This window comes from Chroicocephalus ridibundus, chromosome 2 (assembly GCF_963924245.1).
Source record: "Chroicocephalus ridibundus chromosome 2, bChrRid1.1, whole genome shotgun sequence".
NCBI classification, from domain to species: domain Eukaryota; kingdom Metazoa; phylum Chordata; class Aves; order Charadriiformes; family Laridae; genus Chroicocephalus; species Chroicocephalus ridibundus.
In genome coordinates, this window is record NC_086285.1 from 23,006,008 (window position 1) to 23,582,723 (window position 576,716).

The 576,716-nt window shown below is 41.7% G+C and overlaps 7 protein-coding genes and 2 long non-coding RNA genes across 30 annotated transcripts; 5 read left to right on the forward strand and 4 right to left on the reverse strand.

The window, feature by feature from the left end:
- Positions 1-5,470: 5,470 nt before the first annotated feature.
- Positions 5,471-21,191, reverse strand: LOC134511168 (uncharacterized). Of its 4 annotated transcripts, none has more exons than XR_010069815.1 (6): positions 20,816-21,191; positions 14,902-15,268; positions 12,998-13,114; positions 10,790-11,202; positions 7,775-7,964; positions 5,471-7,664 (listed from the first exon to the last, which is right to left on the reverse strand). It is a non-coding gene; the product is annotated as an uncharacterized LOC134511168 (long non-coding RNA). The 4 variants fall into 4 exon arrangements; XR_010069817.1 differs by having other exon boundaries at positions 10,790-10,951; positions 11,063-11,202; positions 14,902-21,189; XR_010069816.1 differs by having other exon boundaries at positions 7,775-7,961; positions 14,902-21,191.
- A 356-nt stretch (positions 21,192-21,547) lies between these two features.
- On the forward strand, positions 21,548-63,077 carry ST8SIA6 (ST8 alpha-N-acetyl-neuraminide alpha-2,8-sialyltransferase 6). 3 transcript variants are annotated; one of them, XM_063324731.1, is made up of 10 exons: positions 21,548-21,869; positions 22,126-22,221; positions 32,526-32,624; positions 38,084-38,170; positions 48,998-49,142; positions 51,412-51,524; positions 52,845-52,937; positions 55,893-56,107; positions 56,216-56,365; positions 60,740-61,075. In XM_063324731.1, exons 1-9 carry the CDS (start codon positions 21,775-21,777, stop codon positions 56,359-56,361), a joined length of 1,089 nt encoding a protein of 362 aa, XP_063180801.1. In that variant the 5' UTR covers positions 21,548-21,774; the 3' UTR covers positions 56,362-56,365; positions 60,740-61,075. The 3 variants fall into 3 exon arrangements, with proteins under 3 accessions (XP_063180801.1, XP_063180800.1, XP_063180799.1); XM_063324730.1 differs by lacking the exon at positions 60,740-61,075 and adding an exon at positions 61,458-63,077 and having other exon boundaries at positions 55,893-56,365; XM_063324729.1 differs by having other exon boundaries at positions 55,893-56,365.
- Positions 63,078-89,413: 26,336 nt separating this feature from the next.
- Positions 89,414-97,889, reverse strand: VIM (vimentin). Its single transcript, XM_063324733.1, has 9 exons — positions 97,243-97,889; positions 96,995-97,055; positions 92,845-92,940; positions 92,539-92,700; positions 91,889-92,014; positions 90,956-91,176; positions 90,818-90,861; positions 90,311-90,396; positions 89,414-89,782 (listed from the first exon to the last, which is right to left on the reverse strand). Exons 1-9 carry the CDS (start codon positions 97,782-97,784, stop codon positions 89,741-89,743), a joined length of 1,380 nt encoding a protein of 459 aa, XP_063180803.1. The 5' UTR covers positions 97,785-97,889; the 3' UTR covers positions 89,414-89,740.
- Positions 97,890-98,005: 116 nt separating this feature from the next.
- Positions 98,006-144,049, forward strand: TRDMT1 (tRNA aspartic acid methyltransferase 1). 10 transcript variants are annotated; one of them, XM_063324735.1, is made up of 12 exons: positions 98,006-98,142; positions 98,432-98,619; positions 99,330-99,399; positions 119,928-120,037; positions 123,273-123,344; positions 127,057-127,122; positions 128,659-128,728; positions 129,609-129,692; positions 130,191-130,561; positions 134,557-134,614; positions 135,623-135,752; positions 140,749-144,047. In XM_063324735.1, exons 4-12 carry the CDS (start codon positions 119,982-119,984, stop codon positions 140,847-140,849), a joined length of 1,008 nt encoding a protein of 335 aa, XP_063180805.1. In that variant the 5' UTR covers positions 98,006-98,142; positions 98,432-98,619; positions 99,330-99,399; positions 119,928-119,981; the 3' UTR covers positions 140,850-144,047. The 10 variants fall into 10 exon arrangements, 8 of the variants coding, with proteins under 8 accessions (XP_063180805.1, XP_063180808.1, XP_063180807.1 ...); XM_063324738.1 differs by having other exon boundaries at positions 98,432-98,615; XR_010069818.1 differs by lacking the exons at positions 98,006-98,142; positions 98,432-98,619; positions 99,330-99,399 and adding exons at positions 111,229-111,354; positions 121,714-121,790; positions 139,278-139,425 and having other exon boundaries at positions 140,749-144,049.
- LOC134511171 (uncharacterized) lies at positions 119,421-125,091 on the reverse strand. The gene is made up of 3 exons (XR_010069820.1): positions 124,927-125,091; positions 124,325-124,683; positions 119,421-119,681 (listed from the first exon to the last, which is right to left on the reverse strand). It is a non-coding gene; the product is annotated as an uncharacterized LOC134511171 (long non-coding RNA).
- A 6,188-nt stretch (positions 144,050-150,237) lies between the features above and the next one.
- Positions 150,238-304,173, forward strand: CUBN (cubilin). 4 transcript variants are annotated; one of them, XR_010069821.1, is made up of 68 exons: positions 150,238-150,393; positions 150,555-150,684; positions 151,024-151,116; positions 152,115-152,153; positions 152,924-153,025; positions 153,947-154,050; positions 157,712-157,838; positions 159,052-159,220; positions 159,997-160,128; positions 161,374-161,469; positions 161,994-162,115; positions 164,318-164,504; positions 166,249-166,367; positions 167,711-167,945; positions 169,285-169,466; positions 170,248-170,410; positions 170,617-170,807; positions 174,720-174,876; positions 175,519-175,697; positions 176,188-176,350; positions 176,595-176,811; positions 177,838-177,968; positions 186,446-186,632; positions 190,421-190,581; positions 191,110-191,291; positions 191,948-192,104; positions 194,617-194,804; positions 207,834-207,993; positions 217,074-217,255; positions 223,910-224,084; positions 225,717-225,898; positions 231,929-232,085; positions 233,774-233,890; positions 236,206-236,319; positions 237,607-237,735; positions 238,013-238,145; positions 240,359-240,564; positions 241,863-242,044; positions 243,244-243,433; positions 244,442-244,639; positions 244,956-245,102; positions 245,990-246,180; positions 246,465-246,648; positions 247,993-248,167; positions 249,215-249,393; positions 251,105-251,314; positions 251,616-251,756; positions 253,519-253,700; positions 255,275-255,446; positions 256,429-256,635; positions 259,665-259,814; positions 260,665-260,786; positions 262,676-262,901; positions 264,943-265,130; positions 267,452-267,608; positions 269,155-269,304; positions 276,356-276,556; positions 278,821-278,950; positions 279,880-280,097; positions 291,325-291,530; positions 292,389-292,551; positions 293,291-293,499; positions 294,135-294,282; positions 294,398-294,579; positions 295,882-296,047; positions 297,873-298,108; positions 298,504-299,711; positions 303,867-304,173. XR_010069821.1 is itself a non-coding variant. In XM_063324743.1 (67 exons), exons 1-67 carry the CDS (start codon positions 150,275-150,277, stop codon positions 298,609-298,611), a joined length of 10,905 nt encoding a protein of 3,634 aa, XP_063180813.1. In that variant the 5' UTR covers positions 150,238-150,274; the 3' UTR covers positions 298,612-300,273. The 4 variants fall into 4 exon arrangements, 1 of the variants encoding a protein (XP_063180813.1); XR_010069823.1 differs by having other exon boundaries at positions 303,871-304,173; XR_010069822.1 differs by having other exon boundaries at positions 303,898-304,173.
- Positions 304,174-305,543: 1,370 nt separating this feature from the next.
- Positions 305,544-414,577, forward strand: RSU1 (Ras suppressor protein 1). 2 transcript variants are annotated; one of them, XM_063324745.1, is made up of 9 exons: positions 305,544-305,649; positions 306,039-306,150; positions 314,551-314,601; positions 328,795-328,915; positions 332,486-332,604; positions 334,123-334,205; positions 334,476-334,590; positions 348,284-348,416; positions 414,104-414,577. In XM_063324745.1, the coding sequence occupies exons 2-9, from the start codon at positions 306,042-306,044 to the stop codon at positions 414,204-414,206; spliced, it is 834 nt and encodes a 277-aa protein (XP_063180815.1). In that variant the 5' UTR covers positions 305,544-305,649; positions 306,039-306,041; the 3' UTR covers positions 414,207-414,577. The 2 variants fall into 2 exon arrangements, with proteins under 2 accessions (XP_063180815.1, XP_063180814.1); XM_063324744.1 differs by having other exon boundaries at positions 305,642-305,772.
- Positions 414,578-440,940: 26,363 nt separating this feature from the next.
- On the forward strand, positions 440,941-449,720 carry C1QL3 (complement C1q like 3). Its single transcript, XM_063324750.1, has 2 exons — positions 440,941-442,167; positions 446,901-449,720. Exons 1-2 carry the CDS (start codon positions 441,580-441,582, stop codon positions 447,078-447,080), a joined length of 768 nt encoding a protein of 255 aa, XP_063180820.1. The 5' UTR covers positions 440,941-441,579; the 3' UTR covers positions 447,081-449,720.
- Positions 449,721-449,785: 65 nt separating this feature from the next.
- Positions 449,786-470,384, reverse strand: PTER (phosphotriesterase related). Of its 4 annotated transcripts, XM_063324749.1 has the most exons (6): positions 470,276-470,361; positions 467,349-467,525; positions 460,032-460,505; positions 457,570-457,835; positions 454,008-454,148; positions 449,786-450,711 (listed from the first exon to the last, which is right to left on the reverse strand). In XM_063324749.1, the coding sequence occupies exons 3-6, from the start codon at positions 460,461-460,463 to the stop codon at positions 450,501-450,503; spliced, it is 1,050 nt and encodes a 349-aa protein (XP_063180819.1). In that variant the 5' UTR covers positions 460,464-460,505; positions 467,349-467,525; positions 470,276-470,361; the 3' UTR covers positions 449,786-450,500. The 4 variants fall into 4 exon arrangements, with proteins under 4 accessions (XP_063180819.1, XP_063180818.1, XP_063180817.1 ...); XM_063324748.1 differs by lacking the exon at positions 470,276-470,361 and having other exon boundaries at positions 460,032-460,467; XM_063324747.1 differs by lacking the exon at positions 467,349-467,525 and having other exon boundaries at positions 449,787-450,711; positions 470,276-470,368.
- Between the last annotated feature and the right edge of the window lie 106,332 nt (positions 470,385-576,716).

Below are 576,716 nucleotides of genomic sequence, written 5' to 3' on the forward strand. Positions count from 1 at the left end.
ATTAGGTACAGCCCAGAAGCATGTCTTCTGGTTTAATTTAATCTGAAAGCAATCCAGCTTGTGCACCCTGAGACCATTCCACAAAGCAAACAAAAATAGGGTTGACAGGGTGACTGACTTTAAAAACATTCTCTGTGTGTAAAATGCTAGCGTAGATGCAGCCACTCTCAACTTCTCTAACAATATACAGATAGCAATACCGCTGAATGCAAATCACTCCTATGGGCAGGAAAAAGTTTGGGAAAGGTGAATTAGTACACATGGGAAGCAAAGTAGTATTTGTTCCAGAGCTCTCTATTTAGGACGTTTAGGATGTTCTCTGTTTAGGATGTTCTCTATTTAGGAAGAGTTTCTCATGCAGCTTTTAACAATTTGTAAAATACCACAGACCCACAACTCCGTCTGGAAAACTTTCTTCGGTCGCCTGTGCCGCGTCTCTGGTCTCTGGCACCGCAGAGCTCTGATCCCCCTACCAGGTCCCTGGGTGATACTGCACAACCAGTAACTGAAACCCGTTGCTATTTCCTCTGACCATTAATCACTCAGAGTTTCATCAGTACTTAATTGAGATACCTAAGGCACCCTTATAAAGACTATAAGATTTCTTGTAGTTGGAGCCCTTCTCCATTTCTAAGGCACTTACATTTTCTTTTTCTAGGAATAGCCTTGGTGATAAAACGAGTCACCCAACCCTCTGCCAACAGGGAACACGATGACTGACACTTATACGGCACCTTTCATGCTAAGAACATTTAAACCTATGCCTGGAATCCTGCCCTGGCTGCTGGCTGTCAATATGGTGCTGGAGCCTTTCTACCCGCACAGATCAGGGGGTCTCAGTGTGAGGGTTCAACACCCTCCGCTGCTGCTTTGAAAAGGATCTGTGTCCGTGGCTGTCTGACCTGGCTGGCATACAGAAGTGTTAGGTAGAGGGTTATTGTGCTCATATGCCGTGCCGTAGGGGACAGCAATGGAAGGGACGGTGCAACTCCTTGGGTGAGGGTCCTGCAGCCGTGTCACGGGCACCTCTCCTCATCCCTCCCAACAGGAACGTGACAACAGCTCCATCCTCCAGTGCACCAGGGCTCCCTGGGCACTGCTCAGGTCCAGGCTGTTGAGGGGGAATAGGTGAGTGACACGAGCTTTACGTTTATTCTGTTCCTACTGGCTTAACATAAGCAAGACTTGACTGCGTCTTAGAAGCATGAATTACTTTAACAGGAATGTGGTGCTTCGCACTGATGTGCATCTAACCAAGCATAGCAGCACTAGAAATAATCAGGTAAAGGAAAGAGATGTTGCTTCATTGGAGTCAATGGTGATGTTGAGTCTATTGCTTTTATTATTTATTATAGTCTCCACTATTTTCTAATAACACCTTTGGGATATTTACTTATCTGTGTTGTCCAAGAAGACCTTTGCCTTATTCCTCATTTAAATTCCTCACTAATGTATATCCTAATTGTATTCAGGAGCTGGGTGGAAAAATATTCCCAGCTTAATTTTCAGAATTACCTTCTGTAGCCATTGCTGAATTTATTTGTGACTTTTCTCACGCACCTACTAACTGGTCCCAGCTCAGTAAGATTTGATACGATGACATTATAGAAATTGTTGCTGTAGCACTGCAAAGTTCCTGAAAAATAACAATGGCTTTTTAGATCAAATCAGAAATAAGGTAGAATGTGAGTGTGAATGTCCTTCCTGAATTTGGCAGTCTGATCATGTACTGATTGAGTGTCCCTAATGCTATAATTAGGAAAAGGGAGTTCAGGGGGCAAAAGAACAGGCTCTACAAGAGCCTACAGATTGCTCCATTATGTCAAAAAGAAACATGATTCTTAGTAAGCGTAAATGTCACTCTTCCTGCCTCTTTGTGCAAACAGCCAGGGCTGATGCCGTGGCTGCTGGCAAGGAGAGCTCTGAATCAAAGAGGGAGACGTGAATATTTAAGTGTAATGTACAGTTCAAAAGCAGAAATGCTTATATGTGATTGAAACAAAAGGCCTGAGCTCTATACTTCAGGCACGGGCCATTAATTAATATCTCAGTGCCACTCTAAATTACCGTCACGCTGCAAAAGGAGAATGATATATTCTTTTTGGCAGTTCAGCGGCAATTTGAAGAAGAAAAAGCCTCTAGCAATTTTTAGATGACAGAAAGAAGATTGGGATTATTTAATGATAATAGGGAAGCCAAGAGCGATCTGCAGAAGTGAGAGAGAAGACTAAGTATTTAATATTAATATTGGTAGTTTATGGAACACTCTTCATGGACAGAGTCACAACACAAAAGTATTCAAGGAGCCAACAGCTGAGCTGTTCCTTCAGCCAGCACGCCAGACACATCTTCAGCTTCCGTACCACAAACTGCCTGATTCAGAGAAACCCGAGAACTGTATAGAAAGGAAATGAGAAAAGTGAAATTGCACTTCATTTTTTCTTTTATGAAACTTGCACTTCTGCAGGGCAAATACGTTAGTTCTTAGATGAAAATGTTGTAAGTATCAAATGAAAATATAATTTAGTTACAAAGGAAGTCAGTATTTCTATAGCCAGAAGTAAGCACGGGGGACAAGAGGGAGACGGAAGAGGACAGTGTCATTCAGAGTCGACGGGAGCCCCGGTCTTTCAAGTGCCTGCACACATCTGCCCAGCGACAGCAGTAGTTTTCTATTTAAAGGCAAGCACTGGTTCAGTGAATCTGACTCAAAGATAACCACAGATTGTTTCATAAAACTGAAAAATTAATCGGTGTGAAATGTATTGGAAAATGGCTACAGTTATTCATGCGCCTCAGCAGTTTCTTTATTAGGTAAAACAAGCTTTTGATTGTTCTCCCAGGGCATACAATACCTCAATATGCTGCAAAATAGGCTGTTAAAAAATGAGCCTGTGCGACTTGCATACCTCAATAACCACTTCTGTGACAAATGCAAATTAATATTTTGAATCCAAGGTTAAAGTCTAATCATCGAAATGACGAGGGCTCCCTCGCTGACTGGCACCTTTAGATGTATGCCTCACCGCATATTGCTAGCTTGTCCCGGGCTGAGGGGGATCCAGTGGGGTTTGCAGAGGGCAGGGACCGCTGGCTGCCCTTCTGATGAGTTCCCTAGAAAGTTACAATGCAAATTCTTCCCAGCAGATGCAAAAGAAGCCAGCATGCGATCAGAATCTTCCTATGGAAAAGGAAAGCACCACACGTTAAAATAGAAAGATTAGAAGCTCATAAAACAAAAGGGTGGCTTAGGGTTCCAGATATATCATGTTCCAAATGGTCTTTCACAGTTGGCTCCGCTCCTTGGAACCACTGAATCATTTCCTACTTGGACACGTTTGGAAATGTCAGCTTTTTCCAATTCAGTTCTATCTGGTTGCATCAACTGAAAATTCGGAGTGGCTCAGTGACAAAGTATGGTAAAGATAGTTGCATAGAAGCATATCAAATAATTTGTTATCGTAGCAGAATTAACCTTGTTTAAATAGCACCACTCCCTGTCCTGAACAATGCAAGAATAAAAATTAAAGGCAGGTCCTATTGCAGGAAAAAAAGTGTTCCTCTTTAAATCTGGATTACTTTTCAGCAAGTAATCCAGGCCTGGGTAGCTTTTTAAACCTTGAGAAGTTGTTTTAATGGGAGGCGATGTATTAAGACTTGTGATCTCCAGTTCCAAAATACTTATTGAAGTTGGCATTTGAGCCACTTCTTTGGGCTCTCAGGATTAAAGCCTGCAGCCTTTTTATATTAATTTCAAATTTTACTGAGAGATTCTTTAGATAGTATTCCATTATTAAGTAGATAAAACAAATCTGTAATGTGAGTTAAATTAAAGTCTTAATGAGGAAAAAGTCATTACATATAACACGAAAGCTGCAATCATACCTAGACATAGAAATGTTTTATTAGGCATTAAGAGCCGGCTTCCAAGGCACATGATGGAGATTGATGGGTGGAAACTGTCCTAAACTTAATGAAACAGAAAATCCATCTTTCCTCTGACATTAGCGCAGGAGGGGGAAACTGGCACAGGAAGAATCTGGCAGAGTTACTTATGAACCTGAATGCACGGGACAAAGCTGAGGAGCAGCGTCTGCGTATACAAGGATGTTTCATCACAGGAGCTGGGGCTCTTTTGCTGTCTTCTCCTCTTGTCCAACTGCAGGTGGCACTGGTTGGGCACCTTATGATGACTTATGAAGTAGAAGATTATTTCTATCCTTGAGAGTTATGGAAATAACTGGGTGCAGAAGATCAGGATGCTCTGCGCCTCTGGCCTTGAGGGAATGGGGGGATAAAACAAGAAAATATGCTGGATTAAGCTTATGTCCAGAGCATTAATTTTGACACTGCACTCTCGGTATCAGCTGCCAGCTCAAAGATGAGCATGATGGTGATGTTTCAAGGCAATGAAGGGCAATGAAGCTGGTGAGGGGTCTGGAGCACAAGTCTCATGAGGAGCGGCTGAGGGAGCTGGGGTTGTTTAGCCTGGAGAAAAGGAGGCTGAGGGGAGACCTTATCGCTCTCTACAACGACCTGAAAGGAGATTGTAGAGAGGTGGGGGTCAGTCTCTTCTCCCAAGTAACAAGTGATTGACAAGAGGAAACGGCCTCAAGTTGTGCCAGGGGAGGTTTAGACTGGATATTAGGAACAATTTCTTCACTGAAAGGGTTATCAAGCATTGGAACAGGCTGCCCAGGGCAGTGGTTGAGGCACCATCCCTGGAGGTATCTGAAAGACGCGTAGATGTGACACTTAGGGACACGGTTTATTAGCGGACTTGGCAGTGCTAGGTTAACGTATGAATTCAATGATCTTAAAGGTCTTTTCCAACCTAAATGATTCTATGATTCTATATTGTTGAACTGGCAGCTACTGATTACTTTCTACCCCGATCTAAAAAATGGTGAGGCCCCTGTTTTACACATCTCCATCCTGACTGCAGACTAGTGCTAGGAGAATGAATTAAAAGGGACGGTGAGACTACTCTACACACATCCCTACATCTGGTCTAAACACAGGAGATCTCCTGGCCCAAGATGTGATCTGACGGTGTGAGTTCATTCAGCTCATAAATCTGGGATGACGTTAAGACAACACCAGATAGTGCCTACTGCAGTAAAATCCCCCCGCAAGCTGGCAGAGCCACCCTGGCGAGCAGCACCTGCGCAGCCATCAGCTCTTCTCAGCCACAGCTCTTAACTTACGTGTCCATGTTATGTGGACAACATACAAAACCTGATATGCTTGATGGTTTTGGAGTGTAGACAATTAATTTTTAAAACCTTGTCAGCACCCCTGTGGTTTGTGAAGTCCCTGGGGCAGCGCCGTGTCCCTGCTCACCCCAGCCAAACCCTTGGTGGTGCTCCCAGGCCACCCCCAGCAGCTGGTGGATGGACATCACGTGTGGGCAAGCAGCTGGCCGCCACCTCCTGCCTCCCTCCCCTTCCCCACAAACACCAGCCAAAGAGCTGTACAGTGGCTAATGCCTCTGTGCCATATGTACTGGGACATGAGATGCTCTTTGGTATTTTGAGTGTCTGTTTAATGCTGCTGGTACGGACTAGTGGGAAAACATCTTGATACAAATTAGAAGCCATAATAAGCTCCAAGTGAATTATTTCTAGTGTGTTTTTAAATGTTTGTTTTGTTTTTTTTTTAACTGAAGCTACTCCAACACCACATTTCTAGAGGATCTCTACATTGTGAGGGGGCTGTCTCACCGTGCAGAGGGTTAACTCTGATGGCCGTCTGCAGCGGGACTGAAAAGAACTTGGCCACAAAGCAGGGCCCATGAACACAGAATTTGTGACGTGACATTTATTCTCTCTCCATATCGTGTTTGCAGTTTGCAGACATTCATTTGTAAAGATTTTCTTTATCTCTTCCTGAAAAAATTGGAAATTTTATGACTAAAACAATCAGTGAAGGTGGCCAGGGTACCACTATCCCCTTCAAACTATCAAAAATAAAACATAACCTGAAATTCTACAATGCGCAGGTCCTTTCTGTTTGCTATCCATTATTTATATTCCTTGTCAATAGTTCATCAGTTCTAGTCTGTTTTTCCACATCAAAAAGCTTGTTTTTCATGCATACAGCCGTGCAGTACAAAGAATAGTGTGATCAATGACCTCAATACAATGAAAATAACTCACTTTAAATGGCCTGTTTGCATACGGTCCACAAGCTGAATACTTCACATCCCATTTATGCAAAGAAAAAACTCCCAACAACATTTCAGGGAAATGAAACATATTCTCAAGCAGAAGTGAATTTTTTCTTACTGTTTTGAGTAAGGTATTTGAATGAATTCTTGCAAATAACAAATAACACTGGCAGAAATCAGGATGAGTTTGTAAACAGCCCGGCAAGAGGAAAAAATCGCATTCTTCTGATAACATATCCCTCTTCATAAATATTGTAGCTAATCTTACCTAACGAGGAGCTGTTTGTGAGCATTTCTCAAAGTGATGAATGGCATCTCACCATTTCCTTCTCTCTTTCTGATGATCTGTTATAATGACAGCCGCTTTTATCATAACTCTGTTTGTGAGAGCCCCTCGCTTTCTTGCTTTCTTCCTTCTTTTACTATAAAAGCTCTCAAAGGAAGCCTTTGTATGTCAGGAGAAGCAAAATTAACATAATATGCAGCACCTATAAATAGTTCCGTCAAATTAGAACAAACCTTGAAGTGATATTTCTTTGCTTTTTTCCCCTACTGCAAGTACAAGCTACGAACTCATATACTACTTTTTCCTTTATAAAACATTATTTTTGTTGTTCTGATTTTGGCTATTTTTCAATGCTTTATTCAGCCACAGGTGAAAACTAGTCAGCTCCTTGTTAGTGTATTTTGAATTTGTGCAAAAAAGAGCTCGTTAGAAATGTGGCATGTAGTACTGGCAAATTAATTACCAAGGACAATGAAAAACTGGTCCTAAAGACAGATATTGGGAAAATTGGATTTTTTTATAAGCTGCGTTTCTGAATTTTTTTCCAAACTTTCTGAGAAATGCTTCCAGGTGTAAAGAAATTAAATAGGAAAGAGCTCATCATCTGAAAAGCATTAAGGAAAAGATATTTAAATTGATGACTGGCATGAGGATGATAAATGAGAAAACATTAGTCACTATTTTCACACCGTAAGGCTCATGTGGTGAAATTATCAGAGATTTAATGCAAACAAAATTATTGTTGGTTTGGTGGTTTTTTTTCACACAATGCTCAGCCAAAGTATGGAATTCAATTCCGTGCAGCAAGTGAGTTTGAGTGGAGTTTAGACAAATTCCTGGAAGAGGAATCCCTTAAGTGTTTTAACGCGATAGTCTGGAGATCACTTGGAGATTTCACAGTGCTGTGGGGTGACACTAAGGAAAAGCCAACTGGCTGTATTCCCTATTCCTTGCATTTTTCCTCTTGGACATGGTTGCAGAGAGGCATCATGGCTACCCTGAGCCAAGGCAGAGGTTGTTACAATCTCAAATGCCTCGTAGTCACTGCCCAGGTTTCATTCTGGAGGCGCAGACCTGGCGTTACCAGGTACTTGTTGGGACAGTGTGTCTGTGTGCCAGCCCTGGGACCCTTTCCCGTGCATCCTCCTCCTCCCTCAGGGCTGCCCGGCATAAACATCAGGTCCCAGAATAGCAGCATGGCTGTGAAATCTGTGGGAAAAAAAATAATTAATACGGCTTCTTGATTGAGGGTAGTTGCCATTGAGCTGTTAGCCCTGTAAATATTTGTCATTGCCAGGAGGCAGCAGTTCCAGCTGTACCTGGCCGCTTGCCGTCTGCTGTGGCGGGGATGGAGGAGGCTCAGGGCTCCACTCCGACAGATGCCAGGGCTCTTCTGCCTGATCTTGATTTGTTTGGGGCTTTCCTCTAAGGACCAAGTGGTGCAAAATGGTTTAAAAATGATCCCCATGAACTATACAGTCTCTCGTCAGTATTAGTTGCTTACCACTGCTGAAGAAAGAAGAAATGGCTGATATTATTAAAGCACAGCTTTTCAAAACCTCCGTAGGAACACACCAGTTCTTCAAAAATCTTTCATCTTTTTTCTCTCTGATTTCTTTAACGCTCAGGAACTTACTTCCTTTTTCTTTTTTTGCCTGCAATTTTAAAGACTGGTAATTTAGTTTTTAAAGAAAAACCTCAGCTACTCAGCATCACATGACTCTGGTGACTGAGCAGTGGGAAAAAAACCTAAATATCACAAGATGCATAATTAAATCACAGGCATCCTTCAGTTTCCTGAGATTTTGTCCTGGAATGTTTTCCTGATCTCAAAAGCAGCTAACATTTTAATCCTGGCTAGGGAAAGGCAATCACCCCTAATGTAATTTAATTTAATTTAGGGCTTGCAATGAAGCTAACTCATGATCAAACCGTTCGCTTTTTAATTCCATGGCAGCATAATCCATTGCTATATCATGGGCAAATTACAGATCCCAGCTCACGTATAAATATAAAATTTATTTACATAAAGCATAGACTAAAGTATCAGACAGCTACTCAAAGAATATCTGTTTTGTTCAAATTAAGAATACCGTGTGCATTGAAGAAATCCCGTGAAAACTATTATTTCGAACTAATAGGGCTCCTCAATAAATTTTTTTTGAAGAAAGGTAATGGCTGGAGAAGCGTGAAACAAGCTCTTGTTGCAGCCGAGCTCAACTGTTTCCTGAGACAGCACCATCTACATTAACTACTAGTTCCCCTTTCCCATAACAATTTCTTCTTAAAGAGGACTTTACAAAATTAAAATAGCTTTGACTGTTTTGCATAATGGCAGTTTCTTTTAACACTTCTACTTCTGTAACCAAATACAATGACTTAAATGCAACAGAGAAAAGTTCTTGAAGCAGGTTCGCAGGAGGGGTTTAGAAGCAGCTTTCTTGCCTGCTTTAATTTGACTGTCAGTTTCCAGGAATCGCAGGGTGTCTTTCCTTTTTTTTTTTTTTTGCAGCTTAAGGGTTTGGGTTTTTTATTCTGTTGCCAACCCTTTTTTCCAGGAGTTTAGCTCCTCTTTGTTCAGTAAGCCGTTCCAGCTGTAATGCCGCCCGGGAAGGCCTCCTGCGTGGCCGGGCTGCCTCTCTACTCCCCACGCTTTGCAGAGCTCGGTGCTCTTTGCGCCCGGGCCCGCGAGCTCGGTTCGGGCCTTTATCTGCTGTAATCACCTTGCACATTTACGGCTCAGCACAATAAAACCTCTGGCAGCTTGTTTTCTTGCAGGAGCATGCTCAGCCTGACAGAATACGAGTTCACTGATTTGCTCCCCTCTCAGCTTTCTGGAACATTACAGCATCTTGCCTTTCATTAATTATTTTTTATTTCTCATGAATGTAAATAAAAAATTAACCCAATATTCTTCCCAAGTCTCTGATAAGTGGGGGAAGAATAATTTTGGGGAGAAGGGGTTTTTGTTAATTGGATTGCCAAAGAGAGCACATGCTGTATGACCTTATTAATATAACGAAGGCGAGCAACGAGCCTGGTGATGCTCTGCACCCCGGTCCCATCCAGCTTCAGGGTACCAGAGCCCTTCCCAGGTGACGGAGTTACGCTGGTGGGGACGGCTTTCTCCCCGAGTAGTTCCTACCAACTCATTCTGCTCTCTAGGGAGTTTAACAGCAAAACTCCCCTTGGTTTCAGTGGTAACCACTTGTAAAATCCCACCCTGCTGTAAGGCAGAGGCAGCTGTGGGAGAAAGCACAGCAGCCATTCTCTACATGAAGAGGGAAGGGAAGATAAATGAAAAATTTGGCTTTAATGTCAAGGAAAACTGAAGTAGGCAACATGAACGTAGCAGGGTGCCCATTGATAGGGTAACTCCTGTCAATAAGGGCATGAGCACATGCACAGCACCAAGTCTCTGAAATATTTTTTCTCACATATGCAAGTGCAATTGAAACCTGGAATTACCAAGCCCATGTTAAAGTGGGACTTGATTCAGACTTGTGTCTTCAGTAGAAGTTGTGTAGTAGGCTATGTAGAAAATACTCATTTGAAAGCTTGCCAACATCCCATAGCACAATACATTTGAATAAAGGAAACAATCTGCTTTTCCAGATGAGGAGAGGAATGATTTTAATTCCCCTAAATATCTCTCATTGTCAGGCAGGAGGGCTTTAGTTCACTTGTAGCTGAACCAGCTTCTCTGGGATCTTTTTATATGTGTGGCAAGAAAACTGAGCTTAAATAGTTCACTTTTGGAGGAAATAAATATCTGCCCAGAAGTGAGTGTCTTTCCTTTAAACATAAATGGAGCTAGGGTGAATGGTTCAGAGGTGGATGTATATATTTTGAATGACTGCATCTGGTCACATGAAACCCAGCCATGGTGTCCCAGCTGTGTCCCATAAAAGTAGACTTTGTGTCTTTACTTTTTAAAGATCTTTTAAGTAAGTAGATCTAATGAGGTTGATGTTTTTCATGAAAAAATGTGTAATTTCGGTCTCCTTTTAAAAGCAGAACTTAGAAGTTTTTGTACCTATAACTGGCAAAACCAGCTTGTTTGTACATTTATTCATTTTACATCCTGCTTAGGAAAACACAGTATCTATAGGCTATTTAAAAATGAAATGCAAATGGGAAGTTAGCTTTCTAAGTTTATATTTTATAACTTAATTCCACAAAATGTTCTCTGAACTTAAATATAGCAGAAGTGACTAAATATGGGATCAGGTATCTTACACAAGCTTCCAAATATTACAGAGGCTTAACCTTATGATTGCAGAACAGATCAGTACAGTCAGAGGGGGAGTTCTGTCCCTTTTTTGTTACCTTACCTTGACTTGGGAGAAAAATAATGTCTGTTTGCTACAGCCAGAAAGAAACCAAGAGTGATCTGATCCTCAGTGCCTCTTCACCCAGAGCCTGGGGAAAACACGGCTCCCTTCCCTGCTGTCCCCTCCAACAGCTGCTGCAGGATGTGGGTAGGGTGATGCCTTCTGTGAGGGAAACGAGTGGGCAGCTCAAAGCACCGCCACTCCTTTCGCTCCTTCAGGCTCAGGACCTCAGCCAGGTGGTGCCCAGGGCAGGGACTCCCACCGGTGCCCTACCAGTGCAGTTCTCCGTGCTCCACTCGCAGCTCCCTGGCTCGCGCCTCCTTCCCCGATCTCTTGCAGAGCGTCTGGCAGCACCTTCTCATCACACGTTGGGAGTGCACTCCTGTAGTCACGCCTTCTTGCTTCTGTTTAGCCTGAAATATTTTTATGCTTATTACAAACTTCCCATACTGTCTTTATGAGTCTAGATGAAATACATGCTCAGTAAATGTAAAATGTCAGTAAATGGTAAAACAGTATTTATAACTGGGCTACTGACCAACCGTTAGAGCAAAACATTGAGTTATGGCGCTGTGTTGCAGCTTTACAAACGATATGGTGTCTGAACAAAGAAATCAATATGTCACAATTTTGAATTACTTGGCACCTTTTAATTTCCAGAGATCATCTTGCTTCAGATCTTGACATGCATCACTGGGTCAGACACGAAATGGGCCCCATGACGACCACTGGTTCCTGTCTTCCAGGGCTCAGTGCACTACATGCACATACCCCATACGGCAGCTCTTTCAGATCCCTGCCACTACGCGTTATGCATCCTTAGCTACAAACTAACATGCCACAAAACTGAAAACATGCAATTCAGCGCAGATAATTCAGTTTTCACTGAGGTTGAGAAAGGGAACAAATTCCAACTCCTCCAACGTGGACTGAATTTGTGGTCTCAATCTCCTCCTTGGTTAAAAGATCTTTTTTTTTTTTTCCAAAAAAACTATTGCACCACACACATTACTGAAGAGTGAGTCACACAAGAAGGAAAAAAGCGGTGCAGAGGCTGAAGCAGCATCTCTCCTGGCAGAAGATCCAGGCAGAGTGGTCTGGGGCAGTTCAGAGAGGTGCTGCTGTGTCACCTTGCTGCTGTCTGTGTCACCCTCAGGTCAGCTGTCAGCAGGATTCATTCAGTTTTTCATGATCATACCCAACAGTTATCAATAAAATCACATATCGCTTACTTGTTAAATTCTCGGTTTGCTCTTAAGCACAGCCAAGCTGAGCCTGAGTACAGCTGGAAAGCCTGAATAAATTTTCTCCAGCTGCAGGTTTCAAGTGATGATTCCTTGCTTTACAATCGCCTTTTACACACGCTCAGCTATTCGGTCAAATGCATACTCATGCAATATGCAAACATGAAATTAAAGGCTAAGGATTTTAGATGTGGGTATTTAAAATGCACATCTCCCCAGCAAATGATTATGGTACATTAAGCATCAGCATTCCTCTCGGCTGAAAATGCCTTCATACTCCCTCCCCTCTGCCCTTGGGGCTCCACACACCCTTGTGTGCCAGTGGGCTGTCCCCCACACTGACCCCCCCCGGCTCCCCACACACCCCCTCACTGCTCCGGGGCCTCTGTCCTCCCCCGCTCCCTCCTGCTCTCCCCTCTGGGTCCTCCTCCCAAACACTGATACGTTTTCAGATTCCTTCAGATCTGATGGCGATGCCAAGACTGTTGTGAATAAAGAAGACTCAGAAATGGTGTATGTAAACCATACATTTCTAAGCTTAGTCCGTTTAGCTGGATTTGTTAACTTTGGGGCATTTCTAACAGCTCCTCACACAGAGGGTCTCTAAATAAGCACTCTGGGTGTCACAGCCCTCAAGGATAAAAATAAGGTTGATCAATCTGAAAGAAGAAAATGACCACGTGCTGCAGAAAGTCTTACCTGGGAGCTAGGTACTGAACGCCTGTTCTGAAAATAATGCTAAATATAAGAGTATTTATTGATCCCTTCTGTTCAGATGGTACTCACTTTTCCTAGGCCACATTTGGTTTTCCCGTCTACTAGACCTTAAATTCTCTCCCGACAGGCCATTGAAAGCACTGGATAATAATAAACAAAAATGTGCTTTCTCTGGAAGTACAGTAATTGAGAAGGAGACAAATACGTAAGTGGCTATCTGAGGACCATAAGAGAGATTCTGACTTACCCGGCACACGGATTTTGCGAGAATGGCAGTATATTTGCAGAGCCTAATGAAAGTGAGCCAGGAGTGCAATCCGATCAGCAAGGCCTGTCACCGAGGCACGGGATATCAGCGCATTTACTGAAATCGAGAAGGTAATATTTAAAAGAATTGTTATTTTTAATGAATGCATGAATCACAGAGGAGATTATAGTGGCATACCAAAGGACCTCACCGCGGGAATGGAGCCCTGTACCTAGCACTAGACGTTTAGAGGACAGAGAGAGAGCCGAGCTCAAGTGATGATCTGCTGGGAGAGGGAAAAATTCCCAGCACCCTCCCTCAGCCTCTGCCTGCCACCTTTCACACCCGCTGGCTGTGACACAGCCTGTCCAAGGTTTCTCGCCTTCTCCCGAGGCCGGAGATGGATTGTGCTGCCCGCGGCTGCCAGGGCTGACCCCAGTCCTGCTCTCACCACCGCCCTTCCCACCCCAGCAGGACAGTGATGCTCACATGTCAGCTGAGCTGGCTCTCAAATGTCGGCATGAGTCCCACTGTGTTTTGGCCCATTTTGGACTCCGGTCTACAACTGGTATCATTCAGACAGAAAATTACTTCAATAACAATTTACTTCCCACGGCCTTATCAGCATTAACTTCACAACGGGGCAAACAGCTTAAGAAGTACCCAATGATGGAACATGGAAAATCTGGGATTCACAGCAGATAAGTTCCTACAGAGTATTCAACAGTTTTTACTGCAGAAGAGACCAGCAGAATCAGTCTTATGCGAGAATAGGTTTAAACTGCAATCTGGGCAGTTATATTTTAACTCTTTTTAATGAGGTTAAATGGCTTTTTCTCTGTTTAAAGACAGAGGTGCTGTCTTCCTTCCTCCAAACCCCTCAAATCCATGAGTTTATGGTGCTCTGTATCACTTCCGTTGTTTGCTTCGGCACCAACAAAGTAGTCTATCCCCATACATCAGCATATGATGCTTCCTTATTTTTTTATTTACTGTACTGTGTCTGAATTTCAACAAAGGAAATGTAAGAATGCCCCCAAAAAATGGCTCGAGCTTTCTTCAGTGCACTGTGATCCCAAGAGGTCAGTGTGGAGCTGGGCTGTCAGGCCACCATGCTGGATCGAACTCAATAGATAATCTCCCTATCCCAAGATCAGGCCCTCATACAGCCGTCCCTTTTTTTTTCCTTCTTCCAAGTTCTCTCTGCTATTTGCTTACATCAGGCATTTATTTATTTTCCTAAATTGTGTCTCTGATTTCCCATAAGCATAAACGATGCTGATTAACCACCGCAGCCCATCATGTGTATCATTAAGGATGACTCTCAAATCCACTACAGCCCCTCATTTCTATTGCTGAGTATTTTATACACACACTTCAACAAACATGTGATCCCAAATCGGATTTTTCTACAGATAAGCAGCTGGACACACCGTGCCACGCTCACTGATGGAAAGAAGTGGTTAGCTTGATACAATTACCTCAACCATCAACCACAGTGCCTGATGAGAACCCTTCCATTATGTGACATCCCTGGAGGCATATTCCCCCTTCAGCCGTGCAGGCATTTTAAGAACCGCTGGGAGCTGTAGTGTCAGTCTGCATGCTGATCTATGACGAGCAAATGTTGCTCGAACAGTTTTGGCAGTGCTGATTTACTTGCTTTGTTTGTTTGCTTGGGGTTTTAACAATAGTAATCGAAGTCTTTGCTCCTGATGTATTTGACATTGTGCCATTGGTCCACTAGGATTTGGTTGAGTGTTGTGCATTATTTTTAATTTGCATTCACAGTATGCTCTGTAATAACTCCCTCTGAATTCTAGCAATAGATGCTGTGAATTTGTATTAACAGCAGTGCTGATTTGTGCAATGTGTAGTAAAAATCTTTGCAGAATACTACTTACCGCTTCATGTCCTTTAGCATAGGAGATCAGAGTTTCCAAATAACAGCAGAGACTTTTCTTAGCAAATTGTTCCTGGGTTCATCATAATGGGACGGATTTCAGCTTGGATGGAAATCATTGACACAAGCTGCTGTTGATGCCAAAACTTCACACGGTTTCAAAAAGCACTTAGGCACAATCATGGAAGAAAAATCCATGAAAGGCACCTAAACACACAGATAGCTCTGGTTCAGAAATTCCCTGAGCCGTTGATTGCTGGAAGCTGAGAAAGGATCCTAGGGACAGATCACCGCACACTTCTTCCCCAGGAGTCTGCTACTGGGCGCCGCCTGAAGAACGTGCTGGTCTAGTCTGACCCCCATATGGCCTTTCTCATGGTGTCACGTTAAGAGGTCATGTTGAGAGCATTTAGGAAGAAGAATGGGGAAAAAAAAATCTCTCTCCCTTCAGGTTAGCAACCTGCAAGTTTTCAGGGTCTCTGTGTTAAAATCCTCTAATTGTATCTAATTAGAATTCAGATCCTCCTCCCCCCATCAACTTCCTTCGGAAGAGCACGCACACTGGACTGCACGACAATCACGGGCATTTCAATGCCCGCGGTGCCCTTAATTGGATGAAGCCTTGCACAGTGGCTGGCAGTAGAACATTGATTTTCAGTAGTTACTGGCCTTAAGTTTGCTTATGCTACAAGATGCATTTTTGGCAATGAACGTTTATCTGCCATGGGGCAGGATCACAATTGCTAAAGAAGGGAAGCTGGTTACTCGGTTAAACTGAAGAGAGGAATCTGGGGAAGCACACACAATACATTACTCTGACAAATAAAAATCATAGCCAGTTTACAACAGTGAAAAAAAATTCTTTAAGGATGCTTTTCTTGGAGCAAAAGAGCTCTCAATGTGCAAGAAATCAGGAAAGGAAGGCCAGAGACCAGCATGCCTGAGTTGAGACCTGCTCGTCAAACTAAAAAGCAAGAAAGAGATGCACAGGCAGTGGAAGCAGGGACAGGTATCCTGGGAAGAGTACAGGGATGCTGCCCGGTTGTCTAGGGATGGGGTCAGGAAGGCCAAGGCGCAGCTGGAGCTGAACATGGCAAAGGATGCGAAGAATAATAAGAAGGGCTTCTACAGGTATGTCAGCCAGAAAAGGAAGGTCAAAAAAGAGTAACCCCGTGATGAGCAAGACTGGCAAACCAGTAACAATGAACAAGGAGAAGGCTGAGATACACAACAACTTTTTTTGCCTCAGTCTTCTCTGGCAATCTCTCTCCCCACACCTCTGGAGTGGATAGACCGCAAGGCAGGGACTGGGGGAACAAAGTCCCTTCCACTGTAAGAGAAGATGAGGACCACCTGAGGAACCTGAACATACATAAGTCTATGGGATCTAATGAGATGCATCCCAGAGTTGAGGGAATTGGCTGATGTAGTTGCCAAGTCACTCTCTGTGATATTTGAAAAGTCATGGCAGTCAGGAGAAGTCCCTGGTGACTGGAAAAATACTGCACACATTTTTAAAAAGGGTAGAAAGGAGGACCCTGGGAACTATCGACCTGTCAGCTTCACCTCTGTGCCTGGGAAGATCATGGAACAGATCTTCCTAAAAGCTATTCTAAGGCACATGGAGGACAGGGAGGTGGTTCGAGACAGCCAGCATGGCTTCACCAAGGGCAAGTCCTGCCTGACCAATCTTGTGGCCTTCTACAATGGAGCGACTACATCAGTGGACAAGGGAAGAGCTATGGATATCATCTATCTGGACTTCTGTAAGGCCTTTGACACAGTCCACCACAACATCCTGCTCCCTAAATTGGAGATTTGGTGGGTGGACTGTTCGGTGAATGAGGAATTGGTTGTATGGTCAAATCCAGGGGGTAGTGGTCGATGGCTCAATGCCCAGATGGAGACGAGTGACAAGTGGTGCCCCTCAGGGGTCTGTATTAGGACCAGTACTGTTTAGTATCTTCATTAATGACATAGACAGTGGGATCGAGTGCATCCTCAGCAAGTTTGCGATGACACCAAGCTGAGTGGTGTCAGTTGACACACCTGAGGGACAGGATGCCATACAGAGTGACCTGGACAAGCTTGAGAAGTGGGCCCATGTGAACCTCATGAGGTTCAACAAGGACAAGTGCAGGGTCTGGCACTTGGGTCAGGGCAACCCCAGTATCAATATAGGCTGGGGGATGAAGGGACTGAGAGCAGCCCTGCTGAGATGGACTTGGAGGTACTGGTGGATGAAGAGCTGGACAGGAGCCGACAACGTGCTCCCACAGCCCAGAAAAGCCAACCGTATCCATACTAAAAGAAGCATGGCCAGCAGGTTGAGGGAAGTGATTCTGTCCCTCTGCTCTTGTGAGACCCCACCTGGAGTACTGCATCCAACTCTGGAGCCCTCAGCACAGGAAAGACATGGTTCTTTTGGAGCAAGTCCAGAGGAAGGCAACAAAAATGATCAGAGGGATGGAATACCTCTCCTACAAAGACAGACTGAGAGAACTGGGGTTGTTCAGCCTGGAGAAGAGAAGGCTCCAGGGAGACCTTATTGCAGCCTTCCAGGACTTAAAAGGCGCTTATAAGAAAGACGGGGACAGACTTCTTAGCAGGGCCTTTTGCAAAAGGACAAGGGGTAATGGCTTTAAACTAAAAGAGGGTAGATTTAGATATAAAGAAGAAATTTTTTTACAATGAGGGTAGTGAAATACTGGCACGGGTTGTGCAGAAAGGTCATAGATGGATGGGGCTTTGAGCAACCTGATCTAGTTGAAGACGTCCCTGCTCATTGCAGGGGAGGTTTGACTAGATGACCTTTAAAGGTCCCTTCCAACCCAAACTATTCAATGATTGATTTTGTGCACAAGAGGCAAGCCCTGCTATAAGTGTGACATCTTATGAGATGCTCAGCATCTTCAAGACTTCTCCATATGCCTTGACTTCTTTCACCTTGACCTTCTCTGGACAGTGAACAGTGCCTTACATGATGAGTTGTCACTGGCACACTTGATGAATGTCTCAAAACTGGGGTACACATAACTGCTTTTGAACACCTAATACTTCAGCTAGTTTTATGTAGACCTCAACAGACTGTTTGCTGGCTGAATGTAGTTATTAGTTTAATAACACCTAATTTGTAAGTTATAGGACACACAATCCTGTCCTGAAAAAAAAATGTGAAAAACACTAAGCATAGCACACAACATGATTACTGGGCTTGGATTTTATGTTTTTATTTATTTATTCTATTTAAAGGGGGTACAGGAATGCCCTGCTTTCTGCCATTTTTGTGAAATGATCCGGACAATTTGATGTCCTAGAGTTTGGCAGACAGCACCTCAGTTCTAGCTGTTTATCATTATTTAAATTATGTTGCCCAAAACTATGGGTAGAAATAAACGAAAAAGTTGTGAAATGCAATGAACCAATGACTTTCTCCTGGTTTGAAACATACATGTTTTGGTTTTTGGAGTTTTTTTGGTTTTGTTGGAGGTTTTTTTGCTAAAAGCACTCACATAACTACACTAAAAATACCAAAACAGTAGCCTTGCACTAACACCTCACTCTGGAAACTCTCATGCTTTGCCACAACATGGGACTCCACTGAATATCTTTAGTACCTTTCTCTTCTTCCTAATTGTACCAGTCATCTCCTCTCCTATTTGCAATAACTAATATCCCTATGACAGCTATTGCTTAGATGAGAAGGCAGCATTAGGAAAGCATTTAATGAACATTAATTGCTTCTTAATATGATTTAGCTGCTGGAAATAAGGCAGCTAAGCTAACTCCATGTGACCAGCAGCTCTACAGGCACCACTACCAGACTCCTTTCGAGATGCAATCCTGCGGACCTGGGGGGAGGAAGGGGGGCTGCAGCCATTCACAGATGATACCCAAGGCTACACTTTACTTTTCCAAATTAGCAACTAAGTAGGGTTGTAGGAACTCAGCAACAAAGTCATCATGGCACCACCTGGCTGATCAGTGATCTCTTCCTTCTGCGCAAGCCAGCAATTATCAGTTCCCACTGACTTCGGAAGCTAATGGGAATCAGAGGCTGGGGGATGCTGCCAAGATGCAGCAGCTTCCAGCTGTCAGAAGGACAGGATGGGACACAGTCCCAGCGTACACTGTTCACTCTTGGTCTTTTCCTGTGTGGCATCTTTGGCACCTGTGCCTTTATCATTTTGACCCTCTACATTATGTTACCTAACACTATCGCTTCTGACATGGCAAGAGAAACTTCATCTCCAAATCCAGCATTCCTAAATTTGAATCCTGATTTACCATTGATTCTCATCTCACCCTTTCGTTAGGTCACTTAACCTCTCTACTAAGCTGCTCTGCCAGGAAATTAAGGTTGGTAACACCTAGAGATATTGTCACAATCAATCAATAACTGTTTGTAAAGTTGTTGGTAAACAACAAGCACCAAGTGCCAAGTCTAATTTAAACTGATATGGTTTATAATCTTCCCATTTTCTTTGCAAGAACTTTAATATGACATAAAGATTAACCTTCTGATCTGGGAAAAAAAATCTCTACTGATATTATAGACTGGTGTTGGCAGCAGACCTCTAACTTGAAATACGATGTCCTCACTGACATCACTAAATTTCCCAGCTAATCCGCTGACAGTGATACTTCAGGACTCATGGGAAAACTGTATTGCAGAGGGAAATAACAGGGGGGATAAAATCAAATCGTGTTCTGGACTGCAATTCTCAGTCTTCTTTCATTCAGAGCTGAAACAGACTACCACTGACTATCTAAAATGAAAGATTTTGTTTTACAGAGTATTTAATGGATATTATGAAATCATAGAATGATTTAGGTTGGAATGGAGCTTAAAAAAATAATTTAGTCCCAACCACCCCTACCACGGGCAGGGATATCAACTAACCTGATCTAGTGGAAGGTAATAGTTATAAACCTTCAGGAGGAGCCTTCAGGCTTTACAGAGGTAACAGTGGGACTGGAATTTCTACTATCTGCTAACCAGTGAACACATACATACTTTGAAAAGCTTGACTGTTGGCCCCTACGTGTTCATATACAGTGTCAACTGGACAATAGGCCTGAAGCTGAAGTAAGTTTTTTGGAAATGGTGATGAAACACCTTAATGTTTCATGACATGTTTGATTATGATTCATGACAACCTCAAAACAGCAAACTTCCTCAGGACTTCAAAGTCTTAACACTGTCTTTTTTTCTCTATTACAACTAAGTACTTCAAAGCCAAGAGGACAACTGAGCCGTGCTCACAGGGGGACTGTGCACTGAGCTCATATCTGCTACCCCTCAGCAACATCAACCCGCAACTGCTTCTGGCTCCCTCCTACCAGCACCCACAGCACTGCTCGCTGGGGACATCAATAAGTGCCCTAAAAAATAGAATCATAGAACGTTTTAAGTTGGAAGGGACCTTAAAGATCAACTAGTTCCAACCCCCCTGCCATGGGCAGGGACACCTCCCACTAGCCCAGGCTGCTCAAAGCCCCTTCCAGCCTGGCCTTGAACACTTCCAGGGATGGGGCATCCACAGCTTCTCTGGGCAACCTGTTCCAGTGCCTCGCCACCCTCACAGTAAAGAATTTCTTCCTGATATCTAGTCTAAATCTACCCTCTCCCTGTTTGAAGCCATTATACCCCTCATAATACCCTAATAATTAGATATTCCCTAGCACAGCCTTCAACAGCTGGTGCTGTGCTCTTCCTCTGATGGACCATTGGCATGCTGCTTCTCATTGCCTGATCTAACCACTGACCAGTCACAAATTCAAGTCCCTTGTTACTTCATTTACATGGTCCCAGCAGAGCTCTTACTTTGAGGCTTTCCAGCCATTGTTTGGGAACATAAGTGCAGCTCCTAGGCTTAAGGGAATGCTTGGAGATGCAGAAAACAGAAGGATACGGAAGAATCTGCAAAAACAAGGCATCAGCTGGCTTACGACTGAAGGGCTGCTGCAAGGTGTAGCAGCAGCTTCTTCTACACACTCGCTTAATAAAGGGGGCCTAATTAATGGCACCTCATCACCTTACTAGGTTTCTCACACCAGTGTCCAGCCCTGAAAAAACATAACCACATGCACAATCATGCAAAAGGATGCAGACTTACTACAGAAACATTTCTTTATGAAAACCACTTCCAATACATTAAAAAAAAAAACCCAACTCACAAAACAAATAACACATTGAATGTCATTTATAAATAAGATACAGCGCTACTGAAGCGGCAGCAACCCCGCCGCACCAGCGCCGGGGCAGGGCGGGCTGCCCGGGCCTCCCCCGGCGGCTCCTTGCCAGGGAACCCCCGCCTCATCCCGCCTCCCCCCCCCAGTTAAAGTTTGGGCAGTATTTTAACTCCCTCGCACCGCAGGAGACCTGCCCCGCCGCCTTTGCTACCCAGAAACGCCCCAAGCGGCAGCCAGCAAAGGCCGCCTGGGTCCTGCCCTCCGGCCGCGGCACCTCACCGAACCCAGCTGCCCCCCGCCGGCACCACCACCCCGGGAACCGGCGGGTAAACCGCGGGGGCAGCCCCTTGCCGGGGCAGCCCCTTGCCCGGCCACCCCCCCGCCCCGGGCACGGCAGCCGCGCCCTCCCCCCAGGGAAACCTGCCCCGGCATCGCCGCGCCGCTCGCCTGAGGGGAAAGTTCGTCGGGAAGCCCGGCCTGCCTCTGCCCGGCCCCTCAGCGAGGCGGCCGCGGTGGGAGGGGGGCTGACGGCGGCGGCGCAGGGCTGCGGCCGCCGGAACGGGCGAGGGGCGGAGCGGAGAGACCCTGTGGCTGCCATAACCGCCTCCCCCTCCCCGCAGCCTGCCTTAAATACTATGGGGCGGCCGTAGCTGCGGCGGGCGCCGCTGCCGAGCGCACCATGCGGGCTGTCATCGCCTTGGCCGCCGCGCTGGGTAGCCTGCTGCTGGGCGGCTGTCTGCTGCGCTTGGGCGGCCAGCAGCCCCTCCGCGCCAGGTAGGGCGGCCGGGGAGGAGGCGGGGGGCCTCGCCCGCTGCGGTGGGGGCTGCGGGGCGGGAGAGCCTGGAGCCAGCCAGGGAAGAAGGAGCGGGAGGCGGCGAGCCCCCCCCCGCCTCCCCCCCAACCTCCCGGAGCGGGCCGGGGTGTCGGCGGCGTGTGAGGGATCGGCGGGGAGGAGAGCGGCGCCGCACACGCCCGACGATGTTTAATGACTGGTTTTGACAACTTTTGTTTTCCCCGTCTCGCTTGGCAGGGGCTGGGAGGAGGACGCAGGAGCGGCGGCTGTCACGCCGAAAGTGGTGCGAGCCCTCAGGTCGCCCTCGCCCTCCCCTCCTCAGGCCGGGAACAGGTAGGGGCTGCTCGCCTTCAGCCACCCAACCCCTGGAAGGGTCCCCAGCAGCAGGGATTCGCCCTGGCTCCCATTCATTCTTCCTTTTGTTTTGGCAGCTTTTTAATCAGGGAGAGCGTTAGAGGCTTATTATACCCAGAAAATGAAAATTCATTTTGACTGTAATAAATTATTGGCTTCGTCGGTCCTCTTAATGACGGCTGTCACTCCGTCGCTGGTTTTTGAGCCCAATAAAATGTTGCGAATAGCAGTTTTGTACTGTGCAAAAAGTGTTTGCTGAATGGCATGTCCCAGGTAGCTTTTATTATTCTTTCCAGGAAGGTGGAGCTGGAGTTGGGCAATATTATTATCATTTTTCCAATGTGTATTGAGTCAAAAATATAGATTTCTCCTTTAAAATCCATAGGATGAAGGCCAGGCACACGAAGCCTTTTTCACATTGTGTAGCATCTTACTTCACCCTTTCACTTGGTCCTGTGTCTTCATCTTTTATATCAGCGTAGATCTTTGCTTTACAGCCTCTTATTTTATACAGTGAAGTTTAATATGAAAATATTTGGTAAAATTAGCTGTGAAACGTGTTGTGTCTTAAGTGCAGGCTTCAATATTAACGACTGTGTTTTCGTGCTCTTGGGTCTTCACACGCTATAGAAAAACTGATAGTGCAGAACAGGGTGGTGTAATCCATACATGAGATATTACTATGTCAGAAGTAGTTTGCAAATATTTTTGTTACTCTCTTTTATTTTATATGGCTTCATTAACATTGCTGTGCCAATGATTATATGTCAAAAACACATGATAAAAATTAGAAAGAACTTGGGAATCGGGTCTTTAATGGGAGCTGTGATGTCCTGGTTATACTGAAGTCAGTGGTGACAATGCAGCTAACCTTACTGAAGCTGCAGTCTCACCCAGTCTAGCTGAATTGGAGGTTGAAACATTTGCTTTCCCTAAGTGAGTGCAAGTGACATTAGCCGTAGTAACCATTGCAGTGTACCCTAACAGTAGGTTTCGTAGGTGTTTCTGATGAGAGACCCTTGTGCTCCCTGCCTCAAAATTTAGAACTTCCACAATCAGTAAGTTTATAACTTCTTTCAAAATTAGAGTTAAACAAAAGGAACAGGAACATTTGCAGAATTCTAACTGCTGTTATGTGCCTCTGTCTTGCTTCTCTTTCCTGTGCTCATTTTTTCCCTTTCTGCCTTTTTTTCCATCTTTTCCACTCCTTACAATGTACTGGTTTTGCAGAATGCTCTCTGTTCTGCTTTGTTTTTTGTAGCTGTCACTCCGTTCTCCTCTCCGTTCTGTTCTGTGTTACATCTGTGGCCCCCCTCTGCCCCGTCTTCTCATACTCTGCCTTTTCCCTGCTTGCCTCTGAGCTGCAGTCTCCTTCTACTCGGCTCTGCGTGCTAAACCATGGAGTCAAATTGACTAGAAATGCTGGCAGAGAGCACCTCAGAGAACAGAGTCTAGCTGCTTCCCATCTGCTGTTAGTACACTCACAACTGGAGCAAAGAAAGTGGAAGCAACACATAACGAAGCGGGCTGAAAATCCATGGCCTGTATGGGTCAGTTTTTAATCTCTGTAATAAGGCAAGTGAGCATGAGATTTTAAATACATGTTTTTCCTTAATCTACTTGGAGGATTTTGGCACCAGTTTGGAGCTAGTTTTTATCAACCTGAAATTCTATTTCTTCGTGACTAAGTGACTGCAAAAGTGTGACAAGTAAATTATTCATCAAAAAAAGTTTCATTTCACACTGGCGCTCCTGTAACCGTAGTGCCTTTGGAGGGATGGCTTGCTGGCTAAATCCAGGAGAGAATGTTCTTTCTCACCTGAGTGACTGTGCTTTGTAAACTGGCCTGACAGGAGTTTGTGGTGCATGTTTGGCATAGGAGGAAGGAGAGAGGGCTGCTGGACTGACCAGGAGCTGTTACTTAATCCAGAGAGCAGCTCTGGGCAGGGAGCCACGCTGTAGGGGTTTGATCCAGGCAGCAGCTGGACTGGGCCTGGCTGAGGGCCATGCTGGAGAGATTTGATCCAGAGAGCATCTGGACTCATTCAGGAGATTCAGACCAATCCCTCAGTGATGGAGATGGATGGTCTGGTCAATAGGAATTAGATTCCAGTTTGCAGTGGGGTTTTGCTGCAGTATCCATCCATATAGCAAAAGGACAGAAGAGTCCCTCGTTGAAATCGGTTGTACAGGGGTTAGTGCATTTTTTAATCAGATAAGGCTACGTTGGTTTGTTGATGCATAAAACCAGGAACAATCTATTGGTGCAGACTTCCTGAAGTACGGTTCTCCTAAATTACCCTGATGGTTTGAATAGCATTGCTGTGTTGCTGACAGCAATGTCCTTTCCTGCGTAAGATTAAGAGGGTGTGCATGGATGTTAGGTTGGACTCTGATCCCTTCATCAGTTTGATGCATTTTTCTGGAAAGCTAGGATTTTCTCACCAAATTTGGTGGGAGGATCCAGGAAAGCAAAAAGAAAAAAAACTGGGCACTGTCCTCCTTGAACTCGAAGTATAAGTAACCTAGACAATCTTCATAATCGCAAGCTAATCTTGCTTCTTATCATAATGTCCTTTGCTGTTGGAGGCATATTTGTAACCAGACATCTCCTGAAGAATCTCTAAGGCCTTATTATTCTGTTGCCTCACAATTTTGAAAGCTAATCCGTTCTTTTACTTTTGAGTAATTCTTTTAAAAGGATGAAACTGAAGGATGAAAGGATGAAAAGCAGGGGATTGGTTTGGACTGTCATAGATATTTAGGCAGCTATTATGCACAGCGATGTTTAATTAGATGGTGACCAGGCACCTAAAGTTCTCTGAGGAATGTGTCTTAGTAAATAACCTTGAAGATACGGTTTGTCTCTTATAGGACATTTCTTCCCACTTTTCCTTGTTAAGTGTTAGATAACTCAAACAATGTGATGACTGCCTCTACAGTATGACTTCCAGTTTTTGTCTTGGGTTTATTTCACAGCCTACTGCGCCTGTTAGTAGGGTTTCTTACTGAAAAAAAAGGCCATTGTTAGTAAGATTTCTCTAGTAGTCCCCAAATTTATTCATGTAACCAGTATTATTTTACACTGCAATACTATGGTTCTCTGGCAGATCCTCATGTCTATGCCTCATACCATCCTCTCAGTTTTTAAGTTGTAACTGCAAGTACAGTTTAAACTTGCTTAAGCCGACAGTACAACCAAAAAAAGTAGTCTTGCACTTGTCCCAGCTTTAGACACTTGGTCCTCCCTCCCTCCCCAGCTGTGCTTGTGCCGGCATATATGTGTAGTCACAGCATTAATAGCAAAATAGAGGGCTCAGTACTGCTAGTGTTTATCAGGGGAAGGTGACAATACGAAGAGGAGCTAAGTAGCGTTTTCTTTGTTATGAGGCCCAGGGTGTACCATGTTAAGCCTGGGCAGAAATTCTAGTTCCTTTTGTACTGCCCAGATAAATAATGCCAGCTCCTACAAGGAAAATGAAAAGCACTATTTATATATACTTTATATACAAGTAATAACAAGGCAGCAGTACCCTGAAGAACTGACCACCACTACTCTGTTATTCTGTTGGTGTCGCCAATTTTAAGGCATTCGCTTCCTACTTCCCTAACTCACTGTCTGTCTTTGCAGGTCTAAGGCGAGCACAGTGTAGAGACTGTTGGGGTAATTGAACAGTGGGAGGAAGCGATTGAGGAGCTATGAGTAAACAAGTTAGTACTAATACAGTGTTCCATAGTGTTGGGTTCTCCAATTCCTCTCTCAGCAGCAGATCTTTATGCAGGCCTAGGGAATAAACAACTATACTTAATTAACTATGCAACAGAGACCTGTACATTCTGTCTCCTGTCAAAATATTGCATTCTAGCAGGCAGAAGGGGAAGAAGAGACAGGCTATTACCACGATTATGAATGGTAGCTTAGTATATTGCACAAATAATTTGCTATAGTTTAGATTAGTCAGCACTGGTGATCACTTCACTAATTTTACGGCTCTCTTAGTATTTTTTCCCTTCATTCCCAAGCGATGCATGCAGACATATTTTAGGAGTGCATTTCTAACACATGCCTCATGTATTAGTTCTGTCTTAAATGAATAGGTGTTCAGTTGAAAGCTGCTGCCAGGACACATTTATGTTCTGACAGTGGTGAAAGGTTTCCCAGCCTGTTTCTGTTTACTTGGTCCAAGTGAAACTGCTCTGTCATTCTGTCTATCGTGTACTATTGTAACATCATTTTAGTGTAAGTACCTTATTCTTTTCACTTTACCCACCATGAGACGCTGAATGTTGCTTGTCATATTACCTGTCATGCGGTTTATGGATTTTATAAATAAAAAGTATCTGATGTTATGTATAACTGTGGTGAATGCAGTGGAAGGTCTTCCAAATAATTTCAAAATGCAGCTTGTCTTAAAAACCTGATTTAGCATTCCTTAGATAAGCAAAACCTCCATGGGAACTTGAACACGGTTAGGAAGATCAGTCTCTTTCGCAGTTACTGTGATTAATGTTACAAGACAAATTCTTATTCCTATGGTTTGATAAAGCCATTTTTGTAGTCCGTTTCACCAAGCGTTTAAATTGTGTATTGCCTTATTAATCAAGGTGTTGTGAACCTTAAAAATGTCGCTATATTCTTATCATCTGATTCATTAGAAATAGTGTTAAAGACAACACTTAAGAGCACCCTTCCTAGGGAAGTATGGATTACGGGTTTTTAATAGTATTCAACTAATACACTATGAGATTCAAATATAAATTTCTCTCTTCAAGGGAGAGATTAAGACAGAAGGTATTCAACAAACTGCATAGCGTTGTTCAGTGCCACTTTGGTGGAAGGATGTAAATGTGCAGTTTTGCACAGAGAAGGTACCCTTTTTAGCTGGAGATGCTCAGCTGGAACAGGGTTCAGAGGTCTCCTGTGCTGCTTCAGGCAGACCAGAGCAGGAAGGCACAGAAAAAGTGCAACAACTGGTTCTGCTGGGCACGGTGTGAATAAAGCCAATGAGCGGGATTTTTCCTTACATTCAGTGTGGACTTAACTCTTGCTGAAATTAGGGGTGAAATTCTTGTTGCTTTCAGTGCTGCCAGGACAGTCCAGTTCTAAGCTGTTTTGAAAATCTCACCTCACATTCTTTCAGTTGTTTCCAGTTGATTTTGTGGGAATTCTGGAGGACTGGCCTTTCAGTCCTGGGCATATCTTTATATTTTGGTATAGTTCACAGCGCTACATTTTCTTCTTCCATCTGCCTTTTTTAATTTTTCCCCTACCATTCATCCTTTTTTCATCCATCTTATCTCCATCCATTTTCCTAGCCTGTTAACTGTTTGGGGTTGAGTTTCGTTTTGTTTTTAAGGGGATTCCCTTCTTCCCTCCCTGTACCACTGCTCCTCCAGAACTCCATGTGAACTGAGGTGGCTGGCTGTCTGGTGGTTCGCTGCACTAAGGCTCCCTGTAGTCTCAGTATTGAATGCTACAGGTGCAGCAAAAGGGGCTGTGGACTTTCCATATAGTTTCTCTGTTTCTTATTCTAAAGGTGGGTGCAATCCTTGTCTTAAAGAATTTTACAGTTTAAAGAACTGCTGTCTTTCTGAGAGCGAGATATAGAATAACAACGTGCTGATAAATATGGCACATGGTCTTAATCTACTGTGGATTTATTAAAGTACAGATGGTGTACTTTCTGAGTTCCTAGAATTACCACAGCAAGTATGTGGTCCTCAAGCTGTTCGTATATGATTTTTTAAAAAAACCCCTGTTTTTCAGAGTTTGGCCAGTGAGATTGGCTTTGAGAACATCTAAACCCTAAGGGAAATGCAGCAGATATTTCCCTGTTTCATCCATTTTATGAGTTCAAGCCAACAGAATATAACATGGTCTCCACTTCATGTTCTCATCTGGTTTAAGAGTTTGCAAAATTAGTTGCATGTAGCCTGTTATATCTGTGTTGTTAGGCATGTTATCTGATTTTGCTGCAAAAGTTTTAGTGCAGTTCTAAGTATTGAACAAAGACTGTCATCCCCTAGGTCAGGTAAATTCATTTAGTGATAAATGTTGCCTAGCATAATTGTCCTAAGTGATCGGAAATCTAATCTGAGTCTGATGTCTGCACAACTCTGAAATGAATAATGCAGTAGAAGTCTGGACTGCCCCTTGCACACCCCTTTTGTCTGAATGCAAAAATCTTTCACTCATGTGAAGCAGAGGCCACTCTGACAGTGAAACAGAAATTAAGAAATTAAACTTTTACTGGAATGAGTCATTGTTTTGCATGTCTGGCAAATAAATTGTTTTATTTTTGTATCTTTTTGCACCATATAAAGAACATTGAGTAAATTTTTTGTGGAAAAACCCACAGAAGCATTTTGGTGATCTATCTTGTGCCTGCATTACATGGATAAAGAATTTTAATTAAAATTTGTCTCTGGTTTTCCCCACACATTGTGGGGAATGGCACAGTTGTGCCATTTTCACCAATTTTTACATGTGTCATGGAAAGGGAAGGAAAGACTCCTTATTCCTTTGTTCTTCCCTTGATGGCTGTAAAAGTGATTGTCAGGATTTAATGACAAAACAGAACGGGGATTTATTTTGCTCATTCTTTTTTATCTGACTTCTTCCTTTTTGAATTTTTCAAGTCTTGAAAATGTGTGCATAAAAAAGCAATCACATATTAAAAAATGAGGCAACTTGCTTCACTTGATCTTAGTGCTATGAATTTAAAAAGAGTGAAAGTCTGTTGAGTAAAGCTTGTGTTTGGTTGAGAGAATATTTATTCACAGCCCCACTGATCTCAGGACATAAATTAACAGGAAGCGCTAAGGACCTTTTAATGATTTTCTGCACAGAGTTGAAGCCTACTTGTGAAAGAATGTTGGTTCTCCAGCGATGCAAAGGCACCTCACATGAGCAGATCTGACCTGAACCTGGTCTTCCTGGCAGGTTTCCTATGTTGAAGAAGGTCTGCTTTGGCTAGCTGTGGCTCAGAAGGGCTGGGGCCACTTCTCAAATCAGCATCCAGCATAGAATGTGTTGGGTTGGAGGGGGCCTTTAAAGGTCTGCAGTAAGCAGACTTTATTGAGATCTTTTACTTTAACTAGATCAGATTGCTCAGAGCCTCATCAAGCCTGGCCTTGAATGTCTCCAGGGATGGGGCCTCCACCACCTCTCTGGGCAACCTGTTCCAGTGTCTCACCACCCTCATTGTAAAGAACTTCTTCCTAATGTCTAATCTAACCCTGCCCTGCTCTAGTTTAAAACCACTGCCCCTCGTCCTATCTCTACATGCCCTTGCAAACAGCCCCTCCCCAGCTTTCTTAGAGGCCCCCTTCGGGTACTGGAAGGTCACTATAAGGTCTCCCTGAAGCCTTCTCTTCTCCAGGCTGAACAACCCCAACTCTCTCAGCCTGTCCTCATAGGAGAGGTTCTCCAGCCCTCGGATCATCCTCGTGGCCCTCCTCTGGACCCACTCCAACAGGTCCATGTCCTTCTTGTGCTGAGGGCTCCAGAGCTGGACACAGTACTCCAGGTGGGTTCTCACGAGAGCAGAGTAGAGTGGGAGAATCACCTCTCTTGATCTGCTGGCCACAGTTCTTCTGATGCAATCCAGGATGCAATTGGCCTTCTGGGCTGTGAGTGCGCATTGTTGGCTCATGTCCAGCTTTTCATCCACGAGTACCCCCAAGTCCTTTTCCGCAGGGCTGCTCTCTATCACGTCATCCCCCAGCCTGTATTGATAACGAGGATTGTTCTGACCCAAGTGTAGGACCTTCCACTTGGCCTGGTTGAACTTCATGAGGTTTGCACAGGCCCACCTCTCTAGCTTGTCCATGCTTGTCAGCATCTTGATTTTCAGTTGTAATGAAAGACTTATTCGCAGCTGTAACATGCACTTGGTTTATGATATCAGTAGTTCTTTTTGTAAGGTGCTGGTTATGCAGCTAAGCTTTGCATGTGGCCATTTCTCTTACTTTAAGCTGCAGCTGCAGAAGAATTGCTTGAGCTTACTGAATTCAAGAAGCAAGAGAGAGGAAACATGATTTAGTGCTAACTAAGTTTGTTCAGGAACTGATGTTGGGTTCTTCTGTGAAAGGACCCACCTGGTTCTTTGGTGTAGACAGAAGATAAACCTGTGTGCATAAGTGATGCAGGCAGAACATTTGCTGGCACTTACTATGTAAGATCTGCTGAGTGGTTTGCTCTGAACTGTGTACTCTGAGAGCCTTCTGCCCTTACAGTTGTACGTCACTCCCTGGAAAAGAATTAGATAAGTAACTGTATGTAAAATCAACCAAGAAGCTCTCAGTAGGTAGTGCCAGCTGTTGCTATCTATTAAAGTCACTGCAGAACTAAAAGGATAGGAGTTTTACATTGTGTCGTCTTACCATTGCCCTCAACAAGGGCATGCAGGCTGCAGACTTCCTTAGGGACTGAGTGTATACTGGGAAGAAGTTCCTGATGGTGGAAAGAAAGGGAGGGAGCTGATCTCCCTTTCTGCAGCTGTGTCCTGGGTGAATTGCTCCTATGGAGTGACTGATTCACTAGAAAATTCATGGGCAATGGAAAGAGAAGGAAAGGGGCTTTGTTCCTCTTCCTCCCCTGTGGTAGCTATGAACGTGCCAGGCAGTTCAGTAGCAAAATAAACAAGCATTTACTCTACTCACTCTTCTTCAGTCGGTCTTCTTGTCATTTGAATTAAGATTTTCGTTGTTTAAGAAAAGGCTTAGGGGGGACCTTATCAATACCTGAAGGGAGGGCGCAAAGAGGATGGAACCAGGTTCTTCTCAGTGGTGCCCAGGGACAGGACCAGAGGCAATGGGCACCAACTGAAACACAGGAGGTTCCCTCTGAACATCAGGAAACACTTTTTCACTGTGAGGTTGATTGAACACTGGCACAGGTTGCCCAGGGACATTGTGGAGCCTCCAGCCTTGGAGATGCTCAAAAGCCAACTGGACACAGTCCTGGGCAACTGGCTGTAGGTGGCCCTGCTTGAGCAGGAGGTTGGACCAGATGACCTCCAGGGGTCCCTTCCAACCTCAGCCACTCTGTGATTCTGTGACTTGAAATGGCATCTTTCCAAAGTAAGAGCTTCAAAATCAGCTGTCAGAAATCTTGTTCATGAGCGGTTTTAATAGACGTTTTAATAGATGAAGGCAATGGAATTTTGGTCCTTGTTAGTAAAAGGAATGATGGTTCAGAAGCAGAGTGCATAGTGTACGAAGCAGGAAGGCCCTTTCTCATTGTGTATATAGAAATGGGTCAGTTCTGTGTTTCTAAGAACAGCCCAGGTTCCGTCCACTGCTGCAGCTCACACCCAGGAGCGAATGACATAGCATCCATGTCTTATGTATTTCTAGTTCTGGGTTGGGCAAATGGGTTGCAGGTCCAACTGCTCCAGAAGTAGTGAATCAGTGGAAAGAACCCAAAAGGAACAGGTAAGAGGGAGAGGGGAAAATGGTGAGGAGCAAGGAAAATCAAAATGCTGGAGGAAAAAACCCTCATGATAAATGAAAATACGTACAGCAGAAGGTTGATGACGGAGGAGGGTGATTGTATGAGACTGAACTGAGATACAGGGTGAACTGATGTGAATGGAATAAGACCTTGGTATCGCAGTCGTTTACTAATTTACAGCTCCATCTTCTACTGGGACTGCCAGAGCAAGAGGACCACACAGGAGTTTGGTGAAAATAAGACAACAGGAATTAAAGATCACTGTCTGGCACTTGCCTTCGTTCCTTTTACAAATATTTATTCTTACTGTGTAAATAAAGAATAAGCAAGGAAGTAAGTATTAAGCTCGAGTCAGTAAGTTAAGGTCCAAGTAGAAAGATTCACTTCACCTGTGGTGTTTTCTGTACATATTATATTGGCTCTGAATATTGCATTTCATCAACAACTTCAGGAAATCACATCTGCTGAATATTTTACTGGTGAATATTTTAAATATCTTCAAAACATAATATTCAAGGGGCTTGCCATTTCATTTCTTTTTTTTAATCACATTTTCTGATTAAAGTGTAAAGGAGAAAATATAATTCAGACTATGAAATAGGGTTACTTTAAAGAATCAAATATTTTATAGTCACTAGCAGCGAACTCCCCTTTTATACAAGAGCTTGACAATAGAAGTCAATAAGATTTCTTTGGTAATGTTTTCAGCTAAATCAACCGTTATTAATCTTATCGTCATAGCAAAGTAAATGTGACAGAATTGTCAGAATTATGTTCTCTTTTTTAAAGTTTGTTGCTTTTTCTCTCCCCCCCCTTTTTTCAACAGAACAACTGTTAATAAAAATGGAATTTACCAGTTTGAACAGGCTTCAAAATGTAAGGCAATTCAGGACAACATTTTGTCATCATCTATCAAGAAGAAAAGGTAGGTGTTTGCTGTGCTTTCTGCTTTGTTTGTTTTAAATAGAAGGGTAAAAGATTGTCCTCATTTACATAATTCTCAGTGATATGAATGTGGAGCTATACAACAGGAAACTGAAATTTTTCAACCAAAGTTTGCCCACATTTTTCCTTTCACATGAATTAGATTTATTCAAGGTTAGCAACATTTCATTCCAATATATTCACAAGAAGGTTGAACAGAATCTGTGAGGTATGATTTCATTCTTGAGTGTCTTTTTCCTGATTGGTGAACACTCCTGCTATGAGCAACCTCAGTTAATGGATTCTTTTCAGCATATTCATTAGAGTAAGTATGGAAATGTACTAGTATAAAAACTTGCTAATTAATTGCAGTCTTTATAATAACTAGTCCACAGGAAACTAATAATTCAATTTTAGATACATTGAAAAAACACCTCAAATTAATTTTGGGTCTCAACTTGCTGTTCTGCCTTTTCCCTCCTGCTTTCTAAAGTGAAAATGGGAGAAGCAGCCCACTGCTTTTGACATGTAACATTTTGCCTATATGGATGCAGCAATAAATAAAACATTGTAAATAAGAAAAGCTTCACATTAGGACCAATTTCCAGCTTAAAATTAATTATGTGCCATGGTGTCTTTAAAATTGGAAGCTTTTTCCCCCCCCCTCCATTTGTGAAAAGAGAAAAGGAATGAGAAACAAAAGTTCTGCTAAAAATAATTATGTGCTTTTCCCCGTTCAAAGAGCTGGAGAAGTTAAATTTTTCCTTAACACAGGAACAACATTAAATCATGATTTCAAAACTTCTCCTGTCTTTTCTGCCCAATCCTCACTTGTTCATTGCGTTCGAGGATCTTTTGCCCGTTTTTAAGTCACCGTATTTCCAGCATTCTGTCTTTTTAAATTCTTTTCTTTTTTTTCTCCTCTCTCACCTCTTCTCCCACCAATATTCCACCTCGTCAGCAACACTATGATTGGCGTTTTTACTCTTTTGGAAGGCGGTAAACCACGATGTTACTGATGTGCTGCTAGTGAGAGCTGAAACAGAGACTGGCAAACGGGTCAAAGTATACAGTTGGCTGAAAACCTGAGTGATTAACACTGAGAGAATGACAACCAGTCACTGTATTGCTTCCAAAATCCAGTTATAGCAATATAAATGCTGTTATTTATCCCGTGTGTTACGAAGTTGTACAGGCTGCAGCAATGTAGACGTGCTCTTCATGTCTAGAGTGTCTTGGAGCTGAGATTGTAGGGTAAACTTTACAAAGTTTCAGACCTTTATTCTGTTGCTAAAGAGTAAGGAGGAGCTGCGCCATTTAATGAGGCAGAAGATGAATTGGGCAGGTAGGAAGAGAAACTGATGCTTGGAACAAAGGAGCAAGGGATTGTTTTGTGCCATGAATATTGCAGCTCATTGCCCTTCCCTCAGAGGAGCTGTAGGGATCTTTGCTGCTTTTCCAAGGTGTGACCCACAGGCATGGTATATAAATGCTTTATATTGCAGTTCTAGACTTTCAGGGACATTCTGGAGACTCTTGCTTCTTAAGCTGGCAGAAAGAGAAAAAAATTACTAGTTTAAAGCTTGTGAAATTATTTGATAGTAAAAAGTGCTATGTAAGTGGGAAGTTATTATTATAGCAGGTATGTGCTGGTGGTGATAAAGAGCCTGAAATGCTGAGTTTTGCTGGCAGTTTTCCATTTTTATTCTAGAGCAAGCCCTGTGCACATTCTCCTGAGGGGTTTAAAAACTGATAGTTATTTTGGTAGCATTAAAGTGTCCAAAGGCAAAAGGGATCCTCCTTTTCTTTTGCATTTCCTGTTGTTGTTTTTCTTTTTATTTGTTTCTTTCTTGAACATAAGCTGCCAAGTAGGAATATCTCCTTTTTTCACTCCTGCTGCTCAGTTTTCCTTCTAATTCAAACAGCTTTGTTCTTGAAGTAGGTATTTAGTTTTAGCAAGTAACCAGTGGGGCTGCACCTGTCTCTCTGTTCTGACATTTTAGCTATTGTCTCCTTACTATCTCAACACTTGTGTCCTTGCTGTTGTCCTTTAGATATCTGCCAAAAATTAGAAGATACTTACACTTTGTCAGTGCCTCGACTGTGCATAATAATTCCACCTTAGCCACTGCAGTTAACATAGAAGGTCACTGCGTACCTGACAAGTACTATAGGCAAAAAAACCCTTCCAGGTGTTATTTGTCAGCAAGGCTCATACACTATAAGTGAGTTTCCTACAACACTAAGTTATTATAATGGTTGTGGTGCAGGTGGCAGACAACAACAGGACAAAGCATGTTTCATTGACTATTCTCAGCGCTGTAATTATTGTCTTGTCCACATATTTTTATAGTTCATTTTATCTGAGCTTTTTTATCTTAATAATAAAACCCTTTTAGCTTCAGTGAATATGTGCTGTAAGCTCCTGGGTGCCAGTGGAAATATATGTATTGTCCCAGCTCTTTAAAACGGAACAGTGGAGGACTGTCTGGGTTACAGCAGAGCCATGAAATGATACCCTGATGGCCTTCTGGATGATTCCTTTGGAGGAGTGAGTCCCCAAGGCTCCTTTAAAGCAGGAAATGCTAAAATAGCCTTTCTGAGAGGAAAACAAAGCTTTCTGGGCTGTAAACCCAGCTGCAGCAAGTCCCAGAGCTTCACTCTGAGTCTTTAAAAAAATTAATCTGTGGGAATATTGCCTGTGTTCAAATAGAGTTTATTTCATGGAAGCCTTATATTGGTGTGAGCAGATGTGGCGGCTGCTTTGCAGAGCTGTCGCTGTTGTGAGCTCCTGTTCCCCAGGACACGCTGCTGGGTTGTCTCTGCCACTCGCCATGCTGTGCCAGTGCTGGCCAGGATGAGTTCTGACGGTCCGTAGTGTCTTTGTAAGTCACAAGAGGAGCAAAACTGGATGCAGAGAGTGAGCAGAGATGGTGTTCTGCCTTCTAAAGACCTCCAAGTGGTGTTTTTCTGGGTGAGCTGGTGAGCTGAGATGCGTCCAAGGAAGAGTGATTCCTTCCAGTAGCCAGCAGTGGACAGACAACCATGTTCTTGCATTGTAATTGGTGTTTTTACCCTGGGTGCAGCTTCTGTTAAATGTATAAGAAGGTCCTTACAGTTTCTGGCAGTGAGTGCCTGTGTTTTTCATGAGGCCTCAGAACTAGCTTTATGGATGATGCTTTGATTTTTCTCCTTACCAAATGTTTCCCTGTAACTTGCTAATAACTTGTCAGTCCATGCGATTTCTTTCCAAGCTGATGGTAATTTTTCTTTTCATTTCTGACTCTGATCTTCTTCTTATCAATGTCTTTAGGCTAGAATTTGCTTTTTCTATATTTTTTTCTCATAGATAATGATAGCCTAAGTAACTCTTCATGCTCTCTTATCCTATTAATTCTTGGATTTTTCCGTAAGTCCCAGCGTCTAAGAGTTATTTATTGTTTAGCCTTAAGGAATACAACTAGATGAGTGATTCAACATCAGCATAGGCTATTTCGGTCCTGTGCTTCTATCCCATCCTCCCGCAACGTGCACTCCCTGTCCTGCCCTGTGCTGGTACTGACACTTGCCTGACCCCACAGTGAGCCAATTTAGGTAGCAGCTTCAGCAAGAAAGTAGTTCCATTTTCTCTGGCTGCAGTTCCAAGGCTGATAATACAACATACCAGCAGGCAGCTGCCAAAATAGGAAGGCCTTCTTCCCACTTTCTCCGCTCCCATCACTCCTTGCTTATACTGGCTGTGGTGTTTGATGGAGTCTTTTCTGAAGAAAATGTATATGCATATTTTTTTCTTTCTGGTTTGGTTTTTTTGCCTTAGTAGTGAATTAAAGTGGCCTGTGAAGGCATTTAACAAGTGCAAATGCTGGCAAAAACAAAAGAGAGGTGGACTCAAGTAAGTATCAGCAGTGGCACGAGAGAGAGAACAGATGTGGAGTTGGACTGAAAGGAGGAGGAATGTACTGCACCAGGTCAGATCAGCTACAGCTGCAATCAGACTCGTTTTTCTCTTCTCCCAGTTCTACCCATTCATTCCTGCTCTCTTGAGTTGTGCAAGGGCTCAGTAAAATCAGTTTAGTCACAGTCATCTGGTTCCTTTAAGAGTTTGCTAAGTCTGCAGAATCAAAATCGTACATGTTGTCACAGGTGCAAACTTGAGCCAAAGACCAATTCTAATGCAGAATTCCTCTAAAAAGTTTCATTTCTTCTTCCATGTGGAAATGGGACATGATTTTACTCAGAGGTAGATAAACAAGTTAACTTTAGCAGTTGCAGTAGTTTTATGAAGCAAACAAAAAAAGGGTTGTATTTTCTCAAATGTTTACCATAAGGCTGTGGTACTAAAAACGTGTTGAACACAGAGAGAAGGAAGCATTCGCGTTGTTGACTTCCGCTGCTGCAAGTCACCACAGCCGTTTTTATATTCCTTTTTATCCATTCTCATGCTCCATTTAAAAACAAGTGAGGTTTCTTGCCATCCTAACTCTTGTAAAACTGTACAAAATACACACTTCTAAATTCCAGCTTAAATAAACTCATGATCATTTGAATTTGGCCAACACTAAGCCATTTTTGCTAAAATAATGCAAGGTAGTTCCTTTCTAGAGACATGAGTCCCATAGAATTTGTAGTCATGTCATCCATAACATCCCTTCTTCCCATTCCACCAGTTTGCCTTATAAGTCAGAGTTATTGTTTTAAAAAAACCTATATTAGGATCCAAGCACAAATGGGAGAAATATTAACATTGAACCTGTAAGGGAAGAAGTGTCTCCATTCTTTTGACTTACATGTTCTGAAGTATTTCACAAATGGACAAATTTAAATCTCTTGAAAGGGTTTAAAAGGAGCAGAAAGTTCTTTGGTTACATGTACCAAGGTAGCCAAAGTGCTGGTTGATGTAAAACAACAGATTGTTTTATTTAACAGATAATTTGAAGGACAGCTTACATCTGTAAATATTGGTCTATGGTATTAGATGATTGAATTGAGCTTTGGGGACTCTATAAGGTAAATGAAAGAAAAGGCATAAGAAGTGTAATGTTTCATTTTGGCTTGCAAGAGCCACATTTCAAAACATTTTTGAAGTTTAAAACACCAAACAGAGGAGATTTTTTTGTATTATTTTGGACTTTTGCACTTGAGATGATTTCTAATAATTTCAAGATATTTAAGGTCAAATATTTAAGTTTGAAACCAGTGTACTTTTGAAAGTTTCTGAAAAGAAAAGTTCATTAGGACATCGCTATTAAGAAGCAATGTTTAATAGGTCATGCTAATTAAATGAGGATAGTGCTGTTACAAATTACAAAAATGAAATAGGTCACAGAGTTCTAAAAGCAATCTATTATATATGCATCATGCACATTATTATTAATAAATGCATCATTTGAATGTTTTAGAGACTGTTTCTAAATATACATACATATATATTCTAGTGTTTGATGTTGTTGCTTTTTTTAGATATGCAGAAGATTATTATCTTCACATAGTCAGAAAACTGCAGAACTGCACCTGGATAAGGAGACCAGAAGAATCTACAAAATTCAGGTAATCTTCATTGTCTCATTTAGAAAAACTGTTTACCCTAGATTCATCTAACAAGCCATAAATTTAAATCTACCCTTTTGAAAAGATAATTTTGTATTGTTTTTAGACTGCTTTCGTGGCTGTACATTTCTGTTAATCTTTTGATGCTGGGCCTTCCTGTTTATTTGAATTGAACTGTGGAAACTGAGTAGGATAAAAGAACTACACAAATGAAGTAATTTTACCTGTCTCCACTATAATGAATAGTTAACTAACTTATGTAGAATAAGTTGAAATATTCCTGACACAAAACCTACAGTATTAAAAAAAAAATCAGTAATGTGATTTTGTCCATCTGAACTGGTGCTCTGGTAACAGGCTGTGTAATGAAGCTGTGTATTCCTTACCTCAAGACTATTGCTTCTATTAAAGAAGTGCCCAAGGCACTCATTAGGTTTGATGCTGCATGTCGTGGCCCCTGAGCGTGTAGGCATGTGATTACACCTGTCCTTGTTGGGCATGGCACGTAAGTACATGCTCAGTAGGGACAGTGATCCCTGAAAAGCTTCCACTCTCATTTGGAAATGCACCACGCTGGGTGTAGAGAACAGCTTCACTGCGCCAACCCTGTTTTCTCCAGGAGGAAATACTCTCTTGAATTACATTATTACATGGATCAGAATTAAAGATTCTGTCATGATCATTAAAACTAAATAAACTGACCTACCTTCCAACTCTTTGGAGTTATCTAGCATTGAAAACTTAATATCCGCATGCTCAGCATGATACCCTTGGCAGAAGTAGTTTTGGGCAGTAGGGGGGTAATGCTCCCTGTGCGACATAAGTTGCTGTGTTTGCTGTGTATCATAACTGACTAGTAGTGTTTCCCAAAGCTGAGGTAGGAAAATACAGAGAGATAAGGTTTAAGAAACTTTCAATTAACTCAGGCTGGCTTTAGCTGTGCACAGAGATCCCAGAGCATGATAAGGAGCTGTTCTGTTTCAGAACAGGCAGGTGTCTTGTACAGTTGACAAGAGATGAAACTGCTTTCATCTGCTCTTCACCCTGCTACATTTTTGGTTTTTGATTTCCTGTCTTCTTAAACTTACCTTCTGAAAGGACCAGCCACCACTTACCAGAAATTTGCTGCTTCTGCTGTGCTAGGTGTACGAGTCAGTGTCAGAGTAACCACTCCTTGTTCCAGCTTGACTTCTTCATTTATTGCTTCTGCATTCTCCCTTCCACTGGGCCAACTTCTTCTCCATCTTCTAGGCCTATGGGAATCAAACATGACACCCTCTATCTAAGCTCTCATGGGAGGCTGTTGGACTTTAAGTACAAGATGCTTACTGTTCTTCTTGCTGTCGTTGCCTTCCAGCAAGGAGTGTGGGTCATAAGTAGTCAAGGTGGGTTATACAAGGTCACAAGGTGGGTGGAAATAATCAAAAGTGAAAACTGTGGGGTGCACTAGGTCAGTTAGAAAATGTGGACTGTCTGTACATTGAGCTGAGCTTGATAGCTTTAATTTAGCTCAAACACCAAGCGGAAAAAAATCTGTTGAAACCCATGGTTCAGCACAGGCTGGACAAACTCTTTTTATTTAATTTGCATTGAAGGGCTGTGCTGTTATGGGTTCATTGCCTTTTAACATCCAAACTAGCTAGAGTATTAGCTAGTTCATATGTATACAACCCATGCTGCAATTCTGATGATAGTACTGCACATTCTTCTGTCTCTGTGAAATTTGATCTGCTTTGATATAATCCAAAAATTCCATTGATATGACCAAGGACCGGTGCTTTTGTTTAGGGCATTGTGGACGATTATTTTACAAAAGATGTGTGCTTTTGCATAATTCTTTTCTTTCTTTTTCTGTCCACTCAAACTCCCCTCTGTTGCTTTCTTGAAACAGGACGTTAAAATTTTACAGTTGTCCTTGCTCCCAGACCGTACTAGAGACTTTCAAGGCTCTTAGCAGTTGGTCAATAGAGGCTTTAAAAAAAAAATTAAAAAAAGAGAAAACAAAATTCAGTATAAAATTTACTGACTAAATCTATATATACTCCATGCTTACAGCACTCCCAAACTTATTTATCAGACTTAAGCACAAGAGCCTGGAACTAGCTTTGCAAGGACACTCTAGCTGAGAAATGATGCATTGACAGAGCTCTACAGGGAACAAAGCTTCTAGAAATGTGGTGGAATAAATGAATTAATAATCCCTTGGCAGTGCATCTCTTCCTTTTTCTAACTTTGCCTAGTGTCAGTAATGCATAATAATTGTGCAATACAAATATTATTCAGTTCTAAAAATCTCATTAAGAGATAAACACACCCATTTTGCAGAAGAGGAAATTAATCTCAGAGGAGCTGTGCAGCAGGGATTGGGTAATACAGCGAGACACCTGCAGGAGGAGAGCTTGAAGCTGCCTGTGTCATATTCACCTGCCAGTGCCACCAGAAGCCTGCCTGCTGACTAGACTGCAGAGAAGCTGCTTGACTTCTTTCCCTGTTTGCCCATCTGTTAAATGGAGCGAACGCTTACATGCTTCTCAGACGTGGTGTCAGTTGTACGGTATCTCTGTATTATCTTGACATTCTGAAGAACAGGCATGCATATTTATAACGGATTTAATGTCTTACGCTTCAAGGCATAAACTAACCTCTAATTAATAAGGTTCAACAGCAGCTTCCCGTGGGGTAGTGAATTTCTCAGAGAAGCTTTCTTGTGTTTTGCTTTGCAGCTTTTGCTGTTGGCTACCATCATACTGGTAGTGGAGTGAATTAATATGTGGTCTGAGCCAGTAACTCTTATGTTCCTAGAAGACGGCAGCGTGTGCCAATGAGTACACATCAATCTCTTTGTAAGCCACACTCCCAGCAGATCCAGGCCAAATAAAAGAATTTGAATTAGAAGTGAAGTGCAGGAAATAAATACTTGTCTTTGTATTTGGCAAAAGGGTTACAGCTGACAGCCATGCGTGGCACAAACCACGGCGTGTTTGCCTACCCATTGTATAAAAAGCAGAGTGCAGGATTCTAGGTTGACTCTCTACTACCTACCTCAGCTTTGCCATGCGGCTGTGCAAACTGTGACCATTTGTTGTCAGAGACCTGCCCTTTTCCTTTTCCATATGGCTTCCTCTAAAGCTGCGCTGCTGTGCACACTCACATGCACTTGGCTAGATTGCTGTCTGGCAGCGGTCAGTGGTTCTTGACAGCAACATGATGTTTAACCGTGTGTTTCTCAAAATCAAGAAGAATCATGAGGCAAGTACAAGCCATGATGTTCTCTTTAATACCTCCCATATCCACAGTCAATCTTCTCTGGTTGACTTTTGTCCAGCCTGTGTTGGGGAACCAGTCTGCTGGCCCTTCACTTGCATCAGTACTGCCAGATTTGGGCTGCCCTCGGAGGAGCAAGTGCAAGCACGTGGTTCATTGATCTTACAATCTAGTGAGGATTTATTGTGCCCCACATTAATGTTTGTCAGCCGTTGCTCAAGAGGTTTTATCTAATTTCGCAACAGATGCTAGCAAAGGTGATGTACCTACACCAGAAGTGGTGTAAACGGTGGTTTAGGGAAAGTTTTTTCCAATGTTTACTGGTACTGACATATAGAGAACTATTTGAGTATTTTTTATTCAGACCTCTCCTTTATGAAATTCATCTGTGCTTCTCTTATTCTTTTTTTTTTTATTTCTCTTGCTCTTTATGGCTCTACAATCACCTAGTATCTCCATATTATCCCTTTGTTTCTAAGATCACCCGAATTCTTCCTCCCTTTTCAGATTTACATCAGCTCTAACTTGTTTTAGACAAAGCAAGTCCGCGGATTTCTTGATTATAAGAGAGGATTGGTACAAACTTGGAAAGGGAGAGGAAATAATCTCGCAGCTTCCTGGAAGCGTCATTCTTAAAGCTCTAGGAAAAAAAAGCCATGCTGGGTAGCTTCCTCTGCAAAGGCTCTTCTAGCTACAGTCATTAGAGCCTCAGGTTCCCTAGGTAACCTGAATATTAATTATTATATTAGTATTCTTCAAAGGTTTTCCACTTAAAAGAAATGTTTCATTAGTGCAACAAATTACAGAGCCCAATTGGGTACAAGCTTTAATTGTTTTTTACACCTCCACATCTCTTTGTTTTACAGACTTTTAAGCTTGATTTATTCTCATTTGGGCTATACACCCATGGTGGCAAATAATCTGCAGGTCTTCCAAATAGTTGCAACTCCTGTTTCTGCTGGAAGCTGACAAATAGTGACCTGGGCAGGGGGGGGTGGGGGAAGGAGGATGTGGAGAAAGGCTGAGCAGATGCTGTGTTTCAGAGAAGCCTCTGGGCATTGTATTTCTGGGCTGTCTCGCTGAGCGTGGAGCCTGGCAAAGCAACGCAACAGTTCTTCAGGAGTGGCATTGTACTAGAATAGCCCTGTGTGAGCTGTGGCTACTGGGCCCCCTCCCCAGGGAAATACCATTCCTGATAAACCTTATTTGCATCTGATAATGAAGGGAGAAGGAAATCCCTAGGTGTAAAATAGAGTTTTAAAACCCCTGATGTTACACTGCAGTTTAGCTGGCACACTGCTCCACCCCACCAAAATATTTTTAACTTTTTTTAAAAGAAAACATTACTACTTTAAAAGAAGAACCCTGGGTCTTGAGTAGAATAGTTAAAACCCATTTTCTTACTCCTGTAATTTCCCCTTCTGCTTTTTATTCCACTCAACCTCTGTTACCCTTTTCCCACTTTAGTATCTCTTCTGAAAAGTGTGTGCTAAACATTCCCGCAGATTATAAAATTCCACTCCTTCTTGAAGAGATTAATTTGTAGCATGCTACACCTTAACATATATAACAGTATTGCTTAACACATCTGTGTACTGCAATGACCACGGTTAAAAAACAAATAAAATACCCTACAATGTCAATTTTTGCTTACATAAGCTCACACCACCACATAATCAATAGCTTTTGTAACACTAAACAGATCAATAGTTCTACTGTACTCTCTGAAATCTTCCATTCCAGTATACAAGAAATATGCAGAACTCTGAGATTACAGTGTGATTTAAGAGTACATTTGCTGCATAGGCTTAATAGATAAAATGTAAAATTAAGAGCATATATTCAGAGACATATTTCCATTTCGGAAGAGAAAAAGCCTGGGTAGAGAGATAATAATCGGTGACAGTTTGGAGAAATGGTTGAATCTTTTAATTGCTGTACAGACTATATACTTTCCTAAGGGTTGGAGGATTCCTATAAAGGGAACCTAATTTTGGATCAGGCTGAGTTAATTATATCTCCATGGCGGACTCTTTAAATAGTCTTTGGTTTGAACATTTTATTACATTTTTTACATATTTAGCCTTGATTTCAGATTCAACCCTGTTGGCTTTCATTGTCTTAGACATTTATGATGTTATTTCATTTATAGACAGTTCAAGGACTGTCATTGTAACTTTCCCCTTCAACATATTCCATTTCAGATATCAGATTTAACCACTCTTTTCGAAAAGATAGGAATATGTCATAATATGCCTCATTGCACTTTGATGCTATTGACTTGGATTGACAAGAGCCAGGAGAAACCTGTACCATTGTCTAGAGCCCCCAGTGCAGTACAGTAAGATAATTGCTTGCTCATTATAAAATGGATGTGGACAGCGGACATAGATAAAAGGTAGTTTGTAGCTGCACCCTTGAAATTTTGCTGTTATATAGTGGAATTTTTTGTGGGTTCTTCTCTGTACTGTCATGGCAGTCTCTTCAATATGAAAACTCAAAGCCTGTGTTGTCTTCACATGTACAGTACAAGAGCTCACATGAACTAATGATTACAAATACTCAAGCTAGGTGAGCTATTAAAACAAGCTATTAGGCAAGCATAGACTTTTTCTAGTTATTAGTAATCCACGCCATGGACTTTTTTTGCTTGGAATACTTTGCCCTTTCTTCAAATCATACTACAGACTGTGCTGTGAAATAGACTTAGCATCAGGCTTACAGGATTTACAGCTTTAAATATTTGCTAGTCTTACCTTGTGTTTGGTTATCTCTTTTATGTGGTGTTTATGTGTGTTGGGTAACTGAAGATCCACAAAGAGATATGTCTGTGTAAGCATTGCTGCTGTGGATAATGTGCAAGTGCTTTGTAACAGCACTGATATGATATTCTTTTTGCAAAGAAACATTTGCTTGTACAGGTATTTGTAAATGGTGACTTAGAATCAAATTAACCTAGACCATTGATGAAAGAAGTTTGGCCAGATATCTATTAAAAATCTGCAGTTGTTGAAATTCTGCACCTTGCCTAGGCAACCCGTTTCATTGTGCTTCCTAATACTGAACTTAAGCTTCCTTTAGTGCAAATTAAGATGATTTTCCTCACCTTTCCCACCATGGCCTTAGAGGACAGTTGAGTATCTACTATTTAGAACAATGTTTTACATGTTTTGATACTTCTGCAGTGTCCATCCCCATCCAGTTTTCTCCTCAATTTAGTCCAGTGTATAATGACAGGGAAATATTTCACACTATCCTCAGCAATGATGAAAGCCCTCTGACCCCAGGTCTGCCGGCACTGGCGTCACACTGAACTGTAGTCTTCATAAAAGAAATACTATTACATTCACAGTTTTGTCAGATTCTGCTATGGTTCATGTCCCCATGAGGCTACTGCAACCCCTTGAGATCACGGTTAGCTGTGTTGGCCCAGTGGTGCAGCTCTGGGCTGGAGCAGACAATTCCAGTGGCATACTCTCTTTCCTGTCCCCCAAAGTAAGAGGCTGTGTAAAGTTTTGGTGCAGAACCATGTGCCTTTTCATACCAGATGTCAGGTACCCGATACTCAGCCATCTCCAGAAGGGCAGGGCTCCATCATGCATCATGGTTACTTGGGAAGGCAAACACGGTAACTCTGAATGTCCCCCCCTTCCTTCTTCCCCCAGCTTTTTATACTCAGCATGGCTTCATATGGCATGGAATATCCCTTTGGTCAGTTGGGGTCCGCTGTCCTGGCTGTGTCTCTTCCCAACTTTTTGTGCACCCCCAACCTTCTCACTGGTGGGGTGGTGTGAGGAGCAGAAAAGGCCTTGACTGCTTAGCAACAACCAAAAAACCACCCAGTGTTTTACCAACACTATTTTCATCCCAAATCCAAAACATAGCATTATACCAGCTGGTAGTAAGAAAGTCAACTCTGTCCCAGCCAAAACCATGACATTTGGGTACTTTGACTCCAGCTTCCTTTGCTCTGGACTTCTAATGCTGTGACTTGATCATGAAAACACATTGTTCTAGGGTAACCCCCAAGTTGAGCAGCTCTGTTAAGAACTGGAACTTGAACCTTTTTACCATAAGCTACATCCATGTTCTTACACATATCTGAGGTGGATGCTTATTCTGTATAGTAACATCCCATCTTCCAAGAGCTGCCCCCATATCTCAGCGTTTTCTCCCGGTCAGAACAGGGAACGTGGATCACATTCTACCCTTCCAAAGAAAATGCAGAGTTTGACTTTAAGGTAGTACCGTTTGGTGCTGTTAAGATTCTGACCCTTGTCTCGTATCCCACCATCTGGTTAGGAGCTTCTTTGTACGGTAGGTTTTAACAATTTCTCTCTCCCCAGGTGACAAGATACACGAGTTAAAATGTTGTCCTGGCTTTGCAACACCATACATATAGCGCTTGTTAAAAGAGTTGGCTTGTATGATACATGTTGTGATCTTATGAAGTACATGCTCTTTAGAGTGTCATTACCTCATGACAGAGACCACATATGACATTAATACTACGATGACGATTGCGGTAATAGATTGCTTGAACTGCCCAGTCTCTACCTCTTCCTCATTGTTTGCTGTCAGTTGTAGAGGTACCATGTGCTTGTACAAAATCCGATATGGGTTACATACAGATCACTGACTATGTTGTCCGTGGATATTGCTGTCTGCAGGTTATGTGCATTCCCACTGGAGCTCTGTACGTGGATGCTTGGGCACGGTGGGATTTTGTGTCATGATTTGATCTAAGTGAGAGGTTTCTATTATTACCTCCAAATTTTTAGTACATATGCTCTTAGGTAACATAAGAATATATATCATTAGGCAGTATGTGTTCTCTGGTTCTCACTGTGTTTCTGAACTAGCCAAGCTCTGTTTTACTTCCTCAGTGGACCCATAATATTAATTTAAACTATTGTTTTCTTATTAATTCTAATACCTGTTTTTCTTCCAGACTGTTTATGCTTTTATTTAAACTTTCATTCTTGTGGAACAAGTAATAAAAAGCAAAAACACATTATCTGTTTTAATAAATGTTATCTATGATCAGTTTGCATTTTCAGGTTCTGGTAGCCATCACACACAAAACAGCTGTTTTACTAAAGTTGGGCAAGAATACACTAGCATTATTCCTTCTCCTCTGAATGTCCCATGGTTGACACAAATAATATTTAGACCTGCTTCGTTTAGCTTTAAGAAAAATATGAATGAAATCAAAATTACGGTTTCTGTGATTCCTCATCTCCATGTGATTGCCAGGAAGCAGTGAGGGACAGCTGCTCCCTAATAACCTGGCCAGCAGAGCAGGGACCAGCAGCCAGGACCATCGCACCCCAGGGAATGGGGCAGCCCTGGCCCTGGGGACGGGATGGCACAGCTGGAGACTGATCCTGCTGTCATGTCTCTGGGGCAGGGGCTGATGGCCTTGAGGGGCTGAAATGAGGGCACACCCAGGGGGCTGGGCAGGGGTAGTGAGGCTTGGTGGTGCCCTCGGGGGCCTGAGAGTGATATTGGAATCCTCTTTAGTACTGCAGTACAGTTTAAGGTTAGAAAGAGCTGGTTACAGGAAAAAGTGTACAAGAAAGAAAAGCAAGTGGACTCTAGTCAAGAGTGGTTCAATAATATCCAGTGTTCCTAGACTTAATCATTTGACTCTCCTGCCTCATTGCTTCATTTGTATTTTTCCATATGATTAAAATAGGACACTGTATGCAGTTGAGCAATTGTTTTCACTGTATGTGCACCTCATGACCCAAAAGAGCATAGTCTCAGTTCCCATCCCCACCTTTATACCTAATGGTTTTCATTGACCACAGACTCCCCCCCTTCCCCTTAAGGCTTTGAGCAAGGCAGTGGGAATCACTGCGTTCAGGGAGCAGAGCTGAATATGGCCTGTGGAAATCTGAACCCTACTGTTTCTTCCCATTAACGTTTCCTGGTAACTCTCCTACTATGATTATTTCAGATCTGTGCCATCACAGCACTCAGTCATTCCCACACATCTGGAAACTTTGAGGAGTTTCAGAGCTCAGTATTCAACATGGGTTAATATATACCCGTAAGCCATCTGACAATTGAAATGGTGCTCTTTCGTTTGTTTTTTTATGTAAGAATCAAACCAACCTTCCCAACTTTTTTTTCACCCGTTTTGATCATTATTTCAAGAGAAGTGAGATTGGGAGTTACCCCAGACCCGTTCGCTCTCTTCCCTGTCTTCCAGGAAACATAATCCCTGGGTTCTTCCATGTGCTAGGCTACGTCTCATCTCCATTAGAAATAAAATCATATTATTATTAGAATATTTGCTCTGTGTACATCGTTGATAAAGCTGAATGAAGCAACTTCTCTTACCTGTTAAAGTCAGCTTACTTTCAGCCAGAATTTGGCCTGTATTGTTTAACTAGTTCCAATGGTTTGGTTTACCATACTCACTGAAAAACAATGAAATAAAGCTTTTCTACTCCTCTGGCTCTAACTTAAATATTTATTTGTATTTTTTTTCATAATTAACCTTCAGTGTTAGGACAGGAATTATTATCTTTTCCCTGCTGTGTTATCGTCTTCAAAATTCCAAGCAATTCTGTGATCAATTAATTTTATTCTCTAAATGGTTAGTAGTTCTCTTAGTATCTCAGCTAATCAGATAGCTATGTCCCACAAATTGATAAATAATGGCTGCCCATGAATATTTCAGCCTTACAATCTGAAAATCAGATCCAGTGGCTCAGAGAGAACACCGATCCCTAAACCAAAAAGAATTATAACTTTTTGAGTCTGATGCAGCTTTTCATTGCATTTCACTGTTAACAATAAAGGGTGTTTACACACATGATATAAGTTCAGAGGTAACAGGAATTGTAAGATGGGTGATAGCCTTCACTCCTGCATGAAGTTTGAGTGAATCTCTTGCACTCTTATCTATTTAAGGACTTCTGCTGGGTGTTTTGAGGAGCAGCTAGGCTGTCTGTCTCTACCACAAAGATATCCATCTTCTTTATTTGCAAGTTGTAATGTAATTTGTTTAACATCTGTGATATTGTGCACAGGAAAACCGTGCTGAACAGTTACAGAAAAGAATTATTAATTAATTGGCCTGCAAACATCTAGCTGTTCACTAAGTACTATAGCCAGTACTTCCCATCACCATTCCTTTTATCTCCTTGGTTCATTCTTTCTACTGCCTTCTAGTTTCTTACAATCACTCGTTCTACGTTGATTGAAATCACATTGTTAATTCTTTGGGGACTGAAGTCTCTCGGTGTTTATATATATCTTAGCAATTAATAAACAGGAGAAGACTGATTACAACTTTTCCTGTGTGGGAAGGGGAGACCAAGACAGAAAAACAGGATAAGAAAAGGAGTTCTTGGTCTCATTAGTTTCTGAACATTTGCTGTGAAATAGACTTGTTCCGCAAAGCAAGTCAAGGGAAGTGACATTACAGAGGTTCATATAGCCTTTTGTTGCTTAGTTAATTATAACTGATTTTCATTCACCTAGTTCTCTACCACCAGTCTCCTACTAATTTCCCTGTCTTTGAGTACGTTTTCTTTGGGTTTTTTGCAGGTCAGAATTAGCTTCCTGCTGTGATGCAGTTCACAATTTTATTGCTTCTCAAAACAACACCCCACTGGGAAGTAACATGAGTTACGAAGTGGACAGTAAAAAGACCATCCTCATTACAGAGGACATTTTTAAGATGCTGCCTGTGGTAAGAACTGTATCTTTACCTGTTATTATAATTGCAGTATCACATATATTTTGGGTTAGTAATAGAGCTGCTTTGTTTGATTCCTCTGGAAGAGACCCTTCATCCCCTGTATGCACTTCTTCATTCACCTTGTAAGACCTTTTTTTTCGCCTTCCTCTGCAGTGGTGGAGTCATGGACAAGGTATGATAGATCAGATTGTAGGTGGAGTTGCTACAGCACACAAGTTGCAGCTTGGCTTGGCAGCCAGCTGAATTCAGGAGTGAATCCTCTAAGAACATTTGCCTTGCTTTTCTCATTCCCATTTTCCAAGGCATTTTGGTCTGGAGCAACATTTCATGTTCCTTGTATTCCCATGCCATTTTTGGTGCAGGCTTGGGCGTATAACTTATGAAAGCTATTTTGGTGGTAAACCTGATACAGAATGGAAAACAAGACAGGACAATATTTCAGTTGGAAGGGACCTACAACGATCATCTCATCCAACTGCCTGACCAGTTCAGGGCTGAACAAAAGTTAAAGCATGTTATTTAGGGCATTGTCCAAATGCCTCTTAAACACTGACAGGCTTGGGGCATCGACTACCTCTGTAGGAAGCCCGTTCCAGTGTTTGACCACCCTTTGAGTAAAGAAATGCTTCCTAATGTCCAGTCTAAACCTCCCCTCATGCAGCTTTGAACCATTCCCACGTGTCCTATTACTGGATACCAGTGAGCAGAGCTCAGCACCTCCCTCTCTGCTTCCCCTCCTGAGGAGGCTGTAGGGGGCAATGAGGTTGCCCCTCAGCCTCCTTTTCTCCAAACTAGACAAGCCCAAAGTCCTTAGCCGCTCCTCAGGGCATTCCTTCCAGCCCTTTCACCAGTTTTGTTGCCCATGGGGGTGGGGCCTTTGCAGCCAGAAACACAAGTTGAGCAAAAGAATCAGACTTTGTAGCTCAGGACTTATAATAGGACGTATAAGCTCTGGAGACCAGACAGAGTGGCACAGAGATGTACTTAATTTCTCGAAAGTAAGAGCACATGGGAACCCACTTACCCATCTCTGTCATTCTTGATTTGTGAGATCCCAGCTACCATGAGCCTACTCCTTTCTAATGCTGCTGCGAATCACTAAAAACTTCATTGCAAAAGAGGTTACGGTGGTTCCAAATTTAAACCGAACAAAAGGAAAAAGTAGTATGTTTTAGGTGCATATATATTTGCTGAGCTCGCCGGAGTTGTCTGTCCTTTGTGCTCTACTGTTCAGAATTGAACAAAATATTTGAACATGTTGTTTTGTAATATATTGCCAGGCAACATGTCTGCCTCTTTCCCCACACTTTTTGCCTTATTCATAGCAGTGTCCCTTCCTGCTTCTCTTTGGGCAAGCTGAGGAGAGAAGGAGGAAGGATAACACTTTGGGTAAGCAAGTTTTGACTCAATTTTACAAGTGGTCTCAGCTTCCACAGTCAAAGTAGCCTAGCTGGTGGCCTCTCTGATGAATGTCAGTGCTCCCCCAGCAGGAGGGGCTGAACAAGATGTATGAGATGTTTCTGAGACCCTGGGATAACAGCCAGTATATTAATGTCAACTGAAATAGCCAACAGTTTACATTCATTTGCTAGATTGTCATCTGTGCTGTTTCACAAGTGGATGCGCTTAGCTCCCATTCAGCTCTCCCTCTGTAAGACGGCAACCTCTGACAAAAAGAGGAGTAGAGAGGGTAAACAGCCAGAAACAGTAGCCTCTTCAGTTAGCCATCACATTCACCAGGAGTTAAGCCAGGGCACATGATTATCCTTTACAGCATCTTCAGGTTCCCCTAAATTCATTATTTTACATCAAATGTAATTGCCTGATGACAAAGTAATGAGCATTTACAAATTACCTTCTATTAGCTGACAAAGTCGATGACTATGTGATAAAGCCCAGTCCGTGACAATGCAAAGGAAAATGGGTAAATTTAAACTACCTTCAGTACAAGCTTGGCTTGTCAAGGATTCAGTCCACTGCTAGATAATTTTTCTGTTAAGTGTATTTAAAAGGTATTCATGCAGTTTTAACAATCCAGTGTTATTCCCTCAAAGTACTGATAACAGAAGTAGCAGTTCTCAGTCTGTTTGTGCCTATTTTTGGCTCTTGGCTGTCCAGGCCTGGCAATCCTGTCTGTTAAATGGTGAATGCTTTCACTGGGATTTACCGGAATAAACCTGCAAGGACAAATGACTGAAGACGCAAAGAAACAATCAAAAGATTTACAAGGCATTCGCTGTGCCTTTTTGTTTGTTTGCAGTCCTCTCCTCTTTCAGCCTATCCCTTCAAGACCTGTGCCGTGGTTGGAAATGGAGGCATTCTGAAAAACTCCAGCTGCGGAGCTGAAATCGATCGTTCTGATTTTGTGTTCAGGTAAGAGCTGCTTCGTCTAACCAAGGGTGTCAAATCTTTCTAAAAGCTTGGCGGGCTTGGAAGCATGCCAATGCCAGTTTGTAGCAACGAGGAAGGATCCTGACAATCCTTTATTTCTTCCTCTCTAAGGATACTCCTTCTGCTCTGTAGATTTCAGAACGCTGCTTCCTTAGATCATATGTGGATACATGTATGATCTATGATTGCAAAGATACCTTGCCAGTGATGTGAAATGTGATTATCTGAGAACCTGAAATTTCTCTTCCTTTAACATTCTTTAGGGGAGGGAACTCTTTTTTTTTTTTTTTTTTTTTTTTTTTTTAAATTGGGAGAAGAGAATAAAGAAAACCCTGAAATTGAAATAAGAAAGCCTGGTATTAAATGTCACGTTTACCTTTACCTCTGGTTTAACAAGTGGTGTACTTAGCCTAAGGCTGGCTCACTAATGCAGTTATTTAACTGCCCTGGTATCTGTCTCACCTTCTGTTAGCCATCTAAAAAATTAGGCATCTAATTTAAGTAGTTTTTTTCAGCTCCCTCTATAGATTGTGGGGAAACCCAGGCATACTCAGAGTGTAATTTGGCCTGCTCTCTCAGCGCGTGACTCACACTTCGTAGTTCCTGCAAGGGAACTGACTAACCAAGTGAAGGTTCTTCTCTCAGTGATGTCTAATCACACAGTCAAATGGATTTTGTTTCTATTCCCGTTTTTGACTAATAATTGGGCTTTTCAAATTAAAAAAAAAAAAAGTCTTTCCAGTTAGATAATAGTCTTAATAAAAATCTGCGTGCTAACATGCTAAACTTACGGAGTGACTGACTTTAAAAAAATGCTTCCTTTACCTTTCACAGAAACCACTATTTCTGCAATTGGGCAAGTTAGTTATACTGGTGGTGTCTCATGAAGCAGCTGTCAACATTACTGTGCAAGCTGAGGGACTGGTGTCAATCAGACTGTTTTAAAACAGAAAATAACGGAAGGCTTTCAGAAGAAATGCATTGTTTAGGCAAGAGGAGCAATATTTCCTAGCAGACAACATAGGATATTCATAGACTGGCTCATTCTGGGATTTTAACTTTGCTCCTGATTTGCGAGATGATTTATGAAAATGAGCTCTCTGTGCCCTATTTTAACCATCTGTACAGCAGATTAAATATTTTTACTAGAAGTGCTGTAAGCCTTATTTAATATTTGTAAAGTGCTTAGAGATCCCTGGGAGCTGACGTGAAAGTGTCTTTGCACAAGAGAGGAATTTGCAAATAATAACTGTAAAGCATTTCTGGTGCGCATCTGTTTAAGTAAGTGGTTCTCAATTTCAGGTGTAACCTCCCTCCAACCACGGGAAGCATTAGCAAAGATGTTGGCAATAAAACAAACCTTGTGACTGTTAATCCGAGTATCATAGCTCAGAAGTAAGTACTACTGCAAATCTCTTTCTGTGCAATATTGTATAATTGTTTGACATTATTTAGATTTTGTTGGAAATCCGTTGGGATACCAGCATAGAGAGCAGTGCATGCAGATTACTTCATTAAGCCTTAGTTCCCATATAAAATATGTACCAGTCTAAATGGAAATCTGTTAAACCTGGCCTTTTTTGTAGCAGAAAGGAGTCAGCAATACCCAGATTAGCAAGTGCCTTGGTTGGCACCAGTCCACAATTTATGACAGGGTAAAACTGATGATTGCAAGCCCAAGCCTCTTTCCCCCCATGACCCCTGATGTAAGAAAGGAATTCTAATCATAATTGAGGAAAGTTTGTAAATGTGTGTCTGACTCTGTCAGAAGGACTGTAAGCACATGTTCTTAAGTAAAGTGCTTAGAGGCTGTTCTGATGAAGGCTGTTTCCTGAATGGAGGCCCAATTTCTGTAATCCATTTTCTCCATCCATACAAAAGCTGCTCACAGACCCTTTTCTCAGCAAAGTTTTGTTTGGTTTTTTTTTTCACCTCCTTGATGAAAAGAAAATCTAATAAGGCCAGGCTGACTAATCTGACATCTTCAGCAGGCTGGAACTTCAGTTTATCTATGAAAAGGACTGCTGTGGCATGTTATTTACTGCTTTCTGATCTTACTGGATCTTATTGTCTGTCATATCTGTATTTGTCAAATAGACAACATCAGGCAGAGCTTTTTTTCCCTTTAAAGGAAGACAGAAGTACAGTGAGCACAGAAATAACTAACAGACATTTGTCATTGGTTCAAGGGTAGAACTTGATTTTTTGCAATGAGTACTAACTACCTTGATGCTTTCTCCGCCCTTTTGGACTTAAATGAAGATGAATTATTGCTTGCCCAATAATAGATTCAGCTCATCAATGTTAGTGGGGCTCCACACGAATATGAGGAAGGAAAACTTTGCCCAGTGACTCAGCATCATTGGTGACTACTGCCCTGATTTGTCTGGGCTTGATCAAAGTGTTCTGCCACACCTGCACTGATTTTTTAGCCAAATTAAGCCACATCAGGGTTAACAGGAGTTACACTGAAGGAAACAGGAGCTAAACCTGTGTGAGGATGAAATGAGATTATGAGAGGAGTTTGGGATTTTAAAAAATTAATTAATTAAATATTCAGAGAACACTGTAAATGCTTTTGAAGGAGGAGCAGGAGGTAACTTGGCACCATTTAGAACTAAGTTTGTTTCTTCTCTCAGACGAGCTCTTCTGACTTTGTTCACTTTAATTCTGTATTTGGGTACTGGGTTAGTCTGATGTTACTATTGTTAAGGTTGATCAGCTTTTGAACTCTGTCTGTGAGGGTGTACAATGAACTGTGAATGTCAGGGTGTAGGTGAACTCTCTTGGAGGAAAGAAGCGCGGTTCTTATGTGTCCTAGTGGAGCTGGGCCACATTGCCCCTTACAGAGGCAGAGCTGGAAAGGAAAACAAGACGAGGCTGAGTTGTTCAGGCTCCTAGCTAAGGAAGAACAGAGATCTGAATTCTGTCTTGAAGGCTCTTTATGTACTTTACACAGAGCAGAAGTAGAGAAAATTCTTGGAGCAGAGGCCAGAAGTTCACCCTTCATCCACTCTTCCCAGACATAGGTTCAGGTGTTTCTTGCTTGTTTTGGCAGTGCAACTCTTGCATGCACAGGGACCCAGGATCAACAGGAGAGGCTGAGTCCCTCTTATTCATTTTGTTTCAGAGTTTTGCAGTAATGGCGCTTTTCTGGGAAGCAAAAACTGTAAGTTTAAACCGCTTCAGGCTGAGAAGGGATGTATCACTCGTTGCATGAGTTCAGTTGTGCAAGAGGTAACTGGTAACTCCTCTGTGAGGGTTTTGGATGGAAATGGCAGTGGCTGCCGTCCTCCCTCTTGAAGTGCTGCATGAGAAGAGGGAGGGCTTGAACCTAATCAACTTGTGAAGAGAAACGAAACCAAGTTTTCCAGTTTCTGCTGGAGCCATTTGTGAAAAGTGGCCTCTGGTAGCCATTACAAGGTGAAAATACGCTGCTCAGATAGACAACTACCTACAAAAGAGGACTCAGTGTTTTGAATCCCAAAGAGGGTGCACGCACCTTGTGTTCAGGTGATGCAGACAACTCAGACCTGTAGAGGAAATGAGTTGAGTGACCCCCTCGTGTCTTGTGTCACTTCTTGGATAACTCTGAAAGTTCACTATTCAATATTTGGGAGCACGGAATTATCCAGTGGTGAGAACTAAGTCTCTTTGCTGGTTGTTGGGGAACCAGAGCATCTGAGGATAAATCCTCTTCATTTGTGAAGTTAGATCTCTACGTTTTTACAGATCTCCATGTGTTCCCTTTGTATTGGAAGGAGATAAATAGACATGCCAATGTTTTCAGCTGTTTTAAAAGCATATCAAAATCAGCTAAGATCCTGAAAAACTTGAACGCACACTAAACTTTAACACTCCAAGACATGCATGCTTGTATTTCCACACAGGGCAAACACACAGATTTTAAAGGGAGGTTATTGTATACCTATTGAGGTAAGATACACATTTCACAAACGCATTCAATACATATCATGGTGCGTGTATTTTTAAACAGAGAAAGTATAAATACAATTTTTTTTTGCTTTCTCCTGTGAAATTTCTTGAATCGATCAATTATATAAACAGGACCTGGTCTCATTAGTAGTGAATTTGATCTGCTTCAGTAGCTCCTGTTTTACCAGTTCAATCCTATGAAGTGTGTTCTTTTACAATAAAGCCAGATTTTCATAAGTGCACATATGACAACGTACAACAGGTTGGTATAAATTTGCAATGTGGACAGGCTGAACTGGTGCAGCAGAGTTCATAACTCATATATGCAAGTGCAGTTGTGCTGTTTTGGTGTGTAATACATTCATATCAATGTACATTCCATTCATTCTTTTCCTAAAATACTGTACTTTGCAGATACAACAAACTAAATGAAAAGAAGACAGAATTTCTGGAGAACATTGCAGTCTATGGAGATGCTTTCCTTTTACTACCAGCATTTTCCTTCAGAAGCAACACGGCCACTTCTTTTAAAGTATATCACACTCTACAAGAGTTCAAAGCAACCCAAAGGGCAATATTTTTTCACCCCACCTATCTGAAAAGTCTTGCCCAGTTCTGGAGAACTAAAGGTGTGAAAGCTTACCGGTTGTCATCTGGTTTTATGATCACTAGTGCTGCTCTTGAGCTGTGTGAGAATGTGAAGCTCTATGGCTTCTGGCCTTTCTCAAAATCCACAGATAAGATGCCAATCAGCCACCACTATTACGACAACCAGCTGCCTAAACCAGGTTTCCATGCAATGCCCAAAGAATACAACCAGATCCTTCAGCTTCACAGCAAAGGCATTTTGAAGTTGCAGTTTGGTAAATGTGAATCAGACTAAAAAGGTAGGTCACATTCTTGCCACGTACAATGTCTTCATTTAAGTAATGTGTCAAGGGACAACTTGCATTATGAACAGTGTGGGTCTGTTCTTCCTTAGAGAGACATTTCTACCTTACAGTCAATGAAAGTTGTGTTCATAAATAAGAGAAAGGCTGGAGTTTTCTGAATAAGTGTAATGTACCACAGAGTTTAGAAATGTTTTCTAATTGTGAACTTTAGATGGGGAGCGTAGCTACATATGCATTATCACCGTAGTTCACAGTCAGTAGTGTCTCCTCATCTCAGATACGTGTCACTACCAACCTATGTTTGGTTTGGTATCAGTTCCCACGAACTGGCCTCCCTTGTGAATTGCTTTATTAAAGGCAGTCACATACTATGATCTACAAGAGAAGACGCCTGGTCTCGGCACAGAGGGGTACAGAGGCCAAAGTAAGGATTAAGATTGCCCCATGCAGGACTAGCATGCATGTGCGCCTGTGTTCCCTCTTGTAGGTAGAGATAAGTTCAGAGCAGCATGCTCTCGCAGCCCTGGGCTGCACAACAGCTTGTGGACAGCAGTGAGGACGCTGCCATACACTACAGCAGATCTTGCTGAGGATTTTACCTTAAGGCAGCTCAGAATCTGGGAGCTAGAAATATAGGATGAAGTGTCATTCCCTTTCCTTTGTCCTTTGTAACTGTCCCATCCCCTTTGGACCTCTACTGTCTGTGTATTGCCTCAGAGAAATGCAGCGCAGAGTCTGGCCTCTGACCTTGAACCAATTTACTGCGTACAGGTTAAGGATGACTTTGAAAAGATTTGTCTGCATGTTTTCAATCTTGATTTGCCCTGTTGACAAACTAAGACCTATTTGTATAAATACTTCTTTATCTTTTAAGCTAACTCAGAAATTCCCCAGCTCACAGTTCTGTTGTCAGGTTTACCTTTCACACAACGCCATTTTTCTGGGGGGTTCAAGTTAATGTAACAGTAAGTGAAATGTATGGTAGAACTACCATTGTATGCAATATGCTTTAATTGGACTGAGGTAATCTCATGACTTTGTTACTCAAGTTAAATAAATCAAAATAGCATCATCTTGTTCAAGCCAGAAATGTTAAGTTCAAAAGCTAAGGGCTTGTCTTCTGCCTAGGTTCTGAAATGTATTTGAAAATATCCTCTGACGGTATTTAGAAAACGTGCTATCAAAGATACAGTCACACTTGGTTCATTGTCGGAGACTGTTAAGTTGTAAACTAGCAGATTGCAGTACCAAGAAGGCACAATTTTATTCAGTTTCAGTTTATTTGAAGAAATAAATAGAAAAATAAACTGCTTTTGTATATTATTAGAATAATATAAAACATGTGAGAAGGGACCTAAAAGCCATCTAGGGAATCCATTCTCCTAGTCCATGGCAGGAGATTACCTAGGAGGCGGTGTACGTGTATGCAGTTTCATGTGGCTTGTAAAAAGTTGCAGCATATTGGAAAGGTTAAGAAATGCATAATGTAGTTTTCTTAGTGGCTAAGCTGTTTATATCCAGCAGTTTCCATTACATTTATTCTTCCCATAATATAAAGCGCTGGAGAAATACCATGTAATTTTAATTGTAGTAACTACACCAGCTAAGAAAATGAAAGGCAGCTCTTTATGAATATTTAGTCTAGAGAGAAGCAGATAGAAGCCACAAAAATGTTTAAGCATCTGTATGGGTTAATTAAACACTGTCTGTGCTTGACAGACTGAAAATCACTTCTGTGGTCAAATTTGCAAAATAAGCTGTAAAGAAAAAAAAACAAAACAGAAGGATAAGTTGTGCTGCCCTCAGATTTTTCTCCAGTACGTTAATCACTTATATTTACAAAGAGAAAAGTTAGCCCTTTAAAACCAAAGAAATTAAATGCTTTCAGTATTAGCTACCATTCTGCTACTATTATCAACTATTAGAGACAATTGAAATTCTGTAATGAGTATATTTCACTGAAGATGAGCTTTTCTAAAAATTGAACGATCTTCTTTCTCTTTTTGATTTCCCTTTTATGTTCTTCTTCCTGCTGCACGCGCTTCCCTCTTAGTGGGTAGCTGAAGGGTCCTTTGGCCACTGGGTGCCCACAGAAGTCTCACACATTGCTGGGACACAGAAGTTTGCTGCTCTAAATAAGAAGTGAAGGAAGCTGCTCTGCTGCAAGCACCACTATTGCAAGCAGTAGCAGGCTCTGGAGTAGTACAGGGAGAGCATAACTGCATCCCAATGAATCATATTGGCAGTATTGCTCTTAAACACCATCCTTGCCATTGTAAAGATGAACTTTTCTCATTAGATAGAGAGAACTGTCAGATACGAGAGCCCTGTAGAGCTAATGCTGAACAATGCAGGAAACTCCATCTCCCTTAGTGTCCGTGCCTGCACCTTTATGATTACGCTCAACAGATATGTACCTGTCTTCGCTAAAGTAGATGCATACCTATCACAGATGGTAAAATGGAAAATGAGACATCAGCAAAATCTTAAAATGTAATTAAAATAATGATCTTTATTATTTTGTATTACATTACCAAATCATTTTTGCTATGGCCGTGCAGCCGAAAGAAGTCTTTGTTTGCTCGTTGGTTTAACCTGATAAGCCTGAAGGGCATGTCATTAGCTTCAAGTAAACAGAGGTTCAAGGAGGGGAAATGGCCTGATTCATATTTAAAAATAGACAGAAAAATCAGATTAGAAAAATGGTCAGATGATAAATTAATCGGACTGGCAAAAATTTGATTGCCCAGAAGCCTGGTTAACATGCAAATTTTGTCTGACCAAGAATCCATCAGGTTTTCTGTTTGCTAGAAAGAGACAGCAGGGAAGACGAATGTGTGTTGCTTTGACATCCAGCACAGTAACACTAAGCAGCTGCTCTGAAGAGTCATTCAACAGAAAAAAACATGGAAAGAAAGGATGAAACTGAGACTCCCTGAGCGTGGGGAAAAAAGTAGTGCTCATTCATCCGAGCAGAAGGACTGAGGGAGGAGAGGCTGAGCAGAGGTGTGCTGGTGGATAGGGAGTAAGAACTGCTGAACCTTTGACTAAGTGTGAGTGTATCTTACCTGGAAAGTAAAAACTGGGTCTGGGCTTTATAATTCCAACCAGATGATTAAAAGCCATCTGTTTCTGACAGAGAGAGCAGCAGTGCAGCCCTCCACTCAAGGTGGAGCTAGCAGGACAGCATCCTGCAAAGCAGGGGGCTGCCTACTTACTTGCTCAGGAATTAACAAAAAAGGGAATCATTTTGTTCCAAACTCTTGTCAGCACGTGATCTTTTTTTTAATCATGAAAGTTGCTGCAATCCAAATATGTGATAAATACTGTTATAACTAACCTATTTATAAACATAATTGTTATAAAGAACCTATTTATGACAGTAATATGCCAACATGAGCTTAAATTCTGCTGAAATTCTTGTGTGTGCTTGCAGTTTCTCAATGCATCTAGAGAAATATGAGCTGCCCCACAATTCACTTTTAATTACCTTGAGAAAAATGATAACACATTTTGAAAATAAAGACACCTCTGGATTCCTGTCAGGCAGACAAATTTCAACCTGTCCTTGACTTGGGCAAATATTATCCAGCGTGAAATTATTAGATGTAAACAACATTGAAAGAAAGGTCTTCTGCTTTAGTACCCATGCAGTATAGCTTTTAAGCACACACTTCGCTTATGTGTTCAGCCGCCAACTAAGTTTAAGTGTTAAGAATAATGTCAGTAGTGAAAGACTAGTGGAGATAAGTTGCTTTTGGTTTAGTTAAACCTACCAGAATAGGAAAATATAGATTAAATCAAATTAGAATTTATGTTAGATTTCAAATCAAATGACAAAGTATTTACAGATCTGCAAGGCTTTTGCTTTGTTTTGTTTTGTTTTTCCACAGCAGAACTAGCCTGTTGAAGAAACAGAATAATTTCAATCTCTAACTATTTCAAAATATGACTAAGATAGTATAATGTAGAAAATATCCATATTCAGATTGGCAGTGGATGTGTCCCATAAAGATTCTGGTTAGACCCAGCCTTGGTTAGCTTAGGAAGCCTGAAGAAGGTGGTGCAGGTGGGGTAAGTGTGAGCAGTTCTGGGGGTATTCAGGTGAAGGAGTCCTCCTTTAGAAAGAGCAGATGCTCGAGCTAGATCAGGCACTGGCAGTCCAGCTTACCCAGGGGAATTTAGTGAGCCTCTGACGCTGTATAATAAATGTCACAGACTCCCAGTCGGAAATAAGGATGAAAAGCAGATGCGGAAGGTGAAATGCATACACAGAAGGCTAAGCTGTTGGCTTATTTGGACTATTAACAAGCAGTATTCCTACTATAAAAGAAATATCAATAATATATTTTATTGTTTTAATTCCAGGGTGATGATCCTAAGGAGACAATTTGTGTGTATCTCAGCAGCTCGGTGTTGAATTTGATCTGATGTGATTTTGTGCGCATTAAACTGCATTATTACAATAGAGAAATATTTTACACTTGAGGAGAAAAGGAAATGATTTTTTCACACAGCGACTGCTACGTTTCTGAATTTTGCGTAATCATTTTTTTAAATACAAGATAATATTTATTTGGGAAATTCTGAAACTCCTGACTATTGGTTTAATTGTAGCAAAGCACAATCTCAGGATGGTGGCAATATGTGACATTCATCATGTTTTGCTTCTTCCGAGTATCATTAAAATATTTTGACATAAGATCTCTGGTTTTATTAATATCACAAAATACAGGCAATAGTCACTCTATGGTAGCTGCGTGAGTTGGCAGTGAACATTTTCAATTAAGAACTTGATCCTGTAAACACTAGCATTTGTCTGCATGAGAAAGGTGATGAGAAGAGCTACAGACAAGTAATTAACTCAGAGCCGTGTCATTCTTAGTTTGTCCCAGGGTGCACAGATGAAAAAATTCCGCAAGTTAGAGATAGTCAAGTGGTTTATGGGCTTTCATTTTGTGGGCAATAGATAATGCTGTGGATTTAATGGGATCACTCATGTGTTAATTTTGTGAACAATTGTTTGAAGGACCAGAGCTGTATAATTGTTTTTAAACCCCTCTTCTTGCTTGTGTTTCCTTCTAAGGTCCAGTTCAGCTCCAAATGAGGACAGTAAACTAGGTTCCATGCTGCAATCCCCAGAGTCCTGGTAGGGTGTGACTCTGCACACATCCCTGCAATCCCAGCTCTTTGTCTCGGCTGACATATGAGGTGGACCATTCATTAGAAAAATTATAGGTACCAAACCTATATTTCTTCTGTTTCTTTTTCACCTAGCATAGCTTGTATCAATATGTGACTACAGATGAGGAAACTGCACTAAATGATATTAGAAGAATATTCCTCTTGGAATCAACCCCAAGCTTTTTTCCTATACCAGGACATATGAGAAAAGAACCCACATTCACTTAATTTAAAACCCACGCAGTTCTTGTGCTTTAAGTTTCTTTGTGGTCCAGGAATACCTGTGGAACAACATCCTACGACAAGAGAAAGTGAAATATCAACCTGAATCACATTAACATTTACAGGAGCTATGACAAGCAGGTATTGCCCTAGCTATGGCTGCTTGTACGTTATTGCTTATATATTTTACTGCAGGAAAAGAAACCCAACAAGCAAACAAAAAAACCCAACCCAATAAAAAATTCATAATAACCAGTTTCTGTTAAAAGACCAGTTTCAGTGGGTTTTTTGAGAGTCTATTGAATGATCAGTTCAAATATAGAGTGTCCTTATCCATCTTTTACAGTCAGATACTATTGGTTATTTTATTCACTAAAACTCCTTTTTCCACTGTAGCATTAAATCCCGAATCAAGTGATTTAAAGGGCATTCAATATTCCACTCATTGAGGATTATATCTGCAAAAAAATCCTACTTAAATGAATTGAACCTTATAAAATAAGGTTCAAAAAAACTTTTAAACTGATACTTCATAAGAGCACTTCTATATTGTTGTAATATTTGAAAGCTTACCTTGCAGCAGTTTTATAATCACATAAAAAACACTGAAAGTATTAGAGTCAATCATTATGGTTCCAGGTCTGTTAGTTGAGACACATTCAGCATCTTGATCCATTTCCAAGATAATGATATCAGAATCCAATATTCTCCTATCCAAGCAAAAGTGTCCATAAATCCTGGCTGCATATATCAGCAGTAAAGTCAGGTTTTGAAAATATGTTTTTTTTAAAAATAGATAGTGCTTTGCGGCATTGAATGACACCACTAATACACGAGTGGACCTCTGAATATCAGCAGGGCTTTTAACAGAAACAAAGACAGAATTGAGTCAATGGCTACATCTGCGTTACCAGCTGGTAACTGAAAGAGGCGAGCACAAGGGTTTGATTTACTGTGATCTGTTATGGTTCCAGCACCAAACATCTACATTTTGTCTTCACCAGTAGTGATATTTGTGCCAGTTTCTGGCCACAGGCATCTGCTGCTCAAGTGCGGAGAGCTGGCTGCTGCAAGACCCTGCATCCATGTTACAAGTGTTACGGGCGATTGCCTACGGCAAGACCCTACTTATAGAGCACAGACAAATTGGCTCCCAAAAGAGCTCATCCTGTGCCATAAATCACTCATGTAGGCTGTCCCTGAGTGTTTGTAGCTGGAAGCTGTGCAAAGTGATGTCATCGTTCGTTGGGTGATGCAAACAGCCTGGGTTGAGGAGAACCACGTCATATTTCATCCAGAGAGACAGTGTTCAGGCAAGGACTGTAACTTACTCCAGTCTAGTGCAGTGCAATGAGATGATCTTGGCTGTATAGCAGCTACATGGTTTGACTTGGAAAAAATCATACATCTTTTAGAGACGGAGAGGCTCTTGCATTGTATCCAGGACAATTGCAAGTGCTTTGCGTGTACGTAGAGATGATGCAAAGGGTACCATCATCATTGCTCAGATTACATTCAGTGAACTACTCAGCAAGTGGCAAAACCTGGTTGTGTGTAAGTAGAAGGTGTGGAGAGGAGAAAATGAAATTTATTTGCAATGGAGAAGCAACGGTTTTCAAAAGCATTTGTTAGTTAGCATCGTATTGCATTACCTCAGTGAATGAATGTATACAGTGTGCCATGACACACCATAAAGAACTGAAGTTACTGTGTGTCTCTACTTCTTCTGTGCGGCTATGTTATAAATAACACACACTTATTAGTAACTGGAAATGTTATTGGAATACATTTAGAGAGAGGTTTAGCTGAAAAGAAGAAACATTCTAGTTCCTTGATGAAAAGAGGTCTTAACTGGAAGAGTGTGATGTAGCACTCACAAATGAGAGAAAACTGAAAGCTCTGTAGCACGGACAGGCACTTTGACTTTTAGTGTTGTTTCAGCAGGGTTTAAGCTTGCCATTGACCTGGAGACCTGATCCTCTGTGCTCTCAGAGCTCGCAGTGATTTGTGTGGTGCACAGGACTGACAAGAAGTGCACGGAGGAACTGTTAACCTTTCCTACCCTTTCCTACAAATACTCTTAACTCCTCACAGAATAAAAATACGCTCTATTAGACTTTAGATTAAGAACCTATTTTTAATGCAGCTTTCTCAGGCCTTGCTCCAGACATGAAGTTATTATGAGATGTTGGTTGCATCCACTTCACTCCACAGGAGTGCAGACCTTCTACTCGGCTTTATTGTAGCTGCTGCTGCTGTGTGCTTGCTGGCTAGGTCGTGTTAATTTGTGCACAGGCTGGGCAAGTTAATAGTGGCATTTCTGCGTGACAGGGTACAGTTAGATTGATCAAGACTTGTTGAAGTACACTCGCTGGGGGAAAGGATGTTTTCTCGGGTAGCCGAATAAATGATTTCTCATTTACTTTACGTCTGTGATTTCTCATTGATTTTACATCTGTGCCAGGTTAATGATGAATAAATGGATTTTGTGCCGGCTGGGAATGTTTGTGACACTTCTGGAAGACTGAGCCGAGTGCAGTTTTGATTAAGGATTCTTGACCAAAGGTTAGGAAGGGCCTTTCAGTTCCCTCTACTTCACATGAGGAATGACCATTTTTAGGGTTTGTGGGCCTCCAATGCTGTCACATGCTGTGGAGTGAGTATTGAGATTAAATACTTTTCTAAAGATAGAAACACTGACAATGTGCTAATAGTTCCAGTGTGCCTTTGCAGAGGCCGGCAGTGTCCTTGCACATGACTGCTTCACGGCATCGTTAGATTAAGGCCTGCTTGGCTGCTTTTATTCCTTTTTCTCTTCTGAATCTTTAATGTTGCCTCTTCCTTTAGGATCCAGTCCTGCCTTGACTTGGTTATTTCTCTTCCCCCTGTGGAGCATTATGTAGTCCTGTTTAGTGTCTGTTAGGGAGTTTGTAGGGCTATGAATCAAACGCTGCTACGCTTGCAGCATAGTAAAACATACTTTAAGTGGCCTGGTTTACATCTCGGGGAAGGCGGCATGGTGGGATATTCGCATTGCCTGACTGGAGGTGCTAAATTTGGGCTGAAACTATGCAGTGAGTGAAGCGGCAATGGCTGGCTATGCAGTCCAGTCCTCGTTCTTGTGCTCCCCCCATCCTTCATGCCATCCCTGGCTCCTCTCTGATCCTATGCTGAGCCGTTTTGGCACACCAAGCTGGCAAAAACCTAACATGGCAACAAAAAGAGAAAATCGTTTCATGCCAACAGAATTTCAGAGTGAAAGCAGAGGAGGGGGGGAGACCACGCAGAGGGGACCATAGGGACACAAATGGGGGCCATTTGTTATCTGACGGCTGTTGGACAGGCCCAGCGGCCCCCTGAGGCCTCGGTCAAACCCAGAAGGTAACATCTCTGGGGCTCTCCCTGGTCAGAGGGGAGAGACAGGCTCCTGCAAGGGGGGAGCACAGCACGGTGGCTGCTGTGGTGGGCAGGAGCCCGTCTCTCCCTGTGGTGACAGAAGGCACTTAAGGACTCTAGGTACCTACACTGGGTGATTATTGCTCCCCCTTGTCTCTTTCCCATTACAGTGATTTTACCAAACTGTTCACCACCAGCAGGTTCAGAAATAACTATAAAAAACCCCTTTGACTGTAAATACTGTTTCTCAGTTCGCTGACAGTAAACTTGCATAAACTTGCTCGTTGTTCAGCACGCCTCTGCGTTCAGTCCCTGCTAATCCCAGCATCTCAAACAGCATCTGCACAGAGCAGAGCCGCGGAAGGTCTGGCTGTTTTGAGACCAGTTAATCTCACTTTGATTCTCTTTCCTTTGTACGGTAGTGAGATGTTTGACGTATTGCCATGCTCGAGTCAAGATGAAATTCTCTGTCCTGTGTGATTCAGGAAAAGAAAATAAATGATCTAGGTGACCTAGCTCCTTCTGCGGTCTCCCCAAATTACTAGCAAAATATTCCTCATGTTATGTACTATTCGATTTTATCCAGTGCAGGTGTCTGGATCAGTTAGTTGGTCTGAGTTAAGTGATCACTTAGACCTTGACCCTGCACAGGCTCTGAGGTGGAACTACAGCCTGATGTGGCAATCTAGGCTTAAAAAACATTTGACCCAGAGATCTTTCTCTGTCCTGTCACTCACTTTCCTGTGACCAATCTGTGGAGTGAGATCCTGAGAATCTGTGCAGTAGCTCCTCCAGGGACTCTCAGGTCTGCAAAGCACACGACATCCACTTGTGTATGGGAGTCTGTGTGAGATCAAGCCCAGGGAATATTCTGTGGAGTAATTTATTCTGAAACAGCTTTATTTCAGCAGCTGATAGCCGCTTGTTGCATGGTCTGAAACAGAAGCCTTCTTACACATGAGCTTGTTAGTTAAATATATCTTAGCCTGAAATATTCACAGCCAGGTAATCCTTCATCTGGTGGTACTTCGGCAGCCGATCTCTTCCATCTCTGAGTCTGCTAACCCAGAACAGCCACAAAGGGATGTGTGTTTACCATATGAAGCCTGGCTGTCTTGATTTTGAATTCTGTCGTTTTAGGCAGGAACATCATCCTTCTCTGAATTTCTGGACAGCCAGTTTCAAAGGCTGCTGAGCTCTCAGAGTACTCTGGAGACATCATTTGAAGCTTTCAGCTACAGAGCTCAGCGAGTGGGCAGATTTATATTTGCTAAGCTTCGTTGCAGGTTTTCATGATGTTCATATTAAGTATTTCTTAATTGGCTCTAAATTATCATAATGATCAAGTAGAGCATGAAATGATCTGCAGCATGCCACTAAACAAAGGAACTATTGCTGTTATTTAGCGGTCTGCTTTCATAAAGTCGCATTGGAGAATATTTTCCTGTTCGGGAGCGAGCAGGGGAATGACCCCGGGTTACTGGGTTAGCGTGCACTGGTCCGGCTGGGGTAGCAGCCTGGCAGTGTGCTCTCGGGACCATGTAAATTCAAGCACTATGACAAAAACTTAACCCAATGGGACTACCAATGGGCACCTGGAGGTGTACAAATCTATGGGGCCGGATGGGATCAACCCAAGGGTACTGAAGGAGCTGGTGGAAGTGCTCACCAGGCCACTTTGCATCATTTATGAGCAGTCCTGGATAACCGGGGAGGTCCCAGCTGACTGGAGGTTGGCAAATGTGACACCCATCCACAAGAAGGGCTGGAAGGAGGATCCGGGGAACTACAGGTCAGTCAGTCTGACCTCGGTGCCTGGGAAGGTCATGGAACAGATCCTCCTCAGTGCCATTACACGGCACATGCAGGAGAACAGGGTGATCAGGCCCAGTCAGCATGGGTTTGTGAAGGGCAGGTCATGCCTGTCAAACCTGATCTCCTTCTATGATAAGGTGACCTGCTTAGTGGATGAGGGAAAAGCTGTGGATGTTATCTGCCCGGATTTTTGCAAAGCTTTTGACACTGTTTCCCACAGCATTCTCCTGGAGAAACTGGCTGCTCATGGCCTGGACAGGTGTACTCTTCGCTGGGTAAAAAACTGGCTGGATGGCCGTGCCCAGAGAGTGGTGGTAAATGGAGTTAAATCCAGTTGGTGTCCGGTCACAAGTGGTGTCCCCCAGGGCTCGGTGCTGGGGCCGGTTCTCTTTAATATCTTTATCAATGATCTGGATGAGGGAATCAAATGCACGCTCAGTAAGTTCGCAGATGACACTAAGCTGGGCGGGCGTGTTGATCTGCTTGAGGGTAGGTTGGCTCTGCAGAGGGATCTGGACAGGCTGGACCGATGGGCTGAGACCAATGGTATGAGGTTCAACAAGGCCAAGTGCTGGGTCCTGCACTTGGGTCACAACAACCCCATGCAGTGCTACAGGATTGGGGCAGAGTGGCTCAAAAGCAGCCCGGCAGAAAACGACCTGGGGGTGTTGGTTGACAGCCAGCTGAATATGAGCCAGCAGTGTGCCCAGGTGGCCAAGAAGGCCAACAGCATCCTAGCCTGTATCAGGAATAGTGTGGTGAGCCGGACTAGGGAAGTGATCATCCCCCTGTACTCGGCACTCGTGAGGCCCCACCTCGAGTACTGCGTTCAGTTTTGGGCCCCTCACTACAAGAAAGACATTGAGGTGTTGGAGCGTGTCCAGAGAAGGGCTACAAAGCTGGTGAGGGGTCTGGAGGACAAACCTTATGAGGAATGAGGGAGCTGGGGTTGTTTAGCCTGGAGGAGACTGAGGGGAGACCTTATCACCCTCTACAACTACCTGAAAGGAGGTTGTAGAGAGATGGGGGCTGACCTCTTCTCCCTGGTGACAAGTGATAGGACGAGAGGAAACAGGTTCAAGTTATGTCAGGGGAGGTTTCGATTGGATATTAGGAAACATTTTTTCACTGAAAGGGTTATTAAACATTGGAATAGGCTGCCCAGGGAGGTGGTGGATTCACCATCCCTGGAGGTGTTTAAAAAAAGAGTAGATGGGGCACTTAGGGACATGGTTTAGAAGTGGTTTTTGTCAGGGTAGGCTAAAGGTTGGACTCGATGATCTTAAAGGTCCCTTCCAACCTCAGCCATTCTATGATTCTGTGATTCTACATCAGCTCAGGTTTGCCATAGACCAAGGAGTTCTGCGCAGTAACTAAACTCGTGACTGTGATGTGTGGTAGTTTACTGAGCTCACACTCCTCTGTGTGCGAGGAAAAACTGCCCGTCAGTGGTAGGCGTTGGCAAATACTGGTTTAAGGATGAAAACAGCCCAGCTGTGCCGCTTTATTGCAAGTACAGAACTTCTGGAATGTTTTTTTTAGCCCTTGAGGCTAAATAGGAGGAGTGGTGTCCTTGTATTGCCATCGAATAAACAGTCAAATCTGTCTTTTGCTAAATCCTGACGTAGCTTCAGCAATACAGTATGCCACAGCGGTGTTTGTTGCTGCACCAAGTACCCGCTTTTCCCCAGTGAGGGAGAGAACTCAGACAGTTGTGTGATGGAAGTATTTAATGATCCCACCGTGAATTCATGGTATCATGGCAAGAGGCCGTCAGAACGCATCCTGCTAACGGTTGTGACAGGATAGTCTAGTCTGAGCTGAGATTGCTGGTTTTAAATTCCTCACTATTCACTTCAGCCCTTTGACAAGAGGAGATTGGTCACAGCAAGTCTGTAATTCAGGAGCCTGCTAGGCCTCACAGCGCGACTGTCAGGTCATTCCCGAAAAACACCTCTTTCTACTCCTGAGTAGTACCTAGTGCTGCGGTACAACTCCATTCTTAAATTCTTGTGAAACCGAAGTATAATGGCTGAAATTTTTCTGCATGTTTTGTATGCACATTTTATGTTCTAGCTTCATGCGTATTCTTTCTGTTAATATTCGTAATATTCTTTTCTTTGAGTGTCTAATTTAAATTATTTGAAATATTAATTATGTTTTATGCTACCAGAGTAAACTGTGGGGAAGGTTACATAATGTCACCTAAAAAAAACAGAGATACAACCCAAAATAATTTTAAAGGGTCTTTCTGATTTCTACAAGGGTATTTTCGTTAGTCATTTGGACACTTGCCTGTTAGATTGACCTTTCTAAGGTGGGTCGAAGAGGCCACCTCTGCTTCTGATTTAGTTCAAGGCCTGCAAGTGAGAAGATGGGGGAATGGAGAGGGTCTACACGGAGCTGCTCCTAAGGGATGAGAAACACATAGTTTTTCTTTTCAGAGACTGTGCCACGTGTCAAAATGTAATTTCATAAAGTTTCCGCCATAGCTTTTGCCCAGAGGTTTCATTGTCTCTTAAAATGTGTCTCGTTTGCATTCATTTTGGTTCTTTTCAATGCAATAGTCCAAGCAGAGCTTACCCACCATTGGAGCTGGTATAATTGTGCTCCTCCACACGCGCCGAGCTCTGCGTGACGCTGCTGGCGTAGGCTCTGCTACTGCTGTTTCCAAAAAGGTTCTCTCGGATTCTCTCGACGCTGAACTTAGTTGTGTTTTCAGATGTGAACTCGATATTGTCTGAGTAGAGTGTGTGCAGCGTAACATAGAAGTGTCCCTGCGCAGGATGTAGGAGGAGGCGCGGAAGCCCCTCACCCATGTGTGTGCTTTTATTACGGAAAACCAAGATGAACTTGTATTGTTGAGTCACCTGTTACGGCTGATTTAATTTGTACTTTGTTTTCATGTTTTAAGTGCCTAATGATTTTTTGTCAAGGAGGCAATGATTTCGCTGTTATAATGCTTACTTAGAATTCTGCACTTGTTACCTGTTCTGTAATAGAATATTTTTGCAGTTTCTGTTTGGAAATAAAGACTTATTAGGCATAATTGTGATTTTCTTTCTTTTTTGAATTCCTGAGACTTACCGATCAAAACCAAGCCTTCGGAGGCACAGCAGAGTAGAAAACGCATTAGTCTGATTCCTCGACAGCAGTCTTAGGAGCTGTCAGTAGAAATACAGACAATTCCTTAAAATTGTACAAGGAAAAAAGCAAGCTGTGCTCAAAAACAGGTAGAGGGGGTTGGGGCATTGGTGCATGCATAACTGCTGCTCGAATAATACCTTTGTCTAATTTCAGTCTTTTCTGTTCCTGTGTGGCAACACACTTAACCATCTTCTTTTGTTACTTCTAATGACTTGAAATATTATTATAATTTATTTATTGAAGAAAAACCAAACAAGGAAGGGAACCAAACAAAAAACAGAAGTTGTGACTGTTGTCCTCTAAAAGTAGGTGTTAAATTTGAAAACTATCTCTAAAACTAACTGAACACTGAAAAGTCATTAACTGAAAACGTTAAAACCACTGGTGCAAAAGTTTTTCATAGAAGATACTGAGCATGAGCACATCTAGTCGATGTGTTTCTAGTAGCCCTCTAGACGTGTTTTAGTGGCTTAGGTGTATTTTTTTATTAATATAGGGTTTGGTCGCATACATAGATACTTGTAGTGAATGAATTTCAAAAAGAGATGAATTTCAGAAAAAGCATTTTCCCTTAAAGCATTTGGATTTTATTTTTGGCCTGAAGAAGGCTGTATAGCTTCAGCGCTGCTTACTGGGACTTCTCCAAATAGAAGCTGACTGTCTTGACAAATCAGGTCAAATCACGTACATGCAGCTGTTTTGTGATGTGGACTATTATCCTTTAGGGCCCTCTAGGGACTGAACTGCAATTGCCAAATTTTATTGCAGCCAGAGCAGAGGATTAGAACTGAAAGGTTTTATGTGGCCTCACGGACCACCAAGTGGCTTGTGCCCAAAGATGGTCTGGGTCTCTGCGGCCTCTCTCCTTCCCGTAGCGTGTCAGTCTTTCCTATATGATCAAAACCAAAGGGTTTCTTTTGTTTGCATATGTATGAGTGATGCAGATGCAAATGTGTCCTCATAATCCGAGTGATTTCTAAAGCAGGAGGGTGATTTCAACTGTGGGAAGAAAGTGTTTCAGAATGAGCTTAGCCATCTCAAATATTTAACTGAAGAACAGGTAGGCACTGAAAGAGCAGCACTGCCTGGTGATGAGGACTGCTCGGTCCGGGTACAAAATAAGCGAGTGCTGCCCCAGACAAAGCATTGCCCCTTCCTCACCCCCTGCTTAGAAGGGGAGCAGTCTGGAAGAAGCTGGCTGGGCAAGAGGAGAGCGGGAGGAAGCGGTTGTGCACTGAGGTTATGCCTGTCGGAGTTGTAGTGTGTCTGGATCACACCAAGCACAAACCATCCTCCTCGGGGCAGAGCATCTCCCATGAAGATCCCACTCCTGCTATGGGAAACACATGGTCCCTGGTGCTACAGGGGCTTAAGAAGGAGCTCTCCCAGGAGCAACGCGATTGTCCAAGACCAGGTTAAGTTTTCCTCGTGCTTCAAAATACTGTTAGGCAAAAGTGTCATGGGAAGATGTTGCAACATGAGGGGACTGGGTTAGTCCAGGAGAAGAGACTGGCCAAAGTCTAGTTCAACAAGCTGAAAGCCATGGCAGTGGGCTAGGGAAGCTTGGGTCATGGCCACATCGCAGCCAGAAGCTGGAAAAATCCACATATGGGCTGGGGGAGACCATCAGCATTTTAAAAAGAGAGGGGGAATCACCTCCTCCTCAAGAATCTGGATGTGTCTGGGTTTTAAGATACATGTATAAATTTTAGCTCACCTCTTCCATCCTGTATCAAGTGCCTGTGTCATCCTCACTCTGTGGCCAGAGACATTAATGGTGAACAGGAGTGTTAAGGTCTCATGGCCTGTGCAGGCTGACAGATGGAACCATCTGCTTAACGGAGATACCATAATGAAAGCATTAGCTCTTAAGTATATAAATGCAGATTAAACTCTTTTATCATGTAAGTGAAAAAAGAGAGAGCCCATCAAGGACTGAATTTAAGCTGCTGTCTGTTTTCTGCAGCACAGGGAAGCAAAGCTGAATTAGTCCAGAAGCTCATGTCCCGCCATGCTTGTTGGAGGAAGAAATGCCGGATGTGCTGGGAAAAAGATATAAGGATTACAAACAGAATAACTTTCATCTTCTAAATTACTTTATTAGGTATTTTGAGAGACTTTAAAAGCAAAAATAATCTGAATTCTAAGCTTGTGTAACTCCAAACCTGCGGGAGCATTAGTTCTTTTTGTTCGGCTTTTAATCTCCTTTGTAAGGAAGAAAATCGCTCTTGTGTTGTGTGTGGAGTTTTAACAGAGTAAAACCACTCAGTAACGGTCCCGCAACTCGAACTGCCTCTAAAACTGATGCTTCGCCTTGGACAACATGCGTTTGCATGAATCTGAATCACCTGCGGAAGAGGAAGGAGTTGAGCTGGGTGGCATGCTGCATCAGTAAATGTCCTAAAACTGGATTATGATACAAAAAAGGGCCAAAAGGACTCCAATTCTAGCTGGATTTTAAATGTATTGGTTCTACATTTCCAAAATACAGAGTCGTTACAATCTCAAGAAAGGTTTCAAAGCTGGATCCAAAAGGAGGTGATGATGTTCTCTGAGGCGTTGAAATAGGAGAGTAAGAGACAAGATCTGAGACACTCTGGATGTGCTGGTGCATGATACATCATGGAGAAGTGTTACGGAGGAAGGCTGAGGGATGCGTGAGCGGAGTCAGTGGCCTAAAATGGGAGATTACGGTACTCTTGACATTGAATGCACTGTTCCCCATCAAATGCTGGTGTAAAGTATTTTCCTTTTAAAAAGTCAGACATATTGAAATACTGGATGGGCTGGAGGGGGAGGCAGATCTAGCAGCTGTGACACAGGTTTACCACTGTCCTTGGGCGTCTCACCTTGCTGTAAAGCGGCAGAAGGAAATACCTGAGATTCAGCTCACCAACCAAAGCCTCTAGTTCAAGGTAGGGTGACTTCTATGCTAGACGCCATGGTCCATAAGCACAGGATGCTACTTCATAGTCAGGGTGACTACTTCATATATAAATTTCTACATCATAAACATGCTTATTAGATCAGTCCCATCGTTCCCGTCCTACCCTTTCCCTGTCTACATTGAATGGTTTTTAACAGTGCCTTAATCATAGAGCTCTGAACTCTGTTGGCCCTATTCACTCTGCTATAATATAGATAATAATTTCTAGGATGAAATCTCTTTTTCTGAATATATTTAACACCTTTCAGAAGAGTCTAAAATAGAAACTCTAAGAACATTAACTTAGAGCACTTTTCAAGTTCATCTTACTTGCAGTCCATTAAAGTGAAGTGACAACTGAGGTATGACGTGGAGTAATTATACTGATTGTGTTGTATGTGCTCCGCAGGAGCTGAATGATTTGCTGAGGATATTAATTTCAGAAGTCAGACAGCAAGAGATCAGCTGAGATGGAAGATCACTGGAAAGTGACCTCAGACCAGGGGAAAAGAAAGAGAGGAGGGGGAGAAGGTGGCCCAGCGCAGGAGTTCGGTGCTGTGTAGTCTAGCAGTGAACTGAAGTAGATGCATTTTGACACCAAAGGTGGTCTCCGTGTGACTGGATGCAGGTGTCATCACTGTTAAGTTCCCTTTATGGTCTGTGCAGGGAAGCGGAGAATAATTGGTCTGGCTTTTTGTAGGTATCTATCTACGTTAGGATATGATAAATCACGCCCTGGATTCCCTGGTTTATAAGGAGGGTCTGGGGTGACTAGCTGGGCCATGATGTCTGTAGTTTGATGTTCCACAGTGCTGGTGAAGTACAGGTACAAGCCCAGACTGAGCTGCCACTTACCTTCTTCATACAGAGCCAGGGGCTTGTCTATGGCCTGACCATTACACCTGTGGCATTAGACTTCGTGGCCAGGGCTGTAGTAGCTAAGTAACAGGCTGTATAACGTCGCTTAGAGGTAGCACATGAGGAGATCAGGTTGATAAGGATTATCTGAAAGAAGCTGTACCTTTCTGAATAACAAACATAGTGAACTTAATTTCTTTGAGCTCTAAAACAATTTTCACAGTCACAAGAAGTTAATAAGAATGTAAAAGTTCTTTTTTTCTATGAAATGTTCACTGTGGAAATCAGTATTGGATTTGTGCACTCGAACTGTTGTGCAGCCCTGAATAGACACATTAAAAGTAGTTTAATCCTGTTGTACTTTGGCTTTAGCTTAGTTCGGCAATCTAGCAGCGCGAGTAAAACTGCTTTCACTTAGGGACTGTCACTGCTTCACTTGGATAAATTCATTAGCAAGACATAAAGTAATTGTGAGTCTGAGGGGCTTTGGGAGCCATGGGTGAGATCTTCTGGGAGAACCAGAAAGTGGAGGTAAGTAATAGCCCGTTCTTGGTGTAATACAGCATTAATGAAGAGAATGTCATGAAGCTTGACCGGGCAGCGTGTTCCTTCAGTCTGGATATCCGCGCTCAGAGGAGGAGGTAAGCACCAGCAAAAGCGTGATTCTGTGCTAACAGGGACCTCCACACTCAGTCTCCACATGGCTTCATCTGTCATTTGCCAGAAAAAGTGACAAACTACTTTCACTAAAGTGTTGACTTGGCCAAGAAACAATGTTTTGGCACATCCAGACCCAAAGAGAAGTCTGTAATCATCACAGTCATCACTGTTACTGACTCCCAGACTTCATGGCAAGGCACGGTCAGTCCCCAAGCTGAAGGCCCTCAGCTCAAGGGCTCTGCGGCATCTCCAAGAATCCCTGGTCCCTTGTGTTTCGGGCCGCTAAGGCTCAACCTGTATTGAAGAGGAGACGGGGCTGTGCGGCCTGTCCCCAGGCCAAACGCCTGGGCTGACCTAGCCTTCTTCTCTGGTCCAGTGACCTTCTGGACTACTGGAAGCTGGCCCTTTGTCCCATCCGCCACGGTGCTGTTATGCCTCCACTGACAACAGAGAGGCAACTTGAACAAGAGGTTTAGGGTTTTGACAGCTAAAGTAAACAAAAGGATCACCTTGCTCACTGATTAAGGTTGTACTCTTGCACGGCACCGTTAACTGCGCCAGTACTCCAGCCTCCGCAGCACAGGCACCATCCACAGGCCTTTTGTGACAGTGGGAAGGGATGCTAACCAATTTGTGGCCAGCGGGAATTTTTCTCTCCTTTCCACACACCTGGAAATGAGGCAATACTTTGCAGTTTCCAGACAAGCTGGAACATAGGAAGTTCCGATCAAATATGAGAAAAAACTTCTTTATGGTGAGGGTGACAGAGCACCGGAACAGGCTGCCCAGGGAGGTTGTGGAGTCCCCTACTCTGGAGACTTTCAAGACCCGCCTGGATGCAGTCCTGAGTGATGTGCTCTAGGCAATCCTTCTTTAGCAGGGGAGCTGGACTAGATGATCTCTAGAGGTCCCTTCCAGCTCTGAAAAATTCCGTGATTCCGTGATTCTGAGAGGGAAGGATGCCTTTGTCGGGATCTTTTCTTTCTCATCTCCATGTAGCGAGAGTAGTGAGCAGTCCCTTGACTTCCCTATGGCCAAGCACTTAGTCCTCTATTACTCCCTCTTCAAAAAGGGGGCAGCAATGGCTGGTGCTCTCCCAGCAGTGTGATGGGGGTAAGTCCACCACGTCTTGAGACGCACTTGTGTTCTGTAGGATGGAGACCAGGCATGAGCTGCAGACAGACAGCTTTTCCTCTCTCAAAAAACTGCAGTTTATCTCTTGCTGCCGTTTCGCAGCTCAGTCTGTGCTTGGTTGGCCATGACATAAAGCACAACTGAACCGTTTAGATGTATAGCACCATAATTACAAAACTTAAAATACAAAGAGAGAAAACAAATCAAAAGAATATGGAGAGATTTTAACATTTTTGATCAGCCGTTCTTCTGCACTTTCTTACTATTTAACTTAAACCAGAGCTGTTCCTTTCCTTGTGTAGTAATCACCCGTCTCCAAGAAGTGAAAATACACTTGCAAAACTAATAAATGAGAATCTGTTTGCAAAGATATTTATTTATGCGCCTGGCACTTCAGGATGCTTAGAGGGTAATCTCAAACTGTGAGCTCTGCACTGTGTAAATTTAGAAGCGATTTTTCTAAATGTCAAGTATTTATTACATGAAAAAAACATTTGGAGTGTGGAGCAGGTCCCCAGTGATATCGAGTGCATTTGGGGAAGGGCTTCTTGGAAGAACAGAAATAATATTTGAGAGATGAAAAACAAATCCTCCGTTCGAAATTGCTTTGTGTACACGGAAATGAGATTGAACAAAGGTAGAAGGCCAGCCCCGTATTTTGCTGTCTCTCATGCATAAAATAGTGGTTTTCCAAACCTTTTATAACCAAGCCTATACCAATCTGTCTTTTCTGGGTCCTGCGGCACTTCTCCCACCCCTGCTCAGATCGCTGCTGCCTCCTGCTCACCCCCTTAGCGGCTCCGGCAGGCTCCGGTCAGACCGCAGGCAAATAAACCCTGGCGAAGTTATTCACGTAGGCTTTTACCCACGGAGTACCTTACCTTAATGTCAACATAATCTCAAATTGCCAAGCAGTAAAGTGCAACTCTCCAACTGGAGGCTGATGATACGGAAGATAAGGGACTCTGGTCCCCTATTGCGAGAAGCCTGCGATGCCTGTTGTTTTGCTTGGAAATAGCAGCCAGCCTGGAAGCTGCAGCAATGCGAGAGCCATCATGAGCAAGGGAAGGATGCAAAAATTCCAGCACGTTTTAAACCAGGAAGCTTTTTCAGGCTGGTGGGTGCACAGAAGCTGAAGGAATTCCCACATGCAGACCCTGCCGGTGGTTTTGGGTTTCTGTATATAGTCCATGGTGCTATACAAGACAAATCCTCAACATTGGGTGGAATATTTGATCTTCTTTTGGGGACCTTCTCAGACTTATCACAGCATCATATACTTCCTAGACCACTTTGCTTGTCATGATGTCATTAGCGAGGCTCTCCCATGTCTTCCTTTTGGTATGCTGCTTTATGCTGGCTTTTCAGTTAGCGCTTACCTTACTCACCTCCCTTTGAAGACTGACTTCATGCCTCGACCTCTAATGTTCTGCAAGAGCAAACTATTTAATGTAGTTGTTTCTTTGTGTTCGGTCTAGGAATCAAAATAAGATCCTTTCTCTCAGCATCTCTGTAAACGTTTCCCTTCTGCTCGTCTGACTCTTTTCTCTCTCCAGATACAGCCTCGTGTTCTCGTGTTACACTGCATTTAGTGCATATTCTGAAGCTGCCACATTACTCCTGGCTACTGTTCTGCCTGCAGATGTCCGTGATGATTTTGGAGGAGCTAAGGTGAGCCCTGTGGTGATGCCAACGGAGTTACACACATCTGCCTCCACGCTCTACTGGGCACAACGCACCTCACTCCCACTGCTCGGGAGATGAGGTGTGCCGGGCTACGCTCCAAACCCACCAGCTCTCCGTGGTGCACCTCACTGGTCCCTTCAAAGTGATGCAGCCTCCTGTGAGGGGACTACAAATGGGATCTTCATATGGTGTATGCAGGGCCTATGACCCCAAAGTCAGCAGAGAGATCTCTGCCCAGTCCTTAGGGGCTTGTCAAGCAGAGAGGCCATCTATGAACTCTAGCTAGGTGACAATGGCCAAGTCACAAGAGGCATTGGCATACAAACCTGCATTACAGCCAGTGCTGCTCTCCTGGCGTTGGAGGTACCGACCAGTGAAGGCATGAACAAGGGTTTCGGTCCTCACTTGCCTGACACCAGAGCTGTCCTGTGCCCTCGATGAGCTGAGTGCCAGGCAGCCAAGGGAGGAGAGAGGCTCACTCTGCCCCTCTGCCGCCCATCTGAAGCCCCGCTGGAGCTCTTGTCTCAGGAGCGGAGAACAGGGCAGGACCTTCTACAGCATCCCCACAAACTTCAGTGTTGGGCCCTTCTACAAGAAAGGGGTCTGCCCGCCTTTACACAGAACTTTAGGCTGCTGTGGGGCAGAGAAGGGAAGTTGGGGGTTGAAGGAAGTGCTAAGGGCCCCAAAAACTGAGTGAGAAGCAAGAACAACAGCAAACAACTTCAACAATACACGTATATTTGCTCACTTGAAAAATGTAAAAGTCAGGACAAAAGGAAAGAACCCTCTTCCCTTTAGGGTCCTATTCCATGGGACTCTTTCAGGTGGATCCCTGAAAAGGCCAAACCCTGCCATCCTAAAATCAAGGGCTGTGATCTTGTTTTTTCCCCTGGTGCCTCCTCTCAGGATCCTGAACTCCACCATCTCTTGGTCACTGCAGCCAAGGCAGCCTTTGACTTTCACAACCCCAGTGTGCCTGCTTTTCCTTGTTTGTAAGCGTGGGGTCCAACAGAGCACCTCTTCTTGTTGGCTCCTCTGTCATTTGGGTTGGGAAGTTGTGATCAATGCTCTCCAGGAACCTCCAAAGCTGATTATGCCCCACTGTGTTTTCCCTCGGATAGATACTGCTGTGGTTAAAGTCTACCATGAGGACCAGGGCCAGGGAACATGAGGCTACTTCTAGCTGTCTGCAGAAGGCCTCAACTACTTGTTCGCCCTGACCAGGCAGGTTAGGGCAAACACCCTCTACATCAGGCACCTCCTTCCCCATGGAGCTGCCTGATGCCCTGGGCTGGGGCTGCCCCAGTCATCCTCCCACACCATCCCCCGGCCTGGGCGAGGTAGGATGGGCCCTGGACAGTGAGGCTCTGCCCTGCCAGCCCCTGTGGGGAGCACCTCCAGTGCCCCTTCATTTGATGACAGTGTAAGTCAAGGTTTGTGGATAGAGGGCCTGTGTTTTATTAGCCTATCTAATAAAGTTGGGAGAAAAAAATTGACAGGCTTTCATCTGAAAGCTCTTTCTCATGTCTGAAATAGATGCCATGAAGTTCAAAGCAATTACTCCAGGTTCAATTAGGTACGTAGGAGCTGCTCTACCTGGAGGAAAAGGTGGCTAGATACTTATGGGTTAAAGGAGAGAAATGCTAAGAAAATAATTTGCGAAGGACAGAGAGACACAAGTAATTTATAGCCTGTGTAGAAAGTGGAGAGGTTAGCTGTGAAGCGGTTGCATGTACTGAAATTCAAAATCGAGCCAGGACTGAAAAATAACCTGGAAGTCCATTTCAATCAAGCTAAACTTCAAAAGGGAGCTTTCGTCAAGTGTGCACACCAATTTTGTTTAAAAAAAAAAAAAAGAAAAAAGTAGAAGCTAAAAGATTGAAAATGCTGATAAGCCATAAAGAGACTTTTGGAGATACCATATTAAACTGAGAACTGCCTATTATCTTGCTGAAAAGCATCTTAGAAAGAAAAAGAAAAGAAAAAAAAAAAGAAAAAACCCAAAAACCCAGCCCAATTAAAAAGGACAGTGAAGGGAACTACTAGAACTTGACAGAAATTGTGTCCAAATGGAAAAATCAGGAAATTCTGGCAAATGAAAAGTAGATCTACAGTGAGATGGATCAAATACCCATTTGAGATTCAGGTTGCTAACAAAAAACACTTTCAAACACATCCAAGCCATAATGTCTGCCAGAAATTCAGTACAGCCTCAAGCGAGACACTCAAGAGGCCGGAGGTTACTCAGCAAAGATAAGGCCATAGGAAAAATCTTGCATGAATACAGCTCATTAAGTACAAGGTCAAGGAGCCCCCAGTGACAGATGAAGAACAATCTCAAGCTGAAGAGGTTTTGAAATGAATCAATACACGGACACGTAAGAAGGCGACAGGGTGGCAACCATCGAGTGGGTCTGGGGTAACTCAGCATGAAATTGTTAATTTGCTAGTTGCGATGCATCTGGTGTCAGAGGGATAGTCAATGGCCGGTATAAATTCAGACTCCATAAAAAGGCTCCAGGGTGATGCTGAAATCTATAGAGCAATAAATCATAACATTTTTACCTGGCAAAATCAGGAGGAGCTGTAGGAGCAGCTACGCTGGGTAGGATTCCACATGCATTTTTTCCTGAGGAAGTCATGCCTCAGGAATCTGGTGGAAATGTCTGTAGGTTTTTACAAGCTTTGTGAGTAAGGGTGATGCAGATGGAAGATTTTGTCAGAAGCTCTTGTAAAATGATCACTACAGATTCCTAAGAAATACGACGGAAAGGTTCTCCCCATTTTAAGCTAGAAAGTAGGAAATGAGAGAAATAACGGAGAGCCTTCGCTGTGGAAGGAAGCTGTTGCTGAGCTCCCACAAGTATTTGCACACTGGAGCATCCGTCATTCAATACATTCGTCAGCGAGCTAGCAAAGAATGACTAGCAGATTGACAAAAGTTTTCAGTTGGTACAAAATTATTAAGGGCGGTCAGTATTAACGCCGAGCTCAAAGTTGCAGAAGGATATCACAGTCCTGGATGACTGGATGATCAAACAGTGGATGAAAATTTAATGTAAATGATGACAAAGTAGGGGGAAAAAATATCTCATAGCTATTAGTCCTTAGGAAATAGATCTTGGAGTCACTGTGGATAACTTTCTGAAATCGTCAGCCCAGTACTGAGCAGTGATCAAAAAAGTAGATGGGGTATTTTTACTTCCTTTGAAGGTAACTGAGCACAAACCAGGAGTTCCCATTATGTCACTCTGTGTTGCTCCAAGGCACATGCCTCGAAGACAGCGCGTTGTTTTAGTCAGCTTGTTTTGTACAGATTATCGCAGAACTAAAGTGAGGAGAAGAGTGATGAGGGTTATTAGGGTTACAGGATGGCTTCTAGGTGAGAAGACACTAGAAATGTTAGAAACATGGAGTGGCGCCGGGGGGGAGCTACTAGAGAAGTCTGTCAAATGAGGAGTGGCATGGAGGGGTTGAACGCAGAATGATTATTTGCTGTGTTTCATAACACAAGAACTACTGGAAAATCAACAAAATTATCAGACAGTGAGGATAAAATATATATAAAAAAAATGGTTTTCCCTGGTACACTGTCAAATGATGAAATACAGGCTGATGGAAGCCAAAAATATCAAAGGATTCCAATCAAATCAGACAAGTTCATCAATGATCTAGATCAAGCCACTACTCAAAAAGTCCCTGAATTTCTGTTTGCTGGAAAATGAAGGCTGTTCCAGGGATTGGAACCCTGTTTCTTATGGCCTTTTCCTCAGCAGGCACTGTAGGAGACTGAGTGGATCGCTGGGTGGATACTGACGGACAGTATGGCTGTTCATATGTTGTTGTAGAGCTCTGGCCTTTACTTACTCTCTCATCCGCCAGGTCACCACTTTTCAAGACCAGTCAGTATAATTCAAGATAATGAAGCTAAGCTCTTTTGAGGAAGCGATCTTCCCTCTCTACTCAGCCCCGGTGAGACCCCTCTGCAGTGCTGGGCTCCCCAGTACAAGAGAGAGATGGACACACTGGAGCAAGCAGCCCAGGGCCACAAAGACAATGAAGATCCTGGAGTATCTGACATACGAGAAGAGGCTGAGAGAGCTGGGACTGTTCAGCCCGGAGAAGAGAAGGGTCTGGTGGGATCTCATCAACATGTATAAACACCTTATGGAAGGAGTAAGGAAGGTGGAGCCAGCTGGTATCCAGTAAAAGGACTAGAGGGAATGGGCATAAAATGAAATTCAAGAAATTCTGTTTATAAGGAATAACTTTTTCATTTTCAGGGTGACTGAACAGTGGAATTTTACCAGGATAGAAGCGTATCCTACCAATGCAAGAATTCAACACTTCAGACCCCTTGTAGATCGCGGTTCAATATTTTAGGTTTAAACCATCAGGGAAAGTGCTCCGTGGCGTGTTTGGCAGAGTGGTTACAGGCGTGCAGTTCAGCCTCCCAGCGGGTGGGCACTGCGGTCTGATGGGGACAACTGGCGTCCTGCACTCCAGCAAAGAAGGACTGCCAGGCCAGGAAGTGTGTTTGAAATTCCCATCCCCAGTTTGCAAAATAAGCTTTAAATTTATGATTGTATTCGTTTACAGCAGGTGGGAGCCAAGGTTTCTTTACAATATTTAAACGTTAGCTAGGGACGGGGATGGAAACCTGGTCTGCACGTGGAGGGCTTCAGCCAGCAAAGCCACCCCATGTTGTTCAGCTTGCCATGCGTAACAAAGCCAATTATATAAAAGGGCAGAGCTTTTCTAGCGCATGCATTTCTCAGACATCCATAAAGTCTACGGAGTCTCTTATGCTGGGAGATCAGAGCTTAAAACCCTGCTCCAAATTTGCTGGATGATGGACTTTGTATCCGGGTTCTTAGCCTTCGTACATCGCCTGCACCCAGCCGCCGGGTCCAGAGACACAGCACCCCTCTGAACCTCTGCTAAATTCTTGTGCTGGGTCTGGCCAGGATGGAGTTAACTGTCTTCATAGGAGTTAACTGTCTTCATAGCAGCCCCTGTGGTGCTGTGTTTTGGATTTGTGGATAAAAGAGTGCTGGTGACACACTGAGGTTCTGGCTGCTGCTGACCTGGTGCTTGCAGAGCCTCAAGGCTTTCTCTTTGTTTCCCATTCCACCCTCTCAGTGAGTAGGCTGGGGGTGGGAAAGACATCGGGAGGGGACACAGCTGGGACAGCTGACCTGAACTGGCCAAAGGGATATTCCCCACCATGCAACATCACGCTCAACCAGCTCAACCATCAGCAATATAGACTGAGATAAAGGAAGAAGAAGGATTTTGGCTTCCAAGGAGGCCATTGTTTGGAGGTCAGCTGGGCATCTGTCTGCTTATGGGGGTGGCATGTGATTGCCTGTGTGTTTCTTGGGCTTCCCCCCCCACACCCCGTTTATAAACTGTCTTTATCCCCATCCACAAATTTTCTCACTTTTGTTTTTCCTGTTCTCTTCCCCTGCCCTGCCGGAGGTGATGGGGGTGAGCAAGGGGCTGTGTGGGTACTTGGCTGCTGGCCGGGTTCAACCCACCACCATTCTCCATCCTGAACATGTTTTTATTTCACAGGATCACAAAATCCCAGAATGGTAGTGTTTGGAAGGGACCTCTGGAGATCATCTAGTCCAACCCCCCTGCCAGAGCAGGGTCACCTGGAGCAGGTTGCACAGGAATACATCCAGGTGGGTTTTGAATGTCTCCAAGAAGGACACTCCAAAGAACCTCTCTGGGCAGCCTGTTCCAGTGCTCTGCCACCCTCAAAGTAAAGAAGTTCCTCCTCATGTTCAGATGGAATTTTCTGTGTTCCAGTTTGTGCCTGTTGCCTCTTGTTCTGTTGCTGGGCACCACTGAATAGAGTCTGGCCCCATCCTCCTGACACCCGCCCTTTACATATATAAATATTTAGATATTATTTTAAATTCTATTTAATTGTTTGCTGCAAATGATGCAAATATTATTTGCTGTCTGCCAAGTCTGAGACATCTTTCTGGACTTCAAAATCACAGCCAGTAGCAGAGAACAACTGCAGAGCAATTCCTGGAGAAAACTTTGTGGCCATACCACCCTGCAAGGGACACTGGCCAGCCAAGGCTCCCTCAGAGAGGAGAAATGCTCCACACAGGCTGCCTTCTCCATGCAGTTCATGTAACCCACCACAGGGAGACAGCTGATATACGTCTCTGAAAAAGAAACAGGCCGGAAAATGTCAGGCTGAAGAGTTTGTATGGAAACTATTACGCACCACCGTGCAGAGATTTGTGTGCTGCGGCCTTGCCCCTGTCTGAAGCAGTGGGTTTGGTCGCTGCGGATGAAGCCCATAAGCAGCTTTTACCTCTGGGCCTGGGGAACGACCTTGGAGTGGGTTGCGAGGGGGGCTGTTCGCAAGAGCATCGCTGCCCTTGTTGCAGCAGAAGGGATCTGGGGAACGAGGGATGCAATGTGCTGTAGCGAGAGAAGGGCCCACGGTTAAGGTAGCTCTACAACATGTTGAAGAACTGGATTATTTTTTTTTCCCCTGCTTGTGCTATAGCTTTCCTGGCCAAGGCTGGGAATTTCACTTGACGTGTGCTTTGCTTTGGTACCTCTGAATGTCTGAGCTTCATTTTGTGGGAACGTGATTTGAGATCCAGACTTGCAAAGTACTTGGACCTGAAATCAGTAAGTGCTTTAAAAGTAAATAGTGCAGCTCGACCCCACACCGTACCCCTGGGGTTAGCTTCTGCTTCTGGGCCTGACTCCTGTGGTCCATGGCCCCATGTGTGAAACAGGGCGGATGATACCCCACCTCTGGCAGAAGAACAGCAGAGACCACCCTAGCGGAAATTAAAAATTCAGATCCTTTAAAGAAGATTAATAAACTCGGGAAACACACATGCAGGAGGTCTGAAAATGCTCTGGCAGTGAGTGGTGGTGGTTCCTGAAGCGCTGTCGGGTACGAGCTCTGAATCGCACGAGGGCCAGAACTTGCAGCTGAAATCCGTAGCGTTATGCATAAGCACAAAGGGACCAAATGAAGATTGAAAATGTAATTTCATTTTTGGCACTTCCTAATTCTGCATGCGTGACTGCACTCAAGCAAATGTCTGTTCGAGCAGTTTATTGTATGCAAATGGCTTTTAAATTTTCAGTAATATCCAGGCTTCCCTTCCCCTGTGGAAGGATTTGCAATTAAAATCTCCAGTAGTTACCTCACTACCAGTGAGATTCTCTATCCAGACACTCAGCTGCTCATCCCCTCCAAATGTGGGAATTTATATCCCCTGGGCACCTTCCCTTCCAACACTTGGCATAAGGAACCCCTGGCCAGGAGCAGGAGCCCCCCAGAGCCAGGTGTGACCCAGCAGGACATGATCTCCACACAGCACGGGTCCTTGGTCACTGCCACCAACACCCTATGACAGGGACATCAGCCACAAGTTTCTCCATGCTCTGTGGGTGCCTAAAGGTGATTGAGAGTCTATATGTGATATGTTTTAATTGACTAATGGGAGAACAGACCGGTCCCAAAGTGCCCAGTAACCCAACTACATGTGGGATTTTGCACCTGCAAATAAGACTCTGAGCGTGAGCCCTGTAAGTGCTCTGGTCACAGGCAGCACCGGGCGCCCTGCCTGGTGTGGTGAGATTTGGTCCAGACCCCATTCGGGAGGTTTCACACTGCTCTAGGATGAGCAGTTTCCTAGAAACAGGTTTCTGAAGGTCTCGGTTCCTTGGGTGCTTTTGTGGCTTTGCACAAGAAGCCCAGATGCCTGACGGTCTGTGGGGCAGCTTGGTGCCATGGGGTGGCAGTGATGCCACCGCCCCACCACCACTGCTGTTGGGCAGCTTTCCACCACACTGCCTTCAGGCTTCACCCAAAGTGTCCTGAATCCTTTAAACCTCCCAGTTAAAACAAGCTTCCAGGACCTCAGAGCACTCTTGCAGCTATTTTCCTTAGCTTTTTCTTCTGTGCGTTTAAAAAAATACAGATGTTCCCACTGAGCACCATATGCCAGAGGCGAAAGCACCAGAGTCATTTACAGACATAACAGCCAAACAGAGCTGTCCCAGGGAGGGGCAGAGAGAAGGAAGAGCCAGGACTCTGAGCACTTCTTGTGAGGCAAAAAGGATGCTCAGAACTGAAATACTAGGTAGGCAGAGAGACGAAGAAGGAAGAGGGAAGGGAAGGGAAGGGAAGGGAAGGGAAGGGAAGGGAAGGGAAGGGAAGGGAAGGGAAGGGAAGGGAAGGGAAGGGAAGGGAAGGGAAGAGGAAAGGGGGAAAGCGGGAAAGGAAGAGAGAGAGAAAGAGAGAGAGAAAGAAAGAGGGGAAGAGAGGAAGGAAGGAAGGAAGGAAGGAAGGAAGGAAGGAAGGAAGGAAGGAAGGAAGGAAGGAAGGAAGGGAGGAAGGAAGGGAGGAAGGAAGGGAGGAAGGGAGGAAGGAAGGAAGGAAGAAAGAAAGAGAGGAAGAAAGAAAGAGAGGAAGAAAGAAAGAGAGGAAGAAAGGAAGAAAGAAAGAAAGGAAGAAAAGAAAGAAAGGAAGAAAGGAAGAAAGAAAGGAAGAAAGGAAGAAAGAAAGGAAGGAAGGAAGGAAGGAAGGAAGGAAGGAAGGAAGGAAGAAAGAAAGAAAGAAAGAAAGAAAGAAAGAAAGAAAGAAAGAAAGAAAGAAAGAAAGAAAGAAAGAAAGAAAGAAAGAAAGAAAGAAAGAAAGAAAGAAAGAAAGAAAGAAAGAAAGAAAGAAAGAAAGAAAGAAAGAAAGAAAGAAAGGAGGGAAAAGTAAATTTGCTGTATGCTAAAGCTGACAAACTAGATGGCAGAAGAAATGCATTAGTTACATGTTCCCAGGGGCTTGGAATATGGAGCATCTGCTAACAGTTTCCACATTTCACAGGATTACTTTAAAAAAAAAAAAAGGAAAGGAAAGCAAGCTGGCTACATGAGGCAAAACAGACTAAATATGAGGACTCTTAATTACCTGGATGATTAATATTATTTACTGTGAGTACAGCTCATACATTTGGCAACAGAAGTGACTTAGGCAAAATCAGTTCTGTTTGGATTACCTGGAATGGACCCGCTGTCAGAAGGGCTTGTTAGAAATCAACATTTACCAATAAATAATCAGCGTTGCCTGCAGCAGTAGCCTCTGTTACACACTGTACAAGGACCTGGTGACTGCCATGGGCACCAGTCACTCGGCAAGTGAGGAAACGCGGCCTTTGAGTGCTGCTGCTCAGCTCATGGGAGCGGTTTCATGGTGCTCGCTGAAGGGCAGGAAAAGTGCCCGGCCACTGATGGGGGCTGCCCTGCTCGGTACGGCTGCCCCTGCAGTTATTGGGGTGTGAAACACAGTTCTGAGGCCAGCTGCTGGCTCAGCACTGAGCAGCTTTCAGCAATTATATACGAGCATAAGCCTGTAGCGCCGAAATCAAACATTGAGAAGTTTACACAGTCACCATCCGCTCTCCTTTCCACCATGAGGGTATTCTTGCACTCCTACAGAGCGCAGGCTTTGGAGGTTTCCTGCAGTCTTCCTATCCCCCTGGCAACTAGGTTTTATTTTTATTTATTTTTATCTATTTTTCTATTTATTCCCAGGATTGAACACTCTTTTCTGTGCTCTGAGTAACCCTGAACACAAAGGAGCCAGGAATAACTCCTTTGCTGCGCCGTCAGTGCTGGATGCAGTCACTTCTTTCATCTCCCGGGTGAAGCAATCAAAGGCGACAGAGAGCAGCGAGCCAGGTAGCTGGCAGCAAAGGGAGAAGCGACATCTGGAAGACTATCACAATTCAGGTAACCTCCAGCAGTCAACGTGCATTTCAGAAAGCAGGCTGTGCCATGGGTCTCTGCCCAGGGCCACCGACGGTCCCCACCGTCCCCCGGCGGAGCTGCCTCTCCCTGCCAACTTGCTGCTGGGTGCCGCCGGCCGGGGCTCCCGCACTGCTTCAGCTGCTAGAAACGACGTTAAGCATTGGCCCAACCTTTTCAGTGCCCAGATCCAGAAACAGACTTCAGAAGTTTGCAATAGGCAGGACATCAGGACCTCATCCCACTCTTATCCTGAACGGTTGTAGACACCTGTGCCTTTTAAGTGTTCAAAATTAGCAACTGCACACACCCCCAGCTGTCGTGATGACACAAAGCATCTCCCATGCAAGTTCAGTTGTGCTTTTTTTATCATTCTGGAAGTTGATAGGTAGTAGAAAACCTGGTGTCTATCACCTCTGCAGCATGAGAGGCTGGGTTCACTCTTTCAGTTTCTAATGAAGGTAACCTACTCACCACACCGTAGACCAGGTTGTATCTGTTCTGCTTTGCAGCAGGCAATGGCTGAGGCTTGGGTCCAGGCACTCTCCTCAGTCACTTCTGGCCCTTTTGCATGGAAGGGTCACCAAAGTAAACACACGACCAGCTGCAGAACTTTTCTCTCAGGTGGGCACCTAAAGCACCAAGCTGGACAGGCCCATATCCCAGACTAATGGATTTGTGTGTTTTGCTGAACATCAGCCCACGTGTAGTAAAATGGGGAAGAGAAAACACCCCCTAGCCTGTCGGGAGGTGGAAGTGAGAGGCTGAAGTCCGCTGTGAAAGCAGGGTAGGAACAGCACCGCCATGCCTAGTTTGAAAAATTAGGTGCTTTTGTGCTGTGAAGAACAGCTTCAGCGCTTCTCGCTGGGAGGTTCAAAGATGCAACCTGCAATCACGGCTCGGCCCCTACCTCCAGGTTGTGGGACACCTGTGTGTCTGAGCCATAGAGGGTCCCAGCTCACCCCAGGCACTGCCAACCTCCCTCTTCAGCATCCTGGCTGCAGAGCTCCTAACCTGGTGCTGCAGGCAACTGGGATGGAAAAGTGGACTCCTACTGCCCCCTTACTCCCGTGCCTGCACTGCACCTGGTTAGTCAGGCACTGGAGCAAAAGGAACTGATATAAGGATGAAAAAAGTAAATTTTTTTCATCCCTATCAGATGGGGATAACAATAAGTTACCTATAAGAAAACCAGTAAGATTTTCCTTACAGATCAGTTCCCAAGTGCTTGTGAGAGTGTCTGTACAACATGGAACTACTACCGTTACCCCGAATGGGCACTGAATGCAGTTCATACTCACTGAACAACTCCAGTCTGCATTTACTCACGCCACAAGAATTGTACCCAAGTGAAAGCTTACGGGAGGCAGGCTTTACAGGAGGAGTGATGCAGAACACAGTAGCTACTTTTGTGGGGCAAGAGCTGTGCTGAGGTTTTCACTGTGTTTTAATTGGAGAAGCATCTTGCTCTGCAGAAGCAAAGAAAGCTTCTAAGGGCTCACAGAGGACGTCAACCTTTCACATCTGCCTCCCAGGAGACCATGGCAGGCCAGATGGGAGTTTTCTGTTCCCCATTCTGCTGCATGTTCAGCAGAGAACACTGAGCATGGTGGCTCTCCTTTTCTAAAAGGGTTTGAATACTAGAATCAAGTCACCACTAAGACAAATTACTCTTTCTGTGCATTGCCTTTAAATACCTCTCCTAACCCCCACTCCCTCTGAAGCCTTCATTTAGCTTCTGTAATACAGACAAGCCTTTGGGAACTAGTCTTTCCTGGAAAATGAACTCAATGCATGAAGTCAGCTGTTAGCTTCGCAAAGGTGCTCTCTCAGATAAGGGCTTGCGTGAACTATTGCACAGCTACTTAACTACTACGTTTTATAGAGACAAGTTTTAAAGTATTTTGGGCATTTTTAGCTCTTAGTAACTAGGTTAACTAGTATATGGAAGCAAGATTAATTTTTATTAGCTTGAAGTATCATATTTTATTCAAGTGATAAGAAATATCATAATACATTATGCATCTGCCAGTTATAGTCCATTTTAGTTGGTTCCAAAACCTAAGCAGTAAATGAGTAACACAGTTTATCTAGTTAAACTGAAAAAAACAGCATTCCACACAACCAGTACTGGAGATGTCAACCGTATAGTAATTCCAGCATCATGTTGTTATGGCTTTCCAGAAAGTTATGAAGTTAACAAATTAGAACACATCAAGAGCCATTTTCCAAAGATTTATTGAAGTAGCGACAGGTTGCTCATACTGTGCTGGAAAAAGCAGTTTTATTGAATTCAGATACTTAAAAACAGTATTGCAGCACAAGATATTGCTATTTGTAAACTAGACTCCATTGTAAACTCTAATCCTTCAGGGAGAGTCAGTTTGCAAGATCTAAGACCTATTTCCTAGCATAATAATCTTGCGCTCATGGAAAAACTGCAGAAAGGCACTTGAAAGCTGTTTCTTCCTTTAAGACATGGACTGTTTAAATCTTGCTGGTAAGAATTTCTCCTGCATTAATAAGTATGCATCTTCACTTCAGCTTTACTCCAAGTCATCGTGATGCTGGGAAGTTTCATTAATAACCTGTTGAAAACCAGAGACACTTGCATTAAGTTTTAGCAGTAAGATTGTTGGGTTTTTTAGAGTTAGAATTGGAACATCCAGTACCATGGATATGTGAACAAATGGGCATTAACTTTCACTTACAAGTGAGAAGGTCTAGTTGGTAAATGGTGTGCACAAACCATTTAAGCTTTATCGACTCAGTCTGAAAACAGTATCTTGTCCCAAACAAGTACCTCTGTTTACTACTGTTTTTCCCTCGGAAGATGTGAGGAATCTTTTGAGAACTTTCTAACTCAGCTGAACTTAAATACTCACGACACAGGTAACTGTCAGCCACTTAACGATTTACTATCAGATGAATTTTATGATCGTTTCCTCAGAAGTCTGTTTGCTACATCTGTATGTTCAGACACGCAGCTTGAACTGCCAGATGCTGTTCTACTCAATGCTTACTACCATATACAGACTCCACTGACTAGTAGACAAATTCAAGAGTATTTTAAGGTAACCAGCTGTGACAGAAATAAAATAAAAATTACCACCAACCTGTCCATCTCTAGTTTCAACAGTCTTAATTAGAAGTGTCCTCTTTGAGTGAGTGTCAACCATTGGCTGAGACTCAATGTTGGTTTCTGCAGAAGAAAATGTATTGTTACCAATAGGTTAGATGAAACACCTCCTCAAAGAAGTAAGGTGTAACAGATTTTAGTGTCTACTTTTAGCATCCCTATTTAGTATAAAGAAGAAGTCTCCTACTCTGAAAGATAAGCTATTTTTCTCTATTTTCTCCCTGTTCCCCTTAAAGCATCTTCAGCAGGCATCTAAACCAATCACCCACTATGTACTGATATATAAAAATATCTGTGCCCAGGAACAAAGTAGCTCGTCCCAGCCAAGGTTAAGTAATTGCAAATATTCTAGTTACAGTTAAGAAAAACATTCACACACAACTGCACTTATCCACATTCAAATACTAGAGTAAAAGGAACTATACAGGACCCTTTTGCTAATGATCGAACAGGTGTCTAAACTGGAGTAGCAGAAACAGCTTACCTCTCAGGTTCAAAGAAGCAAAGGTTGGAATAGGCATGTTAATCCTGAAGGAAAAAAAGAAACAGATAAAGTCAGACATGGGTAAAGAGTGTCTTCTTGTAATTGCTGTTTAGAAATGTGTCTCTATGTGACTTTTACCTGCTCTCTTCACCCTCCAGCAGTTTTCTGTAGGTGGCAATCTCAATATCAAGAGCCATCTTTACATTCAGCAGGTCCTGGTACTCGCGGAGATGGCGAGCCATTTCTTCCTTCATGTTCTGAATCTCATCCTGCAGACGGCCAATAGTGTCTTGGTAGTTAGCAGCTTCAAGAGCAAAATTCTCCTCCATTTCACGCATTTGGCGCTCCAGGGATTCATTCTGGAAGAGAATAATGAAGTCAAGCACCACTGCAGTTCAGACACTCTTTCCCACCCTCAAGACCCTTAAACATTTTTAAAAAGGGAAGTTACTTTAGCATCCTTTCCCAAAGCAACCAGGCATGATGCCCCAAATTTGTCATCTCCTTATCTTCCCCCTTGCAAAGTAAAGGTGGGTTATTCCACTACTTGATCTGAGGTGTGCTACATATTTGTTCTACCTGGTGGCAAAGCAATCCCTTACAATAAATCCGACACATGCAGTACAAGTCAGCATGCAGGCAGTCCTCAGAGAGAGGACTTGCAGGTGTTTTACTATGTTAAATCCATTTCAAGCCAGCCTTTAAGGTAGTCAGGTTCTAGCAACAGCAAGATTTGCACCTCCTTTCCACTGCTCCTCCAGCTTTTTGTATAGCTTCAGCTGTACCTGACAGACAAGCCATAAACACCTCCAGGAAGTGTTACATAAACAGTGAACAAGGGAATGAACTCATTGTTGATACCTTAAACAACACCTTAAGTACATCAATTAACCAGTGCACTGTAGTTCATGCAGGCAAAGTGAGCCCGTAGCATCCTTTTCAAGAAGCTCTAATATGCTACTGTATTGCATGGGAGCTCAGCTGCATTCACATCTATGTCACCAAACAAACTGCAGTGCAGTGCTTAAAGCTGCAAAGGGAAGAATGTCCCAACCGCTGTCTTCTACTTACGCTTCCCTTGAGGGCATCAACTTCGCAGGTGAGAGACTGAATCTGTCTGCGGTATTCATTAGCTTCTTGTTTGGCCTGGCGCAGGGCATCGTTGTTCCTATTAGCAGCTTCGGAGAGATCTGCAAACTGTGGAAATCCCCAGTTTGGTTAGCGTAACACTTCAACAGAAATGGTATAACAGACTTTTTTTGGACAGAGCATTCAAGGGCAATTGAAGCCATTACAAGCCCTAACACTTGAAACATAAATATTAGTACTATTCTTAAAATGCCTTTCTATTTTTAATTGTTAAATTGGAATTCATAGTTAAACCTTTCGTATTTGTTTCCCCCACCCTGTATATTTTCCATCTTTTCATGATTTTTTTCACCCATTAATTCACTCCTTCCTCCAGTATTTCATCCGACATTTGCTTCCAGCTACAAGCATGGGAAAGACTCCAAATATGAACCCATTACTTTGATGCTACGCTTACAGCACAAAGTAATGTTTTCAGCTATACTCTTCCCAGACTAGGATTTCAAAGAAGACCCTGTGCCATCGCTGTGTTCACGTCCAGTAGAGAGACAGAGGGAACACCAAGTGCTACAGCAAAGCTGTTATGTGCAGTTCGTCTGAGTGCCTGATGCACCTGAACAGATTCCACTTACTTTGGACTTGTACCACTCTTCAGCTTCCTGAAGATTTTTAGCAGCAACGCTTTCATACTGTTGGCGAACATCACGCAGGGCAGCAGTAAGATCAGGCTTAGAAACATCCATATCAATTTGGATGTGCTGTTCCTGGAGTTGGGCCTGAAGTTCCCGGATTTCCTAAGAGAGGAGCAGACACTCAGTGTTATTGCCCAACAACACAGAGGACATACACAGGTGGGGACCCTGGGCCAGAACCAGCAAAGAGCTTACATGCTCACCAGGCTGTCAGCATCTAATCAGAGACTCTGTCATTCAGCTTACCTCATCATGAAGCTTCTTCAAGAAGACAATCTCCTCTTGCAGGGACTCAACTTTGCGCTCAAGATCAAGACGTGCCAGAGAGGCATTGTCAACATCCTGACCAGAGAGAAGAATGATTAGCAATCTTACAAGAGAAGAGAGAAGAATTTTACAGCAAGTTCAGTAGCGTACAGACCGATGCCACATCTGAGCTTCTTAGCAAGACAATATGAAACCGGGACCTGGTAAAAACCTCTATGTTTTTGTCACCTCCTACCCTAGCCTCAGAGACCACTATATAGACCTTTATTGTGATTTTGGGAACTATATAGCATATGTAGATTACTTCAGCTTTGCCAGTGTATTGTTAAGCATGATGAAGAGCACACAGATCGTGGTGGGTGTAAATCCTGCTTGAAGATTAAGCAGATACTTGTGTCACAAGCCAGCAATAAGCTCTTTTAGCTTGACTACACTGAAAAAGAGTTAGTCTTACAATTTGCAGACTTCCATTTTTTTCCAGTGGGGCTTAAGAAGTGCAACCCATGAGCCTATGTGCCTATCAGTGGGCTTAATTTCTTATTTATTTCTTATGGACTCCTTGATCAACCCCAGAGCCATTTGATTCCACAGACCACAGCTTGAAAGCATACTTGTAAAGCTTGTGAGGTACATAGAAGAACTGCAAACATTTACTTCTCCAAGTGGTTCAAGAGATCTCCCTTGAGAAAAAGAAGGTATGAACATAAACACAAATCGAGTTAGTCACCACTGCCTACACCCTCACATTAGCTGGCAAGGACTCCACCTTTTGCTGGACAGAGATAGTCTTAATCAACAGCAAAAATTCATTTACGGCACAACAGAAAATATGCCATGAGTGTTACATGGGGGCAGCTTGAATTAGTTCAAAAACACAACTTAAGACTAAACATTGATTGGTAACTTCCTACATTTTAAATGTGCAAGTAAGTCAATTCAGACTTCCATACCGGTTACATACACAGCTGCATTCTTATGTTCACATGGTATTAATGCAGCAGGTTTTCACAGCTTACTCTAAAGCTATTTTGGATTTGCCCAAAGTGTAAGCATTCCTAATCAGCAGTTCTCACTGTTACAGCACCTTTGAAATAGGGAGTGTTTTCTTTAGACTCCTAGAAAGCCATTCCTTGGGTCACTCCCACTCTGGGGGAAGGCTCTTGCTCCAGAAGAATTCTTCTGTTTGATTTATCCAGCAAAACACCCCTTTGATGCGTTGTTCCATAACTTCCCTATCAACTCCAGTTTTACACCCACAGTTCATATCGGCTTTGTTTTTCAATTCAGAAAAATAATTCCTTAATTCATTTGTTCTCCTACCAAAAAAAACTGAAGACCATTCTGTCAGGAAATTACATAGCTATGACCTAAAATGTTTACACAATTAGACAGACATCCACAGAGTTTCCAGCAGATTTGACAGAAATCTGCATCTTGAAGACTATTACTTTTTTCAGCACAACTGCACAGCTACTGGATTTTTAGTAGCTTTTAATAAATTGAAAGCATCTTAAATTGAAGACACTTTGAATATATGGTATGTATTTTACTTTAGGGAGTTTGGACTTAGTAGTCAGCGAGTGATGAATCAGAGTATCTGCATTTCCTAGATGCATAGAGAGCCACCTAAGTGAACAAGCTACGTGCAGCCTGAGCAAAGTGTAAGGCATATATACATGCAATTGGACAACATATTGATTTTATCCTAGGAGACTGTTTAATGCCAGCCACAGTTTGCAGGGCTGAGCATCCATAGTTACTTCAGGCAAGCTTCATGTTAGCCAGGAGTTGACCTGTTAGTCTTGTCGTAAGTTCAGGATCCATTCCTTGCTGCCAGAGTAGCTGGCAAAGCTGCAGTAAATAACCTTCTCACTAATAATGATGCTTGTTTTGTCCCCAAGGAAAGAATTCGCTGTACCTCTAGGTTTATTTTATGTAGTACACCCCTCAGCATATGAGTAAAATCATGTGGTTTTGTTCAGGAGATTAAAATTCAGTACACCCGAGTTAAACAGTCTCTAAAGCAGGCAGCTTCTGAAAATATAAAGTTTACATTCAAATATTTGTTAGTTTTCTTTTAAATACTGAAGTATACAACTGTTCCATCAAGTAAAAAGTAAATCTGATGCTACCTCAGAAGAGAGAAGTATTCCGAAACCATGTATACCACTTTCCAGTGCAAGAATATAATGGTTTAATGAAAAGCTGTGCATTTTTTACAATGCAAAGCACAACAGGATGTTTCAACTTCAGTGTTCTATGAATTTAATTTCATTTGCAGGAGAATAATACTTACAGTGGAACAGATTTAGTTTTCAAAACCTGTGTGTTAACCCTACTCTTTCACAGTAAGGAAAAATTAGATATTACTGTTGTTCAAATAAAACACACTTGCACACACGACTTATGTCAGGAGTGGCTTTAGTGTAGTGTTTCCACAGAATGATTTTCAGTTCTTACGCATAAGCTGCACCTTAAGAGGTTAAACGGATCCAGTTTAACCGCACTGCACACACACAGATCTGCTCGTGGCTGAGCTCCTGAACAACGCCTTACCCCAGTGCAGGGAAGAGCTGCATAATTAATGTGGGATGCGCACAAAGCCAAGTTCACTTAAAAGCCTTGAGCCTTCACGAAGCTAAACTGGCTTGAAATAGAGGTAGACATACATGCCTTGAAGTGCACCAATTAAGTATGAAAGATCATTTAAGCCAGCCTTAAGTCAAAGGATCCTTCAACTGAATTCAGCAATGAATCAGAATAGCTTAAGTTCTCTAAAACTTAAATTGCTTCTGCACAGAACTTCACACTACGTTGAATTGGCTTAGCACTCAAAAAAACAGAAGCTGAAGTTAAGGCAGTCTCAAACTGTTCTGTTTCAAACTTCTGTCCCCAGAATGCCAGCAGTGACTCTGAATTCCCAGACTCCGAATGGGTGTAGGTGTCTCAGTTTCCACACGTTATCTCCTGAAGACACCTGCTCTCCTTCAGAGACTATAAATATGCAATGGTCAAAAGCCTTGCCCAGGGAAATGCTGATAATCAAGTGATGATTTCCTGAATGGTGACATCTAATAACGTCTATGAAGAGCTTTGGGACAAAGTCAGCCTGTGCCCAGCTGTCTGGAGATAAGGGCAGTCACTTCCAGACAGGAGGAATGCCAGTTCACACCGGTGGTTTTAGAGAAGGGACCTTGTTATGAGAAGGCACATTCCTAAACATCTCCTAGTCCAAACAAGGCTTAATCCAAGTTGAAAGCTGGTTTTGCAGAAGTGAAAACCTGAGCTTAACACTTTCTGAACACTGTTTGCACAGTCGGTTCTGGCTGTCACATAAGTTTTAGTTTATCTGGATAACATAGTAGCTTCCTACAGAGACTAAACTCTAAAGCAACTTGTTTCCTATGTTAACATTTTTGTTTACAAGGGATTAAATTCTGTGTTCTTAACGGACATCCAGAGGAGACAGACATGACTGCTGTGAGCTCGCCACAAGGAACAAGCTGTCCAAATCTTGTGAGCAGCCAACACCCATATGGAAAATGTTAAATTTGAAACTCTTATCCAGTAATGCACTGACCAAAGTGATTCATTAAAAAGGAGCTCTGTTTTCTATAAGAACGGGACCATATACATTATAGACACTTTTTGCTAGAAATATGCCCACACCATTACACATTTCATAAGAATGCAGCCCACTGCGCCCTCCCCTCCGACACAAAGGGATCTATTATTTCAATCTGCTGCCACCACACTTGCCATAATGCCTCTATCTGCATTCCACGGTGAATCCCATAGAAACCATTAATACCCTTCAGCCAAGCGAGCAGATGGCCCCCTTTCACTTTTATTGGATCGGAAAGTGATTCCACATCGGAGCGCTTTTTGTAAAACAGGCTAGACTTGGATAAACCAAGACAATAGTTTCCCCCCCGCACCCCTCAGACCGCAGCATCCCCCTAAAGAAAACAAGGAGGGGTTGCGTGAGACCTGATAGAATTCCTTTGTGCGAGGAAAGCAAACTCCTGCGATCCCACCCTCCCGTCTCAGGCACCACCACCTCCTCCTCCTCGGGCCCTCCTCTCCTATAGCTCCCTCAGGCCCTCCTCTCTCTCCAGCCCCCACAAACCTGTCTGAAGGACTGCAGGGTGTTCTCGGCCTCCTCCCGCTGCAGCATCTCCTCTTGCAACCTGGAATGGGTGAGACAGCGGTGAGGAAGGAGCGGGGGGGTCCCCCCAAATCCTCCCCCCAAGGCTCCCGCCGTCCTCAGCCCAGCTGGGGATGCTCAGGGGCTGCCTCCGCGCCGGCGGGCGGTGCGGGGGGTGGGTAACGCAAGGCGCCGGCAGCCCCAACCCGCCCTCCCCGGCACACACTCACTTCTCCCTCAGACGCATGATGTCGTCGGCGAGGTTGTCCCGCTCCACTTCCACGCGTGCCTTGTCGTTGGTGAGCTGGTCCACCTGCCGGCGCAGCTCCCGCATCTCCTCCTCGTAGAGGTCGCCCAGGCGGGACGTGCCCTTGCCCTTGAGCTGCTCCAGCTCGGCCAGCAGGATCTTGTTCTGCTGCTCCAGGAACCGCACCTTGTCGATGTAGTTGGCGAAGCGGTCGTTGAGCTCCTGCAGCTCCACCTTCTCGTTGGTGCGGTTCGCCTTGAACTCCGTGTTGATGGCGTCGGCCAGGGAGAAGTCCACGGAGTCGTGGAGCCGCATGGGCGGCATGCTGCTCCGCAGCCGCACCGACGTCGTCTTGGTGGCGTACATGCCGCCGGGCGAGGCGGACACGTACCGGGCGGTGCTGGGCCGCAGGGAGCTGCCCAGCGAGTACCGGCTGCTGGAGGTGATGTAGCGGGTGCCGGTGCTGGGGCGGCTGCCCCCGCCGAACATGCGGCGGTACGAGGAGTTCTTGGTGCTGATGCTCATGGCGGCTTTGCGGGCTTTGTAATCCGGGAGAGGAGAGAAAAGGAGCGGGGCGGCCGGAATGCGCGGCGGGCGAAGAAGGGCGGTGGCCCCGCACCGGGCTCCTTCTTATGGGGCGCCGGCGGGCCCGCCCCGCCCCGCCCGCCGCCCCTCGCCAATGGCCTCCCCGCCCGGCCCCGCGGGGAGGGGGCTGCCGGCCGCCGCCGCGGCAGCGGACACAAAGGCGGGCGGGGAGAGGAGAGGAGGAGAGGGGGGCAGCGTCCCGACCTTCCCCGCTCGGCCCGGCTCACCCCGGGAGCCGGCAGATTTCCCCCCGGGGCTGCGGGAGCGCAGCCGCCGAGGCGGGGGAAGCGGCCCGCGGGTGGGGCGCGGGGGGAACTCCGGCAGGGCGGGGAGCGGGGTGCCCGGGGGGGGCTGGGGGGGGGGCGACAGCGGCGACATCCGCGGCTCGGCAGGGGTGGGCGCTGAGCGTTGCCCTGTCTCTCGCTATGCCCCCTCCCCCCGAGAGTTAGCGCCCTGGCTGCAAGGGAGGGTTGGCAGGTTTAATGTTGTTTCGACAGCAAAATACTCCACACAACCCAGGATGCATACATTAAAAAACCCTTTATAGGTAGAGATCTTCTTGAGAACCTGTTTCTTTTCTTTTTTAGCTTTCTGAAAGAGAGTAAGATCAGGGAAGAGTGATGCTGACTATTCACAAAGGGCTGCCACGTGTCCAAAATAAACAGGCAGAAAAATAATAACATCTGCGTCTTCTTCAGCTGACAGCAGTCGCAGATCCTACTTCTGTTCCGAAGACAGGACGTTTACAGGCTAAATGTGTTGTCCCTGTAGGTGGGTGAGTATTTACACGAGTAAGGCTTAATTCTGTCATTACTGTAACAACGATCGCAGCAGTAACTATTTTTAAAGTGTGGACACTACATTATTGAAACAGCTGCAATCAGGATCTGGCTCCTGGATGCAATCCTTCTAATACCTAGGATAGTGGCAGGCTTGATTTTAATGAAGGTTTGTTTCTACACTGTTGTACCCAACAGTCTTTTGCTATTAAGTTTAGTAAGGCACACGATGAGAGTCTTAGGAAAGCACCTGGTAAAATGGTAATTATTCATTAGACGTGGCCCACAAATATCCTTTGTATGTAGCTTCAAAGGCCAGACAAAAATCCCAGTGTTTCAAGAGCAATTTTGCCATCAAAATGTGCTACCAGCGATTGAGAAGAATGATGTAGGTAGTACAGGGCAACAGCATAAAATTTAATAGATAAAAACTTAGACTGAGTAGCAGCAGCTTGTTTTCAGTATGAATGCAGAAGTCGTTTAAGGGAGATGACAGGATCCCTGTCATTTAGATAATTTAAAACTTGAGTGGCCAAAGCATGAAGCATATTCTCTAATCCTGCACTGACACGTCAGGAAAGGCACATCTCTTTCCTCATGGCTATGAGTGACTGATACAATGTAGAGGTATTATCTGTAATTTATCACTTCAGCATTTATGGGGTGCAAAACCACCGTTGATTTTTAATCCTTTTTTAACTTGCAGTCCTGCAGAAGCAAACATCTTCACTGGAAGTTCTGATAATGCCGAACACGAACAGCAGGCAGAGAGAAAGGTAATTTTCACACCCCCAATTCACAGTGAAGTCAGCTATTATACTTCAGGTATTGTACCTTGTGAGGAAGACTAGAGCCCATATATTTTATTAAGGATTTGTGGTTTTTTTTTAGTAAAGGAAACTGTGCTTTAGTTTCATTCTGATGGCAACCAGAAGTGCAGGAATGCAGCTTGTATCTAAATGTAGGTCCTTAAGATTTTCATTTTCTTTATTCGCTGAAACTTAGTCAAGCAAATGGGCCTGACAAGGTTGAGCTACTGAAGGGCTTGCAGCGTGAGTCCTGGGCTACAGCTCGTTCCATTCTCCCCCTGAATAGGAGGCAGAGGTCACACGGCATTCCTGAGGCTAAGGGGACCCGCAGCCCAGCCTGGACGCTGTTGTGCTGCCGGGCCCTCTCACAGCTCTTTATTTAAGCCGTCAAGTTTGAGCTGTAAGCCTTTGTGAGCCCTGGCACAAAAGTACACACTCCTTCTACGAGCAGGCAAAAAAAGTAAACCAGCACTTAACCACCAGCCTCCCAGATTAAAGATACTTTACTCAGAAGTACTGATAGTTTTAGCAGGTTGTTGTTTTTTTTAAAGGTGCGCTGTGACCAATCTGTTTTTCCTAACGGAGCACAACTTATTTATGCTTCACAAAATCTTTAATGGCACACACATGCCACAGTCATCCTCCATTCAGAAACTTCTTTGCCCCTAAAATCTAAGGAGGTCTTTGTTTTAGTAAATAAACGTGACCCCCTCCACTGCCATGTTTCCAGTATGATTTCCATATGTTTATGTCACTGTTGCCATATGTACTCTTGGCCACCTGCCTCATTGCTGTTTCTCACCATGAAATTTTCCTAGAAATGTTTGGATACTGTCAGTTGTCGGGACTACAACAAAGCTTTAAGCGCCTTTTGCTGGGCATAAATGGAGGAAGCTCGAACTTTCTTACAAGGCTATAATAAATTTAATGTAAATTTGCATCCCGAACCCCAAAGGAGAGCAAGCACTGATCTCTTAAAACGTGAAAAGATCTCCACAGTACTCATCAGGAAAGACTCTATCTCAGCATAGCCAAAAGAATCATGGAGAGTGTACTTTGAATCGAAATGAAACTACAGTAATCGGCCTAATTTTAAGGGAAGTGCCGGGGGACTCTCGGAGACCATGGCTAGTCAGGATCTTGACCACTTACATGAAGGACAGACAGCTGATAGCATCACTAATCACCACGTTGGGGATTATTCATAAACTGCTCTATTAGTTGTCATCCATGTTGCTTATTGCGATGCCTTCCTTTGCAATTCCCGCTGCTATGCCACTGACCTCTACAGAGGTAGATCAGAGGCAATCCGATGGCACTCTTAAAAAAAGAAATGGGGTATTTTTTATCGTAAGCTTTTTGGTTCACACTGCAAAATTTATTTTGGCCTTTTTTTGGGCTTTTTGCCAGAGAACCGATGTATTGATTCACTGTTAGGAATGAAATACATAATCAAGCCCTAGAAGTGTAGCAAAAAATATTGGATTGTTGTGTAACTTTCATTAACAGGGAAAACGGTTGGGGACAGGGAGAGGGTACAGATGCCTGAATGGCTTCACACTGAAAATCTGTTGCATTAAGAATGAAAAAGTCCTCATAACAGTCAGAATTTCTCTGATTTTCTTGCACAAATATCTGTTGGCCTGAAAACATCACTGAAAAGAATGGCATTCACGTTTTTCAATTTGCCATTTCATTTAAACAATAAGAAACTAGAGAAATTTAGCCCAAATATTGAATGTGTTTTCCAGTTACTATAGACCTTAACTGAACAGATGTGAATGCTTTCATTAATCAGATTTGTGCACTGTTAGTAAAGTTTCTGCTTCCAGGAGGCATAAAATGACCCATGAATATTAAATACTGAGGAAAAACACGCTGCTATGCAAATGCAGTCACTTTTGTTGTCAGTACCATACAGCGACCTTAAGCCCTGGCGTGCATGGGGCCGTAGAGGCATTCCCTTCACACTTCCCCTGCTCCATGAATATTGAACGAACTCCAGGGAAAAGGGACATGCTTAAACAGGAGGACATGAAAGGCTCTTAATGTCCTACAGGAAACTGAACAGCGAGTGTCCGTAATGCTCAGCCACAGCAAGCGCTGCGGCTTATCGCTTGAGTGAGTGCTGTAGCTTTTAGTCCGAAAGAGCACTTCCTCCTTCAGCCCTGGTCTGAAAAAACTGAGTACTACGGTTTTGAAAACATAAAGGTTCTGGTTTCCAAAAAAAATGGATTTTGGCTGTAAATCTTCAGCGGGGGCTGGTCCCTCCCTTTAGCTGGGAGCTGTGTAACGAGGAGGCCCCAGGAAAGGCTGGTGCATCCAGGGAAGAGCTGATTTTTCAGAGCCCAGAGAACACATCTCCCTGCACGCTGCCTGGGAGAAGCTGGTTGGGGTTTTTGGACATGGCTGGGCTGCAGAACACCTAAATGTCCAGGTATAGAAGTCTCCCCTTGAAAGCAATGGGACTAATTATGGTCTTAAGAAAGAAATTGTCAAATTCTTTCATGAAATTTATTTTTAAAATGATGTTGCCTACAGTCACTGCCAGTGTTGCGAACTGGTGTGGCTAGCTACTGATTTTTTCAAGGAAATTACTAGGTTCTATACTCAAAACTAGCCAAGTCTCTCTGCAATATTATATTTTAATGTAAAATGAACTATATGAAACTGGCAGGGGTTTCATCACTAGGGAAGTGTTCTGAATATGACTCACGCCACCCAGTTGCATGACTTACGTTTCCAAAAATTAATACTGTTATGTGTAAAGTTCCCCTCTACTATGGTTTCTAATTGTCAGAATAGGATGTTTTCTGTATCAAAATAGGACATTTCTGTACCAAATCAGGTAGTCATTCTCAAAGCCAGTACAATCCTCTGCCTCGAGTCCCTTGTTTGTCTCAAACACCATGCACAGTTCTAGCAACAGAGAGAAGACAAAGAGAATTATTTTAGATCTATGATAGGTATAGCAATTTATTTAATCCATCCCTTAAACAAAAAAAAAAAGGATGAGAACCTGTCTACTCCATCTGTCTCACCTCACTTAGTAGCAATTGCACTGACTGATGAATGTCAGCAATACATCTAGCAATGACTGGGACATAAAGGACAAGGTTTTCCAAACTGACAAGAGGTTTGGCATGGTTTGATGTGTTTTTTTAGCTAAAGCGGATTATTCCTAAACTGAAAAAAAAATAAAAATCAATAAATACTTGGATGTGTGTTGAATCCTTATACAGGTAACATACAGGAGCACAAAAAAGCAAAATTAATTTCTCTTTACACATCGAGAACTTGAAGAAACATGAAGATATCCAGGACAAGGTACAGGAAAGTCTGAGATTATTGTTTTTACTTCATGGTTCACTCTTGAGGACTGATGTAAAACTAGAGGAGCTACAGATTACTGTAGCTACAAGAAAAGCGATGTTTTGCTGGTGGTCCATTCTGTCAGCCCCACCTTGTGCTTACTGTCTTTTAGTCTCCTATTCTTTGATTTGGTGGTACTAACGTCTACTAAATATTTTCCTATGGTGCAAAGCTTCCCTAGCTCATCACAAATGAACTGAGGGAGGAATGGGGAGAAATTTTCAGCACTGTTGACTTCTCCCCCTGATACTTCATGTTGGAACTTGTTCATGTAGACTTAATTTTGACTGTGCATTTGGTGTTGAGTGGGTCTCACTAATGGAATAAATGGCCATTGCAAACACTTGCATGAAGATGATTTTTCTGGAATACGTTTTTTTCTTTCAGTATCAATGCAAACAATTTTAGAATGCATTTTGATGACGATACAGGTATTCCTTTTCAAGGAACTATTCAAGGACCATGATAGGCACTTCATAAAGACCTTTTAACTTAAATATCAAATAAAGGATTTTAATTTATAGTCAGTTTAAGCTTTCAGTAAGATCTTTGTAAAATGTTGTATAATGTGCAGGGCTTCTTTCTGTCCTTAACCACATTGCTGACTTCGCTATCTTGACCTTGCTATCAAGAACAGTGCCCAGCTGCAATCCCTGCAGTAAGCTGTTGGCACAGGTAGAAGTCAACAGTGTGGATGAACATTCATTTGTCACATTACAATGGGAAACCATAAATATTAGTGTTTGGGATTGCTGTTTTAAATTTTGAGATTGCAAACCTTTTCAAAGATGAGTCATCCATCCACCCATTCTTTCTTTTGGAAAAAGCTAAAAAGAAGTAATTCTAGCATGCCATTAATGAACCCTGTCGGTTAGACATTTACTACTTCTTTTTGGCCAAGCTTTTTCAAAGCAAACTGCTTAAAGAGCTCCTCTCGCCAAGAAACAATTAAATCTGAGGAGTCATTTTATTCTTCTCTCTCCCCCAGTTCCATCACTTTCACAAAGCATAAATAGCAAAATGTTTTCTTGTCATGATATACCAGGAAATGATGATGTTCATTCTGAGGAAGAGGCAGGACACAGCAATGGACTCGTTAATTGCATGCAGCAATTGTTCGATTCTTCCTTTGAGATGCCCAGGACAAGCAGAACAGTACTAGCTTCTCGAGGGCCAAGCTTTTAGTGATTCCTCAGGCCAAGTCCCTGTGCCAAACCCTTGGTTCCAATGAGACTCATAAACTGAGCGTACATTGTGTTAGCCATTCTGGGATTAGTTGGCTCCCTACAAAGGGAAGAGGCGGTGGTGCACACACCCCAGAGCTGAGAAGACTGAGTTTCTAAGAAGCCAAGTGGTTTTTACATGCCAGCTCTATGCCTAATTTTCAAGCATAAGTATACTCTGTTCAGTTGGGATTGAGGTGGGAAGACGATCCAGATTTAAGCTGATAGTGTGCATAAAACATTGTGGGCTACAGGGAATGGAGTGGAAAAATTTTTAAATACGTGTAAAGCAGATGGTGCATAGGGCTGGAGAAGGAAGAGAGCATATATCTGGAAGAGTCCATATTTTTTTTCAGATGGAAAGGTGTCCTGCTTCCCATTACAAAGACAAATTCACCATCTATCTGAAATTTTCCTTGAGAATTTGGTCTTGCATACGGTCATTGGGTATGAGAGAGCTTGTGTAGGATGACAGGAGCAAGGGCATAACAACAATTTAGGAGCTTTGTAGATGCTTTAGTTTTGCTGACTCAGACTTCTGCCAATGTTTATGGCTGTTTATTTGCCATAGATTGGGTATTTACCATGAACTCCATGACATGGAAGTTACCAAGTCTACCATGTAAGTCCAAACAACACAAGGGGAATTATTCACAGTTTAGGTTAATTAATTACTTGAGTTTAATTCTGTTATTCTGTTCATCCTATACCATAGCAGATGAGTGCTACATCTGACTTGGCACTGTTACTGAAATGAAGTCATCCTCAGGGACTTCATCTCACATGCAGGGTTCCCGACAGACAATTCCAACAATTTCCCATTGTATTTCTCTTATGAATTATGTGAAACATGTTTGCTGGAGTCTTAAATCAGCCAAACTCCCTACAGCTGAGTATTGACACTGCTAGTCCATACTGGCAGATGTCTTGTGCAAGAAGCTTTCTCTTGTTCAGAAAGAACTATTTTAGACTTTCTTGACCCATTTAGGTTAGGCTTATTGGGGCTTCTGTCTCCAGATGGTCTCAGCAAACATAACATTTTAAATTCCTAGCCCTTTTTTGAAAAAACGTTTCTTTCAACTTTAGGAAAACCCAAAGATATTGTTGAGGCAATACTTAAATGGGGGGAAGGGACTCCAAAAGACCTAGCAGCCAAAAATGACACTTTTATATTTTAGCTGGGATTTTTTTGCAGAATTACTTTTCAATTTTTCCTTCATTTCAGTTCATCCTTACAAAACCTCATTTCTTCAGACCTGTGCTTTTTATTATAGACTGTTTTCCAAGAGTTTTTCAAGACGTTTTGGTAGAAAAGAGCTACGTCCCAGCTTTAGTATATTGGTATGCTTGACAGACATTTGTAGACACATCCAAAGTGAGAAAGAGAATATTTAGAGTGCAATCACTTGTGTAACTGCAGTTCGTAAATGATACTAAATAGCTTCAAATTAGCTTTAAAATAACTCATTTGCAAAGTGCCAGCAACATAGTCAGGGTGGAAGACACCTCTGTGCTGCCTAGGCACCAACTGCTCAGCTTCTTGGGCAGCTTTTAAGGTACTTGCTGTGTGCAATTGTGGTTTATCTAATTTCAAGGTAGCTCAGCAAGTCCACAGTTACAGCTGTGATGTGGCAGCATTAAAGATTTTCTTTCTTTCTAGAGGAAACACCCTACTACTGAAATCCTGCCAACATGGTGACTAGCACAGGAGATCTCATTTCCTGTGCTAACTACAGTCTTAGTCAAAGATTAAGCTCATCACATAGGACTGAATGAAAAAACAAAGTTCGGGCAGTAGCTGAACTCCTTAACAGACAAGCCCGCAGCATACAAAAGCTTTAGGTGATACTAGATAGCCTTGTGAGCAAAAGGCATGACCAACACCACCATACAGCTACAAATCTTTCTCAGTTTGCACACTAGAGTCTGTGCAAATTGTATGGGGATGCTGGAGATGAAAACTCCTGCCTTAAGCAGAAAGGTAAGAGGCACGTCCAGGCTCACTGTCTGCACTACTTTTCTCTCCTTTCCCTCATCCCCCCTCCTCCTGAGAGAGCAGCAGGCACCACACCGTCTCTTCCTGCTCCTGCAAGCGAGCTGGGATCTCCCACGCCATTACCTCATCCCGCCAGACCAGCTTGAACTGATCCCCCCTTTACCATCGCCTGGCTCCGTGCCTGCTGTCACCCATTCCTGTGACCCTTCAAGGGTCTGATTCAAAACACTTTCCTTGCAGCAGCAATCTTTTGGCTGGCTGCAGTGGGCCTTATGGAGCTCAGAGTTTGTTTTGTTCCGTCCAGCAAAGGTTTTATAGAGAGATTATTTTTTTAAATTTTTTTTTTTTTGTTACTCGCCTTTTTTTTTATCCTTTATCTTTTTGGTCAAGCACTGGAATGTGTAACTGCAACAAGACAGTCAATAACATTATGTAAACATACGTGTCTCATCCAGCCAGGGTGACTGCTGCAGGCCAAACATAATAAACAGGCCAGATTTATTTAGACTTGAATTTATTTAAACCAGAGAAGTAAAGATTTAATTAGAGAAGCAATGTATCTTTATTCCTTATTCCCTACAGAGTATATGCATAGTTCCAGAACCTGAAAATAAAATCCTGAACTGGAGAGAAGAGAAAGGTTAAAAATATTTGTGTCTAATGACTCTTCTGAATAATTTCAGCTACATAAATTTCCCCTGTAAAGAGTTCTTAGAAACTCATTGGGAGAGACTAAGAAACCTGGTTTGATGTGGGTTTCATTTCTAGTCTTGCAGATGCATGGCATTACAAATGTAAATCGTAGGCTTCGTTAGCCGTACTGTCACCACCCAGCAGGCTTCCCAGAAACGCCACGTCTGTGGCTGACAGCTACCTTTACTGAGCATCACTTCAGCAGAAACCAAGCCTGATAAATTCCCTCCTGAGACATTACATCCAGTACAGATTGATTTTGATAAACTGCAAAAGGTTTTCAGTTTTATTAGAAACCTACAGGGCCAATGGTTATGGAAACAATAATTTATGCTAGACACTCTCAGTGAACTTTTTCAATTCAGTGATTGCATTGCAAGGGTATGACATGCCTCACATTCTTCCCCAGCCACAGTGATTTCTGACCCAGAACATGAGCTTCCCTTCTAGACAGCTGAGATGTCTGTATACTCTCCCTGATCCTCACTTAGGTATTTAGTAGGTTATACTGGACATTTGGACACAAGAATCTTTTGTTGTTCAGCCATGAACATTAATATTTGCCTGTATTGAAGTTTTGCCTGATGTCTGTGAATGCACTTTTAAACATCTGGTGTATCAGCAGAGGGAGATTTTTTTTGTACTCTCTCTCCGTTTTATGAATATAGAGGAAATGCTTACAAACACTTCACAGTTACAGGTCTACTAGCTTCCATTACCTAGTCTTACATTGAGCGTTTACATTCAAAGGAAACTTCAAGCAATTTACACTGCTGTGGTATTGCGGCATCAAGGAAACCCTGTGAGACACGCTGCAGAATGGCAACCTCCAGCTCACAGCTGGGAGCAGGCAGAGTCTCTGCTCTGCTGCGGATGGGAGGGCAGGGAGAGGAGCTAAGTGTAACTGCAGAAGGCTTGAGACGCCTATAAAATGTTTTGTGTGTGTTTGTTGTGTGCATTTGTTGCTGGGGTCAATTATAGAAACACAGCAGTGAAAATCTTCTCACTTGGAGGACAAGAGTACACGGTCCAGTCACAGTTTGTAATTTTACCTTTCAGTTGCCAAGTACAATGCAGAATCTTAAGGCAGTGGTTTTTGCATGTTTCTGTCATGTTGTTTGGCAGCATTGATCATTGTAACATTTTTAACAATTCTAAAGCATTTTAAGAAGAGAAAATATTGCAGTGGTTTCGTTTGCGTGTTCCTCTGACCACATGTTGCTGTTTCACTGGATGTGTTTATTGGTTACCAGGGCAACAGTTTAAGATCTCGCATGATTACCTGTATCATAGCACTCATCAGAGATGTGGGCAAAGTTTGGAAACTTCTACATTGAGGAAATGCTGCTGGTTGCTAGGAGGCAGGAGTTTTCAAAAGCTGTCTCAATGAAAATGCTGGTATCACATGCTTATGTCAATGTCTTTAAAAATGTCATTAAATGATCAGTTAGCTTAAAATACATTTTACTATAAATATATTATTCAAGAAAATAGATGCTTCATTGATGCATTATCACAGTTCTATAGATGTGTTCATTTAGCATAAACTAACATATTTTTAGAAAAGCATATCAATTGTTATTTAAAGTCAGCTATATTGTTGAGCCATAAATGATATATGAAAGAGCCCATACCTGTGTCCTAAAAAATATTAAGAGTGCAGAGGTGGACATTGGACTTCAACTCTGTTATTAATCTCTTCTGTTAATCAAACGAAATGTACATTAATATTTACAGGAATCCTATGCATCCTATATGCACGGAGCAGAGAAGGAAGGAGCTGTCACAATATCCAAATTTCAGTAAATCAGAGAGATCCAGTTGGGAAATTTTGCAGACATGTGGCTGCTTTGGGGTCACAAGACAAAGAGTGAGCAACTGTTTAGCCTGCCCCATGGCAGTGGCAGCATGCGTTAGCAAGATTTTCTGAGTGAAGCATGAACAATCACATTCACAGGGCTCATCCTTTCTCTGCAATCATTCAGCTTTTCTGTAAGAATAAAGATATGAGTGGCCAGGGAGCTCGGCACTTCTCAGCCATTGCCTCAGTCTCTGAAATAAGCAGCATACCTTAAACACTATTATGTAAGGTCTGATCCAAAAAGTGTGGTTATTATTATGCTGACTTTACATTTGTAAAGGGAAGAGCCCTAAAATAACTGTTTCCAGATTCCCTGTTTTCCTTTTTTGCAGCTGTCAATTAATAATGAGAACCAGGTTAGGGCAGACACAGTTACACAGAATTATAAAACTGACTACTGGCAGTTTAAAAATGAGCACTAGGGAAATTTTGGCGTTTCCCATTCTGTGCAAGCAGAAGCCAATAAAATCCCAACCTAGTTTATGAATTTCTTTGTTGCTAGAGCGGAGGCATGTTGATCAGATTCTCCCATTTACTACGCTGGTGGAGGACGTAGGTGGAGGATTTCCCCTGAGCAGGGAATGTTCTGCTGCCACCAGTACCGAAAAGACATCTCTGCTGCTTTCTCCACCAGACTTCACATTTCCCATGTATGAATGGCAAGAATACCTTGGAGCCAGGGAAAGGAGAGGGAAAAACAGGGCTCAGCTATGTCTCCCTGTCTGATATAATTTTGCTCCTCTGTAGCTCTAATTGCTCCAGGTACTGGGCAGCTCCAAATAAATGAATTGCTCCTGGCTGCCCACAGCTCCCACTTATCACAGTGTCTACCATTGCTGTGATGTATAGGCTGCTGAAAAAGTAATACAAGAAGCTCAAAATCATTCATCAGCTTTCCTAATTTTGATAGTCTAAAAACTGCCTTTTTCTTAACCTTCACTCTGCATCTGTATTTTGAAGGGGTTCTACTGAGGCGTATCTTCTTAGCTGATAACAACCTTGCTTCATCACCTTGAACCCTCTTCTTCAGAGCCTTCACTGTCTTTGTCCCACATCTGTTTTCTCCAGCCATCACATTGGTGGTTTTGGTATGCCATGTGATCCAGCCGCCTTTCTGCGTTGTCAGCCATCCATGCAGGCAGCCTGCCTCACCGCCGGTTTCAATGTGGGCTGCTCTCCTCTGATACCTCGGCTGCCGCACTTCCTTTCAGAAATTCTAGAAGTAGATCTTGGGCTTCTTGTTTTAGCCACCTGCTTACTTCCATGGCTGAAAAATAAAGCAGCAGCCCCAGAGTCTGATGATGAAGATCCACAGGTGAATGACAGAACTGTTTCAGAAAAGCTGGCAAGGACCAATATTCCTACTTTGAAATTTTGTTTCACTGTTTTCCACAGCTGATGTGTCCCCATATTGTGGAGAAGTGCGTCGAAAGGCAACAGATTTCTCTCTTTTTTGCCTTCCAGTTTCAGCTAAAAATTATACCTCCATTGAAAGGCAAGAGGTAGGAGCTACTATGACAGGCTGTATGAGGCAGCTTCTAAGGAAAAATAAATATTCTTCAAATCCACCTTATTTTTGACAGGTTTCTAGGAGGCTCCACAAAAATATCATTAACTGAAAAAATTATTAGAGAAACATGTTCAGTTTTTTGTGGAGGTGTTTTTGTGTGTGGTTTTTTTTTTTTTTAATGTTTCATCTTCACTTTACAATCTAAATCTGCAAACTGGGCATAGGTGAGTGTCTACTTGTATGTGGTGGGTAACCCACGCAGTATCGTACAAGATATTTACTCTGGTTGTTATATATGTAAATGCATCTGTCTGACATTTGTTTCAAAGACAAAATACTTTCCATGGGCAACAATGTCTTTGAGTCACCTCTTCCTTTTCAATTTAGCAAAAGCAATTTCATAGTGTTGGGGCGAATTAGAACAGTTTCATCAGTTATTTCCTTCCTTCCTGTTCCACCAGCAGTACAGGCTTTGAAATTACTTCTCAAAAAACATCACTGCACACTGAAATCACGAAATGCTTGGGCCCATAAAACTGTTGGGGGCCATTTGCACCAGCTGCCAGCTGGACAGCAGGCCAGCACGCACATCCCCGCATGGGACTAAGTGCCTTTTCCTACCCCGTGTCCCCTTCTCTCCCTGTGCCCTGGCCCAGTACAGGCCACCTGAATTAGTTTCTGCCCTTCCCTGCTGCCCTGATGCTAACGGCCGGGCTCGGCCTCCACCTTGCCAGCGACAGCTGGGTGCCCTGTGGTGGCGTGGGGCCTGAGGAAGGGCGATGGGGTTGGGGATTTCATCGCTGCCCCTGTATGGAGCCCTCGGCCACGACAAGATGTTGACCCCAAGGGGAGTGAGTGATGGTGGGGAGAAGGGTCTTCTCCTGAGCCCCTACTCCCGGGAGGGCGCAGGTGGCAGAGATGTATTGGCCCCATGTCTGCCAGTGGCCCCACCTCGGGGTAGCGGAACCAGTCATGCCCGCGGGTGGCTTCATCCTCCGGGCCTAAGCCCACTTTGGGGTTTAATCGGCAATTAGCAACGCCAAATTAAGCCGCTAACTCCCGGGGTGCGCCGCGGGCGGGGTCTGGTAGGGAGCTGCCGGCCCCAAGGAGATCGGGCGGGTAGGAACGAAAGAGCGGCGGAACGGGCGGGCGGCGCTTAGGGAGGCCGCCGGGAGTGCCGGGCCGGGCGCCGGCTGCCGGGGGATGGCGGCGCTGCGGGTGCTGGAGCTCTACAGTGGCATCGGGGGGATGCACCAGGCTCTGAAAGGTACCGGCCAGCGCCTTCCCTCGGTGCTCGCTGCCGCCGCAGCCCCGCCGTGCGCCCCCGTCCCCCGCGCCCCCACGGCCGCCATCTTCTCGACGCGACCCCGACCCCCGAGGGGAAGCTGTGGAGGGCGCCATCTTCTCGATGGGGTGGGATGAGGTGGCCCCTCTCCTCCCGCAGACCCTTCCCCAGCCGGGCATGTTCCCCCCCCTACTCCCGCACTTCCTCCGTCTTGCACAAACACCGTGTGGAAAGAAGCTGTGGGGTGGGAGGGCGGCCTCGTCCCCTCATCCCAAGCCCCGGAGTCACAGCCTCTGGCTCTGCAGGGGTGGGAAAGTGACATTATGGTGGGTTGTTGGTGTTAAGGGGGAGAGGGCTGTTTGACTGGGCCTGCTGTGGGGGCAAGTTGTAAGGGGCGATGGCAGCTGAGTTTTGGCTAGGGCTGGGTTTACGCTGTGGGTCTATGGCTGTAAACTGAGCAGTGACCAAAAGCGCTGGTGAGCTGTTGGGTGGCACTGGGTACCCAGGAGCACACTGGGATGGAAATTGTGGATCCATGGTCCTGCTTTGGCCCAGGCCGCTGCTCCTGGGAAGGCCTGATTTTGTGTTCGTTAATATGTGTTCTGTCTTGTGCTGAAATGGGATCGGGATCGTGCGGATGCATGGTTTGATACATGGTCAAATTAGCCAGGGTATGCCATAGGCCTGCATGCAGACTTGGTTTTTGTGGCGCATAGCTGGGTGGATAGCTGATACGTGATCCATATGTGAGACTTGCATAACATTTTCTAAAAATGAAAACTGGTATAGTGAGTTCGTCCTAGACCGTGTGCCCAGGTAAGTTTTTGTTTTGGTGCAAGGAACCCTGGAGCTGAATTTGCTGTATTGTTAAAGCATGGCCCGGGTGACCTTCAGCAAGCCCTGTAGGCTCTGTGACTTGGCTTCCCCAGATAAAAAATTGAGCTAGGGCTATTGATCTCCTTTGTAAAGTACCTTGGGCCTTGTTGCTTTGCGATACAGGTTTCAACAAAAATTTGTATAATTTAAAGAGAATCACTGTAATAATTTAATTGTAACTACAACACTTCAGATACTTCAGCCTTCATAAGCATTAGCAGCCCTTCTACTACACTCTACAACAGAGAACATTTTCATAAAAACATCAGGTGAAAACTTACCTTGTTAGTTTTCCAGTGAGCTGAGTAATACTAAAAGGTTATGCTTACAGAGCAGAATCCATTTAACATCATACATTCACATAATGCATACTCACAGTTGGCAGTGTGGCATTTTTTCTATCTAATTTTTACTTGAATGTGTATATATGTGCTCTCTCTCTGTATATAATATGTAAAAATATATGCTATATCAAAATAAGTACCTGCATTGTTATTGTAATTAATCCGAACTACCTATTGTAGGGATGCATTTTCCTTATTTCCAGAGATATCTTATTAAGAGTAACATATCTATGTATGGAACTGCAGATTTTTGGAGTCTTTGTGGAATGAAAATAGGGTGTTAGACATTGTATATTGTGTATACAAATGTTATAATAATGGTCTACTTTTCTAGTAGTCTGGTTTCTGAAATGTTGGGGAACTATTGAGATTTATGTTATAGACAATTTCCAAATTTCTACAGAAAGTGAACTGCTTCCTGAAACTTAGCCTACACCATGGCCCTTCACTTAACCATTTGTCATGTGTTGGTGTGTTGTATGTATGTAACAAATCTTTACTGAATGTTGTCTAACTCTGTTCTTAACATAATAATAGATGTGAATTCTGAATGTTTGGTAATGCAATAGTTAATAAATTGTAATGTCAGATGAGATATCCTATGGATGACTACATAAGAAAGCATCATTTACAACACAACAAAATACTTAAAAGAATGGGAATATTGGGAATGCAGCCTTAAAAGTTTATCAGAATACCGTAAACCTGTACCCAGTAGATAGTAACTTTGTATATGAAGGCTTGAGAGCGTATATCACATTTATATCTTGTGTAGTTTGGAAGGTGAAGGAATTAACCAAACCCCTTGTATGATTTCCTGAAAGGCTAAATTTATTTCCAAGCTTACTGTTTCTGAACTTGCTGAACAAACGCATTAGTGTCAGTGCATGTTGTAATTTCTCTTATTCTGGGCTTATCATTGACTAAAGAAATTGCAGTAAGTATGAAGAGTGAGACAGAGATTTTTTTTTTTAGTGGTACCAGCCAAAGCTGATGAAGGGACTGTGTATAAGAGGAGACTTAAGTTATTACTTGTGTAAATGACCCTAGGTAGTACTACATGGTTAAATACCAGTTGAAACTTGCAAAGCATATACAGTTGGTATAACTTATTTTCAAATCCGGATACTTACTTTTCTGGGAAACATAGGAGAACTCAGCCCATAGGCATTGTGTCGTCTTGGAAAAAGTCTTGGAAAAAGTCCAAACCATATACTTCTAGATGAAAATCTTGTTTTGAGTGTTGTTAAAGCTAATAATCAGGCAATTTGAATAAAAAGGGTTCTATGCAATTTGTACTGAATTAAGTATTTAATGACAGGTCATTATATAAAACTGGTTTTGATGAATTGAATTACTTTCAGGAATACTGATATAGTCAGGCATTTTGGTCCTTTCTGCTGTTTTCTCTTTTTAAGTTTCTTAGACATCTGGATTCAGTTTTCTTTTACAATTTATAAGGAACAAAGTAAAGTCAAGGGGGATTTAAGTGTTTGCTTTTATGTGGAAATCAGACTGAAAAAAGTGAATGTTCCTCTGTAAGCACTTTTCAAACATAACAGGGTTTCTTACACGTTTTAGGCCTATATGTGTACATGAAGCCATGCTATTTGAAAATCTGTCTGATACAATTTTTTGGATATCATTTAGCAAATGTCACATTGTTTGGCATTTTCCATTTAAATCAAGTACAGAAATATTAGAAGTCTTTTTTTTTTACATGTAAATATGAAGCTTGAAAGAAAGCCCTCCATTTCACCAGTGCTTTTATAAACCAGGTAAGTGAGAGATGAAGATTATGTGTAATACTTTATTTTTTTGCTGTGGTTTCTAGTGAATCTATACAGCCAAGAAAAATAATAGAAACATGTAGAAAAGAGAGAGAGCATGGAATACTTAAGTGGCGGCACCCCAGGAAAGCTACTTGTTCTACAAAAGGGATTCTGCAGTTTGGCACGTTCTGGCTCAGTGTTGGTTCCTGGCTGTGTTATGTGGCCAGTTATGTTTAGCAGAGCTGGTCCAACTTTCTACTTTTCTGTCAAATTGCCAGTGTTTTCAATTGGCAAATAGGTATTTTCCAGGAAATCTCACAGTGCCTTTTCTACTTTGGAGCCTCTTTGGCTGTGATCTTTCATGAGTTTAGTTTTAGGATAGCTTATACTTGAGCTTGCAAGACAAGAATGTTCATTGGTTTGGCAGCTGTCGTTAAAGTAGAATGCATTTGGCACCAAATAGTATTCAATTGTTTTTGAGATTTTCCTCACCTTCAGTAAGAAATAATTGAATTTGAATAATTGAATAAATTTGTGGAAGTTTATACTCCCTTGCAAGTGTTTCTCTGTAAACAGTATGTAGAGGTTATTAGTACATACCTACATAGTTGAACCAGTGAAAAGAAGGCTCATCCTGAACTTAGATTTCAGTCAAAACTGAAAAAGAAAAATCTTGGGCTTATCTACTCTGTGTTAATACTTAGCTGTAGATATTTCATCATATGCAGATTTTCTAGTTTTAGATTTTGAATTCTTTATGGTAGTATTTTAAGTTAAACAGCAAAGACATTCTGTGACGTGCAAACAGATATAATTTAGAAAGTTGAGCTTGATTACGGTAAGAAGTCAGCAGCTCCGTTCATATTCACACTCTTGATTGAGGCAGCTAAAAGACGGAAGTGCATTTCTTCCTTCTTCCCACCCCATGCTCCAAACTTTGCAAGATTTGTAAAGCTTGATGTTTAGATTGTGTAGGTCTAGAATCTACAATACTTTTATATATATGTGTGTGTGTGTGTGTCTGAATGTATTCTTTATATATAAAGTGCAGTGTTTCTGCAGTGAAAAATAGTGTTTTATTTTTAGAAAATCAACAGCTACAAATTCATTTCCTTAGCAACTTTCCATCAAACAAACAGCCTGCTCTTCCCCATTCCCAACCAAAACAAACTTAAGCTGGTTTATTAATTCAGGCAGTTTTCCCATGAAAAATGGGTTCCAGGTCTCTGCTACAAGCATTTATAATCTGCCAGGTCACTGAAAAAAATCCCCATGCATAAACCATGAAAGGACATCTTTTAAAAATACCATAATTTTGCAGTGATAAAGTTGGTGATATTTTTCCTCTGCAATTGTTATACTTCAGTTTTACGGAGTAAGAATTTGAGTCTCTTGTACTCTGTCTTCTCTGTTTATTCTTTTATTTGATTATTTCTGTAAATTGCACAGCATAATAAACTGGTGTGCTTAATTACACTGAGCATAGCTATCTTGGGAGGAGGAGTAAAGGAGACAAAACTGGCAAGCAGCTTTAGGATTCAGCACACTGCAAAACAAAAATATTGCCCGCTTGAGCAAGTTTTTACACCTAAACTCATTTTGATGTAATGCTTCTCTGAAATATAGCCCTTTGTAGCACAGGATGGTGCTAGTTGTGCTATAATGTAAATTTGCATAGTTATATGGCTGAACATGAACAAATCCTGTACAAACGGAGCAGTGAAAAAAGTTGCCAAGTATCTTGCAGGAAGCAAGTATCAAGTTTACTGATACTTGTGGTGACTGTAGCCATGGGCAGTTCAGTGTAATCATTTCAGCCATGAGGTGACAACTGCTAAATGAGATCTTTCCCTCTGTTTTAAAAGGAAACAGGACTGACAAAACATATGACTAATCTTCCCTTTTCCATCTGTTTCCATATACCTGTTAGAATAGATAATGGTTCTGGCTCTGATTTTCCAGTATGCTGAGATCCACCAGGCTCTGCCCTTGGTGTAATACCGTTGTCTTTCATGTGCTTTGCTGATATTGATGATTCTATTACGAAAGTATAGTGGTGAATATAAACAGATCTATGTTAGTTTTAAGGTTTGCTAGAAACACATGACAAAGGAATCGATTCTGAAGAGGAAAAAGACAGATATTGTAATGTCAGAAATTTTATTTTTGGTGTTTGAAGATGCTACCCTTTGGGGTGTTTTTTTCCAAATCAGAAGCTAATGCATGCATCCTGTATTCCTTTGTTTCAATGCTGCACCTTCCAATCATTACAGCAGTGTCCCTTTCACTCAAGTGACTACTACATAGCTGAAATGGCTCGTAGGCATTGTGTATACAACGAAGTAGAGAATTGGGACCCAAAGTTTGATTGCTGCACCCTTAGGCAATTAAATAGCAGTTAAAAGAGTTTCTGCTGTGTGGATCCTAGAGGTTTTAAGACTCAAGTGTAAAATCAGTAGTTTCCTAATATGATGATACAAATTTGAGTTCACCAGCTTTCAGCCAAGAGAGAGTATTGCAATCTAGTCTACCTAAAAATAAGCCCTAACACCTCCCTCAGTAACTTCCCTATCATGTCTGTGGCTTCCTTTTGAGGTACAACGTCTCGTTTAGAAATGTGAAGTCTTGGTTCAAAAGCTGTGGTGTTGAGGAATATTGCAAAGCAAGTATTCCAGTAGCTACTTAGTTTCACTTAGAAAATGTGTATTTTTTTTTCTTAGTCTGCATAAAATTAAATTCTGCATAGTTGTAATTCTCTTAAATGGATGTTTTGAAAGTCGGAGGTACTTATTTGGGGGGAAAAAAAGTCTCCAGAGTTAAGTCTATTTCTGTTGAAGTTCTGCTATATATTTTGGGCAGTTGATTTAACATCTCACTAAGTCAGCAATTCAGGGGCGTTTTCATATTCCTGAGTTGCTTTTGTTTCTTTTGTCAGTGGGGATAGTTAAACAGAGTCTTGATTCTGTTTTTTTTAGATTCTGCTTTCAGTCTTTTTCATGATATATTCCTACAGCCATTTTCAAGCAATAAATATAATTGCTGTAGCAAAACAGAATATCACAGTTTGACATCAAAGTTATTTAAATTTCAGGAGGAAGAGTTCTTTAAAAATGTGTCATTTTCGCATTGTTTGAAATTTACACAAGCTTTCTTTGTTAGGTTGGATGTATGAGATCTGCTTGTCTGCTCGAGCTCCTTCATGCGTTTCCAGGGTATTTCCACACAAATACGCTTAATCAGCTTTTAGAAGGAGTCTGCTCTGTATCAGGAACTCCCAAGTGAGCTGCAGCTTTTGAGCGAAAGGCGGAGAAGCTTTGAAAAAATTATCAGGACTTTGAATTGGGAAGAGAGGATGTTGGGTGGAGTAGTTCAAGAAAAGTTTCTGTCCCTTTTCCATGTGGGTTAACATCTCTGGTTTAGATTGAACATTGTATTGCAAGGGGATTCAATAAATGACTATTGGCTATACACTCTCTTTCAGTATTTCCAGGCATTTGGGCATGCGAAGTCCCTTGGTGCAAATCTCCAGCACTTCTTTTTTCTTGTATGTGTGCAGAGAGAGAGATTGGATTGATGTTCGTAAAAAGGGTGAGCGTCTGAATCATGAGTTGTGAGAGAAAGCACACTGCCTCTCTTTCCAATTGTAATTTTTAAAATATATGTTAATTTAGATAATAATTTGAGGTTCTTGATTGTTTTTTCCTTTTTTTTTTTTTTTTTTTTTTGTCTTCTGGAGTGCCTGGAGCACATAGTAAGGGTCAGCTTGTCAAGACAACATGTTTTAAGAACTGAAAGAATAAATGAGAAAAGGAGAAAAGCAGTATCTTAAAAAATACTTGAAGCTTGTTCCCATCACTCAGGTGTTACAGCTTTGTTTTAGGAAGATGAAAGTGTTGGTTCTTGAATATGCTTGTAAATTGAGACTGTCAACCTGCTAAGGTGACGTTCTTTTCACGCTAGATGTCAGTGTTAACATACCTGTTCTGCAACCTCAGGTGTAGTCATTTTGTTGTCCTCGTGAATACACCTGTATTTAATACTTCAGTTACAATTTATAGCAAAAATGTCCAAGACAGTAACTGCAAATAACAATTTGTATGTTGACCCTTGGTGGGCGACCATCTGTAAACATTTTTCTTGTGAAACTCCTATTCTTTTTACTCTCTATTGCACCAAGTAAACCGAGGAGAACCAGGTTTGTCTTTGTTAAAATGTCTGCTACAATCTTTCCAATACCCAGATTTCTCTTTCATCTTAGTTTTGAACAAGACGGCAGTGAAAACCTGAAAGATAGTAAATGGGTGATGAATGCATCACTCAAATCCAATGGGGACATCATAATTGGTTTTTCATACTCTCAAACTGTAAATAATTAGCTGACTAGCAGTAATTCATAAGGTGCCTCATTAGGTCATTTGTTAATGTGTTACTTGAGCATATTGTGAGACTAGTCAAAGCCATGTGGCTATTTGCCTTGTTTCTTTTGGCTTACAATTTTTTTTTAAATTGCCTGTGTTTCATCTGGGGCTTTTGTAATGGTGACTGTAATGTAGATTTCCTGGTGGTTGAAACTGGTCTTGTGTATCAGGAAGTATGGTCACTGTTTTCTGCCTGCGGCTGTAACAGTGACCACAGCCTATCTTCCTTGATAAAAAGCCTTAGTGAAGGTATTGTGGTTACTAATACTAAATAGTGTGGCATGATGAGCAGTGGATTAAACACTGTTCTTTTTATGTATTTAGCTTCTGTAGAACCTATTGTTCTATTGCTCCATAAATTAACCGTTGTTTATTTACATACTTTTTAGTGTAGTTTTCTTTCAGTGTTTTAGCTGTCAGTAGATTTGTTACGCTGTGCTCTCTTCTTTTCCATAACACTTCTAAGTGTACAGAAGTACTTCCTCTGATATCAAGAGGAGCTGCCAAATGTTGTCCTTCAAAATGCTTGGTATTTTGGGAACATTGAACTCAAAGGAAGAAGCAGTTGGCTTCAAGGCTCAAGTTTTTTTTTGGAATATAAGCACAAATGTTTTTCAGGCAACTTCTTTCAGGCAAGTTTTATTGCAAGGGTAAAAGTATCTCAAACATATTTATTGGTGCCATTTTTTCACAATGAGAAGTAATATGCTTCTAAAATGACACATTTAGTTCTTGTACGTTGTCAGTGGCTGGAGAGGTTCAGGCAGTGGCAGGGCGTCTCTGCAGGTTGACTCAGGCTGTGTTCCTATAGCTAAGGAACTTGGTGGCCACAGAGGCCAGCTGAGCACAGGTGGAGATGTTGTGGATATGCACCCTATTCGGAGTTTGTGTAACCGTATCTACAAATAAAGAAATGCACAGTTAGCTTCCGGTTTTGAATATATAAGGAAGGGAAGTATTTGCCATACGATTAGAAACACAGTGTATTTTTCATATAAAGTTCATATAAAAGCAACACAGCAGAGTTTGATCATGTAATTTCCCTTTTTTTTTTTTGAACATAGCTGTAACACAATTGAACAAATGCATTTTCCCAAGAGTAGTAAAGAGAAGCTATAGTTTTCAAATTCTTTTTTTAATTTTAGAAAGCTGTATATCTGCAGAAGTTGTTGCTGCCGTTGATGTGAACACTCTTGCCAATGAAGTTTATAAGCACAACTTTCCCAGCACACCATTATGGGCAAAGACAATTGAGGTGAGTAACGAATGTCTTTTTTACTCTAGTCTGGCATTTGTGCAAGTAAGTTGTCTTCAGTATCCTTTTTAGTAACAAGAGAAACAAAAAGATTTCATTTATGTTGTTATGAATGTAGCAGTTTTACAATGACTTTGATTTCTTGTGCTGTGGTTGCTTTTGAAGCTAGAGGGATACTCACACTGCAGTCTTTTATTGAAAGTCTCGACTGCTGCCTCAAGAAAGGTTATGTGAATGTCAAGAGGAATGCTTACCACCAATAAAGGAATGACAAAAATCATATTTGTAGATTAAAAAAATATTTTCATGTATTTAGAGAGAATTTAATTAAATTACTTGGAGGCGTGCCTTCATTTTGTAGTTATAGTTGAGCTCAGTAAAACACAAGAAAATATACTGGATGGAACAGTCTTGTGGGTTTTTTTGTGGGCTCAATAGATCAAATGTTTTAGGAATTCTGTCTCATTTCCAAATTATTTGAAGAACAGCTAGGTAAAATTAGATTCTGTTTTAATAATTGAGGGGCAAACTAGGCATGTAGTTTTGCCTGGATTTAGTTAGAAATTACTGTTTACTTCTTAATCTTCTTTTACAGTTTTACAACATGACGGTAAAAGATACTGAATTTGTTTTAAGACACCAGCTTAAGTAAGACTTAAATAGGTGGTTTAAAGTTTAAATGCTTATTCAGGATTCAATAATTACAAGCTAAATGGTAGTTTACAGTTTTATATTTGAAAAGAAGAATGCTTGCCTATTTCTCCCTAAAGTAGATAAGAGCAGATTACAGTCAGGAAGATCTTCTTTAAATTTATTGGGGGAAAAGAAAAAGCAGCTTTTGTGTAGTTTCTGTGGGCAGATGTGTTACATTTGCTATATAGATATCCCTCAAAATAATGTAAGGTACTGATTTCTTTGTCCAGCCCATAATAACTTGTTCTTTATCCTTCTTCTCTCTTGGCCCCTTAATATGTTGTCCTTTTACTGTTGGTTAAAATGTAGTCTAGAGGAACTTCTACCTGTGTAATTAATTCATTCCACAGATCTAATTCTTCTCTGAACAGAAATATTTTTGCAGAGTAGAGTGATTTTTACTCGTCAAAAACTATAATGAAGTAAACTTTGTAGGATGTGTGAGTAGTGAGCTCCTAAGAGTTAAACCCCACGGTTTGGACTGGTAAAAATTACCATCTTAACACTTGAGCTACTTTTCTGTTCGGATATTTTGTCTTTTGAGAGGGTCTAATATTTTTTCTTGTGTTTTGAATATGTTAACATTGTTTTTGATGTACAAAGACTTCGTATCTGAATCATGATACTTTATTTGGAGGAGGGGTGGGGAAAAAAAAACTAGTGAGTATTTTGATGTGACCTACTGAAAGAACCACTACACACTTCTTCTGAAAGAATGACTAGATAAAAGCTCTAAATTATGTATAGATGCTAACATTGTTAGTGTTTTTGATTCATATTCAAAGCAATTAATGCATATTTTCATTGTATGGTTTGCTAAGGTAGAAAAGATTGAAATCATTAGGTCAAATGAGAGTTTAGGTAGTTTTTTTGCTAGATGAAGCATATAGTGGAAGTAAGAGGGGCAGTTTCATCTGAAAGATGACTTAGAGTTTTGTGCAGTTTACAACACTCAACATTCTTCTGTTTTTTTCCTTATTTAGGGCATAACACTGAAAGAATTTGACAGATTATCTTTTGATATGATTTTGATGAGTCCTCCCTGTCAGCCATTTACAAGGTAGATATAGTACACTTTGGAGAAAAGTGCAGTTATTACAGTATGTGCTCTTAAAGGAGGAACGTTTTCAAGAGTGACACTGTTTGTGGTTCATCTGTGTATCTTTCTCCTCCTAAGCAAAAATATTGTAGCCCTGTTCATCATGATGTTTACTGAAGTAAAAGAAATGCAGCAATTTGAATCTTAATTATTGATAACATTTCTTGTAGTATTTATTTTAATTCAGTTTAAGTAAGCTTCTTACAGCACTTGTTTTGCATACTGTATTGTTCCTCTAACAGTGAAATTCAAAGATCTTGCTGTTTAGGAGTGCTTCCTTTCCCTTTAGATATCAATCTAATCTTTTCCTGGGGCAACTCCAGGAAGAGGAGTGGAATTTCTCACTTCTGCCTGCGGCTAAGACTGTAATCTGTTTTTATTTGTGCTTTGAAAATTGCATGTGCGCAAAAATAGTTCATTCTGAGGAATATTTCTATTTTAGCCCAAACTAGGAGGATAATGGCTTTGAAATAATTTTGTAGATGATGTAGAGAAATATCTATCTGATTAAGAACTGAACTTCCTGAGATGATGTTTGTCAGATTAGTTCCAAATTCATATCGTTTGATAGCAGTGACCAGTGGAGGTAAGATTTTAATAACTGTACTCATGCAAAGTAGATTCATGAAAAAGTCTGTTGATGGTGATGGTACTTACTTGTGTAAGAAAGTGTATTGCATTGAATGTTCTAGGATTAAAAAGAAATCCCTCAGAAGTGGTGCTGATCTACAAAAATATATTTGTGCAAACCTATGGTGTATGTAGGAATCATTCCTTTTATTTATTTATTTTTTATAATATGGTGAAAAGAAAAAACTGTGTCTGTCTAATTAATTTAGAGAGATGCTAATGCTCTTCTACCAAGGCTTTATTCTTTTTAAAGAGATAATACAAGTATAAGTTAGGGGAATAGAGGCCTGGAATGATTGTATTATATTACCGTTTTTATAATGTACATGAGCTGTCCAGTTTAATGTTACAAAATCGGTTACAAAGTTATTCACATCGGGCTCAATCCTGCAAAATGGTGAGCACTGAGGCTGTAATTCATAGAAATAATTTAATATATTCAACGTAAAGTAGCTGAGTATTCCCAGGAACCCAGTGGGGTCTTTTTGTTCTTTCAGAGCCAAGTATGTTCAAGGGGTTTGCTGGACAAGACCAGAATGCTAAATGCTTTGCAGACTGGGGAGTGGATTTCATTACTGAATGCTTCAGTTTTAACCTCGCTGTGAGCTGATGGATTCCAGGGGCAGGCTTTCATTCCTTAGAGCATTTCTTAGGACACTGCCTCTGTGAGCAGGTCCTCGTGTCTGTACATGATGCTTTTGCAGAATCCGTTTTTGAAACTCAAAGTAAAACATGTCAGCATTTATAGAAAAATATAAGTCAAATGTCAGTCTGGTTCATGTAATATACAGGTATTTCTTTATTCTTTCTTAGAATTGGCCTGCAAGGTGATGTATCCGATCCACGGACAAAGAGCTTTCTCTATATCCTTGATATTCTCCCAAGGTATAAATGAACTTCTACCCCAGTTCTTAAGTCTTTGTTGTAACTAAGTAGCTCTTTTATATTTCAGTGAGACAAGTCGCCTGTAACGTTTTGTAGGGATACTACTGGTATTGCATTGTATTACTTGTTTTCACGTGATCATATGCAACTTACAAATACTTGTATTTTACTAATGTCACTATCATCTCATAGTTACTGTATATGCTTTTATTGTTTGGTCTTCTTTTTATTGTGTGTCTGTTTAAACTGTGACTATATTGTAAATGAAAAAATTCAGTTATTTTCAGTTCAGCATCAAAGTTGCACTGACTTTATGTAGGAACAGGGTAGGTAAAATAATAGTTTGCTAATGGGCATACAGGAAATATGGAAATAGTTTTAAACACTAGGTGAAAAAAGCTTTGATGCAACATTTAGTCACCTTTTGAATAGGTAACATTTGAAAGTTTGTTTAAATATGTTATTGGCTTGTTATTACGATACATCTTCCGTCCCCTTCCATTCTTTCTTAAAGTGTCTATTCTGTCTCTTTGCTGCTTCTAGATATCTTTTGGTTGGTGGTACAATCTCTTGTTTTGAGTAGTAATACTAAAGAATTCAAATAGCACTGATTGTCTGAACTTGTATTTGTATTGATCTGTCATTTTTGCCTGTTCAGACCTCAGTTTCTAATAAAATAGCCATAATTATTTGTATTATTTATGCCTTAAATTTTGAAACAATAAATCCATACAAAGTGGTTTTTGCTGACCTAAAGTGTTCTTACTGAGAGTGTTAAAAATCAACTCCAAGTAACGCTTGTAGTCTTTTCTGGGAAGAGATACATAGCGCTGTAAGAACCCTTCCTGGGGAAGTGAATCAAGCAGTTGCTCAGGGAGATTATCCAGCAGAAATCTCTGCTTCTGGATTGAGATGTCCATTGGGCACTAATTGGCCCGAGCCTGAGAATTTGCATCAGTTACAGTCCACCAGACACTTACCATTTCTGGCAGTCCTGCTTCTGCTAGAGTCTGGGACGGGTGCATATTCCTTCATTGGTTAATCTTGCTCTCGGAATTGGAGGAGGACGAAGGGAGGTTTGACTGTCTCTTTTGTTTGTTTGTTTGGTTGGGTTTTTTTTAATGAGTACTTTCTTCACAGAAGGAAACCAGTACCAACAACAGCCTTTCTTTCAAACTGCTGTTAACACTGGGAGAACAGGGTCTTCATCCTTCTTCCAGAAACAACTTTTTTGCAGCTAGCAACGTTAAATGGGACTACTGTTCTGCCCTTGTCATCAGCAGATAGAGAACGCAGATGCAGAAGGGCTGAGTGGCTTGGCAGGGCTCACCTAAGAAAGCTGTGGCAGAGGACACAAAACAGAACACAATACAGATTCTGTAGCCTAGTAAGTTAGACAATTAATAGGTAAAAAGAAAGGTTATTATTAATCCCCCATTTCTAGCAGACACAGAAAAAAGTTGCATAGGATGTCTTTTTTGGAACAATGAATGTAACTTGGTCTTCCAGACTGACCTTTCAAAATGATAAATTAAAAACAGCAGATAGAGTGTAAGTTAATAATTTGTCAGAATAATAGTACCTTCCTTATCTTTAAGGGAATCCTGACCTCAGTGTTCCTTTCAGTTAAACTGAGACACAGTTAAGAGGCAGGCTGCTTTTGGGACACTGTTGTGCATTAATATGGAAACGTTGCTTCCTGGTTGCTGTGGGCTTTGCTGGATAAAGGGCAGAAGCTTTTCCTTCTCAAAACCAAAGCTTTAGAGACTGCAAGACATATGTTTTTCGTCATGATGATGCAAAGGAGCTGGGCTTGGCTGCGGCACTTTATCTCAACACCCCATGAGAGACTGCTGATGTCCCTTATCTCCCTTGGGCAGGTTGTTTCTTGAGGCAGCGCTTACTGTAAGCAGCCTGTAATATGTTCAAGATGGTGGCTTCTGCAGTGTTTCTCAGTTCCAATAGATTTATGTTTTACTGAGATAGTGGCTGTGTATTTTTTGGATATGACGTGTTTGCCAGACATTGAGTATGGAGTATTTCAGCCCAAAAAAGGGAAATTCTTAATATAGGAATTATCACTTTGCATTTTAAATTGGTACGGCATGCGCTCAGTTTATGGAAACTATAAAATAATTTCTCATCCCTTGGCTCTTCCCATCTTATGTTCAGGCTTTTATAATGAAATGTAGCTGAAATGAAGCTCAAAGATAGCCTGGGAAGACAGAGATATGGAAAGGACAATTTCAGGAATCGGAAAGAGCTGGAAAATCCTTGAAGCGTTCAGCCAGCAAAGAAAGCCTGACCCAAATGGTCCGGATACTGTCTGTTTATCGTGCCCAAGCCGTAACCCAAGGAAATCCAATGCTAAGACGTCAAAGTGCTACTTTTACAGACACATTTGTAATGTTAATACCTGCCAAGTACTTCACACATACTCTTTGTATAGTGATTACTTGTCTTGTGATCTGTTGATCCTGTATGAGCTCTTGCATTTCAGGCTATGCTCTGGATTCATTACTTTAAAAACAAGTTTCGTAGTAGGTGATGATGATGTTGAATGTGGGTGAACATACCAACAGATATATTCTCCGTTCCTCTGCAGAGAATTTGGCTGCTGCTTTTTTTCTGTTTGGAATTATTTTTTTCACTATTATTTTTAGTATTTTTAAATTTAAAATTTTTAAAATTTTTATTAACTTGTACACTTTCCAATTTCTTGTGAAACACTTTAGGTCTTTAATTCTTCATGTGAATGTCTTTAATTGATGGTAGTTAAGAACATGCCAAAACAAATTCTGCTGTGATTTGTAGTGGTGGAAGTCCAAAGTCACTTCCTGACTTAAATGGAAGTGCTCTCTGCTGTCCGTATCCTGTTTCTATATGTTGTTCTGAGATCCCAATGTGTGACAGACATATTATGTCTACATTACCCTTACTAGAGAATTAATCAGTGCCAGGGAATGTTCCCAGAGACTTGAATCTGAATCATCTATGCTTCTAAATTGTTAAAATGATCCCTGGCACAGTCTGGGCATGTTCCTTTCTCCAGAGATTTAATATGCTATTTTTGGGATGAACCTATTTCCAGACCTCTGCACTGATCTTGCTAAACCTCAGGCACCCCCCCCACCCCCCAAAACGAAAAAGTTAAATATAGAAAATTGAGAATATATACAGTTTGAGCTCTAAACATGTTGTATTTCTTAAAGCGGTTAGATGAATACTGGTTCTGATGTGTTATCACTAAAGTTGATGTGACACTTTGACATTGATTTCGGGTTTAAGCACTTTAAAACAAAAGTTTTCTGTTCTATGGCTAAATAGTGATCTTTTTTCCCCTGACAGTTATCTTTCCTTTTACAAACTCAATCTGTTGAATTATAATATTGTGCTTTAGGAAATGAACATCAGTAAGCATTTTCAGAAGTACATGCATGGGGTACAGGAGGTTACAGCAGTCCATCTGAACATAAGTGGGTTTTGTTGTTTTTTATAATTACAAGCAGTCCACTTTTTTAATTTAGATGGGAATGATTTGATCTAGGCAACCTTGAAAGTTTTTTTTAAGGATGCTAAATTTAAACAGGTAACATAATGTGTAAATACTGTGATCTCTCTTGTAGCTAAACAAATCTGTGGATGAATATAATGTAGTTTACGTCTTGTTACTCTGATTTGTTTATCTTTTTTTTTTTTTTCTTCCTTGTAGACTCCAGAAGCTTCCAAAATACCTACTTTTAGAAAATGTTAAAGGATTTGAATCCTCTTCTGCGAGGTAAAGTCTAATTTATGCAGGTTTTCGTTTTTAATAAAGGACACTTTCTGTAGAAGGGGAAGGCAGGATTTTTATTTCCTTGAATTTAAGTTAGCAAAATAGAGTGAGATGAGACAGCTGGCAGCTATGGGTTAAAAATGTTGTTTGAATTTAGGAGTGAAAATCTTAGGTTGCGAAAGGAACTTGCTATTTCTCTAAGCAGATAAAATACGTTATAATAGTTGACTCCGTTGATATTTTATTTGATGATCATGTGTCCTTATGAAAGGGTCAATATTAATTTTCAAAGAAAAATAACAATATGTATAGTATTCAGAGGTTTGGGGTTTTTATCCATGTCAGAAGCTCATGGAATCTTGTGTTAAGATATACAGTAGGGGGGCTTTCTTCAGTACCTGTGTTGATAGTAGATTATCGCTGATTCACGATTGCCGTCAAATGGTCCAGAGATACATTATGAAGACTGTATATGTTCTGTGTCTGAAATGTGGAAGAGGAGAGCTGTCAATAAGATTACCTAATGACAGCAGGAATGTTCTTGTCTCTTGTGGGCAAAGCAGGAGACAGGAGGCTGTGGTCTTCCTTCTCATTTCTTGCTGGAATAAAGTAGGATCTTTCCATAGCGTTCCTTAAAGCACCAAGAGAGCAGCCACCCTGCATATCATGCTCCTTAATGAGTATGGCAGGCAGCTGGGAGACATGTTCAGCTCTCTCACTGGTTTAGGTGTGCAGCAGTCCTCTGTGAACACTTGGACGCTTTGTTGGAGGTGCAGGCTGCTGCTGTAGACCCTGTGATTCCCTAGGCTATACCTTGCGGGCCAGTGTTTGGAACAAGTTGTAGTTCAGAAAACACACCGGTCAGATACTTGCTTTCTCTTATGATGCTTGGAGTGCAGTGTCACATACAGTGCCAGGTATAGGTCACAGCTTGTGCTTTTTGTATAGTTCCAGCCTTGTGCAGTCTGCATGGAATAGAAAAGACAAGTCCTTTTAAGAAAATTTCCATTTTGGTGATTTTGCATTGTTTATAAGGTATAGTCCTACTTCACTGTTATTATCAAAGCCACCGATTTTTGTCATCCCTTGAGTTGGCTTTTTTTTTAGGTTTAGCTGATGCCATGTATGTAAACAGAGGGAAGTAGTGAGCTATTTGTAGTGGTTTTAATCTCCTGTTTTATAATTCACAATAAAGAGAATGTCTTGCCCTCTGATTATTTTCCTTGTCGACACAATATAAGTACTCTCCTAGAGAGGGGGTATTTTTTGAAGGAGTGTTTGCACCGAAGTAGGTGTGAGATACCTGTGAATGTGTAATAGTCATTTTTGGCTACGGTAACACTGAACTTTGTATGTTGTCTCCTCAAGTTCAGAAATGGATGACTTCATATCTATAATTCTCCGTACAATTCTTTCACTGAATGTGCTGAGTGTCTTGGTACCTAAGGTGGTGCATTTAATGTGTTTTTATTTAGGATAAAAGAAGGCCTAAAGGTTGTTTGAAGGGGGTAATTGCTTTTTGATTCTTTTCCCTGTCAGAAATGAACTTCTGCGAACACTAGAAACATGTGGATTTAAATATCAAGAATTTCTCTTGTCTCCAACCTGTGTGAGTACTAAAATTACTCTAATATTATTTAACTGTTCAAACTGCATTGAGCCCAAGAACATTCGAAAATGATCTTTTGTATTAGAAAAGAAAGTGATGCCCACAGCATACACTTCTGAATGAGAAAGCCATCTGGCATGACTTCTGATTCCTCATCAGTGTACTGGCATAATCATACTGCTGTTATTGTTCGGATTCTAGTCCCATATTACTTTGCTACCATTTGATATCTTTCAAGAAGGCAGGAATTTACACCATGACCAGGAAGGTGGTTTTCCCTGCAGGAGCCTCATTGCTTCAGAAATGCTGATGCCTGTGAATTTCCCAGCACAGAAAATATGACTCTCATTTGTGGGAGGAGGGGCTTTGTTTGCATGTTTCCCTGGCAACTGAAAACAGAGTTGAAAGAGATTTCAGATTGTACAAGACTAAATGGAATCAGTGAAGTACTGTATATATCTGAGAGAAGCTGATAGAGGGTAGCTTGAAAACCAGTTGAGGTGCATTTGTTTCATTGTTAGATGTCTTGTAATTCCGTGTTCAAAAAGGCAAGGAGATGCCTTTTTGCTTTTTTAAAAGAAAACAGATAGCACCTGTAACAAGAAATCATGATGCATGCCATTTTTCTTCTTACCTTGCATAAAAATGTGTTTACATTCCTGTTCGTTTACAGAGAAAATAAAACCAATGAGGTACAAAGAATAATTGCCCGCTTGTTTCCTTGAAAATACCTAGGCATGGAAGTTATAACTGTTCAGGATATATATTTGTGTAGCATAGTTCTATTAGTGTATATAATGGTAGGTAACTTGTATGACGCTATAGACCACTTTTTCTCTCTTTATCACGTGGACTAAAGGCTTGTGGATTTTGCTTACAGCTTGGCATTCCCAATTCTAGACTGCGATACTTTCTAATTGCAAAGCTTCACCAAGAGCCATTTTCCTTTCAAACTCCTGGTCAGGTGAGTCCGTTAGTGTTATTTGAATTTGCTTTGTTTCATGAAGATTGATTATTAAATTTTCACTTCAGTGGTGTGTGTTGATGAATGAAGAGAGGGGTAAGTGATATCAACAAAAAAGTTAAATTCTGTCTCTCTCTTTCAGTCTGGATACTGAGTTTTCTAAGGAGTGAAATGCATGCCAGTGGCTTAGGTGGCTTTAAACAGTTGGGGGTCAGTGCCTGATAGTGGGCTAGAAAACAATGTATTCTGCTACTTTTTTCACACCCTTGGAAAGGTCTTTTTGCAGAGGCAATTATTTATGGTTGTTCCTGACATCATTGCTGGTAGGTCAGCAAATCTTGATGCTAACAGTTTTTGAAATCTTCATGAAAATAACATTGAATGGTTTTTTGCTTTATTTTGAGCATCTCTGAAGGAATTCTTATTCACTGCAGAGACTGCTCTCAAGTTGTTTGTCAAATGCAGTTCTTTAATATTATTCTCACCATTTGTTCCTAGATTTTGACAAGATTCCCAGATCAGGATCCAGAAGACTTATTCAAGGACAAAGTTGCTGACAAAGTGGGTGAAGCTATTTCTTTCTCGTCTTCTGAAGAGAAGAATCTGGATCCAAACATCGGTCCTGATTGCAGCAGCAAGAAGAGTTTACCGAAAGGGTCCTTTCTTTTTAAGCTTGAAACAGTAGAAGAAATTGAAAGAAAACACGGTCAGGACAATGATTCCTCTATTCAAATGCTAAAAGATTTCTTGGAAGAGGAAAATGAAGAAATGAGTCAGTATTTCTTACCACCGAAGTCCTTACTGCGCTATGCTTTCTTGCTGGACATTGTTAAACCCACCTGCCGTAGATCCACATGCTTTACAAAAGGGTAAGCTGTCTTGCTGAATCATCTTTTGAAATGTTAACTGTGTTTTTGCTTGTGTACTGTAAAAACAAGGAGAGACATTTCATCAAAAAAAAAAACAGGCTTCTGAAAAAATCCTTCTTATATAGTATGCTTCCTGGTCCAGTGGAATGCCAGCATGAGAATCTGTCTGGCAGAACATCATGTGCCCACTCCAAAAAGGCATTCACAAAAGACAGAGCCATTTGTTGTTGACCTTCACAGAAGCTTAATTACCCCTGCGGAAATATGGTTCCAGTAGAATGGTATAGTACTGACTCACTAATGACTTTTTTTATGTTGCTCAATGAAGTGTCATGCATGAGAGATCCATTCCTCATTAAAACTGTCTCCACTGTACATTCTATCGATTTCTTGGATTTTTCGGCTGTGTAGGTCAGAATAGCTGTGGATTGACCAGATGTCATAAAACCAGTTAAGTTGCTGCATTTCAAATTGTATTTGATGGAGCAGGACATCAGTGCTTTTCTGTCTGGTAGTTTTCTGATTTGTACTTTGCAATTTCAAGTTTGACTGCCGGAGGTAGTTGAGTGTTCTGAAACCCCACAGAAAACCAGTCAAGAGCTTTTTCACTGAATGCATTTGTGTTGGAAAATGACAGCTGGAGCCTGGAAGTTTGTGGGAAATGTTAATATCAGTGAATTTTTCAAATTATATATTTTTTTTAAAATTCTCAGAATGTATCAACAAAATGTCTTAGTTGATGAGTTAAAGCTAATTACAACTTTTTTTTCCAATTAGTAGAAATTAGACAGCCAGGTTGACAGAGTTGCTGCAGATTTAATGATTTCAATTTTCTGACAATAAAAAAGCTGAGAGAGAAAGCATTTCAGAAGTTCAAAATTTGTGCAACAGGAAAGCCTTTCTCCCAGCTCTCATTGCCAGACACCTTTCATGCCCTCACTCTTTTGAGTTGCGGGGGAGTCAGCATCTCGTGGGATCTGTTTCCTAACTAGAATAGTCAAATAAAAAACCTTAGGCCGGAATGATCCTGTATGTATTTCACATATGCCTTAGGTGTCATCAAAAATAAATTGGCCACTTGTGGTTTCACTAGAATACATCATGGTAGTTTGTGGTCATGTTTATCAAAATCACACTGAAGGAGGCTCCTGAGCAGTTAATATGAAGTCTTTATGTATAGTGGTGGGAAATCTGACATGGAACGTGACTGTTGCCCTTCTGCTGATGTGGAAGGAGCCAGGCCAGATAGCTGTGGTAGTTTTTCTTGGCTCAAAATGTAGGGATCTAATTTACTGTCTTTGTTCCCATTTTTAAGAGCCTTTGGGAAGGAAGGTTTCCAACATGGTTCTCCATGGGGTCGTATCATTTACAGCTCTGCATTAAGAGAAGGATTCTAATTACATGTCAGGCTTCATCCAGGTCACTTTTCTGAAGCCAAGAATAAGTTGCTGCTGCATGTGTTCTAGGAGTTCTAGTTTTATGTTTCTCCAAAGCATGAGATTTAGGAAAGAGGACCCTGAATGGAGCAGAACAGCACTCCAAGTAGTGCAGAGAATCTCACTGCTGAGATGTCTACCTGGTGTCTGTCTTACAAGTCATACTGATCATCAGCTTTGAGACTGGAAGAAAAATTTCCCTCAGTTCTGATTGGTCTTCAGTTATTTCCAGGTTTGTGTGATGAGGATAATCCAGGTATGCCTTCTCCAGTCCTTGCTAATTCAGGGACCACAAACACTGATATTTCAGCCATGTTTTTTGCCTTTCTGCCTTTGTCATACCAGTATGTCATCTGAAAGGCTTTGGTAGAGTATAGGGCAAAATATAATGGCCTGTGATGCATGAGAGATCAAGCAGATGATCCTGTGTTCCCTTCCGACCTTAGACTCCTAGGCAATAGGAAAATGATTGCAGAGTTCCTTGAGACTACAGATGCCATGGTTTCTCTTAGGAGTATGTTTGTGGTGACTGAATTTGGAAGAGTAAATTGTCCCTTTTAATGGACAGTGCAAATGAAAACTACTTCTTTAGATATAATCATTCTGGACTTGTAAATTCTTGCTATGCTATTGACAAGAGAAGCAATGTCTTTTAAAATACTGTAATATTAGTTACAGAAACTCTCTCTAGTATTGTGGAAACTGCCTTTTTGTTAGTCATAATATAGGACACAATATATCCAGAAATAATGTATTAAGTGTATGAAATTAAAAGGTTTTTTTGAAAGCTTACAGAAATAAAGAGAAGAGGGAAAAAAAATCTTGAGTCAGATGAAAATGGAAGATGTAATTTCTTAAGCGACCTTCTTTCATTATAACTGGTAATGAAATGTCAGAAAATCAATGCATCACTTTTACTGTGGCAAAAATTCCCATCTTTAATTATGTTCTGAGTCTAAGGTAGGGATGTTAATTTTTCTGTAGTCAGCAACTAGAATAATGATAGCAATCCAGCTAACGTTGGCTGTCTGCCCACATTTGTGTTAAAAAACCAACAGGCACCCCGCAGCCCCCAAACCACTTTTACACCAGTTGGATTTTTCTTTTTGTGAGGAGTTCTGTACTCTAGTGCCAATTATTTAGACTGAAGTGTTTTATATAATGTGGATCTTATTAAAAGATTCTTTTCTCTCAATAAACCTCTAAAATGCCACTTTGAAATTTATCCTCGTTTATTTATTTTGGCTCAGATATATTCATCTGAAATATGATCCAATGCTATATAAGAAGATCATCAGGATTTTGCAGTGCTAAGTGTGTTACATTGTTAAACTTGTTGCATGTTCAGAATGCAACTAATCAGTTAAAGGTGATGTATTTACAACACAGTTTGATTCCATGTGTTTTTAATCTGTATCACTGTTTAGGGCCTTTTGTTCTGATCCTAAGGAAGATTTGCAAGCACTTTATTTTAAAATGAGTGCTGCCCTCACTGATACTGGCAGAATTACTCGTAAGCTTTTACAACTAAAGAAGAAATTCTCAAGATTGAGCCATTCTAGGTCATTGTATCTGTGCTGAAGGGAGACCATTCCTTTATTCATTGTGGAATTAGAAAGGCTTGAAACAAAAATTGTTCCAGTGCCTTGCTTTAGAATGGGCCCCAAGTGGAGCAAAAGACTTTTATAACTGACTTTACAGATGCATGGATAAAACTAGAGAATAGTGTCTTTTAATGGTTGCAAACCAGATCCCTCTAATGCAGGGAATCTTCCGAAGTTCTTCAGCTATGCAAAATCCATCTCTTGACTTGACTCAGTCTCTTTCTGTACAGGATGTTCAAAAGCTGTCGTAGTTGAATCAGCAGAGCATGTTTCCGAAAGCCCATAGTTATATTTAAATGATATCCTGGAAGAGACTACAGGGTAAACATGTTGTTATGCAATCAACCACAAAACATCCAAAAAAACTATCATATGGTTTTAGAATGTAAGTTTGCTTACTCTTTAGTTGGATTTAATTTTTTTCTTTCTTTCTTCTACTGCTCTGCATAGATGTCTGGCCATCCCCCATCCCTTCCCTTTGTGGAAAATCCACAAGCAACCGAAAGTTAAATATAACTGAACCACTTTGTTCCTAATGGGTTGCTGGAGGCTCACGCTAATGGTTCTCCTTTGAATACGGAGAGCTAGGTCCTCTGGGACCATTTGTCCTTTAACACATTTTGCCTTAATGTAAAATTGGTTTGTGCAATGTAGATGTCCCTTTCTGATGATGTTATGCTTGAATTCCTTGGCCTTGTATAGTTGCCTTATAAGGCATTAGTGTGGGTGAACCCTAGTGCATTGATTACAAACTCATCCCTAGAGAACATGTTCAGAGGCTACTGCGCTCCAAAGGTTAGCATTGTTAATGACAAGGCCTTTTGCTTTATCTATCCAGGACGCTATTTGTTAATCAAAGCAAAGGAACTTTAATTAACCTCCTTGCATCTTTGCAATTGTCAGTACTGTGAAGTCTGATGAAATACTAATTTAAGATTGTTATTTTTTTGTTAAGGTATGGACACTATGTAGAGGGCACAGGCTCAGTTCTGCAGACAGCAGTAGATGTACAGGTAAAAATGTGTAGACTATCATGTCAGAACCATTTATTTCAAAACTTGTATTTTTTCGGTCTTCTGCTTTGTTATTCTGAATATTGTAACAAAAAAAAATTAAAACTACATTTTATGGCAACTGAGTTTCCAATCAATTTACTGTGCATTCCTAAACAAGAGTTTATTTTAATCAAAATTATATGTGTTCCCCTCTCAGTGGAGTTGCTATTATTTTATTATCTGTAGTGTCATGCAGAGGTTTCAGAGGGATATGTGAAAACATTAAAAATGATTAATTCTATTGATAAACTACAGTACCGTGTTGCGAATCTAGGGCCATTTTTTGTGCACAGATGATCCAGTAAATATTGTCAAATGTTTAACATGTTTGAATTTCAAAAGTATTATTTGTCTGGGAAGACACAGTATTTTGAAAAGTTCTACTATTAATATTAAGTTCATCACAAAGTGGTATTTTGGCACTGGGGAAGGTAAAAATAAATGTATTGGTGAATGATCATTCAAAGATACTTTTCACAAAGCCTGTTTTGTACACAAGCACCTCCTCGTGCACTTCTGTGCTGTTCGCTAATATTATATGGCATTTCTAAGCATAAGAAGAATGCAGCTTTGGAATTCAGGATAATCTCAAAGCGGATGTATTAAAACAGCTGCATCCATACAGCTTAATTTGTGTGCATGGTCTGCTATGGAGTTATATTAAGTCACTATCCTATTATTAACAAATGTTTATAGTTCTTTGATTGCCTAATTAAGTATTGGTATAGCTTGTAACTGGAGGAAGAAATAATGAATGTCCTCATGGCAACATTGATTTCTTTCTTGCAAGTCCATGTGTTGAGATATTGGCTGCAAAAATACAACACCAATCATACTTTCAGGTAAAACACGTTGTCGTCTTTGGCACTGTGATAATCAAAGAAATATTCTGTTAAGATATGAGTGTTAAATTTTACTTATTTGGCCTGCATCAGTGATATCTTTTGTTTTGGATATTCTTCATAGCTTGAATCAGTGTTTAAACACATTGAGGAGTTACCAGAAGAAGAGAAGCTTATGAAATTGTCAACACTAAAACTGAGGTATTTTACCCCAAGAGAAATAGCAAATCTTCATGGATTCCCTCTGGAATTTGGTATGTGCTGCATAGTACACATTTCTACATCATTCTTCAAAAATGCCAATGTAGCCTTTTTACTGGGGACTAAATCCACGGGTTTTATTTTGGTTGTTTTGTTTTTTTTCTTTTTGGACCACTCAATTCTTATGATTGATTCTGGTTATTTAACTAACTCTGAATTTCTGAGTTTCCACTAGCTTTTTATATTTTATAAGAGCCAGCTTCTGTGGTTAGGTTTATCTTCATAAACTAAGAAAAAAGTTTTGGCATGAAAAATGCTCTCTTATTGAATGGCAAAGAAGGAATACCTTTGTTTAAAGTTGAAACTATTTAATCAGCAGCCAACATTACTCACAACTGTGGTAAGGCAACGTATCTTGCCAGTTTAGGAGGGCTGTTAGCGGTTCTCAGTGCTTGAGCTGCTTGCTTTCTCCCTTCCACACATTTGCAGCTGCTGACAGAAAGGGAATTTTAGAAGATACAGATACTTCTTTGTTCAGGAGTAACCAAACTCTTCAGTTAGTGATCTTTTAAGTCATCTCTGTTTTCTAGAAGAGGCAGTCCTAGCCCTTGGTCAGTTACTTCATTTTCTGACTGTTTTTGTGGAGGAGAGGGAGTCAAGGAACAAGACTCAGCAATACCAGTACATTGGACAAAGGTCAACCAGAACTAAGCCTGAAACATTCACCAGAGTTCCCCTTCTAGAGAAAGGCAGGCAGGAAAGTGTAGCTGTTACTGCCTGCTAAGGAGCTTCGCCTGCTGCCGTCACGTCGTATCTATGTACTGTCTCTCAGCAACACGAGCATCCGTAGAAGATGCCACTGATCTTGAGTAATTTGTTGTATTTTTCTTCGACTTCCTCAGTGACTTAGAGTTCTGAGGAGTGCTAATAACTTATGTATTTCTTTCTTTTGCAGTTTTGGTTGCTTTCTTATTTATTGCTTACAGTTATATTCAAAATTACTACATTCAAGGAACATTATCGAGGTTGAAAAGTCAAATGTTAGAGTTGCCATCACTAAGCTTACTTGTTTAAGAGTGTTTGCAGCACTGTGCTTCAATGAGTTAACATGACAACATGCAGGATTCTTTCATAGCCTCTCTCCTTTAGAAGATTTGGGGGTGTTTTGTAGACAGCTTTTTTCTTAGCACAGAAAGGTAGGCTGATATAGGCTGATGTAAAGAAACTTAAGCTTAACATGGCTGGATTTGGCTTGTATGAGTTTATCATGCTGTTCAAGCTCCCTTTTGAGCACAGAATTGCCCGTTTTCTTTCTTTTTTTAAATTTTTAAGTACAGCTTGTGTTTTCCAAATGCTAAATCAGTCTTTGCAACATCGCCAAGAGGTGTAGTAGGGTTAATACTGCTTGTATTTTACAGAGGGAGAACCGAGACAATGGAGAAATTTATGTTTGGCAGACCCCATTAATTTAGGGTGATAAGTTTGCAAAACCTGACCTTTACTATTTCATAGTGCTTAGAATGGTGACATGCTTTCTCTGTTCAGAGCTCATCTTCAGGAACAGCTGTGAGCTTCAGTATTTTCACAAACCAGAACTGAATTCTCAAGACAAGTCAGGCTTCTGAATTTGAGCAGCATCCAGGTCGTCAGCATCTGTTGTGGTTTTGGCCAAATTGGCTAATGGCCGGCGACAGAGAGGAGGAGGAGAGATAGAGAGATACATAAGTTTAGAAAAAACTGAACTACTTCAATGAAATATTAATAATAAAATAAAAAGGAAATAATAAAATAGATACAGTATATACCACACTGTATTAAGCTCCCAGGATGATGTCACCGTCAGGCATGGGGGAAGTCCCAGACTGGACTCGGCGACGGGTGGGAACTGGATTCCAGAGCTGGAGTCAGGAACACACAGATCAGGATCAAAGGCAGATGAACAGACAGGGTCCTCCTCGGACGTCAGCCATTGAAGAAAAGAGAGCTGACCCTTTGATCCCTCAGCTTTTATACTGAGCATGGGGCAGATGGGATGGAATACCCCTGTTGGTCAATTTTGGGTCACCTGTCCTGTCCGATCCTCCCTGCAGGTGGGACCTCTCTATGCTTTTCCATTTCTGACCCTCCAGTGGGGCAAATAACGAAATTATCTGACTTTGGTTGTTATAGCAATAAGTTTAAGCAAGAGTCTCTCTGCATACCATTCCTTGGTACAAACTGTAAATATTGGTCTTATCATCACTCTGAGAACGAACAGTTTTTGGCACAATATGCTGTTAGTTTCAGAGAGTTAGAAGAGGCCTAGCTAAGAAGTAAAATTACTGAACAGAAAGTTGGTTCCATTTTACCTCAAACCAGGACAGCATCTACACAGCGCTCATTTAGCAAACTTGTCTTCTGTCACCTGGGAACTGCAGATGGAGGGACAGGGACAGATTCCACGTCTCAGAGGGCAGCACCCTTCTGCCTTAATCATGGGACCTTCTTTATGGTTCTTGCAGTTCCCTGCCTCACTTTTCCAACTTCCACAACACATGAAACAAGCCTCTCCCATCCAGTGGCTTCCTCTCACATATACTCCTGATTCATAGGCACAACAAGCTTTTCCCACTGCGCTGAGTCACAAGGCTGACATTTCTTTCCTTTCTGTTTAATCTAAGGCATTTCCCACTTTGTACTTAGTGTTACTCAGCTCTAGGCTGATTGAAATGTCTGGTGAATTTAGGTACTATAATCTAAGCTTCTTTTGAGGATTTGCAAGATATGGGGTTTTTTTGAAAGTTGCTGTATTTATGGCTACAGCAAAGGGTGTTTCCCTGACAGCATTTCTCCCATGTTAAATTTCAAGTCATTATTGTGAAGTGTGGTATTTCCAGTGGGAAATGTGCTATAGTTTCGCTGCTCCTGTGTTCTGTAGTGACAGCAACAGTTGGACTCAAATTTTCAACAACAGAAAGTCTGGAGATGTACCCACTGCAAATATGTTGTTGGTCTAAGAAGCTAAAGAATGAGAAAATTATACGCTGAAAATGAAATAAAGAGAATGTCAGGAAGCTTTGTAACAGATGCTGTTACTAGCTGCAGCTGCAGTATTATCAGAAGAAACATGATTGTGTCTAAATGGTTCTGTATTTTAACAAATTGATGGCCTTTTCTAATATGTGAGATCCAGAGTTAAAATTATTGTTAGTTCTTAACATTAACAGATTTATTGTGCTTTTAACATCTAAATGTATAAATAGTAATTGCACTATAAATCAATGAAATACTGCAGTCATTCTTCTTAGCCGCTGCTGTGAGTCCCGCAGCAATATCATTAATAGTGATCAGAGCATTCTTGCACCTGCGACCTGCTTTCATGAGGGTGATGTCAGGATGCCTTTTCCATTTCTCCTGTTAGTGATGTATGTAAGCTATTAGGAAACAAATGGCAGCCTAGTAGAAAGCCAGCACAATGTGGTAGTGCATGTTGCCGAGGCCATGACGTCATCAAATAACATGCATGACCTAAATGATGTGGTGAGAGCTGTGCAGCAAGTGCCAGCATACTATGAGTTGTTAAATCTGTCCTGATGTAGGCTACTCTTGAGCCAAGAAGGTGCAAGATAATTTTAACATGCAGATGGAGGAGGCTTGGGATAAAGGAAACAGTGAGCCCTGACAATTAATTCAGGCTTTCAGTTGCCAAAATGCAGAAGGAGAACCTTTGAAATTTTCAGGATACAGGTAAGCTTCTTGGGCGATAAGTGCATGTGCACATGTGTGTGCACGCATAAATGTGTATTTATTTTTATGTGAAAACTCCATCTAAGGAAGTGTGTGGGAGCACGAGTGATTGTTCCAAAGAGAGAAGAACGGTTGCCCAGATATGCATGCCAGAAGGCTGGGCAGAGTGGATGGAGCTGGCAGAAGATGTGTTTACCAAAGCAGTCTCTACATTTGAGGCATTAATAACTGGCAGAGAAGGATGGAACAACTCCTCCCAGACACCTCCTCCTTGGCTTTCCACCCTTGGCTCAGCAACTGCCCAACCATGTTCTCTCCTGAGCAATCCCTGGAAGAGGATTTTTCTGAAGTGCTGTGAAAATTTCGGAACGTATATATCGCTATTTGCACTCAAAGCTAGGTTTTCTTCTTAGGGAATGATCAAGTAATTGAATGTGATCAAGTTTCGATGGTTTAGCAAAGGACCCAAATGGTTGAATCACCCCTGCTGTTTGTCTTTCACTCAAATTGAAGCAAATGTACTTTAGTGCACAGGTAGAGTAAGTTACAGCAGACCGGCTGGCTGTTGTCAGCGTCTTCATTCTCAGAAGCTTGGTCACATTTGTGCATTCAATACACAACACAACCCTTTCACAATACCTGGGCCAGTTTTCTGGGCCTTCCTTCTTTCTGCCAGTCCATGCGCTCACCATGTGAAGGACATTTCAGATGCTGTCTGTATTTCTGAGGGCATTTGACAGGGTCAGCATTGAATTACATGGAAAACTGTTCATCTGCTTGATCACTTACTGAATAAGCCTTGCGCATTAGTCTGTACTGGTGGTGTACTGCACTGCAAAACTTGTTTGATTTACCTCGACTGGTTAGAGGGGCTCAGATGTGAAGTACAATATAAAGCTTATTGAGAAATGAGATTTAGTCTCTCTGCAGAATCATCACTTTATTTCTGCTGGGGCCATCTTCCTCTGTGGATATTCTCTAGAGTAGCAGTTGTGCAGTGCTTTAGGTGCTACTGCCCCTCCTTGAGACTGCTGGGTGTTTTGAGCCATATGAAGAGACGGTAGATTGGCATTAGATCTACAGTAGAGCAATGTTTTGAGGCTTGTTGTTAAGCTTTAGAGATGGCAGTACTGCTAATGGAAGGACTGATAAAAATACAATGAACTGGTTGGGAATTATTTTTGTAACTTTGTGATTTTTTTTTTTTTTTGAGGGAGTGAACCATGCTGCAATCTGAGATAAATGCATGAAGAACTGTTCACTGAAAAAGGAGTAGACTAAAACCCAGACTAACGATGTTGCACTATATGTTTTTTGTTTTAGGCTTTCCTGACAAAGTAACAATAAAGCAATGCTACCGTCTTCTGGGAAACAGCCTCAACGTACACGTGGTGGCAAAGTTGATCTCTGTTCTACTTGGATAATTTAGAACCTGAATCTGATGAGTATGGACTGGTGACAGAAAATACTTCCATCTGTCAAGAGAAAGCCGATGGCAGCTGAACAAAAATCATAGCTTACCAAAATATCTGTGCAGATATTCTGCTGAACATATATATTTTTAATACCTTGCTTTTATGGTGGATTTGTACTGTAGAGGTATTTTATTTAAATGTAAGTTTCCGGGACTTAATTGCTTTATTTTAATGTCCTTTTTAGTTTGCAAAATGAAAAAGAGCAGTATTTACATATACTTCAATGAAAATGGATGACTAGTTTATTTTATATTAAAACTATCTTCTCAGTACAGTATAAAAAGGCTGTAAATGTAAAAGCTCTTTTAAGTAAGTGCAAAGACCAAGTTCTGCATGTAAAATGTCTTCATCTGTAAATATCAGTGTATGACCTGAAATTTTGATTTTTTTTTTTTCTTATAGCTAATTAAACTATTAAATTCAGTATTTTGTATATGCTTTTTAAGGAGAGACAGTGTCATCCTTGGTTTATGGTTACCTCATCCTCTCTTAAAACTTGCAGGTTTCTGGAACCCAACTGTATCTGTCTGGAATTATTTGTTTAGTTGCAGTTGAATAAAAATATTTCAAGATTATCACAACCCTGACATTAACTTGCAATGTTTCTGTTCTCACTTATATTATTCAGGATAAGATCTTGCTCCTTACCAAAGACCAACACATAAGACAAAAGAAATTCTAAAGCTCCGTTTTTACGTTCCTATGGCATAAGAACTGGAGAAAAACTATATGCGCTTCTTCTGAAGATTTCTTCCCACTTGATAGTAGTACTAGGGTTAGGAGTGGGTGTTGGGATGAAACCACTGCATATGGCCATCCAGAGTGCCACAGCTACACCATCTCATAGAGCTGGACCAAATGTTTTGTTTAATCATCAAGTCTTGTGAGTTTAGTATCTCTGAAATAATAGAGAAAATTGTGGGAAAACTGAAAGCCTTCTAAAGAAGCATATTTTCTAGTTGTTATTTTTCCTTGCAGGTAATATTATATTGGTATCCAGAGAAAAAGCAGCTTGAGGGAGAAAAAGGAGAGATTATACTTAGTAAGCATCCATTAGGGAGCAGATGTGTCACAAAACTGAAGGATCTCGTAGATTGATCATAGTTCCTGTGCACCAGAGCAGTAAGTTGTCAAAGCTGCCAATCCTGAAAAAGACCGTTTCTTGTTTGCTTGTTTGTTTGCTTGTTTTTCATGTAGGATCACATAGGAACAATCATGGTGTATTGCATCTAGGCTTGGTAATACAGGAGAAGCTAGAGACTATAGAGAACAGAGTTGCTGTGGAGATACTGCAGCTATTCTCATCTGCCCTAGTCCTGAAAAAGTCCTTTGTTATTTTGTGCCATAGTTATGCTGACTCCTTGTGTATTTCTTCTTCAGTCTTGATTGCATGCTGCTTCTGGACTGTTAAACCGGGAAAAGCTTGGGCTGACCTACTTCAGCCTGTCTTATTCCCCAGGTACTTCTAGATTTCTTGGGCTGTTCCAGGTATAAAAGAGAAGTGGAAATTGATTCTCCTAAAAGAGCTCTGGACTAGGCTCTAGAGAAGGATGAGCTTGGCCTCTATCTTTACCTGGTCTCTTACAGTACTGTCATGGCAAAAAATACTAGGTTAACTTTAGGCTGTGCATACTACTAAACTACAAAAAGCAAGTGTATTTTTGACACTGTTATGAACCATACTTTCCTATTTACGCAGTGGTTATTGTGTATGTTTATCAGCCAGATCAATAACTAGTACCTGTGTGGTCTTGGGAGAAATATGATAATTGGAAGATCTGTTGCTGTCTAATATGATCCAAATATTGAAATTAAAACAAAGGAGGTCAATTTTATGTATAAATTGTGATTTCTTTCTGCTAAACCATCTAAATATTCTGTTCATTTTGCCTCACTATAATAATATTAGCAAAATATTACTATTAACAATTAGTTTTCAATTCCTTAATCTGTAAAACGTTTTAATGATTTATATGCCACTTATAAGCAAGCAGTATTAAAGTGTAAGTTGTAAGTTATCTAGCTGCATCTAAAACTAATATAGCAATACAGCCTGTTACATGTTGACAGTGAATTTTAATTGAGTGTGATTGTGAAGTCTGAAATCTGTTTGCTAATTAGAGCTGTTTGTGAAGGAGCTAGTTTGAAAGGACAGATTTCAGAGTTGTAAATACATATTTCTGTATTTTGCCCCTGCTAACCCTGTAATACCAGCGCAGCTAAATTGAGTGGCTGCTGCTTATCCCATCAGTTTATCATTCATAGACTCGTTTACTGACGTCTGTTGGGTTGCACCTGCTTGACCTCACTTGGTGATCACGTTGCTTCCTTTTCCGAGCAGTCTGCTAATCGTAAGTGCTTTGTGGCCTGCATCAGTGCTGCACTTCGCAACCTAAGCTTAAGCATTTTCACAGCAATGAGATGTGATTACAAAAGCGGCTGAAAGGTAAATGAGTGAAATCTGGAAGACGGCTCTGGAAATGGAAGGAGTTTTCCAGAATCTGGTTTTGTAGCTCACTTATTCTGCACATCTGAAATACATTTTGTTATCTGAGTGAGATGATGTGGTTGCATTCCTTCAAACTTGAGAAACTCCACTGAGGGAAAGGATGTCATATTTGGTGGTGTCATATTTATGCAGTCATTTTTGAAGCTTTGTGCTTGCCTTACAGAATGTCTTACCTACATAAGCTTGTTTTTATCTGAGTTAATCTAGGAATTTGTTACACTCATGAAGAAACCTGTGTAGCTGTGAAGTTACTAAAATACCGTTTGTTTAACGCAGTGGGTTTGAATATATTTTTGACACATGCACTCAGAATTTTACAGTGGAGGTGCATCCTTCCCTGCTCCTGCCTGCAGGCTTTTTTGTCTCACCTCTTACTGACCCTCATAGGAGGAGTGTAAGGATTGTCAGGAATCTGTGTGTTACAGGCTGCAAAAACATTCATCTGTGAAAACACTATCGTATGTCTTAAACTTAGTCATGGGTAAGCCCATTTTGTTTTCTAAAGAGACATCTCAATAGAAATCTGAACAGTTCCAGTGCTTCAATGACTGTACAATTTTGTTTTAGCAGTTGTCATGTTTCTAAAATAAATAGAAAATTTAGCAAATATTTGTTACATCTCAGGATGAACTATTCATTTTCAGTTCACCCTTTGATTTCTCTTGTCTATTTGTTTGCTATTCATACTGAAGTTTTACACTCTGTTGGCTTAGTGAATAAATACTGAATTATATTTCTTTTCCTTAGCAGTTTAATGTATTTTGCCTCTTAGATATCTGAAACCACATGTATGCTCTGTGTATTTTTTTCTGCATAGTGTTTAAAGAACATGCCATACTAGTAAGGACGAGGAGACAAGGTAATAGTTGGTTAAGAACACTAGGCTTTTCTGGGCAGTCTTATATAAATAGTGTATGAAGTAGAAAAGTTAAAAGAAATACCCAGGAAAAATAATGTGAAAGTATAAGAATACTGGGGATAGAGCCCCAAATGAATTCCAGTAACCATTTTCCTTTTGCCTGTGCAAAGGTGAGTATTCTAGTATTGCAACCTCATTAGGGGAAGATTATGCTTGTTTAATAACAACTTATTTGAATAGATAACTGATATCCAAGACACCAGGGAAAATGAAGTACTGAGTAGTGATAGTATGTCAATTTAAATGTTATTGTGAAGAGTGTGTCTTATTTTTATCTTTATTTAGTTACAAAGGTTGGGGAATTTATTTAGCTGTTGAAGAAAAGAAAAATGTGGCCTTAGATGACCACACAGACATCTGTAAAGACAAGACAACTGAGTTGTTCTCTTTGACTTTCCTCCACCTGGTCCTTTTGACAGTGGGAGGAAGCATGGACAAGGGATCTTTTGGTAAGAGCTCTGAAGAAGCAAGAAGCAGAGTTGGAGGGGCTAAAATTGAGTGGAATGCACCACTTTTAGTGAGAGAGGGTTGTTGGAGGGAATTTCAGATGGCTGCTGGTTGTGTTGGGTACCCTTCACTGGGTAAATCTCACCCTAAAGTCTCCTCCAGTGGGCAGCCTCTCTGATTTTAAACACAAGAATATGTCCCAAAATCCCAGCTTTGTTGAGAGCATGTTTATCTTGTGCTGTTGTCCATGCACTGGGCTGTTGTACTGCAAACATTTTTAAATTGCAACCTGGCATTTGGAAGCAAAGAACATTGACAGTGCTAATATATTTTCTCATGCCTAGACAGTAATAAAGAGTTGTGATGAGTTCAAATGTTTGCCCTGTATGTATTTAAAAAATGAAACATCCCATTCTGTTTATAAATATCGTACTTTAAAATGGGATTCTAGTCAGAATTAATATTTCTGAGTGGCATTTTGACTGTATATTGATCTTACTTACCTTGTGGCATTACTCATTCATTGTACATGCATTGTAAGGTGAAGAGTTCAGAAGACCGGACAAGTTCATGGAATGAGAGTCCTTTGAGAGTACTGAATATGTAGACTTCTGGCTGAAAAAGTTCCCAAGCTGCAGATAAATGGAGGCCAAGAGAGTAGCTAGGAGAGGTACTGTATGTGCTTGCCCCTTCGGGTACCCTTCATTTCTTAACTACCTGCTTCTGTCCACTGTTGAGACAGGCAACTGCCCTAGATGGATCTTTTTCTAATCCAGTATGATCACTCTTACTTCCTTATATTTGTATGATGACAGAATGCCAATATTTGTAATCACTGCATCGATACAGGAAATGATTTATGGACGTAGCTCAGATCTAAGCCTCTTGATAAAGCCAACAGTACAGAATAGAACAAATCTGAGGGAGGCTGTGCAGTCAGGTCCATTCATGGCTTTAGGGTTATTAGTGGAGAAGAGTGACTATGCAAATGGAAGTCCCTAAAAATAACTCCAGTGTACGTTAAAGCAATTGGAATGTGCTAAAAGGACTGGAATAATCAATAGAAAAGAACAAAGCCAACGTAACTGACTGTAAACTTTTCATGAACCTAATTTCAAAAAAGAATGAAACAGAAAATTGGAAGCATCAAAGTGGTTGGTGGCTTGTAGAAACAACATGTGTAGGAACAAAAGTCAGAAAGACAGAGGAACTAAAATATGAGTCGCTTAATGAAACTAAAAAACTAATAAATGTTATAACCACCTTAATTTTGATAAAGACACACAGGGAGAATTAGGACAGTAGATCAATTCCAGCTGAAGTAGCTAACCAGATCAAAACTCATCTCTTTGCTAATGGCTATTAAAAACTGAAACCCCCAGATTTCCTGGCCGGTTAGTTTAACTTCATCAGCAGGTAACTTATTAACTTCATCAACTGTGTTGAGGGAGCAAAATCTTAAGCAGGTGTCAGAGGGCAGTATGCTGAGAAGTAGAAGAAATCCATAAGGAGTGGTGTGGGAAATGGAGCCTTGCAGCTGCTGTGGCCCCTGGGGAGGGTGCTGTGCCCATGAAACTCTCCAGAGACATGTAAAGAGAAGGAAGGAAGCGATGATGGGTGATTATGGGTAAGGGACAGAAAGGATTTTCAGAGTTACCCCTGTTTGATGTAAACCTTGTGGTTGTTGATCCTCCATATAGGGCCTAATACCAGCTTAGTGCTTGGTCGTCTTGGAGCTGTAGGAACACACCAGAAGTGCTGAGTTCGATACAGAGCACTGTTTACACTGGCAATTTGCACATTTGTACCATACAGGTAGGAGACGTGATTTCAGCTGAGGGGAAGCTCGGGTAAATATGCACTAGTCAGGATTAAACTGGCAACAGGGCTGGATTTGTAATTATTTGTAAATATTTGAATCATAACATTGAAGAGCAGGGATCTTTTTTGCACCTCTGGAACAAAATAAAGGATTATTTGTTAGTCTTTCATTAAAAAAATTAGCCAGGTTGGGATTCACAGCAATAGTTGGCTTTCCCCCATATGAAAAGGGAGCATTGTCACAGACTTGTGTCATGTCTCTGCATCTGAGTTGACTTCCTAGGTGCAATTAATGTGTATGTAATTTTTGGCCGTAATCTGAGTCAACTCTTGTCTTCTACAGCAGCTCTTTGCATTGCAGGCATGTACTCCTGGAGAAGGAGAGGGATACCACCATTTAATTTCACACAGCTACACAACATGGTGGTAAATTGTATTCCCTGCTAGTACAGGATGAATAGCCAGAGTTAGAGACAAATGCTCTATTACTTCTGCCAAATCTGTGCACAACCTATGCTCTTCAGAGGTGTTTCCTCAGCCATAAAGTCAGTGAGGTAATGAACGATGTGTCCCGGGAGGAGGGGTTCATGCCAGCTCTCTTTGTTAGAAAGAACAGCCCCTATTCTTATGCCAGACATTTGCAGGGTTTCCATTCTGCTCCTCCAAAAATGATGTCCCAATCCGATGTATTTCAGTAAAATTAAAAGGTGTGGACTTATTTTTCTCCTTAAAATGGTTTATAGATTTCCCAACTTGGCCAGCCTCAGCTGCATTCACTAGGAATAGAAAGTAAATTAACTAAAATCTGGAAGGTCTAATGAAATGGAAAATAGTGTGTCATGCCAAGTTTAGATGTCCAGAGCTCTCTTTCCACCCTATAATCAGTCCATAGACAAAGTCACCTTGTCTTAAGGTCAGACATTTTCTAAGCTATAATGCCTGCATGAAGAGAAGGTGAAAAGGGTTATTTCTTCTTCCTCCTTGCATTAGCAGCTTTCTCCTCATCCTCTAAGGTTTATTGCTTGTTGGTCATTTGGTATATTGGAGTTAATTAGTTGGAAAGGGGAGCTTGAATCAAGGATTGACAGGCAGCAGAAAGGGGCAATACATACTCACTATGCAAAAGAAGTGAATAGAGAAAAGGAAGGATTTTGTGGGTCAAAGCTAAAGTCCAGACTGAAAACTGTCAGCAGCAATGGACTTCGTGAGAGAAAGTCCTTGAAGTATGCATACATTCAGCCAGCCTGCTAGGAAGCGCAGGTTTAGTTGGCCCATAGTTTCTTCAAGTGTACACCCAACTGACAGTTATAAAAACTCTGTTAAAGACTGTTAAAACAAAAACCAAAATGAAACAAAAAGAGTAAAAAGCCCCAGACAGAACTGACATCATGAATGTTTGTGAGCAGTAGTTTAATGGACAGTACCAGGATACCCAGAGGCAGAAGGTGTCCTGTCGACTAGACAGAGCTGTCAATAATTTATTTATACTCTCCTATATGTGAACAGAGGTTTCAGAGTAAAGAGCAGAATAGGAAATTAAAAAATGTGTGAGGACAGATCCTCAGTTGATGTAAAATATAGTAACTCATTTGGATTGAATGGTGCAATGATAGTTTTCCACAACTGAGGATACAAGTCTGTATTTTCATGTAAACACTCTCCCCTGTGATGGCAAAGGACAACACATGGGGATTCCTCCTCAAGTTCCTCTGTTCTGGCAGCAATGGCTGGTAGACTCAGTCTCCTGGAGGCCATGGAGCAGGTGAATATCCAGAGAGCTGAGCTGCTGCTACTGCACCAGCAGGCGTGTGGGATGAGCTGCCTCCTGTGGGTTCAGGAGGAGCTTTACCTCTGGCCTTCCAGACCTCTAGGCAGTGGCAGTAACTGCTGGGTTACCTGCACCACAGTCTGTGTGAGCACAAGATGGTCAGCAGGCTAACGCTGTTCTGAATTGTGAGATATGTTTCTAAAAACACAGATAATAAAATGTAACAAAAATCTAGGTTTTATGCAAACAACAGAAAGTAATGGAGGTGGTGGGATGCAGCTGATGAAATCTTGGACATTGTAGTTATTCATAGTAAAGATCAAGTTATTATCTGTGGTACTACCACAAACATTAGCTGTCCTGGCTTCACATTCGTATTCACAGTCCACCTCTGTCTCTTTTTGAGGTGACATTAATATTTTTTGTCGCCACATCCAATCTCTTCCTAGAGTGCTTTGACCTCGTAACTTTTATGTCTGTGAAAGCTCTAGAGTTCATTCAGTACCCCAGCTCCAGGGCATGTCCCACGTGTCTGTGGGACATCTGTAGGTGACAAGTGCCAACTGAAGCAGAAAGGAAGGCTGAGCAGGGTTAGGAAGTGTAGGAGCTCTGTGGTCTCCATGAAGGTCTTGGGTATAAAGGATCAGTGAATGGTGGCTACTGTTACCTTCGAGCAAGAACAGCTACAACTGTTGCTGCTCTTTTCCCCCAGTAGAGTTTTGAAATGTGAGCAACATGAATGAGCTTTCTACTAAGCACAGAGGAAAACCAAAAAGAATGGTGGTTCTTTTTGCCCACGACAGGCCTGGATGTTCAGGTAGCTTCTAGCATGAGGAAGGAAAATACACTCAAAGCTCCCCTAAGCAGGGAGAGGAAAGCACAGCAAAGTCTTGTGCAAGGGGATTATGGAGACTCCTGCAAAAGCGGAAGGGAAGTGGGATGTTGGCTTTGCCATGGATGCCAGCCACAACAGCGTGGGGTCTCAGGAACAAGTACAGACAAGCATCTGGGTGGGACACTTCTTTTGAGAAGGCTGCAAGGTACTGCTGAAGGATAGAGGAAAATGGGGTCAAGATTGAAATTTTGGCTCTCAGAACATGTTAATTTGTATTTTTTCAATTACTTTTTAGCCTCCTTTGAATTCTTCCTTAGACTTCTGCATTTTCTATGTCTGGCCCTGAATTTGGGAGCCCTAGTGTGTACAATGAAGACAGTCTACACATGCCAAACAAAATGAAGTCCCCTTCGTAAGCGATTGTCTCCCCAGCATCTGGGGACTGAGTCATCCTTGAGTCAGAGCAACCATATTTGGTTAAAATTGTATTTTGCTGTTATAATCCATGGGATGCTGTTTGGTAATGCTAACTCGTTTGTGTCATCTGCCCAATGAATTACTGGCTGGAAGCTTCTCTTTCAATACAAATATTCCTTGCCAGCCACTGTGGGTTTTATATGTGGGTTTGGTGGTGGTTTTTTTTGGTAACAATTTAGGTCCTTTACTGCTGCTAAATACTCTTTCTTTTGCCTGCATGGTGCAGTGTGCTGGGAGAGTGAGCCTTTCCCGCAGTAGCCAGCTGCAGATTACAAGGTGCTCTGAGACCCAGGGGTGCTCAGCTGTACAAAGGTCAAAGACGTAATGATAAAATACAAGCGTATTTCAATTAATGATCTTTCAAAGCTCCTGAAACTGAAAGACAAAAAAAGAAAAAGGCATATAATGTCTAAACGATTTGCATGCTGTCGATCTTTAATTAAGACACTTGAGATAAATTTACCCTTGCAAGACAAGCCAGCAGCATGGGCACCCTGTGAATAAAGAGCTGTGTGAGAGCAAAGGGCACCTGGGCTCACCACAACACAGTCCAGCACTGGAGATTTCACTTCAAACGCAGGACAGCTGGAGGAGAGCAATGCTTTGGGCTGCTCCGGCTCCTGGGCGTTTAGTTGCATTATTATTACTTACTGGATTAAGCTGTGAATCAAACCACTATGAGAAAAAGAGGCAGAAAAGAACCATTTATGATGAGCAGTAAGTACTATTGCTTGCAGATGCATTTTTCATATGGTGGCTTCTAAGTGCCAGTAATGGCAACAGAATGGCGTTACTGCAGCACTTTTTTACATGCTCTTTGGCAGATATGTGTAACTAAATGATCTCTTTGTTGTTTTTTTTTTTCTGTAATACAACAGGCCTCGGTTGTCCTCAGAGCAGGGTAATTTAGTGTTCCATGCTGGCTCCAGCAAAAATATTGAATTTAGAACTGGACCACTGGGGAAAATAAAAATTAATGAAGAAGACCTTGCAGAACTTTTTAGCCAGGTGATACAGTTACTTTTCCTTAATATGTTTTTGTTTTCAGTTTTGCAGATTAATAGTTCAATTGTCTTCAGAATTTGTCTTAGCAAATGTTTGATGTGTTTTTTATGATTGTTGTTTTATATTATCTGTGTCAGCACTCTAATATGAAAGTAAGCTATTGCAGACTCATAAAGTAATTATGCCATTACAGAAAATAATTAAAAGATTAAATCGTGTATGTAACAGAGCTCCCTGTATTTAAGTGGACTTTATAATAGTAAAGTTAATCAAGAACAAAACTTTACTAAGCTTTTGAAAAAGCCATGCTTGTTTCGTATTATCTCTGTTGTTTAAATTTAGGTGAGAGAAAGTAATGCAGAGATTCAAGAACTTAAAAAAGCCGCTGGCGCCTCTCAGAACGTGTCCCAGCAGGTTGCTCTGCTGACCTCCAAGGTGAGCCATACCCTTGTGGTATCCTCCTCCAGTGTTCCCAGTTTTCGCTTCCTCAGATTAACATCATTACCTGATTCATTTTAGTATTTCTGGACTCCAATTCAGGGAACTGGGGCAGAGTCCATATTTAACACCAGCTCAGAGTCTGTGTTTAATGTTGAGATACTTATTCAGTAACTCTGGAGACAATGGAAATATTCCTGTAAATCCCATATTTTCCATTTACCAGGATTCTTCTTTTGAATCTCTTCAACATCTCTATGGACTATATCCTCTAATATTTATGGAAGTGAAATCTCACTAAATTCAGGAAATCGACTATATATGTTCTTACAGGTGTTACACAGACATTCCATTCCATAGGTGAAATGGGCCATAGGGGTTTGCAGTGGAAAGAAAAGACCTATGCAGTAGTTCTGTCTCTTCTCTCTACTAAAGATTTTTCTCCAACAGAAGATTTTGAAACCTGTGTCTGACTTGGTTTAAGTGTCTTTTGTTACAGTGTTGCCACAAGTTCCTTATAGGAAATATTTTAAGCCTAAGAGAACTCCCTTTAGGAAAATTGCGCTGATACGTATCCATCATATTCCCTGATTCAGTTTCAGCTTGCTGGTTGTGATTATAACCCACTGAGATATGGTGGACCTTTTCTTGGCTTTTGGTGTACTGTCTCAGACCTCCATCATTTGCATGGGCATAAGCACCCAAACAGCCCCATTGGAAAATTCACATTCTTAATGTTGAGCAGCTGAATACACTTCACAACACTGGCTCTCGCTTTTTGGAGATAAACTGGGACGTATTTGAGCTGTTATTTTCTGACCAGCCTAAAACACTGAAATCCCAGTGAGAGAGACCTGATTTGAACCTGACTGTCACCTGGTTTCACATCCCAGCTATTCTCTGTTCTCAAAAGAAAATATTTTGTTAGCCTGCCAGCATCCAGCATGTACCTCTGTGCTCACTCAAGCACAACACAATTTGCATTTCTCTTGCAGATCGTGAGTCTTGACAACAAACTTCAAAGCTTAGAACAGGTGAGTAAATGGGAAGCAAACTAGATCAAAAAAGGAAAACCAAGCCCCAAGTAAATAAAGTGAGGTTACAATGATTAAATAGCTAAATGATTTCTTTCCTCTCTTGCATTACTCAGGAAAATTTTTTTTGGTAACAGGAGGTTAAAAAAAGCCAAGATTTGTAGAGGAGGTGAAATGCCCTCTTACAAAATATAAACTGTGTAGGAGCCTGCATTCCTTAAAGAAAAAACCGCTGTAGACTCAAAAACAACTAGATACCAAGGAGAAGCAAATTCTTCCTTCACTGATCTGTCAAGAGGAAGGCTGCAGAACTCAAACTAAATTTCATATTGTACTGGAAACAGCTGATTTTCAACTGTCACCTGCTTCTCCACGAAGCTTGTGACAAGCCACAACTACAGCTGCCAGTTAAAGCAGTTATCAGATGAGTCACCCATGGAATCAAGAAGACAAGATAACCCTCCATCTAGACTCACAGCCTGCTGCCGAAGAACAGTGTCTATTAATATTTACTTCTTACAGGGCTTTTCTCATCCTAGTGCTTGCAGCTGGCCATCTTGTGTAAGACCAATCATTTTAGTCATTATTTTGTACAAGGAAGAGCGAAACAGCTCAAAGACTTTACAAATCAACCTTGCTGAAAAAAAAAGGGGGGGGGGGAACCCAAGAAAGCATGAAAAAAAAAAGAAAAAGGTTTGTCTTGAAAATAAATGCTAATGAAACAGCAAATAAGCAGGAACCTAATTTTCTGTTCTTTTCCTGGATTTCAGGCTATCCAGAGGAAAGCCTGCAGTAGTAACCCCTGTGAGAACTCAGGGACCTGTGTAAACTCACTGGATGGTTTCTTTTGCCTCTGTCCCAGCAACTGGCAGGTGAGTCTTCAGCCTCCTTCAATACAGAGTGTGTTAATTGTAAGGATACAACTGACAGTGTAATTGTGATGAAGCGTAGCATTTTAGGGTTGCTCAGGACAGAGTGAGATATACTGAACAGCAAAGCAGCAGTATCACACTCGTTTGGTTGAAGGGCAACACATTTGCTTCTCAACAGTATCAATATATACCAAAAAAGTGAACTGTAAACCACTGGGCCAGCCCCTGCACTGTTATATGCAGGCGATGGCCCATGAAGTCAGTGATGCTTGGCAGTTCCCACAGCAGAGAATTAGTCTTTGATTTTTGCTGAGTGGAGTGAACTGAACTGCATGCCTTGGTGTTGATGTTACGCAAGCATAGAGAGAGAATAGGGGATGGGAATGATGTTTATTCAAGCTCAGACAAATGGGGATGTAAGTAATCAACCCCATTCTGAGTTTTTTAAATCCAAAGACTTTACTGGCATAGGCTTTAATGGTTCTGTTACATGCACTAGACATGGAAAAGTTATATCTTCTTTTCAAAGGCTCTCAACCTGAAAGTTGTTCCAGCAAGATTTGGGTCAAAATTGCTGTGCTTTCAGTCTTTATAAAACAGCATCTCCTGATAGAAACAGTTTGAAAGAAAGTTTTCTGAGCCTTTTGCTAGCAAGTTGGGAAGTAGGGGGGATGACAGTACTGTGCAGTCCATATGCTTTCTATAAACATCTGAAATATTTTATCCCTCACCTGACTGATAAACAGGGTCACAGAAACACAGCTGAAAAATAGAGTTTTGTTATAATGTTTCGTAAGGGAAGCTGTGTTGATAGCGGTCCATGGTTTGTATATCTTTGGGAACTATATTAAACATTGGCTCCATGGTTTGCTTCGTTTCTCAGTTATTTGGAAAATAAACTGGTTTTCCATTTCATCTTAGGGCCTCCTGTGCTCAGTGGATGTTAATGAATGCCAGATTTATGCTGGAACAGTGCTAGGCTGCCAGAATGGAGCCACTTGTGTGAACACACCAGGCAGCTACAGGTAACTTTTCAAAGCTATACACAAAACCCCAATGTAAAATACTTTGGTACTTTTGTACCCCATGTCACACCTGCAGCACAAGTTCTAGGAATAAGTCTGTTTAGTATCTATGCACTATAATCCCTCGAGTCTGAGAGAATCTAAAATCCTCAGTACACGGTACACCCAAGCCCACCGCAAACACAGAAGGCCCTCTGAAGCCACCGCCTGCTTTGAGACAAGAAGAGCAGCAAGAAACAGATTTATGACACAGCCATGCTGCAAATCGGAGACAGGCTCTGGTGACCTGGCTCTCCATTGTAGGTGCAGATGCTTTAATGGAAATTAACTGCACCATGGTGTGCCAATGGGGCGGTGAGATGCACCATGCTGGTCTGTAACCAGCACTCGCCAATGTGCCCATCTAGCAGAGCCACGTTATCATCCCTCCGTTATCACCTACCCCTTGAGACCGACAGGAGTGAGGAGATGAAGGAGGTGAACAGCTTTGGCCCAGCAAAGGCTTTGAGCTGTTGGAAATCTCCTGAGTAGATGGGCACCCTTGATCACTGGCATTCCCAGCACACAACATTATACTGAGAAATGCCTTTAGCCCCTCCAGAAATGCGGGCACTGCTGAGGTGGCAGCAGAGCAGGCAATGCACAGTGCTGCCAGGCAGAAAGGGAGGAGAAATGCAGCCAGCTGGCCAGGAGGGTGCCTGGGCTGCCCATGTGCAGGCCCCCGTAGACATGAGGTCCCTGGAGCATATCCTTCTCGGCTGTGCCCAGCTTCTTAGGAAAACTGCTCTTGTTTACAGAGCAAGTCAGCCTGTGAACATTCTGCATCTTATTTTCCAAGATGTCAAATAATGTGGTAAATAAATAACTTTCAGATATAATACAAAGCTCTCCCTGTGCAATGGGAACAAGCAGGCTGGAAAGCATGACACAGCTTTCTGCAAAACATTTTGTCTCCTGCTTCAGCATGAAAATCTTAGCCCCCACAAATATTTGCTTGTAGTGCTTATAGTGCTTTGTCACTGGCTTATAGTGCTTTGTCAGTTCTCAGAACTTCACCAAGGTTCTCTTCCAAGAACCTTCCCTTCTTCCTTGGAGAAGGGAAGTTCTCCTGCAGTGGTCCTCACACTTCAGCTTTAACACAGAGCCCGCTGAGGTGTCACTGGTGCGTGATGCTTCCTGCCAGCTTTTCTTTGATTTTAAAGGATGTTTGTAGCTTGCCTGCAGCTGTTCCTAACACTGATATTTGTCAAGGAAACGACACACAAAGCAGCCTGCCTTTACTTGGTTTTTCTTACTGTGCTGTACAGGTCTGTGACTAAATTAAGGTTTGAGAGGAACCTCTCAAACTCTCTGCCTTTCTCACAAGTGTTGTCATTGGGTTAGTACAGTCATGATTCCTGTAAGATTCTTCCCAATGTAATTCTTGCCCTCCTTTGTACCTGCTGAATCAGTGCTTCCTGAAATGAACCTCTTCATAAGTCGTCCAAATGTTAATATTACTGCTTTTGCATTATGCCTTCAGGATTATTGAGGGCATTGAGGGATTATTTAGCCCTTTCCCCAACCCCATTGTACTGCCTTCACAGTCTCCCTTCACGTGCTGTCTATCTGTCTTCTGTGTACTCCCCATATGCTAAGTCCATCCAGGTAGAGCATGACACGGCTCTTTTCAACAACTGTGGGAACATTGCTGTTAGTTTTTCTAGGGCCCAGCAACCCAGGTGACCCCAGTCCTGCTCTGGTGTAGTTCTGTGCACCAGCATGCAACGCGGGCAAATGGTGATATTTGACTTTCCATAGCCCCCAGTGATAATGCCAGGTAAAGGGTGGTACTGGATCAAGTACCATCAAATGGAGCATGAAGCAGTCTTCACTGCCTGTTCAGATTCTTCACTTGCATGCTTCAAGCCATAATTCAGAAAAGCACTGGAGTATGAGGATAAAAGATCAGGTGTTCAGGAAACACCTTCCTGAATCAGGGCATTAACAGGACATTGCATCACTTGGATGAAAGGCTGTGAGAGTCCCCATGTCCCTCAGACTTTTGTGTCAGAATCAAAATAATGGAGGCCTCATCACAATGTGCCATCAGCAATGGGAGAGAATGAAGGCAGCACATTGCAATTTGGCTAAAGCTCCTTGCAGCATGACTGCTTCTTGAAGATGTTCTCTCAGCAACTTAGTTGGGTAGCAGATTAATCTTTGCCAGACTAGGCAGGAGCCAGTGGCGTTGTCCTCCTCCTTTGGAGCCGTTCTGATTGCCTTGCTGTGTCCTTTGAAGTTGAACATGAATCTCTGAACGTACTTTGAACATACAAAGGTGATCCGGTTCCCCGACCTGTTGCCTCTCTGCTTGCCCACTTTGAGCTACCGCGCTGGCGAGATGGTGTTGGTCTATCTGCCCTCTCTTACAATAATCAACATGCTGCCTTACAGTACTGCAGACTGCAGTTAAGCATTAAGCTATTGTGGTTTTTTTAAGCCTAAGTTCATCCAGGTTGCTTGTCCTGGGTGCAGCGTTTAGTTACCTGCAATTGTCTTATCAAACTGCTACTTTCAGCTCAGCACGTGACACCCTGGCAAGGACAGTAGCAGCTTATTAATAAATTGCTCCAAGGTCCAGATCAGACGCACTGTAAAACCCTGATTCAAACTCTGCAGATAGTTGCTTTTACAGAGTAGTTTTCTTTAGCCAGCTTAAAAGCAATTCAACAAGAGTGTCTACCTGCCATATGTCTCTGCGAGGAGCAGACATCAGCAGACATCACAGCATATAACTTACAACCAGATAAGTGTCTCACTGTCATTTTAATAAAAAGCTAGTATAAACTGATAGGAGGCTTTCTGCAGGTTCAGATCACTTTCAGGTGTATTTCAGAGCCTCAGATTTGGTCCATGTGGAAATAAAGGGTCAGAGAAAAGGGAAATGTTACTTGATGGCTTAAGAAGCTCTCAATTTCAGTTCCACCACGTATGCACAATGCTGTGACTAAAGTGTGCCCTATAAATAGCAATGTGATGCAGCTGGCAACCTGCAAGCCAGATCCCCTCTGCAGGATGCATCCCTTCAGCCCACTACTCTGTTCTTCCCACCCCATCAGCCCCATATGCCTCCTCCTGCCTGTCATACCTGAAAGCTGGCTGTTGCTGAGAGAACAGCTGCCACATGCTGAGGTGTGGGTGTGAAGGTCACCCCCTCTCTGCAACAGGCCAGACATGGCATTTCTGCATATTGCTAGAGGTAGGGGTTCGGGCACTTGGCATCATATGTGAGGGTCATAAACTGAAACACAAGATGTCGGTGCTCTCTGACTGAAGTGGGGATTTCCGGGCTCATACTCTGCCGAAGTCTCATGTTAGACATTTCTTTTTTTCTGGATTTGCACTTATGAATGTAAAAAAAGGCTGTGAATTCTCCCATAGGGTCAGACACTCATGGATATACACGAGTCCCACGAGATTCTTGAGTCGCCGCTGAACAAGTGCCTTGCCTCTGTGCATGATTAATAATAGGTTCGTCAGTATTGCTAAATAGAGGGATTTCATAAGAAACACCACATAAATAAAAGAGTGTGGAATGATCTCTTAGTATGGCAATATGTGTTCTTTAAGTGCTATATATAAATGACATTTTGATTTTTCTGCCTGCTTTCACCACTAGCTGCTCCTGTACTCCAGAAACATACGGACCTCACTGTGCCTTGAAGTTTGATGACTGTCAGGGAGGATCTGAGATGCTCTGTGGGCATGGCACCTGTGTAGATGCAGACAGGGATCAGCCCAACAAGGTAAGGAGCAACATACAAGTTGTGCATAAGCACAGCATGAATAAGCACCAAATAATGCCGAGCACCACAAAACTGCGTAGCACCTGCTGCTGCTGAAAAACAGCAAGAAATGCCTCTGTACAACATAACCTAACCTCCCTGTTGTCCCACGGACAGCAGAAAGAGTTGAAAATGCCTTGTGTCTTGTTACAGGTACTTGTCATAGTATCAATATCGACTACTACATCCATAGGGAGCTTGGGAATATTCTTTGAATAGTCAAAGTTGTACTTGAAGCATAATATTCTTACTGTTCATTATTTGGGGAGTTCTAAGCTGCTAGAATATTTTATTACTTAAATGATTAAGAAGAACAAACATCATGAATCTGTTTTTTCCTGGGAAAAGGCATACCCATGGAGCATTATCGTCAGTGGCCTGGGAGCTGCCTCTCAGAGCAGCCCTCCAAAACTACCCTGGCATGCCTGTGCTCTTTAACACTCCTATACACCCATGCACCATTCCAGATACACCACATATTCTCCGTGCTATGCTATAAAATCATTCTTTTGCTCAATTTGTAAAAGCTTTCACAGCTCATCACTTGTTTTCTGCTCATTTCTGTGGAGAAAGCTTTTCAAAAGGGTTCAGTGTTGGCTTAACAGTGTCTGCTCCTGTGACAGTCAACAATAAAGCTCCCATTAGCTTTAATTGGACCAAAGCTAGAAAAATGCTGAAATCTGGCCATTAGTTAAGTTTACTAGAGAGAAAATTGTTTTCCTCAAAGGAAATGTATATTTGCAATTTTATGTCAGTGCTGCACATGGCACAGATTACTGAATAGTTTGCTTAGAAGAAAACAGCCAAGCTGATTTCAGGTTGCTTGCAGTGATCTGTTTACCCTGGTTACAAAGCAAGTTGATGACTTTTAATTATGTTTATGTACAGCTCATAATTGCTGTTCATTTTCTCTGGGAGCTTTGGGGTAAATTACAAGTTTCTTTTATGAACCTAATGAATAAGCCTGTTGCTGGTTCCATAATCTAAATAGGTAGATTCAGAGGAAGAAATAGACTGAGAAAACTACCAAAGCAACTTGTAAAACAGAATGTGCGCTACCATGTAATGCCCTGAAAGCTTTCTTGCTGTGGTTTGAAAGGCATTTTTATAAAATAAACTCCTCCTGCACTTTTCTTGGCTGTTCTAACTGTCTTAAATATGTTTGCTGTGGCAGCCCAAGTACCGCTGTATCTGTGACACTGGCTGGATGTCCCCTCCTGGCAGCCCTGCCTGCAGTGCTGATATAGATGAATGCAGCCTCCCTAATCATCCGTGTTCACATAATCCGCCTGTGCAGTGCCACAACACACCGGGCTCCTATCGGTGTGGTCCCTGCCCTACAGGTATCACATCCTTCTGTGCTCTCAGGTGGGATGGGGTGGCAGCAGGTAGTACTGCCTGTGTGTTGTAATCACAGACACAGCATCCAGATGAGAGCAACTCCATGAACTGCTTTTGTCTGTATCGAGGGAATAAATGCCTCCAGGTTGTCTTATCTGGGTAAAGTAGGCAGTGGAGTCGAATGCACAATTTATCCCACCGTAAACTGAGCATCTGAATAGATCTGATGTACCTTCGTGTCCCTCTTGTCCTATTACCTTCATGTAGTAGGTCCAAGGTACCTTCACGTCCATCTGCTCGCTGCCCTAAGGCAATATAAAAATGTATTTGTCCCCTCAAGCCATATAACCTATGATTCCTCTTCCTGAGTTGGGTAGGTAGTGTGTATAGAAGGGGTATTCAAAGTATATCGTAACTGGAGTTATGATAAAGCTTTGCTCCAAATTGTACATGTGCTTTTGCTTCAAACTGTACATGCATCCACTAGACCAGAACTGCCTCCTCTTAAGGTAAAATGTTTTTGATTCTGGAATATTCAGAATACAGTTAAACTAAAATGTTCTTGCACACACATCTCCACTCTAGTGTGTTTATAACCTATTTTGCAGACCAGTATTAATTTTCACCAGTTATTAGAGGGACAGGTCTGCTCTTGGGTTAATGAAATAAAATTCAAAAGTCATATTTTTCAGCTCTATGAAAAGATCTAGTCAAAGAAAAAAATGAAAAGCCAGGCACTTTCTATTTTAATGTCTCTCTCTCCTGTGTTTCTTTTTAGGCTGGCAAGGAAATGGCTACAGTTGCCAAGACATTGATGAATGTGAAAGTAATAATGGAGGCTGCTCCACAGCACCGATGGTTCAATGTATCAACACAATGGGATCCTTCCACTGTGGGCTCTGTCCACCAGGTAAAATGGATTTTTTTGTTGATAAAACTCTAGAAAGGCTTAAAAGATGAAGATTCAACACATGTGAGCCTGTTTTATGGTAGACTTAAGGGGAAGATTGGTTTTATATATAGAAGTGTCGCACACACAAAGCAATACCGTAATATAGAATGCTGTCGTGGTTTGGGCTGGGCTGGCTGCTAAATGAATGACAGATGCTCTGCTCTGCAGAGTCCAAGTATATTCAAACTGCTTCAGCTATTAATGAATATTTTGTAGAGTATGTCTCTAATGATGATCTTCTGAAATGTGTTTCTCTTGTGCTAGGTAGCCCTTTTCAGTGTTAGAGCCATGATTTGGCAAAGTATGTCCTTTATAAAATCATTAATGGGAAACAGGGATTGCGTAATTATGCTAGTATTTTCATTGTCTGTATTCATTGTATCCTGTGTGCCATAAATCAGCTGTATTGTCTGGCTTAAAAAAGCATAGATAATTGTTTGTCATGCTCTGAATGCTGTCGAAGAAGGCAGTGTTTCTATTGCAGTACAGGTCAAGCCGTGGAAGTCGTGACTTACAGCTTTATAATTTGCACTTTATGATTTAAAATGCTTTATAAAATGCATGCTATCAGTACTAGAGATGCTAGCAGGAAAACGTGTTTCTAACTGACCTTTCAATTGCTACTTAAATGACAATAGACTGCAGGTAGTGAAGGCTCTTGGTTACTGAGCGCTGAAGTGCTATCACCATGCTGGAAATGCAGCCTCAGACAAATTTTGATGTGGTGTAGTGGACCTCAGCTCTGGCCATGCAGAGTCATGCTGCAGGACTTTGGTCCTGCTGAGCCTCCTGAGAGGAGCTGGATGTTGTGCCCTACCCAAGGGCAGCTCTGGTGCGCAGCGGGAAGCCTGGAGGAGGTCGGGTCTGGCTGGATGCAGAAGTGCAGGGAGGGCAGCACATGGTGGCTGAGAGAGCTGAGCTCCTATGGCCTCACTCTGACCCCACCTATATTTGCCTAATGCTAATATATCTTTTTTCTAAAATCACGGGAGGATTTAGTTAAGATCAGAATTCATCCCTGCAATGTAGAAACCACAACAAATATGCCAGGATATACTCCAGTGGTGATCTCAAATTTTTAACTGCAGAAGACTATGATTTTATACCATAAATTAGTTCTTTTTCTCACCCAATGATTGTGTTGCTGTCGAGACTCAGAGAATGTAGTTTGTTATGAACTAACTGAGATTTACCTCTGAACAGGTTATGAGGGGGATGGACAAACATGTACCCAGGTTGATATCTGCTTAATAAATAATGGAGGGTGCCATCCTTTGGCTACTTGTACCTCAGCTCCAGGTATGTAAGTAATACCAGTGTGAATCTAAAGGAGGGTCTGGTTAGGCTGAATCCACTTTGTAGCACCTCATTTATATTGTAGCCCCTCCTCCGCAATCAGTTTAGCCTCACCCGAATGAGTTTACAGGCAGGTTAGCTAAAGCCAGCAGGCCTTTCCACAAACACTAACAGAAATAGATTTAGGCTCCACCAAAGGGCAGATTTCATCATAAAAGTGTGGAGATCTTCAACTTTTTCATGGCAGTTTTCCAATTTCAGCCACTTTTACTGTTCTTCTCCTTTCCGTATAATACCCTTTGACTACTCCTATCACTTCCCATGAAGGTGAGCTTGGACTCTCAGATACCCATAACAAAGCAACAGTAAGGATCTTTCCATAGTCAAACTGGGCACTGACCAAGGAAGGTATCAAAAGATTGAATAAGTTAGAATTCTATAAACGTCAAGGACCTTTACTGTCATGGTTGGTATTCTCATTACAACAAGGACCAAATTATTTTCTGTATCTTGTCTCATCTTTCAAGGGACAATTCCATTTTGTTCCTGCACATCTGGGTACACTGGAAGTGGATATGGGCCAAATGGGTGCTCTCCTCTCAGTGATATCTGTCAGCTGCAAAATCCTTGTGCAAATGGGCAGTGCTTGGTAAGTGCTGGACTCCTCGCAATTCGTGACAACACTGTGTAGTTGTAACCAGGAAAGGCAGGGAGACTGGTGAGACTGAAAGCTGAGTGCAGACACACTAAAGGTAATGAGGTAAGGTCAGCGGGGAATGGGAGATCAACAGATATACCTGGGGAAAACAAAGTGAGTTTCAGGGCACACAAGCCATTTCTTTGTGTTTGAAGTAGAGCAGAAATCTTGGCACTAATAACCTGAGAAGTTGTTGGTGGCTAGCAATAGGATGCTGGTGCTGGTTGGGGAGAACTGGTGAATGGCTGTCCCTGGTGGGGCAGCAAAGTGATTTACCATCTTGGATCATGGAGGAATTACCTATGATAATAAACCCATTAACTCTGCTGACCTTCAGACTGCTAATATCTGGTACAGTTAGTTATATGTTCCTAGGCTGATCTTGTGAGATCCCCTCCAGGAGTCTCAGGCTGTTTATATGGATATGGAAAGGGTGTTTCATGGGAACTGATGGTAGTCCCGCTGGTAACTGAGTGTTTTGGACCTTTGCTGATTGGTGGTGTGAATTCATTCTCATGCACTGCGACTATTTAACTTGTCCACATGGAACCTGTGAAGGCCTTTTGGCTTCCTCAGGGAGGTGTGCTGTGCTCAAGAAAGTCCACGCTGTGCACCTGGGGATTTTGATAATTCTGTTGTGGAGGATATTTATTATTATGGTTTTGGAGAAATGTTTGCAAATCGTAAATTTGCTGTTCCAGTAGAGTCTGATCCCATTTGTCCATATTGCTCTGTAGACATCCTCCTTTTGATGATCCTGGGAGGCAGGGGGAAAATTGGACATACAATGTGGACTTGGTAGTGTTAGGTGAAAGGTTGGATTCAATGATCTTAAGGGTCTTTTCCAACCTAAATGATTCTATGATTCTATGATATGTTACCTTTCCCTTCTCCCATTTTCTGTGTGAAAGGAGACGATCCCCTCACCTCCACTCCACCACTTACCATCATTCCTTGCTCTCTCTTCTGTTCTCTGTACTTGTTGTCTTTTCACCCAGGTATTTAAAGAGCGTTTTGTGCCCAGATCTAATCTACTTTTTCTGACTATTTAGAAACTACTTATTTTAGTCAGTCTATTAAAAGATATGACGTCTTCCCCTAAATATATCCTAACATACAACTGTAGGCATTCATAGCTACAAACTACTACTTAAAGATAATAACACAGTCAGATACTTCAGTAATGGGACTACAGAAGCATCTAATAAAATAGAGGAACAGCAGAGCTATATTTGGCCAGCATAATGACAGATGAAGTGTAATGTTAATTGAAAATCAGGCAATGCAGATCACAAAACACCTTTTTGTCTTCTAAAGCAGCAGTCTGAGTCCTAATTCAAAATCAAGATCCTCTTCCATCATACTGAAAATCTCTGTTCAGGACACAGAGGACGTGAACAGAGAATGCAAAAGGAAACAGAGAATATAGCACACTGATTGTATGTCATCAAAGATGGTATTGTTAGCACTTGCCTTGGAATACCATGTTCTGCTTTACCTGTAAAAAGCATGTCTAGAAAACAAGAAATATAAGGAAAGAGGACATAAGAAATGAAAAGTTAGAGATATGAAAAAACTTGATTATAAGGAGAAGCAGTAAAGATTGAGACAAAAGAAATGGAAGAGAGACATACAGAATAAGGAATAATGCAGAGAAGGCAATGAAATTGTTCCCATTTAACATCCCTCAGGGTGAAAATGAAAGCTAACAGCCCACGTAACTGCAGTGCAGACTTCCTAGAGAATAGGTTTGAGAGAAATGATTTATAAACCACTGTTATCTTCACTTGCTATTTATAAAGTTTAGATAAAATGATTGACTTGTTTCTAGGGTGATCATTTCAAAGCCAAGCAAACAGTTTTCTGAATGGCTAAACGAATACAGATTTTGACTTTTTAGAAAGTAATTTGAAAGAGCCCTGCAAAGAAATAACTTAATAGAAAAAAACAAAGATCTGGATAATCTAATTAGGCTTCGGGTTTATTTTGGTATTCTCCAGTGACCATCAAAGCTGTTAAATTCCAAATGTTTTATTTCTTTGCTCTGATATCTCCACATAAAATAAGTGTAAATATCATTCTTTCTGCTGACTGCATTGATTCCTTTAGGTGATCCATGCTCATTAAGTTTATTGCATTTGCTTATACCTGTAGGCAATGATCTCTGGATATTTCTGCCTGTGTAATGCAGGCTGGACGGGCCCTAATTGTACAGAGAACATTGATGAATGCATTAGCAACCCGTGCCAGAATGGGGGGAGCTGCACCGACGGGGTCAATGGCTACTCCTGCGAGTGCACCAGTGGCTGGACGGGACCACAGTGCCAGACTGCCCAGCAAGGTACGGCTGGGACCTCCTCCTCAGGAGAAATGGGCCACCAAGCTTCAGCGAGTAGATGCTTGGTGTATATAATTAATAAGAACCAAGTTCGGATGGAAAAAAATGCCCCTTCTTGGATTACAGGTCCCAACCTAAAGTCCCTTGGAATCCTTAGAGTTGTCCCTGAGTTTTGTTTATAGCTGCTTTGTTTAGCAATAGAAGCATAACAACGAAGTTGATCTGCAGGCCCACTGGCCTTGAGTATATGCCAGACATCCTAAAAACAGATCTCTGTTCCTGAGAAAGTTTTTGGGTAAGCTTGTTGGGAAAGAGGATCTGATATAAGGAGAACAGATTTACAAGAAACAAATTAATGTTTCTCTTCTGTGCATACTATTTCATTTGTTGCAAAGCTGAGAGGTCCTGAAATTTTTAGTCAAGACAAAAAGCCAGAAAAGGTTTTCAAACAGAAATCTAATGAAAGAAATTTCATCCATGAAAATGAGGGACTCTGAGTTTTATAGCGTGACTGCAAGGTCCTGCCTTTAATGTTTCTTCTTAGTATCACTTTTTCTGTTTGTTTGGGATTTTTTTTTTGTCATTAATTTTAATTAAACAAGGTCAGGATAGCATTCCAGTGAGCATCCCTGTGGCAACCATCTGTCAGATGGCTTATATTTATTGCAGGCTTATATTTATTGCAGGCTGTTGTGAAGAAAGCAGATTAACTTTCACAGAACACAGAATTAAAACTTTCACTGAGGCCCTGGGAAATCTGCTCTGTTTTAGAGCTACTTCAGGCTTTTTCCTATTTTTCTTGAATATCTAACCAGTAATGTTTTATTATTAAGCACATATGGAAAAAAATATTTTTAATCATTCATAATAGAAGGGATAGAAAATAATTTTTTATCCAGTGAGAAATTAGCATGTATAAACTTTTGTTTTAGTTCCTAATTAAGAGAAAAACAATACATTTTATACATGACAATTCTGAATCTGGTTGAGAACCGTGAGATGTTTTAGATGAACACTTCAAACAAAATTATATTATTTTTACCACTCCTTGAAACAAAATACTTAATTTCATTTTGCTGAGAATTTAATATTTCTTTAGCATCAGTTCAATGTTAAACTACAGCTGCTTGTTGTACACTGTAGTTATATGTGCATTTTATTGTGGGTGCTTTATGGACATATTTTTCTGTGGCTGTTTGGGATTCCCAGTTCACAGCTCCCATTCATTGAATGGCTCAGTGAGAGAAGAGACCACAGGTTATCATGAGACGTATGAGGCCCAAAAATCTGATCAAGAAGAATAAACAGGACAGTAAAACACCTGAAGGATAACTTCTATGATACACCACCACTGAGAAATAATTTATATCATGTTAGCTTCAAAATGTTATTTCATTATAGGTGAAAAATTTAGAGGTTCAATCTGGAGGTAGCATTCTGGAAACAAACTAGTTTATAGACATTTTCCTGAGACAGAATCAACATCTTCTGGGAGTATCCACATATTCCTGCTGAAAATATCTGTTCTTTTACCAGGAACTATTTTTCTTCCAGGGAGTAGTTTTGATCATTTTTTGTGATGTCATTCCACCTTAGAGGAAATGCTGAGGAGTCTTTTATATAAGTATCTTTCACTCTTGTTTTAAATATTTAGGAAGCCAAAGCTATGCAAGAAAGTTAAGATTTGTTTCAGTCTGAATAGTGATAGCACAATTTAATCCATTTAATTTTCTCTCTCTTTCTGCAGTTTGTGGAGGATATCTCTCAGGCCTCAGGGGGACTTTCAGTTACCCTAACAGCCCAAACAGCCAGCGGTACAACAGGGGGGTCAGCTGCGCTTGGGTGATTCAAACTAATTCCAATAAGGTAAAACAGAGTTCACGTTAAAGAAACCGTCACTCTGCAGGACCCCTGAGCTCATCAGAGCAAACGTGACCATCTTCTTGCCACATATTCCAATATTGTGATCCAATCCCTTCAGATCCAAACCTTCAGTTTTTCGAAAATAATGTTTCAGATCCTTACAAGCCTTCAGGCTCCTTGGTCTAAGAATTTGCTTGGGTCACGTTTTCAAGGTTCTTCCTATGCAGCTGAGGGTTAGAATTTATTCACCTGTCACCACCTAGAGAAGGTGCCTGCTTCACATCGCTTTAGAATGTGATCTGTGAGTAGCTGCATGAGAAAGGCCCTGCTCTGATGGGCTCCACAGTTGGTTTGTGAGCTAAGTGACCCCAGAACAATTACATGTTTCTGGTTTCTGAGTGCCAGAAATGTGGAATCTGAATTCATATTGTCAATGGCTTTGTGTAGTAACAACATTTGAATTTTTGTAAGGATTAATTTTTAAATGTTGCACTCAAATGCATATTCTGATGATTCTGATCTGCAACTAACAATTCCAGTTGTGTTATAAATAACAACTAAAAAATTTATTACTTCACACTTTAGCCTGGGACTTCTTATTTGGCATCTAAATATTTGATCTATTTTTGACTTTTCATGGAATGAATGAAGTAGTTTTATAAACCAGTGGTTGCTAGTGGTTTATACGGCACTGTATATGTATGTATATGTGATATATCCTCAGCTTTAAGCCTGAGAGCCACTACTGTCTTCATCAGAGCTGTATTAAAGCACGTCAGTGCAGATTCTGAACCTACATAAAGCTCTGTGTGTCACTAAGTATCTAGAGTGGGCTTGTGAGACACTGATTTTGTATGTGCAAAAAAAAAGATCATTTCATTTTTTAAATCCCATGACAATGCTTTAAATCATAGCAAGGATGAGAGAAATGTTAATTATCTGATGAGAAAACTGTCCTGGGGAATCTGGAACAAAGTATTTTATGCTGTATTTCAAGCCTTTCACATGGCTTGAAATATATACACATATATACATATATATATATTTCCCATATATAACAGACACAGGCAAACTATCTCAATTATTACTTTATAGAAATAATGCTCTTTCCAACCAACTTCCCTGTGCAAATTCTTTCCTATGTATCTTCTCTCCTTTTGACCCTTAAGATTCTGTAATATCTTCTTCTCTCCTGGAACTTTTCAGGAAATGATATAATGGCTCCAAAGCTCGTAGATTCTCACAGTTGCATGAACACATGTCTGCCCTATACAGAGTTACTGCATAAACAGTGTCTCAGCAGATCGTAAAAAAAAGAAATTTCTTGTTTTGTTACTTCCTGTTAGATTCTGCGCATTACTTTCCCATTCTTTCAATTGGAGGCAAGTAACGAGTGTAACTCTGTCTTCCTTCAAATCCATGATGGGCCTTCAGCGTCAATGCACATGCTGGGAAAATACTGTGGCTCCTCATCTCCTGCAGAGCTTTTCAGTTCCCACAACTCCCTGTATTTTTGGTTCTACTCCAACCGCACCATTACGGCTGGAGGTTTTACTGTTCAATGGGAATCTCGGGATCCTGGTAAGCTTAATGAAATGTCAAGTAATTTAGCATCTTCATGGCTTTGGAGCAAAACTAATTACTTATTTCCCTTGATTAGGAGACATTAGGAGCAGTAGGACGGTATTTTACGAGGGAGTGAGGCTGAAATGTAGATATATATGTCACTTTATAATATTGAAACTCCAACTCTAGGCCTCTGCATGAATAACTTTCTGCTGTTTTATACCTCCTGTGAGGAATCTCCCAAAGAGCATGTGTTCCTGGAGATGCCGTTCTTCTGATTAGTTCTCTTTTCTCACGGAAGTATCTAGTACTTTGAGCAAGCAATTTACCTTTCTTCGCCACGGCCAATTTGCAAGAGGCTAAAGACTTTGAACCATGCTTTCCAAACATGATAGATTGTTGGGAATTTGATTTTAAATTATCTGTGAGATTTTTGTTATGATTTGCTGTACATTTCTGCCTGAATTCTTGGTAACACCACTTGCATGATTCTTCCAGCAGGCCTGGCAGTGCATTTCTACTGATAAACCCCAAATCATCCTGTGCAATGTCAAGCTCACTTCAATGTTCTGTGTATTGTCTAGAAACAAAATTGTGCAATGGGTTGTTTCTTGAAAAAAAGACATAGAGTAAAAGAAGTATAGAAAATTCAGGGGGGGAACGGTTTCTTTATTTCCAGAAATATTTATTGAAATGCTTTTAATGTGATTTTTGGTGTTTTTTTTTTTCTTTTAATTGACATTATTAGATAGATTTTTACTAATTGACAAATATGGATACTGAAAAGTGAAACCAGATCTTTCTTTTTTGGGGGGGGAAGCAAAAAAGGAGAGAGGTATAGATGTGACTAGCTATTCCTTAGATATAACACAAAAGTTATCCCTACCATTCACAAATGTTACTCTGAGAGGGATTTTTTTTTTAATTACAAGTATATGAAACAGCCTTCCCTGTAATTAACATTTTTTTAAAAATGAAAACAGTCTTGTGCTAGGATAAAACACAGAGACAATTTACAAAGTACAGAAATTCAGATTAATTTTGTAAATCCAATCCAAAACACAGTGCTTTTGATTATTCTCCTAACAACATTTCCATCATAACTGGAAAAGAATCTTTCTTTTACTGTGCAAATCAGGAAAGATTTGGAGTTCTGTTTTTAGAATTGAATTGCAGAATTAAGTGTAAAATTTAAAGAAAGAAGTAACTTGTTGGGTTGTTTGGCTTGGTCTTTCGTTTTGAATTTATTCTGGATTCCAAAGTTGTACCTAGTTTTGACGCTACAGGAGAATTCATCTTCTGTCCTGACATGTGGTCTTAAAGACTGTGTTCTTCCATGTTTCCTTTCTGTTAGAATGTGGTGGTGAGCTGACGGGTACTTACGGCTCAATAAGCTCTCCAGGATACCCTGGTAACTATCCTGTAAACAGAGACTGTTTCTGGACCATCTCAACCAGTCCTGGCCTCTTCATCACATTTGCTTTTGGCACACTAAGCCTAGAACACCATGAAAACTGCAGTTATGACCATTTAGAGGTAAAGTTTAATTGTGGATTATGACAACATTTTATGGCTATGTTATTGCAAAACAAGATATTTCAAAACTTTTTGTACGTACAGAAGGGGACTGTTTGAAAATTAAATCCTGGGTTGAAATACTAATTTTTACTTATTCCAACCATCGATGCACGCTCAGATACAGGCAGTATAACACAAAGAGGATGATATCCCACTCCACTGAAGTCAGGAGAAGTCTTGCGACTAAAGGGAACAGGATTCAGGCCAAATAGCTGGCAGGAAGCATTCACTTTCTTACAAAGTTCAGTCTCCAAACTCCTTGTCAAATGTCAACCCACAGAGAATTAATCAGCCTAAGGAAAACTGTGAGGTAATAGGATTAATAGATTCATATTTTAGTACAGTTCATGACTTGATGTGTGAGTCTAGGGCTTTTTCTGAAGTGCAAAGTAATGGTTACAGAATTCACCAATGCCCAGTCATGGAAATGAGAAGCTGGTGTGGAATAGCATGTTCTCCAAAGTTGTGCAATGCAGAGCATGATTTCAGGAAAACAGTTCAACAGTAGATCTCCTGATACTTTCTTTCCCTTTCACAAAACCCTTGATGACTCTCCTAGGAGCACCATCACAGCTATGCTGTTGGGTCATTTTCTTGGTTCCTGTGTGTTTGGAGGAAACTTCCTATGAGCTTTCCTTCCACCTACCACCTACCCCCAAGATAACTTTAAGAGTGTTGGTAGCGTTCACAGTTGGCATGCATCTAATAATCCTAAATGCTGATCTATGGTTCTGTCTAGATTCGAGATGGTCTTCTTCCACAAGACCCTATCCTTGGTAAATACTGTAGCACTCGATCTCCACCTCCACTCCAAACCACTGGTCCATATGCATGGATTCACTTTCACTCTGATGACTTAGTTACTGATAAAGGCTTCCATATTATCTATACAACGTCTCCTGGTAAGTAAAATTCAGCATTAGAGGTTGGTCTGTGACATTCCCAAGATATAGCCAACAACACATGAATGGATGTAATTAGCACTTGATAGTTAATAATACAGAAATCCTCTTTGATTTGCATCCATTGTACAGAGGCAGCCTAAACTGAAAGAGTTACCATGCTTTTGACTGTCATCTCAATTGATATATTTTTTCCCTTAATATAGCAGATCCCAGTTGTGGAGGAAATTACACGGATAGTGAAGGGGTTATCACATCCCCTTACTGGCCTAACCCTTATATCAACAACCGACAATGTATCTACATTATCAGACAGCCAGAGGATGAAAAAATATACCTCAACTTCACCCATATGGAGCTGGAGAGTCACACTGGTTGTTCATCAAATTACATTGAGGTGACTTCCCTTAATTAGTTGATATGAAAGGTTGATTACATGTGTGTACAAAACCATGCCGCATGATTTCTGTCCCAAGGGCCACTGCAGAAATAGATGTTAATCAAAAGACTATACCAATTTATTAGGGTCCAAAAGTCACAGGGGCTAAAAGAGCAGGACTGTGCATTTGGAATGAAGAAAAGATAAGAGAACAAGAAAGTCTGTCTAGCTTAACGCTAATTCTTAATCGGCTGTACATGATTAAGGTGGAGTTTGGACCTCCAGTAAATGCATGCCAAATGCAAGAAAAATGGAAATTATGCCGTAGCCACTATGCAGCATTTTCTGGAGTCACGGTGTTACATGGAAAATCTTGTTTTGGCACAAAAAGGAAGTATACCATATATAGATTTGTATATACATACATATGTAAAGCCAGGAGTTTATTGTTAGCACAACTGAAATCTTACAAGTCTGATTCAAGAATTGTTACTGTCTAAATCTAATTATTATAGAAAAAATAATAGTACAGTTAGAATATTTCTATATGGAAAATGTAATAATAATGCAATAGTAATGTTGATACTAACTGGGATCCACTTGAGGCGATGTTTATGTTTGCTTTTATACCCGTCTCTCTCTTCATTGGTCTGCAGCTTCATGTTACATCCAAATTTGCTACTATAGGGTGCCTTTTAAGTACACTAGATACCATTTCTTCATTGTCTTTGTTATCCCTAAACCCTGTTTTGCCCAGCTCTGGGTCTGAATTTCTTTATCTGGCGGGGGATGAGGTTTGGCATGGTGCTGCGCCGGTGGGGGCTCCCCGGAGGGGCAGAGCAGGGCCTCACAGTCAGGGCTTGTCCCACCTGGCCAGGGAGCAGGGCAGCCCCGGGCATCGGGCACCTCCCTGGGGACAGGGATGGGCCAGGGTCAGGCTGGGATGTGGACATGTGGTTGGGCCCGGCTCAGCAGAGCCTGTGGCTGGGCAGGGCAGGGTGGCGGGGAGCAGGAGTGGGCCCTGCTGCAGTGCGGATGGGGCAGGGGCTCATGGCCCTCGGGGGCTGACGTGGGGTCCTGGGCCATGGCAGGGTGTGGGGCTGGGCCAGTGAGTCCTGGTGGTGCCCTCAGGGCCTGATAAGCTCTTTGTGTCAGTGGCCCGTGCCCCTTCTCCTGTCACCCATGTGCACTGCGCTGTGCCCCAACTCGCCACGTCTCAAGGTGTCTGCCATTATATCTGGCTTGTATTCCTCCCCACTGCATCATGATGTTACAGTCATAAATACCTTCTCCTACACGGAACGAGTGCTGGGTACCGCTCTCTGTGTAAGACTGTGGCTGCGTCGCACAGAGGTGAACAGAAGGAAGACAAACAGGCTGCATACAGCCAGTTGATTAGCCAGGGTGCTGCCACAGCAGGGGCAGCTAGGAGCAAGCCCTGCGGCCCCACCGCAGAACCATGTCCTGTGCTGCCAGCTGTGCAGTACCTGGCAGCCCGGGTTTGGTTTTGTGCTTAATCTCTTCTTTACCAAGCAGGGAATAGGCCTCTGTGAGCTCTGTGCAGTTAATCTGTTTTTAAAAGATGTTATTGTGCTGACATCGTTCCCTTCCCTCCTCTAACTCAGAGACTTTGGTTGGAATGAAGTGTAATTAATTTCTGAAATGAGAGGGGAAGTGTGTTTAATGAAAACAGACAGCTTTTGTTTGTTTGGCCTGGTAGTCCTGTTGCCTAATTGCTGGCAGAACAGCAGCTAAATTCACAACAGCCAGAGAAACAAAACCATTTCTGTTGAACGCAATCAGTTTGTATTAGTGCAGCAAGGCATTTCCCTCGCTGTTTGCTGATCAGTCACAAGCCATTCAGTTTCCCTGTGTTTCTGTCCTCCTCTTCTGCCTAACCTCTCACTTGGTGGCTCGGCAGAGAAACAGGACCGACATTTTCTGAGCAGGACAGTCAGTACAACTAAAGCAGTGTGCTCTTTTATCAAGGCCTGATTTTCCACATATGTCTTTCTAAAATATTGTCTCACAGGGTTTTATAATGAGGTTCAGCTAGGGAGATAGCTTTTGGGTCTTTAAGGTAATTTAAAAGTAAGTCTCTGACAATTGTTTTGTCACTTTGAAAAGGTGCAGATTATTCCCATCCCTGGCAATACCGGGAAACCTGCAGAGTTTCCACAGGGACCAGACACAGCTCACAGGCACTTGCTCAGCAAGGGATGTTTAGTCTCTTACTAAGGAAGGAACAGCCTGGGGCCAGGGATCTGCAATAAGAAACTAGAGACAATAAAAGTTCTTACTTGAGAAAGACTGTGACATGGTGCTGGAGAGGTAAAGTGTTAGCCAAGGCAGCTCCTTCTCCTTGCCATCCTTCTAACTTGCAACAGGAAACATTACTCACATGGTTTAGAGAACCTGTTATTTTTATCACTACTCTCTGGGCTTTATAAACCAAAAATGTAATGAGAAAAAATGCTCAACAAAAAATGTAAACTCCCGCGAACTATAGTTCTGGAAACTTTCACTACTGTCCAAAGATCTTCTAAATATTCTGTCACAAATTCTGATCACACTTGCTCCACTGTAAATCCAGAATAATTCTGTCACCTCAAACTCAAGTTCCAGGGAAATTAAAGATATCTGTTAGTCAGGAAGCCATCTCACCAGCTGGAGATTGCCAAAGCTGGGTAAGCAGGCCAGCCACTGCCTGCTCACCAGGGCACCGACAAGGTTTCCCTGCCTTCTCTCCCAGCCTATGGAACAACACATCTGAGGAGGAAAGAAGAGGTGATGAGAGGGGACCTGAAAGCTGGATGTCCCTGGCTTTGCCAATGATTTTACTGGAATAATTTTTTAGGGGTCAACAGCACGTAGGTGCATTTAAAAGCAGCTCCAGCTACACGAGCAACCACCACTTTTACAGCAGAAAAGAGATGGTTTGTTTTCAAGAGAATCTTTGAGAGAAAAATTGCATTTTTTTTTCGCATGGGCAAATAGCAGGGGACCTGTTTTATGGACCTCAGCTTGTTGGCTGCCCTCTTGGAACGAGATGGGTGCCTCAGAGGGTGTTCAGAGCTCCTTGGCTATACTAGTGCTCTGCCTGGTCTCTTAGATGCACCCACTCTTACTTATGGACTGTGGGTTCAGGGCCTGAAGTTTGGACGTGCAAATACCTCTTTCCCTTCTAGTCCCCTTGATAATCAGGATTTAGAATCAAGTTCTGGGAAAACACGTAAGATACATTTCTCCTTTGATTAGCAAATTGATTGAGGTCAGTAGAGTAGCAGTGCAGAAGGTAAAAGATGGAAGCGATTCCCTGATATTGTCATTATCATGAATTGGACCCTTCAGATAAAGTAATGGAAAGACATCAGTATACCTCTTTACTGCTTTAGGGACTCAGAGTTGCACCTCTTGTTAGTGAGCTGTCTGGCTGCAATTATTTATGGGTGTGATAGGACATGTGTTTGTTCTGGAAAAGTGCCGTTCACTACAGGCTTCATGGCCAGAGCAAGGAAATCAAAAATACCCCCTTTTTTCCCCACTAGATTTTAGCACTGGCAAAAATTTCTTCGCTATCACTGGTGAGAACCTTACCTGTCTCTTTCATATTAAAGGTGTCACTTTTGGAAGCACAGGCCCAACTTGTATTAAAGCTGTGGTTCACAGAGAAGATCCGTTTCATCCTAATGTCCTGTGACAGTGGCATGTGCGTGTGTCTTCCGTGCTGATCATCTAGTCCTTCCTTTGAAGTCTTGTAAATCATGTTCTTGTGCCAATTACTGTGATGGCTTTTTGCCCCTCTTATAAATGTAAATAGTTACTCCTTTTATTATTTAGCAGCTCTTGTGAGATTATAATTTTATCTGGATATCAGATCCCAAGACTTTTATGATCTGATATTTTTCTTTTTTTCTTTTCGATGACTAGGTTCGAGATGGTGACAGTGAGATGTCTTCCCTTATTAGCAAATTCTGTCATAGTACACTCATGTCTCCAATCACTTCTACCAGCAACAGTCTCTGGATCAAGTTCAAGTCTGATGCTTCTGCGCAAAGGGCTAGCTTCAGGGCCATTTATCAAGTTGGTAAGAGGAACTGGTGACTTGCACAGTGAACTGATCTGTAATTTAGACACTGTATTATATGGAAAATACAGTCATTTCCATGCTGTGTTATCCGTATAAGGGGGTTAAGACAAACTTCAAAAGAAAAGAGAGAAAGAAAAAAAGAGTTTATTTATTTATTTATTTATACTTTTAGAAATGCTAAGATGATGTCTGCAGCAGGTCTGGTTTATGCACTCCTAGCGTGCTTGGAAATGCACCCTCATTGCTTCTATTAATGATAAATCACGTACTGCTAACATATCAAAGGGGATATAGCTATAATTCTGCATAAATCTTTTTGCTTTCATTTTTCATATCTTTTAGTTCTTAATCACCACCAAATCTGTCTGTGTCTGTGGAACAAATGAGTCAAATCCATTAGTTTGCATGGGCATAGTTAGATTGATCGTCTGTATATACACGTTTATGCTATACGTATAGCAACATGTTCTTTTAAATACTTTCTTAATACTACTTGGATGATCTGTAGTAGATGCTGTAAGAAGATAGGTTTTTAGGGATGGTTTTCTTCTAATTTCATAGTGATATTTGCTAGACATCACATTATACATTCCTTGGAAATATTCATCACAAGTACTGATTCTTGGTGTCTCTTGGCAGCCTGTGGAGGCTCCTTGTCTGGAGCAGGCACTATCCGTTCACCTTACTACCCCAGGATGTCCCCTCACCCAAAGACCTGTGAGTGGATCATCTCCCAGCCAGCTAGCAAAGTGGTGATTCTTAACTTTATCGACTTCAACATTCGAAATACAACCACTTGTGACTCAGACTACGTTGAGGTAAAGAATAATGCACTTATACTATGAATAGTAGATAGAATCTTATCTGTATGTTCCTTCTCATACTCATCTCCACAAAAGCAGACAGACAAGCACTTCTTACAGCAGTTATAAAAGCTATTCCAGGTTCACAGTGGGATTTCAAACCTTTTCTTGGTTCTCCAAAGATGATATGACCATTTTGGTAGTCAGAGTCGAGTAGCAGGTGTCTTTAAATAAACAGACCTGCTTTGGGAGGTTTATGTGCTACTTACTGTTGAGGGTGCAAGATCTCAGCTTTTCTCCATCTGACATGCTTTGGGTGGGACAGTGCTTCTCTGGCAGTCATGAGGTTGCATTGTATATGCCTGTAGTAGAAACCATGCTGAGGAAAGGGTAGGGTTTGATTTACTGAGGATCTCTTTTGCATCGTTCTTATGAATTCATTTATGCTTACAACTTTAATATGATAGAAACTTGTATGGGATATTTTGAATACACTGTTCTTCAGGTCAGAGATGGCAACAACACAGACTCTCCTCTTTTGGAGAAATACTGTGGTACAGCTGTACCATCTAGAGTGCAATCTACACGGAACAATCTCTATATCAAGTTCAGAGCTTCCTCTCTTACCAACCTTGGCTTCAGGGCTGAGTACTGGCCAATAGATACAGGTAAGGATTTTTTTGTTGTTTGCTATGATGTAGAGTGTTGGGCCTTTCCAAATTTTCCTGTACACTGAAAACAGTTGGCCATCAAGTTTTATGATGGTGTAATGGGAGATAAATTCTAAATCAGTTAGTTTAGTGTGCATTGAGGAAAAAGACTATGAAATTTGAGAAAGAAAAATACCAATTTTATAAGTGCCTAATTTTGTAATAAATATATCATTTAACCTGATGTTTTAAATCTCTACAGTATGTGGTGAGACTCTCACTGGACCAGAAGGAACCATTACAAGTCCTGGTCACCCAGATGTCTACCCACATGGTATTAACTGTACCTGGATTATCAACATTCAACCCGGCTACCTTATCCGCCTGACGTTCACTTCATTTAACTTGGCATTTGATTATAATTGCAGAAAGGATTATCTTGAAATATATGACAACAGCACTGTGCAAAAATTGGGAAGGTGAATATGTCCATTAGCATACAGAGCTGAATGACTGTAGAGTGAGCACTGTTCCATAGATCTCGACAACTAATTTATTTCCGTAAATTTTGCGCATAGATTAATTTCTCCACATTACAGACACAATAGCAGCAACTTCTCTGCCTAGCATAGTAAAGGCAGATTGCTTTCTTTGACCATGGAATGAGAACCACTTTTAATAAATAGTATACTGGGAGAAACTAACTTGTGTCAAGAGGACAGCTTTTTTCAGGGCAGGTTTCAATAGCTGCCATTGTCCTGATCCATTAACATTTTGATTTATGTGAATTAAGTTCAAAAGCATTAATATATCTGTGCCCAGGTAAAGACGTCATTTGAAACACTTGCAGAAGTGAAAGAAACATTACTTAAAAGATTGTGTATTTGGATCTCAGCAAAAACTAAACCGAAATCTGCATTTTATAGGATTTTGTTTTCACTTTCTTCTGATATGTGATTTTATCTTAGGATGGAATCATTTTGGTTTTTTTCCTCTTCTTCAATTGGGTATACACAGGGTTTTCTTGCCATCCTAGAATTCAAGAATGTCTGAAATACTTAGGAACAGTATCCAGCTGCAGCTACAGACTGTAAAGTAGTTGGCTGACATGGCAGTATTTTGGAAAATATGGAGCAAATGACTCTTATATTATAATGGAGAGTGTTTTGCAACCTTTGTCTTTGGCCAGCCACTTTGACTGCTACAAAAGAACAGCATATGCTGTAGGTACCGCATAGACTACTTTGAATAAGAATTTGACAGCTGATGGACAGTTTCTCCTCTGATTTTGCCAGGCAAGTTAGGTTTGTACCCTTCTACACGTCGAGTGCTATTTAGTCCCATGATACAGCGTGTATGGCTGGGATCTGTATAATCCAAAGGAGAGATCTGTGTATGTGTAGCTGCTCAAATTTCTCAGGGTTCAAGAAAGCTGAATCCTCTTCCAGTAATACAGATGCTTCATAAAGTACTGCCATTCAACTTGGGGCATCTTTTTGCTGCAGGTACTGTGGAAGATCAATTCCACCATCTCTCACTAGTGGTAGCAACATGATGATGTTGTACTTCGTGACTGATCACAGCATTGCATCTGAGGGCTTCGCAGCTAATTATATCTCCCTGAATGCATCAAAAGGTAATATGTCAGTCTGTTCATTATGCAAATTAAATGTTTTCATCTGTCACTGTAAATAACCACTACAAGAAACAGAAACACTATTTTCTGAGTTAGCAGAAGACTGCCTGGTGCCTCCTCTGCCCTTTCTTATTTATCCTGCTTGATTCACAAGCTTTTTCCTACCTAGGAAAGCAGAAAACTATTTCTGTAAGCAACACTGCTGTTTTCTTTAAAAAGCCAGTGAGAGCTGATATGGCAGAACTGCATGAATTATTTAAGAAAAGTATTTTCTGAATTTGCTTTGTCTGTTCTGAGCTGAGTATGTGTGATCTAGGAAGCTCAGCAATCGTGGACAACTCGCTTGAACGGGAGACTCTCAGGTGCCATAAAAATTAATTTAGTCCATATTTAGGTGCAATATTGGTGATGGGCAGAGAAAGGTCATATAGGGTGAAATCTGATAAAATAACCTGAAAGCACAAGCTGGTTTTTTCATTACGACAGTGCTGTGTTTCTGTCTCCAGCAGACATCGAGGCTCCTGTTACGCCTTAACTCTGTTCTTTAAGGATCTCCTTTTAAGGGGCCAAGACACACATTAGTGGGGAAAAGACCATTGAAGAGAACAATGACTGTTCATTCCCTTAAAGCAGAGAAAAACTGAGAAATTACTCAGAATTCTAACTGATTTGAAGGTTTTCCAGGGTGGGAGCACATCTGTGTTTTCAAACTATGCTGAACCCACCATGTGCGATCCAGTGTTTGCACATCTCTCCAGCACTGAGAGCGTTTAACAGTGACTGAACTGCACTTGAAAAAGCAGGCTCTTGGTGAAAGACTGCAACTACCAGTTTCATAGACCCAATTAGATGTGGGTCTGCTGTTGCTCCGCTCACTGCTAAACGCAGATCTGTAGTAGAAGAGGATTTATGTGGGTAGAGAGACAGGTTCTGCCTAGCAGAATTAAACCACCAAAGAGGTAGAGTGGGACAATGAAAAAAAGTAAAAATGAGAATACATTTGTAGCTGGGTAACTTGTGTATCCATCGTTAACCAGTTTCTAGGTGGTTTGTGCATGTGAGTGCAGACTCCAAGGGATATATTAGATGAATACCAGAAATTCATAGTACTCATCTATGCAGCCATGAACTACCAATGTTTGCTCATTGTTTGCTCTTAGTTTCTTTAATAATTTAATTTTTCCTACTTTCTGAGTTTCTCCAACCTGTTTAAAACCAGCAGAATTCCAATTACTACCTTGTGAAAAATAACTGCTTTCTTGGTGACAGCTTGGAAAATTTGGCTATTATTTCATCTCTCAAGCATGTGTGTAGGCGAGACCGGTACAGATTTTGCCACTGTGTTTTTATTCACTACCAGATAAATTATAAATCCAAATAATCCATTTTCTCAGCTGCCTTCATTCATACTTGAGTTATCTGGCATGGAAATCAAAAAGCCAGTAAAAACAATTAAGATTTAATGAGAACTATTCCAAGGAGGAAATTTCTATTTGTTAGAAATAATAGGCCAAAACCCAAGTTCTACTTTTAAAAATCTTTCAAAGAAAGTTTGAACTCTCTAGTTTGAAAACTGAGTTCTTACTAGTGAGAAATTGTGAAGTTAGTTATGAGCATTATAAAGTGTTTTATGAGCCTGTTTTTGCAGCTGCAAACTGTAACTTCTGTAAATATGGTTGTTGCTTGTTAATGTGATATTTTTTCTTTTACTTTACCTCAGATTGATATTTCATAGAGAGATTTTATTCCTTCCTAACTGTTCTTACAGCAGCTCTTCTCACAGTTCATCAAGATCAAAATATTCTTTATTCAACATTAATCTATATTTCTGTCTCTGTTTCTCTGGTTTTGTTAGTTACCTCAGTGATGATGAACCCCAATATTTTCTGTCCAGCTTCACTGCTCTGCCTCCTCTGTTCCATATTCGCCTCCCTTACCACCACCATGGTGACTAGATTTTCACATCTTTCATCCAAAGCACCGCTATATGCATCACGTGAGGTTCAAACTGCACCAACACTGTCCCTGGAATCGTATCAAGCTATTCCTTAAAGATGCAAGTCTAGTTTCTCGCCAATGCTATTAACAGCTAGAAAATGTATAAAATTTTTATATGAAATTAGAACTGTATAATATCTTCATCCAAACTCTAAACAACAGGTATGATTTTCTTTTCCCATAATTAACACAGATATCTCTACTACTTTTCAGCTAAACTGGCCTAAATCTCAATTTATTCTCACTCAGACCTAGAACTATGATCTCTAGAATAAATGCTTTTTCATTTCAACCACTACAGTTTGTAGAAGTACGATAAAGTAGCAGATAACTACTGAAACTGGGAGTAATAAATTTATGGAGAAGCTGAAACTATGATCTGTTTTCTTTTCAGCGATTTGTTTCTTTTCATCCCAGCACAAGCATGGTAGTACTATAAAGTTGTCATAAATACTGGACTGCTAACATTCTTTTTTTTTTTAAGAATAAAGTGTTTTGAAGCTGCTGTGGCCTGAGAGAAGGCAAGCATATGTGTGTATGTGGACTTTGCTGTGAGAAGCAACTCCCCACTTCCCTGAAATCATATCAAGTTTAGTTTTCCCGCTGTGAAATGTTTAGGCCTGATATTCATCTTATGTATATCCAGTTACACTAAGGTAGAAAACTGCTGAACATAATCATATCTGAGAGATTTACCAAAGCTATGGATTTTTTGTTCTTTACATCTGCTGCCCATTTTCATTTTTCTGCAAAGAAAAATATGGTTCTAATAATGTTTCTTGTGCAGTAAGAATCCTTCATATTTTTGAGCTGTGTTTTCTTAGCCAGCTAGAGTGTAACCAATATCAGAACTGGTCAAAGCTGTTCTGGTTCATATTAGACATTTCAATAGGCTTTTGCCTGGAGTTATTTTGCAAAGAATGAGCTATTGAAAAGACGGTGAAGATTATCTCCCAAAGAAGAATAAATGGGAGTGAAAAAAAAAAAGATAAGTAGGAGTGAAAAAAATATTTTCTTCTCCATGCATCTTAACGAACAATGTTTTTGTTAGCATGGTTTATCTGTGATATATTAATTAGTTGAAAAGTCACCTGAAAATAATGGCAAAACTGTATTTTGTGTCAAAAAATTTGAATGCCACGAGATACAGCCATGGCCATGGTCCATAAAGCGCAAACAATTGTTTTAGCGGTCTGCCAGCTAGTAGCTGTGAATAGCTCATATGGCAGCAATACAAATGGAAATTCTTCAATCAAACATGCCCACGTGATCCTCAGTTTTTTAAAATGTACATTGCCCATTTAAATTATCTATACCTCAGATGCTTAATTCTTGACCATCTTTCTGTCTTTTAAAGGGGAAAGTCACGTGGAAAGCAGGGTAATGTTTGGATTTATCTCCTAGAGTCCAGGTCTCAAATACCGGATAGACAAATGTTAGAACAATCATATAAGTGTTACGATGGATTTTAGGATTTTCTTTTGCCCATCTTGGCAACACAAAGAACCCATGTAAAAGTACTGAAAAATCTTTTAAAGGGCTCAGTCTTTCCTGCAAGTGTTGCTCAGAGTCTTGAAAGATCCAGGCCACAATTTTCCAATAGGAATAGCACTAGAGTCAGAGTATGTATTTTATTGTCCTTGACTTCTTCACAAGTAAGTCTGAATTTATTTGTCTTACTTTGAAATGGGGTTGAGGGGGGATTGTTTTTTCTTTTTCTTTTTCTTTTTCTTTTTCTTTTTCTTTTTCTTTTTCTTTTTCTTTTTCTTTTTCTTTTTCTTTTTCTTTTTCTTTTTCTTTTTCTTTTTCTTTTTCTTTTTCTTTTTCTTTTTCTTTTTCTTTTTCTTTTTCTTTTTTCTTTTTCTTTCTTTTTCTTTTTCCTTTTCTTTTTTCCTTTTCTTTTTTTCCTTTTCTTTTTTCCTTTTCTTTTTTCCTTTTCTTTTTTCCTTTTCTTTTTCCTTTTCTTTTTCCTTTTCTTTTTCTTTTTATTCTTCTTTTTCTTCCTTTTCTTCTTCTTTTTCTTCTTTTTCTTCTTCTTTTTCTTGTTCTTTTTTATTTTTTTTCATTTGTTTCATTAAAGAGGCTTCATTTCATCCTTTCTGCTGAGAGAAGTCAGCCTTAATAAAGCTTTTAGCAGATTGCCTTCCTGATAGAGCTTTTATTCCTGGTCTTTCCTTGGCTTTGGTGAAAGATAATATTTTTCCTCCTTATCATCCTGAATTGTGAATGATATTATTTACCAAGAAGGGTAACTTGGTTTTAAATAGCTTCATTGTGTGGTATATGTTAGCTGACAATGACTGACTGGAGAAGCCAGACTTTGAGGAAGATGAGGAAAGGAAGAAAAACATTTGTGAACCCATGGACTTAAAAGCGCATCTGAAAGCTTGTTAGCTTTCACTAACTCACTCTTGATAGCTGAGTATACGTTGAGTCCCATCTTGCTGACTGAACCCCGTAATTATTAGGAGGATGTTACCTGGCTTTTCTCTTCAGCTGAATGAGCAAAGACAAGAATGGAAAGTAATGTCTGACAACTATGTGCATGCAGAGATACAGGGCATGGTTGAACAAGGCTGAGCTAAGAGAAAAAAATACTGAAATCCTGTATGCATCTTGGGTATCTACTCCGCTTATCCTGAGTCTCAGGAAAAAGGCTCAATCAGCTGGCACCTGATAACTCATTAGGCCACTGTAACTTGGTTGTGTTTCATCAGGGTATTAGTCTGCCTGTATACACCTATATATGTGTATACGACTCTATAGTATGTGTGTTTATCTGTAAATCAGCAGAAGAGAGTTAGAGGTTCTTTTTGAACAGCTGTACCCAGCATTTCTAAGGAGTTTTGGTCTGAAATGGTACAAAGGGCCTTTGTGTGCTTTCTTGGTAAAAGTTAAGCCTGTTAGCATCTGCCAGCAGCAGTAACAGAAGGCCCTGAAGTGCAGATGTGCTTTTCCATTGCCTGTGGAGAGGCGTATACTTCATGTGATAGTTTCTTCCTTTTTTTTTCTAAACATGCATAGTGTTACAAAAAAGTCTAATTGTTAGGGATCCCAGTTTTCCTTTGGCAGAGTGAGATCAAAAGGAAGAAACTGCCATTTTACGTATGACATTATAGGGTGTTTTTTTATTAATTAGAATTGTGGCAACTGATGAATATCTCTTTATGGGAAAAAAATGGATATGATTTTCTGCAGTATGCAGTCATGAGCGAGTGGTACAAAAGCTGGCATTTTTCTCTGCTGTTGGCTGTTACAGTGGGTTACTGACATTTATTGCATGTTTTTCAGAATAGCAAACACATTTAGTACCAAAATCAGAAAGTAGATTGAATAGCTTTCAAAACCTCACACACTGGCAAGGCAAGATGTGCAATTGTCCTTGACAATTGCCTCCTTCTTCTTTCATGAGCTGCAATAAGTGTCTTCAAACTCAACTGAATTCATATTTTTTCCAGGCATATAATAATCATATTACAGAGTTAGACTGCATTCTGAACTTTGGCAAAGCAGTCAACATACTTTTTTACTGCTGACTTTGCTAACAGTTTTCACTGAAGGAACTATTACTGCCCAAGCACACCTCCAAATACTGTGCCAGTGAGGTGAGTGCAAAAGAGGAGTGACAGCTCTCCTGCTGAAAGTAGAACACAATGAATTAATCCAATTACCAGAAGAGAGGTGGCTGACACAAAATGTGGGTTCATTTATGCTTTTCCTAGTCATCATAGCAGTGTCTACGCTTGGATTTATTTCACTGGAGCCAGAAGTCTGACATTTCTAAGGTTCCACCTTCTGTATTTATCCCCCTTTGCTCATAAAGGGGGGATATGTTATGTGAAGTGTAGAGCAGTATACAGCATCCAGTTTAAAATAGCACACTTCGGATATGAGTTTCTGTATGGATTACTCCCAAGAAAGCAAAATTTGGTGAGGGAGGGAACCTGGACAATTCTGTGGAAATTGTTCTTAAAACGGCTGATAAAAATATTTTGGCTTCCATGTTGCTAATTTTACCCTAAGGGGCCTTATCTAGTACATCAGTTTTAATATTCTTCAGGCTGAAAGCTAGTATTCATGGTCTCAGCCTCTGAGTGAATAAGGAATGGCAGTATTGCAACAGCTCTAACCACTAAATGTGCATGAGTCAGGCACCTCCCCTTCCCAAAGCAGGAGGAAATAATTAGTTAAAAATAAGTAACCTAATAAATATATACACATTTTAATTTTAATTTTTTATTGCTTTCCGTGTAATGAGCCATTAGGAAAAACGTGGGTCACATTTCTAAGTCAGATTTCTAACCCTGCAGGCAGGGTTCTCAAGAAATCATATGACTTGAGGATCTGTGCTTTGATGATAAGCCCTGCATATCATGAAATACCACGGGAGCTGGCAGCACAGCAAGGGCATTATAAGGATTTATAAGGCGGCACAAGGTTTTTAAGGTGACCAGGACTAATCTGATTGTTATATGCGTACATTAGAGCATATCTGTGATGGAACACACAAGCAATTAAAATTCTAGATAAAGACTTTAATAGATCATGTTTTTGGGTAAACTAGTGCATGAAACCTTTTTGACTTGTCAATACAACGGACAACCCAATGGCAGAAAATTATTGGCCTGTTTCTGTGTCATGTTTCTTTGTTGTACTTGTGAGGAATTAGGAACATGAGTCTGGTAGCTAGCTTGGTGGGTATTTATCCCACAGAAAACATTTTCAACAGAGGCCTCCCAGGTGACCAGGAATTCAAAAAACAACCATTAAAAAAGACACCATTAAAAGCAGGAGTGTTTTAGTAATTAGAATGGATAAAGAATAGACATAGAAATGACCAACCGTAGACATGGAGGGCCTGAACTGTGATTTCATTCCTTCACCATAAATTATTATACATATTGAAGTGCTAAGCACAAGTATTACTACTGCAGCTGTGCTATGTTAGAAAACAGGTTTCAGAGATCTGTGGCAATCAGCTTAAATCAGTGCAAAGTTAATCATAATATTTTGCTTGCTCTTTCAGTTGTACTTTATAATTAGTCTAACCCTGCCTATTTGATAAAAAGCATTTGAGAAATCTACTTTCATTTCTTATAGTTGCAACCTGGAGGACCTGAAATAGGGGAATGCATGACTAGAGTGAGCCTCCAGGGTCATCATATCCAGTCCACAATTTTATGCCCCTCCCCCCTTTGTTTTTTTTGCAAAGAGCTCCCTAATATGATCCCCTTCTTAATTAAAATAATCAAACTGTATCTTAAAAAACAGTGGACTTTTTTGCCCTTTCTACATCTGTTATGTTGGTTGGCTCCAGAAACTCACTTCCTGATAGAAACTTTCTGCTAATTTCTGTGTATCTGTATTCATGGACAGTTTTTAACTTCAGAGCTTGTACTGTCATTGAGAATGTGTTCTATTTTTCTTTTCTTCATGCTGCTTGATGTTTATCTCTCTCTTTTTCTCCTGCATTTGCTAAGCTAAACAAGTTAAGCTCTTCTAATGTCTTGCCTACTAATCTACTAATTTCCTGCTATCTCCACAACGTCTGTCTTACTTGTTCTCATTTGATTTCTGGAACATCAGTGACCATGGTAATCCGCATTTTTCCAGATGACATGTCACCGTGTGCATTGGCATCAAGATTCCCTGTTTCGACTGAAAACACCTGACGTGGATCACATTTCTCCTTGCCATTTTTACAGCCAGATCACAAACCTTACTCAGACTGTGATCAACTAATACATGACAATTGTTGTCTCCAAAATAAGCCTCATGTACCACTGTATAGCAGATATTTTTATTCCTAGTCCTTATGTCTGAAGCTTTGAAACAGCTTCTTTTCAATTATTGCTTTAATTAATGGCTCAGCATTAGTCCACGCTATTTTCTTCTTTGCAGCTCATAATACCAGGATGCTTCTACAGTGCTTACAGAGAATTGATGTAGCTGATTTTAGTATAAGACCTTAAGTAGAACTGCTTTGTCCTCACAATCTAAGGATTATACTATTTTCACTTATGGCACAGAAAATGGGAAAAGAAATTTAGATATAAATCCCTATCTCCCAGGTTTGATCATGGGGAAAGCCTGGGAACAATTCAGCATCTGCTTGTATCTAGAGACTGCATTCAGTTTCCACCACCACTGCTTTTCTTTTGTGCTGATCAAGACATCCCTTTCAGTTTCCTTTCTCTGCTGACCTGGGTTTTAGGTCAAAGCCAATTTAGGCAGCTGGAACTAGTCATATGTTGCCTATTTATTACAAACACAATGTTCTGGTGAAAGCTGAACAAATCAACTCAAATATAAGAAAACCCGTGAAAAAGCTGGATTCTGGTTTTAGTTTATAGTGATGATATTCAGCAGTAAGATGTGTCCAGGAAAAGTTTGCTCCTCTGTCTGTTGGAAATAGAAATTTCCTGTTAATTTAGCATACATATTAAATTAATTCATACTTATTTCTTTTCTTTTTAAAGTGTGTTCACACAACTACAGTACTGAAACTGGCGTGCTAACATCTCCAAACTATCCCAATAACTACCCTGTCCGGACGGAGTGCGTATACACCATCACAGTGGGGATAAACAGACAGATTGTGCTGCGCTTCACCAACTTCACCTTGGAAGGGAATAAACTCTGTACAGAGGATTATGTAGAAATCAGGCAAGCCTAATTATTTCTCTTGTCCTTGTTATTGATAACCATGGAAGTTGTCCAGATCCACTTAGGGATTTTCAGAAGTATAGTTTTAACTATACACCTGTGCATCAATGTGGGAAAAGGACTTACCAGAGAACATTAAAGGCTATCTTTTCCCCCTCCCATCCTGCTCCATTGTTGTCTTTCCCTCTTGGTAAATTCCAGTTCTCGGAGCAAATGGAGTATGTGAACTGCGTTCCTATGCACTGCATTCTGTTTATTTTCCTTAGTGCAGAAACAAAGAGTTTTGTTGCGTGTGTTGTGACATATTCTCCACGATAATTGAAAAGTCATGGCAGTCCAATGAAATCCCTGGTGACTGGGAAAAGGGAAACATTGCACCCATTTTTAAAAAGGGTAGAAAGGAGGTCCCTGGGAACTATCAAAATGTCAGCCTCACCTCTGTGCCTGGGAAAATCATGGAACAGATCTTCCTAAAAGCTATTCTAAGGCACATGGAGGACAGGGAGGTGATTCAAGACAGCCAGCATGGCTTCACCAAGGGCAAGTCCTGCCTGACCAACCTGGTGGCCTTCTATGATGGAGTCACTACATCAGTGGACAAGGAAAGAACTATGGATGTCATCTATCTGGACTTCTGTAAGGCCTTTGACCCGGTCCCCACAACATCCTGCTCTCTAAATTGGAGAGATGGATTTGATGGGTGGACTATTTGGTGGATGAGGAACTGGCTGAATGGTCGAATGTAGGGGGTAGTGGTCAATGGCTCAATGTCCAGATGGAGATCGGTGACAAGTGGTGTCCCTCAGTGGTCTGTACTGGGACCAGTACTGTTTAATATCTTCATCAATGACATAGTGGGATAGAGCACACCCTCAGCAAGTTTGTGGATGAAACCAAACTGAGTGGTGTGGTTGACATGCCTGAGGGATGGGGTGCTATCCAGAGGGACTTGGACAGGCTTGAGAAGTGGGCCCATGTGAAACTCATGCAGTTAAACAAAGACAAGTGCAGGGTCCTGCACCTGGGTCACAGCAATCCCAAGCACAAATGCAGGCTGGGGGATGAAGGGATTGAGAACAGCCCTGCCAAGAAAGACTTGGGGGTACTGGTGGATGAAAAGCGGGACATGAGATGACAATGTGCACCTGCAGCCCAGAAAGCCAACCATATCCTGGGCTGCATCAAAATAAGCATGGCCAGCAGGTTGAGGGAGGTGATTCTGCCCCTCTACCTCGTTCTGGTGAGACCCCACCTGGAGTACTGTGTCTAGCTCTGGAGACCCCAGCATAAGAAAAACATGGACTTGTTGGAGCGGGTCCAGAGGAGGGCCACAAAAATGATCAGAGGGCTGGAGCACCTCTCCTGTGAGGACAGGCTGAGAGAGTTGGGGTTGTTTGGCCTGGAGAAGAGAAGGCTCAGGGAGACCTTATTGCAGCCTTACAGTACTTAAAGGGGGCTTATAAGAAAAATGGGGACAAACTTTTTGGCAGGGCTTGTTGTGATAGAACAAGGTGTAATGGTTTGAAACTAAAAGAGGAAAGATTTAGACTAGATATAAGGAAGAATTTTTTTACACTGAAGGTGGTGGAACACTGGAACAAGTTGCCCAGAGAGGTGGTAGATGCCTCATCCCTGGAAACATTCAAGGTCAGGTTGGACGGGGCTCTGAGCAACCTGGTCTAGCTGAAGATACCCCTGCTTATTGCGGGGGTGGAGGGGCATGGTAGGACTAGATGACCTTTAAAGGTGCCTTCCAACTATTCTATGCTTCTGTGAGTCTATATTCTGTTTTATGTTTATCATCTTTAAGCAGGATGATAATGATGTTCTATGATGCAGCACTAGGAACATGTACATAATCTGCAATATTTGTCTATACTGGCATCACCATTAAATTTAGGATATTAGCATGGTGATTTCTAGTAAATTTTACAGGACAGAGACAAATGGAAGAAAGTAATATCTGCAGGAAGGTTAGCTGCATGCTTACAATACAGCTGCACCAAGTTCCCATCCTTTCTGCTGTATTGATGTCTGGCATTTTCACTTTGCAGTGTCAGTGCACCCATTTTTGTCCTCGTAAGCCAGCTCTCTAGATGAACCATGTCTTCAGAACGCCAGTGTATTTTTTCACTCTAAGCATGCCATGAGTTTCCATGATCTCCATAAGCACCATGATAAAGCTCATTTGAAAATTATACCAGATATTCTGTATCGGTTATTCCTTGTTAAATTGTGTCTTATTTTTTAGAACCAGGCAAAAAGCTTCTTGCTGAAGTTGCAGTATTAAGATTCTGAATTCCTGCTGAATTAGCTGGTTTTTTTTTTAACTGTACATACAAACTGGAGAAAGTTATGAAAACCTGAAAGGCTTTTTCAATATTTTCTAAGTAAAGTGTTTCATTTTTTCATTTTAAAAGGACAATCTGAGATTAAATTTAATCTAACTTTATTTTAACAGTTAACACCTTAATTTGGGGTAGACCTGAATTATAACAGTTTTTTTCCCCCCTTTTTCACCTCAAGAACTGAAAACATTCATTCATTGCATAAATCTAACTCTGTTGTTACTGTGAAGAGCTCACCAGTCTTAAGCAGGTTTTAAGATACGGCCAGAACACTGCTAAGTGCAACTCAGCACATTTCTGCTGCCATAACTGGATTTCCAGAATGCCTTATCAAACTTGATACCATTAAAAGGGGTAGCTAGATAAGTCTTAGGTGGGGTGCCACTCTGGTTTCTTGTCCTGAGGTGTCCTCTTATAAATTGCATTCAGTCAACTAAGAAAATTGTTCATCTGACCACAGCTGTGGAGGCTGAGATGCAAGTTCTGGCAGAGTTCTTCAACTGCCAGTAAACTGAGACAGCAGCAAGCATTTTAAGCTGGGAAGATGACAAGAAAACAGAGTGGGAAGGTCTAGGTAGAAATTTCTCTCAAAAGCAGGTATAAACCTGTGAAAATGTAATTGAAAGTATTACAGTATTACTGTCTACTTAAAAAGCATCATATCAAGATCACACCCATATATAGATATAAATATATTTATTATTGTCCTAATGGCCTGTAGGATATTTGTAATATGAAAGTGCTTAAAGATAAGGTTAGAAAGCAATTGATAAGTAGGTTGTCACTGTCTTTTTTATTCACATGAGACATGCAGGTAGCATAACAGATCATTAGATGTGCATCCTGATTACAGTATTAGACAATATTACTGAAAATATTACTTATTTTAAAAATAGGAAATAAGTGGTTGTAGAAACAATTCTGAAGGCTAAGAAAATATTTCAAAACATGTGTCGTATCAGTTCTGAGAAATGGGTTCTGATTTGTGTGGTGGCAAATAAACATGTTTTTTTTAATAGATCAGCTCATCTGGTTTTGTGCCAGGCTAAACAGTGAAAAGTGAGCAAACTGTTATTTCTTCAAATTAAAAGATTACCTTTGATTACACCAATGATTGCCACCTTGTAGAATACAGAGAAGTCCTGCTTCTGCAGCATCAAGTCTACTTGAGACACTTCTTCAGTCTGTCGTTGTATTGATAGACTCTGGACAGGCTGCTGAGATGAGAGAGTGGACATACACAGCAAGCAGGTGCTTGTGGTAGGACTTCTTACTACAAGTAGCAGGATTCCTCCAGTATTTGGTAGCTGTATTGTTGCGAAAGATGAAGAGCCAGGATTAGTCTTTCCCAGGCCTGAAAGAATCCCAAGATTTTTGGTTTGTTAATATTTCTTATGGCTTTCCTCTTTTATCCAAGGTTTTTCTTCTCTATTGTTCTAGAGATGGAGGCTATGAAACTTCTCCTCCTCTTGGAAAATACTGTGGTACAGACCTGCCTCCTGTTACAATCTCTCATGGTAACAAGCTGTGGATAAAGTTTGTCAGTGACATATTTGGCACAAGAAAGGGATTTTTGGCAGAGTGGGATGGTACATCAGCAGGTAAAATGACTGCATCAAGTATAAAACCATTTTACAGATCTCATTTTTGATCTTTCATTTGTATTTAATTTCTCACCTTTTCCCCCACATCTTTTCTGCTTTCCATCTTCTAAAATTTGTCTGCTAATTGTATAGCAACACATATTCAGGTTGTTAAGATCAAGGATACAACTTTCTTGATCCTTGGGCTTTCTTTTTCTTCACTGGGAAGGATATACTATTCCCTAGATATAATGTAGCATCAACTTTCTTGTGTGTTTAGGAAAGCAGTAACCAAGAATTTAATGGAGAGGTTTATACTTGAAGATTAACTATCTATCAAGAGCACTCTTCAAATTAGATGATAGTTAATATTTCTAGGTGCTATGTGTTCTCTTCTGCTTACAACACTGTTGGCTAAATGCAGATTTTTGGGGCGTGAAGATGTTCAGGGTGTGTGAAGGTCAGTAGAGTGAATGTCACACATCATGTGTAATTCTCTGCTCTTCTAGGTGCTAAATGTTGGGTTTGTTTCTTTGCCATTTTCAGGGTGTGGTGGGACTTTGATGACAGCAACTGGTATCTTCATGTCTCCCAACTACCCTATGCCATATTACCACAATTCAGAGTGCTACTGGTTGCTCAGAGGAAGCCGAGGAACCCCATTCGAAATCCAGTTTGAACAGTTCCACCTAGAGTATCACCCAAAGTGCAACTTTGATTACCTTGCGGTATGTACCCTGTGATGCTTTGCTCTGTAGGAGGCAGCTGAGTATGATGAGTACACAGGCAAGGAAAAACACATGGTTCTGGTCTTCAAATATTTGTAAGTGAACAGACCCAGAATAGGAAGGCTCCATGCTGACACGGTGCCTTCATCTCGTGGAGCAGTGGGAGGTAAGGCAGCAGTGTCTGTGTGGCTGCTGGTAAGAAAAGCATTTATGTCTAGATAGAAAGGCCACTGAAACAAGAATCTCTCTATATCTTTGTATCTTTGCTGTGTTTTGGACCAAGCCCTTATTATGCTCTCTTAGCAAATTACAAGGAAAAAGGCACAACAGTGTCAATAACCCTAATGTTAATCCCAAATTTCATATTTGAACTGTTGCATAAATTATTTGAATATTTTTAATAGAGTTGAAATGTAGTGCAGTTTTCCCCTCCTGGTGAGTAAGCCCCTCAAAACCCACCAGTATTCAGTTACTGTCTTCCTGTTTTTCCACTGATTTGCTTGTTTCTGAAATGCCTGTCAGGCTTCCTCTGAGCGGAAACAGAATTTAACCTCTTGTATACCCAGTAACCATTCCCTAAGCAGACATTTTTCAGGGGGAAATTACTTGAATTTGTAATGCCATCAGCTTTATTAATTTTTTTATTTTTTTTTAAGGTATATGATGGCAACAGCAGTAATGCTAAACAGCTAGGTAAATTTTGTGGGAATCAGATACCAGAACCCATCCGTTCCAGTGGAGACAGCATGTATGTAAAACTAAGGACAGATGGCAGTCTGCGAGGTGGAGGGTTTTTAGCCAGATACAAACAGGGTAAGTATGTAAAAGATGATGAGAAGAACATGTTTCTACAGTTTCAGCTTCTTCCTGAAACTGCTTCTTGCAGCTCATGGTCTTACCTGTTCATGAGCAGAGGACAATGTATAGAGCATATTATTGACACAGATTCTCTAGTCTGCTACAGTCACAGAAGACAGAGCGCTAAAAAGTATCTGCCCATCTACTCGTGATGAAGATTATCTCCTCCCTAGAAGAAAGCTGGTGAGGTGATTCTACTTCTATTACCTGCACCAGTGGCACTTGCAACTACAAATTTACTCAGAATGACAAGTGCTGGAAGTCCATAACAGGGTAGATAGATAGGACTGTTCTTGCTCTTCTGCTCACCCAGTCTCCTGAGTTTTTAACAGAGAAGGCAGAGGAAACAAGCTTCTCTGCTCTTCTAGCTGCCTGTGAGGCAGGATGGCAAAGGAGAAGTGAGTTACCCTCAGGCATCCTGGATCATTGTGGGTGTGCTTAGGATCATTCAGCCATTTTGAAATGAAACACTTCTAAAAGTTTCATTTTTTATATCTTATGGTAAGGGTCACAAATTTCTTTCAAACGTTGTTTTTGTAAAATAGTTCTACCCCAGAAATACCAGAATAATAACACTTGGAGAAAAATCCAAAAAGATACATGACAAACTGTTTTGTTCCCAGTCATAACCTTGGATATCATTCTGGTGTTTATTTTTCTCCTTATACACTCCAGCATACATGGTTAAATGCACATTACAAGATTCAGAATTTCACCACATACAAGATGATTTCCAAGCATCTTTGTGTACCTTAAATGTGACATGCCCAAGTCATAGAGGTTGCTGTAGGTTTATAGACATTAAGTTGTCCTTGGTTTCAACAATAATAAATGGATTACGAAAAAACAAAGCTATTCATCCACACATGGTGCATACAATAATTAGAAAAGAAGAATAATTATCCTTAAAGATATCACAGATTCAGCTACTGTGTACTTTTCAGACTGCAAAGTCAAGACGATGTATCAGAAGAGGGTTCCCCTTGTTTCATTAATTAAACAGAAAGAGCACTTTCAAAGCACTCAGATATAGAACCTGAGCCATCAGATAATGTGATCTACATTTTACATTCATAATTAATTCCTGAAGATGCATCAGAGAAAGCTTTCAATGGCTTGCCCAAAAGCTAAAATTATTTGGGAAGCAGTGGTATAAAATAAGGATGCTTAGATGCCAGATGCATTTATGTGTACATGAAAAAAATGTAATGATGAATTGGAAACATTGCAAAGGAAAACATGGTATTGAATTAACATTCAAAGGCACCTTTCTGTCTGATATGTTTCTAATAAAATCCTGATGGCAGGGGGTAGCAGCTTTTACCCATCTTGCATTCTTCAAAATCCATTTTGTGCTCTTCATCCTGTCCTTTCAAACAGTTGTATGCTTCAGTGTAGCTTTGCAGGCAAGCTCCACTCCACCCGACCCTGACCTTCAGCTGCATCCTGAGCATTTTGAAGTCCTAAAAACACAGACCTCTGTAAATCATTCGCAAAGAATCAAAAAAATTTGCAGGAGGTAGCTGTATTATATGTAGTGACAGACAATAGAAGAGTTTTGCAAGTGAATCTCAGCTATTTCTGCTCTTCAAACACTGCAGATTTGCTGTATAAAGCAAACAGCCTGTTCTGCTCCCTGCCTTCTGCCCATTTCTTCTCTGTGCATTGCACTGGTCTGCTCCCAATCCAGAGCAGACTGGGCAATCCCCAAGAGATTGCCCACATCTCTATCTTTAGTGAAAGCTGGATATAGGAAAATGAGACTCACTGACTTAATGCCATTATTGTAATTTCACTCTCAGTCTAGTTTAATTTCTTTTTAATTTTCGCTGCACTTCAAGGAAAGCTCTCATTATTCCATATGCTAGGATTTTACTGGATGACTCAAAAGGAAAATCATGGCTCCTTTTTAAAGAATATAAAGAATTTCATGGTCACTTCAAGTTCCTGGAGCTAGAAAATCCAATAGTGTAGTGTACTTTCCATTTGTTGTTTTAGCCAGGGATTATTAATTTTTTTTTCCAGTTTGCTGAAATAAAGCCCTTTAATCCATTAGTCAACCTTTGTTGAGCACCCTCCCCAAATTGTTTTAAATGACAGGGCAAAATTCTGTTATTAGTTTAAAAAAAAAGAGAAGAAAACATGTTTCAGGAATAACCATGTATTTAGAATTAAAGAAAACTGCCAAAAAATATATATGTACTACCTATACTGATGAGTCGGCAAGTATCAGAGAAGAAGGACATAATAGAGCTGAAGGATTCAAGTTTGGAAAGTCTGGATTCTGTTTGCAGCATATGCACTATGTTCTCCAATAGGTCACAATTCTCTTTCGCACGATTTCTTTAATCTGTGAAATACAAATATGTCTCACCTTGTTATGCTATCAGTAACTTCAATTAGTATTTTTTGAAATACTGGATTAATAAGCACTGCACAAATATAATTTATTACCACTTTTTTTCAGTTTGCCACGAAGTACTGACTGTTAATCGTAGCCATGGCATATTGGAAAGTTTAAATTATCCAAATAATTACCCATTAAATGAGCACTGCAACTGGACCATCCAAACTACAAAGGGGAACACGCTGAACTATAGCTTCACAGCTTTTGATATAGAAGATGGATCTGACTGTGACCGTGACTTCTTGAACGTATGTACCCAGATTCTAGAAACAAGAAAAATCAGGTCTTGCCCAATAAGGAAACACAATAAGGGTGCAGAAGACCAAGGGGAAATTTATCTTATCTAAATTTAGCCGTTAAAACTCATGTTTTGTCCCTATTTCCTCTGCGATCAGTAGGGTGCGAATCGTTGACAGAGAGCACTTCATCCTACCTTAAGACAATGTCTGCAATAGGGAGGATGAATCACTTTGCAGGTGCCTAGATTTCCTATAGAGAGTGGAGCCACCACCTTAGATTAGATGCCCTGGCTTTTATAGGTGAACTGAGATGTCATCATTCCAGCTTCATGTAAAGAAGAAGAAATCCTGAGATTAGTAAATTGGTTGCAAAAAGACAATGAGCCCAATTGTATTCCTCCTGTTTTTATCTGAGGAGGAGTGGGGAATGTTCGAAAACTTTAAAATGTTGTTATTTCTACACTTTTAAAGGGAGAGTTGCTGTGTCTCCTGTTTATATTTTCCTTTTCATAATTAATCTGCTTCTTTAAAGGACTGAAAGAAACTGAATTTACCCAGAAACAAAATGAGAAATTGTTAGCCAAATAAAACCATCCAGTCAATCTAAAGCCAAGTACCCTTTATTTTCATAAAATTTCTAGGACAACTGAATAGATATTTTCTTTCAGTTTTGTACCTTGTACTGTGGGAAGTAAAGTATAGTCATGATTACTGCTATACTGAGGATTATAATCTCCTGCCTCCAATTTTGCTGTTTTACTGAACTAAGCCATCCTTCAGATTTCACCCTTGTACAGAATGCCAGCACATAGCCTCTGTGCTCCACTTTGGTTTTGCACAAGAGGAACTGAAATTTAGAGAAGTGTTAGAGAAGACTACTTGCAGCAAAGGAGAGAGATAAGGAATAGTGCCCACATTTTTGGGAATACTTACTTACACTGGGGTCTTTCAGAAGGTCCAGCAACAGGCCTGGTGATGGGCTAATCTGTTCCCCCTAGATGTCCTCCCTTGCTCCCTCTACCTCCTTACTATGCCAACTTTCACAGCTCAAAATTGGTAATAAATTGACAAAAGTAGTGTTCTTCCAGCTTTCTTCTCTTTGTGGCCAGGCATGGAAAGAAAGAATAGACATGTGAAGAAAATAAACAAGGGAGCACTGTATTGAGAACTAACTATTAAACCCTGGTTCATTTTGTGAGGAGGTTGAAAAGGAAACATTGGAGCCAAGTGGAGAGGCCAGTGCTAGTCTCAAGATGCTTAAGCCCTTGATCCATGAAAAGCAGGAGCCCTGCACACAGTAGCCAGCCAGTGAGAAGACTTGCCAGAAGACGCTATTCTAGACGTAAGTCAAAGCTGGAGGAACAGAGCCAGAGGCAAGGACCTGATCCAAAGCACTTAACAGAAATAAAATATATCAGAGGGAGTGAGGAGACAGGGAGCAGAAAAGTACTTGCACTCTTTTTTTTAACAGTTTTTCAGTGCTTCCAATCAAAGAAAATATCTACTGAAGGAGGTATAAAGAGGAAAATGCAAGGGAAAAACAGAATCGTGGAAATGTATTAAGGAGGCTATAATTTGCAGTTCATGTGACATTACTTATAAATCTTTCTCTAAATGCCATTAAGAAATACCACTTGGAAAAGATGTTCTCATTTGGTTGTTGCATGCTGCACAAATATGTGCCATAGTGTAAAAAAAGAGAACAAGGTTGAACCAGCTAGGCAACTGAATAGTGTTTGCTCCCACCCTGTGTCTTGCGAAAGGGGAGCGTGTTGGCAAGGCTGTGAGTGCTCTGTGGTGTAGGGGAAAGGGGGAATAATCTGGAACAAGTGTGCAGTTCACTTTCTAAGCAGACTGCGGATATTTGGGACTTCTCTGTCTGAAATCCATGTGGAATCTGACGCCACTGCAAATTGGAAAACAGTTTAACAAAAAACCCCCCGACTCATAGCTGTTCTGCTAAGATAAATTACTTTTCTGCCATATGCTAGTTTTGAGATTCTTTTATTGTGAAGAGGCGTAAAAGGGGAAAGCTCTGATACCCTGGCTGAGTATAACACTGGGAAAACAGAGGTATAATCCTATTCACTATGGTGTGTGGACCATGTGCCAGAGCCCTTCACCATTTTCTTGGAGGAAATGGGAAACTGCTGCTCAGACAGTTTCCATGTAGCTGCACTCGCAAACCGGACTGGCCACTGGTGCTGATCAAGTGCTTTTTTTCCCATCTCCTTTTAGATTTGATGTCAGCAGGTCTCCCACCTCAGAACATTGCAGCAGGTAGCAACACCCTACTTGTCGTCTTAGCTCTGTGGCAGCCCAAACAGTAGCAGCCTGGTGCTCTGTGGCTCATAGCAGATGGCAGGCTTGGTGACAATATTTGCTGCTGTTAGGTTGGATGAGATGATGATCACAGTTGTGGTGGTAGAGGGAGTATGGGAAAGTGATATGTGGTGGAGAATGACAAGCTTAAATGTTGCAGAGGTGTTATGGTAGAGAGCTGACCTGCCTGAGCAGAGTACAATCAAGAAATGGCAGTTGCAAAAAAACAAACAAACAAAAAAACCAACCCAAAACATAGCAGAGGTGCTTTTAAAAGTCAGTGAGAGAAACATGTGGACATGCTTTTATGACATTGCAAATGTCTCAAACCAGAGCTCTGATTTTTTGGAAATCTTTCTGAATTCTGAAGAAGAAAATCACGGTGCTTTTTGGGGTGGGGACAGCTTGACTGGGAAGGCTGTGTTCCTGAGTACTGCTGGACCTGGCCCACTGGAGACTGTCATTTTGGTCCCAGTCTCCATACTGGAAAAGGGCCTGTTCTTCAGCTTTGTATTTAAGTATGACTTACGCTTCTGAGCCAAACCCACATATACTACACAAGAAGAATATTTTGCCTTGTGATTAATTCAGTCTGATATACACAGAATATATTAACTTGCTATTTGCTCCCTGGCTTAGTCCACATATGAGTCAGAAATTAAATACATGGAATAATGACAAAACCAAAAGTTTCTACGTACAGGTATGCCTAGTGGTTTTCAGTTACTAAAGATATTATCACCACTTAGGGCAAATAACTGTGTCAAAAATGGAACAAGGAAAAAGACAGTCAGATGTCCAAAGAATACAAGTAAGCACAAGTACAGTGCGTGGCTGTCCCAGACTGAAATGCAGTCACAGCTGTACAATAAGTCAGCCATGTATTGCGTTACCTATTTCCTTTTCTCCTTTGATCATGGGATGCTTCTTGTGACCCAGACCGCCGTTTGCAGCAGCTGGCTGGTGTTACTCATGGTGAGCAGCATTCCCTCTCCGCAGGGAGCCTTGAGTGATTCTGACTCGGTCTGGCCTGGGCAGGGCCTGTAGATCCACCACTTCAGCACATACAACTATTTCTACCTGTGTCAAGTAGGAAGGAAAAAGCCTTGTTCCTCTAACTTGGTGGCAATTTTCTGCCCCTGTGCATCAGTGCCAGAAATTGAGAAGGGGCAGTGTGGGAGGGAGGCAAAACTGCAGTTCTTTATGATGTCAGTCTGTAGCACAAATCTCATATGAGCACTTTCTCAACACATGAGCAGTGTGCAGTGTTTCATGGCCTGTCAGGGGACGTTGGCTCATTGCTGGTAATGCTCACAGGATGTGTGACATTTTGGAAGGGGTTTTACAGTGAAGTTTCAAGAATATGAGATTAATTGCTTCTGATAAAGAAGCAATGTGTACAGAAGGGGCAATGATAGGCATACCAAATAACAAACTTTTTCTAGTGATGCTGCACTAGCTGTAATTAGATTGGATGGTCTTTAAATTATATTGCGTGCTGTGGCTTGGCTTAATAACCTAACATTAGTCTTTCAAGAGGAGTCATCAGGCTGTAGCCAGTGAGATATTGCAGACAATGACATAGAAATGTCATTCCTTCCTCTACATTCACCAGATTATTAGCTGAACAAGCATATATTTAACTCCCCATCTTTATTGATGAATTACCTTCTTATTTAGTATGACAGAACATAATCTCCACAGAGGCAAAGCTATTTTATAAGGAGTATGTCGTGTTATTGCCCTGAAGATCAGAGTCTTGTAGTAGGACTGATATTTACTCCTTTCTTATCCAAGAAAAATATCATTTGAAAACCACTAATCTTTCTGTCCTTCAGTGACAATATCCCTCTATTTTCTTCTGCTGAGAAAGGAAAACCATCCCTTGAAGACCAGTCTGTTTAGCATCTGCTTTTAATAAGAACAGGGAAGACTTTGCCCAGCCTTTTGCAAGATGCCACCAGCCTGATAAGCAGATAGTAAAATTGTGTCCTGCAGCAAGATAAGTTTCAGAGCTCTCTGTTTGAGTCTCACCCCTTTGGTCTGTGCAGCACATCAGCAAGGATGGAATTATCACTGGATTCATGCAAAAGAACATCTTATGGGGACAAATGACTGCCTGATAACAACAACATCCTTCCTTCTGCTGCAGGGCAGGACAGAGTTCGTCTTTGGAATAAAGCGCTTCCTTGCTTGCTTAATGGCAGTGTACTTAAGCAGTCCAGACTCTTTCAGCAATTAGGCAATTAGGTGGTTAAAATACCATTGCACCCTTATATGTGGATAATATCAAATGAGTACAGTAAATAATATGGCATCTGCTCCTGAGAACTGTTTCATGTCCTTCTGGTGGTAACAGGATATGTCCCCTTTTTTTTCTTTTTTAAACCACAGTAGCATTCCAGGGATGTGCCATAATATCCTTTTTCTCCATCTGGGAATACTGCATATAGATAATTGTTGCTTGTGCTCAGCTGGTCATCCTCTTTTTTTATTAGTGTATCATAGGAGAAAAAAAAAGCTTACCCTGTTTCTAATTTTACTCTCTTCTGTACTTGTAATTAGTAAATACGCTTAAAACATATTAGGAGATTAATATTATTACAATTATTTATAAGTATGTCTTTTTAAAGTGCAGCAGGAATTCTTCAAGCACAGAGAATGGCTTTGTTTATGACCATGCATTGATTTACAAAATGTCCCCGGTAGTACATCACCCTGGGGTAGAAGATGATATATTAAATATTCCCATCCAGGTTCTGCACACAGACATCACATTACAGCCTGCTGGCCAGACTGCACTGGTATCCATTAACGTATTACCATGCAAGCTGGCAGCACGCCAGCCCATCCCTGAATTCCTTCAGGGGTTTATGGGCCTCCACAAGAAGTCCTTCAGTGTAAGACTGTAAGGATAAAAGCGACGATTCTGCTTGGGTTTCTGTGGCAGGCCTCACCATTGGTACACAAGGAAATATTAGACTTTGCACAGATTTTCAATGAGAGATCTGGATACTCAGAAGGAAGAGTGTCGGGCCAAAAAGCGCCCACCCTAGACAAGAATGGCTCAGGGCTCAGAGTTTTGTTTTCCCAATTGCCTACATTGCCAGAATTGAAGTACACTTTGGCTTTGCTGTTCGAAAGGTTACTTAGAAGCAGACTTACAAATGCACATAAAAACTCACACCCCTCAAGACAGCTAAATGATGATCTCTAGAGGTCCCTTCCAACTCTGAAAATTCCATGATTCCATGAAAGGGTTGCATGGTGCCCACAGAAATCTCGGATGACAAGAAGCACGAGTGAAGCCAACACAGACTCTGCTCTTAGACTCACAAAATGACTCAGACCTTCATGGACTCAACGTTTTCCACACCCTGACAGCTCAGAGCAATGTGACTTTGCCTGTACCTCCAGGAAAAAGCACTGTACAATGAAGTGACTGTGAAATAATACCATACGGTGGTAGTGTGCATGCCCCTTGTTGAGGAAAGGGCATTTGGGAGTCATCTAGTTGCAGATGGATTCTTCTCTCCTCTGTTCTTCTTCTGTATTCCAAATTTTGCTGGAAAGCCTGCCCAGCATCGGTGAGACTGTATATGCAATGAAGTGGCTTATCCCACTCAGCACAAGCGTCTCAATACAAAATTACATGGTGGCTGGAGAAACCCCATCTGAATTGGTCAAAGCTTCCCCTTATCAAAGGGGAACCCCCAGATGACTCAGAGAAAACCACGCCAGACTTTGAGAAAGGTCTTGTCCCTCCCCTCCCCATTGTTTCCATAAGCAGGCGGTTTTGCTTTCCTGAAAGCTTAAGCAGCAGGAATATTTCCCTTTTGTCCCATCTTCATTTGCCGAGACCAAGCTGCAGCCCTCCTCCATTGCCATAGTTATTCATGATGCAAATTTTCTCAAGTGTGGGGATTCCCAGAGAGGATCCTGGCCCCTGACAGTGTCAGTGTGATGTTGCTTACACTGGCAGTTTGGTTCATCTGGGCTGGCAAAGCACGTGAGGAGCAGCACTCAGCCCTGCACGCCAGCCAGCAGCACTGCGAACTGCTCAGAGAAGCCTGGGCTTTTCAGAGCAGGCACCCCTTCTCCATCCCCCTCTCCGATTGCTGTGTCCCTAGGCACAGCCCCATCTCTTTGTAAGGAGCTTTTCCCACAGTAGCAGCATTCTGCTGAAGAGTAACGTTGGAAATATTATTGTCCCAAGCTCAAAAGCAGTCCTGCTCCCTCCACCCTGCGTGGATTCTCGCTGCAGAGGAACTGCCCCAATTTCTGACACACTGAGGAAAGCAGGCACTCTACCAAAATAGCCACAGCCTTGTGACCAGGCATGTGTGATCCCACTGCCACGAGGGTGTGGATCCCCAAGCAGCCCCTTGGTCAGCAAAGACAAGAGAGACACTTCAGGGTCCCCTTTGGATGCTGGCCATGACAGCAAACCTCTGCCTGTACCTCAGGGAGAGGCACCCGGTCAGGAACAGGACACTGGGGCAGCCTGGGTTTGCCTTGGGCAATGGAGCCATGATTTGAGGTCAAAGCGCCCCGAGTGGTTAGCAGAAAGGCAGGCTTTTCAAACGCGTTCCCGCAGTGGACTACCTTGCTTTCAGTTCAGCCTGCTCCATCTAGTACGCAGGGCTGCCCTGTTGCAGGTGGGCTGAGACTTTCTCTATCCAGACAGCGCGGCTGTTTTCCTAGTACAGGCTTAGGGATGTAAAATATCATGCTGAACAAATAAGGCTTTGAGTGCAGGTCTTGGGGCTGACCAACTAGGAGGATGTCACCAGGCATTCCTTTCTTAAAGAGCAGTTGTTTCCTACTCTGATGTCTAAGACAATTTGAAAATTTCATCCAAAGATACACCCTGCATTTCTTGAATTCTTATAATAAATCCAGAACTTTGCTAAAAAAAAATATTATTTTTATATCAATCATTTGCAGAAATAAACCTTTCCTAGTGTCATGGTTTGGGATGAGCAGATTTGCCTGTACTTAGAAATTCTTGTTTCTTTGAGAAATTAGTAAGTGGTAATGTAATGTAAGAGATCAAAAATTCTTTTGAAAAAATATCACTGCAGTCCAACGTGGAATTTAACTTTGCTCGAAACTTTCAAAGGGCTCTGAGTATTTGAGGCTCAGTCTACAAGATAAAATATAGACTCAGGTACAACTCTTACTATTAAAAAAACAGACATTTATATATTTCCATATGTTAGGTAAATCCCAGCGAGATTAATCAGCATGCCTATATGTCTAGTGATGCGCAATGTCAAACTCCATTGTACTGTGGAATAAAATGGTTAATTAGTGAATGCATGTCATTGTGCGGAGACAAGAAAGTTGCCTGTGGTGGTCAGAGCAAGGTTTTTTATCAAAGGTCATCTAGGGCATAAACATATTTAAATAATCATATTAGAACATTATTTAGAATGAGTTCTTCAGAAGGGCTTTTTTGTAGTGGCAATTGCAAACACTTCTCATCGTGCAAGCACAGACATAACCTTATTTTGTCCTCCTGTTTGTGCAGAAATAATAAGGCTCCACACAGTAAATCAGTCAAAGTCTTAAGCTGCCTTTGTTTCTATGAACTATGTCACTGTGGTGCTAAGCTAGCGCCATGTGCCACATCCTGGAGCTTTAGTTTGTTTTGTTTTTCCTCTGGCTGACAGACCTGCACATTCCCAGACTTGCACTCTAGTTCTTCTAAAAAGAAATGTGTTGCTTGGAAATGGATTATTTTTATTTGAGTTAATTCTTGCTTTAACAATTAATGGTGATCTCACTTTGGAGATCATTCTGTTGCTTGGATTATGATTATATTGTCTGGGTTTTGCTTCATTTTGTTTTCTGGTAACATATTTGTTGCGATGTCATCAGAATTTCCTTTTCAAAAAATGACCTGCTCAGGAAGAGCTGCTCAGATACCTCTAATGACTGCCTCTAGTGTTTAGATCAGTCCAAACAATCCCGTCAGGTTTCCCACTTCTGAGAGGAAAGGGATACTTCTCTGTGTCAGGATAGCTCTTCGAGGATGTCCCGGAGGCTCTGGCAATGGGTGGGGCACTCGCAGTTATGCTGGTCTGGTCCACGGCACAACCTCCTTTGCTGAATTCTGCAAGTACAGCCCAGGGCTGTTGCTGCTGGTCCCTGTGAAAAGGCTTTCAGGCTGCAAACAATTTGTTTCAGGACTCAAATTGAGACAATTATTGATATAATTAGTCATAATTTTTAATGAATTAATGACATCTGATAATAGATTTACAGTACAATAGAATGAGAACTGTCAGTAGTCATAGGATGCATTTTCCCCTCATATGAAACTGACAATTTGTCTTTGAAGACTCCATCATCTCTGGATTGAGACGATGTGTTGTGCCTAACTAGTACGTGAGCAGCTTTTTTCCAGAGCAGATTAGGCTGGGGGGTTTCCTTTATAATGATTTTCCTGATGAAAAAACATGCCCTATTACAGAAATAAAGTTCTCCAAGAGAAAATTGAAATTTTGCCCAAAAAAAAAGATCAGTTTTCTGCCAGAAAAACCGAACAGATGGAGTCCCACTACCTGCCTGGAAGCTCCTGCCCATCTCACTTTGCAAGAAGGAATAAACTTGATGAGGCATTCGGCTAGAAAAATGTCCCTGCTACGAGTACACCCAAACAGAACACGTTCAAAGTTTCTTTCCTCCCATTTCTTTGAGATCTTTGTTTCTTTCCATGCAGCAGAAACTCCATTTTCCAGTCAGCTCCATCCTTGAGCCCTTGCTCCAGTTCTGGCAATGAGCTTCTCTGTGACACAGGTCATGCTGCTTTGCTTTGCTCCTCCAAAGAGAGGTGAACAACTGGGGCCTCCAGAGCGTCATTACTGGTGTCAGTGATATATTTCCAGGCTGGAGAGTCAGAAAAGCCAAAATGTAATACCGATGACCACGGTGTCTCCTCTGGGAGAGTTGCCTAAGCCAAGCCCTTCCTGCAGCCTTGGCTAGCCCTGCTGTCCTGGCCCCACTCCAATGTCCAGCAGATAGTTTTCAGTTGCCACTTTGCTGCAGGGCAGTCCCACAGCTTGATTCACCACTTAGAGAGCTAGTACCTCCCCTTCTTACTTTTATGTCAGCCTATACGCTTGCTCCTAGGCAGCCTGATAAGGAGTTTCTCCTAACAGTTACTGAGTTCATGCCTAATAACTCGCCTGGACATACCACATCCCCTGGGCCCGGTGCCGGGGTGCAGGCTGATGAAATGGAGCACTCTGGGTGCTGCTGGGTAATTGCTTTGGTTAAAGAGGGGGGGGCTAAGGATCTGAACATGTGATGCAGCTGTTTGCATATTTTGCCTGTTGGATTGTCTGCCAAAATCATTACGAAGCCCTTGGATATTCTGATGGAGGCTAAAAGGTCTGAACAAATAAATAAATTGCAAACCAAATATCTACACAGAAAAGGAGGAAGCACTTTCTTCCCAATGAGGAGCTGTGAGGAAGCCCAATCCCCAGTTCCTAGAGTAAGTGTGGTACCAGAGTGGCTAATAAACTGCCCCAAAATTAAATTGTCTTGCACAGACCACCGGAGTACCTTGCTTCATATAGCCCAGGGAAGAACCTTCCCTTGATGTGCATCGGTTTAGGATAGCACAGCTGACAAAGCAGGCCCTTAAATGAGAAATACTATCTCAGAGATCAGAAGAGAAATTGTGGCTCATGAGATCTGCGTTCAGCTTCAGTTTCACTTGCCTGTATTTGTGTGAGAGCAAAATGTGGTTTGAGAAGTTCAAAATGCCCTGTGAAAACACACAGCTGTTCCCTTCATTTAGAAGTGAAAGACAGCTTGAAATTCTAGCAGTCGCGGTTCTGCCTCTCTCAATGAGTTACAGCTGGCCAGGCACTCGAATTTCCTGCAAAACTCCACTGTGAACCAAGACCCACGGGGCAGCGCGGCATGAAGGGATTGCCATAGTAACCATTCTTTGTGTCTTGAAAAACTGACGAACTGTTTTCAGAGGAAATTACATAGAAATGTGACATTTGCTGTCTTAAATAAAAATAACACTCCCTTAATGAATCAAAGTTGCAGGAGACTCATGAAGGTTGTTTTTTTTTGTTTGGATTTGAAAGTTTCTGGGTATGACCTAGTCTGTGGTTCATTAGAATGGTTTTTCACTTGTAACTACTAAAGCTAATGGCTGATCGTTGAATATATATCTTAATATAGTTTTTGTTTCTGTTCAGAGCACAGATTCATGATCTCCACATTGATTCATTATTTGCCATTCATATTTTTTCTGGTGTAAGATTTCCATGGCTTGAAGCCACAGAAATATGAGTAGTATATACCACAAAGCTGTCAAAGGAAGTAGTACTATTAAAAAATCTAATTGGATGTGACTTGATTTCATTTTGCTGAACTTAAGCCATAAAAGAATGTGAAAAGCTCTTAGCCTGGCTTGGAGGAGGGTCATAACTGTAATGCTGGGCATGGGACATCCCATCTGTCTGTCAGGCGGTCCTTCAAGCTTTGCATTTGGAAAGAATACAGATGGATGTTCAACTTCTAACATCTAATCTTTACGACAATTTCATGTGTATTATCAACCACATCTGATCAAGGCTTTCCAAGAATTAGTAGCAATGGGTCTGCAATTAGAAACTTTCAAGCTTTTCTGATCTCACCTAGAGAAATCATACCAAATGGAGTGATAGTTCTCAAGTTCCAATACACTTCTCATGCTCTGAGCCTTTCATTGCATTAGAAGATTGAAACCAAAAAGATTCATTGTCACCAGCCATAAAATAGGCCATGGAATATTACCATAGAATTATTCCTGCAATTTTCCCCTAACTCTGGCTGAACTACATCCAATTTTATTTTTTTTTTAATTAAAAAAAGACATGCAAACTAGACTGTCTGCTTGAGGATTTGAAACCATTTGAGTAGATTTCTTGGCCCCAACTATGTCTTAAATCAACAGTGAGATTTCTGAAGGTTCTGCAAGACCAACATCTTGAACAGAAAAGCTGAGGGTTTAATTACTCATTCCCATATGTGCATCTGCTAGAAAATGTGTGCAAAAATTAGTAGCTAGGATGGTTAATCAATATTTACTGTAATATCATACTTTCATACTATGGATATTGAGTGTAGGAGAATTCTTAGTGGAATAAGAGATATTTGGAAAAGAGATTTGAATGGAGAGCAAAGATAAATAAACCTTGGCTGTTTTTCTAGAGATCATAGATTTGATTCTTTGCATGGAGTGAACTTCACGGTGATGGCTTCAGAACAGAGAAAAGTTTTTGTTGAGATTCTGAAAGGAGGCATGCCAAAAATTCACAATGAGAATGTTCAGACATGGTTTCTGTGCCAGTAATTTGCTGGGTTGTGTTAGGAAGATGTGCTCTCTGAGACAGAAGATCAGATGAACTGTGGCAAAGTGATAAAAAAGCACAAGGGTTGCTGTTTTTCTAAACTTTAAGAATCATAGTAACAAAAGTAGAAATAATAAAGCAACTCCTGACTTGACAACAACTGGCAATCTGATATCATAAGTCAAAGGCAATTTAGCTAAAATGTCTAATTTTTACTGATTTTGCAAAAGTTATTCACCTCACCCCTGAAAACTGACATTGAGCATTGGGATATTTGGTGAGCAACATAGATGCATATTCAGTGTGATTTAATGTATTTGAAAAAAATCACAAAAATAGGACTTGAAAGACTCTTTAAACCTGTTTGGAGACAAATAATGTAGAGAGGCTTAAAATGTCTAAGCATTCACTATCACCCTATCAAAATATATTTTTTTTTGTTTTAAATGTGAGTATATGACTAACTACAGACTTCAAGATTTAAATACACAAATAGTTCCTTAGCATTTTATTTGTGGGTTGTTTGTTTGTTTTTTTGTTTTTTATTATTTTTTTAGAGTGATGATGTTTTAAGAGTGAGTCGGAGGATTTCTCACCTTTATTTGGGGAACAGAAAGATTTTCAGTCTGGCTACATCTGCCAACTACAGACTGTCAAAATACCATCACGTAGAATATGACACATAGAATACGAGGAGATCAAACATAAAGTGCTTCTAAGTACAAAAGTTCAGAAAGCATGACTCAGTCCACTTCTCCAAAGCAGGAGACTAGCATAAGATCATGAAACAATAAACAAGCAAATGTGAAGTTTGTCTTGTGTTTTTTGAGTTTTTACTTTGCTTTTAGTTTTCAACTTGTCCTCACTACTCTGGGAGGCCCTCGTGATGCTGACTGCTTGGTTTTCTCCATCACAAGCTCAGTTAGTCCTGAAATCACCTGAATGCAGTCTTAAAGAAATGAAGATGTAAACAGACTTGTCACCAAGGGGTTTGAAGGCACTGATCAGCTAAGATGCACGGTCAAATCAGAACCATGACATCCTTTTTTTCTTTCATTTCATTGCCATTTGCCCTTTATCTTCTTCCTCAGCAACCACCAACACACACCAAAACAGAAACAGCAAAACCTTCCTCCTGTACACAGTGTGCAGCCAGGTTTAAAGAACATATTGCAGTTATACTTGCTCATTATTTCATCCAAATCTTTCCACACTCGCCAGAATGCGTATTGCTGTGCAAAGGTGGCCCATGTGAGAAGTCTCACTGCTTTTTCTTTGACATCCTTCACAAAACATTTAAGAATTGGGGAGCTGCTTTTTACTCACTGGGATATTTTTTGTTTCATTTCAGCTCTATGATGGGCCTGGTGTGCAATCCAACCTGATAGGCACTTTCTGTGGACAGTCTCTTCCGCTGGCAGGGAGCACTACCGGGACCAGCCTTCATGTGGTGTTTTATTCTGATGGACTGAACACTAGAAGGGGGTTCCAGATGCTGTGGCATGTTAATGGTAAGTTAACCAGGTTTCCTCTGGGAAGGTATGTTTCCTTCTTCCCTGTATGTGTAATGGCATCCCAGCTTATGCCACTCTATGTCAGCTAGGTAGAAATAACCCATTACAGCTCTAAAAAAGTTGCATTTCGACATAATTCTTCAAATACTTTCCCAGTGGATGTTTCTGCACATGCACACCTTTGAAGATCATTTCATCAGAGACTGAGAGCTGTTGTGAAATATACTTTCATTTGCAGGAGCAGGCATGGAGATGGGGGGCATCTGATGAATTTCTGTACTGACCAGGAGATATTTGCTATTAGGGGAATCGTAGGTGGCTTTCTAATGGGAAACACTCAGCCCTCAGTTTGCCCCATTCCTATAGACTTGTGTTTTCTGTGCAGGCTTCTCCCTAGTTTTCTTTAGTGGTGCTTGTTTTGTTGGGTTGTGCATTCACTTCCAGCTGCCCCCCGCCCCCCTTCTCTGCATGAAATAACATTGGCCAGGATGTGCTTTGGGTGTTTTTTCTCTTGTTCTTGCATGTCACGAAGACTGTCACGGGCCTCATTAAATAGGCAAGCATACATGCCAATTATAAATAAATCTGTTAATGACTGTACAACTGCAAACTACGTTTGTAGTTTCTTCATAAGTGAGGCTACAAATGCAACTTTTTCACTCTGCTTATTTAGCTGCAATATTGGACTGTAATAAGGTTAAATTGTGTGCCATTGTACATCCCATCAAAGAGGGTCCAACCTTGAAAATAATTAAATCGCCACAGTTGTCCTGCTTGTCTAATCAGTTCACACCATTCAGCTTTGACAGCATTGTAAAGCAGCTGAAGTCGGCCGCAGAGGCCCCACCATGGGTTGCTGAGGTGTATGGCATGCTATACATTGTTTGAATAGGAGCTCCTCTGCCCTGCCCCAGACTGATGGCTTTTGCGGGCTCCCGAAGGGCTCTCATCGACTAGACAGTGGTGTTTTTCATTCAGCGGAGGTCAAGGAGCATTTCTGGGCAAAGGAGGGACATATGCGGGAGGAGTGAGATGTGTGGCAGAAGCCAGCAGGGGAAGAGCTGCAGCACAAAGGTACGTTCTTGTGCTTCGAGGTGATGTCATTCTGGGACTGCACAAAAGAAGAAAAAGTGGAGGCTTTTATGTACAACCAGATGACATCAGCTCCATACAGTAGCCATGGTGCTGGGTTAACTTGCTTTTCTAAAGCTCTCAAAGCTTTCCAGAATCTGCCTGCGTGGTAAGCTCTCTTGCGCTTTCCCTCCACGTCTCCCCCCAGAGCATTTCCCGGACTCTCCAGCCCTCTCCCATCCCCCTGCACTGCTTTTTGCACTGACGCAAACTTCTGTGTCAGCCAGCACTGCCCCAAACTTCTGTGTCTGCCAGCACTGCCCCACTGTTAGTGTCTGGACACTAAACTGCAGCCTAACACTGTACAGGGCCGAGACTGCTAATGTGGGCCTGTGCCTGAGCAGCAGAGCAGGATCTGTGGGTTCAGATAGGGCTGGTTCCTAAGGAATGCCATTGCTGGCTCAGAACATCACAGCTGCTACTCCTGACAGCCTGTAATATGAGTGCAAGTCCCTTCAGAGCTGCCCACAGTAATCTTCTTTTTGTTCATTGCAGGCACTTCCGTTTTTTCTCAATTGGTGTGACGCACAAATATGGGTATTCCTCTTACCCTTGGTGGCTACGTTGTCTGGGTATATACCATTGCCCTAGGCTGGATAAAATTAGATATGTTCCTGTGGTCGGGGTGCTATGTTTACTTCTCCCTTCTGAAAATCTTTCAAATACACAAAAAAAATCTCTGTGGAGAAAGTCCCTTAGCCTAGGGGAACTCATCAGGAGATGCAGCTTTGAGTTGGGTATTTCAGAGTAAAGCATTCAAGGTTCCTTCTTCTCTGAGGGCAAATCCCTAAGAGAATCTAAACCTAGATCTAGTAACATCTCACCTGATGAGAAAATAACAAGGCTATATATATTGCTGAGATAAGAGCTTTTACTTCTGCTCAAGTGACAAATGTGTGCTCTAGAGTTCAAGTGGCTGTGAACTATTTCTCAGGCTGTCCATGTGCTCCTTAACTGGCAGTTGTGAAGCATCTATGAGATATATATCAAGGACATTCACATGCTTTGGTGATAAAAGAGATCAGCACTTATATTTGCCACCACGTGCCTGATACAGTTCATTTCAGACACGCTTTCCAGCAGCTTTGCTTACGGTTATGAGGTGATCGCAAAAAGCCAAAAGCTTACCTCATTGATAACTGGCATGAGGAGCCACTAGCTGCCACACACAACACAAATTTTAAGTGTTTTGATTTGAAACATTTCATCTGATCTTTCCAGTTGCTGAGCCACTGCTTTTCAGTTGCCGAGTTGCTGAGCTGTGTTGCTGAAGGAAACCCAGTCTTTAGGCTTTTCCGAAGACAGAATTAGTAACTGATCTTAGAAGAATGCTGTTATTTATGCTTAAAAGTGTCCTATATAATTTTAACTTGGATGGAAAGCTGAAGTGCAAATAATTCAATTTAAAAGTGGTTTTAGTTCTGAAATAACACTGTTCATTTAAGGGGCTTTCATTGATGAGGCTGGATTTAGGATTGATTTTGCAAAATCACTGTTTTCTTCTGAAGCCGAGGCCTCAGGAGGCTTACTGATCAAGAGGAAAGCTTGAATCTGCAAGGTGCTCATTCCACTTCTGCTCTTTATTAGGAAACTTAATACAGGCAAATACATTTTGGGGCATATATTGGCCCTTTGAGAAAGAACAAACTCTTGGTAACCGTCTGGATGTTGCAAAGATGGCATGCCAATTGAATTGCTTTCCTTAAAAAAGAATAAAACAGGAGGCCAAAAGGGCAAAGGTCTCTCAGTGCAAAATTACACCAGCGACAACTGCCACTATCTGAGAAGACACATATTTCCTAGACTCGTCACTTACCTTATTAAGCAATCTGCATGTAGGAGCTGACTGCTTTATATGTATATCTGCATTTCATTGGAAGCTTACTCATTAGGCTGCTTGATTGTCAGTAGAGCTTATAAATTCAAATGGCTCTTAGCATAGTCAAAATTTGCACCTGGTGTTCCATTTTCTGTGACACAATAATTCCCCCTTTAAAAAAGAAGCAAAGAACACTGTTGAGAAAAGAATTATGTAGCCCCAAAGTATTGTATTGCTCTTTTCCTTCACCATCATCTTCTTTCTGTTGGGTTTCCCTAAGAAACCATGACTGATGGACAGGATGTGGAGAAAGCCCACTTGGTTCATGAGAAGATAAATTTTCATTACGCTGGGTCTGTGTTTTCAGAAGATGAAAACTATTAAAAGGCATACAATAACTACAGACTGAGTTTTTCAGTATATGTGTCAGGTAAAATGTGAAATAGTTTGTTAGTTCTTCAGGGAAGCATAACAGAAACAGAGATTAGATTAAAATGCAGAAGCCGTTCAAGGCAGACATTTCCCAGGCATCCGTTAGGATTGCTGGAGAGAATATTGCATTGCAGGTCAATGAGGGAGCTGAGGCCCAGATTTCCTAAGCCTGAATCATAGCTCTGTTGTTGATTTCTTGTGCAGCCTTTGACAAATTGCCATTTGTTCAGTTTTCAAAAATGACTATTCCTTTTCAGTGTCTTTCTATCACATTTAGTCTAAAGATGCACAAGGTCTGATCTTTTGAAGTCCTGAGCAGTTTGTTTGGGTTGTGGGTGCTACCATGTTCAGAGCTGGCTTTTTGTATTGCAGTCTGGCTGCTAAAAATATAGATATGTTCTCTGGGAGAGCTAAGGATGAATTTGTTTCTGTTTCTTCAGCAAGCTGGACCTCTCCTCAGCCCCCAAAGTAATCTACAAGAATAAGGGCCAAAATTTTCTTAAAATGCTTGTTGTTGAACAGTTCAGTCAATGTCTGAGAGCTAGAAAATGGATTTTTTTTTGACATTGAACACTGGCAGCTGATATGGGAACTGTGGCCATTCAGTATCTTGAAGGATTCAGCTCCTGTTTTAATGCCTAAATTTGCCCTTATGTCTCTGGCTCCCAGTAGTTTATCTTTATTTATTATCCGTCTTACTGATTTCAAATAGGAACATGTTGAAGAAAATGCGAGAATTCAGGAGACTGATAAAACAATCATAATCAAAGGTACCGAATTGATTAACAAATTGTTAAGAAGAAGGAAAAAAAAAAGAAAAAGCAGTTTATAATTCAATTTTTACTCTCTTGCATAAACCCTCATCGCAGAAATTATCTCACTGGCTCCATTGGATGATATTCTATGAACTTAACCTACTCAAGACAGCAAAAGATTTCAGAATCAAATCCGAGTTATACTTCATGCAAGTATTAGTGTAGTACAGGCAAATGTTCATACTACATGCTCCTTGAAGCTAGACAGTTAATGTTTACTGAAATATTTCACCACGAGCACAGCAAAGGGAACAACTCTGAATCCTGTAATTTCCCTAACTGTGATTTTACAGGAACAGTGCCAGTTCACTTTAAACTTTATGGAAGGGATTTTTCTAGCATGTGGCTAAAACATACCCATGGATAAATCTGAAAACCTTGCAAATAATAGAGGTTTCTGCAGATTACTACTTCTCTATTCAGCTATAATTATTTATGAGAATAGGGATTCTTCTTTGGTTAATGAACACCATCTGCTAACCAGACAGGCAGTAATATGGAAAGACATCTATAAATCATCCCTTGCACAATCTTCAATGACTACTTAGATTTTAGCCAGAGAAAAGCAAAGACACCAAATACATGTTCCCTGAGCTTTCTATTTGTTGTCTGATTTCCTAGCAACTAACACCAGGTTAGGTAGTTGTTTTAAGCATTTTTCAAGGGAATTCCAGGACCTTTACACTCCTGAAAGAGTATCTCCCCTTCCTTTTTTTTTTCCTCAGTTTAACTGCTGGGATGAAATTTCCAAAATGACTGCAAGGAGGTCTGCGCAAACTGAGCATATGCTGTATGCAGTTCAGCTGCAAGAAACTTCTCCACAGTGCAGCTGTCTGTGTATCTGTACACATAGACCAAGATCATATATTTCTGTGCTGAGAAAAAGGTTTAAAGATGTTTCACTAGGAAGAGAATGGTTTCAGATTATTCACTATTATTTCAGTGAGAGCTGATGTCATGCAGCAATTTATAGGTTCTGCTTCCGCTTTTTTATTTACCTCTGAAGACCAAATCTTTTTTACTTTGTTGCCATAAACAGCACGAATTCCATTTGGTTGAATAGAAGCAAACTCTAATCTGATGTTTTCAGACAAATGTAAACATTGGAAGAAGGTTTGTATTCATTTAATGGCGATGCCAGAGATGGAATAAGGTTAATTAGCTGAGATGATTACATCATCATTTAAACTTTTCCTATTTCAATATCTTAATAAAGTAGACAGGCTACTTTTCTATGGAAATTACTTTCCCGGTTATATCAAAGTGTACTTCTTAGCTTGCTCAAAAAATAGGAAGAGGATACAGTACACACAAATGCATGCTTCAAAAGAACAGCACTAACATTTGTCCTTTTTTTTTTCCTTTTAAATGCAAAATCCATACATATATTCACATATATACATATACGTATATAAATAAATATGCATCTGCATCTGCATCTACATCTACATCCAATCAAAGAAAGGGATAATACTACAAGAATTTTGTGGATAATGAAAATGGGGGAGGCACTGAATAAATCAGGGATCAAATTCTAAATTCACCTTTTTAAAATATCCAAGACAAAAAGTTTGTAAATAGTAAGGACCCATAACATCCCAGGAACCATAATATAAGCTGCAAAGTTGGTGAATCAAAGTTTGCTTCTCATTTTGAAACAGTATTCCTAGACATTTTTATTTTCATTTTTTTTTAATTTCGAAGGCTGGGCAAATTTTTCACATAGAATGTTTGTAAGCATTTCAAAAAGTTTTTCTATCATTATTTGAGTTTTCCTCATTTTAGTGTTCTATAGATGTAGCAAGTGAGTTTAAAGGCAGGAACATTTGTTTTAATCTCTTAAGTTTTTCTGTAAATATTTTGTTAAAATCATCTAGCATCTATATTTTCAAAAAAAAAAAAAAGTGCAACAGAACCGATTCTTACTTCATCCATATAAGAGCAGAAAGGTAATATATAGACTTTCTGCCAGTTGGCCAGAGAGTTCAGAGATTATGTTTCTGCTCTGATATGGAGGTTTCTGCTTGCATATGCAGGTCGGTCAACATAGTTCAGGTGTGAAGTTCACATATTCGCAAAGATCAGTAAGTCCTTTTTTTCAGCTATTAGTCAGTGAATAGTTAGGCATAAACTGAAGAAATTTCCTGTCTGTTTGGAAACAATTAATAGATGATTGGCAACATGAGTTCAGCACATCCCTTATAAGAAATGAATCACAGAGATCTGAACTTTACCTCCATTTTACTGGAGCACTTAAGAAGAATCACTTCTCTCTTAAGAAAAAGCCTTTTCTGGGAACATTTGTAGTTGGAAGAAAAGAAATGGCACACTGACAACAGTTTGATGTTCTTATTCCTGTGCTTCACACACCTCATCCAGAGAATATCGATTGAGCTCAGAGAAAATATAAACTATTCCGGAGAGGGAGCATGAATAATCTCAATGCTACCTGCAAGGGCTGCATAGAGAGAAAGGTCTGTGCCGTAAAACGCAGCATACGAGCTTTCCACTCATCTGAGCCATTTCGGGTTTAAATAAAAAACATGTCTTTGTGGCTATCAGGAAACTCGTACTAGGAGAAGCTGAGTCATAACTGCCTGTTTAGTTTTAAAATGTTCCCAGCTTTCTTCAGGCTGAGATAAATAGCAATTGGCTTTGTTCTCGCCTGCTGAAACTCCCCTGTCTCCCCTTCCCACCCCCTCAGGAGCCGAGCCATCAAGTCTGTTTGTTGAGAAATCTTTTCTGTTTCCCAAGCTGGCGAGGCGGCTTTCCCCTCCTGAAGTCTGTCCTCAGCGGCCGTGTCATTCCTGCTGCGGAGGGAAAAGAAAGAGAGTAACTCACCCAGCAAATTCAGCTCTAAGGCTTCCCCCCTGCTGACGCCTTTTTTTTCTCCAGTTTTAAAAACCCAACGACCTGGTTTCTTTTGAGGAAAATTAGTCTGTCTTCTGATGGCACCGGGAAATAAAAATGGGGTGGTGGGTTACACTGAAGCTTTCTTCCTCTCTGTCTCTCTGCTCAAATGTTCACGGATATCAAAGTTTCAGGGGCTTAACATCTACTCACCAGTGCTGGCAGGAAGTAAGTGCACTACCTTTTTCTGTTTGTCTCTCCAGAGGGACTGAAGGCAGGATTGGTTTCAAATACACTTAAAAGTATCTTTTACTCCTTAATTGAGACATCTGGTAGCTGACAATGTAGCTTTGTGGCTGCAGGGCAAACCACCTCAAGGTTACGGAGCATCTTGTGCAGCAAGGTGGGGAAAAAGGGAGAACTAAGCCCTTGCCGATTCATCTCTGAGGTCAACCTCTGCTATGTAAAGGCTTCCCTGGGTTATAGATAACTATTGTACAATAGTGGGAATTCTTGTGTTTAAAAGGTGGTTTTCCAGTGAGTACTGGGTGATGGACCAACAGAGATCCGTGTTACATTGCTGGCGTGGCTGGAGTCTTCCTCACATCTGGATTTAGATGGTTCTTTTTTAGTTTAAAGTAGCTTCTTATTGCTTTGCTCCCTTTCAGACCTGCTGCTCTTTCCTCTCATAGACTTGTATTTTGCAGTCCTAGAAGTCTAGAACCAACTGTGGCAAAGCCAAACTCAAATTTTCAATGAGAAGCTGAAAGACACCACAGCAGAGATGATGGCAAATGCTTCTGGGGCTTAGCAGCCACCCTTCAGTAACCACAAGTTTGTCACAGAAGGTGTTGAGGAAAGTATTTGCATTTAATTGAAGATCTTGATTTATAGCTTCCTGAAGAAAAAAACCCAAACGCTAAGCAGAGCAATGGCCAAAGATACCTTGTTTAAGTTGCAAATTATGCATAGACTTAATAGAGATCAGGGGAGTTTTACACATCTGTGTGGATTAGTTGAGCAGGTCAGAGGGGCAGTTTATTTCTTATATGTTATAAAATATTGCTTATAACTAAAAGTTAGGGTGTTTGTGCCTTCCCACCTTGCTGACACCTGCACCTGGGAACTGGGTCAGGGAGAGCATCCTCCAGGGAACTCAACAAAAGGAGGCGAGTGCAGCAGTTGACACAATCTCCATAAAGCAATGATAAAACCACAGTTTTCAGTGTTCAGCTGCTTTGTGCTGTCAAATCAGGGCCTGCGTTTCATCCATTGTTTTGCATCTTCTTTTTTTTTTGTTTAAATCTAGCTCATAATATGCAAGAACTTAATCACCCAAGGGGCATGGGGAGTGAGGTTAAGACAATAATTTCTTATCTGAAAAGAAAATACGTAACTTTTCAAACATGGCATGTCTTACAATTGCACAGCTACAATTCAATAAAAAAGAACATTAAACTCACCAAATGTCAGAAAGCCTATTTATCCACTGTGACTTGGCAGCTTATAATCATGATCGGTGGGCTGAGAGAAATTGCATTGTCTTTAATTTTATGATTTCTAAAGCAGTGGGAAATGGTATTTTTGCAACAATAGGAAGCCCTCCCCAACAATAGGAAGCCCTCCCCATGTTAACTTAGTTTGTATATTAGTTGAGGTTACTTACAGCTGAGGATGGATCCGATTGAGCTTTCTAGAACTGTTTAAAGTTAGAGGCCAATACAAAAAATGTCACTTTTTTTGCTTTGTGTCTCAGTTTCTTCAGCTGTCAAAGCAGATGCAGAGATACAGTGAGAAACATGCCAAAACAGAGGTGAAGTGTGTACTGCACGGGCAATGTCAGCAGGTCCAGCTTGCCATTCCTGAGTTTCTCTTCCCCACTAGATCTCGTTTCCCTGTGATACAGCAGACCCTCAAGCCCAGTATATGCATTTGTGCATGAAATGGGTCCTAATGCCGTCCTCGTTGCAGAGCTGTTGGTGAGTTTTTCCAGAGCCCCTCACTGATGGGCTGCTTTGCTGTGTTGTCAGGTTGTGGAGGAGAACTCTCTGGCCCTTCTGGTTCATTTCACAGCCCTGGATACCCCAACAGATACCCAAGCAATAGGGAATGCATCTGGTACATTCAGACAGCACCTGGTAGCAGCATTCAACTCACCATTCAGGAATTCGACATTGAATATCACCCAAACTGCAACTTCGATGTTTTGGAGGTAAGACCATTAGATTTACTTCTGAAAAATACACAAGTTCCATGTTTTTCTGTTTGGAGCAGATAATCCCAAGAACTGCAGGAGCAGAACAAACAATTCTACTACAGTTTCCCATTTCTGCTGTGATTACAGTTACGTTCCACAGATGTTGTCACAGAAGCCACAATGCTGTTATTATTTTTTTGCTTTTATGCCTTTAGTGTCTGTATACCTCAATCAATAAAAACGCTAGGCACTGTACACTTCCTAACAAGAATCAAAACTACTTTGAAAAATTCAGTCTTAAGAAGTCCATCTTTTACAAAGAACTAAGTGTAGGGTACTGCACCATGGAGATAAAATTTCCTAATGTAAAGGAATATAATGGATCACTGAGGGGATAACTAAGGTGAGACCTTGTGTAGGACCTTCCAATGAAGTGGGTAGGTTTATAACCCTGAGTGCTGAAAACTATGAAGAATCTTTGTACTCAGAAAAAAGTGTAAAAGCAGAAGCAGTGTCCTAGTCAGCTTAGAGTGATAGAACAGAGAGAAAAGGGACCTCTCTAAGGGTTTACTGACCTTTAAGAGACCCATAAGACTGGATAGTCCTGTTATATATGACATCTTTGTGGTCATGTTGGGAAGAAGCCATGTGACCAGTCCCAGGTAACAGATTTGAATAGAATTCCAGTGCAGGAAGGAGGGATAAGAAATAATTTCAGGAAGAAATTCTTTAGAAGTATAGGCTTTCTGGATCACTCTCACTAGAGACATTTGAGATTACTAATGGAGGTACAGTTGTTTGGTCTTTTGATGTTAATACATGGATGACATTTGAGTGGTTTTGTAATGAACCCAAAAGATTTATTAAGAGATCTTGTACCATTCCACTGTGGCCTTTCTCCTCCTCTTCTCCTGGGTAATGTAATGTGTGACCAACATAGAACTATACAGCTTTCTGTCCAGCACCTACACATACTCACTGCTGCCTATTCTCCCCTTTGTACCTTTGATTTCTCCAGCCTATTGTCCTTAATGCACACTCATCATCAATATTCGTGGAAGACTTACCCCACATCCCGAAGCAGGTCCTAAATATACAGTTGCCGGGTAGATGATTGCTCAGCATTTATATAAGTAGAAGAGATATATAACTTAACTCCAGCTTTCTGGCTCTGAAACAGGCTTCCCTAACTTAGCAATGAAATGGAAGTCTTGACCAAATGGACACTGTGCTTTGCGTGTTCTATTGACTTTGGGACTTCTGGGTGTAAGGAAGTCGTTCCATGAATTCTCCACTAGTAGCATTGGCAAGTATGACCAGATGTCACATTGCTGACACCAGTCCCTGTGAGTAGGTGACCTGTGTTGGCTGGTTTGGGTATTGATGAAATCTGTTGTATAGCAGCTTCATTGTTGTTTGTGCCTAGAATGACTAGATTGAAGCTAGTCTGCCTGTAAACTTCTGTTATGCCTCTGTTGCCTGGAGAAATCCGTTAAAAAGCTATGAAATCTAAGTCTGTTGTGATTGACCATATCTTGAATAGTGCAAGGACAATTCCTACATTTGCAGGTGGTCACCCAGGAGCTATCACTATCCAGTAAGAGTACAAACGGCTGGCAACCATTTGCTTGATAACTTTTTGATTAGTGGAGGGGTTGGCCTAAAACCAGTGAGTGGGTTGCTGGACACAAATTGCTTAAAGAAGTTGTTTAAGAGGATCCTACAAGTGTGCTGCTCTGTGCCCCTGAGCAAGGTATTCACCTTAGGTTTGGGGTTTTCTTTCTTTACCATTTCAAACGTAGTTGCTATGCTTTACTTCTTTCCAACCTTACTCACTTACCAGCACAGATGCCCGCCTTGCTGTTTGAACTTCCCTGCCTTCCTGCCCTCAGAATTGGTATACCTCTGACTTACTTGTCTCCTGACCTTGGCTCATCCAGTTCCCAACACCTGTCTCTGATCTGCTAACAGATAACCTAACGTAAATCAACTTATTGGGGAAAATTGGTTCATGTCTTTGTGCAAGATCAATGATCAAAGGTTCTGCCTGGCAGCGAACAGCGTCTCCTGCCAAACTGCAGGCACTTGTGAAGCTTTATGTACCTTGCCACATACACGTTTTCTCGCTTTTGTTATAAAATTACACATTCACAGCACGATTGATATAGTCTGCACAGAACAAATGATGACTCAGATTTAGTGGGGAAAAAACAGGAATGTGGTTAACTATTTTCAGGAGCTGCTCTATCTTGTAATCTTTTTGGTAGTTGTCTGTGTATGTCCAGGATGAAAACCATACCGAAAAGTTTGAAAACTGTTAGAAAAAAAGAGGTTCCTGGTGTGCCTTTGACACAGTGTGTTTCAGTGATCACTAATGTTCCAAACTTCTTTCACTCTCACATTATCTTCCCAAGAGTATCCTGTCTACCAGTTCTTTGGGTTTGGAAGTCTGCTTTTTCTCATAGTTATTCTCCTGATTTCACTTTTCCTTATCTCTGAATAGTAAGTTCTACCGCTTCCTGTTTTCTTTCAAGCCAAGTAACTTTCCCGTTACAATAGGAAGTCAAAATCAGTACTAAGGTAGCTCTGCACCCTGCTGTCCCTCCTTGTCCCATTAACTCTCTCTATTTTCTGAAATAAGAAACTGTCTTGTGATAAAAATTCCCCAGTAATCACAAAACTTGCTCACCTGGATGCATTTAGCTTTTTGTTAGAAACACTCTCACCCCTTCGAGCTGGCAGAGAATTATAAGGAAATTCTAAGAGATTCTTCCTATCACAGTACCTTTACTGCTAACTTAATTTTTATACCATACTTTCTTGAATATTTCTACTTTGCACATTTTTCTGAACCATATTTGTTCTGATAAAATGCAGCAACTGTCTCCCCTTTCTTTTGACAATGCCTCCTAAACAAGCTGTCCCTTCCAGGTCATTATCTCAGTACTGCCATGTGTTTTACCAAGACTGTGCAATAATAGTTACGTAAAAATTTTGTGTGTGGAATCTTCAAGTTCTTCCTGTGGCTTCTGCATGCTCAAGTGTTTGACACAGTCTCCTTTAATCCTCCTCTGTGTTTCTTTTATGACACTGCTGCACTCTGTCTTTCTCTCTTCCCCATCAGATTCCATTGCTTTTACAGAGGAATTGTTCTTAAAGATGTTTTCTAGAAATGCTTCATGGAAATGCTTTGGAAACAATAAAAGGGTTAAAACTATTTTTAAAATCACTTTTATAGAAATACATACAATATGAAAATATTAAAAATACATACAAAATGGCCATGTCTGCTTTATTAAATTATGATATCTTCTCTTTGACATGGACCAGATTTTTGTAAACTATAAATATATTCTGCCACAGCAAGATGTAGCTCTGAGCTGAAAAGGAAAGAACGCTGTCAATCTATTGCACTTCAGAGCCTTTATTAGATGCTCTGGTCTTCTCATTTAAATATAAAGAAATATCAAGTGTTACCATAATTCTTAATTCCCTGTCAAAGCTAGGCTCTCTTTTTGCTGGCAGTTATATCTGAACAGGGATCAGTTTTATTCCCAGAAAATCTGTGTCATGAGGGTGACCAACCACATAAAAACAGCTTTCTGTTGCTCATAACTCTGGAATGCTGACTGTTAACAATAAATGGAGCTAACGGGGCAGAAGCAAATGATAAGAACAGATTAAAACCGTGGGGTTTATGGCAGTGTCCTGCATCCCCGCTATGCCATCCAACATCATTTTATCTCTGGATCAGGTGCTCTAGTCAGACTAAATGTTTTTATTTTTATCTGTTTGCAGCTCAGTCATCCTGTGACTCTTTGTGAACCACACCCTGGAATTCATTCTTTCCATCCATTCTCTTTTCCCTCTTCTTTTTTCATGTGGTAACTATTGGTTTTCCTCTTTGTAGCCAAAAGTGACATTTTATTGTTTTTTGTCATGGAAACACTCTAACTTGTTTTTGTTCCAGGCCTTGTGAAAGCATCTGATTAATTGAACTGGCATAAGGGAGAAAAGAAAATACACTCCTAACTGTAAAAAGCATGCCTTTGACTGTGCTTTTTATTTTGAAACTATGCAGAAGGCCGTTGCCAAACAGTTAACAATGTAAAGGAGACCCACAACCCTCAGATTTCCATCAATATTTCTTCCCCATCCTTAATTCTTTTCCAACGGGTCAACTATAAGCATTTATCTTGGGCCAAGTTAATGTCTGAGGTAATACTACAGAAATCAGCAGGGTTTATGTCAGAGCTGGGTTTGGTCCCCTTGCCCATGGTGTGCAGATGGCCCCAGGGGGCACCAGAGATGATGTGAGGGGCTGGTCCATGATGCTTATTAGATGCATATTAGAAACTCCTGCTGTTTCCTCTGCCACATAACTTCTCTGGGCTGGTTTAGATGATTAAGAGCATGTGTTCCTGCTAGGTCTCATGCTGTGGCTCTGACTCAGGGAGTATACCACAAACAGATTTTAAAATTCACATTTTGAACAGACTTCTGACAAATGCAGCCGTCATTGGGCCTCACAAGCAGTAAGATTTTTCTGAAGACGCTGAGCTTCCAGTGGACAAACATGCTTCTTCCCCAGACTGTGACTGCTTCATTACAGATTCTTAATCTGAGCTGTGATTTCATCCATTCTGACTTCCCTTGAATGCCTTAAGACGATCGATTGGACAGAGGAACCATTATCCATTCAAGTCATGCAGCCTCCCTGCAGAATGCAAAAAAGTGCTGTCTCAGTCAAAATTAAAATGTTTAATTTATTAAGCCTGGATAATCAGCCACTAAAACAAAATACTGTCTTCTGAACATCTAACAGACTATGACGTTTATAAAAAAAAATTAATTCCTTGTTTCTTCTGGGGATGCAAGCTTCAGCTTCTGAGGTTTCACATTGCCCTGGAGTCACCGAATGTTTTTCCAGTTAAAAAAAATAAATTATTTCCCTTATACCTCTAACAGCAGAGCAGTATCAGGCACCATGAGCAGTTAGTGAGCACATGATCAATCAAATTATGTAGCAATGCACTATACTTAGCCCTGGAGGTGGTGGGACTAGCTCAGCTATTTGTAAGACTTGCTCAGATATTTAGCTTGGACAGAACCCAAACTCCTTCTGAGGTTAAAAAGTATCCAGCAGAGCTTATTAAAATACTGAGTTTCCCCTCATCTAGAAGAGATCAGAGGCAAAAGGGCCATATAGAAGGCTGGTTCTTATCGTACTGCCACTTTCAGAGAGAGATTAATGGATTGGGTTTTTTGACCTTTTTGATGTTTACCAGACTAATAAAATATTGGGGCAGACTAGTGGGAAAATCCTGGTAGGATTTTTTGCCTTAGTTTCCTGTTCCCTGGTTTTGTTGTTAGAACTTGCCATTCTCTAGTTTAGCTTTAGGATTTATACATCATATACGCTGATACAATGAGAATCTAGCTATTGCTAGTTCAGTTGCTGAAACACAATAGCACACTCTTTATTTGGAGTGTGTCTCTAGAAGTTTTCACATTTGATATTACTATCAAGCTGACTTTTGCAGCTGCTGTCCTACCAGGGATGTACCAATGGAAGGTGAGAGACTCTTAATATCAGGTGGCATTTCATTAGCGTGCAAGAAGCCAAGAAAATTCAATCATTGAAGGCACTAGGCACCAACATCACCTGTCTGGATTTGAAAATTGCACTGAGCATGTGCGTTTTCTTTAGCTTTTAGAGGAAAGACTAAGGAAGGTGATCCAGTTCTGCCAGTTACAAATGGGCCCAAACTGAAATCCCACATCCCTTTTGGAAAACAAGAAACAGGATTAACAGGGCTTCAGTACTGGCACCTCATTCACTTCAATTGGTTTAGGGCAACCTGATCTAGCTGAAGATGTCCCTGCTCACTGCAGGAGGGTGCAGGCTCACTGCCAGATTAGATGACCTTTAAAGGTCTCTTCCAATCCAAACTATTCTATGATTCTACACAACACTGCTGCTGATGTTTAAGAGAGTGGTGGTTTTCTGGTTTATAACTGCCCGAGGCACACTCTTCTGAGTAGGAAATTACTCTTAGAAGTCAAAACCGGTCTTCTGTGACAAATGTGTATGATATATATCCTTGTTTCTGAAGAGTATTATTAAAATATAGTTTACTTGCCCAGAATCCCATAGTTTGGGTGTTGATTCTGCTATTGAAGTCAGTAAAATTGCAATGTTTTTTGTTTTATCAGAAAGAGTGAGGAAACCTAGCCCAAATTTAAAAATCAGGCTTAGCTGTGCCTTTAAACATAAAGGGTGCAAAATATCAGCACAAGTTCCTGCAAAGAGATACAGTCTGTTTGCACAAACACAAAAAAAAATCTGGTTTTATATCCCCACAGAAACAAGGTGCTAACTCTGGAGGGATGGTGGAAGAAGAATGTGGCAAAGTCCCCAAAACAGAAAATTCTTATTTAATGCAAGGGTGTTTTGAAATCACCTAGAATTTCATACTTGAGCCAGGTGATTCAGATACCAAGTAAACCTGCAGAGAAAATAACTTTGTTAGCTACTTTACATTTCAAAATGTGGAATCACTTTCGATACTTACAGGTTGTTTTTTTTCTCCTAGCTAAACAGCTCTCGTATTCTGTGTGACGGTCAGTCTCTTTGAAAAACTTTGACAGAGTTTCTTCCATTTCTAGGTCTATGGTGGCCCTGATTTCCTCTCTCCTAGACTAGCCCAGCTATGTGTTTCAAGATCAGCACAGAACCCACTGCGAGTCTCTACTACTGGCAATTCAGCCGTTGTCCGTTTCAAGACAGACGCAGCAGTGACAGGGAAAGGTTTTAATGCCTCCTGGCAAGAAAATCCGGGTGGTGAGTATACTGATTAATACCAGGAGAAATTCAGGAAGTCCGAGATCAGCCATGCAAGCATTTGAAGTAATCAAACAGCACAAGACTGAAAACTGAGGGGGAATTTATCTGTTACTGGATTTGGTAACACCAAGAGATGCTGAAAAACACACAGAGGAAAAAAATGTCTAACTAGCTAAAATCTAGGCCTATTTATGTATTTTGTAACCGTCTACCTTGATGGAGTTTCTTCTCTACATAATTTATCAAGACTTCTCAGTAATCAGAAAAGAACTTTTACATGCTAGCAGTTCTCCCCACCCAGTCACCCACGCAGAGTCCTTTATTAGCTAAATGATGCTTTTGGTTTTAAACTGTAAAGTGAAAAATATCTGAGAACGTGGCTTAACTTGGAGAACTTGGCGGACTCCAAAAATATTTGGACTGATTAGTAAATACTTGAACTCTATAAGGTTCATCCACCCCCCCATGTGATTATCTGTTCAAAGCCTTAGTGGTAATCAGTAAAAGAAGAGACATGCTTAAAAGACCCAACCACATGTCTCTACATGGGAGTTCTTATGAAAAGGCCAATTACAGGAAAATAATTGCAATGAAAAGTGAGCAGAGGCAAATTTTAATTCTTGCAGTTTTGCTTGATTAAGCACACTGATTCAGTAGTTTGTCAAGGTTTATACTTCTCCATTCTCACAAGTTTTATGAGAAAGGCACAAGATATTTTTTCAGTAAAAGAAGTTTACAATAGTCCTTTGAATTAATCCCCTTCTGAGATCTGGCAGCTTATTTTTTCTGCTTAGGACTCCTGAAGCTTTCTCAGCCCTTCACAGCATCTTGCCTGTTGTACTCCAGCCCCCCTCTAGCCTCTAAAATACCTGCTCACCAGAACACAGTAACAGTACAGTTTTTATCCTTCCAGCAGGCTGCCTCCATCTACAGCATTCCCAATGTGTTTCTCTCACCCTCCTCCATCCCTTTACAACATATAAAAGTCCATTTGTTTGTGTTAGTCCTATTGAAAGCCCTGGCACTTCCCACACAAGATCCATCATTCCAGGCTATTTAGATATTCATGGACACTGGAGCTGTTCTGGTCAGAAATACCTGATGGTGGAGTCCTTATGAAGCCCTCAACTGCATGGGTAGAGAAGTAGAAACTTGAGGCTTTCAATTATTGTACTGCTTATGAGGAAAGTGGAGCTCCCAGCTGTCTTGATATTTTCTCATCCCTGTGCTTAGCTAGATCTAGTCATTGCTTTCTCAGTATGCTAACTCTGCGGCATTCATATGAACGGTATTTTTGGTTGCTTTTACAATATCTAGGATAGAGGAATACCAGTACTAACACTTCAGCCTTTACAACATCTACTGCCAGCCTGGGGCTAGAAAGAAACATTACTCACAAGCATTGTTGTTGTATATTCACCAAAACTGATAATGTTATACTTCTCTGATAATCATTTCCACTGATTTTTGTTGAGGACAGGACACTTCAACAGCTGTAGCACTCATCTAGCAAAAGTTTAATGTAGAAAATACAAAGATAGAGGTGTTCTTCTCTCAGTTTAAAAATAGAGGTGGAATATCATTGAGCATTAAAGAGCTTCTGATTAAAACTGATTATGTCTTTTTCAGGCTGTGGTGGTATTTTCCAAGCTACCAGTGGGGAAATCCATTCTCCAAACTATCCTCAACCTTATAATAACAACACAGATTGTTCTTGGGTTATCCAAGTTGACTACAGCCACAGAGTCCTATTGAACTTCACGGATTTTGACATTGAAAATCACCATTCGTGTAACTATGACAATGTTGCAGTAAGTAACAATAGAAATTTCAAAAGTTTCCTTATTAAGTCTGGTGAAATGCTTGCAAAAGAGGAAGCTTACTGTGCAACGTAGGCTGCAGATGGTTTCAGACTGGTAGTTGCATAGTCATATTTATTCACTGATGATCTAAGGCTTCAATTTACAGCTAAACAGTTATGATCTAGTTCCCTTTGCTTTACCAATGAAACAGACTTCACAAATGTATTTCTGCATTCTTCCAGGTTCCCACTTACATCTGGAAGGATCTTTTCTTGAATGCAGTGCATGCTGCATCCTGGCACCATGCTTTTCCTTTTGGTGGTGTGGGTTGTAGTTAGTACTGCAGGAATAACGTCATACATAGGTGGCTGTTATTATGACACCCTTGACCATTTATAGTGCAGTTTACCACAGCTTGCTGCAAGCCATAGGATGGACTGCCCACATATATAATAGATTGCCCACACTGTTACAAACTCGGAAGAGAGGGAGGTTTGCATCCAGAAGGAATTCTGACTGGCTGATTTTCTTTATGTATGCACTGTGTATTCAGGTGCTCAGCTAAACAGCTGTCTGTTTAATTGCCTCATGAGAGCTGCCGCTCTCTTAAAGGCTTCACACTGCTGTGTGTTTGTGAACTTTTGTCGATGTCACAGAAATTCAAGTTGCTGCTCAATCAGTGCATGACAACGAAGAACTCTACATGTCTCCATTTGGCCTTTTGGGAGCAGGGACATGAAATCCTGACCTTTGATGTCAGATTGCACTTCACTCAGTACAAAGGCATGCGTGAGCAGTACCAGTCGGATAAAGCACAGTGGCTGTAGCCCAAAATCCAGCTTTACTCTCCTTGATAAACTGTCATTCATAGAGAACTCAATTTGGCAGGAACTGAGACTCTTTTGAAAACAGCATCAGTTTTAACAGCGTTGCCTCGTAAAGCTTTTTTGTACTGAACCAGAAAAAAGAAAACGTGTCCCCCTTTTGCTGAGCAGAGCTGAACGTTTCATTTGGCCACAAAGCATCTTTGTACAATGACTGTTCATTTCTTTCTGGTTCTGAAGCACAGGGAAATATGGTTGTGTCTTTTTATTTAAAACTACATCAGGGGAATCACTGAAAGGGAAAATCTATTGGAAAAATTTCCAAGTCTGCTGTGATATCACACAGGATTAGAAAATCAGATTGCCTGGCAGAAACACGGGCCATCTGAAACAGCAGTACTGGTAAAAATGCCAAAAAAAATTCACAAATTAGGGGCTAAATTCTGAAAAGACCTGATATACCAATTTCTCTTTTAAACCTGATGCCAATGGATACATATCTAAAAATTTGTAGATTACTCAGCTCCATGAGCTCCTTGCAGCTACAGGCGCAATTCCCATTACCTTTATAGGCCAGCTACAGGCACTGGGGTTTTAATCATTGAAAGGCACCAGTTCTTCAGCTGGTGGAGGAGACGGCTGTGGCAGAGCTCTTTGCATGTGTGGAGTTTGCAGACCATTGCAGTGCACTGACACTCCTTTTCCTCTGTTGCCGTAGGAGTATCTGCTGTTTGCTTCTGCTTTTTGGTTTTTTGGGTGTGGTGGTGGAGGAAGTTGCCCGTCAGCCCTAGCTGTGCAAATACAGCTGAAGCAGCAACGTGAGCAGGGAGGGAGATTTAAATTTAATGCAGGCATCAGTCACTGCTCACCAAGTGGAGGGTGGTTTGAAAATGGATGAGGGGTAATGCTGATTTGAAGCCAAGAGATAACGAAGGGCTCTGAGGTAGAGAAGGGCTCTTCAGCGCTAATGTAAGGAGACCAGCGGAACAAGAAAGGAGTGGGTGGGGTTTCTTTACCAATATGCCAATAAGCAGAAAATCACTTGTTGACAACACCCGGATGTGATTTGTGTTCATCTCATTCCAAGGCTTGCTATATGCCTCACATGGTAAGAGAACAGAGTGAGGGGACAGACAGTGCCTGGAAATATGTAAGTAGATGTCTGACTGTGAATGGTTTAGGAATTTCATTCCGAAAGCTGCATAAAATGGAAAATATGGGCAGCTAAGGAAGCTGGTGGGTTGTTTTTCTCTCTCTACTATAGGAACAACTACTGTGTATGAGTAACACAGTGGTTCCACCCTTTTCTGTTTCTTAAATTTTTACTTATCTTTATGGATTTTGTTTGCTCTGTGAGTTCTCTTGGGGCTCCCCTCCACCCTTGAGTGTACCAATGGCCTTTTCCTTCATCATTCCCCTTCTAGAACCAGTCGTTTTTCCCTGTGTTATGACTCGAGATTTTTTTGTTGTTTTTTTTTTTTTTAAATATTTCTACCGTAAATCCTTTTCTATGGGGAACACATGAAAATGGTTTTTTTTTTCCTGTAATGTTTTCCATTGCAGATTTGTTATGTAGGAAAAATAGAGGAAGGGAAAACACTCATTTCTACTGCTTCTTGGCTATGCTGCAACTCCAAAAAGCCCAGTGCGTTTTTCAATTCTACTCAATGATTTCACATGTGAATCTGAGCACAAATCTAGGTTCAGCCAAATGAATTCTAAGCCTGTAACGGTAACTCACGGTGTAACTGCTCTGCGCTCCCTCTAGAGTCAATGGATGCAGTGCGCAGAGAGCACTCCATGCCACCAAAAAGCACATTCTTCATTCACTTAGCTGCCAAAATTTAGTTGATTCCTCAGTTTCTATGCCTCAGTTCTGTAACTTAACCGTTCTCAGAACAGATGAACATTTCATCTGCTAAATGAGGAGATATATATATATAGTCTTTACTTTCTTTGATCTCAAATATAACTTGGTTATATTCTGCAGAAAGCATAAAATCTTTGAGAAGACTTTTTGCTGTCACTATCACCATACATAAAGAAAAATATTTTAATTTCTTTTTGTGTACCAGTCCATTTCTATCTGGAGAGTGTGTTTTACAGCAAACAAATTTGTTTATTTGAAGGAAAATAGAGGGAAAGAAATAGTGAATGTACTAATTCCTGTATTTTTTGCCCATGTGTTTAACCAGTATTGTATCTGACGCTACACCAGCAGTGCAGGTTAGCAAGAGTTTCAAGTATTTGGAGATTTGAGAAGGGTGTGGCTCATAAAGCAGTGCTTGTAGCACAAGGCAATGAAAAGGGGAGGGAGAAATATTTTGTTCTTTTCAGCAGCTTTGATTAAGTAAATGTTATTTTTTTTTCCTATTGCAGTATAATAAGTAGTACACAGGAATGTAGAAATGTAAGCCTCTGGGAGCTAGAGAGGAGGTATGACTTCATTTATTCCAGGTGCTGGCAGAGAGGGTCTTCCAACAGTGGACAGCTAGAAATATGTAGAGCTTTTATTGCTCAGAAGATAAAAATTATCTTCTTTTTGTCATGTGCTTTTAATGCACGACACATTTGAACAAGAAGGCAATGAGTCACACAGATATGTTTATTGTGGAAAGGGAAGAGAAGAGCAAATTGCTGCTGTGCACAGTGCAAATGAAAACTTGACTTTTAAGTGTGCAGATGCATCATTTTCCTTTACTCATGCAGCCACAGAAATGCATTTCTCAGACGTTTTCAAAATAACTTTAAGAAGCTGCCGAGAGAAACAACTCTTTCCTGAACTAGTGTGTGAATATTGTGGTTTCTGATCTAGATTCAAGAACTGAAATCCTCCCTGTAAAATAGTTTAAGTTAATAAATAGCAGGTGAGCAAAAATGACGCAGCCCTACAATATCCATGTGTTACTGTTCCTGCTTAACTTGCAGCTGCCATAACCCCTAAGATTGCTGCTGTGTCTCACTAATGCTTATGCAGAGCTGTTGCTTGAATCAGATTTTTAGCAAGTGTAAAGGCTAGGAACCATTTCTGTGTTTCTGAAAGAGGAGACAGTACTATTCTTCAAGCAAGCTGCCCAGAAACAGCAAATACACTTGATTTAGAAAACATTCCTCTGACTTCATGCTCTTCTCCCAGTATTACCACAGAAAGACTTCTTTATTCCAGAAAGCTCTTGGAATGAAATGCCTACTTAGTCTCTTATGTTACTCATCCTTAATATCTTCCCGAGTAAGAGAGCTCAACTGCTAGAGTCTCACAACAGTCCATGTGTCAATGGTCACATCCTCAGCTGTGCAAAGTGGCACAGATTCATCAAAACCAGCAGTTTACGTGAACAGTAGCCAGCCCCTCTCTCTACGCTCTGTCAATGCAATGCTTATTCTCAGTTCTAGCATTCAGATAAAATCCTCTCACTACTGCCTAGGGAAAGACAGTACCTTAATTCCTCAGGGTTATTTTTTTAGTCATTACTTTTTTTTCACGTTCCATGGTTTGTGGTTTTTAACTCTAGGCAGTCTGATTTATATATAGAATATATGTACAGAGGAAGAATAAACACTGCACACTATGTATTAAAGGGCTGATTGTGGCAGGATGCCAAGAGAGAAGAAAAGGTTGAATGGATGGATATTTTGGGTCTCTTTACAGGTACTAATTTTTACAGCCATTGCAGTACACTTAATACTCCGTCACAAGGTCCCACAGAGCTAGCTAGTGTTATAGGCCCAAGGATAAATGTTGAATTCATGAACACAGCATTGGCTATGTAGGGTATGTCGGTGGATTAAGCAGGCGCTTTGTCCTTTGTTTCTCAGCTCCAAGGTTTATTTGAGACAGGTCAGCTTTCTCTCAGCTACTGTTTTTATAAATTTTTTCACTAATGTGCTCAAAGGCCTTTGAATACTGGAAGGAGAAACATTGCATTGTGTTATACAGTCTAGTTAGAAATTTTTAATTTATTGGTGCTGCATTGCACAAACTTGATGGAATTTGAGGCATTTTGAAGTAAAAGAAGACAATCTTAATAAGAAGTACACTTCTTCTAATGAATGGCATTATTTTGCTCAAAGTGGGCTTTTATATAGCTTTTAACATTCTAGCACCTGAATATCTTCTAGTCCCGATATCCATATTTTTATCCATTTTGCTTTGGGAAGCTGAGTCACAGGTTATATTAAATGACGTGCCTATGGTAATGCAAGACTTTGATGCTGAAACAGGAACTGAATTCAACTCCTGTTGCTGCCCAGTAGCTCAAAGGCTCTTCTTCTGTGGGTCATGCAACTGTGCTCATCACTTCTGAAACTAGGCAGAAGGGCTCTGAGACTGGCCCATGGCACCAAACACAGCAGCAACAAATCCCATCTGCTGGAGTGCCAGGAAAGATAACGGGGACAGTGAGACTGTGGCCAGTTTTTCCTCTCTGTAGTTTCTCTTTCTATAATTTTTATGTTGCTTGAGCTAGAAACTCATTGGTTTTAACTTCACTAGCCTTGTCTCCGATTGTGAAACAGAGAGGAAGGAAACAAAATTATCAGCTGTAAGTGGAAAAAAGAGAAGGAAGGCATTTGTGGTGAAATTAAAAGTGAAGCTTTTTTTAAAACCATCTTTGCTTTCTTCCTCCCTTTTTTTTTTACTCTTCTTTATCCTCTGCTTAACACTTCATATATATGTGTGTAATTCCGCACTCTAAAGCTATTATAAAGCACAGATAAATGCACTCTGATCCTTGATGCTGATTATGTGCATCTAAAAACCATAATCCTAGTTTCTTCTCTCTTTATACACAGTCATAGCTCCCACTGGTGCACTAGTTGCATGTTAGGGCCAATTTAGAAGTCTTTACTGAGGTAAAATGTAGGGTTTAACTGAATGAAAACCACAGGTGAACTCATATCAGCCATTATCAGAAAACAATAAATGCATGGGCCTATCTGGATTGTTAAAGGAGATTTGCTTCCATACCAGATACACACAGAGGAAGATGGCTACTTGCATTTTTGTTATAAAGGCTACAGTAGCTTCAGCCTGAAATATATGCATTTTTTTGTAATGACCACAGAATTAAAATAGGCAATGCATAGTTTGTTTGCAGTGCCCATACCAGGGATGTATTAAGATCAAAATGTATGAAACAGAAGAGACAGAATGAAATAAAAGTCTTTTCAATACTCCTATTGAAATGAAATACTTTGTTTGATCTTTTCATAACAGGTATTTGATGGTCCTAGCAATGAAGCACCACTTCTTAGAAAACTCTGTGGGACACAGCATCCTCCCCCTATCACATCCTCCAAGAATATGATGTACATCCGACTGCACTCTGACACAACCATCCAGCACAGGGGCTTCAGTGCTCGCTTTACTGAAGGTAATTTTGTCATTTACATTAATGCATATTTATCTGATCACCAGTTTGTTTGTCTTACACACAATCTTTCAGCACAGCTGATAACGGGAAGTGTTTCTACACATGCAGCATACCAGTGTGTATCTTTAACAGGACTGAATCTTTCCAATTTATATTTTAAAGAATTTAAAATCTAAGGATCATCTTAGATTCTTCGATTGGGGAAAAAAAGTACTTTTTATAGCAAGGCATCTAGCGCACGTCAGCTGCCTCTTATTCCTCCTCCCTAGAGGGTTAGCTACCCATAGCTGTCCTGAGAAAAATGTGCAACTGGCAGTTTCCACAGGCCTAGTGACAAAATAACATTTTATATGTCTATCCATGCGCATGAATCTAAAACGCTATAAAAGAATTCTGTGTGGTGCTGTTGATGAAGTTCATGGATTCAGGCCTGCAAACCCTGCCAAACATCAACTATCCAATTTGTGGAGGACTAATTGGTATTTTACATGGTTTCCTTTTTAATGAAAAATGACGCCAACTGGGCAGATTTTTTCGTGAAGTTACATACTATTTGATGACTGGTGATTTTCTTTTTTTCACAATAACTTTGGAAACATTTTTTCCCCGAGATATAGCCATTTAGTTTTTGCAGAGTAAAATCCCTTTCTCTCATTTTCTTCTTAGGATTCTTTTTACTATAAATTAGTACTTTTCACAGATATTTTTTTTCTTTGAAAATATTGTGAAAAATCATAAAGAAAAGGAAGAATTTGCATCAGCAAAAATCTCAGGAACCTCAGTTAGTGAGATACCAGTTAGTTAGATAGCTAATTAGTCATTTCTGACTAAGAGCTATGAGAGCCTAATCTGTTAAACACTCTCAGAGCGCATTTACTGGATTAGGCCCTGCACAAATCATGCCTGGTGAGCAAGTGCTCCCACCTAGGATGGAGGAACCCAGCTTCCCTCTTCCTGAGAAAAGCCTGTAGGTCCCATCTCCTGCTTGGATGTTTTAGGGAGCACAGCATGAGAAATGTATCTCAGTCTGGTACTGAACTCCCCACCCTGCTGTTTAAAGCAGCTGTGTGTTAAACTCGGACCTGAGGGGTTATGGTGAGTCAATATGCTTGGCAATGAGGCATGGCAGCACTCAGCACCGTTAGCCAAAGTTATGCAGTCAGCAAAGCTCTTGCACATGTGCAATGTTTCATACAATTGCAGTTTTGTTGACGCAGCTCACAAGAGGACCATGCCAATGCAATGTGATGCCCTCCTTGGGCATTGGAAGTTTCTGGAGAGTTTCTTAGGATTTTTTTCCTTCCTAGTTGCCAACACAGGCAAATGATCAGAGGAATGGGTATGTGATTGCACTACCCTGAAAACAAGTTATATTTTGGCCCCAATATTATTCTTCTGGGCTACAAGGAGTTGATAAAGATGAGATCTGTTCCCAAGTCACTCTGGCTTCTCTCAGATGGTCAGCCAGGTGCAGCACGGCCTGTGGAACCAGGTCAAGAAAGTACATCTGGTGCTGGGAGCTAGTCCTTGAGTCTCTTTTTCTGATAAATTACCGTTGTGAATTTTATCCTCACTTCACATTGATGTAGCATGTTACATTTCATGCATGCATTTTCACCACAGAATCTAAGATATGTGGCTTGTATATATAAATATATGTGTGTGTGTGTATGTGTTTCATTCTAAAGCATGCGGAAGTTTCATAGAGTCAGATTCAGTTGGGGCAGCAATTTCCTCTCCTCTATATCCTGCCAAATACCCAAACAATCAGAACTGCAGCTGGATTATTCAGGCTCAGGAACCATGTAAGTAAAAACATCTTTTATAGTTAGCTGGGATGACTAACATCCTCATCTTCTTTCTGTAATAACAATACCAAATTCCTCCTTTATTTCTCTAGGAAGTTCTGCATCCTGGTAGTTGGAGAGTGTGGCTCTCTTAATCTGTCCTAAATCAGATTTCACTGTAAAAGATTTAGTACATAGTGAAGAAAACAATTTATAACTTTGTCATCTTAGCTGATTTAGTGTGACCCAAGTGTTGCAATTATAAATGAGGTGTTGAATACTATGTGAAGTTGGATTGGTCCATGAGAAAATCTAAGGGTTTATACATAATTTAAGCACCTGTATTTAGCTGACCTTATTTTGGTCTGGATTTTTCAAGCTAGAGTTGTGTTAGATCAAATCAATGCTGTTAACATTAAAAAAAAATAAATTAATTAAATAATAAGAAAAAGTACACAGGAATTTCCATTTCAAATTGCAAATAATAAAATTTCAAATACAAATTATAAATAAATAAATAAACTGGTCTTATGTGCATAGATACACCCTCAGATGTTCCTGTCTACTTTTAGGCAGATTTATGATTGATCATAAAATACCAAATATTTTCCATTAGATACTGATATTACCTTTAATACCCAGTGTTACTTTTACATTGTATAAGATTCCTGATTATTATTTACAATTGGGTAATAGTATCCTGGTAACATCATTTAAAATAAATATATATTTTTAATAGCAACTACTGAACTTCAGTTGTTCATCTGATATTTAGCCATTGCTGTTAAAATCACAGAATGTTCTGACCACATTTATAAATTTATTTTGCTGAGTTATAAAATGAAAATCAATTTGCCAAATAAAACACCAAAACAAAAATCAGGAGATAAGCAATACTTTTTTTTTAGCATAGGTTCTTACACAAATACGCGAAAAGGATGTCACCAAAGCTGTTCCTCACCTACACAACATTTATTTTTAAAGACAATTTTTTCCTGGACCCAGGTGGAAAACTCATACATAGCTGTTGTTTCCTGAATTACATCATTATGAAAGACCAGAAAAACGCTGTATAAGAAGTAGCCTGTGTATGTAGTGGTTTCCTCTGCTTACCATCAGGCCCACCACATACCACAGGTTACAGATACACATGGCTTTGCTATGCCAGTCACACCGCATCACAGGCCATGGCCACATACAATGGATTTAGCCAATGGCAAACCACAGCAGAGTTCCTGCTCAGCTTTTACTGAGAAGGCCAACAAGTCTCCTGCTCTTGCCACCCACTGTGTTTTCCCTTTTTGCTTTGTATCCTGAGGACCTGCATTGATAGCGGTAATTGATTGACCGGACAGGACACAAAAGAGTGCCGAACAGGCAGACTATACAGCTGAATGTCAGTCACTGGCACCCTGCTGAATGCAGCGCCTGGGTCCATGTCTGTCATTTCAGCTTATTCTAGCTAATTAGTTGTAGCCCAGCGAGAAGCGAAATATTTGTGTCAAATTCAGGCTTGGTCAATGTGGGAGAAAACTCAGTTATCATCTAAATCGTGAGACCTTCTGACCCGCTCAAAGTGCACAGGAGCTCTAAGGCCAGGAGTAACTGGTGTCACAAACTGGTGTTGAGGACAGCCTCTCTTCTTCCAGTTGTAACTTCACCTTTGTTCATATCAGACAAGCAAGAGCAATATGAGGGTCAAAAATACCCTGAGTCAGAAATCCTCTTTTTCAGGACGTAGCCTGCAGTCCAAGGGTATGGAAAATCCAATCCCATACAAATATAGCTAAGTGTAGTTAATGATCCTTTAACCAGTCCAATTGATGTATGTATGTGGAACATTACAAAACGATAAAAGAACCGGGTCTTTCTGAGTCCGGAGCAGAGCAACGTCAATTCACATTTTGTCCGGATCAATGGTATAGATCGCAAAGGGACAGAAGGTCATGGATGTGTAGAAATAAGTTTTGTTTCTGAATGTGTGTAAATGTTCCGTGTTGTATTTGCTGACATTTTCAGTATATAATGAAGCTGTTCAGACTGTAGGAAATTTAGATTCACCTGTATGTCTATAGTCCTACACTTCTAATGTCAGTTGTACTTGAAAGTACTGAAATATGAAGAGATTTACCAGGATGTTTGCAGTAAGGATTAATGCATTTCCATCAAATTCACTCCACATGCCAAGGAATAAACTACTACATATGTTATGCCTTGTGGGGACTGATTGACTTCAGGGCAGAAAAGAAAAGATGGTACATTTGTTTACATGTAATTATTTCTCTGTGAAATGACAAACTTCTTTTTAATTTTTCACTCTTTGCTGTTGCCAGTCAACCACGTCACACTCTCATTCACTGACTTTGATATTGAAAACAATAGACAAAACTGTACAACGGATTTTGTGGAGATTTTGGATGGGAATAACTATGAGGCTCCTCTTCGAGGTATTGTACTTTTCCCTTGTTTATTTAATACATAGAACTACACCCAAGGAATGCAGGAGAAGGTTGTCTGTGAGGACTCTCCTGCTTCATGGAATTTCTCTGGGAAAGGAAGCTCCTTGTCCCCTCTGGCCAGAGGAGACCGGGGATGGAGGATGAGTCTTCAGTGTGAATGGCCCGGTCCTCTCAGGCACTGACTGTATTCCTGCTAACCTGCAGGTTGGAGTTGACTCCAGCTGCCTTTTCCTTCCTCCTCTGCAGAACAATATTGGGAACCAAGCAGTTCAGTTTAAACTGAATTCACAGTTAACTGTAGAAAGACATAGTGTAACCTGCACTCATAAGCACAGTCCACACTAAACACAGGTGAAGAAAGCTGCAGACTTCTGGGAGCAGAAAATGGATTTTCCTCAAGCCCCAGAAATCCTGACTTTCTGCTTGTTCCTGAATTTTCTACAGTTTTCTCCTGACATCTCTGTCCAGAGCTATCACCTACAAGTGGCAGGAACAGCCTGGAGCAGCAACATTCAGTGCTTATACTGCCAGGAAGCCATGAGAGAGCCCTGGCCACAGGGTGGTCCTGACTCCCCTCTCACCCCCAGGGCTGCCTCAAATTCCTTTCTGGGAAATTCAGAATATCTGTGCCTGATTATGCTCTCCCCTTTTCTGCTTTTGTATATGCTTCTTTGTCAGGGGTGAGGCTGTACTCAATTTAAGTGGTTAGCAACTAAGAGCAGAACTCATGTTTTTGGTCTCCTACCCTTGGCTTTCACTTGGCAAGAGGACCGGGATACTAGCTGCTATCTTTCTTTTTGCTGTCAGATGCCTTTCTGCTAGATCGTGATTCATATTTCTAATCCCCATGTTACAATCCATTACAGGACAACTGGTCTGTTATTTGTCATGTTTTTTCATCAGAAACCAATTGAGTGAAATGGAAACTACTGTCAGATATATTTGATGGGATTTTTTTTTTTTTTCAATTAGGCTGTAATTTCTGGATAGGGTGAACACAGACAAGCTCAATAATAGAATAGCCAGTGACTAGGGTATCTGAAGTGCAAGGGGTCCTTCCTCTGTTAAAAAAAAAATGCCACAAGAGTTGAGTTCTGTGCTAATGAAACAGAGTATTTCATTTTTACGTAGATTGAATTGACAACTGCAATTGTAAGCAACAAATGTTACTCCTGGTTGCTGTCAGGCATTAACCCCAAAAGTTAAATTAGCCATAGTAATTACATGCTGAACACTTTTTTTCTCTCTGTTTCTCTCTGTCTTGTTCTCTTTCAGGCCGTTACTGTGGCACGACTTTACCACATCCTGTCACTTCTTTTGGTAACGCCTTGGCGGTGAACTTCATCTCCAACAACAACACTGCTGCCAGAGGCTTCCATGCCACCTATGCTGCATCATCATCATGTAAGTCTATGTGACAGGTGTTGCCTGCATTATGTCTCTGACTTTTAAGAAAAATAACGGATCCTGTATCTCCCTGTGTCTCTCACATTCCCTGTTTTGAAATCCCCTATTGCCCTTCCTCTTTTTGGCCACAGTCTCACCAAGTATATCATCAAGCTAAAGAACAAGGAGACAAGGAGAAATGCTTTCTTGATTAGCAAATGCTCTGGCTCTATCGAGATTTTTTTTTTTTTTATGTCATCCATCTCAAGCCTCTGCTGTCTCCTTCTTGTTGCAGCCTGTGGGGGTACTTTCCACATGGAGAGAGGAGCTTTCAACAGCCCTGGCTATCCCGAGCAGTATCCGCTCAACACCGAGTGTGTCTGGAGGATTCTCAGCTCCCCTGGCAACCGGCTCCAGCTGTCCTTCATGTAAATGCATTGCCAGGGTTATTATTCAGCCCTTTAACAGACCTGAAGGAAGGATGCTCTGTGTTTATTAGGAAATGTAATTACCAGATGATAAAGCTGAAACATGTTTTTAGAGTAACTTGGAAAGAGAACACAGCAGTGGTTAGCGGCAGCTTGCAATCAGTGTTCTCCTGTCTTAATCACTGCTTGTGTTAAGGCATATACAGCATTATATAAATAGGTGGTTTATTGTTCAAGCAACGTGGGCTGCTGAAGAAGCCAATTCTCACTTGCTTATAAACAAGAAGAGGAAATTTGGCATTGCTCTGCCTTTTCTTTACAAAGGAAATTCCTACTATTTCCTCACTACCAGATTCATTGTAGTATTTATTATATAGCTGAGTAATATAAAGGGCCCAGATACTCTACAGATTATAGGGTTAGGATTGATATTAGAATCTTCAAAATTTCTCCAATAATTATAGCCGTGGAAGTATGATGGGGCCAGGAGATATCTGAAGGAATTTTGTTTTCCCTTCAGCAAAGTAACTTTCCTTTGAAGACTTCTGACAGGACAGTCGTGCGTGATCCACAGAACAATGTGGAGTCCTTTACCAGGGTCGTTAGGTTGTTCTTTACCCATGATGTGGATTTCTGAGCCCCTCTGTTTCCCAGCATCAAACAGTGGCTGCTGCCAAGAAAGAGAGCAATGACCCTTTGCAAAGCTTATAAAAAATCATCAGGAAAAGAAAAGTAATTCTGAAACCTGCATTTACAGTTAATCAGGACAAAAGGAAAATTTTCCTGGTAACATGCTGACTGCATAAGGTGTAATTTGTTAGGCACATACTGATTCACTCAATAAACTCAGTAAAAAGGACATTCTATTTCCCCTTTACTCACTGAAGCAGACAGAAAGTACTGCAGCCTGAAAACATTTTCCAGAATATTTGCTACAAAATAATGAATAACAACTTTTCAGAACCAGAACAGAAATCTAGTGTGAAGCAGAAACTATCAGCGGAACTTACATTCAGTTATATAAAGTGACACTGAGTAGATGTAAACCCTTTTTTTTCAGCTACACATAGCTGAAAAGCAGCTGAAAATACTGCAAAGCGTGGAGTAATTGTGTTAGAAAGCAGTATTTATTTTAATTTTTTTTATTTAATATTAGGGGTTTATAAAGTTTTGTTGGCATGAGGCATTCATTTTCTTCAGCTCAGTCTGAACAGAAATGCCTGTCTTGCAATTTGAGGCTTAGCTTTAAATTAGGCTGAAGTATATCCAGATGAGTGGTTGGAACCATTTTGCAGTGTGTGTACACTGAACACATATGGCTATATTCAGGACTGAAGGGGGGAGTTGTTACCAGAAAACGAGAATGCACAAATATTTAGGGCACTGGTTATAAGAGGCACTCTCTGGAATCTTTACTATTCATAGCCTGCTTCTGAAAAGTATATTGGATTGAATCAAAGCACTTCACTTAGAATAACATAACGTTTTTTAGAATATATTTAGCATTCAGCTTGGTGCAATAATTTAGAATTTGTAAATTGATTATTAAATCCCATTCCTCTTCTAAGGTAAAAGTTGGTTTAGAAGAATTCATAACAATTATTATTTTGTGCACCCAGCTATGTAAGACTCAGAGAGGCCGGAGAAGCGGTAATATTTTCTAATTCTGGAGAAACTGCTAAGGGATTTCTGAGCTCTGAGATGTTAACTACAAATGAATCTAGGCCCCTGGAAATTGTTTTCTCACAAGAGAGCATACTGAAATAATACACATATGAAGGGGCTGCGAACTGATTTGAAAGGCTGAAGTATTCTGAAGTATTCTCTTCACCCAATAGGTGTACACTCAGTAAATAGTCTCACCTGGGCTTATATTAAAAATTGGGTTTATATATCAGGGGCTTTTCATGTTAAATGGTTGTTGTTGAAGAACCAACACATATCACAAGGGCTTGAGAACTCTTTAAAAATTACAACTTTGCAAACTGAAGCTCTGTCATAAAATAAGGGGCCAGAAAGGAGAGAACCCTGTATCAGTAGCACTGCAGGTAATGAGCAATGACTCCTGAGTTCTGGAGGGTTTTGTTGCTGTCCTCTTCTTAACTGTTACAGTAGGATACCAACTACAGGGGGATTTGTCACCTGGCAGGGCAAACCCTGAAGAATGTGTCGGTCATATGCCTGCTAATGCTGTTCTACTGCTATTGAAACAGAGCGTTTCAGGTGGAAAATAGTAGCAACTGCGCCAAAGATTACCTGGAGATTCGTGAATGGAACGACACAGGCATGCTGGCAGGACGATTCTGCGGGAACTCCTTGCCTTCAAATTATACGTCGACTGTTGGACATATCCTGTGGGTCAAATTTGTCTCAGATAGCTCAGGCACTGATGTTGGCTTCAGGGCCACGTTCTCTCACTGTAAGTAAAGTATATTTAATTGAAGACTCTTTTTCTTTCATAACACTTGCAAGACGGTTCAAAGAAATGAACATTTGGTCCTGTAAAGTCTATTAGAAAATGCTGGTTGTTGTCAGCAAGGGTGTGAATTCACTTAAAAAGTATTTTGTAAGATGTCTGCTGAATATAAAGGGATATTCTAAAACGTGTCAGAACAGAACTCGCATGTATGTAACATAATCAGAAGAATTAGACATTAAATTCTCTCTTTTTAAATTATCATAATAGACAATATTTTTTCAAATTGATCATATTATGCTTCCAGAAGCAAAAACCTTAATGCATTATAGAAAATAAAATCTTCTCTATTTCATTGACTGTTTTCTAACAGTTTATGACCTGGTTTTCAGATTCTTCCTTCAGCAGTATTGGGCTGTGAAGATATAAATAAAAGCTATATACTAAAAAATTTTATGGCAACCCAAGTTTACCAGTAGCCTGTTACAGCTAAAAATATCTGACCACATGTCTTTGCAACCTGAGAGTGAGCAATGGTATTTAATGTTTATGTTGCCATTTATTAGGCAATTGACAAAATTAAGAAAAATGCATTTATTTCCCAGCTGTCCATTTTGCTTGTTGAGTATGACAGTGTCCGTTTTCTGGTTTGGATCTAGATGCCATCAACCAAGGAGTAGAATTAGAAGAAAAAGAATTGATGCCAGTTTATAGATCCAAAATTGCAAGGGACCATTGCAAACATCAGTCTGACTTGCTGCATGAACAGACTGCTAAAGCTAAACATCCACAGCCGCTCTGATTATGCAAGCTAAACTTGTAATAATTTTCCTTACTTTGAGACTTTTACTACTCATTTTCAAAAGGAATTATCAATAGGTCAGAGCTCAGTGAAATCAAAATCATTTTTCACCAGAACACACAAAGGTGTTTTAAACATATCATTTTATTACTTAATGCTTCTTGGGAAGAAATGAACGTGAAGTAGGCAGAATCAGGGGGGAATTTAGATGTGCCATCTTCCCACCTCTCCTACATGTAGAGCCACATGGCTTGAAAGGGTAATTTCCTTCAGATAAGGGCACACCGCATCCCCCACAAGAAGAAAATAATTAGATGTGCATCCTAGGACCGTCTGAGACACAAGTCTATGCCTCAGAGCGCTGTCTAGTCCTAAGTAAATTAAGTCAGATGGGCTGAACTGAAAGCTATATTCCAGGCTGGGCCCCATTGCTTCTTTTAATCTACGTGAATTTAATCTATGTGAAATGACACTAGTTTGTCTCTTTCTTGTTTTTCAGTGTATGGAAATGACATTGTGGGAAACAGAGGACAAATAGCTTCACCACAGTGGCCCAGAAGTTACCCTCACAATTGCAATTACCAGTGGCGGATAAGCGTTAATGCTTCACAAGTCATCCAGGGCCATATCCTGCAGATGGATATCGAAAATCATCACAGATGCCGTTATGACAAGCTAAAGGTGATTTCATTGTGATGTTATTTTATTTTAATTAACTTCGATAAAATGATGAATAGAGAAACCTACAAGAGGAATGGGAAGAATTTCTGAGGATCTGGTTTGCCTTATTGTTTTTGCTATGTCGTCTTTTCAATAATTATTAGCTATAGGAAGGGTTACATACTCTTTGGCTCCCTAACAGATATTTCCAAGCTGTAAATTTGAAACTTATCAAGAATAAGTCCACAATGGTGCAATCCTGAATTTTCAAATCCAAGAATTTCAGGTGAGATACCAGATTGAACTTTGCTCTGTGCTGGTTCAGTTGTGGACAACAGTGACAATAACATCTCAGTGCCTCCAAAAATAAGTTGATTTTAAAATCATACAAGGAACAATCCTTTACTTGCGCCTTCTTTGCTCTCTGGATGGATAATTGCTGTTGGCAGTAGGAAGGTACCTCTTTCTTCCTGTTTGACTGTTTTTCTTTACCCTCCTGTAATACGGTCTAGCCCTTTCACCTGGCTAGAAAATACAGTACACGTGGTGCTAAGCAAAATGGAGCAACAGAGGCAGCAACTTCTTTCTGAACTTAGCTAAATGTAACTACTTAGTTAAAAAAGGTAAATGTCATCTTGTCTGGGGTTTTTTGTTTGTTTGTATTTTTTTTAACCGGCTGATTCAATAATTATCCTTTTCTTTCATCTTTGGGAAAAAGAAAGTTAATACTAGTTCAATATATTCAGTATATTCAATTCATTATTCATTGACTGATATCCAAATTTAATATTAGTTCAGAAAGGAAAAATAACTTTTTCCTTTATATCATGTCAGATTTTAACAGTGTCTTCTTTCTTCTCACTCAGCCTGCCTTTCTTTGTCCCTCTGAAAGCAAAATGAGTTTCTTAAAATCAGTTAGACATTCAGTGGATGTGAATCAACCTGACCTTTAACCTGACTCAAGGATCAAATCTTCAATGTGATGTTAATGTTTATTTAATATTTCCTAGCTTTGTCTACTGGACATTTTATACTGGGGGGAAGAGGACAAGAACACAAATGGGTTTGAAAGGTGGCAAAAGAGAAGCATTTTTTAACTAGCTAAGATTTTGGCTTATAAATACATAAAATGAAAAAATATTATCGCATATTTATTTGATAGAATTTGAATTGTATGTGTATATCTGCCTGTGTAAGGAACACCACTGTTCTCTCTGCAGATTTATGATGGGCCCACCATTCATTCTCGTCCCATTGCAACATACTGCGGTGCAGATCCTGCTTCTTTTGCATCCTCTGGCAGTTCAATTACAATCCAGTTCCAGTCAGATCCATCTGTGACTGGAAAAGGCTTTCTTTTGGAGTGGCATGCAGTGGATGCTTCTGGTGTTACACACACCATTGCTCGAGGTGGGTTTTCAGTGGTTTGCACAGTTAAAAGTGATATATCCAGTATATACTGAGCTTTACTTAAAAAATTCCAAACCAACCTCCCCAAAGAGAAAGCCCCTAGCTATTAGCAGAGGGAAAGCTTTCACTAACATTTTAGTTAAGCATTTTGATAGCTTTTTAAAACAATTTCTGGGGACTTTCAGATATACAGTGTTTTAAAAATAAGCATGTTGATAGAGGGGCGTTTTTGTTTACACAGGTATTTCATGAAAGCTAAACATTTTATATGCTTTCATGAGAAAGTATCCCTCTTGAAATACCATTCTTAAATCACTGGCCATTGTCATATGAAACCATTCACTATAATGCACCTCATATCCATAAATAAAGAGAATATGCTAGGTATGATCAGGTACCTCTAACAAGAAGAAGCGGGAATATGCTTCAGATTTTCTCCGAGCAAGTTCAACAAGAGAAAGTTAAGACTGACTAGGACATAGTGCAATGTCTTCTCTAAATCTGAAGGCAGATTTCTGGGGACAGAGGGATTAAAGATCCGTGGATAATGGCAGTATGTAATAGGTTTATGTGCTGGCAGAGCACTGAGCCACTAGATATCCCAGCAAGGACTCCGTCTTGATCTAAACCTTAGCTGAGGTGTTAGGAGTGGAGAAAAACTTCAATTCCAAGAGGGTAAAATGTTTATGTATTATTGGGTATGTATGCACCGTTCCTTTCTGATATGCAACCTGTGTTAAACTGTGGTAGATGCTAGATGTTCCTCAGGGTAAATAGGTCACATCATTGCTGCACAAGGTACCACAGGAACATCCTTATAGCTCAGGATTTTCAAGTTTTATACTCTCAGTTCAAATTGAAGCTTGAAGAAATGCATTCCTGTGACTCCACATATCATCATTGTGCCCCCAATGTGCTTAATTAGAGATCGGTCATCTTAAATTATATGAGGGGAGTGTTCACTTTAAAAGGAGGATGCTTTCATTTTTGTCTTCTTGTATGTGACAGGTGCATGTGGAGGGACTGTAACAGCTGAAGAAACACCTTCATTCCTCTTCTCACCGGGCTGGCCCATGAGTTACAGAAACTTTGCTGACTGTGTGTGGCTTATCAGAGCTCCTGGATCCACTGTGGAGTTCAATATCTTGGCCCTAGACATAGAATCTCACAGCTCATGCAACTATGACAAACTTATTATCCGAGATGGTGAGAAGCCAATCTTGCCCTACCACGACAGCATGCAATAGATACACAAGGTCCCAGTACCTGGAATTCTCATGTCCATTTTGCTTATGCAATCTAGATAGAAATGGGAGTACATTCTAAATCAGTATTCTTCCTCTATGCTGAGACATTCAGTTAGTTAAAATAAAACTAGCAAAGTGTAGCAAAATACATAAAAATATATCTCAATCTGTAAGATGTTGAAAAAGCACTTGCCTGAAAGCGTGAGCCACAGCAGCCAACAGGCAGATGTGAACTGATTTGGTTTTAACATTAACATTTCTTCTTTTGATCTCAGGAGACACTAGTCTTTCTCCAGTGCTGGCTACTCTGTGTGGACGAGAACCTCCTGGCCCAATAAGATCGACTGGAGAGGTGATGTTCATCCACTTCATGTCAGATGCAAGTGTCATTGGAGCTGGGTTTAATGCCTCTTATCACAAAAGTAAGATTTGTTTCTCTTCTTCCCCACATAAGTGTCTGCCTTGCTGCTAACAATGGGTAAGGAAAGGAAAGACAAGACTCTGGCATTTTTAACAGTTGTCTACAGTCTATCTAATTAATCACACAGACCAATTATTCACATCTCATGAATATGCATTAATAAATGTCTGACTCTGCAAAGGTAAAATTTTCTATTTTCCCAGTGATGTAATACAATAAAGCATGATTCAAGCAGACCAGTCACTTTTCAGAAGTAAGAAAAGTGTATGCCTGGGTTTATAACAGCTCAGCTGAAGGTGAAAGAATGCCCTACTAAGAGAGGGAAATAAATGACTCAGAGCATAGACACAAAACAGGGAGAGACAGACGCAGAAAGCTGTGTAAGTTGCAGCAGGAATGTCAACAGTTTCCAGTGGCACTCCTCCCACATGCACCCAGGGATGATAACAGATTCCCGAATGGGCTGAGGCACCGAGGAAGGTGTTATGATAACAGTGGGCAGCCAGGGGAAGTTTTTCTGGCTGGCAGCTTGAGTAGGTGACAGTGGTTTGGTCCACAGCTAGAAGCAGTGTACATGGACAGTGTAACAATATGCTCATGCCATGGGAGGTCCGTGGCACAGCTGCCTGCTTACTCCTCTGTTAAGTCTGAGAACTGAGTCTCACTATCACGATGTTTGGTGTGTGTCATGTTGCAATCTAGTAGCTTGTATTTGGGAGATCATTCATTGTGTGCATTGCTCAATGCCCCTCAACTCTTCATGCACTTGCTTCAACATTTGGTTTTACCTGTCATATCTTCCTTTTAGGAGACAGGATTTTTCTCCAAATGAATATGTGGATAGTTGACACTAACATTTTTTCCTTTGCTTCAACTCCTTTTTCTCAGGTTGTGGAGGCTATTTGCACACGGACACGGGTGTGATAACATCCCCCAACTACCCTCAAGACTATGGTCCTAATCTGAATTGTTCCTGGCATGTAGTGGTAACCTCTGGATTTATCATTGCTGTCCATTTTGAACAGCCTTTCCAGGTTAAGAGTGAGGATACTTCCTGCAACCTTGGAGATTATGTAGAGGTGAGGTTATTATCTAGGACACCAAATCCTCAAAGCTATTAAAGCTACTGAATCGTATGGATTTCAGTGTCAGTAAGGCAGTCCAGGTTGTCAGGGGGTGAAAATACCAAAGAGAAATACCAGAGATATTATTTCTCTTTCTGTGTCTTATTTATTGCTGTGCATTAATTAGTCACTACATTATTGTTTTCCCCCACGACTGAACGCATTAAGATGGTGTGTGCTCAAAGTTTACATTCCAGGGCTGTTTGTTTGAGTGACATTAGCAATTTTTCTTCTTCTAGCTGAAGAATGGGTTAGATAATGCCGCCCCACCTTTGGTGTCTGGAAGAGGGAATGGTCGGTTTTGTGGAAGCAGCTCCATCTCTACCATGTACACCACAGATAATCAGCTGTTTGTCCACTTCATTTCTGATAGCAGGAATGAGGGTCAAGGATTCAAACTGAAATATGAGGCTAAGAGTCTAGGTAAGTCTAGGAAATAAGCTTAAATTCTGCAACTCAATAGAAATAACTTGCAGTTTGTCCTCCTAAAGGATGTTCTTGTTGTAAGTCCCAACCCTGGAAAAATCAGATGTCTGCAAAAACGTCCGGTTCCCTTTTTTAGTGCATGACTTCCGATCCTACTCCCAAATTTCTTCTTTTTAAAGAGAGTCAGCTCCAGGTCACAGAACCTGGAGATACTAAAGTTAAAAAAACAACTTATGGGGAACCCTTCAGCCATGAAGTAGCATCATAGTTAGGAAGAGATGTTCAAAATTCATACTGTAAAGGAAAAAAAAACCTGGAAACAAGAACATTATTCTGAACATATAGTAAGTACCCTGTGCAAGTGCTAAATGATGTCAGGAATGATTTAGGCTATTGTGTCTAAAAAGGTGGTAACATTTGTCACAAATTTTACTCCCAGCTGAGAAAATAACATGCCCTGCCAAAGCTGACATTTTTTGAAAGAATGAAAAAAATGGAGACTCAGGGCCCAGGGGTAAATCAAGGACTTGGCATTTGCAGTTATTCCACTGTATTCATGACGTGCCACTTGGGACACCAGGAGACCTCCTGTTAAAGCGTGTAACTAAACACAACTAAGGCAACATGTCAATCTACTCAAATTTTTAAGTGCTTGTTTCCTGCCTACTTTTCCCTGCTGCCACAAAAAATCATTCTTACCATTACTGTAGGGGATTCATGAAGGGTGAAGGTGAAGCTGTATAACAGTATTTCTACCACTTCAATATATAAAACTTGACTAAAACCCCGTGTTAAACCAGTATTGCCAGAACACAGCGGGGGTATTTGACAGAAAAAGTTCTGGTCAAAATAAAGATATTTTTGCAGGATAAAGGACCTAAACAAATCCTAATGTTTGCTCTGACTGGCATTCCTCACACGTTCATTATTGTCTCAAACAGACATTTCAATTTTGGAAAGCAGAAGTGGGGAATGATTCACAGAAGCATTGATGTGTCTGACTTGTAGGCTTTCTAGCTCTTGGGAGTTGGGATAGGAACAAGGCAAGAAATATGTTTCCTGCTTGGTTTAGAAACAATCCATGGGAGAACTAATAGCAGTTTAATTCAGAGCCTTGAATATTTGGAAATGAGGACGGCTAGGTAAGTAGGAGCACAGGAACATAGGATTCTACTGCATTAAAATGTTTTCCCACAGTAAGCAGTAAAATGCGCTTGTTTTTGATGTAACTATATGACACCACAAGGAAACTGTGTTGGAATATAGTGATAACTCATATTTTTGATGCCTCACCCATTTCCTTAACGTGTTGTTTTTTATTGGCGATCTTTTCTTTCCCAGCTTGTGGAGGGAATATTTATATCAATGATTTCAACCCCAGTGGATATACATCTTCCCCCAACTATCCAAGCAATTATCCCCCGCGTGCTGACTGTGTCTGGACCATAACTGCTCCTAATGGACATGCAGTAGAGCTGCAGTTTGAAGATCAGTTTTACATTGAACCTTCACCAAAGTATACATCCATATTATTTTGCCTGTGTTTTTTCACAGACTCCATTCTGATTCTTCTTTCCCTATTACTTCCTCTAATTCCTCCCGGAGTGCACTTCCAGATTTTCAATCAAAAGTGGTTAGGAAATTTTTGTGAGAGATCACTGAAGCTATCAGGCCATTGGTATATATTCCTAGGACTTTGCAGTGCATGACAGAAATGAAATTAATATAACAGACAGAGCAGAAGCATCCATGGTACAAAGGTGCTTTCTGCATAATCTGTGCCCTCTAGTATTTTCATATTCAGATTTTCAGACATTATGACTCTCAGGTGCTTTTAAATCCACAAAAACTACCACCACGACAATTTTTTTCTCTGCTCCACTGCTTGTCTGGCGATTTGCAATGGGTCTACGTGTTTTGCATCCGCTGCCTGAAGCATAAAACAAGGCCCAGTTTCCAGCTGATGTAACTTCATTGATTTGGGTCTGGACCACTATGCGGCAAAGGTGAGCCTCACCTGTGAGACCATGTCCAGAAAAAACGGTGCAGGATGGAGAATCCCAAAGGTGTCCATTCTCTCTGGCTTCCCAGCACACTGCACCATTCTGAAGGCAAAGCTGTTAGTCTTTCTATGACCATCTAAGTAAGCCCCCGGATTTGAATTTTTATTGCTTTCATCTGTCATATCTGTTCCTTAATTCAACAGTCATCAAGGAGACTTAATAGGGAAGATCTGCTGAATCTGGAGGCTGCCAAAAACATATGTTAAAGATGGTCACAACTACTTTATCAGTGCTGTTCGTACCCCTCTCTAGGACTTGCTTCTGTCAGTTCTGATCTGGTCATAGACTGGGCTTGGGATGAATCTTTCTCAATGTTTCTGGCACTTCTTTTGATTCAAATATTACATAACTATCATCGATTATGAACTTGTTGATTTTGTCCTGGTCACACTGCGTAGAAACTGATCTAATTCACTACAGATCATGGCTTTCAGTACATACTGAAATGATTTCAAACCACAACTGCTATACATTGAACAGAAAATTCTCTCCTCTTCTAGCTGCACTTCCAGTTACCTCGAGCTACGCAATGGCGCTGACTCCACTGCCCCCATCATTGCCAAGCTGTGTGGAGGATCAACGCCAGGCTTGCAGAGGTCCTCAGGAGCTGTCATGTACCTGAGGTTCAGGTCTGACAGCAGTGCCACACATGTGGGATTCAATGCTAAATACTCCATTGGTAATGCTTACATTTATCAATTTCTTTGATTTTAGAGAATATTTTGGTCTCAGTTGTCAGGTTTTTGTAATAGGGCTTAAATCATGCCTGTGAGGTGGACTGACAGATACGTGCCTTTCTCAATCGGTGTTAGAGCTAAGGCATCAGAATCATATGGGTTAACATCAGCATGTTCTGCACCTAGCTAGAGGTGAAAATTCTGGAAATAGGAATAGAAAAGTGCTCGTAGATCTGCAGCAGTCAAAAAAAAGACTGGATAACCTCTTGTCAAAGACAATTATCAAAGGGGCAGTAGAAAAAAAGGTTGATGTGGATAAAGTCATGTAACATGATTTGATTTTCAGCATGCAAAATTACTGCCACTTTCATGAGCAGGATCCTGAAAGGGAATGCAAAGATCATCTGAGAGATGGCAGGAGAAGAACAAATTAGGAGCTTCTCTACGTAAATGTAAATCAACCTATAATATCAATGCTGCTAGACAAACAGACTCAGCAAAACAATGGACACAAAAAATGAACAAACAGTAAGAACCATTATTTGTCAGCTGGGAAAAGAAATACTTTAAAATTATCTGCTCTCAAGCTGCAAAAACAGGACTAGAAAACACTATCAAAGTTTTAAAATTAAATAGAAAATAGACTTAGATTAGATTCAGAAATATGCAACTTTTTTTGGTTTTGATAATGTTAATAATATTCCAAGAGTAGCAGCTATTATGTTAATGTCGCTCCTGTAGGAAAGTCTAGGACTGTTAGTTTCTCAAAGGCAAAGTAGTGGACAATATTGCTTTACACAGAGTTTTGCTGATTGTGTTAGATCTCAAATGCTTAGGCCAATATAGTGTGCTATTATATTTCTGAATGTGAAAAATGAAACAACTTGCAAGAGAACATTGTTAGTATATGAAGCCACAATTTATATTTATCCATAAAAGATCTAGAGTATTTCAGCTGTATGCCAGTCATCCTGGAAAAAAGCACTGATCACTCAGAAGAGCAGACAGTATGAACACGACTGTTATTGCCATGAAAAAATTTCTAACTAGCAGACACACAGAATATCCTGTAAAATCCAATAAATTCCACCTGGGAATATTATTTGCTGTAAGCCTTAGTATTATGAACTTATGTTTGCAGGTACCACAGAGAAATGAGTTTTCAGAGAGAGGGAATATTAAAAATAAATAGCTGTTTCCCAAATTGTGCAGAGATCCCTTATCAAAGCATCACAAGGAGTGGAACTTGAACAGGAAGGGACTGCAGGAAAGAGGAGTCCGAACCATAGCTGTAGGCCCAAAACAGCAGTCAATTTTTGTCAGTCCTAAAAAAATTTATATCCACATTTAAGAAACTAAATTTCTTTATACTTATCTGATACAGCTGCCCAAGACTTTTTGGTAAATATGAACATGGGTAGAGATTAGATATAGACCTTGAAATCTGTGAGTTTATTCAAATTAATAAGGGATATGACAGAGAGGAAGGGATGCTTGCAATGGAAGGGGGTGTGTGGGGAAAACAAAAACAAAAACAAACTAGGACTGGTTGAATTAGGGGAATGTGGAAAATTTTTAAATAGAAGACAATTCCTGTTTTATTACCACAGCTAGAGAACAAGTAAGTTGTGCCTTAGCTTTAGGTCTGATTTAGGAGAAAGGTCATCTCTCTGAGGTCCTTCAATCACCCAAGCGATGTTCTTCCTTTTGCAGCTCCCTGTGGCGGGACAGTGATAGGACAAACTGGCATCATTGAAAGCATGGGGTATCCTGAGCTTCATTATCAAGACAACCTGCTGTGTGAATGGTTTCTGCAGGGTCCCAGGGGCCACTATCTTACCATCAGACTAGAAGGCCTAGATATTCAAAACTCCTCCGAGTGCGCAAATGACTTTGTGGAGATCCGAGAATACAACGCTTCTGGTCTGAGAATTATTTCAGTGTTTGTCTTCCCTTCCCTAATACTACTACGAAACCTCACCAGAGGTTCCTGAAAGCATTTCCCTTTGGGTACAAAGTGAGCCTTTTCAATGTACAGTATTTGCTTCTGTCTGCCTTGCTTGCTGAAGCAAAGTAAGGCAAACAAAGCCCTTCTATTTCCCAGCAAAAACTGGATTTTACTAGTTTAATCCTGCCTGTCTGATTGAATTGGACAGTGATCCTTCAATATAAATATGAATAATATATTGATATAAAATTGTCTTTCTGTATCTGATTTTTGCAGGAAATTTGTTGGGCAGGTACTGTGGTAATACTCTCCCTGATGCTGTGGACACCTCTGACAGTTTTGCTTATGTCAAGTTTGTCACTGATGGATCAGTCAATGCCCGAGGATTCAGACTGCGCTTTCACTCCAGTACTGAAGGTTGGATTTGTAAGACTGCAGGTTACTTTCAGGGAAGCAACATATACCACAGACCATAATTGCCCTAGTACAGCCTATATTGTGGATCACTTATTCTTGGAGTGCCGTGTATTTGCTCTGAAATTTAAGCTCTGGGGGAAGTATGAACAGAGCTCTCTGATTGCTACTTAGTCGAGCTGAAACTTTGAGCGGCAAGCACTCTCCCGCTGTAATGCCATCAGTGGTAGGTCTCACGCAATGAAGCACACACTTCCACACCTTTTCTATCCATCAATCAGTCCAGGGACATCCTAACATACCCTCCCCACATCCCTCTTGATGAGGAGGAAGGTAAAGAAGTGCTATGGTTTACCTTTGTGTTATTCTGTCCCTCTGAGGTGAGTGGTGTTCTTAGATCTCCATAAATCCAATAGTTTTTAACCAATAGGTTTTAAGCAGAATCACAGAACTGCAGAGCTATTGAGGTTGGAAGGGACTTCTGGAGATGAGGTAGTCCAGCCCCCCTGCTCAAGCAGGGTTGGGTAAAGGATGCTGCCCAGGACTGTGGCCAGTCGAGTTTTGAATGTCTCCCAGGATAGAAACTCCAAAACCTCTCTAGACAACCTTTTCCAGTGTTCAGCAACCCTCACAGTAAAAATATTTTCATACGTTGAGATGGAATTTCCTGTGTTTCAATTTGTACCCATTGCCTCTATCCCTGAGCACGACGACTTCAAGGAGCTACTCTGATCAGAACTAAGGACATAGACCTATCCCTGCTTCACAATTCTCTTTCACGTTCTTCAGTGCCCATGCAGTGCCTGTCCTGCCAAAATATGGCCACTTTTTAAGAAATTCTTTGCAGTAGTGGTCATGAAAAATCTGCCAACTCTTCTTAACTCTTTCCAGCTCGCTCAAAAGCTCAGCTGAAAGCTTCCTTACTCTTTTTGTTTGCTTCTGCAATACAGTAACACAGGGGGAAACAAATTCCCAAAGAATGTTACTCCACTCCCAGGATGCTGTTCTGCAACCATGGAAGAGAAACTGTATTAGCAAAAATTTAATGCAGGTGGATACACAGATTAGACTATTCTGCAGGAGTCTGTGAGGGTGAGGAAAGGGACTAACTCTCCCACTGGACTCCATTAAACTATATCTCTGTGTTTTGAAAGGAAACCAAGTGTAAGCTGGTAAATTTATACCATTAATCTCAGAAGAAAAATGCACTCTATACCCAAGACCTTTAGTGTTCTTTCCTCAGAGCACACTTTGATATTCATAACAAAGATAGGAAAACCACAAAATAACTGTACTGAAAAAGTGTTGCTTAAAATCCTTGAAAGCTTTTTCTCTACCCCTGCTAACCAGCAGAGGAAAAACACATCCTTCATCATTACCCACTCTAAGACCATGCTCGTTCTGTGCAGCTCTGCCCAGTCATCTGAAAAGCAGAAATATCTCAATCCTGCCACAGCGAGAGGCTTGTATCACTTGACATCAAAGCCGGTGGGTTACTCCGAAGCCTGGCATGAGCTCTTCAGAGAAGGGAATGTTAATAATTAGACTAATTGGAGCTGCTATGGTCAATTAATATTCAAGTACATTTATGGCTGAGTGATAAGGACTGGCAGGAACTTAGCTGTTTAGAAAAATATATGGACAGGACAGGCATATCAAGTCAAGCTCTCGGGATATCTTTTTCTTGCATTATTAAAGTTGTTTTGCTATAATTCTATAAGCAATGCTTTACTCTAAGAAGTATCCCAATATTTGGGTATTTCAGAATGTGGTGGGGATTTTACTGCCCCTGTTGGAACATTTACTTCACCCAACTATCCCAACCTGTACCCACATAATCGAGTGTGTGAATGGAGGATCACAGTGGAAGAAGGGCGACGTGTGACTCTAATCTTTAACGATATGAAAACTGAAGAACACTGGAGTTGCTCATCAGATTATGTGGCTGTGAGTATTGGGCGTGAAGGCAGAAAATGCTCTTCCTAATCCCTTTATGGAGCATTAATGGACGTAATAGAGCTGAAATGTAATTTATAGGTCTACATCTGGTTTTAAGACAAATCATAATTTAATCTGGGGAAAACAGATAAATGAGAGAAAGTTAGCTCTGTAGGGTGTCTAAACTCATCTGCTTGTTTTACAGTATGGAAAGTTTTGGAATTATGGTCTAGGCAGAGGGGAGGACTTGAAGAAATCATTGGAGTTGTCTATCAGTTATGGAAGAAAGCTTTGGGGTTTTTGAAAGCTTTCAATGTCTCTTCTCTGTGTACACAAAGACCATCAGTCAGTGCCAGGTCTCTTTTGACTTGGAACTTGTTACTGCTGTTGTTACTTACTGTCGTCAATTGGAAAAATAATAAAAAGAAAGATAAAAAGCCAGAGATTGCAACAAATGGCTACTACTTTGTTGGACCTTGCATATTCTGAAAAAAGATAGGGGAACCCCAGGAAATTCTACCTCTTTATCACCACCCCATGTCCAAAAAGATAGATTTTGGTCATTTTGTCATCATTATTTTAGATTTGTGGTTATTTAGTACAAAAAATAAAATAAAATCAAACCTGGCACACAGAACTGGACCTGGTCCAATGTACAAATGTGTCAAAAACATGATTCCTCTATGAAATTGCAGGAATAGGTGATCTAGTTTAGTTTTCCATTTGTTCAGATTAGCAGTGCAAACACAGGAATTAGCTTTAGTGTGATCAGAAGCTAGCCCCTGCACAAGTGTGAGGGGGGGAAGTAGCTCTCCCTTGTGATTTGTAAATGATGTTCTCCTGTTTTCCTTCACAGATGCTTTAGACAGACCATGGGGAGCTAGCTTTTTATTGATTAATGAAGTAATGATCTCTTAAAGGAAGATCAGTTCTGCTAGCTTTTGTGCCTTCAGCACTCTAACATATTCCAAATCTCAGTGGGAAACATCATTTCTGCCTCACTTGCACTGCTGTGATAGTACTGGAAAGAAGGAATTAACTCCTAGGCTAAAGGCTGTATGAAAGAAACTGATCAAAATATATCTGGATCATCAAAAAGTGAAATGTTTGAATTAATTAAAAATGCCCACCAGCATTTAATATGTTGGAGGAAATTTTGATAAAGCTGATATTGGCCTTAACAAGAATACAAAGATGATAATTTGAAATGGAGTGAATATGAACAGTAGCTGGCATTATTAAGTGATTGAAGATATAAATATTGAGCTAAAATACAGTATTTTTCCCAATAAACCTATTTCAATTTCTGTTTGGTTTGTGGTTTGGTTGTTTTTTTTAAAGAGAGAGGGAATATGTTTGTGTTTCGCCAAAATAAGCAAGGTACTTTTGATGTTTTACTTCAGAGCCTCATCCACTCAAGACAATGGAAATTTGTTCCAAGTTTTTGAGTAGATTGGGGAACTAAGCTGATGTGAGGAACATCAGTGAATCTTGTATTAAAGATGTGAAACACTGTTAAATCATACAGGAGATGCTTGTAAGACTGTATTTTGATCTCATAAGAGTTTATTTTGACCCAACAGGTTTACAATGGCCTCAGACAGAACTCTCCCCGGCTGGCCAAGCTATGTGGTGAGGTAAATCCAGGCACTGAGGTGAAATCCTCTGGAAACACAATGAAAGTCATTTTGGTGACAGATATGTCCCATGCAACCAGAGGCTTCAGCGTCTCATACACGTCTAGTGAAGATGCAGGTAGAGTGTGTTTCTGAATTGAGTGACTGATCTTTGGTGAGTCATTTCATAGCTAAAGTATTGGCACATGTCAAAAAAATGACCTAAACAGAAAAAAAAAATCTCTGATACGTTTTTTTCTCTCTTACATCTCTAGATGGGAGTAGATACATATCTTTAATTAGTTGAAAGGACTTGAAAAAAATGGGGAATCTCTGGGAGTTATGGACTTCATGTGCCTGTTATGTCAAACTTCAAATGGAAAGAACAACCTCTCTTATGGATCACAGTCCCTTATTCTCACTACTGATTTATGGTTTTGTACTTAGTCTTGAGTAAGAGGTGGTCTGAAGTGGCCTATTCCATGAAAAATCCAAAAAGCGTAGAGCCATAGACAACTTGAATAATTCAAGTGCTTCCTTATTACTCATGGGGGTAATTAATTTATTGCAGCTTGTGAAAGAGCACAGTTAACCTACTTTTGCAAGCTCAGCCTCCTGAGAGGAGGCAGCTGGCAAAGCCCTATTACTACTACAGCCTTGAGTCTTTTGATTTTCCAACACCCCCGCCAATCATCCTACTGTAGCATAAGCATACTGCTCTTGAGAGTATGTTCCAGAAAAATCTTCTCTTGAGTCTAGAATTAGGTAATAGGTAGGGCTGAGCAACACTGAAATGGAGCCGCAGCGGGATTTTATCAAAATGTTAAATAATGCTTGTTGTATTGAAGGTGCTGATGAAATATTTCATTTGATATTGTGAAAAATTGTTGTTTCTTTGCTTTACACATGTGTTTTTAAAGGCTTGCCAATAAATTCCAGGACACTAGGCCAGAATTCCCTTGTACACATCAGTAAATTATGAAAAAAGAAGATGGAAAAGGTTTTGATCTAATCAGTATATATGCTTGCTGACATGTGTGTATCAGAATAAACATGGGCAAGATTTCTCTTCATACAAGAATTATTACTATTTTTAAAGAAATTATATTTTGTCTCTGCAGTCTGTGGTGGAACCCTGATGGGACATGGAGGTGGGAATTTCTCTTCTCCCGGCTACGATGGTGTCAAAAACTACACAAGTAACCTGAACTGTGAATGGAGTGTTGAAAATCCCTCCCACTATAATTCATCCATATATATCTCTTTCGAGGATTTCCACTTGGAACATCACCAGGATTGCCAGTACGACTACCTAGAGTTACGAATAGGTTTGTATGTTTAGCAGGAGAATGGATTAAGGCTATCAAGATTCCAGTTGTGCAATTGTGTTTGTGCCAAATCTTTTTCATATATATTTGCAGAGAATGATTGTTGTAGGATCTGAACATTTGAGAGACTGTTCATGCATGCCTTCCATGTTGCCTTCTAGACAAAGAATGGGATTTCACTGCCAGAGCAATGGATTGGGTCACCCTTTCCTTCAGGGGAGAAAATGGAAAAGTGGATAGGTATCTTGAGGTGATAAATTGTTTTGGTGGTTGGAATACACACCTGACTTTCTCTTTACAAGGGACAATACAAATTTCACTTCATCTCCCTTGAAAGATGGCAGTCGGGAGAAGTTGGAGTCATCAAAACAATTTATTTGGTCCACAGCCCATTCTCTCCCTGCTCCTGAAATATCTCCAGGGACAGCAGGAACGGAGTAAAGAATGCTTTAATTATTCATAGCCTCTGGGCTGCATACCCACTTCATAGCCCCCTTTTGTGCTCTAAAAGATGATTCTCCAAAACCAAATCCATATTTCCTGTGAGACTGCATCACGAAATATAGACTAAAGCATTTAAAAGGAAGACAATCACAGGATTAATGCACCAGTAATATCTCTGCATATTTGAGCATCTTTAGCTATCCATAAGAAAAGGCAACTGGAAATGTTGTATGAAAGTCACTCAGCTAATGCCAAGTGTAGTATGAAACCTCCAGCTGTCTCCTTCGCTGAAAGGCTGTATCTATGAGTCCCAGGGAGAGCAGGTTCTAATTTACCAGGAAATCGTTTCTGAAAGGTGTGGGGAGATTGAGAGCAGGAATCCGTTACATCCTTATTTGCATTCATTTCAACAAGAGCTCTTGGTTGTATAGCGTCAGTTTGTCCTGTGTACAGCCAAAGCATGCATAGCTGTGTAGCCTAACAATTCCCTCCCACGTATGCACTGGAGCTCCAAAATAATAGAAAGGCAACTCAGAGAAAGAAATAATAAAATATATCTGGTCCATTACTCATCAGTTTCCACTACTGCACTTTATTCTGAACCTCAGGCCTCCGGGCAATACAATCAAATGAAATACGAAAAAACGTTGTCTTATTTTGCGCTACACAGCTTGTCGTCTAAATAGTAATGTTAATTTTGGCCATACTAATGGATCTTCAGTTTCACAACCAGTCTCATGTCAAAGGCAAAATGCCCCAATTCAGCTACGTATGCTGACAAGTAACATTTAATAAGCACCGAGATGCAAATAGTGCAAAATATCACTAAACTTGGGCGTGTGCTGTTTAAGACTCTCAACACAGCAGATGGGAAAGGTCCAATTCAACAGTAAGTCACCTGAGAGACCCCAAATGAAGCTAAGATGTGTAAAATTGCTGTGAGTTATCAATGCAACACACTTAATGGTACTGAATGAAAAAAAAAAAGCAGAATTGACTTTGTGTATTCACTGAGAAATGTTTAATCTAAAAAGACAAAATAAATATTTCAAATTTCTGAGGGTAAGGCTTTATATTAAGTTATTATCAGGCACATGCATGTAGTCTGTACGTGGTAGTACAGCTGAGCATGTTGCTACAGTGAAATGTACTTCTAATTTTTGGCTTTTGTGGAAGACTCTTGATTTTGTCTTTCAAACCATTACCTTCAGTTTGAACCAAATCTTACAGCACAATCTTTTGTTTACATTGTCTGTTTATTAACAGTCTAGATCTCTGGCCAGCTGGCCATTCACGAAAGCAGTGACTGGTGCCACACTGTAGAGACTGAGTAACTTGGGTAACATCTGTCACATAGTCAATCACCTCATAAGAAGTGCAAAAAAGAAAAAGTACACTTCACATTTTAATGCTCAAGGTAGTTATTAGTATTTTTTCCCCAAATCATTACTTATCATGAATGTCTTCCACTTGTACAGCTCAGTATCACTTTTAGTGCATGTTAACAAGACAGGTTTTAGCATTTTTATATGTAATTTACATTAACAGAATTTTATTATATGTCACCTTTTATCCCTGCGCTTCAAGGCATTTCAAATGGTGGCTCTGTCACTGTATATGACAGAAAAATAAAGTTACTCAGCCACATTACTTGGAATAACCGTGAAAGGGCTTTGAAGAGTGCCCAAAGTTTCTCCCTCCTGCTCTAGTGCCTTCTTCACAAGACCAGCCTGCCACCCTGCGTGGAGCTAGGAGTTGCTTTTGAATGGAGACTTTTAAGACCAGCAGCCTGCCGTTATTAGAGAAGCAAACTTAGGAATGGCATTGCCTGGATGTCATGAGGAACACTATTACACTTATTTTCCTTCTCCTGAGAATACACCAGTAATAAACAGAAACTGTTACTTCTGCCAACGTGATGGCTTACCCCAACATGAACAAACATTCAGCATCACAGAAGCACAATGGCCTGTGTTGTGCTTTCTTTTTAGGTTTCAAAGATTTGAGCAAATGCTGGCATTTTTTTGCCATACAGAGAACAGTATTTTGAGCTCCCTGGGAAAGAGATGCCCACTATTAATATAGCAATGACAGCTTGTTCATGGATGAAGCACTTCCCTATATGGTAGAAAACTCAAAATCCCTGTTGACTTTTAATGAGGATGTCACCAACACATAGGCTCAATAGGCTTCCACGCAATCAGGTCCTTGGGCCATCTCTTCCCACTGTTCTGCCCCAAAACATCTGCAGTTTTGGGGCAATTTCTGTGTTTTCAGGTCTGATGGGTCAAAAATGAAAGTGTGCAGGATGGCAGGAAGGGGAGAGAAGGAGCCCAAGATATTAAAAGGATCATTAACACAGCTTTGGAGAGAATTTCCTTGTTGTCGAGATTTAGACCCCAGCAATGAACTGCGGCACTCTACCTACACCCATAACAAATGATCAGTTATTAAGTGCGATAAGTACTTTTCTCTGTTTTCTAGTCAAAACAAAATTAAATGCACGTTTGCCCTATGTATTCCTTTATGTTATTGTAGCTCTTTTAGGATTCAAAAAGTGTATTTTTTTTTCTTTCTTTACTCAGGGGACGCTGATGGAGAGCTAATAGCCAGACTTTGTGGTCAGGCTGCACCATCTGTGCCACTAGTCATAGCTGCCCCGCAGATCTGGGTACACTTTGTAAGTGATAAAAACACAGAAGATAAAGGATTCTTGGCCCATTACACGTTTGAAGGTAAATGGCTTGATAGGCCGTTGCCCATGCTGACTGAGGCACTTCTGGGGAATGCTGCCATTCATTTGGTGATACTGAGAGTACACACTAGGGGATCAACTCTCAAAGAGGTCCTCAAAAGTTACAGCGCCTGCCACTATTTATATCCATCTAAAGCAAACATATGTTAGCAATTGAACTTTCAGATTTATTTTCTGCCTCACTGTTCCCATTCCCTGAACCGCATTTGAGTTTTTGCAATGTAGTGCAACACACAGAACAGCTGGTTGCTCTTGGGAATAGGGATGTAACAGGTAACACCAGCCAAGTTTGACTTTCTTCAAATAGGCCTCCAGAGTGCTAGAATGGCTGAAATGCATTCTGCTGCTTGAACCCTTGCACTTATTTTGAAATCCACTTTAAAGCCATATCAGTGCAAATTACACCATTTGCATGCCAGCATAACTATTCTTCCTGTCACAGCTGAATTTAGCCTTGGTTCTTATCTAGAAGCATCAGCAATTTTTTTAGTTGATTGTGTTGGTCCAAGAATGGCACTGCTTTACTTAGGAGTCTGAGTTAAATTAATGGGAGATAAGGTGGAAGAGGCAGCTGTAAGTGTCAGCTGGCAAAGGTTTTGTAGAGCTATATTAAGTATCAGAATAAATGCAAAGTTTCAAGGTCATTGCATCTGTTCACTCACTATTCAATAACACGTCTTTTAAAACTTGGATTTTTTCAGATAAATTTTTCATCCTTACCTATATCAGTCCAACTTAAATATATTTTAGTACTATTACAAGCTGAATAATCTTCCACTCATTTGATTATAGTTCCTAACATGTATTGAAATGTTACTTTTTTTCTTCAGCTTGTGGTGGTATACAGTCAGGTGAAAGCGGAGTTATCTCAAGTCCTAACTACCCAGAGCCTTACAGCAGCCTGAGTCGTTGCTCCTGGTTGTTGGAAGCCCCCGAAGGTGAAACCATCACTGTGAGTAACACAATGTCATGATTGTGTGTGCAGCTGGCAGTATGAGAAGCACCCTCTGAATCTTGAGGAACAGGTTTGAGACAATTTGGAAAATCACAAAGGTGGAGGAAGTGTCTCCTCATCGGCCTTACCTAAGAAAGAGGGGGAAACAAAGATAACACAACCAAACTAGACTGTGCTTTTTGAAAAGCAGAAGGATTCTAGTCTAACTTGAGCTCAAACCATAGTACCGACTTCTCCTTTAAACAATGACTTTCTGTATTTGGGAAACTAAAATAACTCATGCTATTAGATGTCCATGGATATTCTCACTATCGTGGGAATAAACATGAGGCTGAAGTTTTTTCATCTCTGCAGAAAATTTAAAAGCCACCAGAAAGTTACTTTCATGTCTTAATGGTTAGTCTGGAAGATAATACGATTTTGCTGGTACAAATTACATCAATGAGATGCTACTCTTATTTCCCAATAACTATTAATGGGCTGCCTGAGGTGCTAATTTCTTGAGCCAAACTGCTGAGAGACCAATTTAAGCACCTTTATGACCAAGCAATGCTAAATTATTGCAGTGCTGAATTATTTGACTGATCTTTTGGAGAACGGGTCCAATCAGCGACATTTGCAGTCCAGGTCAGAAAAATATCTGAAAAGCAATTTTTTAAAAACACATTGCAGATTTTCATATGTAATGTCTGTCACTAATTTCCCTATCATGTTTTCCTTATTTACAACTACGAAAGTGTTTCTTAGAAATGCAAACCCATTGTCCTAATTGTTCTGCTGCATGATATTCTGACCATTTCCTAGGTACTTACTTCAGGGAATACATGATTATTTTAGTAGAACACAACATTTCTATTTAATACAAAAATTTGTTTAAAGCAGAACTAATCTTAATCAGATGGAAGTATATTTGTGTTTTAAAAGGGCTGATTAGCAGCCCCCTCAGTGAAGGCAGACTAACCTTTTCCAGTATAAGCTGCCAGTTTCAGTTGCTGGTAAAGTTCCAAACTTAAACCATTTGAGCTAAATTTGTATTTGGTCTTTGCCTCAGGCAAGAGTTCTTTTGGAAATGAAAACACACCAAAGTTACAGGAAGAAGTACTGTGTATTTGCTAAACTTTTCCACAAAGATCCCAATCCTGGAACTGGTGAAAAAAAAAAACTTATTGGAAGAGGGCCAGGCACTCATTAGTGTCCATCAATATTTCAGCATCAACAAATTCAGGAGTCTACTGGCTTAGCAATCTAAATCTTTGAACTGGAAATCCCACCCATGTGCATATCACTCCAAGGACAAATGGCATCAGTGTGGGAGGGAGACAGGGTCAGAAGCTGCCTGCCCAGCCCAGTCTATTTACGTGATACATTCAGGCCCACAGGAACCAACCATACAACTGTTACTCTCTGATTTAATGGAAACTAGCATTATTTTCAGCAACTGCTAAGTATTCTGATTCAAAATAATAGGAAGAAAAAAATCCAAGGCTTTCTGCTTACATAGCTACTTACATTTGAATGTGCAACTTCATATTTCGTGACTAGAAGCCTTGGGAACAGGAATGTGGTTCAACACCTGCACATATTCAAGGCTGTTTTGAAGCACATACTTAGCTTCAAACATGTGGTTAAGTCCCAATAATGCCAGTTTTGAACCTGTGCATTCCTCTTCCACTTCTGTCTTCATGGGAAGTAGCTGCTGTTGCTTATAGTGGCAAGACTTCAAGCAATACTTGCAGGAAAGCATCAAGGTGAAGTGAAGGTTGGATTTCTGAGCATACCCAGATATCGTTGTGCTAGGATGGCTCCGGGATCTGGCTGCAATTGCTCTAACCCCTCTGCTGGTGTGGCTGGTGTTAGCTCCTGAATGTCGCTTTTGTGTATTACAGCTTACTTTTACAGCCTTCCACGTTGAAAATCATTCACTTTGTAAGTGGGACTCTGTTACTATCCTGAATGGTGGCTCTCCTGGATCTCCTGTCATAGGAAAGTATTGTGGAACCACATCCCCTGGGACTATTCGGTCTGGTTCCAGCAAGCTAGTCGTCATCTTTAACTCTGATCACTCAATTCAAGGAGGTGGCTTTTATGCAACATGGACAGCAGAATCTCTAGGTAAGAGAAAAAAAATTCTGATTTTGTCAGGTCTAACCTAGCAGTACATCATGCCTGTATAGCACTTTTCAGAAATAGGATTCCTCCTCTTTAATTAAATTTGCATTAAAGAACAGAAGAAATACACGCCAACATCTTCAGCGTTCCTGAGAGAAGCGAGCACTAAAAAAGTCAAGTATTAAACCAGTGTTGTCTGATCTCACACAATGAAATCAAATTTCGACGGATTTTGTACTTTTTAAGCCTCCCACTGGTAGTTTCTCAATGTCTGTAAATTGATACCATGCCCAGGATCCTCCCAGCAGTGGTATCTATTGTCAGTGACTATGAGGAGACATTTCATTTCTTGAATAATAATTGTTTCACAGTTTGGTTTGGTTTAAACACTTAAAACTAGAAAGAGATCAGTTTCAAAACAGAGAGTTTTGAAGCAGCAGCAGACAGAACTTTTCAAAGAGCACGTGTGACAACAGCCTAAAACTCTTCCACTTTAGTGGAGATGTTGGTACACTTTTGAAGGTGATAAACATGCGGGATTGAATTGGTACATTTTAAAAAACTACCTTCTCTCTGTTGAAATTATCATCTCTCTGGATTTAAAAAAAAAAGTTAGCTCACCATTTGCACACTGTCCTTCAGGAGGTGACTAAAGGCAAGTGTAGATGTGCTGGCTGGTGGCAGTGCAGAATTCATTGTGCCTTCATACGTCAGTACAGAGCTGGCAACGTGTTCTCTAGTGTCCCCTCCAGCTGCAAACCTGCATCAGTTAATGATCTAGCAATATTCACACACTGACTTGATGGAGTGTCTTCTTAAACATATCAATAGTCTGTGCTTGCGTGAATATACACTGTCACTTAAGGAGGTTTTTGACACTGTTCCCTGTTGTCACTGGGATTTCACATTCAAGGAAGGCCACTCCTCAATGATGTAGCAGACATTAGCATGCACATGCGATGTGCATAGTCAGTATTCTCTCTGTGAAAGAGATTTCTTTTTTTATATACCTTGTTTCCTTTCCTCAGCTTTCTTCTCATTCGTCCACTGAGAATCTCTGGGTTTACATTCTGTATGTGTGAGCAAACCTTGGCCTCATACCCTTCTAAACACAACTGCCATTTCTAACGTAGAAGAATGAAAAAGAAAATCTTCCTTTTAAAGCTAGTATATATTTTTTTAATCAAGAGGAAAAAAAGTAGAATGTTATAAACCTTTTTTTGCTCTTTATTCATCCTTTTACTGCATCGTCTCTGAAATAAAAATGGGTTGCTTGTACTGTATGCATAGCCCTAGTAAATTATTCTTGGCATGGTATTTGCAAGTATGTTTCAAATTAACTGAACTTATTATGTATAAGAACATGAGCTGCCACAGAGCCATGACCAGCTATTCCCGCTTATAAATGAATCTGTTAACAATTTTTGAAGGCATGTTTTGCAGCCCTCTCCATAATCCCACTGAGATCCACAGGGCTGCCTGGGCTGGAGGAGAAGTCACCATTTTGCCCTGGGTAAACAGATGTAGCTTGAGTAGATTCACATGTGGAACTGCAATATTTGCATGTTGCAGAGCGAGGAAAAAAGGGATTAGCAGTAGATTATGTTTTTTTTCCCTAGGGTGCTTTTCTGAATGGCTGTCAGTCATGACGTGCATGCTGTGGGGTATGGGAAGAAACCTTCACAGTCTCTGGAGAAGCTCCTCATTAATGTATTTCTGACCCTTACTCTCTCTCTAAGCAGTACCCACTTCTCATTGTCAGGAGTATATAGATGGACAAGAGCAAAAGGGTATGAACTGGCAAGGAGAAGGAGCTTGTGAAGAAGAGAAAGTGAAATACAAAGAGAGACCTTCTCTAGAGTGTAACTACCTCCCTGCTGCAGGGGTGGGTGAAGGGAAATTAATTAAAAGAGGGGTAAATGAAGTTTGTATAGGTGTCAGGGCTTGCATCTCTCTCTTGCAGCCACAGAAGCAAGCATCCATTCAAAGCTGACACCAACAGGAAATATTTGAACATTTCTCCACCTGTTGCTATTATTTCCAGGATGTGGTGGAATCATTCATTCAGATAATGGTATGATCAAGTCTCCTCATTGGCCTCAAAACTTTCCCATGAACACCAGATGCACATGGACCATCATTACGCATGAAAGTAAACACTTGGAGATGAACTTCCACAGTAACTTCCAGATTCCAGATAGCAACGGAAGCTGCCAGAGCAGTTACATAAAGGTAAAATAATAGTTGGCATTAGATTAGCAGAGCAGTGCTTTAAGAACTCATGATTGCAGAATTCTGTTTTGCAATTGTCATGTTTAGGATTGTCAAGGCACAAAATTCAGGAAATGTAAACTGAAGTCCTTGTACCAATACAGTCAATTTTCCTTATGCCTTGAGAATTGGCTTGTATATATTTTTATTTTTTATAGTTCTTGGGGTTCCACCTCCAGCAGAGTCCCACCACCCTACATGCTGCCCCAAAAATGAAAAATATGAAAAAAGTACATATGACTTCAGAACCAGGAAATAATGAGAAAATATAGTGTAATGAAAAGACCTTTTCAATTACTCCAGTGAGTGAAAAAACAGGAATGTGGCACTGTAATTCTACAAAGATTCTTTATAAGGGTATAAACTGTCCAAGTTACACTAATCCTTCTTTTTTTAATCTCAAAAAACAAAGATAGCGTTCTTATCTTTTATAGGTTTTCAAGAGCCACTTGTTTTCAAAGCAACAGAATGGAGTGGACATGCTTTGAATTTTTCAGTGACATTTTTTTCTCAGGCATTTGGCGTATGTTCAGTGGTTTTGTGTTCATTTTCTCCAGAGCAGTACAACTCCCACTTGAAATAAAGGGCAAACATAATTTGACAACATGTAGGAAGACTTGAGCAGCTGTACATCTGATCTATACTTACCAACTTACAAACCACTGTTGCACTCATTTTTTAAGTCTGTGGAAAAAAATACTATGAGATTCGTCTTTTCATAGCCTGCTCCACTGATTAATTGATGTAATATGTTATGATACATTTCACTAATGTGGAAGTCTTAATGCCACCCAGTAAGGGTGCTTTAATTTAAAATTTCTAAACTGTCCTGAATGACATGGTCAAAACTATGTCACTTGGAGATTTTCTCCGTAGAGGAAAATCTGAGATTTTTGGTGATGTCCACCTCCATCTCTGAATGTCCAATTTGAGATGTATGAAGGTGTCTGGATATGGAAAAGTGTGGAACAGGTGTAAGTTTCTTCCATTCATTCCAAGCTGAGCAGCCAAAAAAGAGGAATCCAAAATCAATAGTGACTTTGCAAGATCGTGGCCAGGCCATAGGCTGTTTATATGAATCCTTTGAGCATCCATGGCCTCAGACACCTGGCCAGATGAATGAGGTGATTCATATGCCTACGCTTACAGACTAACCCTTGGCTAACCCTTTCTGGGATGGTTGCTTAGAGCAATCACAATTTCATGTGGCTGTTCTAGTTCCACTAGACTTCTTTCAAACGCATTATTTTAAAAATCAAATATTATTTATTTTTCATATATTTTTGGTATAAAAGGCCAGTAAAAAAAAATTTCACATTGACAAAAAATAAATCTATTATTAGAGTAAATAATTGTTTCTTTTTTCTTAAAGCAGATGTTTTAAATTCTTGGCAATAAACATCCTGATTCAGGAAATTATTTAAACATTCAGAAACATCAAACATTTATGCCTGTGTTTCATTTTAAATGCGTGTTGAAATTCAGTGCTTAAACTGTGAGCCTCAAGTACATGTTTAAGTAATTACCTGAAGAGGGTTTCACTTAAATACCTACCTAAACCTGCATGTGTTTCTTGAATGCATGGTTTGATGGAACTTAAATTGGCTATTAGTACAGTTGAAGTGATATTAAAAAAATGTGCATTTTTCTTATTATATTTTTGTGAATTATATTCTTTTGTTGATTCTCTACATGATTTGATACTTGTAATTGAACAAGTGAATGCAACATAACAAAAATGGGAATAAGTTTTGATTAGCAAGACTAGATATTACGGATCCAGATCTTCCAGTTTGATGCCTCTTTACTACCCTAGCGTGACAGAGTTGTTTTTTATCAACTTATGAATAATAGAAGGATTGCATTTAATAATTCATTGTATACGCAGATATTCATAGGGTGTATGGAGATAAGTTAGCAGAGACAGAATGGAGGTAGGCAATGATGTGCATAAAATGTTTTTCCCTGGTTCCCTGGACATGATCTACATTGGCCCTGCTATCAGCGGGTATTTGAGCAAATGACCTCTAGATGCTCTTCCGAGGCCCTTGGCAACCTGAGTTATTCACTGTGATTCACTCCTTGGAGAAGTCTTTTTGTGTCCACTAACTGGAAAGTGAGTGAAGAGTGATTAGCTCCAATTTAGATCTCTAATATTTGGTGTGAGATGAATCCTACCCTGAGTCTTTGGAAAGAACAATTGCACATGCAGTTCCTGGTGGGTTCCCACAAACTACATGGGCTTCGAAAGCACTAAACAATTTCCAATCTGGGCTTCTCAGGTGTGGAGAGGAAATGATGAAGAAGCAGCAGCTTTGTTAACCACAGGATGTGGAAGTTCAGCTCCTGATTCTGTTGTTGCTCCAAACAATGTGATAACTACAGTATTTCAGTCTCAGGATGCTCCCGGGCCAGGTTTCTCTGCATCTTTTATAAGCAGTAAGTAATATTAAAGCCAGCTGCCTGCTTTATTAGTCCTTTTTGGATTAGTTTGATCTGTGTGTAGCAATTTAGACCTCTGTCCAACAAGGCATTGAAGCCTCTGCCTGGCTTTTGAAACCAAGAGTTACCTTACTGAACACAATGGAGCTACTGTGTGCTCCAGAGTTGGACTTGCCAAAGATCCTCCATGCAGCTATAAGTTTGTAGTTATTCTTAGCTACCTCTGCCTTTTTAGTGTGCCAAAAAGAAATGAATAGGCTCTACATTTTAAGAATTTGTTTCTCTGTAGTTAAACTACATGGAAGCCAAAGCTGTAATCTTCTTAAAAAGGAAAAGTTATCTGCTCTTCTTTTAGAATTTTTATCTCTGTTCTTTTCAAGTCACATGCTGAAACTGCCGTAATTTCTCCTGTGTATGGTGAAGTCCATGCCCTTCACATAAATTGCTCTCAGGAGAAGAAATGACTTCTCACCACCTGCTCTGGCCTTTGCTTTGCTTTGTTGTATTTGTATCTCCTGTAGCTCAAATGACATTTCTTGGGTGGGCCTCTCCATTTCTTTAACCATGGCATGTGTGCTTTGTGACAGTCAAACCCACCAGAAGTGCAGGAGGTCATGCTCAAGTGCCGTTAGTTGTTTGGGGTTTCTTTGTAGGATGCTACCAAAGGAAAGGAAACTGCTTTCCCTTCACTGGATTCAGATTAAAACAGTGAGAGATTAAGTGCGTAGAGGAAGACGCTATTGAAGTATACAGAATTCTGAACTGAAACTGCTTTTGTTTTTATAATATCTGCACTAGTGTTGTCAGTAACAACTAACGACCTCTTAGTGGAGACAATCACAGGATTCATATGCCTGTTCCTAATCTTATACCAGCACTTTACTGTGCACTGCCCTCTTTTAAGCCTTTATCATAAAATAAAGAGAAACCCCGAAGCCATGCAAGTCACTAGGATCAGAAGGAGCTCCACGAAAATGAACAGTTCTGTGAGTTTGAGAAGTTCTGGGTGGCAAACCTCTCCTGCTTCTGTGTATAGCAAAGCAACCCAGAGAGATGGCCCTGCAGCAGACTGCGTCCTCCTGGCTGTCAGACATGAAGCAAGAATGGTACCACTTGGGCTAACGTAGGAATTTTCAAATAAGGATAAATTGCTGATGTGCCCCAATAACCCCCCATCCAATTCAGCTACATTTGTATGTACTAAGGGATTTTGAAATGTTCAAGGTCTAAAACTATAGGAATGGCAGTGCTGTGTCCTTCTGGTCAGTGGGCTGAGGGGCTATATAGCCTGGTCTTATCGAAGACATTTCAAGATACTGTGTGAGGCTGTAGGTGGGAAGGCCCCGTATTTCCCCAAAACACTGCTCTGTGTGTGTGTAAGACCTACTTTTGCCATCATGATATATACTACTCTCCCTGGATTTTTGACCAGCCTCTTAAGGAGGGATGAGATCCTCGTGCGCATTATTGGTTTTCTTACTGTAAAACCAGAATGATGTTATCACCTGGATTATAACTGTGACCTTTTTATTTATGTTTATAGGATGTGGAGTAAATTTCACCAGCCCTGCAGGTCGTATCGTCTCTCCTAACTACCCTAGTCAGTATGATAACAACTTGAACTGCAGTTATATCATAGATCGGGGACCACAGTCACTGGTGATCCTAGAGTTTGAGACTTTCCACTTGGAAGGTAACTGGTTCATCTTAATTTCAATATGTACTATGAAGTGTAACTTCTTACTTGAAAACATACAAGTCGTCTATCATGGAAAATGGCTGATAGTATAATTTGCTCGTCCATTCTGAAAATCATTTACAGACAAATATTTATAGAGATAGTTTCAAGGTTCAGTTTTGCATTACTGAAGGCTTCCAGAAGAGTGAAGACAGATCCTACCTGTTTAATATGTTGCAGCAATGAAGTTGGGCATTTCCCAGGTTGTTGGAGTATAAGAGTGACTGTGGCCAACTTGGATCTTTGTTCCTGACTTTTTTTTTTTTGCCATTGAGTCTTATAAACTTTTCATCTTAGGCCAGCTGTTTTGCTTTTCAGTGCTTCTGTTTCCTTAACTGATAAAATGGATATAAATATACTGGGGTATTTTACAAGGATGTACGAACATATAAATGTGAAACTAGGTGAAAAACCACAGTAACTGAGAACCTATAAAAGCTGTTACCCGGTATGTACCCATGAACAAAAGTTCGTCTTGAGATTTTAAACTCGGTGTCATTTAGCCGAGAAATAACAAGTATCATATCCTGGTCTCATTGGTGTCAATGGTAAAACTTTCCCAACTTTGATAGGACCAAATGTTTATGGGTGGAGGTGTCATGGTAACACAGAGGAATCAGTATGTCCAAAACACTAGGATGGCCAAGTGGGATGCCACACATATTTTGAGGCCATCTTAATTTGATTCCCTTGAAGTCACCCGGACAAAGAGATTTTTGGGTAATTTGTTACTAAGCAGGAGTGCGTAATTTGAATTTTTCTTCAGACCAAACAGTAAAGTCATAAAATAGGCTTCTTTTATTTTCTTTTCAAGTTTTTGAACTGTTTTGAATTCAAAAGTATTCTGGCTGAAATTTAATTTAGGCCTGAGACAAAGATTTGATTTGACTATGATTTTAACTGAAACTTTTTTCATCCCCTGATACAAACTGCTACTTTAAGAATTATGTTTTTTAAATGAAATGTAAACCACACAAATTACATAATTTCTTCACGAAGAAGACATTATTATTCAGCAGACATACTAAACGTTAGGCTGAATCAGATGATGCCAGTTTTGGCACGTCCGTGAGTACATTACTGATTTGTATTCTGTCTGTGCATTCAATTAATTTATAAATGGATTCAAGCTTTTATTATCAAGAAGGTTAAAGCAAAGAGGTAAGTAATAATAATAATAATAATAATAAATGTAGACCTAAATAAATAGAAAAAATATTCTACTTCTTGCAGGGCAATTTGCTTCTTTATTGTTATAAGCTTCCTTAGGCTACACAAACTACGAGTCCTTAGTCACATGAAAGAAAAGAACTGTGGATATGAGCTAAAGGACATCCGGTTATAAAAGAGGAAGTGTGACACTCTCCAGTAGTTGATTATTAATATTTTTCACAAAATCTTAAAATATAACCCTCTAGCAAAGAGAAATTGCCTGGGTTTAAATTGTAAAGATTGAAAACACCGTCTTGCAAACTATCGTGCAGAAATGAAAACTTATTCAGCAGTCCCACTGAATATGTTTAGCACGTGTGCCTAAGAGTTTCCAGCATGAACTCTCTTAGTTCTTTTGCAAAGGCAGGACAATATTTGGCAGCCTCTGTTAAAACCATTTCTAGCTACTCCATATGCAAAGAAGCATTGCACCTGCTTAGATTGTTGCTGAGTATGTCCTTTAAAATTTTAACCACACTAGTACAGATGTTCTAGCTCCATGTTCAATTAATATAGTTTACTACCTATTTGACCTTTCAAAAGAAATCCAATTGGTTTTTTCATGGTTTTTTAGTGATGAAATGAAGTATCTAAAATAATGCCTGTAAGACATACCTATCTCATTGACCAACTGGTTGAGATATCTTTTCCAGAAAATTAGAAGGCAGAAGGTAATTGGCTATAGTGCAGTAACACATTGGTATAAAATTGAATGACTTCATGGGTTAGTCAAAGATCTCTGCTGTATAGTAGTTATGTTTGCAATTATCATGAGACGCCTGTTCTGATTATGAAGAACGACTCCAAATGAGGCAGTTAACCCACAGCAGTGATACAATGTCAGCATCTGGAACCAAATGAGCATGACATGCATGTACTAAATATTAAATATGTATTAAGCACTAAATATAGCAAGGAACAGAGCAAGAGAGAACTGGAGGAAACTGCATTTGTTGATTTTGTGATCAAAATTTAATCTAAATTGGCTGCTTCCCGGATAAATTGTTATCTGACTTTGAGCCCCTGAAAATAGACATCTAATTTAGATTATCATCTAGATTTACCTCCTACTATAGTGAAGTGAAAAAGTGCTTTAAACTCAAAACCAAATGCGTTGTGCATGTTGAATGAATTGCCTTCTGAGGGCCTCCCTCACTCTCTTTACCCATTGACTATTACAGGAAGCTATAGACAATAGCTTACACAAGATACTTAAGATTTAGGCAGCAAAACATAGGCGTGCTTAACCCTGTGAATGGAGTTTGGCTTAGTGTCTGTGGTTTCCTTGCAGCCTGAAGAATATCTCTTCCTATGCCAAACCGAATATGGTTACAGAACCTCTCTTTTGACTTGCCTGTTTCATGAAGTTGCATCGGTTGTCACTTGTTTCTTGTAGCACCACTTGCATTGTTGTGTTTGGTTATTTTATAAAGAACCAAACAAATGGGCGTGAGTTTGTTTTCTCAGCCTCACTTCTGACACCGTGATAAATGTCATCTTCCATCTGTCCCCCCTCCTTGAATCAAAGGTCTACACAAATCTAACATAATATAATTTGTAAAAAAATCCTTATCTATCTTATTAGACTTACTATCTAAGAATTAATTAATCACATCCATCTTTTGTTCGTAAGTGTTACTCAGATGAACATCCTGCAAACATACCTCTAGGAGAGCTATGGTAGTGTATTATTAAATGGCTGTAATACTCTTCGAGTATAACATGCAATGAAGTCTGAGTTTGAAATCATGAAAAATTAGAGGAAATGGATATGGGCCTCCTGCAATATCTGCTTTAAAATTGTGTAGTATTTATACTCTGTCCATACAAAACAAGTGAATTGTGTTGATACCACATCGTCCTGAAAAGTGTTTTAATAACTGGTTTATTTATCTTTTTTTTTTTTCAAACATGCAACTGTAATTTTGCAATCCGGGACAAGGTCACAGCTTCGTTTTGGAGGCTTCTCTATCTGCTTTCTCTGTTGTTACTAGGCAATTCAGAAAATAGACAAGTTTTGCAATAGATTATTTTGAAAGAGGATATATATATGAAAAAGACTTGTAATTTCTTGCTTTCAAAATAGTGTCTTGTGCTATGCAGCTGATTAATATATTGGACAGGAGTATGTATCTGCGTAATACTTCTCCTACATTAGTAATTACTAATTGTATTAACATTTATACCAGAAACTACAGTTGTGAACCAAAACCTCATTTCTTTAAGTTTTACAAACTTTAAACAAAAAGACAGGTTCTTCCTCAATACAAAATGAAACAGAATCTATGGCTCTAGACCGAGAGATGGAAAGAGGCCATTGTTGTAATCAGATAGTTAGGGGGCCAAAGAGGTCATTGTAGTCATCAGATAGCTAGGGACCAAAATTTAGTCAAGGTTTTTGTGCAGGCACCATATCAAATAAATGACTTTATGGAGAATAATGAGAGCGGGCAGAAATTTCTGCTAAGTGGAAAGGAGACAACACAAAGGCATATTTCAAAACGTAATGTAAGGACAACTGAAGGTCTTATCATGTGAACTTTGAAGGCAGGAGCCAATGTTGAGCAGTACCAAGAGATGATAAATAGAGTACAGACAGATAACAAAAGGCCTTGAAAGCAAATATTCGTAATGTCAGGCCAAATAATTGAATTCTCCAGCAGTATTTGGAAGAAATATTGTCAAGGCTAGAGGAACAAATGGTACAGTCTCCATCTTGGAAAAATCACTATTTCTCTGGTGAGAGTCATAGCCATGTGGCAGGTTATGAAGAGTTTATCTTAAAGATAATAACTGGAAACACTTGACAATATTTACATCTAGCCTGGATGTGAAGACCTAGAGAGATCCACATCATAGACATGGACCTAGTGAGGGCAGACAAAATGATGAGCCTGTAAAGAAAGAAGATACAAGGGAAGACTTGAGGTGGGGGAAAAAACTCTCTTATTGAATGGTTTTGTTGAGAGATGGAATAAGATTTTAGTCTGAACAGAGAGAGGCCTGGAGGAGGGAAGGAGAGTTATGGGGTCATCAGCGTAGAGATAGTAGTTGCATCTGTCCTTGCAAATGAGATTATACAGAGCTAATGTGGAGATAAAAAGACAGGAGAGGAGATGTCTCATTGAATCCTCATGGATGAATTGGAAGACAGTATACAGTAATACCAGAAGGATGAGCAAATGCTCTTAGTAGACAAGGTTTTATGAAGAAAAACAGTGCAAGCTATGTGGAAAGTGCCTGTCAGCTCAAAGAGGATGTGGGTCTGACATCTGGCTAGGAAAAGATCTCTGGAGACTCATGAAAGCTGTTCCATTGTAGTGCAAAGGACAGAAATTGGTCTGGAAAAGATCTAAGTTGTTAGAATTATAAACCACAGAGAAGAATTGCTGATGATGTGCTGAGTATGTGTAGAGGCTGGAAGTATCACATGAAAAGATAGAAGAAAGGAAGCTGAAGATGCAGATTATTTACAGAATAATGCATTTTAGTAAGGTGAGAAATTAAGGAAAAGTGTAAACAAGAGAATGAGTTACAGGATAGAGATCAAACAATCACCAGTCTTGCCAGAATTCGTGGGTCATAAATGATATTGTCCCAAACAATGAGGATTCAAAGCTAGAAATTAAGCCTTTTGCTCACAATCCTACGTCAACCATCTTATTCTTTCCAGTGCAGCAGTTTGAAACAATTTGTGATGGGTATTGTGGACCTTTGCTTTGCCGAGAAATCCATTTCACTTTGTGCCTTTCTACAAAGTCTTTTCAGAAAAGGACCCAAGTTGCTTTCTCAAATCTTTTCCATTCTGAAATTGCACTTGTCTCCATTTCATTGTTTTTCTTTTCTTTGTATTTTAAAATTGATTATGTTTTTTTAATGGTATCACATTGTCAAGTATTCTCATAATAGGGTAGGACATGAAGAATATTTTTAATTAACTATTTAATTAACAGTGTAATCAGCTATCTGATGTGGCTGATTGTTTTAAGCTTAGTTACTCTAATAAGAGTTAGACAAACACCATATTTCCCTATTGGCATACTTATAAAGCATATTAGAATACATTGTCTTCATTGAGAGAGAAGGAATTTTTAAACTAAAACTCTGGAGAGGATCTAAAATATAACTGACTGCTGGGATCACTCTGTTGTTCCTTGTGAAACAGAATTATCACACCATTACTATGTGTCATCCTGTTCACTACGAGCCATCCTGTTTCCTACAACACTAGGAAGCAGCTTGTTTTGACTGGACAATCTGCAGGAATCACTCAGCTGCAACAGTAGGCTCAGCGTTTCTCCTGTTAAATTTAGATAATTCCCTATTAATCCTTTGTAGTTTAAGTAACTTCCCATTGTTGATAACAGATCGCTAAACACGATAAGTTAACATCAATAAACATGTGACACCCCGGCTTCCATTATGCTTGTAAATGATGAAGAAAAAGACAAAGAGAACATCAAGTTGTTCTATAAGCATAACAACTAATGAAGCTCATTGTTCAGTAGATGTGTGCTGTGTTTTTCACTGACAGCATTAATCCAGCTTTCTTGCATAACCCATGTTGCTCCCTTCTTGCTCCCACATGATACCAAACCTCTCTAGCTCCCACCATATATCCCTTGGTGGTACCACCAACTTCTCCCCATGCTTATGGCTCCCAGCTGGGCAGGGAGGTGGTGACGTGTTTCCAAGCTCCCAGGGTGCTGGTGGCTCGTGCTCGGCAGGTTTCTGCCCGAACTCACAGCCTTTACACTGAAAGCACAGCTTGTCCTTTGGGGACATGCCTCTGGCACTTTAACTCAGCTACTGACCTTCATGAAACTTATATAAACTTAATACATTTGAGACCTCTCGTCTCAGTCGAATCTGGTTGCAAATGGTGAGGTAGCTGGAAAGTCAGGAAGGTAGGGCAGGGAGTCGGAGAGGGCGGCTTGTTCCTCCAGAAACCTAACTGCAAATGAGAAACTAAAAACCAATGGGAAAAAAATAGTAGAATGCTACATTCCCCATTTCTGTGTTTCTTAGAGCTTCTGAATGGGCAGTTTTTCACTTACCCTAATATCTGCACTGATTTACCCTCTAAAGCAGATTGCTCTTGAAAATCATTGGGTTTTTTACTTTTGCTCAGTCATCTCCAGATCTCCACTGGCTGCCACAGTTTCAGCATTTCAGTGGCAAACTGCAAGATTAAATTTACCTTTTTTTGTCTTCTGAGTCAAGCTGAAGAATCTGGGTTTAGGTAATCTGAAGTTTGAGGGAATTCAGAGAGAAAGAAGTCAGCTCTGAAACAAGTGTATGGGCTATTTTTTCATTTTCCCAAATTCTTACTCTTAATGATTTAAAATTTCCTGCGCTGAGTGGTGACTTCCACATTAGGGGAAAGGTAGTTGGTTGCCTGTAACAAAAGGTGCATTGCTTTGGTCTGCAGAGGAGATCCATGCTTTTGGTAGGTCCTCTCATCTCCTCATAGAGGGTGTTCACTCAACTGTGAACTCCCACGAGCTCAAGGGGCCTGGAGCCTGTTCAAGATGATAGGATGTGTTGAATGAGACCGGTCTGATGTCTTATATACAAGGTATATATGTCTCATGTGCTTTTTCTGCCTTGGTTTTTCTGCATGTTAAAAATTGACATTTGCTTCCTCAGCAAGCGAATAAGATCCCAAGATCCTGGAATGGAAAGTAATATAAAAATTAATTCTTATCCTGTGTGAGGTCTATATATTTGCAGCTCAGTAAATCACATCATAGAAAATACGCTGCTAACATTTCTGCATTATATGCCCATGCAGCCCCAGCACTCTTGAGCAGAATTTGTCTTTATGATGGAGTAAGCATCTTCAGTGGGACGAGGATTACCCCACATCCTCTCATCACGCTCTGTGGTAATGAGCTCCCTGCCCCAGTCAGTGTCTTTGGACCTATGCTGCTCAACTTCTACACCGACTCCCACATCACAGGCTTTGGATTCAAGGCAAGATACAGAACAATTGGTGAGTAGTCACTGTCCTATGCTTTAGTTGGTGGAAATATTCCGGATAGATAATGGTTCAGTGCAGGAAATGTTGTACCTCATTTTGGGAATAACTTAGATGGATGTAGATGGTTCATATTCCCTCTGCACTTGCCCAAAAGAGCTCTCAGGTCCAGGACATGGGACTCTTTGGTGCGTGTTGTCACTAACAGATGTGGTATCTCCCAATTCTCATTTCAAGACACTACCTGGGACCAAGTCAGGAACTGAAACACTTCTCCTTTGATGTAGAAAAGAAATGCAACCAATTTTGGCAGGGGGTTTTTGTTTTGTTTTGTGTTTTTCTACAATGTTTAAGGAGAAACATCACCAGTTTGTTTAACTGAGTTAATTTAAAAGTTTTTATCACATACAGCAGAATGGTCTGATTCTCAGTTACACTAAAACTACATTATACAACATGGGAACCAGAACAATATCTTAAACGAACACAGCTATATGCCTCCATTTGATGACTCTCTTACAGTGCCAGGTACTAATGTAAATAAAAATTGGGATGTAGGTATATATTTATTTTTTAATAAATATTTTCACCAAAACTTTCTGTCATTCACATGAGATCTCTTTTGGAGAGAAAATATGTATTAGAAAAAGAAGTTCCCAACTGAGTTTAGAATTTACATCTGCACAAACATAAATATTCCAAAAGATTAATTTTATTTTCAAAACCAATTTTAATATTTTCTAAGTTTTAACTTGTAGAGACAGTACTTTGATTTTTGAAAGCATCATTTTCTAACTGCAGAGAAAAGTGTGAGTTCTTAACTTTGGTATTTGCCACAGGAAAAAGCATAAGGCTAAATTCTTTCTATAAAATGAATGGCCTGATACAGATAAGACAGAGGGAATGGCACTGAGAAATGACAATGTGCAGTTACTCATGGAAAAGACCTTCATAACTCGCTCAAGTCAGTTGCTGCTATCTGACTTGTGACTTCTGACATTTGAGAAAGATGACTGCAGCCTTATTGGCTTGTTGTTGTATACGAAGCAGATTCTAGCAATTAACATTCCTCTTCCCTCTAGTTGTATTGTTTGCTGAAAAAAAATGAAAAAGGCTTCCCCCTCCTAGCGCAGAATAATGCTGATCCTTTATCCTCCCAGCTCCTGTCCTTTATCTGCCAGTGCTCCAGGCCGCCAGCCTGAGCGGGGCTGAGGAGCCAGGGGCTCTGTATCCAGCAGCACCCTGTATGGGACTGCCTTTGTTAAGGTGGTGGCCTGGGCAATGGCGTGTGCTTTAAAACATGAAAAGCTGTGTGTGGCTTTGAGCTATTTATCAACAGGACGCAGGGAAACAGTTTTTTGCTAAGTTAAGATTATAAAATAAAGGCTGAAGCTAACAATGGAGATTAGCGTTAGTTTTATAATAGTTTTTGTTCCCTGGAGCACTGAAGCTGGGAAAAAACATTAGCCACATCCTGGCTTCATCAGCATCCATGGTACGAAACCCTGAGAAGCCAAGCAGTGCCTTTAGTTCCGATCTGCAGAGTTTAACTCGCTCCTCAGCCAGAGAGCAAGTATGCCCGCCTCCAACTCAGCCACCCCCCACTGCTGGTGAGTGCCAGCACGAGGTGAGGTGAGGAACAGTCCCCAGGGTTGGTCACACCTGGGGACTTCTCCCTGCCTTTCTGCACAGAACAAGTGCTACAGCAATGCCCCAGCCCTGCCGGGAGGTGGAGAGATGATGAGGCGCTGTGTACAGTTGTTCCAGAAAAGTCAGGAGCAGGGCTATGAGTACAATTGTGGCTGCTTTTGTGTCAGTGCCAAACTTTCAGACGCTTCCATGGGGCCAGGGTTTGGCTGAGGGAACGTCTTTGCCCACGTATCAGCCAGGTTTCTCCTGGCAAGCTAGAATGGGTGCAGAGCTACTCCAGACACACCTCACCCCAGCTCCTGCATGGGGCACCCGCCCCATCCTGCTGCTCCCTGGTCCTAATGCAGCACACTTGAAATCAGGCTCTATCTTTTACTGCACAAACATGAGCCATTGCCATTTGGTATGGACTAGTAACCACCTGTTACTTCGATACTGACTAGTCTTGCACTGCAGAGCTCAACCTGACAGGCATCTCCACATTTAACAGTTCTAGGCATGATGGCAAAGATTGCTCCTAATTTATCAAGGGCTTTTCTTTCCTTATGGCTAAACTCCTGTAAGAAATGAGAATTCGGACCAAGCTAGTATGCAGACACTAATCACCCTTTTTTCTGTTTCCCCTGCAGCTTGTGGTGGCATTTTCAATGGCTCTGTTGGTGTTATCAGCAGTCCGGCCCATTCGGTTCTTGATTATCACAACAACATGAACTGCTCATACTACATCACAGTTGGAAACGGCAAAATAGTTGCCCTCAAGTATGTAATCCAAGCTCAGCTTGTCAAGGGGACAGGGAGGTCTCTGATTCCATGTAAAGACATAAATTAGTGACAATTTTCTCTGTCTTTCTTTTTACTAGGGGAAAGCTGAACTAATATGTGAAATGGCTACTGAAGCCACCTTTATCTATCTCAGCTTCCCTTTCATCTTTCTCTATAACTTGTTATGTGCAAAACATCACCACAATTTTAACTTCCCACTTTGGTTACCAAGAGGACTAAGAAATTGTAAAAATGCAGCTTATGCTTTTAGTTAAATTCTGTCAGGCTTTGAGGAGTTATGAGACTCCTCTGAGTTTATATAAATATAAAAAAATTATTTTTGAAAACTGGTACTCACTTTACAGCCCAAGTAATAATACTCACCCAGAAAGAATATACTTCTGAGCGTGTGCTGTCTTGCCTAAAAGAAAGGGTATGGCTGCCACAAAATCTTGCCACTGAGAAATTAAAAAATGCTTACATTCTTCTGTCGTATATACGCTGATTGTGAATTAAGAGAACATTTCGCAGCTAAGTGGAAGACCCAGCTGGTCTGCACTCTGAGCATGCATTTCGTATGTCCCTCACGTGCCTAAGGAAACTGCAGCCTGAGCGATTTGCAGAAGTGAGAGAGGGTATGTTTGCACGGGGGAGATCTGCTGCTTCACACAAAGCCGAGGCTGCTGGCAGTTTGCCTTGCAAGAGGCCTAGTGGGTGAAGGTCACTGTTTCTTTGAGGCTGGTTGCCTGCAGTGGTTTGCCATGCAGTTAATAGTTCTGCTTGCTTGTTCCTGAAGAGAAATGTTTTGTCTGTGTATGGCTTTGGCTATTGCTATTAGTTGGACCTTTCCTCGAGCACTAAAAACACACATAACACAGGAATAGAAATGAAAACGTGATACCTAAAGCTCCAAGTATATTTTACAGATTCAACAGCTTCCAGCTTGAAATATCTCCCTCCTGCTACAAAGATTACGTGGCTGTATATGATGGCTCAGACACCCGTGCTCCTCTCCTCGGGAAATTCTGTGGCTCAGAACTGCCTCCAAATATTAAGAGCTCCAGTAATAACTTGTTCCTGGTGTTTAACACTGACTTCTTTGGAGCAGACAGAGGATGGAAAGCGTCTTTCAGGGAGACCTTAGGTAAGAGTATTATCAGCCTGATAACCCCAAGAACCTGCAGGTAAGTGATTTCCTTTGGTGAGGAGCAGTTATGGTCTCCCTCACTAGGGGTGCTAAAAGCAGAAGGTTTCTGATTTTGTAAAACTTGAATGAAATACACTAAATACTAGCCTTATTGGATCCCTGCATTCCAGCCCTGGTTCTGAACTGATTCCTTTTGTTCTTTGCTAACCTTTCCTGCCCCTCTGAAGGCACAGGCATTTCTTGGGTGACTGAAAGCTTAGCAGCATCCAGAGGCCTCTCTTTTGGGGGAAATCTGTCAATACCTGAGAACTCTCATGCTTCTGTAGTCAAAGGGTGGTGGTCCACTAAAGATGCTTCCTTTCCATCTACCCTCAATTTCCATTTCCTTGCAGTTCACCTCACATGATTTTAAATACTAAAGTGTTAAGTTCAGTTAAGGCTGGGGTTCCTCCTCAGGCACCACTGTGCTGATCTCTACTGATTTTGGAGATCAATCTGGTTAGCTGGCCAAAACATAAATGGGATCATAGTAAGAAGGCACTGGATGTTAAATGTTTTGATGGACACAAAAGTCAGAGGCAAAGCTTGATTATTGCCTTAAAAAAAAAGGCTTAAACCCAGTAGTCTATTTTTAAGATCAAGGTGTAAAAGGAGTTTTTTACCTTCTTATAACATCTGAATTTTTTAGGGAATGATTATTACATGTAAATTGATTTCATGTCATCGCTACTAGTTTCCTGTGTAATTAACTCCATGTTTTTGTGATCTAGAAATAAGTAATTGTCTGGTTTACAAAGCTGGCACTCAGAGAGTTCAGAATGAAAGGCCTTTGTGGCAGAACAAACATAGTCTTCTGCTGAGTCATTGAATCCCCTCCCAAAACCCCAGCCAGTGACTTTCTCATTTGATACAGTCTGAGAAAGTATTTACAGATAAGGAAAATAACTGGTTCTACAGGCTTTGCCAAGAAAAATATTCCCACAGATCCTCATGGTCATTACTATTATTAACTCTTCCTTTGCTTCACTCTAAGTAATTGCTACAAGAATCTTTAAGACCACTCTTGTGGACTATAATTTCAAGTAACACAATGTTGCTTAACATGTGTCTGTCTTTAAACTGTTGGGTATCAATTGTCAGAGATCCCTCACAGCCTGTGTTCCTGTTTCCAGGGTGAGATCATCAGGAACTCTCCAAGCTCTTGCTCTTCCTGTTGGCATATAGTCAATTTTTTTAGCTACTGACTTTAGATTTATTTGTGCAACTTGCCAGAGATTCTGCTTAAGCACACAACAGCACACAAGCCAAGCTCTTCAAGTCAGTACCGTGCTTGATAATTTCCTAGAGTGAGGAGAAGCCTTTTATGAATAAGCTTTGACATCAATTAGCCTGAGTTTTGGAGGGACATTTCTGCAGGCTCACAAGGAAAGGGAGGTCGTGATGTTGCAGGAGTCACTCAGGAGCAGTGGAGTTGCAAGTTGGAAAAGATGCCTATGCAGAGATGTGGCCTGTGTGACGAAGAGCCCATGGTGGTGAGATGCTTAATGGTAGGTCTTCTTTCTCCGCTGCGGGAAGCAAGCCACAGGGACTAAACCACACAGCCATTAGGAAGGATTCTGACAGTCCCATGCTAGTACAGGATGGCTAAAAAGTAGAAAAGTATATTATAAAAGGAAAACATGAGTCACAGTCCTATAAAAGTTTCCAGTTTGACTTGTCTAAAAAATAGAGCCAGGAAAATCTGTGACACATCTTTGTACTATGAGGTCTGAGATTCTGCTTCAAATGGAAGAGAATAAAACCATGAAGATCTAAAAGCCTGTTATTCTAAATGCTGCTTTAGAGAAGCTCCCTTATGTCTGTCAAAAGATAAAACCCATGTGGTTTTTTAAGAGTACAAATGCAATCAGATGATGATTAATAATGATAAAACTCTTGGATAAGGAAGATGGTATCTGTAGAGAAACAAGAAGCCTCATTCTCTCTTGTATGACAAGCAGCACATTATTCTGCGGTTACCCTAGGGAAGCACAACTGGATAACGTAATTATTGCTCTCTCTTTAATGTGAGTGACCCTTATTATGTATTGGAAAGAAGCGAGCAGAAACAGTACACTCGTTTGTAGCAAACTAAACTATTTCCTTTCCTCACAAGCTCTTCCAATTTCTTTCCTGATCAGGCTTCTCTCAGGGCTCCTGCCAAAATCCGGGGTTATCCATTCTTTCTCTCTTGTGAATTTTATTAATAGGGAGTCCATCTGATAACCACTGTGGTGGTAGGGAAGAGAGAGGATGTGAAGTAGGAGACTTACAGAAGCCTTGCAAGATTGACAGAAACCAGTCATTCTAAGAGTTAAACCCTGACATTTCTGAAGAAAAACATGCTCTGTTTTAATTAAAACAATTTGTTTGCATCACTGATCCAGCACCCACTAGAATATTCAAGGTCCCCCCACTAGTCAGAAAAGGGAGACTAACAGAAAGTATGAAATAGTATTACTTTGACAGTACAGCAACATCTCCCCTTTTTTGTCAAATGTCTTTCCTTTCACCATGCTACTCCGTACGCTGTGCAATATAATCTCAAGTGCACGTTTCAGAAGTAGCATTTTTTGTCATAACCAACTCTGTGATATGGTGCATTTGAGGTAGGGGAATATATATATGGCCCTTGTTGGTGCAGTTCAGAGGGTTTGTAATTTCACTATCTCTGCTGCTAAGTTCGGACACTTTCCGGCCTCATTTTTGGAATCACTTGAACATGCTCTCAGGCTGAGCTGGTGAACTGGGCTGACTGGAAGATCCCAGCCTGCCCCAAGCGTCACATTTGTGAAAAGACAGATTCCTCTTGCCTTAGTCACCACTGACCTTTTTTCTGCCTTTGTTTTCAGTCTGTAAAATGAGAATTATATCTCCTTTCCACAGCGAGCGTGCGCTCCTCTAGACAATCAATAAAAGGATGAGAAGACATAAATCAATACCAGCTTAAGGCATTTAGTTACATGAGATGTCTCTGTGAAGGAAGGAAAGCTAAGATCTCTCCCCAAAGAATGAGGTCTGCGTGTACTGAGCCTGTGACTCTGCCAAAGACCTCCTGATTATCTCTCCAGCTCTAAGGGGAGACCTGAGCTTTTCGGCTGACCCTGGCTGGCAGGGACAGAGCCTGCACATACCTCTGCCATCCCTGCTGTGACAGGCAGTACTTTGTACTTTGGTGATAAATGGAACTTCTGCCTATTTCCATTTGGCAGTGGGGTGACCCTCTCACCCCAATTTGCGATCCCTCGGAGGCTTATGATACAAAGGCTGAGAAGACATATATGGGTTTGGGTTTTTTTCTTGTTTTTGAAGCATCACCAACGCCTGTCGGGAGACGTAGCTGTGACCTTATTAACAGCACATCATTTCTCCTTGGGAGCTCTCTGTGCTTGCGTGCATAGCTCCATTGTCTCAGTAATGAAAAATATACCACATTCTAAACCATCGGAGAAGGACCTAGGGGTTTTCCGAAATGCAGATCTGCTCGTTGAGGCTGTCTAAGGAAGCCGCGTGAGTTTACAAGAAGCAGTTACACATGATTAGATTAGTGGGTTGAGTCAGAAAGCTCTTCCTGAGCTTTCTTCACACAATACAGGCAAAACTGAAACAGAGTTGGGACAGTGGGGAAGAGGGCAGGAAGAATGCCTGCTTTTTCTCTGCAGCCCGAAATCCTGCTTGACTTCAAGCTGTAGCCAGCTCTTTCCCCTCCCCTTTTTTATACTATCTCTTGTGAGCATGCAGGAGAAATTCACATTTACACTTCATGAAAGAGCAGTATAATGTACTGCATTAATACCAATGTTGTGCCTCATTTGCATTACCTTGGGGTTTATGAGCCTATGGGCTGTAATTCCACTGCGCTAGGCACTGCACAGGCAGAATAAAGCAACAATCTGCTGTCACAAAGAGATCATGATTTAAACACAAGATGAGGAAAACCAGATGGACATGGACAGGCAAGAAGAATAGGGCGGCAACAATGGGAAAACTAGTGTTGTAGGCTCTAAGGCAGAAGAAATGCCTCCAAAACCTTTGGCAACCATCAGGCTGTTGGAAAGTGAAGTCCTTAAACACCCTGTCCTCTGCATTGTCCTCAGTTTGCCCAGTTTTTCCCTCAAGGGTCCCTCCATCCTTTTTTTTCAAATGAGCATTTCTATTGAGTAAATATTGATCATTTTACCTAGGAAGAAAAATCACAAGTGAGTAGAGTTTAGAAGAAAAATAGTTGGAAAAAGGAATCTTCTCTGATATACCAGAAAAATGCATTAATAGGTAATTTACTTAAATAGCCTCATATGCATATAATAGAAATAGATTATAATCTTTATACTTTTCTTCCTGACAAAATCATCTGTAACTTACCTGATAAACCACCCGGAGGTATCTGTCTTCCCTTATTCTATTAGCTGGGTATTGAATTACTTGTTTCCTGTTTGCAATACAATACACTCAGTGTCTATCGCTAATGGGTTTACTGTTATGCTCTCTCCTAATGAAATTAAAGTGCACTTTTGAAAAATGGATTCTGTAGAATTTTCACTGAATTTTTATGCTATTTTATCAACAACAAAAAAAATTGCTTAATATAGTTCTAAGTCCAGTTCTGCCCTGCAAACTGAAAGCACTCACTCTATATTCGGTTTCTAAGCGCGGATTTTCAGCAGTGCTCAGCATGCACAGTTGCTGCAGAGTTTTTTTGGATTGTTCAGAATTGGTGAAAAAAATATTTCTGAATGGGCAATATAAGGTGTAAAATATTGGTTTGGCTATTCTATTGCATAGGTCAGGAGTAGGTGTTCCTGTGAGTAATATCTAAATTCTTACATCGCCAGCAGTAATTCATGGCATTGATTTATGTAGATAATGTTAGCACTTGCTGTAGGTGGCACCAGGCACCTGTACTGACAACAGCAGTTATGGCCAGTTAGATGGGAAAGGACTCAGCACAGCTGAGCCTCATGTTTCCTGCAAATTTTTCTCCCTCCAACAAAAACATCTTAGAAGAACATGTCCTTGACTGTGGCACGTGAATGCTGTTGTGTTTTCCTATGCCTTTGGAAAAGCAGCAGTGGCTGGCAGAGATTTCACAGCCCATTAGGATCAGTTTCCAGGGGAGTATCTCAAGGCATACAACCTGGACTTAGAGCCTTGTGCTGCAGAGGGTCTAGCTGAGAAGCAAATTGCTTGAGACCCTCAAGTCCTCTTGCAAAAACTTCTTTGGGCTTTTGGTTCACACAACTTTTTACCAAATATATTACACATTAATATTACACATTTCATATTCATTACATTGTCATGGCTTAACTATAAATAGCTTAATCTATTAAAATAATGAATAAACTGTGGCTAATAATATCTTTTCTTGATCTTATTATAGTCTATGAAAATAAGAACATCCATAACAAGCTCAGAACATATGTTCATAAGTCACAATTCCTGGACTGTTTCTAAATGTATTTTGGGGCTCAAGTATAAAAAATATGCATTAGCTTGAAATGTGACTAAATTTAGAACGCACTTGCAGTGTTGAAATACGTCTCTTCAATATCTCTGAAAAGAATACAACTGTTGAGCTAAGGGATAGTCTACAAATGCCTCAGAAATGTCAGTTATTTAATGTCTGTACATTTCTCCCCCTAAAGCAAAATAAACAGAAGTGGTTTATATCCTCAAACTGGATAGACAAGAAAAGAGGCAGGCTTTTAAATATGACATTTCTGACTGATCTGAAAAAAGGAGATGAAAAATAATTTTCAGACGGAGTGATTAAACATAACTTGGTAGGTGACTAAACAGTTAAAAGCCAATGGGATATTCAGATTAAAGGCACTTCGCACAACTGTGGGCAAACTGCTGGTATGACTGTCTTAGCTTCACTAACGTCAATGACTGCTTCAGCTGAAAATCTGTACGCCGGTGCATACAGAGGGTGAGGAAACATTTCTGATTCACACGGCAAGAGAGATCTGCAAAGGCCTGGGCGGCTGTGATGCCAACAAGTACACTAATGCAGTATCAGAAAGTATTAAAATGAGGTCAGGCTGCGTGTCTGCCTCTGGTCTCTCAGACAGCCATCAAGGAGATGGATAGTACGGTACATACATTGCAGTTTTGCAGAACTAGGACAGGCTTGGCACAGAACATGTCTGGGCTGTTATATTTGGGATCAGCCAATAGTCTAAAAACTTGAGAACATGAACTTTGTCAGACTGCATTTGTGAAATCCTGCTAAAGCAGGAGACTGGGGCTTTACACTCTTAAATGTGGCTGCTGGAAGCACTGCCAGGCCATCAAACCAGCCAAACCCCCTTTCTGTGTAAAGGCTCGGCTAAGGACCAAAGAGAGTCCCGTGCTTTCAGCAGTCTTCTTGTGAAACATGTCAGGCCCAGTAGTTGGGGCGGGCACCGCTGCCAGGGTCCTGCTGCCACGCGAAGTCACGATGTCTGTATGGTGATTGCCAAACATGGGAACTGACCTCTACAGCTCAGCTTGGGAAGGTTTACCAGCCTTCAGTATCAGCCACGAGGCAAAGTACGATTCCTCTCTCCAGCCCTGTGTCCTTCTGAGCCTTACTATTTGAAGCCATGATCCAAACAAGCTATGAGCTAATTATTACTGCCACAATTAGTCCAGCCACTCCCCTGCACTGGAACTAAGACCCATCAGAAAAGATGCATGAGTCTTGGCAGAGTTAATCTTTGCTTATTGTGATTTTTAGTTCAGATCAGAGAGAAGCCTAGAGTTCTCAGGGATGCTTCTAGGTGAGACCAAATGTGATTCAGAAACCCGGGAGAGGATTTTCATTACTGTTCAAGCAGAATTAGAACAGTTCTTTGAACTTCGCTGCTGTCTAGTTTGCGGTCCTCATTTAGTGAGAAGGGAAAGGTGGCAAAATTAGTTTGTTGTGTCTTGAAATGTCATTGGTTTAGCGGTTTCTGATAGATTTAAAACTATTCAGTAGGCTTCCTTTCATAGCATCCATACCTGTATAAATGAACATTGCCCCTGGCTGTGCTTCAAAGGCAGGCAGCTTTGAAAATTCATCTTCATCTTCGTTCCATATCTAGAGTTTGTAACTCTTAACAGAAAAACATGTACTTGCTCTCTGCTGTAATTATTTTTATTTGCCACAGGGAGCCTTCAGTTCCTTCTTTCATGAATGGTTCCTCAGCCTTTTAGAATCATAGAATCATTTAGGTTGGAAAAGACCCTTGGGATCATCAAGTCCAACCATCAACTCCACTCTACAAAGTTCTCCCCTACACCATATCCCTTAACACCACATCTAAACAAGTCTTAAACACATCCAGGGATGGTGACTCCACCACCTCCCTGGGCAGCCTATTCCAGTGTCTGACCACTCTTTCTGTGAAGAATTTTTTCCTAATGTCCAGCCTAAACCTACCCTGCTGCAGCTTGAACCCATTCCCTCTTGTTCTATCGCTAATTACCTGTGAGAAGAGACCAGCACCAACCTCTCTACAATGTCCTTTCAAGTAGTTGTAGAGAGTGATGAGGTCTCCCCTCAGCTTCCTCTTCCTCAAACTAAACAGTCGCAGCTCCTTCAATCTCTCCTCATAAGATTTATTCTCCAGGCCCTTCACCAGCTTCGTTGCCCTCCTCTGCACTCGCTCCAGCACCTCGATATCTCTCTCGTATTGAGGTGCCCAGAACTGGACACAATACTCAAGGTGTGGCCTCACCAGTGATGAGTACAGGGGGACAATCACCTCCCTCCTTCTGCTGGTCGCACTATTTCTAACACAAGCCAGGATGCCATTGGCTTTCTTGGCCACCTGGGCACACTGCTGGCTCATGTTCAGCCACTTGTCAATTAGAACCCCCAGCTCCTTTTCTGCCAGGCAGCTCTCCAGCCACACTTCCCCAAGCCTGTAGTGATGCATGGGGTTGTTGTGGCCCAAGTGCAGGACCTGGCACTTGGCCTTGTTGAAGCACATTCCATTAGCATTGGCCCATCGGTCCAATCTATCCAAGTCTCTCTGTAGAGCGTCCCTATCCTCCTGTAGATCAACACTCCCGCTTAGCTTCGTGTCATCTGCAAACTTGCTGATGATACACTCTATGTCCTTATCAAGGTCATCAATAAAGATGTTAAACAGAAATGGTCCCAACACTGAGCCCTGAGTTTCATTAATACTTCCCACCAAACGCAATTAGTGATGACAGCGTGTGCCCTAGTTCTTCCGATAATTTGTGTTCTCTGGCAAGCTGTTTATGAGCAGGACAAGATTGCAATCTGATTTATGATGACCTTATGAATATTATTTTAAATAAGAAACCAGAGACTGAAACAACACAGTAAGCCATGTAGTCAATCCATCTGCCTACACACAAATTGTTCTGTAAGGTACATTTCTCATTATTTTCATCAAGTTTAGCTTTTAGTATCTAAGAGGCTATTCTACAAATCAAAAGAATTCTTGATCCCACATTTTGCCTAAATTTTAGCTGCAATTTTTTCTGACTGTGTTAGCCAACAATAAATACCATTCCATCAATGATCACTAGCAGGTTGGATGGCTACTATTTGATTTGGCCTTCTATTCAGAAATGGTGCTGATTTTTGCGATGATGAGTTGTGTCTTGGCTAAAATGCAGTGCAATAGTGTTTCTCTTAGGGTGACTTCCCTCCTCTTAAGCAGTTGGTTCTTCATTTACTTGTGGGTGTTCCCTAGACCTACACAGCGTCACTATTCCGTAACTTTTAGTGGCTGAAACCAGATCTAATGTTGATTAGTACTGAAAATAACCAAGATACATAGATTTTTCAACAAGGGCTGCTCTTTATTTGGCTTGATGCAGGGCTACTTGATATCTGGTTGGCTTCCAGTCTAGCTGTTATTTATAGCGTACTGTCCTGTAAGCATTTGACTCACCCCCGGCTGAGCAGGCTAAGTATTGTGAAAGCTAATGATGAAACTTCATCTTTATTAACTGTAAATCATACTTTTAATTATTTGTCTCCCCTTAGATGCTATTACTGGCTATACTAGCTCAAATTAATTTTCCGATCATGAGGATTTGGCCTGTTTCTCTCTGTCTAGTCCATTTTATTTGCTCTATGCACAGAGGTTACCCATATCTGTATTTTTTTTGTCATCTGAGCTATCCTTATAGCTGCACAGCTAGCAGTGAAGTGCACCATTCCAAAGGTCCAGACATTTATCCAAAAAAAGGACAATCCAACAGCACTGAGGGCTTTTCCGTTGCGTGGCTCTGTGGCAATTCCCAGATTCCTGTTGCAATGGTCTGACTGGCATCTCTGCAACTCTAACCCTGAAAAGGGTGAAGGGGAGCTTTGTAAGGTGGCTGACCCATATATCACTACAGCCTCAGTATTGCAGGGCTGGATGGTTGGACCATGATCTATGTCTAATGATGATACGCTTAATGTTATATTTACTAGATGCCACCCAAAATGCTGAGCAGCTCCAAGGTGTTGTTTCAGGGGGACTGAATAAATCATGCAGAACGGTGAACCCAGAGAAAAATATAGCTAAACTGCCCTCTTAGGGGCCAGGCACCTTCCTGTCTGACATTTTCCTCCTTCCTAGACTATTTGTAAGAACATGATTTATCACTCGCATTTCCCCCGCTGTTGTTCTCGGCTGCTGCGGTGGCATTGGAATGAACGCTAACACTTTTCCAAGTTTCTGACTTCATTAACAGCCCACAAAGCTGGACTAGAGTCTATTAATTCCTGACTTTTTCACTTTGTAGCAAGTTTCTTCTGTTCATTTTTAGCTATAGCAAAACCTTAAATCTCATGTTATTAAGATTTTGGTTTTAAGCAAGCTTCATTTTAGGGTGGGGCTTTTCCGGCTTTGGTTAGTAGAGCAGGACGACATTTAGCCTTAGTCACTCTGGTTTAACCATTGCCGTCTTGCAAGATGGGGCTGTCTCCAACCCCGGGTTACTGATGCAATCCTGATACTTGGACGCCGATTTTTCACCAGAGTGATCTTTTGTAATACTGCAGCTCAAGTAGGGCACACTTTTCTATGACTGGAAATATATCAGTGTGTCAAGGTTAAGTCACTGCATGTCAGCCAGACAGGCATATTTTACACACGCAGATGAAATTCTGAAACTCTGTTCCTGTTGCTTAGCCACAGCTGTATCTTCTTTTATTATCTAATTCTCCTAAAAGGATTCGCTGTGGGAGACAGCGGGCTGCTTGCTGTTACCTCTTTGCTCTGTGCATTTCACAAAAACTCTCTCAGACTCAAAATCAAGAGTATGAACGACTGTTTATTTGAATTCCTGAATTAAATAAGTGGCCAGGAGATCCCATAAAAACTGGAGAAGGAAGCATAAAGTAAACAAATTGATCAGATTTACTAGTCCAGTCCAACCTCTGGAAATCAAGCTATAAAAAAAAAGAAAAGTAGAAAAAAAGTCCCTTCGGATAGCCTGTATTTTTTGCTTGTCTGTAATTAGACACAATAAAAGGGTTCTAATCTTCTAATAACTGTCTTTCTCCAAAAGTGATTTCTTTCAATGTGACTGAAAACATTATAGGGTTCAAATTTTCACAGCAAGTAACTACAGTAAGGGACTCTGTATGTGGGATCCGAATAAAAAGCAGCTTGCTTTCCAGAGGGGTTGTAAGTTACCACCACGCAAAACACTTCCAGAAGTAAGTCCCTTTTAGCTAGACTCCTGAATATGAGCCTGGGTGCCAGCATCAGGATGCCAAATTCAGTCCCCCCAGAACAAGGTCTTATTGCCAAAATAAGCAGCTTCATTTGTGACTAGACTTTCAAAATCAACAACCCAGTGCCCCCTGCTGTCCAAGTACTCTTCCTAGCAGGTAAGAATTACATTAAAAGCCCCTCTAACCACTATTCTTCTATTACATTTCTGTCCTCTGTCTTCTTATAATCCTTATTAAAAAATCCGTTGCTACATTTTCAAAGCGGGTACTGATTTTATATTCAGCAGAAGACAGGAGCCTTTCTTAATTCACTCTACCAAATCTAATTGTGGTTCGTATCTATCTAACGCCATTTGTGTTGAAAGCCTTTTAATCATTCAGATAGTCCTTGTGAGACAGGGCAGTAAAATTCTGTAGCACAGAAAAAGCTGCTGGCTTGACATTAAAGATCTGAAGATTAAATAAATGGCAGGAATTGCTTTTAAAAAGCTTCTGCTTCTTCAATAGGACCTCAGAGCGGCTGCGGTGGTTACTTGACAAATTCAGCTTATAGCTTTGGCTCTCCGGTCTCCAATGCGACCAGAAGATATGAGAAAAATCTGGACTGTGTATGGATCATAACTGCACCCGTGAACAAACTGATCAACCTCACCTTCACTTCATTCGTGCTTGAAGCACAGTCTGCTCAGGCTTGCCGATATGATTATGTAAAAGTAAGACAGCTGTGTATTTTAACAAGAAAATAACAGTGAGATGCAATCCATTCTCCTCTCCATGAGGCTAAAACTTAATTAATAGAAAATGGTCTCATGAAGAAATTAAATTGCTTAATATAATTACAATTTTTTTCCTGGGTTAGATCACTACTCCAGATGTCATCCTGCCTTTTTGAAAACCAATAAGAGTTTTAACATTGTTATGGGGACAAGCTTCTGTTCTTAAGACTGCCTATATAAATGAGCATTTCTTTCACAGAGTAGAAACAAAACAAAAGCCAAGCACTTTGAAGGTAAATATGCAAATTCATTATCATACAAAATTGCTTGAAAACAGCTTATAAAATTTTGAATAAATATATCTTTATGCTAAATGCTTATCTGTGAAAGCTATTATCGTGGAGATGAGCATACAAAATGTAGGATAGCAGAATGCTGCTAAACTAGATCCACCAAGGAGTGTTCTAGATCCTGTTGAGCATTAAAGATGCTCAATGAAACTAGGAATGAATTCTACATTTTGGTGAATAAAATCAACCTTTCTCATTGAAAAGCACTTTGAGATTACATATAAAAATGAAAAAAGAATGCCAATTAAAATAGAATACATTTTTGATAGATTTGCTGAGATGGGACCAGAATGTCCATAATGAGATTTACACTGTCCAACAGAATTAGTTAATATGGCAGTGAACAATTATCATCATCAAGAACATCCTATTAAAGCACAAGAGCACCTACTGTGCTTTCAAGTAAAAGAAAATGTAACGTCAGGAGGGGTCAGAGAACTTTATTTCTATTTATTTGTTTGTTATGCCTAAACCATTAGTGGCTTATATGCTTTTCTTCTTTCAGCTTTATGATGGAGATAATGAAAATGCCAATTTAGTTGGCACGTTCTGTGGATCTACAGTGCCAGCTCCTTTTCTTTCTACCCGCAATTCCTTGACTGTGAAATTTATCACAGACAATTCTGTGGAAAGGGAGGGTTTCAATGTTACCTACACCACAGTGGATCGTAAGTATACATATAAAGTCATAGAATGGTTTGGGTTGGAAGGGACCTTAAAGGTCATCTAGTTCCAATCCCCTGCCCTGGGCAGGGACACCTCCCACTAGACCAGGCTGCTCAAAGCCCCATCCAGCCTGGCCTTGGACACTTCCAGGGATGGGGCATCCACAGCCTCTCTGGGCAACCTGTTCCAGTGCCTCACCACCCTCATAATTAAAAATTTCCTCCTGATATCTGCCCTCTTCCAGTTTGAAGCCACTACCCCTCATCCTATCACTACATATATATGCATATATATTGTTGTGACTGTTTTCTGGAAATACGTATTTAAATAAAAAATCATCAAGATTTGTTCTAGATATAGGGCCCAGGAAGGTGCAAAGACAGTCCTTAGTATAGCTCTACGGGGCATCTATAATCAAACTAAAAGCAACACTGCTAGTCCCCACTGCAATTCGCATCGGTCTTGGCTGGCTGTAGAGTGGCCGTCAGTCTGGAGTGAAAAACAGGAACACTCTGCCATATGCTGTTAAAAAATACTCTGATATAGGGAGCAAACATTTATTTGAGTTCTACAGCATAGATTGACACAGCATTAGCATCTGTTTTACTTACTTTTTTTTCCTTCTAGAGAGTCACAGGTAAATACAAAAGTATGTTGACCAGTCTAGTTTTGCTCAATAAATATTTTTCCCCAGTTGGAAAGGTTTTCACTCTATGATGCATTTATTACTATTTTACACAGGACTGTGTGGAGGAATACATAATGCAACTTCTACATCCCTGACCGCAACGTCTCCTAACTTCCCGAATGAATATCCACCATTTACTCTCTGTACTTGGGTCATTGATGCCCCTCCGCAGCAGCAAGTCAGGGTGGTGGTAGAGGCCTTCCACCTCCACTCTGGCCAGGACTGCTCTCAGAACTACCTAGAGCTCCAGGACTCACCAACAGTAAGATATTTACAGTTAATAGCATGCCCCATTCACATTCAGCTCCCTTCACTATTTGTAAAGAGAGGAGAAACCCACCATTTGGTGGTAGATTAATTGATGATTCTGTGTGAGGGGCACATCCAAAGCATTATGCGCCGTGCCCCACTTGAGCTGTGTTAACTGGTACAGACCTCATGGCAGCACACTAGACACACGTTGAACTAGACCTAGTAAGTGTTACACAATTTTTCACAGTTGCACCAAGTAACAGAGCTGCCAAACTTAACACCCAGAAAATACTGCCCAACAGCCAGTTTTCATAAACTAATTGTACTTCCTCCCACCCAAGAATCATAATAAAAAGAAATATTCATGCCAAGAAGAGTGTTTACAGAAATTGTATTATATAATTCTAAACATGTTTTCATTGTTTCTTATTTTGGCATGAAAATACCTGTTACATGTGATTTGTTTCTCATAATAATTGAACATAAAATGTCGAGACGTTATTGTGATTTCCATGAGAACTTTAAAATGTGATTGCATAAGTGGCATAGGAAGTGCTGAGAGATCTATTCACCTCAAGTTCAGTAAGTAGAAAACTGAATTATATCATTAAGTAGAAGTAACTTGTGACATGTATTGAATTCCAGCACAGCCAAGGATCAGTCCATAGATTCTGTGGCACTGAAACTTTTCCAGTCCCTGAATTTTATTCTTATGATCGCACTGCCATCGTGACTTTCAAATCAGATGAATATATGATTAATAATGGAGTCAGATTTACCTATCAAGCTACAGGTAAGCTTGAAAAAAATCCAAAAAATCTACCTACCATTCTCTTTGTTGATTCCATATGGTGAAAAGCAATACAGAGATCTGAAATACTTACACGTTTCTGGTTTTCTGTCTCAAGGTTGCAGCAGAGAGTATAACCAGCCATTTGGTTACCTGAAGAGCCCCGGCTGGCCTGGTCGTCACCCCAATAACATGGACTGTTCTGTCATTCTACGAGCTCCACCGAATCACACAATTTCTCTCTTTTTCCATGCTTTCAGTTTGGAGGACAGCATCCAGTGTTCACGTGATTTCCTAGAGGTATCGAGCAAGTATACATATTTTGTGGGCCTCTGTCAAAATATGCTCAATTCTAAGGATATTAAAAAGCTTGGATCAAGTCTGAGCTGAACTGACATTAGAGACTAATTTATTACTACAGTTTTACAGTGAAAGGTACTCAAACGTTATAGTAAGAGGTTAAACAATACACACTATAGTAAGTCCAAAACCAACGAATAAATAGTTTCGTTATCAGCTAACTCATCTTTACCTAGCTCTTGTTGATGTTACCCAGTTAACGGAGCAAGCCAGGATAGTTTTCATCCAATATTAACATCTGTGCATGAACAGAAAGCCATAAATCCGAGCGCTTTCATTCCAGCAGTAGATTCCATCTGCTTCCTATTTTTCTTAAAAATATTTTTTCTAAAAAGGCATTTTTTCATTAAAAAAGGAGCACTTGCAAAGGTACTTTGTGTCAATTAAAAACACATCCTCCTACATAATCCTCACTCTGTCCTTTCACACTTGTTGAAGGTTTCCCTATTCACTGTCCAGCTGACAAAAATCAGGTGTCTGTGGCAAAATCATTATTTAGTTCTCCTTTCATAGCCTCTTTACTGTCTCAAGAAATGGATCTGAGCATCAGCATTATTAGGAAAACTTTTTACACTGAAAGGGTTATTAAGCATTGGAACAGGCTGCCCAGGGCAGTGGTTGAGGCACCATCCCTGGAGGTATTTAAAAGATGGGTAGACGTAGTGCTTAGAGATAAAGTTTAGTGGTGGTTTTTGTCAGAGTTGGGTTGATGGTTGGACTAGATGATCTGAAAGGTCCCTTCCAAACTAGGCAACTCTATGGTTCTATGATTATTGGTGCTTAAAACCCAAACAGATTAAACCTGAGCTATGTAATATGATCTGTCTTAATGTGGTCAGGGAAAAAGAGTGGTCTGCAGGGTAAAAAATTAATAATTTCATCTGGAATATTAACATTTCTTCTGAAAAGTAAAACATGGGCTTGAATTGCAAAAGAACCTCTTAGCTACTAGTCAAGTAATTTTTTCAGTCAGGAGATGTACCACACCATAAAATTTAGTCACCCGTTTCTGATGATACTTGTTCCATGCAATTACTTACAAAACTCAGACAGACTGGTTAATGGTCTCTTCCTTCTATACCAGAATGTATAGTACGAAAAATAACAGTATTAAAATGACAATTATGGTATGCATGCAAGTCAATACATAGTTTGTGCTGTGCTTGTATCACTGCATTATTGTACTAGTGTATAACTGGCAAAGGGAGTTAATGTTGAAAATATTTTCTGTGTCCTTTGAAGGTCAGAAATGGGAGTGATGTGCAATCACCGCTACTTGGCAGGTTCTGTGGAAACACTGTGCCCAGTCCCATCTTCCCCCAAAATCATGTTGTCTACCTTCGTTTCAAGAGTGATTTTTCAGGGGCTCATGATGGATATGAAATTACTTGGACTTCATCACCAAGTGGTAAGGCTGTAATTACAAAATAATTCCACTCAGCAATTGTACATGGGGGGAAAATACAGAAATGTCAGTTTGGGCCCTGCCTCATCAACACTTAAGACCTCCCCAAGCACCCATAGTCCACCCTATTTAGTCACTGGAGAGAGGTAGTTGTTCCTGAAGACCAGTAGGGCAAGATCCATTTTATGTCATGGAAGCAATTCCCTCTCTCTAATGTTGACTTTAGCAACCTCAGACGACCCAGTACACTTAAGATGAAGATCTACTTCTTTCACTGAGAGGTCAGAAAATATCAGGAACACCTATCTTGGGATCCACAGAGTGGTGGTGGTGGTGGTGCCTCAGCCTACTCCATAGTCCACTTGTGATATGCCGTAGGATCTAGGCACTACTAGGCCTGAAGAGGACTGAAAATTGCCCCAAGAAAATAACCTAACTGTAATGGTGTGTAATGACTATGTAATAGACACATTCATAAATGGCTTACGAACGCATTACCCAGTGAATAGCTGGGTAATAGTTTGTTCACAACACTAAGTTACTGGAGGTAACACATGGCCAGCTGAAAAGCACTGCAGAACAACCTTACACTATTGAGGGGCTTGGTGATGAAAAGGCGGATAAAGTTCAGTGTAGGAAAGTACTGATGAAGAACATGGGCAAAAAAAGACAATCCTAATTTTACTTACAAGAATATGGGATCTGAATTGACTTTTAGCACTCAGCAACAAGACCTTGGGGGTAAAATAGTTCCATTAAAACAAGAGCTCGCTGCTCACTAATAGTCAGTAGGCTAGCACAACGCTAGGAACTATTGGGAAAGAAAGAGAAAGCAAATAGACAAACACTTCGAAATCCATAGTTCACACACAAACGGAATGATGTGCACAGTTCTGGTCTCCTCTTATAAAGCATCCAGTACAACTGGAAAAACTTCAGGCAAAGGAGCTCAACATAAAAAATGGTTTCTGCATGAGGTATGCTGAGATTTCTTAATCTGGTTAAGAACCTACTGAGGCCTATAAAATTGAGTGATATTGGATGGTAAATAGTGATCAATTGTTTATTGACTTCACACAGAAGAACCAGAGGCCTTCAGGTAAAGGCAGGAGGTGGTAGGTTCAAAACAAGCCAAACAAAACAGTTCCTCCCACAGTATGCAGTTAATCTGTGGAGCTCCTTCCCATAGGATGCCACAAATTTACATGGATTCAAGGGCTACCTGAACAAGTTCATGGAAGACATCCGATAAAGACTATTAAACACAAAGATGCCATTTCTGGGAGCTGTGAGCTGAAAATTCTTGGAGACTGTGAGGGTAATCGGGGTCATGATCTGCACATGCTTACTCTTAATCTATAAACTTGCATTTCTCCCAGGGCATCTGCTTCTGCCCACTGTTGGAGATTGAATTTTGGTATAAATGGCCTTTAGTTTACTTAATATGACTATTTTCTCTGAGTTGTTCTCTGTATTTTTCTATCAGATAAGGATTCACTACTTTTCATTCCAAAGAACAGCCAAAGAGAATTTGTCTCTAGTGGAGTAGCTGGGAACTGAACTGCTCAAGGCACACATTTAAGATTTTGATTCCTTTGTTTGAAACCCTTTGTTCCAAAGAGTTTTGGGGGCTTTGATTTTTAATATCCGGTGATGGTCTAATGCCCATTGCATTATTGGAATAATGCTCTTATCCACGTTCATTGTTCCAGCTCCCAGCGTCCTTCTGTTTTTCAGTGCTACTACTAATACTGTACTTAAGGTACTACATCATGTGGTATCCTGTGAAACTAAGCCTTCTCAGCTAATTAACAGCGTCTGTTTCCAGGATGCGGAGGAACGTTATACGGCAGCACTGGTTCGTTTGCTAGTCCCAGCTACCCAGCAACTTACCGCAACAACACTGATTGTGAGTGGGCCATTACTGTGCCCAAGGGACGAATTGTCACAGTGAACTTTGATTTCATCAGCATCGATGACCCAGGGGATTGCAGTAGCAACTATCTGATCCTTTACAACGGGCCAAATGCCAGCTATCCCCCAGCCGGGCCGTACTGTGGGATGGTATGTATTGCCTACTGCCTGTGACCTTTAAGTGGTTAAAATGAACCTCTACTGTTTCATATTCAAGCCTGTTTCCCCAATCCTGGCATGAATTCCACATAGAGTGGAAGTGAAGGCGTAAGGCTTGTTTGGCACCTTAGAAGCCTTCCAATGCAGACCTTACAGTGACATCTAGCGGGAGGCATGAAGCTATTTTTCTCTGTATTTAGTTGTATTTGTGATTTAAATATTTCTAATATCCTAAGGGAGAAATGCAACAGCAGTATCTAGCAAAGATCTGACGTCACTTCCAATCTGTGATCCAATTTGTGCCTCAGTTTTAACTCTCTGACTGGCTTTTACAAAGCATCTAAATGTTCTATAAAGCTTTTCATTTTTCTTCTCTTTAATTTCAGGATACAAACATCGCTCCATTTACTGCTACATCTCATCAAGTCTATATAAAATTTCATGCCGAATATGTGACTTTACCGTCAGGATTCCAGTTAAGCTGGACGAGCTAGAACACTGTTTATGAGAAATATAGTACCATTCCCTGCTATACTGAAGAGACTTTAGGTCAAAAAGTAAGCTTGAAATCCACTTATGATAATTGCAGCTGCAGTAAGGCCTTTTAAAAATTACTGTCAGTGAAGCTGTTTTGAATTTAGAGTTCTGTCCAAAAAATGTGATCTCCCATTGTACTGAAAATAAACTATTATCTACCCAACTGGGAAAACGAGGTTTTGAAACATATTTTTATATTCTCCTACATAATTTCAAAATTTTACATTTAATGCTATAAAAAGTGAATTAGCCAAAATTCGAAATTGTTAACATGAAGTTGATAAGAGGATTTAAGATATGAAGTTGTCTTTAATTAGTTCTATGGAGTTATGTGGTTTTGTCCCAAGCATCTTTTAAAACGTTAGCTAAAGTTTTATTCAAATTAGGATCAGAAATTGCTAAAAAATGGCCCCTGTCCTACAATCATTTACCCAGATAACTTTGCTGTACTTCAAAAAGATTGATTTCACTACGGGAAAAAGCATGTTTCACTTTAAAGCAGGTTAAATGTTTTTGGACATTTTTTGATATGATACATACATACTTGCTCTTGGCATGACTTCCTGTCGCCAAAAAAAATGTACAGAATTATTGAACTTCTGCAAAAGAAAAGACTGAACAGCACTACCAATGGGAGAAAGAAAAATTTGTAAGATTTTTTTTTTTAATCTAACAATAACTTGGTGCATTTTTAAACGTTCCAAGTACTCCATACCTGTGCATGATTTTATTTACAATTGAGTAAAATGCATGAGGTTCTTTAGAAAAAAAATGAAAATCCATCAGAGAATTTGTGCTCATGAAGACTGTTGAATGAAGCTGCTGGTACAAGGTTCAATTGATCTAGCCCCACTGACTCTCGCCAAAAATAGTCAAAGTCTAAAATTAGAGTAAATTATCAAACCATTCTTTAAAAAAAAAACAGGAACAAAGTAACCCACTGCTGTCCTCTAACATTTTATATGAGGAACCACAACAGAAATACCACTGCAGAAGTATTAAAGTGGAGGTCCTTAGAGGAGAGGGCTGGTGCTAAGCCATGTTTCTGTCTTGGAAGGTGAGTCGTCATTTAAAACACTTGCTTTAAAATGAATGCACAGCAAAAGCAAACAGGAACAACGAAACAGGTAATTTGAAAAGAATTATTCCATGAAACTTCTAGGTGTTTTTTGCAGTGTACAATTCAAAAGACAGAATCTGTGTTTAGCAAGATTTATGGCTTCATGTCACAATGCTGCCATGAATATTTTTGCTTTTATGACTGTGCGCTTTGCTGTCTATTTTACACATAATGTCGTAGCTGTGAATGTTGCCTGTCCGTATTGTAATACCTGCATGACTACACCCAGCCTCCCCCCGTCGGTGACACAGCACGGATAATGAATGTGCATGTTTTCACTTCCTAGAGCCTGCACGTTTTTAACTTAAGTGTAAATCTTCTGCATGTTACTATACATATTTATTTTTATATAAAAGTATGTTTTATGAGCCAGTTATATATGAATGGTAAGGACTCCGAAGACTAGGATTTGGAGAATAAGTACTAGAAGATCCATAACAGTATTTTTAATTGTCCTTCCCATGTGGCGGGGCTATTATTTATAAACAATAAATAAGAAGTAATACCACAATGAGATCGTTAGGGCTACAGTTACTTGAAGTCAAGGAGAGAAGATACACAGCTAAAATGCTAGAAATCGTGGTATTGGTCAATTTAAAACATTAGCTAATTTTAGTTAAATTTACAAAGCAATTTTGACTGAAAACAGTTTTCACTCGGCTCGTAAGGCAAAGGAGATGTCTCAGTTTCCCACAGTAACTGGAGGTAAGTGTCCTAGGCACCAGAATTAACATATTTAGTGTAATTATTTTTTGTCAGTTGCCAAACTAAAACCACAGAATTATTCTGCAGTCCTGATTAAAATTAAATGTAACAAAAATTCATAGCATTGACTCCTGCTTGTAATAACAACAGCGATAATGCAGGATTACTAACAAATAAGTGTTTAAAATGTTTATTAGCTGATAATAAAAATAGAGGCCAAATCCTAGAAGTTGGCTTTTATAAAGCACAGACCAGCAAAATAAATACCGTGTGCCAGTTATCACATGTAATGACATAATGTTGACGGACATTTTTAGTAGCTGTGCCTGGCAGCACACACCTGGTTTTGAGGTGCATGTTGCTGTTGTATCATTTTGATGATAAGCTAACCCTGCATTAACGTTGACCATTATGAAAGCTTTTCTCCGAGGGGAAAAAAAAAGGATAAAAATAGAATAATAATGTAAAACCTCATTTCCTTGGCTAGAAGAACTACCTCGGACAGCCAGAGCAAGGGCAGCGTCAGAGCGGCTCGTCCCCTTGCTGCTCCCCAGCACAGCCAGAGCCAGGTGGGAGGCACCTCCAGCGCCGCTGCCCGGCTGGAGCAGGCTGGGGGCAACCAGGGCAGGGAGACACTCCTCCCTCCTCTTCCCACCCCAGGGCAGCCGCAGCCTGGCCATACAATCCTGGCCATACACCTACCTCCTAGTCACTTACTTCAGCCTGCTGTCCCAAGGAGGCATATGCCTCTCCAAAGAATTCAGACATTTGCTCTACAAACATTTAAGCCAAGTGACAAATTCAGAACAAATCTGACAGGTAGCAAAGATATTTTATAGTTGTTTCACAAGCAGAAAATCAGTAGCTGGATCGTACAGCGAGACCTAAATTGGGAAAGCCTGTAGCGTGGCGCCAACTGCCATACATGCGGGAGGGCTCCAGCGGCCGGTCCCCAGACACAGGCTGGCCAGCCTCTGGCTGGGGGTATAGAGACAGCTGAGGATATTTGGGGTCAAAGGGGTTACAGAAGAACTGGATGTACTGGGAAGAGGTGGTAGGGGACAAGAGAGGGGAGATCATCAATACTGGCCCTCAGGGGTCAGTACTGGGTCCAGTCCCGTTCAATATATTCATCAATGATGTGGATGAAGGGACAGAGTGCACCCTCAGCAAGTTTGCTGATGACACAAAGCTGGGGGGGTGGCTGACACACCAGAAGGCTGTGCTGCCATACAGAGAGACCTGGACAGGCTGGAGAGTTGGGCAGAGAGAAACCTTATGAAATTCAACAAGGGCAAGTGTAGGGTGCTGCACCTGGGGAGGAACAAGCCCATGCACCAGTACAGGTTGGGGGCTGACCTGCTGGAGAGCAGCTCATCTGAAAGAGACCTGGGAGTCCTGGTGGACAACAGGATGACCATGAGCCAGCAATGTGCCCTTGTGGCCAAGAAGGCCAATGGCATCCTGGGGTGCATCAAGAAGAGTGTGGCCAGCAGGTCAAGGCAGGTCATCCTCCCCCTCTACTCTGCCCTGGTGAGGCTGCATCTGGAGTACTGTGTCCAGTTCTGGGCTCCCCAGTTCAAGAGGGACAGGGAACTGCTGGAGAGGGTGCAGCAAAGGGCTACCAAGATGATTAGGGGACTGGAACACCTCTCTTATGAAGAAAGGATGAAGGATTTGGGTCTCTTCAGTCTGGAAAAAAAGACGACTGAGGGGGCACCTTATCAACGCTTATAAATACTTAAAGGGTGGGTGTCAGGAGGATGGAGACAGGTTCTTTTCAGTGGTGCCCGGCAACAGGACAAGAAGGAATGGGCACAAACTTGAACATAGGAAGTTCCATCTCAACATGAGGAGGAACTTCTTTACTTTGAGGGTGGCAGAGCAGTGGAACAGGCTGCCCAGAGAAGTGGTGGGGTCTCCGTCTCTGGAGCCATTCAAAACCTGCCTGGACGCGTTCCTGTGCAACCTGCTCTGGGTGACCGTGCTCTGGCAGGGGGTTTGGACTAGATGATCTCCAGAGGTCCCTTCCAACCCCGACCATTCTGTGATTCTGTGAGATGGGGTTACTGCAGTGGCATAAGCCCTCTGCAGGAAATTAGTCTTTGTGAGGATGACTGCCCATGGAACAACCTGAAAATTACATTTTCAAGGTCCAGGAATGACCTGACCCTTGGACAGTGTGGCGTCGGTACTTATTTTCCCACCCCTTCTCATCCAATTGATATTTAGTGCTTCAACAGTAGCTAAGAAGCTTTAAAAGGAAGGCTTGACAGCAGCTCCTCTTTGCCAAATCCAGTGCAGACCTGACTCGAGTATTGATTAGAGATGAAAGATTTGCTAAAGCAGGAGCCAAAGCAGATCTCAACGAAGGTGTGGGTGATAGATGAACTGTTTACACAAGAAGAAGATAATGAAATTAGGTGGATGGTAAAAAAACCTCCAAAAACTCCTAACAAATGGGAGTAATGGCAATATGTTCATTAAGCAGGGAGTAATTAAATACTTCTATGGCAGGGGCATAACGTGGACATCCAGGCCATGCGCAATGTAATATGCTATTGTTTTGATCACTGCATAAATGGGGCAGTGAGAAGCCAGGTGAGCTTCTCATTAGCCATGAAGACACCATTTTGTGAGTATCATCTTGTCACAGTCCCATGTACTTTGTTGGAATAAGCAAGTTGGGACCAGCTTATAGGCAATGAATCTGCCTCAGCCTTTGCTACTAAACAAAGCCTGTGATGGCTCTGTATGAAACAGCAGACAATGCTGGCACCTAGGTCTTTGGGACAACTGACTGGTGGCAATCAGGACATTTTCTTAGACAGGAAAGGGATCTGGATTCATGTTTCTGCAGACAAAAAGGAACTGTACATCTGAGTGACCAGATAAAAGGAAGTTCTTCCAGTTGGGTTTTGTAAGAAAGACATGAAAGCAGCCTGTCACTTCAGGAAAGGATTCAAGGTAGTAAATGGCATTTAGGGATAAACATGCTACAGTTCTGCAATCCATAATTAAATCCCCACATTCCTAAAAAAGGAAAAGCTATGTTAAAGGCGAAGCCACTCCCTGAGCATTCACACACCATACACGGTGTTGCACACACACTCTTGGCCATGCTTCCTCCTTCAGGCTCGACCCTGCAGCAGTCTCAGGCATTGGATTTTATAAAATAATTAATTTAATTGAAAGGTACAGCAGCAAGGACAGCCCAGGCTGGGTGCCTCCAAAGAGAGGGACCCCAAACAAAGAAATCCCTGGGCAATTATACCCTTGTGATCCACACACCCGCCCCTCGCGCACTGTCCACACATCTTTTAGTTCAATGGTGGTTTTTGGTCTGGGGTCTTCTAACACCTTATTGGATTCTTTTCCTGTGTCCAGGCAGGCAGGCTCTTATCTTGTTGATCTGCAGTTTCAGTCCAGGGTTGGACCCCCCTTATCTTCTGGTTTACACTCCTTGTGCACCTGCGCTCGCTGGCAGAACATGGGGAACTGAAGAGTCCCAGACTTGGGAAAAACGCTACCAAAACATCAGTGTGATACTAACATCTTTCCCATACTAAAAGACGAAACACAACACTGTACCAGCTGCTGGGAAAATTGCTAAGAAAATTAACTCTATTGTGGCCTATAGGCTTCAGCAAATCTCGATACTCATGCTAAGTAAAGCTAGGCAAACAGCACAAATCACACCATATTATAATCCTAAGTAATTTATTCTAATTAAAACATACTTATTAATGCTAAACAACTGATGTCCCTCAACAGCTAAAGTTGGACCTCCAGCAGTGTTTCTTATTTGCTGGTTTGGCCCCTTCCCATTCATCATCTTGGTTTCCATGGGTATTATTTTTAGGCTTCTAAGTAACACCATGCAGTGCATAGGGAGTGCACATGCAAAATTCAAGGCTGTGGTTCTCAATGGGTGGCTTGGCCGTAGGTCATTTTATACATTTAGTCATTAATTGCCCTGAGCTTCCTTATCTGCCAAATGACAGTAAGTAGGAGCTTCTAACGCCTACCCAAGATAGGTGTGAATACATTCTAAGCAGAAAGGCTGTAACTCGAACATCATGGTGGCAGGCTCAATTAGAAGTGCCAAGAACCTGGGCCCAGCCCCTCCTTACATTTTGGAACGAGAGCTGTCTAAAAAATCCACCAAGACACCTGAAGAAATGGAAACCACTGATTCAACGAACCCACGGTTTTTTGCGGTAGTGCCTTTTACCTTCAGTAGCCTTTGCCAAACTTCAGAGCGAACTCTGAAACCCTGCGCGGTCAGTCCCCAGGGAGCCCGAGCTCTCCCGCGCCACCGCCCTGCAGCCTCTCCTGTCTCCTGCTGCTGACCGTCCGGGGCACCCACCTGCCCGGGGCACATCCCTGCCAGTTTCCAGACCCCACCAGGGCACGAGGAGCTCATAGGACAGGGGCACCCAGACCCACGTTTCTCCTCGGTGCAAAACGGTGTCTTGGCTTTACGTTTGCAAAGTGCTTTCCAGATACGGAAGAAGCAGGGGCCAGCGTTAGGGCTGTTTTGCAGAGGGCTGTGTGACCACACGACGCTTACTCCCACCCAGACGAACGAGCACCCAGGGGCGCCTGCTCAGACAGGCCACCACCGCCCGGGCAGCAGCACTAACGAGGGCCAGTTTTCCCCCACAGCCCGCCAGCCCCGAGCAAGGCAGGCCACGCCATCGAACCCACCGTGGCGGCGGGTCCCCGCAGGCTGCGCCCGGCCCCTCCCCGGTGCCTGACAGGGCGCCGCAACCCACGCGGCGGCCCCCCCTCCCTGGGGGCTGCACTCCTCTACCGGGAGGGGCTGTGTCTGGCGGTGGCACTGGGGCTGCCCGCGGCCGCGCTCGCCGGGAGGCGGCTGAGCCGGGCACGCCAAGCCCGGTGGCCGCACTCAGCGGTCGCCAGCACCCACCCGGGCGCATGCGCCGGGGCCTCACCCGTGCCAATAGAACGCCAGGGACTTACGGCCTCACCCGCTATCACCAACGGGGCGCACTTATTGGCCGCGAACCTTCCTCAGGCGCCCCCAGCCAATGGCCGGCGGGCCCGCAGCCGAGAGGGCGCGCTGATTGGCCCGGTGCCTTCCCAGCCGTGGGTGGAACGGCTCTGCCGGCCGTGGAGAGCGTGAGGAGCGCCCTCGCCGCCCGGGGTAGGGTGGCCGCGCGCGTGCGCGGCAGGGCGGGGGAAGGGGCGGCGGGGCGCGGCGGGCGCGCGCGCGCGCAGCTGCCCTCAGGGCCACCGACAGTCCCGCTGTCCCGCCGCGCACCGCCCGGTGAGTCGCCCCGGGAGGCAGTGGCGGGGCCTGCCCCTCCGTCCGGGGATGGGAAGGGCGGCCGGCCGGCCGGCATCCCGATCAGGGCTCTGCTGGGCTGCGGGGGGGCGGGACGGGACTCCCCGGCGGCGCGGAACGGGTGGGCTCGCTGTTCGCTGTCCCCTCAGGGCGGGGATCGTTCCTGCGCTGTCTCGGCGGCGCCCCGGGCCGGGTGTACCCCGCCTTTCCCCCGCCCGCCTCACGGTGTCCGTTTCTGCCCCGCCCAGACCATGTCCAAGTCGCTGAAGAAGATTGTGGAGGAGAGCAGGGAGAAGAACCAGCCCGAAGTGGACATGTGCGACCGCGGCATCTCCAACATGCTGGACGTGCCCGGCCTCTGTAGGTACCGGCGCCGGCGGCGGGCGTGGAGATCGCGGAAACTTCCTTATTTGTCCCGGGACGAGACGGGGCCGCCGCCGGCCCTGGACGCGGGGGGGTCCAGGCCGCCCCGCCTCGGCTGCTACCCCAGCCCCTCGGCGGCGGTGAGGCGGCCCCAGCCGGGACCTGGGGTGCCCTGAGGCTTTGGGCATCGGGAGTTTTGAGGGAGGTTCGTGGGTAGGAGGAAACGGTGCGTCTCCCGGCAGCGCCCTAAGGAGCCGTGGGCGTGTTCGGCAGAGCCCCTGCTCCGCTGCACTGGAGAGACCGGCGCGGGGAGCTGGGGCTGCCGCCCATCCCTCCCATCACCTCTGCCCATCTGCCACCCTAAGTGCTCCCTGTCTCTCTCGCACTGTTGTCATTCTGGCACTTGTGCGATGGGTAGACTTGGCCTCCTGTCAGTCCTTGCCTCTCCCTGCTAACCGAAGCAAAGCCACCGGCCAGGTAGCATCTCCACTGGCTTTTGAAAGGGATAGGGTGACATCAGGCTGGAGCTAGGCATGGCTGGTTTCTGAAGGAGAGTGAGGTAGTACCGTGTAACGGGTACAGCAATGTCATACTTTAGATGTTGCATGATTGCATATGCTTCCAGAATGTGACAGTATCTTGTTATTGGTATGTTGCATTTGCTGTAAGTTAACACACTGTCACAGCTCTGGGGGACTCATAAATGAAGAACAAAGCAGGTCACTTTGCCTTGCTTTTCCTTTGGCTAAGAGTGCATATGATGTACCTCCTCCTCCAGAGGAGGGCCGTGAAGATGATCAGAGGGCTGGGGCATCTCTTCTATGAAGACAGGCTGAGAGAGTTGGGGTTTTTCAGCCTGAAGAAGAGAAAGCCTCAGGGAGACCTTATTGCAGCCTTGTGGTATCTGAAGGAAATAGCTGGAGAGGGACTTTTTACAAGGGTGTGTAGTGATAGAACAAGGAGTAACAGTTTTAAACTGGAAGAGCGTAGACTTAGATATCAGGAAGAAATTTTTCCTTATGAGTGTGGTGAGAGAGACACTGGAACAGGTTGCCCAGGGAAGTTGTGGATGCCCCATCCCTGGAAGTGTTCGAGGCCAGGCTGGATGGGGCTTTGAGCAGCCTGGGCTAGTGGGAGGTCTCCCTGCCCATGGCAGGGGGGTTGGAAGTAGATGATCTTTAAGTTCCCTTCCAACCTAAACCATTCTGTGTTATGGTACAGCTGATATCCAGTAAGTTGAAGTTGTGGCTAGCTGTAGTGTGCCACAGGCTGAAATTTTCCTGAATATGTGATGTAATGAGAAAAAAAACCCCAAAGTCTTAAACAATCACCATACTTGAAACTCTAACCATATCCTGGTTTAGCTCTTTACTATGTTTGTTGAACTTGATAGCAAACAGGAGCAGATGTACATAGTCCTTCTTTACATGATGGAAATGAGTTCAGGGAAGTATATGGCTTGCTACCAACTCACCATTGTCTGCAGAGCTGGGAGCAGACCAGGGTATCTTCGCTCATATCAGTGAAGGATGAGGATGTAAGTGCAGTTTTACAGAACTACGTTCCGTACTTAAGTCTTCAGCCTTTACTGATTCTTTTCCTGCTTCTGAGTTGTGCGTGGAATTTCAGGAAGATCACATTGTAAAGCCTGTATGGATCAACTCATGTTAAATAGAAAGCTTCACTGTATTTCTATTGGATGAACCGTGGCTTGATACAAAGTAGTGTTTAACTCCCATTAACTAGAGACCCATTTTCAGAGTTATACTTACCCCTTTCAGATAAACTAATGTATTAGGAGTGTGGGGCAGCAACAGAGTACTGGTGCTTTTGTTAAGTAGACTTGGTGCCTGTTATCAATGCTAAGACACATAATTAGCTAGCTTTGATCTTTTGGGTGTGTGGGGGAAAAAAACTAATGTTGAATGCTAAATGTAATGCTGAAGTAAAAAAAAGCTCTTCTTGTATGAATGCTGTTTTGCGTTTGTTGTGGAGGCAGGGTCAGGGACCACGATGGGTGACACTGGTCCACAGGTGGTCCCTGATACCAAGCTGCTAATTAAGCACCTGAAGTTTGTTTGGCAGGGAGCTCCCTAGATGAAGTGTAGACTTGTGGTACCCAAGTTATATTACATCAGAGAAGTCTGTGTGCAGGTATTCTTGGTGCACATCATGTGACTTGATTTAGTGTGGGGACTGGGGGCTGTCTCCAATTTGAGACAGAAGTTAGGGGAGGGGGAAATGATGGCTGGTTTCTGTTCAGTTAATTGACTGTCTTGCTTTTTCAGTTACTCTGCACTCTGGGAGATGAGGCATTATAAGTTGGGGGTTTTGGCTTGGTTTTCTTTTGTCATCAAGGTATTTGCTGCTTTCCATCAGTAGAAGGAATTACCGTTCAAATGTGCCTTTGAAAAAGTAATGAGTAGGTAATATCTCTGAGTTTTAGGTCATGGTTTGAGAAAACGTTAAACATGCTTGTTTTCTAGCCCTGTCATCTGACTCCTAATGAATGGTTGTTTCTAGTACAGATTGGGTGTTTTGGGTTTGTCTGGCTCTCAGAACTGGCAGGCAAGCTAAATGAGTCTGTCCTGGTGCCTTCCCTGATAGGTCTGTTGGATATCTTCCCAGTGCAGAGCAGAGTTAAAGCTTGCCTTTTCAGAAACTTTGTTTTTTCCATGAAATAAAGATCTTTGTTAAAAACAACCATCATGATTCATGCCCAGTGACTGTTCTTTCACAGCATCTTGTCTTTAATGAAGGCCACCAGTAGATGTTCAGAGATAAGGGTAAGATTGGGTTATGACAGGAGGGAGCATTTTGGTGGTGTTTTCCCTGTTTTTGGACATTTGAGGTTTAAGGACTTACTAGGTTGGAGGATACTCCTAAGTTACTGTGTTCAATAGCCCCTGATAGGCATTTTGTCTCATGTAATTATTTAATGGTTGTGAATGCGCCCCCCCCCCCCCCGCCTCCCCCAGTGGCCAGTGACTCTTAAAGTAAAGCTGATCCTTGTACTCTTGATTATTCTTCAAGAATAACCTTGTCCTGCTGCATATTTGAATACTTGCTGCGGACTGGTTAGTGGACTCGTATTTAAGCTTGCTTAATTTAATTCACATAGAGTTAGCGAAGATATTATGTGTCCTGGTTTCAGCTAAGATAGAGTCAATATTCTTCCTAGTAGCTGCTGTGTTGTGGATTTAGTGTGAGAATAATGTTGATAACACATATTGGTTTAATTGTTGCTAAGTAATGCTTATATTAAGTCCAGGACTTTTTCAGCTTCCCATAGAAGCTGAGAGGGAGCACAGACAGGACAAGCTTGCCAAAGGAATATAACGTACCATAGATGTCATGCTCAGTATATAAATGGGGGCAGGAATCCACAATCACTGCTTGGGATGGGCAGTCAGTCATTGGGTGGTGAGCGATTTTATTGCATCACTCATTTTGTATATTCTTTTACCATTTTTGTTATTATTTTCTCTTCTGTTGTTCTCTGTTAAACTGTCTTTATTTCAATCCATCAGTTGGTTTTTTTTTCCCTTTTTCTCCCTCTTCTCCCTATCCTCCTGAGGTGGGGTGAGGGGGAGTGAGTGAACGGCTGTGTCGTCCTAGTTGTTGTGGTGTTATATAGGGGGAGACAGGATAAATGGGAAAGGGGAAGATATGCCCTGGTGGATATTCCTGCCTTGGGTAGGAATCTCTTGCAGACTCTCTTTCTGGTCTAGTAAATGACTTGCTACAATACAGGGCAGCCACTTGTATTTTCTTTTGCCTTGCCTTCCACCCTCTGTAGCAGTTGTGGGAGAGACAAAACAGACTAAACTTGCCTCTGTCAAATACCAATGTCTCTTTCCAAATCAATGAAATACTTTTCCTATCTGGATGGAGATTGACACTTGGTGTCTGAAACTGTCTTAAACTAGCTAAGATCTAGAAGCTTGGCAATCTCTACATCTCTTCCTGCTTTTGTGTTTAGTAAACAGAGAGTGGAGTTATCAGCTTGTATATAATGTGGTGTTCAGATTCACAAAGAAGAGTTCACTAGTCCCTGAGCTGCCGCTTGCTCACTCAGGAGTTCATTATTGTCATTAGAAGTTGAGTTCTATTTTTGGAATATTCCTCGAATCCAGGCACTTCCATGTTTGCTATTAATGACTTAAAGTACAAACTAGAAATGGGCTACAGACCTTCAGAGTGTCTGAATTTTTGAGGGTTTAGAAAATGTAATATGAGAAAACTCTTTTCAAAGATGTTCTGTAGGAAAAAACACTTGAGACTAAAAATGTTCGTTGGTCTAGGTGTTCTGTGCTTTATCTCATCACACTACTGCAAAGACCATGTGAAACAGTTTTAAAGTTTAAAGGCTTTCCTTATTATTCTGACATGCGATAGAACAAATTTTATGCCATTTGTGAGCACAGCTATACTATATTTGTGCATCTACCCATGAATAGTTTTAAAAAATGTCTTGCCCTGTGGAAGTGTTCTGATGTGTGGTTTTTTTAATTCCATATTGTGAAAATAAATAGATCGTATTTGTTTACAAAGCACTCAATATGGGCAGGTAATGGTGGAGACCATTAATAGCTGTAGGGCGAACAACTGGGTTCAGCAAGTAGGATGCGCCTTTTCCCGAGCCTGAGGTTAGGGCATTTGTTGGTAGAACTTCAAACAGCTATCAACAGTTACGGAATTGTTCTTGGAGTAGGGACCAGTCTCTAATCTCTGATTTATTTATCTTTAAGAGGTCGATATGGGGAAGCTATGAATTAAGGAATTATTTTCCCAAAATTGCAGAGCAGCAGATGTCTCAAGTTGTCTTGTTGTCAGGGAGGGGATATTGGATGAAATCCTATTTACTCTGTAAGTGTTAATTTGTTCTCATTATCATTCCATCTGTAAGCTATTCATATTTTACATAAAGTACATGCTTGTGTGGTAGGAATTAACATGCCTAGAATTTTTTTTATCAGAAAGTTAGTGTTGATATAATTGTCTGCTCCTAAAATAACCAAAGCACAGAAGATGGAGGGGCAGGCTACTTGTAAGTTTTGTACGATACTGGAATGCTGATCCTGCATTAACTTCCTCCAGTGGGACAGAAAATGTCTTATCGTGGTTCAGCAAGGTCTCTGGAGTCTTCCTGGTTTGGGTTTTTTTGTTCCTTTTAAAAAAAAAAATAAGTCTTGTCATATAAATATTTTCTGTAAAGCTAACTTGCAGTGCGTGGCAGCAGTATATGAAAGATACTAGGGCCAAAAGGGAAGAGTTTAAATGTTCTTCCCTTGACCCACCCTGTTGTGAAGCAATAGTGACACTGGGACCATAATGAGAATTTGTAATTACTATGCAAGTAAATTGCTCTGGGAAACAGTAGTATCCTGACGCTCAAACTTCAGTATGGATATTTGGTGCATTCTTGAAATCAAAATAACTTATCGCCTCTATGCTAATTACTCTAATGTTAACAAGGCATCTGAGGTCTGCTGTCCTCAAGGAGCTGCTGTTTAGTGTTTAGTAGCTCCTCTGGTAGCATCGTAGAGAGGTTATAGTAATTCCCCTGTGGGAATCACAGTGCCCTGTGAATCCTGGGGGACTGGCACTCAGGGTGAATCGTTTGATGTTCAGAAGACCCAGGCCTGCAGCCCCAAAGCTTAATTGCCCTTGAGTAAGCGTCCCACGTATAGAAATGGTGAAACTATGTCAGGAAAGCTTCCCCATGTGCGTAAACACGGATTAGGTCAGGGTCTGTCCCAGTTCTCTTGGTAAAACACTTCCTTTTTTTACTCTTTTGTTTCCTAGTTCAGTTTGTAAGTGATCCAGGGCAGGTACTTCATGTGTGCTGCTGTCTAGCACTTGGTGCAGTTCAGTGACTTTATACTTCTGTGGTGCAAATAAGTCACATGAAAGTGGTATCTCTTCGTAAGCTGGCGTCTTGGCAGGAGTTACAAACATTATTTGGTATGGTTATTCCTTTAAATACTGAATTACATCTTGAGCTTAGAAACAGAAAATCCTAAACACTTCTTCAAGTCTTTGAGTTTTTGTTCTGATTTGTATGCTTTAAATGGGTGTCTCGCTTCATGGGGCACAGGGACGATCGGGACTACTTCCTTTACCACTGCCTTAAAGAGTTTGTTTATTTTTGTAACCATGGACATGTCTAGCCTTCGTGTTAACAAGTAATCATGCATAGAAGTCAGATCATCTTCATAGAAGAGGTGGTTCATAGGCAGAAAAGAGTTGAGAAAGGCCTGTCATATTAGTGGATGTACAAACTGAATTTGAACCTTTCCTCATGTAGTTTTTCACCCAGAGAAGAGTACACCCATCCGAGCCATGAGAAGCCAGTTTCTTGAGGAGAATGCTGTGGGAAATGGTGTCAAAGGCTTTAGTAAAAGTCTAGGGAGACAACATCCACAGCCTTTTCCTCATCTACAAAGCGGGTCACCTTGTCACAGCAGGAGATCGGGTTAGTCAAGCAGGACCTGCCTTTCATAAGCCCATGCTGGCTGGGCCCGATTGCCTGGTTGTCCTGTACATGCTGTGCGATGGCACTCAAGATGATCTGCTCCATAACCTTCCCCAGCACCAAGGTCAGACTGACAGGCCTGTAGTTTCCTGGATGCTTCTTCCACCACTTCTTGTAGATGGGCGTCACATTCACTAGCCTCTACTCAACTGGGACCTCCCCAGTTTGCCAGGACTGCTGACAAATGATGGAAAGTGGCTTGGTGAGCGCTTCTGCCAGCTCCCTCAGTACCCTCAAGTGGATCCCATCTGTCCCCACAGACTTGTGCGTGTCTTTCAGCTCCGTGGTTGCCTGTGGTTCAGGTGCTGATGTGCCTTTTCTGTTTTAAAGCTTAGAGCTCTTTGTGGAGGCGGCTGCTCCTGTCTGACCTTTAGTGCTGTTTTTTCTATGGTACTCTTTACAGACTTTCTATCGGCTTCTGTCTTCCTGTTCTGCTTTGTGAGGTGGTACAGGCAGTACTTAGAGTGCTCATATTTTGGGAGAAATTTAGGGTGGGTGCACTGTTTCTTCCTTTCTCCTCCCTGCCTTTCCTTCCTCCAGAACCTGCAATTGCACAGGGAACTGTGGTGAGGCTTCCCTCCCCACACACTGAATTTTCTGTTTCTGTGTTTGGGTGACTGCTTTCATTCTGCTAACAGGTTGTATTTGCCTGTGTTAAGTCACGAGCTTTCAAGGGTTAGCTGAAACTGGTTGCTATATCAGTAAGTAAAAGCTCTCCAAGCTGTTTCCTCCAACTTGCAATTTAGTAAGTATTAATTAGCAGGCCCGGTTTTCACACATGCTCTCCAAGATATCTTCATTCCCTAAGGCAGCAAGATGCCCGTGGGCTGTCTCTGGGCTAACATTAGTGATGTTTGTTGCTTGAGAAAAGCTCTGAGGGATAAGAGACGTAGATCTACAGGTATCCTTCAGGCAGAAAAAGTGTCCAGCTACCTAGGAGGGTGAGCAAGGTAGTTTCTACAGCTGTCTTGAAGAGGCTAGGCTGGAAGTAAGGAAAAGATGTAGGGGAGGAAAATCTCTCAATTTTTCTAGTTCCAATAAAATACAGCAAACTTTATACAGGGAGAGGGAAGATGTTTGAGAACTCCTTCAAGGTGCAAGTTTCTCCTCTGACTATTTAGCTTATTTTTCTGATTAGATACTGTTGTCAACTGTGGGCTATGGAGCTTCTAGGGGAAGCAATGGTGGTGTGGAGGGTGGAAGTAGGCAAGAAGAAACGTGAAGGATAAAGAAAGGTAGGGAGAGTGCTGGTCTCTGTAGCTGCCCTGTGCTCCACACTCGTTTGTTCAATAAGGTGGAATCTGAGGGGCTTTGATCAATCAGATCATTCAATTAATTTGAGTAAATATTGCATGTGGTCACCTGGCTGTTTGACACACAACAACGATACTAGTCTGCTACTGTGCTTCATGGATGCAAGGTTGTAAATGCAGCTGTTGGTACTTAGGACTTAAGTCTAGCATAATAATGAGTTGGGAACACGTGGAAATGTAATTGCTCGTGTGGCATGTGTTCTGTTGGGATAAATGCTGGAGTACCTATCAGTTTTTCCTCAGGAAGGATTTAAAGGGTGAAAATAAAAAAGGTGTTTGTGTGCCCAGAACCAGACCTCTGCTGGGAGGCAGCAGTGCTTGTTGCTCAAGTCGTGTTTGATGCAGTAACAGAAAAGAGAAGTAAAGGGGCAGAGGAGTGGCTGGATATGTCCTTTAGTCTTGAGCTTGTCTTGTTTATTGTGACAGTGCACATGAATGTGGAGTTACTGGAGTGGAGAGAATAACTTGCTTCTTTTTTAGCTAAAATAGATACAAGCTCTCAGTTGCCAAGTCCATAAACTAACTTCTTTCTCTCTTCACTTGCAGTTACCTTGTCTCATATCACACAGCTGGTTCTGAGTCACAACAAGCTTACAAGTAAGTATACTCCTGTTTTTGGACTTCATTACAGGCAGTTGAGCAATATTGAAAAGCTGACACTGCTATTTTGATTTTTTTTATTTTTATTTTTTAGCAGAGCGCAATGTCACTGTTAAGAGTGCTTCTTGGTGAAGCACTAATAAAGAGATTGAGGATGTGGCTTAGCAGCCATGTTCAACATGCCTTTCCAACTTCAGTACAGACCTGCCACATACTGTAACATCTGTATCTCTCACTCCTGTTACCAGTTCAGCCAAAAATCCATTCCCTATCATGGCTCTGAATTCCTTATGTTTAGGTGAGGACTTTTGAATGTTAACTGTATCAGAAATATATAGTTTGCATTTTAGTAGATGGATAATTAACTGAAGTGAGTGAAAATAAATTACAACTCAACTGCATTATACCTATAATCAAATATATGTGAGCTTCAGGCATGAAAGTCAAGCAGTCTACTTCTGTCAAAAAAAATCTTTCGAGTGTAAGTTGTCTCTTGCTTGTACTTCACACACCAACTTCAGTTATTACCTTGTGGATCCCACTTCCCATAGTAAAGGCCTTAAGTGAGGTGTTGGTGAATAGCATGTTATGAGAACAACATAAATGTGAGACTTAATTTAGTGGAGGCAGATATCAGACTGACTTTTGCAAGGCAAAAAAAAAATATTTTTTTGTAGAATGTTTCGGGCTTACCCATCAGTGTCTTGTGCAAATGTTCCTGCTTCTTGGTTCTTGAAATACAAGCAGTGAGTTTCATCTGATCTCTGTTACTGTGCGCCTTCTGAAGAGAAGGAAAGTGTTCTTGTTGATGTGCTTGTCCTTGTCTGCTCTCTGCACGTGCCAGTGTATTTCTGTCTCAACCAGTTCTTCCCTTTTTGGAACTGAATTTTTTAAGAGTCCGTGAAACAGGGAGGGGAATGGAGCCACCAAAGGGGGTGCGTGTTGAGGACATAACTGGGTAGGTGCCTTGGCACGTGCCAGGCTATACCCAAGGAAAGCTTTACAAACTGAGATAGGTTTAAAAGCCAAACAAACATAAACAAAAAAACCGCTAACAAACAAACCAATAAAACCCAACCTATTGAACTCTGAACTACTTGCTGCACCAGCTGTAAGATAGTATGTGTTATTTGAAACATATGTATTAATATTAGAATCTCACTTAGGCTATGAGCATTTGCAGAGGATTAAGCATGAAGAAATAACGAAAGTGTTCTTAGTTTTAGTACATAACCACTTCTACTCCAGATGCAGTTTATTGGGTACTAATGTGTAGCTTAAAGGATTTGTTGTAGTAAATAGATAAAATTATGGGCACTATGTGAGTGGCTGTGAGAAGTATGAATTAGTTATTCTAGGCCCTGCTTCTGATTGTACAATGTCCTCTAGACTGACATCTTGCTACTTGTTTTTGTCCCTATTATAGTTTTCAAAGAAATCTCAATTTGTTTTATAAGTATGACCAGCAATGTCCAGCCATCTAACATGTAAATGATGATCAATGAGTAAATTCATGGGCAAATCCAGGCAGGGGAAATCATAAGCATTGCTATTAGACACACAGCTGGTTTTAGAAGGTCATGAAGTTATGAATAGCTGGGAGCGGAGAGACTGTTTTGGGAAAGCATCATGGTAAACTCGCTTTGAGCATATTGCCCTCTGGCATCTGTTATCAGCCACTGATGGAGTTTGTCTACAGGGCCACTGGTGGTTTTTGTGTTCCCTCAGGTCACTGCAAGGAGATGCCTGTCTCTGAACTTGAGCTGCTTAAAAGCAAGGCGGTTAATTGCATCCAGCCTCTTCAACTTTCTCTGCAGCTTTTGGAGGGTTATGAGAACCTTGAGATAGCAGTTCATTCTGCAGACCTCTGTCTAATGCTTGTGGTGGGACAACTCAACTTATCCAAAGTTGGGTATCTAGAGCTGCCAGGCAGAACTTCTGTCTGGTGCCGATTATTTCCTCAGGTATCTTCTGTTGCATGTCTGCTTACCTGGCACAAGGATGAAATGAGTTGTAAGCATTACTCTTGGTAAACTTGACTATTCGTTCCCTGGGATTTGTGAAAATCCTACAACTTTTGAAAGCTAACACACTTCCAAGGACTTAATCATCTCTTCCATGTGATACCTTACAAATCTTAAACGTAGCTAAAGGGTGAGTTCAGCTGAACATACAACTGGCCGGGCAGGTAGCCGATATCAGCCTTGCTCTGAGGAAGAGAAGACAGGCTGAAACTTCTGCAAGGAGACTTGAACTGTGGTAAACTTGGCTGTCTGAGAACTGAGCCTGGGGAGGGTGACATGCTTCAGCATGAGCACCAGAGTGAAAAGTGAAGTAACTAACCTATGTCCTAGCTATGAGTCTTAGCTGTAGGCCTGACTGGGGGAGGAAAAAGATACGGTAATAGGAGGTGTCCAAGAAGGATGCGTTCAGGTTGACTTTAACAATTCAAGAAAAACCCAGAGCACACCATTTGTTTAAAACAGTTTTAGTTTTCAAAATACCAGTTTAAGGATTGCCACTATTCTAAAATTGTGTTATAATAAATCTCAACTTTTAATTACTGTTTTCTTCTAAAGTAGCCCTTAGATCAGTAGGCCGCAAGTATGTCTGTTCTCTCAGCCAAGGGATTCTGTCAGGTTTTCTAATTGCTACGTTGGTTTCTTTTATGGGAAGGTAAAACCACTGCTTCTCCTGATAAGTAACTCATCAATTCTGAAACTTGCTATTCTTTCACAAATTGATGTAGACATTTAAATAGACAGCACACATTTTTAAAAGGCTAAATTTCAAGTTCATAGTCTCGTATTTGACACTGCTGACCTAATCTCTTAAGCTGTGTAATTAATTGTCTTAGTAGATTGTTCTTAAAATGACTAGGAAGCTGGTGGCAGTGACACTTGACATGCTACACTAAGGTCATATTAGCATCTTCTGCTAGTTTTCTGCCATTTAAATGAGTGTTCTGCTTGCCTTTTTTCTGCTGTTTAGAGTAAATATGTCTATCTGGAAGAATAAATACATGTAAAAACTGGATATGCATAATTTTATGTAACCATAGTTCATATTTTTGCCAGCAAACTGTATTAAAAGTAAAGTTTCTTTAGCAAGTATGAGGACCGCACTATTAAATCCATCATACTGCTTAGAATATTTCTGTGGCATGGTTTTTGTTAGTGTTTTTAGTATGCTATTCATATGGCTGATGCTTGTGCATTTGCATGTCTAGATCATTCATTATCAGAAGTACTCAAATCCACATTGATTTTTCTGAAGAATATTAGGATGGATTTTTTCAGCTGTCTGGTGCTGCGCTAGTGGAGGAGTCTTGAACTGGCTGCTTCTGCTGTAGTTAACTTCTGAAACAGTTGAGTCTGTCCTTTACTGCTTGATGAGAACTTCTTGTGCTTCAAAATCAGAAGCAAAACTCTAGGGGAAGCTAAATAGCTGTGATTCTACAGTCTTGTTGAACCAGTTGCTGCATAAAACCTGGGATGATTCCAGTTTGGGGGTCTCCCGTGACAATCCAGTTGAAAGCAGAGGGAGAAAATGAGTAATTATGTTTTTTTAGTTAATTAATGTAGACATATGGGCCAGTGTCTCTATATATTGTACTGGGAGTTTTTCATTCCATCATTTAGTGATGTAAAGCCTTCTATCCAGTATACATCTGAGAAGCAATATTAAAGACAGTCATGCTCATGCTATTAGCCTGCATAGGTTGTCTGATCGTGACCCAGCTGTCTTTTGAACTCATTGGCTAACATCAAAATAAATGGAATAGAAGTCCTGACAAATGTTCCTCAAATTTGTGGAAATGAGTGGCTGACTGATAGAGATCTGCCTTCCAGTGGGGTGGGTTAATTTGGGTAGATATGACCAAATTGGTTTTGTTCCATGTCATTTGATGGTAGCTGGGGTACATACAGGTGACGTTTACCTCCTGCTTAGTGGGATCGTTAATAGGACATGAATAGTGGTAGGGATTTAGGAAAGCTGTGCTGGAGTGGTATGAAGGGAGTTGGAGCCACAGGACATCTGTAGAAACCACGCTTGATCAGTTTGGTCAATCACAAATATTATTTCAGCATCTTCTGTGCAACAGTAATAACTTTTATGGGTATCCATTCTGTTGTTTTCTGCACTTCTACTTAGGGCTGCTTCACCCAAGTTCAAGTGGAATGTAACTTCTCTTGAAGTCTGCAGCACTCTTGGCCACTTACTCTTTCTGACACCCTTGAATGGGGTGAAAGTGAACTTAAAGTGTTGGTGTAGGTCTGGTGTAGGAATTTTTCCTACTCTGTTCAAACCTCCAGCTAGAGTTTGTGGTTCTGTAATGGTTCTGGGAGACAGGCTGGGAATTGCAGAATACTAGGATGTCCGGGGAGCCCAGGTCAGGGAGAGAAAAGGCATATTGCCAAGCTTGGCTCTTCTACTCTGGGACTTGCCCCAAGTCATTTCAAGCAGAATGGTTTGGAGCACTGTGAGACAGCGTAAAATAGATGAGTGAGTATGAGAGAGTTTTGTCCAGCTGGGAATAAGGTTTGTGTATCACATTGTCTTGAGGGCTTAGCTTTTTTATAAATTGGCTGCACTAGAACACCAAATGGCTGCCTTTGACTGGAAAAAAACCATACCTTTGCGGACTCAAACTGCAGTCGGCAGGGTAGATTAGGCTTCACCTTTTGGTCCACTTATGTCACTAGATTTGTAAGTGAGCAATAACTGGATTAGAATTAGCAACAGAGAAACTCCTATTTTTAAAAGAAACTGAGCATGTATATTGTGGTTTATGCCTTATCTGACCTTTTTTTTTTTCCCTTGTAGAGCAGCTTTTATGAATTATTTTTCCATTAAGTATGAAGTGGTACTGAAACTTCTAGTCTTTTGATAGCTAGGCTAACTCAAGGTATTCTCCAGCTACTTAAAGTGTATACAAAATTTCACATCCTAATATAGTCGCACTTAATATCCTTACTTGGTACACTGATAAGTTTGTCAATTAGAGTCCTTGTGCTACATGATGAAGAGGAGGTGTGCTTGAAAAGCTTTCAGAAGCTCAGGTTAACTGTAGTCCACCTCAGGAGTGCGCAGAGGGGAAGACGTGACTGGAAAGCAGGCTGGGATGGTAAAGGTTACTTCAGCATTGACAGCAGGTACCGCTGCTGGTCATCAGTACACATGCAACTACTGCGCTGCCAATTTGACATGTTTTATTTCCACTTATTTTTAGGGTATGCTGCAAGTTTTTGATGACTTGTGACTGCTGTAACAGTTATTTGACTTGCCTACTAGAGGTGACTAATTGATGTTGTAATCATGTGGAGAATCTTTTCAGAGACTGTAGCTGTTGTGTCATTATCTGGTCGTACCTGGAGTCCATGAGTGTTTCTGCCGTCAGTGGAAATACCGGCATTATATGATTTGTCCATTAGAGGTCACTGTTTAAATAGCTTTAGCAGTTTCTTTTGTGGGAAGATGCTTATGCTCCCGGTAGCGATTGAGCCTGCCTGGTAGGTGGTGGTGGACACAGCTTAGTTTTTGCTATTCTCCTCAGTCTCCTTAACCTCAGGTGATCCTGTGCTCATCAGCTTCACCGTATTCTTGCGCTGCTTTTAAATGTTCTCAAAAGTTGTCTGCTACTCACAGCTCACTCCTGATGATTTTTTTTTCTATCCTTTTGCTCTTGTGCTGTGATTCCTTGCCCAGTGTTATCAAATGTCTGAATGATGAGAAATCAGGAACAACTATTTTCTTTATCAAACCTCCCCTGTATTACCTGATGTCACGTTCAGTCCTCCTCTCCCTTTCCTCTGAGCTGCTGTCCTGTACTGTCCTATGTTCTTTCCACTGCTTCTTCCTTGATTCTCAAGTGTAATCCTTTACTCATCTTTAGTTCTTTCCTTTTTCTGAGATGATCCATTAGGTTTTCTTCTGCTGGTTCCCATTTCCACACCTGAATTTTGTTTGAGTTCACTTTCTGATCCTGTCAGAATAGCTGTGTCTCGTTGTTCCTTTGAGAGCCACGTGTCCACCCTTTATCATCCTTGTGCATTTCGCCTTCTTCCAGCAGAGCAGTTCAAAACTTTTCCCCTTTTATTTTTTTTTTAAATGCTCGCACAGCTTACTGCTTCTTCGCTCTACCGTCTCCTAGATTGTCTTGCTCTCTATGCATGACCAGCACAGGAGCTTGTCCTTTCATTGCTGTTAACCCTCTTGACTGTGTTGTTGATCTTATTTAACATGCTGCTAAAATCCCTTCGTGTCATTTTTATATTAGGACATCTCCTTTATAAGTCACCTTTCTGGCTGCCATGTATACCGAGATGCATTGGAGATAGTCCAGGGGCAGATAGCAACACTGCATCTGTCTGTCCTGAATGCCTTCCCAGTCTAGCTGCTTTGTCCTGTCCAGACTGCTGAAATGTGTTACAGTGTCTCCCACTGGTATTGTCTATTGTCTGACACTCTGCATTTTGCCTGGTATCAGGTTATTTATACAGCAAACTTGACTTCTGGAGGGAACTAGATGCCCATCTACTCTTTACTCTTCGTTGCTTCTTGTGTTCTTCTCTACTTTGCTTCTGCCTCTGCTTCCTTCTGGTAAGTCATTCCATGCTCTCGTACTGACATGATATACCCCAAAATGGCGCAAGTAAGTTATCTATGCGGTGAAACCAGGGTTGTGTCCAAAGCACAAGATTTCTGCCTGAGAGTGGCCTCTCAACTGTGCTTGGGAGTGGTGCTTCAAATTAACTGTAAGCTTTTCTTTTTTTTGTTATATATTTTGATTTGTTTTTTTACTTCCTATTTCTGGTGTGAGGATCTCTGAAGGGAAATATCTTTATGATTGCAGTGCACAGGGGGATGTGAGAAGGAGGGAAAAGGAGATCCCTATGCATATGCCTTACTAAATTTGTGACATCTGAGTTCTACACAAATGTTTATATTAAATACCTTGTTAGCTTTTTTTCCTCCTTGAAGCAAGCCCAAAGCTTTGGTTCTGACAAAGTACAGATGGTAGAGCATTTTAGCTTTAAATAATACAAATTTTGGGTTTAAGAAGCTTTGGGAGAATGAAGCAGAATAATTTAGGAAAGAGTTTTGTGCTTTAATGGTATAACGATTGCATGCTGAAACCACCCCCATTTATGCATAAATTAAATTGTCAAAGTTTTTGCTGTATGGCAACAAAGTCAGTTTTGCATCATAAGTAAGCGTACATATTAAATACATCACTAGATGCAAATCACTTGTTTTTAACATAATTCTTCAGAAGCTGTTCTTCTCTTATTAAAAGGCATCTGTAAATACATTAACTAATTTTTTCTAAGTCTCAATGTTTTCTGACATATTTTAGTACAAATTTCTTGTCTCTTCGCTTATCTACCAGTGGCTTAAAATGGCTGTAATTTTTTTGTGGAAGCCCTATATAAGCGATCTTTCTCCATGTGTACGTACAGGCTGTAATGTAAAATTGTTGGAAGTACTCTTGCCAGGTATAGAGTATTTAAAAGTTGGCATTTCTGAGTAAGAGGCTGGAGTGACCTTGACCTGTGAGGTCAACAGATACTTATAGTATTAGTTACAAAGACCTGGTGTTCAGGGCATCTTTGGTTAGTCCCTCTTGTAAACTGCAGAAAGCATGTTAAATAGACTGAAGTAAAGAGAATATTGAGGGAGGGGAAGGGGAACATGCTGAACTTCATCTGGTTTGATTTAACTAAAGCTGGCTACCGTGCAGTAGTGTGAAACCATGCTTAAACAACTTAAACGCCTGAAGGAGACTCACTAGTAATCGCTTCCTAACCTCAGCCCCTGGTTTCTAGTATGTTTCTACAAACTCTGGAGCACATCTTGCATTTTCTTCTCAGAGAAAAACAGATTTGTCCTTTGTCTTCAGTAGATGTCATTTGATTCCTGGCCTCTTCTCAGTCTTTCTGGTGCTCACAGCACTTCTACTTAGACTCTGGCTTCTAAATTAAAACTATTTGTTGATAAATGGCTTTGTTAGCACAGTAGTACATAAGTGAGCTGCAGCATAATTTAAACATGTTCATAAGAACACTTTCATAACTGCAGTGCTTCTCTGGATGATTGCAAAAAAGAACTCTGCTGGTCTGTGGAAAGAGCTGAAGATTAAGGAGAGAAGTTTGTTTTTAATGTTTTAAGTGTGAGGAAGGTTAGTATCCACCTTTGGAAGAAAGTGAGGGGAGGACAAAAGGAGAAACTTGAGCTACGTAATGCGTAAATTAAGTACTGTGTGCTTCAGTTGGGATCAGGATTCTCTTCAGTTAACTGCCAAGTATGATATCAGCACACTTATGAATATTTAAAATGAAAACTGTTGTGTTCTCCCTCTGCTAATTCCTCTTTCATTTTGGTGAAGCTGATTGCTTCTCTCTCAATATAACAGAACCCTTGTCGAATTAATCTAAACATGACTCGAGCTCTATGAGTACAGTTATATTGGATGCACAGAATGCATTATATATTTAGTATTTCTAAATACTTCTTCCCCCATGAAATGTGAGTAACATTTCATGTCTTTATGACCTTTAGTCTAAGGGATCCTTACTCATGAAAAGTTCCTGTTGATGCTAATTGGATTAGCAACAGTCTGGAGAACTGGGTTTATTATATTGTATAGCCCACAGGTTTTACTGTAGGCTTAAGAAATAGGGTCTTGCTCTTGGCTAGAAAACCTTACCTGGGATCTACAATGGACTGATCGCACTCTCAAAGGTCTGTATTGAGTTCTCTTTACTCAGACTCTTGACCAGCTTGTAAGTGGAACAGTTTAATGAGAAACTGGCATAGGCTTATAAATCTCTTCTCTGACAGGTAGTGCTATTTTAATAGCTCTTCTAAATAAATATTCTCTTAGACCTGTAAAGGTTTGGAGTACTACTGAACATCATGTACTGCAAAATTACTTCATTAACTAAAGAAACATTCTGAAAAAACAGGGATTCTGCAGCTTAAAGTTTTTAAAGATGTGGATGCCAAAGAAACTAATCATATTTTAAATGCTTGAAATTCTTATTTCACTTGCTGTCCGATTCAAAACCCATTGAATTCAATGGGAGGTTTCCTGTAGCCTTTGAATCATATTTATTGAGGAGATCGTATGCTTACTCATGCAGTTTTATGAATAGGCAAGTATTACAGATACTGTTTTCCAAGCAGCAGTGGGACAATGTTTGTTTTGAACATTCAGTATTAAGGTATAAATGAACTGAAGTGTTTAACTCTGTTTACATACTGTGTGTTCCTCTCATGGAAACTATGATATTTAATAAATCAGTTCACTTGTCCAATTGAGTAGTTTATTGGCTCTTGTCACCTTTTTCATCTGAGCTTCCTTGTCAAAATTTTTTTATATTTGAGTTTTAAATTGTAAAGGAAATTTTTATATGGGTCTCTCTTATTAAGAGTGTTTTCAGAAATGTTTGATTTCATGTTGGTCCCTGCTAAACACAAAAAACCAGACTAAATTTCATCTTTTAGATAAAAAGCAAATGGAGACTTAATCTTGCAAACACCTGAGTTTGTTTACTTTCAAAGCTGTGAGTATTCCTGTTGTTTTCCAGTGCTTCACAGAAACTTTAAGAGAAATAATCCTGGAGATCACTTGCAGAAATAGAGACTTTCTGAAGTCTCTGCATTTTCAGCTGTATCAAGGGCCCTGCCACCACAAGAGGACTTGTATTGAAATCTAGATGAATGATTGCAGAGTGGAACAACTGGAGGGTGGAAAAATGCATCATCTTTTCTTCTCCTCCATTTTCTGTATTCATCCTCCTTTGTCAGAGGTTGGGTATAGAAAAGGAGCTGGATCTAGATGTCAGTTATAGGTAGTGGTATGAGAACCACTTGACTTCCTGCTTCATGAGAAAGGGTTACGTCTGAGACGCTTATGTCCAAGCTGCTCTGACTGATTTAAAGGTTCTTAGTGTGTGCATGATAGCTGTCTCGGATAAACGGTCCATCTAACTTAGTATCTGCTCTCCAACAGAGGGCAACATCAGCCCTCTAGTAAAGCTAGATGTTTAGTGTTGGCTTCTGGCTCTTGATGTAGAGAGAGAACTAAAGTCCAGATCCAGGATACTTAGGTGTGGAGGTATAGGGATTGAATAGTAGGATTTAATCCTTCTTATGTATGTTTTGGAAATCATATCAGAAGTTCTGAACAGCTGCTGCTTATGTAGGAATAACTTGCCTTGAGTGAAAGGCTGCTCTGATGAGAATATATTTTTGCCTAAACAATTGCCACTAGCTTCAGGGCAAAACAGAGCATGTTTGTTTGTAAATGCTTTCAAGTATAACAAGCTGACAGTCCTTATTTCCAGGAGCCTCTTATTCCTTGGTGTGCAGCCTGTAGACTCTTACTCTCAACCAAGCTCTTGAAATCAAGGTGAAGTCTATAGCTGACATAGTGAATCACCGTATGCAATTTCCAGTATTGAACACAGGGAAGGAAGCTGCTCCTGGTCTTGTGAAGTGAGACTTAATATGAATGGGGCTTCATGATGTGACTGAAGCTTCACAGGAGAACGCAAAGGCTTTGGGCTGCCAAATTTTACTAGCATTTGCTGAGGGGGAGTTTAGTTGTTAATGACACTGGGCAGCAGATGGTCTTAGAAGAGTTGTTAAGACACTGTGGATCGTACTGTAAATATGTGGGTGAATGGAACCAGGATGCTGACAGTTCACTCTCACAGCTCATCATGAGAAGGTGACTCGAGTGGAACTCAGTATTGCCAGAACATGAATTTTTTGATATTTTGCAGTCTGCTATATATCTGGGAAGAATTTTGCAGCATAACAGTGGGACGGTAGTCGGGATGCACTTACTCGTGTAAAGTTCAGAACAGACGACATTATATGCCTAGTCAACCTTGCTTGACCACTGCTGATCTTTAGACCTGAAGGTGCTGGATCTGTGCAGTTTAGCTACAAGACCACTACAGGAGTTAATTTCAGTCTTCTGTTTTTCTTTGAATCCAAGAGAGCATTCATTCATCTGAATTGTTGAACCAGAAAATAAGCTGTTACAGGAAAAGGTCCTCTTTCCCCTACCACAAGCCTACTCTTCTGTTTTTCTGTCTCACTAAATACCTCCAGCCCCTTCATCCAAACGAAAAAATACAATTGTGGATTAGGACTTTTTACTTTCATTTAACAGGGTGAGACACAAAGTAATTTATCCAAATCCTTTGCTAAATTTTTAGCCTTTTTAGCCTGCTTACCCATGCAGCTTTTCATACGGCTTGAAGAAAATAATGATATAAAGTATCCTAAGTGTAATTTATAACATAAAGTACAGCATGTGGCAATTATACAAATATATCAGAAAACTTAGTGGACAGTGTGCACGGGCACAGCTCCTGTTGTTCTCTAGGGACACTTATTCACACCTGTGCCCTCACAAAGAAAACCAAATTTAAAACCTCTGATAAACTAGGCAATGGAAGTTGAGGTTTTGCCCCATGGTTGCAAGTCAGGTAAGCAGATAGAATCAGAGACTCTTCAACTGTGTAGTAACCCATTGACACTAGAGTTCTCTTTGCTGTGATCTTCAGTGCAAGTGTAATCTTTGTGAACAAATCTCTAGAAGCCATTTTCTTCCTGTCTAGATGTCATCTTTTTCCAGGTAGCCTCATGGGGCTTTTTTTTGATTGTGTTTGGTTTTTTTATTTTATTTCTAATTAAGATCATCATTCACCTTCTTCCTTGTAATGAATCTTTTTCTCCCTGCAGTCTCCTAGCTTAAGTCAGAAGTGAGATACAAGCTTAAGAATTCCCTTTTTCTTAAGGATGGCAAACAAGTTGGTTTGGACAGGTATTTGAAAGGATGCATCAACTAAATCAGTGTCAGTAGTTCAGGGTAGCTCAGTAACTGGGTCCAGCTTTTTGCTTGATGTCACTTATTGTTTGGACTCTGTCAGGCTCCTTGGAGGGTACTTGTCCCCATCTTGTGGTCTGTTCACAGACACAGAACAGCTTTGCTGCTACTCTGTGATGCAAGAGGTCATTAGGGAACTAAATCCACTGTGAATGGGACTGACTAAATGTAAGGTGCCTGTAACCAACACTGTTTCAACTGAAATGCATGTCAGGTATTGCTGGCTTTCCTTGCATGAGGGTAGCACTAACAAGTTGTCTCTATAGTCTGACAGTTTCTGTAGTCCAGCCTCACAGCACAATCAAAAAAGTTTCATGGGCTTCCTCTCTTTGTAGTGATAGTGTATGGTCCTTGGTGTAAGATGTACTTTTTTTCAGTTGGCTTTGAGAAATTTTGGTGTCTTGGGTAACATCTTAATTTCTTTATCATCTGGTGATGGCTTTCAACCTGAATAATTGAAACACAGAGTTGACACCTAGGCAGCCAAGCTGACTGTAGGTTTGGTAAGTCACCTCTGAGATGTCAGGCTCTTGTTTCAGTGTTCCCACAACAGAGCTCTGCATTACATTTAGCATAACTTGTGATGTTAAGTTGCAGTGGTTTTTTTTTTCTAGGAGCGTGTAATCTCTTACACTGTCAAAAATGCCAAAACCTTCATACTGAATTTTTATTAATTGCATCAACAGTGTAACTTCAGGAGAATTGTATTTGATCTCTGTATCATTTAGACTTTGACTAAGCTAAAACCTGCATTTGCTAGTACTTCTGATTACTAGTCTTGCATGAACATAGTATCTGCTTGAGAAGAGTAGTAACATGGTTTGCCAGTCCACTGCATCTCATCAAAGTCAAATTATAAAGTCTAATTTCTGAAAGGAAAACATTTTAATATTGGTAATTACTGTTCTGGTGAAATATTGAGGCTGGAAACAGCTGAATTATGTCAATTAAAATCCTCACTTCTGTTAGGGAATAATTTAAAACAACAGTAGTAGTACATTACCCTTTACTTTCTGAAGGCACATAATTCTTGCTGTCATTGAGTGACAGATATGCATGGACCAGTTGGAAAATACCGCAAAGGGAGGGCTTTTAAATGTTCAAATTTGCCTTAATGACTTTATAAAAAAAGTCTGCTAGAAATCTTCTGCAATGAATATGGCCCTCAACAGTAATATTTATGTAGTGTAATTAGAGTGTTTGTTAGGCATCCCGTTATTGTTCACAATGTCTAGTAAATGTGACATACTATAATGTTCTGCTTTGTAAACATTATTGACTCCATTTCAAGACTGAGATTGCCTCATGCCAACAAATAAAAGAAAAATCATGGCCTCATAAAAACTTGTAATTATTTAGATGTGCACTCTGTGGGTTCCTGATGCAGTCAAAGTTGAGACTGAACCAAGGTGAATATCGAACACAGGTGCAAGCTTTGGTGCAGGTGATTTGCCAACCTCTTTTTATGTAAACCTCAGCAGTCTGCTTAAATCTTACTAAGTTTAAGGGGTAAAGATACAAATCTAAATAGCTTTTAAACCTCACTTGTACAGACATACTCATATTGTGCTTCTTTATTATTTTTTGTGTTTCTAGAGAGCAAGCAGATGTTGATTTGTTGGTAATCCAATGTACCCATGTATGTGTATTGATCAGCTAGTTATTCACTCATTGGAGGTTAACTGAAAGAGTCCATCTTTTAGGGCTAAACTTACTTTTTTTGTAAATTTTGTTGTATCTTAAATGGAAAAAACTTGGGTGCCAAATTATTTAAGCAGTAAGCAGAATGGGCTATTGCTAAAAATGAATTTTTATTTCATGTTTGCTGTTAAAGACCTTTAATAAAACTGTCGTCTTGGTGTAACTACTTGTATCATTAATTTTTTCAATTCAAATAATGAAATTATCTGAATCTCTTGGGGTCTGCTCTTTTGAGACCCGCGTGTGCTACATGAACTGAAGTGGACAACCTGCTTCCCTCTCTTAGTCTATGAGAGCATTTGTTGTCCTTGTCTCTCTGCAGTGGTGTTTGTTAGTCAAAATACCTTACAATGCTGGTAGTAGTTTTCTGAAGAGTGCAAAGTGACTGCTCTTAGCAATGAGAACAGATTCCAGATAGGAGGCTTTTTTGATATAAACTTTGATTTTATTGCAGTAGCTATTAGATGCTGTTTCTACTGTCAGACACTACAAACAGAGCAAAAGACGGGTGCTAGTAGAGCATCTATAGTCTAGGTAGCTAGTTTGAATTGCAGTCTCTCACGATGAAAACTTTCCCACAGCTGTGCCAGCAAACATCGCAGACCTGAGAAACATAGAAGTGCTCAACTTTTTCAACAACCAGATTGAGGAGCTGCCTACACAGATTAGCAGCCTTCAGAAGCTCAAACACCTGAATCTTGGGTGCGTATCTTAATGCAAAAATTTGCTGTAACAGAGGTAATGCCAAATGTTGTTGAAACGGAACCTGGAATTTCTTATTTTTTGCTATTAAAGTTTCTTTTTGAAAGTGTTTGTGAGGATATTTTGGCAATTATGACTTCAGAGTGTTTATCTAGTATCCTGGATAATCAGGTACTTAAAAGTGATCAAACACTTACTCTGGTATACTGATAACTGTTTAACGGCAAACAGCAACTCACATTCATCTAATACTGAAGTAAAACCTAACAGTTATTGAATTTTACTTCCCTAGCAACTGTCTCTTTAATTCTGTGGTTGCTGTGTAAGAGACAGGCTCTATATTCTGTTCTGTTTTTTTAAAAAAAAAAAAAAAAAGCAAGCTGGTTTTTTCCATGTTAATTTAGGACTTTAATTCCAAAGTCCCAAATTTGGGATTAAAGACATTTCAATTTCTATTAAACCTTTAAAAGAAGCAGCAAGTCTTTAAATGTGTATTTATTTCAGAGAGCTACTATTGACTGAATTTGAGCCAAAGTCATTCCTGTTAAGTGTTGAGATACTATATTCCAGTAGAGTTGGTGGTACTTTGTAAGAAGTATGCTTCCAGAAGGCTTTCTTGAATTATTAAGAAAATAAATGTGAAGCACAAACTTCCTTAAAATTAACTGGGCATATTAAAGTGTAACTAATTAGAAAAACACTGGTAGGGGAAAGCTCTAGCTTTATAGTCTTCTCACTGAAGAATGTTTGTATTTTATAAATTCAAGCTTCTGAAGACCTTAAACTGAGGATTTTTTTTTTTTTTTTACTATTTTAAATACCGAATGATTTTGGCGAAGATCTGTGTATCGTGCTTTAGATACTTTTGTGAAGTGCTGATAGTTGAATTGCATCTTGAACTGTTGAAATGACAATAAATGTTTTCATGATGATCTGTCTTCTCTGGTCTTTATTTGGTTACTTTAGATCTCTGGCATGCCCTAATATCTGTTTGAACCTGGAGCTGCTTTTCAGAGTGAATATTCATTCATGATCAGGTTTCTATGTATCTTGGGGGTTAAATCCATATTTTTGCAATGGTATATGTTGCAGTGTATGGAGGGGGGAAGAAGCTGGGCTCCTTCTGTGGACTGAAGCAGTGACAATTGTTAGTGTAGTTCAAATACTGGTCTCATTAATGGAAAAGATGTAGTGCAAAAGTCCACCTGGGGTTAAGACCAGCAGGCATTCAGGTCTTGAATCACAGTTGCCACCTTCATGTGTCCTGTGGCCCAAGATCTTGTAGATTAAATGCTCTTCCTTCTTAATCCCCTCTTCAGCCATAATCTTCCAGGCACAGGATTTACAGCCCAGCAAAATAGGCTATGCTTCAGAGGTCCTTGGAGTTAGTAAAGGGGAAACTTCTGCCCTAGTAGTTTGTTGGGGGGCAGCCTGTAAACCCTCTTGTCATCTGCAGTGCATGTGTACACACAGGGCATCAAAACAGCCCTCTGGGGGAGAGGGGAAGCTTGAATAAGAGCATAGTCAAGTAGCGGGGTAGAAAGAGGGAAGGTGTACTGCTGCACTGAACGCTGGAAAAAAAGAAAAATTTTGGAAGGCAGGTGTGGCATGGTTTCTGGGGCACAAGCTCAATGCTTGAACTTGTGCTGGGCAGGGACTTGCAGCTGGTTCTTTTTCCATGCCAAAGAATAGATACCGTTCTGCCTGTTGTCAGTAGGGAGACTGCTCTCTCTCCCTGCTCCTTGCTTGCAAAAGGGAGGGCCGTCAGGGCCGCCCATCCTTTTTACTAGTGAAAAAGGAGCTGCTTTCTTTAGTCCTATTTGATATAAATAACAGTTTTAAAAACAGAGACAAGTCTACAGTAGCAATAGTGGAGAATGCCTTTCTGTATTTTAATAGCTACTACTATTGAGGTGCAGGTCCCTGGTAGGACTTCTTATGGGGCATGAGGAGGAAGAAGATTTCATCTGGTGTTTAGCTACAGAGAGCTGATCTCTACAGGTTCTTGTTCTGGTGGGGCTGGCTTATGCAAAAGTGGGAGAGGAAAGGTGAAGTTAGTATCTGAGAGTCTGTAAAAGAAACGTTGTATGTGCTTCTCCTGCCTGTGCTCACATGGGTGTGTAGTCGTCATGCTTAGTCTGGACGTGCAGCTGCTCTTATATTTAATTTTGTGTCTAAAGAACTTCTAGAAGATGGCCTGTCCTACAGATGTATTTCACAGTATTTATCACATGGTATAGCACAGTGTTTGTCAGACATTGCATGGGGGAGATTAGAGCCAAAAGTCTTTATTTTTGGATACCTAACTTTGTCAATATTTCAACTTGAGTTTTGATAGTTTAGTGTTACATCACACTTCATAGACTCATGTTACATCTTCTTTTGACTTCAATTGTGTCTATGGCTATTTATCACTTTTGCATCAGAAGGAGAGTCAAATTCAGAATGTGTTTAGAGATAACATGTGAAAGGTCATGATTGTTTCCAGTCCCCACATAAGAATAAAATCCAGTTCTTCAAAATAGTGCATGCTTTTCCTGAAGATGCCTATCTTCTCTATTCTGCTTTCAAACCCGGTGGTAACTGAAGTAAGATCCATACACACAAGCTTTATGTTTGTTGTACATGCAATAGGGACAGTATAAATAATAAGTTGATAGTTCTTTGCTGTTCATATGCTAAGCAGGTAGAGCTCCAGCTCATACACAAACAGTGAGGTGCTATCAATATTGTCTCCAGCTCCTTGCCTTTCTTCGCCGTTGCAGCAGCTCTAGTGATTATCTGGATCACCTTGTTCAAGCCCTCTGAGGTCAGAGAAAAATTACTATTCTCTGTACCCCTTCTGCTCCAGGATATCAGAGAAACCTTTTCCTTCTGGTAGCTTTCCGCCTGTTCTTCTGGCTGTTACCAGTGGGAACTGCTATCCTAAACCCTCTAAGACGGGCTGAACGAGCTATATTTAGACTAATCCTCATCAATCAGAGGACTGACATTTTATTTACTTCATGCTCCATGTGCATCGATAGTTATCTAGTGACACAAATTTGCTGTTCTTAAGAAGCGGTTTGAGCAGCAATTATCAATGAACATAAATACCGGGCAGTTGTGGTATTCCGCTTTGTATTTGGTGCCATGGTGAAGAGCTATGTGGAATGGGGGAATGGCAGGTGGTCAAGAAGATGTGCAAAAGGGTAATTTGTAGTTTAGCTAGAAGATAGGTCATCTACCAAGGACTAGCTTTCTCCGTGGCACACTGTTTAAGCTGAGCGTAGCATTGTGGCACCTCTCTCCCTGGTGCTTCGTGTTTCAGGTGTGGCTGTTGATTGACATAATAAATGGGATTCCTTGCAAGTATATAAGTTTTGGCATATTTATGTGAGTGAGAGATTTAAAAAAGACCTGCATCGCCAAAGGCTTGCTCAGTATTTTGTAGCATCAAGCCCTTTTCAAAATAAAAGGGTAGTTTGGTTTAGAGTACACTTTTTAGAAATTAAACTCATTGCCTGTATTATTCCTACCAGATGAAGTGAATACTGATGTCGTGTTCTGTTTTTTCTTCTTCACCTACAGCATGAATAGGTTAAACACCCTGCCAAGAGGATTTGGCTCTTTACCAGCTCTGGAGGTTCTTGACTTGACTTACAATAACTTAAATGAAAATTCTCTACCAGGAAACTTCTTCTATCTGAGTAAGAAACTTTTCTAAAAACTCTGCAAATCTTCATGATATGGTGCTTTGCTTTCTGCAGTTGAAATTTATTTGGTGGAGACTGAACTCCAACAGAATTTTTTATGATATTTATGTTTTCCTTTGAATATCTCTCGACTATTTCTACATAGCTCAGCAATATTTACCACTTGCATACAGTCACCTGACACCATTGGACATGAGAAGACTTGGTTAGTAATGGTATATTAATTTTCTTCTGAGTAATATTTCCTTGGGTCCCATACATGCAGTTAAAACTTCATGTAAGCTTGCAAGTCTCAGGGGAAAGGAAACTGTTTTGCAAGGCAACTGTTGTGTGTTGACTCCAGAAACAATTGTGTTCTTGATGGTTCGTTACTGAAATAGTTTTAACAGCACGTGGATGTTGAAGCATCCAGTATGTTAAAAAACATGGTAAAGTTACAAGGTTTGGCACAGGAATGGTAGAGCTAAGCTGACCTTTGCACATGTTAAAAATACAAGCTCAGAGAGTTAAAATAAAGGTATTGTAATGCATATGTGCAAAAGGGCTGTATTATGGTTGCCTAAGCAACTTGAATTCTGGCACTTTCTGGATTTCAGTGATTCTGCTACCTTACTGGTCTTTGCACTGTGCTGTGCTGAAGTGGCTTCAGAGTTAGTGCATTTAGCAGCAAAAGTGAAGGCGAGGGGAGAGGAAGGAGTGCCGCTGTCTGAGGGATTTCATGATTGTAACCTGGCAGAGGGAAATTTTTTAGTCAGCATTATTAAAAATGGTTACATATAATGAAGTGAAAAGAGGAGGAGGAGTAAACTGCAAAGGACAAATGGGATCTCCTCTCCGGTGGGGAGGAGAAGTTTTGCTGACCTGACCACCTTGCTTCCTGCTGCACCCGACAGTTCTTTGTGAGTCTCCATTTGTATTTTTTTTTTTTTAAACAATCATGTACACACATTCAATAATAGCAAGCTACATGTTCGTGCTGGGTCATCTCTTTTTCTGTAAATTTCGTAGAGACTAAGCATGGAAATTATAAATTACATAATATGAGTGTTCAGTATTGCTCTCTTTTAAGATTTCTTTCCCAGCGTTAGGCTGTGCTTTCTGTACAGCTTAATATAGATGTGTATTTGTCCAAAAAATCTGATTTTTTTTTAATGTTTGTTTAGGATGCAAATTGATGTAATAAATAAGAAATAAAGAAGAATAAAGAATAATGACTGCATTCTGACAGCTGAGCATTGAGACTATATGCCAGAACCTGCCAGAATCTGCTATTGTAGAAATTGTTAATTGTGCCAGTCCTTTTGAATATAGATGTATTCCTGAACTCACCAACAATACAATAAGCCAGTAAATCTAAGTTTGACCTGCTTGTTATTATTGTGAGCCCTGGGTGTGTCAAAGGCTTTTCACCAAGTCAGGGTTATTAATCAAACTTGACTCCCTTTTATTGATTAGACCTCAAACGGTTGGGTTATATGCCACCCTGTTTATATATTGCTATTTAATTTGCAGCCACCCTGCGTGCACTCTATCTAAGTGACAACGATTTTGAAATCCTGCCGCCAGATATTGGGAAGCTCACAAAGTTGCAGATAGTAAGTAATTTATCTAAATTCTTGGAAAATCAATTCACTTTTGCAATGCTTGTAGGAATAGAATCTAGTCAATTTGAGGAGTAGTAGGGTAAGTTTGTGGGAATAGACCACTACACCTGGAACTGTTTCTTGTTTACCAGCAGACACTTGTAAATAAATTGGAAGAATTGAGCGTTTAGGAGAAAGGTGGGGGCAGAGGGAGTAGAGTTCTGTTTTAGGCTGCTTTATGGTGACCAAAAATTGTTCTGACTACTTTATATTCACTCTTAGCTGAGTCTTAGAGACAATGACCTGATATCACTGCCTAAAGAAATTGGTGAGCTCACTCAGCTGAAGGAACTTCACATCCAGGGAAATCGTCTTACTGTGCTGCCCCCAGAACTAGGTAAGATTATGGATGGTCTTTTATTTATTTGAATAATAACAATAATGATGCACTGTGTTTCCGCTGAAACGAAACCAATTGTTAAACTCTAGGAAATGATTTTGCTTAAGTTGTCATTGCTGCTAATATTTACTTTCCTGTGAGAAAGACTCACTTTTGTCACTCCTACTCAATATGCAGGAGAGGCCAGAAGATGATGTGTGTTTAGTTTTATTATGTTTTTTTTCATGTTACATTTTCCTTGTGTATTAGTACACCTGACTGCCAATTTGCATACAGCATCTTGCTTTATATAAGATATCATAAATATTGGGTCTGCAAAGCTATTCTTGTCTCTGGCTGGGTTTTGAGAACACTGTTTGGATCAGACAAAATTATATTAAGCAAAAATGACAGCAGTATAACTGACTTTTTTGTGACTGTCCTGTGAAAATGGAAGTTTGATCAACTAGAGTGAAATATAGCTAAATTAGAGGAATTTTTTTGTTTTCTGTTTGGTAGCTTACCTTAGTGAGTTGATGGCGGTTTCACTTAAAGCAGTGGAGCTGGTTGATGTACTTTGAATTTGTGATATCGGCCATTTAAATATGATTACAAGTGGCTTCTTTAAACCTATAAGGTAGAGTTTATCTTTGAAACTTAAGTATTGATTTTGGTGAATTTGTATTGCCGTATTCCATTTTAAGGAGGTGCATTAACTTCAATAGAAGTTGTGCCTGTTTGCCCCATGCCAGAATTTGGTTTCAGATCTTTTTAAATATTGTCATAAAATATTTTTGTTGGGAATAATGTAGCTGCCTCAATTATCTGTTGTTGAAATATCTGTTACGCAGGGTTTGTTCCTTATTTCTTGTTATTGTGGACTGTGGCAACTTCTTTGTTTCTACTGGTACCTTCCAAATGGTTCCCAAAACTGAGAAAGATAGTGACTGAAGTTTGCATGATAAAGCAAAATTATTTGTTGTCATAAGAACTTGCGTCGACCCATTAGAGAATGTGGCAGCTGTGTGCATAAACGTGACAGTCTGCAATGTGTGCTTTTTGTTTCATACAGAAGTGTCTGCTGCTTTCTATGAGGTGGGGAAGATGTTTGTCTTGACTCTTACTTGTTTATCCACCATGGTTTTTTTGCCTTTGTCAATCTACTGGACTATATGATGCTCAGGATTTTTTATTTTTTCATTTCGCATCACCGGTAGTTGAAAGTTGCTCTCGTTTGCTTAATTTCAGATGTTTATTCCTTGACACATGTATACTTTCTGTAGCTTTTTGTCACAGTCATATTTATTTATAAAATCCTTTTCAACAGCAGTAACATCTCAGAAGCATGTAGTATCTCTAAATGTACTTTTATGTAGCTTCCTAAATTATAGCCTTGTTTTTTTCCAGAAAGTGGAAATTAAGTGCTGCACTGAGTCTAACCACCTTCTGCAGCTAATTAAATGTTCTAAACATGCTGCTGCCATACGAGCATAACAGCAAATTCACTTTAAATGGCTTTACATCACTGTCCAAACTGAATGGAAATGTTTGAAACAAAATTCTTTTTTTATTTTGCACTGACCTGCAAAGCTCAGGATGGCCAAGGGAAGCATTTCTCCTGTTAGTTAGCATTTGTTTGCATTATAGAGCGATACCACAATCTGGTAGAAAAAGGACTTGTCATTTTGCCCCACCCGATTAGGATGATGTGCATTGACACAGCTTAAGTCCTTGTCACCTCAGTTCTTTATTACTCAAATGCTATCCTATAAATTATACTTTTCTCTTCATTTTATGGTCTTACCCAAGATTCTCATTCATGATCAATTGGTGTAATTTCTATTGCAGTCTATGCCATGTGTAGTGCTAGAATAATTTATATATATATATAAAAAAATTAAAATAGCCTAGATTTTGTGGTATATTTCCAGAGGAGATTACACTGAAGTCTAGATTTATAACTTGTGCAACTTGTAAGCATATTTACTGTGCAAAGCGATGTTGCTTGTTTGTTAAACACCTAGGCAAACATTTAGGAAACAGATTTTAGTAAATGGAGCACCAGGCTGGGCTTTGGAGAGCTTGTTTGAGATGAGGTAGGAGCAGGCCACAGGCAAGCATGAATCTGCTGAATTAGAAGTCGCTTTGTCTCTGCAGCCCTGTTTTCCCTTCTGCAAACTAGGGCAATTTACAGAAGCAGGCCCCTTTACAAACAGTTTTAAATCTGCCAAGGAAAGGTGGTATGCGAGTGTTGCACCCTAATGAATGGACTGCGAATTCCATAGTCGTCTTCTGAGGGAAAAACAATTTTATCTGCTGCCTGAGTTCTCCCTCCTAAATTTTTAAAACTGGATTATAATGTAAGGAGAACTATCCAAATACTTTGTGCTGTGCTTGTTGGATAAATAGCTTTTCAATGAACAGGTCCTATTTGCATTAATTGGAGGTACTGCTGTTCCATTTAAAGTAAACAATCTTTCCTCTCTCATTATCACTTTCATAATTAAAGGTGCTGAAGGCTTTTGACTGGCTTAGTTCGGCACTGGTGGACAGATGAGTCATTAGATGTTCATTTACCAGGGAGATGGGCACAATATAAACAGCCGAATAAAACAGTGTATTTGAATGAGGAGAAGGGGAGGAGTACATTAAACTGGTTTTTAAAGGTAATGGAAATAAGTGCAGAAGACGACATGGAGAGTAGGAGTGAGAAAAGGCCATAAACAGGCGTTGAGATCACATTTTGGAATGGAGAGAGATACCAATAAATAAAAACTTGCAGTCTGCTCTTAATTTCACCTGACGTGATTGAGTGTGGCACACACCAGTAAGAGGACTGTGGGAGATCAGCGTTACCCTCCTCTGTGTTTAGCAGAGAATACCTATCACTAATTTAAGAAAAATATTCTTGCCCAGGAGGAAGACCCCTGTCTAGAAGAGCGCAGTGGTGCTCTGGGTGAGGGAGCTTGTCTGTAAATACAGTACGTGTGAGTGATGAACAGAGGAAATGGCCAGGAGTAGGTGGGTGGAATTTGCAGCGTGTTTTCATCATTTGTCTCTCAAAACCCCGTTCATGAGGAATGGTGGTGGGCAGTCATATATAAACTTTAAAGAGGCACTGGCATTTTTTTCCTTAGCATTTAAAAGGTTATGTGCTGCATTGTAAGACAAATAAATCATGATTCACTGCAACAACAGAGTTGCAGTCAGTTATATGAATTGCCAAGGAAGCACTAAATCTGTCACTTTGTGTATTCTGACCATTTAACAATTGGAATGGTGTTTGGAAAGAAAGCCGAGAAGAAACAAGAACCACGTAAAGTGACAGATGTAATTAGTAAGATCAACGATGGTGTTTTAGTTCATTGTATGGTCATCTATGTGGACCCATATGTGCCATATCAAAGATTTTCTTAGCTGAGTCAGGAGTGTAAGAGTAGTATAAGGTGCAGAATATTCACAAAGTTGTAGCTAAACGTAAACAGCCACCCAGAGAATGTAACTAGTTTATCTGTAGGTTTGCGTTTATGATGTGAAAGCAAATGGCAGATTTTTAAAACCAGATTCTAATGTTGACTGTGTTTGTTACCCTGCCGCCAACACACATGTGTGCGCACACGTACATGGAGTTTGCTCATGTTTATGCATGTGGGAAGAACAGTGATTTCTAAGGATGTGTTTCTAATTACCATCCTCTTTTTCCAAAACTGAATGTTGGCATCAATGGCTTTTAAGTATACTATTCAGTACTGTTCTACTTTATCAGATAATTTCCTCAGGCATAGGGAGACACTATCAAAACTGTGATGTTAGGTACATAGTTGAAAAGTGGAAAATACAAGCCCTTTAAAGAAGAAAAAAACCTTTATGGGGTAAGTAGCCATGTTCCTTTTTAAGAAGGGTGAAACATTTTGTAAATTAAATCTGTATGTCAGAATGCCTAAGTAATTCTGTCATCATTTTTTAGTTTTGAACAGCTAAATTATCTTCTGTGGATAAAGGATTGGCTTTAAATAGAAAGTTCAAGGATTCCTGCCAGAAGTCTCAATATTTCCGTCACAGGAGAGGACATTTTAAAATTCAGACTTTTGAAATGACTCTAGAGTTTGTGAATGAATATTATATTACGCAAAGTAGTTGCTGCACTTATTTGTTCAAGTTAATATTAATTGAAATAGGAGTTTACTTAGGTAATTGTAACGGGCATGTGCAAACATAGGAATCACTTATTTCACAAAAGATTTTTCTTTTCTAAATATACTTGACGTAAACATCAAACTTTACTTACCTCAGTATAAACCGTCACTGCATTCTACCTGTGTCACAACACAATGCTGCTTACACCTGCAAATACAGGTCTCTGGTGCTTGTTGGAAGCCTGAACGTCCTGGGGCTCTCTGGATACCAGCTGAGCACTGGAACAACTAATTGATACCTTGCAATTTAAAAAAAAAAAAATTACATGTTTCTAGTTTTGGAACTAAGGCAAAGGTGGTGTAAGAAAGTAAGGAACTTTATTAAACTTCCCAGTGGATAAAGAAAATAACTGTTTTCTAGGATGTAGCAGTTACTAGTTAAGGAAAAATAGAAAAATGTACATAACAAGATAGGTCATGGACAGAGTATTTATGTAAGAAAAGCATCTCTGAAAATTTGTGAATATTCTAATTGCGTTTTTAATTTTTTGCTTGTTTTAAGTTAAAAAAGGAAGAAAAAAAAAAAACCCACCACCAAAACCCACCACTTTTTACGTGGTTAGAAACCAGGCTGATTCCACGAAGTACTTGATGGGAGTTAAGGTGCATGCGAAGAGGTGACAACTCTGCGGTTTCATTATACACAGAAAGGTGTTTTCTGTAGCCCACCATTTAGATTTACACCATGGGCATTCATTTCCTTACACTGCTGTAATTCTTGCCAAACTTCCCAAGATTCAGATTTGATCTTACATTAGTTTTTAAAATATGCAAGTCCTACTGTCGCTTCTCAGATGACTACAGTATGTGTGTGTGTAGGATTTCCTAATGTTGACTGTACTCTGATTATAAGTACCATCAGCATAATAATGATATTTCTGTCGGCAAATATTTCATCTGTTCTGTCAGAGCTGTGGTAGGTAAGAGTACCCTAATTAGAGCCAATCTGAGCAAATGTTATAGTTGTTAAATTTGGTTAATTTCACATGTTTCATAGTACTTAAAAGTGGTTTTGTTCTTCTGAGTACTTGGCAATCTGTGTTTGAATGGAAGTTTCAAACGTACGGGGCAAAAGCAATACAGTGAATCCTTTTTGCACTCATATTTTAAAATTAACTAGATTTTGGTCTGATAGGGACCCTTCAAAGAGAGAATGCTCTGTTGAATTCCCATGTAATTGGGAATCCCAGGGGAGTTTCTGAGTTTGGAAAAAATGTGCAATATATTTCAAAATAAATTGGGATGCTGATCCTCTAAGCCTGTAATACTTCCTGTGCCATTAAAACGTCTTTGATGTTAAACTTCTTTGACATCACGTTAATTCCCTTTGTTCCAAAATGCATCTGCTGCGTAGTGTGTTTCTTGGGTTTCTTCACTGGGAACAACGCTCAGCAGTGACTGACTGTTTGCCCCTCGAGATCCCGGTCAGTGCTAGACAGTTGTTACACAAAGCAGTGAAGGAAATGGTGTTTCCAGCACAATGTGTCACCTTTCAAAGAAAGAAAACGGTGAAACTTAGCAATACTTGTAGGTCTTCCAGTAAACGGTCTCTCTCTTACATTAGGAATGTGTCAGAAAGGAATTTAACCGAGTCGTAAGTAATTTGAAACAATTTTAGAAAGAATGTAGGAAACATTTTGAAGTAATTTCTTGGATTTTTGTCAAAATGCTGTTGCTTCTGCCGTTCCCCTCAGCTGCCCACACAATGGCATCAGCTGGGCTGGTTGCCTTGGTACCTGCAGGCTGTGTGTGGTGGAGTTTGGCTGTTGAAACAGTGTGATTTGTCATGTGGAAGTACAAGCCATTAGCAGAGTGTTGTTTGGCTGGGAGTGCCTTGTGTGCTGCATTGAGTAAGTTCCTGTTTTGTGGCATTCATCAGTGAACGTTAATATTATTTACTGTTTCTACTAGTTGTTACGCTAAGGTCAGGTTTGCTGTGTGGAGTGATGGTAGAAATTTCCAGGGCTCTTCCCTTGTTCACAGAGAATCAATGACTCTTTCTGTCACCTGAATATGGCAGTGTGAGTTTGCCCAGCCAGGTTAGATCTCTATTCTGCCTGTACTTAATAAGTGAAATGTGGTATTAAGGGAGAAAGGGAGAAGTTCAGCATTTCATCTGTTCTGTTGTCTTTCCCAGGCTTCATCTTCAGTCCTGACACATTCTGGAGTGAAAGTCTCCTTGTGCCAGACTCCCCACTACGCTTCAGTGTAGTGATTCTGGCTGACCTTTGCTATGATGCTGGAGTTTCGTATAAATATCTCGGGACTAAATTCACTTTGTTTTAAACTCTCTTCTTTGAAAAGTTGAGGTGGGACAGTGAATTAGAATTGTAATACAGTGAATAGACAGCGCATATATATATATATATATACACACACAGTGAATAGACATTGTAAGACAGTGAATAGAATTGTAATAGCGGTAGCTGAGGCAATATCAGTTTGCCCTGTATCACTTCACCTTTAAGTCAGGGGTAATGAATTCAAGATTTAGTTGGTCTGCTTTTACTTTATTTCAGCAGTGGTCTTTTTGCTGAGAGTTGAAGCAGAGTAGCTATTCTGGGATCCCACTCTGAATAATCAGAGTCTTTATTTAACCTATCAAAGGGAAGAGTGAGAGGAGGCTTAGCTGACGATCCACGCTAACTCTATGAGAAGAAAGCATAGGTCATCTTTCTGCCTTGCAGATGGGCAGCAGCAGCAGTGTTTGAGAACTTCAGTTCAGCACTGAAATAAAGAATGCATTCTAACAGTGATGAACCATTCGAAAAAGACACCATTGGCAAAGTCTCCATCTCCTGGTGTTTTTCAGACCAGATGTTTTTCTGTTTGAAATGACTTTGTTAAACTCTTCAATTACTGAACTGACACAGAGATCTGCTGTTAGATGGATTCAAGTGAACATTCAAGTTGGGGTCTAATCTCTGAACTCATTATTGGAAATTCTCATTTACATCTAAGAAGTTGTTAGAATAATGTGTGACTTTGCAGTATCTGTACTCCTGTAAATAATTGTAAAACTACAAAAAATACAAAAAATAGTAAAATAAAAAAAAAATTGAAAGGAATTGTAAAACTGAGAGTGGGCTTAGGCCCATCAGTGTCTGGTTTTCAGATTGCTCATTCAGCCTTCTCTTACCCTGGGGCTTCCTGTCTAATGCTCACTGATGAGGCTGCAGCCATTCCCGTCTGTGTGGTCAGGAAAGCAGTCAGAGGAAGACTTACAGCTTGCTTCTGTCTGATGGATGTTCTGGAGTATCTGTTTGGTTTATTTGTATGTACCGAATCTGACTTCTTGTTATTTGAGACTTGAACCTTTTCCCTTGTTACGTAAAACCACCACAAAAGCTATTTCGGGGTTCTTGACATGCTGGTGATTCGGAGGGATACTGTTAGACCTTCTCCAGTGCAAGCATGTAGGTGTAAGAGGGCAAAAGTGTTGCTAGGATCAATCTTTTGGAGGCGCTTCAGTGTAGGTTTAGATTTACTAGTCGTTTTCTTTTAGTGCATAGAAACTCATCAATAAGCAAATGTATATTTCCAACATATGCTATGGAGCTGTAGATTTGTTTATCATACAGAATATTTCTATGAATATTTTTGCGCGTTCGAAAAAGATTGAGTCACACTTCACTTATGTACAAGAAATCTTTGCTCTCTCTTGTCTTGCTGCTCCTTTGTAACTACTGTTCAAATCTACTCTCTTCTGTTACAAATCCTTCAAAAGTGAGAGGTCTTCAAAGCAGAGATGATCTTACTGGTTTGTAGGAATGATATGAGTTACGGATGCACAGCTTATATGTGCTTAAGATTGGTGTAAAAATAATTTGATTTTGATAACACTCCATGGTATAGAAATAGGTATATATTTTCATTTTCTAAAATAGATTTTAAGACATCATTCACAATTAATTGCTTTGCTGTCATTTTTATGACATAATAGTCATGATATTTCTTCCACCCCATGCTTAAACAAATTTCTCTCTCTATGGAGACAAAGCACGTGCCACAGAAGTAATAAAAATTATAAGCCCTGTAGCGTAAAGTAAATCTAAAACAAGCCAGGACAGAAATATTTTTACATATAACCTAAGTTTAAATTTAGTGTAGTGGATTGAGCCCTTACTTAGCCTTTAATAAAACAGGATTCTAGGGTATTTATATCTAAAATAAAGAAATAAAACTAATTTCATTCCTCCTGTCCTTATGTACGACAGTGAGAGAACAAGACCTTTGTGTTGTAAAGGGAAAGAACATTTAAATTGCAGTCTTGAGAGGAATGGCTTGAAGGGATGTGTTACAGGCTGAGGACTCCCCTTCAGGTCAGTGCAGTAGAGGGTAGGCTGGAAGGTGAGTCAGAGTATTAACCAGACACAGATGTGAAACTCAGCAGTGTACAGGTGTGCTGGTTTTGGCTGGGCTACAGTGGTGCTTAGTTGCCAGCTGGGGTTAAACCATGACAACAGGCTAAAAATTATTTCCATGGATTTTAATGAAGCTCCACTAGGGATGAATTTAAACCATTACAAAGAAGCGTTGATCTGGCATTTTACAGCTAGGATCATGTTTCTTATGCTGAATGCCAATGTTCACTTCTCAAATGTCAGAGTTGTTTAATTACTTTATTTCACCTTTTAATTTTTGAAAGTATTTAAAGTGTTGCCAAGGGGCGTTCAAGTGGAAAGGACAAGTCAGGTTTGTGTTCATTCTGTTTTCTTTTGTTTGTATTGAAGTAATGCCTGCGTACAGTTGTCATATCTTACTATACCTTAAGTATACATACATTGGGTAAATATTATACAGTCCATATATCATACATCACAAGAGGATGAGGGGCTTATAGTTGCATATTAAGAGGTGCTTGCAGGCTAAATCTAATGGTCAGGAGGAGCCTGGGAAGTCTGGAGACACCCTTGGTCAAAGTGATAGGTAGCATTATCACTGGCTCTGACAGTTTCTGCAATCAGGACTGTGGGAGGCAGCATTTTATTTGATTTTTATGAGCTCTTTTCTGACCTTTGCAGGCAGTTGAGCAAAATACGAATGTTCACACAAACCACTTTTTGTTTCAACAGCACTGAAGGAAAATAACAAGAAGCATTAACTATCATGTTTTAGATCAAATGCAGGACAGATTTATTGAGGGAGGTGCAGGGAAACGGTAGCTTCCTTTTCCCTTTAACCTCACTCAGGATAGGATGTGCCCACTGTCATACGAGATGTCTCTTCTGTCCACCCATGGCTGTGGGAGCTCTGAATTTAAGCAGTGATAAGTTGTATTTGGCATAAGTTAGAATACATGGAAATTAAAAATATGCATACTTTGATTTTGTCCTTGACTTTTCAAGGGTTTGTTTTGGTGTAGATCTATTTACTGTAGCTTCCGGGTGGCAGCTAACAAGGGATTTGGTCAGCAGACAATTTCCAGCTCTGCACAGCTTACTAGTTGGGCATAGGGACAATGTGGCTTTTAAGGTGGGTTAAACACAGGAGTTCAGTCACACCAATCAAACTTAATGGTTCAGGATCATCTTCAGATACAATGAGTGCTGAGACAGAGAAAAAAATGCCAATATCAGGTATTTCTAAGACCACACAGCTGACTCCTTTTAGAAGGCTTTTGGTCATTCTGTGCAGGTCATCCACAGCAGTCAGCTGTTAGAGCTTTATCTCTGCTCTTCTCTATTCCAGAGTCTGTTCTCTTTTCAGTATCTGCTCACTCGTAGCAGCACATGTCCACTTTGCATTCTTCCTACTCGGAAATCTATGCCCGTTCAAGATAGAAAGCTTAAAAAAGTATCATCCAGGCTTAGATATTAGAAAATTCTTCAAGCATGTTAGACCTGGGTTCTGGGATATATAGTTTTGATTATTTATTTATTTACTTATAAGAATAATTTTAGAAGCACTCAAAAATAATTTGAAAAACATTTCTGTGATCCAGGAAAGGGTCTGCACTGACTAATCTTAAGGATAGCCTTCTCCTCCTCTCGTACCAGAGGTATGGGACTGTAATGCGTTTCAGTGGAGTTCGTCTCTTTCAGTATGGCAAAATAACAAGAACCTTAAGTCCGTTATGAAGAAATACAATTTTACTAGTTGTGCCAAGTTTTAGAGATGATAAATATTTTTTAATAGGCTGATGTGCATGGAAACATCAAACCAGCAATGACCAATGAAATCTCCAACCCTAATATATTTTGTGATTGAATCTTCAATACTGGATTTTTACTAGAGGCAATTTTGTATTTTACTTACTAAAAATATCTGAGGGATTTGATGTGATCTGTGTAGCAGAACAGTATATAAATTTCCTAAAGGCCTGGGGATAGTCTTCTGCTGATGCTGCTGTTAGGTAATATGCATGAAGGCGCATCTGCCATGGCTTTTTCCCTGGCCCATGACTCTAGTGCTGCAGGGATGGAATAACAGCGTTTCTTAGCACAGCTAAAAAAACATGTAGGCAAGGAGACTGTTGGTGGTGTGGAGGGACAGGGACACATCTGCGCAAGGTGTCCAGTCGCACAGCGCTCCTGCGATCAGCTTGGTACCGGAGCCATTGCTTCAGGCGGGTTTGGTGATCTCTTCCACGCTGCTGGGTTTGTCTTAGTGCACAGGGGCAGAAGGGTTCATGCAGGGCTCCCGTGTGTTTGTACTGCTCCTGAGATGTTACTGAGACTTTGGCCTCGTGCTTGGGACTCCTGCGTGTCCTGCAGCCAGAGCAGAATTAGGTAAGCCCTTGATTCAGGGATGTTTTAGCTGTAAGTACAGAAAGGACAGCAGGATATGGCCCCAAGTAATGTGCGGTGATTGCAGGAGTGACCTGTTTCCATCCAGTCTCAGTTTTAATTATACGGCTTCTTTGTTCTCAAGTGGCTTGCCTTGTGGCAGGAGCATAAGGCTCTGTTTCCTCCCTAGTGCTGATGAGGCAGGGCAGGCTCTCTGTGACTTCTTACCCTGCTTCATTTTCTGCCCATTTCTATCCTTCATTTACAGATGGGAATTTTGGAGGGAAGAGCTTAAAGCGTGGGTGCCCCGTCCTTCCTCCTTTCGGTGTGGCAGCCCTCCTTTCCTCCTCTGCGGAGGAGCACCTGCTCTCTGCCTGGTGCTTGCCACGACGGGTTCTTCCTTTTCGCACTGCAACAATTCTTCAGTTCAAAGTCTGGGCTGCGAGGTGGCAGCTGACCTCTGGCTCCAGCTGTAGGTGGCCAGTGGGACAGGCTGCAGGGCCAGCTGCTGCTGGCAGGGCTCCTTGAGGGGCGTCCTGGGCAGGGAGGGGGTGGATTCCAGTGCGGATGCTGGACTTTCAGGTGCCTCAGTTTCCTCTGTAATTAGATTAATTTTACCCTTAGGGCCTCTGTCTGCCTCGTCCCTCTGAAGGTAAAAAGTAATATTTGTACCTGCCCCTGGTGTGTTTTGGGGAAAAACAGACAGCGGAGGAAAATTAAGTGATTACTTTGGCATGGAGACCAACAGTCCTTTTTGCTTGAGCAGTCCTCTCTTTGCTGTAAGATTTCTTTGGCTTTAGTAGAATAGTATTTATTACAATTACATTTAAATGGGCCATGTGGTATTTGGAATGGAAGTGGGCACACTGTGCTGCGGGGATGGAAACATATGGCAGCGTTCCCTGGGTGGTAAATCTCTGTCACAGCTCGGGACTAGAGGATTCATCTGAGACTCTGGCTATTGAGATTTGGGGAATGTGTGACTTAATCCTGTAAGCAATTTTGTAAGCAATTTGACCCACAGTGGGGCCAAGCTTGCCTCCCCAATAACTATATTTATTAGTTGTACACAGATTGATCATTCTACCTTGATGCAGAGCTGTAATTACAGTGTTGGTAGTTTTGGAGAGCAATGCATGTGGGGTTTTTTTTGCAGGTAATAAAATGGAAAATCCAATTTGCAATTGCAAAGCGAGCCCCTGAGTGATACATGATCTTCATAGTGGCTCCGGTCAGAGGGTTACGGCTAATCACGGCGCTGGCTTGCTTCCCCGGTGGCCCGTGCCTGAAAACTGAATAGCGAGCAGCGCGAGCCTGCGCCGTGAGCCAGCATGGATTTAGACACACCGGCTTCTAGCTTATTAGGTCCTCTTTGTCACAGTACTTAATCCTGCTTCCTGATCCTTGTTAGAACAGGGCTGCCGAGTCTCTTAATAAAGGAGATGGGCGCGAGGCTGCTAACGAGGCACAGTGGAGCGTGAGGCAGCGAGGGCAATTGCCGCCTGACTGACAGAGGGGCGAAGGCGCCCTGCCTGTTGTTATCTCAGAGCGGGCCTCAGACAGCTGACAGATGAGCTCGCTAAGGTAATGGTAACTTGTTGATAGGCTGATATGACATGCATGACATCCTTTCACACGGTATAATGGTCTGTCTTTACTCTAATTGTGTTAACCCTTTTTACGGAGGGGAACAGGTCGAGGATTAGCTGTAATGCAGAACACGCACTGAAACGGCCAGCGAGCACCGGGCTTGCAGCAGCTCCCGTAGCATGCGTGTGTGTTCATGCTACTTACATGAGTGCCTTTAATTTTGGAATGCTAGCACGTCAGGTTGACTACAGATTTCTCTGACAGCTTGGTTCAGCCAGTCTTCAAAACCTTGTAAATTTTTTTTGGTTTTGTTTCCCATGGTTAAAGATTTTTTTTTATTATTATTTATTTATTACTTTACATTTATGGGAGGAGGGTAGACCTTTCTTCATCGTAAAATTCACAAAAATAAATTTAAAATGGTAGCACAGATTTCTTATTTTAATTTATGGAACACAAGAAAATATTTCAATGGCCAGACCTTCCTGGAATTCAGCCTGTTGTATCCATAGCCAATGAGGAGTTTCAGTAGAGCATGTACTGTTTTGGTTTTGACTGGTAAACGTTCACAAAAGGAACAAACAAACAAAAAAACCTCAAGCAAGCCCCTAATAGGTCTCTTAAGTCTTCCTGTCAACAAAATAGGTAAAACTGTCATGTTGCAAGAATGACGTTTTTGTTTTTCTCGGTATAGAGAACTACAACCACAGATCGGCGGTAGGATCTCAGTATAAACACCACGTTGGGCACTGGGAAGGCAAAAATCCTGTTGGGCTTCGCTTGTTGACGTGCTTGGAGCAGTGATTGAGAAATGCTTTGCAATGCCTAAGCTTCAGCAGAGCAAACTCCTACCTCCTTTCATTCCTGCAAGCTGTGGTGGAGAGGGCCCAGCAGCTATGCACTATTAAGCCCTGCTTTAAACTAATTTGATGAATAAATATTATATACAGTGGGCTGAGTTCAATCCTGCTGTGCAATAGGTAGTAGCACTGAAATGAATAGGGTGGAACTGCATCCATCATGGTGGGAACTGCTATGTCCTCCTATTCCTCACCGCTAAGACTGAAATATTTGCTTTTATTATGGTTGTACTCTCTGAAATGAATGAAAAGTTTTATATTCACAGCAAGATATTTCTTTCAAATTTTTCGTATTTCAGATTTTTTTTCATGTGCTGTTTTGTTTAATCCCTTTCAGGTAACTTGGATTTGACTGGTCAAAAGCAAGTCTTCAAGGCAGAGAACAATCCTTGGGTTACCCCTATTGCTGACCAATTCCAGCTGGGAGTATCTCATGTTTTTGAATACATTCGTTCAGAAACATATAAATAGTAAGTATTACATGTTGCTTATATACTGGAGCTGTGTTGGGTTTTTTTCCTGTAGTGTGTTTGGCAAAGTGTTATCAGCTATACCCTTCTTTCATAATCCATGCAGTAGCTTGGTATTCAGGGTATTAAGGAATTTTGGGAACAAGAAGGTAAATAAACGTGATTCAGACATGTTAGGAAAGCGCAAAGACTGTTTGATGTTGTCCTGCATTTGTTGTTCATTTCCAAGAGCTATTAAGTAACATGAGAGATGTAAATGAGCAAGCATTGCAAGCTTTTGAGAAGTATTAATTTTAAGTATGTACAGTAAGGTTTTATAGATTTAAATAGATATTTGTTAATGATTTTGGATGCAAGTTGTTACGTTTTGAAAGAGATGTCCAGAATTTAAACCTGTTTTGATCTGAACTGGTTTACACAAGTCTACAACCCTGGTAATTCGAATACTGATACTAGTGCTTTCTTCAACAGTATAAGTGGAAAAAAATAAACCTCATGCTGGGATTTCTCCATTTTAATTCAAAATTCTATGTACAAATGCTAAGCATTTGTTAAGGAAATAATGTCTTTAATCATTCCCTGAATTGAAATATTTCTTTTCAATAAAAATCTCCATGTTACCAGTCCACAGTAATACTTCAGGTGGGAAGTTATTTTTACGTCTCTCACAACAACCTTGATGCTGTCTTCTAGAAGCAGTAGGTAGTATGACACACAATACAGCCTCTAGGTTGGAAAATTAGTTTTTACATTTCCCCTTTATTTAAAAAATATATTTTAATAATTTAGAAGCTTTTCTGACTTTTTTTTTTATATGGTGGCTGTCTAAACTCAGTTACGAAAGGAGAGTACTCACAAGTAAAGGTTTTGGGATTCCAATTAAGTAACCAAGATGTAAATTTCTGTATCAAACTAAATGATCCAGCAACGGCTTTTGTAGGCTGTTCTTCATTTACAGAATTTAAGTGAAAAGGATCACAGATGGGAGAGTGGTTACAAAAATTGCGTGTCTCAGAAGTGTCCTGATATTTATGCTATAATATGTGTTCTCAAGATAGATTTATTCATAGATTTAAGTAGGCTGCAACACCCGTCTTCTAGTAGTACTCTGTACTACAGACATGGTGTAGGGTAGCAGCTGTCTGTCGCCTTAGACCATCCCTTCCCCACAGTCCATTGTGTAGCTGCATTTAGGTTTCTTTATAATGTTTTGTAAATTTTTTTTTATTGCCAATTTTATATTTCTGTTTGACCAATGTAGATCAGGGACCCCCATGCAGTTCTCACAGGAACAGCTCTGGCCATCAGGAGGACACTAAAGTTTAATTCATCACTTGCCTCAACTATTGCTCTTTGTTTTAAATTAGCCATATGATGTTTGCTGTCTTGTTATTTGCTGACACTGTTAGCAAGACGGTGTTGTTGGCTAATGGGCTGATTTTGATTTTGTCCACAGTAAATATTTGAAGCCTGTATAGTTAACAGTGTAAGCAAAATCAGACTACCTGTTAATAGGGGGAAAAATAAAGAATCTTTCCATGGCTCACTCCTGGCTTCTATTTTGATCTTAGAATCTTATTCAGTTAAAATGTCGTGATTTTCAAAGTTTAGTGATGGAAACCAAATACATGCAGATGTTAATAATTATATGGCATGTATTCATTTTCAGCACATAACTGTTTTATATTTAAACCATAAATTAAAAATATCTGTATAATTTCATTAGAATCCCAGTAGCAACTTGTTTTGATTCTTGATGGAACTTGTTTCACATGCTATAAAGAGAGTTTGTGAATTTTCTTGCTGAAAAAAGATTGTCCTTTTTATTTCCGGTTACCTCTAAATATGTGATCTGAGAATTACTTGGATGCCACCTGCTACAGTCTTTTTTCTGTTTGCATTTGATTTTAGGTGTTAAAACTCATAAGCAATGGCATAATCTAGGTTACTGGTCTAGTAGCATTTTTTGCACAAAAGCAAATAAGCTGTGAACACAGAGAGAATGAAAACTTTATGTGATGAAATTTTGATCTTTTCCTGCTAACGACTGTACACCTTCTTCAACTTCCTTTTTCTTTCAGAGCCTATGTCCTGCTATTGTGTCTTTTTCCTCATTAAGCAAATCACAAGCTTGAGATATGAATGTCATGAGTTAAGCAAAATTGAGCTCTTGGGGGTTTTTTGGATCATTCCGCCAAAAGAAAAATTTCAAAATCAGCTTGCGACATGTAATAGACCCAGACAGCTTAACTTTTACTCTGAGACCAAGCAGTAGAGTTAAATGGATGATTGGATGGAATGGTGTTTGGATAACCTCACTTGCAGCACTGAGAGGAGAGAACAGCTCACATACATTAGCAGCTGACAATCAGATCAGTAAGTTTACTTTCAGGTACTTTCATAAACCAGGAAATATACATCTATGTGGTAGATGGATTGTGAGCTCCAGAGATGGTAATTGGCTCCCTATGCCCATTGCTTTTGCTGGCTGATTGGAAATATTGATTTTACTTTGTTTACAAGCCTAACATTGTCTATACTAGCTGAGACAGAGGGTATGCTCATACAATCACAAGTGCCAAGTTTCAGGGGCTTAGCAAGTTATGTTTCACTAAGTGATTTATGCTAATACGTTTTATTTTATGTTTGCAATGACTAGAACATCATATTTACTCAGTTTTTATCTTAGCCAGAAAGTCATAATTCACTAAGTCTTGGCAATGCGTGCACTTAGAGTCACATTACGAAACCTTGAGGTTTCTACTGATGGCTGGCACAAGCCATAACTGCATGCTATGACTGGAGATTTCCATTCAGGTTCTGTGAGGTTGCACTTGTGGAGCAACTACCAAATAGATCACCAACCTCTTCTTTCCTCCGTGAAATGGGCTGGCTGTTTCAGGCCTATTTAGTGAAAAAATTACACTCCATTTTTAGCCTTGTCTTAGGATATTCATGCTGTAGTGATTAATTGGTAAGTAGGGATGACACCTATGAGGGATGATTACGTCTAAAGATAAAATGTCATTTGTCTCACATACTTTTACATTTCAACGCTCCTGTTTTACATGGTATTGAAGCAGCAAGTATAAAACTGGAATTGCACTTCACTTCACAAGCGTGTTAACCAGTAGGACCCTCAGATTCAACTCTTCTTACTTTGTAGCTTCTTTCATTTCCTTTAATTTCCTCACCCTTCATGAGAAATGATGCTGGATGATTTTTTTCAACCCTCATTTTTCAAGGCAGATTCATGATGACAAAAAGATGGGCCGTATATTGTGGCAAAAAATGTGTGTGGAGGGGCTCTTAATTCTTAACAGGAAATTCAGCAGCTCTTGGCACTTTGCTAGCTTTTGTTGGCTAAAATACGCCCACTGCACGTATCATCCTGTGACGGCATCCTTTGGAAATAGGTCAGTTTGCCAAGTATATAATGATTCTTAATCTCTGACTGCCGTACTGACATTCTGAAAGTTAAGTTGGTAAGCTGAATTTTGGCTTTGATTCTATATATACTCAGAAGGTGCCATTAAACTCCCCATGTGGTGTCATGATAGTGTTGAAAAGCAGTTGAAGAACTTGCTCAAACAGTAAAGGGTAATGGCAACCTCATCTCCTCAAAGGGCTTAACTAAATGTTTTATTTTTTTTATTCATGCCTTTAGTCAACTTTCAAAGTGACCTTTATGTTGTAAGCATATTCTCAGAGGATCTTCTCTGTCTGGGGTACTGACAAAGAGATGATGGATTGTATGATTTAGTGGCTACAATGTACTTAGACAAGTGCAGACAGACATGAACGTTTGAAAGAAAACAGTGAATTAAGCACCTATGAAAAACAGAAATCCTGTGATGCTCGTCAGGATCAGTGCAAGACAATTAGTGATTTGATTAAGATGAGGTAAAGCTGAGAGGTGCAATCGGTACCAGTGGGTGGGTTTGGTTGCTGACATTTACAGCAAACTTAATCCAGAAAGCTGCTCTTTGGGTACATTTCTGGCATTAATCATGTGCTCTTGATCAATCTTCATGTGAAACTTGCTCTTTGCCTGTTTGTTCTTGTAACAGAAAGGGTAGTGATTTTGCTTTTATCACAGTGGAGTCTGTTGCAGTCATCGTCAACTGATAGTATATCTCAGCTAAAACAAAATAATTTGCTAGGTCCTGAGTGGTCAGAGTAGCATTCAGACTTCTAGCATTTTTAAGCTGCTATTGAAACCTGCCATCACCTTTTAACACTTTATTTAATGATTGTTGTCTCATGCTTTGACCTCCTTATTCCAGTGAGGCAGAATTATGATGGAGCAGTTACCATTTGTTAAGTTTCTAGAAAGCAGGTTTTCCCCATGAGGCAGTCGATTTGGAGTCAAGAGTCTCACCAAGATGTTTTGTGAAAGAAAGTAAGTTGCACTTTTCACATTTCCATCAGGAAAGGTGGTAAAAGAGCAAGCCATTTTAAAGACTGACACATGAACTCTTAGCAGAGGAAATGGTTTGATAAATGCTATGCTGAGCATATATCGCTTGGCAGCATTGGAACGTAGGTTTTCCCTATGCTGCTCTGTGCTAAGCATTGTAATTGAAAACCTCATTTCATCGGCAGTGACAGTCTGGAAAAATCCACTCTTGATTCAGTCATCTATTTAGAGACAATCTCCCCACCTTTCTTCTTGAGAATGAATTGTTGAACTGGACCCCCACTATTATGTAGCAGCTGCTTCCAGGGCAGTAGACACAGGTCAGGAAGTAAGAGATTCTTCTTCTGAGTTATATTAACGAAGAGTATTTCAGCATTTCTTTTTTACAAGTAGAGGAGACTGGCAAGATACTCAGAATAATGCATTAGAAGACAAAGAGTATCTTGAAATAACTCCTGTTCTTATTCCACAGTTGTTAAGCTTATTCAGTTTCATCTGTGTGATTGGTGCTATCCAAGATGTAAAGAAGAGGATCAGTAAAGCCACCTATCACAGAGTGGAAAAGAGGCCAAACAAGTGAAAGATCCATGTGTTGGTGGTGGGGAAGCATACTGGGGAAGTGGGACTTGCCAGCAGTTGAGATGGAGGCACCAGCAGGTTGAAGTGAGATTGTCCTGGAACAGTGTTACTTGGGCAGCACGGTCTTAGACCTGAAGAATTTAATTTTTTTGTATGTTAGCACAAAAAGTAGGAGTATTTAAGTGACGTTTCCTGATGACACAAAGCTAGCCGCACAGAAGACAATCAGCACACCACACAAGAAGAATTGGCAAATGAAGAAGAGGACTCAGGTGTATTAGTTACAGGTTTTCTGTGAGCCACCGGTGTGATATGCTGCAGTAAGGGGAAGAGAAAGAGAAACCACGGTCTCCAGAGCTGCGTTAAGAGAGTGGGAATTTTCCAGTACAGAAAAGGAAGTATTGTGCAGTTTTGGTCGTCACGTTCATGAAAGATGAATTCAGACAGGAACAGGCAAAGTGAGGAAGGATAATAGGATGATAATAGGAATGAAGAGCCAAGAGGAGATTTAAAAGGTATTTGGTTCATTCAGCAAAGCGAAGACTGATAACAGAGATCGTTGCTGTCATTGGGATGTAGAGGGGGAAGAAGAGACTTCATTTAAAGCATGAAAAAAATGGTGGACATAAGAACAAATATAAATAAACTGTTCAACTGTGTATTTGAAGGAAGGTCTCTAATTATTAAGGGAGCAAGGTGATAACCTTCTGATAGAAATAGCCTTCTGACAGAAGCAATGAAGGCCAATATCTTATTTGTTTCAGTGAGCGCTGATCAATTTGAGCAGGAGTCTATGACGTGATTGCTTGTGGCAGAGGATGGCATGTCTGTGATGCAGGCAGACCTTTGTGCTTCTGTATTCATGTCTTCTGATATTTGAGTGAAAAACTCAGATGACCCCCACCCCCATATATTAAGATAACTGCACAGTGCGATTGACACTAAGGGAGACAAAGCTCTGTTGTCTGTTAATATAAATGAGGCAAAAGATTATTTTGCATATCTCTATGTTTAATAACTCGTTTAAATGAACGTGTGTGGCAGTTTTGGGCAATAGTTTAAAATGACAAAAAATTTTTACTAACCTAATAATTACTGGTTACTATATAAATTATATATTCATTAGGAAAAATTAATTTGGGGTTATAAAAATCTTCATCATATTCCTTTCTCCACTTAGGCTGAAGACATACATAGAGAGAATGCTTCTCTCTGGCAGTCTCTAAGTAAAATTAAATAACTTCTTGTATTATCCAGTCATTATCTTATCTTGTAACAATACCAAAAAGAACAGAATTGAGCACAGTATGATCTCAGGAGTAATTTCTAATGGTGAGACTAGAATGTAAGTGCTCTGGAGGCTCTGGGTGAAATAAAGACCGTAGAGAGGAACACAGACCAATTGCTTTAACCATCTAACGTTGATTTGATTCCAAGGAGTACGGTTAGATGCCTCAGCTGTTTGTATGATGCACAGAGGTCAATGAAGATTTAAAGAACTTGGATAGTGTGATTCTACCCTGCCTTGCTAAGAAAAATAGGCCATAATAAATGCTACTTTCCTTCTTTATTTTTCTTTTCTTTTGTCACCCGTATTCTTTGGTAATTTGTGGAATAGAAGGCTTCATGCATTAGTTTTCTCTTAGGTTCAGCTCCACAAATACTTATACTTCTAGAACAGGTATTCTCATTGTTCCTAGAGGGATTGCTCTTGTGCATGTGCTCATAAGATGAACTTCTAGTAAGTACGACTTTACCCTTCTCATTTGCACAGTGTGGTTCTCCTGGGCCCTGTACAAGAAATAAGATGGCGTATGTGTCCAACAGTCCATTGCTGGAGTTCACTTCTATGTTTCAGTGACTTTTTATCCTGGCACCTTTACCATTTGGCCCCTGACGTGGCTGCATCATCTGTGCCAGTGGTAGCTGTGACCTCATGTATTTTAGGGTGGTTTCAAAGACTGGGTAAAGGTAGTGAAAAAGAGATGACCTCAGTGATCTACTTTAGGTGGGATTCTCCGAGATGCTGCATTTCCTGTGAAGATGAACTCATGGCAAATTAAACTTCCCTCAAAGGATGGTAGGAAACAAGATCCATTGTAGCTAAGAAATAAACACGTGTTAGCAACCCTAATTCACACATTTTGATCACGTACCAGTAAAAAATTTTAATTAACCAATAAAAGTCTTTTATCAACCTGATGTGGGGAAATATAAAAATGTCACTTACGTTTGGTTCTGTTGTATCAAAGGCATCATACTGTATATTTTATATGAAAATACTGATTCGTATTCCAACCAAATGTTGTATTTATTGGCTGTATTTTAAAAATTGATAAATATATTAGTACATTATTTCCAACGAAGACAATAGATGACTCAGAGTCCTGACATCTTTAGACAACATTTACATGCAAATCTGTAACTCTTCCCTAAAGAAGAGCAAACTGGAACCCATGTTGAAAGATAAACAAGAAAAACAGTATCTCTGTATTTTTGTGTTTATATATTACTAAGATGGATATGTAATAAAAACAAAGCTATCACTGATCTATCTGACAGATACAGATACTGCACATATAAATATTGGTCTAACTACTGATATTACCATTCCTTTTGATGTGAACTTTCATACAAAGTTTAGAATATTATGCAGTAATCCATTTACCGTGTCAAGGATGATAACCCAGGGCTTAAGTCACTGGGGCGGATGTCTAGGGCTGTGTTAGAAGCAGAATTGGAATGAAGAAGTGAGGAAAGTGCAGAAGCTGAGGACTTGATGAAGCCAAAAGTAGGGAAACAGAGACGGATACAGGATTTGAGTAAGGAAACAAGACAAAGTTGCATTTAACTATAAGGCAAGGCAAGAGCAGTAGCTGAGTTAAAAATCAGTGGTAATTATGGTAAAATTCAAAATGAGAAACAGCTAGGGATGTGTCAAAGAAAGCGGTAAGAAACAGAATTGAGGACCTGGCCTAGAGGGCAGGTTGGGGTCTGAGCAAGCAAGGTGTGAGATGTGCAGCTTCAGGCAAGTGGCACCCGGAGCAGGAAAAATGATAGGTGGGATTGAATAAAGTATGTGCAGTGGGGAAGAGGGCTGATCCAAAGCGGGATCTGTCTTGTTAGCTTCTTAGTCATTGGAGAGACTGGTTATGGCTCTCTGATTATGATAAATCTAGAAATTAAATGGGCCCTTTTCTGAACTATGATACTCAGATTATTAGTGATGGTGAAGGAAGGGAAGTCATGTTTTGCTGTGCTTCTGTTCTGTGTTCAGTGCAAGCAGAATGGTCTTTTAGGAAGATGAGTTATTTCTTTGTCCCCTAAGTAGAAGCCTGACCAGCATTGTGTTGTGAGAAACGGTTTTAAACCTCCAGGCCTGTGAACGTGCACTCAAAAGGTTTAGGAGACTTGACTGACAGAGTCTGGACTTGCCAAAGTTCAGTCTTAATTAAATTGCGGTGTCAGGGAAATGCCAAAAAAGTGGCAGAAGTGCTGGTATCCTTCCAACGTCAAGGAAGGAGAATAGACCAAACTGGATTATTATGACCTAGTTTACGCTGGCATCCATTTTGGGTTAAATAGTGAAGAAGAGACATGGGATTCTACTAGAGAAGATGTAAAGAATATGGCGTAGTATGAACATAATTTGTACAATTAAGGCATGAATATGATTGAGAACTATTTCCTAAAGAGACATTATAAATTTGGTTGGTCAAGGCAACTCAGTACATAGAAATTTGTGAAATGTTTAGCTTGTACAGCTGCACAATGTTCTCATTAGAAAATGAGCACTGTATAATTTCAATAAAACACTAAGAAGAATTAACAACTGTCTGGTCGGTTTGGGGAGATAATTACCAACAGGGATATTTCTGGTGAGCTCCACAGAGATCTGACCTGGAACTGCTCAGTGTTCTCAGGTATTTGGAAGCAAATATGCAGTTGTTTCTGACTAAAAAATTGTAGATGACCTGGAAGTCGTCTACAGTGTGTCCAGAATGCATGCAATTAAGAAACTTGACTGATGTGCTCTGAAGGTGCCTCACCTAATCATTTTTTTGTTGTTGTGAGGACATTGCAGAGAACAGAACTTGGACTTCACAGCAGATAACAAAAAGAATAGAGCATTTTAAAGATAATCCTCAAGACTGCAAGAGGGAGAGGAATAAATAGGAAACAGCAGATAAAAAAATACTAATTGGAACTGATGTGGAAAACATGTCGGTAGCAATAAGGGTTTTCTGGTAAATGTGTGTAACCAACAATAAGTAGTGGTAAGCCTGTTAACCCTTTGTAATCTTCAAAATTCAGTTGACTTGCTTTCTTGTTTTCTTCTTCAGATTGGTTCTTTATAACCAAACAAGAAGAGTTACTGCACACATTTGCTGGTTTTATTTGAGAGATAAATTAAAAAGTGGCGCTTTTATAATCAAGCAGAACTGTCTGCAATTTCTATTCTCTGTACAGTCGTATCTGTTTTATTGCATGCTGGCTTTTATTGAACTCCAGTTTCTTGTTTCAGTCTTCCATTATTTGAGCGTTTTGTGTGATCTGTAGCAATTTTTTTTACCCTCCTGGTGAGGGCTATCAGTCAGATAGAGGAGTGTCCCTAATTTTGTGATTGCCTTTATCAGCTGTTTATCCAGTAGAAGGCTGAGATGGGAATGATTCTGGTGTAATTTTCTGCAGCCACTTGTAGTGCAAGCTCTGATAAACTTTTTAAAAGCCATGATTTTATTTTAGCAGGTATTGCTGTCATCCGGTTTATATGCACTTTATACCTAAGGCACAGTGTTGAAAATGGGTATAATCAGATTTCATTTTAAATTCTTGTTATTAAAATTAACTTTTTCTTGAAAAGTATAACCTGAAAACCATGAGCTTCTGTTGTATATGACACAGGATTTCTCAGTCCTGGATTTCAGTGCTTTCATCCATCCAAACAAGAAATGTTAAAGCTGGGAATAGTCAGATTTAGGTTGTGTTTAAGCAAGTCCTTTTGACTGCAGCTTTGCAATGGCTTTTTTCTATTCTGTACCCAACCCCATTAATAATTTAACACTAAAAATCTGATATACTCAAAATCAGTTAGTATCAAATATCCCAGGAAAAAAAATCCTGTAGATTTTCCTCTTCATTACACTTGCTTGGGAAACTGGGGAAAGAAATTACAGTCTGAAGTGAAATATGCAGGAGCACAAACAGTAAATAGAATTACTTAGGATACTGACCATTTCAATTGCTCTAGCTTCACCAAAGCAATAATAATAATAAATGCAAGAATATTAGCCCTCTTCATAGTTTTGCCATGTGTTTTAAGAAGCTGGCTCCAGTGATAGATGTAAACAGCAGCATTTATTTCACTGAATGGGGAACAGTGATTCCCTGAATTATTGTCCATGAAGCCCACTTATAAATTTATAATCAGATAGGTTTTCAATCCTACAATCGTGTATCTTGCAACAAAATGCTGTCACATGATGGTAAATACATGCAGAAGTAAATGGAGCAAATCCTAAACCCAGTGGTGTAAATATGGTTCCTCTTGTCAGGAAAAAGACAATATTTGATCCCTATTCATTTGTGTACCCGGATCCCTACCTCTGGCGTGCTCCAGTGTCTAGTTTTGTGGGAATTCCTGCACGTTCAATGTTTTTGGGAGTTACCCAAGGAAAAAGAGTGGGACCACGGAGTCCAGGACTCTTCAAAGACGTTAGTTCAGATGCATTGCAAGAACCTGCTATGTGCAAAGGCCCTGATAAGGAGATATCACAGTTTTGGAGGAATGGGATTTCGGCATGGGTATATATGTACAAGTTTCGACTCCTAAAATACAAGTGAATTTTACTTACAAAAGCTGCAATTCTGAGAAGACGGTTTTTTGGTCACCTTTCAACTGGATATAATTTCCAAGCTAAATTCTGAATGTTAGTTTTGATTATTGCATTTGATATTCTGTCTCCTGTTGTTTCTTGCCTGTCCCAAACTTAGATTTACTCTAATGTTGACTTTAAAAAAAGGAAAGGTATGCAGGGACTGACAGTGATGATCCTGAATATAAATTATATCAAGCAAATTGATGCAAGATAAAATTACCAAATCAACCTTTTTTATTCTATATTTTATGGAATATCTAATGTATATTTGGCAGTAATTTACTCTTGCACATGAATTTCTGACAGTTTCGATTCTTTGGGCTTATTAATCAATGTAGTCAGCACCAGAGCAATTTTTATGAGACTCACTAGTCATCAAAAATTTATTATCAGATAAATCAAAGAAACAACTAGCATCTTAATAGGGTGAACAAAGTGGCATGTAAAAGATCATTCAAGACTACATGGTTTTGACACTTGTGTATTGCATTTACTGCTAGGGTCAGAGGTTTTGTTTGCACTTTCATTAAAATAGTCATCACCATGACACAATTGCTTCCTTTTGTGATAGCCCTTTCTTCCTTCGATTTTTTATGTGTGTGTATATATATACTTTTTTTTTTCATGTTAGCTCCATTCTGGCAAAGCATACAACTCCTATGTAAAAGGTAATATAGAACTTTAATTAAAATCTGAAACTTCTATAGCTAGTTGTAATAGATGGTGTGCGTTTCAGGAGCAGGGTGGGATGGAAGTACATTGCAACTAGTACCGGCATGCCCCCAGTATGCTTCAGTCTCTGATCCAGTGGCATAAGGAGCTCTGATATTCGTTCCAGTTAAACCTCTAGTGTCTTATTTGATACAGTGATCTTTCTACTTTCTGAAGAGATTACATGTTTCTTGGTATTTTAAGAAGAATTTCCTGGTCACGCTTCTTGTGGCTGTCATTGTAACAGAGCAAAGACAGAGCTGGATCCTTCCCAAATCTGCTTTTTCATTAAAGCAAAATGCTCATTGTACCCAAACACTCTTGCATTTAACATTTGCATTGGTTGAGTCTCCTCTCCAGTCTGTACACAAGCAATGGGCTGGCCTGTTCAAAGGGGACGTAGCCACAGGTGTGTGGCAAGAACATACTGGTGACAGCACTGGGAGTGTGGCTGGTGGCTTCACATTCCCCTGGCAACTGCTGTTGGCTCTCTGGCGTGAATGTGTCATCAGGAAAATCCACATGCGAGCTGGTAGCCCTGTGCTCGCAGGAGGGTGCATGTTTGGGGAACGATTGCATTGTTTTATGAAGCCTGACTTCATTTCAGTACCCAAGCGTAGGCACATCAAGCAGTCACAAGAAGGACAAAAGAGTCACCGTAGGTTGTCCCTATGGTCAAGGAGGCACCTCGGGGGCCAAGATAGTTCTCCAAAAAACTGAGTCATGCTCTAGAGACCCAGAGAGCTCTCCCAGAGAGGGAGGCTGAGCCCTTGGCCACTGCTTCATGGGCAGTACGCTACTGAAGCAGTGGTGTCACACCAGCCCAGTGTCTCCATCCTTGGCTGCGTTCACACAGGCATGCCCAGGCCAGTAATGGCTCTCACGTGAGGTGATACGGCTGGAAACTAATCACTTATTTTGGCAGTTTTAGTCTGAATTACCTCCTTGACCTCAGTGCCTGACTGCCAGTGCTAGCCAGGATGGCAGATGCCCAGCCATGGAAGAGGTGGCCCAGCTGGGGTAAGATATGTTGCATGGGCTGGTCCAAAGGCACAAGGAGGAGAACCTGGGTACTTAATGTGCATTTTTGTAAAAGTTTAGGCTGGGCTGGCCACTAAATGAAGGACAGATGCTCTTTATTAACCCCTCCCCAGAAAGGAGAAGAGATAGAGAAAAGAAGGGAGAGACTTATGTGCTTATATGTTGGAAAAAACCTAAAGCAGTTCTAATGAAATATTAACAATAAAAAGAAAAGATAATAATATTAATAAGAAAATAATGAAATACATACAAATATATACAAAACCAATATCGAGCTCCCAGAATGATGATCATGTCGCTGGCAAGCACTGGGACTGGGCTCAGTGGCAGACAGAAACTGGATTCAGGAACACACAGGTCAGGATCAAAGGCTACGAAGAGAACACAAATACTTTTAAGAACTTACAGGTAAAAACTCCCCAACATAGGTGAAGTAATGGGAAGTCTGGATTTGTCTATGTGCTGAAAATGTGGGGAAGGAAAAGCCCCAACAGCCTGTGTATTTCACATGCATTTGGTGATGCTGAAAATACGCAAGTGGAGCTCTTGCAGCTAGCTTTCACGTGTTTTGCCTAATAAAAAAATAACCGAAGGGAGATTGAATTTATTCAGTGTTAATAACCAGAAAGGATGTTTCTGGATGGCTACCAAGCAATGCAGAACTGTGAATGACACACAGAAGAAACCCGAGCATGTCCTCTTCCACCCGATGTGTGCTTTTGCAACAGAAATGTATTTAAGTTCAGCATTGTTGTCTTCTGTGTCTGTAATCCTGAGTATGGCTGAAAATAGGGCTGTCTCTGGGATGAACGGCTTACAGAAACACTGTTGTCTTGTATCTCTGAAAAGTTTATCTCCCTGGTCTGATTCCAATTCAAGTGAGTTATGGCTGAAAATGGTTGCTGTGAGTTGCTCACTTAGCGGTGTGTGTAAGGTGTAAGGGAACTAGATATAGGTCTCTTATTTCTCTTCTAGATATAGCTGTAAAGGTGTGGTGGTTTTAAAGCTAATAATAATATCCAGTAATCAATGCTAACATCTGACCGCAGCTGCATATTTTAACTATCTTTACCAGCCTACCTGCAGTTCATCTGTATAATCTTACTTCAAGAGTAGATTTTTATGTTCTTTTTACTTTTGAGACAAATCTATAATGAGACGTGAAAGTTCTAAGGTAAAGCTGGTATACTTGTCATTAACATGTCAAAATAACTAACAGTCTCTCTGTGTATCTTTTATATGGCTGCTGCTCGGTAGCATTTTTATTCAGAACAGAAAGGACTAATCTTCTCTGGTCTTGATTTTAAGGCAGACTGGAGTTTGGACTGGTCCAAACAGGTTTAGGAGAGCTTTGTGGTGGAATATATAAAACTACAGTTAGTAGAGCTGTTAAATACTCTGGATTAAAGACTGTGATTTGGACAGTGGCTCAGGAGGCTTGCTGGAAATACATACGTATTTCAGAGTACTCCCAGAGTAAGGTTGGAAGCATCCACTGGATGAATAGTGAAGTGGGAGTTTGAGATCCAAGTCTTTCTGTAAATTGGAGAGGTATCAGGAAGCTGACAAGGTGTAAGTGAGAATCCCAGCCCCCCGTCTGTCGCAGATTTCATGTACAGCTTTAGTGACTTCTATACAGCCAATTCTCGAGGGTCTCAACACAAGTAACTTTAGCTTAGGGGCCATAAGCTCCTAAAGGTCATACCAGGGTACTGAATGCATGTAGAGTAAACAAAAACACGTATCCATTTTACTACGGAGAATCTGCATTTCAGGTGGCTGGTAAGAAATCAGCCAGTCAATAGCAAACCGGTGTTAAAAGTACACGGTTTCTGTTTGCTCCGTTCACTTCATTCCCAGTGTAAAATCTGCCTGGCCAGGCCTTCATTTTCCATAACTTGACTAGACGTTTCTCGAGTGCCATAGATAGGAGAAACGCATAAAGACCTACCCTTTCTCCAGGACACAGACTTCAAGTGGAGTGGGATCCTGCTCTTCAGGTCCAACATCCCGCAGCCCCTTCCATAAGACCTACCACTGATGGAGGGTCAAGAGCTGCTCTAATCAGTAGCGGGAAGAACTTGAGGAACAGATGATGTTTTCTTTTTTATGAGATCGTCTCTGGAACCCTGCATTTTTGTTAGAAGTTAGTGAGGATGAATTCTGTTCAGAGTATTTGGATTCTTACTGACGTGATGCATCTGAGGTGGCCTCTGCTGTGATACTTTTGATATAACTGGTAGAGATGGTTCAGAAACATTTTTACACACGGGTGCATCAAGTCATGCTATATTTTCTGCAAATTTCTCCACCAAGCATTTTTTTTTAGTTAGTAATATTGACTTCTTTTTCTTTGTTTGTTGATTTGCTTTAATTTGCAAATTTACTCTGGAAATTGAAACAAAATAGATTCTTTCTCAAGTCAGGTAATGTTCTTGGAAATTAAGTCTGGCATTTCTGGCATTTCAAAATTTAGATTTTGATTAATTTGTTTACTCTTCAGTTTTGAGACTAGTTTGGAGACACGTGCCAAAACGATATTTTAATCTTTTCTCGAAAAGTTGATTTGTCCTGCTTTCCTCTTAAGTACAGTCCTGTTCACGTGATGACATACATACAACCAACTAGGTCGCCCTAGAGATTCAGCGGTGCCTGTGATCAAAATCTGGCTGATAGTCGTGTATCAGTTCCAGGTCATTCACTGCATATTTCTTAGCTTTGCAGGTGGCAAATACGTGTCTGAGAGTTGCAATAATCTGCGCATCTCACATTGTTTTATGGAGGAGAGTTTGCAGGTCAAGGTTCTTACGGACCAACTTGAAACCCGCCGATGCATTTTATTAGACTCGTGGTGGTAGCCTGAGCACTCACAAATATTTGATACTTCAGTTTGCAAAGATAAACATCTTCCTTTTACATACTGGTGTTGTGTTTGGATTCCCATCGGATTATGGCAGTACTGATGCTTGCTTCTTTTTCTGAAGATTAGTTTTATAAGTATTGCATTGCTTGATTATTATTTGTTTTTCAGTAATATTTACCGATGGACATATAAATGCCTGGTGTTCTGTGGCTTATGGTATTATGAATGCCTGGTATTCTGTGTCTTATGGTGTTACGAATGATAATTAAAACTTCATATTCCCTCTGCTTGGCAACTCACGTATGCACTAGTCTAGATGATTATTCATAAACTGTGTTTCATTGCTTAATTATGTTTAATGATTAGTTTTAATCCTCTGAAACTTGGTTTACTACAGCCAGGTTTACCTATGTTCACAAAGTAAGTAGTGTGAGTTGCTTTCTTCCTCACTGAAAAACATTTTTACGTTTATACGTAAGAAAATGAGAGCCCTGTAACAAGGGTGAAGGTTAGTCATTTCTCTTTCCCTGTAAAGGAATGTTTTGTGATATTAGATAATACTCGGATATATTTCACATGAAATCTTCCTTTCCACAAACAAATTTCAGACAGTGGAGCTAGGAATTGGAAAGGCTGCTCTCTCAAATGTTCATACATTGGCATGGGAATACCTGCCTGAGCACTAACAAGTATACATATTGGAGAAGCGGGGAGTCTGCATTAAGAGAAGCTAAAACACGCCCTGTGTTTTGGCTAGAAGGAGAGAGGTGGACTTACTAACAAGTTGTGAGTTTATATGTTGGTGGTGTAGGTGTCTCTGCACACACATCTATCCGTAAATATTCTCCCATATTCCTGCGTATATTTAGTTTAGTGCTGACGTTATGTCTTGTTCAGTAGATGCATCCATTAACTCAGTTCCGTTTTATTCTTTTCTAGGAAAAAGGATAGATTTAGAAGACAATGGGCATTGCAGTGTAGAATTCTGTTGCCACGAAACAAAAATACAAATGGTGTTTAAAATAAATTCGTAAAAATAATATTCACACATAAAATACTGAGATGATCAAAATGAGTCTTGGGAGGAACTGATGCAAAATGCAGATATTGCAGAATCCAAATTATTATATTCATGGGGATCATAATTAATTATTTAATTCTAGATATACGCATACTATAGCCTAAAAATGAATTGCAGGTTTACAACTGACTAGCTGTTTTATGTGGCAGAATGTAGTCTTTGCATATTTATTAAAATTATTCATAACTGGTTGCTGCCTAGATGAACTGCTCTATTCTTATGTCTTGCTTCAATACATTATCTGAACCATTTTATCATGACATTATAATGGAAATTTGTCTAAATTTTAGAATGATCCATGAGGCATTTTCCAAAACCCCTATCAGCATCTCTTAAAAATGTGTATCTGCAGTTTACATTCAAGCATACTTTCAAAGGGTTTAGTAGCGATACATATTTTCTACATATAATTGTTTGCTGCTTTTTTTTTAAAAAAAGGTTTTATTTAGATGAAAAAGGAATACACATTGGAAAAAAGTTAGAATATGCATTTAATTAAATTTTATGTGCTTATCCGTTCTCTAGCTTACAACTATAAATTGCTTCTTTTAAAGATATCATAGGATGGCGAAACATGTTTGTAATGCAGTTTTCTACCCTTCCCCACGGATGTCCCAGGAAAGTTATAAAAATCAATTATATACCTACTGAGTGTGTGGTGCCTCACAGCTGTTCTCCTGGATTTGTCAGGGCAACAGGACTCTCTTCCTGAAAAAAAAGAAATGCAATATGGGAAGGATTTCCACCAACCAGGTACGCAGTTAGAGTGACTATAAGATAGTCACAGTTACCTTATCTTCTGGTGGCTGGTCCATAAACCAGTGGCTAATTGGTGCACACAGGTAAGACAACTCCATTTGCGAGAGAATTCAAACAAAAAATCTGCCTGTTGTACACCTGTACCAATATCCAGAAAGGACCTAAGGTGGTGCATCTTGTGTGTCTTATTTTGTCAAACAAGGATTTTATGTTTTTTAAGTAATTTGGAAGAGCACAAGAAGAAAAAACTTAGTTTTCAGAAAGAAAAATTTGACTTAAAAGTTTTCCGCATTAGGAGCGTAGAACAGTTATGAGTTGGTTGGGGCACTTTGCGTAAAGCCGAAGGAGTCCGATACTGTAGCTGGAATGTTTTGCTTTATGGTGAATTCCTTTGGAATGGCTTACTGACTGTGCTGCCGTTTGCATGGCAATGCAGCATTATTTCCACTAATTGTCAAAAGCAATTAGAGGCCAATGAAATTCTGCGTAAACCGTCAGACGGGCACTTTCCATTTGATTAAATACATCTTGGTGGAGAATAAAGGAACAATCCCTTTTTATGCATTATTATTTCATGTCTTGCTGGCATGCACTCAGATTCCTCTTTATAATTAAACAGAAAACTGTTTAAGAGAAAAATACTTTAGTTCAGAAACTAACCATGACAAATTTGCGTGACGAATCGCTTTGTGACCGCTGCTGCCATGACCATGGTTTGCCTATAGGATGCCTGAGGTTCGGCAATTGCTTTACATTCAACCAAAAGGCAGTCCCAGCTGTGCACTCCCTGCTCCCAAAGTGGTGCAGCGTCTCTCTGATTATCAAAGGATTTTGCAAAATATCAACATTGTTTGAACTCCAAGTAGTGCAGAAAATCCTACTGCAAAATTAAGGTCTTCCACGTAGGCATAATGCCACAAATAAATGGGAAAAAATGAGAAATAAGGGAAGCTAGAAGAAAGAAAATGCAACCACAAGTGTTTTACCTTATCTGTCTGGGGAGGTTTCTAGCTGGATTTGCTGGCCAAATGTAAGTTCCATAAGGAGCAATCTGAGGATTTATTTTTTTTTTTTAATCAGCCTATTTATTCACTCTCTGGTTGAGCTTGCCTTTCCATAAACTAAGAAAAATATCTTTCCATAGTAGTATTTGTTCCTTCAATTCCTGTGCTGAAATGTTTGGGATTGTTGTACTGGGTTTTGGGGGCTGCCTTCTCTGTATTAACTTTTGAACGTAATAACTTGTGAAGAGTGTTTTTCCTCTGCGGAAAGTGTGATCCTGTGATTCAAGCCAGTAGGATCACTGTGGAAACATGCACTATTCAACTTCATTATGTCTTAGAACGAAAGCTGTGCTCCCAAATTACCTCCCTGTACCTCTTCCCAGCCTAAGGGTACTGTGTCATAATGGTCTTTGGGTCCAGGTGAGCTTCTCTGAAGTGATGTGGTAACAGAAATCAGTTCCCAGATGGTGGTTACTAGAAGTTTTTGCTACAGCAAGTGGACAAGACAAATACCTGAGGTGACTGGATTCCAAAACCTAACAGCAAAGGTCAAACTGTGTGCTGATTTGAGAGGGGTGACCCAGCCAGGCAACAGAGCAGTACCTGACGTAGTGCCTCAAACCCTCTGTGAAAATGTATTTGCACTACAGTTAGCAAAGGGATTTTCTCTGTGTGCAGTCCGACATTCTAGACCTCTAGTTGGGCGGCAGTTTGAGAAGCATACGGTTGTCCAGTCTCACCCACTTATTCTGCCAGCACAGGCAGTGTAGATAAAAGATATTTGATGGACTTTCTGGGCGTTTTGTAATTGGAAGGAGTTTCTCTTTGGGTATTCAGCATAAAAGGAGGCAGACTGGCTGGAAGCTACTGAGAGGTTTGTGCTTACAGGACCGGTTTGTGCTTACAGGGTAACAGTGAGCCAGTAGTATTAATTTCTTTGCTAAGTCTCTGCAAGCAGTGACACTTCTGCTACCTGTGGGTTCCAGGGCAGCGGCAGGCTCAAGGCGTACTGTCAGCACAATTGTTTTGGGGATAAAAGATGGACCATTTGGAAAGCTTAACCTTTCTTTTCTCCTTCAGAGAGCAGACAGCCCTTTTCCCTCTCAGAACAACATGACATCAATTTTACCAGGGGAAGCTGAAAGTTTTTCAGTCTTTTTTTTAACAAACATAATAGACAATTTGGGCCAATAACTACCTTTGGTCAGTCCTTCTGTAACAGTGCCCAATGAGGTACTGTCATCAATTTTATTACACCTTTTGCTTTCCTGTGAACCTACTCCATTGAGAGGAAATGCTTAATGCTATTGCTGTTACAATCTCAGAAACTTCTCAAGTCAATAAAGAGTAACGCTAGCTCAAACTTTGGGCCTTGTTCCTGAAGTCTAATTTAATGTAATTGTTATTTATGGCATTACAGAGAGGTAAACAGCTGCCTGTGCCTGCTGGGGTGGTTTTGGTTTTTTTTTGCTGTTGGTTTGTTGGGTGTTGTGGGGGTTTTTTCCACCTAATGATGCCAACAAAAGTGACCTGACGTTTTTCCTTTAATTAAAATGGGCCTTTGTGAATTACTGTGTGAAAATCACGGGATACGACACTAATTGGAGTTTAGGCAACTGCTTCCCTAACCTCTCGCAGTGAAACTTCTAAATGAAATGTTTCAGTTTTCATTTAGTAGCTTGAGAGTTTTTCATAGCTAGATATAAAATAATGATTCTTGACCTTTTCGGACAAATATATTGGTTTTTTTCCTGAATAAAAGCTTTACAGCATCATTCATTTGTGGCTAGTCTTACTTGTGGTTTGACTGCTTCAGCTCCCAGGTTCTACGGTGAATATCCTAAGGACATAAGAAAAGACTTTCTGTGTTAGACCCATGACCCATGGAGCCCAGCGGCCTCCCCCCAAGAGGCGATAGGAGACACTGGTCAGGGAGAACACACAAGACTGGCTGCTACCTGCAGTCCCTTCCACAAAGCTCAAGTGGAAGAAGGAAGTTTATAATAAGTGGAAGAAGGGACTGACCCCTTGGGAGGATTACAAGAATGCCACCAGAGCGTGCAGGGATGAAACAAGGAAAGCCAAGGCCGCCTTGGAATTAGACCTGGCTAGGGACATCAAGCAAAACAAAAAGAGCTTCTACAAGTATATTGGAAGCAAAAGGAAGACCAGGGAAGTTGTAGGCCCACTGCTGAATGAGGCAGGAGTCATGGTGACGGAGGATGTGGAGAAGGCAGAGTTACTGAATGCCTTCTTTGCTTCGGTCTTTTCTGCTCGGCCCAGCCCTCAGGAGTCCCAGGCATTGAATAAAGTAACAGGGAAAGAAGACGACTTCCCTTGGGTTGAGGAGGAGCGAGTGAGGGACCAATTAGATCATCTAGATATTCACAAGTCCATGGGCCCTGATGGGATGCACCCGAGAGTGCTGAGGGAGCTGGCGGAAGTCATTGCTGGGCCGCTCTCCATCATCTTTGAAAAGTCCTGGAGAACAGGCGAGGTGCCTGCGGACTGGAGGAAAGCCAATGTCACTCCAGTCTTCAAGAAAGGCAAGAAGGAGGAGCCGGGGAACTACAGGCCGGTCAGCCTCACCTCCATCCCTGGAAAGATGATGGAACAGCTCGTTCTGGGTGTCATCTCAAGGCGCGTGGAGGAAAGGAAAGCTATCAGAAGTACTCAGCATGGATTCACCAGGGGGAAATCATGTCTGACTAACCTGATAGCCTTCTACGATGGCATGACTAGATGGATAGATGAGGGGAGAGCGGTAGATGTGGTCTACCTTGACTTAAGCAAGGCGTTTGACACGGTCTCCCACAGCATCCTCATAGGGAAGCTTAGGAAGTGTGGGTTAGATGAATGGACAGTGGGGTGGATAGAAAACTGGTTGAAAGATAGAGCTCAGAGGGTTGTGATTAGGGGCACAGAGTCTAGTTGGAGACCAGTGACGAGTGGTGTTCCCCAGGGGTCAGTACTGGGTCCAGTCCTGTTCAACATATTCATCAATGACCTGGATGAGGGGATAGAGTGCACCCTCAGCAAGTTTGCTGATGACACCAAGCTGGGTGGGGTGGCTGACACACCGGAAGGCTGTGCCGCCATACAGAGAGACCTGGACAGGTTGGAGATCTGGGCAGAGAGAAACCTTATGAAGTTCAACAAGGGCAAGTGTAGGGTGCTGCACCTGGGGAGGAACAACCCCATGCACCAGTACAGGTTGGGTGCTGACCTGCTGGAGAGCAGCTCTGTGGAAAGAGACCTGGGAGTCCTGGTGGACAACAGGATGACCATGAGTCAGCAATGTGCCCTTGTGGCCAAGAAGGCCAATGGCATCCTGGGGTGCATCAAGAGGAGCGTGGCCAGCAGGTCAAGGGAGGTCATCCTCCCCCTCTACTCTGCCTTGGTGAGACCGCACCTGGAGTACTGTGTCCAGTTCTGGGCTCCCCGGTTCAAGAGGGACAGGGAACTGCTGGAAAGGGTGCAGCGGAGGGCTACGAGGATGATTAGGGGACTGGAACACCTCTCTTATGAGGAAAGGCTGAGGGATTTGGGTCTCTTCAGTCTGGAAAAAAGACGTCTGAGGGGTGACCTTATCAACGCTTATAAATACTTAAAGGGTGGGTGTCAGGACGATGGGGCGAGGCTCTTTTCAGTGGTGCCCGGGGACAGGACAAGAGGCAATGGGCACAAACTGGAACATAGGAAGTTCCACCTAAACATGAGGAGGAACTTCTTTACCCTGAGGGTGGCAGAGCACTGGAACAGGCTGCCCAGAGAGGTGGTGGAGTCTCCATCTCTGGAGACATTCAAAACCCACCTGGACGTGTTCCTGTGTAACCTGCTCTAGGTGACCCTGCTCTGGCAGGGGGGTTGGACTAGATGATCTCCAGAGGTCCCTTCCAACCCTATGATTCTATGATTCTATGATTCCCCTTATTCTCTCCCAGCATCCGGCATCATCATATTATGGGTGATGGAGAGTACATCCCTGACTCTTCTTTTTGTCACCTATTTACAGACCTGTTGTCAGTGAATTTATCTCATTCTTATTTGAAGCTCCTGAGACTGTCTGCCAGCAGAGACTCCTGTACCAGCAAGCTCTGGAAGTTCACTAACTGCTGGGTGGTCTTTTCTGTTTGAACTGATCTCCTTGATTCATTGAGGGCTAAACGTGGGAATGGGATTTATTATACTTAAGATCAAATTGTTCTGCTAATACACAGATAGGGATAGTGGCAAAGAACCACAATTGTGGCTGGACCAGCCATAGCTTTTCAGACGAGGCACCATCATGCAGAAACGAACAGGGATGGGAGCTGAGAGCTACAGTTTGATACCGAAGTGAGCCACTGTGTACCAAGTCATCCCTTGCATCTTACTCCTCTAAGTGCTAAAGGCCAGGCTGGATGGGGCTTTGAGCAGCCTGCTCTAGTGGGAGGTGTCCCTGCCCGTGGCAGGGGGGTTGGAACTAGGTGATCTTTAAGGTCCCTTCCAACCAGAACCATTCTGTGATTCTGTGTAAACGGCAGCTTCAGGACCACTAGTCTGGTGAGCTGGTTTGTGAGTTGGCAGGGGTGCGCCGGAAAGGGAATGACGAATTACTGGGAATGAGTTTAGGATCTTGCAGCATGATGGCAGGTGTGCGGTATGTGAAAGGGGACAGTGAGGCACGGCACCATTGAGCTGTGTTGGGGACATATGAGGGGTAATAATGTCACTGCAGTATTACAGTCAGGCAAGTCTGCATCGCAGTTGTGCACTGAAGAAAGAATTTGCTTCGATGTGATGAATACTTGCTTCACTGAAAATATCCAGATCAAGAGTAGTCACTGATAACATTTAAATTTTCTTATGCCTTTAGGCTGTGATTATACGGAAGTTCACAAGTCAAGATGTTTGTCGAGGATGTATAGAGATAGCAGGATTTTGACAGCGTTAATGGGTTTTAAGTGTAAAATTCTAGGTGTCCTAATTGAACTAAGAGAAATGCTGAAGGTTGCCGTTTTGGAGGAAAGCACTCCCGCATAGATTTTGAACACCGATTATCAATCTACGCTGCAGTAGACTAGATCAAAATCAATATTTCTGCCTGGAATTCACACAGCCTCTTTGAGAGACGAGATTAATATGGTTACTGTTCAACTCTATGTTCTCAATCAGCTAAGTATGTGCACTTGTCATTCATATTTTGTTTTTAGCTTGTTATTCTGACAGAAGAGTCTCTGAGGAATGAAAGGAGAGCCAGTTTGAAGAGTAAAGCGATGCAACATTTACATATTTTCACACTGTTAGGGAAGCCGGCTGTTAGACTTTGAACATTATTTATTCATTTGATGCTGCTATTTGTTACAGACCTCTGAAATATGTTACTGACAGTAACTAAACCATCCGTCTCGCTTTAGGATTTCTACTGATTGCTAATTTTGTTGACTAAGTGGTGCAAGAAGTTCAAAATGTGTTATTGCTAAAAAGACAGGGTTCTATTAGGGTTTTTTTCCTAATACCCTGCTCCCATACTGAGTTGCAAGAGAGGGCTTTTTTAATGTTGGCATATGCATTCAAAAAAACATCATGTTGTAGTCCTTGCAGATCATGCACATCACTTCGGTTTCTGTTGGTGTGTTCTAAAAATCATGCAAATGAGCTCTCTATCATACTTGTTTACCCAGTGGGTGGGAATATAACCATCATATTCAAAGGGGTTGAACCAACCAACTCTAAAAGCAATTACTAGCAACATTGATTTTTCCATTAATTGGCTGAACCCTTCGGAACATGAAATCTCTAAGGACAGCATCTGAAATGTGTTACTGCTTTTATTGCTGTTATGATTATTAGATTTTGGATGCTACCAACATGTCTTGGATGATACTCAAATACAAGACAGTTCCTGATCTTGAGAACTGAGGAGTCTGAAAGACAAAACAATGTCAAAGGGAATAAACATTTCCCAAGTGCTTTATAATTTTGTGATTATTTTTGATAAATGTTTAGATGCTTCACCATGTAATGGGACCTCATTAAAATACTGAGTTATGACAGGTGTCATGGTTTAACTCCAGCCAGCACCTAGAACCACACAGCCACTTGCTCACTCCCCCAATTGGGATGGGGGAGAGAATTGTAAGAGTAAAAGTGAGAAAAAAATCGTGGGTTGAGATAAAGACAGTTTAATAGGTAAAGTAAAAGCCACGCATGCAAGGAAAGCAAAACAAGGAATTCATTCACTGCTTCCCATTGGCAGGCAGGTGTTCAGCAATCTCCAGGAAAGCAGGGCTCCATCACACATAGCAGTTACTCGGGAAGACAAATGCCTCAACTCTGAACATCACTCCCTTCCTTCTTCTTCCCCAGCTTTATATACTGAGCATGGCTTCATATGGAATATCCCCTTGGTCATTTGGGGTCAGCGGCCCCAGCTGTGTCTCCTCCTGACTTCTTGTGCACTCCCAGCCTTCTCGCTGGTGGGGCGGTGTGAGGAGCAGAAAAGGCCGTGAGTGCTTAGCAACAACTAAAAACCCCCGTGCGCTCTCACACTGTTCCCATCCCAAACCCAAAACATAGCACTACACCAGCTGCTAGCAAAAAAAGTTAACCACATCCCAGCTGAAACCACGACAGGGGGGTAGTTCCTTGCCATAGCATGCCAGGAGAGAGTTCTCCATACATAGGTTGGCGGAAGAACATCAGGAGTTTGCTATGTGGGAAATGGGTAAATGGGACAGTAAACTTAACATAATTGATAAGGGCAGAGGAAATGGTAGGGGGGAAAAAAGATGTTTCTTTTGTATCAGGTTGTAATTGGGCAGAACCAACTAAAGAGACAGATGATTGAGCACAATGCAGTGAAGGAGGGTAAATTATTTTTGGTGACTTCTGGTATAGACTGGAGAAGAGTGACATATGCAGAGGGAAGTGACACTCTCTGCTGTCTGGACAGTGGGGAACTTCAGAGCGTTGTGAAGGAAACAGCATCAGGATACAAATCCTGATTGCTCCAAATTTTCTTTTTATTTCTGGTGGAAGAATTTTCGAGGCTTTGCAACAAAACTTAATTCGCCCAAGATTTTATTCATATTAGCGAACCTATGTTTTATTTCATTACAGTTTTACACCCCCTAGACAGAGCTCTGACTCCCTCTTTGCCATTGCTATTCTTGTTGCCTGGGGCATCTGAATCACAAGTATCATATAATTCACTGAATAACTATATATTCCCTTATAGATGCCTACACCTGCTGGGCATTAGTTTTAGCACTTTACTGGATGCACATGTAGGTGTCTGCATTGGAAAAGGACTCTTCAGGGTGACCATGGGAACATGGGACTTGGGAACATTTTCAAGTCTTCAGCGTCTTTCTTGAGCCAAATCTGAGTAAAGAAGATTTACGGGGAAGGCAGTGGCTGGTTTTCCAAGAACAGCTTGTATTGCTGTAGGAGAAATCAGACGTTTCAGTAGATCTCTGAAGCTGAGTTTTCCTGGATGCCGTCTTTAACCCCACTTTATAGTGCAAGTCAGATCCTCTTTCCTCCACTGCTGCTTGTTTGGGAGAAGTTGTTGCTCTACTGCACAAAAGGTTAAAGCACACTCCCTTCTACTGCTTGGTCTTGAGGTTGCAGTATAAGCAGTTGCTACCTAAGAATAAATGAAAGAAATGAAGAGATACATGATACTATGCATAACAGGCACAAGGTATATCAGTGTTTATATCAGACACTGTTTTTCTTTCTCTTTCTTCTACTTACTGTACTACTTGCCTAGTGACTGTTTAGTCATACAGTTTATTTGTATAAGAAAGTATTGTTCTGAAAAATTTGGAACTTGTGTATTTGAGAACAGTATTTTTTCTACAGACATGGGAGCGTGATAAAGTGATTAGCAGAGGTGAAATGAAGACACGAGTACAGGAGACAGAGTTACAATAAAAAAATAATCCAACACTGTTGATTTTGGGAAGTGAAGTAGCATTTGAGATATAAATACTACGGCCACTACTGTGTCCTGAAAAGAATAGCCTGCAGTTCAGCAGAGCTGAGTGTGAATTACTGGCTATGGGAATACATGGCTGGGAATTACTGCTGAGCACTGGATCTGCAGAATGAGCTCTGGAACCACAGACGGTCAGCAAATGCCACCACGTCACTGGGGAAGTGTCTTATGTGACATGGGAGAAGCAATGCACCCGCTGTTCTCAGTTCTGTCAGCCCTATTTTAAGGCATGTATCCCAGCTGCAAGAAAGATGGGAACCAATTGGAGAAAGTCCAGAGCAGAGGAACAGGCAAAGTCAAAGGCTGGAAAAGTTCACCTACGAGGAAAGATGGACAAATTTGAGCGGTTTACCCTGAAGAGGTAAAAGTTGAAATGGTTAACAAGTCTTTGAAGAAGAGGAAGGGAAAAAAAAAGACGTGGTCTTGAGAGAGAATAATACAAAAAAATTGGACTCAAACTGTCTTCTGTCATCACTGGTGATCTTTAAAAAGCAATCAAGACAAACTAGAGTTAATCCTGTCATGAGGCAGAAGATTGAAGCAGATGAGTTCTCAATGTCCTGTCAACATTATTTTTTTGACTCTGTTTCTTACTGTGTTCTCAGAGTCTGCCCTTTCTTCACCCTTCCTCTTTCCTTCTCCATCCCCCCATAAAAAAGGAAAGAAGAAAAGAAAGTATCTTTCCTTCTCCCTAAAAAGCTATTGAAGTGATAACGAATTAGCTTTGTCGCTACGTAGTATGGGATGATCCTCAGGTCTGCCCATGATGCTTTAGGTGCGTAAATATTATGTAAATACATAATATTTAAATGAATAAAGATTAAAATAGTGACATCAAATCCCAAAGGGGAAAAAGAAACCTGACACTGTATGGGGTTTTTTGGGGGGGCAGGGGGACAGGGAGGATTTCATCAGAGAGATCGTAATTTTGGTCAGCAACTGTTTCTAAAGGCCACATGAGATCTGGAATGCAGGCTGAATTTGCTCCCAGCTTTGTCAGTGGGCAGAGTTCGTGGCAGGGCAGTACCTCCATCAGCTTAACCTCTGGCATGGAACTGCAGTCCTCTTATTTCAGACCCATCGTGTTGCTTTGTAGCGTATGTTTTGCTAGAGGGAGGTGTGAACCACACATAAGACATTACAGTAGATTTTCTGAATTTTTTAAAAAATAATTTCCTGTCTCAACCCTGAAGACTCTTTAACACAGAAGAGGGAGAGAAGTTTTATTTACTTTAAAACAAAAATTAAGAGCTTTTACAATATCCTCATGTAGCTGAAAACACAACTTTGTCAGGAAAGAATGTGAGCAGAAAACTTTCAAGTTTCTTAGTAAGCAAAATTAAGTATTTAAAGTAGAGAAATGTGCCACAGCATGCCTGCTACCTTATGAGGTTGTTTGCTGCTTTTGTCAAATGGGGCTTTCAAAAGATTTTTCCTTTGGGGATTTTTTGGAAGCAGCAACAAAGCCTGAAAGATTGTCTTCTGTAGGTCATCTTTTAAAATTTCAGTGTGAAAAGATAAAATAAATAGAATTTCACTGTTTTGTTAGTCAACATTACCTTTTTTCTTTTTTTTTTTTGAGCTGAGAAGATAACTAGGAGAAAGTAAGAAATAAAACTAAAATTGATGCATCAAACATAACTTTAAGATTGCTCATCTTATTAGGGTGTGTATTAAGTATTCCTTTTTATGCATCCCACAGTGTACGGATGGTTATTGAAACATGCTGCAACTTGCACTGGTCAGAACCCACACCTGTGTTTAAATTGATTTCCCCAGTGAAATCAACAACTGGTGTGGTGTTTTGTTTGAAACGCCTATTGTTTCAGTCTTCGGAGCAATTACTGTGCATATGGTAACTAAAGCAAAAAATATTTTCCTGCAAGCTTGGTGTACTGAAAATGAGTCTTATTAGGAATTTTTAACTTATTGGAGGGCAAAGCAGTGTGTTTGTGCTGGGATTTTTCACAGTGCAGTGAAAGGAGAAATTATGCCAAGCTGTTTAGTGTCAATTGTGCAAAATGCGGACTTACTAACCCAAGTTTTCAAGCACAGGGAGGCCTTTTTGAGTTAGAGTTGGATATGCAGGGAAAAGAATTTTCTTGTTGAAAAAGCTTTTAGGGGGAAGAGATAAGGGGAGATCTCTTAAAAAGTTAAGCATACCATCAAACTTGTTTGACTGTGCACACCAGCCAGGTTAGGGTCGTAGGACACTGCAATCACAGAACAGTTACTGAACATGTTCACGTATGATCTCAGCTTGGGTAAGAGGATTCAGTCTTCCATATTTCACTTCTGCCACTCAGTAAATCACCTTTTCTCGTGGCAGTGCTCTGTGCTAGTGGGGAGATCAAACCCCTTAAGCTCTGTCACGCAGGGGATGCTGCCCATCCACAGGCCGGCTGTAGGTCCTTTGTGAGATGAGCTCCGACACATTCCGGCTGCCTCAGTCAGTCTTCGTGCAGGTGCGAGGTCGGGCCGAGCATGTGCGCTGACAAGTGCAGTAATGCCAGAACATCCAAAATACAAAGCATTACAGCTCTCCTCGACATAGCTGAGTTCTGCCAGTCTTAACCACGAAGTGGCAGGTATGCTTTCTTTCCTTATCCTTCATACTCTACCTTATAATATTATTAATTTACAGGATATACAGCCAGCAATTCAGTATTTACTACCAGGATTGTTTTATGTATCTGACTAGCCATCTCTAAGCAGGGAGTGTGCCATGCTCCCAGGGATCCTCATCATCTTGGACAACTACTGTTGCACAAAAGGGCTTAAAATTGATCTGATTCAGAGACCTGTATGCTGAAATAAAGTATTTGATATGGTTGTTGAAAGATAAATATAAACTTGGTGAGTGTTGAAAAGCTTCAGTAGTAATTGCTACCCAAATTTTATGGTGGAGGAGGAGAGGGGAGTGAGGAAGGAGAAATAACCATTTCAGGGAGCGAAGCTGGAGAGGTGAGAGACACCACTCCATCAAACATAAGCACCACCTCAGTAAAGAGTAGCAATGTTACTTCACAGCAAAGCCCAGCAGTTCAAAGAGGTGTGCTTAAATATACTGTACACTTTATCTTTTGGAGGTTTTTGTTCACTTAGGCCTATGGTCCCTGGGTTTTTTTTGTATAAGACGAATTTAAAAGGACTGTTTCAAGATCCATAAGCCTGATGATGTTGGATGCACACAATGAAAGCAAGTGTGTTACTCTGTATCACACTTACTTGTAGAACTAGTTAAGTGTTTTGATGCCACCTTCCCTCTATTTACACCTCTTAGATTTTTGGTTTATGAGCAGCAAAAGCAAACTGTCACTATTGGCTGTAAATTGAAGCTTTTAATAACTATGTCTGTTCTACAACATTTGTCAGCTTTGAATATTCTGTCAGTAGAAAATAAAAATAGCAGGAAATCTCAGCAACAGTGACACTAAAAATTTATCTGCTTATGCTCAAAAAGGTGTAAAATACAGACTTCAAGAATAAGCAATTGTAGTTTTCCTTTAAAAAAAAAATCCACATTTGCTGTGGCTGACAGTAAACTGTATGCATCACTGCCAAAATAAATGACAAAGTATGTGTATGTAAGGTAGTTGTCTACACAAAATACTATTAAACCCCTTAAACAGTAAGAGATGGCCAAATAGCTATTGTTTGTCAGACTTCAATGTTGGGTTCATTGCTGGACACAAAGTTGTAGAAATGCTCTGAAGAGTAGTTCTGCTCAGTAACAGATGTTTTATCACCTGGTAAAACTTGACTGTCATGTCAGGGTGTTCTAAAGAAAAAAAAGACATTTCAAATGTAAACTGTTTCAAATAGCATTATTTTATTTAACCTGGAAATGTGCTTGGTGATATGAGTATATATAATAAATAAAAAGTTTACATATGCTGTCTATAGGAAAACTGTGCCTATTTTGTTCATATTTTTCAGTGTTGCTGAGGGAGATGTTCTTTGGGTAATTATCTTGGTTGATTGGTTTTTTTTTTATTTCTGGATTTCTTCGTTCCTCAGTAGTACTTCTCCTTCCTTAAGTAAAAAAAAAAAAAAAGTATTTATCAACTTTTCTTTAGTGTTTTTATTTATTAGTGAAACATGTTCAGAGTAATAGTACAAACTCAGAAGTACAAATGTTTTATGTTGCGGTTTATATCTCTCATTACAGAACAGGAATATTTTGGGACAGCCCTGGCGGGATTTCTGCTTCTCCTTAACTGAAGTGTTTCGCTTGCAATGGGACTAGTTCAATTCTGCCATCAAAGTGTGTTATATCCAGCCTAAAACACTGGTTTCCACCTAATGCAGTTTCCCTTTCAGACTCACTTTTCTCTCATTTTATTTGTAAAACTTCTAACAAGGTAGAGTTATGGTTTTAGTCTTAGCAGATATTCTGGCAAATACCTGTCTCCTGTAGTCTTTCTCTTCAGTTGGGATGGCTCATGTTTAAATTGTGTTCCTTTTTGCTGGCAGTCAGAAAGCCAGTAGCTATCATTTTCCTCTCTGATAAACCATCTCGGTCACAATCCTCCTTTGAAATTGTAAGGCTCGTTTTGCCAAAAGATGAAACCAATTAGAAATAGAAAAAAACTTTCCATTGTAGGAGGGGGTCCACAAAAATTTTATCCTGTCAGAAAGAAGTGTTACAAGATTGAATTCCTGTCCTCTGCAGATGTAATTTTTTGTGTGACAGAGCCTTCAGTCTGCTGTCAGTGTCTTTCAGGAGTAGTATGGGTATGTAAAGGCGCGGGGGAGCCTTACCTAGAGAGGGATAAAATTATTCCTGTGGGAAATAGTTTTTGTTTGTTTATTTCACAGCAAAGGTTTGAGTCTGTTCCTGAGTGAAAGGACAGCACGAGCTAAAAGGGCCCAGCAGGGAGATCATGACACATAAGGATTTGTTTAATTTAGAAAAAGAAAAAAAAATACTTAATTCTCTCTTTTTTCTGTTGGATTTCGTTGGGCAGAAATTGTATTTTAGGTTAACAGTCATGATGAAAATAAAGTTTTTGTCTTAGAAATCATAGTGCCAAATGAAGCCCATTAAACAATTTCTATCATTCCATAACTTCCAGAATATTTCTTAGGTTAAGATTATGCATACCTGTATCTAGAAGTTATTTGTGTAGTGCACATCTGTAAAACTATAATAAAATCTCTTCAGCCTGGAATCGTATAGAAAAGAACAGTGAAAAATTAGTCCATTGAGCGTTGAAACAAAATTTACAATTTTTGATCAGATTTATAGCAGAAAAAGTTGAAGGGTTGCAGATTCTGAGCTTATAGGCTTTCGGTGGATTTACCTAGTTAGGAAGGGAAGGCATTTAAATAAATTAAGATAACTAATATTGGAAAACTATGTGTTCAGTCGAGAAGTATGAGAGAAGAAATACAAATGTGCAGAAATAGACTTGAACTGTCCATCCTGGAAAGGAAATGATCAAGCAGGATGTGTTAGAGAGCTGTAAAATGATAAATGGCATGATACAGATGAATAAGGAACTTTACTCAGTATTTCCCACAATCCAAGAATTATGACAAATAATCTGGGAGAGATGTAAAACAAACAGAAGGGAGGAGGGAGGTGGTTTGGTTTTTATCACATGTCATTCAGTTGTAGAGATGGATACCGTAAACTTGCTGCAGAAGCAGTTTGACAAACTGGTGGAAGAAAGTCCTGTTAAATAAAGTACGCAGGGTGTGACCCCAGTTTAGGAATTCTCTAAAACTGATTGCTGGAGGAGAGGAGGATCTGCCACAGGAATGAATGGTTCTGCTGGGTCAAAAAAGTCCTACAGTCCACAGCACGCAATGCTGCTAAAAGGATATGACAAAAGAACACGTACAAAGAAATTTTTCGTGTGACATCCTGTTCCTCTTGTTTCTAGGGTCATTAAGAAATATGTATGTTAAGGTTGAATGCTTAGCGTACAGCTAGCAGAACTCTTAGCTTGTGAAGAATCTCCTCTGCTGCTTAATTCCCATGGCAGCAGCGTGAACATGTCCCAGAGAAAGTGCTGGAAGTTGTACCTCAGCCTCCAAGTTCCCTGTCCAGCCACGTGTCCCAGCCCCGTTCTGCTGCTGTCTCAAGGCAAGGCCACTTCTCTTCATATCCCCTTCACCCATACTCCCATGGAAAAGAAACTGGGGTGCATCGACCAGACAGGAACAGGCATGTTGATTTGGATAGTGGTGGGATGTTGCAATATCTATCTGCAGATCAGTTGGTAAACAGCCTCTGTACTTACGCAGAAGTCTGCTTTGTATGTAGGAATAATGGTCCATAACACGTGTCATCACCTGACCCAAGCACTGCCTCTGGCTACACCATTACTCCCCAGGCACAATTTTTGCCTTCGGGAAGGAGCGGCAGTTCAGTGTCCTGGAGATTCCTTGCACACAGCCAGAGTACTCATGTTCTGGATAAATGTGTAATATTCAGGTTATTGGAGATAGATCCACCTAAAGCTCTGTGGGCAGAAAAACTGTTACTATTTAGTGATATAGAGAAGATGTGATTTAGAAGAAGGTTGTGCAGAAGTCACCTGTGGGTGACAGGAGGAGGGAGTAACGCATACCAAAGAGGAGATGCATCGAGAGTTGGGGCTGAGAATACCCCTTTGTGTGGGTTTTTCTTCATGTTATGTCAGCTGTCGGTTTGACACAGTCTGTGTATGAGTATACTGTAAAGAGGCCCACGTACTTCAAGTGGCATTTAGCAAAGAGGAGCTAATTGTTGTAGTGTGCTGAGAGGTGTCCCAGAGAAGCAGCATCACTGGCATTTGCTCCCCACCAAGTCATCTCAGAAGAGCTGGTTCCTCTGCAGAGAATAGAAACTGCTAGTGAAAGGAGAGCCCTGTTTTCCTCTGAGATGCAGCATCTTCTGGTACCTCTTTGGTGTCTGCTGGTTTGGGATGGATACGTGCAGTCTGACGTGCCACTTGTGCGAGGTTGCTGACCCGTGGCCTACATAGCGTCGCTCTGTAACTGCTGCATTGCCTGAGAAGGTACGATTAATTCAGGGCCAGTTCAGCTTTTTGGCTGGAAGCTATTTTTAAGACCTCAGCTGCTACAAGTGTGCTTCCCTGCCCTTTCTTCAGTGCTGAGGCTCGGAGCAAGGGTAAGATGCATGGTCATGCCACCTTCCAGCGTACCAGCTGCTCCCTGAGACGTGCCGAAACCCACCCTCCTGTCCTGAGGGAAAAGTGCTTTACCCATCCAGTGAAAGCCACCTGCCATTTACTGCATGGCTGGAGGACACGTGTGGGCAGCTCCAGCAGGAGCAGCTCACGAGCTGTAGCTCCAGAGCCCAGCGTACCGGTGGTGACTTGTTCATCAAATCACATAGTTGCTGGAACTGTGGTCTGCACCTTAGATAACGCAGGGGCCCTTTGTCCATCTCGTTTTCGCATATGTTCAGCATGCATATGGGGTTTTAGGCAAGTTTTGAAACACCTAGAACTTAAGAAATATTTTTCTTCTACCCATAAAATCTCTCACTTCCATTTTGACAGTTATAGAAGCTTCAAAGCAACCGTGTAACGACATGAAATAGTTTTCTTTTAACAACATCTAGTGGTCCTAGTTATTATTTACGTCTCCTGCATTTGTAACTACAACAACAGTATTTTTAAAAGTCAGATAAAGCGTTTTTATCTATCGGTTATATTTCTTGATGCTTTGGGAGATACGTTTAGTTTTTATGCTGGAAGCCACTGGTCTATTTTAGAACCCACTGAAAAACGTCTGAGAAGAGGAGCAATCATAAAGCAAGGCTTTGGGAAATCACAGGTTTTCAAGCAGGCTTTCCAGTAAATATATTAGATCTGGAGTTAGATTTAAAAACAGCGCTTTTAAGGAAGATGTGTTCTTCAAGAAATAACATTTGTCATTAAGCCTTTCCTCCCGAGTAAGCACCCTTAGTTTGGCGCACTGCAAGAATTTCTGGGCGCGTAAATAACAGCGCACAGAAATGTCACTGGGAGCAGGGCTCAGTGTGGGACAAATGCTTCACTGGTGCTTCTGCTCCCAGAGGGCTCTCCCCTGTGCTTGATATAACAGCCCTAGCTGATTGCTCTAATATTTTTCAGAAAGCTTTTTTTGCCGTCTTCGGTCCCCGTGTCGTACACACTTCAAACTTTGAGCAAATATTTCTTCCTTTCAGTCCAATTGTATTGTAGGTGCTGCCAGTTTAAATGATTTTCCTGTGTCAATTGGTTCAGTAGATCTGGAGAATCGGTTCAGTGACAAATGCCTTTCAAAGTTGTCCCTCAGACCCGTAGAACAGTGCTGTGCTGTGACAGGTAATTCTGGTGCCTTTTAAACAGGAACTCTCAATATAATTACATTTTTTAATTCACACCTGGGTGATGGTGATCTTTTTTTTACTTTCTTGACAGTCTGTATGTAAAAGAATATGTATGTGTGTGTAATGTAATGAATGGGTCTGTTGTCCTTTTTACCTCCCTACTCAGTCCCAACCCTAAAAACAAAAAGGAAAAAGAAAAACCTCTTAGAAACAATCCTGGTTAATGCATTGCTTCAAAATTCTAGCATCAGGAAATGGAAGAAACATATTTTGGATAACTGGATTTTTCTGGAAGAACTGCCTTTAAAAGATGACACGTTAAAAGTGGTTTTATATCTTTGCCTGGGTTAAGTGATATAGCAAATGCTTTTGATATAATATTTGTGTTTCATCTGAAGGCTGTAAATATTTTTTTCAGATCTGCCTCTGATATCCCTATGTCTAGCAGAAGTTCTCCCTCTAACTGAAGCGTATCCATCATTCTTTAGGGTATCCATCATTGCACATCCTGATTCAATAAGAGATCATATCTTATTATCCTTCCGGTGAGTCACCATATTTATGGATTTAACTGGTATTGTCCAGATGTATCATCTTTGATTCAGCACGTTGGGTACTCTGGGATTTACTCCCCATATTCTGTGTACCGTAGGTTGCTGTTGTGTGGTGCTGGGCCATCCCAGGGACCGTTTTTATCTGTGAATGCTATCAACAGATAACAATTGAGTTTTTGTCAGTGCAGAGTTTATATATTCAGTTTTGTTAAAACGGGGAAGGCTTCAGTTTAGCTTGTAATACTGAAAAGTCTAATCTGACTCGGTAGTTTTCACGTAGTTTCTTTTTCACAGCTGTCACAGCCCTTGTTTAGTTATTTAGTGTTATGCTACCTCTCAATAAATATTCACCAATTCTACATGGATATTTCAACTCTTTTGAGAATTAAAAGGCATAAGACATACTCAGATTGAAGCTTCAGGAAGTCTTAATTGTGATGGAGTATGTGACACTCGATGAGGTTTTCACTCACAGAAATATGCTTTTGAAAAGATGACGCTTCACACAGGTTTGCATGTCGTTCAGACACGTCCATTTTAACTGACTATGAATGATTAGTTGAAAGCTGTTTTGGTTTCTGCCTGTTTTAATTACAGTAAGATACCTTGTAACCTTGTTACAATCTTCCTAAAAAAACCCCGAAACAAAACACAGAAAGAATGCAGAATCGGGTGTGCTTTTTAATGATGAAAAACTTTTCATCAGATTTCACAAGGGTAGAGGTCAGTAAAGACATTGTTTCTTATTCCTGCGTTTTCATCAAGTTTTAGAAAATTTTTTTCAAAAATTTTAGAAAATAATTGAGGAGATGGGCTTGCAAATAAAGCAAAAGACACGTGAGGAGCTGTGCTTCTGTGGCAGTAGAAGTTGCTGGTAATGCTGTAAGGGGAAGAAGTTAATTATAGCATCATAACAGTCTGCAGGTGTTTAAAAGCTGAATACACTAGTCAGAGTAATTTTTTTTTAGCTTATTACAAGTGGGATATGGACAGTTTTAACCTGAATGCCAGGGAAGGCTTCCTCATAGCCAGATACAAGTGAATTAACTCTTTAGATCATACTTTCCCCTGAGGTACTTAAAACACACTGTTAGCAATATTTAATAAGGGGGAAATCTTTCATGGCTCAGAGCACGGGCTGGGTTCTGTTTCAGAAGCTTGAAGCACGTTTCTTGGGGGGCATCCAATTACACCAATCTGTTAACCTCTTTGGAGGAGAAAACTGAAACCCATGTCCAGAGAGATGAATGAGATGGACCTGCGGGCAGACAGCTCACAGAATAGGCTTTTGATTAAAAAATTACCTCATTCTTAAGTACTGATTGGGGAATTTCAGAGAAACAGATGAGATCCTGATATAGAAAAATTCTTGTGTTTCCTGCTGGAGACGAGTGTTCATGCTGGCTGGAAGCGGCCTAAATAGCCAGCTTTTAGAAAATGCCCTTTGCAGAAGAGTGGTAATTTCACTGCGTTTTTGAGGGGCAGTTGTTGGTTTCCCCGACAGGTGTTCCTGATGGTTATTACATGCTGGTAGCAGCCAAGCAAAAGAGAAAAGTAATTCTCAAGCAAGAAAAGATGCTTATTTTCAAGCAGCAAAGGCATGATCCAGATAATTTAGAAGCTGCATTTTTAACCTTTGAAGTCCCTTCACGTCATGCCGTAGACTTGCCAAATTAGAGGAGGTGAGAACCTAAGAAGCGATGAAAAGCATCGCAGATAAATTCCCTGAGACAATTCCAAGGGAACGTTATGGGTGCCCAGAGGAAGGGAAACGTGCTTCCGTGGAGCTGCTGGGGTGTTTTGGGGAGTGGGCTGGCCCAGCAGGCGGAGGAGAGATGTTTTAAAGCCCAGCAGTTCAGTAACCAGATGCAGTGTGAAGGAGAACCTCTCCTCACATTCTTCAGTGCTCACAGGCCTCTTAAAGTTAATAGATGTGTTGGTGCTCCAGCATATACTTCTTCATACTACGTAGATCCAGTCTCAAAGGGATCTTTCCAGTGACGAATCCTCTGGCCCAGTGTGGCTTTCTGTATCCCACTTTTTTCCAGCTTACAGTTGGTAAGTGAGTTCTTCTATTCTGGGGATGTGTGGCTAATTAAAAAAAGTTGTCTAGCTGCATCACCATGTATTAGTGATAGATCTAATACTCAAGGCCAGCCATATCCCCTGAGATCAGAACTCATTTGACCATAGTGTCTTACAGGACAAAGTTGCTAATTCTTCCTGAACAAGAGACTGCTAAAACTGAGCTCTCGGTTCCTTTTTTACTATATTATCCAGGCCTCCTTATGCTTTCCTTTCCCTAAAGCTGGAATGGGTTTCCAACTTTGCAAAACAAGTTTCTTCTGTTCTGATGGGATTTCTTCAGATGCCATCAAGTTAAAAATTAGTCGTTCCCAGAGAAGAGTGAGGGCAGGTACAGGGAAGAGTTGTTACCTGCATGGTGTTTTCACCCGCTGATCCCCGGCGGTGGTTGGTCCCGGCCGTTCGGCGGCTGCTGTTTGCTGTGCTGCTCGGCGGGACTTGTCTGCTGCATCCCTCTTCTGAGTCTGAAATATATTGTCTGTCTGCCTTGACAGGTTTCTTTGTACTATCATCCTGGCTTTGTACTTCTGGATGAGATTTCATGCAAACGTAGCGGTTCCGTCATCTGTCTGGCTGGTTGCCAGTAGGTGGGGAGGCTGCGGTGTTCGTTGTCAAGATTTTGATAGGGGTTCACCCCGAACTCTGCGGTACTCATCCGTGTTTGAGCCTTCCTAAGAGGCATTTTAACGCAGTACCTTATGGAGATAAAGAGTATTCTTGTCTGTCATAAAAGTTGTCACTGTCAGAACAGAAAAAAAACCCTGCTATTAATACTCATACCTGTAAAATATTTTTTTTTTCCCTAGTTCTTTTCTGTGGTGGAAAGGAGGGAGCTTCAGGCTTTCATTCCATTTTGTCTATTTTTGTTCATGTCTGTACATCTGAATCTTGTATCCTGTTAATTAAATTTAAACCTCCTTGCAGGCATTTCAGTGGATTTTAATCTAATCTGTCTTTGCACACTCTATGTGTTACCAGTGTGACTTGATTCTGTGGGTAACATTTCCGAATCATCTGTGGACTTGTTTATCGCCATAGCCAGTCCATCCATCAATTCTTGAGTATAGTCTTTTGACAGTTGATGTCAAAGGCTACACCTTTTACCCTGGAATGTAAGAAAAGGGTAAAACGTCAAAACTTATATACTGTAAATGCACTGTCTGTCCACTGACGTAAGAGGTCAGAGCTCCATAGTGCTGTTCCAGCTTACACCTAGCAAGGATGAGCCCCATGGCATGTAAAAAAAAGCACACTTCAAATACTGCTTTTGTCTGTTCTTCAGAGAAAAGTCTGATCTTCAGCATACCAGAATGTATTCGAGCTGGCTTTAATGAGTAAGAATAACAGTAAAGATACAACAGCATAAGGCTCAGCAGTCTTCTGCTGCTGAAACTCATTGCTCTGCTGCTTCACTGCTTGCTGTGGTCTGTGCTACCTTGGCTGGGAATCGCTTCTTCCCTTTCAGTACTCGTCCCTTTCTTGCTCTGACATTGACCTCAGCAGAATTACTCCTTTTCTGTGCATGAGCAAATGAGAGGAGAATCAAGCCTGTAATCCTGAAAAGAAGAATTGCTTAAATTTGATCTCATGAATAAGTACTGAGCCCTAATTTCATACTATTTCGGGTATTCAGATGGAGACAGCAATATATTAGGGATTAAATAATAGTTTTGAAGCAGGATTGAAAATGCAGCATTTACGGTTCCTCAGTTATCACCTTAACTGTGTAACTGCCCCTGGCGATGGGACCCCGACGAGGAGATGGCACTGGCTTTGTTCATTTCCTCCTGACGTTGTCTGCTCTTGCCATCCAGCGCTCTGGCTTTTGCTTTCTTTTAAAACGGATCAGGAGGGTAAGAGATTGTGTGCACTGAATGGCAACGTACGTTCCTGTTGAATTATTGTGAAGCTGCCTTATTTTATGACTAAACTGATGCCTTTCAGGTGAAATTTGTGCCCTGAAGCTTGTTATTAGCTAGTAAGTCCATCGCAGCAGTCTTCTGACATGTCTTTGAGAAGCTGAGGTTCAGCCTCCTGAGGTGGAGCAATGTTAGCATGATTTGGTAAGGTATTCATGTCTTTCCTCTTAGAAAAGGCAGGCTTGAAAGAGGTGGTGTCACTTCGGTGAAGCCACCTCTGGGACTCAGACACAGGCAGTGTTAGTGCCTTGTGTTTGACACGTGGAAAGAAGGTGTTTTCACATTACTAATTCTGAGGTGTGAAAATTAAGCTCCTTGAGAAACAACTTGTGAGATAAAGTTTCCACTGTCCAAAAAATAATACTTTCAAAATATGAAATGGTTTCTTATTTATATGGCCCGCATCTGTGGTTAAGGTAGCTGTGAATGAACTATGAAGAACCTTCTGAACTCCCTTTGGACTAATAGCAATGCTCTTCACAGCTGTTACTCTTGAGGAAAGCAAGAGAATTAAAACTTAATGGCTTAAATATAGAAGACCATATATATTGTTCTTGAAATTTAATTTCACCAGGTTAGATTGTAACAGTGAAGTGTTTACAAAAATGAAAAAGAAAGATCAAAAGCCTTCTCATCTGCCCCCTCCACTCAAACATGTTTTTGTCTCACATGAAGAAGTTACTGTACGGGCTCTGTAAAAGATGACTCATTACCCAACAGCAATAGCTGAGCTGTCATTTCTTGGGTGTTTTGTTTTGTTTCTGTTTTTTAACAGGTCTTTGTGATCAAGCTACATGTAGCTACACTTATATTTAGGAAAGAGTAAAAAACAGCATGTTTTTATGGTAATGAGATGTCGCATGATTTCTTTCCATTTGCAGTTTGTCAAAGTATGTTCAGGACGATACCTTAACTGCCTCCCACTGTCTGCTGTTTGCCGGTGGCAAAGACCAGATGGGGTGAGACATTTGCCAAAAATTACCACCCAGTGACGGGAAAGGACTTGCAACAAATCTAGATCATTCGGTCAAAATCCTCCACGACTGTAGGTAACGCAAGGAAAAGCTGTGCTGCAGTGCGATCTGTGAAGGGGCAGGGATGCGTCCTTCCAGCATGCTGAATCAAAGAACTTTGCAAACATCCCCGTGTCTGTCACTCCCGCGGTTCCTGGTGGAGCCGTCTGGTTTGGAAGCTGTTTTGCATAGTTACATTCCCTCCTGACCAGTGTTCCAGTAAGTGGGTCCCGAGGAAAGGCACGCATTGATCTGACAGGGATGCTGAAAGATCATTACTGCTGAGCAAGCCCAGGCGTTGTAAACCTGTCACGTTAATGCAGCAGTGCCTGTAACAAGCCGTATTCATATTTTCTGTTAGAAAGGGAAAAGTGCTTCCTATCTGGACAAGGTGTCCTGTGAACCTGTCCTCGTGCACTCTGTCCTCTGGAGTGCAAGAACTACTGCATTGCTGTCTGGGTTATATTTATTGATGTGCCATCTGAACTTTGAAGCTGTAGTAACCAGCTGGAGAACAACAAGCTAAAGATCACAAAGAAGAGATCCAGGGAAAAAATTTTTTTTTATAAATGACCTGCTAGGAAAAGAACAGCAGTGTCAGGCTGATTCCCAGAGGAACCATTTCTACCTTTCACACCAAGGACAAGTGACCAGGGCACTGGGCTCCCCCCTCACCACCCATTGCAAAAGCAGCTTAGTGCTGGGGACTTGTCCCTTGTAAGGAAGAGCACAGCTGTCATTTAGGAAGATGTGTAGATGGTCTCAGATGAGAGCATTAGGCACGTGGCTCTACTCACAAAGTAATTTAGCCAATAAAAGACCCACCCACTTGTTTTTACTAAGCTGTTCATGGTGTAGGAAAGAATGTGTTGAGGTTTTTTGATTCAGCTTTTATGAAAAAAAAAAGCAAATGAAACAGCAGGTATGAAGATTTGCAATTTTAAAATCTCGCAGCAAATCATTGAGCCTTCATCCCTGCCAGAATTTATCTGGAAACAAAGGGGATGATTTGTCTGACGTGGGACTTGATCTGAGGGTTTCAGATAAAAGGAGGTGACACAAATATGTTTCAAAAGAGCTAACTATTAAAATGTGTTTGGATCTGAAAAAAAAGGTAATGAAGTTGGTGGTAACCTGCTCAGAGCATATTTCAGCATGTTATTTTTGCTTAGTATACGCGTGGCGTGGTGGTTTTTCTAAAAAGCATAATTCTGTGTGTGTTTCTGAAGGGCAGCATCAAGAAGATGGGCAGCAGCGGGGGTTTGAGTGGATCCTGTGGCGATAGGAATGGTGGAAATGGATGCTCAGTGCTGGATGAAAGCCTTTTTATTTGCAAGCTGACTGGCAGCTAGTATTAAACACTCGATCCCCATCCTTTAAACGAGCCAGTGGAACAATGCCATTGGCAGATTGCCCGGGTAAAATGGCATCGCAGTACCTAGGGAAACTTCTCTGGGAAAAATTATGATTATTCAGCTTAACCCCCCATTTTCAGATGCAGAATTATCAATGAGGCTTAGAGGATTTAACCCTAAAAGCCCAAGGAGAAACTCTAACCCTGTACCCCTGCAGAGAAATAGTAACGCTCTTCGTTTCTCCCACTCCATCACATGCCAGGTAGTCTTAACCATCTTGTTTGGCCATTTGTTTGTTTTCTTATGCTCGTCTATGGAAAAAGGAATTGTATGTACAGTTTTATACATAATGGGGCCACCTGTTTGTGGATTTACCAGGTTTAGCCCATTGTGGACAGTGTATCTGAGCCATTGAGAACACCGAATAACAGTTACTTGGCTGAGAGAATTTCATAGTAGGTCACTTTTGCTGCCACTGCAGTTAAAAATTGTGAAACCTGGGAATTTCGTTCAACACAGAAAATAATTAGAAGCTTCAAGACAATCAGCAGGACTCAGATTCCTTAGCAATTTCAGGAGCAGCAAGAGGATGAGAGTGTGGATATATTAACCTGTGGTGTCCTACTGGAAGCCTAACATTTTGCTTAACCTGATGGTGTAAAAGTTAGCAGCATTTTGTTAGATTCAGTTCCCCCAGTTGAAAAAAAAATAAATAAAAAACAACAGAAAAGGGTAAAAGAGGTATTTGAGCTCTTGAAAACAAGTAACAATTTGTAGCCCTGCAGATGCTCGATATAAGATCAGTTATTATGAGAGTACAGGGGTTTGGTATTTAACTGTCAAAAATATATTGGATCATATATAGATAGATAAAGAGATAGATATTAAAAAAAATAGAGCTTGCAGGCATGTATTTTTTACATATTGTTGCAATGAAATGTGAACCACTTGTTCCCGGATCTTAAGCTGGTCATCTGCGTGAATTGCAGTGCTACTGTAAATATTTCTCAACATGGACAGGTAGATGCTATCGGAAAAAACAGAACAAATTCTTAAGTTGCCAATATTGTCACAAAGTCTCCCTGCAGAATGAAGTTGTTTGACAAAGTGTTTCCCTGGTGATTTGGCTGCAGATGAAAATGTCTTCAGCAATAAAATTCCGTGCTCAGGTCTCAGCTCTCTGCGCTCATCAATCAGCAAATGACATATCAAGGATCGTTTTTGCTGGATTAGTTAATATGGTGGGGAAAATATGCGAGACATTGATACTCCTTTGAATTTCTATACATAGGGGGTTTTTTCCACTCTTAAATATGCATAATTTTTTTGTATATATAAATATTTTGTTGCCTACAGCTTCCTTTAGTAATCGATAGTGCTGCAATAGGACTAAAGTAAAACTATTTTTTGTGTACACAGATTTTCTTGCCTGGAGATAATGCCTACTATGAGAAAATAGCTGTCAATCATAGCAAAAGGAGAGCTGGGGGAAGGGTGAAGGAGAGACATACGTTTGGTGACAGCGTTTCTACCCTCAGTGCCCTGTCCTTTGTGGCTTAATATATTAATGTTTTGCCAATAAATGGCATTTTGTAGAATTTTTGTGGCTCTATGTGTTGTAAATGCAATTTTGCTGGGGATAATCATGTTCCGTATCTGCTGATACTTTCATAAGGTATCATTAATGGCTTTAGAAAGTTCAATTACATGACTGCAAAGAAATAAATCACCTTATAGTTTAATTACCTCTAATATAACAGCAGCAAATATCTTCTGGGAAGCTGCCTCCTGTGTTACTAAATGACTGTCAATGATGAAGCTGCTTTCCATAAAGGATGCTCTATTAAAGAGATCGTTTCACAGTGTTTTATGCTACATCTGCTGCTGCCACTACTAAATTTTATAAAGGAATTTAAAATATGACAGATGTCAGTAATAACTTTTATTTCATGCCTACTTTTTTAAGGAAAAAAAGAAAAAGGAACTTATTGCAATTCCCATAAAGATTTATGTGAAATGTTTCATATGAAATCCTTTTAAAATACTTTTAAAATGTTTTTTTGAACAATGATACAGGATCCAGGGAAATATCTTAAAACACATTATAGCGGATCCCCTCTGTGTAGTGTGTGTCCATCTGCTGAGGAAAATACTAAGAAGAGTCATTCGTTTTCCTACTTAAATGTCTCAAAACAGAATCACTCCTATTCAGATCCAACCACCTGAGAGGCAAAAAGGGAGTACAGATGGAACGATGAGTATCCTATATATAAAAAAAAATGATGATAAACAAGGAAAGGAATGAAGAAAGCATACAAGTGGTAGAGGAGGAAGACCAGTAAGAAGGAGAAGGCTGATGAGCTGGAAAGGGAAGAGAAATGGGAAGAGCCAAGATTCTCGACAGGGAAGATAAATGAGAAGAATCAGCTGATTAGGCAAAGGGAAGAGATAGGAGGAAGTGCAGCAATAGCAGAAAAATGGAGAATTTAGTAAAAGTAGAAATCAAGGACACCAAATAATCAAAGGATAGGATATGAAAGGATATTGGCTGGCTTTTTCTCCCATTACCAATCAGAGGGTGGGAGAGAGGGACAATGGACAAATGTCAAAGGCACAACCAACTTGTATTTTCTTGCTTGTCCTACTCTTAGGACTTCGTGTTCCTTTGTGTGATTTTGGTTCACCATGTTTACTTTGGGTAGACTGCACTTCCTTTAATACCACGGTATTGCCAAATTCTGTGACTACTTTGAATTATTTGAATCGTAATATTTTGGAGCCGTAGCTTGAACTAACAGGCTTTGAAATGATTCTGAGCAATTTTGGATCATCTCTTTTCCTCGTGCTTCTAGAAAAGTGCAAGTTTCAGTACATCCCCTCCTTTAATACAGTAACTAGCAAACATTTTGACTCGATAGCTCAAGCATATAAGGGGTGCACAGCCTTCAGGGTGCAAGTATCATGGGGCGTCATCTCAAGCATCTCCCTGTCCATAGGGTGGTGGGGTGGCTCCAGAAGCGGTACAGAGCTTCCAGGATCTAGACACCGACCTGGATGCATGGGTGTCTGCAGGGATGCTAAACCCTTGGCCGTGCTGTGGCCCACCGTTTCATTTGCCAGCTAGCAAAGGTTAGCTGGCACGAGAGGATAAAAGAACAAGGCTTTTTGAGAGGTGAACCCCCAGTATGTTTTTATTCTCCAGAAGAGAGTGGATCAAGGAGTGTGCCCTGCCCTTTACTTCAGGCAATTTCCTTGCAGCAGTGGTTCACGCGATGTTGACGCTTTACAGAATAATGGGTAGGTTGTTAACTAATGGCTGTTTTCAGACTCTTAACTTGTAGGCTATAACAATAAGAACACATTCTATTTCAAAGGGTGTGTTTTTTTGAAGGAAAAAATGATTTTTTGCTGAATTCAGGAGGTGGGAGTCAGGCAGCACTTAATGTATTGAATGCAGGGAGAGAAGATTTGAGCATAAGGTACAGAGACATGTAGGTTGGGTTTGGATGAACACATTTGTGTGTGGAAAATTATATACTGCCTCAACGAAAATGACTTTTTCCTTCTGAAAGAAAATGCTGTTTTCTGCCATGTATTGAGAGAAGTTAGGGATCTCCCATTGTAGCATGTGTAGTTTTTATCCCCATACACATAAACGGCAGTGCTATTAAACTAATTCTTGCAAAAATTAGAAAGACTCTTTGAAAAAAGCATCTTTCTTCCTTCAAACTGTTTCTATTTTATGCGCTGATTATTTTATCTGGAACCCCTGACCTGTTCTTCATTGTTCTGGCAGAATTAAAAAATACACCACAAGCGTATTCCCCTCCTTACTGAAAATAATTTCCAAATAAATAGAAAAGTATTCAGAAAGGCTGTGAGAATATCTGATCTAAAGTTACCAGCACTGAAATAATATTTCAAGAATATAGTAAAAAATCAGTAGGAATCGAATTGAGTTAAATGAAATCTTGTTGTTTCTCCCAGGCTGGGATTAACATAAATACAGAATGGGTGTGTTCTGAGGAATAATAACATATAGTCAGAGGCCAATTAAACAAAATAGCAAGGAAGATGTATCCTGGAAAAAATCTCAATCAAAGGAAAGCCTTGCTATTTTGTCCTTGCCACACTGTTTTTATTTTGGCCATCTACAGCTGATCTTCAATGCCTTTACTTAGCAGGGACAGCTTTTAAAAGGAAAGCTGCTCACAAGAACCAGGATTTTTAAGGGAAGGTCCTCGGTCTGCCTCCAGTCTGTTTAGAGATACTCGCACAACCTGCTCTGTGTTTGGGTTTGATTTTGTGTTTGATTTTGGCTCTTTTACCTGGTCCGGAGGGGGACCGCACTGGGGGCAGCCACAGGTTTGGAACACAGGGCAATGGAACTGTGTCAAAGGTGTGGGGACATCAGCAGGGAGTAAAAAACTCGGTTTTTAGAAACGTTGCACATTAGAAAAGAGGCAGTTCTTGAAACAGCTGAGATGAATGAGTGCAGAGCGAGCCCGAGTCGGCCGGTGCTGTTTGCAGGATGATGGGCGTTGCCATAGTGACTGAGAAAGGGGGGAACAGGGGAGTTTGAAGAGAATATCAGCTGGAGCTTCAGTAATGCTAACTTAGCATGTGACGTCTGCCAGAGCGCCGCGCTGGGCAGAGGGGGGGTGGCAATGGGGTATGAGTGCATGAGAGCACCGAGGTCGCCTGGTGGCTGCTGGCGAGCGACTGAAGTCGTGTCTCGGACAGATGGGGAGGCGCTGCCGCCGGTCTGGAAATAAACCCACCTTGTGCTCACATATGCAGGTTATTCCCAAGTTACCCATTGGCACATTTCCTGACAGGGCGATTGCTTCTGCTTCCTTTCCTGGTCCTGAAAATATTGGGTTTAATTCTAACAGTGACTGCTATGGAGAGAATTCCCAGATCCTCTGTGCCCTGAGAGGACCACCCTCACGTCCCAGAGGCTCCACACGCTGTCCCGCGCTGGCTGCCTGGCTCTCTTGGCAAATCAAATAAACTACAAAGAGTAGCCATGGGCTGACATCTTCCTCGTGCTTTGGCCACAGTTTGTGCTCTCCATAGTTTTTTCTCTTGATCTGGGGAAAATGCAGAGTTGACACCTGTGGCTGGTTTGTGTCAGGGGAACAGATTAGGAGGGTGAGTTACCTGCGTGAGTTTATTCCTGAGGGTCTTGCTTCTGTGTAGTTAGGACATAACATGGATCTTCAAAGCCAGATGCTGAGTGATACTTGTAGGCAGCTCACTGGACCTAGTGCAGATCCCTCAAGGCTGGGGACTCACCCGCTCTCTCCGTGGAGCTGCAGATTTTTCACACAGCACAAGGCCAACTGTTGTATTTGGAGCCAGGTGACTTCTCTCTTCAAGCAGATAGTTTGAGCTGTATTGTGTCTATACTTCACAGTAAGTCACTGTCTAGGATTTTCACTAAAGAACTCATTTTTGCTTTAATAAGAATTATTGTCTTTTACTAAACACATGAAGCCCATCAAGTGAGTGCAGTACTAAACATGTCAAGCTAATGAATCATGGGCAGGAAGGGGAGTCAGGGCAGAGTTTGTCTCCATAGCATGGAATCGGAATCTGGACAAGGCTAAGAACTGCTCAAGATCAAGATATATGACTGCTCTGATACAAAGTAAATAGCGTTTTTAAAATTAATGTCCTTGGCATTGGCTATGTTAATACTTCCCTTTTGCAACATTTATTTTTTCATTAAAGGAGATAATGTGACCGAAAGATGGATGTGAAGAAGTGACAAGCACCATGTATGTTTAAACGGGGAAGGGTCTGCTGCAGTCTGTGCTCATGCTACATGTGCTTGGTCTTGAAGTAATGGTAGTGAAAACGTAGACTAAGGAGAACTTGCACAGCATTTAAGGGATATGCTCCTTGCATCGGCCAAGGACCCTCCATGTTCTTCTGTTCCATACCGTAAGGGCTCCCTGAATTCACATGATCTGAACCCTCATCTATTCCTTCATTCACTCCATGCTTCCTTTCTTGACCAAAGTGAGAGTTGCCTCTGTGTTTCTTGCAATACGCTGATGTTGTCCCCTGTTTCCCTTGCTGCTTTTCTGTAGACAAAGCTTTGTGTGTCTCTTCACCCCCCTTTTGTCCTCATAGCTCTTCCTTCCTGTCTTCCATATTTTCCTTAGTGTGCTTACTTTCTCTCCCTGAGGCAATTTGTTCTGGGTGTCAGCATTTCTAAACTGTACTGGGAGCAAGTGCTGCAAGGAGGAAAGGGGGGGAATCATTAACGCTGGCAAAGATGGTAGCCATCGACTGGCTCTTTGATCTATAGGCCATTACCCACAGATTTGGATGGCTGAAACAGCTGCAATCTGCTAACTGTGAGAGGTCACAAACGCTGTGTGTGTATGTACTTTCCCCCTTTCATTTTTTTGTTTTCACCAAAATCAGTATGACATAGCCTGTTGCCTAGATCATTCCCTGAAATGCTGGAATCAAGCATCCTGAAGTTATCTTGTAATAGACAGAGAAAAGCCACTTGGCCAACGATCATAACATCCAGGGAGGGAAACTCCCCTACAGAATTCATAGGTCATCAGTCCCTCAGCAGGGGTGTTTTTTCCAGGCTACGCTGAATATCTGCCAGTTTTCTTACACAGCTGTTGTACGGACTGATCTAACACCTCCTTGGCAGGAGATCCTGGCTGACCCCTGATCTGTGGGTCTCCCTTCCACTGTGCTGGTTCCTCACCACTCTTTATTGTGTCAGCTTTGCATGGGCTTGTGGGCTTTGAGTGACGAGGTTTTCTCTACAACGTGTATGCATGTCCCTCTGTGTAGTTACACCTTCTGATTTATACGGTCTAATTTGTATGGGGTTTTTTAATGATAAAAACAGATTGATTTGTTTTCTTTCTCTTACCTTTTTCCTCTGGCTGGGGTTTCCCATGCCTCCATCACATTAAATCTGATGACCAAGCAGCTGCGTGGTCATGTTAACTTGCTGACCTGACGGAAGGCCCGCACCCTGAAAATAAACATTTTCTAGAGCAGTGTATCTTTGGCTTTGGCTGCTGAGTTTTGGTTAAGTTTATTTTTAATTTGCTGTGTGGTTTTGTTGGGGCTTGGGGGGTGGTTTTGCGTGTTAGTTTGTTTTTGTGAAGGGATGTATTTGGGTTTTGTTAGGCAGGGAACTAATAAAAAAGAAAAGTGGAAGTTTCTTGAATAGAAAGAAATATGAGTGATTTCTGGGGTTTTTTTCTTTTGGTTTTCAGTGTAAAGTGTCTCAAAAACACTTTAGTTGGAAAGTTGACATAGTGGATAAGAAAACAGTTGAGTATAGCAGTGATTAACTTTTGAATTAAGTATTTTTCGTTAATAAAAAATGTGATATATATTTCGGTTTGGAGTTCAATCTTGATCCAGTTTACTTGCTGTGATAAAAACTGCAGTCCACTGATGCCCCAAAGAGATTCATAGAGAGCAGTTGTTCACCATAGCATCATTTCTCGAAGATAAATTACGCAGCAGTAAAGACAAGTTCATAAACTTTATTGTATTGCTTTAGTAGCAGTGCTTTAGGTACTACCAGGAAGGTAAATTCAACACTAAGGCCTTCCCCAAGGTTTATTAAACTGTCGTAGAAGCTGCCAGTGTAATTTTTTTTTTCTTTTTAGGATATTTTTCTAAGCTCAGTAGCAGGAGAGGGGAGGAAGAGGATGGTCTTTTTTCTTGATCTTTGATTAATCTTTCTGACTTCCTACTGACACTAGCATATGAAAGAATCACACTATAAGAAAAAAATGATACTCTTTATACTTGATTGACTCAAACACACATAGCTTTTTATAGGCTTGCCATTTTTCTTCAATAGCATGCATCTTTGTCATAGTTTAAAAATTATCTAGAAATAGTGCAGTTACAGTTCTTCTTAAAATTATGTGCAGCTATGAGCAATATGTACTATCCACATTTTCCATATGTTGAGATAATGTTCTAGTTTTATGTGTATAGTAAAAAAATTGTCAGTGATAAACAGTCAAATGGAACTGTATCTTAATTGAACACTGAAAAAATCAGGATCAAAGTACTTTACAGTTGTATTCAAAAGAATTTTAGGACAAAATATTTGTTGGCCCCTTATGTGGTAACCAAGAAATATTAGGTCTTTCTGGCCTTTCCAGATTTACTAGTATGCAATATTGGCACCAGAGGATTTATGGCTGTTTGCCTTTAATTGATACATTTTTTTCTTAAGAATTTCAGAAGATACTTAAGCAGCTGTCATTTTCCCTCTTTATCTCTGGGTTTCATTTTAAGAAGAATGTAGGGATGCTGATTTGTTGCTATTCTAGCTGATGTTGCAGTCTCTTCGGAGACAGTTCGAACTACAAGTTACTGAAAGACTGAAAGACTTAAAGAAAGATAAGAAGAAGAGTTGATGTCTTCACTGCCTATGCAGGTATACTTTTTACAGCATAATAGCTGTTCTCCTGTAAAACCCAAGTACAGATTTTTTTCTTGCCACAACATCTCTGGGTGAGTTGAGTCCTAGGGAACTGCCATGGTAAATACAGCTGTGTCACCGTAAGGCGTTACGGAGAGGGAGCAACAAAAGCTACATCTCTTGCAGTAAAAATCTCATTTTGACAGTAAAGCATAGCCAGGCAGAGAGCTGATACCTAGCCCTCGAGTCGTATCTTAACTACCACTGCCTTTAGCTAAGGCCTAACAGGTGAGCATCAAGAATTCAAGCACAATCTCAAGAATGGAAGCACAGTTGTTGCAAAAGGGACCAGATGTTCCCCCTATATTGGAGCAGCCACGTGGATCTTGAATCTCAAGAATCCCCTTTCTTCTGAGTCCTGTTTTCTAGAGCATGTGCTAATCGAGTGGGTAAGCTGTCTGGAAACACCATGAGAAAACAACCTGCTCACAGTGCAGTTGTTCATCTGGGGCTACATCTATTCTGTATCTGAACACGTTCACTGAAAACGTGTGTTGGTTGGCTTAGGGCACTGAGCAGTGATCTGATGGTAGCTGGGTGCTTCCGTGAAAATACAGCACTGTCTCACCAATGGGTGCTGGAAAATACATTACCTGAGGTAAGACTGAGGGAAGCAAGCCATCTTCTCTGTATGTCCTCGCTTTGGCACCAAACACCTTTCTGACTTTTGGGAACTCAAGTGTTTAACCTACATGAGCCCCTCTCTAGTGATGCTGCTCAGTTTGTTTGTCAGTAAATAGGAGAAAGCAGCCAAAAACACAGCGCCAAATTCTCCAGGGCCTGAGTATTTGCATACAACTGTTGTGTCTAGGCAAAGTTGGTATTTATAAGGGCTCTGGGGTGGTGGAGAAATGAGGCATCCTATGTGAGGGAGAAGATGTTTTAGGCCTTAAAGAGGGATTGATTTGTGGTTATTATTGCTGCCTTTGATCTGCCAACAGGGATCTGAAACTAATCCACCAGAGCAGCACAAGTCTGATAAATAGTGCCAGATGGAGATGCCAGAATAGGTTACTCCTGCTGTCTTTGACGCTGCCTTATCATGAAGTGATAAAACAGGTAGTACACAGCAAAGCAAGCAAGAGTTAGGAGCATGTGCACTGCAGGAGCGCTGCTGGCTCTGTGAAGTGACTGCCAGTTGTTAAAGCCACTGCAGGATCAATTAGCCATTCGCAGCGTTATCCTAACCCGATGAGAGGCCGAGGGACCCAACCACACAGAGCAGCTGGTTGGTGTATAGAATTGAACATCACTGGGTACTTCCATGCTAAAAGGGAGCAGAAAATGCAGACTCCCTGTATTTCAAAAGTAATCCCGTAAATACTAATGGCCACAGAAGTGAAAAATGGTGTTTTGTATAAGGACTTCTATTCACCATGAGTTCATACCCCACCTACGTAGTGTATCAAAAATTAATCTCATTTTAAAATGTTTTGCTGTAAACAGTGAATATGGCCTAGCTGATGAGATGTTGGTGGGTTTTTACCACTTCTGGTTTCATTTTGTTTAGAAATTAGCGCAATTTGGGGCTTAGTACGGCTATTAGCTCTCTATAGATCTCATGATCATGTGAGTCAGCAAGCTCATTGCATAAGAAGAGCTTTTTATATAGATGTTGGATCAATTGGCAGTGAGTTGTCAATAAATGTATCTCCTAGACACTGTGCGATTGACAGGCTAATGAAGTGCTTTCTCGGTGACAGAGAGCTGTTGACAAATCTTTTGCCACTTTGCTTTTCCCACTCCTGCATTGGCATTTCTCATAAATCTGCTCCACGCCGGGATACTAGGGGGGACAATACTGGGGGAATACTAGGACGGCTTCACAAGTGCCCGTTTGCAGCCTTGTGTGCATAGGCTGGGATTTGGCAAACATGTTAGTAGCCTGTGTTTTGAGGAACCGGAAAGTAAGGACAGTAGTCCAAGGACCATGTTTGCCCTCCCTGCAATGTGTTTTACAACATGTTTCAAAGAAGACACAGAGTAGATGTCTCGCAGTTTATCCTCCCAGGTCTGCAGCTTGGGGGTTGTCTCCCCCTTGCTGCACTCTTTCTGCCTTTGTTGCTACCGTGGCACTTGGTGATTCAGTGCAAGTGGGTTCAACTCCATGTTCCTTTTCCTCCTGCCCAGAAGTAGGTGCAACCACTGGTTTATTTTGCATCACTCTTGAAGGCTCCTGTGGGTGCCTCTTGCAAATGTCTGATGATCAAGTGAACCAATTCTTGTCCTTTTAAGTAAAAGTTCCATATTTGTTCTTCTAACTCATGAGCGTACGTAAGCACCAGTGATTTCGGATGAGTGCTGCCTACCTACAGCAAAAAGATGTTCAGCAAGAACAGATCATATCGGTATGCATAATCCCACCTTCCCTGTAAGAGAAACTATTTTGGTTAATGCGTGCATTAAGAAGTTTACAGAGTGACTCACTGGCCCTAGCTATTACTAGCACTTGATGAGAAGACATAATTTTCACTCCAGTGTTCAGAGCCAACCTAGATGTTGGTCATGTGTTGCTGTGGAGTTTGTGGCTTGTGAGCTGTGCTGCAAGTGCCGTTTGCCTGTTTGCTTCCATGGATAATAATGGCTGCGTGCAGATGATTTAAACAAAAAAGAACACGCTGTTTGATTGACATAGTAAAGCCATATTTGTTTTTGCACAGTTTCCAAGATATGCCTCCGTTGCTAACAGTAATTACAATGCAAAATATTATGAAACCTCTGTTGTAATTCTTAAGTAATCAAGTGGTCTTTACACTTCCCAAGTCACTCTGTTCAGGAGAGAGCTAAAATAAGAAATGTAGGTGGCTTCCAAGAAGACTGTGAGGAGGCTGTCTCATGGGATAGCCTGTGCTGCACGGTGTGCACTAGTGGATTTTCGGCTGTCAGGAATAGATTGCATGACATTAAAGGCCAAACCTTGCACCCACCGAAACCAGAAGCAAAACTTGTATTGATTTTTTTGAAAACAAAATCAAGCTGACACCACGCTGATGTTTCATCTTGACAGACATCAGGGGAAAAGAAAGTTTTTCAAAAGGCTCTATGTTCTTCACACTGTGGCCTTGAAAGGCATGGAAAGCAACTTGGGAAGTTGTGCGGATTGGATGACACCAGAACTTACTGATGTCGGTGTGACTGCTGGTTTCCAAAGGGGTGGTCAGCGTTTGCTTTGCAAGAGAGAAGGAAGCCAATGTAAAAATCTGCAATGGAGCAGGGACAAGGATTCACACGGCAAGTGAGACTTCTTGTCTCACCCAGCTCATCCAGCACTATGGAACGTAAATTTCAGGAAAACATGAGTATATCACAGTTTGTTTCTGGTAGAGGAAAGGAAGCCCAACCCTTCATTCAAGGTGTTAATGGCATGAAAAAATATTACGTGATTTTCCTGTTGTTTCAGAACTGCCTCCAACTGTAGGCAAGTTTGTTTTACAGAACAGAGCTTTAAGAAAGAGGACAAGCTAAAAAAGAAATGGTAAATATTCAAACAAATGTTGGTGTCTTGTGTTACCTCAGGAGCTGGTTCAGTTTGCTGATTGCTCAGTTTCACTGTGGTCTGAGTAATGAAGAGCTGACTAGTGAGCCTAGTTTGGTGTAATTCCCTGAGTACTCTTGAAGCATAACAAACCCAGAAAGACTGTAATGAAAAATAATAGAAAGGTAGCTGGGGGCTTAACTTATGATCGCTGCTCATTACAGTAAGCGACATTTTCATTGCAGCGCTACCATAAAGATTATTGGCTGCCACATAACGTAGGTCCCTCCTGAAAAGATTCTGGAACAGCTTTGTTGGCACAGTAAAAGCCATGGAAAAACGCCAAAGAACTGCTTAAAACCCAGTAATTGGTTGCCAGATATTAATGGTGTGGTGCTTTGTTCAAAACTGGCTGGAAAATGGGGTGAATAGTCTGTGTCATTTTATTACATGGTACCTGTGTGACCATCCTTGGTCCTCTGCAGTAGACGTATTTAACTGGAAAACCACTTTATTGATATTTTTTGCTTCCATCTCTGACTTTCAAAATTCCAGCATTTTAACATGAATGGTGACAACGATTTTGAAATTGGCTTTGAATCTCCTTGCTCCTTTGCATGTATGTGGACCCGTCTGAGCACAACTTGTCAGTCTGGAAGATTGACATCATTGGCACGTTTGTGCCAGTGTTGCCCAGGGTGTAGTTGAATTTGGGAACTGGAAAGAGATTCCATGAGGAAGATGGCAAAATTTGATATTTGCGTTGACATGTTATGCATGTTCAAAAATTCAATCCAGGAAGGTTCCCTTGGACCAGCCTTTCTGGAAAGTATATCCAACATGAGCCAAACAAAGCTGACTCGGGTGACTGGGTAAAATTGGATGTGATTGTCTGTGATATGTAGCACTTCAGATGTGATCCTTTGTGTCAAAAAGGTGAAGCAAGTTTCCTCACTTATTCACCTTTTTCCTGTTAGTGCTTTTGAGCAGCTAAATCCAGTGGGCTGGAGGAGCCAGGGGATTCCTCCACCGATGGCAGTGAGCAGCTGCTCCATATCCCTGTTCCCTTGTTCTGCCAATAGCAAAGCTAACCACAAATTCTGAACATGTATATACATGTGGCCAGCCATGAACAGGTTAGTGTGACAGGAGGACAGATAGCCACAGAGAGGACAAACAACAGCCAGACTGCATTTCTAGAGTTCTATGCTCAGGGAAAACCCTATCTATGTCAGGGATCCCTCTAGTACCTGACTCCCAAATCTTACTGTTTCAAGTATCAGGCCCCCAGACCTAGTCTTACCAGCCTACAGCCCCTCAGCCTCCCTGGGAGCTGGTCCCAGACCCTTGGCCTCTCCAGTATCCAGGACTCAGTCCACCCTAATGACCAGCTGCTCTGGCTTGAACTTTGCTGATGGGTCACGCGTGCATGCTGTCAGGACAGAGAGCACAATCACACAGAAAACAGTTAGAAACAGGGTTTAGGTTGGACAAAGTGGAGGTAATTTGGCACAGAGCTTAACCAGTGTGCTGACCAGCCTCCTGCTTGCACACTATTTGGCCTCATTTATTCCCCACCTGATCCTCCCTCTATTTTCCTGCACTTGTTTTCTGCCATCCACCTAGATTCCTCCCTTCCACTCTCTTGGTCCTTCCTCTAAACATCTCCTAAGTCCTGTATAAGCCTTAACTACTTTTGCTCAATCCCTAGACTCCACCTAAGCATCCCGCAGTAAGTCCTATGCCCCCTTTACTCAGTGGTCCCCAGAACTTGCACAGCCTTCCAGAAAGAGTTTCATGTGTTGGGTCATGCAGGTGGGTTGTGCGGCGGGACTGGGGCTTAGTCCTTCACCTTTGAGGGTCTCAGGAGTGGTGATTCAGGAGAGTTAGGTTGGTTGGGTTCCCCACCGTGTCACTGTGTCCCTCGTCACTGTTTGGTCTTTGTGTCTATTTTGAGGAGCCGTTTGGCAGCCAGCCCTGCATCCAGTAGGGATGACGAAGGTGGACGCCCTGGGAGAGGCATGTGAGCCAGCCCAGCAGAGCAGGGCAGCTATATAAACCCTGCGTGTGGAGAATTCCGGTCCCCTGAATGTTCTCCTTGCTACTGCCAGTGAAATCGGTCATCCTCAAGGTGCATCAGAGCAGGCTCAGATTAACTCAGACACTTCACTTTTGCTTAAAAAAAGGGAGAAAAAAAAGAGAGTCTGCGTATCAGCATTTCCCCAGTCTCTTCTATACAGTTTATTGGTACACTTTGTCTAGTTACTGGAAAAGAAATACATACCTGCCAGACTTAGAATAACTTGAAGAAAGTTCCTTGGCTTGCACTTAGCTATTTTTACCCTCTGTTTTCCTTTTTTGTTTTAATGTTCATTAGGTGCACAGCAAAATGCATGTAGTACATCGGTAACAAAGATTATGTAAGGGGATTTATCTGAGCAGCAGGCCCCTTAGTGTAGCATTCAAAAAGGAAAATGAGCGCTGGTTTACTAAAGCCCAAAGGACTCCACGTGGACAAGAGCATTAAAATAACATAAGAATGAAGAAGTCTGCGTCTGGCCGGCTCCAGGAGGGTGTCAGTGCTGCGTGGCAGTATGTTTTCTGCACCATTTGCTGTCTGTCCGGGGTTAGTCTGAGAGCGGGCAGGTGGCCCTGAACATGATCCCAACAACATGGTTTGGTGAAACGGAGCAAACACTTGATTTATTTACTGCATGCTCGTAGAATTACAAATACCTAAAGACAAGGGTCGTGATGATACAGATGACTTGAGTAAACAGAACACACTTCTTTCTCACTTGGATAGTCTTTTTCCTTCTTGCTGGTGTGTTTTTTCTCTGCAGCCACCTGTGCTGGCTTCTGCCAAAGAAGCTGAGCATGCTCGTGCAGATTCTGTGGCTCAGTTCCTTTTGCTTCATTAGGTGGAGCATGTTCTAGTGTGTGCCTCATCCCTCAGGGTTTGCAGCTGATGCTTCTATCTGGCACTAAATTGTTTTTTCTAGTTATATGTAAGTGGGAAAGCCCATTTGATCTGTGACAAGAAAACAAGGGGAAAAAATATTCCACTACAGTCTGTTGGAATTCTCAGCTGTGAGGACTTCAGGTTCTGACCTATGAAGTTTCTCCATGCCTGGGGCTGGTCTGCACGTGTAGGCTGAACCGCTCACAAATCCATTCAAAATGGAGCGTGAGAAGGAAGATCAGACCTCCTGGATGTGCTTGAAGATGTGAGTCCCAGGGAGAAATTCTTTGTAATTGGGCTAGTTTGATAGGACTCTATCCAGGTGCAGAAACAAATCATTCTCTCCCTGGTCCTCTCAGGCTGCCATCTCATTATACTGGGCTAGCTGGGGATTGATTTATTAGCAGAATAGATTGTCTAGATGAAATCTTAATTCGTGTTTGTCTCTGTTTTTAAAGAAATAAGCATAAGCACATCCTCTCCTTTCCATCTTCGTGACAGTTCCATGGAGATCCCCCTTGTGTGTCTCTCTGGCTTTGTATCGTGGCTGAGATTTTCAGTGCTGAGCTCACTGGGTGTTAAATAGGTCTGACTTTCAGAAAGCAGATGCTGGTGTTCCATTTGCTTTCAAAACCCTCTCTGCCAAAAGCCACATTTCTTGTAAAGTCTTTCAAGTTGGGTATGCAAAGTCATTAGCCAGTTTTGCAAATCTTGACCTGTATGTTTTCCTTTAAAAAAGAGTTCTTTTTTTGCTAGGTTTCTGTGAGCTTCCAGCTGTGCTCCCCTAACAAGCCTCTCATTTAAAGTACTTGCTTCAAAAGGCTGCTAGCCTCAGAGCCTATAAGGAGAAGTCTTTCCTTTTATTACTGTATATTAATTAAAGAAATGACTAACACCTACGTGGAATTCCTTTCTGGAAAAAAAATAAAAAATTAGTTCTCCTTAATATGTGAGATGGTGAGTTCAAAGAAGCAGGGATTAAATTAACCAGTTCAAGAGCTAGCAGAATTAAAATTATCCAGGAATTGCCAGCCCTATAGGAGAGCAGGTGTTTGTAAATCATAGTCACCTTGGCTCAAATCTCCCCACACAGACACATCTACCCCGAGGTGTCTATGCATCCAAGTGGACTGTATTCCCTTTACAACTGCTGTGTTTGGGCTGCTGAGCCGTCATGGCAGGACTGACGATGCTATTGTGAGGAGCACCACAGGGAGAGCCTGAGCTCAGGCCAGAGGTCCATCTGGTCAGGGTCCATCTCTGATGGACCACCTGTAGGGAAAGAGGGTGGGAAACACGGCATGTAGAGTTTGAATCTTCCTCTTCTTCAGGCGCAGCAAATGTAAAGGGGAGAGACTGAGACTGAGGGATCTGACAGAAAGCATCCCTGCGGGGAACTGGATGATGAAGTTGCCAATAGGAGACACATGGGATGGATGTGCTTATTTTGGAGGATGCACGTTCTACACAGTCACCGAGACAGTGAGCTTTAGGACAGCTTTGGCAGAATACTTCTTTTTGCTTCTTTTGCTTTGTACTGTTTTTAGGCAGGAATTCACAGTAAGTCAACGTTGGACTGTATGAGTCAGCAGAGTCTGTAATGTACGGTAACTAACAGCTTGTGAGAGCGTGCAAAGTGGGAGCAGAGGGGGAGTGGTTGCTTTGGGTGGTCTTCATCTGGCATTTTAAAATATCTAAACGTGAGCGTCTGTGTGTCAGCTAGCTGCCCACTGTCCACTGTAATTGGTGGAAATCTGTAACAGAGTATAGCAACCAAGCATCTCACAGTAGATACTTGTATTTGGCCACCCAAAAAAGGTCTCTACTGGCTTCATTAGCCAGATCTCCACTGACTGCAACATGGGCTTGGATACCTAGCTTTGTACCTGCACTGAATTCTCTCCTTCTTATCTAATTCAGGATCCAAAAAATGACACTAGCTACAAAAAAGAGCTGAACCAAGATGGGAAGAGGTCATCAGTTCCCCTACAGAGTGCCTCTGGGGGTTAAGACCCCAGAAAGCACGTGAGGAGATTAGGGATTTCTGGTGAAAAGTCTATTTGAAAGGTGATGTGCAGGACTTGGGGGGATTAGGGAGGGTGATGCCAGGGCAAACTCTGCAGAAACTTCAGGTTATAAAGATTATTGGGGCAGATGGAGGGAACAGGTTGTTACGCTTCGGAGTGTCTTGGGGCTGGGCTCTGGGGTGTGAAGATTTGGGGCATTCTGAAGTGTTAGGCATACCAGAGTGTGAGGAAGACCAACTGGTAGAGACCTAAAAATACTGGAGCAGTTCTACAGTGCATTAAGAGCTGCAGGTTTAGTAGCCCAGAGGCTCTTGCAGCCATAGCAAACACGCAGCACCATTAACCCCTGCCCCCTTCAACCCATCAGTGCTTCCTCCACTTCGGAGCATGGGGAGTGAGGAGTGAGCTGGTATGCACGCAGATGACAGGCCAAAGCTGAGGTTTCTGAAGAAACTTGCAGAGACCTTCAGATGATGAACATCTCTGGCATTGCTGCCATCTGCTCTCAGAGCACTCGCAAACAAGGGGCAAAAAATTAGCTGAATAAAATGAGTCACTCTTGTCTGTTCTTCCTCATTAAGAATCCTAAAACTGCAGTTTGCCATCCGAGTGTGCAGGGAAACCAGACATTTATTTCACTTACCCATGCAATGCTTCTCTTAATTTAAATCATTTGACTTATGTCACAGAGAATAAAAATAAATTATGGGTAAACTACCAAAATAATATGATACTTGCAAAGTAATTTTAACCCCCACTATTTCCTCTCGCTGGTACATTACTAGCAAATTAAGCCCCATTATCTGTCCCCCTTCCTGGGAGGAGATGTGTTTTGAGGAGGTGAGGTGTTAGCAGCTCCCATGGGAGGAAAGGCCAATCTCAGTGGCTCAGAGGGGATACCAGAGCAGCAAGAAGCTGCACAAAAACTACTGGGGCAAAAGCATCTTACAGTAAGTGCTGGAGAATTGCAACAAATACAGGCTAGCCAGCATGTATCGGTCTTCATAGAATCATAGAAGGGTTAGAGATGGAAGTGACCCTAAAGATCATCTAGTTCCAGCCCTCCTGCCATGGACAGGGACACCTCACACTAGTTGCTCAAAGCCCCATCCAGCCTGGCCTTGAACACTTCCAGGGATGGGGCATCCACAACTTCCCTGGGCAACCTGTGTCAGTGTCCCACCACCCTCAGAGTAAAGAATTTCTTCCTAATATCAAATCTAAATTTCCCCTCTTTCAGTTTAAAACTGTTACCCCTCGTTCTATCGCAACACCCCCTGATACAGAGTCCCTCCCCATCCTTCCTGTAGGCCCCATTTAGGTACTGGAAGGCTGCTATAAGGTTTCCCCAGAGCCTTCTTTTCTCCAGGCTGAACAACCCCAACTCTCTCCGCCTGTCTTCATAGAAGAGATGCTCCAGACCCCTGATCATCTTCGTGGCCCTCCTCTAGACTTGCTCCAACAGGTCCATGTCCTTCTTGTAAGCACTTCTTTCAGCTTTGGGTCTCTAGTGATATCACCACTGATTCAGCCTTTCCCCTCTCCAGCTTCAGCAGCTGGGGCTGGGGACCGTCCTCTTGAGGTCACTGTAAATACCCACATTTGAAGCTGCATCTGAGCATTAAAAACCCACCTGAACCTGAGCTCAAAGCGAGCAGTGCCGCAGTGTTTCACCTTTGTTTCTCAGATTCCAGTATGTACCCGGAGGTAGCATCTCTCCAGGATCGTACTTAACTGCGCGCACCCTTTTCATGCTGCATACTCACCCTGTAGGTCTATTACAAACATAAAGTGAGAGCAATGTATTTCTTATGGCTTGTTCTTGAAATCCTCTTTCAAAATGCTTAACTCAAGAAAATCAATGTGTGCATTAAACACTTTACACTGGTTCACTAGTTTACACAAGTTTGCTCTTTTCATCTCTGAGAGTATGTAGTGTTCAGTTAGTGAGTGTTTTGTTGTACAAGAGAGAAAAATTGAAGGCAATTGTGCTGAAGGTGGTTTTTAAAAATGGCTCTTTTGAATTTTAACTATGGTTCTTTTGTAAATTCAGAGATTTTGGTAGCAAGACTGTATGCTTTCAAGTTACAAGGCTCCTTGCCTGATCTTATGCTGTAAATTGCAACATTTAGCAATTTGTGGTTTAATTTAGAAGGATCACCTACTTTCCTAAATGCTTAAGTAATGTGGCAGGCTGTGGTTATTGATCCTCTCTGAATTTATTACAAGAAAGCTGTATTCACTCTTTCCTCTTGGGAATGCCCCTCCTGAACTGCATGCTTGCTAGTGACAGCTTAGACCCCTGATACATAACCAAAGACCTTGCCTAATATCCTTGCAACTGCTTAGGGATTTTTTATTAAGTAAAAGCATCATTAAAGTAGACAGAATGATGAAGTTTAATGAGCATCTTTCTCACTTGAAACTGTTAGTTTTGCTGCAGCAGCCATAGTGCTCTCGTTTGTTACTTCCAGTGGGGCAGATAGACAGGAAATGCAGGGAGATTTTGTTTATCTTTATATTTGCATACAAAGAAACATTTATGTTCGTGAGAGATATTTGCTTTGAAAAATATACACAACGAAAGAAAGCAACTGGAAATCTGTCTCTGAGGCCTTTCTGCATTTTCAGTCTTGCATTTAATCTCCCCTTTCGCTTCAACATAATGAAGAGGCTGCATGCAATACTGTAGCTGCTAAGTCTACAAAGGTTCAGCAGTTTGTGAACTGTGCTTATAATAACTAGCCTCTGACTGTTGCTGCAAACCGCAAACATCTCAAATATTTATTTGCACTCCGGATTTTATACTTCAGCTGAGGTTTTGGTCTGCAAGCTGTGTGTAGTGTTCTGCTCAGAGCTATACCAGCTCCATGAACAGGTGATGTTCCAAAATACCAAGTGTGAAGGTGCTGCCATGGATGTGTTATCAGCAGTTATCTCACAAATCTGCCTTGAAAGAGTAGCCGCAATCTGCCTCAGTTATTCCTTTGTCTGTTTATGGAGACCATCTGCCTTTGCTAAGGGTCTGGTCATACGAATGGGTATGTTAAGGTACCATCTCCCAGTACATCAGCATCCATCAGCCAAGCTGCGTTGCTGTCTGTGTGCATGTCTTAAGCTGACCTCCACTGCCCAGGACAGTGTGTGTGTCTCTGCATAACACGTTTGACTTCGCTGTGATGCCGGAGCAAGAGCATGTCCACGGTTAGTTACTGCAGCTTGGCTGATGGTGACGTGCAAGCTGTGTTTTCTGTGGCTGTATCCTTCCAGTAGGTATCAAAATCACTAAGGACTGTACATATAAACTCCACATCTATTACAGCCAAAGGGTTATAGGTTCTTGTGTAATTCAGATAGTTGCTCCTCTGTATGGATCAGGTCCATTAATTTTTTCTTTTGTTTTTTTCCTGTTTTTTTTTCCTTAGGAGCTGTAAAAGTGGTGTCTGTTGTTATATTAGAAGTTCATTGAAAATTGTGAATTCTCTTTTCCCTAGTGTAACAGAAGGCAAATTCTGTCCCAGAGGCATTATCACAGTCATTATTGTATTTAAATGTTGTTGTGACACCATATGTCTCCTCGTATTTGATGTGTGCAAACACAAGAGAGAGTCCCTGTCTGCGAAGGCTTATATAATCTAAATACATCTGATCCTTGCTCTTTGTGTAGCAGACTACTGTGAGATATTGTAAACCACTTCTCTTCAGTTGAGACAGAAACGTGCAGCTGAAAGTTCCTTGAAATTTTGCCAGAGCAACCTAAGTAGATATATTTGATTTGCGTATTTCAAACCCAGTACTTACTTTCCTGGATGAAGTTTCGGGGCACATGCACAGAAGTGGTTGGATGTGAGAGTAAGTAAAAATAGCGTAAAAGTGCTGCAGATGTCTGCAACTCATGCACATTTACTACTAACATAGTATTTGCATGGGGCGGAAGGAAATGCTGGAGCACCGATAGCACTGAATATCGTAAGGAGCAAATATCAAAGAAAAACTGCTACCAAAAGTACTTATAGGTCAGTTGGGATTTTTACTGCTTAACACATGCAGTGGCTGCTAGTCTTCATTTCACATTCAAAAGACGTTGCCCAAGTAGACTTTACCAGAACTCCAAAGTTCATTGAAAATTGTCAATATTCAGTTTCTGTACTTCAAAAGCATCTGTGTAGGCAGTAGAATTCCCACCACACCCTTTTACCTCAGAAAAAGTTCGGTAGTCTAAGTTCTACTTCTCTGCAAACTTGAATATTTGCACTGAGAAAGCAGGAAATGAGAGGCACAAGGAATGCCAAGTGTCGTCTGAAAGGGAAACTCATATAAAGTTTCCAAAGCAAAAAAGTGAGGCCTAAACCAACCTGAGCCAAAAAAAGGGTATGTAGCACCTGAAGACTACTAAAGCTGTTACAGTCCTCTCTGGGTTGACACTAACAGGGCAAAGGAGCTGTGGGACAGCAGGAGCTGGAAGGCACAGGATGGTGAAAGGGAAACTTCAGTTCCCATCCACGGAGTTTTTTTGTGCTCAGATACAATGGATCAGTGGATTCTCTGTAAATTCGGTGCTTAGAATCCTAAATGGGGACTTCCTTATTATATGAGAAAAACCTTACATTCTACTTCAACGTAGCATTATTGCTCTAGAGCCAAAAAACAGCTCGAACGTTAATTTAGTATTTAAGTAACCATTGGTGTTCGCAGATTTGAGCATGCATTTCCGCTTCTCTATCGCTAACTTCTCAGAGTTACGAAATTATTGCTGACAGTGATTCAAATGCTACCCTGCATGTCATTGAGGACAAGATGCTGCTTTTCCCCTGGCTTTTTTCTACCCTGGATTGGTTTCTGAATGGACAGCCTCCTTGAATGACACTTCTGTGCTCTTCCACAATGACAGTATTTCCTGATACCAACACGTCGCCTTCTGTGTCTTCCCTCCTTCAACTCACTTAATGCCTTCCAAAACAGGACAGTTATTTAGGATGGATGTTTGATTAGTACGCGTGTCGTGTACTTGGATAAAGTATACCCTTGTGCTGTTGGGGCTGTATCTCTTATGAAAAGAAAAATATGTGTATTGTAGCTAATAGTCAGCATACAGTTATCACGGAGGGTCAGGGCTCTCTGCGTTTGTCAGAAAATGGCTTCTGATCCCTTGTCAACAGTAGGTGATGGCACACATGAAATTTCAGAAAGGTGAGGTAATGTCGTAGTTTACAGTTGTGCTTCCCTTGAGGAAGGCTGTTTTGGGTACAGTGCACCTTGACAGCAGCCTGCTCGGCAGCGTGATGTGAAACTGCAGCTGCTGAGGAGGTGGAGGCGAGCGCTGCCTCTCCACCCCACCCCACGAGAGGCTCTAATCCCATTCTGCAGTCCAGGAACACCAGGGTTGAAGTATCCTCCAGATGCAGCAAAATAAAGCTGAGAGCACACGGTAGCTTTTAGCCTCGTGACTTCTGTATGTCTTAGCTAAAATCTCTCTGTATCTGACGTAAGTAGCCCCTCTGTAACCTTATAGTATGGCGATTCAAGAGTATGTCTGTTTGGATCCTTGTTCAATGTCTCTTGCGTATAGTTGACTGCATGTCCACCAGGCCCTGTAGAAGAAGGAGGGACCGTCCTTTGCTGAAATTAGTTTCAGCCTGCAAAGCAAAAGAGGTCACTGTAAATAAAGAGTCACTTTGTGTCTGAGATACCCGCTTAGGGTGATACCCACCGCAGAACTGTGTATCAGGTCATGCTTTCTGGATAAGTAACATCATTACCATGAGTGACTAAGTCTGTACCAACACGACTAAGTAGCAAAAGGATCTGTACCTGGTCCTTGTTTGCAGCAAGGGCTGGACAGCCATGCAAGCTGCGTACACAGATTGCCATGGGGGAGAACGCATGGCGAGGGGGGGTGCGATGGACCAGTGCAGCTCGCCTGTGACAGCTGGGACCTTCTGCTTGCTGCAGACACGTGAAAATGCAGGACCTGGGTTCTGTGGCGGCAGTGCTGACAGCTACCCATCCAGATTTTGACGCATCAAAAGGCAATTTTAGGAAGACTCGTCCCCAAGCCCCTAAATCTGTCCTGTTCCTTGACAAGTCCACCCAAACGTGGAAGTGCAGTGACACAAGCAGGTGCAGCAACACAAGGAAGGCTCTTGTGGGAAGTGGTGCCGTTATCTTCTTCAGTAGCAGAATCCCTATCAGGTGGTAGAAATTGGTGTCCAACTTGACTGGCAACAGCCCAGTAGAGGATTGGGGCGGACACTCACCGGCATCGGGCTGAAGTGTTAGCAGGGAGACGCCTTTCAGAGGGATCTCGGTGTTTCTGTCGTCGTTGCCAGTGTTTATGCAGCTGAATGAGCAGAAACAAAGCTCGTCTCTGTTCCCTTCTAGATACAGACACCCCCGCAAAGTACGTCTTCAAAAAGCACTTTGTGTCAATAAGGGAAGTTAAGTTTGAGCTGTGTTTATTTTGGGTAGGTTTTTAATTTAGTTTAATCAGGATTACTCATAAATTATCTATTAATTACTATGTGATATTTAGCAAGATCCTCTCAGCCATGTAGTCTATTTAGCTTCGCTGTGAATGCTAGCTGTCTTAATTGTAGGATACTTTGTCAACATTTAATCAGTGGTACTTACTAATGTGGCATTGATGTGTTGGTAGCTGTCCCAGTACTATCAATCATGTGCGAGCAGCAAAGGCGGCCGTGACACCATTGCTCTCTGTCACATTATCAAGCTCTTGGGTTTTCTGGTTAGGGATGATGCTCACTTTGCTCTAAGTGGGCACTCTATCTCTCCAGTTCAACCCAATTTTTGTCATTGTCGACTTGAATACGTATCCTTGCAGCCTTCCGAGCCTTAATCCCATAACTGCAGAATAAAGGTTGCTAGTTTCTGAAGGCAGAACTGATTGCTTCTTCACTGCTCCAAAGGCCTGATCTTCCCGATGTTACTCTCCTGATAAGTCACAAAACCCCCTAGTATTATGGACTACAGTGTAACATTTAATAGAAAATTCAGTGTATTGAGACAAAATAAATACAATAACCTTCCTTTTTTTTATGTCTGGTAACCAGATGCATTGTTTAACATGTTGCAGAGTAAAAACCTTTGTTTATCACAATATTCTTTGTGATAAAGGATCACAAATATTCTTTGTCTCATTTCCTTACAGTCTTTATGGCAGACACATGCAGGCGAACCCTGAACCTCCAAAGAAGAACAACGACAAGTCAAAGAAGATCAGCCGTAAGCCTCTGGCAGCCAAGAACAAATAAGTCCCTGGCTTCTGCCTCTGTTTTTGTATCTTTTACATTGCTTTTGCATGTGCCTATAATGCGCCTACGCATCTCCTGTTACTCATAAGAAAGCAGACACTAGAGGTAAAAGCAATTTACTATGTATACTGCTTTAGAAGATACTGCTTAAGGAATACAAAATTACATACTCTCCTAATTATGGTCACGTTTATGTAGCCATTTAATATATCACTGTTAAACACATTTTAACTTTTCTATTTCTATGTATATTAATGTCCTCTCTCCACATGTATCACGTCCTATTAATATCAGGGGTTTTGCACCTATATTATATGATATTAAATTTCATATGATATTCCAAGTTATTTTAATAAAGGTCTTTATTTGTATTGTGTTTCAATTTCTTCAGTAGGACTTCTGAATAGTGAATTCCTCGAGGAACCTCATGTGTCCAGTTTCCCGCAATGTGTTAATTTCTTGTGCTGGAATGCAATAGCATTTTATCTGATACAAGTTAGTTAAAATGTAAAGCATTCTGTTCAGGGAGTGAAAAATTTTAATCAGCTTCTGTTTCTTTTTTACATTGCTATGTCCTGCTTTTTTTGCCTTGAAGGTTATTTTGAAATCAAGGAGTAGGGGAAGGGAGAGAGGAAGGAAAAAAAAAACGTCTTTGTAAAGAGCTGCCAATTGCCAGCCTCAATTTGGAGAAAGAGAACTTTCTCATTTGAAGAAAATGGTATTTCTGCCAATTTTTTTAAGTGATTTTTTTTTTTTTTAGGCAGAAAACCCAAATAATGTATTTAATCTCTGCCGTGAAAGTGCTTGTATTGAAGAGCTGTTCCAAATGCCTTTTGAAAATGCCACAGGTTCTATATTTATCTGTACAAAGCCGGCACCACAACCAAGCTCAGAAGCCGCAGTTGTGAAGTGATTAAACAACAAATTGTTTAACATCTGAAATAGCTTCGGGTCTTACCAGTGGGGAAGAAAAACCTAAAATCTACAGACAGTGATTTCCAACCATTTTTAGTCTTAGCAGAGCAGACGCTAACCAGGAAACCCGAGGGGCAAGAACCGATATTCTCCCCATGCCTGAATCGCTCAGCTCGGGACCTTCCTGCCCCTGATTTCCACTTCCATGAATTTCCTACCTGAGCAACCCATTGCCGAGTCGCGGCTGCCATCCGGGCAGCAAGCCAGGAAACATGCCCAGACTGCCGAAACTGGCCTGTTGTGTTTGGTAAGAGAAGAAAAGGTTTTAAATACCTCACGCTAGAAATGATGCGTTCTATGAAAGCTGTTTTGCATCTGAAGGCTCTTACCACCACCAGCCTCTCGATCGCATTTGGGATTACCCCAGCCTTTAAGTAATGCACGGTTGCCTTAGTCTGGGAATAAATGTATTGACATATATTTTGCAACAGATTTTTTGAATTGGCAAGCAGGGCTAGGAAGTTGGCATCAAGCTTTAGACACATTTTAAGTGGTCTTTGGTACTTCAGAAGAATGAGGCAGTCTTGTTAGGCAGATGGAAAACAGTAAAAATGGTAGACTTGTCAGGAAGAGTCAATTCTATCTGTTGCAAGATCCGCAGAGGATTTTCCAGACCTCTTTAAGTGATCCGTCTAAGGGAACAGGTCCAACTGAAACAGGCCCATGGAGGTGTAGGTTGGGTGCATGTTAAGAATTCACAGCAAAAACTGGCCCCCGGCGGGAATGCACACGATTAAATCTAGTGTAGGCATTAGCACGTGAGGGCACCTAATGACAATAATAATCGTGCCACAAACAGCCCTGAAGAAATGTCAGCGAAATATCAGAAGATCCCCAAACTACTATTGCAAATTCCTTTCAGAACAAAGTAAATAGCAAGGGCAGATTTATCGGGAAGGGGTGACGAGGCTCTAGATCCTTCCCCCGGCGTCCTTCCCTGGCACCGGGCTGTCCCCAGCCCGCGGGGGTGGCCGTAGCCCCGGGGCTGAGCCGCCGCTCTCCTGGCAGACGCCCGCAGCCGTGGCTGGACCCCTACTTTCAGGCTGGAAGATGTTTTACGTACGCTCGCTTCCAGCTGAACTGGAGTCACTGCTCCTCTGAAGTCTCCCTGGGTGCACCCGGGCATGGCTTTCTGTGAGCGGGGTAGCGACGGGGCTCCCCTTTCCTCTGAGCAGAAATCCAGGCAGGGCTAAGCACGGCGCGGGGGGTCTGAGACTGCGTCCGTCACCTGCTCGGCATCCTGGCGTTTGGGAAGAGAGAAGCTGCTACGGGGCTACGAGGGTTTCAAAGCAGAGAGTGGCGTCTCCAATGTAAAAATAAAAGCTTGTTGGGGAAGGCCTGATGATGTTATTGGTGGGAAGCTACAGCACCGCTTTAAAATAAGCTGCTGATTTTCAAGCATTAGTCAGACTTTCATTAACCGCTCTTGCAAATTTTGAAAGCGTTGAAAGACTCGTGCGAGCTCTCCTCTGCAGCGTTTCGAAGTATTGATTGGAGCATTCCTGGGTGTTCATAGCAAAAAAATCCACCCAAACTTCCCACTTCTTCCCCCGTGAAGGAGGAAGAAACACAGTTTTGACAAGCAAAAGCAAGAATGAGGGGTCTGGAGAAGAATAAGTGAAAGGCATAAAGATGAGAAGGATAAAAGAAATCCTAAAGGGAGAAGTATTATACTGAAGATGATGGCACATGAGGAAAAAAGAAGTTTCTTGAAAAGAAAGATGAAAAAATAAGATAATGATCTGAGAAGACGACGGAAAACTGAAATGTATAAAGCTTTACAAACAGAAAACAAAATGGGGGGAAAAGGAGTGCTTTTCAGAGGCTCAGGGCAGAATAAAAGATGTGGGGAAGAAAAGCAAACCATCTGGGATGCAACATGCTAATGTTTTAGTGTTTTTAAAAAGGTACCAGCTTCTTAGAGCAAACTACACAACAGTTTTAATGCGGGTTTGATGATGTTATGTATCTGTTCTCAAGAGTCATTGCTTTTTTAATATTTAAAAGCAACTTGTTTCATTTTACTGGGTCACACTTCTTTCCCCACTGTACTTCAGGGAAAGGAGCTGCTGTGTCCTGCTGCGATGGATCAATTAATGAGCATCACAGCTCGTGGTGGTCCCTCTGATGGTCCCCACGGTCGTTTCTCCAGAGGATCCATCAAGCGGAGACCCCTTCCAGTGAGCCCTTGGGTGCAGCCCCGAGGAGAGCGAATGTGTTGTGCCAGATGGAGCACAGAGCTCTGTAATGGCAGCTCTTTGCTCCTCTGGGCAATATTGTTTCACTGGCATGGTTGACAATGAGATCCCTGATCTCAAAGCACCTTGAAAAAGGACTTTGCGCCATCCATTCATTTGCGGTCACTCATCCAAGTTGCCTCTTTGGGCCAACCCCTCATACAGCCAACAACAAGACACTTCAAGGGTAGAAAGTGATTCCTGTGAGAAGGCGATTTGCTTTCGGCACCTTTCCAGTACCTGGGAGCTCTTTGAAAGCAACAATGAAGGTAATTCTTTGTTTTGGTTTCGCATACAGTGAACTGCAAAGAGTTTGGCCATTTTTTCACATACAATGCACCCTGACAAAGAAAACTTTTTAAAATTGCCATAAGACCAATATGCTGCGCCTATGCAAAGAGCGGCCTGGGGGTTGATGGCTCCTTAATAAAGATAGGGGGAAACGAAGCCAGAAATCCCACCTGTGCAGGCGCCATCCACAGTGTTCTTGTACTTACAGTGTCTGTTAACCCTGTATTGCCTGCTGCAGGCCTCCTGATGGACAAGTAAGAGTTTAAAGAAACCCACAACAAAAAAACATCTCAGCTCCGACAACTCAGAGCTGAGTAACTCAGTAACCACTGTTACTCTCTTTATTTAAAATGGAGGTGGACAGCATTTTGTGATTCTAAAGTTTCACTTTTTTACGATTCTTAGTCTGGAAATACGGAGTCACTGGTATACAAACATCTTTTGGTTTTAGCCAGGTCTTTCCTATTAAGGAGATGACACTGTAGCATCTGTTCATCAAAGAGCTGCCAGCCTCGCAGCTGGCAAATCACACCAGCACCATGGGCATTTTTCCTGAAATGGCAGCCTGTTCGGCGGTACGGTGCGGCCCTCACCTCTCCTCCCTCCAACACCCTGTGTTCTCCCCATCCTCCTTCTCTGGGCTCTCCCCACCATGCTGGGGCTGGGTGCTGGGCTCCCAGAGGGGCCAAGGAGAGGGAGAAGCCTTCCAACTGCTCTGCCAGGCCCCCTGCTCATTCCCAAGGGGCAGGGTGAGGTCAGGAGGCATTTCCAGCCCCAGCAACGCTTGGGTCTCTGCGCTGGCTCATGGCTGGGTGCTGGTGTGGAAGCTGGGAGGGCGAGACTGTGCCATCCCCCTCGTGCTGAGCAGCAGGAGCTCCAGAGACGGGTATTATTTCCAGTTTGGAGCGGGTGGTAACTGTTAATATCCTCATGACAACCAGGAGGAGTGAGATTGTCATCAGTTATATTAGTTGTTAATTTTGTAAATATTAACAATTTCTAGGATTATGGCACAGGATGTGAGCTGTCAGCTTGCTTTATTTTCCTCCTACTCCTTCTTGCAATGACACATCTTTTATACTCCCGGATTCGTGCCATGTGTTTGTTGCCTCGCGCTGACACTGGGGCTGGCAGATGTTCTGGGATGAAACGACGATAACCTCCCAAAAGTTAGATTTTTCTTCCCCTCCCGGGTACTTTGTTTCCTCTGATCTAAGGAGCAGTAATTTGCCTGTAAAGCGCAGTGATTTATAAATCCCGGTGGCTGGTTTCCCTCCGGCGCTGCCACCGCAGCCGCCGCCTTTGGCACAGCCGAGCTCCCGCCTCCCCTTCCAGCTCACCTGCGAGTGCCGCACGCCGGCGACGCCGCTCCCCGGCCCTCGGAGCAGGAACTGAATTACAGCGCGCTGGGAACCGTTTCCTTGTTGCAAAAAAGCCCTTAAAATTGACATTTTTACAATATCTCTCAAGAGCAAAATTTTAACCGTATTTTTAGCTCAAGGAGCGCGGTAAGAGCGTGAGTGCCAGCGGCGGCAGTCACCCCTGCAGGTTGAGCGGCATATTCGGAGGCAGCTTTGGAGAGGAGGTGGCATGGGGGGCAAAGCGGCGGCGAAGGCGGCTGTGCCAGGGTGCTCGCTCCTCGCCTCGCCCCCCCTTGCTGCTGGCGAGAGCCCCTCTGCCCGCTCTGCCACGGGCTGCCCTGCGTGCCCAGCCGGTGATGAGCCCTGGTGACGATTTTCCTGACATCCCGGTTATTCAGAGTAATGTTTCCAATGGCCTGGCACCGGGGCAGCAGCCGCCAGCGTGGGGAGGAGTGGGGAGCGGGAGCATGGTGGTGGCCAGCTGGGCACCGGAAGATGAGCCTGGCGCTGAGCTGAGACAGAGCCATGCCCGCCTCCGGATGGCGGCACACGGGCACGGGGCAAAGTACCCCCATCATTTCAATAATTGTTTAAATGGGGTGCCCTCTGCAGGGGCTGACATCCTACGGGCCCTCAGGGGAAGGAATTCCCTCTGCCTGAGCCTGGGCGATGCTGTGCTTCCCCTGGTTTTGCTAATCTTTGCTTTGCTGGCGTGGAGATCACGGGCTGGTGGCAGCGGGGTTCCCGGTGGCACGCAGCTATTGCCAGGCAGAGCCTTAGGAGCGGGGACACCTCCCACCCCAGATGATGCCACATCATTTCACATGCCCAGCCGGTGCCCAATGGGGCCGCCCCGAGCTGTCGGCAGCGTTCCCCGGGACCGAAGCACGGGGGCAAAAGCCGTTCCCAGGAGCCCCCGGTGGGGCTGGGCATGGCGGCGCCTCGCTGAGGAGCAGCTGGAGGGGAGCAGAGCCAAAAAGCTCATCTGGGGCTCGGCCCCGCAGCCCTGGGGCACCGCTGGAGGAAGGGCAATGCCATGAAGGCTGTGATGTGTCCCGGGACACGGGTGGCTCAGGCTCTCAGTGGGAGAGTGGAATTTAGCTTTATACCAAGTGGTGTTTTCCCTGCAACCAGGTGGTTTAAGCTGTAACATCGCAGCAGTGACATGGGGAACTGGTGATCGTGTCAACTGCCCTCTCAGAGGGGTTAGTTTTGGAAACCATACGGATGGTGGCCTGCTTTGAGCACCCGCAACCACCTCTTACTTGTTCTCATATCAATGGAGATATTTTATTTTAGGTAGCTACTCACACACGCCTGGCATACATGATTTCCCAAGATCCCACAGGAATACGCGTCTGTGTTGGAGCAGAAGAGAGCGCTGATTCAGAGGAATGAGGTGCCCTGGAATTTATTGGGATGCGATTTTAGCAGTTACCATCCAGACCCTACAAAGTGACTTTCCTGCCTTAATTTCTGGCCAACTTAAGCTACTCAACGATTTCTGCTCCGCTGGTGATATCCAGAGACGCATTAAACCCTTGTAGATCAGGAATTCAATACTAATCCATTCTGAGGGCAAACATAAACATCAAAACTTTGATTTAAATTCAGGTACCTTGCGGATAATGTGTAGGTTTGGAGCTTAATTGTCAGAAGCTCTCAGCTGCTCGTGCCAACGGGAAGAACGACCAGCAGCATCCAGAAATGCAGTTTTCGGCCTTTGCCAGCAGTGGGTGCAATAATACAATTAGAACAGTCAGGAAGGAAAACACCAGACCTGAACAAAAATTAAGGCATGAAAGAAATCCGTTTAATTCCTCGTGTTCCTGCTACAGAAACGTGCCGCGACAGTTCATGGTGAGCACGACTGTCACCCCCAGGCTTGGCAGGGTGTCCCCAGGGAGGCTGCTGGTATTTCCTTTCCCCTCACTTTGCTTTTACATCAACTCCTCCAATTAAGAAACCAAATAATTCGGAGGCAGCCATGCAGTGCCCAGTGCCGTAGCAAGGGCTAAAAATATCCCCGAAGTCTCAGGGAAAAACAGCTCGGCACCAAGCAGAGCCCCGGTGTGTTGCGTGCGAGGGGATCGCAGCCCCAGCTCGCCCCATTCTGGGGGGCAGCCAGACCTCCAGCAGCGATGCTCCTCTGCACCACGGCGGGGCCGGGGGTGTTGAGGCAGGGCAGGGGGTCACACGGGGTCCCCGGGGCAGGCGAGGATCTGCATCGCGGCCTGGAGACGCCTGCTCCATCCCAAAGGCAAGCACTGACCTGGAAGAGAGTCCACCAGCTGGGCCTGGGTTGCAGACCTGCAGCTGACAGCTTCACGGAGTAAAATGGAATAAAACTTCACGACCATTCCTTTTTTCAGCAGGAAAATAGAAACACCCACCCCACGCAAGAAATAAAGCCTGGAAAACAATCTCTCCAAAGCCCTTGAAATGAAAGCGGGGGTAGGGGGGGGAAACGCCACGGATTTGGGTGGAATATGGAAATTTCATTTGAGGAAACAAGAAACCAGGGAAGGCCAGGCCACCTGGCATAGCTTCACAGCTAGACCCACTCTCGCTTGAGGTACGGGCGGTTATAAAAAAATAAAATAGTGCATCCAGTTCTGCATAGAAGTTTTCAGTTCTTGTAAACCAAACGAAATTAATCATTACATTTATCTACAGGCTGTTCTATAAAATCAATAAGCTCTAGCACTGCATAGCAATCAAAATATGACAAGGCACTTAAACTTTGCCAACTCAATCCAATTAATGATATCTTCGCTAGAAAACAGTCATTTTTATAGAGTCAGTTGACTCTTCAAGGACTATAATATAAGCTTGATATAAGATCATTGATTTTTACTTTATGATTTCCAGTTGAAAGCAAACAGAGATCACTCGCTTTATAAAACTGTGAAAATATGTGTGTATTTAACATACCAATATTATTTATAAGCAGCAGCTAATATTTAAGTGCCTCTTGTACGCCTTGATAAAAGTGGTTCATGAATTCAGCCCTCTCAGATGTTCCGAGGTTGTTCTTCCACATTATTGCTATCGTCATTTGTCTTTCCGCTCTGACATGTGCAGTTTTTTATGCAGGAAAACTCTGTAGACGAGGCTCGTCAGCAAGGAGTAGGGCAGCCTGAATACCTATGAGGTGTTGCTGGAAACCAGGCGCCTCCGAAAATCCCAACCTGGCTCTCCCATCTTTTCACACAACAGCCTGGGAGCTCACAAGGCAGAAGGGTGACCAGGGGACTCTGAGGAAAGCAAGGGTGGGACAACACTGCAGGTGTAGGGGTTAGGGGTAGGGAAAAACTTACCGGGTGGCAAGGACTTTTGGGGGTGATGGGTAGAGAGAGAAAGGTTTGGTTTGGGATAGGGATTGGAGGGAGAAGAAGGACGCTGAGACTCATCAGACGTTTGTGAAGCACATAAGCCCTCTTGGGAAACGCAAGGTAAAAGACAAATCCCGCAAAAACGTACGGCAGGAGGTGAGCAGCATTGAACCCAGCTGCTCTCTGAAGAGCGCAGGTTGGGGCAAGAGCTCTTCTCTGCTGGGCGCTGATGGCCAGCACGGCATACACATGGGTTTTGGAGGGGTGTCTCCATGGCACATTGCCCCTCAGCCACCCCCCACATTGAGCCGACCAGGAGATATGTGCCCAAGCAAGAGCCGAGCCTTGGTGCTCCTTCCAGGACTTCAGCCATGCAAACCAGAGCTGAAAACCACAAGTCATGGGTAAAGTGCCCCAGTAAATGGCACTGGTGAGAGCTGGGGCCTGGTCCCAGGGCAGGAGGATTGCACGCCATGCCCCGGGGTCATGGCCAGGCTCAGCTCCCTGCCAGGGTTTGATTTCAGTCCTTGGGAGCATCCAGGAACTGAGAGGCAGACGATGGAATCCAATGGAATTTCAGACTTTATGAGCAGATGTTCATGAGGTTAACACAAGACCATCCGTTTTGAGCAGTGGTTTCGCTGGCAGGGGACAGTATCTCCTGCCTTCAGTAAATGCGTGGAAGAAATCAATTTAACCAGCAGGAAGGTGCCGCTCATAAGTCCTCAGGACCGGCCAGGAGTTCTCTCCACTGAGTCAAGCTGTTGGCTCTATGTCAGGCTGTGACTCCACCTTTCCTTGAGCTTGTCCCCATCAACCCCGCATGGCTGAATGGCCATTTCTAATGCATTCTCTCAGGGAAGAGAGTGGCCGGGTCTGATGGCAGTGTGGAGCGGGCTGCGTTTGCTGTGTATGCTGCAGACCAAACCTCACCGACCCAGAGGGTTTCCTCCTGTCCTCTGTCCCTGAACAAACTTCAAAAAACAGGCTCCAGCATCTGAGTGTAGAAAAGCAAATCTATCATCAGCAGCAGGAACATCTCAGTAAATCACACCAGTGCCACATATTTCTTAGGAATAGTCCCTACCACAGTAGCCACATTAGTAAGCTGTCGTGGTTTAACCCCAGCCGGCAGCTAGGACCACTCAGCTGCTTGCTCACTCCCCCAGTCTGGATGGGGAGAGAATCGGAAGAGTAGAAGTGAGAAAAAAACTTGTGAGTTGAGATAGAGACAGTTTAATAGGTAAAGCAAAAGCCACGCACACAAGCAAAGCAGAACAAGGAATTCATTCACTGCTTCCCATGGGCAGGCAGGTGTTCAGCCATCTCCAGGGAAGCAGGGCTCCATCACGCGTAATGGTTACTTGGGAAGAAAAACACCATCACTCCAAACGTCACTCCTTCCTTCTTCTTCCCTCAACTTTATATCCTGAGCATGATGTCATATGGCATGGAATATCTCTTTGGTCAGTTGGGGTCAGCTGTCCCAGCTGTGTCTCCTCCCAACTTCTTGTGCCCAGACGAGTCTACTTACCGGTGGGGTGGTGTGAGGAGCAGAAAATGCCTGGAGAGCATGGCGACAACTAAAAACCCCAGTGCGCTCTCACACTATTCCCATCCCACATCCAAAACACAGCACTGCACCAGCTGCTGGTAAGAAACCTGACTCTACCCCAACTGAAACCACAACAGGAAGTGAAAAAAAAAATCCCCCAATAAAGCCCAGTGCTTGGGTTGTTACAGTTTGCTGTCATTAATAAAAGGCTCCTGTTAGAAGTCTGAATCTGTGAAGGAAGGATGAGCCAAGCTGCTTCTGTCCCATCAATGCCCAGATCTTCCCAAAACCAAAGAAAGGTGTCCATGGAATAAGGATCTGGGCTTTCAAAGAAAAAGACAAAAAAATGAAGAGAGGAGTGAGTTTTGTTTCCTTTCCAAAAGCGTGAGTCTGTTTTCAGTCATGATACAGCAGATACAGATGAAAACAAAACACAAAAAAAATTGCATTTCCACATTTGCCATTTCCTGGCGCGTTACCCCTAGTTTCCGAGATGGCACTATTGCCAGGGCTTGGCTCAGCGGGCAGGAGGATTTGGCGGCAGGAGCCATTTGTGGCATATCACGAGATACAAAAGGCTTCATGCCCCCGTGCGCTCGAGTCTTTGGGGAGGCAAGAAGTAACCATCACAAAGCTGGTCTCGGCGCTCCCACGGCTCCTTCCCCCTTTCCCGCGCTGGGAGAGGGACAACACAGTCGACAATTGGATGAGTCTCAAGACAATTTTTTCGACAGTCTTGAAATCAGCCGGGTTAATAGGAGTTCCTCAAGGGGAAGGGGGGGAAAAAGCAATGACAAGAAGAGGAGATTAGCAGACCACACTGGGGGCGCCCAGGCCGAACCGGGGGAGCTGCTACAGAGCCGGCACCACCTCACAAACATGGAGGCTTGCCTGGGGCGGACAATTGGTTTCTGTCTGGGATAAAGTGGGAGCACAGGTAATGGATGCCTTGGTGCTGCCCGCCGCTCTTCTGCAGCTGAGGGACGGCTCGGGGGCTGCTTCCCCGCACCCCACCGTGTCCCCGGCGTGGGACGACCCTGCAAGGGGGCAGAGCCGTGATAAGGCTGAGGGCGAGCGTCCTGCGAAGGAGAGGCTGGATGCAGCGGGTGACAGCGGTGAGGCGAGACAGGGGCAACCCCTCTTCACGCGTCCCTGCCCGGGCAAAGCCTGCTCAGTGGCCCAAATAAGCCCTGCTCCCAAAAAATAGCCACCCCAGGGCAGCAGCAGCGATCCGGGGGCCCGGCACTGGGAAGCACTGCCCATCTGGTGTGGCCGAGGTGGCGGTGATGCCCCCGCCGCCTGCCAATGGCGGCTGCACACCCCTCCGGCCCCGTGGAGGGAGGCTGCGCAGCAGCAAGGAATCCCTTACAAGAGTCAGTGACAGTAATTGGGAGTAATCGCAGCGGCGCAGACGTGAAGAAGCCTTTTTAGTAATTCACCGCTCCCTATAATATAATATGAATAATCCTCCTCTAAAGTGATGGTTATGACTGCAGCCTCATCGGGTTTTTTTGTTGACTTTTGCCTTAAACTAGTTGTAAACTGAGATAATCAGTTTCTGTGGGATTATTAAGGAAATCACATGTCTATTACACTTCTCAAATCAGCCATTTTTCCACCTTGTCTTTACTTAATGTCTTTTTCCTTTTATTCACCCTTTAAGAAGAAGGAAACTAACGTCCTTTGTCACTCGTTCAGGCCTGCTCTCCTGGCTACAGGTGCCATGGCAGACATTTCCTGCCAGGAAGGCAAGTAAGCTTTGGCCCAAATTTTGAAACACTTTCACGATGGTTACAGCTCCTGTCTCCAAAGTCTTGCAGCACCTCAATTTGCTTGAGCGTGATGTGACATGAAAAGAGCCAGAGGCAGCCCGTGCAGGAGCTCGCTCTAGTAATAAGGGTTACCCAGAATTTAGGCTGAAGAGTAACTGATGGACCACATAAGACCACTGCCCAGATACCGGCCTTCAGAGCCGTTTCGGGTGCAAAACTGCCAATGAAGCCCAAAGCTCTGCCTCATGACTTAGGTTTTTTTATCTGACAGGGCTTCCTGCCTTCTTCCCTCCTGCCTCCCAGATTGCGTGGTGGCCGTGCCAGCAGGAAGGAAGGTTTATTGGTAATCTGGAGCACTGGTGCTCAAAAAATTCAAGCCCGATTCGGAAGGAAAGGCGCATGTTGTGTTTGGAATAACCCTTGTTCAGTCAGTATTTTCTGTTTCAGCATTGCCAGCCAGCAGAGGAGGCTCAGCTGCCTTCGAGGCTGTACTCGTGCAACGTCACCACGTTGCTGAGAGCCCTGGAGCAAGGGCTGGTCTTCAGCCTGGCTTCTGGGAGCCAAGTGGCAGCACGCAGCACTCCAAAAAGAAAGGGTGTAGGAAACCGAGGGTGAAGGGTCAAACTTCTCAACGGAGAGGAAGGCGGCAGATGTCCCTGGGCGGGAGTTACAAGACTTTATGAAGAGGAACAAAGCTTCAGGGCCAGGACAGGGAGCGTGGTGCCTTGCGCAGGGGTGGCCATGCAGCCTGCACTGGCGGGTGCCCTGCCTCCTCGAAATCAGTGTCCTCCATACCCAAGGTCTGTGGCAAAAAGCAGTATTTCCACATTTCTGAAAGCCAGGCCTCTTTCATGGGTGTCTGAAAAGGGCTAATGACACCACAGAGGGAATCCTCTGCCCTCATTTCACAGAGCGTGTGCCCTTCACGATTTCAAATGAGACACGTTCACCGAAAAGCTGGTGGAGGTCTCGTGAACTTTTCTTCCGAACAAAGTATGCTAAACTGCTTCTGAGTAGTGCGAAATACTTTAATCTGACATTTGGTATTCTGGTACGCGTCTTGTGTTCTTGTTTCTATGGGTCACAATTCCCCTTTCAGGCAGCCGGGACGTGACATCCCCTTCTGCGCGTGCAGGTGGGCGATAGAAAATGCAAACACATTGTAAGTAAATTCAGATACAACCCACCGTCACATTTTCGGGTTACCGTCTGGGTGCACCCAGTAAAGGAGGTGGGCTGTGCTGGCTGGGTGCAGTTCAGAAAGAATATGAATAATTCCGCAGAGCGGATCTGGCATGGAGGTTAGTACATAAACCAAGGAGCAGAGGTCAGAGCAGCACAATTAGAGCGTTTGAGACAAGGAAGGTTTGGACCTGGATTTCCTTAATTCTCTGCAGCAAGAGTTTTGCTTCACCAGTCTATAAGATTTTGGGAAAAAATGGAGAAGCGCATTATGCATTATGATTTATCATGTATGGAGAGTCTTTGTGATTTCATGGCTGTTGAGCGCTGGAGTGTCAGCACTCAGGTCCAGAAGAAAGTCCTAGTAACTTTTTAACACTGGTAACGAGCAGGGATTCCTTCTGCAGCCGAGCCCTGGCAGTGAGCAGAGAGCCTTCTGCAGGTCAGGTGTCGGTGTCTCTTCTTTCCCCTCTTCCCCTTTGGAGCCGGCCACAAGACTTGGATGACTGTGGATCTTTGACCCGGGATCAGTGTGGAGCAGCGCCATTTCAGGATCTCCCCTCCTAAACAGAAAACTGATGCCCACCCTGAGCTTGCAGGGCAAACCTGCCTCTCTGCGGAGTTCAGGAAGTTGGCTCTAAACAGAAACCTAGGCACCGTCCCTAGAAATAATCTGTCCTCTCCATAATATCAGGACTAAAATTTGCCAATGTTGGATTAAAAAAGGAATTTTCTGCCTGGCATGCTCAAATAACTTTGTATCCATCACGCTGGAAATAGAATCATAGAATGGTTTGGGTTGGAAGGGACCTTAAAGATCACCTCGTTCCAACCTCCCTGCAGGGACATCTCCCACTAGATCAGGTTGCTCAGAGCCCCATCCAGCCTGGCCTTGAACACTTCCAGGGATGGGGCATCCACAGCTTCTCTGGGCAACTTGTTCCAGTGCCTCGCCACCCTCATGGTGAAGAACTTCTTCCTAACGTCCAGTCTGAATCACCCCATCTCTAGTTTTAATCCATTCCCTCTAGTCCTACCATTACCCGACATCCTAAAAAGTCCCTCACCAGCTTTCTTGTAGGCCCCCTTGAGATACTGGTAGGCCACTCTAAGGTCTCCCCGGAGCCTTCTTTTCTCCAGACTGAACAACCCCAACTGTCTCAGTCTGTCCTCATAGCAGAGGTGCTCCAGCCCTCTGATCATGCTCGTGGCCCTTCTCTGGACACGTTCCAGCACGTCCATATCTCTCTTGTAGTAGGGGCTCCAGAATTGGATGCAGTACTCCAGGTGGCTGCTAGGTAGCAAAGCTCACTCATACATACTCTTTCTATATTAACCTCTAATACTTTTAATTACCCACTGCAGAATGACTTGTCTGCCACCACATAAACCTTCTCAATTCAACTTGACTCAACTCAACTCGACTCAACTCAACCAGTATAGATGTAATAGCACTCTCTTGGGCACTTTTCAGAAATCCCCCCAGTGTCTGGCTGCGTTTCTGTATTTATGGGTCCCGGGCGCACAGGCTGGCAGCTCTGATTGATACGCGCTGGAGCTGGGGGCTCAGGCACCCCCAATCAGTCCCAAAGTGCAGTCCGTGCAGTTGTCCCACTGTCTGCACGGTTTTGGCATCTTCACAGTAATTCAAATAAAGCTGCTAATTTCTGGGGGGCAAATGACAAAGCCTGTTTCACTAGCAAGCTATCAAAAGAAACTTCGATTACTAAGCAAGGCAAGAAACTGAATCAGCTCCGTTTCCTCACACTGTTTTTAGTATTCTGTTCGTGTTTCTAAGATTTCTCATCTCCCGACACACTGAGACATCCATCTTCAGTCACAGTGAAAACCCACAGGTTTGCAGAAAAGTCAAAAATTTGTCCTCATCTGCTGCCTGTGATGCAGTCAAATGTTTCAACCCAGCAGCGCCAGAACATCTCATCTCTTTTGCGGCGTTTGCTCAAGTATGTCCACTTCTCCCTGGTTCTTTGCTCCTCTCACGGTGTTTCTGGGCTGAGGGCTGTGTTTGAAGAGGGCTTCACTGTGCGCTTGCTGCAATACAAAGATCAAGAGCCTTCGATATGCTCTGTGAAGAGGTTGTTAAACAGCAGTGCAGCCGGAGGAAAAAAGTGGGAGCAAAAGTAAGGCCAGCGTGGCAGACTGACCCCGTACACCTCACGGAAACACATCAACAAAAACACGAGGGGTATGGGAATATCGAGTTAAGCATGGCGCTACAGGACAGTGCCAGCCCAGAAAACACAGAGGCAAATATATTTTTCAGGGATGAAGAAGAAGCATTGTAATTCTGTGCAAAAATCTGAAGTGGAATATACCTTCCAGCTGTTGATTGTTTTTTCCGGAGCTGCTGAACAGAATAATTCCTATGGAAAACCACAGCAAAGATGCGAAGAAAGCATATTAGGAAATCAGAATACATTTGTCAATCTAAATCACTGAGCTTTAAAAAATTACTGAATACAAATAACACCAGCAGCATGATCCACACATGCACACAAGGACCAGATCCTTGGGGTGCCGGGGGAGGTGTGGGAAACGGGGGGGAGGCGTTTTGGGGTGCGGAGGCTCTGGCTCCCGGTGCCAAGCCTGCTCCGAGCACCGCAGCATGGAGCTGCCAGCTGGCAGCTGCCTCCTCCCTGGGCCACAGCATCCCCCCAGCCCCGCCGAGCTCCTGCCGACCTGCTTCACTTCTGGCCTGGGGAGGGAAAACCCAAACCGCGCCACGCTTGAGGGAGCAGGGCCCTCGCACAGGGAAGGGTTTGCTCCCTTCTGTGATCCCCGTGGCTGGAGGAGACCCCAATTAGCAGGATTTTTTTCAGTCTACTGAAAAAAGCACTTTGAACAATCAGCATTTGGTGCATCCAAACCGCACACGCAAACCAGCCAACATTGTTTAGCTCAGCTGTCCTTTTGGGGGCATTGGTTGTGTATGAATATACGCATTTATATTTGTATATTTCTACATTTCTATCACAGTCTCAGAGCTGCCCAGGCTGCGGTTATGTGGCACAAATCCTGCCTGTTTGCCTGAGGTTGGTCCTGGCAGGAAGAAGAAAATCAGCCCCGTTCAGCTGCAGTCGCACAGCACTCTTTTGGGGACAAAACCGCAGTTGCAATGAGTTTCTTTAGTCTAACAGGGACAAATGCTGCTCTGAGACCTTGGCCCGCTGCCTACCTGACGCTGACAGGTTTGTGACTGTATCCCAGACTGACTCTGATCTGGACTGACAGGCACACTTTTTCAGCTGTAAAAGAGAATATAAAAGAGAATTTAATTCATATCAAAAATGTGTAGCACCACAAGTAGGAACCACATTGTGTATTCCAGAGAACTGGAAAGAAATGCAGGCGTCACTGGCTCTCCCAGATCCCCTGGGTAATTAAGCATCATTTTAGAACTGTTTGAACAACGGATGCCCTGAATTAACTGCATCAATTAGAAACCGATTTCGTGTCACTGGCACAGCCCCTTGCCTGGATGCTCTGCCAGCAGCCGGAACACTACCGTTTGGTTTAGCTGCAGTTGGGCAGAATACTAAACCCATTTAGTTAGTTAGCGAGGAGGCTGGTGTAAACGAGGTGCTGGTGCTGTCTGACATTGCACCCGGCACTGTGGCTGAAGGAATTCGCTTTGATAAGAAGATTTCTTTCCAAGTCAAGCATCCCTGATTCCTGACCAGAGGTTGTTGCGAGAAGCAGTAGCAAATGCACAGTGTGTTTTACCAGCTACGGTGCCCCTTAGCAGAGCCCAGGCATGCTCTTTCCATCGTCCCTTTTCACATGGCAAAGTGACAGTGCTATCTGGCACCGCGGCAGCCAAAAATCCCCTTTGCAATGGGCAAAGGAGCTGCCTGTTCCCTTTCCCCTAGAGCAGCTAGGAAATTGTGTATCTGCTGGGGAGAAAAAAAAAATTTTTAAATTCTTAAAATATGCCTTTCCTTTTGGAAAAAGGCTCTTGCTGAATTTTTTTTTTTAAGACTTTGGATCTGCTCGCCTTCAGAGTGTGACTCTGCAAGATCCTTTGGCCAGACAGACGTGGGATGCTGCCAGGCTGCAGCCAGCACAGACCCTCAGAGACCAAACTCAGCTCTCGTGGCCTCAAGCTACTTGATGTCTCAGCAGCTTCACATGAGTCCTGTTTTCCCCGTGGGTCCCATGTACAGCCGAGCACTCCGCTTTCCTGGCACAAGTGGGCAGCCTCATCCTTCTCAATTTTGTGAGCCTTAAGAGCCTCAAAACAGCATTCTCTTTAAAGGGGAGCAGTCAAGGAGAGCTATGCTAATTATCTTGGGTAGAGGATCCTTTAGGTCTTTGCCAGTTTTTATCAAAGCATAAAAAGCAATTATTAAAATTAATGCAATTTACCATGTGTTCTACTTCTAGCAAAGCTATTTTTGGCAAGGGTTGCCATCTGTCCCATTCAGCAAGATCAGCCACAGACTTTTGCTCTCTATTCCACTTCCCACAGTTCTCATGTGGAGCTAGGCAAACACATGCCTTTTTTGCAGAATCAAGTGCCTCAACCACAGCATTTAGCTTACCTGAAAATTGCCATCCCCTGCTGGCAAGCGTCCTCTGCATAACAGACACCTTGTCTTCTTTCCCATTGTTCTGTGCTGGCGCCGCGGCTGCCCCTGCAAGTGCTGCACCCTCTGCCCCGAGCAGGCGTCTGGTGGGACAGGCCGCGGGGACAAGCAGCAAACTGGTCCGCAGGGTGACAAAAATCAGCTTTTGTCTGTATTTTTCACCATTCTACAGCCTGCCATGAAGCAAGTGGAAATTAGTTCATTCATGTTTTTATGTAACTGAAGAGAAACCAGTGCAGGGAGAATAAACATGTAGGGAATACAGAGCTGACTCCAGGATAGTGTCGGTGGGGTTATGGATGCTCAAAGTGTTCTTGCAAGGAGACTCTGGAAACCTGGCACCAACACCTGTATAAATGGGAACACAGCAGGCGTGATCGTCCAGTGTGGAGGCAAGCGAATCTTCCGAGTGACTGGAGTGCTGGGGATGGTTTCCCATTTGCCATCCTCTCGCAGTCCTCCGGCAGCAGCATCCTCCACACTGAGACCTCTCCTCTGCACAAACGAAAGCGAGCCCTGCAAAGGGAACAGCAAGGGCAGCTCAGTTTATCCTCTGTTGCACTCATCAGAAGCTGCGCAGATGAGGGAAGTTGGGCAGGTGAAGGTGACTTCGCTGTCGTGACATACTGAAGTCATAGCTGTGAGTCAGTTTATTTTAATTAGAAAATAAAATTTTTAAAAATGGATTTTTACCTGTCCATGGAGCATAGTAAGAGGAAGGGAAGCGCAGATGTGATGCTGTCACTGAGATACCTACTCACTGGCTTCAGGCTACCTACTTATTAGCACTTTAAAATGAAGAAAGGTGTAATAGATTGACTGAGGAGGTGTGATAATTATATAATTAAGAATGGAAACCTATTAAAAGATACATGTTAAATGCCAAATAGATGCCTGCCCAGTGTAAAAAAAAAATCTCGGATATAATCCCAAAGGAGATGATTAAATAAATAAAGAGGGAGCTCTGACTCGAAGCCTTTAGGCTCGGGCTGTCTGATGGCTGGATCCCACGGCATCCATGCTTGGCAGCACAACAACCTACTGCTTTCTGCTTGCCATACTTCCTGAATAAAGCAACCTGGGTGACAAATTTGGCAGCAAATAAGTTTGTGTTTAAAGCCGTTAATATCCCTACCTGGTGGGAGACAAATGTTGGAGGAGCAGTTACCAGACAAGTTGTCTGGAGGAAGAATTGGGCCAAAGCTGCCTTGAAATTGCCACCGTTCACCTTCACTGCAGTGACTGCTCCATGCGTTGAAGTACGACGATGCCTCCAGCAGACAGACTTTCTGCATTGCGTTGTGCCTGGTTCAAAATGAATTCTCCAAATAACGCCTGACTATGGTCATCTCAACATACTGTCACTGCAACATCTTGACTAGAAAGGCTGCTTTCTGGTAATGACGGTCCCTTTGCAATCCACATCCACAACGGTCTCCCGATCAGTGGGTCTTACTCTGCTCAGAGTCACAGAATCACAGAATGGTAGGGGTTGGAAGGGACCTCTGGAGATCATCTAGTCCAACCCCCCTGCCAGAGCAGGGTCACCCAGAGCAGGTTGCACAGGAACGCGTCCAGGCAGGTTTTGAACGTCTCCAGAGACGGAGACTCCACCACCTCTCTGGGCAGCCTGTTCCAGTGCTCTGCCACCCTCAGGGTAAAGAAGTTCCTCCACATGTTTAGGTGGAACTTCCTATGTTCAAGTTTGTGGCCGTTATCTCTTGTCCTGTCCCCAGGCACCACTGAAAAGAGCCTGTCCCCATCCTCCTGACACCCGCCCTTTAAGTACTTATAACCATTGATAAGGTCCCCCCTCAGTCTTCTTTTTTCCAGACTGAAGAGACCCAAATCCCTCAGCCTTTCTTCATAAGAGAGGTGTTCCAGTCCCCTAATCATCTTGGTAGCCCTTTGCTGCACCCTCTCCAGCAGTTTCCTGTCCTTCTTGAGGAGCCCAGAACTTCCCTCTCCTCAGATATCCTTTTCTGATTCCTCACAGCGTCGCAGGAGAGGTGGCATTTATCAGGATACTCAGTGCAAATTCTTCCCATCTCATGCTCTCTCCCCAGCATTAAATTTGATAAGATTCTTGCCTCTTTTAGATATTTAAAGACTGACATTAGTGATTCAAAGTTAATTAAAAAGAGGATTCCAGGCTAAATTCTGTTCTCACAAATAGTGAAACTCGAATAGAAGTTCAATGAGCTTCACTGCACAGTAAACACTGGAGCCAGGGCTCCTTTCAGGCCAACGGAGTCACTCATGTGTTAAGTGCAAACAGCATTTGGCACTCTGTAGAGTTAACTCCGTGTGCACGCCAGTGATTGGGAATATTTTCATGGAATATTGTGTATATTGCCCTAGTCTTCTGGATTACATTTAAACAATGAAATACAAAGCAGCAGGTTGTTGAACTGTGATAACCACAGGTTTTAGTGTTCTGTTATGATTCCAGAAAGCCGTACATATTTCTACTTTGCATTTGTGTGTATACATGTGCGTGGGCATGTGCTTGTGTATTATACACATATGTGTAATGTCTCACTACATGAAAGGAAAGTTCCAGCTGAGATTTTATCTACCTGGAGAGTAGAAAATCTCAGTCCCCAGACAGTAGACATACTATCTAGCCAGTCATGTTTCTCTTCTCAGCTGATGCTTTTTGGATTTGTGCAGTAGCTAGAGTTAAACTAGCAAAACTAGAGTTTTATTGCTGTACAGAAAGAATACCAACAGTCTAGCTGATGATGTACGTATTGCATAAGAACACAAGAATATTTCAGAAGGTGATAACTACTTCGATTTTTCTCTCCAATCTGCCTCCTGGTTTTGTTGTTATTGCTAAATGCACTAACCTAAGTTAAATTCCCAAATATCAAACCCAAAGTTACACCCAGTACAGGATAGCCTATTAATAACAGCATCAGCAATACGTTGTGCCAGGAAACATACACAATGGTTCCTCTGCACGGCTCCTATCTGTGCAACGCCGTGAGGAAACATCCTGGACCCTTCCTCATTGTGCAGGCATAATCAGTCCCTTTTGGGGGCAAGAGCACTCAGTGTATCTCCCTGTGCTTTGCAGCTCTCTGAATGCCATGCAAATAGCGGAGCAAATTCTGATCTCCCATGCATTTCTCAGCTTCTCAACTCACAACTTCAGTGGAGCTATGCCTCATCTGTGATGGAGCAGGCCTACAGGCCAAAAGCAAGGCTAAATTTCACAAAATCCTGAGTGCACTTGCCTACCATAACAATCAAAGGCTCAGCATCTTGCAGGATCACGCCAGATTCCACTGTATGCCATTTTGTAAAGAAGATAGTTTGGGATCAAAGAGTCTCCTGCTTTAATTAATGAAACATATAGGAAGAGAAATGAATGATCAGAAATAATTGGAATTTGCAAAGTAAATTACACCATTAACTACTCCAGAAATCAATAATCAGGCACAAAAAGAAAATCAGTTGAGGGCATGACAGAAGGAAAAATAAATCTCTTGGGCATCTTGCCACTCTGGGGATTTTAATTTTGAGTTTTCCACTCCCAGCTATCCATTCTTATTGCCCATCCATCAACCTCCTGATGAATATAAAGGACTCTCGTATGAAATGTGAGAAGACTGCTGGGTTGGTAGAACAATGGCAAGGGAGTCTTTCAGGTTTGGAGGAGGTAGAGTAAATCGCAGACGACAGTTTAGAAAAGCTTGTTTCTGCTCTTGCTTTTTTTCCCCCCTAACATCTCTCTTTAATAGCATTGGCAGCCTAATAACCATTTCAAAGGTAACCAAAATCATACTCATGGGCAAATCACTTGGAAATCTCCTCCTGATTGACTCTAACAACTGACATAATTTTTAATAGAAGTGCAACATGATTTATGCCTTTGCTTATTGGTATAGTTTTAAGCGGGGACAAAGTGGTTGTTTAATCTTACTCCCACGTTACAGGCATTTATCTTCCACCCCTTTGTATTTACTATTTGCATCTTCATAAGAATGCCAACACTGTAGCTTTCACTATTAGCAATACTCCTTGATTTGATAGCACTTATGAATATCTCTGTATTTTGGGGTTTATTAATGAACATTGTGAGTTCTTCTGTGTGCCTGCTTATGACAGGTTACCTGCTATGGATTTTGATCAGAAGGGAGTTAAGGGGGAGGGCTCAAGCAGAAGGTCTACAAGAAAAACATTGCCGCCACTGACGTGGTTACATAGGTGGTTGCAGAAGACAAGACTTCTACATCGAAAGAGGGTGATGAGTTAAAATACCCATCCTACAGGAAGGGGGAGGTGGGGTGTGTCGAGAAAAAGGGTGTTTTCAGCAAGAAGAGCTGAGCCAGACTGTGAGCTGCACTGTGCTGCAAGCAGGCACGACCCTGGTCTCTGAGGGCACTGGATGTCCAGGCTCCTCTGAAGAAAGCTGGTGGAAGTGTCGTGTAAAACAACTCACTGTTTGAAACCCAGTTCCTGAAGTACAATGCACTTATGTGCAAATTAAGGCTATTTGTGGAGGAGGCGTTTACTGGTTGGTGCAAGCATTGCTCAATTGCACCTCCATAGCACCGTGGCTCTTGGTGGCTTCACTAGAAACTGTCCAAATCACAGCTTTCCCTGCAAAGGAAAGTGTAGGCCTACCACTTCAAAGGGTGACAGATCAGAAAAAGGGTCTCAGTGGGCGCAGCTTTACCCAGAGATGGTGAAGCTGACCCCAGGTCCAGCTCTTGCAGTCCTATACCATCACCAGTGCAAGAGCAATCAACTGCCCAGGCACCACTGGGGCAGAGCAATCGACTGGTCAGGTACCACCATGGCTGGGGAAGTCCTAGCATCGCTATCAAAAAATACTCCCAAGTTGAGTGTACGCTTTCCCGTGCATCACTACAGCTTTGTACGTGCCACCTTAGATCATGGGGAGGGAAGGAGGAGAGAGAAGACAAAGAGGGAAGCAGGACATGGGAATGGAGGGGAGAAACCAGGAAGAACAATCTTTTATACTTGCAACTAGAGGTTTAATCTTTGGAATAAACAAGGGCACTTGCAATTATGAGTATCTTTCATGGTTAATTACTGCTATTTATGTTGGCAATTATCAACTGATATAAAATAGGACTATTTTATATCCTTCCTTAAACTTGGTCAGTAGAATATGTAACCTTTAAGTTCCTATGTGTTTAAGATTTAATTTTACATACACATTTATGTTTTGTATCTACAGTAATTCACCAGCAAAACATGATATTCATGACGTAGGTACAGATGTTTCTGTTTTAATTCCTGCCCCCCCAGTAATCAGTCATGTCTGACTGATCTTTTCAGATGAAAAACTAAAAAGGAAGAGATATGTGGAATTTATTTGCAAATTCTCCTTGTTGAGCCCTGTCACTTTAGTGACAGCCCTCCCTGAACTCCCCCCTCATTTGGATTTGAAAAGTGGTTGTAACCCTTTCAAGGCTGGACACATTTTCTTGGTATTGTTTCATAGAATCATAGAATGGTTTGGGTTGGAAGGGACCTTAAAGATCATCTAGTTCCAACCCCAAATCTAGTTCCTGTTTTCTTTCAGGTTCGGAGGCTAATCTTCGAAGAGCATTATTATTTGTGATAAAACTTAATCTAGAATATTTCCAATTGCGCACACATACATACACAAATGGCTTAAATCCCTGAACAGCAGAGAAGATCCTGCAGAAGGACTTCGTATATTCCAGATGACAGGTAAAAGCTTACAAAAATTCAGCAAAAAAAAAATTTTTTTTTGTACACTGGAGCTGATTTTCCTTCCATGAGCATGAAAACTGTAATTTTATGAAAGAATGCAGTGGGCAACTTGCATCGCTATAAATACAGATGGTCTTTGGTTATGCTGACCAAAACAAGTTTCTAGGAGAACTGAGTTAGGGCTGTCTGTATGAGCTTCAACCAAAAAGCGGTGCAGAAGTCTGTAACTTTCCAGGACAAATTATCTGACACATGTGCCAGCCCTGAAACTTTAGCGAACTGGGTGAAGAGAACAGAAATAGGGTACCAGGAATGGTTAGGGATAACAGCAAAGGTGTCACCACCATGCCACCATCTATACTGATATGAATAGTTTCACCTCATTTATAATATAATTTTATTTTGTAGCACTGAACCCACTTACTTGCTGGAGTGAGTGCATGTTGTTACATACACGGTTAAACCAGTGTTTATAAAGGTACAGCATAGCAAAGCCTTAATTTTCGAGCTGACTGAAATTCAAAACGCTTCTCTCAAATAACTTTAAAAAGAGTTCAAATATAAGCGAGAGCAAAACAGATGCAGATAGGAGTGAGCAGAAGCAGTATGGAACTTGGCACAGCGTTCGAGCACTCCTTTGTTGGGCATATGCCTTTTACCATGTTCCTCTTGCTTGCTGCAGCTGGTAAAGGGTTGCCCTTTCTCACACAGTGTTTTTTCCCGGGCTAACCCTCTGAATTTAGCACTGCAGGAGTAAGGAGCCGTTTTGTCCCAGTGGACACATTCTTACTGGGTTTTCTCCAATTTTCCCCTTTCTAAGTGCTGAGGCAACGGCACTCAGGTAAAATGAACATGCATGTTATGCTGTACATTTTTAAGGCTCTGTATGAACACTAACTAATTAGTCGGTAAGGAAAAGAGCTGTGGGCAGGCTGTTTCAAACGGCAGAAGCTGCAGGGGATACAACTCGAACACCAACTGCGGGTCTGAATGCGCAAAGGCCCGGAGAATGGGGAGGGAAGAAAACAGGCTGAAAGGCTGGAGCAAGCCTGCGAGTGGGCTCCAAAAATACAGAGAAATTTAATATGTTAAGACTGGCAGCAGCTCACGTAGGTACAATGGTTATATTAAGAATGGACTGTCAATCTTGACTGTTAGCCTTTAGCATGGAGAGGAGATTATATTATAACATAAATGCTACCCAAGCCTTAATTACAGCGAATCAATGCTTTGACATACCACCTCAGGAAAATACAGGTCCCATGGTAAAAAATAGAGGTTTCTACATTTCCTTTGACTTTGCTCCAAGCTGCTGAGACCTCCAGTGCATAACTTCTGAGCCCTTCTGCTTCCCATTCTTAGTTTCCTTGCATTTTTTTTGTTTCCTCGTGAACCAAGCATAATCTGGTAACTAAAGCATTGGTCTGGCATTCAAGGTGCCAGGTTATGTTCCCAGCTAACACACAAGCTCCACTGACAACCCAGCGCCGGTACTTGCCCTCTTCTCTCTATTCTGCTTACTCAGGCTCTGGTTTTTGCATTTGGCTCGCAGGTTGCCTTTGGGAGAAAGTCTGCAAGAGTCTACAGTGAATGAGCAATCCTGGCAACATGCATGAGGATAAAACTGTCTATTAAGAAGGTGAAAGTCATTCGTATGGTAGGACCTTGCTTTAAAAATCAGGTTTATCACAGCTGGAGTAAGGAACTGAGGGTGTGCTTGGTGCCAATAAGTCACCCAGCATCACTATGGCTTGACAGACCATGATAGGTTTGTGTCTTTTCGAAGGTAAGAGATTTGCTGTTTTCCCAATGTGTAACACATCTGTTGCAGTGGAGGTTTACGCACATCCCAATGTCACAAAAACCGCCTGGGTTAGGGATGACTAAATGCAATGCCTCAAGGGCCCAGCTACAGCCTGAGACAGACCTGTCACTCTTGGCACAACTTTTGTTTGGTTTTTTTTTTTTCCTGCCCAGGCGAAAGAGCAGAGCTGAAAGCCTTCTCCTATGGGGTGCAGAGAGCAATGAGATATGAACATAAGCCTCCAAGTCTGTTCAGATGCCTCCCCAGGTCTTATGGGGAAGTCCTTAGCTGAGGGAACTGGCTAGCTTGTGCCAGTGCCAGATAAAGAATTTTTTTTTAAGACAGAGCATTAGAGGAAAGAAAAAAGAAAGAAAGAAAAAAAAAGGGGGAGGGAGGGATATTTACAACTGCGGGAAATAGAAGCTTTATCAGGAGTTTTCTGGGGAGATAAGAAGCTGGGCTGGCCCATCTCTACGAGGCGTGGACACACTCGCTGCCTTTGAGTCTCTCAGGAAAGAGCAAAAGAAGCTGCTGACATTTCTGCTTAAAAGGAAGAATCAATGAATCTTTGTTTCCCAGTGCCTGCTTGTTTGACCTTATTGTGTTGTGGAATAGAAAAGAAAGAAAAGAGAACGGGTGAGGGGAGAGGGGATTCGTGCTAATAAAATCCAAGACAAGATCACAGCCCTCTGATCATTGCTGGAGATGCTATTATTTGGTTGTTGTCCTATTTGCCGTTGTTGCTCATTTCGGATTCTTGCCTTGCTGTAATAAGTCACACTCTTCCCAGCCATCATCCCTGTATTGACAGGCAAATGTCACCCACGTTTGATTGACATCCATTGCTCCTGAATACAGAAGTATGATTTAGGAATCAATTCTGTTTGTTTATTTAAACAGCTCTTTGTGTACCTTGTGTATCTGTGAGCAGGACAAGTTCCTTAATATTTTCCTGGGAGAAATGCCACTAATATTGCTCATTCACCTTCCCACTCACTCACAGAGGTGCCCACCAGCCCTTGGAGGAGAAGAAACCTTTCACACACGCACAAAAAAGGAAACAGAAAAAACCCAACCAACAAAAAAACAAAAAAGAATGAAACCCCGAGACTTAACAAAGCGCTCTGCTGCCTCTGACTTAAGCCAGGGAGACCTTTTTCGCAGGTCCAGGCATCTGTTGATCTGCATATGCCCCGCACTTGCCTTCGGCTTCTAAACAAAAGGGAACTCTTTTCCTCGGTGTCAGTTTGCTAGCAAAGCGGTGGCTGGCTTTAACACCGGGAAACACTGCACCCGGTAATGAGTATGTCAGTTTTAATTCATAGAAAGAACCGTTTCCTTCTCTGCTTTTATAGTGGCAATCGGTGAGGGAGGAAGAGGGAGATCCAAAATTGTGAGAGATTCTAATCTCCATTACTGTGCGAGGTGGGAGGTATATTTTCAAATAACTTCCACTTGGACAATCGGTAACTGTAAAGCATCCCTACATTTAAAGCGGTATTTCCCAGACAACACTAATAAGGCAGGGTAGCCTCAGGGAAGCGTTAAGCAGGAGGTGGATTGACCTTTTAATTGTCGATCGGTGACCTGAAGGGTACCCAGAGGCATCTAAGCACATCTCTTCCTTTTGGTCTGCTCCAGAAAGAGCTGTCATCGCAAGATGCAGCTAGTGAGTGAGGCTCACGATTTCGCTGTTCATCCGTTTGCGGGAGGGGTGGGGGAGGGAGAGAGGAAAAAAAAATATATATTTCCCACACTGCCAGAGTAATGCCAAACTCTCTGTGAGTGGGAAGAGCAGAGCAGATGCTGGAATGAGATGCCAAAGCAGCTCCCCTTTCCCCTGCGCTTTTGGGTGCCTATAAATTGCTCCAGCGCGCTCGTCAGCCTCCTCCTCTCCTGGCAGGTGGCACCCGGGCAGGATCCCGCTCTTCCTCCGGCTCCGGCTCCAGCTCCGGCTCCGGCTCCGGCGCGGCGCGGCGGTGCGGGCTCTCGGCGGCGGGCACCGGGGAGGCTGCGGGGCGGCCGGGAGGCGCGTCCCCGCTGAGGACTGTCGTCTCTGCGAAAAAAAAAAAAAAAGAGAGAAAGATAAAAAAAAAGAGAGAGAGAGAGAGCGAGCGAGGAGGCGAGCGGGGCGATCGCGAGAGGAAAGGCAAGTTCCAGGGAAAGTTGACTCGGACTGGCACAGCCTGCAAAAAAAAAAAGTCGATCGCCAGCGGGAGGATAAAAGTGCGGGCGGCCGGGGCGCGGCGGCAGCTCTCCCTCTGCCTCTCCCGCTCCTCGCCCGCCTCCCGCCGGCTGCAGCGGCCGCAGCCCGGCGCCGCGACCCGCCGGAGCCCCCGCCGCCAGCGGCAGCGGGAGGGCGGCGAAGCCTCCGGGGAGCCGAGCTCGGGCGGGCTCGGCGTTTTTTCGGCTCTGAGGAGGTCCCCCGCCAACCATCAAGATTTTGTCCAAAAGCAGGCAAGAGGATCGCCCTGCGCTGAGCCGGCTGGTGGGCAGCAGGCGGCGGCTGATCGCGGCCGGCGCGCTGGGGGTGGTGATGGTGCTGCTGCTGGTCATCCTCATCCCGGTGCTGGTCAGCTCGGCCGGCACCTCGGCGCACTACGAGATGCTGGGCACCTGCCGCATGGTCTGCGACCCCTACGGCGGCACCAAGGCGCCCAGCACGGCGGCCACGCCCGACCGCGGCCTCATGCAGTCCCTGCCCACCTTCATCCAGGGGCCCAAGGGGGAGGCCGGCCGGCCGGGCAAAGCGGGGCCCCGCGGCCCCCCGGGGGAGCCGGGGCCGCCCGGCCCGGTGGGGCCGCCGGGTGAGAAGGGGGAGCCGGGGCGGCAGGGCCTGCCGGGTCCCCCCGGGGCGCCGGGGCTGAACGCGGCGGGGGCCATCAGCGCCGCCACCTACAGCACCGTCCCCAAAATCGCCTTTTACGCCGGCCTCAAGCGGCAGCACGAGGGCTACGAGGTGCTCAAGTTCGACGACGTAGTCACCAACCTGGGCAACCACTACGACCCCACCACCGGCAAGTTCACCTGCTCCATCCCCGGCATCTACTTCTTCACCTACCATGTACTCATGCGGGGCGGCGACGGCACCAGCATGTGGGCCGACCTCTGCAAGAACAACCAGGTGGGCGCCGCGCCGGGCGCCGGGGAGGAGACGGGGACGTGAGGGCAGTGGGCGCCGTGAAGGCAGAGGGCGCCGGGGGGGAGCCGGGCTCCCTGAGGGGAGCCAGATACCGTGAGGGGAGCGGGCGCCCGGGGAGAGCCGGGCTCCCTGAGGGCACCAGGTGCCCGGAGAGAGCCGGATTCCACGAGGGAGCGGTCGCCCGGTGGAAACCAGGCTTCCTGGGGGGAGCCAGGTACCGTGAGGGGAGCGGGCTCCTGGGAGACCCGGGCTCCCTGAGGAGAGCGGGCGCACGGGGCGAGAGCTGGACTCCCTGAGGGGAGCAAGTGCCCGGGGGGAACCGGGCTTCCTGAGGGGAGCAGGCGCTGTGAGGGGAGCGGACGCCCGGGGGAACCGGGTCCCCTGAGGAGAGCGGGCGCCCGGCTGCGGAGCTGGAGTCCCTGAGGGAGCGGGCGCTGTGAGGGGAGTAGGCGCCCGGGCGGAGCCGGACTCCCTGAGGGGAGCGGGCGGGGCGGCGCGGCGCGGCAAGGGCGGGAAGCGGGCGGCGGGTGGGGAGGGGGAGCCGGGCGGCCGCTGGAGGCGTCGGAAGAGAGGGGTCCAGGGCGAGCCGCCGGGGGAGCTGAGGGGAGCCGGGTCCACGGCCGAGGCGCGGTGCGCCGGCCCGCTTCGCCTCGGGTGCCCGAGGACCCCTGAGGGGCCGGGGGATCCGCGCAGAGCCGAGGCCGCCCCGGGCCGCCGGGTGAACGCGGACTCAACGCACTCTTTAACTCGAGAGTCGCGCCGCTGTCCGGCCCGGCCCGCGGGCGGAGCGCTGCCCTCAGCCCGGCCGGGCCGGAGGCGGTCGGGGGAGAGTGGAGGCCAGGCCGGGGCCGGACGTTCCCTCAGGAAGGGGAATGTCCCCGTGGAGGGAGGCAGTGGAGCGGGGGCGCCGGGTGAGCTGAGGAGAGGGTGGTCCTGCGCGGGGAAGGGTGAGACGTGAGGGAGGAAAGCCGGCACGGCGCGGGACGGGGCGCCCACGCAGCGGGGCTCCGGTTTAGAGGCGCTCCGCCGCCCGCGGGAGGGAGGTTTCCCTATGGCCGGTGACCCACGGTGTGAGCTCGGCCTCCGTGGAGCTCGCCCCTCGGCGGGCTGGCGCCGGGGAAGGCGCCGGCTGAGGGATCGCGCAGCGCACTGGGCCCCCGGGGAGCCGTTCTGCCATACGCAGTTAACGGGCACAGAGAGGCTGTCTCTAACCGTGGCCGGGCTGTCCGCCATCCCTCCTGCTCCTGCTGCCCGGGGGCAGTGCGGTGCGCCCGGGCTTCCCCGTGTCTCCGGGAGCTCGGCGATGCTCCCGCCGCTCCCCCGGCGCCCCGTGCGGGGACCCGCCGCTCAACAGGTCACTGCCTGGGCTGTCCTGGCACACCGTGGGCTGCGGGGCCGGGCCGCCGGCTTTCCCGAGCCGGGGTAGCCCGGAGCCCAGCGCTGCCGCTCTCTCCGGACGTTTCACCCGCCGGCGGGGTGAGATGAGGGGAAGTTGATCCGCTCTACGCGGTGTCCGCGGGACCGAAAACAGGTCCCCGCGTCCCCGCCGTGCCGGGCGGGCGGCGGAGGGGCTCGTTCGTTTGCGCGCCTCCTCCCCCGCCGAGCCCCGGCAGCGCGGCGGGGCCCGGAGCCGCTCCACGGCCCGCCGTGCTCTGCGCAGGCGGCAGCACCGGCCGCCGGTAAATTAATCTGATATGCCACTTAACCTTTTGTTTATGGCTCCTCGGAAGTGCTGTGAAAACAGAATAATGAGGACATCAGCAGCAATTAATTAAATTAGAAAACGCCTACCGTAAATACTGTCTCAGCAGATAAACCAGGACTAATAATAATCGTAATATATTCACTTTGATTTCTTCATACGAAGGCAATATTGTCCACCACGAGAATACCATTTTACTTGCAATTACAACATTAATCTATTTTTGACCCCTATTTATAAGGTTTTAAAGTCTTTATTTTCCCAAACCATGAAAAATAAAAACATACCAGTACTTTTTAAAAAGTAACCAATTATAAAAATTAAATTTAGCCTGAAGTCCAACTGTTCCCAAATATAACTACTTCCAGTACCAGACATGAGAAAAATTAAACTCATGGGGATTCGAAGAAAAATAAAAAGGCAGGGGATTCTATGTATATATTTGTATATATCCATGCAAAGATAAGTATTTAGGTAAATATCTGCATACAAACTATTTAAAATTGATCACCATTTTAATGAAGCAGTGTCTCCTTTTGATTATGATTCATACTTGAAACACTAAAGACTGATGGGATGTGACAGCAGTTAACTTTGTGTATTATTTGTAAGAAAGCTCAGAAATTTTGGAAGTGAGTCTTTAAATGGAGTTTGGCAAAGAAAACATTATAAATTCAGTGTTTTCTCAAAATGAAAAAACCCAAACCATTGGAAAGTGTATGACTTACAGAAAAAAATCATTCCTAAGCGATGCAGAGGAGGAATCTCAAGGTCTTCACTGTTAACACATTGCTGTCTTTAATGGATATAAAGCTTGAACAGGGAAGTGCTGAGATCATACAGTTTAGCTAGTATGTGTGTGCAACCTGAGAGTGTAACTTCATGAAAGATGAGGTGAACAGTCGTACAACTTATGAAATGTATAGTCCATTAATGGTTTAATTTAATGGTTTAATTTAGAGATACATTTACCTTCTTGCAGCAGTACACTGAGAATTCATTTGAGACTGGTCTCCCAGGCTTTAAAAGCTAACCAAACAAGAAGGTAAAACCTCTTAAAAATAGCACACTGGAGTTTACAGGACATTTTTCGCTATACACAGGGCAGTAAGATCTACACTTTGGTTTCTAGACTTCAATACCCAGAATCTTTTTATCTTCAGTTATTATGTACTATGTAGAATCTTAAAAATGAAATACCCATCGCTGTTGTAGTCAGTGCCCATATGCTGGCTCCATTAGGATAGTCACTAATGCAATTCGAATTCTCCTTTACCATCCACAGAAACACAACATTTTAGATAAATCCATGAAGTAGCATTTCATTATGATGTAAATGGAAATCTGGAAAGTAACTGAAACCATTTTGTTTGCCAGTATGCAAGATACTAGTTGTCTGTGAAAGTTTTTCTACCTCATCCGTAGCCTTTTCACTCCTTCCCATTTGCCCTTTCCATTTGCACTACCAACAACAGTCTCAGCCCATTATTTTCTTTGGAGGCTATTTCCAGGGTTAATGGCCCAGAGCCTTCAACTCCACCCTGCCCGTCATTAATCCAGAGGAAATACCCAGTGTTTAGAATAATTATTGCTTAAACACTAGCAACATTGATCGCCTTTGTAAACAATACCAGGCAATTCAGGATCAAGAAGTCCTGAAATAGTTGGGGTTTATCATCATGCCATGTATCAGTTTAAATTTGCAGACTGTCACACCACTGCAAGCCTTTTAAGCCTTTCTCATTCTTCTTACAGGATGTATAAAGAATTTCCAAGTACTGTGATTTTTAAGCTGCATAACGCCATAAAATCCTGCATGGTAAAAGAACCCCCTCCTTTTTAACATTTCAATATTAATGTGAAATCCTATCACATGAAAATTTAATTTGGAAATTTATCATTTAAACTTTGAAAGGAATCCATGGAAAATTGTGACTTATAGCCTATTTTTTCAATTCAGAACAGATAAAATCCCACACACGGTACGCCAAGTCATGCATTATTACTTAGTTCAGGTTTGCAATACCACTAAATCACTTACTGCTCTGTAACTACGCTAGAACAAAGACAAGCAACAAGCAGATGATGTGTTACACTGAAATAAATCACATACAACTAAGTTTAAATATTTTACCAAACAGGGTCAAATTATATATAAATGATTTGGAGACTTACAATGCTACAGACTATTCATTGCTGGAAACCAACATACATCTTAAAATTACAGGCTAAAATTACAGTTTGCTAGTAATGTCAAATTTAATCAGTAATGGAATAGCAAGGGCAAAATGGAAAAAAAAAAGTATGTTTCAGTGAAAGCTGTAAATGAAAAGTCCTCAAATGGCTTGTCAATTCCAAAACCTCTTAAAGCAAATAACGACCTGCCTATGATTTTTTCAAATGTGCATCTCTTACAACACACAGAAATTAAATGTTTGCTTACTGAAATGTGGCTGTAACAGTTTTTCCAAACCCCAACTGGGATCCTCACCTGTTTGTGGGCATTGGCGTGTGCCTGTGTGTGGGTGGGTGTGTACTTTCGGATTCTTTTTGCAGCACAGTCCTATTGGTAGTATGACAATAAATCACTTCTGGAAAAAGTCCAGCCTGGTATCAATAGGGTCTCACTGTGGATCCTCGCCAATGTCAATCAAATGTTCCACTGACATAAAAGTTACACCAATGTAGAACTGGCACACAACCAGATTCAGTGCTCCAAATTCCAGGCGTTTTTATGCATATATTTTGAAAGGCTCCAAATATTTACAGGAGGGCAAACAGTTGTGTATTAATCAGATGACCGAGAAAGAAGCAGGTTATGGCTTTAGTTTCAAATGTTGTATTGTAGGAGAAAATAAGCAATAACCATAGGAAAAAACTACAATATATGTCGCCAGACATTTAAAGTGGCAACTTACGCGTGCGGAATAAAACGCTGAGGATATGCTTTAATTTCACCATGCAGGAAATATAACCTGAGTTTTCTTAACCACTCATTATGTATTTTATGTAGGTTCGAGCTAGTGCGATTGCTCAGGATGCTGATCAGAACTACGACTATGCCAGTAACAGCGTGGTTCTTCACTTGGAGCCAGGAGACGAAGTTTACATTAAATTAGATGGAGGAAAAGCACACGGAGGAAACAACAACAAATACAGCACTTTTTCTGGATTTATTATTTATGCTGACTGAGAATGAGTAAAAAAACCCACCAAACCCGTCCAAAAATGAAGCTTGCTCTTCTAAGCAATGGATTTGCGTGGCAAAAGTCAATGAAACAAGCACCCCAGCAGAGAGCGACCACCGAACACCTCAGTAGCGGGGGAAAAAAGTCGAATGCTACCTGATTCACATCTGTACAACGCAGAGAAACCTTATGTTAAAAAAAAATCACAAAACAAGTTAGACAGATGTGCGATCCACTTACCGCCAAAGCAAATACTTCCTCGTTGTTAGTGTCCATGTGAATGAAGTCCTACATAGATCAAATTTTTATAGAAAAAAAAAAACACCCAAAAACCTAAGGACGCTGAGTTATTTCTTCAGTGTATATGATACTTTGATGTGTTATGATCTTGCTGCTTTATCCATACTTCAGCTTTGGTTCTTGTGACTTACTTGCTAACAATGATGCTTGGAGTCCACTCATAGTGTGGTGAGGAATGATTTTACAATAAAGGGAAGAGGTAATCAAAATATACTTTCTCTCTCCAAAGGAATTGTTTGCCTTGTACTTTTCTTATCCTTCCACTTAAAACTAGAAACTAATCAGCTTCGAGCCTTAACTCAATGTTCCTGCTTTGTAGGTTTATATTAGACTTTTAGCATAAAAATCAATCCAGTGGAGTTGTTTAAATTTTGTCTTCCCCTTAGCTGTGTTCTAAAAGAAAAAAGGATAGAAGAAACCCTTTTTTTTTTTTTCTGGAAAATATAACAGTTGACAAACTATTCTATTGGATCAAATCCCTGATTCCACTGAAGCCAATGGCAAAACTCCCATTGATGTTAGTGGAAAAAGGATTTGGCTTTTAATTTGTTACCATGTGTAAATATATATTTAGACAATATTACAGGCCCATTCTTGATGGTTAGTTGTGTAAATATTTAGCACGCCTGGCATCTACATTCTCAGACTAAGGTAGAGTGTTTTATTTGCAGCAATTAGTCTTCATTAGTCTTTTAGCACTTAGTCTGTACTTGGGTACTATTTTTAATAAAATAGTTATGACTTAACATACTGCAGATGTTCAACTAGAATTTCGTAGGAATATAATGGGTCAAAACCTTATTTGTCTTAGGTGTCGTGTCTCACTGCAGTTAGTGGGAATTATTCCCACAAAGGAAGAGTGGGAGATCTGACACGTGAGGAAACGTTGTCACCCAGACCTTTTCCGTGGTAGCTAGTTACCAGTTCGTAGTAAGGCGTGCCTATGGAATGGACACAGATAAGCATATTACCAAAAATGATATCACATATGCAAAGAAAGAAGCAGATATTTACATGCAAAAAAAAAAGTGTGTATTAAAACCTATTTTTCTCATTCATATATATATATATAGATATATATATATAAAGTCTCAAAGAAGTTTAATCCATATAAAGGATTAATGGCTTGGAGAATTAAACTAAACACAGGTACTATGAGTTACATAGTTATAAAAATGCTTTAAAATCAGTCATACCAGTAATGTCCACAGAATACTTTTATTTGGAAAATGGACTTCTTATTTGTTTTGGTTTTGGGAGGGGAGGCTGTCTATTTCTCTCAGGTTAAAACTTGCAGATTTCATTCTAAACCTAAATTTTAGCAAGATAATTAACTAGCTCCTTAGCACAGTTGGTCATGTTATTTATTTTTAACATCTTTGGCAAAATCAAGGTAACATTTCTATAAATTGTTAGAGAGTAATAGAGGCTGCCCCTAGCATTTCTATTTCATGACATTTGCCACAAGCAACCTTGTCTAATGTACTAAGGGTACAAACTCAGATTTATCTGCACTAAAATGTTGAGAGTGTCTGCCACTGTGACAAGAAAGCTCTTCAGTGCTGGCTGCTCAGTAAAAGTCTGACGAAGGTTTTACGAATCTCTCTAAAAATCGCTTATTTGGATGAGTGAAGCTTTTCTTAAACAGAACGTGTTACTCTGCTTCTGTTTCGAGTCGTCCAATTCAAAATCAATGCTGAATCAGTCTAGGCTGATTGAGAGTATTGCCAGTCTAACTCGTCTAGGATTTATAAAGGGACGTTTTGCTGCCAGTTGCTTGTGTATTATTGCACCAGAACGGTTAACACTTCTACTTTATGACAAAGTGCCAACCTATATCCGTACACTGTAGTGATTACTCCTGGGTTGTTTTTTTTCCTACAAGGTAATGTATTTTACTAACCAATGTGTAACTGACTTCATGTCTGTTTGTTCCACTGTTGCTTTTCTTGGTTTGCGCCCTCACAACAGCAGTGTGGCTAGAGATTTTCTACGTTGTATCGAACAGTAACGTGCCAAGCTAGAGATCAGTTACGACTTAGCAATGCGTATTTACTAAGGTATTTATTGGAAAAGCTCAACGCTACAAGACGTATATGGTCAAATTTGAAGAAGCTTTTGAAATCAGGCTACTGCTGCTACTGGATAAGACCATTTTTTTGGATAAATCACCCGCCCTGGTTAAAGTTAGACAAGAGCAAAGAACACACTTTATGTGAAAAACACACGTAAGGCAAACATTTCTTCCTTTTTTCATCATATCTTGATATACTGATTTGTAAAGACTTATATCACAACCTTTGTTATAACTATTGCAACTCATTAAAACTGTATTATGTAATATATTTTGACTTTTGGTGTTGCATCCTTACAAAAAGAAAAGAAGCTCAGCTGCATGAAGTTTCACATGATTGCCGTGGGATTCCAAAGGTTCAGGATAAAAAATTAATGCGGTTAAAAACAGACATCCGTAATAATACTGCACATAGTTTAAGAGGTCATCAAATTGCTTTATTCAAAAATATATTTTTCCATGTATTTTTTACACTTTCAGTTAAAAATAAGTAAATTATTAAAATAGCAAGAAGCAATATCTTTTTAGAATTATTTGAGATTTCTTTTGCCTTCTGTTCTCTACGGAAGCTATTTAAAAGCCCCAGACCTTTTATCAAGCATTATTTAAAGAATGCAAGTATAATTAGAAAATTGTCAATATTACAAGGTTTAAAATCATCCCCTGGAGAAGGGGAATTTAATTGAAAATCATAATTTCCTTCAAAGTCCAGATGATGCATCTTCAAAAATATTTTTGTGTAACTTCTAATAACAGTATTAGATTACTTTCTAGAAACAATTATTTTAAAATGTCAATTGAAAACATTTTGCAGGTAGGCTTATATCCAGTAAATCATTCATGAATAGACTTCTAGAAGGGACAAAATGCAGAGAGAATACATAATTTTGTTGTTCTAATTAAAAATAAGAGTCATAATCAGTTTGTTCACATGTAATTCATAACTTCTAGTTTCTCTCAAAAGAACCAAGTTTTAAAATGACTGCTCTCCTGAAACAAATCTGAATTTTATCAAGCTTCCCTACAAAATAGGAATATTTATTCATTATTCCTATTTAAAAGTCAACCACCGCTTTGGATTTGCTTGGAGTATTTTATCAATTTTATCTTGGGATATGCCTCTAATTAGCATTTTAGGAACTATATTTTTAAGGATATGTGAATATCCATGACCTCCATATTTCATCAACCTATTCTTAGTGTGCACATCATGAGCGATCAGAATTCTGTCTTCATAGCCTTCATCGATCAGCATACGAATCCTGCAGAAATAAGAAGCACAGCCATCAGTGAAAGGTTCTCGCTCTGCACCAGCACACAACTCAGCAGCATTTATGTTTTTTACGTTACTGTACAGCTGGACTGTATTATAACTGAAAACGCTTGTTTTTAGGTACTCAGAAGACATATTCTTTATACTTAATTGAAACTCAAACACTTATTGAATGAAAAAACCCACTTCTGAAAATGTAGCACCACACATCTCAAAGTGGACAAGGAAAACTCTTTCTAGCTGGCACATGGCTTTGTATTCCCACTCCCAATAAGTCCATGGAGGAATTCAAGAACTTCAGCACCACTGAGCATAGTACACAGGTTTTATACACACGAGTAAGTAATAATTTCCTGTATAAACTCCTTCTCGGCACAATCGATTCATGGGGTTAGTTCCTGCTGCTGTACAAAGCCAGTCCCATGACATTTGTTAAGAACCAGACTCTGTGTGTGACGGGTCCTTTAAGAAGCCTGTCTCATTTACACAAACACTTCCGCATCTTTCGTTAATTCCCATTTGGCAAACCAGGTTAATAAAAATTTCAAGTTGTCAGCATCGTATTCCAGACAGACAGTTATCACCCAAACACGTTTCAAAGACGTTCATTAAAGAAGAAGATAAATAAGAGGCATTGCCCAGTGCTAGCACATGCCAGGAAACAAGAGGCGTTCATACAGCAGCCCAGCTAAACGCACCCAGCAAAACCACATCAGCTCAGCTCGGGGAAAGAAGTAATGCTGTTGGTCACTCCCTTGTAACAAGTCCTTCTGTTCCACATCTCACTCTGGGAACCTTAATCCCTTGCTCAGCTCATTTTTTAGAATTTATTTGGTGGGTGGCTGTGTTGCATGACTGTTACGTCTCCCACGAAGCTTCAGTTTGGTTTGGCAGCAGATTGCGGCACTGAAGCAGCAGAGACAGACAGACCAGACCTGGAAAGGGCTCATTCCTCACAAAGGCACTCAATGCCATCATTTGCCAGCGCTGTGAAATTCTAATTCTTACCTTCCTGACTCTGCTTTGATTAGCAATGAAGCAAATACTAGTTGTATAAGTAACCACACTGTATCTGAAAGCCCTTACTGTCAGTTTTTATTACAATTAGTTACGAGGAGACACACGTAGCAGGATCAAGTCAACATGGGCAGCAGGAAGAAGGCAAGTAAGATAGAAGTTGGGAAAAAATTAGCACCTTTCATAAAAACACCATAAATAGTGCCTTTTAGTGCACAACACTATGTGTACCATAGTATTACAACATCATAAATACCTTCTCCAGCCTGAAATAGAGAGACCACACGCCAACCAGAGAATGAGAGCAATGACACTGGAGGGATTAAGTTTCTTGCTGACCAAACATCTTAGAATCATCTCCTTTCACATTTAGACTCATTTCATTGGTCAGGGAGGCATATGAACCTTTATATTGCATGTTCATTGCTACTTTTTGCTCATTCCTGTAAGTTTAGTTAGTGCTTGCTTCTGACTCAAAGAAAAACTGTCCCTGAAAAAATTCAGTTTTTAACTTGCATTGGCAGTAGGCTGTGTTTGAGTAGGTATGGCATGACTACAGAAGTTTACGTTTTGAACTGACAAGACCTGATCGTGTATTTTCCATTTGGTATTTCCATCAACACGTGTAAAGGTCAGTTTGATTTCCACCTTCTCTGGAGCTGTTTGACAAAAAAAAAAAACAAAAAAACCCAAGGAGATTGCCACTGCCATCCTATGTCCAGTGTGGCTCCATCAAAAGCCCCACAGAATCCATTCAGTGGCACCACACAATGAGAAGACAAACCTGTCTCATTTTCTTTCTATAGACAGCCTGCTGCAAGAAATACCCAGATGCCAGAAGTTTAAGGAGAGACGTCAGTGGCTGAGCAAGTCTCATGGAAGGAATGAAAACTTTGCCACGGTTGAACAGGCGCTTGTTAACCAAGGCACGGTCCGTTCCTCTACACACCATGCTTCTGTCCGTGCTGACCTCCCGTGGCACAGGAGCGGGGAGGAGGCGCAGGGGAGGGCAGCAACTTTACCCATTCTAAATGTGAGAACTGCAGATTCATTGCAACAGTTTAAAATACCGAGTGCAAGACTGAGAGCCCTGTTAAGAGAGAGAAATGATTTCTAGTGTGAAAAGCAGCAGCAAACGCTTGTCAGTAAGTGGAATAGTAACCTCGGCACCTTAAGAACAGCCTGAAAACAGAGAAGAAAAGTTTTGAGGCTAACCTGACAATGAGGGGCAGGGAAGCTACGTCTGAAATGTAAGTGAAAGCTAGCAAGTTACTTCATTAGTGATCAGGGATCATAAAATCTTTCTCATCAAAGAGAAGGAACAAATTGTTTCTGATTCTGGGAGGGAAAAAGGCACAGGCAGGACAGCACCCCCCCCTCAGAAACCTGCCACTTCACTGCACACAAACACCGCGGACCAACACCCCAGGAGGATCACATCCCCGGAGAGAGTGGAAGGAGTGAGAAGCGCATCCCCAGCTGATCCTACTTGTCTCGGTTTCTGCAAGGAATGCACCTCCTTGGCAATACCTTGGTTTAGCGCAGCACAACAGATTTGCTGTGCAGCTGAGCTGAGACTGCGTGTGAGATGACGAGAAGCAGGGAAGAGGTATCCTGCCCGTGGGGCCAGTATTTGCACTTTGTGAGCCTGAGGAGCACGGGAGTTCTGAGGAGACGGGCATCGCATCCTTCCAAAGAGAGAAAGGGCAAAAGGAGAGGGGGAGGAGAAGGGATAAAGTGTTTGGAAGAAAAAAGTTTGGTTTTCAGGACGGAAGCACAGCATCAAATCCACCAATGACAACCAATCAATTTTGCTCGGTTAGCGCCTTCGTGTAAGAGGCTCAGATGACGCTTAGTAGCAGCACTAGGTTTCCAACATTATGCTTCAAGCAAAAGCCAAACCCTAACAGAAATCCAGTATCTCCAGTCTTTTCTTTTTTACAGTCTATATAAATGCAGTAACTGATAAAACTCAACCCAATCGGCATGGAATTAGGACACAGAATGAAGTTAAAAAAGCTCTTGATCTTTTTCTCAAGTAACTTTCTACAACGCTATGATTCTACATCTTCCTTTGCAGGCAGAAGAGATTATACATGCTGCCCTAAAGACGTGACAGCAGCGGAAAAAAAAAATTGTTATTTTAGTATGAAAAAAGACAATTTTGAACAGGAAGCAGAATTATTTTGTGATGCCCTTAAAACAAGTACCAATGATATTAATTTGTCAGTGGTAATGCTATAACTTAAACAGCATGGAAGCAGATACCTTGCAATTCTTTCGTTGTCACTCGGCATGTCAATATCAGGATGGAACTGGTAATGAAGAAATTCTGTACCAAATAGGTCATACTCTAAATAGCATCCCAGTTTAGCAAATTCCAGAAGTTTCTTGGTATCAAATATAGTCCTGCAGAACATATATAATGCAAAGTCAGCATTGTAACAGGACGAAAGAAAATCTCATGGTATGAGGATAGGTATTTTGTGACTTCCTACTTGCAAGGAACAAAACCAATACCCTAAGATTTAATTCACCCTTTTGAAAACCAGGACGCCTGTTTGACACGTGCACCTTAAGCCGACACACGACATTGTCTTTCTCACATTCACATGGGACTTCATGCATGAAAAAAAACAACAAAACAAACCCCAACTCATTCCCCATGAAATAATGATAATCCTTAAATGGAAACAGGAAAGTTACTTACTTTTGATACCACTAACCCTCTCAACACACGCCCTACCAAGGAAGGACATTTAAGGAGGAGGTTAATTCATAGTGACATTTTAAAAAAAGACAATGCATTACTTACACAAGACAGATTTACTTTCCCAAAAGAGTTACAGGAGACAGCTACATCCAGGGCTTGTTTCATCCATCACACACCGGTAATACACAACTTTGTCTTTAGTTTCTATTCTGTACAGTGATGCTTCTAGATTGTCATTAGAACAGCAATATATCACTGTTTGCACTGGGATCTGGCCAGAACGCCTTAAGGAAACGTTCTCACCAAAATACATAATGGCAGTGTGAGTACCTGGGACACGGGCTTTGCAGAAGATTTGAAAAGTGAAGGAACAAAGCTACCAAAACCCATCACTCTTTTGGAAAAGAATGGCAAAACAAGAGCTCTCTAGAATACCTTTTTTTTTTTCTTTCAAACATTTTTACCAAGAATATAAGCTATCCAAAGGGAAAAAAAACCCACACAAATGATACATTATAATTTTATCTTTATAACCACAACATAGTCTTTTTCATCTAAGGAAAAAACAAGATTCCACAAGAACAGCACAGTTAACCAAAAGGGCAGTAGTTTAATCTTTTTATTATTGCAGATATTGATGTCACAAAGTAATTTTAACCTATACAATTGCATCACAGTCTGTTGCTATGGAAATGTCTGATGTCACAATTTCAATATTATGACTTAACAACAGAATCAAGTAGGAGGAACAGATGGGTTGAGAGAGAGAAAACCCTTGTTCAAACAAGCCTGCTATCAGCAGGAGTCTAAGACTTGCCAACTGTAATTAATAAAAAATGTTATTTTAAAATAAATGTTACAGTTTACAGAGATTGAACATTTAACACCAAATGAGTTTTCAAAGTGCAGAGCAAGAGAACGGGTTATTTTAGATCCAGCCCCGCTCAGTTCACAGGGAGACGGTAGTGAAGAGTATCCAATCCTGTGCAGGTGGCAAAAACCACCCAACGATCTATGTCAAAATCACAGCCAGAACAATTTCTTTTAAAAACTATTGTTAGGGTTGTGCTTTTGGGTGCTCTGTCCCAGGGAAGAGCAGGAGAGCTTAATTTCATCAGCCGTTGGGACCCCTTGCAAGCCACAGGGATGTAGCAGCAGCAGCAGTTCCCAGCTCAAATTGCTGATCTCCAAGCTGGAAGTAGGTGTTTGGGCAATCCGTGTCCCTGAGCAGCCCTGAACGCACAGAAAAGGAGGTGGGACACAGGGAAGCATCCTGTAGTTCGGACCTCATCTATAAATCACCGCAGGGACATTGACCATTATCAAACAGGCATTCACAAGTTTGTGTGAGCCTTCTAACAAAAGCTACTCAAGTGAATCGATGCTGATCTCTACCAAGGTATTTTTATAACCTTAAACCCTAATAAATGGCCAAAGCCAAGACTCAATAGCTTTTGCTTCCCAGCCTTTATCTACACCAGTTTCACTATGGACACTTGCTACCCTTTGTTCTAAGGTGCTAAACTGCAAAACATGGTAGCCAGCATTTTAGTTTTATCATTTGACTGTAAATCCACCTGAAAACGACCATGCTTGTCTGTGTCTCAAGCAGACATGAAATATGGAGCTATGTACAAATTTATCTCACATTTAAGGGACTGGGATGCTCCCACGTGGATTCCTCTCGCTGGATGAGACTTAAAATGTTAAATGCACGTTGCAAAGCCAAACTTCACAGCCGTTTAGAGTCTATGTTATAGCAAGTGCCAACCTGAATGTGTGAAAGCAATGATAGGAGGAGTATAAGAAAATGTCATATTGTGCATCAGCGGCTGTAGTGAAACTGCACCTCTGTCTCGACTGTTTTCCTACTTACATTGCTTATTTTCCACCAATAAATCACTGAATTCAATGATTTACAACAGCATATAATGGCATAAAAAGGTAACCGGATGTTTATATTGTATCAAAATGGCTATGTAAGTACTGACACCTGCAGCTTGCTCAGTCTTCTTTCACACAAACATTTAAATTCTCAGTTTTTCTCTATCAATGAGAGAAAAATACAGCTATAGATACAATAGAATGCAGGTAAATATATAAAGAAAGCCCATACCACTTATATATAATCAAATATAAATAAAATTTTGTGGCACTGAATTTTATGCTCCTAAAATCCCCAAGTAAAACACTGAGCTCTGTGTGAATACAAAACACCTGTAGCTTGATTTGCAAGCTCTTAGAGCCTATAACCATTAGAAATTTGGAGCACAGTCCTCCTGCCTGCGTTACACTCACATTGAGGGCAAACAATCCAATTGCTGAGAATCATATGACACAAACAGTCTCCGTTATTCAGCAACTGGCCAAAGTAATCAATGCTTGGACATCTTCCAGCTCACCATGAGCAGCACAAGGTCACACAAAACCGATTTGGTAACAGAGGCTGTGTTTCTAAACTGGAGAGAGAAAATTCCTCTCCATGTCTGATGTCGGGCTCTTGGGTTTTGCTCTCAAGCTAACTAGAAGTCAGCTCTCTGGTCTATATATATAAAACCCAACTATGTTCTTTTTCAGCAGTATTTCTTCTGTCTGGTAGCAGAACTGAAAAGATCTGACTTCTGCTTTGATCCAGAATCCAGACAAATCAAGGAGTTCTCCACTAGTATCTGAGAGATCTTGTTCAGGCCCTTAAGAGTGCCCCAGTTTGCAAAAATGCTGGAAGCCCCGCAGCTTCCCACCCAATTTGGTAAGAGCTGCTCAATGTCCAATGCTTTGTAAACGCAGTGATTTGTGGAGGGATACGAATTAATGGAATCCCCATTTAAAAAAAAACGTGCCTCCAGTTATTCCCAACGTCACTTGAAAGAGTGTTTAAAATCCCTAAATCTCTTTACCAGTGTGAATCTAAAAGCTGATCCTGACTGAAGTGCTGGGAAGCTGATCAAGGTCTATATATGCAGTTTCTTATTTTCAAATCAGTAAACTTGAAGATAATTCTTCACGTTGTGATCCTAGCGCACGACAGAAACCTAGCTATTTGCGGAGTAGCTCCCCCAAACCCCGGTGGGCTGTGCCAACACTTCCATAAGTACAACAGGAGAACAGTCTGCTTACCTGTCGAGGTGAGACATGACTGTCTTTGAAGCATCAGCCCCAGCTTCCTGCAGAATGCGAATGATCTGGAAAGGTGCATCGCTGTTCCGGCCAGGATGGATGATAACAGGGCAGCCGAGCTGTGACTGAGCCTGCGCTGTTGCCTGAAGGACTCGGTGTTCACTTGGAGTCAAAGGCCAGGAGCAACCTATTTCTCCCACCACACCACACTTGATGTTAGTCCCATCCGCTCCATTGAGTATCTCATCAACAATAATGTCTGTAAGCTAGAGAACAGGAAAATGAGATTTTGGGTTATTAATACCATTTGTGTTAAATAGCATCAAATTTGGCCCATGGACACTGTGCTAGTTATACTCCTGAGGTCTTTCTGAACTTATTTAATTAACGGTTGGGTGTGTGAAAGCACTGCAGTTAAAATCTGGTTTCTGTCAACTAACATTATGCTAGCCATTCCCCAAGACCAAAATAAACACAGCGCAAATCAATTTAACAGTATCTACTCACACGGTTGCCTGGCTTTGCCGGGAAAGCTGGTCTACATAAAATTTGAACACTGATTTAGGCTGAGACTAATTTTTCTTTAAAAACCCCAAAGTTAGCTCGGCATGAAACCTGTGCTTTGCAATCCTGAATTGGCTCCCAAAACAATTCAATGTAAATTCTTGCAAAACAAGGGCTCAGAGAATAAGGAAACCTTGTGACTCAGACAGGGAAAGGAGAAATTTTGGCAAAGATCCTGAAGAGATGAGTTGAAGGCAAATCCTCCTTGTGGGAATGCTGACATAAAACAAGAGCTCCAACGACTTCAGGACTAGAAGAAAAAAGCTCTGCTGACAAACTTACAGGGTCAAAATTAGCTTCCTTTTAAAATATTCCAAAGCAAAAAAGACACCAGAATCTCGTAATAAAAGCAGTTTGTTATAACAGCTTTACTTTTTCTTTTCCAAAATAGGCCATAAACCGTAAAGAATACACTCAGAGTTCAGAGCACAAAATGGCACTGATGATGACCTTCTAACTCTTTGGCCCTGAATGTTAGGGAAATCATGATTTTAAGGAAGAAGGAAGTGAAAAGAGGAAGAAGGAAGATTTGCAAGCAAATACACAAAACTGAAAAACCCCACGGACATTTCCAAATAAATCTATAACAACTCCACATCTTGTCTCCTCAATGGCCTCATGCAACATATTGGTAAATACTCAATCTACACGCAAAATTCAGTCCAACTAATTACAATTTACAGCAGGTTTCTGCCCAATGCTTGATCCCATAATACAGAATTCACTCCTTTCCTGAAGAACATCTCTCCCGCAGCAACATCTTTATGTCACTGAATAGCTCAGCCAGGGCTGGCAACAGAATATTCAAATTGTCTTTGCTGAATCAGAAAACGTATCATCCCTGCAAATTCACTGGCAAATGAGGAACCTCCAGTTATCACGGATCAGTCACTGCACAACCCTTTCTATCTAAGTAAGCAATTGCCTTCTAGACTGGAATAAATTTTTAAGACTCGCTCATTACAGGACACCTGTGGGTGTCCAGCAGTCCACCAAATACAGAAGGGAAACCTTTGCCCCAAGAAATCTATTTGTATCAAAATTTAAGCAATGCACGAATATTTAGGAAAACTAGTACTGTCCTGTACAGCTTGGGCAGTCTGGTTGGCAGTGCTGCATCACTTGAAATCTGCTAAAGTTTTGACCATTGATTTTTAAAATGAGTTTGACTCATTTTTAAACTGTGATGGATTTTTAAAAACTTCTCTCAGCTCTGTTCACCTGCATTTACAGCCTCCTGCCTTGGAGAGTTCCCTTCCCTCTTATCCCTATCATCACATTTTCTTAATAAAAGATGAAGGAGCGTTTATTATTATAGGAATATCTAGGGACCTTGGTCATTATTAACACATTGTCTTAGGCACTGTACAAACAATTCAATGTAGACTCTGCCCTGAAAAGTCTGGACAAACGGTAGAGAAGAGAGATATAACAGTCAGCCCGAGCAAAGCAATGATTTACAACTGTCCTGTAAATATTGCAATTATTTATGCTTTTTACAAGAATTCTGAGTGATCTTATTGGGAAGCAATTAGCCAGAAAAAGAGACAAAAGAGGCAGAAGGGATATACTCCTTTCTTAAAAATTGTAAAAAGAACAGAATAATTGGTATGGAACCAGATGCCCACACATGAAGCACTTTATTCTCCTTTTACTGTTGCATTATAACAAATCCCTGAGAGAAAATGGAGCTTAAGAATTGGAAATGCTGACAGATACTACCAGCACACACAGGTAGGGTTGGTCCAGCTATAACACACAAGCAGTAATGCTGTTCCCTAGTTTTTCACATTGAGATCTTCCAGATTTCATCTATTTTGATGGAACTTCCCTCCAACTTTGACTCACCCACAGATAATTCCTAGGAGAGAGACTCCAAAGCAATGGTTAAGACTCACCTGCTCCACTGTCATGGCCTGTGTCTGAGAAGAATGAGTGGAATCCACATAAAACCCGGCCCCAGCAATAATATGGACCCCAGTTTCTTCAGCAAGTTTCTTCAAAGTATTCATATTCCGACCAATTCCTGTGGTTGTGTTTTCCACAATCGTCCCACCACCTGCTGCTTTAAAATGCAACAGCTCCTCCTTCACAGCATCTGTTTCCTGATACAAAAGAAGGTTTTCTTTATGGCTGTAGGGATTTTGCTTAATCCAAAACAAGTTCTTCATCTCAATGGGCCCATCAGACAGAGGCTCTTGGCCTGGAGAAGGTGGACAAAAACAGCTGCTGTAGTTCATAGTCAAGTGTTCATGAGTCAATGTATAGCCAAGGCGGTCTGGATCCACAGGGCCCAAGACTGTCTGCGCTTTCCCTCCCAAGGAAGGCATTTTTCTTCAGCAAAAGGAAAAAAAAAATCAGATTAAAAGGGTCTGCAGAGGAAGAAGAAAGGAAACAAAAACACTTCAGATGGAGCAAACATTTCTTACAAAATCTCTGAATTCCCTGCTCTCTCTCACATGCGTACCTACATGCTGTGTGTGTTCGCTCAAAAGTTTTCAAACCTGTTTCCAGTAGAGTGGTCAATACGAAAAACAAAGCATTTATTTTACTCAGCTGTGCTTGTATCAGTGCTCTAGCAACATAAAAATACCACATTCCAGTACAGTGAAACCATCATCATTTATTGCTCTATAGTCAATATCACATTAAGATAAACGTTTCCTATTTAATAACAACCACTGCATGTTCATTTAGGATTCTCTGCTTTTCAGCAGCTGTTAAATTTTGTCAGCTTGAGCCACCAGATGAACATACTTGGCACCAAGGCTGAATATTCCTTACTGCTACGTTCATTTTATTTATCTGTGTCCTCCAAGACTCACTATCCCCCTCGCATGCCGAGGAAGCTGCCCACGTTAGGGCACCTCATCTGGCCCTCTGTATGAGGAACGCCAGGATGAGGGCGTTCTGCTCCTCAGACTTCAACAGCGGCTCAGGTTCTCCTGCCAGCTGCGCTGTGGAGGTCTGGGACAGCCCAGGACAAATCCTCCAAAGCCAACAACGGTCAATACAGATACGGCGTGGCTCCCAACCAGCAGGGCAGAAGCCAAAGTGCTTTCCCCACCAGTTTTATCAGCCAAATATTTTACCAATTAAGAACAGACCTTAACCTAACAATTTATGGGGCTCAGCCTCTAAGACACTTTTTTTCTTCATCGTTAACATGAACAAAACAACGTTACTTCACAAAGCTTCAAGTGAGTGGTGACAAACATGTACGTTGAGGCCACGATCTGCAGTTGGTTCATGTCAAAGGCATCTGCCCTCTGCAAGTCTGGCCCAACTCGCTACAGGTCCGAATTAGCTGCAGCTCTCCCCATTGGCATTTTGGGGGGATTTTTTCCTTTTGGGGGTAGGGGCAGTCTTTTTCATTTATGTGCCATATTAACATTAAACAGAGCTGACTACCCAGCTCATGTTAGATCTTCCCGATGCTAGTTGCAAGAGCTTGAGGATAAATAGTTATAATCCCTAGTCAACCAAAATCATCAGTTATGAAACAAAATACATGTTTAATCATGTCCAGAGGGTAGGACTAACTAGAGCATGCATTATTGATTAAAGAGAGAGGTCTTTGCCACTTCTGTCTCCCTTTTAGTGAATAATATCATAAACACGGGTTTGTTACTGGTGAAGCCCTCAGAGGACACTTTCCTTTTAACTGCTAAGGTTAATCTACCAGGATGACAGAAAAACTGAAATCTGAAGGATGCTGAACTCTACATATCAAAGGGCACAGGAACGTCGAGGTCTCTTTGGGGATACTTTCATCTCAGGAGAAGCAGTCGTTGTCAGAGTACCAAGGCAGGAAAGGGACCTGGCCCCTGCAAAAGGCTGATATCACCTGCCAAGTGGAGTCTGTAGGGCTGGCAGTTATTTTAATACGAGAACTCGGCCATTCTTGAGAAAGGACTGACTGACTATGTTTGCTTGCCTTGTGTAAAAGCAGACTTAGGAAGAACTGTTCTTTTATGAATTTAATTTCTAGACCAGTGTGTTGACTTGTTTGAGAAGGCAGAAGAATAATTACTCTCATAGAACAGACTGCTGCCTGATTAATACAGTGATTTATTTTTTTCCAAATAAATTAAGATGTGCATGATTTCAGAAAATATTATTCTTGAGCAAATAATTAAAAGCAAAATACCTGTCTTAGTCAGAAACTGCTGCTGGCTGCAATTCAATTAAGTTGTCCAACCCAGTCATTAATTCTATCCTTGAACAAAGCTGGTGCTTTGCAGAGCAACCCACTATTTTGGAGAAAGTTCAATGATCTGAGTCATTCTTATATGTACAGCAAAGAGACTAAGATAATTTGAAGATAATTGCATTACCTTTGTGGGGTTTTTTCCCCCTTTTTTTTGTTTTGTTAAATATCTACACTCCGAAATTCAGTAAAACCCTGACAGCATAAAGAGTGATATCTGCTCTCTGCATTGGAGACACTTTTCTTTCACTATGTTCATTAACAATTTTCAAATCCATTTATTAAGTTAGGAAAACAAATCCATACAAATATTTTGTTATATAAATATATAAATTATATAAATTTTATTATATAAATTTTGTATATAAATATATAAGTATTGAAGTTCTTTTGATAGAACTTCACACAAAGCGATTACAGTCTTTTTCCTTAACAAATTTCCACTTCAGTTTTTTAGTTATTTAATAGCTCAGTTACTCAAAAGGGCCACTCTAATTGAATGTGAATTTTTGCTCACTTTCAGATTACTACTTTGATAAAAAGCTGACTTTCAACATTCGTTCCCACTAATTCCTTTCTGACACAGGTAATTTAGATTACCCTCAATTAATCTGGCCTGACCACTGCGAAGACCCGCGGCGGTGTGTGTGAGAAGTTCTTATAGCCTGAGGCTGCCGTCTTCTGATTTATAACAGCAGGAAACATTTAAAATCACCAGTTCCAGTGCCAGGTTTCTCTTGTAGCAGATACCAATCTGTTGATTTTTTTACTCTGGATTTCAGATTACAGCACACATACAGAGCTTACAGAACCAATGCCTACTATTGAACCTTTTGACTGAGGTCAAGGATTTTTATAAATAGAAGTAGCATCACAAAAACGTAACCTGACACAAACGGCATTTAAAGTAGGCCTAATTTTAGCTGCATGAAAAATATGATTAATATTAATGTCTGTGCCTGCTTACTAACACAGTTTTAGAAACCCACCACTTTTAATAAAAAAATTATGAAAAATAAAGACAGCCAACAACCTGTGACTGGAACTATTTTTAAAACCACTGTCCTGATATCTTCCCTACTGTCATTTACACAGACAGCATGCCCTGATTATGCTATAAGGATGCATTACTCCTAATAAGATTCACTTGATGGAACCAGAATATAATTAGTGTCTTTAAAACAGATTTTAGGTGCAAACAGCTTTTAAATGGAATAAGGACTGCTGCTTAATTAAAGCATGTAGATGTTGCTACAGAAATCAATGTTCGTGTGCTTTACTAATGACTTGCATGCCATGTTTTACACAGACCTTTCTTCTGAGAAAGTTTCTTCTTTCATACACCAAGGACTAAATTCGTACCACCTCGTTTAGCCATTTAAAATGATGTATGTCTTCCACAGAATAATCATCTAGACCGTTGTCACAGTGGAGATGGAAAGACACTCACCCAGTCTATTTGGAATGTTTGTAACGCAACAGAACAAGTCACTTTCTGTAATACCGGCCTCCTTCCTTGGCTACGGAGGGAGCGACGCAACAATCCTGGATAGGACAAGTCTATTTTAGATGGTCCTACATAAGATGTGTGAATTAGAGTTACTGAAACTTAACCCAGTCTGAGGGGAGGGGGAAAGGTGCCGATTCCTATGACAAACAATAAACAGGCAGGCTCTTATCTGTCAAGAAACGGTATTTTGGTTTTGGAAATCACTAATTTATGCTGTGGGATCGCCAAGGTGCTCCTGCACAGAACAAGACTTCTCTGCTCTAGGTGCTGTATAAACAGAGAAACACATGGTATTTCCTGAAAATTACATACTCAGATAAAAATATGAGAATTGCTTTAAGAGATAACCAAAACTTGCATTATTTCACAATGCCTGGAAACAATACCTTAACATTTCTGTAATAAACTGTGGACAAATCTTTACAACCATCGATCGTATGGTGCATAAAATATGACGCTCACCATTAGCCAACTATTAAATATTGGAGAAGTAAATATTTTTCCTAGAGGTATTGTTAAGAGAAAAGAGACTTGCTGCTAAAAAGGTCATGGTACTGCATTCCTGAGTCTGGTGAAAACTCTACTGAGTTCAATAGATGTTTTGCCTGAATACTGATGACAAGATTTGTGTTTCCGCTTTTCCCATCTGAAAGTTGAGCTTCAGTCATCGTGTCATTTTAATGGGCCTGTAATGGGAAGTCTCTCTAGGTTTGGATTAGTTGCTTCCTACAGTAATCTCATATTGCTGAAACATTATAATCGCATAAACACAGTTTCCACATGCTAACGCCGCATTTGTTTTGATTCGGTAAGCACATTTTAATGGTATTAGCACAGATTCTCTCTAGACTTGTATGGGAATCATTTTATTGCCTTCACATTACAATGTGAGATTATAGCAACACTAAATCCAGATTGCTGTGACATAAAATTTACAAAAAAAGCAAAAAGAATGGCTCAATAGGTATTTATTATATTCAGAAAAAGTTAAACACAGCTGCCATTTAGAAACAAGGCTGCCCTGGCTGCATCAAGAGCCTTGTGAGTGGGTCTTTCCCTTATAACCACGCAGTCCTAGGAAATGAGACATAGCGCAGGTTCGCTATATATTTACACATGGAGGAAGCGCTTTGAGCATTCAGTTCTTCTGTGAGCAACCTCTACACAGCATGGAAAAGCCCCAAATTAGAAATATATGACACAACTGTAGTAAATTACCATTAGCTAGACTATGCTGTGTTATCTCACCATTCCCCACGTGTAAATATTTTGCCACAAGGGAAAATGTTACCAAGAAAAAGGAAGAGAAGAGGCAGGGGGTAAGAGTACACGTGTAGACTTTGTCAGGAGGAATTTAAAAAATTAACTTCTTTCTCTCTTCCCTCATGCTTCTGCCAACTCTGTAGAGGTTCACAGGGTGGAAGGAACTCAATACTACCAATAGAGGTTCTTTCTCTTCCCCACCAGACAGGCAAGTTTTCTAACTTCTCTGACAGACAGGGGCCAGATCTACTTCTTCCAAAATTTATTCACAAGCACTAATTATGGGACAAACACGCCTGAAACCCACCTCTCTCTCTCATACACTGGTTCCAAAAAGCATGGCTTTTTCGTTCATGCAGAGCATCAGGGAAGTGCAGGTACAGGCGGCTGCGGAGCAGAGTTCACCACAGCTGGCTGGGTGAGAGCCGCAGTAGGAGTGGATCTATATCTGCTCCAGAAGGACAGAAACAGGCTCACCTGTCATCTAGCCCAGCAATTCCCTCTGCATCAATGTCTGCTAAGGTGTTGAACAGCCTGCGATGCTGTACTCCTACATGGGTACTCTAGTTGTCTCTGTGTTACACGAGGTAACAGCACACCTCATATTGCTTTGGGGCTATTTTGCGCAAGAAACAGAATTTGGAAATGGATTGAAAGTACTATGAAAAAATGCAGACTTCTGGGCAAACTCCTGTGTCTTCCGCAGAAATGGCAGATGTGCTTCTCTGAAGGTGACGCAGATTATTCTCATTAAAGTCATATTTATTCTTCCCTGTCTTCAGAACTGACATTGGTCAGAAATTACATTGGTCTTTTTCTTCTCCCAAACTGGAGCTATGAGGTTATCATGATTTGCTGAACTTCAAGCTAATTCAGAAAAATGAGCCAAGGAAAATAATCTTATCTATTCAGAGGCAGTGTTTTCTTTTTTCACTGCCTTCATACGTTGTTAATTTAAAAAAAAAAATCCACACCAGTATCGTGACAGCATGCCTGGTGCAGAAGTGTACTAAGGGGACAAGGACACAAGATGGATAGTGCTGGCCTTCCTCCTAGTTCTCAGTCAAACTGCATAAGGACGGCACGCTCGTACTTCCACGAGCATCAACACCGAGGCAAAGCCTTGTGTCCTAAGGATCGATGTCACACGGCAGATTTTTCATGCCTTGACTAAAGCTCTTCTCAGAGAGGAGGGGAACATTTACAGTCCCTCTCTCCTACAAGAACTCCTGTCTAATGCCACAAGAGCATATGTTGCAGCTCTTCTTTAATGGGGCACCTGCAGTTTCCCTGCCTTTTTTCCTGACACATACTGTTCTGGAGATACTCAGAATAGCGGGTTAATGCAGTGGCCTTCAACGACCTAGCTCTGGTCGTTGAAACCAACGGCCAATGACATTCAGAAACATAAATTTCCTTAAGAAGCCAAGCTAAAAGAAACACCAAATATTGTTTTGTAACAGATTTTCTATATAGGCTTTGTGTAACCATAAAGCTTTTACACTACAGAAGTGAGAAGGGACACCGGGAGTAAGGTTTTATATTAAGTTACAATACATGCTATGAAAAAAATTAGAACTCTAGCCAAGCCTTACATAACCCTACAACAAAAGTAGAAGTCCCAGCAAAATATGCATGTACACACACCACAGCAGTTAGGTCGCTTGAGCGGCACTGGCAATATTCTACAACCTAAACCCATTGGTTTTAAGTCCCTTAAATTGTAAGAGAAATTTAAACAGTTACACATATGTGAAAGGCCCATATATTGATTTGCTGCCCTCAGCACACTTTGGGGAAAGGAACTGGGCAAGTGAGAAGCAAAGCTTTTAAATGTTCACCTGAAAGGGTAAGTGAAATTTTCACCGTGTAATCCCTGTGTTGCTCAGCTAGTGGCAGACAGACAGCCCTTCCAGCTTCTCATGGTTTGAGGGTCACATTCTTGCTCTAGCTAGGCTTTGAGCCAGACATACATAAAACAGGTTTCTTCCTTACAGTTGAACAGCCACACCAGAGCAAAGTGCAGCCTTTCACAGTGATTTCACAGCACGGCCGTGATCAAAGCAAGCACATGTCATCTGCACATGACCACGTACGCACATGTACAGTGATTTGCCCCAGAGGCAGAGTTTAAGCCACTTAGCATGTAATACTTTGCACACTTTTTTTTTTTTTTCAGTTTGATTAAAGTTCAGTTGTTGTAAGCACAATAGAGTCATACTTTTATTTTACCTTATTTCTGTGCAGATAACAGTCTCAAAACCTTGGCTTCTTCAAGCAAAGTTACACTGAAGATTCTCTTCCTCAGAGAGATCCGAGACCAACATCCCCATAAGTGGTTTTTCATCAACATCTCCTTTAGAAGAACTTCAGGGGATTTTACATTTTGGGCAGCTTCAAAAATTACTCCTGATAAAAGGTCAGATAAAAATTCTCCCCTAGGGTCCAACGTTACATTAATTACATTTTACATCCACACATAGTGTTTTGGGGCTGAAAATCAGGACTGAAGTCACATTATGCTATATGCAAATATGGGCCAAGTCTTGCATGCTGATGCATGCATTTGTATTCTTAAGCCTAAACAGAATCATATTCGCTTCTCATGGGTGCTGGGCTACAAGCACACACAGTCTTTCTTGCTAGGACAACATGATACAGGAAAAAAGTTTGTGCTTTTCAGAAATGCTTGTCCAGTCTTCATTCCCTCTAAACTTCAAATTTGAAACTTATGCACACCCATAACTCTAGGATAACTCACTGCTAGGATAAAATGCCTTTCTTGGGTTATTACCCATGTACATATTAATATCAGACCAAAGACATGGCGACTGCTTAGAAAATTCTAAGGAAGCTTTTCAATTTGTGCCCAGTACCAGTGTTGAGAAAAAGATGAAATTTTTCGGGATGCTCCCTTTCCCTTCCAATACAGCTGGTAATGCAATGACTTGTATATTCTCCAGAAACACAGAAGACCTAAGTTCAAAGCTGCTCTAAATCAAACCCAGGGCCTTGAACCTTAAGTTTCCACATCCTAGATGGATTTCTAATCCTCCACCTACCAGACGGGTGGCCAGACTGATGCAAGCAGAAGTCTCCTTTCTCTTTTTTCATGAAACCTTAAGAAGTCTTGGTTTCAGCTTACTAAAAAATGAACCTTTTTTGGTATTTCATGTTTTGAAAGATAGAAAAAATATTTTAGATCTGCATCAAGTGAAATAAGAAATAAAATCCACAGAACGTTCAGAGAAACAGTCCTTTAATAAACACAGAACTCGTTGGTGCCATATGTTTCACTATATACTGATTTTTAGATGTGAGGAGCAAGCTGACGGCAGCTCCCTAACCGCGGAGGGAAGCTGTGACATTTGCTCCTGCTTCGCCACGCATTAATTTAATAAGTTAGCACTGGTCACCTATATGAAATGTAATTAAGCATCTGAATGCCACTGTTGCCACCTTTGATTATAACTACAAAAATGAATGTGATGATGGTGACACAATGGCAAATATTATGTCTGTTAAATTCCAAAACATGAGAGGCATTCACAATAATAAATGACACTTATGTGGTCTTTCATATGATGATCCCAAAGTACCTGACAAAATGATACAAAACTACCTATTACAAGCACTGCTTCACCCGCCCCTGAAATACAGCCCCCAGCAGAAAGAAGGCAACAACCTTTAAACACTACAGAACATATTACGACAGAGGACGTCAAATAATGTACCCAGCATAAAGCACAGGGGAATTTCAGACAAGCAAAACACAATTTTCCAAAAAGCAAGTGACCTCTGGCTAAAAATCTGTTTCATTCAAGAGTTACCACAAGCCTTTAGCATACAGAAGATACCTTAACAAAAGACATGCCTAAAAAAAGAATTGTATCTACAGGTTTCTTAGAGATAATATAATGTACTTGCTAGGCCAAAAGATGCTTGTCTGAGCTCCTCACCAACTGGACTTCTACGCATCAACTCAGGACCGCATCACCACAACACAAGACCTGCTGCACAGGGGCTGACAAACACCCAAGGCCACTGTCAGGGAGTGGTTTAGCTACAGCGCTGAACCCCACGTGGTGGGGGGACCCAAACCTCCCTCGCTCGGAACCAGCACTCCTCTGCAGCTTGCCAAACCGGTGCAAGAGGAGGAGAAAGCAGGGCCTCTGCTGCAACTGTGCTCCACAAAGGGCAGCACACCTCAGGCCACGGACAAAATGCACGGTGTCTGGATCCCAGCAAGGCTCTCAGGCAAGCCTGGAGCTTCGCTGTTGAGCCTCCTCAAGCTTAAGCAACTCTGGAAGCATCTTGCTGAGGGCTGAGGGTGCTTCCAGATGGAGAGGCAGCTTAAGGCAGGCTCTGAAGGTCCCAGTTTTGGATTGAGGCATTTGTTCCTTCACGGAGCCACCCTCGGGGCTGACGGGCGATGTGTACTAGAGAGGATGTAGTTCCAGTATTTAACTTGTTATGACTGCACAAATATTAAATACCAGCACTAATATTAGCAGCGTGGCTGCACGCTCACGGCGCAGCCCGCCCGAGCTGGGCGTTACTCGGCTGGTAACTGCCACCTGATCCTGCGAAACGCTTCTCCAGAGGGAGGAGGAGGTGTTCATCCCCCCAGCCTCCAGGCCTGCTGCGGGGCTCCCGGCGGGAGCCCTGCCTGCCCCGGCGCCGCTGTCCCGGCCGCGGTCTCCTCCCGTGTCCTCTCCCCGCCTCACGCCCGCCGTCCCTCCGCCGGCGCTGCTCCGGGCTGGCCGGGCCGCCCTTCGGCGTCCTTATCCCCGCGGAGCAGCGGCCCCCCACGCCCCGGCACCCGGAGCTGCGCTCCCCGCCGCCGAGCGCAGGCCCGCCCGCCACAGGCCGCCCGCCCGCCTCAGGCCGCCGCTTTCCCGGCACGGCCCCAACCCCGCCGGACGGCGACGCGCGGCCCTTCGCCACTCCCCGCCTCAGGCCCTTCCGGGCCGGGCACAGCGCGCCGGGCCGACGGCGGCAGGGGAGGAAGGAGCTCTCGCTCCTCAACTCCGGCGAAGTTTCCCGGGCCCGGCGCATTGAGGGCGAGCCCGGGACGGGTCTGGGCCGCGAGGGGAGACGGGGTGGCTCGGCGGGCTGAGGAGACGCGCCCCGGGGCCCCGTCGCGCCCGCTAGCTCACCCCGCGGGCAACACCCTCCGCCGGCAGCGCCTCAACCCCGCCGGCCTCCGCAGGACACCCTCGGCCGGCAGCCCGCCGCTCCCGCCCCGCTCGGGGCGGGACTTCCCCGCCGCGCCCGGCACCGGGGACGGCAGCGGGCGGGGGAGCGGGGCGGGTGCGGGGGCGGCGGGGACTTTGGAGCCCGGGATGAGCGGGGCAGGGGGGGAGCACGGCTGTGTGCCGGCGGCGGGCCCTGGCGCTGGGCCCCCTCCCCGCCAGCCAGCGTTCGGGCTCCCCAGAAGCCCGTTCCGCCTCTGCGTGAGGTGCCGCCGTGTTTCGCGCCAGCGTCGGCTCCAAGCACAAATGGAATGGGTGGATGTGAGCATCCTTGCCTGTCCTTGCTCCTACCCCCTGTTTACACAGCAGGGAAGGAGGCTTGGATCCACTGAGTCATTTTGGGGGGTTGGGAGATGGCGCTGGGTGCTTGGGCTTGCGAGAGGCAACATTTTCTAATTCGCCCTTGCAATGCAAATAACGGGGAAGGTTGAAGAGTCGCTTCGCGGTACTCACAAACAGGGTGACAATGACAGAGATTCTGGATAAAAATGCAGGTGGAAAGCATGAAATGAAAAGAGAGCTGACACCAAGTTCTTACACTTTCCACCCAGGATCTCAGAAGTGTCTTATTTCCCTAAGGCTCACGGCATCCTGTGTGGTACTATTCCATTGCATAGAAGGGTGAACAGATGCTGGCAACGTGACCAGCAAAGGCACAAAGGGCGGTGAACACCTGCAGCCCTCGCACACAGCCAAAGCTGCAGCAAAGCCACCCTGGGCCCTGTGCAGATGTGTTACCTGGACCCGGGAAGGAGACCTCAAGCTTTTCTGGGAGAACTACTTGCTCTTTTTGTTGCTCTCCATTCCACTTTGACTCCTTCCTGGTCCCCATTTGTACCAGGTTGGGGCTGGCAACGGCCCTGCATCCTACTGTGCAGAGCCTCAACCCGCACCCAGCCCTGCAGCTCCGTGCCTGCAAATGGGTTCTGGTGTGCCGGCCTTTAATTCGGCTGTGCATTGCCTGGGGGAGCTGGATCCTCGCTTTTATTCAGATCCCAGATAATCCTGTGATGCAGAAAGTGAGTGGGCAAAACTGGGAATGAAAGCCAACGCATGCTGGTGCTTGGGCCTTTTATCATCTATCTTACAGTGAAGGACAAAAGTGGAGGTAGTGGATGAAAAATGAGGAGGGTGCAGAAGTAAACAACTTTAGAGAAGCAGGAGGTAAGAGAAAGTTGTGCTTTTATGAAAGTGATGGAGAAATGGAATTGTGGCTTAAAAAAGAAAAAAAAAAGAAAAAAAACATTGTGAGATTACTAGACCTGAGGGGTAAGGTCCACAATGACTGGTGGTATTGGTGTGGGGAGGGCTCAACATTTAGGATCTCAACTGAAAGGGAAATTACTGCCCATTACAGAAAGGATGAAGAAGGTGAAGCAAGGGTAATGCTTGGGGTCTTTCCCATTAGCAGCCAGTCGCCACATATATGCAGCAGTGATTAATACAGATAGATGGCTAGGGCTAAGCTGCTGGGATGGTTCCAGTTGTCAGCATCACTTGTTTTTATTTGCTTCTCATATGAAGTCAAGTGAGTATGAGTCCTGCAAAGATTAAGTGGAGATATGAAAGCCTGTCATTTATAATGCCTAATATTTCAACATGTTCATATTGCTGGGCAATCAATGCAGGAGAAATTATGTATGAGAGCTATGTTAAAAATAGTCATGCAATGCTTTATGGGACATCATTTGTCACTGGCCATATCAAACCTGTTTTGAAGATTTGCGATGAATTTTACATGAGGCCTGCGCTTCTACATCTCTTTTGTGTTTTAAAATATAAAAGCGGTATTAAAACTTGGGTAGGTACAAAGTAAAACCATATTCAATCTGCATTTTTACACACACGGAATGAGCTTCTCTTTAGAGCAATCTTCAGTATGTCCAAATCAAAGTAAGGTACTATATTTTTATTTTTTATGTCCTTGACTTCAACCTGCTACAAAGCAGGCTTGTAAACATAAAGTAATGAGACTGTCTCGTTCAGACCAAATGTGTAGTGAACAGTGAAAACAAGTCAGCAGCTGGCAGAGTCTATACATATGACACTGTATTCACAATTTAGGTGATATACAACCTTATGTAATCTATCTGGCATTTGTATCCCTTTTCCTGAGCCTGCAAGCCAGGCTGTGGGCTTCCTAGAAATATTGAATCGGTTACCACATTAAATGACTCATGAAATTGGGGGAAACAAAGCTCCCCCAAACCCCCTCAGCTATGCTGCCACACAAATAGCAGTGGCAACTGTCAGTAACATCGCAAACTAAAATATCTGTATTGCATGGTTCAGAAACAAGGAGAAGCGTTTTACTACTAAAGAAAAAGATGTTCTTTATTTTGCCAGGTCTGCACTAAAGAAAAGGATGGTGTCAGTAGCTTTTGTAGAATTTGCAGCCTGCTCAGGGCTAAATAACATTGCATGCTTTTGTCCCCCTCTGTCATGCAGTGACCAAAAGGGACACAGAAGTCAGTGACTGATCCTTTTCTCATTTGGGACACTGTTGTGAACTCTGTCCACTATTTAACAGGAGACACAAAATAAGGACCAGACACTTGCAGTGCATGAGCTTCAGTGGCATCTCTTCCCTTTCCAGGGGCAGAGGAAGAAGAGAGCAGACCAGTCAGTGCAACGCCAGACTGGATGCGAGGGAGTGCTCTTCAGGGTGACGGCACCCAGAGGGTGCACAGAGGTACCCAAACCCGGGTGGGATTTGCCAGGACAGAGAGGCTGTGACAGCCACACTGCAGCCCGGGTAGCTATGGAAACGGCTGAGCCGCTGCACCAGGACCCCGGGGACCAAGCGGTCCTCCTCCAGCCTGAAAATCTTCTGCTCAGGGCTCAATTACCCAGGTGTTACAGAAGATATAAAAACCATGCCGTGTGTTGGTTTACTCAGAGAGCAATTGATAATGCGTACACTAGCTTAAACACAGTGTTTTTCTTCTTTGAAACAAGCCCCTTTCGGGGAGCTGGGGTAACAGTGAAACTGTGTGGAATTCACTACGCCAGCTAATGTAACTGGAAAAACAGACAAACTTCCAGGCACAAACAAGCACTTCTTCAATATGATGCTGTATATGAGTTTTACTTCTGGTGTGACTTGAAGACAAGAGAGCTCCAGTTTGCTTTAATAAAAATTAGTGACTGAAGACCACGGGTTACTAGTATTCTTTCTTCAGAAGGAAAACAAGGAAAGGAAAAAGGGGCAAAATGTAATTTCAAGCAGTATTTGTGCAAGGGCCATTGCAAACATAAGCGTTTGCACATAAGAGTTGAGAAATGGGAAGTGAGAGTATCACTTTGCGCACATATACAATCCACACTTTACAAGTTGGTAATATGAATAAACAGGAACCCCAGAACATAAAAAACACTGCAAATTCATCAGCAAGAGTAAAATATGCAAAATTTAATCCCTCAGGGAAACTCTTTATGATAAAACGGCCTCCCCCCCCACACTTCCAAAATGATTCCATAAATTGAAAGGGTTAGAAAGAATAATTTGCTTGTCAGTCTGGCATACGCCTGTTGCTCTGAAATGACAGAACAACAAACAGGAGTCCTTCAGTTCCTGCAGGAGATGAACTATGGTAAGCAGGGTTTCAAAATCAACCATGACTGTTTGGAAGGGACTTCAGGTGTGCCTTTTTTTGTTTCAGAAGGATTTTTTTTTTGGTTAGCAGTGTTATTCAAAGAGGATAATGGCTGATCTTGAAAAATTCTGATGTGCTGCAGATGTAGGTACCAGTCTGAGTGTCAAATAAAAATTGGAAGAAGTAGGCAATACATAATACTTAACTGGAAATAACACAAAGTTATTCATTAACAGCAAAAGTAAATATGTTTCTGAAGAAAATTAAGTTACAGTTTTCTGGAGGCAAAAGGCAGAACAACGTTGACTTTGACTAAAGTCTTACTTAATCTTATATTCTTAGGTATTATTTGAGTTAGTGGAGGATATTTAGAAATAGCCAAACTAGGCTGATCATTAAGAAAGTTTGCAGAATTCAGCTTTAATATTATTTCAGAATGCCATTTCTCTCCTTATATTTGGAATTAATGTCTGCTTAAAATACATACTGCAGAAGAAAATAAATTACTTGTTATAACTGAGAGAAATTGCAGGACCAAGCATAGCTTTCCAGCCATTGAATACAATTCTCTAAGAACCTTCATCTCTTTTTTCTTTGTCTGACTAGGCTAGAAACTCTAAGATGGTACCTCTCCTGTTATCTTGATTAATATTTTAGGAGGGTAAGTATTTTCAAGCTTTTGTTTGATCTGAAAAATATTTTTACTTTTTTTTTTTTTCACAGAGAGGAGTATGCAGACAAGTATTCCTGGGAGTCTATAAGCTTCTGAGGTATTTTCAGAAAAAAAGCATGTGTTCGCTTTCTGAGTTAAAAGGAATTTTTTCAAAGACACGTACGTAAATCTACTCAATCTATATGACAAGTGACTACGCAGATATTTTTTTAGAAAATGACAGGTTTACTAGTCACATATAATCTTAAACTGCGGGTGTCTTACTATTGATGATTACACAGTGGAGAAACAGAAGAAAGAGAGGAATGAAATCCCTGGTTGCACTGCCAGAGTAGAAGATGGGACAATGGGGCAATTTGCATAATTTATAATGGGCTTTTGGTTCAGAGCAAAAGGTTCCCAAGTAATCATTTCCAGCTCTTTTCAAGAAATAAAGATTTTTTTACAGATATAACAACAAAAAAAATTAGTGTGACTTTTACCATTTCACTCACGGATTTCAACATCATTTTATAGTACTACGTGGAGGAATTTTGGAAACTTCTGCTGCTTTGTTTCTAGCTCAATGCTAGGATGACTTCATTCAGTAGCACAAAATTCAAGCTTATTTCTGCCAGTGATCAGCAATAACACACATGAGTAACCCAAGAGTGGTCACTTCAGCCTGCCACTTTACCTTCATTCTTTTGATAAATCCCAAGAGCTGCAGATAAATGGGTTTGATACCATCTGTACTTGCAATTAGTACCAAAGTTACAAATATCTTCGTGTGGATGTAATTGAGGGCAAAACTTGAGGCCGTTAGATTTCAATTCACTGTACAAACACAATTTCTTCCAGTTAGTTGCCACCTTTTAAACTTTATGTCTTTAATGAGAGAAACTGAGAATGAGAAAGCTCTTTAATGAGGGGAATTGAAATGGAGATGGCTCTACAGGCTCAAACTAAACCATAAAGCGAGGCTAGACTGTGTTATTTTCCCACTAACTCACTGGATCAAACCCTATCTCCTTAAATCAATTCCCTACCTCCCATTTCTTTATTGCAAACAAGATTTGTCCTTTATAGCTGCAAATTTCCATTGCTTAGGAAAAGGCCTTTGAAGGTCATGGGATTGCTTATGTTTAAGAAAAGATAAAATTTGGCTTACAAGCCTTCGGCTTGTTTGCTTAAAGCACATTTTTATTTTGTTTAAATGTGTTTCTCTGCTAATTTTGGCACAGAAAGATGCTCTTAAGTAGTGTTCTTTAAACCTAGGAGTTAATTTAGGGGCATGAGATCAAGTCTTCTATGCCCCATGCTCTGAGCAGTCTTTTTGAAATTAGTGAGAAGAACATAGCCCTTGTTCTGTCCAGACGGTTGTTGAATTGTGAGCATTATTTAATAGAAGACACAACTGATGGCAATTTAGAAGCATACAAAGTTAACATGAAACATCCAGGCTGCTATCCAAAATGGAACAGATGGATCTGAAATTGGTTAATGCTAGATCAAGGAAAGCTCAAGTATTTGTACTTATTAATGCTATCTAGGTTACCCCTAGTGATCACGGTGCACCCATGCATGCCTTAGGTTGCCTGTACTTTGCTCTAAGCTAGTCTTGATGCAAAGAACTACACAGACGGCAAAGGAGTTGTCACACGATGCCTTTAACCATTTCCCTGTTGAGTAAAACTTTGATAGATATGTCTCCAGCCATCCACATCCTAAAAGTTTTATTCGTGATGGCTTCTTTTTTAAAACTTATATTATTGGTCTATATTTTTTCACAAGTAGAGTTTCTTTATTTTCCCTTCTTGCAGTATGGCCATCTGTTACCCCTTCAGCTTTAACTGCATCTTCTGGATGCTTCTTTTATTCGCACTTGTTCACTTACCCGTTGTTTTCACCTGTCTCTCTAAGTAATACTAAGCATACATCTTTCCATGCTTCAGTGTCCAGCTTCTTGCTCTGCTCTATCTTCTCAGTTTTTGCTCCCTGTCATGGCTCATGAGACACACGGTTCAAAAGTTTCTTTTAGAGAAATGAAAGATACTGCATTTTCTCCAGTCTAACTCTTCACTTTAACCTTGATCTTTTCTCTGACTTTTTCTTTTATTTTGATATAAACCAATGTGTAACACTAGACCAAATAGATGCCGCCCCATATAATGTAATATATTATTATTTCTTTTTTTATTAAAAAAATAATATTAGTTTGTACTTACAGCAAAAATGTAATTCAGCTTTAGGCCTTACAGAATTGTGTTTGGGAGATTATGCAACAATTGTTCTGATCCGTGAAATTAACTACCAAACACTAATCTTGATCAGATTTCGCACACTAAAAGCGGATTCAATTAAAAATTTAAATGCCTGAGGGTTTTACTTCTGATTTGTGAAGCCGAGCTCATTCTTACCAACCCTGACTATATTGCATTCCCCCACCACCTGCATGAGAAAAGTAATTTCCACGTGGAATCCTCTCTTTAATGCCTCTCTTTCTGGACAACACCAGTATATTTGGGAGGGATGGTCTCTCCCACTCCTACTCTGCTGTCATATTTTCAGGCAGTAACGCTGCCGTGATGGTAGGTCTGTAAGTGACCTGAAAGCTCCCCTGGGATCAGATTGCTATGTAAGAGCTGAGCCCTGACAGTTTGCCTGCCCTGCCAGGAACTTGCTTGTATCTATGGTAATTGCTTTTAGAGCTGGATAGCAAAGAGGCTCTTCTCTGAGATTCCCATGCTTCATCCTTGCTTGTGGCAGACCAGTTTCACAGCTGCTCCAGCCCATTTAGGAGTCATTTTTCTTTCACCTAGTGGATATAAATCTGCTGCGTTCCGCCTCCAATTCAGCGTCCCTCTGCTTCGCTTTAGGACTTGCCCATTCAGCGCTGCTTAATGATCCTGATCCTGCAGTCCCTTGGCGTTGACCATAAGTTGGGTGGGAGAGGGGTCAAGTTTGAGGCTGATTGATAGAAGCAGAAATGACTGCCCCTTTCAAGTCAAACTAGGGTGAGCAATTTCTGCTGGCTTGCTCAATCTAGGATGCAGCCGCAGTCCATGCTATTTAAAAGCAAATGTTTACAGGAGAGAACCAGTTTTCACAAGGCAAACAATTTTCTCTGAGTCTAACAGATTTTCTAGTTATTGATCAGCACAGCTACTTTTCTGAAAGGGAAAGAAAGAGCTATGGGGGTGAGCAGCAAAGTGGCAGAATTTACACTGTATTAATTTGTATCATACCAACTGTATACTAGACAGTGTTGCTTCCAGCAACTGTAGAAATTTCAAGGCTGACTACTGTCACTTCCAGGGGCTATTGCAGCAGCTGGGAATCGCTGGAGTGAGGGTGACCTGGATTTACCTTTTTCCTGCATAATTCCTCAGTCGCAAAATTTCTAACAGGGACAAGAATCCAGCTCTGAAAGTAAAAATGTTTCCCTTCTGCCTTGTGCACACCATGCAGGAATTGATGTAGCCATGGGGAAAGAGGAAAACTGACAGCTCCTCGAGAGCAACCAACTGGAGATCAGGCAAACAAATAAAAGTGATTTTCTGGTATTGAATGTTCGTGGGAGAAGGACAGGGCAAAGAAAAAACATGTTTTCCACTTTGTCATTACAAGGAGCTCCTTGAGTTTTTATATCCATATTTTTTTTGTTCTTTAGTCAAGTGCCTGCTTTAGACAACGTTTTGCATCGTTAATTCCCCTGATGCTGCAGGCTGTTGCATGTGGGAAGCCCTGTGCTCCCATGTGGAGCCTCACCATTTCTAATGGTGTGCTGTGTGGGCAAAGGCATTTCCCCCTGGAGAGAAACTTTCAGCGTGAGGTGCATTAGTCACTCTTCCCTTGTTTGTGTTGATCTTCCAGGCAAAAAAAAAGGAAGATAAAAGGTAACAAAGAACTGAAAGCCACACATGCATCCTCATGCACATGCACGCAGAAGTACACATGCACAAAAACAGGCATCGAAAGAAGCTATTTTTCTGTTGTCTAAATTATGAGCTGAGAGTATCCCCTTGTATCCTGAAACAGCCTTCATCAATTGCAAAATCTCCCAGGGAGAGATTTCTCATTTTTCCCATGTTTTGATTTCCAAGGATAGAACTACAGTTATTCTATATGTACATTTTTATTTCTATTTGTATTTGCTGCTGAATCTTAGTTTTACATCCAGATGAAGAAAGTCAAGGACAGTTCTCTTTCAGCTGAAAACATTCTTTCTTTAAAAATTTGGCTGCTGTGTTCTTTGATTTATTGCCTTGCTTATGTTGGACAACGTACCAAGTCTCGTGTCACAATATTCCTATTATGAACGGGAGTGTTTTTTTCTCCTCTCTCCGTGATAGATAAATCAGAAGAGCTCACATTTGAGGAGACAAGCTACAGTTTGCTGTTCTGAATATTATATTAATTATCTCAGACACTGCACTTGGGACACTGTACCTGCCTATTTAATTGCCTTGCAGAAGCTGTAAGTCTGAGTTCCTGTATTGTCATGCAGATTGTATAATCAGTTACTCCTGTGCAAAGGGGTGTGAAAATTGCACTTAGTGAAATTCCTCCTCTTGTTTGTGCCAGTGACAATAATCATACATGGAAGCTCATGTTTACAGGGAGATCATTTTCTGAGCAAAACAGATGGGACAAATTAATCAGAGAAAATAGGCACATTTTACAAATTTGGGGTATATTTTTGTTTCCCATTTGAAAAGCTATCAATCTGGAAGTGTTAACTTGGTATGAACATTTAATATAATTGTCTCTAACATGGGTGCCAGTTTGCTAGAAATATGCAGATCCAGATCCAGCTACTTGTGTTTTATCAAATTGTGGCTTCTTTTGTTAATTAGGGAGAATACTTACAACTCAGAAACAATGTTACATGCTGGAGTTTTGGAGTCAGACAGACTCAATGCTCAGGGCTTGAAGTATAGTGATTTTCCAGACAGTGGCCCTCAAAACGCTATCCAGAGATGAGGATCCCAGTCATGGCTTCCTTTCAGTCATATCACCCTCCTCAGGGACCCTGAGAAGTAGATGCTTCCTTTAGCGAGGACGCCTTTACACCGATATTCAAATATACCTTAAATTACTGGAAAACATGACGTTCTGTAAAACAACAGGGCATTTGTTGTTAATTTGTCTAAGTTGCCTTAAATAGCTATTTTGTGTAAAAAAGAAGGTACTCGGAGACTGTCTGCTGCCAGTAGAGCTCTGTAGGTCTTTCTGTTGGGAGCGCAGCAGAACCAATACACAGTAGGTCAGCTCCAAAATATGCCTGCACATAAAATAAAGTGGAGAGCAAACGGCCATAAAAAACCTGGAAAAAAACTTTGTCATTGCCTATATCTGAACCTGATGAGCATTAAAAAAAATATCTGCCAATATTTAGTAGAATGAAGACTGGGACGTTATATTAAAAAAAGACTGAGCAACCCTTCTGAGCAAGCTAAATGTCTCTATGACCGATATCATGAAAGCAGCTCATATTATGAAGCACCAAAGAAAGAAAGGTGTGAAAATATCTGTAGGACTGTTTATACCCCTCGCCATGCTCCCACAGAAAGACCCTATTAAGTCAAGGTAAATTGTGCCAACTGCCTTAAAGTGGTGCCTGTCTGTTCTAATTTTTTTGATACAGCAAGCTGAAGCTTAGTGTGATAGTGATTGTACTGACCTATTAAGGCTGAAACTGGTAGGAAAATGCAATTGTCAGCTACAGCTCTGTTACTGTGCTGCAACAGAAATATTCTTTTCTTGCACCGTTCTTGCTCGAAAGGGAGAGAGCGGCCGCTCCTTTCATTGTCTAATTAGATAACACTGGTACGTTTTGCTATAAGGATGCATTTTAAATGCCATTTTTTTAAAAACACATTTGGCTGCCTGAAGACACTACCAGAATAAATTAGTTACGCTGAGTGCTGCATTTGAACAGTACCTTTTCCACTGCTTTGAAAACAGAGTAACTCCACACTTTGAGTGGTTTATTGCAATTCAGTACAACTCGTGTCATTCTGCTGAACTAGGCTGGTGACTCTTCCCGTCTTAATTTTTTTTGTGTGAATTCAGTGTTCATGAAAGATGCCAAATTAACATCCCTGGAGACTTTCCTTTATTTTTCCAGAGGACATTCAGAGTATCAGTGGTGAGAGTTCAGTGTTTGCTACCCTGCCCTAGCAATGTGACATTTAGTTGACCACCCCAATGGAAGGAGAAGGCAGTTCTGCAGAAGACTCCTGCAGGCTGGGTCTTTGCCTGTCCTGCTCACAGTGCCTCAAAAGGAGGCATTGCAGTGCTGTGTGGCATTCAGAGCTAAAATCAGAGATTGGGTCCTGTCTGACAGGTCTTCCTTCACAACATGTCACTGGCCTTTCCTCACACAATTTTCCCAGGTCTGTTGCTTGCTATGGGAAAGTGTTTTGCCAGGTTTGGATAAAAGTGCTGAACATTGATGGATATGTAGATATGAGTCCAAAAATGCAGATGATGGACTACCTGCTTTAATTTAAGCACATACTTGATATCATAGTCCATTAAACTTATTTTACTAAGAACTCTCTGCTGATAGTCACTTGCTTAATATTGAAAGTTGTTGAGTAGTGATTAAATCCTTGTCTAACACTTTATAAAGTAATTTAAGTCCAAGACACAGCTTCTGTTTTAGGTACCAAAACACGCAGACTGAGGGTATGGGATATTTTCGTGTGTGTTTGAGTGACTTAGAAGCTAACATCCTGACTGATAAGCAAATGCTGTTCCTAGTGCAGACAGGGCTTCAGGTTCAAAGAGATATATTTTTGAAACTATGACATAGCAGGTGTCAAGCTTTGCTTGCTTCTTCCACTTAGAATTCAATTGTTTAAACTTTACACCTGAGTACTTGGACCATGAACAATTTATTTGAAGATGCCAGTCAAACGCTCCCAGCAGTACAAATACTCCCAAATGCACCTGTGTTTGATTTTGCAGATACGGAATGAAAACTGGTTTTCAGTGCAGGTGAAAGCCCCCAGATTTTGTTTCTTAATTAAAACTTAGGTTTTGGGGTTTTTTTTACATATGTAGTAGAGACTGGGAGAGGGGCAGCAGGAGGATTTTCCTGCCTTTTCTTTAAAGACCTGCAGAAGCATTTTTAAAACTACAGTTTCAGTGAAATACCCAGGAAGGAATTATGACATTATAACATTATCAGTAGACTCACAATAGGTTTTTCTCAGGATTTGAGTTAGATTCCCAGTCCAGTGATACAATTTACTCCTATACTTAGTTGACCTAGTAAGAGCCAGGTAAGGCTTACAGAGATTTTTTTGGTACAGAAGTCTTAGCGAAGGCACTGCTAACTCCTCTAGCAGCTGAGTTGTGAGTCAGTGAACACATGGGTCAAGAACAGGGAGGGGGCAAAGCAAAGCAGAGCCCAGAGCTCTGCTATTTAATCTTCCAGTATACAAGTGTTGCATCAGGAGAGACATCATTTTCCTCAAGCCATCAGTCTGTTCGTTAGTGTCAAGTCTTCGTGTACTGAAGCACCAGGGAATGTGTCTTCCCTCGCTAGGAAACCAGATCGGTGCAAACCTACAGAATATATCAGTTCTACATTAAAGCAGCATAAAGCAATTGGTGCAGTTTAATGTGTTCATGGGAGCTTGCTTTGGTGTAGCTAACTTAAAGAGAAGGTCTTAGGTCTAGGCTGCTTGTAGTCCTACAGTTTTGAGGGTATAAGCACGTGCTATAAAATGTGGTAGGTATGTGTTATGCTGTCCAAAAGTTCCTGGTAATGGATTTGGATAAAACGTTGTCATCTTCAAGGCTTGGAGTGTGGTTTAGTATCGATGTGTACTGTTAAATAGCTCTTGGGTTTCAGATTAGAGCTATCTGTATTTTGCCATTGCGCATGTAATGTAAGAGCATGTAAATCAACTTGGCATCTCACTGTAGGAAGGGTGCTTCATTTAGGTTAAACCTAGGGCCCCAGTGTCTTTGCATGGCAGACTATGAAACAGGGGTGTTTTCTGTAACTGGGGGAGCAAATACAAGCAAATTACAGAATCACAGAATCACAGAACGATAGGGGTTGGAAGGGACCTCTGGAGATCATCTAGTCCAACCCCCCTGCCAGAGCACGGTCACCTAGAGCAGGTTGCACAGGAACGCGTCCAGGTGGGTTTTGAATGTCTCCAGAGACGGAGACTCCACCACCTCTCTGGGCAGCCTGTTCCAGTGCTCTGCCACCCTCAAAGTAAAGAAGTTCCTCCTCATGTTGAGATGGAAGTTCCTATGCTCAAGTTTGTGCCCATTACCTCTTGTCCTGTCACTGGGCGCCACTGAAAAGAGCCTGTCCCCATCCTCCTGACACCCACCCTTTAAGTACTTATAACCATTGATAAGGTCCCCCCTCAGTCTTCTTTTTTCCAGACTGAAGAGACCCAAATCCTTCAGCTTTTCTTCATAAGAGAGGTGTTCCCATCCCTAATCATCTTTGTAGCCCTTTGCTGCACCCTCTCCAGCAGTTCCCTGTCCCTCTTGAACCAGGGAGCCCAGAACTGGACACAGTACTCCAGGTGTGGCCTCACCAGGGCAGAGTAGAGGGGGAGGGTGACCTCCCTCGACCTGCTGGCCACACTCTTCTTGATGCACCCCAGGATGCCATTGGCCTTCTTGGCTGCGAGGGCACATTGCTGGCTCATGGTCATCCTGTTGTCCACCAGGACTCCCAGGTCTCTTTCAGATGAGCCGCTCTCCAGCAGGTCAGCCCCCAACCTGTACTGGTGCATGGGCTTGTTCCTCCCCAGGTGCAGCACCCTACACTTGCCCTTGTTGAATTTCATAAGGTTTCTCTCTGCCCAACTCTCCAGCCTGTCCAGGTCTCTCTGTATGGCAGCACAGCCTTCTGGTGTGTCAGCCACCCCCCCAGCTTTGTGTCATCAGCAAACTTGCTGAGGGTGCACTCTGTCCCTTCATCCACATCATTGATGAGTATATTGAATAGGACTGGACCCAGTACTGACCCCTGGGGAACACCACTCGTCACTGACCTCCAACTAGACTCTGTGCCCCTAAATTGTCTCATTGTGATATAAAAATGTAGACACAATTGATTAATAGTAGCAAAAATATGGAATATCTTAAGAAACTTCCTCTCCTGAAAACAAATTGGCATTTTAGGTGTGAACCAGCTCATTCTAATGTGGTTTTTCATAACAAGTCCATTTCCTCATCCCCTCAGAATACTCTCGGTTTATGTATCTTTGTATAAAAAGTCTGCGTTTCAGATGTCTAAGAACCAGTGGATGCTGACAAAGAGAATTTCCTAGATACCTTAGACTGAAGGTTTAGTTCCTGCCCTCATAATATACTGAACACAAACAGTGTTTACCTTTTCTAGATCTCTTGTCCTTGAATATATTTATAATTTTTTCCTTCATGTAATCTCTCCTCTTAAAAATGCTTAAGCAGAAAAAAACAAAGAAAATACCTTTTATCACATGATTGTTTGAAGCAAGAGCTCCAGAAAATCATCTTATATGCAATGTGCATTATACATAATTAGTTTGTATTTCTGAAGCCTTAGTCATGCTTCCAAGTGCAGCTTGTAATGAGGACATATTAAATAATTAGCGGCAATTGCATGCTGAAATAATGCTATGTACACATTAACATGAGTCTGTTTAGGCCATAGACACACAGACTTTATAATTGCTGTCTGAACAAAGTTACAGTCAAAGTTATGGATTATACTGGTTTGCAGATATTGAGATATTGTTCAGCAGCTGTAGTCCTTGAATACGCTGAACATTTCCAAAACAAGGTGAATATTCTGGAGCTATATTTTTAAAAAACGGTAGTGCCCCTGAACTTCCTAGATTCATCAGATAAATGGCTTTTAGAGATTCATGAGTTTTTCACAGTAATGTTTTTTCTGTGTAAAATTAATTTTTTTAAAAAAGGAAAACACTTTATTTTTCACAGAAGACATAAAAATCTCAACATTTACATGACTGCTTCTCATAACAATTTCTAGAAAGGCAATTTTAAACTTGGAAAATAAACTGCAGAAGGTGTGATTGATGTTACCTGTATTACCTAGAACTTGAGTACTTAGTAAGTCTCACAGAATAATTGTCAATGGGAAAATAATTATCTGACAGGAACAGGATATCTGTTCTTGGCTTGTTGCTGTTCCATTGTCTTGCTAATTATTTTTGAATCATCATGCTAAAATTTACAGATAGATACAGAAATCACAATGGGATAAATTATGTATGCTCTACTTACCTGAAGAACATATTTTTTAAGTTCATCCCCATATGAAGTCTTATATCTAGACTAAGAGAATATTGATCAGGTGAGGGCATGACTCAGTGGTTCTGAAAATGACATAGGAATCCAAGCAGATAACCAAAAGAAGCCGAGCCCCGAGTCTGAGGCCGTATGCAAGACAGCAGTGTAATTCCTGTGTACTTACACCTGCCAGTATCAAAAAGAGGAAGATGGAACTACCTCCACACTATAGTGACAGTGACTCAAGTCGTACCTCATCATTCCTTCCCATCCTTGTCTCTTCACAAAGGATACTGAAAACCACAAAAAGGGCTCTGGGAAAAGTTTCAATGAAGAGTTAAGGTTTGGAAAACATGAGAATAAAGAGACCCAAAAAGCTCAGTCCACTAATTTTCAAATATTGTTTACCAAGTATAAGATTAAAAAATATGATCCTTATCCATTAAGAAGAAGTAGCTGGTTGTATGCTTTTTCAATGGTTCCCTCAGTAATAATTGTTCAGATGTTGTTAATGTCTGTGAAGACCATATGACTGCTGCTGTCACCACTGTGGAAAGTTCCAGTTGTAAAAGAGAATTACATTTCATTGGCGACTTGAAAAAATTGTATGAAATACCTTAAAATGCCTTGTTTTTACTATGTGTCTGCATCAATGTGCCAGAAGGTATGCAGTTAGATAGCAAGCTGTTGGCCATTAAAGATGGATTCATATAGTTTGCAGTTTAACACTTGATAGAACTGAATTTGAAACACTTAGCTACAGTTTTGCTGATGTTTTTAATTGTGAAGGTAGCTATCTTGCTGTCAAGCTTTTTTTCACTTAGCTGTGAAAGGACATTTTTTCAACACCTTTTTAAGACTCTGAAAGTGTCTCTGCAGCCACTAGTAATATTAAATAAGTCCAAATAGGAAATGTTTTTCAGCCTCCTTGGAAAAGTTTTCTTGGTTGCCCGTACCACATGGGGATGGACCCAAGTATGTTCACCTGTTTTCAAACTGGAGAAATGAGAAAATCAAATAGACTGGTTCTCATTCAGGACAGATATAAATGTTGTGTCAATAGGGGTACGAAAGAGGAAGCTTATTGCTTGTCTCAGGTTTAAAAGCACAAGTCACACCAAGTAAAATAATGGGGGTTACAGCCTATCCTTCCTTCGCAGTTCTGGTTCTGGTCTTGCTCACCTCAGAATGACTGAAAACACAATATTTTGGCTGCTCGTCTGAGAGAAAAAGGCTAGGATGCAAATATTAGCTCTGAATCTTTTTTCTTTTCTTTACCTCCTTGCCCCAGCATAGTCATCTTTATTGAAGCACATCTATTTTTTGCGCAGACTTTTGGTTTTGAGCAGTTGACATATTTGTGACAGAAAGCTATCTTACCAGAAAAATTCCTACCAACTCCAGTATTGATCTTTTGGAGTCTAGTAGCAGGACTCTCATTCTATCAGGAATTCCATCAGCAAATGTAAAAGTAGAGAGTTCAAGGCATATATTTTCAAATGTTTTCTCTAATTTGAGAAAGAGAATTCACATCTCCCATCGCCTTTTGCCTTGCTTCTACAAATAAGCCAGATTTCTTTCTTCTTACTTGAAAATGTCATTATGCTTGTTCCTTCAGCTGCTCTAAGCCACCAAAGCGGAACATTTCTGTATTTTGTAAAAGAAATATAAACTTTGCTACATGAATGTCTGCCTGGTTCTAAGTAATCTTTATACGTGATTAAGTAGCGTAACTATTCTTTTGTTGCATTAAGATAAAATAACAACTTTTATATGTAAAAGGCCAGATGACTCTTTCTGTTTAAGCTTTCCCAACTGTAAATGTAGGGCATGAGAGCTAAGGTACAATTATTAACATGACAGAAAAATGCATTACTGTGGTATCGTATTCAGTGTGCAGGAGGGGTGACAGGGTGGGTAGCACAGGTACAATGTAGGGATAGATATCCGAATGCTCACCACTGCAGGTATTCAGCTGTACCCTCACCTTCTGAAGTGGGAATAGAAATTGTCATATAAATAGATTTATTATCTCTCTGAAACATTTATTTTTAACTCATGATTCCTCAGCATCCATCGCTCTAGATTCCTGCAGCTATAGTCATGCAGTTTATAAAAACCTGCCCTGCTCACAACTTTAAAAAGAAAATGAGTTGCTCTTCCGATCATCAAGATAGTTTTTCCCAGTAAAACAACTGTTTTCTTTCCCTTTACCTAGCCTGTGTTTGCCTTTTCTGTTTGGTGCCCGTTATCAGACCATGCCATTCTCAGCAATGAAAACTGAGTAAAAATTGCGATCCCCTCGACTGGCTCCTTAGCAAACTTTGGTGTCTAATGTTGAAAAGTTTGACCCCGTTCAGCTAAGGGATTCATGGCTGAAACATGCAAAATGGTATATGTAATGAGCAGGAGACTGGAAGAAACAGTTATGAGAGAAGAGGAAGAAGTAATAACATTTTAAACTTGTTTTCTTCCGAATCTGAATTGTATGGCATCTGTGTGTGTGTTCTTGTAAACAAATGGCTGCGTATCGCCCTATGTGGCTATAACTGCTCTGTTCACTGGATCTGCCAGCTCTTGTCACTGTATTTCTGTTGTTGTAAAGAGGATGAAAGTCTTAATAGGGTTTTCCAGAGAAGAGAAAAGTGGAGGAATTTGCACCAGACCTTTGTGTTAAGAGGTTGAGAGTCCTGACTTAATAGAGAAAGGGTCACAACAGAAAATTGTCCTCTGAGTATACTCGGGAGTCTCTCTGCCCCTGCGCTGGCAGGATTGCTCACAGTTTTCCCTAGACTTGCAAGAAAAAACGCTGTTGTGGCCTTTATGGCAGGGCTTTGGGATGTCACGTTCCCTGACAGATTGTGTGCAATTTGCCCGACGACTTGGTGCCTGTCTGCCTGGGCTAGAGCTCGCTGCTTTCCTTTTTTTGGTTGTTTTTTTTTTTTTAAGCAAAATACAAAATATAGCCTTATCACAAAGCTTATTGGGAACGATTTATTTAAAAAGTAAAACCGATTTTTTTTAAAGTGAATGATTTAAATAATTTTGCTTTGAAAATTTTTTAGGCTTCAGGTTTTCAACAAAACTGTTTATAGGGTAAAATACTGCGGGTTATTTTTTAAAGGTATGTAAGAACAAATAATTGGAATTTTTAACTAGCTCCAGCATACACCTCTATGGATTAAATCACATTCCTAGAAGGCTTCCCTATGCTTTTTTACTCTGATCTGGTATATCTACTCGTATGGAGTATTCTCAGAAAAGATGCTGTACATTCAAATGAACCCACCATAATTTCAGTGAATACCAAAGCAATTAATAATGATTAAACACTTACATTAAATGTCATTCTCTGTATTTCAGTTAGAAAAGAATTTCTGGCATCTATTTTTATTTGAAGAGAGTCACATTGCCCACAGAAAATTTCAAGTGCATACTCAAAAGTTTAGCAATTAGCATAGATCAGAAGGCCAGGAACAGAACAGACAGCGAGAAGCGGTTTGGAGTTTTGGTTATTTCATGGAAGGCTTGTGCCTTCTCAAGCTGTTTCTTTCCTGGAATCAAGATGAGAATCAACACGTGAAAATAATTATTTCCGCCTTTTTTTTGAAGAAGAAGAAGAGAAGAGATGGGAGAGGTTTCTTTGTTGCTGTCGTCACATTTGGTTATGGAAACTCAGAGTGGAAGTTTAAGTGCATCCACTTTCCCCAGGTCTTTCGTCAGCCTGAAGTGTTAAAAAAAGGGTTTTTTCCACGTAATTCGTCACAGTGGGCCTTCCAGCTGTCACTTCTGAACCAGCCTGCAGGGCTAATGGAGGCCCCCTCGCCCCGTTTCCTTTGTGACCACACATATTTTTATATACACAGACACTAATAGCATGGGGGGGGCAGAACGGAGACAATCAGAGCGGTTTCATATATCTCTGGACATATAAAATACAATAAGCCTTGTAGTGGGGTTGAAAAGAAGGTGAGGATATAAACATCCTCCAGGGACAGTTTGTCATTGATTTATAACAAAATCTTCTCCAAAAATCAAATTGAAATGGTTTCCATTTTGCGTTTTGCGGGCTCCACTGTAATAGCAGCCTCGTCACCTTTCAAAGGACGAAGGGTAAAAGAGTGGTAAGTTCAATGCTTGTACAGCAGTTCAATATATCTAGCCACAAGATTGTTGAAATTATTCCCCTTTTCTGGCATGGTTGTGGGCTAGACGACATGCAATTGCTGAACTTGTAATAAGATTCAGCAGTTCTGATGAAAGCAAATTATTTATCACTCACTGCCCCTCTTATAGGCTTGATGGTGTTTATAACTATTTACCCAGCGTCTTTCACCGCACAGGACAGAGTCTCCCTCGCTAAAGAGGAAGAAAATACAGGCCCTGACTGACAGGGTACAGAGCAGATGGGCAAACAGATAGTGCAACTTCGTCTTGGTCACTTCTTGTGTGGTGGCCTTTATGAAGGAAGGAACACACTTTTTTTCCCCCCTTTTTTCTCAGGGTATAGCAAAGTGACATTAATCTGCCATGATTGAGATATCAGTTTGGTTAGCAGGCACGAAACAACCTTAAGTAAAAGGGCAGAGCATCTTGAGAAATGTTGGTTGTTAGTCTTCGGTAACAACCCGATGGAGAAGCCCTGAAGTTGTTCAAATCACAGCCTGCCTGCTAAGTGGTCTTCGGGGAGGCTGTTCTGCATCTAATCCCGCCGAGAGAAATATGAACGGGAGTAGACTGGAGATCAATGTAGGTGCCTTGCTTGGGATATTAACTACCCCACCTTCACTTCTGACTCCTGCCGCGTGACAACTCTATCCCCAGAGGGGCAGAGGATTCTGCTGGGTTCTGTAGCAAAGTCTGTTGAAAGCAGGAGAATTGACATTTTGCTGATTATCTCGACTGCTTTGACATCTCACAGGCAGTACAAATGATCACTTATGTAAAGGTTATTTGAATAAAGGTAACATCCCTTGGTGTGACTTAGCTGTGAAAGCGTTCCAGTTCCCTTTAGGTGTCCCTCTGAGATTTCTATTCTCCTAAAATGTGCATGTATTTCTAATTTGCCTGTGGGCTAAGAAAAAGCTGGAATCTAAAGTCTGCAGAGCTTGTCTGAACTGGCAGAATACACTGAAACCAAGGCTTATTAAAAAAAGCTCTTCCAGGGCTACAAACAAGACAGGGGAAAGAAAAAATTGGAGACATTTCTGTCTCAGGGAGCTCCTTTTACTAAAAGCATCAAAGCAAGGGTGGGAGCAGCCGGGGAGCAACTGGGATGGATGCTCCTGCCCGCAGAGTTACTGGGAAAGCGAGGGATTTGCTCTGCAGCGGGGAGTGTTTGTGCGCAGCCCAAGGGCTGTCCGCTCCCCAGCGGCACGGGGAGGGTTCCTCTGGCGGCGTGGGGAAGGAGCCCCCCATTCCGGGCAGCCTGGGATTTGAGCGAGAAGTCACACAGCTTGAGCTCTCATTTAGCTTCTCAGTCTTTGCGAGACCTTGGATCACGTTCATAGGGTTTTCTTAGAAGCTCCCCTTGGGGCTAGAGCTGTTGGGGAGGGAGAGGTGTGCTGGCTTGTTTTGGTTTTGAAGCCAGCATCAAACATTCTGAGATGAAACTATTTGACTCCAGGAGCTGAAGCTTTAAGTAGCACCATTAAATGTTGCAAAGGGCTCATGACTTTTCAACAGCAAGATGGTATATTAGGTGTGGCCTGGACATTCATTCTCCAGCGCTCCAGCTGTGGGGGAGCCTGGAGTGGTGGTACGGCAGAGACACTTCTGGAGAATCCCACTAGAAAGGGGAGCCCATATCCTGATGCCCTAAACCAAACCTGCCATGTGCTGTCAGAGCTCTTCGGGAAACTTACGCAGTTAGACGCTGCATCTGCATGCCCATATAGGCATTTTCTTCATTAACTGTAGAGCTAACTATATCTAATTAGTGTACACAGACATATCTGAAACGTGCAAAAATCTGCCATGGAAAACTGCAAGCATAATTTTAGATATTGCCTGCCTTCGTGTCTGAAAAATTCTCAGATACTTTACTGCACTGATAGATACTGTTAGACCATAAGCCAAAATGACGTTAACCCTGGTTAGTGAAAATGGTACGCATCTGTAGGTGAGTAAGACATTCGGTTTCTTTGAGTACTTGTCCTGAGTTCTGAATTAACCTGATGCAAAATCGTTTTGAAGAGATCGAACCTCGGACTCATCCCAGTACTACTGTGTTGTGCCATACTGTGGGAACTGTGGTCAGAAGCATTTGAAACACCCCCATGTCTCAGAAACTCCCTTAGTTACGCTCCTGTGATAAACTGGAGCTATGGGAAAGAGGCCACTTTATGTGCAGAAATGTGCTGACTACCTTTGTAATTATGCTTTGGTCCTACTTCCAGCCTCAAGAGGGGTCATGTACATGGTGCAAATGTAGGTTCACATGTAGATTTACAAAATAGCCAATGAAGTCGTATGAGGGTCACATGGTAGTTGCATGGACAGATTTCTTATTGCTCTTTTCAAAAGAGTTTCTGCTGTAATGGCAGGGTCTCTCCAAATATACTGAAAAAAAGCTCACATTTTTACATTCTGTGCAATGTAGCTCAAAAGCTTTGTACCTGAGTAGGAATATTCCTTAGGAGGCCTTTCTTATTAGGCCATGGACCAGAAATCCTGGTTTACCTTAAAGACAACAAAACTTGAGCCTCCTGCTGTTGCACAGAGAAATTTTCATGGCTCTGGAAGTAGTAGCAAGGTTTCCATCAGAAAAGCACAAAACTTCAATCACCGTTCGCAAGAGAAGATCTACACTCTCTACTGACACTGAAAAGCTATAATACATTTGAGTGTGGGGAAGAGAACTGATGATTTTTTCTGTGTATTTTGGTTGTAAAGTTTTGCTAGAGCTCTTTTTTAAAATGAAAATGCTGTACCATAAGTACATTAAGAACATGAGCTAATGCCAAGCTATAGCAGACATCTGGAATTGCCTGTTGGATTGATAATTGCAGTAAATTAGTGTATGATGATTTTTATAACAAATTATGAAATGCCAAGTTAATTATTAATTATTGGACACTTGTTATACAGTATTGCCTGTCAATGAATGACTCCATCTGGTCCGAAACTAATGCAAATACTCTAAAGCAGGACTGTTTAAAAGAGTAGGAAGAACTTCATAACGTGCAGAGTAAAAGGATGACAAAATAGCAAAGAACAACTATTTCCAACTTTTTATTTCATTTGCTTGGTGCTTACGTTCGGTGAAATTCTTGTTAGCCTTTCCAGAGCCTAGCAGTAAGGGACCTTCCCTCCATGCAGAGCTGATTGCGTGAAGTTCCCATGCAATGCAGTCTGCCTGCTAATCCATGGTCTCACTGACATGGACGTCCATCTGCTGTCCAAGACAAGTTCGCTGGCAATGAGAGAAGAAAATTTTTCTCTCTTCCAATTGTCATTAGCAGACTTTTGTGAGACTTGCTGTATTGAGGAAAAGCAGCCATTGCTAACACTGTGTGGAATACTGACTGAGCAGCGTAAGGTGAAGTGCGCTCTGGAAGCCCAAACTGGAGTAGCCATCTTCACTAGGGTCATTCTAGGCAGCAGAGAGTGCCACTGAAGTCACATTTAGTGACCATCCTTTGGCAGACTTTTTATAGGAGCTTGCCATGGTGATCAAATTTGTTCCTAAGTGTCCCCACAATAAGTGCACTTGATCAACCCTCACCTTGCTTGCTGTAGCTTTCTTACTATTTTATTGTATTTCACCATTTGCCCTCCGATGAGAGCAGGAGGTTTCCTTTGCTGGTTATGTTGGTTGACCTCCCACAAGCCAGCCTCATTTCTTTCTAAAAAGGCATTTCAAATAAAAAGTTGCGGTTTAATTGCTGAAAGGCATTTGTGCATGCTTAGTGATAGCAGTGTGACACCAGAAACAAGGGCCTTTGCTGGTGTGACTTATTGTCACTGTAATCCCACCATTCAAGTGGGATGTGATCAGCTGGCCCAGCTTCATACAAGTGTTGCTCACACCCAAAGCCATGAGGGTTTCCAGGTTCTGGGTCTAAATATTTTTCTTCCCAATTGGAAAAACAGGACTGCAGTTCTGAGTTGGATCTCTCAAACATCACTGAGTCAATGTGGATTATTCCTCCGCCTTTTGGGTTTCATTGTGATTTGGTTTTGATGATACACTCACAGCTTCCCCTTAGAAAGGATTTTACTTCAGTTACACAGCTGCTATCGACAGCCAGCTAATCACAACCATTTGAAATCTTTGGTCCAGGAACTCCACTGGTGTCATTTCAGCTGACACGTACTGATTTCCTGAAGGCAGCTGAGGATGTGGCAAGACGTAGAGACCTGTCTTGCAGCCTCTCTTACCTATGGACTGTTTGAGTGATTGGTTTCTACAACACGGCCAGTTATTTTCTTCTCATGGACCACGGTAAATTTTTAGGTTTTTCTTCCCAGCTTGTTTGTTTTTCTCTCTTCCTTTTACAGCATCAGCGGCTTCTGGGTTTTTTCTTTTTCTTTTTGTGTGATCTGTTTTCTGAATCTTCCTCTTAATTCCCTGTTTGACTCATTTCTCTGTGCTTCCTGCAAAAAGCATTTTGTTTTTATTTCTAAGCAACATCTGACCATCTCTTCTGTCCTTCCGGCTTGTCACCGTACTCCCTGCCAGAGAGAAACAAATGTCTCATTTGCCAATGCATTTTCCACTTACTGCTGTCCAGAATTCAAGAGTTAATTCTCATTCAGACTCATTCAAACACAGGCAATCCTGAAAGGGACTTTCACACTTGCCACAGTATCCTCCCTCCATCAAAACTCTTTTTCAAATAAAAGGATGTGGTTTAGGCCCTGACCTTGCCCAGGTGAGTACTCAAAAGAATTTTCTGGATTACACCCCAAAAAGTGCTTTTATCTTCCACTGAACAAATCAGGTTGCTTTCTTGCAGACCTCCACCTGTCTCACGATCAAATCACAGCAATTAGCAAGTAAGACTGATATTCTGCAACTCAGTTGCCACTTGACTGCAGGATGTCCTCAGCGCTTCTCTGCTTTTTTCCCTTCCTTTGGGTAGTGCTGCTGGTGGGAATCACCTCATCTATCAATTGCAGCGGGTGTCTTCTCAACGAGGGTTGCGACTCTGCAGGCTCCTGTCACCGTGAATAGTCACACTCACACCAAGGGCAGGTATTTCTGATGTTTTATGAGAGTAACAGGTGCAGAAATTTGGTATGGAGCATTTCCACCAGCACAGGAATGACAGACAGAGGAAGAACTGAGAGAGGAAACACGTGTAGGGTTCAGGGAAACCGCAGATTTCCTCGATGCCTTTTGAGGCCACTGGCCCAGGACAAAGCCATCCACTTGCAGTTTTCACATGTAGTTTCTACACCCTACATGCAAGTGTAGGGTGCTGCACCTGGGGAGGAATAACCCAATGCACCAGTACAGGTTGGGGGCTGACCTGCTGGAGAGCAGCTCATCTGAAAGAGACCTGGGAGTCCTGGTGGACAACAGGATGCCCATGAGCCAGCAATGTGCCCTCGCGGCCAAGAAGGCCAATGGCATCCTGGGGTGCATCAAGAAGAGTGTGGCCAGCAGGTCAAGGGAGGTCACCCTCCCCCTCTACTCTGCCCTGGTGGGGCCACTCCTGGAGTACTGTGTCCAGTTCTGGGCTCCCTGGTTCAAGAGGGACAGGGAACTGCTGGAGAGGGTGCAGCAAAGGGCTACCAAGATGATTAGGGGACTGGAACACCTCCTTTATGAAGAAAGACTGAGGGATTTGGGTTTCTTCAGTCTGGAAAAAAGATGACTGAGGGGGGACCTTATCAACACTTATAAGTACTCAAAGGGTGGGTGTCAGGAGGAGGGGGCCAGTTATTTTTCAATGATGCCTGGCAACAGGACAAGAGGTAATGGGCACAAACTTGAACACAGGAAGTTCCATCTCAACATGAGGAGGATCTTCTTTACTTTGAGGGTGGCAGAGCACTGGAACAGGCTGCGCAGAGATGTGGTGGAGTCTCCAACTCTGGAGACATTCAAAACCTGCCTGGACGCGTTCCTGTGCAACTTGCTCTAGGTGACCGTGCTCTGGCAGGGGGGTTGGACTAGATGATCTCCAGAGGTCCCTTCCAACCCTATGATTCTATGATTCTATGGTTCTCACGCTGCAAACCGATCAGGAAGCTGGATACAACTAAACACTGCGTGTTTGGATGCATACAACCAATTTAAATAAACTCAGTGAAGCAGGTTGTCCATATGCCAGAAACACAAATTATTCTATTGCTGGTGGTTTTCTGGCAACAGGGCTAATATTTTTTTCCATGTTTTAGTTGCACATGACTGTCTCAGCTCTCCTGAGCACCTGTGGTCAACCTTTACCTTCACAGCAGGTACGAGCTCACGGTCCCTAAGAAACCCCTCGGTTCAGCTTATGGTTTGAAGGTAAAATGACAGATTCCAGGGAAAGATCCAGACTTTCAGCAGATGCAGCTACTGAGTAATATCTATTCTAGAGTCTATCATGCACGAATCCTGGCTTTCTGCTAGAAGTAACTGTCTGTTTTTATGTATATATTTTTTATTTGAATCCTTGGCACCCAGGGACTGACTGGATTCTGTCAGATTCCAGAAAGCGAGCAGCAAAGGCAGAATTTAGCAGTTTTATCTCAACTAACAAACTATGCTTTTGTTGATTTATTGTTTATTTTACTTCTGCGTTCAAATGTGGTGCTTAAGAGCTGTATTTTAATTGCAAATGAAAGAAACATAGTCTTCCTGCTTCTGTGGGCCGAACGCCTGCCTTCCAAGAATGACTGAGAAGTGAAGGCTTCTTTGCCATTCTCCTGGGAAACCCTGGGGGAGATGGGGAGCACGGAGGGGCTCGGTGGTGGCCAGGGCACAGGGCCTGCTCCGTCGGGTGGCCAGCGTGCTGTCTCAGCCGGCGTGGGAGACTGCCTGGCAGAGGCGGTGAGGCTGCGTGGGAGGCTGGAGAGGAGGCTGGGGGAGCACCGCGCCACGTGGGATCCGGCACCAGTTCCTCCCAGATGGGGGACATCAAGGAGGCATTAAATGCGGGCTCAGGGACGCTGTCCTGACTACATGATGTCTCTGAAACCTGTTTTCCCTTCCAGGTGCTCCAGCTCTCTCAACTCCGCGTTTGTTGCCATAGTGAGAGGACCCAGCTCAGACAGCAAACGCTTGCTTTTATTTGACAGAGGTCCAAATAAAAATAAGGGCAGAACAGTCCTGCATAGTCCTACAGAGAATCCTTCTCTGTCTTCAGCGTTTGTCTCTCACACAGTGAAAATGCAGGCTCTTGGAGAGATATGTGCTCAGGACGGCACACTGCAACTTGCCCTGGGGAACTGCACTCAGGACTGGAGCTTCTGGGACATACCAAAGAGGCAGAGGACGCAAAAAGAAGATGTAGAAATGCCGAAAGAGTAGTTCATTTCTTTCCTGTCTGAGAAGTGTAAACGGTGTGGGAAGGAAGAGAAGAGAAACATACTCGTACTGCCCACAATAGCATGTTACAACCTCTCCAAGCCAGAGGGGAGCAATCCCACAGCCAGGAAGGAAGGACAGACTTCTCCCAGGACTTGAGCTAGCTGTGCTGTGTTTGTGGACCTCTGGAGTGCTCTAACATACAGCTCCTCTGTGGTGCATGTGTATCCTAGGGGTCTAGGAAAAGGCTTTTCTTTATGCATGTGCCGTGCAAGTCAGCAATTAGGCTTTCCTCCCTACCAAGACCTTTCTACTAGCTTTTAATCTAAATACCAGCTGATATGCACACTATCGCCTCAAAGGACTCAGAGGAAGGTCTTGCTCACCTCTGTTAAATGACCATCCTCATTTGTGACAGTGCCATGAAGGGAAGCCCTTCAAGTAGGCTGAACAAGTGTGCCAGTAGGATGAAACTCAGTCAAATATCTCCTAAAACGAAAGACAAACACCCAGGTACAGGAGGCATTGATCATGCTGTCTGTGTGATCAATGGGACTTTTGCCAATGACTCCAATGGGAACGAATTGGCAGGAAAGCGAATAGGAGATATTTGTAAAGTGCATCAGCTTTGCATTCGTAGAAGAAAAAGCAGCAACATTAGCAACTGTCCCATTAGGAGGTGCTCAGGGAAATCGAGATGCATTGCTTCTATCTTCCAGGCATTAACCGTACTCTAACTTCTGATTAGAATATTTAATTGGACTAAGCCCCATTTTTTCCCCCTGTATGCAATGTAATAGGCTCAAGCAAGAAGTTAAGTTTAAAAGAAATGAGAAAAGTCTCATACAGTAGGGTGTATGAGGATGTTCTTTCTTCAGAGACTGACTGAGACACCAGTAATCCCTCCCCCTGGGAGCGCTGACCTGTACCATGGACAAACCAAGAAGTGACACTGTTGTCGGTGTCTCCAGCTAGACAAGCAGGGAAGTCACATTTAAACATGACCTTCACTACTGCGTATTCAGTAGGTGAGGGGTATCAGCCCTCAGCCGTCTCACTTTGCCATTGCCCAGTTTGTGAAAGTAGAAGACTTACCAAACAGGAAACGTGGGACATTAAACTCAATTTGCAAATTTGAAGGCCCCTTCTGAAAATGTGATCCCTGGTGGTAAAAATCTGTGTTGAAAGATACAATAGCGTAAGCAGGAATAGTAATTTCTTGTGTTGACAAAAGAGCAGCAATTGCTCTGGAGGTTACCCCTGGAACACTGATTCTTTGCATGACCTAAAACTGGTGACTTGGCAATTGCAGCTGAAAGCAAAACTTATCAGAACACCAGATACTGTGTTAGATTTGAGCTTTCTGCATCAACATAACCCCATTCCTGAAAGACAGTTTTCCTGATGAAATAGAAGCATATTCCATGACTCTACTAATCAGCTAAGTTTCCATATGTAATGTGATTCTCTTCTTCAACCAGATTTGTTCCTTCGTCTCGGTTCTCTAAAATACCATCTTGTAAGGCTTTGACAAACTACTAATTCTTACTTTCCAACAGTCACTTATGAAAAACTACGGTTTTGAAAATATTGCCTTTTTGTGAGTAATCTCAGCCTTTTGCAGTAATGATATCCCAAAATACTTCTGGAGACAAATGTTTACCCTTTATTACAGAAGCAAATGCTCCTTTTAGAAGTAAATGGGCAGTTACTTACATGGCATCCTTCTTTATCAGCAACATGGAAAAATAAAGCAATACTAAAATATGGTTGCAGCAAAGATGTCTTCTGGTATGTAATTTTCCCCTCTTTCATGTAAACGGCATTTTGGTGTTTTATATGTAATGGTATTATATGGTATTTTATGGTATTTTATGGTATTTATGGTATTATTTTATGGTATGGTATTTTATTTAATGGTATTTATATGGTATTTTATATGTAATACATTCTGAATACAGAAAAAGGAATCCCTTGGTAGAACTTGCTTTCTCTACTAACAAATGGCTTAGTAAGTAGGCAATATTCCTAGCTTGTAGCTTTTCTTGTTATGTGTGACATCATCCTAAAAAGTGAGACCACTGTTGCACCAGAAAATAGTGTAGAGCAAAAAATTAGAATACCATGAAGAACTGGGTGACTACAGGACCGAAATAGATTAGGTAATAGAAAATTGGGTAAAATATAATTGCACTTAAGAGAGAGTAACAGAATCTTTTGAGGTAAACTGGGAATTCATTGGTTTGAAACGAAAAAGGAGAAAACTGGGGGGCGTTACTCAATGACAGAGTGGCTGTAAGCAATAATTATCATGCAATTATGAAAAACTCAAATTTGATACTATTGTAGCATACAAAGCATTTTCAGAAAAGAAGAGGAAAGCATAAGAGTCATCGTACAATACAGATTATTGGAAATAGCTCTAGCTATCTGTGTGCTAGAAAGATGAATTCCAATTAGAATTGGTGCAGGGAGCGAGGATGACCAGAGGGATGGAGATTAAAACACTTGGTTGTTAGAGCTTAGCAGGCTGGCTGGGTGGAAACTGGGAGAGCATGTGATTGTGCTCTATAAATGCATAAAGGACATATGTAGTCAGAATATAGAAGAGCTATTTAAGCAAGAATCAAATAAGCACTGAACAAATAAACATATATTCTAAGATGGAAATTAGTAAAAAAGCATTTCTAATTGTTGAGATTCTGGAACAGCCTCATCAAAGAGGTAGTTTCAGCGGTCAGAACTTGATGAGTTTATGAGAAGAAGTGTATAGTATGACTGTCTGGAGTTGCAGAATAAAGGACCCAAGAGTTTCCTTCCTGTCCCAGTTCTTACACTGTGTTTCCTCACTTTCCCAAACAAGCCAGTGAAGAGGAGACAACAAAGACTTACAAATGGACAGGAACCTCGAGCCGACGATCCAGTTCTACTCAACACTCATCCGTGTTTCCGCAAGATGAATGGCCATGGCCAAATGATCATGTTCTTGGCCGTTGCAATGGCTTTTCTTCAGAAAGTGTATAAAGAGTCACCGTCTGACACCAGGGAGTAAACTGTGTGAATCACTGTCTTCCAGTTAAATGTCATCATTGCCGCAGTATCTCAGACAGCCACTTATGGTAGGTATCCTTGGTTGGGGCTCAGCAGCAGAAGCCTGTGCAGCAAAAATAGACACAGGGTCCTCCCTCTGTTATACATACCAAACTGCTACACATGCAACATTCAGTTGCTAATGTGACAAATGACAAATTCAAACTGTGCTTAACTGATTCGAGCCTATTCTGGAAAGTTTCTCATCGAGGCAGCACGTTTCCTTTCTGCAACAATTTCTGTCACAGAAGAGTCTAAGGAGTAAAGGGTCTGGGACAGAAGTAGTAGTAACAGAAAATTATTGTTTTCTGCTAAAATATTCTACTTAAAACATTTGTGTTGTTGGCCCTCCTGCCACCTCTCTGGGTAATCATTCCCTGCTTTAAAACAGGTAATTTTTTTTCTTCTTATGTCACATGCAAAGTAGTATTTCTTGTCTTGCATCACAGATTTTCAGTCCTGATTAAGCTTCAACCACTATTTTGTGTCAAGAACAAAGCATTTTTTTACTGTACACTGTAACTATATTTTCCATGACTGAGTAGCAGAATGCTGCAATTCACCCTCAGCAATCAGTTATGCATAATGTGGGGGGGAAAAGCACTGAATTAAAATGACAGAATAGTCCTCAGCCTCTGAATATTATACTAAGCATGCTTTGGCATCTTATATTTAGGGTGAGCTATGTTACGCTCATTTCCTCTTCATGCAATTTAGTTAATAGCCGAATTCAGTCACAAAACCACTTGTAAATAAACACCTTGTTACAGATTACAGCATTCTCCATCCTCATGGCTCTTTGGCTCAGACTATCAACCCATAAAATCTGCCAATATTGTATATTAACTTCTGTCATGTTCGAGTGTTTTTATACATCAATGGAGCAGCTTGTAATTTCACCATATAGGCTACCTAGTTCTGGATATCCAGCACATATCAGATAAATAAGCTGTCCAAAGAAGGCATTTGTATTGGATGTTCACTGTTGGTTTCTTCCCATACTGCCCTCAGATGCAGAAGCTGCCCCGGGAGATGAATGTGCCAGGATAAGTTATCTGGGGCTCATAAAATCTTTTTTAGAAGATTGAAATAAAGTCAGTGCTTGCAGAAGACAAATCAATTGTGACATTTCTGAATAGAGTGCGATGCATTTAATTAGCACAAGACATACTGGCAAATGCTGAATTACCCAATAAATCACTGAATGCTGGAACCCATACCGAGCCGGGAATCAGCTGTCTTTTGAGATGTACAGCAAGTGATAATAGGAAGATCTGGCCATTTCTCCTCCATTTTCTGCTAAATTTCTTCCATTTTGACATTTGCATGCCAGACCATTTTAATTATTTTAAAGTATCAAAGAATTTCTCCAGCCTAATCTGAGAAATCTGTGCCGTTATCTGCATCTGCTGAAGACTGAAACACATGTCTTGTGATATGCTACAGTTTTGCTTTTCACTCCAAGGCAAATGATGGAAGTTTAGCCCCTAGGAATAAAAGTATTTATAAGAAAAATGTGCAAGGCTGCTCCCAAGGGCAAGGGTGGTAGGACTGGGCCCTGTAGCGAACATTGACATTGGCCTCCCCGGGTGATGAGCAGAGGGGGCTTCAGGCTTGTTGCGGCTGGTGAAAGGGGAGTGGATGAGAGGCTGAGCTCCGAGGTATAAATGCTCCCTTGCTTGAGGTTCCTGGCCACCAGGAACCTCACCTTTGTACTGTGAAGAGGTCAGGGCTGAAAGCAGCAGCAGGGTTATGGTCACATCTGGGTGCATGTAGACAGAAGTGCCGTCCTTAATGTGCAATCCCTGAACATTCGCTACGCCCTCACAGCGCTGCCGATACGCCAGGTGTGTGGCAGGAGTAATTTGGTAGGTGTTCAACAAAACTTTTATTAACGTATACGAAATCTGTCCAAGTGTTTGCAGCGCTCTCACCACCTCGCTGTCCGAGCACCTCCCTTTCATCTCACTTCCCTGCGTTTTGCTTCTAAACATTACAAAGAATTCAGTGGCTAGGTGTAATTTCCCAGAGACGAGGGCACATAAGGTACTTAAGAAAAAAATAAACAAAACACAAAGAAATGTGTAAGATCCTAAGGTATATATGTGCCTTTTGAATATTTTGCACTTAGTATATTTGTATTTACATCATATTCTTGTTTGCTTGTTGCTATACAGCTTAATCACAGCTTAAAAATACATTTGTTTAATGGGAAGTGATTTTACTGTTTCGAAAAACTTAGCCTCAAGCTAGATTGAGCTATCTTTAGGAATAAGATACAAAAGACATACACAACTGTACTGCTAATTTTGTGCCTATGGTGATAGAAAGCTGCATATGCAACTACAGCCATGGAATAAAGATTTTGCACTCATTAGAAGGTCTGTAATTTTTAGAATTTGGCATTTAATGACATTCCACCATGCAGAGGTGGCCTACAGTCTCTGCCCAGCATCCTCCATTAGGCAAAAGACCAGAACATGGCCTCTTCTCAAGAAGAAATCCAATTGCTTTGGGTGTTGCCAGTATTTGATATTTATTTAAATCTGTGTTTATCACTAGTATAAAAATAAATATAAATTTAGCTTCAGTACGTAGGCCTAATTTCTCTATTTCTTCTGGCTGAATATGTTCACTGTAACATTGACGTAAAACAGTTCGTAACCCATCCTTCTTCTGTGGATAACTTATTCTCTTGTCAGTTTTACATGGTCCCATGTTTGTTTTCAACCTAGTAGTTAGCACTGCCCTGTGTCACATGGTCTAAGCCACCCTACCACTCTTACAAATAAGAAGTACAACTCAGATGACACTTGTGCCTTCTCCTTGTTACTTACAACTCCTTGTCCTCAAGGAATGAGCAGGGTGTCCATTGGTGCTAGTAGAGGTTGCCCACAAGTAGAACTGGAATAAAACAGACTGAAGAGCTTGTAATTTTTTTTTCTGTCCTGTTCATATAACATCAGCGGCCTCCAGGTTTTGAAAATAACTTCAATTGTAGAGATGCATAAGAGTAATTAGTGTTTGAAATGATTGTTGTAGACAATGGTAATTAGCAAATATATACAATCATTCATATTTGCAGAAAGTTGCAGCAGAGGAAATTAGGAGACTTTAAAATCATATCCTAGTAATTTAAAAATAAGAAAACCAAGATTAAAGCAGCCTTATGATAGATGGGAAAAGGGTGAGAGAGGCAAAATCCTCCTATACCCTCTGTACCCTCTTGTGCCTAATCCTACAGAAGGCTGAGTTCCCTCAACTTCCAGGTGCTGCAAGGCTTCCTCTTGCCGTATATTTCACTAGTTCTCCTGTTATACTCTTTTAAGGCAATGAAGCACATCATTGATTACTCAATTAGCCATTAAGCAATACACTGCCTTCCCTTTTCTGTGATGAGTGGGTGACATCTCTGCTTTGCTGTTTATGAAGTGTAGTAAGGCCACAGAGTTGGAAAGAAATGTGATTTGTATTCCTCTGGTTCTCTGTGTCTTTTGCTAAGTTCAGAGCAGGAGAACAATGAAACAAGGAAATTAGTCCTTTGTGTTATCCATAAAGATGATTATATCATCACTTCCTGAGGTTTTGAGCAGGACTGTTTTTATCACAGCACAGTCCAACAAAGGCCAAGGACCTAGAAACTCATTACTGTACTCTTGCTCTTAGTGTGCTTACAAAACTTAGTTTTATACAAACTAATAAATGGTTACAAATTCTTAAGCTTCTTAGTGTGGAAGGACATGTTAATTAAGATGAATAAACTAAGTTGATATACATAAAATATTGAGAGAGGGATTTCCAGTTTGGTCTTTTGCTCCAGTTGGGGTTGTCCAAATAAGGGATGCTACTTTTCAAGCCCATGCTCACTTACCTGTCTTCCAATCAGTGACTGTTACATCACTTCTCATGGGCCTCTATGCCAGGGTGACAAAATGTAGCCACACGGTCCCTGATTCCTCAGTCATCAGCATGGACAAAATCAGAGCTCCTGTTCCAACTCCTCAGCCTTCTACTTCCAGTGTAAAGCTATGTGATTTCATTGATAGACACTACCACAATTATTTTTTTAAAACTGATTGCAGACCAGCACCTGACTAAAATCCTTTGCGAGCCTCTGTGTCCAAAAGCACCCGTGGAGAATTTCCCAGAATACTATCAAAATGAGTGTGACCTCCAGCAAGACCGTGTCCCTCTTCATCCCCTTTATCCCCTGTTGGCGAGGTGACCCAGTAAATCCTGTTCAGGACCAGTGCTGAAGGTGCTCTGAGAGGGAAGCGGATTTTGACGTTAGCATTGCCTGAATCCTTCCAGTGCTCCCAGCTCTCTGGCCTTGGGGCTTTCAGACCAAAGCCGTGGCATTACTGCAGAGAGCAGAACGGTTTGACAAAAAGAAAAAGGAAGGTCTGCCAAAAAGAAATATTTTGGGGTGTATTGGGCGTGTACTGAATATTTGGGGCGTATATTGGAAGCATCACCTTCGGTTCTCGCTGGAAGCAGCTCGGTAGCCCACGCAGACCTGCTTGGCACGGGAGCACCAGCGCCTGTCCCCCTGCCAGGTTTCCCGGGGGCTCCTGCAGCCTGGCCTTAAAACAGGGATGCTGTGCCCAGCCCAGAAAGGGAGCCAGCTTCTGATCCTGGTGAAACACGGACACAGAACAACAGATCTCTCTGCTGGGCACTTCATCTCACTTTGATTTAAAAACAAATAGTGCTGAGACAAACTGTGGGTGATGATTGCTAAAACTTCACTACAGAATTAAGAATGTTACCTTGGGGGAGCCAAAAAAGAAATGTTTTTGCCCCCTTGTACTAAATCCTAATAAGCCTTTTGTGCCACTTGTGTTACCATTCTGTTCCTCTCCTCCAGGTCTTTAAGTCATTTATTTCTCCCTTTGTACTGTTTTGAACCCCTGTCATGATTCTGGTACTTCCCAGTGGGTGTCAGAAGCCCCCAGTTCATTTTGGGTGTCCTTGCGTTTGTGCCAGTGTCACTAGCAAAAAATTTTAAGCACATTCCATACTAAGACTTGTGCTTTGAGAATTCCACCACTAACTTTCCCATTTCTTTTCCCATCCCAGTCAGTTTGTGAGCAAATTTATGATTCCTACACTAATGCCGATCTCTTCAGGCTTAACTGTTTCTCATATGGCACCATATGTAGATTATCTTAAATTTAGGTAAATGAAATTTAGGACATTTCATCAGCAATTACCATACAAAACCCCAAAATATCAGCACAGTTTGGCATCATCTACACTGGCCAAAAAAATGTACTTCTATTTCCTATATGTTTCTGTATCTTTCAGTTTTCTCTCCTTAAAGATTCTTTCTCAAGTCTTGGGTACTGTTGACGGGCCTGGTGATTTTATCACTTCCTCATAATTATAGATATTTGATCTTTGATGTGTGGCACATGTCCCACCTAACTGGTTCACTGACAACCCTTCATGGGGAAATTCCAGTCCCTTCTTTTGTATTTGTGGAGCTGTAGGGATTTGGCTTCCATTGTAAATGTGCTAATTTCTATCTCCCTTCCTTTGCTGGTGTCAACGAGACCCAAATCTGGCCTTTTGTTGGAACCAGCAAGCGACAGCGTGTACACAAAGCTGGGAATGCGGAGAGGGGCAGATGGGATTTCAGAGGCTGTTTTTGATAATTTGTCCTTACACATTTGTCCTAGTACACATGAGGCATAACAGTAAGTGAAAGAAGGGAAAATTAATCATATTGCTAATGGACAATTTGTCTCCGGGATGCTCCCCAGTGATGAGGGTCCCACACAGGCTGGTGCCTTCGTAAAATTCAAGCCCCAATGTGCCACAGTATGTATTTTGCTCTGTAATGTGGAGTTTACCTGCTGCATTTGACTTAGAGAAGCTAATTAGAATCATAGAATCATAGAATCTTCATGGTTGGAAAGGACCTTTGAGATCATCGAGTCCAACCAAACAACCTACAGTCTCTGCCACTAGAGCATGCCCTGAAGTGCCACATCTAGACGTTTCTTAAATACCTCTAGGGATGGTGACTCAACCACCTCCCTGGGCAGGCTGTTCCAGGGCCTGACCACTCTTTCAGTAAAGTAGTTCTTCCTAATATCTAATCTAAACCTCCCCTGCCGCAACTTCAGACCATTTCCTCTGGTCCTGTCCTTATTCACCTGGGAGAAGAGGCCAACACCCACCTCTCTCCAACCTCCTTTCAGGTAGTTGTAGAGGGCAATGAGGTCTCCCCTCAGCCTCCTCTTCTCCAAGCTAAACATGCCCAGCTCCCTCAGCCTCTCCTCATATGACCTGGCCAATTGTGAGCTTCATTGGGCTTTTCTGGACCATATGCATCTTCATAGTAAACAGCAATCCTTATCAATTTTCTTTCTGCAATACCTTGCACTAACAAAGAAAAGTGAAACTTTAATTGGTTATAGTAAGACTGATGTATTTTATATCTTATATTTATTGCAGCTATCGTATCTTCAAAATACCTTTTTCCTTACCACTCCAAATATGAGTTGGCATTTGACAGTATGTATATTTTGGCAGAGATGAGAGCAAGTTACCAGGCTGATGGCATTTTAATTATTTTATTGAGATGGCATTGGCCCAGAATGCTTGTTGGAATTTACAAATGTGCGTTGATTTATATTTTATTTTGTAAACCGGGCCCAAGAGGCTGACTAATTAGAAACATGACTCAAAGCTATAAGGGGTACTTATTGATTCAGATCATGAAAAGACCAGAATGATCAAAAGCAAACATCTATCTCCCTCTTCATCTGGGGTTCAGGAGGTTAAGTGCTATTTGTCTCAAATCCCTGGCATTAGCTCTGTCTTTGTAATGGAGAAGACAATTAACATCTATGTCTATTCAGTTTTAGTATGTACTGTATTGTTTAAAAGAATGTGCTTTTCATAATTAAACCATGCACAATGGACTGTTATCAACTTGTTTCATTAGGTGATATTTTGCTTTTTCTCCTCCTAACTTATATTTTTCATTCTATGTATTTAAAGTCTGGAATGTATGGCTTCATTTTAGAAGAAATAACATGATTGGCTAAATATACAGGTTTTGTGCTGCAAATCTAATTTGCATACCATGGCAACATACAGTAACTTCATTAGTTACTTGGGACCAATTTTAAATGGCATCAACACTTCTGTGTTGCCATAATGCAGAAAAAACGCTAAAATGTTAATGCATTCATAGGGTAGTCACAGAAAAGGCAAAGCAGAAGTGTTTTATACTGTCTGTGCTACTCCAGGTCTCCACTGGAGCCCGGCTTCAGGATTGAAACGGAAAGCAATGTGTATGTTGAACACAAACGGGGGATTCAAACTCCTCCTGAATGCAGCTGACAGGGATTTTGTTTTTGGGGAAGCGAGCAGGCAGCATCCGTACCTGCCTCCTTCCGCCCGGGGTCCTGCCAGGGGGGACCAGTTTTGAGCTGATCTGGATACATTCTTCTGTGCCACTCAAAGCACTGCAGAAGGACGCTGTGTTTTCATGGGTGTCTCAGCCTTTTTCAGACTGAAGAGCCAAATGTAAGGAACATGATTAATTTTTAGTGTGTAACATAGCACAGATAAATGTCAGGGTCTTTCGAGCACTCCTCTGTCACTCTGCCGGTGCCGTCTCACCGTGGTGCACGCACAAAGCAAAGCTAATTGCATTAGCACTGGGGTGCAGCAAGGAGCATGTTGGAGCTGGGCTTGGAAAGCGGTGCTCACAGTCCCATGCCTGCTGCAATCGCCTGTGCCAAAGTGTTCATTACTATGAGCTGGAAATATTCCCACCCTCCCACACACAAGGACTGGATTGAGAAAGTTTCATATTGCAGAGTTACTGAAATTATTAAATAGAAAAACAAAGGATGTCTCATGTAGGAGACTAACTGATTCAGGTTTAGCAGTGTTAATGGGAGGCAAGACTTTCCGTCCTAGATCAATGGGCTTCAGTAACGCCTGCCACCAAATCACTGCAATGTCATCGCTGCTCAGTGTTGGAGCAGAAGTGGCTTAATACTCATAGCGCAGTCCCTGCAGAAGGAAAGAGAAGGTATTTTCTCTAGCGACAACATTCATCGCCTCCAGCGCGAGATAAAGTGTTGAGCATCCTCAGCTCTCCTTGCTGGCACAGCAGCCTGGAGGTGCTCAGGACATGGTGCAGTTGTGCTCTCTGCGCTGAACTCACTCCCTTCCTCAAAGGTGAGAGCTTCAGGTCGGGGCTGATGGCAGTCACAGGGTGCCAGGCAAAACCTAGTTGGGTGTCTGCCCACGTTGTTCCTGCCCAGTGGGTCACCATGTTAAACAGGAGCAATGGAGGCTGAGGACGTGGTGCCGTGGAGTGGTCCACAGGTTACAGACACAGTTAAAATGTTTCCGCCTCCCCCCCCGGTTACCCCACCCCAGCTTGTGATCAGTCATGTGAAAGGCTAAGTCGGGTCAACTCCAGTTTGCTCTGACTCAGCCTTTTGCATGGCAGGGCTGTAAACTGTATGTACAGAGGAATCTATTTACAACAAGAAGAAAAAAATATGTCTGGAGACAGCTTTTAAAAAATAGGCTCCTATAACCAAATCTGATTTAGAGTGCAGCCTACGAGACAGCTGATTTAGTTGAGCTAATCTAGCAATTATCTCCAGGAAAAAAGTGTTTGTGAATGGGGGATTTAAAAAAAAGCTCTCTCCCAGAGGAAAAGAATGGAGAACCACTGCTGGAAGCTTTGTCAAGCAGAAATTTCATTTACTCAGGACTTAAAAGATATATCATGTGGCTAGAATAGTAGGTTGGAATGATCTAACTAAATGTAGGTATCCAGGTGTGAGCTGGTCAGCTTGGCTATGTTAAAGTCAATGGAGAGGCAGTTGATATGATAAGTAGAGCATAACGCGTGATTCCTCTCTTCCCAAAGGTGTCCAAAGGAGATGAATCTCAGTGCTAAAACCACTTGTGCTAAAACCACCAGAAAGGATGCTCCCAGTGACTAGCTCAGACATGGACCCTTGCATTATAGATGTGTAAAGTTAAGTGAACAAACTCTACCCAATATGACAAATGTATTTCTTTTTCAAACATTCTTACCGTTGCTTTGGTTCCATGGATTATTTGAACTGCAATGACCTTGCTTCCTTACTCTTACTGTTTTGTTCTGTACCTTATTCGTTTCTTCGGGCTGCAGAGGCTGTCGAGAGGACATTGTTCTTTGCCTGACATACCTACTTACTGCAAAGCACTGTGTACACTGCTGTATAAATAACATCTCAGAAAAAAAAAATGAATAATTGAAAAGGACAGAAAACTTTGTTCAGTTGACTGAAATAATCTAGTATAAGCTATATGAGAACAGAGGCTACTGGGACAAAATTTCCTAAACGTATCTCTTAAGAATTAATTTTGGCAGTGCTGAACAGAGTTCTGTAAAGATATCAATAAGTCAACAGACAACTTTAAAGACAAGTGGTTAATGATAAAGCAGGGAGCCCTGCTCCAGCTGGAGTTAAGCTTGTTGATGCCTAAAAATCTTCCCTAGCTGGAATGTCCAGTGAGAGAACTGGTCTGTGGCCTGATGTGAGGAAGAAGCCCCTGTTTCCTAGTGGACCAAGAGGTTTTATTTTCCATCTGGGTTGAGAAGTGTTTGGCAGCTGCACTTCTACGCTGGGTTGTTTTTACTTTTCTTGAGTGCAATTTACACTGCACTAGGTGAGGGATTAATGGTGAAGCAAATGAGCTTAATGAGGAGTGGACGACTCTTTAATATTACTGTAGATTTCTTCTCCGGTCATGAACAAAACCAAATAATTTTTCCTTTCCTTTGTGTCCTGTCAAAGATTTTGGTACAGTAATGAGACTTCCTTTGGTCTTTTTCGCCTATCTTATTTAGATGAAAAACTTGGTGTGCTTTTTATTGTGTACATTTACATTACCTTGTACACTGTGGCTCTCCCAGGGACTCTAAATCTTGCTACAAAACAGGCAAGTAATTTAATGATAAAAAGTAGCCTACCCCTCATGCATCTCTCACATAGTCATTTTCTTTTCATCGGCTCTAATGCTTATCAGAGATAATAACTGCTAATAATTCCATTAGAAATTTAATTATTTCTTAAAAATGTTTAGAATATTTTTTTATGATTTTGGAGTAATTCAAGGGGGAATAATTGATGTGGAGAATGCAAGTTACAACTATTCTTTAGTGTAAACCAGTCACATGTGGGGAAAGCTCTAAGATAGATTCTTTCATTTCCAAGGTCTATTGTTAGGCAAAAAAAGACTTAACGAAGAGCTTCAGTGTAATAGAAAGACATCTTTAATTACTGTGCAGTGACTGCACTGAGATGGATATACTCAATCAAAAAATCGTACTTGCTACCAAACCTGCCTTTGTGCCACTGACAACACCCACCGGGGCACAGAGCTGTGGGACTGCAGGACCTCTGCGGCTGAGTGGAGCTTTTGCATTAACGGGGACCAGAACACGGGACACGGAAATATAATTCTTAATTAAATAAGCAAGTGGTACTTGATACCAGCTGTGTATGCCGTAATAATTTTGTCCCTGAAAATTCCCACCTTTGGTACTAGCAACAGTGGGAACTACACAGCGTGCGTTCAGCTGCTTGAGACGTGTTGGTGCTGACTTTACATCAGCCCTTCAGTAACCATCGCACTAGAGCTGTTGCGGTACAAACTTCGCAGGGAGTTGGCCACCTGAAGACCCATATGGAGTCCAGACAGGTTTTTATAGCTTGTGCAGGGGTCCAGGCTGCTGTGGCCTTCATGTTATATAGATCAAAGCTGACACAAATGTGTCTACACCTGCAGTCACTGTGCTGGCGACTCAGAGCAATCCAGGGTACACACAGACTCGAGGCTGAATGCTCCTACCTGTGCTAGCAGAATGTATTTTAAAGGTTACAGCATATCTCATTGGCTTATTACTCCCCTAATTAAGACTTTGACCAATGCATGTGAAGCTGCGTGGAGATTTAGATGTGCTTTCTTGTCACTTCATATGTTTTTTGGCCTGAGGCCTTGTCATTCTTTGGATATAGACTGTGGTTTGTGCTCAGAGACTGGGAAAATAAGTGTCTTTGCTCATGAGCCAGACACAGAAAAGGCAAAAGCGTTTCTGGAAGAGCTGCTTGAAAACCGAAGTGAGAGCTCCTCATCAGAAGGTGCTGGCAAGGAGCTCGCTGTGGAGCAGTAAGTTGCATGGGAAAGAAATAGAAGAGGTCAGACTGAGAGGCAGTGGACCTTATATGTCAGAAGCTGCAGTGAGCCCTCAAATTGACCAAGAACATAACACTGAAAAAAGAGAGATCTGCTTATGTGGAGTCTTTATTTTCCTTGTAAAGAGGAGTGTGCGAAAGCATGCTTCACTCGAGACTTTAAAGAAGCATAACTTTGCAAGGAGATGAGTATTAATTATCAATTAATGATTACAGAAACCTCAAGGGCGGACTGAAAGAGGTGTCAGTTCAACACGCACGGGTGGGACCTCTTAGTAAGTAGGAGAGATGGCATGTTGAAAGCATGCAAGCAGCAGGAGACACCCCAGGCCCATGCACACCTGGGTTAGATGCAGCCGGGCAGGGGGTGAGCAGGGAAGAACAAGCCCTGCAGCAACAGGGGAGAAGAGGAGCAGAGACTGTCCATTGAGAGACACCCTGTAGTAGTGCGCTGGGTAACTGGCAAATGCAGACTTTCAGCCTCCCCCTCTTGTGAATGTGCTTACCCCTGTGGATAACCCCATTTCATCGTTTTCATATGTTTGTGTATTTTTTGTCTCACAGATAGACAGGGTGTTAGCAAGGCAAATGCTTCTCTGAAAAGTAGCATCTTCTGTATGCCCATATAATTACCATCTTTTTTTAGGTCTAGCGCTGAGCATTTTATTTTGTTTGAAATAATCACCTCTTCTTTTTTCATGTTTTCTAGTTTTGAGTTGAATATAGTCTTTGTGGGGGTGGGACTAAAAGAGAATTTTCTTTTGTTCTAATGACCAGTATTTCTGTAACTATTTTCTGCCCGTGGCTGTCTTGTAGCTAACAGTTAGACTCAGTCCTTCGGTGTCTGCCATAAACTGGGCCGTGAGGTCACACTGCTGATAAAGCCCTTCAACCTTGGCAGACTGTGCTGGTTGCCACTCTACATTAGACCTTAAATTGTAGCTTCTCGCTGACTTTATACCCTTGATAAATATATCTATATATGTATTTAACTTGCATCTTTAATATACTTTTGAGCCATTCATAAGAAACTAAAAGAGCCAGTATAAGTTTGTAGATTATCTGTTACTGTAAGAATTCTATAGGATGCTCCCTGCTTATAACAACACATGCATTCCCTCTCCAGTATAGAACCCACAGATTTACATACAAAAAGCAGCCAGGAAGAAAAAAACATGTGGAAAAAAAATCTACTCACGATCAGACTACCGCAGCCCTCTGCTCTCCCTTTCACCTGCTTCAGCTTCCCCCATGTTCTTGGTTAAAAGTACAGAGCCCAGGAGGCCAGCTGGTCTCCGCAGCTGCGTGGGAGTCCTTTGCGGTGCAGCTCTGGGAGCCAGCCATGCCCTGAGCCCTGCTGCCCCCACCCCCTGAGGCATCCCTGGGGGAGGACAAGCAGTAACTGGCCTTGGTGGTTCCTCCTTCCCAGCCGTGGGGAGAAGCGACGTGTGGAGACAGAAGCTGGGGTTATATCTCAGTGCAAAGCAGCATCTCCTGAACCCCAGTTACTCCAAAAGGTGCATGTCCCACCATGCGTGTTGTCCTCAACACCCCCTATATACTGAAAATGTATTTATTTAGGTAGGTATGAAAATTAAACATGCAATAAGGACAGGCCAGTCATACTTTCGATTTTGTGTAATTTTCATGAAATAAAGATAATGGTAAAGTATCAGCAAAATATGAAATCCATTGCTTTTTAAAAGCTTATAGCTATTCACTGGTGCTCATTTTAATTATTAATTCTGGTCTGTAGAGAGCTGATCGCTCCTGGTCTAGAGTTATACTAGAGTTCTTATGAGAAAATAAACTCAAAATCTTGCAGCTATGAAAAGCTAGGTGCTTATTGGGAATATTACTACTGCTACATTTCGTATAGCTGCTTCATCATGTTCCTTATATTGGCCAGTGATCCCCCAAAGACTTCTCTCATGCCAAGGCACCTCAAGTGTGTTGGAGGTCAGTCTGACCTTGCAGAACTGCCTGCTAGCAATTTTTCTTGCCAAGATCAAGGTAATCAGCATCTGGAGGTACCTCTCTGATGATTGCAAGAAGATACTGTAGTAATTATATAGCCTGTTGTTAAAGGTGAGAAATAGATGAATCATCTTGACCAATCGCTGAAATAACATATCAATATTTCAGTTGATTTGGGTACCTTTGTGTGGCACTGTGGTGTGCGTTTGGGTATCTTTATGCGGCATTTGTCCACTAAGCCACGATTATGTACCACAGGATGACCACAGCCAGATTCATATGATCCCTCCTGTGCACACAGGTCTGTTGGCTTCGGCAGCAGCTTCAGTGCACACAAAGGCGGTGCGTGGCTCCTATTTTTAAATGACAGAGAGCTCCTAGATCCTAGACTGAACAGAGGTGGTACTACAGTTCATGACTCAGATTCACGGACAGAGCTGTGTAGTGAAATTCAGACCTCCATAGGCTTGAAATGATTCTGCATATTGCCCTCTTCAACACATGGCATTATCCATATACGGAAGAAGTTAAAAAATTGTACAAACAGATGAACTGGGAATGCTAAATGATGACAAATTGAAAGTTAAGTGCTAGTGAGAATATAGGAGGATGTTACTAACCAGCTTAAATGGCAAAAGTTTTCATGTATGATAAGATGCCAAAGTGAGTGGGTGACAACGGAGGTCCAAATGCCGGCAGGAATTATTAATGTTAATATTGCCTTGAAGAGTACTTACCAAACATTTAAAATCATGTTTTCACATTCCCCACTTAACTGCAATCCCTCCCGGCTGATTTCCATTCCAGATAAGTTGGCAGATAAAATGGATGGGTTTCCGCAGTATTGGATGTTAGTACGTGTTAGTCATAGATGTTTTCCTTTCCCGTCTGACGGCTCCACAGCTATGGAGCAGGTATCCTTCAAATACAGTTCATCTGTATCACTGTGTGTATCCCTGTTTTTCAGTTGTGAAAGATGATGGAGTGACTCTAGGCTAGGCTGGCTCTTGCTGTTGGCAGTGGGCAATTGCTCACACAATACACACGTTTCTGTTGTCTCCAGCTTCACTGGGAGCTGAGGATGCAGAAGCTGCCTCAGAGTGGTTGGTCACACAGGATGTTGGGGGCAGGCTGAGAGTAGTATCTAGGCCTTCTGAATCCATTGGTCTTCGAGAGACCTGCACCACCTTAGATCTCCTCAAAATATCTGTTTCTTCCACTACCGTGCCATACAGCATCACAGAATGGTTCAGGTCAGAGGGGACCCTGGAGGTCACATGGTCCAGTGCCTGGCTCAAAGCAAGACTAACTTCAAAGCTAGACCAGGTTGCTTACCTGCCCAGTTATATTTTGACTATCTCCAAGGATGGAAATGCCAGAAACTCTCTGGGCAGCTTGTTCCGGAGTATGTTTACTCTCACTGTGAAGATACTTTGCCTTATGGCTTATCAGAATTTCCCTTGCTGCAAGTTGTGTCCCTTGCCTCTTGTCATTTCACAATTCATCTCTGGGAAGAGTCTGGCTCCGTTTTCTCTACATCCTCCCACTACATAGTTGAAGATGGTAAGAAGATCTTCCCTTAGCCTTCTCATCTTCAAACCAAACAAATACAAGTCTTCCAGTCTCTTTACATATTTACACTGCTGATTCATGCTCCCACCCGCTAATCTTGATGTCCCTCCCGTGGAATCTGCCGTTTGTTCATGTCTTCATTGTACTGGGGAACCCAAAACTAGACACAGCGCACCAGATGTGGCCTCACAAGTGACAAACAGAGGGGAATAAGCACATCCCTTGACCAGCTGGCTTGCTGTTTGTATGCAGCCCAGCATGTGGCTGCCCTTCCCTACCATAAGAGCCCAGCGCAGCCTCGGGCTCAGCTGCCTCTCCACCACCACCCACAGCTGGCCCCAGATGGTGCTGTTGCAGGGGATTATTTCATCCCAGATGTATGGAATATAGGGATTTGTGAGCTGGCTCAGGTACCAGAAATGCGTCGATCTGCCTTTAGAGTAAAACTGGATTTGGTCAAATTTGTTTGCGTAAATGGCGTGCTAAGGTGGTTGTGGTACCTCTCCTACCATACATGATAAAATATGCAGTGTTAGTTCACAACTTTCTATTTAGTGATGTAGGATGAAATGAAACCCTCCTTCACTAAGACAGACAAGGACTAACTACAATGTAGAGAGGCATTAGACTTATCTGTTAAACCAGGTTCACAGACTCTTACTGGTGACATGAAAACACGAGGGGGAATAAAGCAAATGAAAAGGAAGGATCCCATGGACTGCAAAGCCCCCTTCCCTTCTGATTTTCATGGGAATATCCAGACAGGAGTTAGCGTTACCTCGGGTTAGTCTCCACAGAACAGGGCACGAGGCAGCAGCGAGGCAGCGTCACCATCGTAGCGGTGAGGCAGCATCTCCACGACATGCTGGGCCCCCCGTGCTTTGCTGGTGAGGCTCTGTGCTGGTGGCGCTAATGTCAAGGGGCGGCAGGAGGCGAGTTTGTGTCTCTCCACCTCCTCCTCCCAGAGCAAACAGATCAAAGGCAGTGACATGCTGTCAGGCAGGAGACATCTGCTCTTGAGAAATCAAAATAAGAAGGAACCGAACGGTCTGAAGAGTGCCGAGAGCAGTCACGATCCAGAACTGAATGGGACAGGGCTTACGTGTGCGGATTGATGTTGCATGATGAGGATCATGAATTGCCTTTTAAGGAATAATTCAAATCTTGCCAGCTTGGTAGGCAATGTTTTTACAATGAGTTGAAAGCAGATCAAATATTAGACTAGCCTATAATTTCTCTGCCAGTTGCTGTGGTTTTATAGTCTTTTATTTCTGGGTTGGTTTTTTTTCAGTTTTAGTTTGGGAGCCTGTATGTGCATTTCTGTAATTGAAGTGAATGGCAGATGACTGGCTAAATTCCTTTAAGAGAGTGCTCCCAGAGACACAGTGTCAATAAACTGAAACACGCAGGATTATAATTATCTGCAATCTGTCTAATATAATAATAATTTAATATGGGTAGGCACAGAGGGTCAGCTCTTTAGTTCAAATTAGCATGTCTCCATTGAATTAAATGGATCTCTGCCAGTCTTCAGCAGCTGAAGAGCTAGCTCAGTATTTTCAAGCAAATTGTGATTTCAAATCGACAGTTCACCTTAGAAGTGTTTACCAGCGGTAAAGTCAGACTTCATCACAGAAGAAGAAATGCCACTTTCTGTAGAGTGATTTGCTACTTCCTTCTGTACAGCAGCCTGGAAGGATCTGTGAACTTGCTGTGGTGTTGAAAGAGGTACTCCCGATGCCAGACAGTGAATGCTGATCTTTACCATCAGCAAGATGCTAAGTGAGGTACAATTTAGCAGAAGGAATTAGTAAAACAAGACAAAAGTCTTCTCTCCCATGAATGCAGAAGTGTTTTCTGATTCCCAGAACACAACCTGTGTTGATTGGATGACATGACATTAAAACTGCTGACACGCTCGGAGATGGGCTGCTTGTTTACAGTGAATTGAAATTCAAATCCATGTTGTCTGACCAGGGCTGGCTGCAGACAATTTCCTATTGTTTTCCTTTCCCTGCACCATTTCTCCAACGATGTTTTCCCCCAAGAACTCCCGGCTTCTGCTAACCACACAAAATATGTCCGTGCAGCAAATTCAGAAGTATGTGCTGGCTCAGGGGCTTTATGGTCTTTATGACCCATTAAAAAATTCACGTTTTTACGTTTTTTGTTTTCAGAAGATAGATCTCTAATAGACTGATCATCTGAAGAGGCCGGTGGGCTATGGGTTAGGTTGGGCCATGTTGAAGCCTCATGACTCCATCTCCTGGCTATTGGAAGCTGAACAGAAGATGCATCTCTGATGTTGCTGTGGTCAGGAAGGGAGCAAAGATTTGTGGTTGAAGGTATTACAGCTCGTTCAGAAAGAAACTCCTGAGCTAAGGCACTCATGGTTTTACTGAATCGTAATACTTGATTATTGCACCTCACAACCCTATGTTACTTAAATGAAACAGGCTTCAAAAGACAGCAATCAGTTTTGAAATAGGCCCAAGATAATTAAACGCAGTTAGAAATTTCATTTCCTGTAAATTATGGAAATGGAAGATAATGCTAAGTCTGTAAGAACTGAAGATTTTTATGATTTAAGGCTTTTTTTCATATTGGAACTTCCCATACTACTTGCTGCCCTGTGAAATGCGGTAGGTATTCCACCATCTAAATAAACACAACTTATTTATGGAAGCACAGCCTCAGAAAAGCCTTTAAAGCACTGCCTCAATGTGAAAAGTATGCTGTGCAGTTCCTTATTATGTTAATATACACCAGGCAGTGGAGACCATTCACTCTTTGGAATTTCTGTACAGGGCACTGAAGACAGGAGGAAGCTTTCTGACGACTAACCTGTTTGTGCACGGATGCAGAACACAATTTGGAAGAAGAGCAATGTTGCATCACTCACAATATGACAGTTTGGAGGAAAAGTTTTGTCTTGGAGCAAGACAGGAAAACTGCTGAAGTGTTTTGTGGCCAATGTGCGTTTTGTCATTATGTCTGAAGGTGGTTATGATGTCTTCCTATCCTGCTGGAAAGCTAAAGCTTATGTTGCTTTTTGCTTGCAAGCTAAGTTTATTTAAAAAAAAAAAAAGATCAACATGCCTTAAGAAGCAGTAATTTCAGGGCACAGGCCTATACAATACTGAGCAGTTCAGAAAGGGTTCGTGGGGAATGAATGATGTCTCTGACACTTTTAGTCACAAGATCTAAAAGACATATAGTTACACCAGCAGACATAAAGTTCAAAACAAACAAAGGAGGTGGGTTTTACAGACTATGCAGATAATCTGTGTAAGCCCTTGAGCCCAGACGCTGTGAATATTAAGAATTTAGACAGCGTCAAAAACCAAAACTGGACAAATTCATTGAAAAGAACCCATCAGCAGCCATTAAATGCAAAGGCAACGCCTCTTGTTTAGAAAGTTTCTGATCTGCAATTTTTTTGGAGTTAGGGAGAGAACTTGGGGGAAATACAACTGCCTGCTTCCCTTGCTTTACTATTCATCCGTTGCTGACTGCAGTCAGGGATGGGATGCAGTGCTCAACAAACCTGTGGTCTGCCTCAGTAAACCAGTCTTGCATTCTTATGTTATGCTGCATTACTGCATAAGATCTCAGAATTACTGTAAAGAGACATAATTGAGAAAGACAAAGGGCTGGAGGACCTTTCTGAGACTCATCTCTTGTCTGTAATTTGGTTGTTTGCTGGAGTGGTATTTTATGCCATAAAAAGTTACAGGTCTGGACCACAATGTATTAATTCAATCTTTGTTTGAACTTAAGGTATTTTCAAGGGCTTGGTAACAGTTGAATAGGACCTCGCAGTTTCCCTGGGATTCTTCCATAAAAAGATCCATGGCTTGTAGAGAAGTTTTTAAATGGAGCATCCATTTGTGTGATCTTTCTTCCCTGCACTCCAACCCAACAAGACAGAGTCACACTATAAATGTCAGATCAAGCTAAATCAACTTACATTATCTGAGGTTTGCATGTATGTAATCTTGTCAAATGAAAGCCCCAACAAGCTCGGTATGACAAAGGACAGAGTGAGCTCCTTATGCTGTTTGTAGCGGGAGCAGCTAAAGCCTCATCCCTCCTATAAAGACAGTATGTTTAAAGAGACTGGGAAAGATGCCCATGTCCTAGCAATTTTTTACTTGCCTGTGTTAAACAGAAAACAAGTTATTGCCACAGTAAGAAACCAGGATTTAAAAATGGTAGAAACATGCATCTTGGACCTGTTATATGTACATATTTTTATCAGCCCCTACAGGAGAAGAAAGCATATTATAATATGATTACCCACAGCGAGGAGCTGCTGGAGAGCTAATAGCTCTCTCTTCTTGAGCTTGCAGAACTCTCCACTGCACTCTGGAGACTCTTCTCACTCTCTGCTCTTTGCCTTCCTAAATTCAAACCTATTGTCTCAAACAGAAGTTACATTGCAAAGCACAAAAAGGTATTTTAATGAAATCGTTCAGACTAAATTGCTGACTGCAGGACAATTCTGCAGCTTCACAATAGGAATTGTAGGGTTCCTGCTGCCTTCTTAACTGCATGATAAATTGCAAACCTCTTGCTTCCGTGCCACAGGCTCACAGAGCATTGTGTGATCGCCATTGCTTTTCTGATTTATTTTTCATGCCTACTGGTGCCCATATACAATCTCTATTTATTCTCGGGCTCCCTCATTTTTTTTTCTTGGATTATATAGTGCAACAATCAGATTGGCAATTAATGTAAACATATATCATGGATGCGATGTGCATTATATTTTAATTCTCTCTGTCCATTGCATCTGTCATCTCAGTTTGTGCAGTTGCTGTAGCTATGAGGCCATTAACTCCATCAGCAGGGCTCTAGAGAGCACTTTGCACAGGTTTGCACAAGGCCTGGATCTGCAGAATTTTTTTACATGTAAAAATTACAAAATCTTCTGGTTTCAGCCAAAGCTTGCAGGGTATTATACTGTACAGGGCAAGGTGTATACACCTGTTGTTTTACTGTTCTCTTGTTGTCCTACCTGTTGGTTATTATGGCTGAAAGTTACCCTCAAGCACTGGCAATACATGGGAGCTTGTCTTCACCTAAATCTCAGGGCCTGGTGTTTCCTATTAGCTCTTTGAAGAGGTTCTCAGGGGCATCAGTGAGTCTGGATTTCACCACTGTTTAGGCACAAGGAATTGGTGGAATTTTGATTATTTGAATACCACAATGGGGACCTTAGCCAAAGCCCACGGAACTTAACAGGAAGCCTGATACTGGCTAAAAGAAGATTTGGTTCCAAGTCAAGAGTGAAGACCTTTGCCCTGAACACCGCAAAATCTGAATCAGTCAGATTAAAAACAGCCAGAGTAAGAAAAACAAGAGAGTAGATATGAGTACATGGCTACAAACGTGGGGCCATATAGCACATCCTTTCTGTGCTAGTGCGAAGCGGAGCTAGCTAATAGTCTTCTCCTAAGCCTTGGTCTTGCTGGGCTGTGGGAGTAATCTGATGTCTTCTACTCCTCGGTAAAGAGGCTGAACACTTTTGAGACTAGAAAAGAGACCCCATCAATGATTTCTTTCTGAGATCCATCAGTTATTCAATTTTTAATCTGTTTTAGTATGTGCTTCAGTGGTTCAGTTAAATGTTTTTAATCAGGTTGTCATGCTATATCAAGTAACAGAACGTCCGGAAATCTAAGTGTATTATGTCAGCTGTCACTTCTTATTAACCAAGCTTGTCAAAAATGCTAGCAATATTTCAGTGTTAAATGCTAACATTTAAAAATTTACATTTAACAGGGACGCTATTGTTTCCATTAAAGCGTGTTGTTAGTGTTCCTTACACTTGCATCTTACATTGTACTTGAACCAGCCTTTAACAATAACGTATACGCCATGCTCAGTCTTTCCCATGCTTTTGCTTGGGATCATTGCTGAGCTAACAAGCCTGCAGTCAGCCATGTAATACCTTTTAGTCTTTGGAGCCTTTGCCCACCATTAACACTTTACCTGTTCATACGCATGCGTCGGTCATTGTGCGGCATCAAACGCAGAGAGTACTATCATGAAAAAGATACATGTCGGGGAAGGTTGTATATTTCTGCATGCAAAAAATTCGGCTCTACCAAAAGTGCCTACAAGCGCTTTTACAGATATAGCGAGGATAAACACAGCATAACCTCTAAATTTTGATGCAGCCTCTGGCTCTTAACTCCCACAGTTAACACAAGCATTGTTCAGTGGAGTTAAGGTGTGTACACACTGGTTAATATTTACACAGTGCTTTGAAGATACAAACTGCTGAAGTCCGAAATAGTATTCAAACCTGCATAAAGTTGCTGGTTTGCTGCAAGCACTAGAAATATAGACCACCTGAGGTGATATAAAACCTTAGTGAGCAAGAGCGTAACTCTCATTCAAAGCTGATATTCTAGTCTGACAGACAGGATCCTGGCTTATTGAAAAACCCAGAAATACCTTACAATTAGCTGGCCATTTATGAAACACTAATGTCTAAGTTGTGGCATGGTTACAAGGAAAGGACATACAATGACACTGAGCAATTGAATCAAATATGCTGTAAAATAACAGTCCTAAAATAGTAAACGTTGCAATGAATTATTAAAGTTGCTTATTTTAACATTTTATTTACTGGATTTTGCATTAAAATTACAAATCATCAACTCACATTGTGTTGTCATTGAATCTGGCCTCCCTGAGATTTGCTTCGTTGCCATTCAGTCTACCCAGTTGGTTAACATGATCTTGGCTGCTGACCTTTTTCTCATTACACCTCTGTGATTCATGCCATTGACTCCCTTTTGCCCGTTCCTTCTCATTTGAATTTTCTTGGCTGTGCCTGCAAAGCTTTGCAAAGCTCCAGCAAACCATGAATCTCTCATCATGTGTTTTCCCATATGCAACACCTCTTGTCCTCCATGTCCCAGAGTGCTAAGTTACTGCCTTCTTTCATTTAATTTTATCCCTGGCACTCATCTTTCTTGCAATACTCAAATGAAAAAAAAAAAATTGCTTGGTAAAATGAAATCCCTTATGAGATGCCCAGCATATGCCATCTTTCCTGTGATTGTTTTCATACTGTATAAATTTTCATGTACTTTTGCTAAAATATCTAGCACGGTTGCATGCCGAGGTCAATCAATGGATTCTTTAGCATGGTGACAAGTGGGGACTACTCCTGTGACATGCCCCAAATGAACCAGGACTTTTAGATTAAATTCCTTAAAGCGAGCATCCCAAAAGGGAGGAATCTGTAATGCTAAAATTGGAACACTTCAAACAGAAAACTTTTTAGACAAAGTGAAAGTACAAAAGTATAGGATCAGCTCTACCTATACCCTTCTGAGTTTCTGGGAAAAGCCTGGATCTTTCTGTCCCACCTAAGGAAATAACACTGGCCCAGCTGCCAGTTTGCATCCCCGTTGGTTCCAGCTTGTGTCTCTTCCCCTCCATGTCTTATCTGATGCCCAACTACAGCCTTTCATGTAAAACGTGATGTAAAAAACACACACAAAGAAGAACCATCCATTACAATTTCAAAGAGAACCGGAGGGTGCAGATCCCGTGGACAATCCCTGTATCATCTTCAACATTATTTGTCCTTTGTTGAGGTTAAAGAAACTTCATCAGGCTAATTCCTTCAGAGGCAATGCCACAGCACAGACAATCCAGGCAGCAACAGTGGAAGCAGGGTCTGTCTTCTCTTGTGGCTTGCATGCTTTATATGCAAAGCTACCTATTTAAAACATTTCTCATATGAATGCTAAAATAGAATCTCCCATTTTTAAAACAACACTTATCTGTTCTGGTGAAATCTTCTTATTTTTGAAGCTACCTACCTTGGGAACGTAGTCATACTGCTGGCAACGACAGCTGCGGTTTGACTCAAGTCACACTAGCAAGAGTGTTTTGCCATTATTCCTCACTTGCCTTTTTCTCCCTAAAACTTCTGCCGACAGATGAACTTTTGGATACTTTCAAAATGTCAGTTTGGTGTCTGGGTAATCTTGAGACCGTCAGTAATACCTGCCTCATGCCCGAATGGGGATGCTAAGTAGACTGTACCCAAGCACGGTGCTCGCTGCCGTTATGTGTCCCTAGAGCAGCCCGCGTGGGAGGAGAGGCTGCGCTGCTCATCAGTCAGGGCTAGGCACGTGTTCAGCTTTAGCTACGGATTTATAGTTGACAAGCGACACCGTTAAACCTGCTACCTGTCACTACCTGCCTCTAAGCTTCACCCTGCTCTGGGGAGACGCAGGCGGTGCCGGCCGGGGAGTGGAGTGGGAGCTGCACCCCATCCTGACGCCAGCATCTTGTTCAGCCGGAGGAGACACCAGAATGGGGATGCATCTGATGTCTCCAGCTACCTCACTGGGCCAGAGGGAGGGCAGTCAGACTCCTCTCAGAGGTGAACAGCGAAAGGAAACCTTCACACGTTTCAGCAAGAGGAATTCTGATTAGGAGTAAAGGGGATTTTTTTTTTCTCTAAGAGTGTGCCAATTATTTTGACTGTAAAAGAGGTTGGGTGTGTCACGCCATCAATGTATTTTGGAGGTCATGTCTTCCTCTCCACTGGCCCTGCGGGGGAGCTGGGGTGAGCAGTTCAGCTGGAGGTGGGTGCGCTGCAAACACCAGCAGGAGCTTCTTGGCTACCCTGCTTGGAATCACCCAGCTACCTGCCTTTGTGCCTTTAAGATATTTTAGGTATAATAATAGCTTCCTTAATATTTATTGAACTATTTTTAAGGACACATAAAAGTGGAATCCATACATTTCTGGCTTATTGTTGTAAGCAGGCATGTGTTTGATATAAAGCAAATGTTACTATATATATTTTTTCCTATTCCTACAAAAGGTATCGCTTTTCTGTTGGGCTTGAGCTCTCTTCATCGTTAAAAGAAAATCCAGGGGATCAGGTAATCATTCCCAGGCTGTTTCCATTTTGGGCTAATGATCAGGAAGATCAACCAGTAAGGTAGAGTGCAATTTGATACTTCTGCCAAATTCTTCAAGTTTGCCCTATAGAATTGTTTATGCTCTCTCACGAATGATTCCCTGGAAGGTTAATCAAAATAATGTCAGTGTGTATTTTCTTCTTTGGTCCAGCTATCTGTGCCAAAGCAGTATGTTTTATGAGGAAAAGCCAAGATACTTTTCCAAATGTAATAACTAACATCAAGGCTTTCTGCGTCTGACAGTAATAGGAAGAGGACTTGCAGATGCTGGCCTCTGTGATGTACGTAGTTAACTTGGAGCAGTCTTACTCTGGTAGGATTCCGTTCATGGTGGGATGCTTGCAAAATCTGTCAACCTAGATGGATGCTCAGTGCTGAATAAGCTTTGTTTACTATTAGTCTGTGTGCTAGAAATTAGTTGAAAGTCTCTTTGATCACCTTCTGGCCAAAAGGCAGTGCTGGAGTTTTCTGTGCAAAGATCATTTGGAATCTTAGTTAACGTTTTCTGAATCACGGAGAAACAAAAATAAATATTGCAATCCCACAGATATTTAAGAGCATGTGAATATGGTTTACGTGAGTGTCCCAAAGACTTCTGTCCAAGCTGGAACAAGGTGATGCCTTCTGTGCCTTTTGTTTCCAAGAAAATTTTTTTGCACAACCTCAACCAGTCCTCTTGACAGACTGTAAATCCAAGAAAGTTCTCTTCATAGTATTTGGAATTAAACGCTGCACAGATATTTTGTTAACATCTGTCTGCCTCAGTTTAGGGAACAGAAACTGATTCATCTGAGGAAGCTGCTGGCAACTGACATACAGAAAAGCTGAATTACAGCCAGCGTCAGAATCATAAAAATGCGCTGTTTTGTTCAGAGGGAAGGATTTTGTCATTAGCCATGCCAAAACCTGCCTTCGTTGGCAGAAATGGATGAGAGTGCATTATCTTATCTCAACATCCAGTTTAGCAGGTCACACACTAGCAGTGTCCTAATCGCATCCCTGGTCCTGCAGACATGACAAAGCCAAGCTTGTTCCTGGCTCAGGAGAAGCTTCTCTGTGTGTATGTCTTTGAAAATCGGGTATGTGGCCACCCTCTTTCAAGGCAACAAGCTGCCCTTGCGGGGAACCCCCTCTGTGATACCGATTTGTTTTCCTCTTCATCCCACTTTGGAAAGGCTCTGGTGTTGAGGAGATGCTCTCTGGAGGCAGCAGCAATCTCTGCTACCATGACTGCTCACTAGCTCTGCCTGAGACCCCTCCACGGATAAAGGGGTTGCCACCCCAAAAAGCCCATCAGGTGAGAGATGTATCATCAGGAGCAGGAGAGGCCAGAACTGCCCAAAGTCTCTGTTGCTGAGGAGGGGAATTTTTAGGGGCATTATTTTCATGAGCGAGGCCAAGGGAAAGCATTGCTCTCCTCTCCAGTAGAGCAGTCATTAGAGAACTCTCTGGAGGTAGCGCAGCCTGGGATTTTGCAAAACATTAGTTTCTTCTGAACATTTCTGGATTATTTTAAGAGTTTTGTTTTCTGACTCATTGGTGCTGAGGCCTTACTAAGTAACACTGCAAATACTGAAATGAGAAAAAGAGGAGGAAAGTCGTGTCTTTCCTAACTTTTTGTGCTTTGTCATCTTGGAAGGTGCGTCAAGTGCTTTTTTTTTTTCCCCTCTCTGCAAGTTGTTTATACCTCCTGGGAGAGACTAACAGAGGAAAAACAATTAGATGGCTCTGGGAATGTCATCAGGAAAATACTGCCTTCTCTTGGCTCTATGAGAGCAAATGTGCAGCTGAGCCTGCTAATGTGGACAGATGCTCAAACAGCATCTTTAGCACACGTGATAAAAAATGAAAGACTGCAGAGATTTAATAGCTCAAACTTCTATTCAAACAAAGGCATTTGTTAATTATGATACCACAGTTAAAAGACATTTGGAATTAATAGGCAAATAGCTTCAGTCAAGAAATAATAATGCTATAGGTACAGGTATTATCAGGCCATGTTGATCTCGGGAGAACTTACTCCCTCTGGTTTCATTTAGTTACCTCTGCCTTTGTTACTATATCGCATGGCTCACATATATCCTTATATCCAAAACTTAAATAAATATCAAACATCTTTCCATTTGTCTTTGGGAAGATTTGAAGGCAACAGGGAATTTGGGAAACTTATCAGCCTATGCTGTAAGGATGTGTTTGCAATGATCCACTGAGTGTTTACTTTAGCAACAAAAGTTCAGGCAACAGGATTATGCACCGTTGCTCACACATTTAACAGTTCATTAGATTGTACAACAAAGGGATCTCAAGCTGTTTGCATACCCATTTTCAGGTGTTCTGTAAGAAATCATCTAAAGATTTGAGACAGGGCTGCAGTAATTCATTGAGTGCTTTCAGATCCTTTGAACTTTTGAAAACAACATTGTATGAGAGTGCTGGTTTTTACTGCTTTTCCACATACCAAAGAAGTTCAGTGTTGTAATGAATGACCACATACTTCTGGAAACATTTTTAGGAGATGTCTTATGTCCCTAGACCTTTTTGATGACCTTCAGTATCAACTGAATTTCTTAATGTGTGTTATGCTTGCATTATTACATTTCAATTTCAAATTGACACGGTGCTAGAGATGCAATGGCTCAAAGCAAACACGTTCCACACTGATGTCATTTTAAGTGTCATGAGGGTATTACAGTGGAATAAAATAAACATTCTTTGTTAAATTATGTGGCTATTCCCATACTCTCTGTATATGCAGGAGCCCAGGAAGAAAGTATTTATAGTAATACCTTATTCATCCAAATCCTTTAGAAGCTCTCTGAAAAAAATTGAAGCAAATATGAATTCCTCTTTTCCCAAGCATTTCAAGGAAGTTATAGCAATAGAAGTCAATTGGGCTGTCCCATAAAGCTAAGATAGCAACATTGTCCAAATATGCTACCAAGTATGTGCCGGCATATACCAGGAACAGGGTACCTTACAATATTTTTCTTAAATCATTGAACCTGAATTACTGAGCCAGAGCGGGGTAAGGGGACGCAGTCTTGCAGCGTGCTGAGTGCCTTCTTGAAAGGTCACGAGCACCATGAGCACAGGTCACGCTCAACAACTTGCAGAATGAATCCTCTTTGAAATGAACTGACCATCTCTAGATGGTTTTATTTATTTTATCAAAATCTTCCCAAGGAAGCCAGTTCCCAAAGGAACCTCATGTTATTACAAACAAGAAATAGTAAGTTTCTGCTCTAATTAGGGAAATATGAATAAATAGAAAGGGCACAGTGTAAAGTGAAGGGTCAAATGCATGCTGTTCAAAAGCCTCTTATCAGAAAGCAGGGCCAGACTCACAGCTGCTGTAAATCACTGACTTCCCTGTTAATGATCTGAAACTCATTTGTTGCAAAGGGCCCTGTGTTCCAAAGGGTGCTGTGTGGCAGTATTGTGCAGTAACTAAAAGTTTTGTCGCAATAAGGGATAAATCTATACGGTTGTGTTCCTGCAAAAGAGTAGCTTTTGAGTGATAGTTCCATAAATGAACCATTATGACCATGAGTGAGAAGATTTCGAAAATCAGATAGAGAGGAACTGTGATCTGCAGGCAATGGATGCAACTGTCCTGAGGACACCACGGTCACTAGTGACCTTACAAAAATCAAAGTAAGCACACAAAAATTTGGCAGCTTTAATCCAAAACTGCATTTTACCCTCTGTCTTTCATGGTTTCGCATCAGGTTCATTTCAGAAAACAGTAACCTATAGGTGGCATTCAAGGATAGCGAATTACTCCAATTTTGCACACATGTATAGTGCTGCCACACTTGGTCACACAGGAATGTTACGAACGTGCTGATGTTTTGTAAGCGGAGAGTGTTTCAGTGTCATTCTCAGTGGGACAGGCTGGTCAGAATGGGAAACGTGCTTGCCCCGCGGTGGTCCCCAGGAACTGTCAGCTGCCTTTCTCCACCAACTTCTGTGCCACACTACAGACCCTCCTTTTCTAACTTGAGGTGCTGAGTTGGCAAACAAGCTGGATAACTTGGGGTGCTGGGCTATGGCACGAGCTGAGCTTTCCCCTGATCGCGGGCAGGGTGACCCTCTCTAGCATGGCCAACATACCCTCTGCCTGCAGCCCGCTTCTGCGAGGGGAAGGTCTCTGCAGGCTGCAAGCTCCAGCTGCCAAACCTGGATGTCACCGGAGGTGCTGTGCCGAGCTGGTATTTGGGGGGACAACTCATGGATGCCTCCAAAAAGTGCCCAAAGCCAACCCTGGCTATGCTCTTGCAGGTTGGATTGGACTGTAAATAAAATCCCAAGCAACTTTATGTCCTGGTAGAGACCAATCCCAGCACCTGGAGCCTCTGTGAGGGTCCGTCGGACATCTGTTCTTTCTGTCATACATAGGCCCTTCCCCTGGGGAGGACAACCAGCCTGCCAGAGGCAGAGAAAAAATAAAGTGTTTGAAGAATATGAAGAAAGTGATAGCAGCGTCACCACTTTCTCTCTCGCAAACATTAGCGCAGCAGGCCTTGAGACTAGATGTGAATAAGGAAGAAACAAAAGCACCTGGAAAGGCCAAGGGACAGTCCAGGACCTTGGGTGGGTGCTGGGACAGGGTGCTGGCTTGCAAGTGAGAAGGATCATGTATGACTTTGTTGTCCCTGGCCCGAAGGATCAGCCACCATCCAAGACACTGTCCAAGAGGGCCCCACTGTACCTGTCCCCACCGCCATGGGGTTTCCCTCTCGCCCATTTGTTAGGTGGCACGTGGAACAAATCACACTGCAGTTGTGTCCTCGTACCCAGGCCACCCTCAAAATTGAGATTTTTTGCTCTCCTCCACCCTGTAGCAGCTCTTTGAGCCAGCATGGCAAAACTTCACCCTCACAGTCAACCCGGAATATCCAGGATGCAGCGCATGCAGTCAGAAAAAACAGCATAGCACCATCTCCTTGCTAAGATACAAACTACGTAGGAGCGTCTTGACCTTTGCAGGAGCAACCTGTTCTCCAAAACTGAGCCTATATTCCACTCATCAGCACAGGTCAATCCAGAGCAGCTTCACCTGCTTAAATCACCCCATACCCTGGGGTTTCATCCCAACAGAGTGCTTTGAGTCCTCATACCATATCTCATCCTGGCTGGCACCAGGGGATGCTGGTGTGCACCTATTTCCATTCATCTCATGTGCAGCTGGAGATCCCCATTCAGAGAAAAAAAGCAACCACAGCCTTTTTATCTCCTAAGCTACCAGCGTTGCCTGGCTTTGCTAAATTTGGAGGTCTGCAAGGCATGCAATACCCTAATCCTGTGCTTAAAAGGTTGTCTTAATGAATCGACGGTTTGAATATTGCTCAGGTGTAATGCCCAAGGTCAAACCTTGTTTTGCTGTTGTCGTGACATTCTCCTTTGCTTAAGCAACCTGTCCGCGCAGGACTTTTCCTCTGCAAATTTTGTAAAGCGTTGTACAGGGGGTAATTAAAGCAGTCTGTTTTTACAGCACGTTCTGTCTGTTTCTTCTTTTCATTATTAGATGTGATGACACATTTGCCTGCGTGGCTTCCCACAGATGGCACCGAAATTCTGCGATCAAATGGTAAGAGTAAACCAACTGTCAGCTCCGATCACAGCTTCCCATATTGCTCCTCTAGTGTAGGAATACTGTTTTAATAAAGGGCTCCTTCTTTTTAAAGCAGTACGGTTTGCAGCAAGGATGGATATTGAGAGTAAGATAGTAGGATGTCTGATTTGATATTAACAGATTCAAGGCTCTATTAAGAAGTTTTATGCTCTAACTATAGATTTTATTTACAAACACCTTTAAAAAGTTAATATAAGAAGAATTCTAATTCTGTTTTTTTTTCAAGACAGTCTTTTAAAAGCTCAGAAATTTCACTTGAACATTTAAAAAACCTAAAATAGATGGAAAAATCACTTAAACATTTATTTGTAGAAATGTGATTTTTGAACAGCTAGATATAGATTTTTAGAAGGCTTTAAAAATTCTGATAAAACCAAAAGGGTTTAATTTTCTTTACATTGTTTTTGAAAAATGTATCTTGGAACCGACTTTACTAAAATTATCATATTTGTACAATAACAAGAAGTGAAAATTATTAGAGAGTGTCTTTAAATCCACAGGCAATTTTCATGACAGGCTGAATAAAATATAAAATAATGTAGGTGGTGAATAATTCAAATGCTTTGAAAATTCTGACTTCACAATAATCTAGTGTAATGTAAGGCATACACACAAAAAAAGGAAGAAAAGACAGACATGTTGTGTGTTTTTCTTTAAGACAGAAAACTGGTTTATAGGGAAGACAGTTTTAGCCTAGAGGTGCCCAGTGTAGTGCTAATGCAAGGTATATACATGCCTGTCACCGACCACCTCACCTCAGCCCCCTCTCAACGCATCAGACTTGTCTTGGGGCAAGTAAATTTGGATCTGACATTTAGGAATCTAAGTAGGATTTCTGCTTGATAATTCAGATTCTGACAGAACAGCATAAGCGATGCAGATCAAACATTTATTTGTGGTTTTAGCTTTTTCTGCTATTCACAAATTATCTCTGAACAGAATTTGATTTTGACAGATTTGTTCAATATTCAAAATAGTCAGAACATATTCCAGGCTATGTCTTGTTTGCAAATTATTTGTTTTCAGTACGGGTGTGTATTCAACTGTTTGCTGAGTATCATCCTCTGCTGCTGCTTGGAGGAGCAAAAGATCTTACAACAGAGAAAAGAGAAATCGAACTTCCTCACGGTAATAAGCACCTGTGTGGACAGTGGGCAGGCTCTGCCTGCGAGGTCAAGCTGTGATTTTCTTGCAGAGAGCTGATGGAGGCAGCCGGTACCAGTGTGTCTCTTTCCTGGTTGACCCAGAACCCCAGGCCACCCAGATCCCTCCTTTTCCCCACCTCGGTCCTTCCCCTAAATGTCCCATAGGAAGTTTCACACTCAACCCCCTTGAAACGTCCCGTGAGTTTTATACAGTTCTCCCCCCATGCACCCCAAATTAAGTCCCACACCCCTGCAGGCAATCAGCCCTTGGTTTGCCTGGGCTGGCCAGGGGACACACACACCTCTCCTTGGCCCACCTCCGTGGGCTTCGCCACAGGGACAGTGGTCTGCTCGGCCTCCTCAGATGGTCTTGGACTAGCCAGTTTGGGACCTCTGTTTTTGCTTTCTTTACCGGGGCTTGGTGTTTAATTTGCTGAGCCTTTGGTCAGGGAAGCCACCCAAAAAGTTTGTGTATCCTCTGGTCTTTCCATTGGCATTGCACAGGGAGGGGAAACCTGCTTCAGCGGGGCAAGTGGTGAAACCAGCCAGTGGTCCGGGTTTGGGAGCGGAGAGGGGAAATCCCTCAATTCGAAAGCCTGGTACCTAACGCTAATCCCAGACTGACACTTTCGCAGTAATCAGATATTCTTCCATCTTCCTAGTGCTCTCAGGAGACTGATTAAACGGAGGGATCAATGGACGGCTTTGCAGTAATTTCACACTCAGAGAGGATTCCTTTTGCCTCTCATTATAATTAAAATAACTGACATTTTTCTATGTTAATAAGCTACTTTATTTCTTGGTGGGATTTGTTGGGGCATAACGAACTCCAGCATGGACTGGTTTGCTAATGTATATTGTCCTTTTTAGTTCTATAGATACAGATGGTTTCTCAATACCACATGAAAGATCAATTTGACTAAGATACGGTATTTAGTATTAAAGTTTCTCATGCGCATATTAAATAGTATTTTTAAAGGTCATAGCAATTTAAATTGTGATCTGATGAACCTTGCAGTTTAGTGCATTATGCATTAGATGTATTTTCAGATTTTTAAGTCAAAGACATTAAAAACCATTATTTTATAATTCTATTCTGGAATTGTTTTTTTCTATACTAGTGGCCTTTAATGCTTTTTACCTTGGGGAGAAGCTGAGAGATTTACTTTTACACCAGCTCCTATAATCCATCCGGCCATGGAGGGATGCTGTTCCCTGACAGCCTGGTGCAGAAAGAAGTGAGATCACAAAAAAAATGTTTGTAAAAGAATCTGGACCTGAAAACACAGTGCACCAGTTTTGTTTCGGCAACACAGAAATAGTATCTGGTTTTTAGAAAAATCAGATCAGCTTCCTAAGGGTCTTGTTAAATTGCCGAGTGTAAATTGTGATTGGAATTGACTGTTAAAGATCTTGGTTGAGCAGGTTAAACATCTGCTGGATTTATTATGGTTTTATTTGTACTTCATCTGTAACTGGTACAATTAAGCGAATCAGAGTAAGCGAATCAAATCTAATTTACTCTCTAATGGACCAAAAAGGAATGAATAAACACAGCACTACTAGATACCAATGATTAAACATGTCTCTGAAGTACTTTTCTCTATTTTGGCATAGAAGAATCACAGTGTTTATGCTATAATTAATCACTAAGGAGTGATGTAAACTAGTTTGAGCATTCATTCATTTTTCATATGGTTTCATAAAAATGCTAAACAAAACATGTGAATGCGATGAAATAAATTCCATTGGAATTGGGTACATTTATTTATATAACCATTTACCTTATGTCTAAGATCGTTATAGGATTGATACAGAGAGACATATTTATCAAATTGGATAAAAATGTGTTGCACCAATTTTTTACACATTACCAGGCCTTTTAAAGACAAAATTCAATACATGTATAAATAGCTATCTAAGATGCACATATCGTGTTCAGGTTCATTAGGTGACCATAAAAGTTAAAGGTACATAACCAGGATTAATTTAATATTTGATATTTTAAAAATATGCAAAATGGAGCTGGGGGGGCCTTCTACTCTGCAGTAGATGGAAGTTGCACACTGTTAATCTGGAGTCTTTCCCTATTCCCACCACCGGCAAGAAAACCTCAGTTTACAGCTGTTCACTCACACTATCAGCTGGAAAGAGGATTTAATCTAAAAGAAGCAAGCTAACTGAGAAAATCTCAGGGATCCGTACTGGGACCAGTGCTGTTCAGCATCTTCATCAATGATTTAGGCAGTGGGGTCGGGAGCACCCTCAGCAAGTTTGCTGATGACACCAAGCTGAGTGGTGCGGTTGACAGGCCAGAGGGATGGGTTGTCATCCAGACGAGCTAGAGTGGTGGGCCCATGCAAACCTCATGAAGTTCAACAAGGGCAAGTGGAAGGTCCTGCACCTGGGTCAGGACAATCCTCGTTGTCAATACAGGCTGGGGGTGACGTGATAGAGAACAGCCCTGCGGAAAAGGACTTGGGGCTACTGGTGGATGAAAAGCTGGACATGAGCCAGCAATGTGCACTCACAGCCCAGAAGGCCAATTGCATCCTGGGCTGCATCAAAAGAACCGTGGCCAGCAGATCCAGAGAGGTGATTCTCCCCCTCTATTCTGCTCTTGTGAGACCCCGCCTGGAGTACTGTGTCCAGCTCTGGAGCCCTCAGCACAAGAAGGACATGGACCTGTTGGAGTGGGTCCAGAGGAGGGCCACGAGGATGATCAGGGGGCTGGAGCACCTCCCCCGTGACGACAGGCCGAGAGAGCTGGGGTTGTTCAGCCTGGAGAAGAGAAGGCTCTTCTTATTCTCTTCAGAAGGCTGCTGAACCTTATAGCAGCCTTCCAGTACCTAAAGGGGGCCTACAGGAAAGCTGGGGAGGGGCTGTTTGCAAGGGCATGTAGCGATAGGACGAGGGGCAGTGGTTTTAAACTAGAGCAGGGCAGGGTTAGATTAGACATTAGGAAGAAGTTCTTTACAATGAGGGTGGTGAGACACTGGAACAGGTTGCCCAGAGAAGTGGTGGAGGCCCCAACCCTGGAGACATTCAAGGCCAGGCTTGATGAGGCTCTGAGCAATCTGATCTAGTTGAAGATGTCCCTGCTCACTGCAGGGGGGTTGGACTAGATGACCTTTAAAGGTCCCTTCCAACCCAGCACTATTCTATTCTATTCTATTCTATTCTATTCTATTCTATTCTATTCTATTCTATTCTATTCTATTCTATTCTATTCTATTCTATTCTATTCTATTCTATTCTATTCTATTCTATTCTATTCCATTCCATTCCATTCCATTCCATTCCAACCATTAAAGCATTAATAGACAGAATACACAACATAACCACATCATACGGAAATAAACCTTTCTTTTGGAATGACCTGCTTTATTTTTGCGCCAGTATTGATGTCACTACATTTTCATATTCCATTTATTGAACAATTTCCTTCGGTGCCTCTGGAAACATTTCATCACATCTGGAGGCAGCTGCAGTCCCCATGGGGTTGCTTCGCACCTCCTATTTTCTCATTGCACCTTTTCTGTCATCCTTAACCTACATGCTTTTACGTGAAGTTATGTTTTAGCTCTTCCACGGTAGGAGAGAAAGCATATTGTCGTGTACAAATAGGTTGGAAATAACAAATACATGGTAAATGTGAATGTATTTTATTCCACGGTGAGACATTTTTGCAAATGTCCATCTTCTGCAAGGACTGAGAGTTTCCACAACCTCCTAAAGTTCTTTGTTAGGACTTTGTTAGGGCACCTCTCGGGCAGAGGCAAAAGTAAAGTCAGAAATTATTCAAAATCTTTTGTGAAAAAGCATGTTGCTCTGGAATTTCTAGGTTTACTTGGATATTTAGCAAAAAACTGAAGATAAAAATAGTAGGGTTTATACTCTAAAAGCAATACTTTTCACAACTGAGGCTATCATCATTCATCAAATCACTTACTTATTTAAATATCAAATTCGCAGTGACAGTTTTCAGTCTGGGCTTGTACAATATCTAGTGTGAAGGAGTCCTGGCCCACAGCTGAGGCTTCAGAATAACACAACCATCAGACATACTATGTTGCTATAGCAAATTTACCGCTGTCTTGGCATAGATCGTAGCTCATATTTTTATCTGTCACTACCGTTCCCAAAAATATTTTTGCAAGGGGGGCCACCAAGAGGGGCGGATTGTTTCCACAACCTGTGTCAACGTGTGATTCCCAATACAACCAGTTCCCCATACAACTGGGAGGTGAGCTGCAGCGATGGTGGGGAGAGCTTCTTGCCACCTCGGTGAGCTGTGCAGCCCTGCAGAGGCATCGCACTTGTGTCCGGGCTAGACAGACCCCTGCGGCACATCATACCAGGGCTAAACCTCAGCGCTCGCCCTGGCCCTTGGGATGCTGAGAGATGCCTGCCCAGGTGTTGCAGCTGCGAGACAATTTCTGCAGATCCTCTGAGCTGCATCCCAAGAGCCGGTTGGGCAATCACATCCCTCGCGTGCCTCCTGACCCTCCCAAGCCAAACCCGAACTGGACTCCGATGTCACATGGCCTGTGAGCCCAGCTCAGCTGGGAGGTGGCAGGTTCTAAAATCACCTTGTGGCCATCCCTAATTGTACAAGTTTTCCATTCAGAGAAGAATCAGCCTTAAATCATGACTGACCTGTTTGATTTTGCCATGAAATGGCATAAGAAAGCTTAGATAGTCAGTGAGAGCTGAGATGGTTGGAAATATAAAATTAATGTAAATATATGAAAAAGATTCAGCCTGTGCTAAATGTCAAGTAGAGATGAACATTTTGCTTTTTAGCAGGCATAAAGTGAGTGAGCTCAACATTAATGCTCAGTCATATATCCGTGTAAACATGCTATTCACATACATCCTTCCATTTGCTTGGGTTGCTGCTGTCGTGTGACACAATCCTGATGACAAGAACCAGACTCCCAGGGCATTTGTACCACGCATATTTTATATCAGGAGTGAGATGCATGCCACAAGCCTGCCGGCTAATCTGCAGATCTTTTGCAACAGTCTTTTCTTCATAATGTTTTATTTAAGGAATCGAATCAATAGACCTATTACTGTAATACTGCCCAACCACCTGTTTGCCTTTGGTGGGTGACTTTGGGGATCAATGATCCACGGAGTCAGTTCAAAGGATGCGCATAGTCTGCCTCGCTGCCCTGGGATAATTGCCGATGCTGAGTCATTGGTTATGAACTGAATCATCTCGAGGACAGTGAATTCCACACACAAGATTTTCAGAGCTGAGTGTGAGAATAGATGTTGAAGTGCAACATCTGCCTACGGATTTCTGTTCCTTTGATTTTTACTCGGGCTTACAGCTGGGTGTTAAGTAATGCGGTTCTAAAACATATGTAAAGGACAAAACATGCTGTTTATTTTCAAAGTGGCAGACCAATTCAAAATTACAATGAATAATTTAACTAGCATGATTAATAATTACTTTCTCTTAAAAATATAATGAGTATGGTTTTGATGGGTGGATTTAATGCATCCTACCTAGCAAACATTGCTTTTGAAAACCACTTAAAAATATCCTAATTAATCACCTGGAAAATAACTGTGTACCAAATGAAAGGGACAGGAGCCGCCTGGGACTGTGGATCAGAACCTTCAGTGACCTGGCTTTAATTAACAGCAAGACAGTGACTTGCCAGAGTCATGATGCCAAAGCTAAAATTCAAAGTGTCTATCACTGGAAATGAGAAGGCGCATAAACTCCATAAAAGAGTTTAAAGACCGAGAAATGGATGAAAGGTAGGGTTGAAAGACAGGCAAAGCCTAGAGCTCCAGCTGGAGGGAGGCTGGAAATGGGATCCCAAAGGGAAAGCTGCAAAGAGGGCTTTGATGTGAGGCACGGTCAGAGGCAGGAGAGGGAAACAGCAGCTAGAATAGCTAGCTTCAGTGAGAGGTCTTCTGCTCAGAAACAGGGATGTAGAGGTGCTAGATGTTTACAGCATTTGCTTTTCATGCACATTCCTGGGGTTTAGTTCTTGATCTCTGTATCCTTTCTTTTATGACTGTTTGATAATGTTTTATGCATGTGCTTTTACTCATGTGTTACAGCGAGGCTTGAAGTAAGGCCCTCCAAGAAGAGCAGTATCTTTACAGGTTTACAACATCATGCTTTCTCCTACAGTCTCTCCTTCCGACCCCAAAAACCTTCCCGCTGTTTTTGCACAGTAGGGAATGTGTACTAGGCAGGAGGCTCATCCTCCGCAGGGATCTGTATTTAACCTTGTCTGCTGGGAAATGAGCTTGATCTGTCTCATGCTGGAAAGGACTCAGCTCTGAACACCAGACTAGCTGATAAAATGATGTTGCTACTATGTTTTTTAAAGAAACAAAGGGAGCTGGTCGTCTGTACCCAAAGGGATGATTTAAGTGACAGAGTGTTGGTCTGTGAATCTCACACACATTTTTTTAGTCGGGGGCCAGAGAAGGAACAGATGTCTAAGTCTGGAAGAAACACTCTTCCCTTTTTAGCACTTCCTATTGACTATTATAAGGTGTCCCCTCATTCAGCAGTGGTTTCCATTCCTCCATTTCTAGGTCTCCCTATGCATTTTGTAGACACCTAACGTGGCACTGGGAGTGTAATAGAGGAGCTCTGCTCCTGAGGTAGTGCTCTCTGGTGAGAACCTCCATGTGTGGGGGCTGCAAACCCACAATCGCAGCAAGCGCAGGGTGCAGTTTCTGTCAGGTTCAACCTCAGCCTTTTCATGTCAGCTCTTTATAAGTACGCTTAAGAAAGCAAGATTGGTAGGAAACTGCCACTCACAATGGAAACGTACTTTGTACCACAAGAACCTGCAAGAAGGAGAAGTGTGGAGAGAGTGAAAAAGAGGGGACGCTGTGAATGATTTTTTGTTTGTGGATATCATCTCTTCAGGGTTGCGCACAGTGTCTTGGTAGATAATTGCTGTACAAATTAGCCTTTGTATGGAATAAAGGGCTGTTTGGACCACTCTCTCAGCTAAGTCAAGAGTGGATAGATATTGAAGTGCTAACTTGATATGATACATGTGTGTCACCTTCATGGAAGTTTTGAATTTTTGAACCTGTTCTTCTTTACCAGCAGCTGTATGTATTGCTAGCTCCTTTGGCAGAAACAGCACGATCAGGAGGAGGAGAAGGTGTCAGGCACATGAAAAGGGAGCCAAGGGGCCCAAGTCTATAGAAAGATGATGACTGAATGATAACATTGGCAACGTTAATGCTCACTCTCTTTGCTCATTAGAGGCATCATGGTATCTGCTATTACTGAAGCAACAAGACTTTCAAAACTGGGAAGGGGATATTTTTCTTTAGTTTGCATAGGATTTACTGTTATTTTGAAGTTGCCACAACTTCTGTTTCAATTTTACTTTTAAAAGAGGAAATATTAGTCATCCATTCTCAATCTACAGCACCTAAAATACTCATCCCAAATCCACTTGAGATTTAAGTGCACGGTACCCTATTTGCCATGGAACCTGTGGGCTGGTTTCCCAGCTGGCTGCAGAGCGATGCTTGCAGGTTTTCAGTTCCCCTGCAAAACCAAAGTGTGCAGGTGGGACCCTGCTCTTCAACCCAACTCCACCTTTGCAACCTGCACGAGGAGTTGAGGTCACACCAAATGCAGATGGTCACCTGAACACAGAAGGTGGCACAGAAGCCGCTTTTCCTTGGAGATGCCACTGCTGGCCCCAGCTGCCAGCACAGAGCCCCTTGAGCTGCGGGCTGTGCCAGCCCCTCCTGCCCTCTCCCTCAGACCCCTCGACACCCCTCCATCATCCCAAAGAACCCGGGGCTCATACGTACACCACATACCTTACCCAACCCTCACAGCCAGCAGTCTGAATGCCTGTCCCCAGGGCCGACCCCACCATGGGACCCTCTCCTCCCACACCATCCCTGCAGCCAGGCGCAGCACCCCTATATCCTCCTTCAGCTCTCCCTCCCACTCAGGGATGTTGTGAAGATGGGCATTCATAATTAGTTTTTGATTTTAATAAAATCTGTTCATCCATTCTGTGACACGGTTCGTTTGCGACTTTATTAAAAAAACACAAAATTTTATTTTAAACAGAAATAATTTTATGAGCGAAGTGCAGAGTGCTGCCAGTTTTCTCCCCTGTGGCTCATCTACAAAAGGATTTTGGTGGAGATAAGAGAGGGTAGATCAGAAACTTCTTCACACTGTGCCAGGGAATATAAAACTGGGAGGCAGCTGACAAAAGGTGGCAATGAGACAGTAAGAGAACCATGTTGTTGCAAAGATATAAAATCCTAATGCCATAAAAATAGCATTACTGAAAAATAAATTTAAGTTATGAGCACATATTCAAAAAGAGCTTGAGGAAGGCAGGAAAAGGATATTTATGTAAAAGGAGTAAGCGGTTGCAGAGTTTCGAGAAGGTTCCAGACGACAGGACCATTTATTGGCCTCGGCATGGGATGAGGCTGGATTAGCACATCACTTATCACGGCAAACTCCTGCCTACCCTTCCTCTATCTTTTTCTTCACATCTAAGATTCAAGCTGCCCCTTAATGTAATGTCCGAAAGGACTGATTTTACATACCTTACTGAGTAATTGCAGTCTGAATATTAATATTATAGACGGTATGATTTAAAATACCCATTTTGATGATACGGTGTGGATAAATTTGGATTACATATGTCTCCTTATGTAAAAGAGATCTTCTTCTTTTAGTAACACATTGTCTGCTGCATTTGCTAGCACCCCCTACCATATGCTCTTTAAAACAAGCTGTTGCATTTCAAGAACTGTCCCTAGTAATTAACAGGAAAAATATTGTATTTTTTTTCTGAGTAAACTAAAAGGCCTTGCATCAATTAAGACTTATTTTTGCCTCTGGCTAGTTGTTCCTGTAAGCCATAAAATCACTTCCTTCTGTTCAGTCCCTCACCTCCTGCCTGTCAGTTCAGCTTTTAGCACCAGTGCTCCCAGTAAATACAAAGCAAGCTTTTTCCAGCCATCTTTTCATCTCAGTTTTCCATTTTGTCTCTAAGCTTCTTGAATTCCTTAAAATAAATTTGCTCTGAGAAATCCTTTTCATCTCTGTTTTGCTTTCTTAATTCTCTTTCCTCTCTCGCTTCCAGAAATCTATGTCTGAACCAGTCTCAGAGCTGCTATCTGCGTCCCCTTGGACCTCTTTCGTTTTTCTGGACTAAGAATTAGCTTTCTTCTTTAAGTCCAGAAAGATTTTGCCTCTGTGGCTTTCTGGTCTTCCAATTAATCTCCCTAGTACTCAGTCGATCAATACCTTGGGCTGTATGGGCTCCCTGTTCCCTCTTCCCCTTTCAGTTGTTATAAGACACTAAATCTTCAAATCCTTTTCCTTTCCCTCCAGCACCTCAATTCTGGCCCATGTAATTTGCGTATTGACATCAATAGGTATATTATACACACACATATCTGTATCTATAACTGCGAGTCTCAGAGTTCCTCAACTCTGACTTTATTCCTTCTCCCAGTTCCCCTCCTTTATGGTCTGTCCAATATCCCCTAGATACTCCAAAGCCTTCTTAAATCCAGAGAGGTGGCAGTTGAGAGTTGTCTGTCACTGTCTAGTTCTCTCCTTTTTGTGAGAGTTGCAGGGTTGTTTGAAATCTAGCCACCCAAAACTCAGAAAACTAAATACCTGTCCTAAAAGAAGAATGTTTTTCATCTCTTGAAGCCTAGACTCCCCTTCTTCAAAGCTGCCTACTAACTTTGTATTCTATTGGTTTTAAATGACTTTCCATCACCATCATATAGGAAGACCATTTATATAAACCTATCACAAAGTCACCAATACAATGAGGACCGTCTTCAACCAGAATTTTGCCTAGGTATTGTTTAATTTGTGGGTTTTTTTTGGAATGGGGCTTGAAAGTAAAAAGTTTGTTTGAGTAGCCAGTTTCGTCTTTGGAAAGACAACATTTTCAAGAATATTAGAGAGTCCACAGCTCCAAAATTAGATCCTCTTGGCTGATTATGCAAAAGCAATCTTGAGTTTATCGCTATCTTAAGAAATGAAGCTGTTGCGATTTCTTATAGGCAGATCTTAATTTCAGCTTTAGGTATTCTAATTCCATGTACGGGTGTATTGACTACTTTGGCCTGGTCTTCAATTTGGAAAGAGGACAAGGTTTCCTAGAATGTGAATGGGGAAAAAGATGTTCTGAAACCTGGTTCCTTGTTATTTGCTTATCTGGGTTTCACAGGCTCTAACCAAAGTCTGAAGATGTGCACTGTTCACTGCTGAAGGCTGAATGCTGTGGAAGACAAAAATAATATCTGGGGAACACTTTGAAGACATGGTTCTTTTATTGACGAGCACATGTTTGGTCTTGCATGGCTTAAGCAAAACTAAGCCAGATGTAATCTTCTATAGGCACTTTGATATTCTAGAAATAGTACTGGCTTCCTCAGTTGATAGTGACAGTTTTGTACTCTTATTTCAAGAAAGCTTTCTCTCACCCTTGACAACCAGTTTGCACGCCCCACCTACCTAGACAATTATAGGGTATCCCCTCTTGAAAGGTTTCTATCTTTCACAATGTCTCTTTCAAGAAAGTTGGAAAATCCCTATTTCCTTTAGACTCAGTCACCATTTAAGTTTAGCACGCAGAGACTTTGTTCAATTTACAAAGACAGTCAGGTGTCTGGATCAAAAGCAGCAGCAGTTATACTCCGCCTCATGGGGAAAAGTTAATCCAACACTTTGACATACCAAGTGATGATTTGACTCCTCTTGGGAGTCCTAAGTGATGGATTTGCTTCTTCTAAAACAGCAGCTGTTTCAGATATGTGTTACCAATTAGGAAATCATTTTCCCATACATTGAGCATGTAGAACATATGGTATGTTGCGGTCCCCATAATCACGCTCATACGCACCCTCACCACTGGTTACTCCCTAGGGAACCTAAAACTCTGCTACACGCAGTGTGTAGTCCCTGAAATAGACCCATACATGGTTCAGCCATCAGTACTGCAGGAGTAAATCTCCACTGGTACTGCCTCCAGCTACTTCTCCAAAATTGCCCTCCTCTTGTGAGTTGGCTGTAAACAGACAAAAGTTTTTTTTTAAAAAAATGATTTTATTTGATTTCATCATGGAGATTTATTTCGCAATCTGTTCATGGCTTGTTGCTCCCTGTGTTTTCCAATTCGAATCTCAAAATAAGAAGATTTTTCCTTGAACTTTGTTGCTAGGGAATACCATTGCTGCACAGGATATCCTGCACTAAGGCTTGTGATAAAGGAGGTGTTTGCACCTTCAAGCCAGCCTACAGGCCTGCAGTAGAAATGTTTAATGGTTGTCTTTTACAACGGCATCTTGTCCATGTATTGTGTGGCTTAGAGGGCCAGACAAACTGCCAGACAACAGTAACATTACACCACAACTTGGTAAAAACAGATTAAAGGGAAGATCTTAACCACACGCTACAGAGAAGTGTGAGAGTCTAGGAGAGACTCGTTTTATCTATGCCAGGAAAAGAAGAGGTTTCTCCTAATCTGGGCTGAGAAGCAGTAGTTGTGCTCTTCCTATTCATTCCTGCGTAAACCTGAAAGCTGCTAGAAGCTGGTTGAAGAGGAGGAGCTGCTCTCCTCCACCAGCTCGGGAGAGCCTCCAGACCAGCTGGTGGAGAATCTGCAACCTGCCACCACCTGAGCGAGGTCTGCCCACAGACTCCTCAGAAGCCTGCCTCCTTCGCAGACAGATATTTTGCCACCTGACTCAAAACAAATCTCTGCTCAGAGCGTGCTTTTTAACAGCCAGCTCTCACCGCCGCTTCCAGATACCGTCTTCCTCTTTTGCAGCCTGGAGAGGGGTGGTGGACTGGGTGATTTCCAGAGGAGTAAATGTTAGCAGTGCTGGGAGCAGCTTCCCTGCATTTGGATGTGATGGTAATGAAACAAAAATGGTGCTGCCAAGTATCACATCTTTCTCGTGTATCCTGTAATACATGGTGTTCTCTGAAGCTCCAGTTCAGAATATCATGACAAGAAAAATCTACTTTGTCTTTAATTCTGTTGCATATAACTGCATAGAAATACTGGGGAAAAGTAAGTTTCAAACAAAATTTAACAGGGTCTAAAAAGCCCAGTGTATTTTGGTGTTCATTTGATTTGGGTACTTCGGTCTAGTCATTAAATTTATGGAATTTACAGGTAATCATAGCAACTATCAAGAGAGCAAAGTTTATAAGAAAGAAGTAAAGATTAATGATTTTTTGTGAGTTTTTATGTTGCTGGTTATGTCTTCTTATCTGATATTTTAACTCTAGCTAAATCAATTTTTAAGCTTTTAAGTTATTTTAAATTTTAAATAAGTTATTTAACTTAGTTTTAAATAAATAATTTAAGTTATTTTAAATCATGTTCAAGCTCTGACACTTTTTAAAAAGCACTGATACATGGAGATACGCTGCAGAACGTAGTCTTTAAAATAAATTGTACTGGGGTGGCAAAGAGGGACAGTAACGATAACAAGGAATACCATACCTGGGCAGGGAAACTGTAACAAAACCCAGGTATCGGCAGTTTCATGTACCATCAGTATGGAAGTGAGAAATTTCTTATCACTACCCACAACTTGTTATGTGGAATTTACTTCTTCCAAATTCAACTACAAAATACATAATTCTAATTTTTTCTGTGAATATGTGGTTACAAGAAATGTGTACTGGTGGCAGATGCATCAGTCATTCAAATTAGTAAAGACCAGCAGGAAAGATACATTAAGAATAGCTTCTTAATGTGGAGTTAATAAACAGGACTTTCACAGAGTCAGTGGTATAATAAATACATAGGTGAAGCAGGGAGACCTTCCCTATTTTTTTTCTCCGTCCTTGGAGGGAAAAGTTCAAAGAAGTGTGAAATATTCACCAAAATCAACCATGTGCTCTATCGGTTCACTGCAGTGGGAACCATTGGGCTGTACTAGTTGGAAACTCCTCTTTTTTTTTTTGTATCTATTGAAGAACGCGATGAATTTCTTTTCTGTTCTACGTTACCTAAACATTTATAAATTACTTTTAAACCTGGGATGTAATATGAACATCTGGGAGTTCCTGTCTTTGACAGGAGCGTGTTTAAAAGACTACTGTCTATCTGCTGGTGTATGAAGACCCCACCTGGAGTACTGGGTCCAGCTCTGGAGCCCTCAGCACAAGAAGGACATGGACCTGTTGGAGCGAGTCCAGAGGAGGGCCACGAGGATGATCCGAGGGCTGGAGCACTTCTGCTATGAGGACAGGCTGAGAGAGCTGGGGTTGTTCAGCCTGGAGAAGAGAAGTCTCCAGGAAGACCTTATAGCAGCCTTCCAGTACCTGAAGGGGGCCTACAGGAAAGCTGGGGAGGGGCTGTTTGCAAGGGCATGTAGCAATAGGCCGAGGGGCAATGGTTTTAAACTAGAGCAGGGCAGGGTTAGATTAGGCATTAGGAAGAAGTTCTTTACAATGAGGGTGGTGAGACACTGGAACAGGTTGCCCAGAGAAGTGGAGGAGGCCCCATCCCTGGCCAGGCTTGATGAGGCTCTGAGCAATCTGATCTAGTTGAAGATGTCCCTGCTTACTGCAGGGGGGTTGGACTAGATGACCTTTAGAGGTCCCTTCCAACCCAACACATTCTATGATGTACAAACTTTGATGCTGCTCCTCACACAAATCATTTGTATCTTGAGCACATTAGATTTTAAAAAGTGCAACTAAAAAGATATGTTTAAAGTAACCTGGCTCTGTCTCCCACAACCCATTCCTTTCATTAATCTTAGAATAAAAGCTCTGAAACCTAGCAATATCCTTGGTATATGTATAGTTCGTTGGGGCACTAACCCAGATTGCTGCATTACAAATAACTATTAATAAATCATTGCAAAAACTCAAAGAGTTTAATTGCATTGGAATAATGGATCTGCTATAGAGGGAATGCACAAGGGGTGAAATTGCACTGCAAGATTGGCAACTGTTTGCCTTTAATATTAATAGATTAATTAGACAGTGCATTTGAGACATGATTGCCTGGAAGAATTTTCTTCCCAAACCAACGCAGTGAACTCAACAGGATGAAACTTTGGTTGTCAATGGTTACTCTGTAGATCTTTGAAGAAATTTATTTTTATAATAACTTACAAAATATTGGCATCATCATTACATGTTCAAATGTAGCTAAGAGTTCAATGAGCGTGATATTTTAAAAGATGCTCAAGATGTATAATGCTAATGCTCTTGAAACAAATCTTATAACATGCCTTCTTAACATAAAGATTTCCTTTGGTCTTTCAAGGCCCATATTACCCCACTGGAGACATAAGCCCTATGTATGGATTTTTATTTTTTGAAGATTTTTTGTTAGTGGTTGTAATTGCCACAATCTGAGCAAAAGATTCTAGGGCAGCAACTGGTCCATGGAAAACTGCCTGGATTAAAAAGAACAAAGACCGACCAAAGGAAACAGCAAAACTCATGATCCTGAAATGCAGCATCGTGGAGTACTGAGTCAGTGCAGCTGGGAGGGCGAGCTGCCATTCAGACTGATGCACTCTTGATGTTGGAGTGATGTGTTTAAAATAACTGCACGTGATTACAAAACACAGCACTGGCAGAGTCTAGCGAGTACCGATGCCGCTGCAGGAGCCATTGCAAACCTAGCAAAAGCTGCATCCCTGGCTAACCTGCAGCAGAATATGTAATCACATGTTGGAACTATAGGGAGGTCTCCATGCGTCTGGGCTGATAAGTTATAAAACTAAAATCTGTGATTTCTGAGAATTTCTTTCTGCATGAAGTGAAGTATCACATAGGAGTAGATTATTGTCCAAGGAAGCGAAAAGCAATGAGTTTAACTCGTAGCACAAAAAGCTCAATTGAGACTGTAGGTTAAACTTCATCATGGCAATGACCCAGCGTGGCAGCGGGCAGCAGTGGATGCAGGACAGGGCACCTCCGGAGCCGGGCAGCAAACGGAGAAGGCAGAGCTCATCTCTCAAGACTGTTCCTAGCCTTATTTTTCCATAACTGTAAATTACTTCCTTGTTCTGTGTTGTACATTTTGTTTACATCTCAACTATGTGCTGCATTTAAACTGAAGCAGTGTCCTATGTCCGTGTAGTTATTTGGTTCAGTTAGCATGAATTGGATTATAGAATTGGGGTGCAGGGTTTGATATTGTAAAATGAAACAAAAATTACAAAAGCGCAGCTACATCACACTGATGTGAATTTCTTTGCAGAATGAAATCCTCAGCCTCTAGCCCTAAGGAACTTGCTCTCTTCCATTTGAGAAGCTGTCAGAGCTCTCATACCTTATAATTAATTAATAACATGCTGCTACATATAGTGAGAAAAACTGGCAGGAGTTGATTTAATCCAATATGATGCAAGCTTGTCTTAGAAATATTCCTAAAAGGCATAATATGAAGGCATGATACCTGACTAGCAAAGCAGCCGGAGACAGACTCTATAGCAACAGGGCAGCTGATGATCTGCCTTCCCCAGCTGTTAAGCTGCTGTTTTGCTAACAAAGTGTCTGCTAACCTCACTCTCCAGACAAGATTTTATTAAAAATGAAACCAGCTTAAGTGGAAGTGGAAATGCCTACGCAGATGTTTCAAACAGCAATGAAAAGATTACTGAATTTTGGCTCTGATCTTCAAATCACCGATCTTAATTAACTTACTGGGGTAACTAGAAAAGATGAGAGGGAATAAAGTAACAAGACAAACAAAGCCACCATGTTTTCAGAAAGAGCAGTCATATTGCCTTCGTGATTTCAGGTACCGCTTGCAGAAGTATTTGCAAATGGAGACAAAGGGTAGATCTCGACTTCAAATGCACGTAAGCCATTTACGTTCAGCAATGGGCTGTCCAGTTCGAGCACTTGGTCCAGGGCTACTGAGGTATTCAGCTGATTTGAAATCAATGGATATAGAGTTGCTATACAACTTTATGCACCCCTACCTAAGATTTGTGGCTTACAATGGCTTCCTACTTAGGGAAAATAGGAAATATTACTTTAGCTCCAGGCTTCGTCAGTGGCCTTGGACAGACATTACTACCAAAGGCATGCACCGTCTCAACCTTAAAAAAACCCCAAAAAACCAACAATTTTTTTCCTAACTCCTACAGATGTACTGTGAGGATGAAATCTGATAGTAGAGTTTTGAGGATCCTGGTAATTCTGGGCAGCTGGTAGATGTTCTGGCTGCAAAAAAAAGACACCCCTTTCATGGCAGCATGAAACAAGAAACACCGAAAATACTGAAGAATAATAAACTGATCCAGCCTGCAATAACCAGTTACTAGCATTTAGCATGCTAAGAAAGGCAATGGGAAGCACAGGGAGAAATACTCCACATATTTCAAGTAGAGCAGAGAAGAGAACCACTGTTTCTATGCCGTGAGTGACCAATTCTGGGGAGAAAAGCTTCCTTTCCAGTTAAAAATTCCATCTATCTAGCACCTGAAAGATGTCCCTTGGTGAGACTGTATGCTTTCCCTCTAGGTGCTTTTATTGACAAATGAGAGTTTTCAGACCAAACTACGTGGCTGAAACATTCCATCCAGCTCTAGCACTCAGCTGGTGTGCAAGGGGGCCCACCAATGCAGACCCCTGGAGCGAAACCGAAGTGGGGAGTCCTACTACCAGCAGAGTTCACCCCCAGTGTGGACTGGAGTTTTGGAACCCCCTTTGCTTTCTCACTTGTGTTATTTCATTGGAAGTAATGAAGAAAGTGCAAAGGTCCAACGCAGCTAAACAGGAGGAAACTCACAGGATCAGAGTAACTGTGTCCAGCGTGTGCCTTATCCTGATACAACGAGGTATGTTGTATCAGATAGTTCTACTGTCAAAGACACCAAATACCTAGTTCATTTTACATGCTTTACAGGATTTTTACTAGTTAACCAGTCAAGGAGGATTAACCAATAGTCTTCAACCTGTTTCTAAGGGATGCTGAGCCACGAGTATCTTGTACCCTCTCTGATGTCACTTTGGAGTAGAGTCCATCACCGTTTAAGTTACGTAATAGGATGTTGAGAATGAAATCTCTGCTTTTTGATTGTGCAGTGCTCCTCCACGTGCATATCCAAAGGTAGGCTACTGAGGCTGTGATGAGCCTTCAGCTCTCTTGGGCACCACTACAGTGAGTACATAGCATAAATGTCTGGATTGATAAAATGAAAAGTTAACAAACTGCTAAGGTAAAATCAATCGCGAAATCACAGCATGGTAGCCATGGCAATGGGCAATTCTGCTTCTAATATACACGATAAGGGAAATTATATTTTTTCTTTACCTTGCCACATACTCACTTTTGTCGTAGGCTAAGGTTGTCGTCTCTGTTTGCCGTGTGTCTGCATTTTCCTTCTGTTTGTACAACACCTAGGAGAGGGACAGCTAAATTTTAATGGGTCCACCTAGTTATGCAAGACTGTACTACAAGACGGATAACAATTATATAGTCAGTATTTCCAAGAAGGAGGCTTATAGTTGTTATCAGGCTGCTTGAGGAGAATAAGGAAATTGAACTTGCCATTCCTATATTGTGTAAAATGTCTGAAATGGCCATTATTTTCTTATTTAATATACATGTAATGTTATACATGTAATGTTATACATGTAATAACATTCCAAATCATTCCTAAAGCAGTGAGACCCTACATTAATTTCACTTGTGATCATAACACTAGCAGCAGTGCTTCTTAATCATTTGAATATGCAATTAAGAAAGTGGCATGTAACTTCAGATTGGCAATGTGTGGAATAAAACATGTCTTCACCCTGAAGGGACTGAGTTAAGCCTCTTTAAAGCAACAACTCTCAAGGCTGCTCGAGATTTTCTTTTTCCATTTCTCACATTCTTCTTGCTGCACACCTAGCCATATGGGTAGCATAAACCTTTTCAAATATCTGGTGTGCTCTTCCTGCACAGCTGAGAAAAAGAATTTGGAAAAAGTCAAATTATGATGCTAGTCCTTTCCAGGGAACCAAGCCCAGGCTGCAGTTAAAGCTCTTGCAAAGGCAGGGGTAGAGCACAGGGTTAGAGTCCATGTTTAGATCTCTGTTTCTCTACACTCTCAACTTCACTAGTATGCTTTCATGATCACCCAATTTATACAAAAATAAAAAAAATATCCTGAAGTCTCTGCCAACCAATAATAATGAATGTCAGTATTTTGATACATGAGGCAGCTGGTATCTCCTACTAATATTTCAATTAGCAATATGAATGCTAGTTATAAATATTTCTGTGCACTTTGGGAATTTACAGTTGGAAGGCTTGGCTGGAGAAGAATTGAAAATGCTAGCATTTTCTGACATAGCCTGAATACCTCTTGAAGCAGCAGGTGGACAGGATGCTCTATGGATACTGCTCAGGCATGTGTTCATATTACAAACAAGATCCCAGCACTGGCTGTGACTAAGATTTGGTATTGATTCCTATTTTAGCCGCTCTTTCTGGTTGCTTAAAACTTTGCAAAGCTGTAAGTGCTCATAAGTGCTCTGTCTATGACTTTCTATTTGGAGAATTAATATGATTTTGGAAAATTCAGCCAAAAACTTTTTGCAGAAAAGCTGGCGCTCTCACACAAGTTAATGCATTTGAGGGACTGAAAACTTCTACTGCCCCGAGCAGGAACACGGGGGAGCCAGAAAGCTCCATTCGCATGTGTCAAACTTTTGCCCAAATCATAATTTGAAAATTCACTTGGCATAGGATCAGTAGAAATTTATTAAAATGTAGTTTCTAAATACCTTAACAATTTCAATCATGTGTGTGAGTAAATATGTGAGTAAACCGGGAGCCTGCAGGTAGATGAAAACTGAAAGGAAGAGGTGAAAGAATGAAAATGGGACTGGGTGGGAAAGGGCGCGATGTACCGGTGAGGTATGAACCAGAATGAAAAATTACAGAGCCAGCAGGGGTGCGGGAGACTGAACTCCAGGGAGGACACCAGCCTGGGAGAGAGCCTGAAACCGGACACTGGGATTGCTGGGAGAAGAGACCGAAGTGGTCACACTTCTTGGGGAAGCTTCACCTTTTACTTTGCCATCCCATGACTTAAGTATATGGCATAGCAACAGCCGACGGATCTTGGCCAAGCCAGGAAAGTAATGGCCTTGTAGCACTTACATACTTCTCTTGTTTGGATTTTCTTTGTCCTTTTTACCAAGACAGTTGTGTAGCTATTTCACTTTATCTTAAAATTAGAACTAGAAGCAGAGATCACTCCTGCATATGTCTTGCTCTTTCCAGCAATCCCCACCTCTGATGGGGAACGCTGCTCCCTCTCCCTGTGCTCCCTTCCCCCTCCTCTGGATTTGCAGTCTGGCCATGTAAAGGAGCATGTGACGTTTTATATCCTGAAAACGAATGCAGAGGTGTTAGAAATACTGTCATAATTGTTTGAAGAAAACTGCTAGCCTTTCCAGAAGGAGAGGGGAACAGCAGGAGGGTATTTTTAATGTAAATTTAATTATAATGGCCAAGTAGCTCAGCACCGTCAGAGCATAAGTTGCAGCTCCCTGTTTATGATACACCTGCCAGAAGGAATTTCAGATTCCTTAAGATATGTGTCTAATAACTGGTGTCAGTCCCTAAAGGCACAAGCCTTCTGCTCCCTATCTTTTTCCACTTCAACTTGTTCATTTTTTATTGAACTATGAACACACATAGCAACAAATCCTTTAAAATTAATAACTTATACAACGAAGTAAGATTAATGAAATGCTTTATAAAACAGCTTAATCAGTGACAAGGCTAAATGCTGCAGTTCACAAGTTCTGAACTTGGAAATTCACAAAATAAATCATTTCTGTTTACTCACGCTGGGTTTATGCAACTCAGACAGTAACAGTAACCTTCAACGGATGTGCAAAGATTCAATGGAAGTGGAACAAAAGAGCCAACAGGTGGCACTGCATGTAATTCTTTAACAGTGTTCACTAATTTTTAAATTTTTTTTGCATTAAATTATGTAATTTTTCATGGCTATTTGTGAATGCATTGACAATACTCTATTTAGTATGTGATACAATGTTTTTTCATGCCCGTGAGTAGCGTATCTAAAATTTTCAAGGCCAGTTTTAGCACAGCTATAATAGCTTGAATGGAGTCTCAAAATATTTTATAGCTGGAAGCTGCCTTTTTTTTTTTTTTTCCTCTCTCTGTCTGCTTTTTCACTGACTATCAAGACTATTGCAGGAACACCTCCCAGGCATGTTATTGTAGAACGTCTGGTGGGTGCGCGACAGTCTTCAGCTGTGGCTGTTGCTGTAGGAGTGCTGGGCAGCAGTTTTGGACTGTGTTATTGACTGTGTGCCAGTCTTCAAATCTGGTGCTAAACTTAGATGCCTGTTGTCAGCGGTACTATTCCCTGGAGTATCACTTGCAGGATTAGGTATTACGTGCACGACATTACACAAATTGTAGGGTTGCTGCAAAGCTGAGAGTAAGCACTCTGGAACTATGCTGTGAGATGCTACGGTGGGATTTGCTTAGTTTTAACCCTACCCTAAACCACAAGGACCATCTTCTACCAAAGTACCAGTGGTGTAAGTCACAGCTAAAAAGACAACCAGAAGGAGGATCAGGCAAAACTCTCCAAAACAAATGGCAGTTTTATAGTATTTTAACTGTAGCACTAGGGGGAAAAAAGGAAAAGAAAAAAAAAAAGGAAGGATGGAAATGGATGATTCCTCCCACAAAGCTTTTCTGGCAATACTACGTCTCCTGGAGACCATAGTACACAAAAAAAGTCAGGGTAGAGTTGTAAACTGGTTGCTTTTCCCTGTCTTTCTGTTCATCAGCACTTGCTATGTTTTCCAGTTCCATTTCCTCAGGTTCTCACCCACCTCTGTTCAAATATAAAGTGTTCTCTTCAAATATAGAAATTAATTTTCACCTATGGACAAGAAGTATCCTTCTTCAGAGGTCACTGATGGAGCTGTAATTCTCCTGAACAGTAGCAAAATATATGCAGATTTTGTCTCTAATTTTGTTCTGCCAAACAGTTCAGCTGTCCATTTCTACATATGCTGTCCTGAAATCTGCGTTTCTTTTCCAGATAGCGTACCCCACTGGTGCATCCCTGAACGCCCTTTCCATTTTAAATTAAATACTCTGGGGTTTTTTTATTCTGTTGGTATTATTTAGATATTGCAACAGTAGCATACCTAATATCTAAGCCAGACATTCCTGGGACAATGTATTTAAACACAAATTATTATTAAACAACTAAATCCATTTTTAGACATCTAAATGAGATACCTAATTTCCAGGAGTGTAGCCGTAAAATTAAGTCACTTTGAGCCTTCTTGGAAATCAGGCCAATACTTTTATTTAGGTATCTAAAAACTTCAAAAAGAGTCTAACTTCAGATGCGTCCAGTTGTCAGTGCTGGGCCTGCATTTTCCCCCTGAATTTGGAGAGATGTGGAGGATGAAATGGGGATACTAAGAGGATGGAAAGGAGAAATACATATCTTTCTGTTATTCTGGTGATACTGGCATTGCCTTTTCCTACCCATGCATATCATTACTATAGCACAAATACACTTTGCTCTTTGTTCCCCAGGAAAAGAGACCCCTCACATCAGCAGAGAGCCCTTTTGCCACGAGGCCATATAACTCCACTGCCAGCGGCCCGGTGGGAGGGGAAGAAGAAGCCCAAGGAAAACTACAGCCATTTTGCCCAAGTCAGCAGACCTACAATTGTACTTTTTACCCTCCTAAACTGAATAGTATTTAAGAATCTGAACTTACTGATGCAAACAGCCATTTGGGAAAAGAAGCAAATGTCATACAAATCCCAAAGTTGTTCTCTGATTGAACTTAGTAATCAAAATCTGAACTTCCCTTATTTAAATACAGACTACCATTTAACGGAGCCAGTGCTAAGCTTTCACTGAGCAGGAAGACGCTATTGCAGCATGATGGTGACGGCGGCAGTGCATGCCAGGGGGCCCAGTGCTGGCTGGACTCTTCCAGGGTCAATGCAGCCCACGATGGTACCAGGATGAAGGGACAACTGGGGAGAAGCAGCCTTTGACAGACCCAGGCCACACTGTCTTTTTGGGACCTGCCTGTCGACTCAGCGTAGAGCCACTGGGATGCTTGAACCAGATCCAAGCAGGCAACAGGAGCTGTGCAAATATATTCCTCTGGTTAGTTCTGCTGGACCCATTTTATGCCAGGGATGAAAGGTGAGAAACCAGGCGCTGGGGCTGAGAGCGATGCAGATGGGATGGAGGTTGCAGTCTCACCAGGAGACAGTGCCCAGTGTCCCCACAGGGCTTGGCAGGGGCTGCTACCGCCCCCCAAAACATCCCCTGGCTTTTTCACAAGGTTTGCAGGATGGGGGAGTGAAAATCTGAGGAGTGGCTGAAAGGAGAAGGGGAAGAAGTGAGAGCTGGAAAGAAAGCAATGGCTGCAGGTGGTGGGGGAGCATCAGCGAGAGCAGAAATTAAAGTTGGTACAGAGGTGGGGTGGGAGGGAGTGAAGCATCGCGGTGGAGCGTGGTGAGATGGAGGAGAAACAAGGAGTGGTCTGAACACCTGCGCTGTCAGAACACCTGTCTGAACACCTCTCGTGGTGAACAGCAGCAAATCTTAATGAGGCATTTTAGTTACTACAGGAACATGAGCTTAAGGGTCAAGTGCAAAAAACTGCTGTTTGGCTCGGTTAATAAGTTAACCCCAAGAGCTGACATTGCCACGCGGTGTTCAAAGATGGAGCGGGCAAGAAAATGTCAGAGGTGGCAACGCCGGTGGTCTGCAGGAGACGCTTGAACTGCTCAGTTGTGCCCACACTCGTGGTACCTTACTCGTTTGGAAAGTGATAATGAGAAGTCGTTTACTTAAAGGCTGATATTTAAAATAACAACCACCAGTTTTACAAGCATCGACTTGTACAAGTTAATAACTGTGCCAGGAAAATGGAAGGTATTTTTAACAGCCAGCTCCTCAATTTGAAAGCCTTGACATGCAAACAAGCTACTCCTAGAATAACAAGTTACCAGAAGGCAATGGCTAAATTCAAAATTGTACCAGTGTGGCTGTAGATCAGCTTAAAATATATTTAATTAAATCAAGCAAAACTTCTATTTCTTCCAATTTATCCAAAGGTTCTATAGACTTAATCTGAGCTGATTCGAATCCATCTGAACCTGCTTTAAATACAATTAAGAAATGCCTGCGGGTCGGCTGGGTCTTGCATCTGCCAGTGGCAGAAGCACACAAATGAACCTATGAGATGATAGTGACCAAAGTTAAGTCGAGTAAATGGGAATGGTTTTCTTTATTAAGTAAGGTGGCCATCCATGTGCTTATTCGGACTGGGAAGATGGCCCTCAGGTCCCCGAAAATGAGGTGAAGTGGTAGCGGTGCAGAAATCTGCACATGCCTGTTGCCTCCTTTTGTATGCTGACGGCTTTTAGCTGGTAGCCAGATTCAAAAGAGACAGGCTTTTTGCATAGTAAAGAAGCAGTAACAGAGAGTGGGAGAAAATTGTCTTTTTTTCATTTTGTTGACTTCTTCACACATAGCATTTTCCGTGGCTGTTTAAGTCTGTGAGAAAAGCCAAACGCCGCTTATTAAAAATATGTGTGTTTCTGAAGGGATACACATATCCGATATAACCTTCATTGCGATGCTTCTAATTAACCAATCTGCTTCACAATAAAGTAGCTAGCTGTCACCAAAATCAACACTTTTCAGTTATTAATAGATTAAGGAAAGAACGTTAATTTCTTCAAGCTCCATTTCATTTGGTCTCATTACTTCGCAAGCCAGATGGTAGCGGGGCCAGACCTGTCAGCAGGCACCGGCAGGAAGAATACACTCACCCAGTGCCAAGCTGCAACACGCGCCGCATCTGAAAACCTGCGCTCTGGGGCGGCTGCTTACCATTCCCGGGAATTATTCTGCAGAGAGAAGAAGAAATCATCATGAATCGATCTAATTTTGTTTGATTTTTCTCACCTCTCCCCCTACGGTACCTGCCATCGTCTCCAAAATAATGGCGGCGTGTGCCTCCAGCTGTGAAGGAGGTGGCTCTCCATTTGTTTTAGGTGGACAACTGGTTACCTTTTTCCCTTTGCTGATGGATTTTACCATCTCTTCTGAATGCCGCTGTCTGCATCCAATTTGCTAGAGACTGTCTTCCTGCAGTAGAAGTCTTAGGACTAAAAGAAAAGCACTTTGTCATGCTGATCAGTCAAAATGTGTGGTGCATTCCCAGGCCCACATGACAGTAAAACCCCAAAAGAGAAGTTCACCTCCATTTACAGCCTGGGATAAAATGGCTCTCAAGCTGAAATTTTAAGATGTTGTTGGGATTTTTTCTCCTCTTGGCAATAAATTAAAGAATTAGAGGTTTTGACAGAGAATCACCATTAAAACTTCTGCAAAAAGTGAGACCATCTGTTTTTCAGAAAAGCTCTCACAGATTTTTACTTTTCATCAGAGAAAAATGAAAAATTTCAATTTGACCTGAAACTAAAATTTGAGAAAGACTCTCTCAGGTTCCCTCTTCTGTCCTTGAAACTACGCAGGGAAGGCAGTTCAGAGAAGCACAAGGCTGGGTCAGGTTATCTTTCCATAAAGAGGCAGAACTAAACATACCAAGGCCATTCTGGAAAAATGTTCTTGAAACTTTCCATTGGGAATTCTGCCATCTCTCTGAGTAGCCCGTAACAGTAAGTTTCTATTGTTATAATTAGCAAGGTTTTCCTAAAGTCAAACCTAAATCTTCTTTGCTGCAAATTAAGCCAATGTCATCTTATCCTTCCCCACGTTGAACAATTGATCACTTATCCCTTTTAGCGTCCGTTTTGTATATTGTAAGACCATTAATGTCTCCCTACCCTAAATGTTGTCTTCTGTGTATTAAAAGGATGTATTATTTACAACAAGCTCAAATTTTCTAAGTTTCTTTTCATTCTCATTCCTCTATCCCAGATTTTTCTCAATCATTTTTTGGGCTCTTCCCAGCTTACCAGTGCATCCATCACTGATTTTTTCAACTTGTTCACCTTTTCTTTTATGTTTACCTTTTCAAAAATAAAAAAAAAGAAAAAAAAAGAAAAAAGGAAAGAAAATTGTGAACATCTTCCACAAAAAGTAATTTTCCATTATTTTCTAGAAAATGCCCTTAGATTAAAACATTCCCAAACTACTACCTCATTAAATCCCTAAGCATAAATGTAGAAATGGTAATATTTTTGTGACACATTACAGTGAAAGGGCTTTTAATGGGAGCAGAGCACAAACATACCGCAGCGTGGGGAGACCTGTGAAGAAAAAGTTTCTGTTCCGATTCTTCTTTTGTTGCCCCTTGTTTTGCTATGGGGAGCCCGAGTTACACTTTCCTTGTCCTCCCGAAGGACAGGAGGAGCAGGGATGTGGGAGGGGGGTGATGCAGACAGGACCTCCCCGGCCCCATCCCACCACAACCAGCAGCCCAGAGAGGCTGCAAGTTGGTGAACTGGTAACGGCAAAACTAATGGCAGACAGAGATAAAAAACGATCTGCTGGCTCTAATTATAGAGTCGGGTTATAGAGTTTAAATATAAAAGGCTTTCACACAAACTCATGTGTATGATAGCCTTATGTAATTAGATATTGTAGAAGACATAGATTAATAGTAATGAAGGCCATTTTAGAAAGGCCAGCTAAAATTACCCAGAAAATGAATTGGGAGAGGAAGAATAGAGGCACTGATGGGGAATTTATCAGAAAAAAAGTCCTGTCCTTCATCTGAGTAATGCTGAGGGAGGGGAAGCAAGTAGCAATATCAAAACGGTAATCTGCCAAGATAAAGATAATAAATCCTATAGTTTTTAGGAAACAAAATGAGCTCCAGCTGGTACCTCACATAGTGAAGAAGAACTATTTATGCCACTATGTACAAAAAGGTGTTTCTCCTGCAACTTTGTTTTGGCCTTCGCCAAACTCTGTTTTCTCATCAAAGAAGGAGATGTCAAATTTAAGACCCAGACTGCTAAATTTGTTAAAGCTGAATTTATTTCAGTAACTTAAATGCTTTCTTGGTGGAGAGTCTGTAGATAAAGGATGGATGAGCAAATGCAAGAAAGGCCAGACCTTTCCTAGACCTCTCGGTCCTTGCCACAAGGTCATAGGTCTGGAAGGTTCCCCAGGGCTCACATGTCTGTTCATTGTCCCCAAGGCAAAATCAGCAACAACCGTGTCCTTCCTGAGAAAGACTAGTTTGTTCTGTTCTTAGAGACCTCCAATAGTGGAGGTGTTGCAGATTTCCTTGTCAATCTATTCTTATCCATTTTTACACAAACACATATGAGACATATATTTTAACACCTGATAAAACTTTCTTGCAGCAATTCAAGCCCATTATTTCTTTTCCTATTTACTCCTGCATAGATTTGTCCCTTCCTCAGTACAGTTGTGTTGAGGACTGTCATCATTTATTGCCTCGTTGTCTGGGTTAGACAATCCCTGTTCGTTTGTTCTTGCCTCATACATCACATTTTCTAGAGCTTGGTCACCCTTGACACTCAGCTTGTGATCCATGTCTACCATTAGCTTGAACTTGTTCTGCTCAGGGATGCATTTATTTGAAGTGCAAGGCATGGTGGTGAGGCTAGTTCAGTCAGGGCTTTTGCCTCAGGAGACCTGGGCTATGTCTAACATCAGGGCAGACTGAATTCCTTCCCTGAAGCAAGTTGCTTGTCCTCAAAATGCCTCATTTCCTTAAAAATTGGTACCCTGATTTACCTTCGCTCCTCAGGGTAAGCTAAGAAGGAGGCCATTAACAAATGCAGAATGTCTGCTACAAAAACATCCCCCGTTCAACCAGTTTGCTGCCTCTTCTTCTGTGAGGGGAACAGGGGACCTCAGGGGTGGACACTGGCAGGGGTGAGTCGGGGTGCTGCATTAGCCTGACTTTTTCTCTCCCATGGGGAGTTTGCAGCTAATTAATATCACCTCCCAAACAAACAGCATTTAGTGGGATATCTCGTGTTCAGGATCCCAGTTTAATTGTATCAGTAATAAAAGAGATCTGTATTTAAGTTTCTCTATTTCAAAAGGGATTATTTTAACTGAGGGGACTAAGTTAAAGGTGTCAAAATAACTGAAAAGCATCAGAACTGGCATGTAAGAGGGGTTCAGATTTCAGAAATGTCCGAAACATGTATACCAGCCTAGAGGTAAAAAACTTGGAAAGAACGGCTGCAGACCTGAAGGGAAATAAGCAATAAGGCTATAAGCAAAGGAACAAAGAAGTGATCAATAAAGAAAATAAGGTCTTGGAAAGTATTGAGATAGAATGAGACTCACCAAAAAAAATGAAACTGAGTTAGACCTGCCAAAGAAAATGGAAAAAAACCCCAAACAGTAAAGGATTCATATAATTAAAAAATAAAAGGAGCTGTCTGCAATGCATTAGGAGTAGGAGAGAATGATTAAAGATAGACTGGGTATAGCCTAAAGATTGATGAATACAAGTCCTAAATTTTCAATAAAGATATACCAAAAGCCTTTCCAACACTTTGAAAAAATAAATTGTAGAAAAAGATTTTTGACAAGTTCATAAAATCAGGGATTGTATCAGAGGACTGGAGATCAGCAAATACAGTATCTATTTTTAGGAAAAGGAGGGCAGCAACACAGCTACAGTTGATGATCATCCCAGAACGCTGGATGTCTGGAGGTTTTGAGAAGGAAGTACGAAAACGGTGTTATCAAAGATTCAGAGGTAAACAGATGAAGATTTATCAGGCCAGGAGAGAGAAATTGAGGGTCCCTGTGTCCTCCCTCCCAGCAACACCAGCTGGTGGTACACAGGTGGTGCAGCCACTTGTAAAGTGGTGGACAGCGGTGGAAGGGCTCTCACTTTGCTGTACAAATGCACCAACCAGAGCACTGATGTTTCCAGTCCTGTAGAAAGAAGTGAGGATAAAATTCAGCATAAGATTCCCATCTTTTTTCCGATACCCTAAAAGCAGACACCATCAGAATAACCCCAGTATCTTCCCTCAACAACTTATTTTTCCATGCAAATGACATGCAGGCAATCTAATCTGGTACGATGAGAAGCAATCATACAGAGCAATGCTGGTTACAGCAGGACTTCAAGGAACGTACGAAATGAACCAAACAGGAGATGGCAAACATTAACCTTGAAGGAAGAAGTATGATACTTGAGAGACCTTAGGATCATCTGCAGCATGGATCTTGCTTAATATTTTCTTAATGACCCTGATATGAAAAACAAGAGTATGTTGATGACATTTTCTGATGACATGAAATTAGAAAGAATTTTCAAGGCAGGGCGGATTGTGATGACCTTGAAGACCAGAGTTTAAGAACCGTCATGAAACGAATCATATAAATTGCAAGATCATGCACTTATAAGCTAAAATTAATTTTATTTTATTTTCTAGAAGTTAAGTTTTCAAAAATGTGAAAATTGTAATGGATTTGGAAATCATTGAGGAAGAGAAAGGTGTGGATATTGAAGATGATCGCAACTTCCATAAAAATGTCTGCAGCGAGGGATGCAGGGGAAAAGGAACAAATGGCTTAAAACGTGTTCAGGAGAGTCAGGGAGTCATCAATGTCCATCCAGACACTGACAAGACATTATCTGGAATGCTGTGGCAGGTGCTGGTGACTTCGGTGCAGCTGATGCAGCACCCTGACTCACATCTGCACCACAGTCTGGCACACATGGAGAAAGGCTACTGGAGAGACAGCTAGGGATTCAAAGCCCAAGATCTGAAGCATTTGATTTACAAAGTCTCACAACGTGCAGGCTGAGATGGAATATGATCACTCTCTATGGGTGCAACATGGAAGGAAGAAATCAGGAAAAAAAGAGCTGTTTAAGTTAACAGACATTATTAGCCTATTAACAATATTGAGCTGAGGATAAACTTAGGCTGGATGCTAGCGGGTTCTCCTGCCGTCAGAAAAATTATGTTCTTGAATTGCCTTCCTGCAGAAACAGTGGGAACAAAAAAACCCTTTAAGTCATTCTAAGATGAAATGAGATAATTTTATGAAAAGGATTACATGACATGACTGACTGAGACAGCAGCAAGAGGGATTTTATAATTAAGGAGGACACTTCCAGTCCTTCTCTCCTGTTTCTGTGTGGATCAACATTCACTTTGTGGATTAATCAAACATTTTCATTTCTAATAGCAAACAAGATGAGAACAATATAATGCCTAAATAATTCTGAGAGTTCTCATAAACAGCCCAAGGCCTTTCCACAAAAAATTATGAAGAAAAACTCATCTGGCCACCATTCCCCTCCTTTAGGCTACTGGATAGCTGTGGAATTTGCACCTTTGATACTTAATATACTTACTTCAAATGCAGCCCATCTATGACTTGCAAATTAGCAATTAACAGTAACAGCCTGACATGTCTAAGATGCAGTGCTAAGTCTCCACATCTGTGCAAGTGTGCTCCAAATTGTGGCCAGCAGACCCAATCCCCTGGCATCCAGGCCAGAAAGGCCACTGGAGATTGGTGTGACTCCCTCTTTTCCTGCTTGTATGACTTTCCTACTAAATGCCTGGGTATGGGTAGAGGGTTCAGATACAGATACAGATACAGATACCTGCAGATACACAGGTTAGGAAGCATGTGTGCCTCTCAGTTTAGATTTATATGGAGATGGAGGACAACCTGAGCAGTATGATTCTGGAGGGATTTTATGCAATCCTGCATTGCATACCTTCTTTTTGACCTTGGCCAAATTTCCTCAGCTGGCTCTCTGTAAAATGAGTGTGGAAATTGTCCCAGCTTACAGGATAAGGACTGGAGAAAAGTCACAGAATCACAGAATCACATTATGGTTTGGGTTGGAAGGGACCTTAAAGCTCATCTAGTTCCAACCCCCCTGCCATGGGCAGGGACACCTCCCACCAGACCAGGTTGCTCAAAGCCCCATCCAGCCTGGCCTTGAACACTTCCAGGGATGGGGCACTGACAGCTTCCCTGGGCAACCTGTTCCAGTGCCTCACCACCCTCACAGTAAAGAATTTCTTCCTGATATCCAATCTAAATCTACCCTCTTTCAATTTGAGGCCGTTACCCCATGTCCTATTATCACACTCCCTGATCAAGAGTCCCTCCCCATCCTTCCTGTAGGCCCCCTTTAGGTACTGGAAGGCTGCTATAAGGTCTCCCCAGAGCCCTCTCTTCTCCAGGCTGAACAACCCCAGCCTGTCTTCATAGGAGAGGTGCTCCTGCCCTCTGATCATCTTTATGGCCCTCCGCTGGACCTGTTCTTACAGGTCCATGTCCTTCTTGTGGTGAGGACTCCAGAGCTGGATGCAGTACTCCAGGTGGGGTCTCACCAGAGCAGAGTAGAGGGACAGAATCACCTCCCTCGACCTGCTGGCTGCGTTTCTTTTGATGCAGCCCAGGGTGCGGTTGGCTTTCTGGGCTGTGAGTGCGCATTACCTGCTCATGTTGAACTTCTCGTCCACCAGCACCCCCAAGTCCTTCTCCTCAGGGCTGCTCATCAGTGACCACAGGAAGGGGAGCCTTTTCAATATAGGAGGGCAAGTACCGCATATAGTTGGGTTTCATGTGCACGAGTGTCTCAGCGGTAGGCAGAAAGATTTGATTTGTCAATAAATGCCCATTAATGTCATTCCCTATTGACATATAATGTGAATGCAATAAAGGATAAAAATATTAGCTCCAGAAAAGGTAGCAGGAGTTTGGCTATTCACCGGATGAGGTTAGAAGATTTAACTCTAAATTTAAAGAAAACTTTTTGTGAAACCCAGACTGTCATAAAGTCTAGATTACCTGTGTAAGGTCACCAAAGTTTAAACTACTCTTGATTTGCCCAGGCTAATCACAAATCTGTATTACACTTCAGTTCTGCAAGGAGTACTTGATCAAAATCTTCTCAGAAAAGGGATATCCCTTCAACTTTTCATGGGGAAAGTCAAAGCAGGGTGCAAACCTTTAGAAATTCACTGTTTAGTCCTTGGAAGTCACTTGTCCTTTCCTGTTGGTTTCACAGGTTTATGAGCAGCTGCTGCAGTCTGAGCCCTGGTGGACTGGGAGCGTTGGAAAGCTGTGGGGCATCACAGAAAATAGGTTTAGGCAGCTCCGTAGAGAACCCTGGAGCTGGAGAGTGAGTGCTGATTGCTCTATTCTGGCATGGCCTCCCTAAATAAACGTTTTTTTTTCTTTCCATCTCCTGGTCCTAAATTTGCTCCCCGGGAGTCTCTCAGGATGCCGACTGGTGACAGACAAGCACGTCCGCCCCGAACATGCTGCCCCCAGGCCACCACCGCAGCCCAGAGTCCTTCAGCAAACTCAGCTCTGCTCTTCACAGTTGTTTTCCTCTTCTGCTAAGATTGACCGTGAATCTTAATAACTTGCCTGAGACAGAGGAGGATTCTCAGTCTTTCTTCCCCAAGTTAATGCCAGCATGTCTGTTCATATGGGATAAGCTCAACTACAAATCAGCTGTTTTTCCACGCTAAAACAAACCAAAAGATTTCAAAGACATTTCGTGCTGGTTCACTGGAGAAAATCCTTTCTCTGCTTACCTCTCGACATTTAAACCCTTCATCCATTCACTAACACACCCTCTTGTTTTGTGGTCTGAGAGAAACAAAGGGCACTGGAAAAGTTGCTTCCTTTAGCGTCTCACCTCCCTTTTCCTTCAACCCATAGCAGAACAGAAAAAAAGTATTTTTCATTTGTTTCGTAATTTTATTTCAAACCCATGATGCACTTTGAGAGCATAAGACATCATCTCTGACATGAATGGGTTAAGATGAGGGAAAGAAAGATATAAAATGCAACTGAAAGGAAATAGCTGACAAGGGCATGTGACTCAGTAACAAACAAGTTTGGTAAAGGTTTGGTTTTATGGTAGTTGCAAAAATCAGGTCAAGTTCTTTCTCCTTTAATCTGCCCCAGCAACACAGGCACCACCAGCTCCATATGTGGTGGGATCCTCATTAAGCCATACAGACTTACTCTGAGACTTTAAGTTTCCTTGTGCTGTTTCAGCAGGCAGATATTTCAGATGGGCCCACAGAGCCAAAAATGCAGGGGAAAGAAGAAATGTTCACATGTAAAAGATTAAAATAGCACTCTAGTAGTAGAGCACATATTAAATGGTTTCAAGGACTGATCTCTTAAAATGTTTGTGCATGGGTTATTAGCAGCGGTGACTGGGTTGTGCTTCTACAAGAACTTCCTCACAGATCATTGCTTACTTACTACTTAATTATTTCACCCATGGTTACACACAAAATCATTGCTAAAAACACTGGTGTTGACACAAATGCCAGCGGGAATGCTAAATAGCAAGGAGACAGGGCAGCCAGGTATTTTAATTAATGAAAAAATATACACAGCCATGTGTGTGAAACAGAGACAGCTGTTGAATGAGAGATGGGAACGTAGGAGTTCCTGGTAAGGCTGTGACTTGCCATGCCGAGACAGGCTTTGTTGTCCAAGCACTCTTCTACACCTTCCAGTCTCTGTGCTTTGTCACGCTCCAGAGGACCACCATCTCAGAGTAGACTATGGTCAGAAAGGTGGTTCCTCAAAAACCTGAAAAATTGTATTTGAGCCTACCACATTGACCAGAAGTTAATTTCTTCCTTCCAGGGGAAGTGTCTGAGCACCAGGCTGCTGTGGAAGCTGAAGGTACCTTCTCCTCCAGCTTTAACTTGTGGTCCTTTTTTAGGGATCCAAAGTCAGAAGGATGCTGAGTCAGAAAGGGCAAATGTCTCCTCATAAAGAGGTGACACTGACTAAGAGGACAGTGTTGATTTTGGTTTTGGATCTAATATCAGCAAGGATAATCACGTTGAATAAAGATAATCACACTGAATGCATAGTTCGCATTCAGTTCAGCGATCCACATACTTATAAGTTGGCTTGAAAGAGAACATGAGGAGAAACAATACAGCAAGTTGAAAGCAGGAAAAAAACACTTGCAGAATGTCTTTGCATCCAGCTACCAGCATGAAAACTAAGGTACTCTGACTATAATGTATAAATATATTTTTACAAACAGAGGGTGCTGCATATTAAAAAATTGCTTAAGAGCTAGGAGATCCTTTTAGCTACATGCTGTGTCAGTTTATAAAAGTAGGTGTTATAAAAGTAACACAAGTTACAGTATAATTTGTTCAGAACACTAGCACTAGTATTGCTGTGATATTACCATGCCCGTTCTGGCTCTACAACCCTTTTCTGACCAACACTATCCATTTCTTGTTGGCCATTTGCGTGGGTTTGTTTTGGTAGTTGCAAGTTTTTCCATTCATACATTTTTCAGGAGGGACTTTTACTTGCTTACAGCGGCTGATGATGCCCCATACCTTACTCTCAAGGACATTTGATGGTAGTATGTGCTGATGTTTATATAATACTTTCAGAAGTTTTGCTTTCATGTGCCACAGAAGCATAGAGAACACTTTTTAGACGGCAAAGTGTGTCCACTTGGCCTTAAACCAGCACTCTGCTAGCTCTAAATAATTCACGTGAAGCCTTTTGTCTTTTCTCCTGACACCAGCATGCTCGTGTTCTTATCCACATTTTCTGCCAAAATGCTTTCAGAAAATATGAGTGTCTGTATCTTGTGACCCCCTTCAGTTTAGCACAAACTGAATCATGCTGTATAGTTCAGCTGAGTAATAAAATATAATCTGATTGGCAGGAGGTATTAGAGTGGGCCACATCATTACAGATCCTCTTTTAACCCAGTTTAACAAGTTGCTCCTGAGAAGTTACTTATTCTAGCTGTCAACATCTTGTTGTTGAGATGACAGCGATCAAATCTCTGTTAGACTCTAATCTTATTCTTCTTACTCCACCTTCAAGTATCCGAGAGCCTCATATAAGCAATATCACTTTTTGTCAGCAAAATGATTTGTTTGACATTGATCATTTGCTGAAAGATACAACAAGGTATTTTTTTAATATCTACAACAATTATTAGCATGAGACAGGGATGGAATAAATAGCAGGCAATAGTGAATCACGGAGCGTTGAAAGTCTGAACAGTTGCTGTGTTGAGCACACTGATCCATATACAAAACAAGAATGTATTTCACAATTAGGAAAACTCAGCAACGTGTTCCCAGGTGCATAGATGTCACAGCAGCAAATTATTAGTCAGAGACTGATGTTCTCGTAGTGTCCTGGGGAGACCTCGCTAGCTAGCAGAGTGTCAGACTCATCTCTGTTACGAAGTTAGAAGAGTTCTTTTATTACGCCTCTTGATGCTGGGAACGGGGGAGGGAAAAGCTATATATTATCTGTCAGGCAGACTCCACCTCAACTTGAACTTGAGAAACTCTCACCCCTAAATGATGCATTCTATCCTGACTTTATCTTCTCCAGCCCCCCAGTCCTAGACACTCGTGCAACTCTATCACACCATGCCACTTCCATTACACTGGACGGTGAAATTACTTGGAAATTACGTGTATGTATTTGCAGACTACTTTACAAGAATGTTTTAAAGCGTAATTAAAGCTTGAAAAATATCTGGAATTTTCTTGAAAGTAAAGTTTAGAATGCTATTTGGAATATGTGAATCATTTTTTAATTGTGGGAAGCTTAATATTTTAGGCTTGAGATACATTTGAAAGAAAACATACCACCTACTGAGTTCAAAATTATTCATTTAATGTGTTATCTGTCTCTTGGGCCATTTGTGAATGCTAGCACTTCTCATTCCTGCAAGGGAGTCTGAAAGCAAGTTCAATTTCAAATGTGGGTACTTAAAGGTAATAGTCCTGCTTCTTATCTGAGATCACTGAGGCATGTTCTTCTGGTGACAAAAATTTTAAACTCAATACACAGTTTATTTGTGTCAGAATGGAGCCAGCTCATGTATTTGAAGGTATTCACAAAAGTGTGAAGATATTGGCCCTGGTGGGGAGAGAGCCGACCTCATCAGCTCTGCCTCTCATTGACTGTTCCAGACAATCCGTCTGTCCCAGCAGTCAGAGCAACTGCATGTGCCCGTGGGCAAATAGTTGCCGCTTGCACTGAGCCACCCTGAATGCTGGGGCCGAGCTCATCAAGCTTTGTCGACTGGAACCAGAACTGGTGTTGAAAACGTCTTACTTACTAACAGTAAAACTTTTCTCCGTTGACCCATACATTTCCTGCAGGGCTGAACCTCTAGGACAAGACGCCATGTGCTCCCCATCGCGTCATCGCAAGCAGAGTCAGCTGTTTATAGAAAGGAGGCAAATTCATGTTTTTCTTTTCACGCAGCTTTTCCTTGCTAATTCGGCAAAGTCTGGATCTCCCACATCTGTTCAAGGCAATTTCTGCCTTACTGAAAGATGATGTTGTAAATAGAAGAGGCAATTATGTCTTCTCTCTCCCTCTTCTCACAGACAACCAACAACTTAACACAAATGTGTGTTATTTTTCAGATTTTCTTTACCAAAACTGAGTGACAGACACATCTTTTCTGGAAATCCCAATTTGTCAGACTATCTCTTCACCACAGCTGTATTTCTTATAAGTTGAGGGGATCTTTACACCTACCTCTTCATTTCTTATTATGCTGATTCATTGCTTTTATTTTAGGATCTCATTTTTTAGAGACCAGGATGTTTGTGCACAAAAGGAAATGTGCTATTTTCTGACTCCCTTTGCATGGATTGGCTTTCTGCAGTGATCTTAATAAAGCCTGTATTTCAGATATATATGATAAAAATCTATATCACCCCTCTTATCTCCTCCTCATTACCGCAAAGAGTCTCATGTTTTTACATTATTTTTCCCTCTCATTAATGAATAAATTTGGCTTCATATTTTGAAATAGTTATTTATGAAAATGAACAGCCTTGAAATTCTTATTAAAACATTAATTTCTATTTGCTTTTTGCTGTCTTCCTTTGCAACACCATCGCATCTTTTATATGATTAAAAAAAATAATACCTCTACATTGGTTTGTACACAGAATGAGAAGGAAGCCTGCCTGTTTTGGCCATAGGAATATTTTTGAGAAATACTTTGATTTCTCTCATTGTTGCAGCTATAGATGTAAGCTATGTGGAGCTTTTCATGATGTGTATCTATTTCTGGCGTTCCTGCAGAAATTTCTACATTTCAGAGCAATGGGCGAAGATTCCTTAAGATGGAAAGCTGGTTGTAAAATGTTGTAGAATTAAAGAAAAAAATTCTCTTAAAACGGTTGGAGGTTATAATCAAATAAAGGTTAAAATAATAAAGATTATTTCCCATGAATTTCTGTCTTACATTTGGGTTCTGTGGTATTCAGTAATGCTCAAAATATACTACTTTGCAGACGGCTGCCCTGAAGGCAGGCTGTGAAGTTGGCACAACAGGAACTACCCCGTTGCTCCTACTGGGGTGAGTCACTGTGCTCCAGAAAATGCACACCCCAGGGAGGAAACTGGAATGATACACTCTTGTGAAAAGAAATTTTGGGCCCTGGCCCTTGCTCTAAGGGTGGCGTTTAATATGGACAAGTCGTGGGACAGTCTTTTCATCAGTGGGCAATGTGGCAAGAGCTGTGGAACTTGTTATGAGTGAGTTACAAGTATGAAAGTCTAGTTTGCTCTGTAGTTATCGTGGTTATCATGGTAGCTGGGTTTCAGACCTGTGCCTTTGTGCGTGCTTCAGACATTAATTCCCTGAGTAGTCAAGAACCCCACAGCCAGTTATTTGCCTCAGTGACCTAACAGGCTGGTTTGAGACAGTGGACTGGTTTGAAATGGGTACTCGATGTAGCTTCTCCACAGCAAAGTGTTTGATTGCACCAGGAACTCTCCAGATGGTAATTTCAGGCAGTTCTGGAGATTCTCCCCAGGCAACAATTTGTATGTGTTGATTAGCATCCTGGCTGGAGCATCCTAGAGAGGCCCAGGCTGTTTCTCTTGTAGAACTGATCAACATGTACATAGATAAGACACTTGGATATAGAAGAAATTGTTCCTGCAGCTACAGAAATACTAACATAACAGATTTCTTTGTATGTAGTTAAGATAGTTAAGAGTTGTTTTGCATGTAGTTAAGATAACCATGTGCTGGAGTGGTCACATAGGACCATGAGCCAACCAGATTGGAATGGAGCAGAGCAGCAGCTCTGGGAGTCTCAAGCCACCATAAGACACTGCTGCAAGGAGTCCTGCTGCAGAGACTCCTGTCACCACGGAACAGCAGCTGGCAGTCATGTTTGAGAGACCTGATTCTCTATGCAAGTGCTGCTGTATGCCAAGATGTCAATAAATTATTTTTTTCTTTTTTTAACAAACTTTCTGTCCACGTCTATGCAAAAGCTAAAAAATCGAGATCTCTAATTAACTTTGTGGGTCTTGCATCTCTTTTCTGTACTGTCATTTGGCTTTACCACTTTGGAAAATATTGCTCCAACTAGGTTATATGGTAGCGGTTCAAATATTTTCCTGTCTGATAGTGGCTAGAGTTTTGAACTTCTCCAGGCTGAGGAGAAGACGTCTTTCAGCTCTTCCACCATCTGGGTGAATGCCCTTCTCTAATGCTACCAAAGTAATCCTTAGTAAATGGAGACCACAGGAAATTTATTTTAACTCCCAAATAGAGCTAGATGGAATAGGTGCCAAATGTTTAGGCAGAACAGACCCACTTCTTTGATTTGGCTTCATAAATTCTAAGTTGTGCTTTAGGGGTGGAGTATCCGTTGTCTAGTGCTAGACTTCTAATCTCAGTTAGTGTCCTGGTTTCAGCTGGGATAGAGCTAATTTTCTTCCTAGTAGTTGCTATGTTTTGGATTTAGCATGAGAATAATGTTAATAACATATATTGTTTTAGTTGTGGATAAGTAATGCTTATATTTATAAAGTCAAGGACTTTGTCAGCTTCCCATAGCAGATGAGAGGGAGCATGGACAGGACACGCTGGCCAAAGGAATATTCCATACCATAGACATCATGCTCAGTATATAAATGGGAGTTGGCCAGGAGGCAGGAATCCACAATCACTGCTCAGGATGGGTTGTGCAATTGATCATCGGATGGTGAACAATTGTATTGCATCACTTATTTTGTATATTCTTTTGTTATTATTATCTTCTCTTCCATTACCATTCTATTAAATTGTCTTATCTCAACCCACAAGATTTCCTCTTTTAACGATTCTCCTTCCCTATCCCACTGGGGCCAGGCGGAGTGAGTGAGCAGATGCGTGGTTCTGGTTGCTGCTTAGGGTTAAACTACAACAGTTAGTCGTTCAGATTCTGTCTGCTATCAATACAAAGAAATATACAATTCTAGGGTACAATTCATCCTGTTTCTAATAGATGTATACAAAAACTGGAAAACAAGAAATTCTGCTTAAACATAAGACAAAAAGCTTTTCTGTGGGTAGTCAAACACCGGCGCTGGCGGCTCAAAGAGGCTGTGGCATCTCCATCCTTGGAGATATTCAAAACCCAACTGAACGTGGCCCTGAGCAACCTGCTGTAGTTGACCCTGCTCTGAGCAGGAGGTTGGACTAGACAATCTCCAGAGCTGCCTTCCCTCCCCCAGCTGCATATCTTCTTCTGTTTCTTTTTGTAGTTTTTCCTTAATCTTAAGGAACGTGCCACATCTCTAGCATAACATTTCAAGAAATTGTTCTCATTTCAAGGATTTTTATGATTATCTTAAATTGACCTTCCCATACTAATTCTCATAAATAACAAACCTGAAAAAATTGTCTACTACTTAAGAAATTTGCTTCATGTTAGAAAAAATATGCAAAAGGAATTCGGAGTTTTGTTTGCAAATCGGAATATATCTAAATGTGAGAGTCTCGTATCTGAATAACTGCACTATACAAGTTAATCTTATATAATCTTTGTACAGGGCTCCCTCAGGTGATAGAAATTTTCTCTAACTAAAGACTGAGAAGAAAGACCTTTGAAGATACATTGCTATATTGTGTAAATGTGAAATATTTAGTGTGCATTTGGAGCATGGATTTCATACTCTGACCCAATTCTTGCTTACGAGTACACCATGAACCTACTGAAAAAAAGTGTTTATCTTTTGATCTCCTACTCTGCCTAATTAGGACATTTTCAGTAATAAAAGAGAAAACATTCCACAGGAGAAAACTGGGGTTTGTTTTGTTTTCATGCATGAAGTTAAACCTGTAGAATACCCCTTCAAAAAGGTTAAAAGCTAAATTAAAATTAGATTTGCCATGTGAAAAAGCTCCCAAAACAGCATCTTTTTAATATCGTACTAAATGGATGATGAATAAGCAACATTCCTAGTACTAGGAAAATATGGCTTAGAGATTCTGTCTTTGAACCCCAGCAAAGTATTTGGCTAAAATTCCAGTTAAGTAAATAATGCATCAATAATGTTTGCAATGCTTCCTTAGGTTACTTATGCAAAACAAACAAGAGGTTTACTTAACGTAGGCATAACTATTCCCCCTATTATTTTTGATCAATTGCTTTGTGGTCATGTTCATTAGACAGCCTAATCTGAACCGCAATTAGATTTTATCCTTTTAAAAGACAAAGCAGAATCCCAAGCCATTAATTAAAGGGTCTGACTCCAGTTGGTTACAAGATGGATGTTGCATACCCTTTACTGATGACTCAACTCAGCAAAACAGAGCACTTTAGTTTTAAGTGGCAAATACTCTAGCAGTAATCGAATGCAAACTTTTGGTCTGGTGCAGCTGGAGAAAAGGAAATCATTTCACACGTGGATTCTTGAAGACATGAAATCCTAATGAGAACCATGTGAATAAGTTAGATTTACATAGGGCAAACTGCAAGCGTGATGAAAATGTTTAAATAGGGGAAGCTGATTAATATACTTTCCTGCACCACTTATCTGTTGTATTATTTCTCTCAGACACTGAAAAACATTTGATACTTAGTCTTCAGACCCGCTGTATCTAATGCTGCAGTATCCCAATGGCAAAAACCAATTTATGGTCCCTGAGAAATCAAAAAGCTTATTACTTTCTTATTACAAATGAAAGCTACAGGTCAGCTAGAACGTTAATACGTGTTTCCAGGCAGAAGCTTTACCTCTGCAAATGCAAGAAAACTGTCTCCAGGTAAATAAATCCAATCTATTACTTATTGCATGATCCATTACCTCTGCAAATGCTCCCTGATGGCACACCATGGATGTTCCCCAGCCCTTGCTTTGTAGTAGGTTGCTGTCTCAAGCTATCTGTAGTGTAAGATGCCCATTCCCCTTCCAGATATGAATAGGTCCGTATTCTTGGTGCCTCTCCTCCCAAAACCACAAAAAGTCTTGAAAGAGTTGCTGATCTTTAGAGGATCAGACATCATCTAGCCAGACAATAAACTGTGCTCAACCATGCACAACACCATGTAACACCAAGTGCTCCAGGTTCAGGTCTCTGCTTCTCCAAAGATTTCCTGTATGACCATGGAAAATATCAAAGGGAACTTAAGGAGCTTATTTTGAAGGTATGTAAAACACCTGCCCTCAAAGGTAAAACCTTTAATGTATGGGACTCGGGCTTCTGTGGATAAAACAGCAGTATTTCTCAAGCAGGGGTCCTGCAAAGCTCTCAGCTCCAGTGGTAACTAGGGGGGAAGCAGAAAATGTGAGCTGGAAGGTGAAGGTGAAATTTGGATGTGGCAACTAAAGTTTTAAAAGAATAACCATGTAGGCATTAATTAAAAAGAAAAAATTCAGGATTTTTTTAAATGCAGGACTCGCTGAGCTTTCATCTGGTGTCTATTTGTGTGTCTTTCCCTTTCCATGCGCTTGGAATAATAAGACTATTACCTAGAAGCTTTAAAAGAAGCAGAGAAAGCTGCTCGTTGACAGTGAGGGAAAAATACGTTGCAGACTTTGGCAATAAGGTCCTGCAGCTCTACCAGTCATCCCAGCGTGTAGCCAGAGTTGCTAACTCAGCTATAAGAGAGCCAAAGCACACAGAGAGACTTTTTTTAATTAGCTTATTGTCCATTATTAATAGGAAACCCACAGAAAATAAAAAATACAAATTGTAGATAAACACAAAAGCCTATTTTTAGTCTGTGAGATATACGAGAAGAAGGTACATCGCAGCCACAGGAGGTTATCTTCCATTTCTCTGAAGTTTTCCTCTGAAGTTTACGTACACAGCTGTCTGCTAGGGTATTATCTGCCAGAAATGCTCTCTGGCACTGCCAAATCGTGCCCTTGCACTAGGTTGAAGGGATGGCAAAGAAAAGCCTTGCAGTTATCTTGAGGAAGGTTTGTCTGGCGTACGTGTCCTCTAGGATGAGACTGAAAATGAAAAAAGTGCTGGGTCCTCCCATGGTGACCAAACAGAGCAAAAAAGTCAGGAAAATATGGGACAACCACCGAGAAAAGCAACAAAACTAAACAGGAAATTGAAAGATCGTAGCAAGGACAAGCTTTTCTTTGGAGCGACGTTACTAGTACAGGGAGTCAGAGTAATAATTTTTTCTTCTTGTAGTGATTTTCATATAGATATTCATAGACCATTAAAAATCCTATATATCAAAACTCTGGATCAGATCTTTCTGATAGCGAGCCAAACGCTGAGCTGAAAGCACTGGGGCAAACCACCATCTTCACCAGGTTGCCTTTGCTGGGTGTTTTCAGCAGACAACTGGCAGAGAAAATTATGCCCAAACTTGTATGCAATACATCATTGAAGACTAGAGATACTTTAAGGAAATTCACCCATGAATAGGAGGAAAAAAGGGAAAATGCTCCTAGTTCTGGTGGTTGTGGGGACTCTACAGGGATTGCAACAGAATTAGTAGTGAATTTTTTTGATAAAGATCTTTCTTGCTGAAAAACGTTTAAACCAAAATATGGGAAAAGATCTGTATTTTAGCTTATGAAAAGGAAAGAATATTTACATAAACAGCATGAAACTTCCAATGTTACTATTCTAAGAAAAGGACGTGCTGGATTTTCAATTCAAAATTACTTCTATACTGACATTTAAGTTACTTAAAACACAGAAGTCAGAAGAAAAATGAAATATTTGAAACCATAGAAATCACAGTTTCACCCACATTATTGCTTCATGAAAATTCTCAATATTTTGATTTCTGATGTTTGTATGGTTTAAATTTTCAACATTTCTGAATCTTTGCAGGACAAAGAAATGAATCTCTCGTCTTTATTCATTAAGTCTTTTTGAACAGAATAACGAAGACAATTATAGGGGTGCTTTGCTTGTGGTTAAACGTATTACCTAGAGGAACTGCATCCTACCTTAAAAGTAAGAGAATTAGGCATTTGATCGAATATTCATTGAATTCAATGAGCATTTCCCCATTGATTTTGGTGGGTTATATATCACGCACAATATGAATGGCTTCACTTTCAGAAATGCAGATGTAGAGTTGCATGTTTAAACACGCATAGGCACGTAACTGCAAACTGTTCCACCGATTATATGAACAGATTGCCCTTCCAGTCTTGCAGACATCTACACGTATCTGAGGATGACATGCATATATGTATGCCTATCATACATGTATATGAAAAAGAACATAAAATATTTATATATTTTGGACTGCATCTTCAGACCTAGTATGCTTTTCTACCCTCAAAGGAACACCCAAAAAACCCCCACAGATTGGTAACAGCCTAGATTCATTTGGGTTTTTTGATATATTGCTGCCTACCTGCTCATTAGACAACCTTCCTCTTCCTAATTTATCACTTTAACATCAGATTTAGCACAAAGAACCAGCCTGCAAAAGGTAAAAAAAAAAAAATAATTATAAATTATACTGACCAGTTCACATTAGTGTGAGTGTTAGCAACACCAAGGTGTTTCTATTTATCACCATTTGCTTTGATGGGGTACCATTCATTTCATTTATCATTTCATTCCTTTCAATTATTTCTTCTTGGGAAGAAGTACAATCAGCATTATTTAGCTAGGATAGTGTTTGCCCAAAAGGTTTTGTAAAGTCCATTAAAAGGAAACAGTTGCTAGATATTTGTGCATTGAGTCTAGAGTTTTCCTCCGATATCTGCCTACTTTGTGATTTAAAAACTTATTTATTTTTTTTATTCTTACAGGAAGACAACATAGATTTACACCTTTAAGCTCAAAAAGAGTGTAGCAAAATCATATGAATATTTTCTTCCCAATTTCGGGGTAACGCACCTCTGCCTGGAATAACAGCCAATTTGAAAATCCTCTGCCAGGGAATACCGCTGCGTACCTTACTGTTTGTGTTGGGGTTTGGGGGGGTTGGGGATTGTGTTGCTTGGTAGTGTTTGGTTTTTTTTCAATTTTGGAAGCATTGGGAATCCTCAGCAAAGATGTGGGACACATGGTGCTAAGCATGAAATAAAAACGACAAAATTAGCTCAAGTGTTGCACAGCCTGCTTAGGTGCACTGAGTCATTACAGGCAATATGCCTGCCAACCTCTCACACCTCTGCTTTCCCTGCTGCCATCTTTCCAAAGGGATGGGGCTGAGAGAGATGCATACATCCAAGGGACAACTTAGTTGTGTGCACCTAAGTCAGGAAGGGCTCTTGGACTGTAAATCCCAAAGCAGTTCTCTCAGGGTTTCTGCATCACTCCCGGACAAACGGCTGGACATATTGGGCATCAGGAGTTTAATCCTAGAGTGTCAAACATCCAATTTGCTCTGGGAATTGCATTGCTGGACCCTGCCTTCTTAGGCAATAGCAACCATCTATTGTACCAGCACCTTTACCTCAGCCCCTTTGTGAATTTGAATCTTACTCTTTAAGTACCAGAGGATGCAAGATGGTGAATAAATACAGAAATGGTGCCCAGGAGGATGAGGCAAAAGTCAAATGTCAGATGTAAATTTACAAGTGTGAGCTGGTACATCACTAATGAGTCACTCTTACTTTCAATGACGAATTCCTTTGCTATTTCTGGTTCCTCGTGTGACTCTGGCTTCTTGTGCCCCAGTCATGGGCACCTGGATGTTTAAGAATTTTGAAAAGGAGGAGATCTGACCCTGAAAGTCAGTGTGGACACCAAGGAAACAGTAAACTTGAGGGTCCAGAACAAATTACAGTAAAGCAACAGCAATATTACTCATCTCAGTATTTGAGTGATTACACTCAGAAAAAGAGGACTCTGACTTCTATGAGTCTTTTAACTGGTTCTTCTCTGAAATTTTTCATTTGGCCCTCCTTTATAAGAGGGAGACAGGGTCTTTCTAGGTGCTGTTTTCAGGCTGCCATTTGATCGGTTGGTAATCCCTGCAGCTAAAGACCTCTCTGTGCTTCAGTTAACCCCAGATAAAAACGATGACAGGAACACTGATTGGTTTAGCAGGGGGCTTTGAGAACTGTGGATGAAGAGCGTTGTGTTTAACCCTACCTTGTCAGACACGTGCCACCTGTTTAACTTCACAAACCTCTGACTTTCTCTGGGTAGCAAAGGGAGGGAGGGGAAAAAAAATCACATTCAATGTTAAGAAATAGAAGCAATTTTCAACAGCTTTTTAAAGAAGGCATTGCACAAAGGTGCCCTTAAAGTGAGAAGTCCATAACTATTCCTGCCCACACGACAACAGGCAGACAGCCCCACTGACCATTCCTGTGCTGCAAAACTAGAAGCTAAGGCTGCTTTTACTTGACTCCAGGACTCCGGTCTGTGACAAAACACCAACCAAACTCATGGAAAATAGTATAACCTGCATCCTCTTAGCCTCTCTACGTAAGTAGGAAAGTGTCCTGAATAGAGGTCAGGAATATATCTGCCTCTGTTCTTCATTCATTTGCGAAACAGGGACTCAGAGGAGCACAGCAGGACAGCCAGGCCTCCATCTGTTGTGCAGAGATTTTTTTTTTTTTTTTCTGCAAGGTATACAAGAAATAACCAACACTTCATTAGAAAAGAATAATTTGACCTTCACTTTAAAATATGCCTTAGTCTGCCTAAGAAGCTACAGCTCGATGTCCTCCGCCTCACCATCCAGTAGTAGTGAGGGGGAAAAATAATCAAAGGAGTATCCAGAGCCTGACATCACATCACTGAGCTGCCACAGACGCCTTGAAGGACCATGTCGAAGCCAGAGGCTCTGTGTTTTATCCCATCTTGGGGGGATGGTGCTTCGCTCATCGGTAGAGGAGTGATGTGAGAACCCAGGCCACTGCAGTATTCTGTGCCTTGCAATGCATGAAGGAAGGAGACAATTTATAAAAATAAATAGGATACGGAGGTAGATTATTCAGCAACAAGTTCCCCTTTGAATATCATTTTGAAGGTTTGGAAAGGCAGGTTTATGTGCTTTAAGTGGTACATAGATATTCAATGATTTTTACAAAAGTGTCTAATCATTTCATAGTGAAACTTAGGTGCCCCCACCCTATATGCTCCCCAGTCCTTATCTACAAAATCCTATAAGCATTTGCAGAAGTCTGGGGTAAGCAGCTTCCTTCCCAGGGAGGTACCAGCTCTGTCGCGGTTCCACTTCTATGCTACCCCAAGAGCCTCCAGGATGCCACTCGGCTCACCGCCAGGTCACACTGCCTGCCTCGAACCTTTGACGTGATGCTCTCAACACACAGCAAAATTACCCAGCTCTTCAGCCAAAACTCCCGTGCTCATGGAAGTTACGGAGAAAGAGAAGGAAGAGGCACTGGGTGTGGAGAAAAGCTATAGGGATTGTTGTTGATTACACCTGTTAGACTTTCTGAGGTACCTGGCTGGGATGGTGGTACAAGCCGTGGTTGTGTTAGACAAACAGAATCCATTCGTTGAGACCCAGGTTTGTGAAAGGGCACAATCTGCCAGACGTGCCCCATTGCAAGTACTGAATATGCATCTGACTAAAGTTTTCTTCATAAATACTTTCCTTCTACAAAAGGCAGCATCTGGGCTTTAGAGTGCTATCATAAAGGCTTTCTTTTGGGTAGAAGATGTGCAGCATAGGAGTAGTTTAGACAGTAAACCTGGAAGGCTATTAGGCATCAGGAAAAATACCAAAGGAAAGAACAAGTGCAATTAATAAAACATAAAACATTTGCTCCATAAAAATCTAGAATATCATCATTACTGCTTCAAATTAGTTGAAGAGTAATTATCCCCAAGGTGTTCTGGCACCTTCTACACCTTGCTTGCAAAAGTTTGACCAAACAGGAAAGACCTGCTAAAGATAAGGATATCAAAACTCTGTTGGATTAATAAAGGAAAGAGAATTAAAATAAATTAAGTGAAATGACAATACAATCACAATTGGACAGCTCTAGTTATCTGTGTATGGAGTGTGCGCGCACGAGCATCTGAATTGCAGCGAAGGTGACCTTGCATCGTCTCATCTGATAGAAAAGCAGATTAAAATTCCAATCTATCTCAAATATTGTCATTACCTACTTTTAATAATACAAACCTGGTGGAAGAGTCCAGGTGATTGTTTATGTGAGTAAGTGCTTGACTTGCTGAAATTGTGCTGCCTTTTGCACTGAGGTGATTTAGACAGAGAATTTATTAACCAGTTTTAGGGACATAGGAATGCTTTGTGAACAGGGTGGAAAAAGTCCTTATGAAGCTTTACTTTAAAGAAGGTCTCCTTACGAGATCTCTAGCATGGGATTCATTATTGTAAATATTTCCACCGTTTATCTGTGTTAAGGAAAGAAGAACACCTCTATATCCCAGCAGTGTGAAGGCAGAAGAAAAGTCAAGGTTAAGATTGTCTTTGAGGCATATTCCTCCTCTGGCTGGACCGGGTGAGACTTACTGGAGACAGCAAGTG

Excerpts from the sequence above, each read along its gene's own strand:
- ST8SIA6 (XM_063324730.1), top strand. The coding sequence starts at position 21,775 with ATGCGGGCTGTCATCGCCTTGGCCGCCGCGCTGGGTAGCCTGCTGCTG. Across the intron at positions 22,222-32,525 it reads CCTCCTCAGGCCGGGAACAG|AACAACTGTTAATAAAAATG; the intron begins GTAGGGGCTGCT and ends TTTTTTCAACAG. Across the intron at positions 49,143-51,411 it reads TTTTTAAGATGCTGCCTGTG|TCCTCTCCTCTTTCAGCCTA; the intron begins GTAAGAACTGTA and ends GTTTGTTTGCAG.
- VIM (XM_063324733.1), bottom strand. The coding sequence starts at position 97,784 with ATGAGCATCAGCACCAAGAACTCCTCGTACCGCCGCATGTTCGGCGGG. Across the intron at positions 92,941-96,994 it reads CCCTGCAGTCCTTCAGACAG|GATGTTGACAATGCCTCTCT; the intron begins GTTTGTGGGGGC and ends CTCTCTGGTCAG. Across the intron at positions 92,015-92,538 it reads AAGAGTGGTACAAGTCCAAA|TTTGCAGATCTCTCCGAAGC; the intron begins GTAAGTGGAATC and ends GGATTTCCACAG.
- TRDMT1 (XM_063324734.1), top strand. The coding sequence starts at position 111,291 with ATGGCGGCGCTGCGGGTGCTGGAGCTCTACAGTGGCATCGGGGGGATG. Across the intron at positions 120,038-121,713 it reads TATGGGCAAAGACAATTGAG|GGCATAACACTGAAAGAATT; the intron begins GTGAGTAACGAA and ends TTCCTTATTTAG. Across the intron at positions 130,562-134,556 it reads TCCACATGCTTTACAAAAGG|GTATGGACACTATGTAGAGG; the intron begins GTAAGCTGTCTT and ends TTTTTTGTTAAG.
- CUBN (XM_063324743.1), top strand. The coding sequence starts at position 150,275 with ATGCTTTGGGCTGCTCCGGCTCCTGGGCGTTTAGTTGCATTATTATTA. Across the intron at positions 152,154-152,923 it reads AACTTCAAAGCTTAGAACAG|GCTATCCAGAGGAAAGCCTG; the intron begins GTGAGTAAATGG and ends CCTGGATTTCAG. Across the intron at positions 246,649-247,992 it reads ATATGAGGCTAAGAGTCTAG|CTTGTGGAGGGAATATTTAT; the intron begins GTAAGTCTAGGA and ends TTTCTTTCCCAG.
- RSU1 (XM_063324745.1), top strand. The coding sequence starts at position 306,042 with ATGTCCAAGTCGCTGAAGAAGATTGTGGAGGAGAGCAGGGAGAAGAAC. Across the intron at positions 314,602-328,794 it reads GAGTCACAACAAGCTTACAA|CTGTGCCAGCAAACATCGCA; the intron begins GTAAGTATACTC and ends ACTTTCCCACAG. Across the intron at positions 334,206-334,475 it reads AGCTCACAAAGTTGCAGATA|CTGAGTCTTAGAGACAATGA; the intron begins GTAAGTAATTTA and ends ATTCACTCTTAG.
- C1QL3 (XM_063324750.1), top strand. The coding sequence starts at position 441,580 with ATGGTGCTGCTGCTGGTCATCCTCATCCCGGTGCTGGTCAGCTCGGCC. Across the intron at positions 442,168-446,900 it reads ACCTCTGCAAGAACAACCAG|GTTCGAGCTAGTGCGATTGC; the intron begins GTGGGCGCCGCG and ends TATTTTATGTAG.
- PTER (XM_063324749.1), bottom strand. The coding sequence starts at position 460,463 with ATGCCTTCCTTGGGAGGGAAAGCGCAGACAGTCTTGGGCCCTGTGGAT. Across the intron at positions 457,836-460,031 it reads AGGCCATGACAGTGGAGCAG|CTTACAGACATTATTGTTGA; the intron begins GTGAGTCTTAAC and ends CCTGTTCTCTAG. Across the intron at positions 454,149-457,569 it reads GTCATGTCTCACCTCGACAG|GACTATATTTGATACCAAGA; the intron begins GTAAGCAGACTG and ends TATGTTCTGCAG.